We start from the raw sequence: 520,765 nt of genomic DNA, 5'->3' as shown, positions 1-520,765 counted from the left end.
CACTCCCTTCTCTTTGGCTTGTAAAGACCACTTGTTTGGCTTTTGTGTCCATACAAAAGCACACCACCAAAGGGCTAGGGAAAAGAAGAAATCAAGTCCACATTTCAGTAACTACTCTGAGTGCTTCTGAGTCTGTCAGCCCAAAAGGACACCTTTTTCTGTTCTTTTTTTTTTTTTTTTACCTTTTTCTGGTTTTAACCAAAGTGATTTATAAGCAGTGGTAGCCCTAGCCTCTAATATAGAACTCAGTGACATTATTTCAATATCTGAGATGTTCTCTTTCTGTTACCTTTTCTATTGCTGTAAGCTCTGTCCTATTCCACAGCATTTCAACATGTCCTTTAGATTTGACTAAGTGACTGCTAAAAACCGCTGTGCCCTCTAGTTCAGAGTCTATATTCCATTCTTGCTATCTCATTCTTCTTAGGGACCTAGTGCCCTGTCCCTCCACTAAGAGGCTGTTGTAAGCCCCTTGCTGTGCAGAAGCTCATGTTCTTCCTGACCTGCCTGGACATTGTCCCGTTTTTATAGTAGCCTCTCTCAGAGATTCCCAAATACCCAGATACATTTGAAAGGTAAATCCTATTAACCTCTATTACAACTTTTAAAATAATTGAAAACTATGATCACTTTTTAATTGAAGTCATTTTCTTCAGAGAAAATCTAAAATAATTGTACCATGTTGTATAATCCTATTGAAGGCAAGAGAAGATGGATGTCCTAGCTCAGAGAGCAAATCAGCCCTGCTTCTGCCTTTCTGTCGTAGTCAGGCCCTCAAAAGATAGTTTATCCCCACCTGTGTGAGGGAGACTCTTCTTTACTCAGTCTACCCACTCAAATGCTAATCTCTCCCAGAAATACCCTCACAGACACACCCAAAATTCTCTTTTCCTAAATAAAAAAAAAAGTTTTACCAGCTAACTTAGCATCCTTTAACCCAGTCAAATTGATACATAAAATTGTGTTGAGTGGAAGAAGCCAGACAAAAAAGAGGACTTTCCATTTACACAGAATGGAGACTAAAATGTAAACTAAACTATAGTGATAAAAAGCACACCAATGTTTGAGGCATGGAGGGGCACATGGAAACTTTGGGGGATAATAAATATGTTCATTATTTTGATTATGGTGATGGATTCACAGATGAATATGTATGTCAAAACTTTCCAAATTGTACATTTTAAACATATGCAATTTATTGTGTCCATTATACTTCAATGAAACTGAAAAGAACACTTTAATGATGTTATCTCCTCAATTAATTACTATAATCAGTTATTGTAAACTTGCATCTTATTCAAAGTCAGCTCAGAGGTTTGCCTTAATAATATTAACAATAAAGCCAGGTTTACATTACTGCTCTGCAGCTAACTTGACACTCAAGATCCCTAAGAAAAATAAGAAGTGATACTTCACTGGTAATTGAAAACTGAAAATCCATTATAGGAAAGAAAAATGGTAGCATGGTGAGGTGACCTGAGCAGGTTTTAATATCCTCATCATCCCCATTGGCAACCACTCCCTCCATTCTCCAACAGGACAAATAGCATAGACACCATTTTTCTCCATGTTAAGTAAAATGCTATGTAAACACAGCTTGAAGGTAAATAAATCCTCCAGCCTCCAGTCCCAACCCAATAAGCTATGCATAACCCCACCCCCACCCCTGCCCCTGTCCAACACACACAATTCTGATTCACTGCCGGAAGAGACCTCTTCCTTTTTGTGACCTTTCCTATAATACAGAAGCCACTTTGGTGGTTTTTATACCTGTGATTAGCACCAATAATTATACTGAGATTGTAGAACATTTTGCTTCTAATCAGTATTCACTAGCTTTCTGAAAACATAGGCTTCAAGTGGAACTCTGGAAGTCCTTTGTTCCCATTGAAACTTTCTGCCGCACTCAGGAGACCATCCTAATTCCATTCTACAGCTTTGCCTTTGAAATGTTTGCTGGTTCACATAACAACAAGGATTAGGGAATTATTAAAGGATAAAGACTGCTTTGAAGCCAAGTATTACTGCTATCCAACCCCAGAACCAATCTTGCTAAACCCACAAGCTCAGAAACACCAGCTCTCTTCCAGAGAGCTTTCCTTTGTCTTCCTCTCAAGCTGCATGATTTACTTTCCCAAAGGGAGGTTATGTTCCATTATGTTTTGATAGCATCCAGATTCTCTAGATAAACTCATTTACAATGTGGTACAATCCTATAAACCAGGCCAACTACGTTATTTTCAAATTACTAACCCTTTTATTGAGCTGGCAAAATAAGCTAGCTTGCTTATTAATATTAAAGTGCTGTAAGGTGGTGTGTTTCTTCGGCTTCAATAAAACATCATGTTTGTTAAAAAATGAGGGTTTCTGTGTAGTGGAAGTATTACTTGTTTGTGCACTGCACAGAAGGAAAAGTTCCATATTCCCTTAATTCCCAAGGGCAGATAGCAAATTAATCAGAGGATTTAAAATTGCTTCACTAAAAGCCTCAAACAATGAGTAGGTGGAAGCAGAGTTCAAAAAAAAGAACAGTAACATTTCTGATATAGAAGACATGTCATCTTTGCAATTTGCTTAACATGAGAAGGTACATGCTCAAGAAGACCAGCAATTAAATGTTGTTGGAAGATATTTTAATATGAGAAGCCAGAGTGGAGGAGCAAGAGCCAAAAGCCAGTGTTGTTCTTAGCTGTTGTGGCTGTCTTTGGGAGGACCGTGTGGGCTTTACCGACAAATTTAAAAGTGTCACTGGGCCTGCAGGAAATGAGCTTTGCTAGAGAAGTGGTAAATGTACCACCCAATTTCCCCTTGAGGACTGAAGGACTTATTCCCTCGGATGGGGGGAGACAGCTTTCTATGTCTTAACTTACTTCACTTGGCATAATACCATCAAGGTTCATCTGTGCTGTTGCAACTGGTAGCATGTCCTCTCTCATGGCTGAATAATATTCGTGTGTGTGTGTGTGTGTGTGTGTGTGTGTATTCAACATCTTTTTTATCTATATCTTGGCTATTGTGAAATAGTTTCCAAAACCCTTGGTTTTCATCTTGTTTAAGAAAATAGTTAAACAACAAAACGCGATATAAAGTGAAAGATTAAAATCCCACACCCCTATGTCCTTAGTTTCCCAGAGGAACCATTATTAACTATTGCTTATATATCCTTCCAGAATTGTCCTAAAAGTCTACAACCATACACATATATGCAACTTTTTTGCACAAATGTGAGTATATTATATAAAGTGCTATGCAACCTGATTGGTTTCATTTAAATATATTCTGTGTATCTTTTCATATCAGTACATACAGATTCCTTCTTAGTGGCTCCGTATTATCCATTCTGTAGATACCCGATACTTTTCAAGCCAGACTTTCCTACATGGTGGACTTAATCAGGGAAGACCCAACTTAAATTCGAAAAATTCCCCATATCAATGTAAGAGGATACCTCTTCCCTTGCATCCTTATCAGCTGTGAGCATAACAAAATATTTCAATCTTTGCCAATAATCGTTAAGTAGGAAATAGTACTTCACAGAGTCCCTGCAAACCCATGGGGTGCTTTTGTGTGAATTTCAATAAGGTGTCCCCTCTGAATGAATGAGTTTTTAGAAGTTCCTTTCTCCCCACCAAACCACCTAGGTAGACAGAGGCCACGCCAGAACATGGAATTTGCCATTCATAATTCCATTTTCATCCCACTCCCCCTCGGCCACTCACTAATACTCAAACTGAACAACTATACATGGCAGCCCTGGAAACTCATCTGAAATTGGATTCCTTTAACTATGAGTCTATACAACCCTTAGTATTTTTATCGGCCATTTGGTTTTCATTTTTTCTTAACGAAGAGCTGTTCTGAGTAGCTCAAAACCCAATGATGTTTTCATGAATCTATAATATGCAGCAGAATAGATGGATAGTGAATGACAACATCATTTGGTACTTTATTTACTGTATTAAAATAGGTTGTCTTTAAATTTAGTGATTCTAGGCCAATAGCTCATCTACCTCAACTAAAAGTGTATATCCAAATATATGAAGTAACTCCTAGGTACTTGTTCTCTTTTAAGAGTACTAGAAATAATGAAAATGAAAACAGATAACATTAATCAAGTGAATAGTATATAGCGAGCAGATTAGGAGGCAGTATAGCTTAGAGGCCTCACACCCTCACTAGCTGTGCCTAACCTATGGATTCTGAGACCTCACTGACTCTGTTCTGGCCCCTGCTCTGCCCCTTACAAACTGTGCAACTTGGAGAATTTACTTAACCTCTCTGAAACTTAGGTTCCTCACCTCTAAAATGGGTATGATAATAATAATAGCACATTCCTGGTGCAGTTGTGGTAAAGATTAAATGATACAGTATCTGAAAAGCACTTAATATATCACTTGCTACTGATTAAGTGCTCAAAAATTGTGAGCTATGTTGACTGGGCATCTTATATACATTATATGACTCCTGATTTAACCAAACTTTAGTGACTGTCTATTGCCAGCACAATAATACTGTTTTTGAAACTGTGTTCCTTGGAGCTATAGAAGCACCCAGGGGCTGGCACAGGGAGAGGACTGAGAGAGGGATACGGCCAGCACAGCATCCAGGCTCCTCCTCTTTCATCAAAAGAGTTCCACTTCTGTCTGTCTTTAATACTGTGGTTCCACATGAAACTTAATATGGGAAAGAAAATTGCAGTGAAACTTTCTTTGAGCCATTGAGGAAGGAAATCCTGGCATTCTAGGTCTTCCATAATTTGGCCTTAACCTACTTTTCCAGACTTATCTTCCTTGATACTCTGCCACAAACTTATCAACCTATTCAGTACAATGGCTTCTTTGCTGCCTGCACACTAGATAGCTTATTCCTTAGACACGGGCCCTTCAGTATTTATCTCAGTGTTTTCAGAGACTAGCCGAGTGTCTGACACCCAGCAGGCATTCACTAAATAAATATTTAGATCAACAAATGAATCAGCAGATGAACCCTCCACTTCAGTTAAATTAGTCTCTTAGACACCTCTCAAATGTGTCTTATGTCCCTTTCCTGCTCTTCACTCACAAAGATTCCCTTGTCTGGATGGCCCCTCACCATCTTATCTCCACCAAGTTCTTAATTCAGTCTTTAGGACTAAAATCAAATGGCATGTTTGCTATATAAACCCAATCCTGGCTCTTCTGGTTGGAAGACCTCCCTCCCCTAAACTCATGAGGTGTATGAGTTGCCTGTACATTCACTTAGCACTTTAGCATTGGTTACTTTATATGGATATTATCTGCATCTTATCTTCCTGTTGTGAAGAGCAGTAACCATGCCTTAGTCTTCTTTTTTCCTTCATTGCTTAGCTCAATCTCATATACAATATATGCTCAATAAACATTTGAGGAGTGGATTAACCAATGAATAAACCAATGTGTGGTCCCTTGATATCCCAGCTAGTGTACCCCAAGAAAATTGGGATCATACAACAGGAAAGTGAGAGTGAGACATTGTTTCTCTAAAGTTTCGAACACTGGATTTTAGAAATGAGAACTCTTGCTCCTGGGGTAGGATGTTGAGAAAATCCTCAATTCCATACCTGCCCATTAACAACCATACAGATTTACAATAGTATAGGCTTAAATTCAGATTGAAAAGCAAAAATAAAAGGTAGTATTTTTTTTAACTCTCTACTAACTACACAATAAATTAATATGTTTGGAAAGAAATCCCTGCTTTCTGCAGCACCTATGAAGTAGAAGCTATCTGGACAGCATGGACATCTATGAAGAACAGTGTGTCTCTTCCTGCATAACAAACCACCCCAAAACATGGTAATTAAAATATCAATGTTGTATTACGTCTCACTGTTCTATATGTTTACAATCTAGGCTCCTCTTTCTCAGGCTCAACTGGGGTCACCAATGTGGCTGTAGTCATCTGACCCCCTGCCTGAGGCTGAAGGGCCCAAGACGGTCTCACTCACATGTCTGGCAGTTAGTGCCAATGGCTGTCCTTCATGCAGGCTGACCTGGGCTTCTGCACAGCACCTCAGGATGTCAAGATGACAAAAGCAGAAGCTGCAAGGTCTTTTAAGGTCTAGATCCTGAAATTCATACAGCATTGCTTCTGTCACATTCTATTAGTCAAAGCAAGTCACAAAGCCAGTCCAGTTTCAAGTGGTGGAAAATTAGACTTCATTTTTTGATGGGAAGAGCAACAAAGCAACATTGCAAATGGGCATGGACATCGGAAAGTGGGATTCACTGGGGTGATGGGGGGTGCGCAACATAATCATCTACCACAGGCAGCTCTATATACTTCATTAATGTTGCTCATCCTATTTATACTCCCCCCCATTATTCTAGGGAGTGAGAACCACCTGAGTATTTTCAGTCAAACAAAACTAGCTTCTGTGTTTTCTTTATTTAAAAAAAATATATTGACCCAAGGGAGAAAATTTAGAAATCCTGTCAAAGCAAAGAAAATAGTCATCACCCATAATCCCACCCTTCACCAAAATAACCATTGTTAGGACTTAGATATCCATCCAGGCTTTGTTCTAAAATATTTTTAATAATATATAGTCTACATAAACTACATATTATTTTACACTTTTTACCAGGATCTGTGCATGTACTTTGCATGGATTATCTCATTGAACACTCACCATAATCCTATGACATAGTTACTATTATTATCTCCATTTTACAGAAGAGGACATTGAAGCTCAGAGACAATAGCTAACTTGCCTAATGTCACATATATGTACATATATATGTATGAGTGTGTGTGTATATATATATATGTATATATATATATCATACTATTGTAAACTCCCTTTTTCATATAATATTACATCATGTGAATTTCCTTACTTAATAGAATTTGAATGGATTAAATCAAAATTGAAAAGCAACAATGATTTTACAATATTTGAGAGTCTGGTTCCTGGCCATGGTTGACCTTTTGAGTCATTATTAAATATATAAATTATCAAAATAATGATGTATGCCTTCACTGCAAAATACTAGCTTTGAAATTTTAATCCTTTGTAAAAGCCTCAAGACTTGATTTTGGCAGAGTTGTTTGGTGGAGGAAATAACATGTGAATTTTTTAAATGTTATGACACATTTCCTTAAAGCCCAGCAGTAGGAGTGCAAAGTCAGAGCACATCCATTCCTCTAAGGACTCAAAGAGTGGGAAGTGAAATAAATGATGCGCATCATTAAGGGCCACGGTGAGACCAAAATTCTTCCCAAGTTCAAGGTGTTTGTGGTTCAATGCAAGATATTCAGTCTGACCCATCATCTAGCTCTTAGTAAATGAACATATCCTTCCAGTAACATGTGTCATACATTTCTATCTTTAATTTCTAAGTTTTGTGTATTCTAGGGCAAAAGTTGGCAGGGGTTTGCATTAAGTGGGAGGGAAGTGAGTGAAGTGGCAGATGGAAACGTTTGGGAAGAGAAACTCAGCAAGGTCGCTTTACATGAAATCATAGATTAATAGCATGAAAAGATGTGAAATAGAAAATCTATTATGAGAAGCAATATAAATGTACATAATAAAATTATGTACTTTAGAATTACTTTGTAAATTTAATGCTTATTTATTCTTGTTTGTGAGAGGATGACTGATTATGATCCACCTCAGTTCTAGCTATTGGAAATAAAAGATGCAGCGTGCTTTTCTGGAAAGATTTTTTTTAAATGAAGCCCTTTAATGCAATTATTAAAATAGTTCTCATAGTTCTCATTTCCAGCTAGCAATATGACAACAAAGACAAATTTATGTGTATGCTTTTTACTAATAAAGAGGAAGAGTTTGTGTAGGCCTGATGTAGCTTTTTATTTAACAGATATCATTGTGTTTTCAACTTTTGAAAGAGCACACAAGATGAATAAACCAATCAAACAAAATGGGCTTTCTATGTGCTAGTGGTTATATAGCCTTCCTGTGGATATTTACTTTTGGAAATGAAAAATCTTTAATTCCTGAATTTCTCTTTCATAACAGTACCATATGCCCAATCAAGTAGAGATTAATGGTACTGATTTGGTTATATTTTAAAGAACTATTGATAAGTAAGTTCTATTTCATATGTCGATTACAACAGGTTTGAAATGCCTACCTAGAACACTGAGTTGAAAAGGATTCTGAGGTTGTGTCCAAGCTCAGAAGGAGAGTTCTGAGATAATTTAGTGACTTCTGCCACTGATGTCAATACCGGGAATGACAGCATGCATGTCTCATTGCTGCCATCTCTGCTAAGATGCAAGGAAACATTATTTTGCATGAAACATCTATTTAATATTGATACTCTTTCTTCACAATCAATGCATATTTATTGAATACTAACTTTGCTTCAGAAAATGTTCTAGGTTCTGAAGACACAGCAGTGCAGTCATGCGCACACACACACACATGCTCACACTCACACATATACACACACTGACATTTGAATACAGTACTTTATTATTTTCAAAGATCTATTCTAGAAGGTATCTCATTTAATCCTCACAATAGCCTAGAAAATTAGGTAAAACAGGTGGTGATATCTACATATTACAAATGAGGAGACTATAGCACAAAAAGGTTGAATGTACTTCCTTACATCTATTTTTTTAAAAAACAGAATAGAAAGAGCAAGCAAAATACTTAACAGTGAATCCTTAAAGGTATTTTCATTAAAATCAAGAATAATATTAACCACTTCCATTCAATACTATACAAGAGCAATAGAAGAACTGAGAAGGGACCCAAAATTGTTCTTATTTATTGAATACAGATTGTCTGCAAATTGCAAAGATTCTACAGATACAATTAATATGAGGGCACAAGATTTCTGGGTACATAAACAAAATCAACAGCATTTCTATATATCATTAGTACTAACCAGAAACTGTAATAGCAAAAAAAAATCTCTTTCTCAACCACAATTACAACACAGAATGCAAATGCAATTTCAACCAAAATCCCAGCTTAGTTATTTGCAGAGTTCAACAAGCTCAGCCTAAAGTTCATATTGAAATACAAATGATCAACAATAGATAAGACAATACTCAGATCAAGATAGAGAGATACTCAACAGTACCAAATATCAAGACTTATAAAATTATAGTAATTAAGACATCAAGGCTGTGACCCAGGGACAGAAAAATAAGCCAATTAAACAGATTAAGGAATCTATTAAACAGACCCCTGCTCAAGTGGAAACTTAATATACGGCAAATTTGTATTGCCATCAATTGAATGGAAAAGATAAACTAGTCAATAAGTGGTCTTGAGAAATTGGCTATTTTTATGGAAAAATAATGTTCTTGCATTACACCATACACACACACAAATTACAGGTGGATTAAAGACTTAAAAATGCAAAGTGAGTCTTTAAAACTATCAAAAGGAAATAGGAAAATATCTTTATGACTTTAATATAGGAAAGAATTCTTTTTAAACTTCTATATAACAAAGATACTTTAAACAAAGAAAAAAGATAAGCTGCAGATTTGGAGAAAGCATTTGCCATGAATGTAACCGATAAAGGATTAGTTACCAAAATTTATAAAGTACTTCTACAAAACACTAGAGTAACAAACCCTACTACTACCAGGGACAAAGGATATGAACAGGTACTCACAGAAGAACCCAATGACAAACAAGCATTTGAAAAGATGCTCAGCATCACTCATAATCAGCGAAATACAAATTAAAGCAATGATTTCATATTATCAAACTGGCAGAAAAGTGTTAAAAGCTGATGAAACTCAGTGTTGATTAAGATGTAGAGCAATAGTGATGTCAAACACCAATCCATAGAGTAGCTGAGAGTTACAGGGTGATGGAGGCTCTAGAGGCTTCTGAAATTGCCATTTCAAAACATGGCTTCCATGGCCTCTGAAGAAGGGGAAGAGAGCACAAAGAATTCAGTCATTCTTCTATGTTTACCTTGCAAGTAACATAAATCACATCTGTTTACAGCCCATTGGCGCAACTAGCTTCATGGTACTAATCTTACTGCAAAGGAGGCTGGGAGATGCAGTCCTTTAGTGTGCCTGGGAAGGGGAAAATGAAATAGAATTTGATGAACACATAGCATTTTCTCCATTATATTTGAGAAAATATTAAAAATTTATAAAACTTGTTGGTAGATGTTAATTTTATTATTTAAATGTTTAAATTTTTCAAAAATGTTTTAAAAGGGAGAAAAATGAAGAGAGATTAAAATAATCTGTCCAGAGCTCATAAGTGGTGAATTGACCAGAACTGTCTCTAATAAACTCTCTTCCTTCTGGAGTCAGATCCAGATACTGAATTTAGGTTATTTACTTAAGAAATATTTATTGAGTTCCTATTATATTCCTGCCCTTGAGAAAGACACAGTCCAAAGTTAGAAGAGACAGACAATAAACAAATTATTATAATACATTATCATTATTACAATGGAACTTGAAGAAAATATGTACAAAGTGCTCCTGACGATTGTAACCTAGTAACATAATCATTGGAAACTTCATGATGACCTTGATCCCCAGAAAGTTTTAAAATGTGCACTAGCAGTGCATGAAGTCAATGTAATCTTCAATTGTGAGAGCTGAACTTTTGTGGAAAGTTATTTCAGGAAATTCCTGAAGTAAAACTTCGCCACATGCTCCACCCGATTTATATTCAGTCTGCACAGACTAGCTAGGGAGGTGCTGCTAAAACAATATAGGTAGTTTTCTTTGAGCTCGTGTCTTCAAATAAGTTCTTTGGTCTTCTACACAAAAGCAGAATAGAAACAAGTTCCCAATGGAAACGAGAGTTGTTCAACTTACTAGTTTGAAGTTGTGCCTCCTTGGAGCATCTAGACTGACAACTCTCCAGTACACAGCACACTTGTAGAGGTCAGAGAATAAAAGACCTAGCATATTTTTCCTCCATGACCAAGTACACAATTGCTCCTGATAACTTATCTCCTTATATTCTCCTAAATGTAGTTTTAGAATATTCTCATTGTATATATACAGTTATGTTTCTCCAATGAGTTTCATAATCTAGTTCAATCACTTGTTCAACACAAATGTTTGTGTTTGGGATATAGTGGTTGGCAAGATAGACATGGTCCCTGATCTCAGAGATCTTAAAGTCTAGTTGGGAAGTAGACATTAATCAAACAAGCACACCAATACATATTCTCATATGTGGATAAGAGTTATGAAGAAAAACATAGAATAGAATATAGCAGCTCCTAGGAATTTTAATTTAGAATGGCTATTAGAGAATGCCAGGCTGGGGTAGTAACTGATGGTGTCTTGTACCGGGAAATTGAAAGAGGGAAGTCGAGATATTTGTGACATCTTTTGGTGGCTAAATTGATAGGACTTCGTGATTCCTAGGTATGTAGATGGAAAAAGGCAGAGGTCTAGGATGATTCCCAGGCCCAATCTTCAATGTAAATATTCCTCTCAAATTGTTAAAATGCTTTCTCTCATCTAGTTTTACAAAAACATCCATGCTTATCCATGTATTGCACTCCTTGCATACGTGTTTGATCCTTAACACAGATATTCCCTTACCTGACAGGGGAAGGAGTCACTGGGATATCGGCCACCTTTGCCCCTGCTGCTCTCAATGCCACCCATCTTTTTTTTCCTGTAGCCAGGATGATGCTAAATCCAGAGATACAAGGCTCTCAACCCCCAACAACTCTCTGCAGTTGTTTTACACTCTCCAAGGATTTTTAATTGACATTTAATGTATTATATCACATTCACATGTATGTAACACAGCACAAAGTTCATAAGGACAAATGAGTACACAATGAAAAGAAGGTCTCTATCCATCCTGGCACCCAATTGTCTACCTGCTTTCCTCAAAATCAACCACCATTATAAATTTCTTGATTACTTTTTTTTTTGATGTTTCAGTATTACTATTTTATTTGGGAATTATCTAGATATTCAAAGAGTTTCCATTGTTAGCAAAATTCTCAGCGTTTAAGTTACCAAAGGCATTTTGGGATATATATATATATTTATTTATTTATTTATTTTGGTATCATTACTCTACAATTACATGAGGAACATTATGTTTACTAGACTTCCCCCATCACCAAGTTCCTGCCACATTCCCCATTGCAGTGATTGTCCATCAACGTAGTAAGATGTTGTAGAATCCCTACTTGTCTTCTCTGTGTTGTACAGCCCTCCGCCTGGTCCCTCCTCCACATTATACATGCTAATCATAATGCCCCCTTTCTTTCCCCCACTTATCCCTCCCTTCCCACCCATCCTCCCCAGTCCTTTTCCCTTTGGTAACTGTTAGTCCATTCTTGGGTTCTGTGAGTCTTCTGGTGTCTTGCTCCTTCAGTTTTTCCTTTGTTCTTATACGAAACACATGAGTGAAAGCATTTGATATGTGTCTTTCTCCACCTGGCTTATCTCACTGAGCATAATACCCTCTAGCTCCATCCATGTTGTTGCAAATGGTAGGATTTGTTTTCTTCTTATGGCTGAATAATATTCATTGTGTATATGTACCACATCTTCTTTATCCATTCATCTACTGATGGACACATAGGTTGCATCCATTTCTTGGCTATTGTGAACAGTGCTGCAATAAACATAGGGGTGCATTTGTCTTTTTTAAACTGGGCTGCTGCGTTCTTAGGGCAAATTCCAAGAAGTGGAATTCCTGGGTCAAATGGTATTTCTATTTTGAGTTTTTTGAGGAACCTCCATACTGCTTTCCACAATGGTTGAACTAGTTTACAATCCCACCAGCAGTGTAGGAGGGTTCCCCTTTCTCCACATCCTCGCCAACATTTGTTGTTGTTTGTCTTTTGGATGGTGGCGATCCTTACTGGTGTGAGGTGATATCTCATTGTGGTTTTAATTTGCTTTTCTCTGATGACTAGCGATGTGAAGCATCTTTTCATGTGTCTGTTGACCATCCGAATTTCTTCCTTGCAGAAATGTGTGTTCAGCTCCTTTGACCATTTTTAATTGGATTATTTGATTTTTGTATGTTGAGGTGCTTGAACTCTTTATATATTTTGGATGTCAACCCTTTATTTGGATCTGTCATTTATGAATATATTCTCCCATACTGTAGAATGTCTTTTGGTTCTATTGATGGTGTCCTTTGCTGTACAGAAGCTTTTCAGTTTGATCAGTTTGATGTAGTCCCACTTGTTCATTTTTGCTTTTGTTTCCCTTGCCTGGGGAGATATGTTCATGAAGAAGTCACTCATGTTTATGTCCAAGAGATTTTTGCCTATGTTTTTTTCTAAGAGTTTTATGGTTTCATGACTTACATTCAGGTCTTTGATCCATTTTGAATTTACTTTTGTGTATAGAGTTAGACAATGATCCAGTTTCATTCTCTTACATGTAGCTGTCCAGTTTTGCCAATACCAGTTGTTGAAGAGGCTGCCATTTCCCCATTGTATGTCCATAGCTCCTTTATCATATATTAATTGACCATATATGTTTGGGTTAATATCTGGACTCTCTATTCTGTTCCACTGGTCTGTGGCTCTGTTCTTGTGCCGATACCAAATTCTCTTGATTACTGTGGGTTTGTAGTAGAGCTTAAAGTTGGAGACTGAGATCCCCCTGCTTTATTCTTTCTTCTCAGGATTAGTTTGGCTATTCGGGGTCTTTTGTGGTTCCATATGAATTTTAAAACTATTTGTTCCAGTTTGTTGAAGAATGCTGTCAGTATTTTGATAGGCATTGCATTGAATCTGTAGATTGCTTTAGGCAGGATGGCCATTTTGACAATATTAATTCTTCCTAGCCAAGAGCATGGGATGAGTTTCCATTTGTTAGTGCCCTCTTTAATTTCTCTTAAAAGTGTCTTGTAGTTTTCAGGGCATAGGTCTTTCACTTCCTTGGTCAGGTTTATTCCTAGGTATTTTATTCTTTTTGATGCAATTGTGAATGGAATTGTTTTCCTGATTTCTCTTTCTGCTAGTTCATTGTTAGTGTATAGGAAAGCAACAGATTTCTGTGCATTAATTTTGTATGCTGCAACTTTGCTGAATTCAGATATAACTTCTAGTAGTTTTGGAGTGGAGTCTTTAGGGTTTTTTATGTACAATATCATGTCATCTGCAAATAGTGACAGTTTGACTTCTTTACCAATCTGGATTCCTTGTATTTCTTTGTTTTGTCTGATTGCTGTGGCTAGAACCTCCAGTAATATGTTGAATAGCAGTGGGGAGACTGGGCATCCCTGTCTTGTTCGTTCCCAATTTTAGAGGAGAAGCTTTTAGCTTCTCGCTGTTCAGTATGATGTTGGCTGTGGGTTTGTCATATATGGCCTTTATTATTTTGAGGTACTTGCCCTCTGTACCCATTTTGTTGAGAGTTTTTATCATGAATGGATGTTGAATTTTGTCAAATGCTTTTTCAGAGTCTATGGAGATGATTGTGTGGTTTTTGTCGCTCTTTTTGTTTATGTGGTGGATGATGTTAATGGATTTTCGAATGTTGTACCATCCTTGCATCCCTGAGATGAATCCCACTTGGTCATGGTGTATTATCCTCTTGATGTATTTTTGAATTTGGTTTGCTAATATTTTGTTGAGTATTTTTTCATCTATGTACATCAGGGATATTGATCTGTAAGTTTCTTTTTTGGTGGGGTCTTTGCCTGGTTTTGGTATTAGAGTGATGCTGGCTTCACAGAATGAGTTGGGGAGTATTCCCTCCTCTTCTATTTTTTGGAAAACTTTAAGGAGAATGGGTATTATGTCTTCTCTGTATGTCTGATAAAATTCAGCAGTGAATCCATCTGGTCCAGGGGTTTTGTTCTTGGGTAGTTTTTTGATTACCGATTCAATTTCGTTGCTGATAATTGGTCTGTTCAGATTTTCTGTTTCTTCCTTGGTCAATCTTGGAAGGTTGTATTTTTCTAGGAAGTTGTCCATTTCTTCTAGGTTTACAGCTTGTTAGCATATAGATTTTCATAGTATTCTCTAATAATTTTTTGTATTTCTGTGGGGTCTGTCATGATTTTTCCTTTCTCATTTCTGATTCTGTTGATGTGTGTAGATTCTCTTTTTCTCTTAATAAGTCTGGCTAGGGGCTTATCTATTTTGTTTATTTTCTTAAAGGAACAGCTCTTGATTTCATTGATTTTTTCTATTGTTTTATTCTTCTCAATTTTATTTATTTCTTCTCTGATCTTTATTATGTCCCTCCTTCTGCTGACTTTGGGCCTCATTTGTTCTTCTTTTTCCACTTTCAATAATTGTGATGTTAGACTATTCATTTGGGATTGTTCTTCCTTCTTTAAATAGTCCTGGATTGCTATATACTTTGCTCATAGAACTGCCCTCACTGCGTCCCACAGAAGTTGGAGCATTGTGCTGTCATTTTCATTTGTCTCCATATATTGCTTGATCTCTGTTTTAATTTAGTCATTGATCCATTGATTATTTAGGAGCATGTTGTTAAGCCTCTATGTATTTGTGAGCCTTTTTGTTTTCTTTGTACAATTTATTTCTAGTTTTATGCATTTGTGGTCTGAGAAGTTGGTTGGTAGAGTTTCAGTCTTTTTGAATTTAATGAGGCTCTTCTTGTGGCCTAATATGTGGTCTATTCTGGAAAATGTTTCATGTGCACTTGAGAAAAATGTGTGTCCTGCTACTTTTGGGTGTAGAGTTCTGTAGATGTCTGTTGTCTATCTGTTCTAGTATGTTGTTCAGTGCCTCTGTGTCCTTACTTATTTTCTGTCCAGTGGATCTGTCCTTTGGAGTGAGTAGTGCGTTGAAGTTTCCTAGAATGAATGCATTGCATTCTATTTCCTCCCTTAATTCTGTTAGTATTTGTTTCACATATGTTGGTGCTCCTGTATTGGGTGCATAGATATTTATAATGGTTATATCCTCTTGTTGGACTGACCCCTTTATCATTATGTAATGTCCTTCTTTGTCTCTTGTTACTTTCTTTGTTTTGAAGTCTATTTTGTCTGATACAAGTACTGCAACACCTGCTTTTCTCTCCCTATTGTTTGCATGAAATATCTTTTTCCATCCCTTGACTTTTAGTCTGTGTATGTCTTTGGGTTTGAGGTGAGTCTCTTGTAAGCAGCATATAGATGGGTCTTGCTTTTTTATTCATTCTATTACTCTGTGTCTTTTGATTGGTGTATTCAGTCCGTTTACATTTTGGGTGATTATTGAAAGGTATGTACTTATTGCCATTGCAGGCTTTAGATTTGTGGTTACCAAAGGTTCAAGGGTGGCTTCTTTACTATCTAACTGTCTGTCTTAACTCTCTTATTAAGCTATTATAAACACAATCTGATGATTCTTTATTTCTCTCCCTTCTTATTCCTCCTCCTCCATTCTTTATATGTTAGGTGTTTTATTCTGTACTCTTTTCTGTTTCCTTTGACTGCTTCTGTGAGTAGTTGATTTTATTTTTTGCCTTTAGTTAGTATTTAATTGGTCTGCTTTCTTTGTTGTGATTTTATTTTCTCTGTTGACAGCTATTTAGCCTTAGGAGTGCTTCCATCTAGAGCAATCCCTTTAAAATATCCTGTAGAGGTGGTTTGTGGGAGGTAAATTCCCTCAACTTTTGCTTATCCGGGAGTTGTTTAATCCCTCCTTTATATGTAAATGATAGTCATGCTGGATACAGTATTCTTGGTTCAAGGCCCTTCTGTTTCATTGCATTAAATATATCATGCCATTCTCTTCTGGCCTGTAAGATTTCTGTTGAGAAGTCTGATGATAGCCTGATGGGTTTTCCTTTGTAGGTGACCTTTTTTCTCTCTCTGGCTGCCTTTAATACTCTGTCCTTGTCTTTGATCTTTGCCATTTTAATTATTATATGTCTTGGTGTTTTCCTCCTTGGGTCCCTTGTGTTGGGAGTTCTGTGGGCTTACATGGTCTGAGAGTATTTCCTCCCCCAGTTTGGGGAAGTTTTCAGCAATTATTTCTTTAAAGACCGTTCCTATCCCTTTTTATCTCTCTACTTCTTCTGGTACTCCTATAATGTGAATATTGTTCCATTTGGTTTGGTCACATAATTCTCTTAATATTCTTTTATTCCTGGAGATCCTTTATCTGTCTCTGCCTCAGCTTCTCTGTGTTCCTGTTCTCTGATTTCTCTTCCATTAACAGCCTCTTGCACCTCATCCAGTCTTCTCTTAAGTCCTTCCAGAGATTGTTTTATTTCTGTATTCTCCCTCCCAACTTGATCCTTTAGCTCTTGCATATTTCTCTGCAGGTCCATCAGCATGGTTATGACCTTTATTTTGAATTCTTTTTCAGGAAGATTGGTTAAATCTATCTCCCCAGGCCCTCTCTTGGGGGTTTCTGGGTAATTCTGGACTGGACCAAATTCTTCTGCCTTTTCATGGTGATAGTGGTAGTTGTAGGCAGGTAGCGCATGTGTCAGCTGGGAGAATAAAGCCCTTTCCTGCTTGCTGGTTGCCTTGCCCTTCTCTGCTGCCTGTGTCAGTTACCTGCACACCTGGCGCAGCCTCAGGATTAATCCTCTAAGCTGCTGTGGGCAGGGTCACCATCAGGGTAGCCCAGAATGCTGTGGGAGTGGCAGGCATGCAGGTGTGCTCTTCTGTGAGAATGGTGCTCCTTCATTCCTTGCCCCAGTTTCCTCTGCCTGTGTCAGGCAGTTGCATGTCAGCAGCAGCCTCGGGGTCTGGCCGAGGCAGCTGTGTACCAGGAGGAGATTCTGGGCAGTTGCTGTGGGCCCAGCCCCTCCCTGGCTGCTCTGCCACTGTGTGCGCATGCTCAGCTACTCCCTGGCTGCTCGGCCACTGTGGCAGGGCCATGCAGGAGGGGGAACGACTGGCAGGCTTTTATCGCTGTGAGGGGTCTCAGGGCTGTGTTGTCTCCCAGAGGGCTGGGGCGCCTCAAATTCCTCAGGATTCCTAGCTGCTGGGCTGAGTGTGCCGGGATGCTTCCATCTAGCTATGAGGCCCCTGTCCCTTTAAGACTTTCAAAAAGCAGTCACTTTTCTTTAGTCCCAGGGGACCCAGCTGCAGGGACCCGCTTGCAGATTTTACTTTTCCGTTTCTCTTATATCCAGCACACTATGCAATGTGTGTCTGTGCTCCTGGTGCAGATTACTAGGGCTGAGTATTTAGCAGTCCTGGGCTTCCACTCCCTCCCCTCTCCACCTCCTTTCTTCCTGCTGGGGAGCTGGGGTGAGGGGCGCTCGGGTCCCACTGAGCCGCGGCTTGTATCTTACCCCCTTCATGAGATGCTGAATTCTCACAGATGTAGATGTAGCCTGGCTATTGTACTGCATCCTCTGGTCTCTCTTTTAGGAATAGTTGTAATTGTTGTATCTTCAAAAATATATATGGTTTCGGGAGGAGATTTCCAGTGCACTACTCACACTGCCATCTTGGCTCCTCTTCCTTGATTACTTTTTAAGAGATAAATTTTGCATATGCAAGAAATATTTTGTAAATAAATGGTAGGATATTAGGTGATTAATTTTATGTGTCAACTTGACTGGACTAAGGATGCCCAGATAGCTGCTAAACTTTATTTCTGAGTGTGTCTGTGAGAGTGTTTCTGAAAGAGATTAGCATTTGAATCAGTAGACTGAGTAAAGATCTGCTCTCACCAGTGCTGGTAGGCATCATCCTGAATGAACAAAAAAGGCCTGAATGAAAAAAAAGCAGAAGGACCAATTTTCTCCCTCTGCTTGAGGTGGGACATCCATCTTCTCCTTCCCTCAGACATCAATGCTCCTGATTCTTGGGTTTTCAGACTCAGACTAGGACTTAATATCATCAGTCCACAGATGCTCAGGCCTTTGGACTTGGACTAAATCACACCACCTGAGTCTCCAGTTTGCAGATGGCAGAGAGTGGGACTACTTGGCCTTTATAATCCTATGAGCCAGCTCCTATAATCTCCCATCTCTCTATCTTTCTATCTATGCTATTGGTTCTATTTCACAGAGAACCCTAATACAGATACTGTATGTTTTGTTCTACATCTTGCATTCTTCACTTAATGAATCAGGAAGATCTTTTCATATCATCTTTTTAATGATGGCATACAATTTAAATTAATTTAATTAATATAATTTGTTTAATCTGTCTTTTATTAGTGCACATTTATGTTGTTTCTAATTGTACATTACAAATGATGCTTCAATAAATAATTTTTACATACCTCATTTCACACAAACATCAGATCTTCTATAAAAATAAATTCCTGTAAGTAGACTGCAGAACCAAATGACATGTACACTTGTCATTTTCATGGCTATTGCCATAATTTTAAGGGATACTCCAATTTATACTACCTGCAATATATTGGAGTTTCTGCTTTCCCACATTCTCACACACATATTATGCCATCAAACTCCTTGATCTTTGACAATCTGAGAAATACAATTATTGCATAATTCTAATTTTCATTTCTCTGAGAGCAAGATGGAACATCTTTTCCCATACCTGTAGCAGCCATAAGTTTTACTTTTTCTGTGAATATTGCACATCTGTAACTTTATGTGAGAGAAAGTTTTCAAAATTAAAATGAATAAAAAGTTTTTTGATCAACTAAGAGTAGGTAGTCAAATCTGATTGTACTATCCCTTGAATATGAAAAAGCAAAGATCAATTTTCATGAATTTATTAACCAATTTGCAGAAATTCAGTCTTGAAGTATTATTATTCATCACTAAACTGGAACTAAAATTGGTATATGTTCTTTCCTTTTTTCAAAAGTAATGTGCTTTCATCCATGCAACAACATGTATGAATCTTTTTTTTTTCAATTGAAGTATCATTGATATACAATATTATGTTGGTTTCAAATGTAAAACACAGTGGTTCAACAGTTACCTACATTATCAAAACGTCATCCCCTCTAGTGCAGTTACTATCTATCAATGTAGAAAGATGTAACATGTATGAATCTTAAATAAACAGTGCAAAAAACAAAAGGCTACATTCTGGAAAAGGGGAAACTTATAGAGATGGAAAACAGATCAACTAGTTATTGCTAGGGGCTTGAGGAGAGAGAAAGGGATTGATTAGGCAAAGTACAGGGAACTTTTAGAGCCATGAATGCTACCGTAGCAGTAGCTACATGACACTATCCATTTGTCAAAATCCATAGAACTTTACTGAACAAGAGTGGACCTTAATGTATGAAAAATTTTAAAAAATCAGCTAGGAGGGTGGAAGAATCCCAGGATGGAATACAACCTGTGACAAAAGACTAACTATAATGCAGATATATACTATAATCTCACTGGAGGAATAGGGAGACAGAGGTGCTGACCTAACTAATTTTGGAAATGACTGGAAACTGTATGACTAAAGGCAGAAGAAACAGTATGTCCCATCACACTAAACTCTAGTCGGTAAAGGTGTTTCTAAAGGGGTGAAAGTTAAGAATTCTGAAACTGCTGTATGTGTGTGCTAGGAGTAAATAAATAAGCAAATGGCTGGTAGATAGTGGGAGCCAGGTTTCTCACTGTCAGTGAAAGAGGTTACAGATAAGCAAAGGGAAGGGGTTAAGATAAGTCCTGTGGTTCTAGATTAGAATGGGAGACATTAGTATGAACTCATGTTTATCTTACTATAGATATTGATGAATAGACATACAAATAATCTATATCTATCCATATAATAATCTATATCTACATATCTAGACAAGTGTATATATACATGTTAGTATATAGACATATATTTCTTAGCCCTACTGAGATGGCTTGGAAACAACATTCCCATATCAATAAGCACACCCAGTGCCCAGAACTTGGCTTCTAATATCATTCCCCAGTAAAAGGAACCAGGGCTGCTTGGAGAAATGGTTGATTCTAGGACTGGATCAGGGAATACACAAGATGATCCCAGAGCATCTTATGGTGCCAGAAAGTAAAAAAGTACTTAAAATATATAACTAATTTTTAATCAGAATAATAAAAGGAGCCAATTGAAAGAGATCCCAATGACCAAAGCTGGAAAATTTGGGCAAAAAATGTATATACATATATATACACATATACATATATGGGATTATAGTCCAAAGTATAAAATAAATATCTGAGGGTATATACTAATATAAGTAAGTGATTGAGTAATTAGCTAAATGAGTGAAAACACACAAATTGCCCCATACAGAAGAATTTCAAATAATTTCTGTAGATAATACCCCCAAGAGGAGGTGGAATATAATTTCCACTCCTTAAGAGTGGGCTGCACTTAGTAATTTGCTTCTGAAGAGCACAGCATGGAAAGGAGGGGAAAAAAATAGCTTTACAATGAAGAAGCCTGGCAAACACTACCTTAACCAGGTGATCAAGTTTAACATCATCAGTGATAAATCATATTGATTGCATGTACCCTTCATAATGATGTGCTGAGATGGCACTTGATTTCTGTGCTATTTTTTTGCAAAAAAATTGTAACACCAGGATAACCATGAAAACAACATCAGATAAATCCAAATTGAGGGATATTCTACAAAATACCTAACTAGTACTCATCAAAACTGTCAAGGCCACCAAAAACAGGGCTAGTCTAAGAAACTTTTACAGCCCAGAGGAACCCGAGCACATAAGACAACAAAATGTAATGTGATATCCTGGATAGGACCCTGGAACAAAAAGAGGTTATTATGGGGTAACAATAGATATCTGAATACAGTATGACGTTTAGTTAATAAAAATGTATCACTATTGTTTCATTAGTTGGGACAAATGTACTGTACTAATATAAGATGATAGTAGGGAAACTGGGTCCAGGGTTATGTGGGAACACTACCATTTTTGCAACTTTTTTGTAAATCTAACACTGTTTTAAAATAAAGAGTTTATTTAAATAAAAAAAGTATGACTGATAGATGTATAGAGGAATGGCTAGATGAGTGTGTGACAAAGCAAACAAAATATTACTAGTAAGATGTAGTAGGTGCTGGTCATATATGTGTTCACTAAAATTTCATCAATTTTGCTGTATTTTTGAAAAAATTCATAATGAAATTCTGGGGCAAATATGTTCACGTATTTAAAAGCCATCTTATTAATCTTTTTTTTTTGTACTGTAAGCTTTCTTCTTTTCTCCTTTCTTATTAATTTATACGTACAAAGTTCAAAAAAAGAAAATTCTCACTGTTGCATTTCTCCTCTGGCCATTATTGCTATTCATTTTGCTTCATGATTATTACTGAAAATCATTTTATCATTTGGAAGGGTGTTTAAAAATGATCTCCTCTGGGTTTCACAGCACTAGATATACTCCTGCTGAGCACAAATGAGTGTGGCTTACCCAGATTGTCTCCCAGCCCAGCTCCCAACCTGAGGGAAGTCAGATGGCAGGAGGTCAAGGCTATCCGGGCAGTTTGGCTGGGCCCTCTGTGGGGTGCTGAGAGCCCAACAGGCAGCAGCTGTGGTGGCAGTGCCAAGCTGGCAGCCTTGGGGCAGCAGGGGCATCTGCAGGAGAAACTGGGCACTTTGCACCCAGTCATTGGCTCCATCAGCCCCAGACAGAATCCCAGGGAGCTGGAGCAGAGCCAGAGGAGGGACATGGTGGCACCACCTGGTATCTGGGGGAACAGCCAGAGAAACACAATTTTATACTGGGATCCTAATTTTATCCCTTTTCTGAACTAGTGAGGAGACATGGGTTAAAGCTTCAGCAGCACCTTTATGTTTTGTGCACAAACTATCTGAGAAAAATGGTGAAAAACATGAATATTTTGTTGCCTTTCACAACTCATTTGGCTCATTTTTAAAAACCCCTCCCCACTCTTCCCAATTTGTATAATGATGAATTAGATATGCAACCCAATTGTCAGCTGGGCCCTCCCTACCCATCCCATTTTTTGCTCAGTTTTCAGGGTACTTGAGTTCTCTGTTGCTGGGGTTTATATATTAGAGTCTATGTGTAGCACAGGAATCTGACCATGAAACTCCACCACCTCTCATGTCCACAGTAGGAGGTACCTCTTAACCCAAGACTTTAGGGGACTGATAGGGAGTTTATAAGGCAATGCTAATGACTTCAAATGCGTAGATCTGCTGGCTAGAAAGACCCAAGTGGCAGGGCTGCTGTCACCACGTGCTGTGCTTGCTGCAAAGCCCCAGCCAAAGCTAGAAATCTTCTCAATTACCAGCAAAAGGGCCAAGGCAGTATTCTTGAGTGTGGGAAATGCTGTCTGCAGAACCCTAAAAGCCTATCAGTTACTGTGCTTCCTTCTTAGTAGCAGGAAGCATGAAATGCAACAATTTGTCATTTATTTTGGAGAGGATTCCTAGTATAGTCCAGCCTCTACACCCCTAAAAATTTCACTGATGTAGCAGAGCTCCCGATCTTTGTAGGGTTTAACTCCCACACTCTGAAGCACAAGTATGTACCCAGGCCTTCTTGCCAACTTACTGGCAATTCTTACCTAGTATGATTAATGTGATATCATTGATATAGCAGACCAATTTGATGTGATGATGTTCTCTCTTGGAAGCAAGAGTCATTCTAGCAGTGTGATGGCTCCATTTCCTGGGGTCCTTGTCAGGATGAACTCCTATGTCATAGGAGAATGCTCTCTTATCAGTGAATTCTTCCTTATCCAACCATACATTTTCCCCAACCTCCCTTGACCAGGCATATTCAGGATCTATATATACTCTCCTAGCTTCTGCCAATAGTCACTTTCTCCCTTAGCAGACCCATTGCTTATGTTGTGCGTCAACCCTGGTTATTGGTTTTGGGGTTTGGAGCAAGGGTTGCAGGCTGCATTAAGATCCTTTGATAAAGGAGGTGTTTTCTTGTAAGGCAAAATCTCTGTATCTTTGGAAGTGAGAAGTGCTAATTTTTAGCCTGGACAGTGGGCCCCTTCTACAGCCTAGAGGATTCATAGGAAATCTGAGGAGTCAAGATTTATAAGAACATTGACCCATATGTCCTCATACCATATCTCAAGATCTCATTCCTTCCCAATTAAGGCCTTGACTTTGACATAGCCAACTTGCTAAGATTCAGAATTCTGTCTTCACAGGGGCTCTGCTTATAATTTCAGTTCTGGGCCTCAATCTTAGAAGGGCTGGCATAATTTTGAGTAAAGCAAAATTAGAATAAGGCAAAATCCCTGAGTAGGGTCTCAACTATGAACTGACACTACCAGCAGCTGGTGTAGAGTGCCTTGGTTCTGAGAGGGGATCTGGGTGGTGTACTGTGACAGCTGTTGCAGATGGGATGCCCAGGCACAACTGAAAGTAAAGGATAGTCCACGACATGAGAATATCAGTGCTAAAACTGAACATTCCCAAGCAAACTAGGACATTTGGTTGCCCTAGAAACCCTGGCTTTAAAATACTAAATGGAGCTGCAAACTTGCCACCTACAATTTTCTCAATAACAATGAATTTTTGTTGGTAAAATATGTATCATTAGTTAAGATGCTAGGCCACTGGATGAATATTCAAGGAGTAGCTTAACTACAAAAGGCTACTAGAATATTTGTGACAGTATTTGACTTGTAATCTTTAGTGGGTAAGTCCTAGAACAGGAATATTATCATCCCTTAAGTCAGGTCCCTGATAAAAAAATGGAATAGAAGTTGCTCAAATAAGGCCCCTGCAAGAAAATTAAACGATCAATCAGAAAAACCAGAAACATCATAGAAATCATGTCTGCTATCAATAGCCCCAGAATTACCTTGGGATCTTTTCGCGAATGCAGAGTCCCCCCAGCAGAAATACTGACTTGGCATCTTTAGGGTGAGGGGAGAACCATGGGGAGCTAACTTCATAGACAATTCCAGTGCAAGTAACAGCAGATCACACTGTAAGAGACACGGTACTGTTTCTACAGCCTACTTTCTTTTAGCCCATTGATTAATCACCAATAATGTTTTGCAGTTTTCAGCAAGTCAGGTTGCCAGATATAATACAGGACACCCAATTAAATTTAAATTTTAGATGAACAATAACTTTTCGGTATAAATATGTGCCACAGAACATATAATAAAATAATGTAAAAATATAATAGCAATATAATGTTATAATAAATTGTATATATGAATAACATTGTTATAAATTATGTAATTAAATTAGATTACATGAAATATTATGGTGGTATAACAAAATAAAGATTATTAATAATAAGTTTTCCTTGTTCACCTGAAATTCAAATTTAACTGGGCATCCTGCGTTTTTATTTGCTAAATCTGCCAACCCTGCTATCCAGGGAATTCTCAAGCACACAAAAGTAGAATAAACAGTAGAATAAACCCATATGTTACCATCACTCTGCTTGGATAATTATCAACATTTTGCCCCAATTTTTAAAATTTAATATTTGTGCCTACCATTATATTCCAGGCTGTGGGAGATACAGAAAAAACTATGCCCCTAAGTAGCTTATTGTCAAGTTGGGGGAACCTGAGGAACATTCACAAAATATCTCCTAAAGAAACAAGTGCTAAGATGTGTAATGACGACTGTACATTCCCCAGGAGTTCAGGGAAGGAGCATCACTGTTGCCTGAAGGGCTGGGAGCCTAGATTTCAGATTGTGGCAGACCTGGTAAAATCTGTATAAAGATGAGTTGGGCAGGCTTGCTGGACAGGGTAACCAGCATAACCAGGTTGTATTCACTTGGCTCTGTAAGAGTCTCCCATCATTTAAAAGCACTCACCCGCCCCCATGCTTCACACTTTAATCATCAGGGCTCACAGCAGCTGTCACCCTTCGAGCCAATAGACGTCAAGCCCTGCTGCAAATTACATCATCAGAACCGATTAGCTCTTGAACTTGTCAGCACAATGGCTGTTCAATCTTCTCCAGATGACTTGTTAATTAACCTCTGCAATACGCTGTCTTTGACATCACTGGGGAGTTCAATTTTTTCTTGATTGAAAGTAGCCCTGGGGAGAATTATAAATTGGTAAGAGAAACAAAATTCTATTCAGCTTTATGCTAATCAACCCAGCTTTATGCTAATACTAATGAAATGTCATGGCTCCTTGAGCCTATAGGCACATGTCATATAATTAAGAAAAATATAGCATGATGTTACAGCTCATCTCTTGAATTACATTAACATTTAAGATGGTCTATTTTCTTATGCACATGACAATAGCACAAAATGTGGGAGCTTATACATTTAATAAGATTTCACTTTTTAATTCTTCTCAACCTTAAATACACGAATTCAAATACTAAGGGTGAAAACTTGAAAAAATACCTTATTGAAATATAGGTACAGATCAAGAAACATTAAATGAGCAGTATCCTCAGAAGTCCCCTTCATGCCCCCTTCTGGAAAGTCAGTGCTCCCAAGCAAAGAGTAACCACTATCCTGACTGCTAACACCATAGAATGGTTATGCCTGATTTTGTACATTGATATAATAGTCATGCAGTATTCATCTCTTTTGTATCTAGCTTCTTTCTTCCAACATTATGTATGTGAAATTCAAGGGATGCTACTTTAAAAATGGCTTTTATTATCAAATAAGTAACAAATACCCAACATTTACAAGTTGGAAAACACCATCCCTTTTAATTAGTTTTAAAATTGTATGCATGTCTGTACACAATTTATCTAATCAAGGTTACAAGCTTTTTTTAAAGGTACTGCATCAAAAGAAAAGTTCATATTTCTTTTTGTCATTTTTATTAATCCTTTTATCCTGGCCTTTTATTATGACTATTAATTCCATTTCTCCAAAACTTAATCTTTAGTCAGCTCTAAGTGCCTTATAATCTTTGCAGCATCTTTATAAAAAGGAGAGAGATACAAGAATAAGACACAGTTTATTTTCCAGCTGGTGGTCTCACAGGTAGCTGGTAGCCACTAGGGAAGCAGTTGTGTGTGTGTTGGCAGCTCTGCCCTATAAGGACATCTGTCATCTGTCAGAGCAACACTCTGGGACTTTCCCAGAAGAGTGGGTGTGCATCCAAGATTTGAGGTGAAGAACCAAGGCTTGGTTGTTTCCACTTACCTCATTTTGAGCATGAATCCAATTCAAAAAAGTCCACCTGGCTCATAAACTACCCATGAAGGACAGGAACCTCCACCTTTGGCAAGCAGGGTGTGGATTTGTGGCTTAAATGACCAGGCATAAGGTAGCAGCCAGGTGACTGTCACATAAGTGCACATACTGTAAACCACAGTCTGTGGGCAGCATTGCCTGAGATACAGACTTTGTTTTTACAATTTTTAAAATTTTGAATACACACAATATAAAATTAACCATCTTCATTTTTTTAAGTATACAATTCAGTGGTATTAAGTACATTCATACTGTTGTACAGTTATCACTACCATCCATCTCCAGAGCTCCATTCCTCTTGCAAAACTGAAACTGTGTCCATTAAATAATAACACCCTGTTCCCTCCCCCTAGTCCCTGGCAACCACCATTCTGCTTTCATCAAGATACAGACTTTCAAAATACAAAATCAAGACTTTTTCTCATGCACTCAATCCAGGCTCTTAGGACACAACTTTTCTTTATGAGAATATCTTTCTCTTCTCTCCAGGATGAAATCCCAGCCCATTACCTCCTGCTTTTCATCTTTGTCAAGGTCATCATCCTTTTGTCTGGATCCCCTTTGGTAGAATCAGACTATTTGGGCAGAAACAAGTTCCCTGGTTTAAGTATAAGGATGTAAAGAGTATCTCTCCCTCAGCCATCGCTCAATGTCATTTCTGGTTCTTAATCCAGAAAATGCTCCAGTGAATTGCACACTGGTTCACACCATGCCTTCTGCTCACTGAGGAATCTTCTTCAAAGTCCACGAGACAGGATGTGCTATGAGTAATTGCTTTCTTCAACTAGGTAATTTCTGACTTGTTCTATGTTTCAGTCCTTTATCCCTTATTTTCTGAGCCACCTCATCTCATCTGGCCCAATGGACATACCATAAACCAAAAGCCCTACCATTAGGGACATAGTTGGTTAAAGAGATGAACAAAATTGGACAAAATTAACCAAAACACTCTGAGAATACAACAAAAAGACACCAAAGAGAGTGAGAGCATGACATCACAGGGGATCAAGCAACACTGCTGGGGAGGCTGAAGAAGTGATACAGATTAAAGGCATTTAACAATCTGAGAAGTGTTTATGCTTAAACTTCAGGTAAGCACAGTGGGAGTCTGTGGCATTCTGGTCTGGGCAACTCCCATTCCCCTCCCCAGCTCCAGCCCCTTACTGGCCAATGTAGGTGGTCTGTCAGAGCACAACTGTACCTCTGCCACAGTCAAAGGGGCTCATTCAATTCAGAGTGCCCAAAATTTCAGGGAGAAAAAAATATAATAATTATATGGGCTAATATGAAGACTATATAGATATCTTTTTCTCATGTTTCATCTTAACTTCCTTAAAAGATGCACAATTATATTAAGCAATAATTATTGTATAGTTGAATTTATTTATAGATGCAATATATATGACAATAAAGCACAAAAAGTGGGGAGGAAATAGAAGCAATATTGAAGCAAAGTTTCTATATTTTTCTAAAATTAAATTAGAAATAATCTGAAGTAGATTGTGATACATTAAGATGTGTATTTAATCCTTAGATTAAAATCTCTTAAAAAAACTAGTTTTTTTTCAAAATTAACAGAGTAAATTAAATGTTACATTGAAAACATTGAACATAGAAGAAGCCAGTTAAGGAGCAGAAGAATGAAAAAGAGAATTGACATGTAGAAAACAAATAGAGAAATGACAAATTTAAGTCCAACCATAGCAATACTTACATTAAATGTGAAGAGTCTAAACACCCTGATCAAAAGGCAGAGATTGTTAGACTGGATAGAAGGCAAGATCCAACTATATACTGTCTACAAGAGACACACCTTAGATTCAAACACACAAGTAGGTTGAAAGTAAAAAGATAGAAAAAGATATGCGAACAGTAACTATAGGAGAATTGGAGTAGTTATATTAATAGTGGACCAAATAGACTTTAAGACAAGAAATTTCACTACAAAGAGGGACATTTCATAACGATAAAAGAGCCCCTACATTAGGAAGATATAACTATTATAAATACATGTGCACTTAACAACTAGGCTTCAAAATACATAAAGTGAAAACTGACATCTATTTCAGAGATAACTCAGGTGAAAAAGGAAGAGGCAAGGTTACTGTCTCCTGATCCCCCCAACTCCACTCCCCTACCTTATTCTGCCAGTTTATGCAGCATTTATCATGACGTGTTGTAATTATATTTACCTGTCTGGCTCACTCAGATCCTCTTTGTCCTTTGTATGCCCAGTGTATGGCAGTCTTAAGTATATACAGTTCTTTTTTTAGGTTAATTAATTAATAAGTGAATGGCACCCAGGTAGAGGGGGAAAAGCAAAAGAGAGCATGACATATTTTCGGAACTCTTAAGTTGTTCCAAATGCCCTAAGTAGCATTTCCCAAACTAAATTCCTTGATATGTTTAATAGAGTTTGGTGCTCAAACTTAATGCACTCTGTTCCTTTCTTGGACATTCTCAATGCCCATTATTGTGCTGAAATCTGTTTTCATCCTTTCTCAAACTTATTTGACCAGACTTTCATTAATATCTTGAGGAAGTACTCCTCAGAACAGTGAAGAACGCTTTGAGAGGTTGGTGGGAGATGAGTCCAGAGAGCTGGGTTGTAGCCAGACCATGAGAAACCTGGTTTGAAATGCTAAGAAATTTGAACTTTATTTTGCAGACTACATAAAGCCATTGAAAGGTTTTAGACAAGGGAGTGTGACATTGTCTAATTTGCATTTTATAAGGATATCCTCGCAGTAGCATAGACCATGAATCCAAGGGAGGCCAGCCTAGAGGCGGAAGAGCTGGTTGGAAGGTGATGGCAATACTCCAGGCAATGATGAAAGGCTGGATAAGGCTATGGCAACAGGAGCAGGGAGGAGGGACTAAATTAAGAAAATACTCACGAAGCAGAATTGACAGGTCTTTGTGATTAGTAGCAACCGAGGGTAAGAGAGAGGGAGGTGTCTGTGATGCATTCCAGTTTTCTGACTTACACAATTCGTGGGTGGTGATGACATTCATTTGTCAAGGAAGAACTGTGGGGGAGGTTTAGTTTGAGGTACCCAAGAGAATCCATTTGGAAACTGAGTTGTGGAGCTCAGGAGACAGTTCTGAGTTAGAAATGAAGACGTGAGGAATATTGGTTTGGTTAAAGCCATAGGTTTGGATGAGGCTTCTCAGAAGTATACAGGGTAAAAAGGAATTTGGGCAGGAGGTTGAATCTTGGAGAACATCAACATTTAAGATTAACAGGAGAAGAGGACACTGGGCAGGAAGAAACAGGTAGAAGGAAACCATAAAGAATGTCATGATCATATTAACATCAAATAGTAGAAAATCAGACAAAAAAAAAGAGGAAACTATCCATTGTGTTTGAGAATTTGAATGTAATTGTTAACTTTAAGAGAGAAATTTCAAGGAAGTGGTGGGCTGGAGTGGAGTTAGTTGCCAGCTAAATTAAGAAGAGCCAAATTATGGTAAATTGAATTAGAGAGGAGGAAGTGTGGATAGAAAATGCAGGATTCTTCCAAGTAATTTAACTTTAAAAGGAGAGAGGAGAGGCAGTCGTTAGAGGGGCTGGGCTCTTCAGAGAGGCTGTTTTCTAAAAGTTGTATGATACTTAAAGAGTGGGGAGAGCATGTTTGTGTGCCAAGGAGACACCAAAGAGAGGGGGAGCGTGACATCACAGGGGATCAAGCAACACTGCTGGGGAGCAACACTACAGGCAGCAATGGACCCAGCAATATTTTCTGACTCTATTTCTTCACCATTATTTGGTGAATATCCCCTAACAAACAGTTTTGGGGATAGATTCAGTATATTATGTGAGATGCAGCTGGTATCCCCACTGTTTTTAAAATTCATTAAACATTCCTCTGGTCAATAATCAACAGCATCCTATTGCTTACAGGGAGTAAAAGTAGAAACTAACTCAAGCCCTTTGGAATCTAGTGAAAATCGTGTTCCCCAGACTGCATCCACTGCAGCTGCCCTTTCCAGCCAGGCTGCTGTGCTGGCTTGCCCACAGACGTGGCTGGCTCATCCTGCTCCCACCCAGCACAATATGATCCCCTTCTTTATAGGGAAACTGGGAGTAAAACCCCATCCTATCACAGCTTACAAGATACTTTGGGATCTGCCTTCTGCTTCTTTCCAATTAAATATGCAACCACTCTCATCCTCCGTTCTTCTGACAGGTAAGTACTTCCTGCCTCCAGACATTCACCCTTAACTCTGCATCCTGGGATGCTCAAACCTTTGCACTTTTCACGGCTGGCTCCTTCTCATCCTTCAGGTCTCAGCTTGAATGTCACTTTGTCACATCTGATGAAAGTAGATCTATATAAAGTTGATTCCACAACCCACTATGAATGATCATAATACACTTTTTGTTTCCTTCAAAACACTGAGAAACACTCTCTGCTCATTTTTTTTTATTGTCCAACCCCTTTCCTTCCAACAGAATGCAGGCTCCATGAAGGCTGTACATGATCTCTCTTGTCTCTTTCTTACCCCCAGTGTCTTATACAGTTCTTGGTAAGTGCTTTCATGAATGAATGAATGAACAGCTTATCCATAGTCTCAAACCCCAGCTTAAATCCCACCTTCATAGTTAATAGCAATACTAGCTTGTATGTGCTGACTGCTTACCTTGTTGCAGTGGTTACATGTTATCTTACTTAATGGGCTCCTTCCTCCATTTACCTCCTGTGACCCATACAGTAGTTATGATCCAGGCCACATTTTATATTTACTCACAGGTTAGCCTCTTGTTTTGTATTTAATATACTACATACATCACTCTTTTAGCTCCTGTGAAATAAAAATTCTTAGTGTTCCCCCCTAGCACACAGTATTCAAAGTATGTTGAGTGACTGAAGATATCCCCTAAGGGTTACAACATTAATATACTAAGAATATTTGTAAGTTGTCTATTATAAACATCAAACAGATAACCTAATCCAGTTTACAGGTGGACAAAGTCCTTTTTACCTATAAAATGTCAAAAATGGTTAAAGGAAGATAGTTTGAACTTTGGGGTAGGAGATACAAAATTAATCCCCTGGTTTTCCAGAAAATTTGCTAAAATCTTAACTTTCTAGAAAGGATTGTTTAATCTGAGAAAAATGCTTGCAAAACCAAGTTATTTCACACTGAGAAATGCAAGGGTAGGTTTCTAGTATTAAGTGTGGACTGTTGGATTTTGAAATTTCCAATTCCAAATTATGGAATCCTAAGCTGAAGATGCACGATTTCAGAAGTCCCTCTGCCCCTCTCTAGGCAGTGGCTTGGGGAACCTGGAATCAATTCTGATGGAGATGGCAGAGAAGATCTTCACAAACTCCTCTAGATGCTTCTACAGTCTGGAAATTCTGTTCCACGCATCATGTTAGGATTCAATTGCAACCTACTCCTTCAACTTTTCAGCTCATATCAAAAGAAGCACCCCTAGACTCCAAGGCAAAGTCTGCTCTGCTCACCTCACCTGTGACCCTCCCCAAGGCTGGCAGTAAGCTTGGAGTCCCCAAGGGCTCTTGTCTCTACCATTCTACCCTGAATGAGCCACAAGAGTCATTCATGAAATCTTAGGCTCTGACTACACCCAATGGTGATTTTCTTCTTGGGTTCCTCCCAGGAACAGTTGTGTGCCATCCGGGAAATGTCACCCAACCTGTTTCTCTTTACCTGACAGGTCCGCTGGAAGCACCCATCCTACTGGGCGTCTTACTTGGTGTGCTTCCTTGAAGAGAGCCTCCCTCTTGTTAAAAGGGTGTCTTCTCTTAATTTAATCTTAAACTCCACAAACCCAACTGTTCTTTTCAGTTGAATATGGGTGATGCTGTTCTTTACCCAGGACTCTGTTTTGCAGTTTCATCAGTGGCCAGGGATGTAATTAAATGCCATTGTTCTAATGATATACATTTTCCATTCCAGCTGCTTGAAGTTTCTCCTCTGCTAAATAGTTCAGCAATTATCTCCTTGGCCACCACTTGCCTCCCGAGGGAATGGATTACCAGAATGACCTGTTATTTTACAGAGTCCCTGTAAATTAGGAAGAACTCTTGCCATCTGGAGTGATGTCCGGACATAGCTTATTTATGAGAGTGGCTCTTTTCTCACTTTAAATTACAACTACTGGGGACATGCACATCAAGGTGGCCATGATTTACCAAAATGGCCAGCTTTCAAAATTCTTAAATGAACAACATTCCAGAAAATAGAATAACAGGAAAGGAGACAAAATTTATTGTCATGATCTTGCAGGGCTAGTCTTCGGTAGAGCCAACACCTCGCATTCACTCAAGGGCTTAAATTTAGATACCGGTTTTGGTATTGCTTTATTTATTTGTTCATTTAATATATCAGGAACCCAAAAAAAGGTAGGCTGAACCAGTCCAACCTCTTGGAGGTCGTGGCTCTGGGTCCCACCACTAGCGCGGGGCGGGGAGAAACGGAGACTTGGTGAGCGGAGCTTGGGTAGCAGGAAATTCAGAGCCAGCTCCCAGGCCTCTAAGCTAAGGGCTCTGCGCTCCAGCGGAGGCTCGCGGAGGCCCAGCCGGCTGAGGGACTTGAGCGTGCCGGAGACAAACAGACTTCGGCAGCCTCGCAGCCACCTGGGAAGGAGCAGCGGTGCCGCGACGGGCGCAGGGTGGAGCGGGTACTCGCTGGGGTGGGCGGAGCCGCGGGCGCGAGGGGCGGGGTCGTTGGCACGCGGGCGGGGCCCTGGCGAGGCGCCGGCGGCTAGGAGTAAGGGCGCGGCGCGGAGTCGAGGTTGGTCTGGCGCTGGGAGCCGTGTGGGGCGCCGCCGGAACTGCAGAGGTGACCTCGGCCCCGCGCTCCAGCGACGGACGTGGCCGTGGACGCCGCGGCCTCCGAGTACCGGAAGGGCCGGGCCTGTGCGCTCCTGGGAGCCGTGGACCGGCGGCGAGCGCGGCGGGAGGGGTTACGAGCGGGTCTGGTTTCCGTTTTCCTCTGTCTCGTCCCGAAAACCGGAAGGTGTAGGGGCAGAGCGACGGGCCGACCTACCCACTCTGTCCCTCATGAGTATGGCCACAAGGGTGCCCATTCCTCCCTGGGCCGCACCCCTTAAAGCGGTTTTAGGGTACGCCTGTATGGACCCATCTCCCAAAGTAAAATATTGGCCTTTAGCCGTTTCGAAATTGATACTTTTGGGGAAGGAGAAACACTCCCGTAGGCAGAGGAGATTATCCTGGTGGGGAGCCATAAGGAACTCACGGGCCCTCACGAGGGACGCCCCTTTCCTCAGGCCCTGGGGCGTGGAGTTTGACAAGCCCCGGTGTTCTGGATGCCCACCGAGAACAGCTTCAGGGCTGTGCCAATTACACTGGTTTTAAACGCGTTGCAGCCTGATTTTTTGTCTCCCATCTAGATCCTCAATTCAGTGATGCAGATCCTTTCAGGGTGCCTAAAAGCCACAGCCCAGCTTCCAGATGCAGCCTGAACCCAGCCGGTGTGAAGAGGAGCCCCCTTCCCTCTTGTGGGGTTTGGATCCTGTGTTTCTAGCCTTCGCAAAATTCTACATCAGGGATATCCTGGACTTGAAGGAGTCCTGCCAGGTACCAGGTATGTGGCTGGTGGGCCTGGTGGATGCCATGTGCTGCATCTGTACCCCACATTACTTTCTGCAAAGCTGCAGAAAGCTGGGGGTTAATGGCTTTCAGGAGAGCCTTCCCTGCTACAGGCTTTGAAAATGACCTGGCCCAGACTTTTGAATGAATTCATTTACATACAAGTCAAAAACAGTCTAGATCTTTTTTATTTTTACCTTTTTAATAGATGCTTGGGAGAGTAACCTTTGTACCTAGGAATGTTTTCATCTGCATATGAAATCTTTCAGACTTAAAGTGCTCACTTGTTTTTCTTTGGGCCTGCTCTTAGTGGGAAGCTCACTGGCTCAGCATCCCTAGGCTTTAGCTCCCTTTCCTAAAGGTGCCTCTTAACCTGGTCTGGGCATGCGACTCACCTTTAAAGCATAGCTGTCTTCCTTATAAAATGGGGGCTAACCATGCCTGATTTTCTTGTGAGGTTTATATTTTGTTTTGAATTAATCAAAATCAAAGTAATATAAATTCCCTGAGAGGAAGGATATCATCTGCTTTGTTTCACCCATGTAATCTCATGCTTAGAACAGCCCCTGGGATATAGTGAGCCTTCAAGAAGGAGTAACTGGAGTGATAAAGCATTGTGAATGTAAAGTTAAATAATTTTTAAAAACTAAGGAGTGATGGTACTTAAGGAGTATATTTAAATAATTCACACAGCTGTGGCTGGATCTAAGTGTGTTTACATGAGAAGTTTGGTTAAACTCTCTTTGCTGTTTTGAAGAAATAGCAAGCTTTGAGTCAGAAGCAGTCAAGAATCTCAAGTATGCACAGTTTTAATGAGCAGATGTTTTATGTGTTTCCAGTTCTGTGGACAAATGCATTTGGATGACCTTATATTAAAGCCTTTTGTCCAGATATTTTTCACCACACCTTTATATCCTAATTATTGTTGGAAATGGCCTGTTTTTTTCCTTGGAAGGCAGCCATCCTCCCTCACGGTTGTCCACTTTCCAGAACAGTCTGGTATTCTTCATAGGTCATCTCCTCAGGAAGAAATTAATTCACACTAAATTCAGCCTTGCTTAAAGATCTTCTTGCTCAAGGAAGTATCAGGGGCATGCGAGGGGCTTAACTCTTCCCGTGGGTGAAGGACTTTACAATGAATCACCAACAAATCAAGGAAAACTTGCCCCTATGATCTTTGCTATATTCTTGGTGTTAAAAAGAAAGGCACAGGCCCATCATGGTGTCACTTCTGCTTGGCCAAGTCACCAAACCAGGGCTTAGTAGCTAAACTTCACAGTTTCAACCTCCCCCAGAAATGTAGTCAGTCAGAAATTCTCTGGTCAGCGTCATCAGCAAGATAACCCTTCTCTACCTTCCCTAAAAGAAGATGGGGTCATCTGCAGTATAGGACTCCCCAGCTCTTCCCCCTAAGAGAACATGACCTAGCCTGAAACAATCCCTTCTTTTCTTCTGCTAGTAACTTTCCCCCGACCCCCCTTTCTATAAAAACCTTCCATTTTGTACAGTTCCTTGGAGCATCTCTCTACTTGCTAGAGAGGATGCTGCCCAATTGATGAATAATAGCTTAATGAAGCCAATTAGATCTTCAAAAGTGTTTGGATTAATTTTGTTTTTTAAAACATGATAATTTCAGAGTGCTCTTGTTTAGATTATACTGTAGGGCTCTAGGGGAGGGAAATTCCACTTAAGTTATTATTTTTGTGTTGTTTTTGTTGTGTTTGGTTTGGTTTGCCATAGAGTAAAAACTTCTGATTGGACTACCTACAATTTAGAAATGCCTAAACAGCAAAGAATATTTTAAAATAACAAACGTTAACCAACAACAAAAAAAAAGATAAATAATAAACAAGTATATAATAAAGAATTTGACTGGCCTTTACCCTTAATTCCTGGAAGATCTTTGTGTTTCCGGAATGATAAGAGTGTCTTTGTTATTCCTGATGGCCCCTTGAACCATAACCTGAGTTTTTGCTAATGAGATGCCCTAGGGAGTTTCAGGATGGGGTTGGCCCGGCCTTCAGGACCCATCATGTGATTAGAGGTTTGCATCAGCCCCATCCCTTGGGAGGCTGGAAATTGAGTTGTCTATGTGGCCAGTGATTCAGTCAGTCATGCCTGGGTAATAAAACCCCAGTAAAAACTCTGGACACTGAGGCTCAGGTGAATCTCCCTGGTCGGTAATCTTACATCATGTGTCAGGAGGGTGATGTGTCCTGAGGACATGGAAGCCTTGTGCTTGGGCTTTCCCAGATCTTGTCCTATGCATCACTTTATTTGGCTAGTCCTGATTTATACCCTTTATATGAAACTGTAGTCATAAGTATAGCACCTTCTCACTTCTGCATACCATTCTAGCAAATTACCAAACCTGAAGGAATCATGGGAACGCCCAAATTTGTAGCCAGTTGGTCAGAAGTATGAGTGGCCTGTGGACCTCGAAACTTGGAGCTGATGACTGAAGCGAGAGCAGTCTTGTGGGAGACTGTGCCTTTACCCTGTGAAATTTTACCTTACTCTGGGTATTTGACATTGGAATTGCCTTGCAGAATGGTTGCAAAATGTCAACCCCCCACTAAATTAACCTGTGAATTTAGGGTTAAACTAATAAAAAGTACTATGAATTTTGTGGTGGTGGTAGTGCTTAGATTTGGGGGTCTTTTTATGTATATGCTCATAAATGGCCTTTATTATTCTAAATGTCTCCATCCATGTCAAACTTTAATGATGAAATAAATAGTGAATCTTTATTTAAATCAAAATACAAAGCCTGTATTATCTCTCAAGAGTCCGATGAACTAGAAATAATATATTCATAAGAATTATATTAAGCAAATCTGTATTTTACAAATATTTTCCTGGGCATTTTATGCTTCAGTAAGAGAAGTTGTAGCATCAATTAAATAACAGCAGTTAGAAAAGAGAGAAATCCGAAGTTTAAAAGAGAGTTAAAAAGTTTAAAAGCTTTTGAAAGAGAAAACACAGGCAAATGTCTTGCTGTGGTTATGACTTTTCAGGGATCAGCTGCTGTGAAAGCTGAACCAAACCTGCCTGTGACCCTCCTCCTTCCTGGGGACCTGTGATCCAGGGGTCCCCTGATACGTTTGGGCCTCTCTGAGCTGCATGTGGCACAAAAGGCAGTGGAGCAGAAGGACCCCTTGGGAAGGGCTGCGGCTGCAGCCTCTGAGCCAGGGCCAACTGTGGTTACTTTCTTTTCTCAGCTCCTGGAGAAAAGAAAGTAAAGACTGGAGCTGTCAGTCAGCAGAGCTGCCATCCAACTCTCTGGAGCTCTTTTCTCACAGAAGAGAATCTTGTTTTTTGCTAGCAAGAAGTGGTTCTCTTCAATTCCTTTTCCATGCTCAGAGCCTCCTTGTCCATCCCCTAGGACTCTGCCGTGAGTGACTGGTCCTCAGCCACTTCTTCCACGTGGGAGACGAGGACGTCAGCAGAGGACCAGCCTGGGGGTTCTGGAGGGCATCGGGATTCAGGCCAGGGAACCCCCTGTGGCACACGTGTGGACAAGAGAGGCTCTGACCAGGCCTAGGAAAGAAGCAAGGGAGGTGGCCAAATGCCTGAAGTCATTACCATTTCTCTGTTTATAATTCACATATTTAGTTCAAAAGGGAGTTGTCATTTAGAAATTTATAGCCTCTTTCAGAAAGTAAAGAATTTGGCCAGCGTGGGGAGAAAAAAAGAGACTGGAGTTTAGTCTGGACTCTTAACTGCAGATGACAGGAACACAATGCGGGAAGCTTGAGCCACAGTAGGGAGTTCAGGTAAGGATATTGGGAGGCTACAGAAGGGGAGCTCTGCAGGGCCAGGAGAGTTTGGGGAACTCAGGCGGGAATGAGGGGCTCACCGATGGATGTCAGGAGTCCCTCTGTCTGTGTCCTGTCCCGAGTCCAGAAAAGGCCTCTGGGTGTTAGTGGGTGGGCCTGTTCTCTCAGGTTTGCCTTCTGGTGGAAATCTGCCTGCAGGTATCTCTCATCTGGGTTTTGAAAATAGCATTTTAAAAAAAATTTTAAGTTATGATCTGCAGGCCCCAAAGGGTAGCATTTTGCAACCTATTTATCTTTTTTAAAAGAAGTGCTACTTGCTACTTCATAGAAATGATGACTGGTTTCTTAGAAAAACACCAGTAAGAAAGCCAAAGGAGCTTTCCTCTCTCCCTTTCCAGTCTCTCAAAGTACAATACTCTGTTTGATCTCATAATATGACTGTTTCCAGGCCCCTTGTGAGAGTTCTACAGGCAGGTACATTTCATTTTCACAAATGGAAAGAAGATAATCAAATCTAGTTGGCAACACTGATTTTCTCCTTTCAGTACTAGTATAAGCTTCTTTAAAGCCAAACTTTTTACTTACGACCCTTGAGGAAAAGGTACCTGAATTTCTTGGAGCTTGTCACAGGTCAAGGGTTGATTCTTCAGTTTGGAATTTCAGCAAGCAGCATACTGCTGATTTTGGCATCCATGCTCCACCCCATCCCCACTGATGGGGATTTTACCGAAGCAGAAAACATAGTCTTACATTATATGGACTTTCTACCTTTTTCTTTTTTTAAATTTCAGGTATATTTTTTTACAATGGGCATCCAATAAAACAGGTAGATATCCTGGGAACTGTAATTGGAGTGAGAGAAAGAGATGCTTTCTACAGTTATGGAGGTAAGAACAATTGTGTCTTTACCAGTTAGCAGAGCACTGAATTTGAAAGCAACCCCAGCCTTTCTGTACAGCCAGGGACTCTGACAAAGCCCATGTGCTTGTCCTCTATTGGGAGCCTCCTGGAGCTGCTGACATGGACTAAATGTAAAATGAGGCAACAGGTAGGAATGATACTGATGAATACTGTCAAGTGACAGCTCTGGGGAGTTAGGAAGTCAAAGAATTAAAATACAGCAGTGTAGGGTCACTGGCTAATCAGGGACAGACACCTGATACCTAGGTCATAGCTATAAATAGCAAAGGATAGTAATATATATTTATATTGACACCGTTAAAAATTAAAAAGCCAAATTAATATTAATTAAAGTAGGCTTTTTAGAAACAAAGGGAGTATGAAAAAATTTAAAAGATTTATATCCAGAACAGTTTTTTTTAAATACCTTTTGGTACTCAAAGGGATAAATAGCCATTATCAGAAAATTTCCCCTCCTTGATGACAGAGATTATTAGATAAAGGGTTTCTGTAGTTTGGATACTGGCAAACTGTTAAGTTTAATGTCATAGGACTTAATTTGTTTTCATTGAGTTTAGTGCATTTTGATACATTACTATGTACAGCTATAAAATCTCTGTAGTTAAGCCATGCTAGATATTTTGTAGAAAGCTTAACTTGGATTCCAAACCTTTGCTATAATTGATATTTTCACTTTCTGTTGTTATCTTGGATTTATATTCTTGCTCTGCGTGGGGAAAAATAAAAGGCAGTTGAACTAGGTGATTAAGAACATTTCTTTGGCAGTCTGTGATAATGTACAGATACAATATCATTACATTTCTTCAACATGTATTCATTTTCCTGAAGGTGATTGTCCTTTGCTTATAAAATAACGTGAGAGATGAGGTTTTGCATGCCCTCTGCTTTTTCCCAGCATGTATTTTTTTTTAACTCTGAAATAGATTGTCTTGTCAGGCATCCCCATACTGGATCTCTTCTCTGTTTTATTTTACCAAAGGTATTAGTTCTATTTTTCTCCAGACAGTTCAACAAGTACTCACTAAGTTCCTATAGCATACTCAGCTGTGGGCGAGTACATTATCTGTTGTATAGTAAAATACTTCATCTCCAAATACCAGTGATGAAGTAATAGTTTCAGTTTACCAAGCATTTTTACATGCTTAATTTACGTTATTCTCCCCCTAGTCTTTTGAAATACAGGATACAGATACTATTTCCATTTTGTAGATGAGAAAACTAAGGCTTAGTCACTTGCTAAGTTTCCACTGATAGAGGCTTATAGGTCCAATCCATTTGCTGGCTCCAGTGTGCTGTACAGTCCCCAGATAATTCAGTTTGATTTTTTTCTCCCCCCTCTTCCTCCCTACCCCACCCCCAGAAATCAGCTACATTTGTCTTTTACTTTTCTGTTTTTTAGATCAAACAAACGAGGCTGTTTGAGGATGTCAGTCTTGGCACTAGCACCAGGCCAGATATTCTGCTTATAATCTTCACTTAATCCCTTTTTCCATTATAAAAAGATTAAGGTAGTATGTTTGACTCTTTCCCAATAAATCCTTTTCCTTAGAGTGGCTGTTATTAGAGAGTAAAGCATCTGTGGGCTATGGGGAAATGAAAAGCATCTGAAGATGGAAGTAATTGAGAGAAACACTTTTGTGACTTTAATTCTTGTGAGGCCTTCAAGGGAGAGCTGCACTCTTCCCTGCTGTCCTTAGGCACTTCATGGCTCTTGGGCTGCCTGCCAGGGGGCCACTCCTGCTGTTCTCTGTCATGCTCCACCTGCCTTACCACAGGCCTCTGCCGGGGTCGCTTCCTGCTCACACTGACTCATCCCATAGCTGAAACAAAAGGCCAGGTGGTGCTGCTCAGCTGGGAGGGACGTTGTGTAGCACAGCACGGATGTCCCCTTCCGGGGCATTCCAGCAGCCAGGCAGACCTTGGCGCCAGGGCCCAGGGTCTGTCTTGAGAGGTTACACAGTCCGAAGGTTTGGTGACAGATCGCCTGGCAGCAACTCAAGCCCAGATCTAGACTCCCAGGCTGTACAGTTAAGGCCAGAATGCCCTCACATTTTCTAGAACAAATGTTCATGTACTGGTATTTTTTGACTCCCCCTTATAAATTAAGATTTTAAACTGACCAGAGAAGTGGTAAGCCTAGAAGTGTCATGCATTATTTAACTCAATATTCTTACCGGGTTTTTTTGCTTCTTAAAATAATAGTCATTTTAAAATAAAATTTAAAACTACAGAAAATTTTAATGAAGTACATGGAAGTCATGTGAAACCCTATTAAGACAAAAACAATGTCATTGTTTGGGTGACCATTCTTCCTAATATAGATATGCCTTATTTCCTCATACTATTATACATTATTTCTCTCTAAATATTTCTGAAATGAGTTTATAGTCAACATACAACATCGAATGTGGAGTTCCTTCCCTACACTCTAAAAGAAACTCCTATTAACATTTTAATGTCTTAAAATAATTTGTCAAAATACACTATTTAATGTTTTACATAAATTAGATTATGTATAAGATTTGTTTTATATGAATATCTTTTAACATCAATGAATAAATCTTCATAACTTTTATTCTCATGTTATGCCATTATAATTTATTTACTCAATTCTATAGTCATAAACATTTAGGTGATTTCTAACTTTGATTACTATAAACAATATTGCAATGAACAGCCTTTTGCAAGTTGTATATATCTCTGTTTATTCTGTTTTTCTCCCCAGAATAAATTTCTAGAAGTAATTACTAAGTCAGAAGATACATATATTTCAAAATTCAAAACATTTTCAAACTTGCTTTTTAGAACTTTGGAATGAATTCACACTCCCACTAACAACATATGAGGGTATCAGTATTTTCAATATTTGTCATTCTAGTAGTTGAGAAATTATTTAAATTTGCTTCTTTTTTTCTCAGGTACCTAATGAATTTAGTGTAGGCCACTCGTATATCTTCCATGACTTACATATTCTTTTCCTTTGCCACTTTTTCTCTAGTGGTCTTGGTCTTTTCCTTATTAATTTCTGTGAACAGTATGTATTAAGATACTAAACCTAACATTTGGAAAATTGCAGTATAGTATTAATGTTTAGTTGGTCAAACATATCAGACTTCTTAAAATGAATTCAGATTTTCAGATCTACTTAAAGAAGTCTTAAAGAACCAATTATAAGCCCAAGCTTAAAAAGTATTTACCTTTATTTTCTTCTTACCCTCTTAAGTTTACTTGTTTTATATTTAATAAAATCCATCTAGAAATAATTTTAGTATAACAGGTATTCTTGGCTTCTCGTTTCAACATAGACTTAAACCAGCAATTAAAAAATGTTGCCTTACGTTTTTTCAATATTACATGTGCTTTTACAACAGTCTAGCTGATGATGTTTTTAAAACCTTTAAGCTCACCGACTCCATGCTTAACAGCCCTTGTTCTGAGTTTGCCAGAAACTAGGCAAAGAAAAAACACTTATCTTCCCATAGCAAACATCTCCAAATTCCTCTGCTGTTATAAAGCTAAGTATTGGTCTGCAAGGTCTTCAGGAGCTTCCCACGTGTAATCTGAAACCTGCCCCTGTACTTAGAGGGCAGGGAAAGACTGAAGAAAGAGACAGGCCACTCCAGGTTGGTAGGAGGCAGGTTTAATAAGAAGGGAACTTACGTATGATGCTTGTCTTGAGTGGCCGCAAGGTGAGTAGATCACTTGTCAAATCTTAAAAAGTTTTATAGGCACCATGATTGGGTCCAGTCATGTATACAGTCCAGATGGTCTCAAAACCAATCACTATCTCAAGGCCGTGTCCTTGAGGCAGCCTCTGGGAGAGGAGAAGGCAGGCAGAACCTACATTCCAAGAAAAGAGGAGGTGGTGAGGAGCCTTTGATTGGTCGGGTCTACTTCTTGCATTAACTGGCAGTCGTGTCTTTGAGGACATTCCCCAGCACCAAGTGCAATAGGAATTCTTCAGGTCTTTGCACTAGGGGTAAAATGAGCCATACCAGTATTGTTTGTGTGACCAAGATATAATTATTTTCTATTATGAAAATAAAATGTTAACCTTCAGTGATGTACGTGGCTTTCCATACGTGCCCAGCAGTGGTAAGAACTGGGCAGAAGCTTGTTTAAAGAGAGGTCAGGCCAAAAAGACTTTCATGCTTTTGTCTTGGTAAGTTGGTGAGCTGGTGAAAGAGCAAATGGTGACAGAAGGTTACCCTCTAAGTGCCTCTAACCACAGACCATGCAATCCTCTCTTGTTTCCCGGTAGGAGAGCAAAGCAGATTTTGTATGTTAGCAGTTATTGAGGTTTTTGCACTTAACTTCCTGAGGACACCATTTTTTAGGAGAGGTGTAGACAACAACCATTAGTATCTGTCAGGTAGAGTGGATGAAATGTTGACTACTTTCCACTGGGCTCGTGTATTACATTGATATATGCAGATAAGCATTTCCCATGGGTGTATTAGTAAGAGATTATTTCTAAAGGTAGAAACAGAGTTTGCCAAGGGATTTGCCCAACCAGGCTATTGAAAAATGTCATCTTTCAGTAGCAGAATGCAATACATGCTCATTCACCAACAGTGCCCAAATCCCTCTTCTGCCCTTTTCTGCTTCTCTTACAGTGGATGATAGCACTGGAGTTATAAACTGCATCTGTTGGAAAAAGTTGGACAATACTGAGCCTTCGTCAGGTAATTTTGTTTGCCACTCTGCTTTTCAACTAATCAATGGGTTTTACACAAGATAACTTACCAGACAGCTATAGAGCTAAATTTTCACATTAATGCACTGGTGATTTACGTTGATCAGCTTGAAGCCCTGTACCCAGAGCTTTGGCTACTCTGCAAACTGAGACATAGGGAAGCCAGTTGTTTTTCTTTGTCCCATTTCTTCAGTGCTCGCTTCCTCCTAAGCTGATGGGATGGAACAGAAGCAGGTTACTAGGGATTTCAGCATATCATTTTTACCATGACTGTTACTATGCAAGTCAAGTTGTTTTAGCCTAATTGCTGTTCAGGTCAGAATCCTCTTGGCCTGGGCTTATCACTTGACTTAATATTTTGAAGACTTTTACTCTTAAAAGGTTGCCACTGATTTCTATGCTGCCATGAGCCAGATTTTCTGAAATTTCTACGTGTTCAAACAGATATACCAGAAATTCTGAGATTGATGAGAGGGTAAGATAGGATTCCTTTGAAATTAGCTATTAAATAGTATAAACTGAAAAAGAACTTTAAAATTTTATATTGAACATGACTATAACAGAAAAAGCATTTGAAATTTGAGTAGCTTTTAATAGTTCTTAGGTATTTTTTTAAATTTCTTAAATTTCATAATATTAAAAAAATACTGTGCAATATTGGAATGATTTTGGTTCTTGAGAAGGTACAGTATTTAGGGCCTTGTTTTCTGTTTTACAACATACACAGTATGGTGGCATAAACAGCAGGGCTGTTCAGTAATACTGCCTGCTCTGATATGTAACATCTAGTGTCTGTCTCCTCATGTTACACATCGTGGGAGTGTGCAACCCTAGAGTGGTTTCTTCTCTCCTTTCTGCCATTACCTGTCAGAATCTCAGCTTCCTACTTTGGTTATACTGACCAGTGGAATGCTCCTTTGCTGAATTTTCTGATGTATTTACATTTAGCATTTGGCCATCAGTTTCACTTAACTTTGGTATTCCCATTTCCCAGTTTGTGGGCATCTAAATCAGTGGCACTGCTTTGCTTAGGAAGCTTTGTAGATAAAAAAAGAAAATTAAGAGACAAAACAGGTTTTTATGCAGACATCTCACGGGCAAAAAATAAACCTTTAACACAGATATTTGAATTTTCATATATATCTATGGTATAAAGTCATTTGCAGATCCATGGTTATTGTATTGTCACAGTCTTCAAACAGAAGGTGTAATTTAGGTATGCATACTTCTTTCAGACAGAAGTTCAGCAAACTTTTTCTGTACAGGGCCATAGTAAATGTTTTCTGCCTTGTGGGTCATGTGGTCTGCCTCTCAACTATTCAACACTGCCATGTAACTCAGAAGCAGCCATAGACAGATAAACAAATGGGCATGGTTGTGTTCCAATAAAACTTTATTTATAAAATGAGGTTATAGATTAATTTAACCCATGGGCTGTAGTTTTAGATATTGTTTTAGTTTTCAAAATAAACTTCTTTTCTTAAAAAATGATACCATCAGGATTATTATATGGCTTTTATACTCAATAATTTTTTAGATAAAATGGCTATTAATACCAAGAATGAGATTTTAAAAATATCTGTAAGTAAACGATCAGATGAATAGTCATAGTGGCCTTAGTTGGAAATTGCTTTGAGACTAGTAGAGTACAGGAAGAGCCCTGAAACTCATTCTCATCATGTTGTATATGAAGAGACATTTTAAAATTGTTCCCAACTCATTCTCTCCTTTTAATTTAATTGCTCTCAGTTTAAAAGCGTCCCACTGGGAAGTGGCCAACAAGACTAATTTTTTTAAAGAAAATTTAGTCTGAGTCAGAATCACTTCCTAGCCCATTAAGGTATATGAATATTATATTAACTACTATAAATGTCATGTTGAATGTACCATTTGGACTTAGCTTATGAGAAAGTTAAGAAAGCTTGGCCCTTAATACTAGAATTTGAAAGGGGTGGAATAGGCTACATAAAATGATATGCTGTCAGGCTGGAGCCCTCCATCATAGTCATTAGATTACACATGTCGAGCCCTTCTTTCAGCAGTTTGCCTGGCCCTTTAGACAAAAGCTGGGCCTCTTCCTCAGACCAGCCTTCCGTCTGATCGTTGCAGCAGCACTGTATAAAACATTTGTTATCATACATTTGAAAGTCAGCCTAAGTGGAAGAGGACTTGGGGACAGAAACACTGGTGAAATAACTTTGTAAAAAGTAGTACTTAGGTATTTGCGGAAGAAACCCAGCAAGCTGAGTAACTTTAGAAGTGATTGTGTCTAGATACCTAGGTGTTGGTTCCTGGAGACACAGAGCTCCCTGTGCTCCCTATGTTGCTTTTCCCTTGGTATAGCAATGTGTTAAGAGAAAAGTGATGCCTCTGCATATTACAAAGCCACTGTTATCTAAGTTGTATTATATTAAAAAGCAGAAAATTTGATCATAGACCAAAAAAGAGAATTCATTCCATTATAAGAACCCTAGTACATGTCAAACCAGAAATGCAACATAGGAAATAAATCAGCATTTAACAAATGTTGGTTTAGGTAGGTAATAAAATTAAAAAAGAGGTAAGTGTGATCCCTTTCTTGAAGCTTATATGAAATAACCCAAAGAAGGTAGAGTTGTATATTCACTGCCATAAGTATGGTGGTATATATGTTAAACTCTCATAAGTCCCTAATTATTAAAGCATTGAAAGCTATCTTTACCAACAAGAGGGTAAGCTAAAAGATTTTTTTGTAACTTTTATGTAATAAAATGAAATTGAATAAACATAAAAGAGAAAGCAGTGGAATGGGGAGAGTGGGTGTAATTGGCATAACTGATAAAGCTTCCCTAAGAAAATTTCCAGAACCTAATATAAAGTGTTCAAAAAGATGAAGGGCTTATACATAAAAAATACAGAGAGTAGTTCATCTTGTGTCAAAATATGTAGCCTCTCTGGCAGTTTAAAAGCAAAATAAAATAAAACAGCATCATTATGCATTTTTTAAGGTATTAAAAATTCAAATGACTAAAGACGGTGTAAAGGCTACGGGCCTGCACACAATGCTTGTTGGTGCCATCTTGTAAAGGAAGAACGCTTTGATTAGTTTTTTTTCTGGCAAACATTCTGGTAATATGCAGTGAACTATAAACCTGTTTGTATTTCTCTATCCAGTAATCCCCAATGAAAGACCCCAAAGAAAAAATCCTATTTTCTGTAGGGCTTAATTATTCATTTTCACAAATAGCTGACATTTATTGAATATCTCCTATGGATCTAACATTGTGCTAAATTCATGATATAAGAGTTAACTTAGATCATGTACAATATCTTTATGCATGAGATGGACTCTGTTCTTGTTATCAGGAAATAGGCACTGTGAGGTTAAGCAGCCTGCCTAAGGTCACACAGCTGAGATTTCAGCCATGTCTGCCTGACTGCATTATGCATTACCCAAGAGCTGACCACTAAGCCCCATACAGAGTTAGTGATAAGAATAAAAATAAAACAGTATAAAAGGGAGGTGGTTGAAATATTTAATGAGACTAGCTAAATAATCTGGCTAAACTGGAATATTAACATGGCAGAATGCTGTAATGTTATTTAAAGTGCTGAATTGTACAGATTCTGTGGATACATATATGTATTTGCAATTATGCTCCGCAGAAAATCAGAACACAAAATTGTTTACATGCTGGCTATAAGTGTGGAAAATATGAGAATACTCATGGGGCAGGCAGGTAGCAGAAAATAAAGAATAAAAGGAGTCTCCTGAGTCAGAAACTGCCTGGGTCAAACTTCAGCTTTGTGGCGTACTAGTTTTACTTCAGGCAAGTGGCTTGACCTCTCTGTGACTTGGTTTCCCCATCTATAAATTGGCGCTAATAATAAATAGGAGTTGGTTGTGAGGATTAGATGTGCTAATACATTCCAAAGTCCTTAGAACGGAACCTGTATTACCCAAATATTGGTGGCTATTATTATTAATATGGAAGTAAATTTGAATGATAAAAATTATCTAGAATTAAATGTGCATTGGGTTCTTTTCACCATCAAGTTGCTTAAGCTTACAGTTTTAAGTGGTATAGTTTTTAAGTGAGTATGTGTGTGCATGTGTGTGTGTGTGATCGAGAGACAGACAGATTAGCCTGTAGAGATTAGCCTGCTTACCCAACAAATATGAGAGACTAGGGTGTTGAGCACATAGGTGGTAAATCAGCCAAAGGTGAATTTGCCTTCCCCATAAACAGAACTGCAAATGGAGACTTGGGGGCTGCCCTTATTCCAGACCTCTCTCCCTGCAAGGATACTTTAAAAGGTTGTTTAGAGTTGTTGCCACTGAAGCTAGCTGAACTCATGCAGAATTCAGCTCAGGACCACTTAGAGCCCTTTGACTGCACTGGCAATGCAGAGGTGGGAAAGAAGACTTTGGAGCCACATCAGAACTCACCCACTTGGGTTGTCAAGCCTTTTCCTAGTCTCTGTTCCCTTCACCCTACTTCTGAGTAAGCAATAGTTTATGCCTTTTACTCAGGTAGTTTCAAAAGGTTATGCCGACTTCAGAAAGTTACTCAGGATTTCAAAAGGTTAACAACACTTCCTGCAGTAGAGCAACTAATCAGAACTGCAATAAATGTCTTGTGTTGGTTTTACCCTAAAACGACCTCACAAATATGGTGGAGTGATTATGTTACACATCTCTCCCTTTCATTCTGGACCTACAGCTGCTCCAAGTGCAAGAGAGCTGAGCTTAACCTCCCAGCTTATGAAGGTGCAAGAGACCATCGAGCAGAGAACAAAGATAGAAATTGGAGACATTATCCGGATCAGAGGTTATATCCGCACATACAGAGAAGAGCGAGAAATTCATGCAACTGCTTATTGTAAGCACAAGATATTTCTGCCACATTGTTTGTTATTTTGGGTGTATGTACAGTTAACTCCTGTTTGGCTAAAAATCAAGCTTCTAAAAAGTTTAGACAAAAATATTTAATTCTGTTTAATGGAGGAAATTATATTTCATGACATGCTTTCTTTAGAAAAGCAGCACTTCCTAATTTTATTTTGAAGAGAGGTAACTAAATAGGAAAGAAAACAAATGATTTATTATATATAGCTGGCAAATTTATTTGGACAACATAATAGAGTTTCTAGAGTACTTTGAAGTTCTAAGTGTCAATCCATTTAGGGCAGAGTGTCCATATTCTTTAAAATGATAGAGATTACTTTTGAGTCCATTAACTTTGAAAAAAAATTAGCTTATCAGAAATATGACAGTCCCTGATCTTTGCACTGCTTGGGCTGGTTTTTGGAAATCTCATAAAATAAAATCCCTGCGTCCACCATTGTACAGAGGAGTGAATAAGCTAATACGTTCTCCTAGTCCCAGTCTGCTCCTTACCAAGCCTCTGACATCAAATTCCCCCTGGAAGGATGACTGGGAACCATTTATTGCATCTAGAATGAAAGATCCCTGGATACCCATGAGGGAAGAAACCCACTGAGTGCCTCATTTACTGTCATCCCAGCAGTAGTTTGCACTTGGAAAATAACTGATCTCCGTATAATTTCCGTGGCTTGTTAGATAAAGTAGACGATCCAGTGTGCAGCATTCAGATTGCAAGGCTGCTTGAGCTGCCCAGCATCTACCGGAAGATTTATGACCGGCCTTTCAGCAGCCCAGCCCTAGAGAAAAAACAGGCACTAAGGTAAGTTACAGCCTGTCACTGCTGAAGATGTGACCACAGCATTAAGGCCAAGCAGTGGGAGCCCAGACGCCAGGGTGGGCCTGGGTTCAAATCCTGAGCCATCCACTTACTCACCATGGGGCTGTGACCAAGTCCCCTCATCTGTAGGTCTTGTAGGGAGGTAATAATAGTAGAGATGTTCTGAGGTGGTTGTGAGGAAAATATGTGTAATTGGAGTCCCTGAGGGAGTGGAGAGAGCAAATGTATGATAAAATAATGGCTGAAATGCTTTTAAGTTCGATAAAAACTTAAAACACAAAGCTCTAAAAAGTCCAGTGAGCCCCAAGGCCAGAAACTAAAGAAAACCACCATGGCCCATCACAGTCACAACACCACATTGTGACACATCGTGATAAAAACTGCAAAAAATGAATCCAGCTGTTCCCAACCAGGAATGATTTTACTCTGGTGTGTGTGGGGGTGGGGTGGGGGGGAAACAGGAGGATTAAGAATATATGCATATTTGCTAGTAGATGACATCAAGAACTCTGGGGTGGGATGTCAGGATAACAATCAGTGGCTTCTGGGGAATTGGAAGGAGGATAAAGAGGAGACATTTCGCTGTGTACTCTTTAAATTTTTGTATGTGTATTTGTTACATATTCCTAAAAATTATGTTAAAAAAAAAAAAAACTAAGCTGTAGACCTCTATAAAGTGGAGGTCCTCCATTTTCCTGTCTCCTGCCATTCAAGTACCACTTCCCAGAGGTTACCATTGTTCATAGACTGACGTGTATCCTAGTAGGCTTTTTTCTTCTATGCATACACAAACATGAATATTCACCCATATATTTTGTGAGTTGTTGCTTGCTTTTTTACAAAACTGGGACCATATCTAATCTACTCTTTTTAGCTTGACTTTTTTTTTCTAAAGCTATCCTGAATATCTTAGTTCCCATAGTTCTGCCTCATCCTTTCAAACAACCACAGTATAAATTGCCCTTTATGTTAAAAACAAGCATCAATATAGTGTTGCATTTCCTTGCTATGTTTCAATTTTATGCACCCCAAAAAGCAACAAAAGGGATGGTTTTCTGCAGGGCTTTTCAAAATTTTCCCCCAGCAGTCATCCAGGTGCCTTGGATCTTGCCAGTCTTACGTGTTTGCTGAGTGAGAAAGCCAAAGAATTCCTTGTGGAGAACAAAGTACAAACATTTTACCAGCAGGAATTGGAAATGGTGGAGTCACTGCTGTCAATTGCCAGTCAGCCTGTGATTCACAGTACCTGCTCTGAACTAGTAAGTGTAACATGCTCACATGAGAATTCAAGTCTCCTATCGTAAATCTGCAGCTGAAGGGTATAGGTGAATATGACCATAGCATTAAGACTCAGAAGGTGGGCCCAGGGATAGAGACTATAGTTCTATCTTATGTTGTTTCTATTCTGGAAAGGTCACTGACGACTAAGAATTTGAAATAAGAATGGACCTCTCCTTTTTCCCTCTTTACTTCATCTCAATAAGCTTTATCTGTGGGTAGAAAAAAAAAGGTCTAAGGTTTGTAACTTAGTTCTTAGTACTTACTGAGGTGGGTAAGTAATCTCAGCAGGAGCCAGATGAGGGAAGAAATAGATGAGAAGAGGTGACTATCCTCTCGATGATTTATTGACCAACAGAATGATTCTTGAACTTGAACCAAGGTTTTTTATGACTTGCTCCGTTTTCTCCTGAATAAGGTTAAACTGTTGTGCTTTAGGAGTTTGAGTGGAGACCAAGTTGTATTTAGTCTGGTTGATAAGTAAAAATTTCAAGGAACACTCAAGTAATCTCTTATTCCTCCTGGAAAGAGCTGTCCCCATTAATTCACCCCTAGTGTTACAGATGAGCTTAAGTTGGTTGGTGTTTACTAATTTGCTTAGAATTAAGAATCAGTTGAGACTTTGGTTTTAGATTTTCCCTTTCATTGCAGCTTTTAGGATTTTTAGTGTTATAGCATGACTCATATTTATTTAATTTATCCTGCCAGAGAATGACCTCTGTTTAAATGCCACCTTCTTTCCCTCCCCGACCATCTTCTCTGATAGCTACCTGTTTCCGCATTATGTTATCACCTGATTTTCATATCTCACGATATCACTGGTATTTGTTTGCTGGCCTGTTCCTCTGCCAGAATTTAAATTCTATAAGAGCAGAGGTCTTGTCTTTCTTGTTCTTTGCTTTCTAGAACCAGGGCCTAGAACAGGATTGGTACAAAGTAAGTTCTCATTAATTATTTGTTGATAGAAGGAATGATGGCTTTGAACAATTTAAATAGGCCCTGAAAATACCCACTTCAAAGTAAATTTCTTTCCCTTCCTCCCTCCCACCACCTTTCCCCAAAGATATCATTACTGGTCTCATGAATATCCTTCCAGAGATAGTCTGTGCATATATAAACTAGATTTAGTTGTGTCCCATTTTTTTAAACAAATGGCAACATGCTAAACACAATACCTAGCTTTTCATTGAATATTGTGTCTCATAGATCCTTTCCTACCTGTACACATACATCTGCCTCTATGTAATAATCTTTTTTTCCACATACCATAATTTAACTAGTCTCTCCATTCTTGCACTGTTTGGATGTTTTCCAGTCTTGCCATTACCAACAGGGCTGGCGTGAATACCCTTGTTAGGTAGCAAAAGTAGCTCTTCATGATTCTGGTGGAACGGATACCAGGTCTCCATCCTGACCTAGTCATGACCACTGCTTCTCAGGTTCATTTGCAAGCCTAATTATCTCTTCCTGGCACCCAGTAACCCGTGATTTCATACATGGAGATGAGAGAGAGAGTTTCAGGAAACACCCAGGTGGAGAGGGTCAGGACTGGCCCTTTTGTTCTGTGCCATCGTTGTTTCTGAAAAGTTGCAGCTCTCCGGCTGTCCGCTGACAGCAAGATTGACCTTTCCACTTAATCATTCAGAGGAAACTTAATGCCAGACTGGCCTCCTGGGACTTCTGGCCACTCTGTCGGCATGTTTGAAAGGAAACTTTGAAGCTTAGCAAAGGCTACATTCTTCCTATGAGCCAGCTCTTCTGTGATCGCTATAATTAATTGGAGAGATTTGAGGACGCTGAGGACCAAAAGCTGCCTCCACTCACAACAGTCCGTGGGGAACTTGGGCGTATCTTGCTGAAAGTACTTATAGCAGAAACTTGTGTCTGCCCAGTGCACTAGGTTTAAAAATAAATGAATGAAGGTGGCACTACATTTGCTCTTTGAAAACTGTTTTTCCATAAATTGTGAATTATTCCCTCATAAAGCTCTGGTTGGGGAGGCCAGTGTAATTAAATTGAGCCTGGGAGACTAAGGATGCTTTACGATGATGCTGAAAGCCTCTAGATCCTTTGGCACTTCCACAGAAATCACTGTGATGATGTTATAGTGTAGAAGCAGGGGGAGAGTGGGTTTGAATATTTTTCCCCCTTTCTTTTTTTTCCCTAGTGGCCCTCCTTAGCAAATCCAGAAACATGATAAGCAGACCTTGACAAACCATTGTGTTCTTTGACAGCTGGATAAATGTTGAGTGTGTTTGGGAATGAAGACTATATATATTTCAGAGATCCACCCAGTTCCTGACCTGTGACAGGGAGAGGCCTGCGAAGGGCTTAGCACTTTCAGCCAGTCACTGTTTTTGTCTCTGAACAATTTTGGTTTCCTGAAATCAGATGAAGCTGTCATAGACACAAATCCCAGGCCAGGAAAAGCTACTGGCTAGAAGAGGTGATTGGAGGCTCTACCCTTGAGATTCTGTTTTTATAACCAGTAGGGAAATACGTCCAGAGGTCAGCCGAGGCAAATGTTTTTGGAAACGAAGATTTGCATATTGTTTATATTTATAGAGAGCTCTTTCTATTTGGTCCTACGTGTTCACAGATGAAACTGCTTCTAATCCTGCAGGCCTACTCTCTCTGCCTGCTGCTCAATCTTACTGAAATCTGGGAGGAGGAGCTGCGTTTTTTGTATGGTCTGGGAGTAACCAAGAGTCATTTTTAATGATGGAAATAATTGAAATAACCATGTAACAATCATTTCTAGTTAGATTCCAGTTTATTTCCATACTGGGAAGAGATAACAAAATCAACCCTCAACCCTTTGCATCCTTACATTAAATCAACTAAAGAAGAAGAGGCTCCTTAGAGTTATAAAAATTAAGAAGTTAAAAGTTTTGTGTGGCATCTATACTGGGTTGATTATGCTTCCCCTAAATAAGAGCATTCATGTATGAAATTAAAAACAGCTTTGCCTAAAGCCCCCTGAGTAAGATTATGGCTGAGATTTGTTAGGTGAGATGTTTATTCTAAACACACTGAAATATCTTTTCCACCTGTGGGAGCCATCAAGTAGTTCTGGGCCTTACTCTCCCTTCAGAGAATGGGTGTTGTCATAACCTGGAACGTTAGTCAACTTTTAGGCCCTAATGGTCTAATGACCAGATTCTCTAGCTTGCTCCTCTGTTAAGGAAAAACTTATTAGACTATTAATTTAAGAGTGTTATTAAACTGTCCTCTTCAGTCCCAGAGAGCATGTTTTTAAACATCACCAGATCTATGTGATTAAAACAGTGCTTGTTTGGGAGACCTCTTCCAGAAAGAAAGGTTTCTCGAGTTATGGAATTGTCAGCACTTGAGGCCATTTGGGGGTTTCTTTCCTCTTCCTGTTACTGGGGGGAAATGTCTTCAGCAAATTTCAAGCATGCTACCCCAGATGGCCTTCAGAAGTGCCTTCGTTAGGGGTAGGATTTTGCTTTCAAACACTTCTTTAGAAGCTTTGTCATGTTTCCTTGGAGCTCTCATCCCTTTTAATATCTTTTTTTTGGTATCATTAATATACACTTACATAAGCAACATTGTGGTTACTACATTCCCCCCATCATCAAGTCCCCACCACATACCCCATTACAGTCACTGTCCATCAGCGTAGTAAGATGCTATAGAATCAGTACTTGTCTTCTCTGTGCTATACTGCCTTCCCTGTGCCCCCCCTTTATTATATGTGCTAATCGTAATGCCCCTTTTTCCCCTTCTCCCTCTCTTCCCACCCATCCTCCCCAATCCCTTTCCCTTTGGTAACTGTTATTCCATTCTTGGGTTCTGTGAGTCTGCTGCTGTTTTGTTCCTTCAGTTTTTCCTTTGTTCTTATACTCCACAGATGAGTGAAATCATTTGATACGTGTCTTTCTCCGCCAGGCTTATTTCACGGAGCATAATACCCTCTAGCTCCATCCATGTTGTTGCAAATGGTAGGATTTGTTTTCTTCTTATGGCTTAATAATATTCTATTGTGTATATGTACCACATCTTCTTTATCCATTCATCTACTGATGGACACTTAGGTTGTTTCCATTTCTTGGCTATTGTACATAGTGCTGCGATAAACATAGGGGTGCATATGTCTTCTTCAAACTGGGCTGCTGCATTCTTAGGGTAAATTCCTAGCAGTGGAATTCCTGGGTCAAATGGTATTTCTATTTTGAGTTTTTTGAGGAAACTCCATACTGCTTTCCACAATGGTTGAACTAATTTACATTCCCACCAGCAGTGGAGGAGGGTTCCCCTTTCTCTACATCCTCACCAACATTTATTGTTGTTTGTCTTTTGGATGTTGGCCATCCTAACTGGTGTGAGGTGATATTGTGGTTTTAATTTGCATTTCTCTGATGATTAGTGATGTGGAGCATCTTTTCATGTGTCTGTTGACCATCTGAATTTCTTTTTGGGAGAAGTGTCTGTTCAGATCCTCTGCCCATCTTTTAATTGGGTTATTTTCTTTTTGTTTGTATATTTTGGATGTCACCGCCTTATTGGATATGTAATTTATGAATATATTCTCCCATGCTGTAGGATGCCTTTTTGTTCTACTGATGGTGTCCTTTGCTGTACAGAAACTTTTTAGTTCGATATAGTCCCACTTGTTCATTTTAGCTTTTATTTCCCTTACCCAGGGAGATATGTTCATGAAGTTGTTAATGTTTATGTCAAAGAGAGTTTTGCCTATGTTTTCTTCTAAGAGTTTTATGGTTTCATGACTTACAGGTCTTTGATCCATTTCGAGTTCACTTTTGCGTATGGAGTTAGACAGTAATCTGGTTTCATTCTCTTACATGTAGCTGTCCAGTTTTGGCAACACCAGCTGTTGAAGAAGCTGTCATTTCCCCATTGTATATCCATGGCTCCTTTATCATGAATTAATTGACCATATATGCTTCGGTTAATATCTGGACTCTCTATTCTGTTCCACTGGTCTATGGGTCTGTTCTTGTGCTAGTACCAAATTGTCTTGATTGCTATGGCTTTATAGTAGAGTTTGAAGTTGGGAAGTGAGATTCCCCCCTGCTTTATTCTTCCTTCTCAGGATTGCTTTGGCTATTCGGGGTCTTTTGTGATTCCATATGAATTTTAGAACTATTTGTTCCAGTTCACTGAAGAATGCTGTCAGTATTTTGATAGGGATTGCATTGAATCTGTAGATTGCTTTAGGCAGGATGGCCATTTTGACAATATTAATTCTTCCTATCCAAGAGCACGGGATGTGTTTCCATTTATTGGTATCTTCTTTAATTTCTCTTAAGAGTGTCTTGTAGTTTTCAGGGTATAGGTCTTTCACTTCCTTGGTTAGATTTATTCCTAGGTATTTTATTCTTTTTGATGCAGTTGTGAATGGAATTGTTTTCCTGATTTCTCTCTCTGCTAGCTCATCGTTAGCGTATAGGAAAGCAACACATTTCTGTGTATTAATTTTGTATCCTACAACTTTGCTGAATTCAGATATTAGATCTAGTAGTTTTGGAGTGGAGTCTTTAGGGTTTTTTATGTACAATATCATGTCATCTGCAAACAGGGACAATTTAACTTCTTCCTTGCCAATCTGGATGCCTTTTATTTCTTTGTGTTGTCTGATTGCCATAGCTAGGACCTCCAGTACTATGTTAAATAGAAGTGGGGAAAGTGGGCATCCTTGTCTTGTTTCCGATCTTAAAGAAAAAGCCTTCAGCTTCTCACTGTTAAGTATGATGTTGGCTGTGGGTTTGTCATATATGGCCTTTATTATTTTGAGGTACTTGCCCTCTATACCCATTTCATTGAGAGTTTTTATCATGAATGGATATTGAATTTTGTCGAATGCTTTTTCAGCGTCTGTGGAGATGATCATGTGGTTTTTGTCCTTCTTTTTGTTGATGTGGTGGATGATGTTGATGGATTTTCGAATGTTGTACCATCCTTGCATCCCTGGGATGAATCCCACTTGGTCATGGTGTATGATCCTCTTGATGTATTTTTGAATTTGGTTTGCGAATATTTTGTTGAGTATTTTTACATCTATGTTCATCAGGGATATTGGTCTGTAGTTTTCCTTTTTTTGTGGTATCTTTGCCTGGTTTTGGTATTAGAGTGATGCTGGCTTCACAGAATGAGTCTGGCAGTATTCCCTCTCCTCTTCTGTTTTTTGGAAAACTTTATAAGGACAATGGGTGTTATGTTTTGTCTAAATGTCTGATAAAATTCAGCAGTGAATTGTTCTGGTCCAGGAATTTTGTTCTTGGGTAGTTTTTTGATTATCGATTCCATTACATTGTTGGTAATTGCTCTGTTTAGATTTTCTCTTTCTTTCTGGGTCAGTCTTGAAAGGTTGTATTTTTCTAGAAAATTGTCCATTTCTTCTAGGTTATCCAGTTTGTTAGCATATAGACTTTCATAGTATTCTCTAATAATTCTTTGTATTTCTGTACAGAAATAAATCGTACAAAGAAAACAAAAAGGCTCACAAATACATGGAGGCTTAACAACATGCTCCTAAATGTGGTGTCCGTAGTGATTTTTTCTTTCTCATTTCTGATTCTCTTTATATGTGTAGATTCTTTTTTTTTCTTAATAAGTCTGGCTAGGGCTTTATGTATTTTGTTATTTTTTCAAAGAACCAGCTCTTGATTTCATTGATTTTTTTCTATTGTTTTATTCTTCTCAATTTTATTTATTTCCTCTCTGATCTTTATTATGTTCCTCTGTCTGCTGACTTTGGGCCTCATTTGTTCTTCTTCTTCCAGTTTCAATAATTGTGACTTTAGACTATTCATTTGGGATTGTTCTTCCTTCTTTAAATAGGCCTGGATTGCTATGTACTTTCCTCTTAGAACTGCCTTCGCTGTGTCCCACAGAAGTTAGGGTGTTGTGCTGTCATTTTCATTTGTCTCCATATGTTGCTTGATCTCTGTTTTAATTTGGTCATTGATCCATTGATTATTTAGGAGCATGTTGTTAAGCCTCCATGTATTTGTGAGCCTTTTTGTTTTCTTTGTACAATTTATTTCTAGTTTTATACCTTTGTGATCTGACAAGTTGGTTGGTAGAATTTCAGTGTTTTTGAATTTACTGAGGCTCTTTTTGTGACCTCGTATGTGGTCTATTCTGGAGAATGTTGCATGTGCACTTGAGAAGAATGTGTATCCTGTTTCTTTTGGATGTAGAGTTCTATAGATGTCTATTAGGTCCATTTGTTCTAGTGTGTTGTTCAGTGCCTCTGTGTCCTTACTTATTTTCTGTCTGGTGGATCTGTCCTTTGGAATTAGTGCTGTGTTAAAGTCTCCTAAAATGAATGGATTGCATTCTATTTCTTCCTTTAGTTCTGTTAGTATTTGTTTCACATATATTGGTGCTCCTGTATTGGGTGCAAAGATATTTATAATGGTTATATCCTCTTGTTGGACTGACCCCTTTATCATTATGTAATGTCCTTCTTTCTCTCTTATTACTTTCTTTGTTTTGAAGTCTCTTTTGTCTGATATAAGTAATGCAACACCTGCTTTTTTCTCTCTATTGTTTGCATGAAATATCTTTTTCCATCCCTTCACTTTTAGTCCGTGTATATCTTTGGGTTTGAGGTGAGTCTCTTGTAGGCAGCCTATAGATGGGTCTTGCTTTTTTATCCATTCTATTACTCTGTGTCTTTTGATTGGTGTATTCAGTCCATTTACATTTAGGGTGATTATAGATAGATATGTACTTACGGCCATTGCAGGCTTTGGATTTGTGGTTACCAAAAGTTCCATGGCAGCTTGTTTACTATCTAATTGTAAAACTTAACTCACTTATTATGCTATTACAAACACAGTCTGATGATTCTGTATTTCTCTCCCTTCTTTTTCTTCCTCCTCCACTCTTTATATGTTAGGTGTTTTATTCTGTACTCTTTGTGTTTCCCTTAACTGATTTTGTGGATAGCTGATTTTATTTTACCTTTAGTTAGTATTTGGTTGGTCTACTTTCTTTGCTGTAGTTTCATTTTCTCTTGTGACAGCTATTTAGCCTTAGCCATACTTCCATCTAGAGCAGTCCCTTTAAAATACATTGTAGAGATGGTTTGTGGAAGGTAAATTCCCTCAACTTTTGCTTATCTGGGAATTGTTTAATCTCTCCTTCAAATTTAAATGATTATCTTGCTGGATACAGTATTCTTCGTTTGAGGCCCTTCTGTTTCATTGTGTTGAATATATCATGTCATTCCCTTCTGGCCTGTAAGGTTTCTGCTGCAAAGTCTGATGATAGCCTGATGAATTTTCCTTTGTAGGTGATCTTTTTTCTCTCTCTGGCTGGTTTTAGAACTCTTTACTTGTCTTTTACTTGTCTTTGATCTTTGCCATTTTAATTATTACATGTCTTGGTGTTGTCCTCCTTGGGTCTCTTGTGTTGGGAGATCTGTGGACTTCCATGGTCTGAGAGACTATTTCCTTCCCCAGATTGGGGAAATTTTCAGCAATTATTTCTTTTTCTTTTTTTTTTTTCCCTTAGGTGTCAGCTTTATTTAACTTTTATTGTTTTAAATTTTGGCATCATTAATCTACAATTACATGAAGATCATTACGTTTGCTAGGCTCCCCCCTTCACCAAGTCCCCCCCACATACCCTTTCACAGTCACTGTTCATCAGCATAGTAAAATGCTGTAAAATCACTACTCATCTTCTCTGTGTTGTACAGCCCTCCCTGTGCCCCACACACACTATACATGCTAATTGTAATGCCCCCTTTATTTTTCCCCTCCCTTGTCCCTTCCTTCCCACCCATCCTCCCCAGACCCTTTCTTTCCCTTCGGTAAATATTAGTCCATTCTTGGGTTCTGTGATTCTGCTGTTGTTTTGTTCCTTCAGTTTTCCTTTGTTCTTATACTCCACATATGAGTGAAATCATTTGGTACTTGTCTTTCTCCGCCTGGCTTATTTCACTGAGCATAATAAACTATAGCTCCATCCATGTTGATGCAAATGGTAGGATCTGTTTTTTTTCTTATAGATGAGTAATATTCCATTGTGTATATGTACCACATCTTCTTTATCCATTCATCTACTGATGGACATTTAGGTTGCTACCAATTCTTGGCTATTGTAAATAGTGCAGCGATAAACATAGGGGTGCATCTGTCTTTTTCAAACTGGAGTGCTGCATTCTTAGGGTAAATTCCTAGAAGTGGAATTACTGGGTCAAATGGTATTTCTATTTTGAGCATTCTGAGGAACCTCCATACTGCTTTCCACAATGGTTGAACTAGTTTACAATCCCACCAGCAGTGTAGGAGGGTTCCCCTTTCTCCACAACCTCGCCAACATTTGTTGTTGATTGTCTTTTCGATGATGGCGATCCTTAACTGGTGTGAGGTGATATCTCATTGTGGTTTTAATTTGCATTTCTCTGATGACAATTGATGTGGAGCATCTTTTCATGTGTCTGTTAGCCACCTGAATTTCTTCTTTAGAGAACTGTCTTTTCAGCTCCTCTGCCCATTTTTTAATTGGATTATTTGCTTTTTGTTTGTTTAGGTGTGTGAGCTCTTCATGTATTTTGGATGTCAGCCCTTTATCGGATCTGTCATTTATGAATATATTCTCCCATACTTTAGGATACCTTTTTGTTCTATTGATGGTGTCCTTTGCTGTACAGAAGCTTTTACCTTGATATAGTCCCACTTGTTCATTTCTGCTTTTGTTTCCCTTGCCTGGGGATCTTCATGAGTTCATGAAGAAGTCACTCATGTTTATGTCCATGAGATTTTTGCCTGTGTTTTCTTCCAAGAGTTTTATGGTTTCATTACTTACATTCAGGTCTTTGATCCATTTCAAATTTACTTTCGTGTATGGGGTTAGACAGTGATCCAGTTTCATTCTCTTACATGTAGCTGTCCAGTTTTGCCAGCACCATCTGTTGAAGAGACTGTCATTTCCGCATTGTGTGTCCATGGCCCATTTATCGAATATTAGTTGACCATATATGTTTGGGTTAATGTTTGGAGTCTCTATTCTGTTCCACTGGTCTGTGGCTCTGTTCTTGTGCCAATACCAAATTGTCTTGATTACTGTGGCTTTGTAGTAGAGCTTGAAGTTGGGGAGCGAGATCCCCCCACTTTATTCTTCCTTCTCAGGATTGCTTTTGCTATACGGGGTCTTTGGTGGTTCCATATGAATTTTTTAACTATTTGTTCCAGTTCATTGAAGAATGCTGTTGGTAATTTGATAGGGATTGCATGAAATCTGTATATTGCTTTGGGCAGGATGGCCATTTTGATGATATTAATTCTTCCTAGCCAAGAGCATGGGATGAGTTTCCATTTGTTAGTGTCCTCTTTAATTTCTCTTAAGAGTGTCTTGTAGTTTTCAGGGTATAGGTCTTTCACTTCCTTGGTTAGGTTTATTCCTAGGTATTTTATTCTTTTTGATGCTATTGTGAATGGAACTGTTTTCCTGATTTCTCTTTCTATTAGTTCATTGTTGGTGTATAGGAAAGCCAGAGATTTCTGTGTGTTAATTTTGTATCCTGCAACTTTGCTGAATTCTGATATTAGTTCTGGTAGTTTTAGAGTGTAGTGTTTAGGGTTTTTTATGTACAGTATCATGTCATCTGCACATAGTGACAGTTTGACTTCTTCTTTACCAATCTGGGTTCCTTGTATTTCTTTGTTTTGTCTGATTGCCATGGCTAGGACCTCCACTACTCTGTTGAATAACAGTGGGGAGAGTGGGCATCCCTGTCTAGTTCCCGATCTCAGAGGAAAAGCTTTCAGCCTCTCGCTGTTCAGTATGATGTTAGCTGTGGGTTTATCATATATGGCCTTTATTATGTTGAGGTACTTGCCCTCTCTACCCATTTTGTTGAGAGTTTTTATCATGAATGGATATTGAATTTTGTCAAATGCTTTTTCAGCATCTATGGAGATGATCATGTGGTTTTTGTTGATGTGGTGGATGATGTTGATGGATTTTCTAATGTTGTACCATCCTTGCATCCATGGGATTAATCCCACTTGGTCATGGTGTATGATCCTTTTGATGTATTTTTTAATTCAGTTTGCTAGTATTTTGTTGAGTATTTTCGCATCTGTGTTCATCAGGGATATTGATCTGTATTTTTCTTTTTTGGTGGGGTCTTTGCCTGGTTTTGGTATTAGGGTGATGTTAGCTTCATAGAATGAGTTTAGGAATATTCCCTCCTCTTCTATTTTTTGGAAAACTTTAAGGAGAATGGATATTATGTCTTCTCTGTATGTCTGATAAAATTCCGAAGTAAATCCATTTGGCGTGAGGGTTTTGTTCTTGGGTAGTTTTTTGATTACCACTTCAATTCATTGCTGGTAATTGGTCTGTTTTGATTTTCTGTTTCTTTCTGGGTCGGTCTTGGAAGGTTGTATTTTTCTCAGAAGTTGTCCGTTTCTCCTAGGTTTTCCAGCTTGTTAGCATATAGGTTTTCATAGTATTCTCTAATAATTCTTTGTATTTCTGTGGGGTCTGTCTTGATTTTTCCTTTCTCATTTGTGATTTTGTTGATGTGTATTGACTCTCTTTTTCTCTTAATAAGTCTGGCTAGAGGCTTATCTATTTTGTTTATTTTCTCAAAGAACCAGCTCTTGGTTTCATTGATTTTTTTCTATTGTTTTATTCTTCTCAATTTTATTTATTTCTTCTCTGATCTTCATTATGTCCCTCCGTCTGCTGACCTTATGCCTCAGTTGTTCTTCTTTTTCCAATTTCGTTAATTGTGACATTAGACTCTTCATTTGGGATTGTTCTTCCTTCTTTAAATATGCCTGGATTGTTATATACTTTCCTCTTAAGACTGCTTTTGCTGCGTCCCACAGAAGTTGGGGCTTTGTGTTGTTGTTGTCATTTGTTTCCATATATTGCTGTATCTCCATTTTGATTTGGTCGTTGATCCATTGATTATTTAGGAGCATGTTGCTAAGCCTCCATGTGTTTGTGGGCCTTTTTGCTTTCTTTGTACAATTTATTTCTAGTTTTATACCGTTGTGGTCTGAAAAGTTGGTTGGTAAGATTTCAATCTTTTGGAATTTACTGAGGCTCTTTTTGTGGCCTCGTATGTGGTCTATTCTGGAGAATGTTGCATGTGCACTTGAGAAGAATGTGTATCCTGTTTCTTTTGGATGTAGAGTTTTATAGATGTCTATTAGGTCCATCTGTTCTAGTGTGTTGTTCAGTGCCTCCGTGTCCTTACTTATTTTCTGTCTGGTGGATCTGTCCTTTGGGCTGAGTGGTGTGTTAAAGTCTCCCAAAATGAATGCATTGCATTCTATTTCCTCCTTTAATTCTGTTAGTATTTGTTTCACATATATTGGTGCTCCTGTATTGTGTGCGTAGATGTTTATAATGGTTATATCCTCTTGTTGGGCTGAGTCCTTTTTCATTATGTAGTGTCCTTCTTTATCTCTTGTTACTTTCTTTGTTTTGAAGTCTATTTTGTCTGAAACTAGTATTGCAACACCTGCTTTTTTCTCCCTGTTGTTTGCATGAAATATCTTTTTCCATCCCTTGACTTTTAATCTGTGCATGTCTTTGGGTTTGAGGTGAGTCTCTTGTAAGCAGCATATAGATGGGTCTTGCTTTTTTATCCATTCTATTATTCTGTATCTTTTGATTGGTGCATTGAGTCCATTTACATTTAGGGTGATTATTGAAATATATGTACTTATTACCATTGCAGGCTTTAGGTTCGTGGTTACCAAAGTTTCAAGGTTAGCTTCTTTACTACCTTACTGTCTAACTTAACTCACTTATTGAGCTATTATAAATGCAGCCTGCTGAGTATTTCTCTCCCTTTTTATTCCTCCTCCTCCATTCTTCATATGTTGTGTGTTTTGTTCTGTGCTGTTTTTAGGAGTGCTCCCATCTAGAGCAGTCCCTCTAAGATACCCTGTAGAGGTGGTTTGTGGGAGGCCAATTCCCTCAACTTTTGCTTGTCTGGGAATTGTTTAATCCCTCCTTCATATTTAAATGATAATCGTGCTGGATACAGTATCCTTGGTTCAAGGCCCTTCTGTTTCATTGCATTAAATACATCATGCCATTCTCTTCTGGCCTGTAAGGTTTCTGTTGAGAAGTCTGATGATAGTCTGATGGGCTTTCCTTTGTAGGAGACCTTTTTTTTCTCTCTGGCTGCCTTTAATACTCTGTCCTTGTCTTTGATCTTTGCCATTTTAATTATTATGTGTCTTTGGGTCCTTTCTGTTGGGAGTTCTGTGTACTTCCGTAGTCTGAGCAACTATTTCCTCCCCCAGTTTGGGGAAGTTCTCAGCAATTATTTCTGCAAAGGCACCTTCTATCCCTTTTTTCTCTCTCTTCTTCTTCTGGTACCCCTATAATGCGGATATGATTCCTTTTGGATTGGTCACACAGTTCTCTTAATATTGTTTCATTCCTGGAGATAGTTTTATCTCTCTCTGCATCAGCTTCTATGTGTTTCTGTTCTCTGGTTTCTATTCCATCAATGGCCTCTTGCATCTTATCCATTCTGCTTATAAATGCTTCCAGAGATTGTTTCACTTCTGTAATCTCCCTCCAGACATCATCCCTTAGCTCTTGTATATTTCTCTGCATCTCCATCAGCATGTTTATGATTTTTATTTTAAATTCTTTTTCAGGAAGACTGGTTATGTCTATCTCCTTCTCAGGTGTTGACTCTGTGATTTTTGTCTGTCTCAGATTCTGCCTTTTCATGGTGATAGAGATAGTTTGCGGAGCTGGGGCAAGTGACAGCTGGGAGAACGTCCCTTCTTGTTGGTTTGTGGCCTTCCTCTCCTGGGAGAACAGCGACCTCTAGTGGCTTGTGCTGGGCAGCTGCCCGCAGATGGGGCCTTTGATTCTTGCCCAGCCGCTATGGCTTTCAGCTCCGCAGTTGCTGTGGGCGTGGCCTGCCTCGGGCTGCTGCTATGATATGGCGGAGCTGCATTGGAGGGGAAACGGCTGGAAGGCTGTTTATCTCCGTGATGGGCCTCTGAGCCGCCCTGCTGCACAGGGTGTTAGGGTACCCAGAGTTCCCCAGGATTCCCAGCTGCTGTGCTAAGTGTTCTGGGACACTTCCGTCCAGTTGTGGGGTCCCTGTCCCTTTAAGACTTTCAAAAAGCACTCGCTTTTCTTAGTCCCCGGGGCACCGGCTGCAGGGACCCTCTCACAGGTCTTACTGTCCTGTTTCCCTAGTTTCCAGCACCCCACGCATGCACTGTGTGTCTGCGCTCTGGTGCGGATGGCTAGGGTTGGGTGTTCAGCAATCCTGGGCTCCCACTCCCTCCCCGCTCTGACTCCTCTCCTCCTGCCGGGAGCTGGGTTGAGGGGCGCTCAAGTCCCGCGGGGCCGCGGCTTGTATCTTACCCCCTTTGCTAGGCACTGGGTTCTCGCAGGTGTGGATGTAGTCTGTTGTCCTGTGTCTTCTGGTCTCTTTTAGGAAGAGTTGTATTTGTTGTATTTTCAAAAATATATGTGATTTTGGGAGGAGATTTCCGCTGCTCTACTCACGCCGCCGTCTTGGCTCCGCATCAATTATTTCTTCAAAGACACTTTCTATCCCTTTTTCTCTCTCTTCTTCTAGCACCTCAATTATGGGAATAATGTTCCATTTGGATTGGTCACGCAGTTCTCTTAATAGTCTTTAATTCCTAGAGATCCTTTTATCTCTCTCTCTCCCTCAACTCTGTATTCCTGTTCTCTGATTTCTATTCCATGAACAGTCTCTTCTACCTCATCCAGCCTGCTCTTAAATCCTTTCATTGTTTGTTTCATTTATGTTATCTCCCTCCTGAATTTATCCCTTAGCTCTTGAATGTTTCTCTGTAGCTCCATCAGCATGCTTATGACTTTTATTTTGAATTCTTTTTCAGGAAGATTGGTGATTTCAGTCTCACTGAGCCCTCTCTCTGGTGTTTGAGGAATTTGGGACTTAACAAGGTTCTTTTGCCTTTTCATGGCAATGAGAGTGGTCACCAGCAAGTGGCACGTGTGTCAGCTGGGAGAACAAAGTCCCTTCCTTCTTGCTGGTCCCCTCGCCTGTCTCCGCTGTCTGTGCCCATTAATCACACACAGTGAGCAGCCTCTGGGTTAATCCCCTAAGCTGCTGTGGGCAGGATGGCCTTTGAGATGGCTGAGGGCAATGACGGGGGTCACAGGTGAGCAGCATGTGTTCTGCTGCAAGAGCAAAGCCCCTTTGTGCCTCCCAGACTCTGTGCCGGTCTCTGCTGTCTGTGCCGGTCAACGACGTGCAGGAAGGGGCCTCTGAGTGTGCGCCAGTTAGCCATGTGCAGGGAGAAGCCTCTGTGCTAAGCTGTGTGGTTGCTGTTGGTGGGGCTGCTCCCTAGCTTTTCTGCAACAATGGTGGGTCAGCCAGTTTGCTTTCAGTACTGGTGGAGGCGGGGAGGAACAGCAGGCTGCGTATTGCTGCAAGGGGCTTCAGAGCTGCATTGCCACCCAGGAGGTTAGGGTGCCTGAATTTCCTTAAAAGTTCCTAGCCTGCTGAGCTGAGTGTGCCAGGATGATTTTGTCCACCTGTTAAACCCTTGTCCCTTTAAGACTTTTAAAGTACCCGCTTTTCTTTTGTCCCAGGGCATCCGGCTGTGGGAACCTGTTCGCAGTCTCAGTCTCAGACCTTGCTTTTCCACTCCTCCAGTATCCAGTGCGCCATGCTATGTGTGTCTGTGCTCCCGGGGCAGACCACCAGGGCTAGTTATTTAGCAGTGCTTTGCTTCCACTCCCTCCCCACTCTGATTCCCTTCCTCCCACTGGTGAGCTGGGATGAGGGGAATGCTTGGGTCTCACGGGGTCACGGCTTTGTATCCTACCCTTTTCCATGAGATGTTAGGCTCTTGCAGGTGTGTAGCCTGGCTTGTGTACTGTATCTACCAGTCACTCTTTTAGGAGTAGTTGTATTCACTGTATTTTCAAAATACATATGGTGTTGGGAGGAGATTTCTGCCACCCTACTTATGCTACCATCTTGAGAATCTCTGCCTTTCCTTTTAGTATATTGACAAATTTCTGTCAATTAAAAAAGGATCTGTACCTTTAAGGACAGTTGTTGTTCACTACTTCCTTTGTTTTAGGAATGAACTGAAAACCCCCAATGGAATTAAGAAACAGCCTCTGTAATGAGATATTTATTTCCATTCATTACACAAATAATTTTATTAATTACCCACCATATGCCAGGGAGGAGGTAGCTGAGATGAAATAAAGTCCTCAACTTAGTAATCACACAGTCTAGTTAATCATGGTGGTATATAGCTGAAGCCTGGCTTCCTTGGGAATAAAAATAGGTACCGTACTGAGGCAAATCTGTCTCGTAGAGGAGAGGATATTGGAAATTGAAATTCAGTATTGAAATTGAGGAGCTTGAAAGCTGACAGCCACAAAGGTCCCCTCCATGTGGCCTAGGACCCCTCCCCACCTTCAGCCCCATGAGTCCACCTTTGACAGGTCTCTGCACAGCTGCTTCCTCCACTTAAAATAAGGACACTGTTGAATACTTTCTACGTTCTGGAATCCACAACTTATTTCAATATGTGTAAAATTCTTTGAAGTCCTTAGGAGGAGGTTGTATGTAATCACAATTTTAATGAAATATATGAGCTAAGTGTAGACAGTGATTTAGTTGTCTATTTAAAAAAATCAAAGATTATCTTTTTCATTTTTCATTTCATAGGTTTAGGTTGTTTCTCTCAGATGCTATAAAATGGAACTTATGTCTTCTCTTCTATTTTTTTCTTTTTCCTCTTCCCAGGCAGATCTTAAGAATGACACCACTTCCAAGGCAATTCATAATATATTTAAGAATGCTATACAGCTGCTGCAGGATAAAGGACTTGTTTTCCAGAAAGATGGTGGTTTTGATAACCTATATTACGTAAGAGAACTGCAACTTAATTTTTTTCCTTTAGAACTTCAATTACAAATGGATTCATTACTTAAGAATACCTATTTACTGTTTAAATCAGTCATTAAGGAGGTACATCAGAGGGACAGTTGGCCCTTTCTCCAGGGTTCCATTTTTTAGCATCCTTTCTTCTAGGCATTTATTTGTGTTTTACAAAAGACACATATAAATACAAGCTTCTGTGGCTTTTTTGTTTTCCAAAAACATGTGATCAACCTTTAAATCAGGATTTCTCAACCTTAACACTATTTCAGTTATATGATTCTGTGTTTGGGTGGCTGTCCTTCACACTGTTAACAGTCTCCCTGGCCTTCACTGACTAGATGCTAGTGGCAGCCCCTCAATTGTGACAGAGTCCCAGGACATTGCCAAGTGTCCCCTGGGGCAGTTGAGAACCACTTTTAAATAATGCCCACAGCTTTTTTGGGTACCAGAATAGCACATCACCAGCATCTTTCCATGTTGGTACTTAAAAATCTACCTTAAGTCTTTTTGATGTCTGCATGGGGTTCCATATTATGGGTAATTGCCATATGTTTTTTTTAACAACTTCTTTCTGATGGACATTGATGTTGTGGCTAACTTTTGTTCTCAGAAATAGTGTCACTATAGCTATTTTTGAACACCAGTCTTTGTGACCTTAAGTGTTTCTGTAAGATTAACTCTTTTTTAAAAGAGGAGCTGCTGGAGCAAAGGGCATGTACCTTTAAGCTTTTGGTTGACACAGTCTGATTGGCCTCCCACAGGCTGTAGCAGTTGACACTCCCACCAGGAGTACAAGTGCTCGCTTGCAGCATACTTGCAAAAGCAAAGGTCCACCCCTCACTTCCTGTCTTTAATATAGAGGCCAGCTGAAATCAGGCTTCCTTATGGCCAGTGATGCCAATAGGGTAAATGCGGCTTCAGTTAAGAGTGATTCTCCTGGAGATGCATCAAAACTCTGAGGATCCCGGAAGCCTCATTCTTTGCAGACATGATTCCTGAAAGGAAGCTCTCCTCAAGGGGACATTTTCTTCATGTTGATTTACTCTAGTAATTCCCCATTTTGGAGAATTTTTTTAAAGTAGGAGATGTTTTAAATACTATTTGAGTAACTTTTGAAAAGGGCATTCCAATCTGTGTGAAGGTGAATGCAGTCTATCTGCCCTCCCCCACTTCCCCCTACACACACACATAGCAAGTCCTGGTGGGAGTTTGTTGCCTCTTGTGTGTTGGAGAAGCTCATGCTGGGTGGTCCACCTTAACACAGCTCTTCCCACCTCGCATTCCCCTGAGAGGCTGTGGAGTCAGCCTCCTGTGAATGTGGAAGGCAGCTCTTCCTGAGGAGCAGCAGCCCTGGGCAGCAGGCCAGGGTCGAGGTGTGGCAGGGCTGGGGCACTTCCGCCTGTGAATCAGTGTGAGCTGGAATGGGGTGATCAAGCAGAAATAGAACAGCTCTCCTTTCCTCTGCGAACCACTCGCCTTCTCTGACTTCACTGCTCTCCTTCCACCTCAGCATCTGGCCTGGGAGATTTCAGTTTTTCTGGGGCCTCGCCTCAGGGAAGTTGCTATCATTGCAGTGTAAATACTTGTATTTGTAGAGTGCTTTCTGGCCTCCACAGTTCTCACCCACCTGCCTTATTTAATCTTCCCCATAACCTGGTGGTGGAGGGCAGGCAGGTGTCACCCATGTGCCCCTTCTGTAAATCTGGTCCCCCTGGAGGTCTGATCAGACAGGCGTTCTGGAGACGTGTGTTGGTTTGCATGCTGTTTCTTCCTCTTTTCCTCTTTCCCTTCCTTTCTTGCACTTTTCCCCTTACTTCCTGCCTCCTTCCCTCCTTCTTTCACTCTCTCTCTCCTCTTTCTTCTTTTTTGATGTTAGATTGACTATTGAACATGAAGGTGAGACCCATTTGGTTGCTGCTTCGCTCTTACCTGAGCTGGTTGAGAAAGGAGCAAGGTTCTGTTTGCCTTTGAGAACAGAAGGCGTTTTCAAAGGATAGGCATGCATAGGCTGGATTTACTCTCTTGCTAGCATTTCCTTATGGTGTTTTTGTCATTTGTTTTTCTTTGTGCTTAAAGGGGTGAAACCTAGTGAGACACAAGACAGGGCAGAGGAAGAAGTCCTGGGGTGGAGAACGGAGGCTGATCACCGGTGCCCCTCTCAAAAACACTACAATAAATAAAAGACATTTTATAAATGTGTTTTGAATGTTTAAGAAGCAAGTTGCTCTTTAGAAGTATGGAATTCCAGTTTCTCTTTACATCGTGGCTCCATGAGCCAGCTCCCCAGGGGGTGGGCCACTGCCAGCCACAGGGAAGTAAGAGCTGCTCCGGGACAGAGCGGTTTTGACAGTTGCCAAGTACAGAAAACAACATTTGTATAGGCATGGTAATTGTTATGAAATCTTTAGAAACTATCCTAAATACTAATTTGGGAGCCTGGATGACACAGTTGCTATGTTAAGGCCATGTCCAAGCTTTCTTGCCAAACTGCTTTTCCTGTTCAGGTAACCAGAGAAGACAAAGAACTGCACAGAAAGATCCACCGAATCATTCAGGAAGATTGCCAGAAGCCAAATCGTAAGTGCTCTGGTGTGCTTATGGTGCCCTGGTGACTGGAAGGGGGCAGGGGACATTCCCTCAGAGAGCACTGGATGGCAAGTCAGAGGACCTGGGCTTGCCCCAGTAATGACTTGGAAACACGACTGTTCAAGACACCTGCTGTCTCTGGGCCTTGGGCTCCTCTTCTCTGAAGTGAGCATTAGGCTGGCACAGTTGTTCTGACCTTGGCTGCACATAACTTAACCTCAGAGCTCTTTTGAACATATGGTGCTCAGGTCCCACCCCTGGGGAGTCTGAATCATTCAGGGTCTGGGACAAGGGCTAGACAGGTGAGTTCCTCAGGTGATTCTGATACAGTGAGGTGAACCACCACGCTAGGACTTTTTTATGTCCTTCTAGTTCTCTTGTTCTATTTGTGTTATTTCTTGTTCCTCTCTTGCCCCTTGTCTTTGAACCCAAACCTGATGTTTCTCTCTCTTCTAACATCAAGCCCTTTGGTGTTAGGAGGACCAGTTCTAGACATTACAGTTTATTAGCAGTGTAATTCAGTGGTTACTCTTTAGAAGTATGGAATTCCAGTTTCTCTTTTCATCGTGGCCGCACATGGTGTTGGAGCCTGATAATTTGCATAAGAAATGTTTAGAAAATACTTGGTCTGAGTGGAGTTAGGTCAGCCCCTAGTGGCTAGAAACTCAAGCTGTAGCTAGTCTAACAACAGTTATTACCATTTTCACACTAACTAGAAAAAGAAAGCATCAGTCCTGTCTTTAAATCCCATGTAAACTGACTTTCAAACTTAAAGGTGACTTTCAAAGTCTGCCTTTTGCAAACAGGCTAATAACAAATACAGTATTAGTGACTGTATTGCCTATGCTGTTCTTCTCATCCATGTGACTTACTTTTAAAACTGCAAGTTTGCACCTCTTAATCTCTCTCACCTGTTTTACACATCCTCCTTCCTCTCCCCTCTAGAAGCTGCCAGTTTGTTCTCTGCGTTTATGGATCTGTTTCTTGTTTTGTTTTTTATATTCCATATGTAAGTGAAATCATCCAGTATTTCTTTCTCTAACTTGTTTCACTGCCCTCTAGGTCCGTCAGTGTTGGAGACAGCAAGATTTCATTCTTCTTTATACTACTTTACAAGTATATTTCATTGTATATATGTCTGTGTACTATGTGTATATATGTAGTATGTCTTCTTTATTCACTGATCTATTGATGGACACTTAGGTTTGCCTCCATATCTTGGTTGTTGTAAATAATGTTGCAGTGAACACAGGGGTACATCTATCTTTATAAGCCAGTGCTTTTGTTTCTTTGGTTAATTACCACCAGAAGTAGAATTGCTGAATCATATGGTGTTTCTATTTCTAATTTTTTGAATAACCTCTGTACTGTTTCCTATAGTAGCTGCACCAAGTTATATTCCAACCAATAGTGCATGACGGTTCCCTTTTTTCCACATCTTCACCAATACTTGTTATTTCTTATCTTTGTAACAATAGCTCTCCAGATAGGTGTGAGGTGATACCTCATTGTGGCTTTGATTTACATTTCCCTAATGATTAGTGATGTGGAGCATCTTTTAGTGTGTCTATTGGCCATCTATATGTGTTTGGAAAAATGCCTGTTCTGTTCTTCTGCCCATTTTTTAATCCGATTGTTTGATTTTTTTGGTGTTGAGGTATATGAGTTCTTTGTATATTTTGACTATTAACTCCTTATCAGATGTATCATTTGCAGATATATTCTCCCACTCAATGGTTGCCTTTTCACTTTGTTGATGGTGTCCTTCACCATGCAAAATTTGATAAAGTCCCAATTTGTTTTTGCTTTTGTTGCCTTTGCCTAAGGAGACAGATCCTCCTTCCTCTCTCCCCTCTAGCAGCTGCCAGTTTGTTCTCTGCATTTATGGATCTGTTTCTTGTTTTGTTTAATTGTTTTGTTTTCTATATTCCATATGTAAGTGAAATCAAAAGTATTGCTGAGACTGATGTTCAAGAGGTTACTGCCTGTGTTTTCTTTTAGGAGTTTTACAGTTTCGGTTTTTACGTTTAGGTCTTTAATCCAATTTAAGTTATTTTTGTGTATGGTGTAAATAAGTGGTGGTCCAGTTTCATTCTTTTGCCCAGTAGCTGTCCAGTTTTCCCAACATCATTTATTGAAGAAACTGTCTTTTCCCCTATATTTTGCCTCCTTTGTCATAGATTAATTAACCATTTATTCATGGGTTTATTTCTAGGCTCTGTTCTGTTCCATTGATCTATGTATTTGTTTTTGTGCCAGTACCATGTTTTGGTTACTGTAGCTTAGTTATGGAGTTTGAAATCTACATATATGAGGGGGTGATACCTCAGCTTTGTTCTTTTTCAATATAGCTTTGGCTATTTGGGATCTTCTGTGGTTCTGTACAAATTTTAGGGCTATTTTTTCTAGTTCAATGAAAACTGTTGTTGATGTTTTGATAGAGATTGCATTGAATCTATAGATTGCTTTGGGTAGTATGGGCATTTAACAAAATTTTTCCAATTCATGAGCATGGTATATCTTCCCATTTATTTGTGTCATCTTCCATTTCTTTCATCAATGTCCTACAGTTTTCAGAGTACAGGTCTTTTACCTTGATGGTTAAATTTAGTCATAGGTATTTTATTCTTTTTGATGCAATGGTAAATGAGATTGTTTTCTTAATTTCTCTCTCTGGTTGTTGTTATTAGTGTATAGAAATACAACAGTTGCCTGTATATTGATTTTGTGTCCTGTAACTACTGAATTCATTTATAAGTGCTAATAGTTTTTGGGGGGAGTCTTTAGGGTTTTCTATATAATCTCATGTCATCTGCAAATAGTGACAATTTAATTTCTTCCTTACCAGTTTGGATATCTTTTCTTTTTCTTATCTGATTGCTGTGGCTAGAACTTCCAGTACTGTATCGAGCAAAAGTTGTGCCACAGTTTCTTTATATGCAAAGTGGGGGTTGCATATAGGTTATAATGCAACTACATGATGGGTTGTTATGAAAATTAAATAAATTGGTGCTTTATTAAACTGTTTGGAAAATTGTGGAGTAGGAAGCACCAGGAATCTGTCTCTGCTCTTGGACAACAATTGCATTTATGTGATATAACTATTTTGGAACTCTGAAGTCTACTGGAGGCTTGTAATTTCCAGGGGAAGGCTTGGACAGTAAGTTGGAGTTGATTTCAGTCAATTTTCAGCTCTTAGTAGCAGCTACCCATCCCTTAGTTACCTCCAGCCACTTGGCAGGCAACAATGCACATGTCCCTGGAGTAGCTTACACAGTTTGTGGGAGTCAGGGTGGGAAAAAGTAACCAGTCCTTCAAATATCAGGAATTTGTGCTCTGCTTACTGATTGCTACTGCTGATCTCAGAGATGCAGACAAAGGTGGGTAGCCTCCTCCCATTGTCGGAAACGACTTTCTGGGGATTTAAAGTGACTTTACATCTCTGGAACAACTGAAGTGACTTTCTGGGTTCTTGAGCTCTGAACCTGAGTATCCAGGCCTTACAGAAATGAAGATGAAAAGCCAAGTGGTGCTGAAATTCCTGGTGCTGCCTCTGCTCTGGTTGGAGTCTTTGTCTACCCTCTGTCATCAACCCTTCATGGGAAGAGTTGAAGCTCTTTCAAAGGACTAGATTTTGTTCGTCGCCCTAGGTTATGGGTATGACAATAAGAGCTGTAAGGATTACCCATGTGAGAAGCACCTTCCACAGATCTCCTTTCATCCACACAATCACCGGTGAACTAGGTGATAATTGTCTCCCCATCTTACATGTGAGGAACCGGACTGAGACATGAACCACTTCGGTTCAGTCCTGGAGCCCAGATTTGAGTTGAGGTCTGTGGAGTTCCAGAGTCATTTGCCTTTCCCTCCTTGCTCCTCCTTGCTCCTCCTTGCTTGGCATGACACATGTAGTAGGCATTCAGGAAGTCTTTATAGAACAAATGTTGCAGAAACATCCTGGGAATGTGTGGACTAGTAGGAATGACAAATTTCCAACAGTAATCACACTTAGGAGGAATAATGAGTTGACAGAGCCACTAGAGGTCAGAATTTACCAAGTCTTTCATTAGCCCAGGAATGCTGCCTGTGATAGTCTTTGATGCTTAGAACTGGACAGGACCCCAGAGGTGACCACACACCTTCCCCAAACCCTCCCCATGGGTGAGAAAACAGGCTTGGAGATGCTATGACTTGCCCAAGGCCATGAAGGTGCACTGACTCTCAGCACCACAATGCCTCTTTCAACACCTTCCTGCAGCCTAATGCATTTTATCATGTGAAAACATGTAGTAACTCTGTGGACCAGCTTGTGAGCCAGGTGCTGGGTATAAGCCTGGCCATTCATGGGCTTTAAGTGAAAACTGGCAGTGTTTATTTTTAGTGATGAGGGTTGACTTTAATTCAGAGTTACAGACACATTTTACATCATGACCCCAAAATTATATAATTATAATGCATAATTATTTATATAGATAAAGTTTCACAAAATAATATCCTCACTATAATGCAGTACATTCTGTAGTTTCCTATTCTAGTTTGTCATAGTCTGTTTGGTAAGAAAAAGAATGCCAATCACAACCCACTAAATAGATTTCATGGTCTACTAATAGTCACAACTTCAGTGTGCATACTACTACTCTAAATTACCAATTCCAACTAGGAAAGAAGTACTGATCCTGAACTTTTTCACTGTATACCAAATGGTCTTAGTTTTGGGTAAAAGGTAAGAGGGTATTTCTAGTTACTTTTTGGAAGCCAGGCAGAGAGAAATGAGAACAGGCCAAAGGTAGGAATCCTTTCTTCACCATGGCAGTCCTATCAGTGAGGACTTTGGGCAAGAATATGGGGGCTGCTGTAAACTGGCACTGCTGTCAATCTTGAGGACCCCCACCTGGAAGTTCAGCACTGAATACATGCACTTAGACATGTAATTACACTAGAGCACTAAAAATTATCCAGCACTAAGAATCTATTGGGTTATGGATATAAAATTACTGGAAATCCATGAAAGTTGAAGGCCTGAGTTCCTGAGCTGTGGGACCATGTCACTATGGTGAAATAAGGGTCCTGAGAATGGGTTTTTTTTGTTTTGTTTTTGCTGATAACCCAAACTGGTACATCTCCAGTTTTAATGTACATAGGAATCATCTGGGAATCTTGTTAAAATGCAGGTTCTGATTCAGGGGGTGTGGAGAAGGGCTTCCATTTATTTAGAGGGAGCAGAGGAGGCTGACAGGTGTGTCCAAGCTTAGCCAGCTGCCTTTTTCCTGCAGATGTGGAGAAGGGCTGCCACTTCCTGCACATCTTGGCCTGTGCACGCCTGAGTCTCAGCCCCAGCCTGAGTGAAACTGTGCTGCAGCAGGTTCTGGATGTCCTGGAGGACCAGAGTGACATCGTCAGCACTATGGAGCACTACTACATAGCTTTCTGAGCAGAGGCCAGCACATGGCACAGGGCTGAGCCGGGCCGAGGAGGAGAAAGACCAGGGGATGGTCATTCCCAGGCTCTGATTTTAAGCATCATGTGGAAGCTTATAGGTTTGGAGGCAGTTAGCTCTTCATGAACTATGCAGTATGGCCATTTGAGGAATGGAATTTGGCAGAAGTGCTGTAGTCTGCCTTCTACCGGCTGTGTCCTTGGGATAAAATAATTCTTTTTTCAGCCACAACATGCAAGAAAACTCTCCTTGTTGACTTCCTGACTGGAGTGGATAACGCTGTTGGAGCAGAAGGGGAAGAAACAGTATCAGTGGCTAAATCAGTGCGTGTATGTGTGTTTTGAGGCTCTGTCATGGTAAAGGGACATCACATGGTAAAGCCCAGGTACGGCGGGAACTGAAGAGCACACAGCCAGATCACACATCTAAAACTTTTTAAAAGTTCAGACGATCAGGTGCATTCTTGGGGGTCTCTCGTAAGGGTTAAGAATCCAGTGTAGGGGACTAGGTCTCCCAGATGGGTATTGCTGACCTCTGATTTCTGAGGGTCAAGCACCAATAGTGGGTCTTGAGTCCTGCATTGAATTCTGTTTACAGACCTACCTGAGATGGGAGTAAGTGGATCCAAGGCATGAATCTGTCATTTTCCTTATGAATCAAAAGATGCCTCAGTACATTTCCCTGCACTTGAAGACAGATGTGACTAAATACATTGTCCCTTAGTGCCCTGGAGTTCCCAGAGGCTGTCAGCCAGTTGCCTGGCGGCTGTAGATGTTATTTTCAGGGTTACCATTGAATATACAGGACATCCTGACACCATCCAGACAGACTCTGTATGTGCCCAGACAGGTGATGGAGTCATGCTTTTGCTCAGAATCACAAGGTAAGGGGAAAAAAATCTGAGGTATGTAGTAGGCTTGTTCTAACAGCAAAATGACAAATCCAGCCAGCAAAAATAAAGTGTGGAGAAAGATTTGGAGTTAATTACAGTCATTTCACAAAAGGCACATCTGCCTTCATCTGCTAATTTTTAGACAATTGAATAAGCTCTCAGTGGCTCTGCTTGAAAGCCTACAGGCCTAGAGAGTTGTTCTGCTCTGCGTGGAAATGGATTGGTTTTCACGCTCAGAAGTCAGCTGCAGCTCCATATATCAGGCTTCCTGTCATGGGCTCTTCTGACTTGACGCAAACCTCTGCCCTGGATCTGACAGTGATTACCCAGATGGCTGCCCTGTATCCTCCCTGTCTTCAGAAGGGTCCCTATAGAATTGGGTATACCTGGAATGACATCCCAGCAGTTCTTCCTTGAGGTCAGCAGCTCTTCCATCTTGAATAGATCTTGGATTATTGGGGCTGTCCAGGAAGAAGTCTTGACTCAGAACATGAAAAGGGCATATCCTTCACACAGCAAACCAGCTTATAGGGTTTATACCAAGTAAATGATCACACAGGTGTGAAAGGGTGAATACAGAATACACAGATGCCAACTGCCATACAATTCCAAATTCTATAATTGGGGGAAATATTTATGGTGAAAAATTAACTGGATAAAACTAGGGACAGCTTCTGGACAAGCGCACATTAACACCATGCTCACAAATACATTTGAGAAATGCTGTATAAATATATACATCAAACAGATTATTGGAACCACCAAAGTGATACACTTGTTACCTCTGAAAGGTGAGAGATCAGATGCTTTTAACTACATGCCTATACTTGGATGTTATTACAGTTAGCAAGTGTCATTTCTACAAAAATCATCAAGCTGTTTTTCACTCCCCACCCCATGCTCACATAATCTGAATTAAGAATAAGATGGACCTTATATCCCCAGCAGCATAAGAACTCTGAGAAGATGAAGGAAGCTCTTGGAAACTTCTTTGGGGCTAACCACAGTTGGGTCACAGGTCATATCGACGAGCCACCAAGAGCTTCTTCCCCTGAAGTGGAGGGAGACTGAGCAACACTCCAGCTCCCTTGGTGTGCACCCATTTCTGGAAGCATGAACACTGCATGTAGTATGAAGGCGAGAAGACAAATAGTGCTTCTGTCTGGTCAAGGATTTGTTTAAAGATACTTGATTATCCCCATCTGGTAAGCTACCAGTGCTTCTCATCCTTTAAAGACACCTCTTTGTAATTATTTCTCCCTCTGATAGTGTGCCAAGACACTGGTCGAGAGAAAGCCAAATGAAAAGAATCTATTCAGGGCTGAGGAACCCAAGACTGGGTGCCAGGTATTGAAACCAAGCAAACTTGTAATTTTCCACTGGAGGAAACATCCAGACTTACCAGTGTGGTTTCTGCTCTAAAAGTGGCCTTTACAGCAGTTGTCCCAAAGAAGCATCTTAGTGTTTCCTCACCAAGTTACATAAAGCATATGGGCAGATGCAGGAAGACCATGATAAGGTTTGCTGGAGAACACAGCAGCAGCCACTGGAAAGTGAATCTCCAAAGACATCTTTCAGCTTTTAGTACATACAACCTCATTCTTTAAAAGAATTTTAATGACAAAAAGTACAAAGTGGGGAAATGGTCTACCACTTCCAGATATTCTGTATTTTTTTAGATCATATATATGTTATTAGAACAATAACATGTTAATATTTTGTCTGTGCTTCTAGAAAAAAATACGTCAGCATTTATATGCATCCATATAATACTATTACGTTGGAGAGGTTTTTTTCTACTTTAGCATGCAAGATTGACCACATTTTTAAAGATAGTTACGTAATTCCATTGTGTGGCTGCCCCTTATTGTATTTAACCAGACCCCTATTGAGAAACATTGAATTGGTTTCCAGTCTGTTGCTATTGTAACCAGTCTTCAGGGAACTTCCTTGTACATTTTTCTCTTCTTGGCATACATCTGCAAGTATCTTTGTATGGTCAGTTTTTAACAGTACCACTGCCAGAAGAAAGGGCATGAGCATTTAAAAATTTGAATAGACATGGACAAGTTACCCATTGAAAAGACAGATCCATTTTTATATACCTGTCAATAATTCATGAGTCTACTAGTTTGCTCACAAACTCACCCACAGTTTGTATCATCAATAGTTTTAATTGCTGTTCATCTGATAGGTAAAAACAATTTCTGGTTTTTGTTCACATTTGTATTTCTTTAGGTGTGAATCATATTGAGCATCTTTAAGACAGATGTAGTCCTGCCCTGGAATTGCCCATTACTTCCAGCCGTGACTGAGGACAGCCTGGGTCATATGTTCTGCAGTTGAATCAGTCCAGATGCCAGCTGCTAAGGTCCTAGTTAATTCACAGCCAGAATTAAAATCCCAAAGAACTCAAATCTCAGGGTTCCCACTGGGCTACTGCAAGTGCTTGGGCACATGTCTGCCCAAATATAGTGTATAACAAATAATACACTAAGGCAGTGATCTTTTTAAAACCAATCACTGTATTATTGTTTAGACCTCTCGTAGACCAGATGCCATTCGCTGTGGTCAGTGACTTTGTCCCCAGTTGGATTAATGTGAAAAACTAAGGTTGTTTTTAAGTGCTAATTAAGTGGAAAAGATAGTTTTAGTAATACAAATGGTTGTAGTGCTACTTCCACTTTAATCAGCATAGCCTGGTCATAATGAGGTGACACTTGCATTTTTGTCATTGCATGGGTTTGGTACAGTTAATTGAGGCACTGGGCAGCAACCCTTTTGATAATCTTGGCTAGAAATTGCTTCCTCAAGGAGAAGGGTTTTCTGTTGTTGTTCTGAGGATAATCAGTGAATGAAGGAAATAAAGCAGGGGTGAAGACAGTATCCTTCCATTTTTTAGCTCTACTTTAGAGCAGTGGTGGTGTTTGTTGCACAGGCTGTGATGTGTGGCACAGTAAACTTGTGATAAGTACTGACTTTTGTGATGGAAACTTGTGAATGATTAGTTTATTCCAATATAAATTAGGTGGCAGGATAATATACTGAGCTATTAGCTTGGAGGTTTGTTTTCCTGCATTTTATTTATTCTTTCTGAGCTGGAAACCAGCTGTGCATCAGGGAGGTTTGGTTTGAAAGCCAAGCACTGAGGTGGTTTGTGCAGACAGCCTGGCTTATGTTTTCTGAAAGCCTGCAGCCTGGTAAGGATGGGACATCAGTGGACTCCAGGCACTGCAGACCAGTGTGCTCCCTACAGTGCCTGCTGCTGGTAGCACGCTGGCAGAACTTATGTGGCGAGGCTGTGCCGTGTTTCTCAGAGGCTTAAAGCCTCAGCCTAGGATTCTAGCTTCCCCAGGGTTCTTGAGCTTGGAATGTAAGCTGCCACAAGTCTTCTTGTGTCTCTCCAGAAGACATTTGGGGTTTATTAGCAGGCTTGGTCTTTGGGGGAGAATAGACTCCTTCCTGTTATCCCGGCCTACAAGCCTCCTGGATTCTCATGCATCCTCAGGAAAGGGGAGAGCCTGCCCCCCCTCCCCCACTACCACCTGTATTCTTTTCCTGACAGCCCAGAGGATGAAGTCTGCAAGCCCAAGGTAACTTGAAATAAAGAGAAAAAGGAGTATGACAGGTTTTGCCCACCCAAGTTTTGGGAGTAAGATTCATATCTTACTACACCACAGTTAGAATAAATTCAAGGTGATTCTTAGAATGAGATCATGTTCCCACCCACTTATACTCTGCAATGGTCTCTTGAGTGGGAGAGAAAGGGACAACATCATAGTGCAGTTCCAGGGAACTTGCTTGTGACCCTTCCACAGAAGCATGCTGCCTGCAGAAACCACCTGTCCTGTGTCAATGCAGAGACAATTAGAAATCACCTCCTCAGAGGACAGGGGAGAGAAATGAGGTAATCCGAGGTTGTTACATTTCCTCAGTGGGGTCCACCTTATCATGAACTGAAAAATTTACCCTGCCCTGCAACCACCAGAGGTGACCTGGACGTCCACCCAAGCAAGTGAGCAAATAGAACCTAACTTAGGGAAGAGCCCCAAACTATCTGAGCAGTGAGTCTCTCAACATGAAGAAGCTTGAAAAGGCCTTACTCATTCCAACAGCCGGCCCAGCCCAACCCAGCCCAGCCCAGCGCCTCAGGAAGAGTCAGCAAGTTGCCTGTGCTTGTGGTTTCTGTCCCGTCCTGGCTTGCCTTGACCTGGTGGAGGGTAAGAAATGGGAATGCCACTCCTGGGAGTGACAGCTGGCTTTGGAATTCTCATGTCGGCAGTCCGTGGGGGCCGGCCGTCAGCATAAGCAGGCACCCCATGAGGGCGAGCCGGGGAACAGGAAGTGATCTGCTGTTTCTGTCCATTTGTGGTAGACCCGGGTAACTAGCATAAGTAGGAGGTAGGCACATTCTGAACCCACAGCCAGCTGAGTTCTGGGTGTGTTTCCACAGGGCTGGAGACTTAACTAGACTTGACTAACTGTAACTTCATGTTCCCCCGAGGTTGTCCACATGACAGGTCACCTGGGAATCTGATTGGCGCAGCAATAGGCATAGAGCGGTTCTTAATAAGTGTTTCAGTGGATGGACAGTGTACTTACTGAGTGTCACCTGTGCAAGGTGTTGTGCCCGGTATAGAAGGGGACGCCAAGACAAAGCGGCACCACTGTCTTCACAGAACTGTCAGTCAAGTGGATCGTAAGCACATGTCCACGTGATTTGTAAGCTGTGGATGCAAACGTGTCCTTGTTTGACCCTCACCCAGAGTTTTAAAATTTTATGCCAACATAAAAAAATTGGCTACCATCTGTATAAAAAAATAGTATGTGTGTGTGAGTGTACGTGAGTGTGTGTGTATGTATGTATATATGTCTGAAAGGCCACAGAAGAAACGGTAAATGGGTGACCTCAGGGAAGTGGGGGCCAAGAGTGGGTGGGAGACTTGATGCAATGTTTTGTCATTTTTTAAATGTGTAAAATGTAATAACTAAAAATAAACAAAAAAAGGGATGGGGGAATTCACATAAAAATCCAAGTTTCTGGCTTTTCTTGATAACTCAGAATTCTGGCAGTACTGGGAACTTTCAGTCTGGAAATAGTGTGGGTGGATGGGGGGAGGGACAGCATTAAAGGATTTTAAGCTGAGAACTGGCATCAGTTGTACATTTTGGCAGAAGTAGAGGAGCATTTCATGAGGGCAAGCTCAAGGGCAGGTAGACCGGAGAAACATGTCAGCTGCAGTACTCTGAGGAAGGGTCTGAACTGGGACAATATTCTGGAGACAGATGTCAGGCACTGATGAGATAGAACTGAGGTAAGTGACAAATTTAGGGGTGAAAAAGTGGAAAAGGCCAGGACAACTCCCAGGTTCTGTAAGACAGACTACTGAGTTTTAAACTAATGGAAGGGGCAAGGGATTCAGGAGATCTGTGGCCTTCTGAACTGGAGCTAGCAAAAATGCTGAAGGAGTGCATCTCCGGAAATGCAAGGAAAGGCCCATGTGGGAAATGCACTCTTGGGGATAATTAGCTCCTCTCCCCTACTCCAAGCATCAGTAGTATCTCCCTGATTTACCAGGAAAAAAAGGCCTCTGGAGAACACATCATGGGAGAACCAGAATTTCAGACAGAAACATAATGCTTGTGGCTTAAAAGGCAGAGAAAGCACCAACTGAGAGGTAGTTGAAACCATATTCCTTTAGGGAATGGATTTTCTTGGATCTGTGTGCATTCTTTACAGCTTTATTAGTCACGGCTGAAGCCCTTTTTGGGTCACAAAGCTGCCAGCAGGGTGCTGTTCCTAGGAGGATTACCTTGAGCAACAAGCTGCAAACAGCAACCCCGCACGTCAACAAGCCAGGCCTCCCTAGCAACATCGCCACCCAAAGGGAGGGGCGGGGGCCTTAGCCCTGAGATTGGAGGTGGCCTGTAAATGAACCAGCCTGGCACTTCTAGAATTCTCTTTTGCCTTGAGTTTTAACTTAGCAGTTTGGGGCATTTTACAAAGGATAGAAATATGAAGTGAGTTTTTACTGCCCTTGCACCAACATCCACAGCCATTTTTTATGACATTTGCTACTTGAATCAGTTGAAAATACTTTCCCTCTGAGACTTGGTGGTCAGATACCATTTTCTTAACTAAGGTATTTAAAGTAAAATCACACTAATATTAAATACCTAGTAATAGCTAATGGTTATTGAAAAGTTATCCACCAATCACTTAGCAAACAAATCTTCACATAACCCAAGTAAGTAGGTTCTACTACCATTCCCACTTTACTGACGAGGGAATCAAGGCCAAGACTAACCTGCCCAAGGATGTATTAAACCAGAAGCTCCCGGTTTACCTGCTGCATCCACCTTGTCCTATTCTACCCAGCCCACTTCATCCATTTACATAACCTGTGACTCATCCCCTGAAAGGTGCCACCATATTTATAATATTTCAGAAGTGCTGCAATTATAAAAAGGCTGAGAACAATTGTCTGAGAACATCTTAAGGAAAGCAGAGTTTTAGAAAAAGTGTCCTTGCCTACCTGCTAGGTGAAACTGCTGACTGCCGTAAAACAAGAATAGATTCTCCAGGCCTTTGCTGCTCAGAATGTGGTCCCTGAACCAACAGCATCAGCATCATCTGGGAGCTTGTGAGAGATGCTCCCCAGACCTACTTATGTGTCTGCTGAGGCTGCCATAATGAAATACCACAGACCGGGTGGCTTAAACAACAGAAATGTATTTTCTCACAGTTCTGGAGGCTTGAAGTCCCAAATGAAGGTGTCAGCAGGTTGGTTTCTTCTGAAGCCTCTCTCATTGGCTTGTAGATGCCATCTTCTCCCCCCGTTTTCACATGGTCTCTGCTCTGTGTCTCTGTGTTCTCTTACTAGGAAACCAGTCATGTTGGATTAGGGCCCACCTCAATGACTCATTTAGCCTTAAATACCTCTCTAAAGACCCTATCTCCAAATATAGTCACATTCTGAGGTACTGGGGTTAGGACTTCAACATATGAATTTTGAAGGGACACAGTTCATCCCATAGTATCTTCTAAATTAGGATTTACATCTTAACAAGATCCCCAGGGGACTCGTGTGCACCCTGAAGTTGGAGAAGCACTGCTTGGGCTTGCTGTCCAGCAGATAAAACACCAGAAGGTCTGTCTGGAGGTGGGGGATGAGAGGAAAGGAAGAGGAGACTGGAATGAGTTTTTTAGATGAACTTTCAGTTCCAAAGGTCTGATAGAGTGAGAATACTGTGAAACTAAGGTCAGACCCCCTCCCACATACATACACACATTGGAATTGGGTCCAGGAACCCGAATGGAGCTATACTACTATTACTGCTGTGTATAATACTATTTTATTGTTGTCTATGAAAGAACACATCACAAACCAAAACTGATACGAATCTGACCCATGGGAGTTAAAAAGAGAATCCTTCTGCAAACATGTTGGAAATGTGGCTGCTCTCAGCAAAGAAGTTGTTTTCATTTGGTCACTACCTACAGACTTCCTCTATCAAGGTACAAGGCATATGTCTGGGATTTCCTGGAATAGGGACCAGTAAGATAGCACACTGCATTCCTCCCACTCTGTACAAGCTCATTTACTACCTCTGTCATATGCCTGATGCCATGGTGACAGTTGCCATGGAGATATTCCTATGCATGGTTGAAGCTAATCCAACCTATACTGTCAATCATATGGTTTAAACTAGAGATTTTCAAGCTTTGTTCCATAAAACTATAAGGTGCTTCCAGGGTTTCACAAACATTTTATTCAAATCTCAAAGTATTTTACATTTGTTTTTTAAATTATAAAAAATATATATTCTTGAAGGGGATCAAACAGTATATAGTATAGAATATATACTAGAAAGCAAATGTACAAATTCCCATCTGACAGAGTAGCTTATTTAATATATTATGCTAATATATTAAATATATATTATGCTAATATAAAGTCCTAACCCCATTTAATAATATGCTAATCCCTTAGAGAATAATTATGAATTCCAGACTCCCCTCGCACCTCCCTGCCCAAAGGAAAAAGGAAACCTATTTGATGGTTTGATGGCACTGGGGAGCAACCGGACAGTAAAGGGAGGGGAATCACTCTGAGCAAGATCCACATCTATGTGACTTTTCCTCTCAGGCAATCATTCTCCAACTTTATTATATATTAGAATCTCTGGAGTGCTTGTTAAAATAAAGATTGCTGGGCCCCAGCAATTCTGATTCACTAGGTCTGGGGTGGGGCCCAAAATTTTGTAGTTCTAACCAGTTTCCACATGATGCTAATAATACTGACGGTCCCAGGACCACACCTTGAGAACCACAGTCAGCTTGCAAGTAAGTGTCATTCAGGAGTAAAGCCACAGGCTTACTGTCCAGATGCTTCTAAGAAGGAGTTTGCAACTAGAGTGGTGGTAATTGAGGAGAAAATTCTGGAAAAGAGAAAATCACAGAGTGGGAAGCCCTGAAATATGTGTATAAATTCTCCAATCCTTGTCTGACCCTTGAACTGTGTGTGTCCGGGTGAGACTCCAAGGATTCCAAGGGGAAAACAATAGCTGATGGCTGAAGGAGAGTGAGCAGAGATTTCAGCAGTTGCCCATCACAGGGGAGACAGTTTGGAGTTGGAAGTGTCACCAGGTTATAATGGTTTGGTAAACAATTCAAGCTTCATTTGAAACCATGGGCCACACTAGAGTAAAGACTGCATCTGTGACTAAGGGATTCACCCGAGCACTAAGGTTAAAACTAAAATAGTCCCAACCTAGCAAAATCTCAAAGCAAGTTTCAAGTGATGTGATCCACCAGTAATTTCCCTGCCTTTTGCAAGAAAATGCTCCCCAGAAGAACACAACAGAGTACAGGCTCTAGAATATATTCATGATGTTCATATGCAAAAATTATTAGATATGTAAAGAAAAATGTGACCCATAATAAAGAGATAAATCCATCATAAAAAACTGACTCACAACTCAGATGTCATAATTAGCAAGACAAGGACTTTAACTGATCAGTATGTCAGAATCTATAGTAAAAGATGCATATAGTAAGGTGAAGAGAAGTCCAGGAGAGAGCTGGAAACTGTAAAGAAATCAAATGGAGACTGCAGAACTGCAAAACATAGTTTATGGAAAACAATTCTCCAATTCTTACTCCAATCTGACTTTGTGCCCCAGAGTTAAACATCTGTAGTAGGGTTATTTGATTGTAAATGTGTAAATGACAAAAACTTTAAGTAGCTTATGCCAATGTGGTACGATGTAAGGAAGCCTATATAACCAAACTGTGGGGAGGGACAGTGGAGCTGGGTTAGAATTAACTGCCCCAGGCATTCAGATGCCATGAAGATTCTCCTGTCACTCATTTCTTGCCTCAGAATTTGCTGTATACTCTCTTCTCTCACTGTGAACAGGCTTCTCTGTGTGGTGAGAGAGATAGCTGAGGTCAGCTCTGGGCTTACAATTTCATAGCTCTGAGAGAAAAGGGGTTCTCTTCCCATAGAACCAGTTAAAAAAATCCCAGGTAAGGTCTCTGATTAGTGTGGGTTATATTCTCTCCATGGACCAGTCCCATCATCAGGGTGTGGGACATTATTAATGGCTTGGATCAGATGCCCAGCCCCAAACAATCACTATGGTCAGAGAGGCAGTACCCTTTGGGAGGAAAACAATTCTTCAAAGGAAAGAGAGAGCACATATGTGATAAGTGGAAGAACTGTTGTGAGCTGGACAGCCACTTCAATTTGTGTCTACTACACCCTCATCAGTTAGGTGTGAATCCTTCCACATCATTTAACATGCATTACATAGTGTCTCAATGTGGACTCCCTTCAAAGCAGTCCCACAGCAATGATGGGGGTGCAAGTGATTTTGGAGGGATATGATGCAAAGAAGTATGGTGAGGGAGTGGGGAGGTAAGGCAGGAAACGGAGAAAGCCAATGAAGGTGTGTTAATGAACAGGTTACACGTTGGGCAACTGGGGCCCAGTCCCACTGTGTGCCTTGAGAGACTGTGTAGAGCACACCTCAGAACTGTCCAAGTGACAAGGACAACCCCAGTCCCTCATTGATTGTAGGTTGCCCCTAGGGGCTATAGCTTGTGGAGCATATAGCCAGAGGAAGCTCTCAAACAGATACAGGTGCCTGAGGGGGAAGGTCGCACTTGCGTAAGGAAGGTCCACTGAGACTGCAGCTCCCTGGGGTCAGCAGAGGGGAAGTGGGTCGGGTAGTGACAGTACCTTATACACATCTGTAACTCTCTTTTCATAAACAGGATTCTGTTACACATTATTCTATAAAAACTTATTATTTCAAAATTGTGTTTTAATTACACTTAAAACTCAACAATATCCACATCTGAATGTGTTGTAATTCCAAGTGGGAACACATTGGTGACCACAGGGCTAATGCATTCAGTATAGATCAATAGCTCTGCACTAACTAGTATATATGTTACACTTGTCATTCAGGCAATTCCTACTATAGATGTTAGATATGAATGCCTGAATAGTTATGTATATTAGTGTAATATGTTCTTCAAGTAGACTTAAACAATTACCCTTATAACTAAAAATGGATTTCACTGGTGAAAAACAGGACATTTTAGAAGAAAATGTGGGTGTGATGAGTTTGATCAGGATACAAATTCAAAAATCCCACCTTAACCAATTCTTCAAAGCGTCAGCCTCACTGACAATAACTGATGAAAGCAATGTACCAAAAATGTTCATACAAAGCCACTCAAAGACACAAGAGAATGAAATTTAGTTGTTTTGGGAAGTCACCTTTGATGACGACAAAAATTACCCAAGTCCTAAGTGTTTTGTATAGTAAAATTTGCAAATTAGTTTTATAGACTCTGCTAAGCTGCAATGCCATTTTAAGACCAAACACAGTGGAGCATGAAAATAAGGCTTTCCATTTCCTTCCGTGGAAAATGAACAGCTTAATGTTTCTGTAAAAAACATGCAAAGGGGTCTGGTGATGAAAATGTGCTTCCACTGTCATGTAAATAACACATGGCACATACTATTAAGGAAAAGCTTAGGAGACCTCAAGCCATTATTAATAAGACCTATTACTAATCGGGCAACAGGAGCATTGAAGAAAGCACGCAGCTGTGAAAAAGCAACAATAACTGCTGCCTGATCTTTTCTCCCAGAGAGAAATTTGCAAATGCACAAGTCACCAGTAGGAATGCAAGTCCCCCAAGGGCAGGTCTATGTTATTCACAGAGTAAGTACTTGATAGTTATTGAATGAATGAACAATCCAACTTGCTTGATGTTTGAAGATTAAAGTTTGTATAATCTTTACAAAACTGCAGGACCAGAGAACAAATGGTACTTATTTTAGTAAATAATAACAATAATAATGGCTAACATTTACTGAGGATTCACCAGGTGCTCATGCTGCACTGAAATTTTTACATGAATTATCTCTTCTTCACCTGACAATGACCCTATAAGGTAAGCATTATTTTCTCCATTTTATAGACAAGAAACTGAAGCATGGGTTAGGTAACTTGCAAAGGATGTACAAGGAAGAATGGTACAGCAGGTACCCAAGCCCAGACCTATGTCTTAGCACAGTCCTCTGCCTTACATGCATTCAGAAAAGTTATCACGAGGAAGATTTTTTGTTCTCCATCATGGCATGAAATGTTGGCAAAAATATAGTGGCAATACTCAAATGGTGAGGAAACAACGATGGGGGACAAGTGAGGAAGTAGTGGCTTCTATTATGTTGTGCCTGTGCCAGGGTTCAGCTATCATTATAGGATATGCAAATCAAGCATGAGCCTTTCACAATGTATTGAGAAATAATTGACATACATCTCTGTGTAAGCTTAAGGCATAGAGCATGATGGTTTGATTCATATCTATTGTGAAATGAAGAAAACAGCATCTTAGAATGCACTGTATGTGTTGTCTCAATGCTGAGGTGCAGTCTCCACACTGAAGACTTTCCAGACATTTTTGAGTTATGGTAATAATATGGGCAGTGAGATCTAGAATTTACTTTTTATTTTTCAGGCCAGAGCAAGACCATTTCAAGTGAGAAAAGAAATTCTGACAAATTAATTCTGTCTGGTTAAAGAAAACCTGTTAATAGCTAAATACTTAATTTATATAAGTGAATTAAATCACATTCTCCAGGTGGTCCTGTTTCAGGCAGCTGTGTCTGGGGAGGTCTCTTCCTGTGCACTTGGAGAAACCTCAGCCTGGAACAGGGAGGGTTCTTGACTCTGAACAAGAAAGAATTCTTGAACAGGTTGGGCCACTGTAGGTAAGGAAGGAAGTGAGTACTAGTGAAGTGCTGCAACCCTGCAGCCAGCAGAGAACAAGAAAGAACGGAGGGAGGAAAGGGAAGCTCATTGAACTCCTGCTTTGCATAGGGCAGATCCTTTGCCAACTCCTAAAACCAGAGTCACCTGGCGTCCAGTGTCCGCTTGAATCTGCACAGCATGGGAACTAAGCCCCTACCACCCCAGGATTTGGGGGAGATGCAGAGCACTGAATGAAGTGAAATTATGTTCTGAGGACTTCCCAAAGGAGATTTTTGGGCAGGCTGCTACAGTCCTGTCCAGGTCACCCAGGCAATGGGAACTTGCAAGCCCAAATCAGAGATCTCAGTAGCCCTTCCTTACTTGTCCAAAGTAGAACAGAGAGAGAGAAGACTAGTGCCTAAGTCTAGAACATAGAATGAAATAGCAAAATAACAAAGATGCTTACTACTGGAAGAGCACAGAGAAACAAAATACAGTAAGTTGAGCAATAAGAAGTCTTTATTTAAGGCAAAAAGTACACACTCAAAGGGGAGTGTGGGCAATCTCAGAGAGGAGGTGAGCTTAAGGGTTTAGGATTCTCTCTTTTAAGGCTTTCAAGAATAGGGCAAAAGGCGGAGGGGCGTGGTGCATAGGCTTGCCATGTGGTCTCATGATGTCTCTTCCTGGCGAGAGACATTATGTCACCATCCACAACCAGTCCTCTAGATAATTCTATAAGATAAACTTAGCACAAGGAATTTATTGATCCTGTTCTTCTCCAAGACAGTGGTTAACCTAAAGCAGTGTGGACATATCATTTAGGACTGCTTGCCCTGCCTGAAGATAGGATTGATTGCTGGCTGATTACCATAAAATATGTTAGAAATCTTACCTCCTAACTCACTGGTTTTTAAAATGGAATCTCAGCCTTCAGATGGAGTTCCTCCTGTTCTTACTATACAGTTTATATCTTGGCATTTTTTATCAAAGGCAGGAAAAATTAATCATGATTCTTGTCCCATGTTCCTGCCCTACCTCAATACTTTTACCAACCTGAGTAGGCTGAAGCTGCATTGCAGTATTGAGATTTTAATTGTACTTATGGTTTAAAGTGTTAACAATGAAGCCAAAACTAAGCTATATGTAAAAATAAGAATTCTGATTTGAAATTTTGCAAGGTATCTGACACATTAAAACTCTTCGGTGAATCAAAACCACAATGAGATATCACCTTACACCAGTTAGAATGACCACTATCCAAAAGACAAGAAATAACGAGTGTTGGCGAGGATGTGGTGAATATGAACACCGTTGGTGGGAATGTGTATTGGTGCAGCCAGTGTGGAAAGCAGTATGCATGTTCCTCAAAAAACTAAAAGTAGAAATACCATACAACCCAGTAATTCCACTTCTAGGAATTTACCCAAAGAAAACAAAATCCCTGATTCAAAAAGATACATGCACCACTATGTTTATTGATGCATTATTTATAATAGCCAAGATACAGGAGAAACCTAAGTATCCATCAATAGATGAATAAAGAAGACAGAGTACATATATATGCAATAGGATATATACTCAGCCATATAAAATGAAATCTTGCCATTTACAACAACATGGATGGACCTAGAGAGTATTATGCTAAGTGAAATAAGCCTGGTGGAGAAAGACAAATACCATATGATTTCAGTTATTTGTGGAATATAATAACAAAAAAAAGAACAAAATAACAGTAAACACATAGACACTGAGAAGTGACTGGAGGTCACCATGGGGTAAGGATCAGGGTGGGTGGGTGGGAAGGGTGAGGAGGATAAAAGCGCACAAGAATGCTCAATCATAAGTTGGTCATGGGGATGGTAGTACAGCCTGGAGAATTAGCCAGTGATTCTGTAACAACTTCCTATGCTGATAGATAGTAACTGCACTAGTAGGGGTGAGGACTTAATAATAGGGGTAACTGCTGAACCACTGTGTTGTATATTTGAAACCAATAAAAGATTGTGTATCAATAATATTTCAATAAAAAAACTAAGCAGATTTTTAAAATGGCATTCTTGGACATTCTTATAAGCTTACGAAGTATATCTGAAAAGTATTTTTTGCTAAACAGTGAAGGTATAAACTCCCAAAAGAACCTTTCATTGACTCCTTGAAATGGAAGTCAGTTGAAGAATGAGTTCTTAGATATTATTTATAATGTAGCTTGGAAACAAAATTCTTTCTAGTCTTCTTTCAAGCTTCTGGATCAGTTTTCATTGAATTGGCTCAGAAGACTGCAGGTCAAGTTACTTAAAGACTTAACTATTTGCAACTGTTTGTCTCTGTGTGAATCAAAAATTACTTGATGCTGGGCAGCAATAATACAATGCAGAAACAGATTGCTGACACTAATATAAAACTGGAGCTGACATCCATAACCACCAACATCTGATTTCTATGCTTACCAAGGCACCTTCATTGTCCCCCTTACATTGATTTTACATTTTCATTTTTAATAAATTATTTTAAAATCATGAATATTTCAAACATACTTCACAAGACAGAGAACAATATGAAAAATAAGTTCTAGCCACCGACATTTAACAAACATTAGCGTTTTACCACATTCAATTCCTTTTTAAAATACTTGAATTACTACAATTATAGAATTTTCTGGTCCTCCTCTCCCACCGGAGGTAACTACTCTTCTGAAGTTGGTGTGTATCCTTTGTTCATTTTAATACTTAAACCACAGATAAATATATCCTTAAACATATGTATATTATGTATAGGACTGTTTTTAATTTTTAACATTTTTATAAATGGTATACTGTACATATCCTTCTGTAACTTGAATTGTTTTTACTCACCAGAATTATATGGAGATTTATCCGGGCTGATTTGTTTAGTTTTATTCATTTTTTTTCATTCTTATTGAGATGCGCCTTAATCAATTGTGGCTACTTTAACATGATTTCATAGACTGAGGGGCTTAAACAACAGTTATTTATTTCTCACAGTTCTGGAGGCTGGGAAACCCTAGATCAGAGTGCCAGCATGGATGGGTCTGGTGAAGCCTTTCTCCCTGGTTTCCTCATGGAAGAATGGGGAGAGAGAGACACACACAGTCAAAGAGAGAAAGAAAAAGAGCAAGTTTTCTTATGTCTCTCAAGGTGCTTATCCCATCATGAGGGTGGAGCCCTCATGACCTAATTAACCTCCCAAAGTCTCCTCTCCGAATACCATCACACTGGGGATTAGGGTTTTGATATATGAATTTGGGGGAGACCTATTCAGTCTGTAGCAAGTATAACAATGTGTAACATGTAACGTGACTTCAGTGCTCAACTTTAGTACACAGCTTAAAACCACCCGAATCATAATGGAGACCGTTTCCAGCCCCACAGTCCTTTGTGCCCCCTCCCAGTCTGTGCTTCTCAGAGGCAACCGCTAATGTGACCTCAAGCCCCACAAATTAACTTTGGCTATTTTGAACTTCATATAAATGTGTTTTATAAATCATACAGTTTGGACCCTTTGAGTCTGTTTTTTTTGCCAACATTGTGTCTGCGAGCCTCATCAGTTTGCTGCACATAGCAGTTGTTTGTTCTTTATTGTTGGTAGTTTTCTGTTGTATGGATGTGACATTATTTGTTGATCCACTCAGCATTGGTGGCCATTGGGTGCCTTTCAGTTTGGAGTTAATATGAATAATGCTGCTATAAATGGTTCTGTACATTTTTTGGGTGGGCAAATGCACTAATTTCTATTGGATCTATACCTAGCAGTGAGATTGCAGGATCATAGTATAGGAGTACTATACAGGGCTGAGTAGTTGCAACAGAGATCATATGGCCCCAAAAGTAGAAAATATTTACTATCATTCATTTAACATTTAGTGAAAACTTGTTATGTGTCAGACACTGTTCTCAGCCCTGGGGATGTGTCATGTGAGATGACAGACCACCGTCCCTGTGCTTATAGAGCTGGCATTCTCATGTTTAGTGATACCATGAAGTAATAGACATTATCTGTATGGTTTCTTGGCTATCCATTGGTGAGAGATTTTTCTATTTTGCTTCTAAACAAAAGTCTGAGCAGTGGTATCTCCTCATGTGTTAAGCAGGGTAGACAAATGGCCAAGAGTTTGGGTCTGAAAACGTGGGATTTCCTGAGAATCTCCTGGCACAGATGGTCCAGTCCCTCCTGCAGTAAACTGTGGACATTAAAAATCCCTCCCCTTTGGCACCTGCCATCCCCACAGAATATTCTTGCAGTGTGCCTGTGCAGGACGCTTGCTCTTGCAGGCTAGGCTGCACCTGCTCTGCACCCCGCCGGCAGACAGCCCTCAAGTCAGCAGTAGTTACCCCCACTGCGAAGTCACTGGGCAGTAATGCATGACCTAGTGCTGTTTCCTTAGAAGGAATGATGTTTTAAGTAAGTTCAGACCTTTTACTATGTCTCCCAAGAAGTTAGCTATTCAGAAAACTTCCTCCTCACCCCCCAAAATTAAAGAAAAAACAAGAACTCCAGAAAAATAGGAAACATCTGACTTCCATGGAAGTATAAAAAACTCTTAGAATGTCCTTTAAGGGTTAGAAGCTATATTCACATAAGTTACTTTTTGCTCATAGCAAGGATGTGAGTGACACTATCTAGGTATGAAGAACAATGAAATAAAATACATTTCAGAACACATTGCTTTCAATCCATGTAATAAATGCCTTACTTGAATATAGAGAAATAAGTGCACATTTAATAGAAAATTCATTTCTTCCATCCCTCATTAAATGTTGAACAAATACTTAAGAAATAGAGATTTGAAGGGGCCCTGAAAGGAAGGAACGACACACAGCAGCAATTCACCGGAGAGTTCCACTTTATTGGGGAAAAGTACTAGGTTATATAGGGAGGGACATAAGCTGATTGAGGTGTCACTTCAATGGGACTGGTGGCTATTGGCCAAGTGCTGGGATTGGGAGGGGGGCGAGAGGTGATTGGGCCTCGGGTGGTGCAGGCGGGAACCGAAGACCCGGAAGAGAAGCAGGAAGTTCGCCATCTTACGGGTGGGGGCCCTTCATTCCCCGCTTTCTCCTCTATGGGGTTGTGGACGTTGCTTTCTCTCTGACTGCTTCCTGCTGAACGGGGGCGGAGAAGGGAATGAGGGCTTGAGGACGGGGAGGAAAGGGTAGATAGGACTCCCCACAGTAAGGACGAGTAGATGTGGGCTTCTTCAGATTGGAAATTAATGAAGGTTCCCTGTAACCATAGGTTGAGGACCTGTTGATTCCAATGGTGCCAAGAGGATATGGGTGTCAGGAGCCAGGCGTCTGTGGCCATTGTTTCCAGGAACAATTTCCAGCGGAGAGAGGGGTCCATCTCAGCGTGTGGTGGGGAGGTCACGTGAGGGTGAGGGATCTTCTGTGGCTAAAAGCTGGTAGTTCCTGAGTAAAAGCTGGTTGAAAGTTTGATTAGAGATTTTTCCGACTTGGGATTTATTATACAGGGTAAGAAGAGACAGGCGAGAAGAATGATTATTATGGGGCCTGCAATGGGCCAGAGCCAGGTAAGGAGGGGGTTTGTTAGTATTGAAGAGAATGGGTTGGAATTGGAAGCAGAGTGGAGGCTGGAGGCAAGGTCGGTGAGTTCGGTAATGTCAGTTTCTACAATGCCGGATTCGTTGATGTAATAGCAGCACTGTTCCCGAAGGAAGACGCAGGTGCCGCCCTTCTCGGCTGGCTGTAAGCAGATCTAAGGCCCACCGGTTTTGAAGGGTGATCTTAGCTAGCGAAGTGACCTGTCTTTGGAGAGAGGCCAGGGAATTGGCAGTGGATGTCAGGGCTCCCTCAAGTTTGGCGTTGAGATCTTTAATTGCCCACAGAGAGTGACCCAAGGCTCCTCCCGAAAACCCTGCCCCAATGGCTGAGGTGGTCAAAGAGATACCAACCATAGTGGGAAGGAAAGCAGCCCTTTTTGTGCGCGAGGGCAAGGGAGGTTGGAGCTCAAGAAGTTCTGCCATTCTGTAAAGTGTAAGCTGTGGGATTAGGGTGACGAGAATGCAGGGTATATTGGAGTTGGGAGGCAGTGAGTTGAAAAGACTGCCATTACACCAAAAGAAGTGTCCTGGTTGTGTAAAAGTTTTAGAGTCGGAGGTGGGGGTGTAGATAGAGAGGCAGTGAAGTGCGCTGGAGGGGGGTGGAGTTGGGCCTACACAGTGGTGGATGGTGAGATTATCTGAGTATTCTGGTTCCCATAGGGGTATGTCTGCCAGGGGGCGGAGGGGTTGTCCTACATGGAAGGAGTAGTTGGAAATATTAAGGGGCACGGCGGCCAGCAGTGGGCGCTGTAGTGATGCGCACAAGAAACAATTGGCGGTGTTGAGGGTGTGGTTGAGAAAGATGGTGGTGTCTTGAATGAGCTGTAACCAAGCGTAGGAGAAATTAGAAGAGGGGCGGGGATAGAAAGATGAAGAGGCGCCGTCAAATGTTTGAATAATTACTTTTTTCAGAATGTCTGATATCTGATGCAACTTGAGAGATCTGGGAATGAGAAGGAACATACTCTCGAGAGATATGAAGGGTACCGTGGGGGGTCGAGGACCCCCTGTAGTAAACTGAGGCTGTGACTCCGGCGGCCCATCGAGGGTCCCAGGGATCAGGGATTGATAAGGAGAATGAGCTGTTGGGATATTTTATGAAACAGTTGGAGGAGTAATACTGTGGGTACCAAGAGTCACCCATGTAGTGAATGGTGCAAGACCAGTAGGGACATTCCCCCATAGGTGTCTGGCCACTGCCTGCATGAGGCTTGTTTTTGGTCATAGAGGAAGCAGAGGTAGGGAGTGAAAAGGGGGCTGCTAGTGAACACTTCAGTGGAGGGAGGAAAGTGAAGGTACAAAGGCTCAGAGCAGCCTTTTAGAGGGCAGTCTGATGTGGCAATGAGGGCAGTAATTTTTGTTTGATGCTGTGTGTAAGTCTGTCTGACTTTGAATCGCCATACAAAGGAGGCTGGGGTGGCGGGGAAGACAATAGGAATGAGGAAAAAAAGCAAGAGAGAGTGAGGGATCAGTAAAGGAGGAAAAAGTCATGATTCGGGTATGGATGGCAAAGGGGGTGAACGGGATTTTGGAGGAAAGGGGACAGTAAGGTCAGGAGTCTGGAGGGAAGGAGAGTCTGTAAACTTTTGTAGGTTAAGAGATCCTTTAGGTGATGTGGGGACAGAATGGTAAGGGGCGCCCTGAATGTCAGTTTATGAGCTTCCTTCTGCAAGAGCTGTCCAGCGGCTAATGCCCGTAGGCAGGGGGCCCATCCCCGAACTATGGGGTCTAACTGCTTGGAAAGATAAGCTACTGGGGCAAAGGATGGGCCATAATATTGGCCTAGGACTCCTAGAGCTTGACTGGACCTCTCATGAATGTATAATGAGAAGGGCTTCGACAAATCAGGAAGATGGAGAGCTGGGGCTTCCATGAGGGCTTGATGGAGCTTAATGAAAGAGTGTTGGGGTGAGGAGGATAATGGTTCTTCAGGGGGGCCCTTGCTGAGTTCATATAGGGGTCTTGCCAACAGGGAGAAGTTAGGGATCCATGCTCTAAAATACCCAGCCAGGCCTAGAAAGGAAAGGATTTCTGTCTTGGTTTTGGGAATGGGCAGGTCAGAGAGGAGCCGTTTTCTGTAAAAAATATTGGGAGGAGGGGTCCAGAGGGATAGAAAACAAAAATGCGTCCTTGAGATCTAGGACTGAGAAGTGGGAGGCTGAGGCAGGGATCCGCGATAAAAGGGTGTATGGATTTGGAACTAAGGGATGGATAGGGACAACGGCCATGTTGACGAGGCGAAGGTCTTGGACAAGGTGGAAAGATCTGTTGGTTTTTTTAACAGCTAATATGGGAGGTACTAAACGGGGAGTGAGTGGGTCTGAGGTAATTTTTGTTTAAAAGATCTTGAATGATGGGTTGGAGGCCTATGAGGGCTGAAGTGGTTAGGGGGTATTGGGCCTGACATATACTGAGAGGGGTCACGTAATTTGATAGAGGCAGGAGGACATAGAGCCACAGAGGGGCTTGTAATGTCCCAAACTTTGGGATTTACAGGGTGTATGAGGGCGGAACTGGAGCTTTCTATTGGGTAGAGGGGGGTCATCGGCTATGAGGGCCATCAGAAAGGGAGTACTGGGGGCTGTGGGAGTGGATATAGTCATGGAAACATGGAGGAGAGAAAGGATGTCCCGTCCTAGTAAGGGGATGGGACACTGGGGCATAACCAGGAAGGAGTGGGAGAAAGGTATGGGATTGTCTTGGATTGTGCATAAAAGGGGGGGTTTTTTAATGGGAAAATCTGCTTACCTCCTACCCCGACTATAGGAGTAATGGCAGGCGTGGTAGGGCCCCGGTATTCCCGCAAGACTGAGAAGGTGGCTCCTGTGTCTGGGAGGAAGGAGATGGGGCGACCGTCTACTATTAAAGTAACCCTGGGCTCCTGTTTGGTGATGGAAATGGTTGGGCGAGAAGCCCCCAGGCCCCGTCAATCTTCTGCCAGCCCCACTACGGCGGGCTTAGGATGGGGGTTGTTCGTCCAGCCTCCCCTTTGGGTGGTTGGGCAATCAGACCCCCAGTGGCCCTTTTTGTGGCATCTGGGGCATGGGGTGGTAGCCCTTGACCAATGTCCTTTTCTGCACTTGAAACAAGCTCCTGGGGGGGGCTTGTTTGTAGAGGGGTGCCCAGGTTGTGGTTTTACCAGCTGGGCCAACATTTGGAAATTGGCCTGATCAGCCTTTTGTTTACGGCGTTCTTTCTCCTCCTCCCGGTTATGGAAGACTTTAAAGGCCACTGTTAGGATCTCAGTCTGTGGGGTAGCGGGGCCCTGTTCTAACTTTTTGAGTTTAGCTTTAATGTCGGGGTAGCTTTGAGCCAGGAAGTATGTCATAAGGACATGTCTTCCGTCCGGCGTTTCTGGGTCTAGGCTGGTATACTGTAATAGGGCTTGGGTGAATCTATCTAGGAATTCGGAGGGAGTTTCTTCCTTTTTTTGAATTATGTCCTGGAGCTTTTGAAAATTGACTATTTTACGAGCTGTCTTTTTCAGACCTGCTATTAAGCAGGAGGCAAAAATATCCCGAGAGCGGAGACCTACAGCGGTGTTACAATCCCAGTGCGGGTCTTGTTCGGGGACAGCGGTGGGGCCAGGGGGATAGGTGGGGTCAGTCCTGTGGGTTTCGGTAGCGTACGTTTGGGCGAAGTCCCAAACTCGTCTACGCTCTTCAGGAAGGAGGGTATTGGCCAGGAGCATGAAAATGTCATGATGTGTGAGGCTGTAAGACTGGAGGGTCCACTGAAACTCCCTGATATATGTCGTGGGATCAGTGGAAAAGGAACCAAGGCATTTTTCAAGTTGGGCTAAATCCCCTAAGGAGAAAGGGACGTGAACTCGCACGATGCCTTTGGGTCCCACCACCTCTCAGAGGGGGGTGATAATTTGGGGAGGCCCCCGGGATCGAGTCTGAGGGGGACTGAAGGGTTCTGGCTCAGTCTGTGGGGGAGAAACAGGTGATGAGGGCAAAGACAGAGGAGGCCCCCAGGACCTAGTTAAAGGGGGGCTGAAAGGCTCAGGCTCAATCCACGGGGGAGGGGCAGGTGAGGGGGGCAAAGGCAGAGGAGGTGAGATGGGGGAGGAGATGGTGGGAGAGGAAGGGGGAGGGGCTGTTGTAGGAGAAGAAGGGGAAGGGAGTGAATGGGAGGCCTCTGCGGGGGAGGAGGTGGAGGCGGTGGCAACGGCAGAAGAGGGCGGAGGGGTTGTAGGAGGGGGAGGGGCTGAAGGGGGAAGCCTGTACGGCGGAGGTTCGTCAGCCGGGTCAAAAGTAATCGAAGAGGGACTGGGAGTGTGTGGAGGGGAGGGAGGTGGCCTGCAGGCTAGGAGAACTTGGGGCGGGGAACAGGTGGTGCAGAGGCTGGGATTTTGGGCTAGGAGGCAAAAAGCCTCGATATAGGGAATCTCCTTCCAGTTTTTCAGGCGCTGGCAGTAGTTAAAAAGATCGCGAGTGATGTTAGGATCAAGAGTTCCCCCTGCGGGCCATTGGTTGTGATTGTCTAGGGGGTATGTCAGCCAATCTTGGGAGCAGTATTTACGTAGAAGTTTTGGTTTTATATCAGGCGTCAGGGAGAGGGTGGCTAGATGCTTGAGCAGGCATTCAAGAGGTGAACTTTCAGGGAGGGATGAGGAGGCTCCCATGGCTAAAGGACAGAGAAGGAGACAAACAGGGGAAGACAAAAGGGGATCCTCGGACTGGGAGCAGACGGCAAGGAGACCAAGGGCGTCCCCGATGGTCCTTGGGGGTCTGCGGAAACTCGTATATGAGTCGGAATTTCTTAGGAAGTGTGGGTCGTCACCCAGACTTCTCTAAGAAGGCAGAGTGCCGGAGTCCGAGGAACCTAGTACTAGGAGTTTTCGGCAGAAGGAACGGAAGAGGGGGGGGAACGTTCTCATCCGCAAAGGAGTCACCTCGTTTATGGCTGTGGGAGGAGGGGCCTGAGGGTCTGCCGCGGCCGTGAAGGCCTGAGGTGGGGAGAGTTCCCTCCTCGTTCCTGAGCGTCAGGGCCTTGCCGGACGATCATGGTCAATGGCGCTGCGATAGCTCGGGGAAGAGTGGCCCACCTGGGGGAAAACTTACCCAAAGGCCAGAGAGGAGTGGTGAGTGTGAGGAGCCAGCACCGGAAAAAGAGGACAAGGGCAAGCTGCTGCTGGTGTCGGGGGGAAGACGGGGCCCAGTTGGGGTGTCCCGTCTCCCGGGTTTCGGCACCAAAATGAAAGGAAGGAGCGACACACAGCAGCAATTCACCGGAGAGTTCCACTTTATTGGGGAAAAGTACTAGGTTATATAGGGAGGGACATAAGCTGATTGAGGTGTCACTTCAATGGGACTGGTGGCTATTGGCCAGGTGCTGGGATTGGGGGTGGGGGCGAGAGGTGATTGGGCCTCAGGTGGCGCAGGCAGGAACCGAAGACCTGGAAGAGAAGCAGGAAGTTCGCCATCTTACGGGTGGGGGCCCTTCAGGCCCCAAAGTTTTGGTTTTTCTCTAGCCTAATTCATTGATTCCTCTACCTAGACTGTGAGCTTCACGAAGAAGACATTCTTGTTTGTGACTCAGTTCCCGTTTGTGGAATAAATACATTTACACAGTGCTTACCCAACACAATTCCTGGCACAGCACACAGTAGGAGCTTAATAAACAGTTGCCAATATTATTGTAATTGTTACAGTTATTATCATGATTATTATAGCTAATGGGGACTTTTGATATTGACCAGATTAGCCCCCATATATTACAGACTAAAAAAAGTTAGAAAACTAGCACCACCATCCCCCTAGTTATGTAGGTCAAGAATCTACAGCTGTCCTTAGAACTTCCATTTCTTTTATCCCTGACAAACACCACCAGAGGTCACGCTACCTTCTAAGTCCCCTTCACTCCACTCCAAGGCCATCATCTTAGTCCAAGAGGTTGACACCTCTTATATTCCACTGCAGAATTTGTAACTGTCCCCCTCATCTGCCAGCTACCTTCATGGGGAAGGGGACCATGGTGATCCTTTCAAGATGCAGAATTTTTAAAAAAACACCCTTTTAGTATTACAGAAGGACATGTGCACTATAGAATTAAAAAATTTTTAAGTAAATTAGTTTAAAAAATTAAGAACTATATTCCCACCCCCAAGATTACCACCGTTTATGTTTAGTATGTTTGCCCCACCTTGATAATATTTGTCACAATTTTAATTTTACATTTATTTGTATGATTTTTTTTTAAATGTGTATCTCCCCTAAAGGTGATAAAACTCTGAGGCTAGGGACCTTGTCTGGTTTGCCCCGGCTATAGCCCCAGTTCCTAGCACAGTGGGTGACTCATGTTGGTAAGTTAACAAATATTTGTTGACTGAATAGGCAAAATCCTTGAAAAAGTAAATAATTTAGTAGATGTATTCTGGGGTACGTGGGCCACTCACATCAGTCTTTTTTCCTAGAATTAATTCCTTAACCCAGTAGTTGGCTCATGTGAGTCACCTTTGCACCGTATGATCCCACTCCAGAACTGATTGGGTCAGGGTGGGCATGTGACACAAGCTGGGCCAATCAGACTGTTTTTCCTCGGAACAGAGATCTGGACTCCAGAGGCAGCCAACGAGTCTCAGGTGTGTCTGGTACTGAGGGACTGGTAAACACTTGGGCAGTAGTAGATTCCTGCCATGTGAGTGAAGAAGCAGAAACAGTCTGCAGATAAAGAAGAATAAAACACACAGTGCTAAGCAGAGATAAGAGATGGAGAAAACGATCAGTTCTCAAAGATTTACTATTTCCTGGGTCTGCTCTTGAGAAGTCCAGATACCTGTGGATAATGAGACGCCGCTGTGTACTGGAAATACGGCTCCTTCTTTTTTTTTCAACTGGCTCAGTTCATTTTCTAGTACTTGTAAACCAAAGAGTCAAAGACGTGCTATTCATTTATTAGGTGGTAAGATTAATCAAAATGATCATAATAATCTGCCTAGGGCAATAGCTTGTTGATGGCAGTCCGAATCCCAATCAGATTCACCTAGATGGAAAAACCCCACCTACTGAGTCTTCGTCTGCTCTAGCCTATTAGGTAAGATATGGGCCAATTATGGGGATATCTGCTTGAGACAGAGAGGGCAGGATGTGAGCTAGAGCCAGACTTGAATCTTTCATCTGAAATAGACATATGGATTCAAACAGGACAAAGAACAGTAATTACTATGATATTTCTCAATAGAGAACTGAAAAAAAAAGGGGGGTGGTGGTCAAACCAAAACCAGACCCATATTTTTGGTTGTTTCTGGCTTCAGGCTATTTAAAGAAACTGCTTTTGAATTCCCCACGGGATTTTTTTTTTTTCTGTTCTTTTTGTCATTCAGTGGCCAACTCAGGGTTTGCTGGCATCTGGAAAGTTCAGGGGATTTTGGAGAAAAAAAAATCTGTGGTGGTTAATGGCTAAGTGGACAATCCAGGCTGATCTTTTAGACCAAGGTGAAGCCGGTAGCCCCTTACCAGGCAGGAACACACTTAAAGGCATGTTCAGTAATGAGACAGATGTATGAAACCATCGACACTCTCATCCCAGAAGGTCTTAAAACACAAATGTAGTAGTTTGGGGACCAGATGTCTGGTCACTGTTAGGAATGCAGCATGGAGTTACGGAATAATATCTTTTTCCTCTGTGAATCTAATTGTGTCCTTGGCCTCTTGGCCATGCAAGTTACCAGATTTGCCACTGGTATTCCAGGGGCACAGTCATTTGCAAAGGCTGGAACTTGAAATGATTCTATTAAAAAGTTCTGCTGCAGAAGGACTCTCAGCAGAATCAAGGCTAAGACAGGAGGCTGAGACTCTTCAGTGGCACCATGTAAAGAAGCCCATTGAGATTTTGCTGATGAACTTGGTATGTTGGGAGTCAGGCAGCTTCTACCACCTGGCAGTTTGGCAAGCAGAGGGACCTGTTATTGTGGCTGCGATTAGTGAACCGTGGAGCTGAGCAGACAGGGCAGTCTGACACCTCAGTCTGGTCCCATTCCCCAGCAACCAAGGAGAGGGCAAGCCTGGCCAGCAATTTACTCCCCTCTGGAGAAGTGGAGGTTGGCCTTGATGTCTACTCCAAATTCAGAAGGAACCATCCTCAAGATACTCCGCAAATATGTCTATTAGGGCTAATTTGAAAGAGAGAGAGAGAAAGAAGGAGAAGGAAGAAAAGAGAGAGAGGGAGAAGCATGAATGCCTGGGACTGCTTATAGTCTGTAAATTGGCCGTTATTCATGCCAGGCCCTCCTGCTTGTCCCTGCCAGAGGTCAGCCAGAACTGATAAAACCCAGACCAGCTGCTGGAGTAAAAGGTGCTAAAACCACTTTGGCCAGGAGGGGGCCCCAAATTTCACTTAAATATGCACTTCTCTGGGTAATAATCCAGTTAGATCTCATTTGATATAATATGTATCCATCATCCTAAGGCATGGAAAGGGTCGGAAAGATTGCCAGAGACCCAGAGGAGGAGGGATGTGACTTCAAAGTCACAAGGCTGGGTTGTGGCTGAGCGGGACTAGAACCCAAATTGGGTAAGTCCTGCTCTGGAGCTCTGTTCAATTCTTGCAGCATCTACAAGTATTTGTTGAGATCCCAGAAATTTAAAAAAGGCAACCAGTTATTGAGTGATGGCATGTATAAAGCCCTGTGCTGGGTGGGGTGTATGTGGCAGGTGGCAGAGGTGCTGTGGTGGGTGTGGGGAGGAAAAGGTGGTGCCAGAGTCTAAGTTCACTCATGGTCCTCAAGACGCCCAAAGGCTTTGTACTGGTTTGGAATACACAACCTAAGCGCAGCAAAGCTAAAGAACAATAAAAGATTGAAATAAAGGTTCAATAAAGTAGCAGCTGCATTGTCATAGGGCAATGTATGATTAGTAACCAAGTGAATGATTAGCAATTGCCGGAAACTTTCTGAAGAGGAAGAGAGAATTATATTCTGCCTCTCTTAAGCATTTAACTGCTTTCTATGCTTTCTGTATGTTGTCTTCTTTGGAGTGGTCATAGAGACTCCATGTCAGTGGAGGTGGTGTGGACTCTGTGTATCAGATGCTGATAGGATTTTCATGTGCACAGAGGACCATGGAGACACACCCGGTCCATCCCAGCCCTTGAAGAGCATCTGCCTTAATGGAGGGTCCAGGCAGTGTGTGATGCTCGTGCGAATGGGGAATTGGAACAAGGGATTTCGAGGTTCAAGGGAGAGCAGTGTTCTAGATCTGCAGGTATTTGTTGACGTGTTAAATGTGCTCTTTAACTGAACTCTCTCCACATGTAAAAAGGTGGAAGAGAAAGATGGCAGGGCTACCTAGCTATGTGGTATTGGGCAACTTCTCTCAGTCTCAGTTTGCACCTCTGTAAAATCAGAGGATAAATAACCTCTCTGGTCCTTTCCAATTGGAAAATTCTTTGGTTCTAAGCATTTTACAATTAGGTGGTTTTGAAAAATCAGATTGTCCAGTATCAGTTTCCATCTTTATTTTGGGTCATCTTTCTCTTATTTATCCTAAACTTTTATTTGGTATTTTTATGATTATATTTTGTTATTTGGACTCACACAATGTCCTTGGGTTGGAGTCATCCCCAGTTCATAGATGGAAGGGGCAAAATAGGGGTTTACCAAATCTTCTGCAGCACTACTAGCAACTTGAGCAGATGTTTTCAACACAGACCACCCAATGTACCTCCTAGGTGCTAGGCATGCTAGGGTATTGAATGGATGAGACACAGTCTTATCTCCAAGGAGACTTCAGCTGGTCTCGTCATTTCTGGGGAGTGCCAGGCATATGTGAGACACTTAGTAAAAAGCTATGGTACAGAAAGGAAAGCCTAAAGCACTGCTGGGAAAGAAATATGCTGAAGCTGAAATGTTCCTGGGGAGAAGGGAGAGCGTGTACCATTTTATACTTAGAGCCTCTTGTACAGACGGCCCAGGAGGGAAAAGAGATTTTCTCCAACCAGTATTAATAACTCTGTCCAACAAATCCCCAGAGATCTCAGCACCATGGAGTCAGGGTGAGGACCAGTGTTCAGTTGCTTCCTCCAACTGAGGCAATTTGGGGACACAGGGGAAGCACCCAAGTTGTGATTCAAGACCTTGAATTTAAGAGATGCCAGGCTGTCTGGGGTTTCTTAGGCTGGAAAAAGGCCAGTGCCTTATAGGTAAGCACCAATACACTCTCTCCTCCAGAGCTCTTGGGCTTAGAGTCACGTTCTATATGGATCCCAGTCCAGAAGAAGGCTGAGTGGGAAACCACTGGTGCCTCTTAGGTGAGTCAACTGCTCTGACTCCCAAGGACACCAGGGTAAGTCAACTCCCTTCTTCTTCTTTCCCTCCAGCAGCTGAACCCCAGCTCCCCTCGCCAGGGGCTTCTCGGGCTTAATTAGCACTTCCACAATGCCTCGTGGTCCACAGAGGAAGAGGGGCTGAATGCCATTATGAATCCTTTTGCTGTGAACCCTAAGCTGTCTTGATTCATCATCAGAGGCCCTCCCAGTTTCCCACAGCCCAGCCCTTCCTCCAGGGGAGCTCAGGGCTGAGGGCCTATCCCAGGTCTGCTCCCACCTCACAGGGACCGGGTCTTGCTCAGGGAGGTGATGCCTTGTCTCCTCCTTGTCCCCTCACAGCCGCATCACCTTCCCTGGATGCCTGCTCCAATATCCACAGTGGTTTCCAGCATGTACGATAGAGAAGCCCTGTGCCTAGCGTCAAGATCCCTTGCAGCCTGGAGCCCCCACACCCATCCTTCTCTTTATTTCCTTTTCCTGTGCCTTGTCCTCTCCCCTAATCCTCATGCTAGTGGACACTGTCTTCCTAGTCCTCTGCCTGTCACCAGCTGTCAGGCTCATATTGCACACATTACTTCTCTTCCCTCCACCTTTTCTTCTCCCCCTGACCATTCCTTCAACAGATTCTCGTGCAGTCACTACTACTGTGTATAAGGTACCATGCTTGGCTCCCTGAGAGTGCAAAGATGTGTAAGATAATTTATAGCCAGTCCCTGTGCAGGAGGCACTTTCAGAGGCAATGAAGTGTGTTATGGACAAATACGCACATGTCAAAGCAGCTCAGGGAAGTCAGCTAGCCTGGAGAAGTTCAGAGGAGGCAGAGTGTTCCAAGGTGTTTCAAACTCGGCTTATCCTCCAGGGCCTACCACAGGGACAGCCTCTTCCACGAAGCTCTCCTTGATTACCCCAGGCCTCCACTTGCTGGGGTCCTAATGCACTTTATATTAGACTGTCTTCATATCTGTTTCTCAGCAGAATTCTACTCCTTGATGGAAGGGACGAGCATTTGTTGACTGGATTCATTTTTCAGTTCTACAAACATTAATTGAATTTCTTCACTCTCTTCCTTCTCTTAATGCCTTGTAAATAGAAGAGGTGCTCAGTCCTGTAATTTCTACAATTCTAGAATTTCAGAGATTTAAAAAAATGTTTATTTTTTAAATGTCAAAATCCATTTATGTAAAACAGAGAACTAAAAAAATATCTCCACGGGAGTAACTATTGCTAACAGTTCAGAGTGTATGGAGAAAGGAATCTTAAAAGACCATCTAGTTCACCACATACATTTTACAAATGAGAACATTAAGGCGAGTTTAATACTTTTGCCATTAAGTTAAGTGATTTGCCCAAGGTCAGTATTTTGATAGTGGCCTTGCTTGGTGTTCTAGCATCCTTCCCCAAGCAGGTTAGAGGAATAGTGGGGAGCTCTGTGCCAAGCAAATGTGTGAAGGAAGTCTCAGATTATACATGGGTTCTGACAATGCAGATAAAGAAATATTAATACAATAAGGTCATAAAACCCTTCATCCCCATTTCAGATGCTTCACATTGGTCCACAGTCACAAAACTTTATTGTGATTATGAAACAATGGGATTAGTTGTGAAAACACTACCTCTTTAAATATTTGAAACTAGAATGGAAAAAAAAAATGCACTAGTTTGAGGGGAGGTAAATTGAATTAAATTGTAATTTTGCTCCGAGTGGACAAGTGACTAGGAAAGTCGGTTTTCCAGACTAGAGGAAGGTGGTGAGAAAGCCAGAGCCTGGGGCCGATGGTGCGCTGGCCCCAGACCCAGTGCATTTTCCCACCATTGTATGCTCCCTTCCCTCCGCTGGCCTGCGGACGGTCCCAGGGGAGCCTGGGCTTAAGGCAGTAGTGTTATGCAGTCTTGTAACCTCACTGGTAAACGATGTCAACGTATTAGTTACACAGGCCCAGATCGATGGACGGCTCGGTCAGCGCATCGATATTTCCGGAGAGAATTCACCCTTTGTGACTCGCAGTGGGGCAGGTGGTTTGTCAGGAGAGGCTCGGCTGGAAGGATTTATGCCGGCCCCTTCCCCACTGCCGTCTCCTCCTCGGGGGACCGGAACAGCAACAGCGGGATAATAAACTACTTCTCATTAAAGAGATCTGGGGAAATGGGAGGGGGAGAGGGACGTAAAGGTGGGGGCAAAAAGGTACAGCTCCGCTCGCGGACGGAGAGCCAGGGTGGGGGTACGCCGGGCTCCCTTCCCCCGCCCTTCCTCCCTCCGAGCCACCCTGAGTTTCTGCGGCCGCCGAAGTACCCAGAGCCGCGCCAGGCCGTTGGCTGCGCCCTCGGCTCGGTGGGGGCGCGCCGGCCCGCCCGGGCCCCTCGGCGGGGCTGCAGCCCCCTCGCCGTCGCCCCAGCCCCTCCCCTGGGTCCGGAGCCCCTCCCCGCGCGCTTCCCCTCTCTCCCCTCCCTTCCCTGCCCTGCCCTGCCTGCTCGGCCCTGCCTCCGCCTCTGCGCCCCCAGCCTCCGCCAGCGCCGAGCCCCCCGGAGCCGGAGTGCGGCCGAGGGGCACCGCCGGCCCCTCCCCGGCGCGCTGACAGCGGGCTCCGGGGCCCCCGCCCCGTCCCCTCGCCGGCGGGACACACCCCCGCCCCTCCTCTGCTCCGCCAGTTCCCGCCGGCCCCACGGGGCGGCGGAGAGAGCGGGCGGGCGAGCCGGAGAGCGGCGGCGGCGGCGGCGCGGAGGGAAGGGGCGCGCGGCAGGCCCACGGGGAGCCGTCCCGCGCGCGCGGAGCCCGCGTGCCCTCCGGGGCCGTCCCCGCCCCGGGGCCGAACCTGTGGGGGCGCCGGGAGCCCGGGCAGCAGCGCACCGGGCCGGAGTGGCGGGTGGCCCCGGGGACCCGGGAGGCGGGCGAAGGAGCCAGAGCCGTCCGGGATGAGGTGACGCCGCCGAGGGGCGCCACTCGCTCTGTGGGGGAAGATGCTGGCCTTCTGCGTGCAAGATGCCACCGTGGTGGACGTGGAGAAGCGGAGGAACCCCTCTAAGCACTATGTGAGTATTGTCTCAAGCGACCCCTGCAAGGAGGCTGGCCAGGGACCCCCGAGGGGGCCCCCGGATGGCCCCTCGCCCCGCCCGCTCATTCCCAGAGCTAAGTGCCCACAGAGCAGCACTCGGCTGTGGAGTTTCTCTGCAGGGCTGTGATCTCCAGGGAAGCCTTTTCTGTCCTTCCCTCCCTCCCTACCCCCGCCCCGGTTTTCTTTTTTTGGCATTGGAATTGGCAAGTGGCTGCCCCTGTCTGTCACAACGGCAAAGTCGTCTGTCCGCCTGTGCTTTGGTGGATGGTGGGGGAGCGGTCGGCAAACCCTCCCCGAGGAGCCCCGTTGGGAAAGCATCTTCCGGGCCCTCCCGGGGGGCTCGCCCAGACCGAGATGCTTTCAGAGGCTTGTCCTGGGGAAGGAAGCCTCGCGCTCTCCCATGTTTGCTCTGGTCTCTGCCTCCCTAGGCCTGGATCTGGGGACAGAGGGAAGCCGCCGCGCCCCCGGCTCCACCTCCACCCTCGCCCTGAGCTTTGATTTCCTTCTTAAAGTCATTGAGTCCGTCGGTGTGAGAACTGTGGCTTTTCCTTTTATCCCTCCTCTGGACGTGACCCTTAACCGCGTTCATTTCCTCTTAAGTGATGCTCCATCTCCAGACACGAGGAGGCAAATGTTTGCTGTGGTCTCCGAAGAACGGCCGCTGCCCCTCCTCCTTCCTCCCCCAAACTTAATGAGAAGGAGCTAAGGTTGATTGAGCCCAGCTCCCGGGTTTGTGAGACGTGGCCCGCTTTCATCTCAGCCTGCCCTGTCTTCCTATCCTTCGCACCTTAGGAAGTAAACACAGTGTCCTTGACGCCTGCCAACGCCTGCCTAAGGGGCTCTGCTCCTGTGTTTGAGATAGAGGAGACAGACAGCAGGGCATCCAGAACAGAAGGACTGCATCTTATTTGCAAATGAGGCACTTAAAGGAGCTTTTAGAATGCTCAAAGCATTAATTTTAACAATTAGAACAGGCTGCTGGTTGCTGCCCTAGACTCTGCACAGTGATCTCTGAAATGCCTTTTATTTCCCTTTTGGAAGGGGACTGAGGTTTGTGCTCCTGTCAGCCTCAGACTATTCTTCCTGTCTTTATCAACAGTAGCTCTCAACTTTGGGTTTCTTTAGTCGAATAAATGGGTCTGGGCTCAGGTTGGGAAACTTGGTAAACTGGGTTTCAGACCAGAGAGCTGGGTGCCCGTGGTGGGAGAATTGTTCTTTTGTGTTATCTGGCTCAGCAAGCATCCTCCCCTGCTGTTTCAGGCAAGCTCTTTGTGGAGGACTTGGGTCATCATGTGGTCACCCTGCTCCAGGGGTCTGTGTGCACATCCCAGCACTGATGATCAAGTCAGCCTTCCAAACCTTCCTCAGATGTTGCAGGCTAAGGTTTTAGGAGCTCTTTTCTAGTCCTCAGTTAAGGTTGGCACTACTTTCAACAGATGGAACTCTCTGCTCTGAGACCCAGACTGGTGCTTTTCTTGGCTCTGAATTTTACGTGAAATATCAAATCTTAGCTCTGACCAATAATGTCCAAGACCACAGATGTGAGACATACCGGCGACAAGCCAGGAGTGTGGTTAAAGCAGCCGCAGGCCCACTGCAGGCAGTATTGGGAAGTGGTTAGTGCTGGGGCTCTGAGTTAGTGGGCCTTGTGTAAAGCCCAGCTCAGCCATTAACTAGTTGTGCAACTTGGGGCAAGTTATTTAACTTCTGTGGGCCTCAGCGTCCTCATTTTTAAAGTGCGGATAATAATAGTATCTACTTCACAGGGTCGCCTGGAGAATTAAATGAGATCATCCATGCAGAGCACTTCGTGTAGTTCCTGGCACATAACAAGCACTCATTAAATGGGAGCTTATTACAAGTGAGATTCTGACTAAGAAAGCACTTTTGAAAAGCAGCTATTAATGATCTGGAAAAAAGGAAGATTTGGGGTTTTAAGATTGATAATATCTTGTTCTATGTGAAAAATACAAAAGAAGTCTGTCTAGTTCCCTTGAAATGATCATTTCCTCCCTTTTTATGGACACAGTGTTTCCCGGGACGTCTCGGCTTCCCATATAAGAGTTGACAACATTATGTTTGGGGCAGGGAGTGATGTCACTGAATAGATGGGGCCATACAGAGCTCTGAACAAGGTTATGAAAAACAGTTACAAGAGAAAGTGTTACACATTGTGGAATTGTGGAGCTGGCAGGGAACAGAGAACCCAGTCGGTTCCACCCCCTCACTTTGCAGATGAGGAAACTGAGGACCAGGTCAGGTAAAGTCACTTGAAACACAGCTAAGTGACAGCATCTTGATATAACTGGCCTTTTGCCCATGGTGTGGATTTTGTTCATCAAAGTACCCTAAGTCTGGTTGGGGTTGACTAGGAAGACAAATAGCTGGTGACAGCAAGCGGTTCCTACATAAAATAAGGAGAGAGGGCCCGATAGAAAGTGTTGGTAGGGCTGATGGGAAGGAGGAACAGGTTGGGAGAGGCTGGGTCTCTGAAGTTTGGGATCTCCTCCCCTCTTGGCCCTTATACATTGGACACCATACACCAGATGGTCGATTTTTCTGGATAAGATACTCTGGTGTGGGTAGCTGGCAGGATACTCTGCACCTCAGTCTAGTATGTTCTGGAAGCTCTCTGCCCTGGAGGAACATGCATCCTTCCCACCTCTTCTCCACTGATGGTGAATTTTGAATCTGTGATTTGGCAAACTGCAGAGCAGAGAGGTTTTATGGGATGCGCATGTTAACTGGAGCTAGCTGATGAGAAGCCTGGGGCCCACGGTCTGGGACTCTGTTGGCTCTAGAATGCTGGGAACACACTCAGGACAAACGTGTTTTCTCAGGACACCCAGTGAAGGGTGTGTTTGTCCCCATGACAAGGAAGAGCTGCCTAGACACAGAGCCTAATCTTGCGCTTTTGGTCTATTTATGAAGGGCAGGCAAGTGGCCTCCATCGTTTGGATGGTGCTGTCAGCCCTTGGCTTCCTTCCTCTCAGCCAAGCCCCTGCTCCTGCTTGGGGGTGGGGCTGGGGGAGGGTGGGCAGCTACTGCTCAGGCCAGGCTTCCTGGAATGGAGCAGGGCTCCTCTCTTAACTTTTCTGAGCTGCCCGTGAGGAGAACTTTGATAAATTGGCTTTAGCTTTAGACCACTTGTCTTTCAAATTGTCCTGATGACGCTGGATGCAAACTGCAGATACCTTCGTTTGAAGGTTTTCCTCAGCATGTGAACTCAGGTTCACATAATTTTTGCACTCACTTGCATATGTAGGTATATGTCAAGTCATATGGCAGTGGAGAGAAGCTTATTTATCCAAAACAAACAGATTATTTGTTTGGCTTTGGGAGGCATTGAGCTTTCACACTCGTTTCCTTTCCTGATTGTTTATTTCAGACAAATACCAGTCATGAATGTTCTGATCCCTCTACAGGACTTTTTAGGAAATGCAAATAATAGCCTGTGTTAGTAGTTACCGTGAATGGTGCCAAATGCTTACCGTGCATGATTTCATGTGATTCCTACAGGTCTTTGAATGTACCCTAACATGTGATAATTTCTTTGATTCCTATGTACAGATGGGTAAACTTGGAGAGGTTAAGATTGCTCAGGGTCTCCCAGTTAGAACAAGGCAGATGGGGAAACTCAGGTCAGTTTACCTCCAAAGGAGGGGATGACCCTAAAATGTGGCCCTTCTCCTCAACTGGGGTGTGGTTGGGGAGACCAGGCTCAGTCCTGTGTGACAGCAAGAGAACAATGTAGAGTGATTCTTGAGAACTATCTCAGTATATGGGACATTCACCTTATGCCATGGAAGGGGTTTGTGATGGTTAATGGAGGGGGTTCACTGTGGGGTTGGAGGAGAGGAGCAAATCCAGGATGATATTGAGTCCCCACTGATGCTTGAGTAGATAAATTAAGGATTGACCCTGGAAATAATAAATTCTCTTGTGTGGTTAGATCATCACAGATTTTGGTCTTGGTCCTGGGAGCTACATTTTTAGGTCTCTGCCCTTCTCTAAGCCCTTTGATTGTGGGTCTGGCCCCATGGGAGGAAGGATGAGTAGCTGTAGCATGGAGCGGGTCTGCTCAGGGCCAGGTCCATTATGGAATGAATGGTGTTGGACAGATCAGGTTTGAATCTCACCTCTGGCTCTTTCTAGCTGTGCAACCTTAGCCCAGCCACTCTGGGTCTCAGTTCCCCACCTGTAACCTCACAGGGCTTTTAGGAAATTAATCTGGCATGATTTGGGGTGAAGTTTCTACTTAGTACCTGGCCCTGTCTGGAGCACTCAACATATACTAGCTTCCACCTGGGGTTCCTCATCACCAAGAGTACACCTAGAGTAACATTTAGGACCTAGTATGTGAAGCTGAGAGAGAAGGAAAGACTGAGGCAAAAAAGGAAGGCCCAGCTGTTCCTAGTCTGCTGGGAAATCGGGCTACATGCCCTGTGGAAAACACCCAGCATGCAAGAGACAGATAAACAAAGAGCAGCTGTCCAGACCTGGAGGGCTTCCTGTAAGTTGGGAAGGAGAAGAGAAGAAACACAGCTGAGGGAGAGGAGTAGAGAGGTGCTCCAGGTAAGGGCACCAGATAGATCCTAGTCCCAAGGTCACTGCTGGATGTGGGTTAGCACTCTTGCCTGCTTGCTTTGTCTCTTTGCCTCTCTCTCTCTCTCTCCCTCTCTCTTTCTCCCTCTCTCTTTCTCTCTCTCTCTTTCACACACACACACACACACACACACACACACACGCATACTCGTGCACGCGCGCGCGCACACACACACACACACACACACACACACAGAGTTTCTTCTCCTTCTTCAAGGAGGGAAGTGATCTAGGGGTGATTCACAGGTCTGACAAGGCTTCCTGCTCAGGGAACAGCTGACCACAACCTTCAAGGCTGTTGAAAAAGGGAGCACAACCAGCCATTTGTCATGACACTCTTTAGAATTGAGTAAGGGTTTTGGGGGAAAATCAGTATTGGAATCACTGTGTGTGGTGGCAGGCAGAGGGGAGGTGAAGGGAAGGGAAAAATAAACCTATTTCAGGTCATAGGAGTTTAGTTCCAGCTCCAGAAATACAAGCACCCTCTGCCGCATTTTCTAAAGAGATATTCTGGGGCTGGCGTGAGTTAATGGCCAGTGGAGGCTATGAATTAGAGGAGTGTTATTAGGACTTGGGACTTTGGGTTTGCATAGTAGTGCCCTGAAAATTACCTTCTCATTTCCTCAGCCTGAGTCACTGACCAGGCTATTTCTTGGCCACAAAAAGTCTAACAGGCAACTCTGTTCCCTTTTGCCTCTTAATTAAACAAAATAAAACAAATAATAGAGTTCTACATACAGTAGTCAACACTTACTCCTCTTGAGTTCTGAGAATCCAGGAAAGGGATAATGGATTAGGACAGGGATCCAGGGAACAGGAAGGACAAGGGGGTGTGTGTGGGAAATGAGGTGGAGATTCTGGCTTTGGAAAACAGTTCGGAGCCAGGGCTAGAGGTTCTCTGCCACAGCAATTGCCAAAAATAATGGAGGAGTCCAGTAGGGCGATCAGCATTTCAAGAGGTGGGTCCCAGAGCTGCACGTGACTTCTCGTCTGGGCCAGCCAGGCTGTGGCTACCTGCAGTGGAGGCACAGGAAGGCAGGGGAACGGAGAGGTCTGGGGCCTGGATGTGAGGACAGGAGGGTGGGAGGGTGAGCCACAGGAAGGCCATCTTGTGCCCCTGAGTCACCTCCAGGCAAGTCACCACATTCAGCAACAGGGCTGAGCAGAGCCCAGCAAGGGCATAGTGAGAAGAGAAGGGCAGGAACCAATATATAAGTACCTGCTGCCTGCAAGGCAGTGCAGAAGGTACCTTTTAGAGAGGATTTTGTTTGAGCTTCATAACAACCATGTGAGGTAGGTAAGTGTTTTTATTCCCACTCTACAGATGTAGAAATGGAAGCTCAGAGAGTTTATGTGACTCTCTCTCAGAACAGTTGAGTGGCAAGGCTGGGGTTCTTACCCTGGTCTCTGACACCTGAGTCTGTGAGCTGGTCCCTTTCTTCCCCATGAGAGCTGGTCAGAGAGAGAGGGGCATGAAAATAACCCAGGAGACCAGGTAGCGCCTCCTGCACATCTGGAAGGCCATGTCGGGGAGAGCCTGGAGCCCGCCGCCGCCACGGGCTACCTGGGACCTGGGGCGAGTTACTTCTATGTCTGCTCCTTGGCTTGCTCATCTGTGAAAAACAAAAAGTGTGGGGACAGTAGGACTTACTCACACGGTTATGGTGCAGATAACATGAGTTAATAAATATAAAGAGCTTAGGATGGTATCTGGCACGTAATAACATAGGTATTTGCTATAATAACGATTCCATCTTCAAGTTTTTCAGAAGAGGGAGCACTCTCGTGGACTTGGGTTTTCTGGAAGATTAGCTGGGGAAAGCAGACTTCATGACGGGCCTTGAGAAGTAATTAGGATTTGAATGGGAAAGAGCAGGATTTAGGTGGGTAAAAGAGGGCAAGGGGCGGTCCAAGAAAGGGAGAAGCAAAGGTGCCAGTGGGGGCACATGCAAGGAAAATAGGGGCAAAACCCACGTGGGGCTGAGGAGTGAGAATGGTTGGGCCAGCTTCCAGGAGCCACAGATGCCAGCTGAGGGGATTCAGTTTATTGTGCAGACACCTCTGAACCTTCCTTTTCTCCCAAGGGTTGTGGGGGAAGTGGAGCTGATTGTCACTGCAGGGTCCTTCTGGTGGGCCCCAGAGCTGGCTGCAAGGGCTGCCCTCGCAGCCTTGGCTGGAACAGGCTACATAAGGCCCAGAATCCTTTTTCTAGTTCAGTGTTGGGGACGCCCTAGTTGGCAGGCCGGAGCCCAGCCTCTCTGTTTATAGCTCTTACTCTGAGGGGTCAGGCTGCCTCATAAAAGTTGATTGTGCCCAGAGGTCTTGGGGAAGGGGGGCAGAGGAGAGGGGGAGCAGTGAGGAGTGAGGAGGCAGTGGCCGTTTGGGGCCTCAGTGGAGGGCTGGGGCTGGCAGGGCCTGGGGCTGCAGCAGTACGTCACAGTAGCATGATTTCCATCCACATTCCCCAACTTGCCACCGAAGCACCCCAGTGGCAAGAGAGAGGAAACCCCTCTCCTTCTATAATCTGGGGCTAATACTAAACCAGCTTGCTGGGAGCCCAGCACATCTTTGAAGTCTCAGTGTTACCCAAAACATTCACATTGGTGTTGCCTTCTACTGTACCATCTCCCTGAACTTGTTTCAGTTTTAAATACAATGCTTCAAACTACCTCTTCATTTATTGAACCCTCACCACAGTGCCAGATATTCCAATAAGCCTGGTTCTTTAGAGAAAATGCAATAGAAATAATAGCTAACATTTCTGAATGCTTTCTACATCTAAGACTTTTACATGGAAACTCTCAAAATGGTCCCCGAAGCATGTCATTACCTCTGCCATCCACACACAGGATGCTGAGGCCCCAGGCCTTAAATGAATTGCCAAATACTCTGCAGCTAATAAGCTGCATGGAGAGGGGCCTGCACCGACCCAGGTGTGTTGGTTCCAAAGCCTCCCCTGTCCCTACAGAGACCTCATAGCCCCTTGCACATGTGTTGTAACAGGGAAGACCGGGCCCTGAAGAGAGTCCACCCGAGGTCTGGCTGTTTGGCTTCTCAAGATCTGAAACCTTCCACATACCATCTTCATCTAGATATCCATTTGCTCATCTGGAAAATGGGGGTGATTGCTTCCTTTCTGGCCTGCCTTGCAGATGGGAGGGTCGGTATGAAAGCTGCTTTGGAAAGATCTGAGCCCAGAGAAAATCGCTGTGTGAAGGTTTCCCAAGTCCCTCAGTCTCATTTCTTAGTCATGCAGGGCAGGGGATGCCTTACAAAAATTTCTGACCCTCAGGGATCTTTTAAACACGGTTTTCCTGCTACACTACCATGGTACCCCACCCCTGAGAGGCCTGTAGTCAGGGCTGACTCAGGATCACCTTGGACCCCCACTGAAGGCCTCTTCTAGAGAACAACCTCTGGGGATGACACTTCGCTTCTTTCCAAGCCTGTCATTTTTGTGAATGGGTAGAGAGCTGCTTTCAGTCCCATCTCTCCCTGCTGTTACCTGAGGGAGGAAGTGACATCCAGGCGGCTGAGTTAGCAAAGGGGAAACAGCTGTGTTTTCTGTGCTTCCACTTGGCTTTCTCTGGCCCTTTGCTGTCATTTCCCTTTTGCTGGTGAGGAAGCCTGGGTGGAGGCCTGTGGTGGGGTGGGGGCAGAATCCTTTCCTCTGTGTGTCAATGCAGCGTAAATTATGCAGTGGGGCCAGTGGGCCCTCCAGTTGGTCTCTGGGATCCCTGGGGCGTGAACTTCAGACCTGGTGTTTGGAAATTGATCACTCTTATCAGCTCTGACTGCAGCCCCACGGAGTAGAGGTGGGATGCTGCCTGATGCTGGTAATGAATTTGCAGGCTGTACCAAGTGGGGTAAGGGGTTGAGTGGGTGTGGGTCAGTCTGTACTTTGGCTCATCCCTAGAGGTCCCTGGTAGAGTCCTGGCTGTTTTTATCTCACTGGATTACAAAGGAGACCTTGGCCTGATTTACGTGGACACCATCATCATACAACTCTCATGTATTGGATTCCTCTTTTGTGCCAGGTACTGCCAGACCTTTTACTTGTAATCTCTGGTTTCTGACAGCCCCGAATGTATGCACTTTTAACCTCATTTTACTCATACGGAAACTGAGGTTCAGAAAGTTTAGGTTGCACTGTTAGTTAAGCACAAAGCTAGGTGTGTTGGACCCCGTCCCCCAAGCCTGAGCTTGTTTCGCACTGTCACCAGTGGCCTGCGCACTTGGTCCCTCCCCCGGCTGCCCTGGGGTCATGGGGGCTTCTGCCGGCCTGTGCCCACAGCCTGTCTCCTCCTGCAGAAGAGTGTTCTTTGGTGAGAAGCCTGCCCTGCTACTTTCGCCCCCCTGAGGGTTCTGAGTGTGCCGGGATTGTCCCTATCTTTTGAAGTGGCTGCTTTGTAAAGTCTTTCATGGTAGGCCCCATTCCGACCCAGCTTTATTCTGTTTCCTGATGGCCCAGACCCAAAAGGCTATTTTAAGGGACTTGCCTGTGTGGGAGAATTTCTCTTTGTAACAACAGAAGAGGCAGCCTCGCTGGCCTGGTGTGGCGCTGGCAGTGGGGCTCCCAGAGAGTGAAACTCTTCCCTGAATCCTGCCTTCTGGGCTTCATTGAGCCCTCAGCACAGTTTGTGGCATGGGTAAGGGACAGTCACTAGTCAGTGAGGGCAGGGGCTCCGGAGGCGGCTGCCCAGGGATTTATGCTGGTCTGAGCCCCAGTGGATTCACAAACTGATCCTTCTCTCACACAGTTAAGGTCTATAATAGAACAATATCTGAACTTTGGTTCAAGCCAGGATTAATTATTTACTTACTTATCACTCAGTGGCAACTGGAAAGGTAGCCTCATTTTCCCCATGATTTCTGGACAGGGAAGTTCCCAGGCAGGGGAAGTGGGAGAACTGAGTCAGAGAAGGTGAGAGCGGAGCCTTTTTAGGTGCGGGCAAGGGGCTGGGATTTCTTGTCCACTGTCTCTTTTACTTTTCACAGCAAGCCCTGAGCATTGGCCCTGTTGTATAGATGAGGAAACCGAGGTTCACAGAGGTGCAGCATCTTGCCCTCTATCACATGGCAGTAAATGGCGAGAGCTAGGCTTTGAACCCAGACCTCTGCCGCAAGAATGCAAGCCTGTGATGGTTCCACTGTGCTTTCTGGAGGTTTGATTGATTGCCAGTGGTTAGGTGTCTGGTTGGAAGTTCTCTTTTTTCCTCTGCCCCTGGCTAAAAGCTCCCACACATGACAAAAGTAGCTGCCTTTGGTCTTTCTCTGCCCAGTCTGTGGCTGTGTTTCCCCTCTGCTGCTTGTACCCCTGGGGGGCTTGGCCCTGATTGGAGGCTCTCTTGGAATGTGGAACACTGAGAGCCTGGCCCTGTGCTTAAGAAAGGGAGTGCAGGCAGTAGGTGTGCCCTGTGAGGCTAAGGACCTGGGGCTTGATTTCTGAGGGCTGGGGGGCTAGGGAGCACATCAGATGGGGTCCCAGATAAAATTCAAGGGTCAGGATTAAAGCCCAGGTCATCAGCCCACTCTGACCATCCCTCTGAGCCCTCCATCAACACATGATGTGGTTGGAGCTGATGGCCGGGATAAGATAACAAACCTCTTGCCGCTGAGAATGGACCCCTGGCAAGGTCTGCTCTCTATTTTTAGGGTTCAAATTTTTATTTCCCTTGAACTCTTGTCCCGAGCCACTTGTGAAGGCCTAGCCCTTCAGAGGCTCCAGCTGCTGGGGGCTCTACATTCTGTCCTTGGCTTGGTGTCTAACAGTGTTGTGGTTGAGAGCAGGGGGGTGTTTAATTCTTGGGTGCCTTCAGCCTGCTGCTTTGTCACAGTAACTCAGGCTCTGGCAACTGGAGTAAGACCCAGAGAGGGCGTCAGGTGCCAGCAGAGCAAGGGGACGGGGGCCAGGCCCCCAGGGCCTCTGCTACATGGGCTCAGGCTCTGACGCCTCTTACTAGCTTGTCTGACTTCGTTAAATGTCCTTACGTCATGGGCCTCAGTTCTCTAATCTAATAATCCTAACTAGCCCATATGGTTGCCACTCTATGCGGTACCTGGCACGTGACAGCTATTCAATTAATGGCAGTTATTGTTATCATTAGTATCATGGTCATCCTTCCTGGTTTTGCTCAGTTTCTGCCACCTCCCAGAAGCTTCCCTGAATTCTCTTCTTACATTTGCTGTCTGTGGATTTTATGTTTATTGTTTTTACTACTCATAAAATCCTTACCACAAATGGCCTTGGGTTAGTCAGAGTTTGGCAAGCCTGTGTCTAGGTGCCTGATTGGTGGAAAAGCCCCTTGAGGGATAGACCTTGATCTGATACTTACATTCATTCATTCATTCAATCATCCAGGCAACATTTAAATGTTTACCATGTGCCAACCACTGGGAACACAGCGGGTGGATAAAATCCCTGTCCTTTTTGAGCTTGCATTATTGTAGGGGAAGGGAAACAATAAACAAACCTATTTTAGGTAAAATATATAATTTATTAAATGAGGGATAAATGATGTACTATACAGAAAAACTAAACCGGGTGAAGGAGGCAGGGAATGGTGGTGGTGGGCGGAGTTACCATAGCATTTTATAGAGGGTGGCCAAGGGCAGCTCCAGGGTGTAGTGACTTTTGAGTAAGACCTGAGGGAGGTGAGGGACTGAGGGATGCAGGTGTTCCGGGAAAACTGGTTGAGGGAGAGGCAAAAGCAAATGCTAAGGCCTGAGGTAGGACCAGGCCTGGCCTTTTCAGGGAAGAAGAAGGGGCTGGAGTAGCTGAGTGGAGTGAGGCGGAAAGCAGTGGGTAGTGAGGTCAGACAGGTGAAGGGGTCATGTTGGGCCTTTATCCCTTCCCGCACTGAGCAGGGTCCACTGCTCAGCAGCCAGGCCTCCTTAACTTGCTGAAGACTAAAACTGACCAAAACACTTCAGAGAGGTTGCTCTAGGGACCGTTTAGGGTTTGACCCTGACCTCCTAAGCCTATTTTTTTAAAGAATTGCAGCTTTTAACTTAAAATTATGGAAATTGATTGCTTGAAATTAAAAAATATGTATTCCTGTCAATATAATATTATAAATGGTGTTAAAGATTCTCAGGCCAGTCCACCAAAACCTTTCTCATCCATGGAGTGGACTGAATCGTCCACCAAGAACTAGATGTCTCTAGTTCCCTTACATAATGGGGAGCCTGACAACCTAAATTCTACGTATAATATCCAGGAAAACTGTTTTCCAGTGTTCGCAGTGAGAAGGAAACATCCAGACTAAATGATGATGATGGTTATGACAGTAATAGTAATGGCAGCATTAATTATGTGCCAGCCACTCTTCTAGGCTTTACTCATTTAATCCTTACAACAATCCCATCAGAAAAGCACTGTTACAGTCCTTACTTTACTGATGAGGAAACAGAGACACAGAGAGGTTTAATTTACCAAAGGTCATAAACTGGGAAGAGGCAGAGATGGGTTCAGAGCCAGGCACTGGGCTCCGTAGTCCTTCGGGAAACCTCTTACTGCCATGCCTTCCAGGGAATTCTGCTGGCCGGCCTGTCACAGCCCAGTTTGGCCATCTGTAGACTTTACATGCAGGACGTTTGTCATTAGGTGTCCTCCACTCAGCAAGAATGGAGGTAACAAGTGTCAGAGTCAGAGAACCAAAGCCCCGGGTGGCAAGCAGGAGCAGCCCCTCTTTGTTCCTGAGACAGGAAAAACCATTTGTTCCTGGAACCTGACACTGCAGGGGGTGGGTTTGCTGTCTGCCCCGTTGTCTTCCTGGGCCATTTACAAGCCCAGCACATGGGGAGCAGGGGGTGGGGAATGCTGTATGTGTTGGTGGAGGCCAGATTAGAGTGTCTGGCAAGATGTTTCTGACACCTAGACCATTCAACTCCTGGCAAAGCCCAGCAGGTGGCCAGGGCTGTTGCCTTAGCTGGGAGGGAGGCACCCACCCTGCTCTGTTCAGTTTATTGTTAGAATGAGGTGGATCCTAATCACTCCACCCCTCTCCATAGCCCCAAAATAAACAGCAGCTGTTGGCTACAGTGCCTCTGTCTGCTGCCAGTCTGTCAATAGCCCCTGCTCTCACTTGGCCCTGCCCATTTTAGACATAGTGATATGGGGCATGGGAGCCCATTGGCTTTGCCCTAGGGCATTGGCCTTGCAGGCCACCTGGCATGCCCTGGTGTGCCCTCTCCCTGGCAGCCGTGGCCTCTTGATCCTCATGGTGATTACCAACTCAGACTCCAGAGTCTGACATCAGTTTGACCCCTGGCTCTGCCACTTAGCTGGTGACCTTGTGCAGACAGCCTAACTCTGAGCCTCAGTTTCTTTCCCTGTAAAATCAGATAATGTATGAATATCACAGAGGGTCATGAGGAGTTAGAGCAGTGCTATAGAGGCAGCCACAGTGGAGTCACTGAAGCCAGGCTGCCTGATATAAATCCCACCTTCACCACTCAGGAGTTTCATGACCTCGGGGAAGGTGCTGAAGTTCTCCATGCCTCAGTTTTCTCATCTGTGCAGTGTGGATAATAAAAGCATCTCCCAGGTGGGACTTGAGGACTGAGCGGGTTAATACATGTAAGCCGTCAAAACAGTGCCAGGCACAGCGAAGGAGCACCATGAATGGAATGACGTGCGCTCCCCTCGCAGAGAAGGTGGAACATCCCCTACAAGGATCATTCCCACGTACATGTCCCAGAGCTGACAGAATCGCTCTTCTCCTGACGTGACTTCAGATCTGTGTGGCTGAGCTGGTTTGCTTGGCTTTGTTTCTAGCCTGCAGTCAGAACTTCCACTTGAGGGGCTGGGGGATGGTGGTAGAACTGGTTATAAAGCAGGAAGGAGGCATGAGAAAGATCTGGGATTTGTGTTCTACTTGGCAGTGGTCCTGCTGATGTAAGAAATGGAAAAAGACCATGTCTGCGGCGAGGACAGCCTTCCGCTGGTGGACAGATCCCCCGTGGGGTCCACCAGTCATCTCTGCTGAGTGTGTGCCCCAGGACGTTCCTCTGTGTGATCTCCTCACCCTCCCCGTGTACAGCTGTCTCTGGCTTCGCCCTGACTCCACTCTCTGGGAAACTCTTGTTATCTTTGGCTTTTCTTTGTATTTACCCTTCCTTTTGGAAAGATTATACTGGGAACTCCGTTAGAACATTCAGACTGAAAAGTTATTCTCAGAAAGAAAAAAAAGCACTTGAACCCAGTTGTATTGGGTCACAGAGCCAGGTGCCACGGTGGGCACACCAACCCCCGGGAAAGAGACGCTCCCTCAGGGCGGAGCACTGGCACTGCCTCCCGGGAGCCTGGTCCTTGAAGAGAGGTGGCCGGCCTGCTGTCTTGTCTCCTCCATGCTGCCTCTGTGAATTCTGTCCCAGGAGAGAGGTCAATGGCAGTTCCATTCCTAACATTTGGGGGTGTCACCTTCTGCTAGACAGTGAAGAGGATGAGCCTGTACCTTAGAGAGGAATGTAATCGAGTAGTTGAGAGCGGGGGTGCTGGAAACATTGCCTAAGTTCAAATTTCACCTCTGCAATTTATTTCTTTGAGGTCTTGGGCAAGTCACTTAACCTTCCTGCTTGAGTTCCCTTGTTTGTAAAATGGGGCTAAAACAGTACCTTCCTCATAGGATTGCTAGAAGGATTACATGAGGTGATGGTGATAAAAGCACTTACAACCACACCTGGGGCAGAGTTAGTGTTCCTAAGTGATACTGTGGTTATCTGAGCTGGCTCAGCAGGTGGGGTCTGGAGCCTCTGGGGCCTGCGGATACGTATTTAGAGCGGATAGTATTTAGAGCATGAGAGGCCCATGGTGTTTGTGACTGAGGATCTCTGTGCAGCTTGTGGCATGTTCTAGAGAAAGGGGGAGTGTAAAGATTCAGACCAGCAGGTGATCGAGGGGGACTCCAGCATTTCCCAGCTGAGCTCTGAGTGAGCCACCTCACCTGTCCACTCAGTTTCCTCAGCTAACTGTGCCCATGCCCTCCCTGTAGGGTCACTAATGAGAACATGAGGCATCCATCGTCAGGCACCCAGTGTCACTGTCCTTCATGGTGGCCACTGAAACAGCCTCGAAGTTTGGCAAGGATACCAGAAGGATGGTCTGTGGGCTCCAGCCTGACTTTTCTGCCTGGGAGCCTTGACTTACATTCTTTTCCACATGGTTTCTGTGGTGAGCAGGCTCTGGGCATTTATTGCAGCAGGACTGGCCCTGCGGAGGTACCACAGAGCACCTCACAGATGTTATCTCTGCTGCTGACAGACCCTCTAGAAAGAGACTGGGGGCTCCTGCTGTTTCACAGAGGAGAGGCTCAGGCAGCCATGTGACTTCTGCACGTGCCCAGGACACTGTTGATGCCTCTCGCCATATCCTCTGGGCTCACTGAGAGGTCACCTGCTGCTGTCGCTGTGGTTTCCAGCCCCTGACAGCTCCCACCTCAAGCTCCCCACCCCTGCTCCTCCCTACCTCAGCTTTCCATGTGAGGGCTTCTCCAGCCCCCTGGCACCAGAGATGCTGGCTCTGCCCAGGCAGGTGCGGGAAGAAGGTGGGGAGGATGTGGGGGTCACCTCAGGGGGCTACCTTCAAGCCATGGAGGATGGGAGTTGATGTCTCACTGCCTGCTCGCCACTGGGAGGATTCTGAGGCAAGTTCCAGCCAGAACCTCAGGACCAGTCAGAACCAGCAGGACTGAGTCCCAGATACCCATAGCAGTAACATGCCCTGTAGTGCACCCCTTGTCTGCCTTCATTCTTTCCTGGCCTCACTTTCCAGACTCCCTCATTCGGGCTTCCTGGAATCATCTCCCTAATCAACAGCCTGCACCCAAGGCCTTGTTACAGGGTCTGCTTTGGGATGAACAAACTTCCCCTGCAGGCAAGTGGTGGAGCTGTGACGGAAAACCTGTCCGACTCAGTTCCCCAGGCCGTGCTATGTTTCTGGAGGATTCTGGGTTCTTATTTTAAAGGAGTCAGAAAAGATCCTTGTTTGATGCAGGTCTTTTTAGTTAATAAGAAGGCGGTTTCTGGAGTGAGTCAGAGCGGACAGGTCTGGGGAGTACTGGACCAGGACAGCGGCTTTCGAGGGCTCCTCAGACGAGGGGTTCAGTCTGTGCAGATGAGACCGAGAAGCTCGGCCTAGGAAATGCGGGATCTGACCTTAAACAGACCTCCTGTCCCAAGAAAGAAAAAAACAGACAAGGGACTTACAGATAAACAGAAATCTAATATCTTTATCTGTCACAGCTCAGCCTGGAAGTAGCAGTGTAAGTGTCTAAGGAAATGAGCTCCGGGGCTGCCAGCCTCTGCGCCCGGGTGCAAGGTGACACACGTGAGCAAGACACTGTGTGGTTTGTTGTAAAATCCTGTTTGTATCTAGCTAGTTGTATGTGCTGAAATCTGGCTAGTTGGCAGGGAGTTAGACATTATGAACATTAAAGCTTCTTGTGACAGTGCTTGAAATCGTGCTGAGACTTGGTGTCCTCACAATAAGATCTTTGAGGAAAAGCATCTTAAAGAAAATAAAGGGGGAAAGGAGGAGTGTGTATGTGTATGTGGACATGTATGTTTTGTGTGTGTTTGGATGTGGAAAGCATGTATTTGGGGATGTATGGTGTGTGTGTGTGTGTGTGTGTGTGTGTGTGTGTGTGTGTGTGTGTTTGTTGGTGGGTGTTTGGGTGTGGTGTGTTTGTAGATGTGTGTTTGGGGATATGTGTTTGTGTTTGGGTATGGTATGTTGTGTGTGGGTGTTTGGGGATGTGTTGGGTGTATGTGTAGGTTTCAGGGTGGTCGGGGTGTGGTGTTTGTATATGTGTGTTTGCAGGTATGTGTTCACATGTGTGTGCCTGGGTGTGTTTATGTGTGTTTGGGTGTGGTATGGGGGGGTGTACGTGTGTACAGCCGTTGGGTCATTATCCATCAGGCATATTCCTGGGACTGTCTTATCTCTGAGAGCTCCTTACGGTCAGGCAAGGGGATCCAAGAATACTTAGATTTTAGTATAAAAGGTCTCACAGACCCTCACATACACCTATAACAACTACCTTTTCTCCTTTCTCCAGTGTGTCTTCTGTGTCAGGTGGTTTACACAGACTTCATTTCACTTTCCCCTTTTATCAGTAAAGAAACTGGGATCAGAAAAATTATGTCACTCCCTCAAGGCAACACAGCTAGTAAGCTGCAGAACTGGAGTCTGACAGCCTCTTAACTTCTACCCTCTCCAGCGTCCTCAGCTGGTGCAGGATCAGCCGGCAGGCGGGATCCTGCCCGTGGCCTTCCTCTCCGCCCAGAGCACTTGCTCTGGAACCTTACCTGTAGCTTCAGTGGAGGCCACGAAGGAAGAAGTGGAGCAGCAGGTAGTCAAGGCCTCGGAAACCAGGCTGGTGTAGGCGGCGGGAGGGCCGGATTCCAGGAAAAAGTCGCTGTGATCCATGGCGGACAAAGTGGGAGGAGAGATTGTGAAAGGCAAGGGAAGACTTGAGAAGGGGCCTGGAGGAAGCCAGGGAAAGCCAGAGAAGGCCTTGAGCTTACACTGGGGCCTCAAGGAGGGGTGCTGTAAAAATTGTAGTTGGGTAAAGAAACTTATTCCTCGCTTTAATCCCCTGAGAGCAAATGTCTCCCTCTGTTCACCATAAGGAGGTTACATGTCCAGGTCATGTGCATGGGGACACAGCAGTGCAGGACTGTCAGGGCTAAGTGCCTTACCTCTAACGGGTGGGAGAGAAACAGGCCTTCCCAGCCTGGATTCCTGGAAGGAACGGAGGATGGATGTTTCATCAGTGCGAGTTTTTGGCAGAGAGAGGCAGTGGGCCACTGGGATTGCCTGGCTGCTCCCGCCCGCGAGTGCTCGTGTCAGAGACTGGGAAACTCCGTGGAAGCTACAGTCCCAGACGTGCCTCCATCTGGCATCTGGGGCTCTCTCATGGCCTCAGGTACTCCTTGGTTCCCAGAGTTGCTGGGGGAGGGCCCCCTGGGACCCACCCAGCCTGGTGATTCCAGACAACTCCACAGAAGCAGACAGTTCCTTTCAGTGTCCCTGAGAACTTTAAAGGGCCACCTCTCTCTACCCTCGTGCCCCCAGTGTAAGCCAAGGTGAACTTGGGAAGCAGGCGGGCTCGTGCAAGGCAGCCTGAGCATCATGAACTTTCGAAAGCCATTCTTCCCAGCCTGTTGCGATTAATATTAGGTGTTAGCCAACAGTGTTAATCCTTGTGGGTATGTTTGGCTCTCTGTTAACTTGTATTAGGATGTGCTATATAGTTATAGGCGAGTTAGAGTCCCCCATAAGCCAGGTGACTTTGGGCAAATTATTTAATCTCTTTGGGCCTTTACAGTTTTCTCATCTGTAAAATGGGGGTAATGAAGGTAGCGCAAACTCATAAGAGTTGGTGGCTGGAACAGAATCAGTATTCGTGGTGAAAACATAGGAGTTAGTGGGAGTTTGGCATTCTGGCTGAGCTCCCCAGGTGATGGCAGCAGATAGCTCATATAGTGCTGTTAGCTCCCCTCCTTTTAATGCGAACAGCTTTGTTGAGATATAATTCTCATACCATACAGTTGACCCATTTCAAGTGTACAAGTCAGTGGTCTTCAGTCTTTTCATAGAGTTGTACAACCACCACCACAGTCAATTTTAGACATTTTCATGACTCTGAAAAGCAACTATATGCTTTAGCCATCACTTCCAACCTCCTTACTCCCGTTTGTCCTCGGCCATTGGAAACCACTAAGTTATTTTCTATTCCTATGGATCTATCCCTGTTCTGGGCACTTTGTATAAGTGGAATCATAAACAGCGTGGTCTTTGGTGACTAGCTTCTTTCACTAGCACAACATTTTCAAGGTTCATCCACCATCAGTCCTTTTGACAGCTTGTAGGGTGAGCTTGATGGATTCCCTGTGGTGGCCAGGGAGCCCTGGGCACAAACCCTCACTGTGCTTTGGCAGCGCTGGCCCGTGGTCCTGAGGGTGGGTTCCACTGGAGCAGTTCTGCCTACCCAGTGTAGCATGTGGATTTTCACCTTTACGTACTACTTTGCAGCCAGCTGAGGCCTGGTCCTGTAGGAAAATGTTGAACTTGCCTGCAGTTTATTCCCATTACTTCCTCTGGCCTGGTCAGCAACTTGGGGGAAGGGTAGAAACTGTGAAGCCTTTACTGATCTGTCCCCCAGGGGCTGTCTTTCCGGGAGGGGATGAGGGAGAGACAAAAAAGCATCTTTATTTGTTTTTAATGTTGACTAACTCCCCAGCCAGGAGCTCTGGTGAAACTTGCTGGGTTCCTGGTCACATTCTTCCCTTGAGACACAGGGTCATGGGACTTCTCTCTTGGGGCAGTTGGTGAGGATGTTGCCTCATGCTGTGGAGTTCTATGCATGTGGGGTCAGACTGCATTTGTTTCTCCTCTAGCTAGAGCTGGTGCACTACAAAACTGGTGAATCCCTTAGGAGGCGTTCAGCTGCAAGTAACAAAATCCCAGCTCAAACTTTCCTAAACCACATGGAAACTTATCTTTTCACTTTCAAGGCAGTTCAGGAGTAGTATGCAAGGAATTATAATAAAAAAAACTGTTCCCCTATTAAAGAAAATTTAGATTTTTTCCAACTTCTGTTTTTGCTGTTGTAAACAGTGCTGTCCTAAACATGCCATATGTATCTATGGGAACTTGGGCTATTATTTTCATCGGACAAATATTGAAGTGACATTGATAGGTAAGAGAGTCTGGGGTTTATGTCAGGTATGTTAGTCCACATATGAAAATCCACAAAGTGCTCCTGTTCTGTCTGCATCTAAATGCACTCAAAAAGAACTGATATTTACAGTAAAGACCCTTGTAAATCCCTGATATTTGTGGAATCAATTCAGTAACATTGTATTATCTTGTTCCTCCCTCCCCTCCAAATCTATGGCTAGCCATCAGGCAAAGTAATGTTTAAAGGCAAGAGAGGCAAATAAAGGGATTTCTGGTCAACCAGAATGTGTGGTATATTCTATACCCTTGAGTCCCTTAGTTAGCAGTTTTGTTTGAGATTATGTGATTCCCTGTTGGAAAGCACAGGATGAAAAGTTTTGAAAACTTTTAATAATACTAAGTGTTGGTTAGACTGTGAGGAAGTGGGAGCACTCATATGCTGTTGATGGACATTTACATGGTTCAGCCACTTTGGGAAACAATTTGGTAATATCTAGTAAAGTTGAAAGTATGCATATGCTATTACCTAGTGGTTCCACTTCTAGGTAGATACTATAGACTCAGAGTCTAGGGAAACTCTCCCAAATGTACACAGGAAGACATGTGCAAGGATTTTTATTGATCCATACTTATAAGAGTGAAAAATTGGCATATTAGTCAGGATAGGATGGGTTACGCTACAGTAACAAACAGCACTGAAGTGTTATTTTTTCCTCACACTCCATGTCCATTAGACTCAACAGGGCCCTCTGCTCACTGTCGGCACTCACAGACTGAGACTGACAAAGGATCCAGAGTGCTTCCTTGGTCACTGAGGCAGGGAAGAGAGTGCAGCAGTATCTGTCAGTGGCAATTAAATACTCTGTCCATGGAATACCGTTAAGTCATAAAAAGGTACGATTGATTCATACTCCCCATGGATGAAACTTGAAAACAGTTATGCTAATTGAAAGAAACCAGGCATGAGAGACCACATATTGTTCCATTAATATGAAATGCCCCAATAGGCAAACCCATAGAAACAGAAAGTAGATTAGTAGTTCCTAGGGGTTAGGGGAGAGGGGAATGGGGAGTGACTGCTAACTGACATGACTTTTCCTTTTGGGGTGATGAAGATGTTCTGGAATTAGTTAGTGGTAATGGTTGCATAACTCAGTGAATGTACTGACAGACATTGAATTATACACTTTAAAACTGTGAATTTAACGACATATGAGTTATATCCCTCAATTTTCAAAAAATGCTTCTGTCCACAAGCAACACATTTTACTGGCCAGTTATCTGGCCACACCCACCTTCGACTTGTTGAGGAAGCACAGTCCTACCTTGTGCCTGGGAAGGAGGAGAACTGGAATATCCTGTGAACTAAGGCTACCACTTGGAATAATACAGATGCCCAGGAGGGGCAGATGGGTAAGTAAGTAACACACACAGTAGGTCCTCCTTTTGCACAGTTCTGCTTTTCCACGGTTTCAGCTACCAGAGTCAACACAGTCAGAGGCAGATGATCCTCCTGCTGACATAGCATCAGAAGGTCAGTAGTAGCCTAACACTACATCACAAAGCCTGTGTCATTCACCTCACTTCATCTCATCACGTAGGCATCTTACCATCTCACATTATCACAGAAGAAGGGTGGCTACAGTACAATAAGATATTTTGAGAGCAAGACCACATGCACATAACTTTTATTACAGTATATTGTTATAATTTTTCTATTTTATTATTAGTTATCATTGTTAATATCTTCCTGTGCCTAATTTATAAGTTAAACTTTAACATAGGTTTGTGTGCATAGGAAAAAACAAAGTATATACAGGATGCATTACTATCTGTGGTTCCTAGCATCCACTGGGGGTCTTAGAACATCTCCCCTGTGGATGAATGGGGACCACTGTATCCAGATGATGGAGATGCAAAAGGAGATGCCTCCTTCAGTGCGTGCACCTGTGTGTGTGTGCTCATGAGTATGTGTATATCTGTTTTAACGGACTGTTACATTGTGCACTGTTGACTGCTTTCCGAGCATTATCTCATTTAATCCTCCCAACAGCCTGGTGAGGTAGATATTAACTCATCTCCATCTTACTGAAGAGGGAGGAGGCTGAGCCAGGGTGCAGAGCCAGTGGTTGGTGGGGCTGGGAATCAGAGCCAGGGGTCCTGGCCTCCTGAGCTCATGCTCTTAATACTTACGTTACTAAAGGAGGAAGGAGGGAAAGACAGGTCCTTCCTGGGAAAGCAGTGACAGAGCCCACGACAGGTGATGGGGAGCAGAGAGGGGTCCAGGTGGGGAACTTGGGGTGAGAGGCGAGACGGGTGGGAGTAAAGCCAGACTGGCCATGGAACAGGCATGTCCTGCTTGGGAGTTCAGACTTGCCTGCAAGCAGGCTGGGCCCTGGAGGTGTTGCTTGACACAACCCAGCGTGTGCTTAAGGATGTAACCCCGCATGTGCTGTGAGGGATCTATGGGACCCGAGACTGGAGGAACCAGGAGACGGGAAGAGCAGTTGGGAGGTGGTGGCAGTGTGGCGCAGCTTCATCCCATCAGCAAGGAGGGTCAAAATTTCCCTTGAACATCCCATAAATTGCACACCCAGTTCAGCATCGAGAGTTCTTTGTATACCATTCTGTGCAGCATGAGAACCTGTGAACTAGGGTAAGAGAGAAACAAAGGTAAGTCAGCCCCAGGTGGGTGTCCAGACCGGCCTACCTGTAATGAAATGGGGGAGGATGGGCTGCGGGGCTGCCGCCTGCCTGCCTGGCCGACCCTGTTTGTTTTAGGATTAAGCCCCAATAATCTACAGGCTCAACGGGATTTGTCGTCAGGAGGATAGGCCCAGAGGGATGTGATTCCACCTCGGCTATGGAAATTTGGCTTCGTGGCATTTCTGCACTGGTTCCCCAACTTCTCATCTTTGCTCTGATCTCCTTTGATAACCCTCTTCCACTTACGGAACGGATGTGAACAGGGGTGCTTCCCCAGGTTCTGTCCTGTAACCGCGCCTGTTCTTCCACCTCCTTCCCCCTGTGCTCTGTGGTCCTGGACCTTCTCCACCTGATCTGTGACCGCTGGGCAGATCTGTGTCTCCAGCAGGACCTTCACCTGTCCCCAGCCAGCCAGCACCTTCTCACCAAGGGCAGCCTCTCCCTCCCCACCCATCTTATCCTGTTCCCTCACTTCCCAGTATTTAAGAATGGCGCTGCCATTTTTCCAGTCCAAATCCGGGAATGACTTTTGCCTCCTCCTCGCCCTGCATTCATTTGGTTCTGTTTTCTACTGATGAGTGGTTCACAGATCTGCCCAGGAGGCTGGCGAATAAGTCCTTTCTTAGGGCCTACCTGCTCCAAGCCTGGAGGCTGATTCTGTACTCAGGAAGCCTGGCCTGGGGGTAGGACCCAAAATTCACGTCTTTTTCAAAGCTCTCCAGGCACTCCTGATGATGAGCCAAGTGCTAGAATTACTGCCCAGGGCCTGCTTCTGCCTGACTCATAGATGTGTTAGCCACTCATCTCTGTTTTGTAGCCCTCTCCCCATCACCCCAGTTCTAGGCCACGGGGCAGTCTAAATGGGCTTCTGCGGGGTGCTGTAGCCAGCCTAGAGCGGTCTAGAGCAGTCACCTTTTGGCCACCCCACATCTCTCCCTGCACCTTTGCCCATTTTCATTGCTTGAAACATGCTCTTCACCTGCTGAAATCCTTTAAGGCTCATCTCAGATGTGTCTTCCAATGGGCCTTCCAGATTGACCTGAGGCTGACGGACTTTCTCCACTCCTATCTTGTAATAATTATTAGTGTACATATTTCTTTCCTCTGAGATTAATTGAACAAGTCAATGTGAGGCACTGTCCCAGACACCTAGGATGTGGAAAGGACCAATAGGGCGCTGAGTCTGGGCCCCAGAATACTTATGGATGCTAAGCTCCATAGGACAAGGGCTCTGATGGAGTGCTAACATTCCATCAGTATTTGCTGATTCTGCCCAAAAGCATAGGTCACATGCTGGATTTTTCTGACCTCAGGTGTTCAAGTCAAGTTAGTCATTTTTTCTCAGTTAATTGTACATTATTACTGTGGCAAAGCCCTCCTGCTTTATTTTCATTTTTCCTCTTCATCACTGATCCTCACTCCTGTCCCTTTTCCTCTTCCATCTACTCTAACCTATTTAATATAAACCCATGTATCCTCAGAAGATAGGTTGTCCTGTTTGTGTGTGTGGTTTGTAATCTACATTAATATTGTGCTATAGATTTTGTTTGGTAATTTCAGTTTTTACTCAGTGTTGCATTTATAAGATGCCTTTACGTTGTTGTATGCAGCTACTTTATTGCTTCTGACTGCTGCAGAGTGTTCCAGGCTGACATCCACCAACATGTTACTTATTTGCTCCCCCTGTTAAGGGACACTGAGTTTGCCTCCAATATGCTCTCCTACAAACATTGCTGCAGCAAACATCCCTGTACATTGAAGCCCTCACACCCTGCAGAGATTTCCCCAGTATATATACCCAGGAGAGGGATTGCTGGGGCACAGGGCAAACACAGACTGAGTTTAAGTAAATACTACCGTGTTGCCTTTCAGAAACACTGTACAGTTTTTACACCTACCGGCAGTGAACCGGAGTTCTCATCTCCCTGCATCCTCACCAACATTTGGTGTCATCCAGAGGAGTAGGTCATTTTCCTCATACCTTTCCAGAGAGGACTTGCCAGGCTGTCTCCTCAAGGACCAGTCCAACCTCGCTGGGAAGACATGGTGAATTTTAATGTCTGTGTATCATTCCTTCCTGGCCCCCCTCTCTCTCTTGCCTGTAATGAAAGTTCTTTTTTCTATAATTCCCTACCTAGTTCTCACTAATGGGACCAGAAACCTAAAACCTTTCTCCATTATCTTAAGAACCCAGCCAGGTTTTCAAAACTACACCTCCTTTGTTTGCAGCTTAATCTGAAATAAGCCCCTCTTATCTTGTTCTCCCCCTTTGCTCAGTGTCTCGGACCCTCACCGGCCATTCCTGGGTATTAGCCCAGGGATGGCCCCTGAATGGTATTCTTCACCTGTTGTCTGCCGGAGGTGGGGGTGGGGCTGCGGACCTTCCCCGGATGTTACTCCCAGCACCACAGCCAGGTTGGGGATTTAGCTGTTTAAATAGTGGCCTGCAGCCTTGTCTGCAAATGGAAATAAGTTGGGCTTATTTGCTAGGGATAATGGTAGGAAAAATAATCCTACCTGATACTATCCAACTTTTGGCTTGAACTGTTCAATTGATGATCGTAACTGTTCTATGACATCTTGTATTGTTGGAATTAACGATTATTGAAGTCTCATGCCTTGCCTTGTTTCAGCAAGGCATAAAGGTGGTGTTAAGTCCTGTATTAGGTGCACATCCTATATTTACCTTGTTTCTCCAGTTATGCTGTGAGCTCTGGGAGGGCATCGATTAGCCTCTCCCTTGCCCTTCTTCCCCACAGGACCTACCCCCTCTGCCCCTTCCCCAACCTTGCTCCACAGAGCTTGCCACTTAGCAGGTGCTCAGTAAATACTTCGTGGGCGGTTGTCACAGAATTACATGATAATCCGTAACTTCAAAGGCTAGAACCAGACCTATTTAAAAAAACAAACAATCCTTTTAAAAAGCGGCATTACCTTTTTTACCTTCACAAATGTACATTTTAGTCTCATTTATTACTTTTTGGAGTGAGGGGTCTTGGGAGAATGAGTCAGGGAGCCTTTTTAACTTAAAAGAGACAAAATAAATACACTCTTTAGAGAAGATGAGATCCCAGAAGTGCTTTGGGAACATGCATTCTAGATGGTTCTTCTGCTCTCCTCCCACCCCTGCTTGTAGGGCTTGCCTCCCATGGCAGTGTGTGGTGTCTTACAAATCACCATTAAATAAATAGCCCCTTGAAAAACAAAATAAAAAAAAAAGTGCCGTCTATGTATTGTATCAGGAGGGCTAAATATTATGGAAAAGGCCAAATATTTCCACTCTGTTAAAAAAATAAGAACCCGACAACATGGAACTTCCCACTCAGTGGGCAAAAGATGTGGTGGAGACTTCAAAAGGGGAAAGAACTATCAAGACGGCATGAGCTGCAATGGGTGACTCGCGTTGGAAATAGAAGTGTGCTTATGTTCTGTAGATTGCTGCAGAAATTGGGACAGTACCCTTCACCTGGGAAAGAAATTAATGCACCGATGTATGTATCATGGCTCACCCAAGCAATGGCCCAACGGTGACTCGGGCTGGGGGCGAAGTTAGGAGGAGGGGGAGGAAGCACAGAACAGAAATGCTCTTTGTTCTCACCAGAACTGAAAGGCAGATTTGCAGGAAGAGACTCCTCGCCCGCGGTCTGAAACGAAGATGGACACCCAGAGATGGGGCTGATGACTCTACCAGAGGCCCTGCCCTTGGGCTTCGGCAGCGTCTCAGCCCAGGAGGGGCCTCCTGACCCTGACGTGGGATATGTGAGGGATGAGATTCGCTCTGGCTTCTCCATCCCACCTCCCTTCACCAGGTTGAGCTTGTGAAGCTGGGGAAAACTGTAAAGCTAGGCAGCCTGACTAACTGGAAAGAGACCAGGAATCATCTTGCTTTTATTAAAAAGTCAGGCTGAGTTATCTCAGGCCCACCCCCAGGGAGGGCGATGCTTCAAAGCTGACCAAGTTCTGTGCTGCTGGCCTGCCTGCTTTAATGAGCTAGGGGAAGCTTATTTGAGGAGTGGCAGTAAAATAGTTCACTGGACTTGCAACATGAGAATGTTGTTCTTAAACCTGAGACTGTTGTCTGTGAATCATCGGGACGAACTCCCAGGTGTGGAGAATGGACTCTTGTTCCTTCAGCTGATTTGGGACCTGGCACTCTCACTAGCTTTCTCTCCTTAGCACAAGCTTCCCCTACCTACCTACCCTCACCACTGCCCCCAACCTGGTGTGGCTACCGAGGTGATGATGCATCAGCTCAGCTGGCCCCTCTCTCATTCAGAATGGAGAAACAGAACAAAAGCACCATCTCACAAAGTGCCCTCCCTTCCTCCCCAGAGATGCGCCAGTGCCCCTCTGCACTGTGCTGAGCCCTGCCAGGGTGATGATCACAGTCTCCGGCATTTGTTGAATTCTATGGCAGGGACTGTGCAAAGCTGCACATAGGCCTTCATTTAAGACTCACACAGCCCTCTACAAGGCAGGACTCTTGTTATCCCCATTTAACAGATGAGGAAACAGAGACTCCTGCTGGCACAGAAATATCTGTGCATGGCCGTGTAGACTGTGTGACAGAGTTGGAATTCACGCGTGTGCTCTTCAACACTACCCGCCTCTCTGAGGATTGTGCAGAGATGGCCAGGACACAGCCCTACCCTAGAAAACGTCACAGTTTAGGTGTAGAGAAAACACTTCCTCATGTGGAAAATAATTCTCAGGTCAGCAGAATTGAGTACCAAAAACTCCATGGGACTTGTAGGGAAGGCCTGGAAGGAACTAACTCATGGTACCAGCAACATGCTCTGTGCTACGTGCCTTTTATCCATGATCTCTTTTAATCTTCACAGAAACCCCATAAGGTTCATTTTACAAATATAAGACTGAGGCTCAGAGAGGTTGTGTAGCTTGCCCAGTACCACACAGGCCACAGGTGGTGGAGCTGAGCTGAAACTCACAGTCTAACTCCAAAGCACATTCTCTTTGCCTGATACCTTGAGAGACTTCATTTTAGTAGAGTTGTCAGGGAGGGAAGGCCTTGAAGGAAGAGTCAGAGGTGAGAAGGGAGATGGGAAGGATTGAGCATTTCAGGTTGGGGCAAGTGGAAGAGAAAGAGGGCCCTGGACTGGCAGGAATGCCATCAGCCTTTCCCATGAGTGAGTGAGTGACCGCATCTTCATCACCACCCGAGATCCATCATCTCTGCTACAACTAATGACATGTAGTGGCTGCTAAGGGCCAAGTTTTCTTGGTTTCAGGGAGGCAACGTCCCCCTCCCCTCCTGCCCTTCCTCCACCCTGAGCTCCCTGGGTAACTCATTAGATGTGGTCATTTGCAGTGGGTGTGGACCTGTCAGGATGACAGATTAGCTTTGGGATGTCCACTTTCAGAAGGAACTAGGTTCATCCCTTTACCACTTCTGTGCTCTCTGCTTCTCCTGCCTCCCACCCAATCTGAAACTCACCCTTGCAGTGGCCTCTTCAGCCCCTTCTGAACAGCATCTCCTGGTTACCTAATGGTGACCATGCGGTTTGCAGGCACCTTGTATTGGCTCAGCCGTGCCAGCCTTGTGAAAAGCAGGTCTATGTCCATTTCCTCATCTGATCTTTCATTCAGCCAACAAGCACTTATTGAGGGCCTGCTGTGTGCCAGGCACCATGTCAGGTGCTGCAGATGCCTGGGTGACCCAAACAATGACATGCCAGAAGAGGAGGGAGCTTACAGACTGGCTGGGACAACCGGAGTCTCAGGAGTGGACGTGCAGCGATAGAGTGCGATCAGCAGCAGTCTGAGAGGAACAGGACTCTCTGAAGCATGAAGAGGAGGCAGCTCTACAAAGCTCGAAGGAGAGAAGAAATTGTTCTGGGCAGAGAGAACAACCTTAGGTAAAGCCTCAGTGACAGGAGGGAGCGAAGTGTTTCAGAATCTTCACCACAACCCCATGAAGGCAGTGCCCTGCTATTATTGTGATACCCATTTTGAAGGTAGCTAAGGTGAGGCCCAGAAATGCCCCTTACTCCTGAACTTGGGGCAGGGCCTGCTTTGTTGGTAGACCATGGGTCTGAGTTGCTGCCAGGTTCTAAAAAGTGCACCGGAAGGATTTGTGCTCGCTAGGGAAAATCCTTGCCTTTGGAGCTGGTTCCACAAAAGTCCTGGGCTTTTCTCTGTTTTCAAGGTCGGCTGTGTTCCCAGTAGGTCTGAATCTGTCTGATTGTAGGAATGCTGTAGCACACTGGGGGCCTGGCTGGGGATCTGGATTTAGTCCAGAGAAATTATGTAATCCAGTGGAGGCTTCTTTAAGGAAACCCGAGAGGCAGCATTACACAGTGGAAAGAGCAGAGGCCTGGCTGTGCATCCGGGCTTACGTCTACGTGACATTCTATGTGATTTATCCAAGTTCCAAGTCATGTAACTTGTCAGAGCCCAGGTGCCCTTGTTTGCAAAGTGGGTGTGACAGTACCACAGATAGCCTTCATGCCTGAAATGCTCAGCTGGGAGTCTAGCATGTGGTCAGCCCTGAACAAATGTGGCCTTTTTTTTAGCCAGATGCCATGAAACTCAGCGGGCAAAACAGGTCAATTTGTGATTTAATTTACAAGAGGATTTCTTGTTTGTTTAAGAAAAAAATTTGCTGACAATTTTTTTGTATAGGGAGCTCCTCTTATGAAAAATAATTTGTTATATATAACTGTGATTTATCCAGGATCATCCAGTTCTCAACTTCATACAGAACTAAGCCATGTGTGCCAGTGTTGACCTGAACGGGAGTCTCTAGTGGTGGGCCGCAGGGCTCTGTTCTCTGTCTCTGAATTTACAAACAACTTTGATGGGATTTTGATGTCATCCTGCTCACATTTACAGGTGACACAGGGAGGAAGGAGAGTGTTTCAGACAAAAAGCCAGCTTCCAAAAACTATCTTGAAAAAGACTGGAATTGAATAGGCATAAATGTAATCGGTTGTTATCCAAGAAATCAGTGGCCCAAGTGCATGCAGCAGGAGGTTTGGTTTTCATAGGAGCTGGAGTGTGAGGTGTCAGGTGTGAATCACCTGGGAGCTCAGCAGCATTAGTGACTCCCCAATTTGTGGGCATACATTCACAGAATTCACATTCCTTAGAATGCACTCAGAGAAGCTCAGGATTTAGAAAGTTTGAGGGAGGGAGGTGGTGAGAACCTGCTTCTGTGTTGCCCTCTCAGTCGGTCCACACCTGGAAGGATGAGTCTGGTGCACACTGTATGAGAGGAGGGTACAAGGAGGTGGGAGACCCAGGGCCTGTCATGAGCAACAGGAGGAGGTGAGGGGTAGCCTGGAGCAGAGGAGATGCTGGGAGAGGGGTGTGTGTGAAATGCCATCCTTCAGGAGAGGAGTTGGATCTATTCTCTGTGGCCCCAGGGGCAGAACTAGTGGGTAGGAGCAGCAGTTAGCAGCAAGTACATTCACATCAGTATAAGGAAGAATGTGCTGATGGACAGATGCCCAGAGGTTGAATGGACTGCCTTACTCGTGACCTCCCCATCACTGCTGGACACAAGCAAGCGCAAGCAGGGCTCAGTGACTTTTTGGGTTCATTTCTGTTATGAGATCCTGATTCTCATGTCCTCTAACTTGCCAGTGCTGGCCCTTTCCAGCTGCAGTCAGAACGCGGGAGACATCAGTCTTCCTTCCTTGGTTTCTTTGTTGAGATTCCCAATTGTGTCTGTCCAGGGAGTGGTGTCAGGGCCTGGGGGTGGGGACAGAGTGGGTGGTTGTCCCCCATATTAGCAGCCTGTTCTCAGCCTTGCTGAATGTTTGTTTGATACCTAAAATCTCTAGAACTTGAGCACTTCTGGGCCCAAGGTCACAGAGCCTGTGGTGATGGAGCTGGACACAAACCCCAGCCTCTGCCTCCAACGCTTCCCCTCCCGGCTGACCCAGCCTCTGTGCTGGAAGCTGAAGTTGCCTGCAGCCAGGCCGAGCTCCGGTCTGCTGCAGCATTCCTCCAAATAAACCTCCCCAGCCATGGAAAAGCCCAGAAAGCAGAGGATGTTAGAAGCTGGGGAAAACACCAGTAGTCATATCCCACCTCTGCCCTTTTGCTTGTCTTCCCATTTTTCAGACAAGGAAACTAAGGACCAAAGGAGTGAAATGAGTTGGCTAAAGCTGCAGACAGAAGCAAACTCCGTCCCTACCTTCTCTGCCTTCAGGGCCCGCTGGGCACCTCCTCTGTCCTCTGCAGGTTTCTGCAGAAGGAGGAGGGTGTCTGGGCCTGGAGGATCAGTGGGTGAGAGGTCGCCCAGGAGAATTCCATATGGGGCACATTCCACAAGGCTTCCAGCTTTCAAGATAGCCTGGCAAGCCAGTGAGCTTCCTCGTAGGGGCCAGGGAGGGCCACCAGCTGACAGAGGACAGCATGAGGGGGCACTCCTGGCCAGGAGGCCGCGTTCTGCAGGCTGAGAGGTCTTCCTTCATCACTGTCCTGGTGAATGAGGCCTTGGCAAGTCGGCTGACCTGGCTTAGGTGTCCTGGCTGAGGCCTGCTCCCTCCCTGCTTGTCCTCCTTCCCTCTGCGCAGCCCCCCACACCCTGAGCTCCTCAAGTTCCATTCAACTGTCCAGGGTTCGGTTAAGGTGTCGTGTGATGCCTGAGGCCTGAGGCTGTGCTGGAAAGACACAGGCTGGGATCCAAGCCTACTGCATCCTGGCTGTGTGACCTGGGGCAGGTCACTTACCCTCTCAGAACCTCAGCATCTTCTGTTAGTTGGAGGCACCAACTGTGCCTGGGCACAGGGTTTGTGGGTTAATTCTCAAAGTTCATGTATGTATGGCTACCTCCAGCATAGAGCCTGCTTGGAACTTGCTAGGGTGCCTTCCGTCCCTTCCTCAGGTGTCATGAAATGCTCTGTGATGTGGCAGACCAGGGCCAGGCTCCAAGGCCTGTAAGGGAAGTGGATAAAGCCGGACCAATAAAGGTAGGGGTAAGGAATGATGTCTTCTTAGAGCCAGCACTGCCTTAAAGAGTATTTATGCAGAAAGGATGGATTCTTCTCCACCTTGCTCTTCAACTGGCAAGCTGGTGAACTTCTCCCCTGGTATAATGCTCCAGTGGGCAAACTCAGGAGATCTAGCTTGGGACAGTGGCAAAGTATTTCATTCTGAGGCTATCCCAGAACAATGTGATGGATGCCATCCAAAATGTCCTTAAATATACAACTTGACACACTTTCATGAGTTTATCCCCAGGATAGATTTCTAGCAGGGAAATTGGGGGGGGTGTCAAAGAGTTTGCAGTTCTCATTTGATATATATGTTGGCAGATGGCCCTCCCAGAAGAATTCACAGCCCTCCTACAGAGTAGGAGATGTATATATTTCCTCATACTTTTATCAGCACTGGGATTTACCAAACTTGAATGTTTTGCCAGTCAGCTAAAGAAAAACAATATCTTGTAGTTTGGATTTCTTTTCTCAGTTTCACGTGAGGTTGAGAGTCTTTGTATTGTCATGTGATGGAGCTGGACACAAACCCCAGCCTCTGCCTCCAACGCTTCCCCTCCCGACTGACCCAGCCTCTGTGCTGGAAGCTGAAGTTGCCTGCAGCCAGGCTGAGCTCTGGGCTGCTGCAGCTTCCTCCAAATAAACCTCCAAATAATTCCTCCAAAAAAAAAGGATTGGCCCTTTGTATTTCTTGTTTGCCAAATGCCTATTTACAATCTTAGAATTTAAAATTTAGAATTTTTCTGTTGGGTGGTTCACCTCAGTACTTTGGATTTAGAAGGTTGTTCCTGGGAAGGAGGATGGTCTCCAAGGGGCTTGGTGTTTAGATCGGTTTCCTCTGGGGCTGTGAGTTGGAAGTGAGCTTCTTTGTCCCCACAGGAAGGGGCTGTGCTGGGCGGGCTCTGAGCTTCTAGGGGTTCTCATTGCTCACAGGTCTTAGAGTGCTGTCCTGCCTCCTTCCCTGTGCTGGGCAGCGGGTCAGGGCTGAGCTCGTTATCGGACAGCTGGGCAGTGGGTTCACGGTGGACCGGCTGCTTCTGAGACTAGGGGCATGGGGGGCATGGGGGGATGCCAAGGAAGTTCTTGTATATGTGTGCAGCTGTGTGGAAGCTCCAGAATTTCTGTGGTGGGCTTGGGTGGCTGGGGGTTGTATCTGTAACTGATTGGAGAGGGCATTCCAGATAACACACTTACTAAAGTTGCTTTTGTTTATGGCATGTATAGCACAGAATAGGGCAGTTGTCTATTTCCCAGGATTGATGAGTATAAAAATAAATAGGAAAAATGAAACCAATAAGAAAATAATAACAGATTTACTACTTGTATTTGGAACGGGCTGACGGTGATTGTAAGGTGGGGCTCAGCCTCCTTTGGCACAACCACTGAGGGCGGCCAGGGCATAAAAGGAATGAACTACCATTCAGTGTTTGCTGTGAGCCAGGCACGTGCTAAGCACTTTGCATGCATTTTTCCTTGTGATCCTCTTAAACTGTGCAAGGCACGTCCTCCTATTACCCTTAGTTTGTAGGTAAGGAAATCAAGACTCAGAAAAATTAGATAATTTGTCCAAAATCTTAACACCAAAAAAGAGGCAAAGCTAGGATTTAATACTGGAAGCTGTTGGATGCCGCACCTTGGGTTTCCCTGTCTTTTCTCCCCAGCCCTGACCCATGGGTTAAAGCTGGGGGGAGGTTCCACGTAGAGGGTGGAAGATGGGGCTATAGTGTTCTGGCCAGTGCTGCAGCTCCCCAGCTCCCCAGCTCTCTCTGCAGCCCAGCTGGCATCTCAGAAGACAGGGCTGAGAGGGGTGGGCCCTTATTTGGGGCTTCAGTGTGCATCCTGGGAGGGCTGGAATCTATAGCTCATGCCTTTCCCTGCATGGGCCTGGGTGTGATGGAGGGTGTGGGGAGGGGGCCTCTTCCCTGGGGCTGGGCTCTGGCCAAGTGAAACAGGGTGAGGTCAGAGGGAGGGGACCACCCTCCCCAAGGGAAAGCCTGGATGACGTGACTTTGGGGGGCCCTGGAGGATGAGGCTGGCTGTGTGTTTTGCATCTCACCTCCACGCCTGGGCCAGATGGGGAATTGGTGCGGGAAGCTGGGCCAGATGCAGCCTCTGGCAGGCTTCCCCGGGCGCTGTGCATGGCTCTTCTCCAGCCCGCTTGGCAGATCCCTCCTCCTCCTCCTCCTCCTCCCTGAGGGGACCCAGGAGCCAACGGCATCGTGAAGTTGGCTGTGGCCCAGAAAAGGGTCTCCTTTGGCCATGCAGGGAGGAGCAGGGAGAAGTGGCTTGGGAGCCCAGATGGCAGAACCTGGGACCCCTTTCTCTCGTGACAAATGGCGCTACATTCTGAGCCAGGCTTTGGGGAAGGAGGGGAGGTTTATCAGGTTTGCTGGAAGACCCAGGCTCTGGGAATGAATTGAGCATAAAACAAACCCTCAGATTTCTAGTGCCAGCTCCCTTCCTTTCTCAGAGTTGCTTACGCATTGCAGCGAATGCGTCTAGGTCTCAGCCATTCTTTGCATTGTCTGACAGTGAGCCACAGAACACCCCGTGCATTACTAACAAGTGGGGACCCCTCACTCCCAGCCCTGAGATCTCTTTAGCCATCCCATTGCATCCTGACTGTGGTCTGTCTGGGGTCTCCGAAGCCTTCCGAGTGGGGCTGCTCCGTCTCCACGTGTCCCCGTCTACCCTCGCTGGAGCCCGTGCATCTCCCCGCTCTGGTTCCCTCTCTCCAATTCTGACCTCACCTCTGTGTCTGCTCCTTTCAGCCATCTTCATCCTCATCTCTTCTTCCTTCTGTCCTGACGTGGCCCACACACCTGTTCCTCCCTTCCTCTCCAATCCCAAACCATTCCGAGTTCCCCACTCAAGAAACACTTCAGCTTTGACCTCTGCGTCTCTGCATTCCTCCTCCCCCTGTCCCCGACGTTCCCTCAAGCTCCAGAGCCAGGGACACTTCCCTCACCTCCCGCCACTCAATGCCTTGGGCTCTAGGCTCCAGCACCCCCAGCTGCTCCTGCTCCTGCTCCTCTGCCAGCTCAGGCTGTTGTCCTCCCCTCTCCACCCCCAGCCTCTGTCTACAGCTGGGGACAGTTATGGGGGAATGGACACACATGAAATTGGCAATCTGGGTCCTAGGTGCTGAAGTGGGAGCTGCAGCTGTGGGGCCCTTAGTGGGGAGAAAACTGTGGGCAGAGAGGATGTGAGGCCTGGAAGAGGGCAAGGGGTGGGAGGGACCAGAGGAAAGGAGGCTGGGCCAAACTCCAAGGTCAGGACCAGGACCAGATGGGAAAACATGTTTCTAGGGAAGGTGAGCAGATTTCACCTAGTTCTGCTGTTACTCTCCTGTGGCACTTCCAACATCAGAGTAGGGTTAGTAGATTTTAAGGGCAGTTTTTCTATCCTGGAAGCCAAACAGGAGCTGATGGCATTCCCGGTTTTGCTGCTTGATTGGGAAAGTTTACTGCATGCCAGGCTCTGCCGGGGCCAGCAGACGCTCCAGGCAGAGAGCAGGATGCTTCCGGCATCAGTTCTTTTTAGTTGTCAGTGGAAGAGAACCCGGTTTCTTCTTGCTGAGTCTGGGAAAACAGGTGCATTTTATGCTAGGCTTTCTCCTTAATCAGCCAAGTACACCTACTGTGTTGGTGATCTGCCACCTGGGATCCCAGAGGCCCGAGATTAGTTTCCTTCAAGACTAATGGATGTGACTTAACCCCTAGCTGCACAAACTTGGTGTACCAGATGAAGGGGCAGAGGGAGCCCCAGGCCGAGGCAGGCCAGGGAGGCTTCTCAAAGGTGGTTGGTCTTGATGGGACCTTTGAGGAATGACAGGCTGAAAGGCTGGAGAAATGGAACCCTTCCTGGCAAGAACTGAGAATGACATCTTTTCTAAAATTTAAAAACAGCTTTATTGAGGTATAATTTATATACCATACAGTTCACCCGTTTAAAGCATACAATTCAGTGGTTTATAGCATTTTCACAGATAATGTGCAACCATCACCACAGTCAATTTTAGAACATTTTCATCAACCCAGAGAGTAACCCCATGAGCAGCCACTCCCCATTTCCCCCAGTGCCACCCCCCAACCCAGCCCTAGACAACCACTGATGATCTATTTCTGGCTGTATAGATCTGCCTATTCTGGGCAATTATAGGAATGGAATCATGTAATAATGTGTGTGGCCTTTGTGTCTGGCTTCTTTCATTTAGCATCATGTCTTCAAGGCTCATCCGTGTTGTAGTCTGTATCAGTACCTCATTCCTTTTATGACTATTCATTATATGACTATAAATTCATCTGATTTATCCCTTCACCAGCTGGTGGCTATTTAAGTTGTTTTCACTTCTTGGTTGCTATATTATATAACATATATTAATTTTATACAATTGCTGCTGTGAATATTTGTGTACAAATTTTGTGTGGAGCTGAGTTCTCATTTCTCTTCAGCAGATACCTCGGAATAGAATTATTGGGTCACTGGTGACCCCAAGTTTAACCATTTGAGGAACTGCCAGACTGTTTTTCAAAGTGGGAACACTGTTTTACATTCCCACCAAGACTTCCCTTTTACTACGGCTGACTTAGTGATCTTCACATAGGTGTTTAACTAAAGCTAATTAAAAATAGATGCCAGAGTCATGGGAGGAAAGGAGAGGAGAGGAGAAAAATGACCAAGGGCAATTGGAACCCCTGTTGTTGCAACTTTCTTTCTGAATGAAAGCAGAAGTTTGGGAACGTGAATGCAGAAACGGCCTCTTGACTCCTTGTGGTGAGAGGCCTGTTGGGGGCTCTGTCCCTTCCTTGCCTCAAAGGCCCAGCTGAGTCTGGGATGAGGACAAGGGACTTCCTCAGGACCCAGACTAGCCCAGCGTCCCTCCCCTTCGCCAGGCTCCAAGCAGGAAGCCATCCTGATTCTTCTGTGCACCCTGTCCTGGGGCACAAGAACAGATCCGCAGACAACATGCAGCTTCTACTGAATCTCTTCAGTGCTTTTAACAAGTCTGGACATCCGCTGCCCATTTTTAAATTGGATTATTCATCTTTTTATTCTTGAGTTGTAAGAGTTGTTTATATATTCTAGATACAAGTCCCTTATCGGTATATGATGTGCAAACATTTTCTACCATTCTGTAGATTCTTTTTACTTTCTTGTGGTGTCTTTTGAAACATAAAAGTTTTCAATCGTGATGAGATCCAGTTTATCTATTTCTTTCTTTTTTTTTGATTGCTGGGTGTTTTGATATCATATCTTAAAATCCATCAACCAGTCCAAGGTCATGAAGATTTGCACCCATATAATCAGAATTGTTTAGACTTTTATGTTTTTACCATTCACATTGAGGTATCTGATCCATATTTTTTTTTTTTTGTAGATAATTATTTTTTATTGAAGGGTAGTTGACACACAGTGTTACATTAGTTTCAGGTGTACAACACAGTGATTCAACATTTATATACATGATAATTCTAGGTACCAGCTATCACCATACCACGTTGTTACAATATTTTGACCATATTCCTTATGCTATACATTACATCCCGGTTACTTATTTATTTTACAATTGGAAGTGTGTACTTTTTTTTTTTTTTGTGAGGGCATCTCTCATATTTATTGATCAAATGGTTGTTAACAACAATAAAATTCTGTATAGGGGAGTCAATGCTCAATGCACAATCATTAATCCACCCCAAGCCTAATTTTCGTCAGTCTCCAATCTTCTGAGGCATAACAAACAAGTTCTTACATGGAGAACAAATTCTTACACAATGAATAAGTTACATGGTGAACAGTACAAGGGCAGTCATCACAGAAACTTTCGGTTTTGCTCATGCATTATGAACTATAAACAGTTCAAATATGAATACTCATTTGGTTTTTATACTTGATTTATATGTGGATACCACATTTCTCTCTTTATTATTATTATTTTGAATAAAATGCTGAAGTGGTAGGTAGATACAAGATAAAGGTAGAAAACATAGTTTAGTGTTGTAAGAGAGCAAATGTAGATGATCAGGTGTGTGCCTGTAGACTATGTGTTAATCCGAGCTAGACAAGGGCAATAAAACATCCACGTATGCAGAAGATTTCTCTCAGAACAGGGGGGGTGAGGTTCTAAGCCTCACCTCTGTTGATCCCCAATTTCTCACCTGATGGCCCCCTTGCAACTGTGCCTGTCTTAGGTTGTTCCTCCCTTGAGGAATCTTACTCGTCTCCGGCTAACCAGTCATCTTCCGGAGCCATACATGGAACTGTAAAGTTGGTAAGTGAGAGAGAAGCCTTATTGTTTGAAAAGGTTACCTATTTACTTCTTTGCATATTAATGCCCTGTGGCTTCTATGCCCAGCATTTGTCTTGAGGTATCTTTACCACTTGGAAGAATTATGATACTCGGTAAATTTGATATGAGGCACGAATTCTATTTAAGGGTTGTAATTAGGAAGGAAGAAGAAAAGCTATAGAAGTAGCAGGCGGAAGAAAACATGGGAAGATTGATTATTTCTTTGACATATCTTCTTGTAGAGTAACTTCAGCATGTATAGGTTTTAAACTACTAATTAAATTGCGCGCACACATTAACATAATAGGAGTATAGTTACATAACCAAAGCATACTGTAATTACCATCCATCTCCAGTGAAACCAAGAAAACCAGTTAGGCACCTTAGGCATTTGTGAAAACTTATCTATGATATGGTGGATATTGTCCAACTGAACTTGAACAGTCTGAGAGAAATCAGACAAATTAAAACAACCCATTCCTGGGGACTGTTCACATCCCTTATGTTCTTTTAACAGTAAATAGTCTGTAGTTGTAAGATTTAGGAGCGCTACAATTTGCACTTCTCCTAATTCTTGGTTGAGTTCCAACATTATAGATCCAGTCAAATTTGCTGTTTTACTGTATGCACAGGCCAGCTTAGATATCTCCTTCTTCATTCCCATGGCAAGTCCAGGAACTGGTGGGATGAGTGCATCTACAGCTGTAGCAGTGCGTGGATCTTTGTTGGGGTTTTTTGATGATCATCTTCTGGCATGAGTCTTCCAGAGAGTGCTGATGTTGGAAGTTATTTTTCATATCGTATCTTAGTTGATTTTCGGGGTAACCAAATTAGGCTTTGATCCTCTGTATAAACACAAACATGCCCTTTGCCTGCACTTTTATATGCCCTTTATACTCTTGTGTAGAACTCATTGGAGGTCACCACACAGGAACTGCCTTTTTTTTTTTTTTTTTTGTCATTTATCTACACTTACATGACGAATATTATGTTTACTAGGCTCTCCCCTATACAAGGTCCCCCCTATAAACTCCTTTACAGTCACTGTCCAATCTGATCCATTTTGAGTTCGTTTTTGTATATTATGTGAGGTAGGGTTCCCTTCCAGTTTTGGATTGAGTCAAACTGATGTCCCACCCACTTCCCTAGTTGGTGAGCAACTTTGCATGTAGATCTCAGCTCAGATATCCCCTCCTGGGAGAGTCCTTCCCTGAACATCTGTCTAGATAGCAAACCCCCTTCAGTCAGTTTCTGTCACTGCCCCCGATTTTTCTGCACCATCAGGAATGATGATGTGTGTGCCTGACCCTCCCCAGGCAAGCTCCATGAGGACGGACCCTGGCTCCCTGCCAGTATGTCCAACACCTAGTGCCAAACCTGGCACTCAGCTGCTGCTCAGGCTATTTTTGTTGATAGGGGGAAAATTTTGTTAAGAGGGCTGCAGTCCCAGTGGGTTTTGCTAGAACTTTCTAAGTGTTTCTGGCCTCACAGAGTTGGAAGTTGGAGGGCTAAGTGGGAAGGCATTCTCCAGCAACATCACAGCCAGGTAGTCACTCATCTCCTGCCCCGACGATCTCATTACTTCACAGGACAGCACTTTCCATTGTGGGCAACTTGGTTGGGAAGGTCTTCATGACACTGGGCAAAGACCCTCTTCCCTATAATTTGCACTCATTGTCCACCACCTTCCTTTGGGTACAACTGGCATTGAACCTCCTAAATTGACAGTCCTTTAAATATTTGAAACTAGCTGTGTGTCTTAAATGCTTTCTCTGGGCTCAGTATCTCAGTATCAGCTGTTCATCCTGAAGCTGAGAAGGCTGGACTTTGACCCCTCAGTCACTGATGTAGGATCCAGGGAGGTGGGGACGGCCACAGGTCACCAAAGAAGGCAAAAGCATGGCCACAGCTCAGAATGAATACACCCAAACCCTTTGTTTTCTTTTCCCCATTTGATATGGTGAACCCCCAAACTGGAGGCAGAACTTTGAGAAGGAGCACCAAATACAAACTCCCTAAGTAGATCTCTTAAAAACAGAGCTCTTAATTGCACAAATTAACTCTACTATTGCTTTCTATTTAAAGAGTACTTTTTCAGCTAGTCCAGTGGTCTTCTTCATATTGGTCCACCAGTGGTTCTCAACCTGGTCTCACCTTAGTGGTTAACAACCAGTAGACTCCCCTGGGGGGCTCTGGGAACTACCAGTGTCCACCCATCTTCCAGAATTCTGATTTAAATGGTGTGGGGTGGGGCCTGGGGGACTGTTTGTAGAGCACTCTAGGTGACTGTACCTGTACATGGTGTTGCAGACCTGGGCTTCAAGGGCTCATGTGAAATCCCCTGCACCTCCCCCAAATGAGCAAATGTTAGATGTCAACAGAGTATTTTGGAGCTGGCATTAGCCAGAGGACAGGCTAAGAGGACACACTTGTTTCATATGATGGAGATCTTGTTTTAAATCATGAAAGCATACATGTTCAAAAGAAATAAAATAGTATAGAAATGTGTAAAGTATAAAACAAAACTATTCTGTTTCTCCTCTTAATCCAGAAAACTATTATGAGTTTGTTGCATTATTTTCCAGATTTTTCAAATGTACGTATGTGTACAATACACAAACCCCCCTGTCCACACACCTCCCCCCAAATTAACCTAGTCATATTGAATGCATGCCATTTTGTAATGTTTTTTTTTCAATATGCTATGGACATTTTCCCATAATGGCAAAGAAAGATCCACATTTTCTTTATAGGTATATGAATCATAATTTATTTGACCACTTAAAAAATCAGTAGACATTCAGTATTCCTTGTGTTTTGCTGTTTTGAACAGCAATGAACAACAGCAGTGCTGCAATGAATGTCTTTATATACATAAACACTTACAACACACACACATATGTACATACATACATACACTTGATGGGTAAATTCTTACAGGTGAAATTGCTGAGTCAAAGGAAAAGCAAGTGTAGGATGGAGATTGCCAGAATGCTCTCCAAAATGATAGTTTCAATCTGCTCCATGCAACAGAATTCCTAATGATAGCTCTTTGCCTTCTGTCAAAAATTAAGCTTTGCTGAGTGCAGCAGAGAGGAAGGCGTGAGTGTGTCATATGGTGGGGAGGAAATGGTAGGGTCATTTCCCCTGCAGGCTATGTGTGGAGGAGGCCACTGGCCTCTGGCCCTGCCTGGCTGCAGTGTTTCCCAGGAAGAGGAAGGCAAGCTGTGTGTGTTAACCTTTGCCTTGCTCTCCAGGGTGTGATGGCAGAGTGAGGCACGTTTACAGGATGTGTGTGTCCGGGTCAGTGGGCCAGGGTCCGTCATTGATTTGGGAGTGTGTGGAGTGAGACTGTTCCTTCCCAGCCATTTCCTAGATCCACTGGGCTGCATCCAAGGCTCATGGAAGCCCAGGAGCGGCATCCTTTTTGTGGTTCAGGAGAGGATACATTTTCAGGACTCTAGCTTCTGAATGTCAAAGTGCATCGAGAGTTTTTCTTGATTTCCATAGCAAGGTGAGCCTCCTCCCCCTGGTCTGGGCATTCTACCACTGTCTCTGGACTCCTAGCATTACCCAAGACATCCACAGCCCATTGCTGGGCCTCTCCATTGGAATACCTGCTGGTTCAGGGTGGTCAGACCCTTTGGCACTGATAAGCTGGCTTGGGACTCGTAATCCAGAAAACTATTATGAGTTTGTTGCATTTTTTTCCAGATTTTTCAAATGTACATATGTGTACATACACAAACCCTCCGGTCTACACACCTCCCCCAAAATTAACTGGCTTGAGGGTGGGGCAGGCCAGAGGGAGGTACAGAGGTTCAACCATGTGCCCTCAGGTACTCTGAGAGAGCATGCAATGGGGACTATGCCCAGAGCTCTGGAAGCCCAAAGTGGGTTCTTTTCTAGACCCAGGACTGATCGGTACCTCCAGAAACTTCTAGGGAGGCTAAAATTCTAAGAGTACAAAGGACTGTGCCAGGCATGTTGAAGGGGAATGTGGGGAAGGGGGGGTCACATTTATTGGCAGCTACTGCATCCCAGGTCCCACAGTTGTTCTTTACTTATGTTGCTATTGATCTTCACAGTGAGGCAGGTATTACTAGTCTCATTTTATGTACAGGGAGGAAGGCTCAGGGAGAGTAACAACTTTTCATGTAGTTGCTCTCACTGAGCCTAAACCAAATGCAAAATAGAGCAGTGGTCCTCACACAGGGGCCCAGCCTGCCATCCTGGCCTTAGTACTGACTAGTAGATCACCACTGGTGGAAAACCATTCAACAGAGCAGCAGATTGAAGCACGAGGGTAAGTCCTTGCAGCAGGGACTCTGCCTTGTTCCAGGCAGTCTGGTATAGTCATTAAAGAGGATGAAATGGTCAGGCTATGTAGTCAACAGCACGTTTGAACCTGAGTTCCATCGCATATCACTGACAGGACCTCGGTTACCCCTCTGGGTCTCTGCATTTGGACTGGAGGTGACAACAGTACTTTCCTTACAGAATCATTGTCAGGATTAAATGAGATGATCTGAAGAAGGTGCTTCACAACACCTGGAATGTAGTAAGTGCTCAATCAGTGGGCATGGCTATAATTGTTATTTCTAATGAAATCAATAGTTTGTGCATATAAGAAAAAGGTGTATAAAACTGACCCTTCCTGCTGTTTCTCTCCTAGTTCTGGTGACTGTAAGAACAGAACTTTGACAGCTGAACTTTTTTTTAAGGTCAAAATAGGGTTTGTAAATCCCGGGAGCTCCTATTTTATACACTCATTTCCCCTCCAGGAAACATGAAAAAAAGGGGAAAAAAAGCCTCCAACCCTGGAGGGGCCAACCACAGTCCGATCATCCTTCCAGCGGGTGCTGCTGAGGACGGCCATTGTTTTCCTGGCCCCAAGCAGCAGTTATTTTGCTCTTCTACTTTCCCAGACTGGGCTTATTAGTAGTAGTTCCACCGCTGCATAGCATTGTGTGTGTGTGTGTGTGTGTGTGTGTGTGTGTGTGTGTGTGTGTGTGTGTGTGTGTGTGTGTGTGTGTGTGTGTGTGTGTGTGTGTGTGTGTGTGTGTGTGTGTGTGTGTGTGTGCGCGCACGCGCGCGCATTCCCCCATCCATCTGTCCCTACTTCCTGTCCCCCTCCTACATCTATTCCTGGTGTCATGATCCAACTCTCATGGCAAAGGGAAAGAAGTCAGTTTACCTCCTCTCTCTTCCTGGGCGTCTAAATAGTTACGTTCACTGGGCATTTCCTGTGTGCCTGGCCCTGTGCTGATTACCCTCATTTGCATCATCACCTTAAATGGGAAGCTCCCATTAAACCACACTTTGCAGCCAAGGAAACCCTGATGGGCTAAGGCTAAGATGCGTGCCCCAGCCCACACAGCGCAGAAGTGTTGGGGCTAAAGCTCAACTCCGTCAGATGCCATGCTTCTCCTCTCTGATGCCAACCCTGCCTTTGGTCCTCTCTAAGCCTCACTTCTGGGCCCCTCATCACTCCACCTTGCTCTGCTTCCCTACCTGTTTTGTCAGTGTGAGTGTGGCTGCCCCAGCTGAGCTGTAAAGGCCTAGAGGTCAGGGTCTTTGCCTCACTTTAGCCTGGCACAAAACCAGGAGTCGGGTAAGCGCTCACTCAACAAGGAGTGGTTGCTGGTCAGTCTGCTGGGTGTTCCTTCCTCAGGGGGCACCAAGTGAGCATCTCTTAGGTGTAAAGTGTCATGTGATCTGCCTTCAGGGAGCTTCTGTTCCAATGGGGAGACGCAGGGTTAGCTCACTAAGTCCTCACAAAGCCCAAGTGAGCTAACCACCATTTAACCCATCTTGCTGAGTAATAAATAAGGTACCAGCCATATGGAGGCTCCCTCCATGAGGCCTGCGATTCATGCAAACTAGCAGGCGCTGAGTGTCGTGGGACTCCTGATACCCTTTAGGAGCCTGCTGATTATCCCTTCCTCTGGATCCCTTTGAAAAGCACTTTTCCCAGTTGGTGCAGGTCTGCAGCAGCAGCGTCTGTGTTTCAGAGGTCACTGGTGGACACGCGGTTCTGGGAGGCATGTTCTCCTGGCACACACCCTGTCCCTCCCAGAACCTTTCTGGGTTTGCTACTGTGACTACTCCATAAACAGGAGGTCCAGACTGAGCTTTGAGTAGGGTGGTTGAGGACTGAGAAGGTTCCACCACCTGGTCATTAACACTTACTTCAACGATATGCAATGGCCCTAGTCCTAGTCAGTTGACCCCACCCCATGGTGATGAGCAGGTGAAGGAAGATTGTCACTGAGTTTCCATTTGGTCTGGGTCCAGGGGCAGCTGGCAGGGGTCCAGGGAAAATTAGGCCTTCCTTAGTAAACTGAGTCATAGGCTAGTGGGCTCACATGAATTGCACAATTTCCTCCATAGTTCCCAACTCCTTGCCTCTAACTGTATTTTTCATCAGCAAAGGAAGCAACAGATACTTCCTGGCACTTTCTAATTAAACATGGGCCAGGTCCTAGGCCCTCTAGGAATGGTTGGACCACACCTTTGGGTCATTAATTGGTCACAGCCCAGGTCCAATCATGGACATCCCTCCACAGGAGCTGGGCTGGCTTCATTCTCTGAACTCAGGAGCTGAGTTGCAGGTCTGATTTGCATCAAGGTCATTTTCTTGCCGAAAGGAGCAAAACTTGGAAGCTGTGGGAGGCTCAGAAGCCTCAACATTTCTGGGCCTGATGAGCTGAGCAGATGGAAGGCTGTGCAAGATGGCCTCAGAGTGGGGGGGCTGGTTGGACCAACGTGGTGCTGGGTGTCTGGTGAGAGTCGCCGTAGCTGTGTCTGTGTGGAGAGCCTCCTCTCTGGAGGGTGAGCGTGGCAGCTAAACACGGGACTCTGGGGCTTCCTCTCCGGAGGAAGCTGGACCCAGTTGCTGGTCTGTAGGGAGGCTTCCTAGACGCCTACCATCTGCCTGAAATGGCCAGAGATGGGGGAAATAGAATCCATGGGTTTTTAGAAATCCAGAAGGAAGGGAAACTCCACCCGGGAAACATGATCCCAAGGAAAGCGTGTGGAAGCAGGATGTTTAATTCCAAAGCTTTCTTGAACCCAGCTGCCGGGTAATGTTATCTTGGCTGCTTTTGCTGCCAAAGGAGAGTTTATCTGGGCTCCTGACGCAGGCCAGTAAACAGAGCTGGCTTTCTCAGATGACCTCTGCCCTGTCCCCCTGCCCCTCCACCTGCTCCTTCCCTGCAGTCTATCACTAAGGTTTCCAGTGCCGGCAGGGCCAGCTTAGGGAGGCTTGAGAATCTCTGATGTGGGGGGTTGGGAGAAGTGTGGATTGGGCTGGAATTTCGTGTGTCCATTGCTCATCTGGAGCAATAATCAAGGATGTTCAAGGTTTGGAAGAAAGTGGATGAGTCTCCTGTCCAGATGAGATAGGCCTGGAACTGTGGTTGGACCTCTGGGCTTATGTCCAGAAAGGTCTCTGACCATTTCCTCAACTCAGGATTTAGACTGATTGTCTAGGAGGGTAGGTTGGGCTGTCCTCTGGCAGGTCATCAAGGTTTGGGAGAACCTGGGAATGGGGGCTCATTTCCCACTCCCACACCTGAGTTACCTTCATGCTTGCTCAGGGCATGGGAAGTGGGGTGCAGGATATTAGTAGGAACAATCCTTTGCCCAACAAAGAAAGAAATGCATTTGGAGGGGAAGCACAGCCATGCCCTGGCCTGGTGGCTGTGGCTGACAAAGGTCACACTGACAACTTCTGCCACCTCTTCCCTCTGGCTCTTTCTCCAGAAGGCCTGCCTTTGGTGTTCAGGTCAAGGAAAACTTGAGAAGAGGCTCCTTGTGACTGTTCAACTATTTTGAAGAGCAAAAAGGAAAGGGCTTTTCCAAGAGGGGTGTGCCCTGGTCATGTGCTGGGCCCTAGGACTTGGAATTGGGTCCTGCCTGGCTCTGCCACTGGTGAACATAGCTGTGAGGCTGTGCGTGTTGAATAAAGGAGGAGCCTGAGGGCCTGAGAGTGAAACCCACATGTGGCCGACTTCGGACCCTAGGCTTCTTCCTTGGCCAATCACATCCTGGGTCCTAGGTTCTCCTCTGCAAGAGGAGAGGCCTCCCAGCTGCCAGAGGCTGTAAGCTTATGATTAATTCTCCCTGGGAGGTGAAGGGAAGCCCCTAATTACTAGAGGATGGAGCATAGGTCATGTTAAGCCCATTTAGCCCTTCCTCTTAGGCCCGCTTGGTTGGCCAGGTAGAAACATTGCTGTCTAATGCCCTGTAGGCCAATGCAGGCCGTCTCCCAAGGGAGCATAGCCACTTGGGGCCTCCTTACAGTGCATCTGCATGGGCAGACTTCAGGAACACAGTGCCTGGTGGTGCACAGCATCTGCTCCCTGCCTGGGTGCTGTAGGAATGCAGGTGGAAGGGAGATGTAGCTTGCAGGATTTGGGAGTAAGGAAGCTGGGAGTCAGCATGGGGGAGAAGGGGTGGGTTATAACCCTTGTGAAAATCCCAGAGCATCCTGCCACAGTAAGCCAGTTGTATATGAGGGTTTCCTTTGTGTTCATCTGGTTTTGTAGCATTCCTAACGATTGACTTCTGTCTGGGCCCCAAGTTCTGTCTCTTCTTGTTCTTGGGCTCTCAGAAATGACATGACTCCTCCATGTTCCTTTAGGTTTTTCCACTAAGCAAAGGCTGTACAGACTTTTCATACCACCCAAAGCTTTGTTTAAAGATGTCGTTCAGTTCTGATCAAGTAGTTCGATTTCAGTATCCACACACCTAAATTTACATATAGGGAGATAGTCCAGTATGATTAGGAGCACGGGGATTGAACTCAGGTGCACCTCGCTTCCAGTGCTCTGTATTTTACTAGCTGTGTGATTTTGGGCAAATTATTTAGCTTCACTGAACTTTTCAGTTTCCTCCTGTACTAAATGAGGGACAGTAGTAGCTACCTTATTGAGCTGAAGATGAAATGAACTAATGCATATGAAAGCTTTACACTGTGCTGGCATGTAGTAACCATTATTTAATTGGTTTCTATAACTTATTGTATGAGATGTATGTTTATATATGATATAAAACAAAGCATATCCTTATCTATTTATTATGATAGTCAATAGTAGTTTGTTTTGGGCTTGTGAGGACAGGGATGGCCTTTTACTTTATATTCTTCCTTTTCAGGATCACATAAAACATGTCATAAATACCCCCTCTCAGAGCGGCAGCACTCAGCCCTGTTTACTTTGCTTTATGGCCCTCTCCTTGGTTGCAGTGCAGAACAAACACTCCCCACTGCATGCGGCCAACTCTGCGACTCGGATCAGCCAGGAGAAGGGACTGGGATCAGAGCTTGTTTCCTTGGCTGTTAACTGAGCAGCGAAACATAGAGCCTCTCACTTCTGTGTGCAAAACCCCGCTAGAGACTGAATATTTGTGTTCTCCCAAATTCCTATGTTGAATCCCTAGTCCCCAATGTGATAGTATTTGAGGTGGGGCCTCTGGGAGGTGATTAGGTTGATCTGAGGTCATGGTGGTAGAGCCCTAGTGATGGGATTAGTGCCCTAGTAAAAAAGGAAAGCAACCAGAGCCCCCTTTCTTTACCACATGAGAATACAGCAAGAAGGTAGCCACCTGTAAGTCAGGGAGCGGGTTTCACCAGGAACCTTGATCTTGGACTTCCAGCCTCCATAACTGTGAGAAATAAATATTTATTATTTAAGCCACCCAGTCTGGTATTTTGTTAGAGCAGCCTAAGCAGACTAAGATGGGCATTTGGCAAAGTCAACCACACTGATGCCAATGTGTCTAAGTGCTACTCCTCTTTGCTAACGTTCCCTTTTCGCACGGTGGCCAAGACCCCTGGCCATTTTGTTCTCCCTGATAGAGTGCCCCCAGACCTACTGACTCAGCATCCCAGTGCAGATGCCCAGGCATCTGAATCTTACGTAACTCTTCCGGTGCTTCTGATGGTTGGTCCTGGAAAGGGGCCACTACTGTGGCCACAGCCACTCATTGTTTTCCAAGGGAGGAGGCGAGGCAAAGGTCTTGTCTCAGTGCTGCCCCTTAGCCCCCGGAGAGGAAGTTCAACAGAATAGGCCTGGGGTTGTGTGAGGGGACCCCTCCCTCTAACTGAGGACTCCCTTGAGGGCACATTTGTGTGGGCTCAGGTAAAAGGGACAGAAATCGTGGGGACAGTAGGCAAATAGTGTGGGCGAAGAACTTTCTGTCCTTCTCCAACCAGCAGCCCTGCCCACCTCCTGGGCCAGGGACCTTCCAGAATGGCCTGAGGCCTGACTGAGCATTGGGAATGGGATCCTGAAAAGCCCATTTCAGAAGGGTTTACAAATCTTTCATATGCTAACGTCTCTTCTGCAAATCTGTCTCTCATCCAGAGGGTCAGTTTGATTGGTCAACGGAATAAAAGGTGTTCTGAGCCTGTGCTCTGTGCCTGGCGCTGAGTGAGACATGGGGATGCCTTTGAATCACACACCTCTGAAATGCTTGTGGTCTTGGGCGGTGTTCTTCAGGGTGAGTTCTGAGGATCAGCTGCAGCAGAACAGCCCCAAGTGGTTCATCAGAAACACAGATGCTTGATTGTAGCAAATGTGTCACGTGGTGGGAGGTGTTGACAGTGGGAGAGACTGCACATCTGTGGGGACGGTGCGTGCATGCGAACTCTGTGCTTTCTCTTAAGTTTTGCAGTGAACCTAAAACTTCTCTATAAAAATAAAATATTTAAAAAGTAAAATATAGATGCCCGAGCCCCCCAAACCCAGGTCTACTTATGCAGAATTTCAGAGGGTGGGTCCCCAGACTCTGCAGTTTGGGAAGGCCCCTTGAAGAATTTCATTCTCTCTAAAGTTTCAGAACCAGTGGAAATTAGCTACTTAAATTTTCTTAACCCCTGTTTTATGTTTATTGTATAAAATCCATAGAAACAAACAGAAGGAAATTAAAACCACTTATAATCCTACTCTCCTAAGTTCATCGTCCTTCGCATTTTATTGAATACCTTTCTAGTTAGGTGTTTGTGTATATTTAGATCTATATATGTAGCATCCGTGACCTGACACTGTGCTAGGCCGAGGGACAGAGATAAGGACGGTCCTGGCCAGGGAGCACCCAGAGTCATGTTAAGTGATTCCTGGCACAGCTTGAAGCCCAGCCTTAGCCACCCATTGACCTTCTCTTACCTTTTCCTCACAGGTATACATCATCAATGTGACCTGGTCTGACTCCACATCCCAGACCATTTACCGGAGATACAGCAAGTTCTTTGACCTGCAGGTGAGTTGCTCTGAGCTCAGTTGGTACCCAGTTCGACCTGCAGTGGCTTGAGTCTCTGCTGGGCTGGCTTCTCTCATCCTCACTCATCCAGAGAGCTCTCAGGGTCAGGGGCTGCGGTGGAGCAGAGGGACAGATGAGGGAATCTCGATGGCTGTGCTGGGCTTGGCCCAGTCTTGGATATGGCAGGCAGACCTGTGGGGCTTTGTTGGGTTCCTCAAATGGTCTTAACAGTCATGCTTTGTCACTCTCCTTCGCCTGGGGGGTAGGAAACCAGGGTGGAGAGGTGGGAGAATGGCTGTGGGTGCAGTGTGCATGAGCAGACATGTGTCTGGAAAAATCCAGGGTGAGACACAAGCCATCACATCACTGCAGCCAAAGAAAAGCAAACACGCAGAAAAGACCAAAACAGAAAATAAACAATTTCTTGAACTACAGACACAAACTGGGCATACCAGTGTGTCTGTCTAACCAAATAAGGCTCTTGCCATGCTGTCTGTACATGTGTATGGTATGTGTGTCTCTCTGATGTTCACGCAGGGGGATGATAGTAGGGGTCCCATAGCTCCCTTGATGCCAGCACATTTGGTCAGGGCTTCGGGTCACACGTGGTAGTTTTGTTGCCGGGCAGCTGCATCTGGGAGGTCTCTCCCTGTGCACTAGGTGAAACCTCAACCTGAACAGGGAGGGTTCTTGACTCTGGTCGAGAAAGAATTCTCGAACAGGTCAGACAAGTGTAAGTAAGGAAGGAGTTCATTAAAGTGAGCGTAGTAGTGGATGGCAGCAGCCATGCAGGCAGTAGAAAGCAAGGAAGAGCAGAGGGGGGACAGGGGAGCTCGTTGAACTGTTCAGCATAGTTGAGCATAGTTCAGCATCCCTTGCCTGCTCCTGAAGCAGGGTCACCTGGCTGCCCAGTGTCTGCTTGAATCTGCACAGTGTGGGAACTAAGTCCCTACCAGCCCAGGATTTGGGGGAGCCGCAGAGCACTGGATGGAGTGAGATTATGTTCTGCTAACTTTCCAAAGGCAAAGAAAGGAGATTTTTGGGCAGGCCACTAAAAAGCATTGTACAGCTGCAGTCCCATCTGGGTCACACAGGCGACAGAAACTTGCAAGCCTAAATCAGAGATCTCAGTAGTGCCTCCCTACTTGTCTGAAGTAGGACAGAAAGAGTGAAGACTTGTGCTTAAGTCTGGAAAACTGAATGACATAGCAAAGTAACAATGATGCTTAACCGCTGGAAGGGCAGAGACAAAACCCAGTAAGTTAGCAACAGAAACTCTTTATTTAAGGCAAAGTACACAGTTGAAGAAGGGGGAGTGCAGGCAACCTCAGAGACGAGGTACGCTTAAGGGCCTAGAATTCTGTCTTTTAAGGCTTTCAAGGATGGGGCAAAGGGTGGGGATGGGGGGTGGGGGTGAGGGAGAGACATAGGCTTGACATGTGGTCTCATGGTGTCTGTCTCCAGGGAGAGACATTGTGTCACCATCCATAGTCAGTCCTCTACATATTCTGTCAGATAAACTTAACACAAGGAATTTCTTGATTCTGTTCTTCTCCAAGATAGTGGTTACACTCAAGTGGTGGGGATGAACCATTTAGGACTGCTTGCCCTGCCTTAAGATAGGGTAGGTTATTGGCTGATGACCATAAAATATGTCAGGAATCTCACCTCCTAACTTCCTGCTTTTTAAAAATGGAATCTTTGCCTTGAGATGGAGTCCCTCCTGGTTCTTACTCTACTATTTATATCTCAGCATTTATCATCACAGGCAGGAAAAATTAATCATGATGCATGTCCCATGTCCCTGCCCTCCCTCAGTTTCACACTCATACCATCTTAGACAAAAAGGAGACTGGGTTGGAAGAAGATACCAGGGAAGCTTCTGCAGTTGACCAGATGGTGAAAGGCGAGTGAGGCAGGGGTTCCAGGAACACCCAAATTCAGATATATATGTGTAGGGGCCAGGGCTGCCTTCCCCCTGTTTTGCCTCAGTTTCTCTCTGGGCACTGTCCTCAGCTTCCTGAGGAACTTGGCTGTGAATTTCATATCTTGTGATTACCAACAACAGAGAGACTGATTTTCTCCCAGTTCAAAATTGAAAAACCCCAGGGAAAACTTGGATTGGCCTGACTTGGGTCAGGCGCCCTCTCTGGACCAATTAGTATGGCCTGGAGTAGAGGGTTGTGTAGCACAGACATGACTGCCAGGTCCACCCCTCTTTATTAGAGGCAGGCTCCAGACAAGGCAGAATCACTGTGAGTTGTGCAGCAACCCTTCCTATACCAGGAAGGAAAAGCCAAAAGCTTCTAGGGTCTTCCTTAGGACTATAAACCTGGTTTAGGCCAATAAAAACACAAAGAGAAGACACCCATTCCTGGCCCTCACAACCAAGGTCCACTTCTTCCTTAGCAGACCTCTGGTGATGAGTCACCTTGGAGAGGCCAGGCTGGCATGCTTGTCTCCAGGCCCCTGATTTTACCCCATTGTCCTTATTGCTCTATCTAAGAGATGAGCCAAAGGTGAGCAGTTTTCCTGTATTACAAGTCCTCTCTTAATACAAAAATAAGGGATTGAATATCCCACTGAATATGGGATTTGACTGAAAGCCACGCCTTACCCTCCTGCCTCCTTCCTCTTTCCCCCCCTCCATTCTTGTTCAGTCTCCTTGGGTCTTTCTGACATAAACTGGTGGGACTTGCTGATACCCCATCAATGGGTGTAGTGTGCTGGACAGGAAGTGATAACTTAGTTGGGGAGTGGGAACCCTGAAAGGGCTCTTTGATGAGCCAGAGGGGGTCCGAGAGCTGGCAGAAACTCTCAAGTCAGAAGTTTTCTTCCCCCCTTTCCTTTCTGTTCCCCCACCCCTCCCTACTTAACAGAATCTCACAGGAAAGGAATGCTGCTCCCTCCACTTCTCCCTTGCCTCTGAGCTCATTTCCTGTGTGCCAGGAGGAGACAGAGCCCGGAACAGCTTGCATGATGGGCTGGCCCTAGCCGTGAGCCAATCCTGCCCACGTGGGCCATCACCACCCTGTAGATGAAGTTTGGAAAGGGTTCAGGATGATTCTTTGGAATTTAACCTTTGAGCCAAGTGTGGCATCTTTGTGAACCCATTTTACAGAACCCATTGATGGGATGACTCAGGGGTATAGATTTTGGAAAGCCTTTTTTTTTATCAGGTGACTGATTTTAATATGGCGGCTGCTACAGGGGAGGGCCAAGTGGCATTGCTAGCTCCGACTCTGGTCACTGGTGGCCCTGGGAACTCAGCTTGCTGAGAGGCTGTGTGGCAGAGTGGCTTAGAGCTCAGGCACTGGGGACACATTGCCTGGAACTGGTTGCTGGCCCTGTCACCGTGTAACTGTGGGCAGGTTCCTTAACTTCTCTAGGCTCTGTTTTCTCATCTGTGGAATGAAGATTGAAGCAGTGCCCACCCAGTAGGGTTGTGAGGATTCAGTGGGTGAAGCAGTTTTCCTGACAGGCAGCTCTCTGACGAGTTATGCCATGTTAGCAGTGACAAGGAGGCAGGGCTGCCCATGGAGCGAGTCTGAGGGCGTGTACCTCCTCTTTCCGGGGTTCATTAGGTGTTGAGCAGTTGCTCTGTGCCCAGGCCTGTTCCAGAGTATTTAGGGTCCGTAAGCTGCAGGCCCTCTCTGATCCTGTCACGGGCAGGAGGGCAGGACGCAGTGTGCTGAGAGCGGGTGCGGTGCCAGCGAGCTGCCCTCAGGACCCTCTGCCCCTCCCTGCTGGGCTGAGCCCCACCTCGGAACCCTGGGGTCCTGGACTGAGTAAGCCAGCCTGGAGGAAGCTGCTTAACTGGCTTTACCCACTCATGGGTCTGGGCCTTTGGGAGCAACAGACCCCTTTGTGAATCTGATGGAAGCCCTCTCCCCAGAAAAGGAGCTTATACACATGGACAATTTTACTTAACAGTGTCAGGTGTTCACAGACCCCTATGGAGAACTGCTGAGCTAAACCAGTTCAGGTCATCAGTCATACATCTACGTCTTATACTACTCAAGCACCATTTGGGGTTTATTCACAGTGTTCAGAAAGAGCAGTGGCCTGGGCACCCCTTTGAAGGACCCTTGCATCCCCTCCCACACGTTGGTTTCCCAGTCCCCAGTGTGGGTCTCCTCACACTTTTCCCTCCCGTATTTCTTCCTCTTCAATGATGTCTTTTGTTCCTGGTGGAGGTCAGGTGACCACAGGGAGGACTTCGGCTCCCACTTCTTGAATGTAACCTGGGGAATCATATGCAAAGTGATACCAAATGGTCCCAACCCACCTCTGGCAGTGGGCCGGGGGCCATGGGGCATGTACAGCTCTCATTTCACTTGGGACAGCGCACAGGTACCTCTGGTGTCCTTCTCCTTCATGGGGCAAGGCTGGAGGTGGGCCGCCGTGCTCTGCCCTTCACACTCTGCAGCCACAAGGCCAGGAAGCATCTGAAGGATGCTCTGTTATAGATCATGGTTTTTCCATTTCTCTCCACTGCAGCTTCTAAATCAGCACATTCCTCATACCCCCAACCTGTGTGCAAACTAAGATTCGAAGGAGGGTGCCACTCTGTTGTCATCATCAGAGCTTCTCCCAGGACCCAACTGCTCTCTGTATGTGGTGCTCCCAGGAGATCCTTGGGAATGAATAATCTCAGGCACATGCCAAGGCAACCGGCAGGTGGGGGAGGCAGGAGCAGGAGGGCTTGCCCTTTGGAGGAGGGTCAATGTCTCTTTGGTGTGACCTGTGGCGGTAGTGAGTCCTCTGCAGAGCATTTAGAACTCCGCTGGGCACTGGGGAGCTAGCTACACTCATGGCACTGGGGGAGAGAAATCAGAGCCAACCCAGTAACTGCAGTAAACTGTAATTCACCCAGCAGCTACCCTTATCTGAAGCCTTAGGATGGCCTAGAGCAGATCATTTATCTTGATGCCCCTTCCTATTCCCACCTCCCACACTCTTCATTGGCTACCTGCTACTTTTGAAGCCCGGGATAGGATCACCAGATAAATATGAGATGGCCAAATCCTTTTGTTTTTGTTTTTGTATTGAGGTATAGTTGATATACAACATTATATTGGTTTCAAGTATATACCTTAGCAATTTGATAGCTTATCTATATTATTAAATGCTCACTCCAATAAGTATAGTTACTATCTGTCAACACAGAAAAATACTACAATATTATCTCTATGCTGTACTTTCATCCCCATGAATAATTTGTATTATAATTGAGAATTTGTGCTTTTTTTATCCCCTTCACCCACCCACCCAACCACTCACCCATGGTAACCACCAGTCTCTTCTCTAGGTCAGTGAGTCTGTTTCTCTTTTGTTTTGTTTTGTTTTTGTATTCCACATATAAGTGAAATTATGTGGTATTTGTCTTTCTCTGCCTGGCTTATTCACTCAGGATAATACCCTTTAGGTCCATCCATGTTGTCACAAATGGCAGGATTTCTTTCTTTTTTATGGCTGAATAATATTCCTTTGTGTATATGTACCACACCTTCTTTATCCATTCATCTATTGATGGACACTGGTTGATTTTTTTTGGGGGGGGAGGGTAAATCCCCAGAAGTAGAATTGCTGGGTCATATGGTATTTCCAATTTTAGTTTTTTGAGGGACCTCCATACTTCTTCCCACTGTGGCTGCACCAACTTACATTCCCATCAACAGTATAGGAGTGTTCCCATTTCTCCACATCCTCTCCAACACCTTATTTCTTATCTTTTGGATAGTAGCCATTCTGAGTGGTGTGAAGTGATATCTCATTGTGGTTTTGGTTTGCATTTCTCTGCTAATTGGTGATCTTGAGCATTTTTTCATGTTCCTGTTGGCCATCTGTATGTCTTCTTTGTAAAAATATCTATTAAGGTCCTCTCTCCATTTTTTAATTGGATTATTTCTTTTTTGTTCTTGTTGAGTTGTATGAGTTCTTTATATATTTTGATATTAGGCCCTTATCAGATATGTCATTTACAGATACATTCTACCATACAGTAGGTTGCCTTTTCATTTTGTTAATGGTGTCCTTTGCTGTACAAAAACTTTTAGTTTGATGTAGTCCCACTTGTTTTATTTTTGTTTTTGTTTCCCTTGCCTAGGGAAACATAGCCAGAAAAAAAAATTATTCATGCTGATGTTCAAGAAATTCCTGCCTATGTTTTCTTTTAAGAGTTTTATGGTTTCATGTCTTACATTTAGGTCTTTATTCCATTTCAAGTTTACATTTGTGTATAATGGTAGACAGTAATCCAGTTTCATTCTCTTACAGGTAGCTGTCCAGTTTTCTCATCACTATTTATTGAGCCGATTCATTTTGAATTTCAGATAAACAATGACTGTGTTTTCTTGGTATGTTCCAAAGATTGCATGGAATAGACTATATAGTAAAGAAGTTATTTATTGTTTATCTGAAAATCAGATTTTATTGTGTGTCCTGTATCTTCACTTGCTAAATCTGGCAGCCTTACCCTGACTGAGTGGTGAGGGTGGAGGTATAAAGCGGAATAAACCAGGCTAGCTTGGGGTAACAGTGGACTAACTTATGCTAAGGCTTCCAGCACATTGTGAGGAACACTAAGTTGAGAAGGACAGGATCCCTTCCTTCCAGGAGTCTGGTGGGGAGAGTAGACTTCCAAGCAATGAAGTCCACTGTAGGCGAAATAAATTCTAGATTGAGGGACAAGCAATGTGTCATGGGATGAAGAGGAGGGAAAAAAACATTCTTCTTGGGAGGAGAAACAGAGAAGATGCCCCTGTGTTTTTTTTTTTTATTGCTAGCAGCAGCCTAGAGTGATATAGACACACTCTCCCACTCCAGGTTGGGGGGACTTGGTTGTTTTTTGAGAATTAAGTTATTGGAGTTAAGTGTGTTCCTAATTTATTTGTTAATTTTTTCATTCATTTATGCCTGCATGCCTACCTCCTTCTCTCTGACCATCTGTCCCTTGCATCCATCCATCCATGCATTCTCAATCTATCCAGTCTAAGTGCCTGTCTTCTATGTCCCAGGCAGTATACCAGGCTATAGGGATTTATTGATGAGCAAAAGCAGATCTGGTTACTGCTTAATTTATGGAGCTTATATCTTAGTGAGGTAAGACAGATTTCTTTTTTAAGTGTTTTGTACTATTCCAAATGCTACAAAGAAAAGTACCATAGAGATAATTATAAGGAGACCTTATAATCTGGATTAGGGCAGGTGTCCCTGAAGAAATAAGTTTTATCTGACAGATCAATAAGTTATTTTACAGATAAGGAATTCATTTGTGATTCTAATGAAAACAAAATTCTCTTCACAGATAAATGGGTAAATGTACATACACTTCTAATAACCTTTTTAGTCATTCACACCCTGCTGAAACCTCTCAAACAACACTAGGATAAGACCCAAACCTTCTTCTCTCCACGTATCTTCTGCTTTGGGCCTTTAGATCCTCTGATTCTGCATCCTCCACACACAAGGGGCTGTGCATTGAACTTAGATCCTCTTCCTGCCCACTGGGAGGCACCAGGTGTGGGGGCTTTAGACCTGTGCTGCCTAATGCGGTAGCCACCCACCAAAAATGTAGCTATTTACATTTACATTTAAATTAATTGAAAATTTTTAATTACATTAAGTTTACTTAATTTTTAAGTGTTAAATTAAATGTAGTCTCTTGGTTGTACTAACTACATTGCAAGTACTCAATAGCCACAGTGGCTAGCGGCTATGTACTGGACAGATACAGAACATTCCCATCATCACACAGAGTTCTGTTGGGCTGTGTTGCTTTAGCCCACCTGAGACACCAGCAGGCTTTATGCTCATCCCAGAGTGCTCTGCCACTGTCCCAAGCCCTCCCAAATTGCCCTGTACAAATCTTTGAGTGCCCCAGCAGGAAGAGGGAGACTGTGTTCCACCCTGATCTGCCCTAGCAGTGGAGCAATTCAATTCAACAGCTATTCCAAAACCTCTCCTGGGAGCCAGGTCAGTTACTGGAGAGGGCTTCTAAAGGCATTTCAGATGTCAGGCTAGGGACAGGGAGAGGAGGGGCTCTTGGTCTCCAAGTGGAAATTGTTTTTTTCTGAAAATAACCCTCCACTCAGCCCTATGTGACCAGGAAAGGGACCTGTCCCAGAGGCAACTGGCCATGACAGGGCCTGATGTTGAGGTCTCTTTTGTTATAAAGGGCTTGAGTTACGTGGAGGTGTAGTTAAGGGGAGAAGGAGGAGGCTAAAGGGCCACAGATGCTCTTAAGTTGCCTTCTCTGTGGCCCTGGCCCACACTTTCCGCCTCTGTAAGTTTCCTTGCACAATTTCTCACCTTTAAGTAGCTCCCCCAGGCCCTGGCCCCACTGAGGAGGGACCGGAAGGCTCTCTGAAGCCTCGTCTCCATCAAAGTTTGTTTCACAATCTGACCTACAAGGCGCTGGGCTGCAGTAACTGCTCTGCAAACATCGGCCTCTGGTGCTGCTGGCCCTTTAGTCGGAACTCCAGCCTGTTAAGTGTACAGGGTCAATATTTGAGGAGAGCCGGGAGAGGCCCTTCAGCTTCCCCCGCACAGCTTGGAAGATAGAGTCAAGAAGGTTGTTCAGGTTTGCTCATCTGCTCTAAAGGACTGAACCTATTTTGAAGAGCTTTTATCTCTTCCTTATTCATCTCTCCAGACTCCCCACCCACTTACCCCACCCAGGTTCACGTTCACTTTCCAGCTGTCAAATAGCCAAGGTAATGATGGGTGAACAAAATTAGAATCCCCGAATCATTAATAACTAGCCTTGGAACAGACGTGTGTGTGTGTGTGTGTGTGTGTGTGTGTGTGTGTGTGTGTGTGTGTGTGTGTGTGTGTGTATGTGAGAGAGAGAGAGATGATATCGTTTGTGGAGTTACTGGATCACTGCATTTCACAATTAGGAGAGTTCTATTCCCAGTCCCTTGCTATGCAGGTAAAACATCTGTGTTCATTTTTCTGTTTATTAAATTTATATGAACTTTAGTTTGGTTTGATGTCCAGAGCAGGCCTCAGCTGAGGTCAAACGGGGGTGATCCTGGTGTGTGCCAGGAGTCAGCCTGGGAGTAGAAAGGGGGTGGGGCAGGCACGTCTCTCCTGCAGGCTCTTTTAATCACCAAGGCGAGCTCTGTGTTTTTTGAGATCATTGTCCCCAGACTAAAAGCAAGGGGGCCAAGCCTAGGGAGGTAGCATGCCAAGTTCTAAGAACAATTTTGTACCAAGGATTCTAGAGAGTTGAAGCTCCAGTAGTGCGGTGAGCATGGGTCATTGTGGTGGCTCACATACTGTGATAGAGAACACTGACCTTGGCTGAGGTCAGTCCCCAGCCCCAGGAAGGCACAGAGAGCCTGAAGTTGCTTACCATGGGGAAAATGGGAAACAACCTCCCATTTTGAGACCTTCCATAGAGTGAGTGATTCTGGTATTCTCATACTGTTTGGTACAATAGTCAAAACAGATGGGATTAATCTCAATTTCATGGATGGATCTCCAAGAAATGTTAAGGAATGACCAATGCAAGTTTCAAAACATTATTTACAGTATGGTAGCAATTATGCAGAAACAACAAGTTGTATCTTTGTAAATACATATACAGCATAAGTATATAAATGTCTTAAAAAGATCTGGAAGGATATACTCCAAATTGGTAATGGATTATCTCTAGAAGAAGGGACATCAATGGGAAGGGGGGCTTGGTCAAAGAGGAACCTTAGCCTTATTTGTAATGTTTTACTTTTTTTAAAAAAGGAGACTGTATTCACGTTATTATTTACAACACTGATATTTAATAATTAAAAAGATAACTATGGGGAGAGATGGGGAAAGTGGGAAGTCTAAAATAAAACATATCTCTCATGATCATTATAGTATAATGACCTAACAGAAACACACAGGTTAAAAAAATGTGTAGATATCGACAACACATCTAACAATTTCCTAAACCATCATGCTGGATCATTCCTACGGAATGTAACTGGCTAGAACCAATTACAGCAAACCCCAGGGACCTGTGTAAATCATCCTGTCAGACTGGAATCTTGTATTCAAATATTGTTCAAAATATCTGAACTGTGTACTGGGGCAGGAAGCACATGGGCAATGGTTCCTGTGTCGTGACTGAGCCCATTAAGAGCCATGTGGTCGGAGAGTGCAGTGGTTAAGGCAGGTACTACAAAGCCGAATGGCTGGGTTGCAAGACCAGCTCCAGCACTTACTAACTGTATATGACCTTTGGTGAGTTCTTTAACCTCTCTGACCTCAGTTTCTCATCTGTGTAAGGGGGATAGTAACAATAACTGCCTCATGGGGTAATAGAATGAAATGAGACAATCCATGGGAAGAATGCCTTTAGGATAGTGGTTGGCCTGGAGACTCTAGACAGGGAAGCAGAAACCTTACCAGTTAGGCCCTCAGAAACTTAACTCAGGGAGAAAGTAGTTAGAGATTCCCACTCCATATGGAGGCAAAGGTTTCTCCCTGTTTCCCATTCATACAGACTTTACTTTGACCACATTGCTCAGTCTGCCACCAGGCAGGAGAGGCATGCAGCAGTATTAAGAGTTTCCTGGATAAATGCTTCCCACCCTCAAAGTGTTACTACCAACCTACCTTTTTTCTCAGTAACACTGTTAGGAAGACACTATTTTTTTTTTGTTGTTGTTATCATTAATCTACAGTTACATGAAGAACATTATGTTTACTAGGGTTGCCCCTTCATCAAGTCCCCCTCACAAACCCCATTACAGTCACTGTCCATCAGTGTAGTAAGATGTTGCAGAATCACTACTTGTCTTTTCTGTGTTGCACACCCCTCCCCATGTCCCCCTCACGTTATACATGCTAATCGTAATACTCCCTTTCTTTTTCCCCATCCTTATCCCTCCCTTCCCTCCCATCCTCCCCAGTCCCTTTCTCTTTGGTAACTGTTAATCCATTCTTGGGTTCTGTGAGTCTGCTGCTGTTTTGTTCCTTCAGTTTTTCTTTGTTCTTATACTCCACATATGAGTGAAATCATTTGGTACTTGTCTTCCTTTGCCTGGCTTATTTCACTGAGCATAATACCCTCTAGCTCCATCCATGTTGTTGCAAATGGTAGGATTTATTTTCTTCTTATGGCTGAATAATATTCCATTGTGTATATGTACCACATCTTCTTTATCCATTCATCTACTGATGGACACTTAGGTTGCTTCCATTTCTTGGCAATTGTAAATAGTGCTGCAATAAACATAGGGGTGCATCTGTCTTTTTCAAACTGGGTTGCTGCATTCTTAGGGTAAATTCCTAGCAGTGGAATTCCTGGGTCAAATGGTATTTCTCTTTTGAGTTTTTTGAGGGACCTCCCTATTGCTTTCCCCAATGGTTGAACTAATTTGCATTCCCACCAGCAGTGTAGGAGGGTTCCTCTTTCTCCACAACCTCGCCAACATTTGTTTTTGTTTAGGAAGTCACTACTTTTTTCTTCCTTTTTTAAAAAAATTCTGGTATCATTAATCTACAATTACGTGAAGAACATTATGTTTACTAGGCTCCCCCCTTCACCACGTCCCCCCCACATACCCCTTCACAGTGACTGTCCATCAGCGTAGTAAGATGCTGTAAAATCACTACTTGTCTTCTCTGTATTGCACAGCCCTCCCTGTGCCCCCCACACACTATACATGCTAATTGTAATGCCCCCTTTCTTTTTCCCTGCCCTTATCCCTCCCTTCCCACCCATCCTCCCCAGTCCCTTTCCCTTTTGTAACTGTTAGCCCATTCTTGGGTTCTGTGATTCTGCTGCTGTTTTGTTCCTTCAGTTTTTCTTTGTTCTTATACTCCACATATGAGTGAAATCATTTGGTACTTGTCTTCCTTTGCCTGGCTTATTTCACTGAGCATAATACCCTCTAGCTCCATCCATGTTGTTGTGAATGGTAGGATTTGTTTTTTTCTTATGGCTGAGTAATGTTCCATTGTGTATATGTACCACATCTTCTTTATCCATTCATCTACTGATGGACATTTAGGTTGCTTCCATATCTTGGCTATTGTAAATAGTGCAGTGATAAACATAGGGGTGCATCTGTCTTTTTCAAACTGGAGTGCTGCATTCTTAGGGTAAATTCCTAAAAGTGGAATTCCTGGGTCAAATGGTATTTCTATTTTGAGCATTTTGAGGAACCTCCATACTGCTTTCTACAATGGTTGAACTAATTTACATTCCCACCAGCAGTATAGGAGGGGGTTCCCCTTTCTCCACAACCTCACCAACATTTGTTGTTGTTTGTCTTTTCAATGATGGCTGTCCTTACTGGTGTGAGGTGATATCTCATTGTGGTTTTAATTTGCATTTCTCTGATGACAAGTGATGTGGAGCATCTTTTCATGTGTCTGTTGGCCATCTGAATTTCTTCTTTAGAGAACTGTCTATTCAGCTCCTCTGCCCATTTTTTAAGTGGATTATTTGCTTTTTGTTTGTTGAGATGGGTGAGCTCTTTATATATTTTGGATGTCAACCCTTTATCAGATCTGTCATTTATGAATATATTCTCCCATACTGTAGGATACCTTTTTGTTCTATTGATGGTGTCCTTTGCTGTACAGAAGCTTTTCAGCTTGATATAGTCCCACTTGTTCATTTTTGCTTTTGTTTCCCTTGCCCAGGGAGATATCATGAAGAAGTCACTCAATTTTATGTCCATGAGATTTTTGCCTATGTTTTTTTCTAAGAGTTTTATGGTTTCATGACTTACATTCAGGTCTTTCATCCATTTTGAATTTACTTTTGTGTATGGGGTTAAACAGTGATCCAGTTTCATTCTCTTACTTGTAGCTGTCCAGTTTTGCCAGCACCATCTGTTGAAGAGACTGTCACTTCCCCATTGTATGTCCATGGCTCCTTTATTGTATATTAACTGGCCATATATGTTTGGGTTAATGTTTGGAGTCTCTATTCTGTTCTGGAAGACACTACTTTTTTAAAGTAATTATTGATCGACAGTTTTCCATGCTCTTGGAAAGAGGCATTTTTCAGAATCCTGATGGGATTCCAGGGGAGCCCTGTGGGGATTCTGGGAGCTCCAGGGAACTCCAGGGGTGGCTTCCCCTCCCTGGGAACCTGACTTCTGCTCTAATGGACCCTTTCATTGTGTCCCTGTGGCTTGATGGTGAACAGCTTCCTCTCTTTCTGATTTCCCCCCTGGCAGGTTCTGCGGGTGCTGGGGTGGGGGTGGAGGAGGGCTCTGGGTGTCTGTTATCCAGGGAATGCTGGGAGGGGAGGGCCTGGCGAAATGATACCTTGAGGCTAGCTCAGGATGGAAAGCTGGTCACCTCCCAGCTGGAATCCTGGGGTTACTTGGTGCCCTTCTAAGCAGAGCCCACTGGAAATTTGGTTTATTTTTTTCCCGTCCAAGCAGATGGAGTTTACACAATGACCCTTTCTTGGGCAGTTTATCCAACCCAATAGGTTTGGGAATAACCTTGTTTAGTAGGAGCCTTGCAGGTCCAGAATAGATGGAGAGAGATGAGGGAGGGGGATGGCCTTGGGGCAGAGTAGGTAGGGGAGGGCCTGCGAGCATCCCTGCATAAAGAGAAATAAGCCCCTGAGAGAGTGAGCTCAGGCCCTGCGACCCACCCGTGGCGGGCCCTGCTGTCAGGAGACCTTCCCACCTGGGCAGGGCCTAAAGGATGCAAAGAGGGGTGAGGAGCTTGTCCTATATGCTGAAGCAGCCCAGCATTGTGGGGTACTCACCACCTACAGGTGTGCTTGGGGAATTCATCTTGTTTATTGAACATGAGCCCAGACATGGTCTCAGAATCTTTCTAAAACCCAAAACAGGTATTTTCAGTAAGGCACTACCTGTCAACTGGCAATGGCCCCTTAAGATGAAATTTATTGGCCACCAACTTGTGTAGTCCATTTCCTTTATTGACAGATCAGGAAATGAAGCTCTGAGAGGGTAAGTAACTTACTCAAATTATGGTGCCAGCAAGGATAGCAGGACTAGAACTCAGGCCTACTAGCTTCTAGTTCATTCCATTCTAGAATTCAAGCCTCCCATCCAGAAGTTTCTATTTCTGTTTTTGGCTGAGAAGGGCAGGAAGCCCCTTGTTGCACCACTCAGAGAGCTCCTGGTTGGGGGGGACATGACTCATTCACCCTCTCAGGAGAGAAGGTGCCTGTGCAAGGGACAGAAGACTTCTCTCTAGCTCCCAGAAAGGTCAGCCACAGCTCCTTAAGAGATTCAACTGCTTCCTGGAGTTCAGTCCACGTGTCCTGCCCACCACCTCCTGCCTCTCTCATTGGATCATAAACCCCAGCTCTGCCAGAGGCAGCAACTGAGTGAGGCCACACCCCCTGCATGACTGCTCAGAGCTGCACACCTTGTTTTCCTGGCACAAGGCTCCATGTCGGGTGTGTCTGTGTCTTACGTCAGGGAGGCCCTGGAGTGCAGCTGCTGCCTCTGTCACCTCCTTCCTCCTCTGGTCCCAGGCCCAAAGGTCCCCCTAGAAAACTCAGCTCTGCCCCCACGGGGCCCCATCCATCCCTCCTTGGATAACCAACTGGAGAGTGGGTGGGGGGACTGTGTCCCCCTCCAAACTGGAGAATGAAGGGAAGGAAGATCTTTGGTGGTGGCCAGGTAAGTGTGTGTGTGTGTGTGTGTGTGTGTGTGTGAGCATCTGTGTGTGTGTGTGGCTCTGTGGAGCTTTCAGCTGTGCCCAAGGTGCTCCTTTCCTGTAGGAGGGAGTTTTCAGTCAGTCTTGGCCCCTTTGGAGGATTGCCAGCCTCATGCCTGGCACCAGGCTTGGTACTAGGGACCCTGAGGGGAAAAGTTGGGGTTATCGTAGGCTGAAAGCCTGGGACATCCCAGGTGATGGCCTTGGTCTGAGCTGGAGCCCCCAGCTGGTGGCATGATCAGGGCAGAAGGCACAGGATGGGTAAGCACCCTGAGGTGTAGACCACTGCCGCCAGGCCTGTGTGTCGTGGGTGTCCCAGCTGCCTTGTTGAGGCAGCCCCCGTATCTGGGGTCTGGAGGTCCTGGCCTTGTACCCCGCCTCTCACAATAGCAACAGTTGGTGTTGCTTTTGATTCTTAGGAACTAGGTGTGTGGGACAGCCCTGGTGGGCTGTGGGAGCCCCAGTTATGATGGCGTGTTTTCCCTTTGGCGGGCGAATTGCCATGAGCTGGGTGACCCAGAGGTGCCAGCTGCTGTGGCTCCCTCACCGGCTCCTGCCCCCCTGGCTGGGCCTCAGCCCCCAGGCGATCTTAGGGGCTGCAGCTCCTGCATCTCATTCCCTCCCTCCAGGCCCTTATAGGAGTTGGAGAATCGGTGCTGTTCCCTTCATATCCTCAACTTAGCTGGAGCTAAGGAAAAAAGATGTTCAATTCCTCAGAGGCCTCCACAGGTGGGAAACACCGGGCTCTCCAAAAGAGCCTGGGGGATTCCTGGTGCCAGGTTACCGAGTGGGCCGTTTCTCTCAGTGACAGAGAGCGCAGGCTGTCACTGCACAGGCCTCGTCGTGGGTGTGCGCCTGGCCTGCTGGTGTGACCCTGAGCGGTTAGTCTCAGCCTTCTCACCTGCTAAGTGGCTCTAACTGCAGAAGCTGCTTCCTAGAGTTGTGAGATGGTTCCAGGAGATAAGGCCTTTCCAACTGTGCCCGGAGCAGTTATGGAGCTAGGATAGTCACCTGCAGAGTTAGGACAGTCACCCCGGTGCTGCCTCTGGCCCCTCAGGAGGAGGGTGCTGCTTCAGGTGTCCCCCTGGGCTTACGTGTCTGTCCAGCCTGAACGAGGGGAACATTTTCCCAGCAAGAAAGGGTCTCGGGCACCCCCCAAGCTGTGTAAATGAACACTCCAGGGCTGGCCAGGAGACAGCCCAAACACCAGCCAGGGTTTGGCTTCGTCTGCTAATTAGGGAGTGTCTATCTGGTGCCCAGCAGAACAAAGTGGGCAGTTCACCTGCGCTGGAAGTCTGACCTCGGTGCTGGCAGGGGGCTCGGGGAGGCTGGGAATGGGGCAGACACGGGGGTGATCCTGGGGCTAAATGGACCACATTCAGATATACCTTAGGAAAAAAAACAAGCAGGAAGCGGGATGCTGGTGTATGGGCTGCAGTTGAGATGCTTGCAGAGAGGGTGGTTCTGGCGTGTGACAAAAGGCCGTTCTTCCCACTGAGATAGTGCCCGGCTGGTCTCCGAGGGCATCTCTGGGAGAGGCCAGCCTGACTCCCCAAGGCCATGGGATTGCTCTTATCCCGGGATTCCCAGGGCTCCACTCCTCTTGGAACCTTGTAAGGAGGAACCCCCACTGGGAGGGTGGTTGGAGACCCCTCTGTGTGTGGGCTGTACCTGCTCCTGCCTCCATCCCATGGTGCTGAGGGGCCAGGACCAAGACAGGGGAGACAGGCCAGAAAAACCTACCAAATGTAGGGAACTCAAAACTGTGAGACTTTACCCATTTATGAACTGTTTGGTGCAGTTGGGACACTGGGCTGGTTCGGAGCCCCTAGGTTTCTGGTTAGAACCAAGGCAGGGTGGGGAGATAGAACTGCGGATCCACCCTTTCTGCATGTTGGAGTTGCCAGGATGCAGACCAGGCAGTCTGGCTCTGGAAGTCTCACACTAAACCCCTTCTGCCATTGCCACTTGTAGCTTTGATGTGACCCCTGTATGGGCCAGAGCACTGCAGAGCTGTCCTGGGACGCCCTGGCATCTCCGAAAGGGTGCTTTCCCTCCCTTGCCTGGAACGCTTCAGCTGCAGAGCAGGTGGGCCCAGGCTGGGGAGGGTTGTGAGTCTCTGTGTTAATCTCCTTTTCCCCACTCTTAAGTCTTGGACTCTCCCTGTGGTGTTCTCTCTGTCTCTTTCTTGCCCCAGCTTCTCTGTTTATCTCCCCGCCTCCCCAGGGGTGTCTAGAGTCTGAGCCTGTCTCCTTGGCCTTGACCCAGCCCGGCTTCTGGAGGCGATTTCTCTTGTTCTGGTATGTCTGGCCTCTCTCGTCTGTATCTCTCCTGGTCACATTGGTGCCGCGTCCCAAGCAGGAGCCTGGGAGAGGGGCAGGGTGGAACCTGGCCCTGGCCTGTGCAGGGGTGGCTGATGGCAGTGAGTGAGGGGCCTGACAAGTCTGCACCCTTGGAGGCAAAAGCCTGTGGGTGGAGTGGAGCACTGCCCTCAGGGGACTGTGGGGCCTCCAACTTTGCCTTTTTCCTGACAGTCGCTCTTATTTGGGCATTAGAATCAGGTATCAGTCTTGGCACCCTGGGGGGAAGGCCACCCTACTCCAGAGGGCACCCACGATGGCCAGCCGTTGGCTCTTCCTCCTCCCAGAAGTGACAGGACTGCACTCTCCCTTCCCTGGTCCGTGTTGTGCCCAGGCCCCATGAGCGCAGGGGGCTGGCAGCGCTCTCAGCGCTCGCCCAGGCTGCCCCAGAGGGCAGGGCTCTGGGTTCCCGTGGGTGGGCCTGGGGCATGGAGGGCAGGGACCTCAGGCTGGCTCTTGCCCTTCTCTGGCTGAACAGAGGGGCCCCTGGGTTGCGTCTGTTTGTTCCATCACCTAATTGCTCCCCACCCCATGCTAGCTAGTCCTGTAGGGCCACACCTGCCCCCCTGCTGTCCCCGCTAGAAATGGCTGAGCAGTGGGCATTTGCCAAGGAAAGGAAACAGCTCTGGTAGGGTCAGCGTGGCCCTCAGAATACTCCACGTGTCCCTGCAGTGTGGCTGAGTGGTCCTGTAGCTTCTATGTGAGCTGCAGTCCGATCTCGGGCTGGAGACTCTCCCGCGCCCACTGCCCCAGTCTGAGTCTGGAGCGGGGTGACCAAGCAGGAGATCTGGGGAGGACCTTCCTCTTGGGTGGGCTTGCCAGCCCCTCCTCCTCTTGGGGGGCCCCCACTGGCAGGGGAGCCGTGGACACTGCCTTGTGTTGCTGCCTCCTGGTTTCAGTTTCTTGGGGCGTTCATTTATCTTAGTATTCCTGAGAGGCTCGCTGTTTGTTCAGTGAGGTTTCTCGTGGAGTCAGACGGGGCGGCTCACGTGCGGGGCCTGTGCAGGTGTTAGGGGGCTGTCGGCTGATGCCGGGCATTCCTCAGGCATTGGTCCTATTTCCCAGGTGGAGGACCACTTGCCTCCAGAGAGAAGGAGGGGCAGAGACTGGTTATTTTTAAGCAAAACACACCTTGGCCCTGTGCAATAAAATGAAATTGTGTGGTTTCCCTTGGTGGTGCCACAGACAAAGGGGCAGGAACTCAAATGGTGCAGAGGAGATGTTCCAGCAGGGAGACCAGTATGGGCAGAGGTATGGAGGGAGGCAGGGTGACTTCAGGCACAGGCAAAGGATGGGGAGATCCCTGCTCTGGTGAGGATAGAGCCTGAGAGGCAGGCACCCCACAGTCCTCAAGTGGCCAGCCCTTTCTCTCCTTACACTGCCTCTTCCTCAGTGGGCAGCTGCCGTGTTTATGAGGTCTCCCAGAGGAAGCCATCACCTGGGGCAGCAGGAGGGCTGCCACCTGGACAAGTGACCTGCAGCTGGGCGCCAGGGGAGGACGCGGCACTCTGCAGGGGACTTTTCCTATTGCATTTCCTGGCTCCCTGTTGGGGGGTCATGTTCTGCCCCCAGGAAAGCCTCGTTAAACAGAGCTGGCTGTGCAGCTAGAAGCCAAAGACTGGCCCCGGGTGACGTGCCTCCTTTGTGGGCTGCTTTCTAGGGCTACCTGTGACAACGCTGTCCAAGGTGTAGTTTTTGTTTTGAAGATTTTTCTCTTTTTCTGTCTGGTCCCCCCCTTGGCCTTCCCTTCTGCAATGTGAAGAGACAGTAGGAAGCCCTTGGTCTAACGGGGCTCCAGAAAGAAGTTACAAGAAAAGACTCCTGTAGGCTACATGGCCAACCGCACTGACCAGGCGGGAAGCCCTTGCTGCCATCAGGCCAGATCAGGGTACTTGGGCTGCCTGGATCAGCTTATTATGAGCACCTGAGACGCCAAAGGGATTCAAATCGAGTTGGGACCACCTCAGATCTGGCCAGTCATGTCCTGTATCCAGTCCAACAGCATGTCTGCCCATCCTCTCAGACCCCTCAGAATGTAGCCTGGCTTCACCCTCCTCCCGTCTGCCTGCTCTGTCCCCACTGGGTGCAGCCCCCTCACCTCTCACCTGGGCATCTGAGCCAGCTTCCTTAGAGAGCTTCCCACTTGCATTCTTCTTGTCCCACCAACCAGAGTGATCCTTTAAAAACATCAATTAGATCACATCACACCCACATTTATAACTTTTCTAAAAGCACTCCTCTCCTTTAGGATTAACTCCTAACTACGTGTCCTGCCGCCTGACCCTGTATGGTGGGCCGCCCCCTGCCCTTCCAGACTTGTCTCCTGCACCCTCCTTCACTGGCTGTAGCTCACCGCTCACCCGCTTGTTCCTGGGGGGCCAAGCACAATGCCGCCTCGGGACCTTTGCTGTTGCTATTCCCTGTGCCTGTGACTCCCTTCCCCCAGATTAATGCTCAGGCCTCAGCTCACAGGGCACCCCCCAGGGGTCCTGCAGCCCTGCCACATTGTCATATTCTATTGTCTTTGAGACACTTATTACAGTCTGTCCTTATTTGTCTACTTGTTAATTATCTCATTCCCACTAGAATGTGAGCTTTAGGAGTGTAGACCTTCTCTGCTCATTAACTTGTTTTTCAGGGCCCAGAACAGTGCCTGACACATAGCAGGTGCTCAGGAAATCGCCATTAAATACATAAATGAATGTTTGACAAGCTGGTGCAAAATGCAGGGAGTCACGTGAGCCTGTGCCTCCTCCACTCTAAAGACAAGTTCTACTGTTTAGCTCCCATTCCTCCTCCAGTGTGTCCATTTTTGCTTAGAGGCTGGACTTCCAATTAGAAGCACTTGCTAAAGATGAGCTGGAATCCTTGTGACAGAGAAAGTGAGGGCTTTCAAATTTTAAGATGCACAATAGCTACTTTATGCAGATTCTAATTCAACAGGTCTGCCCCGTGGCTTTTCAGGTGATGATTCGGTTAGTCTCAGGATCACACCCCAAGGAGCAAGGGCTTAGAGTTTTAGAAAGATACATTTGAAGTCCTTCTCCACTCCTTTTTTCCCCTTCTGTCCAAATGTGATCTCTCCTATTTTGTGGTAGCTCTTTGTGACCAGGGGGAGTTTGGCCTGGTGGGTGTGGGCTCTGTGTGAGGAACACTGTCCAGCACTTCCAGAAGCGGCCAGGGTGTTGCGGGCTCCCTCAAGAGAGGTGGTAGATTGCTGTCATGGAAGTCTTCCGTGAGCTTGGTCCTGGATCAGGGCTGCTGATGCCTGTGTGGGGAGGAGCCCCTCCCTCCAATTCAGTTCTGTGTCTCTGTGTGCCGCCTACAAGCTTGTGGAACCAGGATCTCAAGTTAGGCCTCATTCACGTATGGTGACTTCTATAGGCCATCTGGCAAGTCCTCATTCCCCACCCTTCATAGTCCTTCCTGGTGGTGCTTGGCATTCTAAATACTGCATGTGTGATTTGGCAGATAGGGCAAGGCCCAGGGGGTGGGAGTGAGGGGTTGCCTAGCTGTGGGGATAGTTCAACCATGTAGGGAATGTAATGCCTGACTTGAGTAGATCTAGGGGATCTGCATTTTGTATTAAGTCTCCCCTCTTTCAGTTTGGTTCAACACATTGAAACTAACTGAGCTCCTTAGTAATAGTCAGGACAGGCTAACTGCCATGTGACAAACTCTTCAGTGACTCAGTATAATAAAGGTTTATTTCCTGCTCCTGTCATAGACCAAAACAAGTTACTGAAGGGCTGTGCTCCCGGTGGTCATTCAGGACCCGGATTTTCCAGTCTGTCCACTCCATGCCCTGTGGATCTCTCTATACCACCAGCAGAGGGGGGCACAGAGAGTATGGGGGATTGCAGGGACTTAAAAACAATTCTCTATCAAAAGTAAGGCCCAATTATTATTATTATTTTTATTGAAGTGTAGTTGACATATAATGATATTAGTTTCAGGCATGTAACATAGGGACTTGACAATTACATACATTACAAAATGCTCACCATGGTAAGTGTACTTATCATCTGTCACCATACAAACTTATTACAATATTATTGACTCTGTTCCCTATGTTGTAGTTTTCGTCCCTGTGACTTGTTTTATAATGGAAATTTGACCGCTTCACCTATTCCACCCATTCCCCTGCCCCTTCCTCTATGACAGCCACCAGTTTGTTCTCTGTATTTATGAATCTATTTCTATTTTTGTTTGTTTGGTTTTCAGATTCTACATATAAATGAAATCACATGGTATTTGTCTTTCTATATGACCTATTTCACTTAACATAAGTCCATCCATATAGTTACAAATGGTAAAGTTTCGTTCTTTTTTATGGCTCAGTAATATTCCACTGTACATATGTACCATATCTTTATCCATTCATCTGTGGATGGACACTAGGTTGCTTCCATACCTTGGCTGTTGTAAATAATGCTACATGAAGCAGGGAGATTTTATGGGTTGTGTGGAGGAGGTGCACATCACCCCTGCTCATACTCCTTGGTAGGCTGGGAAATGTAATCTAGTTGTGTGCTAGTTATGTGTCAGACACTGTGATGGACAGTAGGCATACCAAGACACAGATGTTGCTTGTAAGAAGCTCATAGGCTTTTCAAAATAGGCAGATGTTTAAACAAATAGTTATAACATAGTAGTGACTGCAGTTCTAGAAGTATGACCAAACTACAGAAACAATTTAGAGGAGGAAATAAATGAGGGATTAATGTGTGCAAAGGCTTCATGGGTGGTAACAGCACATAGGGTAGAGCATTCTGTGTAAGAGGAACAATTTACAAAAGCACAAAACAGTATGAATGTGGAATAGTGTGTTATGTCCACCACGTGTTAAATATCTTGTTATATTAAGACCACAGGGAGCTGATGGATTCTTCCTGGAGACCCCAGCCTTCTTCTTTAGCTTATTCTCTTGTTTTTCCTTTGGCATGAGACTTTGTAGGGGGTGGAGGCAGGAAGGGCTGAGGGTGAGGCCTGGAAGTACCCTGACTCCTCTGGAATAGAGAAAAACTAGGGAAAGGAGATGCTTGGAGAGGGGAAGGAGGAAGGCAAGGATGCTGGATTGCTGATTAGAAGTGTCCCGCTTGGCTTCTTTCTAAGAGAGAACAAGCGTCAAGGGAGCGTCTTGTGGGCCAGCTCCAGAACGCAGCCTTGAGCAGCAGCCTGGGCCCAGGGCCACCAATAGTTTGCCTTGGCCTCATCTCTGCCAAGAGCATGCTATCTTTGTCCCAAACGTTGGCATCATTTGATCCCACAGTGGCTACGGCATCTTGGGGACCACAGTTCTGAGCCACTTGGAGGGATGATCAGGAGGAAAGTAATCAAGAAACACTGGGGCTGGGGGTGCGGTCCATCTGGGAAAGAAGGTGGAGGTCCATTCTCCTTCTTTCCCCCTTCGCCTTCCTCGGGGCCTCTTGCTCTTTGTCCGTGGTCCTTGGAGGTCCATGTGGGAGAGGAAGGTGCTGGGCAGCTTTAGGGTGGGGGATCGGGGTTATAAACCTTGGGAGGGGTCTCTGGTGTGGCTAAGATATAGAAGGATATGTAGAGACTCCCCCCACCCCCTGCAGAGGGAACAGGATCACCTCAGCCAGGACCCTGCTGGGAAATAGGCATGCACAAAGATACGCACACACACACTCATGGGCAGACTCCTTTTAGCGGGGCTTCATCCTCTATGGGGCAGTGTCACTGCTGACACCATGGGCCATGGCCAGCGCCAGGATTTCTCTGGCAATCTGTCCCACACACAGATGTCTCTTTAACCACTGTTCCATCCCATGTACTGGCCAGACTTTTCTTTCTAGAATTCCACTTTCACAGGGTTACTTCTCTTCAGCATCCCCCAGAGGCTGCCTGTTGCTCAGAGGAGGAAGTCCAAGCACTCGCTCCCAGAAGACCCCTCCAGCTCCACTCCTTCTGTTGCCCAGTACTCGTGTCCCTGCCCCAGAGCCCAGCACCTCTAGCCCTGCACTTCCCTGGGGATGAGAGGGAAGAGGGGCCAGCAGGTAGCTCAAGGCTGACACGCTTGGTGTTGGGAGGGGATCGGGGTGTAGCCCCAGCTCTGCAGTAGGAAACCGTGTTCCAGGCTCAGAGTCTGGGGGAGCGCTACCCGTTCTACCTAGAGCCAGGCTCAGAACTGACGGAATCCAGCATCTCTGACCAGGTCACCAGCTTTCCAGGCCGTCAGCTGCCCTAGCACCATGCCCTTCCCTCTTGGCCAACAGGGGCATGAGCCATCTCATGGTGGAACAAAGCACAGAGCCTCAAGAGGTAAAGGCTGTGAAGTGACAGGTGAAGGACCTTGAAATCCTTTAAGCCATTGAGAGTGAGGACAGGGTGACCTGGTTGACAGCCCTGAGCAGTTCCCTGGAAGCAGAAGGGCTGGAGGAGAGAGAAAGGTACCCCTGGAGTCTCTTCACCTTGAAAAAAATGACCCCATTTATCAAGCACTTAGAGTAAGCCAAGCACCATGCTTGCCTGTTGTATCAATCCACGCACCACCATGGGGTGGCTATTTTTACTCACCCCACATCACAGATGAGAAAACTGGGTCCCAGAGAGGTTAAGTGACTTGGCCAAGGTCACATAGCTAGGAAGAATAAGCTGGAGTTCTGACACTTAAGAGCTCAAGCATATCACCAACTAGAGTACTAATAGTGGTGAAGCAGTGCCAAGAGAGGTGACTGCTTCTGGTGGTTTCCTCTGTACCTGGCGTGGGTTAAAGCACTTTACATATATATTTTCCCTTTTCAACTCTGCATCAGCCCTCAGGGAGGAGGAAAATAGGCTTGACCCCATTTCACAGATGAGTGACTGAGGCTCAGAGAAGTAGGAATAATTGCATCTGGCCTTTGGCAGCACTTTCTCATGTGTGTTCTCCTTGGATCTCCACAATACCATTGGGACAGGGCAGGTACTTCACAGATGAGGTCACTGCTGCCCAGAGAGGCCAAGTCCTCACTCCAGTCACCCAGCAAGCCTCCAGGCTGGTACTAGAGCCCTCCTCTCTGGACTCCCACACAGTGCTTTCTCTGCAGGCTGTGGGTCAGCACAGTGAGGATGCTTGGAATGGGTCCACTGGGTAGTTACAGAGGGAGAGGGGTATAGCCACCAGGCTGGATGCCTCCTAGGCTTGAGCTTCCCCCGGGATAGCTCCATCCAGCACATCTTTGCTTCCTGTGCTCCGTATGCATCTTGCTGTGGGTGTTGGGCTCATAGCCTGGCCACCATGCTAATGTAAAACACACCCCAGCCAGCCCTCGTGCACCTGGTAAGCCGCTGGGAAAGCGAGAGGCCTCCTCCCCAAGTCCAGCCCTTGCACACCATCTGGGCAGCTCCTGGGGCCCCTGCACACACCTCCCAGACCCATCTGCCCCTCCTGGGTTCCCTGCTGCCTCCCTGACCTCAGGGCTGTAGCTTCTAAGAGCTTTGCCTGGCATTATGGACACAGGCTGATGTCATAACAAGAGTGTTGATGATAAAATGATAATAATTGCTAATGTGTTTGGGGTACATAGTCTGTGCCAGCCTCTGTGCCATGTACTTTACATGTATTATCACATTTAATCTTCTTGTCCATATCAGCCTGGTTCTCTCACTGTCCCCATTTTGCAAATGAAAATGATTGGAGTCCCGAACTAACAAGCTGTGTACCATTTACTATTATTATTCACATTTTCCAAAATGTTGTGTTGCATACCACCACAGTGTATTCAGGAAAAGAGTTTTGGTTGTATATGGGCAAATTATTTTTCTTCCAATATTATGTGTTGTTTTCATATGTTGTATTAGGGGCTGAAGTCTTATGTGTCCCCCAAAGTCTGTATGTTGAAGTCCTAATCTCCAGGACCTCAGAATGTTCCCTTACTTGGAAATAGGGTTATTGCAGATGTACTTAGTTAGGATTAGGGTGGGCATCCTTATAAAAAGCGGAAATTTGGCTGCAGACATGCACACAAGAACACTGTGGGACAATGAGAGCAGAACTACAAGCTAAGGAACTCCAAACACTTCCAGCAAGTCATCAGAAACCAGGAGAGAGGCCTGGACGGGTCCTCCTGCAGGGCCCTCACGAGGAACCAACCTGCCGACACCTTGATCTCAGACATCCAGCCTCTGCAACCAAAACACTAAATATCTGTTAAGCCACTCTGTCCGTGGTACTTGGCTGTAGTGGTGCCGAGCTCTAGCACAGTTAGAATACACACACACACATGCACACACAAGTACACGATTTCCTAGATATTACTCCTTGGGATGTGGTTTATGATAGGCTGAATAGTAGCCCCCAAAGATGTTAACATCCTAATCCCTAGAACCTGGGAATGTTACCTTATATGGAGAAAGGGACTGTGCCAATGCGATCAGGATCTTAAGGAGAGTCTCCTGGATTATGCAGGTGGGCCCCACGCAATCACCAGGGTCACTGTAAGAGGGAGGCAGGAGAGTCAGATGAGGTGTGGTGATTGAAGCAGATATTGGAGAAAAGTGCTTTGAAGACGGAGGAAGGGGCCATGAGCATCATCTTCCCCCATTGCATAGACAAGGATAAGTGCCTTGCAAAGGGTCTCTCGGTCAGCTGGTGCAATTTGGAGCCCAGGCTCCAGACTCAAGTGCTCTGCTCAGTGTTCTTTGTGGGGCTGTCCCTGGGGTGACAAGGAGAGAATTTTAGTGATTCCTCTCTAGTCCACGTTCATGCTCTGCTGGTTCTTCATACTATAGAGTCTTAGGATCCTATTGTCTCTCTCTTAGAGTCTCCCTATCTTTTTATATTATGGTGAAATATGCATAACATAAAACTTATAAAAAATTGTAGTAAAATATGCATGACATAAAACATAACCATTTTAACCTTTTTAAGTGTATAGTTAATTGGCATTAAGTGCATTTACATTGGTGTGCAACACTCACCACTATCCTTCTCCAGAACTTTTTCATCTTATTTTTTCCTTGAGGGCCTAGTGTCTTATACCTTCTGGGGATTAATTTGTCTCTAATAAGGGTGTCAGAACCCTTCAAAGTCCAAAGGTTTGCATCTCTTGAAGGTTCCTTTGATTTTGTATGTAACTTCATATTGGTTGTGAATATTGATGGTTTTATTTTTTTCCTTCTTAATCTTTATGCCTCATTTCTTCTTCTTTTGTTATTACCTTGGCCATGATCATCAGTACGAAGAGGGATAGAAGTAGTGATAGTAGACAGCAGCCTTGCTTCATCCCAATGTTTCTTCACTAATGATTGGTAGGGTAAGCAAACATTTTCAGCTATTCTTTCCAATTGACCTAGAGAGTCAGTGCAATCCCAATTAAAACAAAAAATCCCAAGCGGCTTTTATTTTGTAGAAATTAACATTTGTTAAAATATGTGTTTGAAAATGCAGAGGATCTAGAATGACCAAAACAGTTTTGGAAAAGAAGAAAAGGTTTGATTTCTTCTTAGACTTAACTAAAAACCTCTAGTAACCAAGGAACATGATGGTGGTGTCAGGATATATACATCAGTGGAACAGCATAGAATCCAGAAATAGAGCCTCACATATATAGTTAATTGATTTTTAACAACAGAGTTAATGTAATTCAATGGGAAAAGTGTATAGTCTTTTCAATGAATTGTTCTAGAATGATAGGATATCTATACCCCAAAAATTATGTATTGAATTTCGGTATTTAATTGGAGCAGAGAATTCTGCTGAACACATCCCCCTGCAAGAAAAAAAAAGGATTTGCTAATAATAGTTTTAGAGGCACTCTTCTATTCCTCCCAAATATATTGTTTTTATATCTTCATGTGAGATTTCAGAGTTGGCCACCATTCTGAGAATCACTAGACAGCAAGGGTGTGCTGAGCCCTGCCCCAGCTGGGTGGTCAGCACCGGGCTGGCCACTTGGGGTGCGGGAGCAAAGAAAACATGAGAGGCGAGCCCTTCTGGGACGGCTGCGTGATGAGTGCTGCGAACTCTCCTGGTGAGATCCGACAAGTGGTGAATGTTATTTTTTTTTAATTTAAGTCTCTGAAAATAGTCCTAAGGTTATACAGCAAATGAGGAAACATTTATTTTTTAAAATCTACTAGGTTTTAGTAAGAATGGCAAGAGTCTGTGGCATTTGAGTCACAACTGAGCCTACCCCCAGCCCCCAGTCTCAGCTTGACAGGGGCTCTATTCCAGGCCGGTGCAGCCCCAAACACCGGGCTTCCTCTCCTCCCAGTCTAGGGCTACTGTAGTGATTATAACAATTATTGGGCTTGTAACATATATAAATGTAATGTGTATAACATTAAAAATGCAAAAAAGAAGAGAATATAGCTATATAGAAGTATTTCTATTTCTCACTGGAATTAAGTTAATATAAATCTAAAGTAGCTTCTGGTAAGGTAAGATTTATACTATAAGCCCTAGAGCTCAAAAATATAGTGAAAGAAAAAATCATTAAAGAAGTTACAATATGGTGCTAGGAAATAAGAGAGCTACTTATATCAACAAAATAGATTTTAAAATAGAAGTGTTACTAAATAAATGGAAAGACATCCCATGATGGTGGGTCGGAAGACAGTATTGTTAAGATGACAACTCCATAAATTCATCTACAGATTCAATGCATCCCTACCAATCTCAACTGGCTGCTTTGCAGAAATTGCCAAGCCAAAACAATTCTGAAAAAAAAAAATGAAGTTGGAGGACCCACACTTCCTGATTTCCAAACTTACTACATCAAGAGAATGACGAGACAAGCCATAGACAGGGAGAAAATATTTGCAAAAGTTGTATCTGATAAATAACTGTTATGCAAAATTTACAAAGAACTCTTAAAACTCAACAGTAAGGAAACGAACAACCTGATTAGTAAATAGGCAAAGATAGAAAAGGCACCTGACCAAAGAATATCTAGAGATGACAAAGAAGCATCTTTGCCATTGAAAAGGTGCTCAACATCATACGTCATTAGAAAATCACAAATTAAAACAACAATGAGATGCCTCTAAATGCCTGTTAGAATGGTTGAACTCAAAACGGGTGACAACACCAAATACTTACAAGGATGTGGAGCCACAGAAGCTCTCATTTGTTGCTGATCAGAATACAAAATGGCATAACCCCTTTGAAAGAGAGTTTGGCAATTTTTTACAGAACTAAACCTACTCTTACTATACAATTCAGGAATCACCCTCCTTGGTATTTACCCAAATGCATTGAAAACACATGTCCATGTAAAACCTGTGCACAGATGTTTATACCAGCTTTATTCATAAACTAAAATTTGGAAACAACAAAGATGTCCTTCAATAGGCAAGTAGATAAATAAACTGTAGTAATCCAGACAATGGGAAATTATTCAGTGCTTTAAAAAAAGAGCTATCAAACTGTTAAAGGACATGGAGGAACCTTATATGCATATTGTGAAAGAAGTAAAAGAAGACAATCTGAAAAGGCTACATACTGTATGATCCCAAGTCTGACAGTCTGGGAAAAGAGGAACTATGGAGACATAAAAATATCAGTGATTTCCAGGGGTTAGGGGAAAGGGGATGCATAGGTGGATTGAGGGGATGCATAGATGGATGGGGTACTCTAAGGTATTGAAGCTATTCTTTATGATATGATAAGGATGGATTTATGTTATTATACAAATGTCTAAACCCATAGATTGTACAACCCCAAGAGGGAACCTTAGAGTGAACTATGGACTTTGGGTGATAGTATTGCAGGCTCATCAGTTATAACAGATGTACCACTCTGGTCTGGGATTTTCATGTTGATGGAGATCCAGAGTGTGTGGGATCAGGGGTATATGAGAACTCTTTGTACTTTCCTATTTTGCTGTGAACCTAAAACTGCTCTAAAAATAAAGTCAGTTAAAATAGAAAACTTAATACAAAGCTATGGTAATCAAGATGGTATGGTACAGATAAAAGGATAGCATGAAGGTCAAAGGAATAGAACTGAGTCCAAGAATAAACCCATACATTTATCGTGAACTGATTTACTACAAGGGCACAAAGACCATTTCAAGAGGTGCCTTCTCTTGGGCAATGAGATGAACTGGTACAAAAATTTCAAGACTGTGCAGGACTGAAATTGTGAATACCAAGACGAGTGCTGTTGGAATTCAAAGAAAGGTGGTGTGACCTTGGGCTGGATGGACAAAGAAGGCTCCCCAGAGTAGATGCCACTTGATAAGCCCATCAAGAAGAAAGGGAAGTGGGGAGTACATATCAGGCCACAAAAGATGAGAACTTTTAAGAAAAGCCACATGTATCATTATTGTCCCTCTCTGTCTCTGTGGTTCTCCTGCTGTGTCCCCAACATCTAACCCAGGGACAGGTAAGCCCTCCATCAGAGGAATGGACAAACCAGTTCTGAGGTTTCCCTTGATCTCTCTTGGTCCCCAGGTGTACTGGGTGGCCTTGCCTCTTTTCCAGGTCAGGGAACCCACCAGTCTCTTACAGTAATATTCCTTTTGCCACATTCCTGAGCTGGAAACGGTGACAAAGATTAGGGTTTGAGGATCGGGGCCCCACAACTGGAGTTGCTGGAAACTCCACCCTCTCAGAAGGGTGAGGAGTCAGCCTCTTGGGTTACAGATGTGCCCCAGCTGGGCTTGGGGCCCACCCTTCCCTCTCCCCAGTGTTTATTGCTGCTCAGCCCTGCTCAGGAAGAGCTGCCGAATCAGCTCCTCTAGCTGTGGCTGGCTCTTGGAGCTGAGCTGCCCTGTGTCTCTCACACTATCCACCCTTTAGACAAACAGCCTGGCGTCCTCCCTACGCTGCAAAGTTCTGATGTGGCTGCAAAGGGCTCCATTAGCCAAACGCCTCTTACTCCAAGATGGACCCTGGCAGTGGGCCCTGCTTTTCTTCCAGCTGAGTCAGGCCCTTGCTGGAGCGACAGGAGAATCCACCTCCTGCCTGAAAGGGCGGCCACAGCAGAACTCTCTGCTGGGTGGAGCCTTTCTTCCTCACCGCCTGCACCCGCCCCCGGCTTCCCGCTCACAGAAGGCCAGGGCAGGCTCCTCATGAGCCAGCCCCCGCAGCCTTCCATGTGAGTGTTTTATCTATTGAATTCAGCCCTGAAAACTGGGCGCCAACCAGGTTCTTTGCGCACACCCCCACCCGCCCCCGCCAGAACCATCTCCTGGATGGGGTGATGATATTGGCCATCAAACATGGCCTTAGATGTTTATTCCACCACCCACCACTCTGCCGTACTATTCATGGGCCCAGACGCTGAGGCGTGCGGCTTTGTGAGCCCCCCCACACTGAATAAACTCAGCTGGGCCTCCTTTATTTGGCTTGCTCTGGAGTCTGAGCCAAGGGTTTTGCTTTCTTTGAAAGGTGGCCTGTGGGCAGAGAAAATGTCACTGGCAGCTGGTTACGGTGCTTCCTTTTCCCGTGAATGGTAGGCCTTGGGGAGGGCAGGGAGGGCAGACACCAAGGCTCTCCTGGCTTGGCAATGGTGGTGAGTTAGGTGACAGATGTGACTGGGCTCAGCATCTGTGGGCTAGGGGTGGAGGGGGACAGGCCAGCTGGGTTCTCGCAGCTCTGGAGAGGCCCTGTTGACCCAGTACTCTCAGAGGATGGGTCTTGGCCTCCGGGAGCCCCTGAATAAGCTGAAAGAAGAAAATCTATGACAGAAGAAGGAGGTAGAAGAGAGGCCAGCTGCAAAGCATCCTCCAACAGGCCTCAGAAGAGAAAACTCAAATCTGCAGAGCCAGCAGATAGGCCCTGCCTTCCAGGCATGTGATCCCATTGAGGGAATTCAGACTTCTCTTGGCCAGGGAAGACCAGGGAATGGGACCAGACAGAACTGTCTTCACCTCCTACAGGAAGCCTTCCCTGACCTCTTCCTTCAGCTTGCACAGGATCCTGTTCATATGTCCTCAAATATGATGGATGATTCTCCATCACTCTGGAACTTATTTGTCTCTAGCACCAGAACAAAGCTTTCCAAACTTCCAGATGGGGCCTAGGGAACTGCATTTTTAACCAACCTGCCCCCAGCCCCAGATGATTCTGGTAGGTGCACACTTCAAACTACACTTTGAGAGCCATCTTGGGAATAGCCTGGGGCAATGAGATGAACTGGTACAAAAGTCACAAGACAAGACTGGATTACACTCCCCAATTTCAAGCTCTACTACAAAGCCACAGTAATCAAGACAATTTGATAACAGCACAAGAACAGACCCATAGATCAATGGAATAGAATAGAGAGCCCAGATATAAACCCACGCGTATATGACCAATTAATATACGGTAAAGGAGCCATGGACATACAATGGGGAAATGACAGCCTTTTCAACAACTGGTGTTGGCAAAACTGGACAGCTACATGCAAGAGAATAAAACTGGATTATTGTATAACTCCATACACAAAAGTAAACTCGAAATGGATCAAAGACCTGAATGTAAGTCATGAAACCGTAAAACTCTTAGAAGAAAACATAGGCAAAAATCTCTTAAATATAAATAAACATGAGTAACTTTTTCCTGAATACATCTCCTTGAGCAAGGGAAACAAAACAAAAATGAACTCATGGGACTACATCAAACTAAAAAGTTCCTGTACCACAAAGGATACCATCAATAGAACAAAAAGACATCCTATAGTATGGGAGAATATATTCATAAATGACATATCTGACAAGGGGTTAACATCCAAAATATATGAAGAACTCACACTCCTCAACACCCAAAAAGCAAATAACCTGATTAAAAAATGGGTGGAGGATATGAACAGACACTTCTCCAAAGAAATTCAGATGGCCAACAGGCACATGAAAAGATGCTCCACATCGTTAATTATCAGGGAAATGCAAATTAAAACCACAATGAGATATCACCTGCTGCCAGTTAGGATGGCCAACATCCAAAAGACAAGCAGCAACAAATGCTGGTGAGGATGTAGAGAAAGGGGGACACTCTTACACTGTTGGTGGGAATGTAAATTAGTTCAACCATTGTGGAAAACAATATGGAGGTTCCTCAAAAAACTAAAAATAGAAATACCATTTGACCCAGGAATTCCACTCCTAGGAATTTACCCCCAAAAAACAAGATCCCAGATTCAAAAAGACATATGCACCCCTATGTTTATTGCAGCACTATTTACAATAGCCAAGACATGGAAGCAACCCAAGTGTCCATCAATAGATGAATGGATAAAGAAAGTGTGGTACATATACACAATGGAATATTATCCAGCCATAAGAAGAAAATACATCCTACCATTTGCAACAACATGGATGGAGCTGGAGTGTATTATGCTCAGTAAAATAAGCCAGGTGGAGAAAGACAAGTACCAAATGATTTCACTCATTTGTGGAGTATAAGAACAAAGCAACAATGAAGAAACAAAACAGCAACAGACTTAAAGACTCCAAGAAGGGATTAGTGGTTACCAAAGGGAAAGGGGGTGAGGAGTGTGGATGGGGAGGGAAAAGGGGATTAAGGGGTATTATGATCAGCACACATAATGTATAGGGGGGCACGGGGAAGGCACAGAGAAGACAAGTAGTGACTCTATAGCATCTTACTACACTGATGGACAGTGACTGCAATGGGGTGGGGGGGACTCGATAATATGGGTGTATGTAGTAAACCTCAATGTTGCTCTTGTGAAACCTTCAGAAGATTGTATGTATCAATGATACCTTAATTTTAAAACGGTCATAAGAGTACGCACTACTGAAGTTGTAGAATACCAACCCAAAGTGCTGCTGGGGTTCAAAGAAAGGTGGTGTGACCTTGGGCTGGATGGTCAAAGAAGGCTTCCCAGAGTAGATGCCACTTGATAAGCCCATCAAGAAGGAAGGGAAGTGGGGAGTACATTTGAGGTCACAAAAGATGAGAACTTTAAGAAAAGCCATACATATCATTATCATTATTGTCCCTCTCTGTCTCTGTGATTCTCCTGCGGTGTCCCCAACATCTAACCCAGGACTGGTAAGCCCTCCGTCAGAGGAATGGACAAACCAGTTCTGAGGTTTCCCTTGATCTCTCATGGTCCCCAGGAACATTGGGTGGCCTTGCCTCTTTTGATATGATAGGAAGCACACATGTAATTAAAATTTTTCCAGTAGCCCCTTAAAATCATAAAAGAAAACAGCTTAAATTATTTTGAAAGTATTTTTATTTAACCTGACATATCCAAAATGTTATCATTTCAACATGCAGTCAATACAAAAATTTTGAATGAGATATTTCACATTCTTTTTTTTTTTGGTACCATCTTTGAAACCTTGTGCATTTTACACTTACAACACATCTCACTATGGATGGGCTACGTTTCAAGTGCTCAGCCACTATATGTGACTTGTGACTGCTACATAGGACAGCATAGCTCTAGAGCTTTGTCCCAAGTGTGGTCTGTGGACCAGTGGTTCCAGCATCACCTTGTGAGCTCTATAGAAATGCAGGATCTTGGGACTTGCCCAGATATGCTGAATCAGAACCTGCATCTTAACATGCTGGCAGGTCCTTTGCATGTGTGTTGAAGGCTGTGAAGCCCTGCTCTATCTAGATCTAGGTCATGAGCTCCTTGGCATAAAGACTGTGATTTAACTTATTTCTAGCACCTAACAGAGGTCCTGGCATCTAGAAGGCACACAAAAGAGGTTTTTGGAGGAAAAGAATGAACGCATGAATCCTGCCTACCCCTACCCACTCCCCTTGGTACCATGTTCCCAATGGGTTGTTTAGTAGGATCTCAGAATCTTAGGTCAGAAAAGTATTTAAGAGTCCAAGAAGAAATATGTTTTAGAGCTAATAGAAAATTTAAAGTTTCTGTATCCTGAATCCTTTGAGCCCCAATTTAGGTTAAGTATCTCAGCTTGTTGGGCACAGCTGGCCCCCTTCTTTCAGGAGGAAAGTGGTGTGATGAGGTCACATCATTCCACGCTAGCGCATGCTGCTGGGCCTGCCTGTCTCCTCAGACATCTCTGTACTCTTCCTCAGAAATTCTGTGGAGCCACTGCTCCAAGTCCCTAGGTACGTACACTAGGTATTTATTCTCAAATTTCTTCCAGAAAAGATTTAAGGCAGGTATAAATATGCATAGATTTCAATAAAATGAAACAAAAATAGAAAAAGTATCAAGTATACATAAATATATGGACAAGGATGTTCACTAAGTATTACATATAATAGTGAAAAGTCAGAAACAACATAAATATCCAACAGTAAGGGAATATGTAAAAAAAAAACTATGACCCATCCAAACATTAAAATCTATGTCACAAGTAAGAATGAAATGTGGAAGTATTCATTGACATGGGAAGATATTCATTATACAGTGTAAGAGTATTGATGAACTTAATTTGTTTACATGCATGGAAGAATGTCTGGAAAGGATCTATATCCCAAAATAGTAATGTTGCTTTTTCAGGGGGCGCAGATTATGAGTGACTCTTGTTCTCTTTTTGATCACCACTGCCTCTGTAATTTCTGTTTTTTTCTCTCAGTGTGCATGCATTCTTATATAATGCAGTAATAACATATACAAAATAGAATATGATGAGGAAAATGAGAAAAGAAGAAAAAAGGAGTTCTACTCTGCATAGAATTTATTTGAAAATTTTTAAAAATCCAAGTACAAGTTGATAGTGTTACAGCCCAGTGGCTGTATTTACATGTAGCAGACGATTATTAAATGTTTGAGAGATAGATTTACAACACAAGGGTTTAAAAACTCATGAGCCAGCTTTTGTTAAATTTCAGTCTGTGTTCAGGGAAGTGAAAGTTACTAATGGTGCAGTCTCTGTCTTGTTTTGAATGGAATCCCACAGTGACCTTCCCTCCACATGCAGGACCTAAATAGCCTGTGTATGTTGGATAATGACTGTGGGAGAGAGAACCCTAAATCATGTGTTAGAGCTGGGTGGGTGGGTGGGAATGTTCATATGTGCACACACACGTGGAATCTAGCACAGGACCACCGCTTCCCACCTCCAGCACCAGCACTTCGGTCTGAGCCACCAGCACTAGGTGCCTAACTGGTCTCCCTCCTTCCACCCTGTGGCCCATTCACTACTGGTCGGTGAGCCGTCCTCTCTATGGCCTGGCCCAACTCTCAGATCTCATTGCCTATACCTCGGCCCTCGCTTGCTCCACTCCAGCCACACTGGCCCTTTCAGTCTCTTTGCACCTCCCTGCTGGAACATTCTCCCCTCCAGTGTGGCTTGCTTCCTTACCTCCTGTGGCCTCTGTGGAATTACCAGCTGATTCATAAGGTCTTCCTCAACTACTCTGTATAAAATACAACCCTGATCTGCTCCAGCACCTTATTGTCCTACTTCATTTTTCTTCATAGCACTTAACCTCCCCAACATAGTACATCTTTACCTGTTTACTGTTTGTCTTTCTCCTCCAGAATGGAGGGCAGGAAGCGTGTCTCTTTTCCTTATTGCCCTTTTCTTAGTACCCAGTGCTCTAAGTAGGTGCCCAGTAAGTATCTGAAGGAAGGATTGGGTTTCAGATATCATGTGTTTGATCTTCCTCATTTTACCAATGAGGTGCCTGAGGCCAACTGAGAAAGCCTCCAGCCTTGCCCAGCGTCACACAGCTGGGGCAGCAGGGCTCGATCCTGCCTACTCCACCCAGCTCCATTTCCCGCCTGAGCCTCAGAAGGGACATGAACCACACACACAGGGGCCGTGGCCTTGTCCATCCTGTCTCCTGTGTGTTTTTCCAGTTTATACAAAATTTCAGCCCAGAATAGCGAAGAAAAAAAACAGTTGTTCCTCCAGAACCCTGGAAACTCTTCCGGTGGGTCGGTCCCTGGAAAAACAGCAGCGATCTCAGGGTGGGAAGGTAGGAAACAGAGGAGGGGGTCTTCCAGTAGTGGGGGCAATGGGCTGGATTTATTTTGCAATTAAAATAACATCTGGGTCTGTTTCCACAGAGTGGTTCTGGAAGGTGGGTGGTCTGTCTGAAGTATCAGGTGGGGCCTTTCCCCTGTCCTAGCCCAGGAGGGTTTGAACTGGTGGATGGCTTAAGGGCTCACCCAGAGATGATGTATGAGAGAAACTGGGCCCTAAGAAGCCTCTGGAAAGCCCAGTTGGAGCCTGGCCTGAAAGCCTGCTGTTCCCTAGCCCAGCCTCACTAGAGGGCATCTCCAGACACCTTCCCCTACACCCCCTTAAGATTGTCCAGACACCTCCCTTGATGTGCACAAAGCTCTGACCCTCTCCCTTCATGCCCCATGTGGTTTGTTAATCGTCTGTGAAATGAGGGATTTGAGGCACTGCTCTTCCGCGTGAGTACGGTGGGGCCTTGGAGCAGGGGAGTAGAGCGGAGAAGGGACTCTGAAAGCCGGTCCAGGCTTCTGAATCCTGTTCCTCTGTCTGTCTTCTCAGATGCAGCTTTTGGATAAGTTTCCCATCGAAGGTGGCCAGAAGGACCCCAAGCAGAGAATCATCCCCTTCCTCCCAGGTAAGCTTTGAATGGCCCCACTGAAGGGATAGGGGCAACCTGGGGGGCGGCCATTCCTTAGACCAAGAAAAGGCTGGCTACTGTGCCAGAAACTCTGGGCAGGGTGGGCCTAGGAATCTGTATATTAACTCCCCAGGGGACAGGAAGCCCCTGATTTTGAAGGCCACTGCTCTCACAAAGGCTTATCCCACCATTCCAGGGCCACCTGTGCTCGTCCTGGGTCATGTAACCTCTAAGGAGTTTCTTAGGCTCTGGGACTTTGGTTTCCTTTTTACAAAAAGCACAGAGAGATCTGGTTCTCCTATGAAAGGATGAAGACTAGCAGGCTGAATTCTTTCCTCTGACTCCCACTGTAATCATAGAGACCTTCAACTAGAACACACTCCCCATGTCCAATCTAGGATCCTCCTGGCACCATTATCTGGCTGAGGCTCTGACACATTGCATAACATGGCTTGTAAGTTGGCAGAGCCAAGACTTGAACCTGGCTCTATCTGGCTATAAAGGCCATTAACCACTACAACATTTTGGAACATGTTTAAGGCAATTGATTATGTTGTGTAATTTAGAAGAAAATTTCTCAGGTGTATTATAAACAGCTATTACAATGATGTCGTAATTGGTGTAGGGATTTATAGCATACAAAGTGCTTTTATATTTGTTATTGAATAAAAATCTCCATGCTGAGATATGTATTATAATTTCTGAATCCTGTTCCCCTGTCTGGAGGGATGAAAATGTTGGGGCTTAGAGATGGTAAGTAACTACTCATAAAGGTGTAGAGCTGAGGTGTGAACTCTGGTCTTCTGCTCCAATCCAGGCTCTTTGCTCTGAACCCTGTGGCCTATGCTTCCTCTTGGCTTCCGGATCCCCTGCCATTCTGCAGTGCCAGTGGGCTGGGCGGATTCCCAGGGTAGCTTCCTTCACTGTGCGCTTCTTCCTACCTACCTGGTTACTGCTGGGCCCTGAACAGTGGCCATCAGTGGGACCTTTGCAGGAAGTAGGGCATGCGTCTCATCACTCCTGGGCATGATGTCTGTCAGTCCTACTTGTTGACTTGAAAACCTACTTGGGACACCTCCCTCAGAGAGCAGTTTCTCTTAGAAAGGTGCTCCACACATACCCCATCCACAAAGGCAGTGCAAGACCAGAGCATGCATTGCTGTCTGTCCTCTGAGTCTTATGTTAAAGTTGGGGAGTGTTAATTTAGCCACCAGGAAGAAATCCATCCTACAGTTTGGACAAGACCAGAATCACTTGGTGAGGCATAGAGAATCTTACCCCCAGGTCCTTCCTTGGAGGCAGAGGACTGCTTCTCCATCCCCTGCATAGGAATTAATGTGGGGGACTTTTGTGCCCTGTCTAGCTTTGCACTGAGTCTCAAGGGAATCTGAAATGTCCAACACCAGGTTTGTATGACCCTAGATGTTGCTGTACGGTTCATGTGCTCTGCCCACCAAGGACCTGTGAGCTAAGACACCAGGGACACAAGTGTCTCAGAGCCAACATTGAGCCAGTGCAATGCTCTGCTACCAGGGTGGCCCTGGCCTGGTGGCATAAAGGCTGCCCTTTACTCAAGGGCAGGCTTTTCCTCATGGCCAGTGTTCCAGGGAAAGCGCACCCCACCTTCATTCAGTTGGCGGGCGTTTATGAGGGCTCAGCCTGTGCCAGGTCCAGGAATAAGTGTCTGGGTAGCCTGGTGAATCAAGGGGAGACCTGGAGTCTTTCCTTTCATCTGAGGAACCCTCAAGCTAGTGAGAAAGACAAGACCTACTCTCTAATCAGAGGACCAGTTAAGGCAGGAAGTGACCCTCTCTACCACTGTGGGACTGGCGGAGTTCACTGTGGGCCGAGGAAGGCTGCAAAGGCCTCCTGAGAAAGGGGCCCTGAGCTGATGTCAGAGGATGAGGGGTTGGAGGGTGGGGCAAAATGCAAGGCTTATGTTCCACTGTTACCATAGTCCAGTGTCTGAGGAATTGGGCTGCTTGGCTTCCCCCTAGAAGCCCTGGCTCTGTTGGTTATCACAAATATTAACTTCTTTATGCCTCAGTTTCCTCATCTGGAAAACAGGGATGATAATAGTATCTGCTTCCTTGTAAGGATAAAATGAGCCAATACATTTCAGCTGCTTAGACCTGTAGCTGGCTTCTAGTAGGTCCTAAATAAATCTTAGCTCTTATTATTACCAATTCCTGACATGCCTGGCATTTTACACAGAACACACAATCCTCTCAGTGAGGTTATTATGCCCATTTTACTGACTAGGAAATTGAGGCCACGGTTGCATAATGGATTTGCACAGGCCACAAACCCAGGAGGTATAGTCAACACCAGCCAGCTCTTAACCTCTGACTTCTGGGCCAGGGCTCCCCTCCCCATCAGTGGCTGCCATCCAGGAGAGGATAACTCAGTAGCTGCTGCAGGATTGAGGGCCTCTCTGAACTTCAGTTTCCTCTTACAGGATTGTGGCAAGGATTAAAGGGATTCATGGAAAGCACCTTGCATAGTGCCTGTCACATAGCAAGTGCTCAATAGATGGCAGCTATTAATAAAGTCACCTGCCATCATGCTCCCTCAACTCCTGGGAAAAGGCAAGCACAGGACCCCTTCCAGCCTCCATATAAATGTGACCTGTGCATAGGGTGACGTGGTGAAGAGGAGTGAGGCCCCTCCCCCATCCCACCCTTTTCCCCGGCTCTGCTGCCTATCTTGCCCCCCCACAGTGGGTTCTCTCCACTGCTTCTCTAGGACTTCAGATCAGATGTTGCTAGCCATTTGGAACCCCATCCTGGGGCTCCCAGGGCCTGTCTGGCCCTCCCCCTGCCCACCAGAAACTGTCTCAACCCCTCCCTAACTTGGACAAGAAAGGAAAAGATCGAAGAGCAACGACCCAACACAATCAGAGCCAAGCTAAGAAGAGCCAGGTGGGCACAGGGGCTCTGACCCAGCCCATGGCCCCCAGGCAAAGGGCAGCTCCCGGAGGTGAGGGTGTCAGGGAGGGGCAGTGATGACCGCTGCCTCTTTGGGTCAGGCTCCCTGCAAGCAGAGCCTGCGCTGAACGTTTGTGTGCAGTGCCTTTCGAGGGCTACTCCCAGGTGGTCGCCCTAAGGCGGTGAGGGAAGCTGGTGAGGGCAGGGTAAGCTGAAGGTGGGTGCCCCCCCCACCCGCACTGTCTTAGGACAGCGTTTATACTTCGCATATCAGCCATCCATTGTCTGGGCTTTCCCCTCCCCCAGAGGGTGTGCAGCAAGGAGAGCCCAGGGCCAAGGGCATGCCTCCGGAGAAAGGCTCCGTGAGCCCCTAGCAGCGGTGAGGGGTGGGAGCATCAGCTGCTAAGGGGACTGTGGGCAGGGCACCTGCAGCATCTGTTATTTTACCCACACCAGCTTGAGTCTCCGTTTCCATGTCCTGCCTTTGCCGAGGGCAGCGATAGTCCCCTGCTGCTTCCCCCCAGGCCCAGCCTGGCTGCGGTGACCCAGCAGATCCTCAGTTTGAATACACCAAGGTAATCCAGCTGCCTTCACTCTTGCAATCTCAGGGTGAGGTAGCAGCCAGCCTCCGGGGCAGCTCTGCCAGCCTCTTTCCCGGCCTGGAATTTGAGAGCAAGACACACCCAAGGGGAGAAAGCGGAGAGCACCCATTGTCCCCAGGAGGTTGTCAGTTTTAGCCTCGGGAATGCGGGATGTGGTGTGCAGCTCAGCTGCCCAGGTGTGGGGACTGCGGGAGGCGTTGGGAGCATTTGGCTGGCTGCTTTGCTTTGACCCACTTAGCCACAGGCTCGTGGCTGGGGGCTCATGGGAGTGTGACTGGCTCATGGAAGTGACAGAGAAAGCAGAGAAATAGGGAGAAGAGAGGGAATCCATGGCTCTTGTGGTTACAGGCTCGCTCATCTGCCAGTCTAATCCTGGCAAAAAAAAATCCTGCACATGAGCCTTAAATCTTAGGACCTGTACAACAGGCTTATATGTGGTGTATGGCCTGAGTTCAGGGTCAGCCTGTGGGTTTGAAGAGTGGTGAGGGCCCAGGTTTTCTATGGCCAGGGGCAGAGGCCATCCCAGGAGGAGATGGCGTGTTCTGCAGTACTGCTGGGGTGTGGGTGGGAGGCTGGGAGCAGGACCTACAGGGCAGTGAGGGGGAGCAGGTACTGTTCCCAGACTGTGGTCTGACATTTCGTATCAGTCAAAAGGTCTGTAGGGCAACTGTTTTCACTAGGGCTGGAACCTGCTTTCTGGGCCCTGGGGCTGAGAAAGGTGGCATTATCCCATCTTAGTGAGAAGGCATTTCCCACCGCTTAGCCACTGAGTGGCAGAGCTGGGGTCGTTCCCTCCAAGCCCCAGGCCTTTCCCCGGGCAGGGAGTAGCTGAAACAGTCAGGTGCGGCTACAGGTTCGGCCCTCCTTTCCTGCCTCCACAGCCCAGGCTGGGCACCTAGGAGCTCCTACCCGAGGACCCGGCACCCTGGAGGGCCTTCCGGTTGCCCCTGCTGTCTCATGCTTCAGGAGTATACTGTGGGGGTCGGGGGAGGTGACCTGGACCTGCTGGGGACTCAGGTGACCTGAAAGGGCTCTCATTCCATTGAGTGACTGAGGTCCTCGAAACTGAATAATTGATTTTTTCTCTTTTTGCAGTTAAACCATTTAGTTTATTATTATTTTAATATGATTACAAATAGTACCGCCCCAAGGCTTTCAGAGCGCTGTCTTTCTTTAATTATGAATAACAAGATTGGCTATTTCATTTTCTAAGTCACAGCACTTTTTAAAAACGGTTTATTCTGAAATACCATAGACCCACAAGGTGTTGCAAAACTATACTCTACATCCTCCCTCCAGCCCCAGTACCCTACTGCAGGGTACCCTACTGTAGGGCAGGTGGCACGATCCCCTGTTGATGAAGAGGTCAAATCACTTTTAGCTGTCACATAGCCACTGAGTGGTGTGCCCATTGCCTAACTCCCACCAATTGTAAGATCTAACTGCAGTGCATTATCAGACCCCAGGAAATTGGTATTGGCACGCTCATCTAACTAGGCTGCAGACGTGAGCAAGCGTTATTTTATTGTAAGGAGGGGAGAATGCTCATAAGCAAACAAGCCAGCTGGTCTTCGGGAAGGAGGCAGGAGTTTGACAATAGTCCCTGAGAAACTCCATTCCTGGGCCTGACCTCCTGGCATTCCCACCTTCAACAAATGCAGGGGGTGAACCTTGATTTACATTAAGACGTGTTCCTGAAAACTTCTGTGCAAATTCAGCTCTTGGGAACAAATCATATCATCTTTTCGGTGTCCTAAATACTTAGCTATTTAAAAGAAGTATGTAATAAATCCCTTTGCAAAGCAAAGCACTCTTCTTTTTTTTTTTAAGTAATTCGTCTTTCCTGATTTACATTTCTTTTGATAATTTGGGGCTTCTTCTAAGTTTGCTGGACACAGGGCAGGCCTGGAGTTCAGGGACTGGGCAGGGCCATCAACTCCAGTAGGAGCAGAACTGCTCCATTCAAGAACTCGGAAAAGCCCGAGGTTTTACCCTGTCTGCAGGCCCATGAAGTTAGCTTATTCCGGGTTCGTGGGTGCCGGCAGAAAACGTGAGACTACCAGGTTGGAGACAAAAGTTTATTTCAGTACAACCAGCAGCGTGGGACATCAGTTCCCATGGCCTCCGGGTGCTATGGGGGTGACCCATGGGCCCGGCCGAATGCCTCACACACATTATAGGTTACATAATAGGAGAGGAACCCAGACCTTGGGGATCTCACATCTCTTATAACAAACAGGCAGTAAGCAATCCCACCCCTTTTGCTGCAGAGAGAGAGAGACACTGTCTCTATGTCCCGAGGCTGTATGCAGACCTGCTGTTTACCCCAGAGCAAGGCACTGCCTGTCTTCTAAGATTTGCTATACAAACACCTTTGAAAAGATAATCCAGAACAAAAAGCAGTTAGCGCCTTGTTGGTAAGACAAGGAGAAATGCAAGAGCAAGAATCATCTCACAAGTGTCCTCTGCTTTCTGGGGTCTCCTGCTTTTTGGAGGGGAGGGCAGAGCAAAGTTTCTTAGGACATTGGGCCAAGTGTGGAGGAGTCAGCAGCCTTTCAGGACAGCCTACTGTTTACATGGAACTTTCTGCCTTGTTTTAAAAGACTATTGTGGAAAATCCATCTCCTGTTGCCCATCCTGGGAGTGGAGTAGATTTCCTGTGTATTCTGAGTTTGCCAGTCTGAGGAGGCTCCCTGGGAGGAAATGGTCATTACAGAGTGAAGTAGAGTGTGTAGCTGCTGATGTAAAAAGCAAACAGCTGTGACCAGGGACCGAGATACTTCAGAAGCCAGGCAGTAGAGCAGAGAGAGATGAACAACCATGAAAAGGCTGTGTGAGGTCTCCTCTCACTCGTAGACCATCTGTGTCTCTGCGCTGGCTAGGGCTGGGCCCCTGAGCTTCTAGAAAGCCCCTTCACCCTAATAGCTGAGCTCTACCTATTCCTGGGTTGATGAGTCATGGAGAAGCTAGATAGCTTAGGAAGAAAAGTAAACCTATAACCATAGTCAGAGTAGGTGCTGCCCACCCCTACTGCCCGTAAGTAGGTGACCTTATGAGCTTAGAGGGGTGTATTTTTAGACAGCGGGCATGCCTGCTTCTTTTGTACTGGCTCACCAGCTTACATACCGGCCCTAATGAAGAGGTAGTTGGGAGCCACAGTACAGGAGGGTGCTGGGTAATTGCAAGCACGGTCTCCAGGGCCTCCCTCTCCCTGCCCCCGAGAGCCCTGTGCAGCAGATCCGGTGTTTGTTCAAGTGCAGAAGGAAGCAGGGGGAAGGGATGGCTTTAGCTAGAGCTGGTCCATGGTGTGGGGGAGAGCTAGCCCTTGCTCTGAGCTGTGGGCATTTCTGCGTGTCTCCATCAGGCGCCAGCTGGAGAAAGCCTCCCCAGAGGGCCTTGGAAGCTGTGAAGGAGGCAGTGGCTCACAGAACTGGTAGGCAGTACAGCCCCCAAGGGAGAGGTTTCTGAGTCTCGCTGATGACCTGGGACTGCAGGAAAAGGCAATCATTCTACGTGACAGAGAAGGAAAAATTGGGTCTGCTGGTAATGCCAGGGTTTTCACAAGATCGAGAATATCACAGGCCTGGGAGGCACCATGTACTGTTTTTTAAAAGCTGCTCCCCTCGCACCTTCTCTTGCTCTATTTACTACCCCACCCCAAAACATCATTCTCTCACTCTGTAATCTGGGTGCGCTGGTCTCAGGTCTGCTGTCAGCAGCGTTTTTCACACTGTGGAAGAACTGTGTTCATTCCTGCCACAGGTATTTATTGAGCACCTACTATGTTCCAGGTGCAGTTGTAGGCACTAGCAATATGGCTGAGACCAAGGTAGACCAGGTCTCTGTGCTCAGGAAGCTCACCTTCCAGTGGTGGGGGTAGGGGGTGGTCATAAAGCAAACAAACCAGCAGTTTCCAGTAGTGGTGTTAAGTGCGAGCAAGAAAAATAACCAGGTAATGTGACTTGGGGCATCTGAGAGCAGGTGGTCAAAAGAGGCCTCTTTGCAGAGGTGACAACTGAACTGAGCTGGGCATGGGCAGATCAGGGCCCCTAGCGGCGGGCTGAGGGGATGGCATGGGCAGTACCTGAGTGCGACTGAGGGTGCGAGTTTCACCAACCACAAGAAGTATGAGCGGGTGGAGGATGAGAGGGAACTGAGGCAGTCACCATGGAGGGCTGGGCAGATGGGAGCCACAGACCGAGAGCTCCAGAGCATGTGTCCCGTGGCCAAGCAGCCCAGGAATATGAGGGCTCTGCACGCTCGCATGGGCTGTGCAACTCTGGCCCAGTTACGTGGCCTCCAGAGCTGGTCTCCCCTCATCTGTCAAATGGGTTAATCATGATTTGGGGTGACGGAGTTCCAGCAGTTAATTCACAGGAAGTGCTGTGTGAACTGCAGAGTCAGAGGCCGCTGGTGCTGCAAGCCTCCCTCCTTCACGCAAATGTGGGGTTCCCTTTGCTCTGCCCTCCCTCTGCCTCCTTCTCTGTGCTGATTCAGCTCCTCCCGCATTCAGCCCCCATCGCACTTCCTGCTGTTCCTTCTTGCCTGTGGTAACCTGTGAAGTAGCCAGGAGCTGGTTTCTGAAGAGCTGATGACCCAGATGCTGATCTAGGCTGAAAGGTGGGGAGGAGGCTGAGCAGCCCTGGCCTGGACGCCACGACAGCATAGCAGGGTCACTTAGAGCTCTGCAGGTTCTCTGCTCCAGAGCTGCCACGTCTCGCTGAGAACAGGGAGCTTTGTAGAAGGCAGCCACTCAAAGGCCCTCTTTACTTTGAAAGAAAATGTGAATTGAGCCCCTAATCCTTCCCCCGTGTCATCCCCACATTTCAAGACCAGGGAAAGTGTCAGGTCACTTTGTTGCAACTTGGTATGTGTCTTCCTTGTCCAGAGACAATTCTAGAGGGGAGTCAACCTCTGAAATACCCACCCCAAACCCTCTGCCCTGAATGGAGTGTATCCTGGGGCATCTTCCTCAAGAAGCCTCTGACCTAAGCAGAAAGGCCTGTCTCTCTTCTGGTCTCAGTCAGCCCGTTTTATACACTGTGCAGAAAAATATCCCTTGGCCTGGGGATCCAGAGTCCTGGATTCTGGTGTAACTCTTGCTAATCACTGTGGCATAAAATTGAGTAAGTTAATGAGGGTAACAGGGATCGCCTTGCATGTTGGCAGTCATCAGATGACAACAATTTCAGGTGTGACATTATGGATCTCTTCCTTGGTCCCCTCCCCCCTGGAAATAAATCAGTTCTCTACCTGATGCCCAATCGTACTTATACAAGGGTCACAACCTTTCACTCCATGCTTAGAGAGGACACTCTGCTGTGGCCTGGGAGCAGCACCCTCGGTAATTCACACTGAAGTGTAGATGACTGACAGGTATGATAGAAGTGAGAGCAGGAGGGCAGCTGGGGCGGAGAAGGAAGGAAGTGCTGGGCCTCTGAGGGCCCTGGGAGAAGCCCAGTTAATGAGCTTTCAGTGTGGCCACCACACAGGGCCAGTCTGTGCAGTTGTCATGGGCCATGCTAAGGGGTGAGGATTTGTCCCGTGTGCATGAGAAGTCTGTGAAAGGTTTTAGGCTGAGGGGCCAAGTGATTGGATTTCTGTTCAGAAGGGATCCCGGATGGGCAAAGGAGCAAACCCGGAGCAGGAAGCCCAGGCAGAGGTGGGCAAGGCACAGCAAGAGACTAGGGTCATTTGGCCTAGGCTGGACGGTGGCGCAGAGTGGAGCGGAGCAGGTCTGAGACGTAAGGACCTGTGATGGCTCGGAGCCGAGGCCGAGGAAGGGGCATGGAATGGCAGTGCCCACGTCTCTGCTGGGGCAGCCCTGGCCGGGGCAGCAGGCCCAGCATTGCCAGCACCCCCAGCACCCTGGGTCCAGGTTTTGCTGGGGGTAGGGGGGTGGCCATGGGTGGTGGTGAGGAGGGAGAACACTAAGGTCCATTGAGAGGGAACTTGGGGCCCCCATCCGCAGGAGGTGAGGGGCACTGGTGGCAGAACTCCACAGTGTTCCTGGCCCAACCCCGCCTCTGCTCGCCAAGGTCACCCCACCTGGACCCAGGCCCAAGGACAGAGCCCCAAGCCAGAGCTCTTCCCTGGCAGGAACTGAGCTGACCTGGCATCACCCCAGGCCCATATGAACTGATGCATCATTCATCCAGGCTACCTGGCTTCACGCAGAAGAGTTGCCCCGGGCCCTGAAAACACCTCCTCCCCTATCACCTCCACAGTTCAAGTACTGTTGTCCACTGGAGAGGCCCCAGGATGCCAGGCCTCCCAGCCTCTAGACCACAGTGGGCCTGAGAGGCCGGCTTGGCCTGAGGTGGAGTCTGTTCACCTGAATACACCTTTAGAAGGCAGGGGAGGAAGCAAGTGGGGTGGGTGGGGGTTGGCTGGTAGCCCCAGCCCCACTCTACCCTTCAGGGGCAGGGTGTGAGGGAAATTCCCATCTCCCCAGGCCAGAGCACAAGGGCCATGTTTCACCTTAGCAAGAACAAACTGGGGTAGATCTCAAGGAGAATTTCCAAAGTTGCATTGCCAGAGGAGGCTGTGTAACCCTGCAGCTCTGCCAGCCCCAGCGTGTCGTGGTTCCAACTGATCAGAACCTGGCTTTGGACTCAAACAGATCTGGGTACACAACAAGCTTTCTACTTGGGGCTAGTTGTCTGACTTGAAACCATGCTTTTTCCGTGGGGAGGTAATAAGCATTGCATTTCAGCACTGGAGGTCTTAGAGCCAGAGCAAACCGGAGTCAAATCCCAACTCAGCCTCTCAAAAGCTGCATGACCCTGGGCAGCCCTACTCAGCATCTCCATCACAATCCTCATCTGTGAAGTACCCCCAGGGCTGTTGAGAATATCAGATGAAATGATCTGTGAAGCACACAGTAAGCACTCAGTTCACGGTGGTGATTCGTTGATTATTAGTACAGAGCTTCGCACAAAAGGGTGAGTTGTCTCTCTGGGATCCTTTCCAGAAGTGAGATCTTGAAAGCAGCCTTGTGCATTTCAAGGTCTGCTACTTAAAATGTGGTTCACAAATCAGCAGCATGAACATCATCTGAGAATGTGTTAGAAATGCAGAGTCTTGGCCCGCCAAGTCACAGCCTGCAGTTTAATGACATGCACAGGGAAGTCTGCGAAGCAGTCCTAAGGTCCAGTGAAGCCCTTGCGTAGGCTGTCTGACTCTGTCTTCAGGACTTCTTGGTGTTTGGTTATGTTCAGTCCATCCATGTAATATAAACCTCCAAACCTGCATTTGGTGAATCAATTTCTGACTCAAAGTAGAGGTGCATGGGGAGAAAAAGCTTCATGCAGGTAACTTGGTGAGAGCTGCTTCATTGGCCTCACATCCCTACACATACCTGAGATGCCCACCTGTTTCTGGCACCCTGTGGGGTTGGGGGTGTAAGGTACAGCACAGTTTCTATCCCCCTCATCAGCCTGAGCTTCAGGATGCAGGGCCCCAGCCACACTCCTTCATCAGCTGTACGTCAGAACGTTCTCTCTCCACTCCCTTTCAAGATGGGGTAAAATTTGGGGCCACGGAAATTGCTTTAATTTTAGAAGTTTCTCTGATGAGAGATGGGAGAGACTAGCTTACAAATCCTCTGTGGTTTTGAAGACAGTATAACAAAAATATGTCTAAAGACTGTGTGTCCAGTTATATACAGTTAGGAGGCAAAAAGGTTTGGGTGTCTTTTAAGGAATCTCTGGCAAAACGGTTAAGAAAAAAAAAGTGAACACCCTGATTTTTAAAGGCATATCTTTTGCTCTTCTGTTTGAAATAACTATTGTAAACTTAAGGTTCAAAATAAGGGAGCCAGGGGAGGAAGGTTGAGGCAAGCTAGTGACTGGTAACTTGGTGCTTTCTCTGCTTGCCAAGTTTTTTAGTCTCAGCTTCTTGTTTCTATTCTAAAAGATAAACTTACAACTTTAATAGTTGGTAATTGGTAAAGATGGCTTAAGTAAGACCCATGTGGCTGGCAGAACCACTCTTTCTTAACAGCAAGCAGCCTAGTGATAACTTTTTGTTGAATTGGCTATAGGGTAAAAGTTGCAAACAGTTTGTTGAGGAAACTGTGTGAGGCTTGAAACTTTTAACAGATTAAACAGTTGTAAGTGAAAGAAGATTTCTGCCTATGCATTTTAGCTACTATTCATTAAACACATATTTTGCCAGGTATTGTACAGAGGGTTTTATGTGTTTACATTATCTCATTTAATGAGAGCATTTCCACTTTACAAATGAAAATGCACAGGCTAGAGAGGTGTGACTTGCCCAAGGCCACTCAGCTAGTAAGAGGCAGAGCTGGGATTTAAACCCAGGTCCCTCCACTCCTAAGCCCAGCCTCTTGACCACTATCCTCTCTGTCATGGAAGTGCTTGCTGCAGAGTGAGACTGACCAAAGATGTATTGCCTGGAGATCACAGTTGAATTTGGTATAAAACCTTGGGTATGCTACCTGCAACCATAGTGTTTACATTTCTTTAAACTTTGTTTCAAGTTTTGTTACCACTTTTTAAAAAAAATTTTCAATTAGAGGCTAATCAATGTTGTCCTTTCAATAAAGTGTCACTTCCCTATGGTAAAGGCCTTGTCTCGATCACACTATTTGCTATTACCTTTGATTTAACCTACCCAGCCACCTAGTGGCTACTACTGGAATTGCAGGCATAGCAGCCAGAAGGAAATAATTTACTTTTAGAAGGAAGGCTTTGTAAATTCAAACCTATAAGGGTACCATGTAGTAACAATCATCAGAGATAGCATTTCTTAAACCACAGTTCACCAAGGGACTAAAAATAAGGAAGAGTGAAGTATCCCACTTTACCTTTATTTTTCTATGTGACCCAAAAACCAGGAAATTTCATTTAGGGCACCAAATAGAACCTTAGGAAACATCACATGGTTTTACTTGTTCATTCCTAACAGTTAGTGAGAGAGGAAATTTGAACTTGCTTTGCTGTCCCCAGTTTCTTTTGCTGTGCCTGACAGTTCTTCTTTCAATTTTGGGATGGTCTCCTCTGCATTTTAGAAGATTTCCATTTATTCATTTGGATCCCCTCATAAGGACACATCATAGCTCTCTCTGAGCCTTAGTTTCCCTATCTGTGAAAAACAAGGATTAGACTTGATACTGTCTAGGTTTTCTCATAGTCCTAATATTTTGTGACCTAATAGCTAGTAAGACCAAAGGAATAAATGCCTAATGAAGAAATATACAAAAAGGAAAATATTTTAGGGGAACAGAGGTCTTCTAGGCCCACCTCAAATCCCACTGCATTGGCAGAAGATGGTTGCCTCTGTATAAGGCCAGCTTTGTGTCCTTCTCCCAGCCTTGCCATTTCCTTTGGAAACTGTAGAAAGCCCCCTTGTCTTGAAGGCTTCCCTGCAAAGGGCTCCTGCTGAAAGACTACACACACAGCCAAGACTTTGACCTTCACCTTTGCCCCGACTTACTTGTTGAAAAGGGGTTCTTATCCTCTCCTCTTTAGGTTTTAGAGGGGAAATCTAGCTAGGGTTAGCAGGAATTCAGTGAAAATATAAATAGAAACTTGGTCTATAAATAACACTGCCCCTAAAATATCTGGAGGCATGAATACCGGCAGGGCAGCAGACAGTCACAAATCATGACAGCCTGGCCAGTAAGTGAGCCTTGTTAGTTGCTCTGGGGTCTCTCAGAATACTTCAGACTTGCTGGTGGGGACTGCTGAAATTCTCTCTCTTTCTGGGCTCTAGAAACACCCACCTTGTTCACTGCCCTCACACCCATCTTCTGCTAAACCTTCTTTGTGAGTAGATGCATATGGAGGAGCAGAGTAACACTGCCTGGAATCAGATCTGGCTTTTTGTTCCAGCAGGTGGTGATTTGGGGAAATTGAGAAGTTATCTCTGAGCTTCAGTTTCTTCCTCTCTGGTCATGGTGATTTTAAAAACTGGAGTTTCGGGTGAAGAGCAGGAACCATGCTTTATGTTGTCTTGGTTAAGAAGATTGCTTGGCTTCCAATCTCTGTATTGCCCCCTACTAGCTGTTTGGCCTTGAGAACACTGCTTAACTTCTCTGTACTTCTATTTCCTTGTTAAATGGGAAGAATAGTGAGAACTTTGTTGGGCTAGTGTAAGGATTAAAGGGGTTAATATTTATAAGGTGCTTAAACCAGTGCCTGGCACATAACAAACGTATATAAATACTTAATAAAGAAACAAATCTATATAATCCCTGTGCCAGGAATATTGTCTAGCACATAGCAGCTGCTCAATACATGTGTTGAGTGAATGACTGAGTAGGTGCCAGGCCTGCTTATCTTGCAATCTGCAAAGGTAATTTAGTAAGATTGTGCATGAACTCTTTCTAAGCCCAAAATGCTAAAAACAATGAAAGTGGGTTATTATTCATACCCATTGGGGTGATAGTTTGTCAGGACTTAGGGTAGATTCTCCCATTGTCTTTGTTCACCATCTCTGCCTTGTACACACTGCATTTTGTTGCCTGGGAACAATGCTTGGGGCTAAGGCATATCAGTAGGTAGAAAAAGCACCTATTCTGATGCAGTGTGCTGTAGCAGCGCCAGTCTCTCGGCAGAGCCTAGTACCCTGCTACCCTTCTTAGCATTAGGCCCCCATGTTGCGAAGTGCTGACAGAGTTCTTCCCCAGCAAAGGAAACTCTTAAGCAGACAGACAATTGTGCAGCATTTTGCTACATGCACATTTTAAACATAAATTTTTTAAAAGCCCACTCCTCTCAAAAAAGCAACTTGAATTTTTAAAAAAGTGCAGACTCTCACCCTGCCCCCCATTGTCTTCGGTTCTTACTCAGGGACTCTGGGTAAATTCCAGGAAGCTGTATTTATAACCAACACCCCAAATATCTCTGACTCAGGTAACCCAGAGACTCAACTCTCATGAGCAACACTGGGTCCTGTGTAGGTTACCTATCACTATATAACAAATTACCTACCTTCCCAAGGTTTGGCAGCTTCAAACAACGGTGAACATTGACTATCTCACAAAGTTTCTAGGGGCCAAGAGTTCAGGGATGGCTTAATCTCATGGTTTTGACCCAGGATCTCTCACGAGGTTATAGTCAAGAGATCAGGTGAAGGAGGTCCACTGGCAAGATGGCTGGCACCCTTGGCTGGCAGATTGGTGCTGGCTGTTGGCAGGGGGCTGCAGGCGCTTGCCACGTGGACCTCCCCAGGAGACTGCTTGAGTGTCCTCCCAGCGTAGCCATGGGCAGCCCAGAGTGTGAGAAGTCTAAGAGCAAAGCCAGGAAGGAAGCTCCAATTCCTTTTATGACCTAGTCTAGAAAGTGGCATCATCATGCCCACAGCATCCTGCCAGCTCCACAGGGCAGCCCTTTCCAGTAAGGGAGGGGACTACAGAAGGCCCAAGGGGTGGCTGACTGCCACAGGCTCCTGTGAGTCCTCAGTTCTGTGAAAGGGTGTCAGTGGTGGCAGCTCTTGTTGAGTCAGGACTGGGGTAGAAATCAGAGGTAGGAAAGGCAGTTGGGGACTCTGGTGAGTGTGACCTGTAAGTGTAGAAGCTGCAAAATCCGCCCCAGCACCAGGATGCAAGCCCCAGCGCCCTGCTGAGTCCCAGACTGGGGCTGACATGCTCTGTGAAGTTGGCATGATGGCCTCTGATCTACTGGTTATGGTCCATTTGGACTGTGATGGTGTAGACGCTGGTAAGAACCCAGCTTTGAGCTTGTGCTGTACGTACCCAATCAGTGACCAGGCCCAAGTATGCCCCACTGTCCCCTGACCGTTGGGGATGAGACCTGAGGGAGAAGGGCTTCAGAAGGATCTGAAGGCGCCTGTGTCCCCCCAGGTAAAAATTGTGGGTCTTGGCCTTGAAGGTTCAGGAGCTCAGGTGTGTATTTCTGAAATACACAACTTTAATGGCTCTGCTTTGCTCTGTGTGGTCCATGTGGTCAAACCCCTGTTACCCGTTCAGTCTCTGTGGACCACTCCTAACCTGCACCCCGTAACCTCCAAACACACTTATACATGCAGACATACACATTTACAGAGAGACACACATACACACACCTCTCCAGCCACACTGAAATTACTTTAGCTGGCTTCTTTTATCTCTGGATCTTTGCTCAGATTCTTCCCTCCTTCTGGAACATTCTTTCCATTTCCTTTGGCCTGGCTCATTCCTACCACTTCTCAGGTTTGCCTCCCTCCTCTGTGTCCCCATCATAACTGGTAACACCTCAGGTGCAATGCTCACACAAGCTGTCGTCTGGATTCTTCGCCATCACATCCCAGCCTTTGTTTAGTGCCCAGCATTTGGGAGGGCTGAATTATTAGTAAGTGAGTGAATGTTCATGGGGTTGAGAGGTACCTCCTGGGGAAGGCAAGCCAAGGGGATACACAGAAAGGGTACAGGGTCAAGAAGGAATATAGCAAAATAATTAAAAGCATGAGCACTTTAAGCCTGCCTAAAGAAAGAGACCGTGGTACATCAAATCCCAGCTGTGCCACTTACTAACTGTGTGACCTTGGGCTGGTCACTCGACTTTTCTGACCTTCAGTTTACCCATCTGTAAAATCGGATAACAGCAATACCCAGTACCCAGGTCATAGGCTGCTATGAAGATCAAATAACAGAATAAATATAAAGGGCATAGCACAGTGCTTAGTGCTTACACACCAAGGACCTGCTGAATGTTACCTATTATTTATATTATCCTCACCACCCTTGCAGTTGTGGGTGGAACCACAGAAAATGTTGACGGCAGGTTGTTGAAAGAGAGTCGACTGTCTGGGCTCAGCTCTGCTAACAGAGCCAAACTTCAAAAAAGCAAGCTTTGGGAGACAGTGTCCACCTCGGGAGAACCAGGCAAACTCCCCTCTGGTTGGCACAGCCAGGCCTGTGGTTTGGGGGCCCTTTTCCAGTGGGCTTCTGCATCCTGGGGATTTTCCTCTGCTTCAGCACATCCAGAGTAAACTGCACCATTCAACCTCACTCTGAACCGGGACTGCCCCTGCCGCGCCCACAGCCGTCTCCTCTGGCTGGGCCTTTATGGAGTGTCTCTTTGTGCCCTGGAGGCCTGGTACCCCTGACCTATCCCCACCCCGCCTGCTGTCCCTACTGTGGGCCAGAGCAAAGGGAGAGGCTGCTGGGAAGCTCTGCCCAGCACTCCACCATCCCCTTTCCTGAAGGCAGCCTCCCTGGCAGGGAGGAGCCGGTGCTACACATTCTGAATAGGGCCCTTTATATTCCCAGGCTCCCACAGGAGGGTGCTGAGCCACTGCCCAGGACGCCCACCACACCCACAGAGTAGGGACAGCCTGGCCCTGATGCTGGGCTCAGAGTTAGCCACCCTCTCTGGCCCTGCTCTGTCTGGGTCCTGGAAGGTGAGTCCGTCCCCGCTGCAGCCCTGGTCTGAGTCAGCAGCCCCCAGCATGTGTGTGGCATGAGCTACATTTGCTAGTTCCCTTGGGTGTGTTTGGGTGTGTGTGCATATATAGGTGTGTGTGAATGAGAGAGACAGTCTAGAGGGTGTACACACACACACACACACACACACACACACACACACACACACAGCCATTCAGCAAATGTCAGCCAGGGGCCAATGTGTGCCAATCCTTGTGCTGGGCCCTGAGGATTCAATAGTAAATGATACATCATATAAGATAGAAAGCATAGTATAAAGAGGTAGGATCATTACAAGTTGTGGTGAATTCTAGGAGGGAAGCAGTCAAGGCCTGGCAGAGAGGTAGAGAAGCCTCCCTTACTCAAAGTGGCCTACCAAGGCCTCCCCAATTAGGTGATCAGAAGGGTGGAAGGCGTTAACCATGCAGAGGGCAGTGGGAAGTGTGCCCGGGAGAGGACAGCGAGCACACAGGCCCCAAAGTGGGAGAGCAGGGTGTGTCTGTGGCTCAGAAGCCCTGTGTGCCTGGCATGATAAGACAGGATCCACGAGGGAGGTGGGGGCCAGACTGATCAGGGCCTCAGGGTTTTTATTTTCATTGTGCTAGGGAGTTGCTGTGAGTTTTAAGCAAAGGTTTCATTTTAGGCATATTATTCAGGCTGTTGGGTGGAAAATGAACTGTGAGTGGTGTGGGGGCAAAGATTGGGAATCAGACAGACGTAAGGTTACCATGTAGTTCGTATGGGCTATTGGCCAAACAGCGAGTGACCTGGCCTCACCCTTCTCTGTAACTGCAGGCATCGTGTGTGGATCCCCTCCTTGTGCCCAGCAGGGGTGATGTGCTTGTCCCATATGCTGTTTCTAATCCATCTTCCAGCCCTATTATCCCACTGGGCGTATGAGAAGACTGAGGCTCAGGCAGCTTAATATGCCAGGACACAGGGATTTTAAAGGCTTGGGGCCCCTCAACTCTGCAACCCACAGTCTGATCTTGCCCTGGGAAGCTGAATAGTCCTAGAGTTTGATTTTTTTTTAACCTTCCCACTGGATCAAGAATAGAAAAACATAGCTGGAATCTATAATCAGATGAGTATGACCATGGCTGGGAAGGCCAGTGCCCCCAGCCTTTGCCACCTGTCCCACCATTAGTGTACATACTACACAGGTTTACCAACTACCTTCCAGGGTGTGCTGAGCCCTGTCTGAGCCCAGCTCTGAATGAGACCACAGCCTATGCCCTAAGGAACCCAAGTAGCATTTGTCTTCAGCAGTGGCCACTTTAAGTATTGTTGTATTTAATCATAAAGCCTCTCCCTTCCCTGGGCCTCAGGACCACCTCACAGGTCAACTGCAATGCTCTCCCTGCCTCCTAGAGCCTGGCAGGGCCAGGCCATGTTCCCTGCCGACCCACAGTGCCATCACAGCCAACATGCTTTTCTGATTTGATGTCTTTTGGGAATCCCTAGATGTCAGCCATGTGATAAGTGATCCGTAAGACCTGGGCCACTCTTGTCTGGCAGCATGTAATCCAAAGTAGGATATAGCTAATACAGTATCTCCAGCCTGTGTCAGGGCTGAAGACCAACTCTGGGCAATCTCCAAAGCAAGGGAGAACAAGTTGGCAAATTCAGGGGTCTTGTTTCTGTTTACACTATTCCTCCCAAAGCTAACCCCATCGGTAGGCCTTTACCCATTGTTTACAGCAATTAATAAAGCAAAAGTGTGTTCACATTTCACAGAAAAGGGACCTCATTCCAGGGATCCAGACTCACTATGCACTTAAATTTGCAGCAACTTGAATCAAATCATAAAGCATGCATTTTTAAATAAGCCTGAGGAAAATAAAAGTAAGTATCATTCACAGGGATTTTAAATGTGAATCTCAGTTTCCCCCAGAGGAGAAATAGGAGCACACAGGGCTTCTGAGCCACAAACACACCCTGCTCTCCCACTTTGGGGCCTGTGTGCTCTCTGTCCTCTCCTGGGCACACTTCCCAGTGCCCTCTGCATGGCTAATGCCTTCCATCCTTCTGATCACCTAATCCGGGAGGTCTTGGCAGCTGGTCTAGAGTTCTAACATCCATACCTGTACAGAAGTACTGACACACCACCTGAGATCCGTTCTGGTGCAGTGAAGTTCTCCTGGGGCACAGGTGGTGCTCCGCTTCTTGGCTAGGGCACTGGTTACACAGGTGAGTTCAGTTTGTGAAGTCCATTGAGTTATATGCATGCATGCATACTGTTCTGGGACTGGGTGCTTGGTTTCTATCCAACACCCATAAATCCTACCTGGCCCTACTGAGCATGGGAGAATGAAAGATTTTGTTCCCCTAAGCCTGACTCTGTGCTGGGTATGGGAACCTCCAAACAGAATTTGGGAGATAGTTTTTCCCTTCTAGCTGTGCTAATTCTCACTGTAAGCCTGTTGCAGCTGCATGAAAGCTTAGGTTTTGATCTATGGTGAAACCCCAGTGGATTTTTGCAAGTCTGTTCCCTGAGTGTGTGGGAGAAGGGGCAGAGAGAGCTGAGCGGGGAGGCTCACCTGTGTGAGTCAGCCCACAGGGCCCCAGGTGGACGGACGGAGTGAGTAATCGCTGCCTCTCCACTGTATCACATTCTCTGTTCTTTGAATTGGGCCAAAGGGGGAGGGGTGTCCCAGAGAGGAGACATGGGAGCTGTGTGGGAGACTCGGAGTGAGTAATCGCTGCCTCTCCACTGTATCACATTCTCTGTTCTTTGAATTGGGCCAAAGGGGGAGGGGTGTCCCAGAGAGGAGACATGGGAGCTGTGTGGGAGACTCGAATGTGTTTCGGCGGTGAGGGTTTGAATCAGGAAAGGCTGCTGCAGGCTGAAGGGGGTTAGTACTTGGTCTTGGCTGGGGAAGCAGGTGGATAGAGAGTGCTGGGGTGGTACTATGGTGCTTGGATTCCCCAGGCCAGTGAAGAGATAGGCAGGACCAGGTTGTATTCCCATCCCAGCTACTGACCTGGAATTGTCAACTTATAAGAAATCCCATTTGTTCAACATTTACTATAGGTTGGGCTCTGTGTTAAATGTCTTTATATACAGTTCACTGATTCCTCACAATAATCCTTTGAATTAGGCCTTACTATGCCCATTTTGCAGTTTGAGGAAACTGAGATTCAAATTGGTTGTGACTTGTCCCATATCATACAACAGTAAATGGCAGAAGCAGATTGGTGACAAGGACTAGACACATCTCAACTTGGCTTAAGAAAAAGGGGAAAATTTATTGGCTCACATAATTGAAAACTTCTGGCGTGGCTAGATCGAGGTGACCAAATTGTGTGTCTCTAGCTCTCAGCTTTGCTTTCTTCTCTGGCTACTTTATTCTTGGCCAGGCTTTCCCCACATGGTAACAGAAATATGCAAAGATGCTGTCCTTTGGGCCTACAGTTTATGAGCTAGCAGCCCCTGTAGAAAGAACACTTCTCTTTCTGGTAATTCTAGCCGAAGTCACAGGCTGATTCTCATTGGACCAACTTGGGTCACATGCCCATGGACAGACTGTACTAATTGGTAACTCCAGGAGTTTGGGGTGAGATGAGTCCCACTGAAATTACACAGACTGAGAATGTAGGAGAGACTGTTTCTCAAAATAAAATTTGGGCACCGTAATACAAATGCGGCCAAGCAAAACCCACAAACGTCCACCATGCTAGACTCAAAGCCAGAGTTGGGGTCTTGGGGTCTTGAAAGAGAGAGATTCATGGGTGGCAGAACTCAGGGCATGGAGTCTGGACCCCCTGGGCTATGGACCTTCCCCCTCGGTACCATGTCCCTCCGGAACCTGCATGTGTCCTCTGCCTCAAGCTTCAGCATCTAGGCCTCACCCCAGCCCAAAGGGCCCTCGTCTCTAGTGCTCTGTGTAAAAGGCAGGCAAGGCCAGATGTTGCAAGTGAGAAGCAGGACTGAGTGGCAGGATGTAATCTGCACCAGGCACAAGGCTATAGGTAGTGGAGGTGTCATCTCAGCTACACCAGAGACTTAGAGCAGGCAAGTAGGTGGCCTACTGTCCCCAGGCTGCAGCACATCAGAGGTGGCAAGTTAGCTTCACGAGCAGCCCTAGAGAGACAAGCAACTCTGGCATTGTTCAGACTCAGGGCTAATTGAGGTGAAGGCTGGGAGGCTATAGTCAGGAAACAGCTGAACATCAAGGGCAGGACCAGCCTGCAGGAAGGCGGAAGCAGCCAGCAAAAGCTGACTTTGACTCTCAGTTTGTTCTCTCATTCTTCCCTCTACCTGTATGTTCCCGTCCATCAGAGCCCCTGTGCTCTCTCCCCTAAGCAGACCCTGTTATCAAGTGAAAAGCAGATGCTTACTCATAGTAGGTGTGAATGATTAAGAAGGCTCACCATCCTTTTCTGGGGAGCAGTTTATATATCTTAGCAAAATATTAAATAAAAGAAACAAAATTCTGATTATGTCATCTCAGGCATTGAAGAAGTAGGTTGAGAGGTTGGTTGGTTTTGAGTGGGATATTCTTAGGACCCATAGCATACCCTACGGGAGGCCGCTGACTTTAAAGCATCAAAAGCCCCAGACCGATTCTCATGGGACTAACCTGGGTCGCCTGCCTGCTGAGGTTCCTCCTGGAGTTGGGGGTTGGTTCCAGCCCCTCTGAAATTAACAGACGGAAAATGAAGGGGGGCATTGCTTGGTTTTGTTCAGGGTGAAGGAAGAGCTGGTAGCAGATTCACACATAATGTTCTCTTTGACCTCCCATGTCCGAGGCCCTTTATTTAAGAGCTTCTGTCTTCAGCCATCTGTTGGCAAACGCAGCGGTTGAAGGCACCTGAATGGGGCAGCTGGACACAGGGCTCGCTGGCTGGCCTGGCCTGCTGCACACGAGGACCCACACCAGGTTTTCAGACTGAGGAAGATGAATTGTTCCTCTTTCCTCCCCACGGGCATTGTCTGGGTCTTGTCACCCTGTCTTTGTTCAGGCTGCTGTAACAAAACACCACAGACTGGGTAGCTTATAAACAACAGGAATTTATTTCCCACAGTTCTGGAGGCTGGAAGTCCATGATCAGGGTGCCAGCACGGTCCAGTGAGGGCCCTCTTCTGGGCTGCAGACTCCTCACTGGGTCCTCACATGTCGGAGGGGCTCGGGAGCTCTGGGAGGCCTCTTCAATAAGGGTGCTAATCCCATTCATGGGGGCACCACCCTCATGATCTGCTCACCTTCCGACGGCCCCACCTCCTAATCCATCACATTAGGCATTAAGATTTTACCGTGTGAATTTTGAGGGCACAAGCATTCACACCACAGCACACCCCGTGGGCATATGTCTTCTTCCGTGGGGGTACGGTGAGGAGGTCCTCGTAGTAATCCTCACATCTTCTCTTCTCTAATTGGTTTGGGGAATTTGTCTCTTCTCTCCTGGGTGTCACATCAGCCAGCAGAGCCTGAGAGGACACCCCCTACCCCCACATCCCACTACCACCACTTACTCAGCTCTCAGATCCTCACAGCTTGCCTGTCCCCTCTCAGGCTCCAGAGACCCTAGACCCATTCTCTCCAGACGCTCCCCTGGCCTCCCTGCAGGCATCAGGCAATGCCCAGCTCAGTGCCTGGTGTTGCCAGAGAGGGAGTGTAGGAGGTCATCCCTGCCCTCAGGGCGATCCCAGTCCAGTTAGGGATACAAGACTCTGTCAGGTGTCTGGCCAGCCCTGCAGACTCTCCCATAATGCTCTGTGATGGATGGAACAGTGGCCCCCAAAAGATATGTGCACATCCTAACCCCCAGAACCTGTGAGTATGACCTTATTTGGAAAAAGGGGTCTCTGCTGGTGTAATAACTTAAGGGTCTCAAGATGAGGTCTTCCTGAGTTCAGGGCGGGTACTGAACCCAAAGACAGGCATCCTCATGAGGGGAAGGCAGAGGGAGGTCGAAGACACAGACGGAGGCAATGCCATGCGAGGCCGGGGCAGAGATGCAGAGGCTGCTGCTGCCAGCCAGGGAGCATCCTGAGCACCAGAAGCTGGGAGAGTCAAGGACGGGTTGTCCACTAGAGCCTTCATGGGGGGTGCGGCCCAGCCAAGACTTTGATTTCAGACTTCCGGCCCTGGAGCTGGGAGAGAATAAATTCCTGTTGTTTTAAGCCACCAAGTTCATAGTGATTTGTTGTGGCAGCCCTGGGAGACCAACACACACCCCACTTTCCATTTTGTCCTCAGAGCCAGTTAGACGGGCAGGACTGTTCTTCATGGAGGCCTCTGTGCCACGCAGGGGCCTCCACACCCCCCTGTGGCCTCATCTGTCTCTAAGCAAGTGCCTGTGATGCTCCAGGTGCTCTGGCTGCACTGAAGGGAGAGGGTTGGGAGCATCTGTGCCCCCAGGGTGCCTGGGGAGAGCAGGCCTGTGCATCGGGGGCCCCTGGGATGGTGGCTGCCTGGGGTTCCTGGGGAGAGCAGGCCTGTGCATCGGGGGCCCCTGGGATAGTGGCTGCCTGACCCATTCTCTGGGACAGATGGGAGGGTGAGAGTGGAGTGACCACCAGGGGGTCTGGGAGTTGGCAAAGGGGAGTGAGCAGGCATTCAAGGAAGGCTTCATGGAGAAAGCCTCAGGTTGGAGAGGGAGGTCCGCGGGCACTTAGAGGGAAACCAGGCTCCTTTCAGGGGTCTGCAAGACTCCTCCGCGGCCTCCTTTCCATCTTCTCGCTGCTCTGTGCTCACCTCTGCCAGAGTCCGCTGGAGCCAGAGCTTTGCATGGCTGGTCCTTCTCCTCCTCAAAGCCTCCAGGGACATCAGAGAGACTTCCCTGACCACTAACTCAGTCCTCCGCCCTCAGCACACCCCTTCCCATTACTCTGTTTTCTTCTCTTTGTAGAGCTGGGAGGGGACATACATGTGTGACCAGGCTGCTTACTAGATTAGAAAACTGTGTCCCGCATCCCTTCCACGCACATCCCCTCCCCGATTAGAATGTAAACACCTGGAGAGCACGGCACCTGTCTGTCCTGTTCACTGCGGGGGCTCTCAGCTCCTGGAACAGACTCTCCATCAAGACAAGAGTGGAGGGATGGATGGATAGATGGTGTCCAGGTGGCAGGAAAAGCAAGGAAGAGGGAGTTATACAGGGATGTATGCATGCGTGTATGCTGTGAATCTTGGACAGAGTAAGAGGTCCTGCAGCTGGCCCTCCCCTGTCACCCTGCAGCCAGCGCCCACTGTACAAGGGAGCCTGCCAATTAGTAGGGACACATGCCTCATTCATGGGGGTTTTTACAGAGTCTTTATGGCTGGGGTGGGGGCTCGTTGGCCAGTGGTGCTGTATGTGGTATTTCTCTCCTTCCTGGGCCATTGGCCCCTGACTCCTACTCACGGACCTTTCCCGCCACCCCCCATGGGTACCACATTTCACAGGGAGGACCCTGCAGTCTGTGGCTGGCTAGGGGTTTAACTGCTCTTAGAAGTTTCTGTCTTTTCTTTATCCACTTCTCTCTAGTGGTAAGAAGGAGCTATGTCCTCATCTCTCAGCTCCTGAAATAGTGCATTCTCCAGAAGCACATGCCAACTGCTAAACCCATCAGGCACCACCAAGCTGCCTCATTCAGTGCCTGGTATCCTGGGAGGAAGAAACCCCTCTGCCACCCATGGATGGGGGCCTTCCTCCACCAGTGCCCCATGTGGGTGTCCCGGCCCAAAGTGGGCACTCCTGGGGAGAAGGTCAGGCCAGATTAGGGGGTGGGGCAGAGATGGGCCTCCCCCAGGTGCTGCCCCCCCACTTGTGAGGGTCAGCATCCCTCTGGTCGTGCTGGGCCAGCACTTGCCCAGCCAGGATGGGGGTAGTGGGAGGAGGGCAAAAAGGGTGCTTTAATGGCCAGGGAAATTTGCTGTTTCACCCCAAACTGCAGGCCGTGGGTCCCCCCTCCTTCCCTGCTCGGCTGGTCCATTCACCCACTCACTGTCACCCATTCACCTGTATCTGGTAGGCCTTCGGAGGCGGAGGACTGCTGCACGTCACGCACCGTGGCTTACCCCACCCTCCATGGTGCGGCTTGCTGCATTCTCAGTCAGCCTCCGAGGCAGCTGTTCCCCAGCCCTCACACAGCAGCTGGCATGGGGAAGATGTTAATAATGCTTGCGTCCCACACAGAATAACATTCTAAGTCCTCACCATGCTCTCCAGGCCTTACGTGAACTGAGCCCAACTCTCGGGATCGATTGCCTTTTCTGTCCGTGTCACTAGCCGAGCTCCAAAACCCAACTCACACTTAATAGCTATGCGACTTTGGACAAATTCTCCAACCTTGCCAAACCACCGACTCCTCCTAGGCGAAGTGGGCATAATAAAAGTACTTGCTCCAAAGTCTTCGTGAGGCAGTGAGAAGCCAGTGGCGAGCTCTTAGCATGTGCCTGGCCCTTAGCTGCTACTACCACTGGTCTCAGTCCTCCGCCCCCTCAGCTCCACCACCCCACTAAACCTTAGGGCCTCTGGACGGAGGAGCCCTGGCTGTTCTGTCTCCAGACGAGAAGGCAAAGGCCCAGGGGACGAGGGGCCTGCTTCCAGGTCACACAGCCAGCTTGCGGACCAGGGAGGACCTGACCCCGGGACCCCTGCAGGGCCCTACTCCTGCTGGCGCAGCTTCTCAGCCTGGCCCAGAGCAGCAGGAATAGGGACCTCCTGCGTGCTCAGGCCCTGTCAGGCTCAACAGCTTCCTTCTGCTTGCGGGAATGCGTCACGCTCCAGGGCCGCTCTCATGATGCTCACAGCGTTTCTGGGGCAGCATCTGCAAGGCTACGAAGACTCTGGCAGCCTCGCCCAGCCGTCTACAGGCTGGGCTACATTTACAGGAGGCCTTGAACGCCCTGTGGTCTCGGCTTCCTTGATGGGGATCTTCCTCCTCCTCCTCCTCTTTCTCCCTCTCCCTTTCAAAACAGTCACCGGCTTGGCTTTCAGAGTGCGGTTTGGATCCATAACAGAGAAGCCAAGGCCGCAGAATCCCTTCCAGGTCTTCCTTCCCCTTCTCCCTGTCCTCCTGGCTGCCTGTGCCAAAGCCCCAAGAAAAGAAAATGGTGCTCCCGTCAGGATTTCAGCGGGAAGGAGAGAAGTCGTTGGGATTCCAGAAAACTGGGAAATTCTTGTACAGAATTCTTCCCTGACTTCGCACCTGAGCAACAGACCCCCCAGTCCTGGGGGGGATGGAAAGTGTCCAGCCCAGAGGCACGGCAGCCTCACTTGCAGAGGGTAGGCTTGAGGGGCGCAGTGGGGGTCCCGCATTAGTGTGGGTGAGGGGCCGCCCACCATCTCACCCCCATCTCTCTTTTTTCCGATCCTTCTGCACTTATAGAGGCCTCAGTTCTGTAACTATTCGTTCTGTGCTCATTCTGTCTCTGCACTTGGACCAGGTCTTACCTGACCTCTGAATCAGTACCTATACCTTAGCTCTCAGGGACGCCAGACTCAGTGCGAGGCTTGGCCAGCTGTGGGATGGGGCCTGGGAGGGGGACCAGTTTGTCTCCTCATCTCCCTCCTTCCCTTTTGGTCCTCCAACAGGTCGAGAAAGGGCAGGAGTGCTATTTTTGGAGAATGGATAAGTCACATTTTATCTCCTTTCAAAGGGAGTGAATGGCAGAGCTAGGTCTGTGGGCCCTGGTCCCTCCTGCGGCCTCTTGTTTGGTTTCCTCTGCTTAGAGAGTCCTTCATGTTTCTGCGAGTTACCGCTTGACCACTGGTGTCACTGGGCCTGGGTGACCCCCCAGCTCCTGATGGATGACTGCCTCCGGAATAAGGCTCAGGAATGTAGCCCCAGGACCGCCTGTCAATTTGTCAGTCCTGAGAGCGGGTCTCCTCACACCATGCATTTATTTTTAAACGCCGTCCCCATGGCTGTACACATATGCCCCTGCAGCATGCAGGCGATAGTGACAGGCAACCAAAAAAGGGTAGGAGGCAAAGAGGCCAGGAATACCAAATCTGTGACTTCTTCTCCCAAGGAAGAGCAGCTGTCTCCTATGTCTTGGTAAATCATGTTTTATCTCCTTTCAGAAGGAGCACGTGGCAGAGCTGATTCATCTTGATGACACTGTCCGGCCTGCACAGTGTCATCCTGACTGGGAGGGGGCCCCTCAGCCTGGCTTCAGAGAGAACAGGAGGAAGAGGAGCTTGAGGGAGAGTCTAGGAGAAGGAGGTGAATGGATAGACCAGCAAGTACCAGTGGGTGTCCGCTGTATGCAGAGCCTTGTGCCAAGTGGAGTGTAGGTGCCAGGGAGAGGAAGGAGCTGCGGGGTGTGGCTCCTGGTTCCGCCGTGTGAGGAGAGATGAGAGGCAAATGGAACCTGTCGGCGTGATGAGTTATGTGTTCGCCGTCTGACTGGAGCAGGGCTGGTGACCTGAGGTGACAGGGAAGTCAAGCATGGCTGTAGCAGTCGCTTCCAGTGCCCCCAGGCCCCTACCATTCAGCTGTACCTGCCAAAGGCGGCTCGTGGGGGAGCCCACTCAGCCAGAAGCGCCACAGAACGAATGCCCCCCGCAACAGGCAGGGAGTTGGTGATAAATACCTCCAGCTCCCCGCCCTGGTGGGGTCCCTCTGAGGTGTGCTCTGAGTTCCCCAGCAGAACCGACTGCAGCTACCCAGTCACTGACTGGCTTGGTAGTGCTTCCTTCGCTGCCTTACTTCCCCACTCCCCTGGTGCTACTTCCCGGAACCGCCTCCCACGTAAACGACTTGCACTCAAGTCCTTGTCTGCAGGTCTGCTTCTGGGGAGACGGCCTAAACCAAGGCAGTCCTTGGCGCTCCGCTGGGGCCTTGGTGCAGACATCCGCGGACTACCGTGTGGTCTGCCTACTGGTTCACTTGCAGTGAGATCTGTCTCAATTAGGACTCCTTTAAAGCAAGTGGGGAGAAACCATCTCCAACTTGTTCTATACATGTGGAAAGTTCCAGGTAGACCCTGGGTTCAATAACAGCTACATCCAGCTGCTCAAATGGTGTCAAAGGAATCTGCCCTTCACCATCTCGCGGCTCTGCTTTTCAGTTATTCAGAACCATTTATTAAGTGCCCGCCAAGCACAGATCCTTTCTCTCAGTTGGTTTCTTTCTCAGGCAATAATAAAGATGGTCACTAGAAGGTCCAGGCTTTCATCCTGCCAGCTTAGCAACTATAGGAAAAAGAAGGTGCCAGCAGAAGCCTCAGGCTGACCCTCATTAGCTCAGGTCGGGTCCCCTGAGCCGGTCACTGTGGCTCGGTTGGCTAGGCTGGGTCACATGACTACTCTTGTTGCCAGGGGGTGTGGTTAGTTACATTTGAACCACAGGACTGGGAATGGAGAAGGGAGGCTCTCCAGAGGGAAGCCGGCAGACTTGGACAATAGATGCCTGTTGGAGTGATGGGGTGAGCTCTTTACCACGTGCCAGCTCCATGGGCCCTGAGATGAGTCAGACAGGCCCCTGGTGGAAGGGGGCTCACAGCTCTCTGTAACACACAGCAGAATGTGGCGAGTGCCTTAGGAATGGACAAAGCGTGTGACTGTTCTGGAAAAAGGGAGATTACTCCCAGCTTGGCCAATCAAGGAAAGCCTTCCAAAGAGGGGCATTGGCCTAGACACTGACAGCCACTGGGCACAGAAATGTCAGCTGTGTGTGAGACCTAGAGTGTCAGACCAAGGAGTTAAGACTCTAGATTTAGCCCCCTGAAAGGGACTGTGCATTGATCTATTTGCTATAATTGACTCTGGCTAGCTCAGACACCTGCTGGGAAGGCTTAAGGGCTGGCATTTCTTGAGAGCCTTGCCATGTCTGGAGAGGGTTTACTAGCCCCTCTATGGCCCGAGACTGTGCACACAGAGGCTGGAGAACAGTCAGGCTGGGGCAGCCATTGCCTTGGCATTGGCCTGTGCCTGCCCTGGAAATAGCCACCCACCTAAGCTAAGAACAGGAATTCCTGCCTGGCCAGCAGGAATGAATGCTGGTTTCTTCAGGCGGGATGGGTCTGAAAACAAAGCGCAGTGTGTGGGCTGAGCCATCCTTTGTCTTTATTCGTGAGGTCACTTGGGAGTTGCGCCCACAGACGACAGTGATCCTGCCCCAGGGATGTTATCAGACCCAGACAAGGTGATCCGGCCAAGATGGCAGCTTCCAGGGCCCCTCATCTGCCCGAGAGGTCCTGGGCCCGCAGCTTTGGGGGCCTCTTGCCCCCTGGGGGAGGTGACTGCCCCTCTCTTGTTTCCTCTGCAGAGGTGGTAGCCCACTAAGGAGAGGGGAACAAGGTGGGGGGGCCAGATCCCCATGGCAGCTTTACTCTAAATCGCCTGGCTCACAAGCGTCTCTCTTCCAGGCAAAATCCTCTTCCGGAGAAGCCACATCCGGGACGTGGCGGTGAGGAGGCTGAAGCCCATCGATGAGTACTGCCGGGTAAGCATCTGGGGGTGGACGAGGGGCTGGTCTCTCTGCTGAGAGTCTGTCCATCTGAGAGGGAAGGCTGTTGAACAAAACCCTGTGCTCTGGCTTGTCAGAGACAGCCTGAGGCCTGGCACTTCCTGGCCAGAGGGGCGGGTAGGGGTCACCCCACAGCTGGGCCACCTCTGGGACGTGAGGGCCTTGGGCTCATGGCTGAGCATCTGGCTCTTTCGGGACATGTCCATGTTTATAAAACCCCGTTTTAAATCACTTCACGGGCTTGGGAGCCCAGCGAAGGGGCCTCCTGCTGAAGGGATTCTGTCTGTGGCATTTTGCTGGATACAGGAGAACTGTTTTTTTGAGTTCCTGTTGGGACATTGCTGAAATCAGTTCTGAGTTCAGTAACATCTGAAATGCATATTTGCTTACTCACAGAAATCTTGATAGTTACAGATGTTCATGTATGCATCTTTATAGATGCAAGTGCGCACACACACACACACACACACACACACACATTAAAACAGCCAAAGAGCTGATGGGAAAGAGACAGCAATGTTGTGAAACAGAGCCCACTTGTCTTTCTAATTTGATTAGAACCTAGGAACCTCTGCAGTAAGAACAAGAGGCTCCCACTTCCATGGCCTTTGCACATGGCTTGTGGAAGGCCAGACCACCTGGGTTTGAACCCCTCACCAGCTGCGTGAACTTGGGCAAGTTACTTAATTTTCCAGAGCCTCAGTTTCCACAGCTGTGCAATAGGGAGGAGAATAATACCTCCTCCTAAGGTGGTCATGAGGATGATGTGAGCTGACACGTGTAAGGCAACAGCACACAGTGTCTGGTGTAGTGGAAGGATTCAGTAGATGCTAGCTTTTTGTTATTATCATTACAAGGCATAAACAATTTAATGTAACCACTGGGCACCTCTGGCTTTCATGGTGATGGAATTGCTTAAATAAAGAGTGTGGCTCAGGAATCTTGAGGAGAGGCAAGTGTGGGGTGCCGCTTTGTTGCAAGAGCTAGCATTAGAATGAGAAGAGCTGGGGCCAAACCCCAATGCCTGCCTACCAACTCTGTGACTTTGGGCAAGTTGCTTTGCCTCTCTGAACCCGTTTCGTCATCTGTAAAACTGGGATAAAAACAACTCTCTCACAGGGTTTGGAAAAGGGATTGAGCAGGAGAGTGTGTATCATGGTGTTTCTAACTCTGACACGCTGTCCATAGAGTTGTTAACCGTAAGGTCCCTTTCTGTGCTAATATTTCATAATTCTAAGTCACTGTGTTTGGCAATAAAAATGTTTAAATAAGAATCAAGTTGCTGCATTTATCAGCTGGTGTTCCCCACTCCCAGATACTCTCCTATAACCGGAGTTCGAATTTCATGCCTGTGCAGATTATACTTGGTTACATTTTCTGCCTTAACCTGAAAGGATGCCCTGGTGATGAATTCCCTCAAGCTAGAAGCTCTTCTTCTTCAGATCAATATTCATTTCTCTTTTTAAAGGGCATTTGCCATTTCCAGCTAAATTGATGGCTGCAGCCTGAGCTTTTATTTCTCTTTATTCTTTTCCCAAGAAATTAAATAAATGGGCAAAGCTAATGGAGGCGGGGGCAAAGGGCAGGAGGAGACCTCTTCCCACTGGGATTTATGGCCCACAGCAGCCCCGGCCTCCTTGAGCTGGGGGAGCCAGAGGATCTGCAGTTGGGCTCTGGAAATGCCTGGAAATGCTGTCTCCCAGATCATCCGGAGGAGGAAACCAGTAACATCTTATCTCCTGGCGTCAGGCTTTGAACTGGACTTCTGAAATGGGATGAGATTCAGGGGGGCTTTGGGACCCCAGTGGTGCTGCTGGTGTTTATGGGAACCACTTAAGTGGGGTCTGCAAGAGGAGGGGCCTGCTAACCTGATTAGTGCTGATGAGACCTGCTCAGAGCCTGGTAAGGAGTAATGTCAGGGTTCATCAAGCAGCCAGCCTTCTCACAGGCTGAAATTTACTCTGAGAAAGGTGGGGGCCGGGCAGTGCAGAAGTGACCTTTAATTGTGCTGAACTAGAGAGCTGGGATCTGTAGCCTGATTGTCTGAGTCCTTCAAATGACCTTGGAATGGCCATTAGGGATAAGCCAGCAGCTGTCCATGATCACTGCCACCTAGCGTTGCACTGCAGAGCTCTGCTATGAGTAGTCCAGTCTGTGGCCACTCAGGGTCCCACTGCCCCCTCCAGTGACTTCCAAGTCAGTGCCATGTGCAGGCCACTCCACAGCCGGCCCTTCCCTTGTCTATGCCTGTCCTAGGACCACTACTTAGAACCACTGGACTTTTGATTTCCAGCACCTTGCGTATGCAGCTCAGCTTGGTTGGTCAGCATCTTCCTCAGACCTGCTAGGCTAGACAATGTGGGCTTCCAAGTCTGGGATTTTCTGGGGATTCAAACCCACCCAGAATTATGAAGCTGGCTGGGCACACAGAGCAGCCAGCAACTCTGCCAGGACCCAGACGTGGAAAGTCTGACCGGGCACTGGACCTCCCCAGACTTCAGGCTCCCTGCCCTCGCCGGCCAGCCAGTCCCTCTGCCAAAGGGTGGTTTCACAGCCCAGATCTCAGTGTTAATTTTAAACATATATGGAGCAGATTGGATGAGCGTCACGGAAAATTTACCAAGTGCCAGCCGGGTGATTGTTTTATGTGGCACTTGAGGGCCAGGTGTCTATCAAGAGGGGCTCCAAAGGCATTTCTTTAACTCCATAAATTAACTTAATGGGCAACATGGTTATGTGGTTAATATTTAATGGTTCTGTGGCCTCGACAAGTTGAAGTCTTTCCTCTCACTAAGAAGCATGAGCTATACTTTAGGGGCTCAGACTAACAATTTTATAAGTGACTCCATTTGCCCCACTCTTATGTGTGAAATACGTGTTTTACAGTGTTTGTCTAGGGGATAAAAGAAATACACTCTCACCTCCCCAGGGCAGTGAGGGGGTGTTTGAGAATTATCAACCCACCTTTTACCATGTTAGTGACATTTATACAAGTCTGCATTTCCTGGTGAGGGTGACTAGGATTATTTTTCTCCCCAAAAATCTGAGCTTGCTCCTATCATTCTGCTGTCATCGATAGACTGCTTTTAGGATCAATGGCTTTCTTTGTGGGAGGGATGAGGGGTTGGCTATAGTGAGACTGGGGAAGGGACTCCAGCCCAGCAGGCGGTTGACCCTGGGGGGATAAGGATCTCCCCATCTGCCCTCCACATCTCTGAAACTCATTCATTTTTATTCCCACTTCCCAGATTTGAAAACAGAGGCTATCTCTTGGTGGTGGTTCTTAGTCCCAGGTCTCCCCCTTCCCCCTTGAGAATTTTCCACCATAGCCCATCGTGGCTATCACCTTCATAAAGAGAAGTTAATGTTGCAACCAAAACAGACTCCAAGAAGACCAAGACCTCCTGGCATGCTTAGTCCTGGATGTGAGGAGAAGGTCTTTATTCCTGTGACCTTCGTTCTGAGGATAGGCCTGGACCAGAGTACCTTTGAGGGGAGACTGAGGCAGGGAGCCAGCACTTGTCCATCAGGCCCCCTGCGTGGGCTGTGCTAAGGTAGAATCTGTCCATCTCCTCTTGCCCAGATAAACCCAGGAAAGGAGTTTCTAGCATGGGATAAAGCCGACTGTGTCCCTTTTCTCTTTAAGGGCCCTCAGAGAAGCCCCATTGCCCATAAGAACCTCTGCACAGATAGCCGAGCCCTTCATGGGTTGGTTCCACTTGCTGCTCAGGCCGCAGCGTCTCCCTTTCCTCTTCCCCTGCAGTACTCTGCAAGTACGCCCTTCCCAGCGAGCCGGACTCCCATAGGCCTCCACCCTTGGGTCTGTGCTCGCCCTTTTCCTGGGGATGCATTCACCCTCCGCAGTGCCCCTCCCAGAAGCCTCCTGATTCTGGGAGAACCAGAATCTGGAGAAACAGGGCACCACCCCTGCTGTTCCCCAGAAAACTACACACATGCCTCCACGCTACACATTCAACCTCTGTAGGAGGGTAATTTATATTTGTCCTTCTCTAGACCAGGAGCTCCTTGAAGGCCACATCTGTTATCTTTGTGTCTTTGCTAATAAGCAAGATGCCTGGCCCCATGTGGGTGTCCATTTGATGATGAGATGCAAACAAGCTGGGGAAACCTCCAAGGAGGTGACATGTCCCCAGGGCCCCAATGTGCCAGGACCCCTGTGACATGGCTTAAATGGAAATCGCAAATTAGACACCATTTCCATTTCAAAAGGATTTGAACCCATGTGTTTGAAATACTCTGATGTACAGAAGTTCAGTGAGCCCCCAGCTTCTCCCATAGTGATCTATGAGGAACAGTCCAGGCAGCACAGAGGCAGCACCAGGGGTGGAGGTGGGGACAGAGAGTCGGGCACTAAATGGGCAGGATTCCAGCCCCACATGCTACCCGCTCCCCCCACCCAGGGTCTCTGGGCTTTTACCTACAAGATTTCCATTGCTTAGAAAACCAAATGGTAGCATAAAAAGAGGAAAATGTTTGATCCTGTGCAAAGAGCATGGCACCCACGGTTGTTTTGCCAAATGCAGAATTTCGCTCTCTCGTCCTGGGACAGTCGTTACCCAGAGTAGTGGGCTTCAAGGAGGGGGGATCATGCCGAGGGGGAAGGTCTGAGCACAGTCTGCTTGGGGCCCCGTCGTAGGAAGCTGCACGTGAAAAACCAGGCTTGTGCCCCCGTGTCTGCATGGGGGTCTCAGAGACAGGCTGTGCAGTCGCACTCTTATCTAAGTCTGCGCCGTCTGGAATGATGACAAGGTGCCAAGTGATGGCCCGTGTCACTGACTCCCTGGTAACGGTCTGAGGTGGGCCAGGAGCTGGAGGCTTCAGGGCAGCTTAGGACGGGGGTAGGGGCCACTGTAAGGACTGGCCGAAGGTAAACCCGGACGGCTCTTCAGGGCCGCTTTACCAGTCTGCCTTCCTGCCCTCAGCATCCACTGCCCTCGGCCCTTCCCTCGCCCTGTTTCTCCAGATCGGCTCTCAGCCAGCTCACCAACCCCCCGGACCACAGAACAGCCAGGTGAGGAGGGGACCGAAGTCAGCTCAGTCGACATCCTAAGCAGCCCCCCGGGCCGGCAGCCCCTCCCTGGATGCCGAGGGCTGTGGGGTCATGCTCATGCCAGCCCTTATCCCACCTTGGGGCCGTCGGGGCCCTGGGCCTCACCCGAGTCAGAGCCCTATTAGAAAGGCCCAGTCAGACTGACTGATAGATCAGACCCTGAGTATACTGATGACTTGATGGTGATGTTTACAGTCTTGGCACCATCAACTGCTAGAGCTGGAAGAAACTGCAGAATGTCACTAACCTCAATTTGTCCCAGCTGTGTCCCATGGGCTGTCATTAGGAAACGTTTGGAAAACCAGCTCCACAGAGACCTGTGGGGAGTGCTGGAGGCAGTGCAGAGGAGCAGGTCAGAGCATAGGCTCTAGAATCAGATGCCTGGATTCCAAATCTTGCCATTTACTAGCTGAGTGACCTTGGGAAATTACTTAACCTCTCTGTGCTTTAGTTTGTTCTTCTGTAAAATTGAAATCATAGTCATACCCATTTCTTAGAGTTAATGTGATGATTAAATGAATCGATCCCCCAGGATGTCTTTATTACTAACAAATACTGACCTAAACAGAGCTCTGCAGGTTTCCTTCCTGCAGGGCTTCTCAGAGCCTTTACTGTGCTAACAAGCATGGTGCTCTCCAAGGCCATGGTGAAGTCCTGCAAGGCGCCATTCACACGTGCCCTCAGAACTCACTTCATCTCATCAAGCTGGTGTTCCATGAGGTAGAGTTTGAGGTTTCAGAGCTAGTCTGTTTTATCCTAGAAGAAACAATAACCAGAGAGGGACAGTGAGCTGCCCAAGGTCACACAGCAAGTATATAAAGCAGAACTAGAACTAGAATTGAGGTCTCCTGACTCCCATTCCAATGTTCTTTCTAGTAGCCTCACTGCTTTCACCCAAAAACAGTGACAGCAAGGACAACAGTGTAACAGCTAAACTTCACTGTTTACTTAGTGCCGGGCTCCAGATTCATGATCTCACTCAGATCCACTAACCTAACAGGTTGCTGCCATATCAGATCCGCTGTACTGAGCTCAGAGAGGGCAAGTGGCGCATTTAGCATCACACAGCCTGAATGGTAGAGCCAGGACTCACACCCACATCTGCCTGGCCCCGAGGCCTTGACTTAACCACCCCATCACATACATCCCAAATGTCCAGTGGCACACTTCTCGGCCTGAGCTAGGGGTCGTGCTGCTGAAGAGACTCAAGGGTCAGCCCCACCTGCTCCTCTCACAGGGCTGAGTTTGGAGGGGTCACTGGCTCTGGCAGTTGTCACCAGCCCAGGCCTCAGGGACTGACCGCTCAGCACCCGGATGGCCTGCCGAGTGATTCTGGCCAGAGCCGGGTTTGGTGGCAGCTCTGATGGAAGCTGCTCTGAGCTGAGAGCGTCTTGTCAGCCCGAAGTAGTCAAGACACGCGCTCAGCGTGGCTCCCCCTGGGCTCCCTGTTAAATAGAGATGCAGCAGTGGTTCGCCCACAAGGCCTCTTTGTTGAGGCGCTCACAGCCCACACGCCCTCTGCCCGAGAGTGCCGGTCTGTGCCAGCGTGAGGAGCCCCTGTGTCTGCTGCCGGCGCTGGGCCAGCCCTGGCCTGGCTGTGGACCTGCCCCACCATGCCTCCCACTCCCTCTCGGGGAGGCCACCCTGGCAGCAGCTCTGTTCCCCGCCTGGGTCCCTGCTTGTGGTTTCCCTCCGCCCTCCTGCCCGTCCACTGCCTGATTTCCACTCCTCTCTCTCTGTCTCTCTCTGTCTCTCTGTAAATCTGGCTCTGGCTCTGGCTCTCCCTCACTGCCCCTCTGTTTCACCATCTCTCTATCTCTCTGCCATGGGCACTTAACCAGCTCCTGTCTGCTGGCTGCTGACCTGCAGCCTTCTTATTGGCAGCCCCTTGCCCTCCCACAGCCCCGGGGTCTGCTCTTCCTGCTCCTGGCTCTAGCCTGAGTCCCTTGGCCCCGTTTCTCAGCCCTGCTTTGGCAGTGACCTCTCCTATCTGTTCTCAAGGGTCATCCCAATGTCTTCTCTCCATTCTGAATCGAGGGGCCAGGAAGTGGGCTTCTCATCCCGCATTCTGTGTTGGATTGAGCCAAGTCAGGGGTCCTGGGTGCCCCAGGCGGCAAGGTGTGGGGTAGGAGCTGGAGTGCAGCAGGACCTCTGACCATCTCTGTCCCTAATCCCTCACTTCCCAGCAGCAGACTCAGCCCTCCCTGGATGGCAAGCTCACAGCTGGCCAGCTGGGCCACACCCCACCTGGGCAGCTCTCCCGACAGGAGGCCCATGTCCTGCTTTCTGCCTGTCCAGTCCTGTGAGGCCCTTGAGCCCAGCTCATGCCCACTCTTCTGAGAAGCCCTTCCAAGCCCATTGCCTTACACTGCTCCTCCACACATCCCCAGCTTGGCCTAAACAAGGCCCTGCTACCTCAGGCCCACATCCCCCTGTTTGCTCAGTTCACTCAGGCCGCACTGGCCTCATCCAGCCCCTGCAGTCACCATGCCTGGTCCTCCCCCTGTCACCTTGACCAGTTAATTCTCACCCATCCTTCAGAACTCAGATTCAAAGCATCTCCTAAACACCCCCTTTCATAATCTTCCCGGGTCCTATCAGACTCTGTTGTAGCACCTGTTGTCCTTGGTAGAATCACCAGCTTCTCATTAAATACTTAATTGTGCAGTCAGTATTTAGGAGCTATGAATATCCGGTGCTGCTGGAGTGTGACTAGTGGGAGAGGAGGCTGGTAGGATAAGCCCTTGGATTGTCAGGCTAAGGATCTTGGACTTATTTTGCAGGCAGGAAGGAACTCTTTCAGGGTTCATGCAGAATTACTGGTTCCTGAGGGCCTGAGTCCTGGGGTTCAGTAGTCATTGTTTTTCGCTTGATTGGCTGGTTGCTGAGTTAGTTAACTGGGTAGTTGGATGGCTGGTTGGCTGAATAGTTGGCTAACAGGTTGATTGGTTGACTGATTAATTTGTTATTTTTATTAGTAGATTGTTGGTTAGTTGGTTAATTGGTTGGTTGGCTAGTTGATGGGATGGATGGAGAGTTGTTTCATTAGTTAGCTGATTAGTTAATCCACTGATCAGTTGTTTGGGTGGGTGGGTGGGTGGGTGGGCGCCTGGTTGACCATCCTCCATGGCACAGCCCTTAAGCCCCCCGCTGCTGCTGGCCCCAAGCTGGCCTTGCTTCTGGCCCTCCTGTTCCCAGTTTCACCAGGCCTGATGCCCTGTCTTTCTGTCTTTCCACAGGCACTTGTCCGACTGCCTCCCCACATTTCACAGTGTGATGAAGTCTTTCAGTTCTTTGAGGCCCGACCAGAGGATGTCAACCCCCCAAAAGAGTAAGTGGTAGCTCAGGCCTCTCCTGTGTGCTTGAAAGGTGTGAGCTAAAACTGAGACCAGCCTGAAGAGGCTCAGGATGTGGGGGGGCAAGGAAAGGGGGAACTGGCAAGGCCAACCAGGCTAAGGAGAGATGGGCCAAAGGTATGCGGACCACTATTCCCCAGACTCCTATTGGCCAAAGCCTGCTCCTCATTTCCTTTACCCAAGAGCTGGCAAGTGAGGGTGTCTCTGCATTTGGGGATCAGGTTTTTCTGCAAATTCTTTAACTCATAGGAGCAGATGAAATAACAGAAAACACAGTGGTCATGCCATTCAGATGCCCAAGGTAAGCAGTCATCTGAATTGCTAATGCTATAGAGCCTCCAGCAGAAATGCAGGCCTTGACAGACATGTGCAGCCCAGGCCGAAAACTCACACCCTGAATAACTCAGCAGTCGTGGGATGTTATAGCAGATCTTACGGTCATCGTCAAGGTGACAGAATGTACCTGGCTTTTACCTGTAGCCTTTCATAATAAACCTTAGCAGTCCTGTTTACAGAGGAGGAAACTGGGGCCAGTAAGATTAGGTGGTTTCCCTCAAGTCATACAGTGGGTTGGGTATGTGACAGGCATGAAACTTGAGCCCAAAGTTTGATTCCTAGTGGCCCAGTGCTGGCCACTGTTCCCATGTTTGGAGAAAAATGGGCAGTCATGATACTCTGGGCCTGATGGTCAAGATCACCCACCCAGTCATGCTGTTCCTCAAACACATGACCAAACTCCACCCTCACGGCACCCTCTCTTGCTCAGAACGGTTCTCGCACCTATGCTCCTCAGGGAGAAAAATCTGGTTTCTATCCAGGAGCTGATGAGCAGAAGAAGGCAGGCAGGGAAGAGTGTTGGGTAGGGGGGTTTGGGAGAGGACTAAAGGAGATGCTAACTGATCACCTAGATCCATATCTCTCTTCCCTAAAATCTCAAAGTACCAGATGGGTGACAGAGAGGCAGACGGGGTGGGTACCGTGGAGGGAAGGGAAAGAATGGTACAGAGGAATTGTCTGGGACAGATGGGGAAGGCAGGGAGCTATCTAGTTGTGAGGAGGACAAAGCCTGAAGACAAGGGTTTGTGTTGCACAGCTCCAGGGGCACGATTCACACTGCACTGTCTGTGAATGGTTACCAGGGTAATTGTAAAGTGTGCAGCCTGCACACCTGTACATGGCAGTTCTGCCAAAGGGGCCCTTTTCTTTTCATCCATACTGTCAGTCTAAGAGCCTAAAAAGTCCTGGGCCCTTTGAGGAGGAAAAGCATTACCCAGCTAGGAAGTTTACCTGGCCCAAAGATGCCTCAAAGGCCATCTCCCTTTCTGGTTGCCACAGGCTTAAGAAACAAGCAAATGCTACAGAACATTAGAAACCCATCTGTGACCTGGTTCACGATGTGGAATAGTTAAAAGCTGCAGGGAATAGGATGCAGTCTTGAGTTCTCACCCCTACTCTGCTGCTTACCAGCCACACAACTTTAGGGCAGATCACTTCCCCAAGCCTTTTCTCTCAACTGTAAAAAGGAAATAGTGATTAACTCTGCTCTTGCCAACTCCAAGGGTTATCTGCGAAACTCGGATGACATGAGGGCTGGGAAAGAACTCTGTAAACAACAAAATGGCATATGAATGTGTGTTCTCACCAGAGGGAGAAGCATTGTTCTCACCACACCTACTATGTGTCAGGCTTGTGAGAGAGGTTAGCACCAGGAGTTTATACATTCTTATTCCCGTGTTACAGATACGGATACCCAGCTGGAACCAGGAATTGAACCCAGATTTTTCTGGTTCCAAACGCAGGCCCTTACTCTTTCCATTCTTGTCACCTGCCTCTCTGGTTTGGAGAAGAATCAAGGGACCAAATCTATATCCTGATGCCTCTCAGTGTCTCCTGTCTGTCTGTCTTCCCACCCAACCTGCCTCAGAGGAAGGGCAGAGACAGGCTCTTAACTAGCAGCAGCATCCCTGGGTCCGCCTGGCCCTGCCACTGCCTCTGTGCAATGGCCTTACATGAGGAGAGAGGAGATGCCCACCCCCAGGCAGGTAATCATTGGTGTGCCATGTGACCATGTGGTGGATGAAGGAGTAGGTGCTTTGCCACAAAATCCACTGACCCTCCCTTTGACCTGTGCCTCTAAATCCTGCTCTCTGCCAGTCAGCTAAATCACCTGTCAACCTGCACAGAGAGGCGATATGGGAGCCCTTTGCTCATCTCCAGAAGACCCTCAAGGAATGATAGAGACCAGACTGTGCATGGTTTTGCGGAGTCAGGCTCTGGGGTCTGGGCTGCCACTCAAGGCTCTGTGATCTCTGACCATCTGCTCAACCTCTCTGTGTTTGTTTTCGCACCCCTAAGACAAGATAATATGGAACTCTTGGAGTAGTTGAAAGGGCTTATGGAGATAACTGGCCAATGCTATTAACACACAGGAGGTGCTCAGGAGTTTTGTTTCTTGTGGAAGGTTGTAGAACGGAATGGAATGCAATGCAGCTTAGTGCACGCTCCACCCTGCAGGTCACAACCTGGCTTTTGCACAGAAGGGTTGTAAAACATTTGGCCTCCAAGTCGGCATGGCGGTGGGTTATCTGCCTCTTTCTTAAGGTAGTACCAGCCATCTGGGCTGGTTCACAACTGATCTAGCAAGAGATAGGCTAAAAACAGGAATCCCTCCAGCACGAGACAGACCTGAGGAAGTAGGGTGAACTGCGGCCAGACAGTTCTGAAGGGCTTTTCCTCCCTGGCTCTGGCCCGGCTCAGCCCCCAGGACCTGCCAGGAGAGACCGGAGTCCCACTGCAGAGTGTACTTGCTGTGAGCACCCAGCGCCCAGAACTGCAGGTGACCCAGGCTGACAGGCTGACCATCTATCAGCCAAGTGCCTGTAGCCCTCCCTCTCAGGGCTGCACCTTCCCATGTCACCTTATACCTCCTCCCTCCATCCTGAAACGTAAACACAGGATCCAGTAACAGCATATTGTGACTCTGGGGCGACTGTGGAGAGGCTTATCAAATTATCAAAGCCTGCAGCTTTAATTGGAATTTTGCAGATAACCCTCTGCCTCTTTCAAGTGTGCCTCTGCAGGGCCCTGGAGCACTGAGCATTCACGGGAGTTGAAGGAAGGGAGGGGGACCACGTCCCTTTCCCATGGTTCAGGAAAGGCAAGACCTACCACAGCCCAGCCTTGATGGGGGAGGTGGGCCGCAAGCCCAGGCCCTCAGCGTTGATCACAGGCCTCTCACTGGCTTCTGTGGGTGGAAAGCAAGGGCTCACCCACCTCCAGACTGCTAGCAGTTGCTCCAGACCACTGGCCCCACACAGAAAAGATGCTCTTTCTAGACATCTTTGATGAGCCTGGCGTAGAGCAGCTCTGGTGGCTTCAACTCCTCGCGTGGCCACCCCAGGAAGGTTGCTTGCAGGCCCTGTCTTCCCCTCATCTAGCTACTAACCCTGGCTGGTGTGTGTTGCTGCTGTGTGCAGGCAGTTCTGAGCTCTGCCAGCACCCCTGGCTCAGGCCCAAACCCTGCCGTTAACCTAGATTCCTCTCTTTCCTTCACACTCTTCCATCCAGACCCAGAGTCCATCCTGTGGGCACTACCTCCAGAATGTAGCCCGATTCTGACCGCATCTCACCATCTCCCCTGCTGCCACCCCAGGCCCAGCCACCACCTTCCCTTGCCTGGGTTCTGGCCCCCTGACTGCTCTCCCTGCCTCTGCTCCATTTCCAGCACAGCGGAAGTAACGACCTCTTAAAAGCATCACTTCAGATCACGTCACTCCTTTGCTCAAAATCCTCCATGCCTCCCATGTCACTGAGGCCCGGCCGCCCATCCCGCCCTCAGAGGGCCCCTCCTGCCACCCCCGCTCCTTGCTTCAGCCCCACTGGCCTGCTTGCTGCTTCCTGCCCCTCCCAGCTGTGTTCCCGCCTTGGGGGCCTTGTGCTGGCTCTTTCTCTGCCTAGAACACTGGACCCCTCCCCAAGAGAGCCCTGGGACGAGTTCCCACACCCCCCGCCAGTCTTCACTCAAGTAGCTGCTCGGTGAGGCTGTCCCTGGCCTTCCTTCGGTTCAGAACCCTCCAGTACCTGCTGTCCCCCTCCCGCCTCATCTGTCTGCACAGAACATAGCACTGCTCAGTTGTTCGCTCACTGCCGGGATTGTCAGCCCCTCCCCCGAGGACATCGGCTCCAGGAGAGTAGAAACTTGTACCTGTTCTGTTCATGCCATATCCTCGGTGCCCAGAGCAATGCCTGGCTCAGGGCCGACACTCAGGAAACATTTGCCAAATGAATGACGGATGTCATTCAGGCTTCTTTACTGTCTTTCATTGGAGGCAGACTGTGACATGATTTTATAAAGATTGGGGCTCAGCCAGCAGAGTGGTCACCAAAGGTCACCCTGCTGGCAAGTGGCAAGGCCAGGATGCAAGCCCAGGCAGGCTGGCTCCAGGCTGACATGTATAACTGGCCCTAACCTATCACTTAGTTCATGCCTCCTAAGATTTGCCACCTCCTCAGCTGCAGCCCTCCTGTCCCCACCCAGCCAGGGCACAGGGACACCAACCTGAGCCCCTTGGACCTGTTTTTTCCTTCTAAGGATGGTGTGTTCTTGGAAAGTGAGCACTTAAGTAGAGCGTGTGTGTGTGTGTGCATGTGTACATGTACATATATACCTGTGTGCATGGATGAGTGTCTTGATGGGGAGAGAGGGGAGCAGAAAAGGAAGATGGCAGCTGCTTTGTACTCCACATTATACTCATTATTTCAGGCTTAGGCCACCCCTGCAGTTGGTTTCATTATCCCTTTTTAGCAGATGGGGAAACAAAGGCCTGAGCCATACATGGCTTGCCCCCGCCACACAGCCAGGAAGTGGGGGACAGGCTTTAAATAGGTCCACCTTCCTCAGACAGAGGGCCACGCCTTCCTAGCCTTCCGTGTAAGCTGAGCATGTCTCCCCCAAGCCCAGCCCATTATCCCATGGTAATGAGGGGTCAGTGGGCAGGAAGCAGCAAGAGAAGGTGGCGATGAGGCTTGTTAGCTTGTCCTGTGGATTCTGGGGCAGCCAAGTGTCTGGCTTGGGGTAGGAAGGGCCTTGGTCACCAAATCCTGAAGGAGGCGGAGAAAGACACACCACTGGAGGTTGAGGGAATTCAGTGCAGGACAACCCAGGGCAGTCCTGAGTGTTAACAATGGCTACCGAATGGCCCAGCCCCGGGGAAGCACCCCTGCAGCTGCCAAGGTGACCACCAGCTGTGCACATGGCTGTCTGGTGCATGTCCTGGGGCCACACATGCTGTCTCAGCTCTGCCTAGCTTTGCTGTGTTGAAGAGCCCAACCGGAGCCCCGCCAGGGCAGGAAGCCAGAATCCCCCTGCATGCCCCGGCATCCCCTAGCATCCCCCTGCATGCCCCGGCATCCCCTGGCATCATCCAGCATCTCCCTGCATCCCCTGGCATCGTCCGGCTCACCCAGCATCCCCTGGCATCCACCAGCCTGGCTTCCACAGGTGCAGGAGACCCCCAGGCAGGGAGTCCCTCTGCTCTCATTCCCAAGTGGTATCAGTGATGGCAGACATGAGTAAGGCAGGCCTGTTAGGACTCACAACCTAGTCAATCGCATGACCCATGGGTGCCTCTTTTATTCAAGTTTAAATTTGCCTCCAGTTGAAGGCTCTCAGAGGGCCCTATCCACAGCCCGCAGGAAGACGCCCGTTCCTGCTGGGGAAGGGTCTGGCTCTCAGGCACAGCCCTGGAAGGCCCTCAGGGGCCTGTGATCTGCCTTTCCGTCTCTTCAGCGTCCTGGCCCACCAGCCTCCAAGCCCGTGCCCTGCTGTTCCCTCCTGCTGGAGCCTCTCCCAGCCCCTCTCCTCACCTGCCCTGGGACTGCGTCCTGCTAAGCCCTCAGACTTCCCAGCAAGGCCCCCTAAAAGCCCATGGCTTGGCTGCCGTGTGAGTGGCACCGCATTCACCTAGGCCTGCTCATGGGCCTCCCCGCGCCACAGCCCACATCTCTGTCCGCTCTGGGCCTGGCACCTGGTCAGCGTTGAGCCAAAACAATGTCAGGGCCATTTAACAAGCTTATGAATGGAACTGCCCACTGTCATGGACACAGAGTGAAGAGCACTTGTGACCCTCTGTGGTCAGGAGGTCTGGGCCCAGAGGCCAGCCTGCCCCTTGTTTCTTTGTGCCTCAGAGTGGGAGCAGCAGTAGTGCCAGCCCCCTGGGATCGCTGGAACCATGACACCTCCGAGCACGCAAAGTGCCTGAACAGACTGGCACATGGTGTCATCACCATGGCAGCCCTGGGGGGAGGCCCAGCAGCAGGGGGCATGTGTCACCCCTCCACACGGGGCAGTCACAGCACAGGAGGGGTCGCAGCCTATGTTTGCCACCTGACCGTTATTGACCATCTGCTCCCATGTGTACACACACATGCACTTTGACCTCCGTGTCACAGAGGGAGAACAGAGGCCTGGGCTGGGCTGGTGTGCTTCCTCCCATCACACGGGACCATCCTGCTTGTGGACTTGCCACGCGCCCCCTGGCCTGGGAGCTCAAGGCCAGAAGGGCTGCCTTTGACCCAACAGCACAGTGGCACACAGTGGGTGCCTAGCAGGCTGCTGGTCTCCAGCTCCATGATGCCCCCTCTCGGTTCTCAGTCTGGGCCTGTCCCCTCAGCTCATTTCTTCCCTCAGAGACCAGCCAGGATCCTGGTTAAATTCTTGAAATTTCATGGGAGGAGCAGAGCCTTGCTAAACAGGTTTTTGTTCTCCAGCCCTAGGGCTACAGAGCCACCCTCTGTTACAGCCTAGAACAATGGCCCAATGTTCGGAGGGACCTGGGTGGGTGCATGGGCCCACAGCCAGGTCAGAACCATCCCTGCCCTAGACTGAGGCCCGGCCGCCTGCTGGCCCAGAGTCCACCCGCGACGCCCCTGCCACCTGCTGTATCTGTGGGACGCCTGGGAAGGCCAGTGAGAAAGGGAAGCTGTTCTGTTAGGAGGTCTGACCCCTGCAGAGTACCGGCTTTGGGCTGGGGCCTGGGTATGGGGGCTTAGGGGCAGACTTGGAGGCCGCTGAGCCAGGCTTCCAGGGCCCGAGGACCAGGGAGGAGACAGGCAGCTGCTTTGGGCTGGGGTGGGCACGAGGGCAGACCCAAGAAAAGGTTCCCCTCTGCAAGACTTCCCCAGCCTTCCTTCCTATTTATATTTTGCAAAGGATCAAGGCTATGGTACCCTCCCCTGGGGAAAGCGGAGTCCAGGAGGACAGAAGGGACTTTGCTAGCCCTGCCTAGGGACCCAGTAGGAAAATGCAGAGTGTGTGGTGGTGCAGCCAGGATGGCTGAAAATTTGGGGAGGTTCCTCCAGGAGTTCCATGTCCTTGAGCCTGGTCGGATTCCAGGTCAGGCCTGCTCTGCTTGTGTCTGGCCTGATTTGTTGCTTGTGTCTGACTCCTGATGTCTTGGCTTAGAATCCAGGCTTCCCCACTGATGGCAGGGTGACCTTGGGTTGATGACAGGAGCTGGGCCAAGTCTTTCTGAGCCCTCGGCTTTGCCCTTTCTCATCAGGGTTGTGCTGACGGGGTATGAAGCTGCCCCCTCCACAACCAGGCACCCTGCTGACTATTGGGAACTCTGAGACATCCATATTCCTGCCCTACCCACGTGCCCCATGCTTTGCTGAGTCCTGGTCAGACCCTCATCAGCAGGACAGCTTTCTGCATCCAGCAGGCCCTGCCACTGCCCATCTGGCCAGGGATGTGGCCTCACTGTCCTTCCAGCCCCTCTGCCATTGGCAGCTACACAAATAGCCTCTTTAGGCTGGTGTGCGCGAGAGCCAGCTGGAGCTAGGGGCTGTGGGTCCCAGGGGGCTGGGGACCTGAGAAGCACAGGACTTCAAGTAAGAAGGCCCCTCCCACCCGCTGCCATGGCCCCCCTGGGGGGGCAAGTGGGAGGAAGGTGCCCACAGGAAGCTGGGTCATCCCACTTGAAAGGGGCATTGGCTCTGGGGACCAGGAACTTCTGAGGGCTGGTTTGTTGTGCTGGGTGGGCAGGCTGGAGGGGAGCCGACTCTGGACCACCCAGCTCACAGCGAGGGCCTGTGAGGACTGCATCTAGGGAGAGAGGGTTTTACTCTGTCTTCAGGTCTGGCACAGGATTTTCAGCTCTCTCCAGCAGGGGCAGAAAGGAGGGTGGGGAAAGGTATCCTGGTACAGGGGGCTGGGGAGGGTGGGCCCAGGGCCATTATTTCTCAGGTTTGTGCTGTTTCCCTGAACCCGCAGCCCCAGGAGGGTGGCCGTGGTATGCATGTGCCCGAGTTCCCCATGTGCCCACTCCCTTGCTCCCAAGGCCACAGGACTCTTTGGAGCCTCCAGCTGGAGGGGTGAGCCCCCCACAGAGCCTGAGGCCTGCTTTGCTCTTATGTCATGTTCAAGGGGAATCTTTAGTTTCCCTGACCTCGTCATTACCACCCCTCCACTGTAACCAGTCCCTTGTAGCTGCCCCTCCACTGGGAGCCCATGGCAGAGTTGGACCTTGAACCCAGGTCTTTGGCCTTCCAGACTAGGGCTTCCTCTGTTGGCGTCCAGGTGGGAGGCACTTGTTCATTCACACACTTTTGATTGTCTTCCTTGGTCACAGAGCCGCAAGAGTGGACGTGGCTCAGCCCTGCATGTGGGGAACTTGCAGATCTGAGGGGAGAGACAGGAGGTACAGGCAGGGCCGGGATCACTGCTGTGGGAGGAGCAGAGCGCCAGAGGGAGCAGCCCAGGCCCTGGCTGGCACCACCTCCTCCCCCTCCAACGGTGTGGCCTGGGAAATATTAAAACTCCCAAGGCCTCAGTTTTTTCACCTGTAAAATGGAGTTTATAACAGCTGCCAATCCAATGGAGACAGAAATGAAACAGATTGTACAGGTGCTGGACCAGCACAGCACTGGACAGCCCGGTGAGCTGGTCGGGGACACTTCCCTAAAGAGCTGGCATTCCAGCTGAGAGAGGGGCTGCAGCCAGCTGCTGAAGAGCAGGGGGAGGGAAGGGCGTTCGGTCAGAGAGAGTCCCTGAGACTGCAGCAGTGTTCAAGGAATTGAAAGAAGTTCAGTCTTCCTGGAGAGTGAGTGTGTTGGCTTGGGCTGGACCAGAGGAGACGGGCCTGGGGCATCCAGTGTCCAGCGGGTGTGTCAGACAGTTGTTAACCTTGTCTCAGGTGAGGGGGCAGAATGTGAGGGTGCCTGGGGCCCCTTCTGGCTCTGACATTCTGTGGTCCCGATCAGGACCAGCTGGCTATTACGGTAGTCCAAGCGTGTAACAACCAAGGTTTGGAGTAGGGACTCTGATGGCTGTGGGAATGGAAGACATTCGTAACAGTCTCATGCATTCTGAAGAACATGTACCCCTCTGTCTACAGGCCCTGTTAGTTGGGTCTTAAGGTAGATTGATTGGAATTTGGGCACCTCTGTAACTGGATCACTTCAAGTGCCCTATTCATGGGTCTGTGTGTATCTGGCCCCACCTTGTGGCGATATTGGGTATTACAGCTGCCAGCATCCTGTGGGTGCCTGCGGAGTGACTGGACTTAACTGCTGAAAGCTGTGCTGGACCCTTGAGCATATCTTGTTGAACCATCAGTATAATCCCGTGAGGTTCATGCCCCCTTATGTAGATAAGGAAAGTAAGGTCAGATTGGTTCCATTACCTCTCAGTTAGTGTCAGAGGCTGGGTTCAAACCCCTCCACCTCCAGGTCTGCAGCCCAGCTGACCACACAGGGGTGTGATGGAGAGAAGCACAGGGGCCATGGCCAGGGGGCCTAGCTCCAAACTGCACGATGGGACCCCTCATCTGACCACAGGATGGAAAATTGGCCCAGAATGTGGTCATGGGGTAGGGGGCAACCAAAGGTACAGTTGAGGGTACTTTTCAAATGTGAAAACTCTTTAAGAGGAACCCAGGCATCTCACCAGGCCACATCCCTGAGAAAGTGCAAGGTTCATGAGCCCCAGTGCAAGGGTGCGATCACCAAGACCCTCTCCCAGCCTCAGGGGTTCCTTGGGTCTGAGGAGGGGTGCTGCCCTGCCCCCTTTCAGGACAAACACAGTAAGAATGGTTCTGGAAGCATCCAGAAAAGCAGGTCTCCCTTCTTGAACCAGACTGAGACCTGACTTTGGCCTTGGGCCCAACCCCACACCAAATCTTAAGCCCTCTGCCCACTTTTGTAAGGCCCATTTGTCACATGAGGAATCCTGAATCAATGTGGCTCCCCCATCCCCAGTCCAAGACACAGGCTGACGTTCAGACTGGCTGGGTGAGGCCCGTCCCAGTGCTTAAGGCAGGAGGGAGATTTTTTCAAATCGCCTTGTCTGGTGTCATTTTCATAATATAATATTCACTCTTTTTAAATGTATAATCAATCCAATTATTAGTAAATTTAGAGTCATGCGGCCATCACCGCAATCCAGTTTGAGAATTTTTCCATAACCCTGCAGAGATGCCAAAGGAAGTCTTTTACTTCTTTGCCAACTCCAGGATTTCGGAGCCTTATTCACATTCCTTACCTCTGCTCCTGCCTGGGAAGAGGAAAAAACGTATGCTCCAGGGCTGAGTTCTGTCCCCACCCATGTGCCGCTCTGATTTTTAGACCTTCTAGCAGTTCCAGCTGCTTTGGCCTTTGCACAAATTGCTCAATAGCCCAGGAGCTGCTTGGCCTTCTTCTGAGGCTCTGAGGTGGACCGGCTGTTGAGTGGGAGCCCAGGGTGAGGGGCAGGGGTACCCATATCAGTGGGCACCTTCCCTGCCCTTTGATTCCAGTGGCCCCCTGGGTGCCCACCTTGACCTTCATCCCCTCCCCCAGGAAGTACCTACACAGTTTGGCTCTGCAGGTGAGCCTCACCACACATTCAGTGCCTTCTTTTCCCCAGAGCATCCTAGAAGGCCAGTGGGCACAGGCAACAGGTCTAGGGGCCAAGCCCACAGATGCCCAACTTTCCAGCAGGGCAAGTTCCACGCATCCCAGGTGTTTAGCAGAAAACAGCTGACACGGTTTAGCTCATTTAGTTCTTGTATCCACCCATGAAGTGGGTACAGTTATTTTCCCCAGTTTACACATAAACCCATTGAGGTATAGAGAGGTCACATGGCTTGAAAAGCTGGTAAGTGGCAGAGATGGCTAAAACCCAGGCAGTCCAGCAGCAGAGCCTGGCTCTTACCTATCCTGCCCCCTCAGTACAGCTCACCAAGCATTTAGCACACTGCACATTCACGTACTCATAATAAATGGAACCTATTATTACTATTGCTATTGGTGAGGGGCTGATATTACTGGAGGAGAAGCCAGAAGCCTGGCTCACCAGTACCCACAGAGCCCTGGCCACTCAGTTCGGCCACTACATGGGTTTGTAGTTTGTGGCACTTGCTATCAGAGCACCCTGTCCCCTCCCAGCAGCATCCAGAGAGGAGAGGGTGGAGGAGAAGGTTGCCCCATCCCAGCCTTCACAGCCCCATGCTCCCCAGGCATCCTCTAGCACAGCCCCCATGTGCACCGATGGGCCCTGCAGCCCGGGGCTGGGGAATGATTTGCCTGAGGTCACCCCAAGAAACTGGACTAGCACCAAGTTTTGGACTCAGAGTCCTGTGCTCTTTCCAGCTCTTGGAAAGTTTCCCAGACAATTTCCAGAGCATCCTGAATGCTGGTGTGGACAAGGGCACCTGGGGGCCTGAGCCGAACCCTTGTGGAGACTTGAATTGGAGCCTGGCTGATGGACATGGAGTGGGGCTGCTGCCCTGAATGACTGGGGAGTGGGAGCTGGGCTCTGGGTAGGTCTGATTTAATTGCTCAGAGGAAGGCTCCTGATTAGAGAAGGCCAAGCCTGCCAAGAGAATTTAAGGCTCATCGCTGGGAGCACCCCACCCCCTACCCTACGAAGAGGGCACCTCTGAGCCTGAAGGTCGGAAACCTGTGGACCTGCAGTGCTGCAGGCAGCTGCCTTGGGAGATGGACAGGACAGGCGTTATCTCCACTCTGGCCCACATCTGGCATGTCTGCATAAAGCCCCACTGTGCACTGGGCACTCTTCTGGGTCCTACAGGCTGTGAGGATCCTGTTGGGCAGGTCAGGAGACACCAGGTGGGAAGTGATACCAGGAGACACCAGTGAGGGAGTGAAGTCAGGCGAGGAGGGAAGGAGCTAGAAGCAGTGCCTTATGGACCAGCTGCCCCGTGGCCAGCGGGGGCCTCACCCACAGGGAAGGCTGGGAGCCAGCCAGAGCGTCGGGCCGCAGAGCCGCGCAGGCTGCTGAGGCATCTGTGCTCCCGCTGGTGTTCCTTCCTCCAGCTCTCCTGCTCCTCCTCCACTGCCTCCAGCCCTCCCGATAGCAGCCAAAGGGAGCTTCCCAAAAGCCTGGGCTAACAGGCCTGGGGACCCCCTGTGGGCAGGATGCCTCCCAAGAGCTTTCCTGTGGCCTTGGGCCCCTCCCCGCCTCCCTCCGCCCCTCACCTCCTCAGAGAGCCCTCCTTTATGTTTGTTTGTTTTGTTGTTGTTGTTGTTTTGTTAATTAAGGTATTATTGATATACACTCTTATGAAGGTTTCACATGAAAAAACAATGTGGTTCCTACATTTACCCGTATTATCAAGTCCCCACCCATACCCCAATGCAGTCACTGTACATCAGTGCAGCAAGATGCCACAGATCCACTGTGTGCCTTCTCTGTGCTACACTGTTCTCCCTGTGATCCCCCACACCATGTGTACTAAACAATACCCCTCAGTCCCCTTCTCCCTCCCCACCCGCCCTCCCCTTTGGTAACCACTAGCCCCTTCCTGGAGTCAGAGAGCTCTCCTGTCTGTCTCCATCTCAGCAACCTTTCCCTTTAACTTCACAGCTCTTGACCCAGTTTATCAGTTTGCTCTATTTGTTGCTTATTGCCCTCCCCAGGGCAGAGTCTGTTTACTCAGTGCTGTGACCCGAGGGCCTGGCACAGAACACGTGCTCAGCGAATGCAAATGCGTGTTGACTGACAGTAGGGAAAAAGTGGGAAGCACCTACCTCAGCCTAGTGGCTCCAGGCCAAGGCCCTTTGAAGGAGAGTGTGGAGACTGGACTGTGATTGCCAGGATGCTCAAGGCCTGAGGTCAGTGCTGGTTAAAGCTATCAGAAAAGCCTGTGTGAAGCGCTGGTGCCCGGTGTCCTGTTCCCAGGAGGGCAAGGCTGCCCAGTGCATCAGGCACAGTCATTGAGTACCAGATGGTCATGCAGGCCCAGTGGAGATGCTCAGACCCAGGGGGCAGGGGGACCTTGGAGAGGATCCAGAGGTGTGCAGGGGAGGCTGCCTGGGGGAGCTGGGCCCCCACCTGCACTTGGATGCTGAGGGAGGGTTCAGAGACAGACAGGAGAGGACCTGAGCTCAGAGCGGCTTCTGAGTAGGGGCAGGCAGGTAGGGGAGGGGGCTTTCATGGAGGCCTGCAGGATTCTGAGCACTACTAAGTGTGGGGGCCAAATTAGGGCCCCCAGTGCCATTGGGGTCAGAAGTAGAGTGGGCTTTCTCGAGCAGATGTCCCTCCCTGGGCCTTAGAAGGTTGTAAAATACTAGAGAAGGCAGGAGGGTGCATGCAGTGGCCAGCAGCACAGACAGCCCTGAGTTGGCAGCCCTGCTACGCCACTGCTGGCTGGGTGGTGCCAGGCAAATCACTTAACCTGTTGGAGCCTTGTCTGTAGCAAGGACCTAAAGCACCTATCTCAGGCAATGTAAAGCAGATGTGAAGGGGCCTGTCATGTGTGGGTGCTCCTTGCTTGTGCATTTGTGATGTGGGGTTCAGGAAAGTCTGGGAGATGCAGGGTCCTCTGGCTCCAAGAGCCCAGGCCCGTCCAGGCAGTGCAGGTGAGCTGGTGCCTGGGAGAAGCTTGGCACCCTCCTCTGCACGCTTGTTCCCACAGAGGCCATGGCAGGAACCAGCACAGTTGTGCTTCTAGGCCCAGCTGGAAATGTGTCCACGGTTGGGGAGTGAGGGCACCACAGCCCAGGAGCAACCTGGAGGTCGGCGCAGAAGTGGGGCCCTGGTGTGTGTCTGTCCTGTACACACAGATCAGGCACCTCTGCAGGTGGCCACTGCAGCTCAGGGAGCGCAGGAGTCTTCCGTTTCCTCTGAAATGAGTCCCCATCCTGTCATCTAAATAGGAAAAACCAGAACCAGATGGGAGCCCGATTCTCATCCCAGAGGCGGTGCTGCCACCTTTCAGGGGAAAGTCTTCTGTTGCAAACACCACTGGGTTTCCTTCTAAAATCAGAGCCATTTTTCTTCACTTGAGTCCGGCTCCAGTGGCATGTCCTGCCTCCAAGGCACAGAGCTCCTCCGAGGCCTTGCCCTGTGCTCCCAGCACGCTCACACATGCACATACACGTACTAACACCTCCATTCCTGCCCCAAATCAGCCTGCCTGCCCCTGCTCCTTCTAAAGTCATCTTCAAGGGCACCTCTAGTACCTCTTCTGGGCAGTGCACCCCAGCCTCCCAGAGCCCTCCAACCTCCCCCTCCTGGGAATTCTATACAACATATCCTTTTTACCAGGCTGTGGGGCACCTGATCCCAAAAGCAAATCCTATGTTTTCTCTTCCTGAGTGTTTGTCTTCTTTCTCCAGCTAGACAGGGTGCTTTGTGAGGGCAGAACTGTTTTCTCCTCTTCTGCTCAGACACAAGTCCCCCCTCGGTGAAGGTCTACAGCACCCCTCAGTGAAGACATGGACAGGTGGGTGGACAGATACATGCACTCAGAGAGAGAGAGGGAAGGCGTCCCAACATAGAACCCCCTCCCTGCCCCACTCAGAAGACGTCACAGTCAGACCCCACCACCGCATTTTGTTGCTGTCCCTTCCACGGTTCCCCAGGTTGGGCGTGCAGTCCGCAGAAGTTCCGGAGCTCCTGCAGCTGGGTGCAGATGGCGGAGTGGAGAGCAGAGCTCGGGAACCTGTGGGAAGCTCACGGCACTCGGTGGCTGCAGGCAGAGCAGCCTGTTCCCCCCGCCCCCGTAGGCAACCAGCTTTGCGCTCCCTCGTCCCCAGTCCCCATCCCACCCTCCCTTTCCTCCAGGGCTGCTTGTCAGGCACCATCTGGGTGGCACTCCTTGGAATGCAGGAGCGAGAACCCGGGCCTGTTAGTTTTCCTGGTCCTGAGGTGGCACCCAGGGTGATGGAGCCAGATTCTTAGGAAGTCCATACCCACAAAGGCGGGCCATCAGCCCTCCTGTATACTGGCCGCCATCCACACCCCAAACCCAGAGCCCCTTGTGTGCCCTGGCTGTTAGCCGGGCTCCTCTCCACATGCCAGAGGCTGTTCCAGGGGCTTTGCCCATTATCCCAGGTAATTCCCACACCAGCAGCAAAGGGGGATATTTGTATCCCTCTTTGACAACTGAAGGCACAGAAAGGGGAACTTGCCTGTCACAAAGCTGTAAATTGGCTGAACCAGGCTGAAGCCCACCTGTGATCTGGGGCCCGGACACAGTGGAGCACCTCCCAGCTGGAGCCGTACTCAGGGCCTTTGCCCAGAGTGATGAGTCCAGCCAGAGACAGACGGACAGCACTTTGTCTTTTTGCTGTGGCTGGAACAGCAGCAGAGACCGTCTGGGGTGCTCAAGAGACAAGCACAGTGCCTGGGAGGCTTCTGGGATCTGTGGCCCTGGCATCCACCTCTCTGAGTCTCGGCCTACAGGCTGCCTAAGACCCCGTCCCTCCCCAGAAATTCAGCTTTTTCACCCGGGGCAGGAATTCTGGCCTCTCTGGACTGTCCGCATGGCCACAATGGGGCCCATTCTCGGAACCCTGGAAAACACAGCCCCTGTGGAGAAAGGACGGATTCTTTTTGGACACAAGGGCCCTCAGTGCCACAATTTAGATCGGGACAAATGGGGGCAAAGAGCAGCATTCATGGCCCTCCGTCTGTCTTTCCTGGAGGTCACTGCCCCTTGAGACTATTCATGCAAAGGCTCTTGAAAGCCAGAAAAAAAACCCAGCTAGGGACAAAGTGGGGTGGAAAAATCCCCGAACGTTCTCCAGACCTCAGCTGACCTGAAGCCCCCTCAGCTGGCTTCTGGACCAACATGCTGTTTCTCACTGTACCATTCAGAGAATGAACAGCTTGTGAGGGCACTCAGAGTAGCCACACGTCAGGGATGGGGAAACTGCCATCCTGAGAACTGGTCAGCATCCTTAAAACTTTTCTGTCATGGTAAGAAATTTCACATCACAACTCAATACAGGTAAACAGGTAAGTAGGTAGGTAGGAAGACATCTGAAACAATTCTACAAAACAATATTTACCCTTCCTATGGGTGACCTGATCATTTGGTCTTTTTAAAATGCTTATTAGGACACTCTGAGCTGATGACAGAACTCAGTTGTGGGTGGCAGCCCATATCTGAAAAGCACTGGTTTAAGTGGCTTGCCTAGGTCCACCAGCCCCTGAGGGGCAGAGCCGGACCCAGAACGGAACATGGGTCTGCTGACATCAGTGCCAGACATGTCACAACCTCTCTCCTGCCCCGCCCCAGCTGCCTGCCTCACCTCTTAACAAAAATCTCCCCCCAGCTGCTCTCTGACCACATCAATCCCTGACTGTGTGTGACACCTGGATTTCGTAGGACGTCACACTCCTCTACCCCCAGCCAGGCCCTGCCCTGCCCTCCACCTGCTCACCCACCCTTCCCAGTTTAACTCCTATTTGGAGCTGCTTGTTTGCACTCCCAGAGCGTGTCCCTCTCCACCCTCTCCACGGATCCAAGTGCCTTGATCCTTCAAGGCATAGCTCAAGGCTGAGGAAGCCACCGTGGATGCTGTGCAGCCCTGGGGTCTCTCTCTGCTCTGCACTGGAGTGTAACCACTCCTGGGTCTCTCGGAATGTCACAGAACGTTAGGTTTCTCACTGTGCTAGGTAGCTTTGTTCCCTCGACTTCATCTCAAACTTGCAGGCGAGAGCGTGTCACAGTTGCCCCTGTGCCTGCACAGACCTGCAGCAGGAGCCAGGAAAGTGCTTATTGGTTGATCATAGCAGTCCAAAGCATCATTACACACCTCAAGGGCTCCACAGCACTCCCTGGCCAGGGCTGCCTCAGCCCCAGCCCCCCTGTTCTAGATACCCGCCCATGTACCCTGGACCACATGGCCGCCAAGGGCACTCTCAGCCAGCCAGCCGGCGATGCGGTGGGCCTCTCAAACAGTCCTCAGCAGCAGCAGGCTCTGCTGACTGGCGTCCTGGGCCGAGCAGCCAATGTCAGCCAGCAGACAGGAGGGTGAGAACATTTGCTGCAAGCCCACGCGCATGTCCTCCTCTGCTGGGGCACTCTGATGGGACTGAAGATGCGAGGGAGCGGGGATGGCAGACAGCGGAGGGCACGGCCCTGGAGCATTCAGAATTCCACCGGCAGGGAGCCGGCATCCTTGCACAGGGCCAGCCCAGCGCACCAGGCTTTCCTGTTCGCTCCCTTCTCTTAGCAGCTCTTCTGGCTTTGCCTCTCATGCTGGGAACACTGACCTGCAGGATGGTGCCTCCTTATCCCCCCCAGGAGCCAGTTGGTGCTGTCTGTGCGTCCTCTCCTTGTGGGGAGGGCCCGTGGCAGGAGGGCAGTGTAGCTTCACGAGCCTGGGCAAGCCACATAGGCCCTCAGGGCCTCAGTCACCTTATCCAGAAAATGGGTTACCAGCACCTTGCCTACCTCAGCGTGCTGAAGGATGAATGCTCACAGGGAATTTTCAGCAGAGGGAAGAGGGAGGGGAGGCATGTCTGGGAATCCTTGAATGCCTTTGCCACAGCCTCCCTCCAGTCTCTCCCTCTTGGCTATCTCAGCACCAGCCCCTTCGCTAGAAAGTCTGGAGAACTGCAGGCGTCTCACCAAAATAAATGGAGGGGTGGGGGTGGGGGGTAGAAAACCTGACCCTTCTGGGGGGTATTAGCCTGAAAATGCACAGCCTTTTCCATCTCTTGGTTTGGGACTCTGAGAGTTGGCCATTCCTTGGGAAGGTAAATGCATCCCCCAAAACGAGGCCAGAGCATGCCAACTCCGTTGGGTTGGTGTGGCCCTGAAAATATGATGGTGCCAAATGAGCTGTAATAGAAGCAGGCTTTTCCCAGGTGAACATGCTAGACAGAAGCACTTGTTTCCTCTGAAAAAGCCCAAAACTCTGACAATGGGGCCATCATCTCCCCTGCTTGGTGCTATGCTGCCAGCATCCTGGTGAGGTCCATGAGAGGCAGCCCCTTCGTTTTGTTTTAGGGGGCTCTTCAGGGTCCAAGTTTAACAGGCATTTGCCATTTGCGTGGCAACTCAAGTGGGGTCAGGTCTAAGTATGAAAGAATAACAAAGGCAGTTTATAGAGCATTTTCTGTGCCCGGCACTATGCGAGCCCCTTTATGCATGCTATTTCACCTTCCCCAAATCGTAAGGGGTTGGAATAGTTATTACCTTCATAGAGAAATGGAGGTTCAAGAGGTGGAGGGAGTAGCTCAAGATAACTGCCCAGCTAGTGGAGAGTTGAAGTGGAGTCTGTGCTTCTAGAACCCGTCCTCACTAGGCAGACAGCAGCATCCCAGAGGCAAGGCCAGCAGAGGACCTCTCTGTCCTGCGTGTGGGAGGGAGAGGCCTCAGGAGCACCTGTTTAAATGGGGGAGGCGTGTGGTTCTGGGTTGAAGGAGCCCCAGTCCTCCCCCTCAGCCAGGCCAGATCTGTGGACCGGGTGACCAGCTGTCCTGGTTTGTCCAGGACTTCCCCACTTTGAGCCCTGCTAGTTCCACGTCCCAGGTTGTGTAGGATGGTTTGTCACTGTACCTGAGGTCTCAGTCTGTCTCCCCAGACCAGCTGGGAAGGCTGAGTGGCCTGATGAGCTAAGTCAGGACACAGCCTGGGAGGCCTTTTCAATTACATTAGCTTCTGGCGGCGCTAGAGGGAGACGCTAGCCCTCGCGCCCCCACCCCCCTTCTCCTTCCTGTGGCTCTCTGGGAGATAATGATTCAGCAGCAAGTCGGAAGCCGGCTAGACTGTGACCTACCAGGAGTGGAATTACCAGCAGGGTGGGGGCTGTCAGCCCCAGCTCAGGGCATGAATTGGAGCAAGGAGGGGAGGTGGGAGAGAATGCTGAGTTTTTAGGGAACTGGACCGCAACGGAGGGCCCTGCTGTCCTGCCCAGGCCAGGACTGACTGCAGGGCAGTGGGATGGGGGCATGCCGGAGGTGGAGGAGCACTGCCTTTTTCTCCACATGCCCTGGCAAGGTGACGAATGGGGGAGTCCCAGCTACTGGATACCTAAACTGCTGCTCAGCATATTCAGCTGCTAAAAATACAAAATGGCTCTGCTAAAAGGTGCCCAACTGGAGACCTCCAAGAGGTTTCCTGTTAGCACTATGCCTGTCCGGCCGGAGGCCAAATGCTGTGTGAAGGATTCCTATGCCTGCCATGCCCACCATTCAGTCCCAGACTCACTGCCCCCACAGCCAGGACCTTGGCCTTCACTCCATTAACCCTGTGTGCTTCTCAGGCCCCCAGAGCCTTGTATCACCCTCCTCCACCCCTGCAACCCTCTACACCCATGGCAGTGTTTGGGCATTTGTCTTGAGACAAGAGCAAGGTGTGGATTTTCAGAGCCCAGTTCCAGCCTTGCCTACTCACTGTGTGACCTTGAACTAAGTCTAGCTTCTCTTAAGTTTTGTTTTCACCTGCAAAACCAGGAGACCACACCACCTGCAGTGGGGCTGGAAGTCCTTGGTGGGAAGGGCTCCTACTCTGGTTGAAGGACAGGAAGGCCAGGGTACTTGTCTGGAAGCTTCCTTGGCACTGCAAGCACATTTTTCTTAATAAGCTTAGATGTTTGTTAGGGGTGGCTGGCGTCCTAATGAAGATTATGATACAAGGACTGGAGTGTCCCTGGGCACCACTCCTTACCTACCTGTCACTCCTACCTACTGTGCTGAGCCTAAAGTTCTCAGCCAACACTGGCCCAGCCTTGGCTAGTTAGAGATGCAGATGGGGCAATAGGTTGGGGTGAGGCTCCATTTCAGAATTTTCGACCAGCTCCAGAGATGATCCTGTTAAGTGACTAGGCTGAGCCTCACTGACCCAGACCAGTCACAGGGCAGGCACTCAGTGCCTGTGAGTTGTGTTCCTCTCGCACTCTTGAGCCTCAGTGTGCCCCCCAGTCACATGATAATGGCCTGCCTGCCTCCCCTCAGGGACTGTTGACAAGCTCAAAAAGAAACCTGCACAGCTGCAGCTGCACAGATGGGGAGAAGGTGGCCATCACTGCAAGGAAACCATCCCCTGGCTGGACTACCGGCAGCCATAGGATGGTGGTTGGGCCACTGTGGTCCCAGGCCCAGAGGGCTTCTCCTGCAGAGCCAAGGGGGGAAATAGTGTGGCAAGGGAGGGCAGATCCTCACTGCCATCCACCCCTGCCCTCCCCAGGCCTCACTCTGCAAAAAAGCCTGAGAAACAAGTTCTTGCCTTGGGAGTGGCCAGTCAGCTGGGCAGGGCATAGCCACCATGTAATGCTCTCCTCTTCCTCACTGGTGTTTCAACCTACAGTTGAGCTTCAAGGGGCACAGCCAGGCTGTCCCTGGCCTCCTTCTGCCCCAGGAAAATGAGCATGCCCTTGTTCAGGCCTCCCTGGACTGCCAGGGAGGGGGAGGGGGGCAGCTTCCTAACTCCTTTTGGAGGCAACTCGTTGAGCAGGTCCTCCTCCACCCCATCCATCCTACAGTTTTCATTCTTGCAGGTGCGCTTATAAACCACCACCCTTCCCCAGGTTGGGCAGTCTTGGGCAGTGGCTGAACCTGTTTCCTCCTTTGTAAAGGGATGTTAAGACCTTCCTCTTAGCAGGGATGTGAGGATTAAATGAAGTATGTAATATTAAGGCGGTTCTCAAGCAGGAGGGCCGGAGGGAGTAGGAGGAAGGTATCAGAAATGCAGGTCCCTGGGCCTCAGCCCCAGCATTCTGATTCACTGGGGTCTGAGCCCAAACCTCAGGAAGCACAGAAGCCTCGGAGAAGAGGAGCCCCTCACCCTTGGCTGCGCAGGCAAATCACCCTGGAGCTTAACAAGCACCCCAAAAGCCCAGGCTACGGCCAGACCTCCAGAGTAGGAATCTCAGGGGGTCTCCATGCAGTCCACTCCCTTCCCCGTGAACCAAAGCCTGGCAATTGGCTATTTTTTTGATCCCCAGGAAAACACAGGGCATTTCCTCTAGTCTCCAGGTAGAACCGCACCAGCCCCTTTGGAGCACTTAACAACCTCCAGCATTTTAGAGACCTGAGAGGCTTCCCTGAGGACTGGTGAATGAATGGAGGGGCACGGGCAGGAGGATTGTGGAGGCAAGGTTTGGAAAACAGCCCGATCCAGAGTCTGGGGTGGTTCCTCAGTGGAGGGCAGGGCAGGCTCCAGGCTGGGGTAATCCAGGGCAGGTAAGTGGAGGCCAGGAGGTACTGAGGTATTGCCAAGTGACTGGATTTCAACCCAGTGCTCACTTAGAAGCTCAACGTTCTTGCAGTTGTCCCTGTAGTGTGCTGTGCCCACACCCCTACTGAATCCCCAGGTTACAGCCTGGTCCTTTCAAGAGAAAGTCCTATCTGTTGAACATTCATCCTACAGCCAATATTTATCCATCACTTACCAGGCCCGGGGGATGTCATGGGAGGAAAGAAGTGACAGTGCGACCTCAGGGATCCTTGGGTCTGGGGCAGGGGCATGCTCTCATCAAAGGGTCACACAAATCTGTAATTACAGGGAGGCCAACAGGAGAGGGGGAAGGATGTCCAGGAAGATAGTAAAGGAGGTGACCTTTCAGTCGTGACTTAAAAGACTGGGAGGGGAAGCGCTGCAGGGCTGGGAGCGGGCTCCCAGCGTGGGGCAGGGCCTGGGTTCTAGTGCCTACCCTTCCGGGGCCCCAATTTCCCTACTCAGGAAGTGCCCGAGCACCTGCCTCTCCCGCCCCATCCGCCGGGGGCGGAGAAGGTGCCTGGGAAAGGGTACGGAGTGCCCAGGAGCCCCTCCCGTGGGCCGGGCGGGGCTGGGCGGGGTCCCGAGGCTCGCGGCGGGTCGCGCCCGGAGGCGGCAGGCGCGGGACCCGTGGGCGGGCGCGGCGCGCAGTGCGTGCGGCTGCGGAGCGCGCGGCTCGCCAGCCGCCGGCATCACATGAGCAGCGGCGGCGGGGGACCCAGCGCAGCCCCGGGTGGGGGCGCCTCGCGCCTCGGCCCGGCCCTAACCATGTCCGTCTGTTGTTGCTTCTTTTTCAGGGACTACGGCAGCTCCAAGAGGAAATCAGGTAAGGGCGCCTCCGGGCGTCTCCCCCTCCGGCCTCCCTCCCGCCGCCGCTCGCGCGTCCCCGGTCCTGCGGAGGACTTTCTGGGGCTTGCGCTTGCCTGCCCGCCCTGCGGTCCTGCGGTCCTGCGGTCCTGCGGGGCCGGGCTTCTCCCTGCAGTTGCCCCCTTCCCCGGTCCACACCCGCTGGGCTGTCTGGTACTCACTCCTTCCGCTCGCACCGAGCCCCGCGGGCCCTCCCCCGTGGGATTGCGAAGTGCGGGGGTGTCTTGTGAAGGGCCTAAGCCCCCCGACGACGTCGGCAGCCGGATCCTTCACCCCCGGGTTTTTGTGCCCATTGCCGAGCACTGCTGTGACCTCTCCTGGGTCCTTTCCGCGGTGCGGCCGTGATGGAAGGGGTAATGGAGACCCAAGATTCTCTGTGGAAGGTGAGAGGCGGGACTGCAAAGGGGGTCGTACTAGAGTGCAGTGAGGTTCTGACGCCTGCAGCTCAGACCTTCCCCTCCTCCCCCAACTCTAAGCGCATTCCCCTTGCCGCGGGGGTGGGGGCTCTGCGTGGTGGCACCAGACCGGGATGGAGGGGCCGACCCGCCCTGGCATCGGCCTGACAGGTGCCCGGGCCACCGGAGTTTGCGAAGGGGGTGGAGACAGGCAGAGAGGCGGGGCACCTCGGACGCCGGGCGCAGGGCGCAGCCGCCTGGGGTCAGAAAATTTCTCGCTGGATTGAGGAGGCGGGGCTCCGCACACGCCAGGCTGTGGACAGGCTGAAGTTAACTGGGGTAGGACGGTCCCTAGGAGTTAGGGCTGGGTGTGCAGTGGGGGAGAGGGCGGGCTGGAGCATCTGTGTGGCGCGTATTTATGGGGGTGGTGAGTTGCGAGGGTGGGCAGCCATCTGGGGATCTGGCCCTTGGGGATGTGGCTCACGTTATTGGCACCTGTAGGGAGATATATGTGCCCAAGTGCCTTGGCCAATGGGTCAGAGATGTGTGCACCTGTGTGATGGATGGGATGTGAATTGGGATAAGTGTAATTGTGTGGTGTTTCTGAGGAAGAATTTGTTTTGTGTGTGCAAGTGCTTATGTTTCGGGACCAGAAAAGTTGTTTCCTGGTTTATGTATTGGAGGGCAGTGTGTATGTAGTGGCGCGTGTGTCCCTGTGTGGGTGTTTCCTTGTTTGAGTGCACGGGTATTTAATGGAGTGTATGTGCCGTGGTGGGATTGTCTGGTCGTGGGTTGTGTGTCCGTGTGTGAGTGTGTACCTGTTTGGGGTGTGTCTAGCGTGGGATGAGATGTGTGTGTGCACATGTTGTGCAGGGGAGGGCTGTCTCTGGCCTGTCCCCCCAGTGGTACAGAAGAGTATGTCGTCTGTGAGCAGGAGTGCAGGCTGTATTACAGACCTGAGGAGTTGAGCATTGCCACACCTGTCACTTGTTGTCAGAGCCGCGGAGGGAGAACTGGGGAAGGGCAAAGCTGAAATTGTTTTTCACAGCCCCTATCCAAGAAACTTGCCCTGGGCCTCAGAGATGTATGGGGTGGACCTGGGCTCATATTCTGGCTCTGTGACCTTAGGTAAGTTTCATAAACCCTCTGCCTCAGTTTCCTCATTTTCTTTAAAACAAAGATGATACTACTACCTCATATGTACAAGATAAAATAAATTAAGTGAAATAGTCCATCATCATTATCACCATTACTGTCTGAAGCCTTGGGACCTTGGGCGAGTCCCTTCTCTACTCTGGGCCTCAGTTTCCCCCCCATAAGGTCAAAGCCTGGACCAGATAACCTCTCAGGTCCCCCTATCCCCAATCTCTGAGTCTCAGGTTCTGTGCTGCTTCCTAAACACGGTGGGGCCCCACCCAGGCTGCTTCACCCAGGGAAAAAAAAACCAGTTCCTCTGCATCCCACTGTCAGTCCAAGAAAGGGATGGAGGGAGAAATTTAGCTTACATTGGTGTGTTTATGATATTGGTCACTTAGAGTCATGGTTCAAGCTCTGGAGCCAGACAGCAGGAGCTTGAGTCTGGCCTTTCTCCTCCAAGATCTTGGGCAGCTTTCTTACCCTTTCTGTCCTATTGTCTCTCCTGTAAGTCGGGGATAATATTCATATCCACCTTGTAATGGTTAATTTTATGTGCCAACTTGGCTGGGCCATGGTGTCCAAATATTTGGTGAAGCATTATTCTGGATGTTTCTGTCACGGTCTCTTTTGGATAAGATTAACATTTAAATCACTGGACTTGGAGTAAAGCAGATTATCCTCTGTAATATGGGTTGGCCTCATCCAGTCAGTCGAAGGCCTTAATCGCTCTGTGCCTCTGCAGGAAGACCCCATCTTCTTCCTTGGCCTGTTGGCTTCCACCCTTGCTGTTCTCCACACCACTGCTAGAGGGAGCTCTTCAAAACAAATCATAATGTGTTTTCCTGCTTACATTCCCCCAAAACTTCCCATCCCACCCAGAGTAAACTCCTTATACTGGCTTACAGAGCCCTCTGTGCTTTGGGCCTAGCCTGCTGTCATGCCCTGGGCTCATCCCCTCTTCTGCTTCCCACCCGCCACACACGCATATTCCCCTCCATCCCCAGGAACTTCTGCTCAGCCACACCAGGCACCCTAAGCCGTCACCTTGACCCTTACCCTCCAGATTCTTTAAGCACATCAAGCCTGTTCTGTCCAAGTTGCCTTTGCACTTGCTGTTCCCTCTGCCTGGAGTGCTACTCCCTGATCTTTCATGGGGCTGGCTCCTTAAGATTTTTGCTTAACTGTCACCTCAGAGAAGCCATCCCATCCTCCACTGGCTGCTCCCTCAGGTCACCCTGCTTCTTCCCTGTATGTCACTGACCACACTCTAATTGTCTTATGGGTCTTGTTTATTATCTGTGTCCCACCATCTTGAGAGCAGAGACCCACACTAGTAGCAAGTCCCTTTGTGCTTGTTGAATGGTCAGGTGGATGGAAGAATGTGTGCATGTGTGAGTGAACACAGGTCAGGAAAGAGAGGCCACTGCTGCCTCAAATCGGGGGATGTTATCTGGGAAGGGGAGGGATTTCTCTGGCTGGGGACGGAGGGCAGGAGGCTTTGGTAACCAAGAGACAACACTTGCACAAAGGTGGAACAGCAGGACCGAGCATGGCTTGTTTGGATTCCAGATACTTCAGCTGACCTTACTGAGCACCAGCTCTATGCCAGGTACCGTGTAAGGTATTATGAGTTTACAGGAATGTGCCTTTCTGTCCTTGAGGAGTTTGCAATCTGCTGAGGGTGATGAAGTGTATATACGAGAATGTACTGTTAGACAGAGGGAAGCCAGGAAGTGACGTGTTTCCTAAGGAAGAGCAGTCAGGCCAAGCGTACAGCCAGCGGGGTGGGAGCATGCTGGCCTGCCCTTGCCAAGGCGTGGCAGGGAGGCTGGTGCTGGCATGGAAAATAGGGGAGGGCAAGGTGGCAGGAGGTGAGAGCAGAGATGCGGCTGGGGGTGGGGGAAGTGGCATAGAACATGTAGGCCCTTGCAGGCCTCTAAAGGATTTCGACTTTCAGTGTGAGATGAAAAGGCCCCGACAGGTTATGAGCAGACTTGGCTGATCTGACTTGGCTCCCAGAAGGATGTTTCTGACTGGTGAGTGGAGAGGGACAGGAGGGGGAGACAGGCAAGAGATGATGAGGACCCTGGCAGCAGTGCGGCTGTGGCTGGAGTTCGGTGATAGGCTGTGGGCTGTGAGGGAGTTGTGTGGGTGCTGGGGAGGGTCAGGTCGGCCTCCCATTCTCAGCCACACAACGGGCTGGTCATGGGACCTCGGGCAGCTCCCTGCACCTGTTCTGTTGTTTCAGTCAGGGTGCAGCTAGAGAAGCAGAACCAGTGGGAGCGATATAGTAAGAGATTTCTTGCAAGGAATTGGCGTATGCAGTTGTGGGGGCTGGCTAGGCAAGTCTGAAATCCAAGAACAGGCCAGTGCCTGGTCCACAGGTGAAACCCCTTCTTCAGTGAAGCCGGAGCTCTGCCCTTACGGCCTTCCAGCTGATTGACCCTCACCCTCCAAGAGTATCTGGGATAATCTCAAAGTAAACTAATTATGGACTTTTATCAGATCTGCAAAATACCTTCCTCAGTAACAGCTGGAGTGGCATGTGGTTGAATAACTGGGGACTGTTGCCTATCCAGGTTGATGTATAAAACTGACTGTCACATCTGTAAGATGACACGTCCCCGTAGCAGTGACCTGGTAGGAAGACCCAGAGGGTTCAAGGAGGTGAAGGGCTTTGTGCCATGGCTGGCCCAGGAAGGGCCTGTTGCCGTGATCGGCATCCTGAGGGCTGTTCCAGGAGCTCAGCGGGGGCTGAGCAGGCCCCAGAACAGGGGGTTCTCTTCAGACCTGAAAAAAACCAAATGGTGCTCTCTGAGTCATAGGAAAGCAGCATTTCTCCAGGGCCCGTGGCTGGGAGTTCTGAACTTCGCCACGAGGGGGCGCAAGCGGCCACGGATCCTGTGGGATCATCCTGGCCACGGGATTGTTGCGCGGCGGGAGGTCTGATGCTCCATCCCACCCGGAGTCCTGTGATGAGCTGCAGCTCGTTTAAATGTAAATGAGGTTGCTCAAGAGTGTTCCAAGTTTGTTCTTTTTGGGTAAGTGTTGATGTTCCTCCCGAAATCCTGTTTACTTTGTACTTTTCCTTGGAAAATTGGTGAGTTCAGCCCGACTTCCGTGTTAGTGATCACGAAGTCCGCGTCACTGGACAGAGTTAATGAGGTCGGTGGTACTGTAGTTTCACGGCGGTGCAGCACGTTGCTTGGAGTTAAGAGTTTAGGTTTTGGCATCAGACAGACAGGTTTGAGCCCCGGCTCTGCCATGTGTTTGCTCTGTGACTGGCAAGTTACTCAACTTCTGACCTTCATGCCCCCGTATGGAAAATGGGGATAAAAATAGCACCTGCCTCATTAAATGTAAGGACCCAAGTAGCAGAAGGGCCTGGCACATAACAAGTTCCCAATAATAGTAGCTGCCATTGTTATTATTGTTTTAATTATGGATAGGTTCTGAAAGGAGGGGAGAAGTTGGTCTGATCTTCGATTTGTGAGTAAAAAGATCCACTTGAAGCATTAATTTCCATTCTGTGAGCCCTAGGCCTGGTCCAAGAGAAAAGGGGACCTAGGCTTGGCCATTGCTCAGTATCCTGTAGAGTTAAGAACATGGACTCTGGAGGCAGAATGCCTAGTTTCATGTCCCAGCTCTGCTGGCTGTGTGGTCTTAGGCAAGTCCTTAACTTCCCTGTGCCTCTGTTTCCTCATTTATGAAATGGGAATAATGATAGCACTTCATCAAGTTGTTTGAGGCTTGAATACAAGTTAATACACATGAGGTGTTAATTCCAGCACTGTGGCTGGCATGGTAAACACTCACTAAGGGTTAAGCTATTTTTATTACATGTAGGAAGGAGCACTGTAGGTCCAGCTCTCAAACAGGAGAGACCACTGGTTTGCTGTTTGCCATCCTCCAGGAGCGACTCCTCTCAATCAGATGAGAAGGTGGAGAACGTACCATCTCATAGTTGCCAGTAGCCTTACAGCAACCCAGGCAGGCGGTCTTGTCCCCGTTTTATAGACTAAGAAAGGTAGGTTAAGGAACTTGCCCAAGATCACCTAGCCAGGTAGACACAGGATTTGAATCTGTCCTTGTGATCTAAACCCCTTTCCTCTAGAAGTCTGTTCCATCCTGAGCTGAGGCTCGAGGGGTTCCCAGGTGACCAGGACTTTGTCTGAAGGCTTCTAGCAGGAGGTTCCATAGACTGGGAGGGGGGCTGCCCCAAGAGAACCCTCCTGAGGTTTCTAGCAGGAACCTATTAGTCATAAGGGATTCTTAATTGTGTTAAGGGTCCCTTTGCAGGGTGTGCCTCTTATCCCCTTAGTTTATCTTTGCATGAATTTTGTTTTTAATAAAGTAGGTTGGTTTCAATCAAATCCCACCCGTAAGTACTGGCTACTATAAAATGTTGGTCTACTCAAGGTTAGTCTACCTTCCTCTTCTTACAGATGAAGCAGCACACAGAAGGGCTGCTGCCTGCCCAAGGTGAGGGGTGGGCAGGACCTGTCTCTTGCTGCCTCCAAGCCCTGGTTCAAGGCACAGGTGTGAGGAGGGCCACTGTGGAGAAGAGAAAGTGAGTCTGTCAGGCCTCTGATGCCTCACCTTTGCCCAAGGTGAATGCTCCAGTAGGGCCTAGAGCAGAGCAGGCTCTCTCTTGGTCCTGGGCCTGCCCTGCTCACCAGCCCTAGAGGGAGAGGGACAGAGAGAAAGCAGTCAGCATCAGCCTTTGCTTCCCTGCAGAGGGCTCTTCTGGAGTTCCCTGAGGTTTTCATTCCTGTAACTCCCTGGCCCCATGCAGCACACAGTTCAACTGAGAAAGTAGGATATTGTTGGAGACTCACTGCCACATAGAAGGCAGGATGCGAGTTGTGATCCACAGGCTGTGGGGGTCAAATAGAAAGGGGATAAGCCTAATCAAGATGGGAGAGACTGGAGATGTGACCTGGAGGATGGGAGAGATTGAGATGAGCAGAGGGGTGGGCAGGTGCCCTGGTGGGAACCCTGGGCACGAGCAAGGACTTAGAGGCCAGAATGAGTTTGAGAAATCTGAAGGAAGGGAAGGGAGAGCTGTCCAGCCTGACAGGTGTGGAGAGAGGCCAGGGAAGGAGAAGAGTCTAGAAAAGGAACTTTGGAGACTATATTGGCAAGGCTTTTCAAAGCAATTTCCAAGGCTTTCTTGTCTGCCTGAGCCACCCATCCTCTGAGAAAGGCCCAGGCTGCTTAGTGAACATGGCCAAGATATTCCTGGCACCCTCCAATGGCCTGTTCCAAAAGTGAATGTGTCTCGTGAAGGCATCGCCTTCTGGCACATCTCACCCAGGCTGGTGTTTTTAAACAATTTTTTATTTTCATGGCGCTGGCTCCTCGGTCTGATATCACCCTTGGAGTTCAAACCCAATTAATTGGAAATGAAAGGAGGTTGATTGATTTGGCAGCTGCACAGCCAGCCCATGTGGTAGTGATGTGATGGAGAAAGTGAACACGCTGCTCGTGTGTGTGTGTGTGTGTGTGTGTGTGTCTGTGTGTGCGCCACTAGTCCCCCGTCAGAGGCAGGGGCAGCAAGTGGCAGGCTCCCTGAATCCTGGAATCACCTGTGTCCCTCTCAGCTAGCTGGTAGCCCTGATTCCCCCAGGTCTGCCGGCTTAGCTTTTGTCTTCCCCCTTGCAACTATCACCCAGCGTCTCCTACTAGAAAAAAATGAAGATGATGAAAGGGAGCAACACATGCAAAGCCTAGAAGTGTGCTGCAGAATCGGGAGCCTGCTCACCTAACAAACTGCGGGTTCCCAGCCCTGCTGAATCAGTATCTCTGGGGGTGGCACCCAGGAATCTGCTGTTTTGACAGGTTCTCCCAAGATTCTGAGATGGAGCCACGGTTGAATTTGGAAAGGGTCATCCATGTGGGTTGGTGGCAGTGTGCAGGGTAGACAGGCAGTGAGGTGGCAGGAGGCTCAGCACCCCTGATGGACTCTTGAAGATGCATTCACTGGTCCACCAAGTTAGGGGGCTGGGCCAGCATGGCAAAGGTGGAAAATTTCTCTTTGCCTTCACATTTCAAAACCAACCAATTACAAAAATAACAAATAACTGGTTGCTCACTTCAGTGTTTTGGATTATAGACACATGACAGAAGAGGCAACATTTCCAGTAATGAGGAAGCAATGGAAAAACAAAGACTTGGGAGACATGTGCACCACTTATTGTTTGAGCACCTTTTTTTGATCTAAAGTTACTCTGTTTATAAACAGAAATGTGGCGTGTGTAGCTTAGTTGGCTTGTGGCATTTTTATAATTGGTCAGTTTTGAAATGTGAAGGCAAACAAAAATTTTCCAAGGTTTCAGTTAGAAGTTTGCGGGGAAAAGAGTTTTTCCCGACTCTTTCTGCTTTGCCCCCTGGATCTTGTCACTGCCACATGTGACCCAAACAGCTGGTATGAGGATGTATTTTGTTCATGTTAGAACTGGAGTCTTGTACCAAGAAATCTGGGCCATGTCATCAAGTCCCTCCACTTCTTGCTCTCAGAAGGAAGAACCACCACGTCTTTGTGATCTCCCTGTCATTCTGCTTCTGTGTCATGGGAGAAGGCCCGCCGCAGGTTATCTAGGGGCTCTCCAGATCCACTGGACCACCTTAGGCCTCCTGAGCGTTGGGTCAGACGGGGTTGGGTGCATAACTATTCCCACAGAAAGGTGAGGTCTTTGTAAAACTGATGGCGCACTAGTGACCAGAGGCCAGAGATGATCTTTGTACACTGGTAACAGCCCCCCCGCCCAAATCTTGGAAAGATGCAGATTTTAACACCCCTTGTTCCAGGTCTTTCAGGGTGGGACAGGTTCTTTCGGCCTGTCAGCTCCTGAACTGTGAGAGCCCCACATCAGTTCTCACTTTCATTTCATCACAGGGCTCTAGCTAAGAGGGCCAGTTCTACAGCTGCTTTGATGACCTGGTTTGCTCTCTCTGCTCTAAGTCCATGGCTCGGTTGATACTTGTGCCAGCTCTCTTGGGAGCCGGTGAGAACCCTTGAAGGTTGAATTGATAGGAAGCAAGGTTCTGCATTGCTGCTGATGCTAGATTTCGCTTCTAGAATTGGATGGTTCCTGCCAGGCCCGTAGCTATCCTCACTGGTTCTGCCATGGCTCAGTACCATGGATGATTTGTCCAACAAACATCTGAGTACCTCCTCAGGTCAGGCCCCCACAGTGCAAGCCCAGGGGTACGAAGGCGGTGGATGCAATGTGGGCCTTGTCCTCAGGACTCATAGTTGGGGAGGGGCAGGTAGGAAAGTAAACAGCAGTCATGATACGATGTCCAAGTGCTACAGTGGAGGTGGGGCAGAGTGAGAGGGAGCCTCCCCGAGAGACACACAGCTCCCTGGGTGCCAGATGGGGCTGTCCACCCTTGGGTCACTGAAGTCTTAGATGAGTCAGCCTAAAGAAGAGCGAGAGAGCAGCCGCACAGAGGACGTCTGGCCAGTATCAGCCCTGGCTGTCCAAGCTTGCCACGTCTCCCAAACTCGGCTGAGGCCTGTCGTCTGTACCCCGGCAGTACTTACACCCAGATTATCCGGGGGCGGGGGCTGCTATTTCAGAGATACTATTGCAGCTGGCCAGTATTCACTAAAGCTATGGAAGCTTAAAAAGTTCTAATTCTAAAATTAATACATGTGCCTGACTGAGTTGGAGAGAACTTGCCCAAGGGCCACCTCTGACCATTTCCTTACCATTAGGAGGACTCCGGCTTTCTGCAGTCTGCTGGGGGACACATGTCCTTGCCCATGAAGGGAGGGCATGAGTCCTGAGTCCATACGGTTCCAGGGCCATGTGGAATTAGGAGGTACCTGACATTGGGGGGTGCTCATTAAATATCTAACAGACTGGTCCCTGATGGTCAAGGAATCTCCATCGGTGACTCTCCAGCGGTTGATGATAGACCACAATTGACAGGACAGAGAAAGAAGCCCTTTAATGTCATAGGAAGACCAGAGAGTGGCCCTACCTTCCCACATTGTGCAGTGAGCCAGGGCAGGGCACTCTGAGCACCGTCTAGTTCCTGGCCTCTCCCTGGACTAGAAGCTCTGCTTTAGCCAGAGCCCCTGAGCTGTGGTGCCGAAGGGTTAGCTCCATGCTCTCCAGAGAACTCACACACTCTCAACCATCCCCAGCCCTCCCAGCCCTCCCAGCCGTGCCTTCTGGGAATAGCTCGGTCACATGACAGCCAGATGTGGGGATTTCCCGAGCTGCGTGTGTGTGTGTGTGTGTGTGTGTGTGTGTGTGTGTGTGTGCGCGCGCGCGCGCTTGCTTGCTTGCACTGCTCCGCTTACGTGGCATCTGAGACCCAGGATTGGTCCAGACCCACTCAGAGAAGGAGTCGGGTGGGAGTGAGGAGAGGCCCAGAGGCTCCCAGTACTGCTCCGAGCTCCACTGAGCACTGCTCCCACCAGACATTGTAGATAAGCCAGTTGTTCCTGCTCGTACTCCCATTTCCTGCAACATCTGTCTTGCCGTAGACCATACTGGTTATGGATACAATTTTTAAAAATCTCTTTCAAGGGCTTTACAGAAGATGCTGGAAGCCAGCAGCCTTCCAGGGATGTTTTGCTGGGTTTGGGACCTGCCCATGATCCTCCCTGCCCAGCACTAGCGAGGCTAAGGTCTTTCCCAGCCTGAAGAGTTCTGTAGGTGGCTTAAGAGGTGAAACCTGGATCAGAGACAGAGCAGAGTTCTGGGTGCTAAGAAGGCTGCCAGGCAGAGTGGTGTGCGTCCTTCCATCAGCACTAAGGATTTATCAGGCACCACTAACTGTGTTTGTGGTGCTGCAAGGATGCTGACACGTTTAAGATCCTAAAGGAACCTAAGATCTGATTGAAGAGACTTAAAACAAATTTTGATTAAGCACCTATTGGGTGCAAGGCACTTGCCAACAGAGCCCTAGCCAGAGGCTCTGGGGTCAGTTGACACGGCAGCAGTGCAGAGATCCTGCCCCGGGCAGCATGGTGGGGGCTGGCAGACCTTGCAGAGGGGCCATCTTGAGCCTCAGTTCTGGAGGGAACTCTGGCACTGGCCCGTGCCCCCTCATCCCCACCCCAGTACTGCTGCAGCTGACGGCAGTGTCCAGCCAGATGTCAGCTGAAATGTTGTGATTCCTGCCCCAAAGGTAGGGTCTCATTACAGATATGAGGCCTTCACGACTCAGCCCTGTTGCATCTTCCCCCATGAGCCCCCACCAGGGTCCAGCCTGCCCTCCAGCCAGGTCTGAGCAGCCTCGGGGAGTGAGGATGTCCTTGAGGGGTGGTCCCGATAGTGCCAGGCCAGTGGACGAGGGACCCACACTGCCTTCCCCAAGCCGGCCCGACTCCTCGTGTGGGCAGGGATGCCTGAGACTGTGTCTGTTGTCATAAACATCTGTGCCTGCCTCTGAAGCTGGGAGACAGAGTGGAGAGTCCTCGGTCTGAGCCCGGGGCCCCAGCTGTGCACATACATGGTAGAGGCACACTGAACAGTTGGTTGTTGATCCATTGATAATCTGACAGCCAGAGTTCAGTCTGGAGAAAACAAAACACTGCACTTTTTGTGGCCCTCAGATGGGAGTGTTGGGACCCTGCTGTTGACTCCGTCACTCCCTCATGGCTCTTGGGGAAACAACCAGGCGAGAAACAGACGGCATGGCGGGGGGTCTGGGGGGTGGGAGACGCTGGAGCTGCCTGCCTCATCCTGCTTCACCCGCCTGTGTCTGCTACTGCCTCGTCCTCACAGATACAGGCTCTGGCTTGGAGAACCGGCAGGGTGGGGGCGCTGGGGGGATATCCCAGTAAGTGGGAAAGGACCACCAAGGCAGACCACCCCAGGGAGGGGTGGGGGTGGCTAGGATCCTGGAACACTGAACAGTGTTGAGTTTGTCTCTTCTCTGCACACAACGCCTCAGCATGGGGAGAGGTGAGAACCTGAGAACTGAGGGGGAGGCCGCACCCCCAGGGGCTGCTGTGGGGCCAGGCAGCTGCTGTGATTGGGGGCTCAGGACCCCGCCGACCTCTCCACCAGCACCGCTCTGTCTACCCACGGTGCCTCTGAATAACCACAGCTCCTGTCCTTCACCGGGAAGCTTCGGGCCTTCTCAGCAGTGGGATGGCAGACCCACCCACCTCCGCTGCTGGGGAGCCCCTCCGGCAGCTGCCATGCTCTGCAGGGCATCCGGGCTTCTCTGCCCACACCGTTTGGTCTGGGCCAATTCTGCTGCCCTAGCCGTGCCTAGGCAGGCGCCTTGGACTTGGTCCCTAAGGGGCTGTGGAATGGCTCCAGGCCCAGGCCCAGCCCCAATCCCACCCCATTCCCCACCTGAGCCGGAAACTGACTGTTCTCTGACTGCATAGCTCAGCAGCCCAAGGCTCAGTGGTGCATTCCTACCCCGGGTTGGGCTGCCCCCATGTGGACTCTGGATTCTGGGAAAGGCAGCTTCTGGGGAAGGAGGCAGACCCTTTCTTACTGAGAGCAGAATGAATAGGAATATGGATGCATTTTCAAAGAAAAGCCCAGCAGAAATAAATGAGTCTTGGACAATGGCTGGGAAGAATCCAGTGAATGAAGTCCCCTATTTAGGCCCCTCTCTTCAGTTCCCAGCCAGCCTGCCTAGGCTCAAGTCTGGCCTATCACTTCCTTGCTGTGGGGGCCTTGGGAAGAACCTTAACTTCCCTGAGCCTCAGTTTATGCATCTCTTACATACAGATTGTTGTAAGGATTAAATTAGATCATGCTTATTAACTGTTCAGCCTAGCACGAGTATTAAAAGAGTGGGAACTGTTAGAATAGTACTAGCCCCAGCCCTGCCACTCGTTTGCTGTGTGATCTCAGATAAATTACTTCCTCTCTCTTGTCCCGAGTGCCCCCACATTCCTTCCAGCCTTTGGAGTACCACCGAGAAGCCACAGATGTGGGGACAAGGGAACTGGAGACAGACAATGGCCTGTCTTCCCATTTAGGATTGCTTTCTGTCTTTAAGGTGATACCCATTAAAAATTCAACTGAAAAACTACTGAATTTCTCCATGAGTATTTCTGTTTATTTAGCTCAGAATTCTGTGGCCCAGAACCTCAAGCCTTGGTCAGCACCAGCTACGTAATTTACAGGACCTCTTGTTCATAAATCATTAAATATTTCAAATGGGAGACAGAAGGACATTAAACCAGGCACAGGACCCTTCCAAGTGTGGGGCCCTGTGCAGACTGCTCAGATCACCCCGCCTGAAGCCAGCCCCCTCTTGGAGGCTGTGCACATGCATGGGAGGCGGGGCCAGGGGTCTGAGCTGCTCTGTAGCAGCATTAACCCCTCACCCCTCTCCAGTCCAAGGGCATGATTTTTTCATGCCATAAGTATTTATGGCAAACTAGAGGCTGCTATTCAACCTGGGGCAAGCCACATAGAGATGCCCGTGTGAACAGCCTGTCACACATTAAAACTGCACACTTCCAATCTTCCACCCCTGTGACTTTTGATTAAAAGTCACGTTTGAACCATTGCTTGTGCTCTGTCTTAGCCAACTGAATTCATGCCATGCTTTTTCCGGATGGTATTTGTATCACCTTCACCATTGTAAAAGCCTCTGTTTCTGCTGTTCTGAGCATAATGACCTATTTCTGGCCTCCTAAAATGAATACAGATCCTATAGGCCAAACTACTTCTTTGTAAGAGAAGTACTTCGTGCTTCGTGAGGGCTGCTGTAAAAATTTGAGCTGCTGTATTTCCACGACAGTACAGTGCCTCCAACAAGGGATATGCTCCACTCATGGAAAAGTAACTTCTACTAAGTTAACAGGACTAGCTGCTATCAGGCCCTGATTAGTTAAGGAACTGAAAGCAGTGGTTGAGTTTCCTCGTAGCCTGGTACAAAGGAAAAGAAACATGTGGAATCTGCAGAAAACCTAAGAAATCAAGCCCTGTGCAAAGTTTAGTTGTACGAGAGAGAAAAGCCTAGAATACAGCAGATCTTTAGAAACCAGTTCAAGGCTGCAGTGAGGTAAGAACAAATAGGGAGAGGTCTTGAGTCCTCCAGTGCGCTGAGATACTGAAGAATGGAAGACATGGAGAAGACAGAAGAGGGGGGTGTTCATTCCGTTCGGGGCCCCTGGCAGAGTCCCTGCTTCTCCTCCCCTCCCAGGAGCCCAGGGCAGAGGCTGTGTAAGCTGATAAGAGCAGTGACCCTGCCCTGGTCCCCCGAGCCCTCAGCTTGCTTCATTCTCCAGGGAGTTTCTGTCGTTGACTGTCCTCACTTCTATGTCTCCCACCTGGGCTTGCAGCCCACTCTGGATTTATTAGTTTGAATGGGTGGGACTTGCTTTACTCTAGAGAAGGATTCCTGGAAACATAGTTTGAGACTGAATTTGGTTAAGTTGAACCCAAATCTCACTGCTCTGGAGTTACTCAAGGTTAAAAGGAACCTTATTACAAACCAGTAAGAGTCCCATTCCTAAGTTAGGTCCATCCAGGTGTTTTTTAATGTCGTACTTGAATGTGTATGTGTTTGGGAAGAGTGTCCTTAAAATCAAGGACACACGTATCGTTCTTTAATTTCTCATAGTCACCTGGACCTGACAAGAATTAGGCTTAGCATCTGTGTGTCTTCAGGTTGCTGTATTCAGCCAGGACCTGCAGGCATCTGGTTTTCTCTGGGCCTGTTTTCTTCTTGCTGGTCTTGCAAGCCAGGAGGAATAGCTACAGCAGGGATATGAGTTCTCTGGCATGGACACGGGAGAAATCCTGTCTGCATGCCTCCTATCTCCCAAGCACACGCTGCTTTAGTCACCAGATCTGTGCCTGTCATCCACTCCCCATTGTGTCCCAGAGGCCTAATTCCTAGCCTCCAAAATCTTGTACAGGCATTAGTCTATTTCACTCTTAAAACAACCCTACAACACGAGTTAAGTATTTTTATCCACATTTTACAGAAGGGAAAGAGACTCAGAGATTTGCTAAAGCCCCACAATCAGTGAGCGAATTGGCATAGTAACTACGAGAATCATGATATTTTAAAAAAATTCTTGCTCCAGTTCTCTGCCCTCATTGCCTCCTGAATTATTTGCTGTTTTCACTTTAGTTTCCATATACTGAGCATGCATTCAAGGGGTTTTCCCTAGAGGGGTGGTCTGTTTCTCCAGAAAGTTTTATTTCAGCTGTTGTACACTTATGTTTTGGAGACTAGCAGATTTCTGCTGGAAGAGTCTAGAACATCAAACTAGCAGGTCCAAAGGCTTGATATTACAGATGTGAACACTGAGGCCCAGGGAAGTTGAGCCACCTGCCCAAGGTCACATAGCTAATTTTCAGCAAAACTGGTTGTGTAAATTCCCAGTCTGGTGCCCCTCACTTAATGCCAGGCCCCATGGCCCTGCTGTGTAGGGCCTTAGGTTCTGTCACCAGAGGAGAGGGGGCAGGGATGGGGGTGGGGGGCAGGAAGCAGCTGGTTCGTGTCGGTCACAGCTGCTCTTTTGGCTGTGCCTGCCTCTTGCTCATCCCGCCTCCCTGTCTCTGCTTTCCCAGCCCTGAGCCAGCAGCCTTGTCGGCCTCCGGGCCGGAGGGCCTAGGTTTGTGAGCCAGGCGGCGAGGGGGGGTGTCTCCCACCCTGATAGAGGCTTGCTCCAGTGGGCCAGAGAGAGGGCCCTCCAGAAGGGGGAAGTTCAGGGTGGGAGCAGCAGAACTGGGTTAATTCCGTGGATCCAGGGAACTGGGAAATTACCACGTTTTAAAAAGATAGGATTACTTATGATCTGCTTCGCATTTGCCTTTGGAGAGAGAAGGAAAGGCCTGCTTATGGGGGGTGAAGGCGGTGGGCACAGACTTGCGGTGGAGGCTCAGTTTTCAAAGGTTGAGGGATCTTTTTCTGTCCACTTCCACCCTTTTGCCCAAATGTCTGGACCCTAAAGGTTTGGAGGGCATCAGCCCTTCAAGATGATTCTAGAAAAATCCAAGCAGCATAGATGTGAGAGCATTTTGTCTAGGTGGGCCAAGGGTCCCCACTTCTCTCTCCCGGGGTTTTGGCATCTTCCCAGTGATGAAGAGAGCAGCTCCCCCTCTCTGACAGCCCTCATCTTCTAGTAGACCGAGCCCAGCCCACCATGTGGTTTTATAAATAAAGTTTTATTGGCACACAGCCCACTCATTCTTCTACAGATTGTCAGGGGCTGCTTTTGTACTTTTAATAACAGAGGTAAGTAGTGTCCACAGAGACCGCATGGTCCACAAAGCCTGAAATATTGGCCCTCTGGCTATTTACAGAAAAAGCTTGTTGACTTCTGTTGTAGCAGAACAAGTCTTCTGGGTTCTCTAAGACCCAAGCCAAATAACTTCCCTTGGCTCACTGAGAGAGCTTAGCATTTCCCAAAAGGTTTCCTTCTGAAGAACCCAAAGAACCCCAAAACGAAGGTATGTAAAGTAACAAAGCTAGCAGAGAGGGAGAGAGGTGTGGGTGACCTCTTAGCTGGGTCAGCACAGGGCTCAGTGGGACCAGAGGGGGCTGGGATGGGCCTGGCACTGGGGGATGCCCTTGCTGGGTGGCAGGCCACTTGGCCATGTCTGGGCCACACAGTGGCAGGAAGTCACAGCTCCAGCAAGATATGGCACCAGGCAACAAAGCCCCACATCCTGCATTGAGACCCACTCAGCCATACCAGCTAAAAGCCTCAGAGGACCTAGGAGCATCTACCTTATCTGAGCTCTATCAGGTTGTGAAAGCTGGGCAAGCATAGCTCCTGCTGCCCAAGGACGCTTCCAGCTGCTAGTCCTGGCAAGAGGCTCTTGCCACAGATTGTTTGCCTTCGGGTGCAGTTCCTCAGCATCCTTCTCTCCCAGTTCCAGCTGACCTGGGGACTGGGAGCATCTGTGGGAAGGCATCTGACTGGGTGCTGGTGTTTCCTTGGTGCACGCAATACGGAACACTGTCTGGTTCTCGTCCTTGTGACTCCAGGAGTGTGATTTTCCTGGTGTCCTGAGAGCTGAGTGAACCTGGCTCATGGGCCATGTTGCCGTCGGGTGGCTAACTACCATTAAGCACTGACTTTATAGCACTGTGCTCAACAGTGAGGAACAGATTCAGAAAGGTTCAGTAGCTCCCTCAAAGGGGAAGAGCCTGGATTTGCACACCAACTGTCAGACTCCAAAGACCTCACAAACCTCTCCACTGGAGCTCCACTCTGTTGGTTTACAGTGGGACCTGGAAGGGCAGGCTTCCCAGTTCTCCAGGGAAGGCCAGCCTGTGGTTGGAAGGTGGCTTGCTGAGTGAAAGTTAGGTGCTTTAAATGGTGAGTGGCGTCTAACTGATCACCTGAAGTCTGTGTCTCCATAAGAGATGGGCGCTGTATTAGCTATGTGACCTTGGGCAAGTTACTTAACCTCTCTGGTTCATTTTCCTCATCTGCAAAACGAAGGAAGTACCTATCATTGGGGGTTTATTGTGAAAAACAAATGATGTTACTATATGTAAATGTTCAGCATGATGCTTGGTGTACAGTTAATGCTGTGTAAATATTTGGTGCTGTTATTATCAGCACCATCTGTCACTAGGTCAGGCAGCTCTCCTGGCCAGCTCCTTAGACTGGCATCTCAACCTTTCTTTCTCATTGTCCCCGTTGCAGCCAACACTGTGCTTCTTTAGAGGTGATGAGCAGTTCAGCAGAAAAAGCACTAACCGGAGTGTTCTCAGACCTGGTGCCCTTTCTAGCCCCATTATCTGAGCTTGTGGGAACTTGACCAGTTACTTACCTTGTCTGAACTCAGTTCCTCCCTTGTTGGGGGAAAAATACGTACTCACCTCAAGGGGTTGCCATGCGGAGTAAATAAGTCACTGTACACTCAAAGTAGACTGTCAGCGTTTATTACATGTTGACTCTCTGATATTCTAGAAGTGTTCACACCACTGATTAGGCAAGAGCATTCTGCCTCATTGTAATGTTACTGTATCACATCTCACAATTATAGGTGCTTTTAGGTGCTTTGATTTTATTCCTCCCTCTTGGCAGGAAGACAGTTTTTAACCTCATTTCACAGATGAGGAAACTGAGGCCCAGATCAGACATGACTGTCAGAGTCTGAAATAGTCTTCATCTCTTCTGGTCACTGAAGGTCCCTGTCCATCTGGTTGGAGTTGTGAGGCTCTCTAAAATGAGGCTCCCTTCTACTCTGCCAGGGCCTGTCTGTCTTCCTCAGTGGGTGTGGCTGGAGCAAGGGCTGGATGAGAGCTCCAGGCCCCACTGGGTAGTGCCCCAGCACTGGAGACTGGCCTTGGGCTCTCCAACCCTGAGGCTTGATCCAGGCTGCTGAGCCTGCTGGCCTGGTGAGGATCCATGGAGCCACCAGGCCCTGTGGGGTCAGCCACCCACATGGCTAGAGAGAAAGGTCCACGCTGCCTTTTCCAGGGCAGTGATAAGCCGTGGGCCCCCTTCCAGGCAGGGACTGTGTAGGATTCTCTGTGCTCCAGAGGATTCTAGCGTTTCGGCAGACACCTCATTATCCCCATCCCAGCAGGCTGTGTCCCAGCGCCTCTGTAATCACTCAGGCCCACGCCCAGCAGCCAGCCCAGGGCCAGGAAATCACTCCCCTCCCCTCCCCCGCCTTCCGCGGCCAGTCCAACCGGCGCCTTGCAGGCACTTGCCTGCCTAACGGTTCTCTCTCCTCCTCTGATTCTTCTCTCCTGCTGCCACTTGCTCTTGGGGAATTGGGAAGTGTGGCTCTCCAGCTGGGCTGAGTCTCCCAAGAAGGACGTGACAGGTACTGCCCTGTGCATGTGTGTGAACATATGTGTCCCAGACACGCATGTGCCGGAGCCGGTGCCCACCAGCTGCTTTCCGCATGCTCCCCTGTGGTGTGTAGCAGACCTTTGTTAGTGCATCTTGGGCCTCGCTTGCTCTTTCGCTTGCTGTACCCTATATGCCTTTGCTCAACCTTTTTTAGGTCTCAGATCCATCCTTGAAGCCCTCTGATGGTTGATGACCACGTGGCACAGCGTGCGAGCAAACGCACTCTGGACCAGAGTATGTGGGTTTGAATCCCAGCCCTGCCAAGTCCTGGTTGTGCCACCTGGGCTGGGCAGCCTCCCTAAGGGGATAGAGTGCCTTCTCATGGGTACCCTGGCACACAGAAAGTGCTCAGCTGATGGTGAGGTGATCATCGTTTCAGCATGAATTCAACTGGCCATCCCTGTGACATGGGCTAGCCAAAGATTATTAATCTTGCTCCAGGCAGTTAAGCTGAGGCAGAGAGCTGAAGTCCGGCCCCCAGCCTGGAGAGCTGGGCTGGGGGCTGGGGAGGACTGAGACTGAGCTCTCAGGCCCCGTGCCCCAGGGAGTCGGAACTTGGAATGCCTTTGGCCTCAGGGGGCTTTCCAGGCTGTGGGCTGCTTGGCCCAGGATGGTCCTCCAGGACTTGGGCCTATGCCCTGTATCTGAGCAGAGCTGGACCAGGGGTCAGGGGCTCACCTTTTAGCCTTTGGTCTTAGAGTGCTACCTGCCCCGCCTCCCCCACCCCACTTTCCCTAGCCCAAAGCTGAGAGCATAGGTTCAGGCTCAGGGGTTGAGAGACAAAGCAGAAGGGTCAGGGGTCAGGGGTTAGTGGGGGGCTGGGTAGCCCCAAGGGTCAGAACCTGAGGTTCAGCACAACACCCATAGCTGTGGCCGGAGAATGGGAAGGGAGCCCAGGGGAGAAAGGCACCCACGGGAGGACCCCTTGCCTGTCTTTCCCAAGCCCTTTGCAGTCATCCTGGTGTTGCCTGTGACGAGGGCCTGGGCCTGACTAATCGCTGGGCTCCTGTCCCTTTTTCCCCTCTGCGTGAGCCAGGGAGCCAGACCCCACTTGGCTCACAGCTATACATTTTATTCACCAAACGTATAGCCTGGCCACCCAGGGCCTATGGAGAAGCCGGCAGGCTGAGTCCAGCATGGGAGGAGCCGGTTGTGAGGGACTGGAGACCTTGGTGGGATGCCCAGGGTTTGGGGGGGTCATGGAGAGTGTGGGGAGCCTGGGTGGGGGCCACTACAGTGCTTGGCTTCTCAGATGAGCCCAGCTGTTTGGAGAGAGTCACTGAGGGGACGCAGTGTGGGCCGGGGAAAACCAGCCAGACTGGGCGTCCAGGGCCAGAGTCCTGCATGCCGCCAGCTCTCTCTAGGCCTTGGTTTCCCCATTGGGAACACTGGAGAGTTAGATGAGACAGGAAACACAGAGGTAAGGGGTCCTGTGGATGAGGGTCCTGCGGCCGCTTAGCCTGCTGTCACCCCAGAGTGGGCCCCAGGGACTCTGCTCTTGGATCTCCAGATGGCCAGTGTCTGCTGCCCCATGGGAGGTGGGGTTTGCAAGGGGCATGTTTCAGGGATATAGCCGCAGCTGCCTTTCCTGGCGCCTGTGGCCCTTGCCCTCAGCTGCCTGCTGGTTCTGGGTCTGCAGGGGACCTAAACTCTCCTGCTCCTCCCCAAATCTCCCACTTCCTGTTTGCTTCATAAACACTGTCTACAGTTTACATAGGGCATTAACCGTGCACCTCATTCCATGCTCAGAACACCCCATGAGGTAGGTACTATTGTTGTTCCTGTTTACAGATAAAGAAGCTAAAGCCCAGAGAGGTTATGTGTCCTTCCCAGGGTCACAGAGCTAGTATGGGCAAAGGAGGACCGGACCTCAGACCCTGAGACTTGAATTTTATGCTTTTGCATGGTGAATCTCAGGCAATTATTGTGTGCTTTGCTGTGTCCTATAGCACCAGTTCTGGGGCATCTACTCTCAACTCTCATCTAGAGCAAACTCTTGTCTAGTCAGGTTGGGGAGCAGTGCCCCACAAAGAATCCAGTTGAGCACAGGAGGAAGCACTGTGGCTGGAGTGATCAGGTAGCTCCTGAAGGGTCAGAGATGGTTGGGTAGAACTGGGGTTGGTAGAAAAAGGGAAGGTGTTCCAGGCAGGGGAACAGCTAAAGCAACGGTTTGGCAGTAAGACCTGCACCAAGCAGTGTGGCTAGCACATAGTGGGTGCTCGATACATATGTGTTGACTCAGGAATGTTGCCTAAAATGGGGGAGTTGTATGTCAGGTAACTTAGGGAGCTCAGATTATCAAGAAAGACTGAGGTTGAACTTGGCCTTTATTCTTTAGGTAAGAGGGACCTTTTGATGGTGTTGGAGTTGGAGACTGAGTTGGCAAAAGCCTCATTTAGAAGTTTAAGTTGGCAGCCAGGATCAGGCTGGAACCAGGGGTCCATCCATGTGGTAGCCAGAGGAATGCAGGTGTGAGGCAAGGGTGGGACAGGGCTCCAGGGAACTGCCAGAGCTCAGTATACCAGCCAGGGGCTCTAAGTGAGGCCTAGAGGCCCATCCCTGGACCAGGCTCTTCCAAAGTCCCCTTCCAACCTGGGAAGGGCTCTCCTGTCTAGAAGGGGTACACCCAACCCTTTCTCCATGCCTCTGCCAAGCCCTTCCCAACCGAAGACAGGAGGCTTCATCCACTGCCGCTCCCCGCCCCTCAGGCCAACCCTTCCAGCCCCCAGTTTTCCAGACCTTGCTGGGAGGGGATCCAGAGCAGTCTCTGTAGATGGCCTCACCCACCAGCCTGCCCACCGAGTGGTTTCTCATCTGGATACCTGCTCCCAGCTCATGCCCATCCAGGCAACACTGGGCAGGGAACACCCCAGGAAGCAGATGCCAGAGAGAGTGAGCTGGGAGCCTGCATGTGCTGGAGGAGGGGTGGGCAGCCAGGAGGACACAGTGTCTGTCCATCCCACAGCCTTTGGAGTAGCCTCCGAGAAGTGCTGCCCCCTGCCTGTCTTCTATGTTCTGGAATGCCTGGAGGACATTTCTACGTATGTCCCAGAGTGTCAGTATTCAGAAAGGTCAGGCCAGTTTTCCAAGGGCTGGGCAGGGGGATATGTGGATTTTTCCCCTCTTTGAAATCTTGCCTCGGATTTCCTTGGCTTGGGTTTAAATGTGACGTCTCTCCACTCTCCAGCACCCTGCTTATCCTCGCTAGCAGCTCTGGCTTCTCCCTCCTTGCTCCCTCCTCTGCCCCCCTCTCCCCTTTCTCCCTGCCGGAGTCGAGTTGTCTAGTTTTCCCTGCCAGGTTTATATGTACTGACTCCAAACACATCATTAAATGACACTGTTCATCTGTCTGCCCATTCATTCATTTCCTTTGTTCATTTCACACTTACGGAGTGCCTGCCACCCAGTGGCCACCGTGGCCTGGTCAGTAGATGTAGCAAGAGTCAACAAGGAACCCGTGCTCCAGTCTTTATTAAGCACCAGCTGTGTACCAGGTGTGTCCGGATCTGATGAGACAGGGCCTCTCCTTGGAAACCAGGTCGGTGGCTCTCTAGGCCCAGGACGGCACAGAAGCTCAGGACACAAGGGACTGTGTCAGGTGGCCTTGGGTTTGATCGCAGCCATGTGACCTTTGGAAAATTGCTTACCCTCGTGAGCCTCAGTCTGTCTGTGTGTGAAATGGGTCTGCGGTAGGACCAACAGCATAGGCTTGTTGTGAAGATGATGCAGTTGGGCGCTGAGCATAGTGCTGACCGTGAGTGAGCCCTGAGAGGTCACTGCTCCTTGTCAGAACAATCTGGGCTCTCAGGGTTTGGAAGCTCTCTAATCTGCTGGGGAACTCCTCTCTTTTGTTTGTGTCTTGAGTTTTCCTTTCCCATAAACTGGAATGGGAAGCCCTCTCTCCACAGGGCAGGGGCTAGCCCTCTCTGTGCTGGGTGCACTTAAGAAGTACTCTTGGTCACAGACCACTGATATGCCCCCAGGGACACAGTGGGAGGTGGTCTGTCAGCATGGGCCCCATGCTTCCCTCCATCCTGTCCAGCTAGTAGGGGCAGGTGCAGAAGCTGGCCCCATCTAAGTGCAGAGCCAGCCTGGCCCAGCTGCCCAGCTGTTGGGTGCATTTCTGTCTGAAATACAATCTTGGCTTCGGAGGGGCTGCCTGGGGTTGTGCACATGCATATGCCTGTGGCAGGCCTGAGCTAGGACAGGGCCCCTTCTAGGTCTCCAAATAGCTGAGCTGGGACGGCAGGGCCCACACCTCTTCTGGGCGAAACCTGCTGGGGGCGGTGGGTTTCTTTCTCCTCCATTGCTCCCTGTCCTAGGTTGGTTGGAGCCTGCAGCATAGAAAGACCCAAAGATCTAAGTAGTGCTTCTTGGTCCTGGTTGTGCTTGAGAACCTCAGGGGAGGAGGAGGTGTCTAAAAAACTCAGCAGACCAATTAAATCTGGATGTCTGGGGGTGGGGCCCAGGCATCAGTATTTTTTAGAAGCTCTCCAGGCTATTTTGTGGGACCAAGTTGAGGATCATTGTGCTAGAAGAATGGGACGTCTCAAACAGAAATCAGAGGCATTCTGTAATGGAAAGAGAGATGGGCTTGAACCTAAAACACTGGGTGAATTTGTTCTCTGAATATAGCTGTGTGAGCTGGGGCAAGCCTTGTGCCCTCTCAGGGCCTCTGAGTTATCTTTTGTGAAATGGGAAGGTAAGAAGGTTGCTGTGAGGTTAAAATAGGACAGTGTACATGCCTGGTACAGAACACTGGCCAAGTTAGACTAGTCATGTAGGGAATGTTGCAGCAGGCTGAAGCAGCAAGGGGGCTGTGTGGATCCTAGGGACCCTCTCAGCCATTTCTCTAGCCAAGCTGGTTGTGTGAAACCCCTAGCCTTCCAGGAGATTGGTAGATAGATAGAGTGGTACACTAAGTGTACTAGGAATTCCTTTTGGACTGGGAGTGGTCTGGGAAGGCTTCCTATAGGAGGTGGCTGGTGGGTCTTCAGTATGTGGATCCTTTCAGCTCCTAGCAGGGCATGTATCATCTTAGGTGTTTTGTTCCCACCTCCACCTTAGCGATGATGACGATAATAGTGAGGCATAGAGAGGTTTAAGAAGTCTGTCCACCTTCCAGCCCAGTATTTGTTTAATGAATGATGTACTGGTCCAGCGGCTGAGGAGGTTGGAGAAGTCTCCAGCCTGCCTGCCCTCCTTCCGCTGAGCCCCACCTTTTGACCCTCAAGCTCCATGAACTGCCAGGAAAGGGTGGCCAGAGGCTTCTCGTAGGCTGACCACAAGCCCCAATGCTTAAAGACTGAGGGAGACTGAGTCAGCTTCCACGTGGCCAGAGGGCAGCAGCCGGGCCTAGGATTGCCACCTGGGGAAGCAGGGCCGGGAGAGCCGGCCTGAGGCCCCAGGGCTCAGGGACAGCGCTGGGGAGCCCGAGGGGCAGGCACGGGGCGGACCCTGAGGAGGGCTGGGTGGGGGGGGGGGGGCGGCAGGCTGGGCCGGCCTGCGCCCTGGCGCTGGGACTTCCTTCTAGGGTTTCAAGTAAACAGTCTCGGCCCCCCTCCCCTCCGCTGCCTCCACCCCCGGCGCCTCATTCGATGGGTCTCATGTGTTTCTATTTAAGGCTTGCGAGTAAACCCCAGCGATTGGCGGCCTCGGACCCTCTCGACTTCTCGCCCGGCCGGGCTGCGGAGAGTCCTCCCGCTTTCTCCCGCTCCCCCGAGGGGAGGACCGCCGGCTGGCCTCCTCTGGGCTCGCCGGGCCGGGGAGAGGCAGCGGCCCTCCTCGCCTTGCCGCTCTCCCCGCGCCGCCCCGGCCTCCGCCCTCATGGGCCGCCCGCCCGCCCACGCACGGCCCTCCCCTCGCGCCCCGGTGGGCCGGGGGGTCTGGAGAGACGGCGTCCACCCCGGGCCTCTGCTCAGACTCCCCCATGCCGGGCTGTGACGAGCTCGTCGCAGCGGAAGGCCTTTTCCTCTGAGTTTCCTCGACCTCCGCCTCTGCCTCTGTCCCCCTCCGCCGGCCCTCCCCTCGGCCCCCCGGCTCCCCATGTCCCCCGGTCCCCGCCGAGCAGCGGGCCGGTGTGGGGCCTTGCTATATGGCCTGTCCTTGGGGCCCAGCGAGCTGCGAGCCCTGGCTGCGGGCGGCCCCCCGAAGCGGCGCTGGCGACGGAGCAGCCTCCCCCGAGGCCGATGGACAGGGGGCGCCCCGGCCGCGGGGCCATGGCTGGCCGCTGGCTCACCGCGTGCTTTCTGCCCTCGCCAGGTGCCGACACCAACACCGAGCCCATGATCCTGGAGCAGTACGTGGTGGTGTCCAACTATAAGAAGCAGGAGAACTCGGAGCTGAGCCTCCAGGCCGGGGAGGTGGTGGACGTCATTGAGAAGAACGAGAGCGGTGAGTGTCCCGTATGGCTGGCCGGCCACTTGGGGTTCCAGCCTGGCTCTTGGTCAGCTGGGTTTTGTTCCCTTCCTCCTCCCCCACCTCTGCAGCTATACGGTATTTCCATCTGCTGGGGAGAAGGCTGAGGAGGCTGAAGTTTCCCCCTGTTGGTTTGGGCTGCAGGCCAGCAGTTTGCCTGGTGGTGGAAGAATTTCTCCCCAGCTCGGGGTAATTAACCAGCTCATGCAAATGCAAGGCTAGGGTGGCAGCTGCGGGTGTATCCGTCCCGCCCTGTTCAGAGTCCCCATGCCCTCTGAAGCCCATGGGGAAGGTGGCTGCAGCTCAGGGACGTCTTACAGCAGCATCCCCTGCTGGGGCCGTATTCTGCGTCGGGTGGGAGAGCCCAGCTAGCTGGTGGAGAAGGCAGGCCATGACGTCACCGTGGGGTCCCAGGTGCTTGGGCCTGTGGTGGGTTGTCTAAAGAAAGGCCAGGCCTGCGGGGGTTGGCTCATGTCTGGGTGGTAAGCTGACTGCCCCCTGCTGAGCTGAAGGCTGCCAGGATCTGGGAAGAGGGCCCAGACTGGGGGATGAAGCCAGGTCCTGGGGCCAAGGAGGGTCCTGCAGCAGCTGCCCTGTCACTGGGAGCTGAGGCTTTGTCTTGTCTGGGGCCGTGGGGATGGCTCTCCAGGGGCTGCTGGTTCCAGGGTTCTTACTGAGTGGACCCAAGTGCCTTGGTGCCCTTGGCAGCAGAAGTCTCTGCAGGGGGCGTGGGGGGGCAACAAAGCCCATCGGCCCCAGGTGTAGGGCCAGGGGCGGACTCAGCCCAGGGCATCCATCTGCAGTTTGCCTGCCTCCCGCTGGAACTTGGCTCAGTTCCTGGGGTGTTTTGTTTCAGTTTCAGTTAACTGCAGAGGAAGGTCCCTGGGCACAGGATCCTCTCTGGGCTGCATTTGGAGGATATGCCTAGAGGGGAGGGGCCGGCTCGCCTTTTCCTGTCCCACTCTGTTCCTTTTCAATATTTTGAGCCCTGAAAGGAAGGCAGACCAAAGGACAACTGTCACTATTCTACAGGTAAACTGAGGCAGATTGAAGTGAAGTGAGTCACTTGTGGGCAAATGCAGAACAGAATGGGGTCATTCCTGGGCCCTTGATTCCTGTGCCTCTGGGCAGCAAGTAGATGTAGAGATGCTGAGGAAATCCCTGCAGGCCTCCTCGGGGAGGTGAGCTCAGGCTCCTGCCACAGAAGGGTCAGGAACCGTGCTCCTGGAGAACAGGGCTGTGATGCCAGCATAGGCCTGGCTCCTGGTCCTCCTGGGGCTGGGGTCTTCACAGCCTGTTCTCTCAGGGCAGGCTCTGCCCTTGTGCCTAGAAGCACCACCCAGGTGGTCAGCAGTGACAGTCCTCATCTGGTGGAGCTGCACCCCTCGCCCAAAGCCTGGGCTCTTCACCCTGGTGCCCACACGTCTGCTACCTGCACAGCTTTGCCTTCACCGTTGTCATGGTACCAGCCCCACATTCCCTCCCCCAAAGGAAGCTGGCATTGTCATAGGGGCCTGGCTGTGGAAACCCTAAACACCTCAAGACGCAAAAGAAGGGATCTTTAATAGTGGAATGGGAGAGACCAGCTAAGGAGAGAGGTGTTCATTTTGGAGCTTGCTCCAAGGAGAGATGGGTCTGCTTCTCCATATAAGGTCAGGGCTGCTCAGAAGTAGAGTTCTGGCTTAGGGACCCTCCTACCTGTGTCACCAACACATCTATGTAACCCAGCAGGAGGAGTGAGCCCCCATGTTTTGGGTACCAGCCACTGGCAAGGATGGCTGAAGAGAAGACCCCACCCAAGTGGAAGTGAGCCTACTCTAAGACTCCCTGATTCCCAGGGATGTGTGTGTCCTCTGCCTTCCCATCCCACACCCAGGAATCCTGGGACTCCTGCCTAGGAGTGGGGAGGAAGAGCCCTGACAGAGGGGCAGGTTCTGTGTTAGGCCTGGAAAACATGTAGACACACCACCTCTCCTAAGGAGTCCCTATGACCATTTCGGAGGGCAGGCAGCCCGACTCCCCAGGGCCACCCAGTCTGGCACACAGACCCTCTGTTGTTCCTGGAAGCAGGATTCTGCCCCCCACCTACTGGCTGGGTGACTTAAGTTCCTTAATCCCCCTGGGCCTCAGTTATCCCTTCTGTAAAATGGAGATTATCTGGTGGCTACTTGGAAGTAGGAGCTAGAGCAGATGACCTTCCTGAAAATTCTCCCAGGTCTGAGTTCCGTGGCTGGCCGACTCCCCAGGGCTCCGGGTGTCAGGTAGAGAGAGCCTCTCACAGTATAGCTTTTCCACTTCTCTGCGACTTTGTATCTTTACCCTTGGTGGAGACGGTTGCTCAGCAGCAGATGTTTGCACAGGGCCCTCAGAGTGCTACATCTGCCATGCAAACCCACAGTATCTTGCCCTCAGAAACCTGGAGTGTATGACCAGTTTAACAAGAGAAACTGAGTGGGTGGAGGGGAGAAATGAAGAGGGCCAAACAACAGGCCCTTGGGCCCTTGGGAGGGTGGTTTCCCAGTTCAAGGAAGCTGGGATGATGTCTGACAGTGGAGTAGGGGAGGCGTGTTGTGCATCCTGCAGTCTGGCTTCAGAAAGAAGGGTGAGTGAGGCTTTTGAACCCTGAAACAAAGACCCAATTGTGATGCCTTTGACCTTGGGACATGGTGGGCTTGTTGAGGCATTTCCACTTGAATTGTTGGGGCAGCGGTCCCAGTTAGAACCAGGCCTACTGGAAGCCAAGACTCCGCCTATGTCCTCTTCTCTCTTGGCTGGAAGTCCCTCTAGTAGAGTGTGCATAGAGGGACCAGCTACCTCTGGCTCTATCAGCTCATCAGAGTCTTCTGGCTGGGACCATAGCCACCAAGCATCTGGAGGTATGGATGGACAGTGCTCTGTAATCTTCATTGGTCTAAAGAGAGATGTGTCTGGAAGGCAAGTCAGAGTCAGTAAATGCCAGGTACCAGGCCATGCAGTTCATATGCAGCATTTTACTGGAATCAGGGAACAATCCTAAGCAGTAGGAGGCACTTTTACCATTTTGTGGCTGAAGTAACAGGCTAAGAGGTTAAGCTATTTAGGACATGGCAGGAGGGTGAGAATGAACTGATCCCAGGTAGGATCATCATTGAGCTGGTGATGCTGCAGAGAAACATGGGTTGGTTGAGGTGGCTGCAGTGCTCCCTGGAATGTCATTGCGGAAGGATGTCTCTGTGTCCCACCTTCCAGCATGGTAGTCAATTGATAGTTAATTGGTAGTGGGAAATTGATAGTTAATTGTTTTTTTGAACTTGGGGGCAAGCAACGGCTGAGAGGATCTAAGGCGGGTGATGCGTACTTAGCACCAAGGGCAAGCCTGTTCTAGGGAATGTAGGTAGAGGTCAAAGTGGGACCTAACTGGCTCCAGGGAAAGCATTTTGATCAAGCATTGGACCTGGGCCCAGTCAGAAAAGGACTGTTTCTCTATTGATCAATAGGGACAAAACTAACAGAAAGATTCAACTGCTTTGTTTGCTCTGCCAACCTGTAGGGCTTGCAGCATCCGTTGTCTTGTCCTTGGAAACCTCTCCACCCTGGACATTAAACAACAGTTCCTGAGATGCCTCCTTTGTAGGACATTCTTATGCCTCAAAGACCACATTGGCTGCACCTTTCAGCAGGATGATCTGGTCTAACTTCTGGCAGAGTGGTGATGGCAGGGTCCCAGTTGCTCTGGTTTCTGTGTTGAGCAAAACTGCTTCCAATTTTCCAGAACTGTTTCCTTCCTCTCAGGACTAGGGGCCAGGGGAGGATGTGGGGATGTGAGTCACCAGATACTCATTCTTTTCCTGCCTCAGCTTTCCTTCTGAGTCTTTGCTTCTTTCCTGGCACTGGCACGGTAACATTTGTACTTCCTGGGAGTTTTTATACTTCCTTGGAGGTACACTGCCAGCTAAAGGACTAAGATCAAAGCATTGTGGCAGCCAGGAATTTTGAGCTCTACTGGTCCATCCAGGCTAGAAATTATGCAGGTGAGAAAGGTAAGCAAAAGGGGAGTTTGAGAATCTTCAGCCCCCTTTGAAGTCAGTGCTTTAGTCCCAATTGAGTCCTGAGAAGAGGACAGAAATTCACTTATATTTGCTCAAGAGATGATTGAAAGGATGCAAGAACACCTTGCTGAACCCAAGGGAGGGAAATAAATCCCAGCCTCAGGGAGCCTCAGAGAAGCAGCTGTGCTTGTCTGTGCTTCTCTCTTGGGTACCATGTGTATTTAAAGCCCATCTGTAATCTTCTGCTAACTGCACACCAGCTTTCCTTCTCTTCCTGTTCACTCTTAACAGCAGCCTATTCACTTGCTGTCGGTTTATCAGGACCAGACCCTGCAGGACTTTTCAGTCAAGATAACCACCACCAACTGACAGTGGCCTCTGGTTCTCTGAGTCCAAAATTTGAAGTTTGAATCTGAATCTGATTGGTTCCTGGTCAGCCAGTGGAGCAACAACATTAGAGCAGGTGTCCAGCCCTGGGCCAATCAGCTGTGTCCAAGAGAAGCGTCATGGGATATAAACATGGCTACCTAGCTAACCTCTTCAGCAGTGTCTGTTGGAGGGCAGGTTTTAAAGAAAGGAGATGTAGTGGGGGTAAGGTACCCAAAACATGGTGGCTGCAACTTTTTTACTTGTTTAGCAGCTGTGTATAGTGGAGAAAACAAAGATTCAGGAATCTGAATAGTAGGTTTAAGATCAGATGCTACCAACTATGTGATTTAAGTAGGAATCACTCAATTTCTGTTTTCTTACAGTATAAGGGGACAGTGATACATACTATATGGGCTTTTTAAAAAATGAAATCTAATGATTTATTATTTGACAAATATCTTTATGTGACATCATGATCACTTTGTGTTGTCAAAGATAATGCATTTTTCAGCCATACTTTGTGAGTTGGAATCTTCTTAACATTGAGGTTGTATCTGTTCTGTTACTTAGATATTTATTGATGAACATTATTACAACTGGTTATAATAGGCTTTTTGCAAGGAAGAAATACAGTGTACATAGTATCCATCCATTTATTCACTCATTCGTGTATTTCACAATTTTGAGGATCTCCTTTGTCTCAGACCTCGTACTGACTGGGTATATACCTATGAGGTTCCTGCCTTTGTGGAGCTTGGACACTAATTGATGTGCTCATTCTGGGTATTTAAGGGTTAGATTGTATTGCAAGGCTGGGGTAGCTCTGCAGCCTTCCCAGTGTCTTAAATGGACTTGTCTATCTCCTATGTCTCTTGCTTAAATTATGTGCTTACTAAGGAACCACCTGATTGCTAATTCAGACTGCCAAGCTACCTTTAAAAAGAGATGTCCCAATAAAGACAGGATAGGCTTTTTCTAGAAAGACAGGTTTATTGCAGTCTACTTTGCAGCTAAGTGAACCAACACTCTCAACTCTGCAATAGCCTTTTAGGAGTTAGGTTCCAATGAGCAAGTCCACATTTACATGTGGCAACTGGTCTCTCTGAGGTCCTGCCCAGCCATCAGAAAGCCCTGGTCTCTGACAGCTCTTCTCTTCCTAAGTACAGCACATGTAAGTTTCTGCTGTATCAGCCTAATCAGCAATTCCAAAGTCCATCTGGTCCAAGACTGTCTCTGATGTGTAGTTGTTACCCAATTCACGAAGCTGGCTGGAAGGGAAAGGGCCATAGAGCAGAAATCCAGAAGCAAAAATGGTCATCCTAATCCAGCCTTGGGCCCCTTGGGCCAGCTTTATTCACCCTAGGCTAGAGATTGTTTTGAGAATGAGATTGCAAGATAGCCTAGCAACTAAAAATAGGGGCCCCAACTTAGATAAGCCTACTTTTCATCCCAATTTGGTACTTACTAGTATGACCCTGGGAAAGTTAGGTTCTATAAGCATCAGTTCCCTCACCAGTAAAATGGGGGTAATTGTACCCACAGCTATAGGCTTGGTATATGCTAATTCAAAAGGCATTCAGTGCATAGTGCAAAGTCTGGCACATTTACATGACTGTTGCTAGTATGACCACTGGACTGGGGCAGTTCTGCCACAGTTGACCTTGGGGCCCACAAGCAGGCCAGTTTCCCTCAGGTGACCTCAGTTTCCCCACCTGGCCAGAGAATGGATTGCATTGGTGATGTCAGGATTCTCTCAGCCCTGATGGTTTGTGAGGTGGCTAGGGCCTGCAGGGTCCCAGCTTACTACCGGGCACTGAAGCCTGGAGACCCTGCTGGGGACCCGAATCAGCCCCACCTGGAACCCTTGCTTGGGCAGTTGCCCTTGCTGTCGCCCATGACAGGAAGAAAAGTTGGACACAGAAGTCAGATTCCCACTGGTGAGCTGTAGGAGCAGTAACCTCACCGGATCAGGGGGCTTCATGCAAAGCTAGGAAGAGAGGCCGACCTGTGATGCCCTCATGCTGGCTGCAACTCAAGTGGCTCTGTTGCATGCATGGCCCAGAGCTGAAGTGCTGGGGGCAGGAGGGGAGAGTGGCACCACTGGGGAAAGCTGCCTGGAGGAGTTGGAGGCATTGAGCTGAGCCGTGGAGGGAGAAGGGGGTAGATAGGCTGGGGAAGGAGTTCCAGTTCCATGTGAGTGGACTACCAGGGGTAGTGCTGGGGCTGCTGGGACTGAGACAGCAAGGCAGGTGTATGGTTGCCTCAGTCAGATGTGTACTGATGAAGAAAGCGGGATTTGAGATGCAGTGGATGGGATCATGGAAAGGTGAGGGACCTAAGAATCGTGGCATTTAAAGCAAGTGGTCCTAGCTCCTAGGAGGAATGTTGCAGAGGAACTAGAAATCTGTCCAGGGACTAGAAATAGCTCTTTCCTTGAGCTAGATCTGCACACGCTGTTGTCAGGGAGTCATCCAAGGGCTTGTCAGTGCTGAGCACCGCCAGCCTCCTGTCTGGAGCCAGCTGCCAGATGGCTGGGTGGGGCAGTGGGCACCAGGGTGCTTCCCCCACCTTGCTTCCACCTGCTCAGGTTGGGCGGATGGAATGGCTGGTCATTCTGACCTCACATTGGCCCTATGGACCTATCATGTTCCAGACTCTGGACCATTTTCTTTGAATAGTCATTTCTGAGCAAAAGATGAGGTTCAGTGGTGAAAATCCAGCTGCAGTGCCAGAGCAACGCCAGGCTGCCCATCCCAGCCTCTGCCCTAGGGCAATGCCTGGCTGCCTCTCCTTTGGGGGGTCAATGAGTTTGCACTGAGTCTGTTCATGAGCATCTCCAAAATGCTGCTTTCCTTGTTTTGAACACCAATGGGCCAGTTGAACCAAATCCTGGAAGGCCAGTCTTCTGGTGACCAGTCGTCACTAAATCCATATGAGTTGACTAAGTGCCAGGCTGGGGTCCAGAGGTGACAGAGACCAATGAAGTCCCACCTCCACGGGGCTCACATGTAGTGAAGAGACAGTCACTAGTTAACCAGGGAAATAATTACAGATTTTGAAAAGTGCAATGCAGGAAATAAACAGGGCATTATGATAGCAAATAAGCAGGGAGAGAAGGTGGTGGAGTATGGCCAGGGGAGGCCTTTCTGAAGAGGTGCTGGTAAAGTTGAGAACCCATGGGGCTTGGTGAATGGAGGAAGAACCAGAGGCCAGATGGTTTGGGAAAGAGTGGTGGTGAGTCAGAGCAGAGAAGTAGGAGAGGCCAGGTGGTCCCAGGCCAAGGCATGTTGTTCTAGGCATAACGGCCACCACATACCAAGTGGGAGCAGTGTAGCCAACAGGTGACCTTACTCCCCTCCCCAGATATACCCTGGCCCAGGTGCCCAGGGAATAGGCAACACTGGAGACCCTCCACCTGCCTCAACACCCACACACATAATGACCTTTGTCACCAGTAGAAGAGACAGATCACACCTCTGTGGCTGAAGTGAAGGGAAGAGATCTCCCCACACAACATTTCCTCCCATCTTATATAATATCTTTCCACCCCGTGATTACGGCACTTTCTGGGGAATATAATTTGTTAGGACTTCAGAGAATTGGAGTTGAGAAATTGCCCCTTGTCCTCTCCCCAGATTATCCGTGGCCATGTGGTACTACACAGCTCCGCCGCTGGGAGGTTCTCAGTAACCACTCCGGCGGCTGTGGGGTTTACCCAGGGTGACCCCCTTCTTCTCTCTCAGCATCTTTTCACATTCCATGACCTCGTGCTCTGGGTCCCAGTGCTGACCTGGGAAGCCTGGCGGGAGGCAGAGGTCACTAGGGCTCCCCATCCTAGGAGCTGAGCTGCTGAATCCCATGAAGTGGGGGGAAGCTTCTGGCTCATGTCACCCCAAGCCTCAGCTCTATCTACGTCTGAAATATTCTGTGTGGAATGACTGGGGGTTTTGTATTTCCTTTCACTGTCTCAGCCCCAGCTCTACATTTTCCTTCTCAGTCAGGCACCCCTCAGGCACATGCTAAAACGTATTTATCTCCCCTAAGCTTTATTTGGACTGGATTGTGGGGAAGTGGCCCAGGCACCACGGGAGGTAAGAGAAAGCCAAACTCAGAGGGAGAGTCTGCCAAGGACTGGCCGTAAAGTGAGCGAACCACGAATGGCTTGCAGACTGGTGTCCTGTGATAGCAAACCCCTCTCTCCTGTTATATCTGGCCCATCAGCATTGCCACAGGCCACCCTTGGGTCACCATGTCCCTGATCCTTATGTTTTCAGGGACCTTCTAAGCCCAGAGGTCTGCAGTCTGTATGTGTGTTCTCTTGGACTCTGCTGGGGTGGGGAGGCAGGGGAGGTGGTCATTGGAGAGCGTAAGGCCACCTGGGGAGTGCCTGCTCATGCTGGCTAGGACGAGATTCGGGACGTTTTTCAAGTGACCTCCTTCTGAATCAGAATATTTTGTTTTACAAGATATAAAACACTGCAGTTTATAAAATATCTTGGTAATAGGAAGGGCACATGTTGGCATTGTGTCTTTGTGAGGCAGAAATTGAAGCCCTGCGTGGTTGAGTGGCCTGCCCCCCAGTCGCACAGTTGGGAAGTGGGGCGTGGGCTTCCAACACATGCTATCTGTCCTGTGTTTGGAAATCTGGATGTTTGCATTTTTCTTCCTTGTGGATTTTACTTCTTTGGAAAGCCGAATCCCAGAGTGCTCTGCTGTGTGGTTCTCCAGCCACAGAGAGCTGGAAAGCAAAGGTTCGTCCTGCTGAAGGCCTGGCTGAGGGGTAGGGCAGAGGGAATACGGAAGGGAAGGGAAGCACACTGACTCTTTCCCACGGAAGAGTCGTGTGAATGTTCCAGGTGAAGGAGAGCTTTCCACTGTTGTCCTCACCAAGCTGAGGGAGACGTTTCTACCATCTGCTCAAACAGATCTTTGTCAGAGGAGGAACGGGGCCTAGGAAAACGAGGCCACTTGGCCAGTGTCACACGGCGATTCAGGGCAGGGCTGCCGCACAGCTGTGGACTGTTCGGTGCACCACTAAGGCCTCACTGCCCGCTTGGGGCTGGGTGTCCCCCAACCTGTCCCTGACTGAGGCCCAGTCCACCTCCAGGTGAGGGGAGGAGGTGAGCAGGCTCCTCGGCTCCCCAACCCTGGGCCCCTCAGCCTGGTGCCAACTCTACAGCCTAGAGACAGGCAGAGCAGGGGGTGGGCGCCAGACTCAGAGGCACTTCCCACATATCCCTCCAGGCCCCTGCTTTCAAACAGACTCATTTTTCAAATGTGGTGACCTCTCTCCTGCAAAATCATCTTCAGACGCCCCAACTTGAGAATGCAGACTCCCTCATTGAGCAACACCACTTCCCAGGGCCAAGGCAGCGCTGTACCACCAGCTGGCTGTGGGTGTCCCGTGAGACTAGGGGCTCTGCCTCCCTGGGCCCTTCTTTCCACCCTTCCCCTGGGAAGGTGATAAGGTAGCTGTGAGATGGGCCAGGCCTCCAGTCCTGGTGTTTCTGGGCACTCTGTCTTCTCTTGTTTGTTTTCTGTACTTGTACCCGGCGCCCTCACAGGGCCCAGCCTTCTCTGTGTTCATCGTGCTCACCGTCTTTTGATAGTGGCAGGATTTTGATCTGCTACCGTCAGAACGCAAGGCCTGTGGACTCGGGCCTTACACAGCACCTGCACCAGTGACTACAGACTTCTCCCAAGCCTCACCTAGCCAAGTGACCTCTTTGTGTCCTAGAGGGCTTTATGCCAGTTCCAGCCACCTACTAGTTCAAGGCATTGAGTCAAGGGATTGCCACTTAGCATGGTGTTCAGGGGGTCATCTCAATGGGCAGAGTGGCAGAGTGCCTCTGTGGAAGGAATATTTGGATAAGAGGATCTCAATCAGTCTAAGTTCCATGCTCAGCCACCCACTAACCAGTGGCCTCAGGCAAGTCACTTTACCTCTCTGAGCATCAGCTTTCCTCATCTGTAGAATGGAGGTGTGATTAAGAGTGAAGAAGACAGTGACCACAGTTGCTTTTCAGATACCAAGCTCCCCCATTCTCCTGACCATCTTGCTTTACCAAGCTGGGCAAGAGGCAGGCCTTTCATCTCCATAGTTTCAGAGCTCCTAAGATCCCTTCCAACCCCTGGGGCTCTGACAAAAAGCCAGTTTCAGCTTAGGGGCAGCAAGCGAGGGGAATTTGACCATGTCAGCTGGCAAGCCTTCAGCCAGCTCTCCCTAGTAGCCAAATGGGTCCCTGGCTGCAAACGTCCCTGGGGCTGTGATGATGATCGCAGGGCCCATGGGCTCCCGGACACCTTTGGAATGGCTTTGTGAGGCCAGATGCTTTGCAGATTAAATTTCTGGAGAAAAAACAGCTGAGAAATAGTCTGAGCTTTGCTAAGCCACTTCTGTGCGTTGGCAGCAAACAGTGTGTGTGTGTGTGTGTGTGCGCGTGTGTGTGTGTGTCGTGTGTGTGTGTGTGTGTGTGTGTCTGTGTGTGTGTGTGTGTGTGTGTGTGTGTCCCACGCATGTACATTCTACCCTATTAAAAGAGAGGGAGTAGTCAAAAGAGGAAGATGGTCCAATCTCAAGCCTCCCTCGCTCCTTCAATTTGCATCAGCCAATGGGATTGCTGCACTGCTGTGTTGTCCAGGATGGTGCTGGTAACAGAAGGAATATGATTAGTGTTGCGGAATTTCATGGTAGGGATGAGGGGTAGCTTTTCCCCCTCTTTAAAATAAATGTTTGGAAGAGTTGCCCTGGAGAACTGCTGAAAGCAGAAAGGCCGACGGGCGTTTTTGGTCATGTCAGACGAGGACAGGATTATTCAAGTGAGCAAGGGTGTCCCTCCCCATCAGCCATGCTGCCGAGTTCCAGGGCTGTCCTGCCAGCAAGCAAGCAAGGGGCCATAATCACAAACAGGCCAGGATCAGTTACAACCAGAAGTATTACTTTAGATTCTTGGCTTTGATGGGGAAGAATGCCGTTTTCCTTGCCCCTCCTCCCCTGTCCTTCTCAAATTAAGCAAGATCTGTGAAAGCAATAGCTCTGGGACTTAAAGAGAGGCCAAAAATCAAGCCAGCAAGGGGTCTCAAAGGCCCAGCATGGAAGAGTTCTGTCAACCTGCGCTGGTCGGAGCAGGGGTTTGCCCGGCCCATCTGCTGCCTGCATTCCTCCTTGGGGTGAACTGGAGAAGCCCATTTTTGCCAGTCTTTCTTGTCTAGCTATGGTGTCCTCACCTCCATCTTGCCCACCAACCAAATGTCCTGACCCTTCTGCATACACGAGCTGGCAGTTTCTGCATGTTGGCCATGTGCCTAGCGCTTTGGGGCCCAGCTGGGGTGGGGGGAGGTTAGGAGGGGATACAAGGAAAATAGCACCCTGGAGCAGACCCAGACCAGCCCATGAAGATAACAAAATAACGGCCTCTCACCCCTCCTAGCCCCAACCCAGCCCTGCGGGGCCTGCGTCTCATTCCCCTCCCCCTCCTCCACCAGCTCCTCCTAGGCCGGCATCAGATCAACTCCTTCACACTGTGGTGTAAATAATACTGCTCCCCAGAGTCCTGACATTGTGAGGGGCGTGCTTGCCCCTGGCATTGGCAATGGGAGCAGCACCGGGGCTGGCGAATGCGTAGACCTCCTTGCCAGCACAGCGGGATTTTGACTGTTCCTTGGAGGAAAGGAAGGAGGTTGGCTTCACCATCGGGGCTTTGCACGGGAGAATGAGCCTCCAGGGCCCCTTCTTTGGGGCCTCCCTTACAAGTGTTTAACCCCATTCTTCTGCCTCTGAGCCCAGCCCTGGGTCCCAGGCCTCACTGCAGAGCTGGACACAAACTCACCCCATGGAACTAAAAGGGCCTCCACAAGTGTTGGGGCCAGAACATCTTGCCGGCACTGGTGTGGCAGCTGGAAGGAGGTTTCTGGACCCCAGGAGCCCAGCCTGCCTTTCGCTCATCCTCCACGGGGGCAATTCCACTACCTGGGGTCTTGGGTGATGAGAAACTCCTTTCCAGAAGTAGTTTCAGGGCTGAGGAGGCTGGATGGAGTCAGAGCCTTGTTAGGCAGAACTCTGATCCAGAAAACAGGACCGAGAGTGGGGATGGAGACATCCGTGTTCTGTCTAGGGACAGGCCCAAGCTGGGAAGCCAGAGACAGTGGTGTTGCTTACTTCCTGGGGAGTGAAGTTGTAGCCTGCCATGGCTGAGGGCTGGGACTCAACTGGGCTGTTATGGGCCTGTCACTGCCAAGACATTCAAAGGGCCGACCCCAGACTTCTGTCTTACCCCATCCAGGCCTCCCCACTCTAGAAGCACTTCTAGAACAGAGTCTGTCTTCCAAAAGCCCTGAGGTGGTAGGATGACCCAGTACAGGCTGGGAGATGATAGAGAAATGGAGGGCAAGTTAGGGTGCCAACTTCCCATCCCTTCTGTCAATCATCAGCTCCTAGGATCTGCCTACTGACCATTGTGGGGCTGTCCATCATTCCGAACAGAAAAAAACAGACCAAGCAAACAAGTAAGCATGTAGTCAGGCTGGAGGTCAGGAGATGGCCTTCATTCGCTCCCAGCTTTTATTTCCAGCTGTGTGCCAGGCACTGAGGCACAGAGTGAGCAGAGAATTGATCCCCACGGCCTGAAGCTGATGGTCTAATGGGGAAGCACCTCCCTGCTTCTGACCCAGCCGAGGGAACTGCAGTTACTGTTGTGTGGGTGGTGAGGCAGGGTGGTGACTGTCTTCGGGTTTTGGGGTGGGTGGCATGAGAGATTGACAAGATAGAGGTGGGAAGAGTGCCATCAGTGATTGGTGCCCATGGGTGTCAGTCATACCACCTGAACAATCAGTGTAACTGGCAAGTCTAGCATGAGAAACCTGGACTGGTGCTCTCTGGGGCATCTGTACCCAGATGTATCTGTTTCAAGTGTAGCTTTCCTCCTTGGATTTGGGGTAGGATCTGTAGTAGACCAGCTCTTCGGAACTAGGAAGACTAGACGGTGCCCAGAGGCAGGAGAGACAGGAAGGGAAGAGGTGGGAAAAGTCTGGAGAAAGGACCTATTCCTGGCTCAGCTGGGGCTCCAGGATGGCTATCCCCGGATCAGGGTAATTCAGGCTCAAGTTAAACCCATTTGCTGCTATCTGGATTATATCAGAAATGATGGGAAAGGCAAGAAAGGGATTATTGAAGCAAAAAATACACCTGTGTATAGAACAGTGATCCTAACAGCTTGTTTCCTGTAACCACCACGATTGCCCTATAAAGTATCATGACTTCCACTTTACAGATGAGAAAGCTGCAACTCAGAGAGTTTTGGTGGTTTGCCACCTTCTTTCCCATACACTTTGCTGCCCTCTGGTTAATCCTCTGTGGTTCCCCAGGCACCATGTGGCGGAAGCTGTTTTGGAGTAGCTGTCTCCCCATCTGCCCTCCGGGGACTGGGGCAGCAGGCCTCTGGGGCTACCTGTTCCAAGCTCCAAGTTGCCCCCATCAAGGAGGAAGGCTTTGTTTGTGTTCCCTGTATGGGAAACCGAGTTCCAGTGGAGGCCGGCAGCAGCCAGTAGGGCTGCTTTGTGAATGGGCTTGGGGAGGGGCCGCTGCTGGCACCCCTCTGCATTCCTCCAGGAGCCTCACCCAGGGCGTGGGCTTGTCCCTGGTGCTTGGCCTGTGGGACCTCCCTGAGCTTTGCTTTTCCGTTCCTGAGAGGGGAGAGGCCCAAAGGAAAATAGCCCAATCAGGCATATGAGCAGCCTGCGAGAAGGAGCTCGCCTGTGGGAGTATTAGCTTATTGGCTGATCTTGGGCAAGATTCACAAGCAACAAAAACCCTGGCAGGTCCCTGTGGGCAAATCCCTCTCGATGAGCTGTGAGTCGAAGCTACCTTCTGAATTTGGGGACTGGAGAAGGGAACGCTGCCCAGGGGCTGCTTAGCTGCACTTGATTCCAGCAGGGCAGAAGGCCTGGCGCCAGAGGGAGGTGCGCTGAAGGGCAGATGCCCAGCGCTGACCCCGCACTGACCCCAGGAGCTGGACTTAGAGATACTGAAGATAAGGGAGCAGGCAGGACTGTGCAGTAGATGGAGGAGCCAGGGACGGAGGAGGAGACCTGTGCCATTTGTCCTGGTGTTTCTTCTCAACAGCTGCTTACAGAGCCCCTCCTTCATTTGAAAGGCTCAAGAGGGTGCCAGAGTTGGCCTTTGTCTTCTCAGAGCTCTTGGTCTAGCTGTGGGATTCAGCCAACTCAAACCTAAGGTCAGGGTGCTGGGGGAGCCTGAGGACAGGAGGGCAGATCCCAGCCGGCAGGGGGTCACAGGAGCATTGCAAAGGGGGTGCCTTTGAAAGATGAGGCCCAGGCACAGTGATGGATCCAAGAGACCCACGTGTCTGGGGGTTTCTGAGCCCTGCTGGGTGTGCACATAAAAGCAAGATAGAGGGCATTTACCCCCAGGCCCCATAAAAGGTTTGTGTTCAAATCCCACTCTGTCGCTGAGTAGCTGTTATTTGGCCATTTTGCTTCTCAGTTTCCATATCTGTGAAATTGGGATGATGTCTTGAAACCCATGTGGCTAGTAGGAACGCTAACTGAAAGAACACTGTCAAGTGACGTATTCATTCTCCTTTCTCTGATAGACAGGGGTGGGCCACCATCCAGTCTGAGCAGTAAGTTGTATCCATGGAAAGTTAGGAGTCCATCAGGTTCCTGAAATCATTCAGAATAACTCCTTGATTCCCATCCACTGACAACCCAGAGACTTTTCAAAGCATTGTCCCATCTGTTATCTCAGAGTAACTATAGGGGTAAGTAGGGCAGTGGTTTTGTTTCCATTTTTCAGAAGGAGAAACCGAGTTACAGAAGGGCAAATGGTCTGCACAAGACCTCAAAGCTTGCTAGTGGCTAACCTTGGATTTGAATCAAGGGGCTGCATGTTCTTAACCAAGGATCCTTCTATAAGATCAGTGTTTCCCAAAGAGTAGGTCAGACAAATGTGTGGTGGACACAGCATTAGTTGGCATTGAATCCCATCACGAGAGGGTTATTTCCTGTTGGTTCGCTTTCTCTCCACTTTGGGTCAAGGGGAAAGGTTCTGTCTGGGGCTCCTGCATTGTTAACATTGCTGATTTTGTTTGACCTAGAGGAAATCTTGCCCCAGCCTCAGTGTCTTTCTAGAATTGCCTTAACATCTTGCTAGAATAGCATTGCTGTTTCAGTATATGTATTTTTCCGCTTATCTTCTATTTATGCCAAACGATGTAGCATAGGAAAATGTCTTTTTGAAGTATGGAAGTATTTAAGTTTTTTTTTTAAAGAAAACACTGGTACAGGTGCTACTGGATAGCTTAACTGGATGCCTGGTACTCTATAATGCCTGAGGTTTGGTGCTCTATAGTAAGTTACAGGACCCCAAATGGGACAATTCTGGGTACCCTCCCTCTACCGCAGTCTCCTAGAATGACACCAGTGGCTCCCAAATTCCAACTGGGAAAGGAGCCTGGAAAAGCATCAGCATTCGTGGTAGCTGCTCCCCACACCGCATAGAAGAATCCACGCTGTCAGAGAGCTGTTGACGTCAGGCGGTACAGAATTTTGCAAGGCCTCTATTTAAAATTCCCCAGAAATTAAATGAGGAGGGTTTGGAGGGAGGAATGCCTTGGACAAATTGTGGAGTGGGTTTGTTTGTTTATGGAGATGGTCTTTAAAGTTGAAATTGCACCCATTTTATTTTTGCCCCAATTGAAGAGGGGCTGAACTCAGCTGGAAGGGAGGGGATGGTTGTCAGCCTAAGGCTTTTGGTTGAAACCAACTCCATTCTGGGGCCAAGAAGCCTCCATTTTTAGCAAAGAGAGAGAAAAGAAAATATATACAAACTCATACATGTATACCTCTCAGGTACTGGAGTAAGCTAGTTAAAAGAATAAGGGTTATAACCCCTTACATTTCAAATGAGTGGTAACAGCTGCAAAGGGTTCCCTCTTCTCTTCTCTCCAGACTAGAAATACCCGTAAGGCACCAGACACAGCCTAGGTGCTCTCCATTCTTCCCTCTTTGATTTCTCACCACAGCCCTGGTTAGCATATTTAATATTCTCATCTCACTAATGAAGACACTTCAGCCTCTTTCTTTGGCCATTTTGAAAGACCAAGTATCATTCTGGTCCAAAGCTGTTTTCCTCAAAACGTCGTCCATGCAACACATGGTACACAGGATGATTTCCGACGGCACCAGGAGGCAGCTCCAAATACTTTTGCAACACACAGTGAGAAAAGTGTGTCCTGTTTTCCATTCTCTTCCAAGCCCTCTGATTTATTTCACTCGGATGGTTGACTGTGTTTGACCTCTGGAATAAATCTCCCTTTGTAACAAAGAGGGAGCAGGCTACAGGCACAGTCCCTTTCATCTCAGCACAGCTCTAATTGACTACGATGCTTTGTCCTCTGTAATTTAATGCTTGGGGCCGGTGGTCCTGTTTATTATTCATGGTGGCTATCTGAAGTTTCCTAAACAAATTATTTTCTTGAAGTAAAAAAAGGCAGATTGTTTTAAGTATATATTTACTACATGAACCGCAGTATACGTAGTTCAAGGATATGGCAAAGCCATGCATGGTGTAGAAATACCTGAGGTTTGAGAAATGCTGATCCAAAGTCCCTTTCTCTGGGCAGAGCCCTTGGGTGAGATCTTGTGCCAGAAAATTCTATCAGCCTGGGTGCCCCTGCCTTGTCCTGCCATGTGGGCTCCGAGAGGGTGAGGGAGAGGCAACCTGGAGGCAGGGCCTGAAACCACCTGTTGGCTCCCTCTTCTGAAAGGGCAGGGCAAGCGGGGGACAAGTCACGCCCAGGACTTTCCTGAGAATTGCATCTGCTTTGTAGATGCTGATGGAATAGAAAAGTAGCAAATGAAGGGACTGGTTTCCCTGGGTTGTCTGTCAGATGGATATTTGGAGAATTAATAGAAAGAGCAGGTGGTGTTGGTCTCCTGCAAAGAAACAGACAGCTAGAATTGTCTTTAAGGAGAGATGAGGGGTTGCTATACTGGGAGTCAGACCTGGGTGCTAATCCTGGCACTGTCCCTTCTTAGCCAGGTACCTTGGGTAAGGTACCCAGTCCAGGTATTTCCCCATGTAGCCTAACATTTCAGAGACGGGTGGTGGGGGAGGGCAGTGACATACTGAATTATAATCCCCTGAACTCCAGGACCTTTTCTATCCTCTGTGCCAAGCAGGGTGACCCATACAACCCAACTGTTCAGGACACTCCCAGTTGTCACTTAATATTTTGGCCTAATTATGAATTGCACCCCCCATTCACACCAAAAAGTTCGGACAGTAAATTATAAGATCACTGCATTAAGCCTTTTGTCTTTCCATTTAATACCTTCATCTTGTCAGATTTGACCTGTCATTACCTTATGCTCAGACCTCTCTTTTTTTTGCTTTTTGTCCCCTGATTCTGGCACAGCTTTTGGTAAATACGATGGTACCACCAGGACTATGCCTCTGTCCTCATCCTGGAATTAATTAAAACATCCAGCAGGACAGGGTCCCAGTAGAAGCCCTGCTCCGGGTTGTAACCAGTGAATGTCACGCCCTCTTTGCATGCGGTCAGCCTTCAGTCCTGCGGCCCCAGGGGCACCCTCAGAGCTCCAGGCTGGCTGGCTCAGCTGTGACGCGTCCCCAGCCCCCGGGCCAGCAGCTTCCTCCTTATCAGAGCCCACCGTGGTCTGGCCCCCTTCCTTCCTGTGGTGTCTCTGGCTCGGCCCTGCTGGGTAATCCTCGGAACCCCTTTCCAGGCTCTCTGGCCATCCCGCAAGGAATCCATGTTTCATTTGATGAGCACCAGCCTTGACGTTGCTCATCTTTACTCTGGAATTCATTTTCTTCTTTGAAAGTTGGGACCTTTGCCCATTCTGTGTCTTCTGGCCTTGCTCCCACCTCCGTGTCTTCCAGGATTGCTGATGGTGGCCTGGCAGGCTCTCTGTCAAGTGCTCTCCAGACCTTTTCTCACGGCCAGCTGATGAGAGCTCAAGAGAGGCGGCCCCTCAGTGCTGCCTCCATCTCTGCCTTGGGTCCATTTTCCTGCCACCTTCCTGTTGGCACTTACCAGTCTAAGCACCCTTCCTCCTGAGAGGAATCGCTGAGCCACAGGCCCCGCAGACCTCTGCCTGTCCGAGTCAGCCTCACAGTGCCACGGCCTCTCTGACTCTTCCTTTTGCCTGGAACGTGAGGAGAAACGCCCTGTTTGTTACCCAAAGCATTTTCTCAGGGATCTGCTTGGCGTGATTCTTAGAGGCTCACACCTCCCTTGTCTCTGTCCTCCTTTCACGAGTGCTGCCCTCCCACCCATCTTCACCTGGGCAGCCACCTCTTGCCAACCATTCACACCATTTGCAGTCATGTCAGGAAACCCCCTTTGCATTTTCTATCCTCCGGGTGCCGTCTCCAGTTTGGGAACCTCTGGTCACAGGCTCACACCCCCACACTCTGCTTTATAATGGGGTAGATGGAGGACAGGGATGGGGAGGGTGGGTGCCACTCACTGTCACCTGGAAAAGTCCCCACCACGGTGCATCATGAGCCCTCTTGGTTGTCCACACATACTCCCACCACGCTGCCCAGCCCTGGCACCAGTCATTGAGGGGCACTGAGATCTTGATTCCTTCTTTAAAATTCCCTGTGGTTTGCACTTAAACTTTAATAATAGCTCTTTGATGACCTTGCTAGGAACCAGGCTCTGTTCTGAAAGCTTTCCCATTATAACACTGTGAGATGTCAGTGCTGTTATAGGTCCACTTTACAGATGAGGAAATTGAGGCAATTGCCTGAATTCATGCAGCTAGCTAGTAAGTAGCAGAGCTGGGATTGAAATCCAGGCACCTGGTTCTAGAGCCTATTGCTTAAAACCATGCTTCTCCTCTACCTGTCATCTTACCACGTGTCTTGTCTCTGCTGCAAATGCTTGTTCGCCAGGCCTTCTCCCAGGTGCCTGTTCCCCGGCCTCGGCCTGCGCAGACCCAGTGAGGTGGGCAGGCCGGAGCCGAGTTGGGGGAAGGGTGGAGGCAGCCCAGTCCTTGTTGTCTTCTTGCCATGGACTCCCTGGAGCCCTCCAAACCGTGACGTAGCAGCCTGTGCTAATGGTCTTGGAATCCAGGCCTCAGGCGCCCAGGGAAGATTCTGGGGCCCTGGTAGCCTGAGAGCCCCATCTGGGGGAAGGGGAGGCGATGGGCAACAGAGAGCAGGGTTGGTGCCAGAGATGGGAGTGAAAGAATAGGTCAGGCAGAAAGGCCAGTTGTCGGGGTGCATCAGGAGAGACTGGGGAGCCTCTCACCTACTCCTGTTTGCTTTGGACTATGGAGGCCGCGTGCTGTGAGCTGGAGTGTTTCTTGGCAAGAGGCCTCCTTAACGGAGCCTTCTGACCAGGGGAGGCCTGGCTGAGCGTGGGCTGCCTTTCGTTGTTCTTAAAGGCATAGCACAAACCTAGGTGTAAGTTTCCAGCGTCTCTGGTCCTTGTCAGGTAGAAGCCCCAGATCTGCCTCAAGGTCATGGGAAGGGATCAGGCTGGGCCCAAGGCAAGCAGCGCTTTAGGGCCCAGCCCTGTGCTAGGCATGGTGTGGCCAGCTGAGCAGCACGGGTACATGAGCCTGGCCCGACCCCCTTCAGTCCCCTTCCTCCTCTCAGAATCTCCCCACTCCACCATTTGGTGCTCACAAATTCTCACCCCATCCCCTCCTCCAAGCCACTCCAAGGAAAGAACACAGGAGTGCCGGGACATTACCAAAGGGGCCAAAGTCTGAGCCAGGGCATACGTCATGAAGGGAGGCATGACTGAGGCCCAGGGCTATGCCTCTGCTCTCCCTAGTCCATCACCCACCCTTCCACCTGGACACAGAAGCCCTTCAGAGACCTGGGCATACAGGAGTGCTCCACAGATGCTCTGCTCCAGATTAGCTCGTCTAAGAAGGACCTGGAGGGAAAGAAAAGGAGAGGCCTGGGAGTCACCCAAAGGCCGCCACGTTCTTCCCAACTCCAAACTCTGAGTCTCATCTTTCCTAGTGTCCTCAGGGTTCACACCCAGGGCTGGTAGGTGGAAGCCTGGCCTCTTGATGGCCTCAGTGCCAGGACACACGTTGTGATTGCGCCCACCCTGTGTGCCATGCAGGGGATGCTGGGGATGGAGAGCATGACCCTGATGCTGTGTCTCTCTGCAGCATCCCTGTGCCTAGGAAGGTCCTAACATGTACCAGGTGCTCAGCAAACACTTGGTTATTTAGTACACCAGATGTCCCTGATGCCAGGTGACTCTGTAGGCAAATCATCTTATCCTGGAATGGTGAGGCTCAAGGGGTGCCTGCAACCTATTTCAGGTTCCCCGGTGAGTCGGTGGTGAAGCCAGGATCCAACGGAAGTCTCTCTTAGAAAAGGGGCCAAGAAGTGCCCGTGGGCTGAATCCTATAGTAAGCAGGGCCGGGAGGGTGGGGAGAGTCAGGGAAGGCCTTGTGGAGGATGGCATCTCGAAGGGCAGGAGGATTTCAAAGGGAGAAGGAGCAGGGTCCTCCCCACCAGCTGTTTTGTCCTAGGCTGAGCTGTGACCTCAGAAGACTTTATTAACATCCTAATTGTGTGCAGCTGGCCTGCTCTGGCCCTAATGAGCTTGTTATCCACTCTCATTAAGGAGGCCGTTGTGGCCTGGTCACCCTGGGGACAACAGTGGCCTGGGAGTGCCTGTCACTTCCTGCTGCTCTCGGCCAGGCTCAGCCCCCTCCTAGAGGCTAAGGCCCCCCTCTCCCCGGTCTTCCCATCCCACCCTCTGTCTCCACCTCTCATTCTGTTTTTCTCAGTGTGTGTGTGTGTCTCAATCTGTGTCTCACTTTCTGGTTCTATCTCCATGCTTCCATCTTCCAGGGCTGGTGTTGGGAAGCCTCAATTAGCGTCAGTTAGTGAGGGCTTTGAAATTGGCCAAACAGCTGCATATTGTGCTTGGCCTGGAAGGAGAGAGGGTCTGACTCCTGGGTCTGAGCTTTCCCTCTGGAGGTCTCCCTTCCCCACCTGGGCTGGGGGATCGCCCTCCCCTGCCTTGAGCTGACCAGGCCTCCTCAGTGGTGCCCTCTCTCTGCTCAGCCCTGGGCTGCTGTGAGGCGGGTCCTTACCAAGGCCCACTGGACAACAGGGTGACTGCTGTGACGGGTGGCATTGCTGTTCTTCCCCGGTCTTGGCCTCCTGGAGAGGGCTGCACCCTGGCCCGTGGCCCCACCTGGCTGAACTACATTCTTCTGGCACAGTGAAGACCCAGAAAAGGAGAGGCCAGGAGGCAGCAGCTTTCAGGGTTTGGCCAGTTTGAGATTCTCCCAGACTTTCCCAGTGTGGGGGCTTAGCCCCTAAGATCAGGCCTAGAGATCCCCGAAGGAAGGTTTCTCCTGCATGCCCAGTGTGTGTGTGGGCTCATCTCAGAGTTCCTCTCCGACTGTTCACGGTTTCCCATTCAAAGGAATGGCACGGCAGCCCCTCTCCTGTACCATGTGAGGTGGGCAGGTCAGCATAAAGGCAGTCCAGCTGGGAGGCCTGCCTGAGCAAAGGCTAGCAGGCCCTTCTGGAGTGCAGGGGTATGCTAAGGGGTCTCACAGCCAGCCCAGGCCTCTTGGGGGTTCCCCACCATCTCCTATTCCACTAAGTTTTCTGCTCCCCTATAAAAAAGCCTGCTCCCCATCTGCCAGGTCTGGCAGCCAGTTGGAGAACAACCATCCTTGTCTGTACACAGGTGTGACCACTTTATCAGTCCAAAGCTAAGTCCTTTAGTGAAACCTTGTAAATTTCCTATCCCAAGAACAGAGGCTGGGATGGTAATGGAAGGCTTGCAGAGACTAGCTTGGTGTTTGGACCCATCTTCCTGGGGACATAAAAAATGCAAGAGGAGGCTCAGGCTGGTCCCTGGGCATCCATGAGTGCTGGCCACCTAACCTCCCATGTCCTTTGGCTTTAGTCCTTCATTCAGTAAAGTTCATAGCTTCCGTTAAGTGTGCACCTCCTGTACACCAAACTCCATGCATTGTTCTTTACCTTATCCAGGCCTCAGGGGAGCCTGTGAGGTAGACAGTAGTGTCACCATTTCACAGATGAAGAAAGCAAGGCTCTGAGAGGTTAAATCACTTGCTGAGGCCACAGTGTGGAAGTGGCAGAGATGGGATTCAGACGTCAATCTCTGGCTCCAGCACTTAGGCTCAGTTTCCTCATCTGCCAGGCTTGCTGCGATCTCGGTTCTTCCGTAGAGACAAAGTAGACAGGGTGCTTACAGTTAAAACAAGACGACTTTTCAGAGTACATAAACAGCTGTGAGTTGCAGGGTTGACATCCTGGACACTATTGGAATTTTGAGATCAGTCAGGGAGAGCTTCCTGGAGGAGGTAGGACAGGAGAGAGGAGGCTATAGGATCTCCGTCATAGGCAACTGTGTGAGCAGAAGGACAGGAGTGCAGCTGAGCATGGTCCTGAGACATGTTGGGCAAGGAGGAAAACCCAGACACATCTCCCCTTGTGTCCCATCTCCCGCCATGGTGGCTATCATGAATTGCATCAGTTGAGGGAAGAGTAAGCCATATCCCAAGAGATAGTGCCTTCCATTTTTCTGGAACCCCTGAAAGCAACCCCTAAACTCCATAGATGAAACAAATCAACACATGTGCACACATACATCTCAGCCAGTCTGCCGAGCTGTACTGAGTATCTCCTGCTACACTCTTTGGGCAGTGACACTACCTGGCCACCCATGGGTGCTGACTCTTTCGCTCTAGGAGACTACCAAACCCCCACCACACTGCTAATAGCAGGTACACATATAAAGTACCGGTATTCAGAGACACGCATTCTCAAGGGCCACCTCTACCCTTGTGTATGCAGCACACATGTACCTCATCCACTCCTGTGCTGGTTAAGAATATGGGTCCTGGGACTGGACAGCCTGGGTTTGAAGTCCAGCTCTGCCTCTTCCTGATTGTGAGCTGTCTCTGCCTCAGTTTCCTCATCTGTAACAAGGAGATGATAATGACAGTCACGCTTATTTCACAAGATTCTTGAAGATTAAATAAACTATGTACGGTTGTGCCTGACACCAAGTGCTCTTCCTGATGTCTGACCATAACCTTCATCACATATAATAAACACACAGGCATACCTGTGTTCCGTGTGCACTGACAACAGACATGGATATAGGTCATGTACTCACTCAGCCCTTCAGGAAAGAGGCTGCCATGGGCACTGGAGGTGAATCTGGGAGCCCATGGGGTTGGCTGACACCTGAGCCCTTGTGGCCCGCTGGGCTGCACCCAGGGTTCAGGCTCTAACTGCTCCTTGGTGGAGCAGCAGAGACTTCGGTAAGGAGCCCTGGTTGTAGGAACTGACGTCTGAGCTGCTGGCATCTGGGAGAGGCCTGTCAGCAGCCATGGGTGGGGGCACAGGCCCAGGGAGCCTATGCCAGGGGCCTGACCATGTGGCCTCGGCCAAGGCTCCTGGGAGGCCCGCGTGGGGCTCAGCCCATGCTCACCCATGCCCACCTGGGTGGTGTTTGAGCCTGTCATCTTTGCTCAGTGGAGGTGCCCACAGCCAAGCCAAAGACAAGCTGTTCTCTGCAAAGCCTGAAGCAGAAAGGACCTGAGGCTGGGTGCCACACAGCCTAACTCCGCACATTACAGGATGGAGTGGAAGCTCAGGCCAATGTTCTCAGGCAGGGTTGGCAGGGACCACCAAGTCTGGGAGTCAGTGAGGGTCTCAGCCCTATGTCTTGGGAGTATAGCAGAACAGTATCCTAAATTGCTGCCCAGGGTGAGATGGTGATCACGATCAGCAGATAATGTGGCCCAGGCTCCCCAGAAACTTCTGGTGCACTGGACATTTTTGAGGTGGAAAAGACTGAGATGGTTGGCCCTGGCACATCCATGGGACACCAGGCAGTGTGAGGTGCAGAGCATCGTGCCACCCTGCGTAGTGGACACCTTGGGCACGCATTGGGCCCCTCGGCAAGCCTCTGCCTCACTGCCCCTGCATGCCAGAGGTAGGAGGGTCGCCAGTCCTGCCCTGCTCCCAGGAGTTTTCCTGTGCAGACAAGTCCAGATCCATCTCTCCATCCCTTGCCCCTGGCTGCTAGGGGAAGGGAGGGAGCAGAATGTGCGAGGAAGGGTTCCCAAAGGGTATAGTAAGGGGGTAGGGGGATGATACAGCAAGTAGAGGAGACCTGAGTCCTGGGCAGTCCATGCATGGGCTGCCCTCTGATGGCCACAGGGGGAGATGGGGAGAGCAGGAGGCCAGCAGGCTGGTAGGCCCTCTTCCCACCCGAGGAGGACACAGACAGCTTGGGTGGGACTGATGGAGACCCCCACATGCATGAGCCCTCCTGGGGCCCATGGAAGGGCTTGCTTCCTTTGCCTCTGTAGAGGATCACATTTGAGCCTAGATTTAGAAGTAGAAAGAAGGCTTAGAAGACAGTGACCCCAGCCATCTGGGAGACCATCCGATTGCCTGCTTTCCTGGGAAGCATGGGCTCAAATAGGGAAGGAGGGAATATTCTCCCAGTGGAGGCAGGTTGTTTCAGAGGGTGGAGCTGGCAGTGGGCAAACTTTGTGCAGATAAAGAGACTGGAGGGGCTGGGTGGGGAGGGATCTTGGTAAATCCTCAACAAGATACATGCTTCTAAGCTCTGCTGTTCCTTGGGACACATCCCCATTTTGTCTGATGGCAGTAAGACCTCGGCTGAGGCCAGTCCCAGGGAAGACCTCTCCTGGGAAGAATGGCTCCCCTTTGAGGCCAGTCCTGCAGGACACTTCCTTGGCCTACTGGGACTTGGCTGGGCAGGAGTAGAACTGCACTGGTCAGTCTGGCGAGTATCTGATGGAGATGTGGGGACCAAAAACTGTGTGCTTTTAGCATTGGGACCTGGGCCTGGGGAGTCGTGTGAGAGCTCCAGCCTTCAAGACCCTCCCGAAAATGACTCCAGGTTGGGAATTATAGTGACTACAGATTGGAGCTCTTGGATGTTACCTGGGAATTTGGGGCAGGGGGTATCGCTTACCCAGAGTGGCTTGGAGGGCTCTGTCCTCACTCACTGAGGCCTGTGGTAGTGGGTGTCCAGCAGACTTGAAGTTTGCTCTCCAGGCTTGACTATGGTCATGAACCTTGGTGACTGCTTTGTAGAGATGGCATTAATGAGGACTGTCTTAGTTCCTGCCATTGAAACCCACCGTGGCTAAGTTAAACAACACAAGAAGGTCATTGGCTCATTGTAATTAGGAAGTTCAACAAGGGGTCTAAGTTTAGCACACCTGGAACCCAGAGCTCAGGTCACATCGATCAGGGCTTTCTCCATCTCTTGACTTTGCCACTGCTTTATTGACTCAACTGTCAGGCCATCTCTTCCCATGTTCCCCTGTGATTCCTGGTTTATGGGGGGTTCAGATCACCAAAGCACCAACATCAGTTCCTAAAAGCCCTCTGAACCACCACAGTGTCCAGGGAGCTGACAGGCTGTCAGGATACGGTTGGCCAGATGTGCTCACTCCGGCGGTCAGGGAGGCAGAGCCGGCAGGAAGCCCCAGGAGACGAGAAGCTGCGTCCCGTGGCCTCCAGCGAGCACAGGGGAAGAACACCTGGGGCTGGGGCTCCTTGGCCGGGATGGGGGGCTCCTGAGAGGGCTCCCCAGAGGCTGAGAGAAGAGAGAAGGCATCCAGGGCAGACCCCCTGCATGTCCATGCCTTCTGCCTTCTCTGGGGCCTCCAGCAGCCACAGCCTCTTGAGCAGCCGCACCAGTGTGGCCTGGGCTTCCGGGAGGATGGCGGTACTGCTCTGGGCAGCCCCTCAGTGGCCCCATGCGTGGTAGGCCCAGAATGTGCAGGTGGCTATGGGTGTGATGATGGTGGCCCACACCCATCCCGCCTGGGGGGAAAGATGGGAATTGACCTGAATCTGGCAGGGGGAGGGAAGGAAGGCATCCCCCTTGGGTTCTAGAGGACCAGGGACCCAGCTAAGGCCCCTGAGCCAAATAAGCTCGGGGCCTCAAAAGTCCCGACCCCTTGTCCAAAGCTTTTTCTTTTCCTTTTTGTTTTAAGACTGGTTTGTTTGTTGGTTGGTTTGGTTTGGGGTTTTGATTCATTTTTTTTGTTTGTTTGTTTTCAGTTTGTCACCAGCATTTATAAAACCAGACCTAGGTAAGGAACTAGGTCTGGGGACACATACGTCGTCTTAATATAGCTAATGTTTAGCCTTCCCTGGTGATTACAAAATCAGAACAGTGAGAATATTTGCAGAAGACTTTTTTTTTTAGAGCAGTTTTAGGTTCACAGCAAAACTGAGCAGAAGGTACAAAGGTTTCCCATAATTCTCCTGCCCCCAGCCATGCATAGACTCCAGTTATCAGCATCCCTCATCACAGAGGTGCCTTTGTTACTGTTGATGAACCTACACGACACCTCCTTCTCACCCAGAGTCTGTAGTTCGCATCAGGGGTCACTCTTGATGCCGTACATCCTATGGGTTTTGATAAACATGTAATGACATGTATCCATCATTATGGTGCCATACAGATACTGTGGAGGTTCACAGGCTTGGCAGAGCTGCAAGCGGAGTGTTGTGGTACTTTCTGAGCAGGGTGGTTTCTGGATTAGATCACAGGCTATTTGTTATCCTGAGGCAGTCACCAGGGGTGGTGGGGGTCTAGTGGAAGACCTGGGAGGTGGCCCTGGGTTTTGGGGTCCTGTGCAGTTTTCCTCTGTCCCTCTCTGTTGGCATCACAGCAGCCCCCAGGCAGCGTCCTCTGCCTCCCACTGTTAGGACAGCTGGGAGCACCTGGGAACACAGTGGCCCCCAGCCAGCCGCCTCCTCAAGCAGCCTCCATGCTGCCCAGGGAGAAGCTCTGGAGTCTCTTGACAGGGAACAACCCAGATTCGGAAATGGGGAGCTCTGTCGTGGACAGAAAAGAGAATCAGTGCCAAATTGCTTTGGGGGCAGAGAAGGATCAGAATGGGATGGAGCAGACAGGTTAGAGTGGAAGAGACCTTCCACAAAGGGACTGAGGCAGTTAGCGAGGTCCCAAGACCTCGGGCCCAGAGCACTTTGCTCAGTCAGCGTTTGTCTGAAGGATGAATGAATGAGGCAATGAGCAGGAGAGAGAGTGAGTGAGCCTCCCCATTTGGCCGTGACCGTCAAGGGCCATGTGAGGATGCAGAGCCCACTTACTGTGATTGACATGTCAGCACACTTAGGACGGCTGTGAGTAACTGCGATGTGAAAATGCCACTGACCCGTGATGGGGAAATGGAAACGGTGACCATTAGAAGGTATCTGTGAGGCATTTACCCCTGGGCGCCTTTGACAGCAGAGAAAGCAGCCAAACTCCAGGCCATACCAGTGGTCCTAACCGGTTTGGAAGGTCTGAATGGCCTCTGAGTTTGGCTGCAGCTCCCTTGGCCTTTCCACACAGTGGGTCTTACACATTGAACGTACCATTGCTTCAGTTTCATTTCTAAATTTTTTATCAAACATTTGTGTCAGTGCGGATCACGGTCTCTTTGGCCCTCTCCTCCGGGGGCGTGCTGGTCTCCTCTTCCTTAGCAAGCTGCAGGCGCCTCAATGCTGGATGCGGGCCAGGTGCCCGCCAGGTGCCCAGGCTGTCTGGCCCTGCGTCCTCCCTTCACGCTGCTCCTTCCCTCCTCACCCTGGCCCCCACCCTGCCTCTGCCATCCCGCTGGGCTCTTACAGCTGCCTTCTCTCTTGTCCCCTCTGCAGGCTGGTGGTTTGTGAGCACCTCTGAGGAGCAGGGCTGGGTCCCTGCCACCTACCTGGAGGCCCAGAATGGTACTCGGGATGACTCGGACCTCAACACCTCCAAGAGTGGGGAAGGTAAGGGCCTGCAGAGAGGGGAGTAATGAGGCAGATGCAGGGAGATGGCTGCCTTTGGGATTGACACCCACCCCATCCTTGGCCAATGGAGTAAATCCATTTCCTCCTGGAGGCAGCTTTCCCACTCTTCTCCTGAAACCATCAGAACCCCTAAAGTGGGTTGGACCATGTTCCAGCCCCTTCCCTCGGGATCCCATCTCACTGAGGCCAACCCAGAGCTCACCTCCCATCCTAGGTCTGTCACTGCTAGCCCCACATGGGGCTAAAATTAGAAGGGAAATTCCCCTGGGGTGTGAATCTCAGGCTTTGGCAACCTTTGGGCAGAGACTGAGGAGAACCCCCCAAAACTCCCTCTTCCGTCAGAAGCCCTGGGTTCCTCTGGGGAACCCCATAGAGACCCACCTTTGCCTCCCACAGTGTGTTCTGTGCATCAGGGACAGCCCCTTAGAGGGCTGTATGCATGTAACTTCTGCTGTGTGCATTCTGCCAGAGGCCCTGCTCTGGGTGTCCGTTATGCTGGCCAAGGGTGCAGACACAGAAGGCAGGTCTGTGAGTCATTTCTCAGTGTCACTGGAACCGACGGGTGGCTCTGGCCTCTGCACTATCAGCCCCTCTGATTAGCTATGGCTCAGTGAGCTTTCTCTGTTTTTTTCTCATGCATTTCAAGGAGTCTACCCCACGCCCCTGCCCCCATCCCCAGCCAGCACTGGCTCTGCCAGCCTGTCTGTGGACTCAGGTATTCCCCAGGGCAGGCTGCCTAAGCCCAGTCATTTGAGCCACCCCCAGTTCCTGGCTGCCTGCTCCTGACGACTTCCAAACCTCCCATATCGCAGCAGCAGGAATGCTTGCCCCAACGGTCAGTGGGGATAGTCCAAGTGGGCAGGTTTGAGAGCCAGGGGGACGGAGGCCTGCCACCCAAGGCTCAGGCCACCTCCAGGCCTGCCTTCCCGCCCTGCCTGATTCCATGATGCCCACGCCAAAGTAAGCAGCCACCAAGCGCCAGCACCTTATTCATCCTTCCCCAAATGCCAGTTGCTTGGCAGGCAGTTGGAGCCCCACCCTTCCTCCAGTGTGAACGCTTTATTTTAGTCCCTTAACCAGCGCTGCAGCCCCTGCGGTGTACATCTATCTTGTGACAGGTTTCCAAGGACTAGGCCTCTCAGAGAAGGGCCCTCATGTGCAGGCTGGGGTGCGGTCCTTCCTGGCTGCTCCACGAGCCCTGGGGCTGAGCCTGCACCCATCTCAGCTGTGGCTCCATTGCACCTCCATATCAGTGGAGAGTCTTAGCCCCTGAGCCGGGGCTGGTCTACTTTTTGTCTGTGGTCACCAGGCATTGCCTCCTACCCAGTTCCACATTCTAGGGGGCACCCCAGAGCCTCGCAGAAATAAACCCCCCTCACAGAAATAACCCCCCCCTGAGGTCTTGCTCATTCCTAGGTGTTCAGCTTGGTGCTCTGAATGCCCTAGACACTACCCAGAATGGACAGTTAAGAACCCTATTTTCCAGATGCAGGAATCAAGGCTTCAGTTCGTGCTGTGTGCTTGTCCTCATGACGCCTGAGCTCTGGCCAGCCTCCTCTGCCCGGTGGTTCTTCAGCGTTGTGCCACGCACATCTCCATGAAGCATTTTGCTCTTAAGCAACTCTTGGAGGTGGAGGGTGTGTGTGTGGAATCAGAGTCCTGCCTGAAAAGGCTATGCCAACAACAAGCAGAGATGTCGGGGAGATAGCAGAGGACCAGGACACCAAGTGGGTAGAAAAGTCCAGGGCAGGAAAGAACCGGAGGGGTAGTAGGCACAGATGCCAGCTGGTTTGAAGAGAGGGTGGGTGCCTTGCACAGAACAAGTAGTAGCAGGTTGTAGAGAATTTTGACCTTGATGGAACAAGAATCAGGCAGCCAGTGCAAGTTTTGCATTCAGAGGTGTGTGTGTGAGCACACATGCACCCAGGTGACCATCCTTAAGATAGGTTCCTCTGCATGCTTTTGATAGGATGTGTGTGCCCGTCAACATTTGAGCAGCTGTGAATTTCATCATCCCATTTTGGGCATCTCTGCCCAGCTCTACAGAAGGGTTCAGGGCTCAGTACCCAGTCTCAGGCCCCAGCAGCTGTGATGTGTCCACCAGTCTCTCTCTGCACCTGCAGCCATGTGCCTAAGAGATCAGCCTGTCCTGGTCCCCGTTCTGGCCATCTCTACCGCAGTCCTATCACCCTCCCACCATAGGTCCCCTGAACCCTACCGATGGGAGTTGGAAGCCTTCATCCCATCAAAGCTTCCCTAACAGTCCTGTTTCATCGCTTTAGAAAGAAAAGAGATAATTGGCTCTTTTGCTTTATTTCTATTATCAGATATTCTGGCACATATTTGTGTCTCTCCTGGAGCCAGGTACAAAATTCAGAAATGTTGGCAATAGTGGGTAGGAGGGCTGGGGTGGAGGTTGACACCCTCTCGCCCACTGAGGATGATGAGGGTCCAAGTCCGATGCTGGTGAGGTACTTCAGTGACCCATCAGCTCTGCCACCACTCAGCGGTGAGGACATGGAGGTTCAGAGAGGTGTCACCCCCACAAAGCCCCCGGTCAGTCTGTGGCAGAGCTAGGACCAGAACCTGGGTCTTGCTTGCACCCCAGTGCCCTGTAGCCACCAGCAATGACCTGCCTCCCTCCAGTGGGCTCGTGCTGGCATCAGCTCCCAGTCTGGGCCCTCCCCATCAGCAGGCCAAGGAGTGCTCAGGAACTCTGGTCAGGGACTGGGCCTGGGCTCCAGAGCCAGACCTCCTGGATCCACGTGCTGCCTGGCACTTAGGCGTGTGGCTTAGAGGGCTCCCTGACATCCCTGTGCCTCTGGTTTCCCATTCTAAAGCAGGGATAGTGCCAATGGCAGGGCACTCATGAGGCTCCAGTGAGATGGTCTTTATAAATAGTTTAAATGGGGTAAATGTCACTTATTGCTTAGGTGGCCCCTGGCCTGGGTATCTGCTGAAGCTCCTCTGCCCACAAACCATGTGGACATTCCACCTGGGAGGTCAGCTGTCAGAGTTCCTCCTGGTCTGGCCTCACACAGGGCCTCATCCACGTCCCACAGAGCCTTGTGTCCCATTTCACACTAGGGGAAGTGGTGTCAACCCCAAGAACAGACAAGGAAACAGAGGCTTGGAGAAGGACATGGTCTGCCACAGGCGGCGTAGAGACCTGACAGTGAGGCCTGGACTGAGTCCACACCCCTAACCTTTGTCCAGTCCTCCTGCTTATAAAGAAGCAGGTCCAACAGGCCACTCTCCTTCCAGGAAAGCAAATACTTCCCAGCAGGCCTTGGTGGGTCAGGTATGTCTGCACAGTTTCCTTTTGACTCTTAACTGCCAGCCTGGTACCCTCCCTCTGCAGTGCCAGGTGGTGGGCCCCTTGGCACCCTGGAGCCCCGGTCTGGTGTCTGTTCCACTTGGGTGTCCCATATAGGACATCAGGCGACATCTGGAGCTGGGCAGCAGCAGTCGGAGGACCAGTGAGGACACCACCCAGAGAGGGTGGTCTTGACGGAGGGGGTCTGGAGCAGTGAGAGACCAGGGAGGCAGGCCCTCCAGTGTCAGAAGTCCAGTGGGTAGCCTGTGTAGAGGAAGCCGAGCCAAGGCCTGTATCATCCACCTGTGTGCTTCGTTCAGCAACATTTCTTAGAGGTTAGCCATGTGCCAGGCCCTGGGGGTGCAGAAGTGCAAAGACTTTGCCCTCCACACACTCCATCTGGTGGGGATGACAGAGAAAGCAGAGACCTCAACACACTCAGAGTAGTAAGAGCTACCAGCCCCACGAGGAAGGGACCCTATGTCCCTCCCAGGCACATTTATTGTTCCACTTGCATGTTCGCATGCAGGGCCTGGGAGTGAGTAGGTGGCAACCAGATGGCTGTAAGCCCTGGTGCAGTGGGGCCCCTTGTCTCCTGGGAGCTGTCGCTGCCCAGCAGTGGTAGGATCAGCAGTCTCTCCCAGGAGCTGCAGGGGAGGGCTGTCTTTGCATCCATCTGATGCAAAGTGAACCCACTTTGCCTCTCAGGTGCTGGGATTCTAAATTCTTAGCCCTCCCGGGCTCAGGGGCACAACCTAGGGGGTTTGGCCCTGGCCGAGTTTTTCCCTACATGCCAATGGTGTCATTGGTCAGATCCCCATCCTGCAGGTGCACGTCTCCGGGACTCCGTCCAGGTGATGATGACCTGGAATGTGAACCTTCCCTCCCCCATCCCATCTCATCCTCATCTCCATTCTCTCCGCCGGTTCCTGTTGGCCGCATGTTCCATCGCCATCTCCCACACCAGTGTCCAAGAGACGCAAGGCCCATCTGCGGCGCCTGGATCGCCGGTGGACCCTGGGCGGGGTGGTCAACAAGCAGCACAGCCGAGGTGACTGTGGGGCCGGCTTCTCCTCCTGCTTGCCCGCAGCTGCTGCCTCTCTCTCTCTCTCAGTCCTCCGCTTACTGGCCGTTGCTCTTCTCTGCCCCATGGCCTCCCAACCCAGATTCACTAGCCAAACTTCTCTCACCTTCTGCAGCTGGGGGGAGGCGGGAGGCGGGTGCAGGGGCTGCTTGGGGGTTGGGGTGAAGCTGGGGACAACTCTGGGCTCTGTCAGCGTCAGGGGGTCATGGGAGCATCCTGAGGGCAGGGGGCATGGGAGTTAGGGGCATGAGAGTGGGGCAGCTGGACTGTAGGAAGGGCCACATGTGCCCTGGGAGCCACAGAGTCAGAGGACTGAGTGTATTTAAGTCTGCACGGGCTGCCCCACTCGCCTCACCCTCCATTGCCTCTGTCCTCTGAGAAGGTACTTCCTTGGCCAAAGCTGTTCTAGCAATTACCTAGGGTCAGAGCAGGAAGAAGGACCAACCCACAAGCCTCCTCCTGCCAGCTCCCAGGAAACTAGAAAGGGAGCAAAAGCCACACCCAGCCTGGCCCCAGGGCACAGCCCAGCAAGCTCTACGGGGGTGTCGGGCCCAACCCGGAGCCTCTCACATCTCCAACACTGTCTGCTGGGACTTCAGGACGGGCCTGATCAAGAGGATTCCAGGGGGTCCCTGGCCTGCCACATAGGCTGATCAGGAACTGAGGCATTTGCAGGTTCAGGGCCTTCCCAACATCTAGGAACTTGGGAGGTAATGAGAATTGGGTCTGGCCTCTGAACAAATTTCTAAACCTCTCCAGAACCCCCAGGGCAGCAGTGTCCCATTTTTCCTGCCTCGAGTTGGGCAGAGCCTGCGTGTTTCGGGCCATGGCAACATAGCTGGAAGGGTGTGCAATAAGGACTGGCCTCTCCAGCACAGCAGCGGTGCCCATGTCCCACACCCCCACCTTCAAAGCTTGTTCCTGAACGACTCTGAGACCATGTTTTGGTGTCTGCTCAGGCCCCTGGCAGCAGCAAGCCTGGACTTTGGGATGGCCATTCCCTGTGGCTGGCTCAGAGTCAGCTTGGCACTAGCTGTGAAGAGCCAGCCCTGCCTGTCCTGAGGGTGGAACATGGGTTGGACCCTCGGGGCTGGTGCAGAGCAGGGGCCAAGTCGTGGAAATGGCAAAAACAGGCTGAATGTAAAGCAAAGGTTCCCCAGAGCTGGGAGGGGTGGGCCAGCACTGTGGGGGTGTGTGGCCTGGCTGCAACTCGGCCTCAAGCCCCACGGCAAAGGAGAGCAGGACGCCAGCCTGGAAAAAGAGCAGGGACGAAGGTTTGGCTTTCCCCGTCCCCTCCAACATCTGCTCTAAACACCATTACTCACTGAGCCCCAAACACAACTCTGTCTCTATAACCACACGGACACATGCAAGCAACAGAGCCTACAGCGCACGCACAGCCCTGACAGCTACAGGCGTGGCTGCGGCACAGCCACAGTCCCATGCCTACAGCCATTCACAGATACACGAAAGTAATTCCACTTAACATCGCCACTGCACATAGACCGTTCCTCGTATCCATTATTTACACAGCCACAAATGCATTATCCACACAGCTAACTGCTCATGCCCACATCACACATACAGCCCTGCAGCAACACTACAGGTACCATATACCTTCATACACAGTCTCCTATCCACAACCCCTCACACCACATGTGCACCGGCAGCAAGCATATTCACAATCACAAACATACATGTAGACACATGTATGTAGACACAAAAGCCAACTAAAGGCCTAATTCTGTGGTTATCCATACCTATGCAATTATATAGGCAAGTACAAGCCCCCAACTTCTCTCTCTCTCTCTCTCTCTCTCTCTCACATGAGAGACCTAAACAACATTATTTCCCAGTCAGCCCTGAGTTAAATCAGGGCTAAATTGAATCAGGCGGCCAAGGAAAGTTGCAGAAAGTTGGTCCGGAGAAACTTAGCTGCAAACGGCTGAGCTGATGGGGGGAAACAGGCAGCGGGTCGTATATAACCAGATGGGAGAAAGCAGTGCTTTCCAAGGGCCTGCGCTCCCCGCCCCTCAGCCAACCAGGCCTTTGGAATCTAAAGGCCTCTTGCAGAGGGGTTGGGTAAGTCGTGCAGGCTGGGAGGGGAGCCAGGAGGACTGCTGACGGAGGGGAAAGTGTTTGGAAAGAGGAGGCGTCTGTGGTTTGGAAACTGCAGGGCTCTCCGTCCCCTGCCTCCAAACGCAAAACAGGCCTGTCCGCCTCCCCGCAGCCACTTACCCACCCACCCAGGGGGCAGCCAGGCCAGCCCTCCCTGTGGTGGGGCTGCCACCATCCTTTGATGGCACATCAGAGTGACCCTGGCCTCACTGCTTCCCAGAAGCCTTGGGGTGCCGCCCGCGCTCACAGCCCCCCTTCTATCAACTGATTCCTAAAGAGTGTCTCCTCTAGAAACCCTAACCTACATGAATGACTTCAGCTACCCCCTGAAGCCATTTCCCTCGGGGTTTCCTCCTGTCTGGTCTTCCACAGGTGGGGGCCCCAGTTCAGTGGAGGGGCTGGCTCTGCTTCTCCCTCAGGGAAACCTGTGAGTTGGGGGCCTGAGACCCCTGTGGCACAAGTCCACATGGAATCCATGCCTCCACCATCTGAGCCAACCGTGGCAAAAAAGTGACCTCCCAAACAGACCATTTGGAAGAGTTGGCCTGCCTGGAACCTCCACCATGACAGGGCAGGACAAGCCTCCCAGTCAGCCAGACCTCTCCCGGGGGTGTGAATTCCCAGCCATCTGTGTTCACATCAGCCAAAACGGGGCTTTCGGCAAGAGCAGCTCAGCTTTACTGGGTAAAACTGGTATCTGGGTTCTCACCCCAGAGGAGTCAGGGGAAAGCCCTCTGGCCTCAGCTTGCACAGCTGGGGCTGTGGAGGCTGGCGCCTGGGCCTGGCAGCTCCAGAGTCTGAGCCCACGGGACTCGGTTTCGGCCCTGTTCTCTGCTGTCCGACCAGGCAGGGTTCCTCTGATCTAACCCAGAGAAGGACTGTAATTTCCCTCTGCAAAAGCAGTTTTGCCTAGGAAAACTTTAATGATGGCTTCCTGCTCGAACCACAGGCTTTTAAAAATAGCCCAGCCAAACAAAGGCAAAATGTGGAGCCCATGCCTTGCCTTGCCCTAACCTCAGAATTCTAGATCCCCAGGGCTTGGCGTTGCTGCCCTGGCCACTGCCCGGGCCTGGATTTACCACAAGACCAGGGGCAGGCAGGAGAGCAGAGGGTTGCACTGCAGAACGCTGAACTCCCCAAAGGCCCGAGTCGGGACCTGGCTGGACGGGGCTCTCAGGCAGTCTTGGCAGGTCTCCCCGGCATGGCTGGATTGGAGTTTGAAAGCTGCCAGGAGCTGGACGGTGCTGAGGAAGACCTGCATCTGAGAAAGGCTTGCCGTTGAGAAGAGTGTGCTGAAGACCTGGAGGCTCCCACGGGTTGTCACTTGCCTTTTGCCTTTTGGCAGCCTTTCAGATTCAGCCAGCAGCCCATCAGCTCTGTTCTTACGGCCTGGCAGAGCACCCGTCTCCATCCCAAAGGGAGCTGCTATCTCAGACCAGCACAGGGCCGGAGGCAGGGCCCTTGATAGTCCAGGGAAGGAAGAACAGATGGCCCTCCTGCCGCAGGGCTTTGGGATAGCAGCTGCCCCACCCCCACTGCTGCCAGAGGCCCAGGCAGGCTGCCCATCAGGGGCCAGCTGGGGTGATTGTCACAGCTGGGAGCTGGGAGGTGGGAGGCAGGCATCCTAGGGCCTGGCGTTCTGCACCAGCATCTTGCTATCTGCAGCTCACAGAAAGCCTCCCTCTCAGTCCCACTTTTCTCTTCATCCATGACATGAGTCCCTTTGGAGCTCCTATGTGTGCCAGGCAGTCTCAGTGCCTGGGGAGCACCCAAGCCAGAGCGGACAGTATAGGCTCAGGGTGCCCTCCCAAAGGGTGTGGCCAGGTGGCCAGCTTCCCCCCAGCTTTCTCCTCTTCTCCCAGGGGGTGAGGGCAGAGACCTGTGCTCCTTCCTGATGCCCGAGTGCTCCCCTGGGGAGGCTTCTACCAGGAGTCAGGGTGTCTGTGGCCTGCCAGCTGTGGGCCTAGCTGTTGGGGGCTTCCCGGGTACAGGCAGAGCTGGCCCCAGAAGCCACAGAGGAAGCACCTCTGTGGAAGCCTGAATGGGGACCCGTGTGGAGGCAGCAGGGCTCCCTGCCAAGAGAGAGGCTAAGGTATTCAGGAGATGCTTGTTGCCCGGCCTGCCACTCCTGCCCTCCCAAGCATCTTCTGAGCTCCCACAAGGCGCCTCTTTGCCAGCATCTGGGGAAACCCTGAACAAGGCTCACAGTCACCCTGTGAGACCAGAGCAGGCAGCTCCCCAGAGGGCTCAGCTCAGCACACTGTCCTCCAGGAGGTACTCTAGGCCCACTTGGGGCTCCATGAGATCCCGCCTGATGGTGGTGTACTCGGTGTCACCACTGTTCATTTGACCACAAGACCCTTGTCTTAATGAGATACATATGACCAGCCCCCTAGAATGGGGAAATTACATGATAGGGTGATCAGATTAGCAGTTAAGAAAGGCTTCACTGAGGAAGTGCCCCTGGAGCTGTTGGAAGGTCAGACAGGGAGGATTTAAGGAGGTGAGGTGGGAGAAAGGCTCAGAGAGCAATTCTGGAACATGGATAGAAGCACAGCACATTCAGAGAAGGGGAGGGCATGCTATGGGGCCTCCTCAGATTCAGGGAGCTTCTTGACTCAGGCCCTGCCAGGGGCAGGTTCCTCCTAGCCCTGCCCTCAGCCCATGGAGCTTCTGGGGTGCTGAGGACCCCAGATCCCAGCCGCTGGGCTGCTGTTACTGGGCTGGGAGACTGGGAGAGCCAACTCCATGCTGCTTAGGACTTTGCTGAGCCACCTGGGGCCTGATTGGCTTTGACACATACTGGTTGCAGCAGTGAGGCCTGGTGCTTTTCCCCTTCCTTCCCAGGAAGAGCCAGAGGCTGACCCAGAGCACCTGGACAAGAAGCCAAGCCAGGCCAGGCCAGGGGAGGAGGAGGAGACAGGAAGGAGGACCTGCACCCAACCTCAAATAATTGTCTTTCTTATTTCGCCCACCATCCACAGAGGAAAAGTACATCACTGTGCAGCCTTACACCAGCCAGAGCAAGGACGAGATTGGCTTTGAGAAGGGAGTCACTGTGGAGGTGATCCGGAAGAATTTGGAGGGCTGGTGGTACATCAGGTAGGAGCCCCAGCAGAGGAGTGAGATGCCCTCAGGCCCAGGCCCTCAGCAGAGTGGACTGCAGAGGGACTGTAGGCACCAGCTGGCAGGTAGATACTGACTGAAGCTTTGCACCCACAGCCCTGGCTTGGTTACTTCAGCTCTGCACAGCTGAGCAGCTCAGAGTGCTCACGGTGCAGATTCCCTCCTGGGACAAGGAAAGCAGAGCCTGAGTGAGCTGCAGCCAGAGGGGCCCAGCGGCCCAGCTTGCAGGCGCGGTGGTGTGGTCCCTTCCCATGCATCTGCCAAACGGGTCCATCCAGCACATCTGAATTTGGTTTTCTGTGTCCGGCCTTGGCTGCCTGGAGTGCTCTGGAGCGCTGGCATCCACGGGCCTTACTGAGGTCCCAGCAGGCAGCCCCTGCTGCCCACACTCAGCACTGGGGGCCCCACATACAGGCTGTTCTGTTTGTCCAGGGCTGTTCTGCTGTGCAGGGCTGGCTCGCAGTGCAGAAGTGAGGCCTGAACTCAGGCCTAGTTCAGAGGCCTCTTCTTTCTGCCCCTCCTCCTCCCAGAGCCTAAGCACACTTCCCAGCTGAGAAACCCAGCTGGGAGTGGGGAGCTTTCCTGATGCTGCTGGAAGCAAACTAAACCGTGTGGGCTTCACTCTCCCCTACCACATCCCACCCTCCAGTCCCCTCTGCCCTGCGGCTCTGAGGCCAGCTGGCACCTCCAGGGGCCTTGCTCACAGGAAGTGTTTTGGGGTTCTTCGGAACCAGCTCAGCTGTGATGATTTTGCCCACTTTCTCTCTTCTCTGCCAATAACCCAGAAACAGAGATAGTCCAGTATCTGTGGGCTCTGGGGACTGCCTGGGAACCCCAGACCCCCTGTGGGCGAAGGCATTTCTGAGCTGTCCTACAGAGGGGACAGGATTGACTCAGGTGACGCGGGCACTCTGAGACAGTAGCTCAGACCGTGGCAGACCGTGAGGGTGTTAAGATTAGTCGAAGCTGATAGGTCGAATGCAGGTCACTGGCCCATGGGATTGAACCTTAGTGTAGCCTGACCGGCCATAGATGTCCCTGTCCCAGCCCCGTGCATACCGGTCAGGAGGGCTGAAGTGTCCCTTTCTGTCCTGTTGGGTGAGATAGGACTGCATGCCTGGACATGTGTTGCCTGAAGCCACTGTCCCTAGACTTTCATGTTCTCTAAGCAGTGGAAACTAGAGCCACCCCAAAATCCAACAGCCATGAGTGTATGTGGGAAGGAAGGCCAGTGAACATTCCGGCAGGCTGGTAACCAAAACCACTTGCCTGGAGGTTATCTACAAGGCTGCCAGGGTTTATTGGTTTCTAAAGTGACCAACAAAGTCACTCTGAGCTGGCACTTCCAGTCAGGCCTTGTCTCCATGGCCTAGCACTTCAGCCAGAGGCAGCTTCAACTGAGAACACCCTGCTGAAAAGATTCCACCTTAAGAAGGCTGCCAGACGCCCCCTTAAATATGCCATTTCCCAACATTCCAGGCTCTGTGTTGATCCTCATTTCCTGTCTTTCTTGCCACCCCCCCCCCCCCACTGCCCCTCCCCACTCCCCTGCAACACAGACATATACACACCCTCCCTCTCTCTCCTTCCTGCTTCCCGTTTCCTTCCCTCTGGAGTCGTTCTGGGCTCCAGAGCTGGATAGCAGATGTGAGCAGAGTTGGGCCCAGACGCACGCAGCCGCTGCTGATTCCCTTGCCTCTTTCTGCTGGAATCTAGTTTTATCCATGTAACACTGAAGGGACACAACAAGGCTTGAGATGGGAGCCCCTGGGCAATGAGCAGACCTGACCGTCACGCCCGGGAGACCACACTCCCCGTCTCTCCATGGCCTTTTCATGAGAGAAGCTCTGCAGTGTCCAGCCAGTTCATCTTCATCTTTTCTTGAAGAAGGGGAAGCACCAGATTCTGGGCCAGATGGTGCCAACAGCTAGCTGTGCGACCCTCTGCTACTGGCTTTGTTTTCTGAGCCTTGTTTGTTGGCTCATATGTGCGATTAGGCCTCTTTACCAATTGCTTCCATCCACCCCAGAAAGTCTGCACGTGTCTGCACCCAGTACATTGGGAATCCAGGCAAGCCCTCTGACTTGCATCCGTTTGTTCACTGATGTCTGCCTTCAGTCCCAAACGGGGGGCCAGACAGGTGAGCTTGGGACAGCCTGCCTGCACATTCCTGTGATGTGAGCACCTTCCAGCTGAGCTTTCCAGCAAAGCTGAGACATATGGATAGAAACTTCAGCTTTCATACTCCTTTTTTCTCCCACCTAATGTGCGCCCAAGAACAAGGCCATACTGGGCAGGCAGGGAGGGGGGTTGTCAGGCATCTGGAACAGAGGAGCTATTCCAAAGACCCATATGTCCCCCAGGGAGCAGACAGGAACATTGCAACCCAGACTCGGGGGTATTGGCCAGCAACTGCCAGACCAGGAAGTAGACTCCCAGGGGGTTTGGGTAGAAGCTCTCAACGCCATGGGAAAAAGGGGGGAAGCTTGTTTTCAGAAGTCATCAAATCACCTAAAATTAAGTGAGCCCTGTCATTTGCTTTTTGCTCTTGTTTATAGGTTTTTGGTTTTGTTTTCATCTTGTTCCATTTTGTGTTTGTTCTGCTGTACCAAAGGTTCTGATTGTACCCAGTCATGTGCTTTTAGTCCTTCATTTATGATTTTGGCTTCTGGGGTCCCATTTAGAAAGACTTTTGTCAACCCCCAAAGATTAGGCAGATACTCAACAATTGCTTCTTTTATTTTGCTCTGTGGTTTAGGCCCAGGGTTCCACTTGTTTTTTCTAACTGGATAATCAGTCATCCCCAAATCAGTCATTAAATTATGCATCCGTACCCCACTAATTTGAAATGTCACCTTCAGCGTTCATCTGTTTGTGGGCTTGTTCTGTGCACTGGATCCGTCTGCCACTGCTGCAGATACTTTCCCCACCTGGTCACTCGTCTTCTTTGTAGACATCTTTCTGGTCGGTCTCCATGTGTCTATCCTTCTGGATAAACTTTTACAGCTATTCTATCCCTGTATTTGAAGAAGAAGAAAAAATTGAGCTCCAGGGTCAGGACTTGTCCGAGGTACCATAGACCAAGGACGCTGGCTTCCTAGCTCTCCCCTGTGCTGCCTCTTCTCCTCTCTGACTGTACTTCCCTTTGTGATGGGGTGTTTAGCTATATACACTACATTCACACGTTCTCATTTCTTAGCTGTAGAATTGCCCTCTGCTATTATGAGATAGCAGGCCATTGTGAAGTCTTCCTTTTGGGCAACTCAACATTTGAGAAATCTTCTAATCTCAAGGTCTCATGTTTGCCTGACTTTGCAGAATGAGCCCACACTAAGAGGGATCAGGCAAAGAACAGGAGATGGAGGCGGGGAAATGGTGTTCTAGCTGTCCTGTCCACCAGTGGCATTGCCAGGTGTCTTGCAGAGCATGGTAGAGGAGACTCAGCTGGACAAGGGGAGATGGGGCCTGGGAGTGCAGCGTGAGGTCAGGCATCAGTCCCCGAGTGACACCATGTCCCACCCTCCCCACAGATACTTGGGCAAAGAGGGCTGGGCGCCAGCATCCTATTTGAAGAAAGCCAAGGATGACCTGCCAGCGCGGAAGAAGAATCTGGCAGGCCCAGTGGAGATCATTGGGAACATCATGGAGATCAGTAACCTGCTGAACAAGAAGGCATCCGGAGACAAGGAGACTCCACGAGCTGAAGGCGAGGGCCCCGAGGCCCCCATCACCAAGAAAGAGATCAGCCTGCCCATCCTCTGCAACGCCTCCAACGGCAACGCCCTGGGGGTCCCCGAGAGGACCGTGTCCAAGCTGGCCCAGGGTTCTCCCGCTGTGGCCAGGATTGCCCCTCAGAGGGCCCAGATCAGTAAGAGCCTCACTGGCCCCTAGGTCCTCACTGCAAAGCTGTTCATAGAGTGGTCATGGGTGCAAGGAACGCCAGAGGGGTGTGCAGGTTCTCCATACCATTTTCTTTCTGAGATACAGACCAACCTCTGACCCCAGCCTCACTCTGTCAGCTTGTCTCATAATAATCACAAGAGTAGACTAGGTGATTCCTCCCAAATGCTCAACTGGAGACAAATGACATGAGTATACACGCTGGTAGTGTTCCCTCCTTCTCCGGTGGAGAGCCAGGAATGGTCACTTTGTAGATAAGTGTATTCCACAGCCAAGGAAGCTTACAGGTCTGGTTTTCCCAGCGAATAAGCCTAACTATAGTTCCTAGAGTGGCTGAGAGCATAGGTCCTTCATAAATGTGGGACAGATCCAGGAACTTCCCAGGACCAAGAGTGGCCAGCACCTACTGCAGGCTGATCCAGGCCCTGCTGCTCACTGGCTGGGATTTCTGAAGCCGTGTTTCTTCTTCTAGGCTCCCCAAACCTAAGGACAAGGCCTCCACCTCGCAGAGAATCCAGTCTGGTATGTATGCTAAATCTCTGCTCACTTTTTCATTCCTCTTCCAGGGATGCATTGTAGCAGCCCAGCTAACTGGCTGTCTCAGTGAAGAGCCTGTTGGTCCAGAGGTTTCCTAAGGCCCTGCTGGGGCTCCCAGCTTTGTGAGGCTGGGGACAGGGAAGGAAGCCTGGGGATGGGGATCCCAGCCTTTGTAGGAACCTAGATAGTTTATAATAAAAAACGCAAGGCACTCTAAAGCTAAATAAATGCATCCCAGCCACTGCACTGGCAGATGTAAACATTTAGACTGGCTGGAGAAAGTGTCCGGCCAGGGCATTGCCAGCGGCTGGAAATGGGGCTGCTGTCCACGTGAGCCTGGAAACTTTACAGCTTTGCTTTCCTTGCTTGGGAATGCCCCGTGGGTGTGGTGGCTGCCAGAGCCTGGGAGTGCAGAGGGCAGCCCAGTGAGCATCCTCCAGGGAGCGGGTGAATGGCCAGGACTGGCTTATGCTAAAGCTGAAAGAGGCTCAGTGCTGCCAGGATCCCTGCTTCTGTGGGTGGGGTGTCCTGGTGTCCAAACCATCCAGGAGGCAGATACGCACTCAGGGTGCTAGGGCTTGGGGTGGCAGTGGTGCTAGTGGCTGGCCGAGAGCCGGAGAACAGAGAACTGTTACCAGGAGCAGAGGGAAGCTGGAAAGAACAAGGCTCCGAGCCTGCTAGGCGTGCATTGAGGTTCCACCTCTACAACTCTGGAATAGCGGGACCCTGGGCCAGCTGACTGCCCTCCTTACCTGTAAGATGGGGTCAGAGCCAGCCATCTCCGCAGGCTAGTATAAGGATGAGATGAGATGATGTGTGTGGAGGGCTGGCAATCGGGTCTCCATTTCCTGTGTCAACTGTGACTGTTGGCAGGACGCCCTGCTGCACTGTGTGGAAAAGGATTTCTGAAGTCACATCTGGGCTTCGCAGCGAGGGTTACTGTGATCAGTGACATCGGCCCCGGAGAGGGGGATAGCAGCAGCCGCTGGAAGAGGGGCCTTTCTATAAGCAGGATTTTTGACGATTTGGCCCCTGGAGATGAGACTGCCCTTGCCTCAGCCGTCAGTCCCAAGGGAGCTTCTGCCTCATTTTCCCCTTGAATTTTCCAGGAGTTCTCCTTCCCTCCCATCTCTCTCAGCCCCCGCTGATTATTTTCAGGCAGACTTGATTTTGGCAAGAATGGGGTAATTCCTTCCACACTTACCAACTGCAGGGTTTTCTGTGGCAGGGCTGCTATTTCCAGCACAGACCAACTAAATCCCACCTGACCAGGGGGCTGGGCCAGATTGGGCTGGGCTGGGGCTGGGCCACATCTGCTCACATGCATGGCCACAGGGCCAGACACCAGGGCAGGGAAAGTTGACTGAATCATACCCGGTCCCTCCAAACCAGCTTCCTCCCAGCCTTCGCTCACTGTGCTCACTGCTGGGACCAGCAAGATTAGGACCTGCCAAGTCTTGAAGGATGAAGAAGGTTCAGAGGAATAGGATGGTGTTTCAGGAGGAGTGTTGAGCTTCAGCTTTTATTTTAGGAGCTCTTCCTGTGCCCCTGGCTTGGCTAGAAGTTACGCACATTATCAGTAATCTTCATGACCCTGTTATTAATTCCATTTTGTGGACGAGGAAACTGAGGCTCAGGGAGATCACAGGCCTTGCCAAGGCCACACATCTGGTGAGTTGCTGAGCTGGGGTTGGTGCCCACATGTGTCCAGCTGCAAGGCAGAGGCCTTTTGAGGTCTTCCCGTTACACCACAGCTGCTTCCCCGTCCACTTTTTTGTTTGTTTTGCTTTAACCCCTTTAAATGATAAAAGGACATACTAGAAGTAATAGGCAGGCACCAAGTCCATCTTGGTTGGAGTGGAGACCTGGTGATGCTAGAATGTTCATTCCATGAGGGCAAGGGGATGTCCTTTTGGTTTGCTATTGTTTGGCCCAGTGCCTTAGACCAGTGTCTGGCACCCAGTGGGCGTACAACACACATTTGAAAATAAATAAATGAGGCTCAAAAGTCATGAGATGCAGCCAAATTCTAAGTGTCTTTGAAGGTCGTGCTTAGATATTGATGTGCCAGGGTCTAAAAAAACAGGCTATCCAGCATGTTTTACCCTGCCCACAGAGTGAAGGATCCTGAGTTTTATTTAGCACTTGACTGACCATTTGTGATGACTGACCAAGGGCTCTTCTCATCTCACCCAGTGGCCCCTTACACTCCCACCCCACCCAAAGATGGCTGTGCTTCCTGACTCCCTCTGCAGTCAGATGTCACCCCTGCAGCCCTTCACCTTAGGCTTCAGAACAGGGCTCTCCTCTCCCATGGTACAGTATGCACAAGCTTTGTTAAAACAATTTCTCTGCTTTTTAATTTTCATTTGGGGACCTAGTTATTGAGGCATCTGAAAACTGGACCTCCAGAGATGTAAGGAAGGAGATTACTGTGTTACTAAATGTTTATTTTGATAGCTCAGACAAGTCTCAAGTGTATTGTAGGTATTAGCAGCCTGGTCAGGAGAGCCATCTCTTGGGGAGGCACCTTGAGACTCAGGTGACAGATGCTTCCTCGGGTCAGCTGCTGTGCAGCTGGTGTACACGCCACACTCACCTCCATTACCAGCCTGACCTGGAGGGCTTTGCTCAGAGTCCTTCTTGGCCTTAGGGGTTCCAGCTGCCGAAGCCGCCAGAGCCCCCTTCCGTTGAGGTGGAGTACTACACCATTGCCGAATTCCAGTCATGCATTTCTGATGGAATCAGCTTTCGCGGAGGACAGAAGGCAGAGGTGAGCCTTGGGCTGTGAGGCTAAGGGTTTCAACTCAAGCTGGTTAAAGACCTGCCACATTTCCCATTTGTGTCTTGTTGGCGACATTCCTGCAGGCATCAGGAAAGGTGCAGACACGACCCACAGGGATGAGAACTTGCCTGACGCTAGTAAGCACCACCATCAGGACCAGAACCAGAACCCCCAGCTCAGTGCTCAAGTGCTTTCCTCACAGCAGCAGTCCCCAAAGCCTGTTGCGAGAGCTTGTAACAGAGGCATTTTTAATGAAGGTCTTCTGTAGCCAAATAAGGGTGGAGGACAGTGGGTTGAACAAAATCCAGCCAATTGTTTCAATTTCAGAGCTTCGAAGCCTTTGTTTGGGGATGTCACTGTACCTCTCTAAGAGGGGCCTAGAATAGGAAGCATTGCCCAAACCCATTTGGTCCTGGCCCCCTTTCTCTCCCAGGAGCACCTTGGAGGCCAGAGTTCTGTAGAACCCACAGTAGGAGGTGCTGTTGGTGGGAGGATGTGGTTCAGGTGGCCAAAGCTCACCGGGAACCCAGGTTCTGTCCACATGCACACCACAGGCACCTCTGGCATTTGAGAGTCACTTCTCCCCACAAGCTTTGATTATTTCGTTCTGCAAAATGAAGTGATCAACCCTATGGCCCAGCATTTATGAGATTCTGCTTTGGGGCTGACACTGAACATGGGTTCCAGAGGCTGGAAAGATCTGTGGCTTGGTTGTTTCTCCTGTGTGGTTCTGTGTAGTAGTGGAGTTAAATCCAATTAATACTGTAAAACTGTCAGAGGAGTAATTGGGCAGTCTCTGGCTATTGAAGAGTTGATATCCTCAATGTGAATATTTTAAATCCCATGTCTGGAATTTGGAATTAAATTTCCAAGGAAAGTCTTCTTTCAATGGTGCTTAGGTTTCTGGAAGACTCTCCAAAGTTCATAATGTAACAGAACTTAGAATCTACCTGAGCTTGAATTTTAGGTACAAGATGGGCAGGGTGAATGATGGAATATAGGAAGGACTAAACTATGGAAAAAAAATCTTTATTTTTTAGTGGGGGCTACAGATGGCTGGTCTCCAGCAGAGTCTGCCTTTGGCAGTCTCTATCCTCTCTTCTTTCCTTGCCCCTCGTCCCCTAGTGCCAGATTTTTCATGCTTCCTCTTTCCTTACCCAGTACCTCTTTCTCCAGGACTTTCCCACAATCCAAGATTATCTTCCCTTTATGTTCCCCAATCCAAATGAACTGCAGCACAGCCCGCACCACTCTCCTGGCCTTTAGTCAATCTAAAATAGCAGTTAAGAAAGAAACTCCTTGAATTAGTTTATACTAACATGGAAATGACTGAAGGCCACTCATCCTTCCCACAAGAAACCATTCAACCCAAATCTTTTTAGCTAGTGGGATTACACATGCAGTGAAATGACCATCAGGCCATGGAGACGCCAGGGGGTGGTCTCAGGGAAGCTCTGGCCTCAGACTATTCCTCCCACTTCAACTCACCTGTATCTTCCCATTCTCTTTTGACCCTCTCCAGGGTCACCAAGGGAGGACCTAATAGTACTGGGGGTAGGAGGAAGGCAGAAGTGAGAGAATAGCAGTCTTTTATACGTATGGGTCCTTGGCAAGTTGGGGTTTGTAGGCACTAGGAACACTTCTAAGTATCTTCTAAATGCAGTAGCTTAGGGGGAAGAGAAGTAGGGGTCTGTAGAGGAGGCCAGCTAGATCACGGTGTTGATGGAGACTTGGGACACCAGGAGAAAGAGTCTTGGAGAGTGGGAGCCCCCCTAACCAGGAGATGATAGAGACCTGGGTTTGAATTCTGGGCCATCCTTTACCATATTGGGTCCTGGGCCACTTACTCAGTGGCTTAGTTTGCTCATCTGTAAAATGGAGATGATGTCTGCTAAAGCCAAAGTATAAGGCTGTTAGCTCAGCACATGTTAGGGTCCAGCAATCCTCCCAACTCACTAGCCTGCCCATCCTGTTCCCCCAGGTCATCGATAAGAACTCTGGCGGCTGGTGGTACGTGCAGATCGGTGAGAAGGAGGGCTGGGCCCCTGCATCGTACATTGATAAGCGCAAGAAGCCCAACCTGAGCCGCCGTACAAGCACGCTGACCAGACCCAAGGTCCCTCCACCAGCGCCCCCCAGCAAGCCCAGGGAGGCCGAGGAGGGCCCAGCTGGTGCCAGCGAGAGCTGGGACTCCCCACTGAAACTCAGGTACGAGGAGCCCGAGTACGACATCCCTGCCTTTGGCTTTGACTCGGAGCCGGAGCCGAGTGAGGAGCCCACGGAGGACAGCGGCGCAGGGGATAAGCAGCCCGCGCAGCCCCACAGGCCCTCGCCTGCCTCCTCGCTGCAGCGGGCCCACTTCAGGGTTGGGGGGTCTTCGGAGGATGTGGCTCTGGAAGAGGAAACCATCTACGAGAACGAGGGTTTCCGGCCATGTGTAGAGGACACTTTGTCAGCAAGATGCTCCTCCCGGGACAGTGACTCCCCAGGGGGCTCCCCACTGTCCCTTGCCAGGAAAAACTCCCCCAAATCAGGCTCCCCTAAATCGTCATCACTCCTGAAGCTCAAAGTAGAGAAGAATGCCCAGGCAGAATTAGGGAAGAACCACTCCTCGGCCTCCTTTTCCTCATCCATCACCATCAACACCACCTGCTCCTCCTCCTCCTCCTCCTCCTCCTTGTCCAAGAACAGTGGCGACCTGAAGCCCCGTTCTGCCTCGGACGCAGGCATCCGTGGCACTCCCAAGGTGGGGGCAAAGAAGGATGCTGAGCTGAGGGCTGGCCTGACTTCCTGTGCCCGGGCCAAGCCATCAGTCCGACCCAAGCCATTCCTGAACCGAACAGAGTCCCAAAGTCAAGAGAAGATGGACATTAGCACTTTACGGCGCCAGCTGAGACCCACAGGCCAGCTCCGGGGTGGCCTCACAGGCTCAAAGAGCGAGGATTCAGAGCTGCCCCCCAAGACAGCCTTTGAAGGTCCCAATGAGGGGTCCAGGAGAGGCTCGGCTGACCTCATCACCCTCCCAGCTACCACATCCTCTTGTCCCACCAAAAAGGGACTGGAAGGGCAGGCCACCAACTACAGGACATGCAGTGCCTACCAGAAGGTCCAGGACTCAGAGATCAGCTTCCCCGCAGGCGTGGAGGTACAGGTGCTAGAGAAGCTGGAAAGCGGCTGGTGGTACGTGAGGTTTGGGGAGCTAGAGGGCTGGGCCCCTTCCCACTACTTGGTGCTCGGCGAGAAGGAGCAACCTGACCCCTCTGGCCAAGAGCCAGACACCATAACCAGCAAGAGCAGGCAGAACGAGGGCAAGTCAGACAGCCTGGAGAAGATCGAGAGGCGGGTCCAAGCTCTGAACACCGTCAACCAGAACAAGAGGGCCACGCCCCCCATCCCCTCCAAGCCTCCCGGGGGCTTCAGCAAGAACTCAGCTGCCGGGGCAGTGAAGATGAGGAACGGTGTGCGGCAGGTGGCAGTGAGGCCCCAGTCAGTGTTCGTGTCCCCACCACCCAAGGACAGCAACCTGTCCTGTGCTCTGAGGAGGAATGAGTCGCTCACGGCCACTGATGGCCTCCGAGGTGTCCGCCGGAATTCCTCCTTCAGCACTGCGCGCTCAGCTGCCGCCGAGCCCAAGGGCCGCCTGGCTGAAAGGGCCCCCAGCCAGGGCTCAGACACACCTCTGCTGCCCACCCAGCGCAATGGCATCCCCGTGTCCCCTGTGCGCCCCAAGCCCATTGAGAAGTCCCAGTTCATCCACAACAACCTCAAAGATGTGTATGTCTCAATTGCAGACTATGAGGGGGATGAGGAGACAGCAGGCTTCCAGGAGGGAGTCTCCATGGAAGTCCTGGAGAGGAACCCCAATGGCTGGTGGTACTGCCAGATCCTGGATGGGATGAAGCCCTTCAAAGGCTGGGTACCTTCTAACTACCTGGAGAAAAAGAACTAACAGGACAGGGGTGGGGCAGCCTTAGTGTGGATGAGCTGTGAGATGATGACAGAAGGGAAAGGGAAAATGGGAGGGGTGGGGGGACAACTTTAAACCCTGCAGAATGTGTGACCTCAGAGATGCTCCAGCTGGAAGGTAGGGTCTGGTGGGGACCCACCCTGAGCAGGGAGGGGAATGAGCAGGGGACCCCTGGGCCTGTGACCAGAGCAAGAGAGCTGAGCCCCACAAGGGCACCTTGGTGACTTCACTGATGGACTCCGCACCATTTGGGACAAGCCATGTGGGAAGCCCCAATTGTGCCTTGGCTGCAAATCTGGAAAAGATGTGGTCGTGGGGGCCTCCCATGCCCTGCTCTTGTGTAGACCGGTTTCAGTTGCTGGCGTCTTGCCACCAAGGTAGCCTTTATATCACCCTAACCTGTATTTGGGCACTGTGCTGGTTTCCCAGGGATTGTGACCGCCCACCACAAGGGTGTGGTAGAAGACACTGCTGGCTCTGGGGCTTGGAGGCATCTCCTGTGAGCTCAGCCTGTCCCTGGGCCAAGCCACTGTCAGTGTCAGTGAGCTGGAGAGAGAGCAGATGCCCAGGGTCCAGGAAGGACCACCTTCCTTAGCTGTCACTGCCCCTGGCCTTGAGGAGTGAGCCTGCCCTGCCCAGGGCACCTGTGGAGGACCACCAGCCCCAGGGGTTACAGCAAGGGTGGGCGAGGCCCCATTCTCCACATTCTGCACTGGCTTTATTTGGGATATTTCTGGGTGGCAGTTCTTTGCATCCTTTGGGAGAGGTTTATTGACTTGGATCTTCTGCGTCAGGCCTTGGGTTTTGGTCTTATTTTAGTGGCTGTTTGGGAGCCTAAGGGCCATCAGCCTCATGGGGGACAGTGTGGGTGGTGGATAAGGCTCTTCTGTCTCTGGGGAGGTTGTTGGTTTTGTTTATGTCTAACATGCTTCCCCTCCACAAGTCAAAGTCGTTTCATTTGGTTTCCACTATGTGGACAGTACCTGAGCATGGCACTTGCTGGAGGGATTGGGGGCTGGAGAAGCCCCAGGTCCCAGGCATGGCAAAGCAGAGACACTGCTCTTCTGGTTCTTGCCCTACCTCGGTGGGGCGGACCCTCCCCAGGAGGGAGGAGGGCATTTTTCAGGAAACAAGGCAGTTTGCAGGCTGCTGGGTGAGCGTCAATTCTGCAAACATTCTCCCACTGGGCAGGACCAAAGCCTTACACGTGAACTGGGGAGAAGCAGCCATCGCCCCCACCGAGGGCTGAGGGGACTCCAGCTGAGCAAACACGACCTCCACCCCACCGGCCTGCAAGCAATGCCACAGTTGCCCGAGAAAATGGAGGATCCCCAGGCCGGGAGGTGACCTGGTCTTCCCGAGGAGCAGTGCCCCTGTGAAGAGAGAAGGGAGAGAATAAAGTCCCTGTCAATGTTGGGTTATGTCCTTCAATCGTTGCTGTTTCAAATGGGACCCTCCAGAAGCCGAAGCAGCTTCCCCAAGGACTCACCCTTTGCTGGGAGTGGATTTCCACACGTGCCTTTGCTTTTGGACAGATCGGGCTTCACAGCCACCGATTCAGCTGCCAGAATCCTGGACTAAAGGTTATTTTCTACGGAGGCAAGCCCCCCGCCCCATCCACCCCTGCTCCCCACCCAGGCAGGATATGCTGCCCTGATGATCAGCACGGGACCCAGCGTCTTGAGCTGTCGATACCCACCTGCCCCCCAGATCCCTGGGGCCTTGCCTGGGGATTCCCCTGAGCCCCCCTCCCCCGCCATACACTGATGTCTGGCAGCTATAGCCAACTGCTCATGTTCTTTGTTGAAGGGCCATGATAAGATTTCGTTTCCTTTTTTGTGAGTTTGTTAAAATTGAAATTAGTTATTTTCTGCTGGACAGTATTAAATAGAGCAGGATGTTGAGTTAATCTGCTAGATTGCAGTACTAATGGTAGTGGTTTAGTATCTTCATATTAATATTATTTGGACTTATTTGAACAATAATGATAAAGAAGTGGTTCATTACTTTTTAATTAATGCACTTTAATAAGGTGGAATGGAAAGAAACCCAGAGAGCAAAGTGCATTACTTAAAGATGCAGTATATACTTTTCTCATTTTTAAGCAGCACATATTTATTAAAAGAAAAAAAAGTAATTTATGATTATTTAAAATAAGATTTAAAAGTAGAGTGACTGTCGGGTTAAAGGACCTTCCACGTAGCTATCTTCCAAGGGGGAGGGCCCTAGGGCCTCACTCCTCAAACATCTGCACTGAGCCAGTTCAAGCAATGACCTGCCATCCAGGCCAGGAAAGGAGTGCAGGACGCACCTGTCAAGCACAGCATCTCAGTTGGACTGGACCACAGTGCTCCCCAGAGCCTGCCTTTCCCTGCCCTTCCTCGCTGTCTGCACTGCCCATGGGGCTCTCTGCCCACAAGGACCACATTCTTCCAGCCCCCAAGGACCCTATCTCCTCAATCCCCAGTGCTCTGAGAGAGAGAGTCATGAGCCTGAAAGTCACTCCATCCCATCCCATCCTGTTCCTGCAGCCCAAGGACAGGAAATGACTTTCCCAAAATCACACAGCTAGGACAGGGCCGAGTTCCCCTGCAGCAATCCTTGCACTCCTTCCCGCCCCATTATAGTTTATCATGTGGTCATCATGTTTACACTGTGCCATCCAGCCCTAAGAATGGCCGGGGAGTTGCTCAGGCATCCAAGAAAAGTGGAGAAATGTTGCCACCTGGTGACAGCATGTACATTTGGGCAGGGACCAGGGATTGCTAGGCCCCGTCTCCGCCCCTTGCCCCTTGCCATCATCCCCTAATGTACAGCACAGCACAAACCCTGCAAACCCAAAGAGAATATTGATACTTGAAGCAAGAAGGGTGCATGCCAGTCCCTCTCAGACATAGCCAGGGGATGCCAGGCCTTGTGCCCCTGGACTCCTAGCCCTAGCCAGGGCGAGAGGGCCTTCCTTAAAGCTACTGAGCTGCTTTGTGATGGAGGGTACTGCCTGCAGTGGGTGGAGAAGGGAGGGGCCTATGGCTCAGACCCATCTGGAGGAAAACCAGATCAGACTAAAAAGGAAAAAGAAAAATGAAATCTCAGCAGTGTCCAAACCTAGTTTTCCATTAGTTGCGATTGAAAATGTGAAATGACATTGTATTGCTGTATACTGCAACTTTAATATAATGAGCCCTTCTGAGGTCATTATTGAGGTTTATATAATGCCCGAAGATGCATCATTTGGTGCTTTTTTCCTTTCAGTTTAAAGACTTTTTTCTTTTAATTACAAGGGAAAATAATGTCTTCATCTCTCCCACTGTGACAGCGGGCCTGGCTGGGCTCCCTGGCTTCACCGTGCTGTTCTCACTAAGCCAAGAGACCCTGGCGGCAGCAAGAGGAACCTGGAAGGGGCAGCCCTGAACAGCAAGTGCGCCATCTGTGTGCCTCGCTGTGGCTGGGCCCTGTCTTGCCGGCCTCGTTTTCATTTCCTCCCTCCCCGCTCCCCCGAGCCTGGCCCCAGAGGCCTCCCTTCTCCTACTCCTTGACTCTCCATCTTGACGAAGGCATTATATAGAATCGTTCTAATCAGTTTCAGATGTTAGAGCAGCATATTTTACTGGCATTTATATCCATCGCTTTCCTCAGCAAGGCATGTTACTACTTTTATCATCTTAAGGAAAAAGACAAGGGAATTTTTGGCCAAGCATTATTTTCATATTACTAGTATTTGCAGAGTAGGTGTAGAACTATTTAAGTTTAGACCTCGATTTGGTAGTTTAAGGGGAAAAAAGATAAAGTAACCCCTACTTTTCCTGTTTTTGTATTTAACTAATATATTATTTCTTTAAGGTTACTCACTTCCCCTACTCCCTCCAAATACTTTGCATTCTCAACCGAAAATGAAAACAATCTGAGAGACAGGAAAAGTGCAATATTCAAGAGGGATGCCAGTGCTTACTGGGACAGTGGCAGGAGACCCAGTGGCCCAGTCTGTCAGTAGAGGGAGGCAGGCAGGAGGGGCTGCTGGGAGGAGTCCTAGCAGTGGAACAGTTGACCTCCTGGGTATTGATTTTTACCCCTCCTCCCCTCTCCCTTTCCTGGCAAGATGGCAGGGGTTCCCCACCAGAGGGCAACCCCTTTTCTGTTGGGTGTCATCCACCCAGAAAAAGGGATTCAGGGAAGTGGCATGGGGCTGCTGGCCTCCCAGGGCCCCAGCCCTCTGAGAGGAGCAAGGACATCCAGGAATCATTCCTTTTCATGTTGTTTTCAGCCAGCTGCTCAGAAAGCCCTGTCCTAAAAGTCACCCAGCAGCCCTCTCTCACCCCAGTCTCCCGATGTTTGGGCCATGATCCTTTTGATGTATGTTGAGTCTTTCTAAAACTACATAACCTCAGTTTGGTTTATGGGCAGGAACCCTAGGTATAACCAAATCCTTTTTGGGGATGTGGGCGCCTTGAGCCCTGCACACCCCAGTGAGACACCAGTTTCCACAAGCCTGCCTCTGGGTCTCGTGCTGAGCCCGGGCCACCCATTCATCTCAATGCCTTCAGCTGAGGAATGAGCCCCACCTCTGCTGAACATCCCGGCAGTCCCCGGAGGGTCTCGGAGAAGCACCTGAGGCCCACTTAGGTCCCTGCTGACAGGACTTCCCACAACAGGTACCAAGCCGGCCTCCTAACTTGGTGCCGGTAGAGAAAGCAGCAGGATGGGAAGTCTCAGGGTCCAAGCCCTTAGAGCTCTGCCCCTCAGGGCAACAGGGACGTCCTTGGTGGCTTGTCCCCTCCACCTCTAGTACTGTACACTTGCTGCTCCAACCCCTCTGTTTGAATTTCTGTACAAATATGGATCTACAAGCCCAGAGGGGGACTGTGTCCCTGGTGGGGTGTCTCAGTATATACATCTGTGTGTCCAGTCTGAGAATCTCGATGCAGAGCTCTCTGGAAAGAGAACCATCCACATCACTAAAGAATTAAGATTCCCTCACTTTTTTGAGGGTCATATGTGCGGAAAGTGCTTTTGTGTGTGTGTGTGTGTGTGTGTGTGTGTGTGTGTGCGCGTGAGTGTTGGTAATTTCCCACTTGAACTAAATAACATGGGGTTAGAGAAAAAAAATACTGGGCAAGCTGTCTCCATGAACAAGTTCTTGGCATTGGGCAGGCCCCATGGGACTCACAGCTTCTGGCAGCAAGTGTGTGTGCTGTTCACACACATAGTTCTGGCTGAAGAGTGCAATGTGTTTTGTTCTTTTTTCTTTTTTCTTGTAATTATTAAGTATTTAGTTGGAAACTTCACACTGGCATTAACAGATCTAGCAGAAGCAGCCTAGGCCATCGTCCCGGGGTCCATACTGAAGATGTGGAAAAGTGAGGCCACTGGATGTGGAAGTGCTGAGGTGGCAGCAGCGGGTCACTGCCAGGCTGTGTCGTCTTCAGGCTGCCTCCCCCACTGCCCTGCATGCCATCACTGTGGAAGTCCCCATGTAATACAGCACTGCTGCCCTCAGTCCTTGTGTTTTGAGTGTGGGTCAGGCTGCTCAGGGTGAGAACTTGCTCATGGTGAGCTCAGCAGACCTGACTGTGCACATTCATCATGGGAAATGTTCTAACCTTCCTGACCTTTTTGCCAAAATCATGATCTCTGGGGCAGCTTCTGTGGTTAAGCTCTGATGGGGTCAATGACCTATAACCTCATTTCAGGAAAACAGCCCCACTGGTTTAGCTTCCCTCTTGTTTTGTCCTGTGCACCTGGGTCCCCAGGCCAGAAGTTGAGCATGTTGGTGCATACAGACTGGGTAAAGGGATCTCCCTTCCAAGGCCTGATCCCAGCCTGCCTATGAGGTTGGGATTACCATGTGATTCCCCCTTCCCCAATCCTGTCTTTTAAATCTTGAGTTTGCACTTGACCTTGACAATCAGCCCGCTCTCCCATCCCAGTCCTAGAACTCAGTGGCCTTAGAGAATGGGTCCCTGTGCTGAAGTCCATTGTTTGCTTCCAGTTCATCCTGGCTGATGGGCTGGAGATGAGAGGGAGGAACAATTGTTTTAAAGCATAGGAATGGGTTGAGCACGTTGGAGGTGAGTGAGAGGCATGTCGGCAAGCTAGTGTGTGCATGTTGCAGTGGCTGGGGCTTATCGCCCCTCGTCTGGGATGGTGGCTTCCAGGAGATGATGTCTTCTAGGCAGAAAGGGAAAAGTGTGAGGAGTCTGAGAAAGAGTTTGTAGTCAGGTGGCTTGTCTTTATTAGAAAGAAAGAAGAAGTCAATTCTGAGTGTTTTAGGAAGAAGAGAGCAGGTAGGGAGGGAATTTAGTGATTCAGTACCCAAGGGACCAGCCAGAGCAGGTTGGGAAAGCCCCAAGATTTGGGCTGATAGAAGTAGCTAGCCTGCAGAAACAGCTACTTGCTGAGCCACAAACTGGGTCCCTAGCAAGTTCTTAATGGTCATTGATGTACTTAGTGGAAAGGAGAAGTCACCAACAACAGACCGATCCTTGAGGTGGGAGGCTCTGGCGTCAGAACACTTACCCGTTTCCCAGGTTCCCAGCTGGTTTTGCCCACCCCACCTTGTCCAATCCAGAGCCAGCCTCTCAAATTGCTTGAATCAGAGACCAGTGACCACTGAATGTCTGTACAAATATGGATCTACAAGCCCAGAATGGGACTGTGTCCTTGTGTGGGGGTGTCTCAGAGTTTATATAGCTATGTGTCCAGTCTTGGAGAATCTCAATGCAGAGCTCTGTGGAAAGAGAACCATCCACATTACTAAAGAATTAAGGACCCACCCACCCCAAAACTGGCACCTTGGGGTCCAGACAGCATCAAGTATATATGGGAGGAAGGCAAGCTCATTTGTTCTGTTGACACTAGTTGTTGCTGAGTATCTTTGATGATACCTGTGGTTATTCATTTGCTGAGCTGCCTCGCTGGGCTGCCTTACATGGGGCACAGTGCACACTCCCCTGTGGATGTGCCCTTTCATTCTTAATGGCCTATGACCAAGGCACACTGCTCTTAAGTTTATTTCAAAGAAAGAAGGGTAAGCAGAGCCACCATTCTTGAATCTGCAACTTGTTTTCTACAACAGGTTTTCTTTAAATCCAGGACACAATATAAGAAAAGGGTTTTACTAACAGTTACTGAGAGGTCTGCAGGAAAGTAACTTCTGCATGAAGGAGATGCGGCAGGTCCCCTAAGTTTGGGTTTGTAGACTATGTGGTTGTGTGCGAACTGCCGGGTCTCTCTAGGGCCCCAGGACTTTGGGGACTTCCTCTTGGTGTCTACCTAACGCCTCCCAGCTCCTCAAGGGCTCAGGAGAAAGTAGTTCCCTCTTCTCCCCTCAGAAGAGAAAGGACATTGAATTCAGTGCAATCAGTTTGAGTGCTAAAAAATTTCCCAGATCAATGGTGGTGCTAAACTATCCCCATGTTTCTAGTATTTTTAATAGTGGGTTTTTTTTTTTAATTGTTCTCACAAAATGCAGTGTCCTTGGGGGAAGGGACCCAGCCCCTTGGTCTGCCACTTTCCAGGTGTCCTTTATCATTTTGATGGGACTCTTTGGTCTGCAGAAAATACTCTGTCTTGGCATGCTTCTAGACCGTAAGATTTGAGTTGTTTTGTTTTGTATTTTGGTTATGTTTACATGCATCTTGTATTTCCCTGAAAACTAAATAAAGTTTTTGGCCTTTTTAACTGAAGAGAATCACTTCTTAATTCTCCCTGCCACCAGAAAACCCATGCATCTGAGTGGCAAAAGCCAGATTATCCCAAATGTGGTATGACCTGCAGGATCCAGGACCCTCTGTGAATATTGGAGATCTGGGGGAGGCAGGTAAAATCCCACTGTTATTGGTGAAAATCGTGTCCAGGCTCTTCCCCCCATTATCCACCTTTGGGAGGCTTTCAGGGCAGTGGCCAAGACTTCAAAAGAGATAGAGACCTTAGGACCAAAGGCCCACATTCAATGGGTCTAACAGGACCCTCGGCTTGGAGCCCCCGACCCTCCCCTACTTTTGCTAGACTCCAGTAAACAGGGCTGGGCAGTCCTGATATATGGAGCAGCCCACAGATATTAAAGGCTAGGCAGAGGCTGGGCAGCCAGAGCATCCCCCCAGGGCAGAGAGCAGGAAGGGGGCCATCCCATGTGTCTCCGAGGCAGCCCCACCAAATGAGCATGATTGCCAAATTGTACCTCTAGCTTTTGCAGCCAGATGTACTCCACACACCCAGGACAGTTCTCTAAAGGTCCCTGGCCAGAGGCTTCCCTTTACTGCCCAGCTGTGCCACCCATTTCATGTAGGCCTCCTTACCCACCAGTGGGAGTACAGGTGGGCCTGGGGCCAGGGAGGGGGAGGTCCTGCTCCCGCAAAGCACAGCACAGCCTCCGGCAGACGAGAGTGGAGGGCCTGTCACCCAGCCATCAGCCCCTAGGTGGCGCTGCCACCCTAAAAGGGTGGGCCAGGTGCGGGCCCAGCTCAGCCTTAAGAGGAAGCTGAACAGGCCTCATTGATTCCAGCTGCTCCTGCCCCAACCAACACTGCCCCTCACAGACCCTAGACCTGAGGCCACCAAAGGGCGGTGGCTTCTCCCTTTCAACTCACAAGGCTCACCTGGCATTCTGGCCCTTACCTGTCCAAGCCCCAGGTCATGCTCCAGCCCCCCAGGGAGTTGCCCCTGATTACACACACACACACACACACACACACACACACACACACACACACACACACACACACACACACACACACACACACACACACACACACACACACACACACACACACACACACACACACACACACACACACACACACACACACACACACACACACACACACACACACACACACACACACACACACACACACACACACACACACACACACACACACACACACACACACACACACACACGGCTCTCCAGCCGCCACACTACAGAGCGTAGCCCATGGGCTGGTACGAAATCACCTTTATTCACGATCACAGCGACCCAAGTTCACAGAGGAGGCAGCAACTATGCCCCCACTAACAGACAATGGGACAGATGGCTCCCTCTCCCAGCCCTCAGGCCAGACAGTCCCCTGCACTTAAGGCCTTGCCTGGCCTCTGAGATGGGACCCCTGACTAGATGGAGCCACCATCTGCCCTACCCCACCCCGTTCCCACAGAAGGGGCTCCTTGGGGTCAGTAAATGGGGAGTACAGACCTATATTGGAACCACAACTTCTCAAAGGCCCACTCAAAGACAGGAGCAAAGGCCCAGCTAGTGTCCTGACCCCCAGGGCTGTCCCACCACCCCACCTTGTAGCAGCCCCTCACCAGAGAACCCTTAAGTCACACGCATCCCCAAGCAATCATTTTACAGGGGTGGCAGCTGAGGCTCAGAGGGGCTATGACCTGGCCAAGGGCCACGTCTAGAATCCCATGCTCTGTCAGCTACTGGGAGAAGCATTCAGACAGGTGCAAAAAGCCACCTGAGTGGGCAGAGGGCTGGGGGTTGACTAGGCCAAAGCTCAGACAGCTGGCCCCACCCACAGCCTGTCAGGACAGGGCAGGCAAGGCTGAGCTGACTGTAGTCCAAGAGCAGGTGGGGGGCACTCCCGCCCCCAGAACCAGGAGTAAGAGCCCAGAGGTGCTGGGACCCAGCCCCTTCCCTTCCTACCTTTCCTGGGGGTGGAGAGCCTAAGAACAGCTTCTCCTAAACCTCTCCTGCCCCTACTATGACTAGGCTCCCCCAGCTCTGTTCCCTGGGGCAAGCTGAGCTCTACTCCCTCAACCTTCCCACAACTTTTTATGTCCTTGTGAGATGGGGAGCTCCTGGGACTCTGGATATAATGAAGCCAACTGTGATAGCCCTGCTCCAACCCAAGGAGGAGGGCACTCCATGGTTCTGGCTGACCCACCACCCCCAGGACATTAAGGAGGCTCAGTTTGTCTCTCTATAAAATGGACACAATTTGCCAGGAGGCCTCCCAATTCAGCCCCTTTTTATAGAGTTCTAATTCATGGTAAGCTGAGCTGGTCTGGGGGAGATTAATGACAACCTCTGGTGCCTCCTCTCACTAGGCACCACACACACTATGGCAGCATTTCTAGGAGTCCAAGGAATGTGAACCCTCCCCCCCAAAAAAACCCCACAAACCAAATAAATAAATAAAAATAGAGAAGAAGGCTGGTCTTACCCTAGGGAACTCCCCTACACCCATTCTGCCACCCTTAACCCAGGGCCCTGGCCTCTCCTGGAGACATGACAGCCTCTCAGCCAGGTCCAAGATAGCAATGAGCTATAGGAGAAGAGGTCACAGATGCAAACCTGTCCTTAGAGACTCTGAGAGAACAGATACCCCGCTTCCAGTGAGATGCTTGGAGCAGAAAGGCTATGGCCAGGAAGGGGCCCTCCAAATCTCAGCCAGGGAATGGGGCCAGGGACCCAGAACTTGGAGTCTTCTGTCGCCTATCCATCCACCCATCCTTGGTGAATGGGAAAGGGACATGGCATGGAGGCTGCAGCCTGCCCAGTGTGAGAAGAACCCACTGGCCTCTGTACCCTTGGCTGCCAGGCCCAAGGGGCAGGAAACAGAGGAAGAACGTGGGTATATAGGTCAGAGAGTAAGGCAGCAGCTCAAGGGCTGCCTTCCCAGGGCTGCTGTTGAGAAGGTTGTGCAATGCTCAAGGGCAGTTGGCTAAGGGAACAAATGGAAGCTGAAGTCCAGTCCATACATACTCCACTGGCCAGGCTACAAGCCCTGGCTCAGGGACACATCTGCCCAGAGGAAGGGATACATTTTCTAATTCTCACAAAGGTGCCAAGTGGGCTAGAGGGACCTCCAAGAAATCTGCCCCAGATGAGGAAGGATAAGGATGGGCTGAGACCCCACTTAGCCCCTCAGCATGCAGGGAAGAGCTGGTGCAGAGATGGAAAAAAGGGAGAGTGTGGACTCCTCCCCTCCCCTCTGACAGGCAATCGGCTTCTTTCCCCACCTCCATGCCTAATACCCTCCTTCTCCCCAGACCTTCAGGGGCCTCGGTTTCCCATGTTTAATGGAGAAGGTTAAAGTTTCCAAAATGAGGAAGAAGAGAAGGGCCTGGCCCTCTCCTGAGCTGGGCTGAAGTCCGAGGCGGCGGGTGTGTGGGTGGGGCACCATGGTGGGCTAGGAGCTGCGGTAGGTCTTGATGATGTCCTTGATGGGGCGGCGGCAGATGGGGCAGCAGGCGTGCACAGCCTTCTTGAGGCGCAGACCGCAGGCATAGCAGAGGCACATGTGGCCACATGTGTAGATGACCGTGTCCACCGCATGCTCATAGCAAATGGTGCACTCATCACTCCACTGGCCCGTGCCTGGGGTCACTGGTGACTCGGGCAGGCTCACTGGCGAGTTGGGGGCTGTCCCTGGGGGTGAGGGGACATCAGTCAAGGGAAGGCAGGGCCCAGCCTCGCCTCAGTTCATGGGAAGAGAGACCCCTGGCCTCTTGTCTCCACCCCCATTTACAGGTATCTGCCTGTCTACCCTGACCACCCAACCTGGGCACAAGAGGGAAGAGCACACACTCTGGGCAATCCCTCTGGACCCCCGGGACGCAGACCCAGGGCCAGGGTGTCCATGGAGGGATGGAAGAAGGAAGGGGGCCCGAAATCTTATAAAGCAGACCCCTCCTGAGTTATCCTTCGGAGTTCCCTGTGTTAAGTCTGCTGGAAAAAGGTACCCAGCTAGGGGCAGGGTGGGACACACCCCAGAAACTGCCACCCAACAAGGATTCACTGAGCCCACGCCAGCTCCTCCAGGGTCTGAGCCCTGATACAGAGGCTGCAAGCCTGCCCCAGCTTGGGGCTTAGAGTGGTAGGTCTGGCACGGACATCATGGAACCGGAGGCACCAGCCTACTTACCGCCAGCAGAGCTGCCCAGAGGTCCAGAGCTGCATGTGCTGAGCAAGGGGTCGGAAAGGCGGCTGCCCAGCGCACTGGGTGAAGTTGGTGTGGAGGCTGGGGAGCAGGAGAGTGATGGGATGCCTCGCTCTGCCAGGATGGTAGAGCCTACAGAAGGGGAAGGAGGGATGCACTAGACATTCACAGGCCTACTGGGAGAAAGCCCCATTTCCACTCCTCCAGCAGGTTCCATGCGCTGTGTCAGGAATGAGATGGACAGGACCCTTGCCTGCAACGAGCTAACTCTCCAGGGAGCCTCTTGGGGCTGCCCTCAAATCCCCTCCTCTGGGCAGCCTTGACCCTACACCCTGCCACACACACCACAAACATGTGACTAAACCACCATACAGCCTGGGATATTATTTGTTCTTTGCCCAGGAATATCTTTGCTTCCCCAGTTAAACCATGAGCTTCCTGAGAGCAGGAAATCTTACTCACCTGTGACTCTTCCACAGGCCTTAACATAATTCCGTACACACACACTGCTCAGTGAAGTCTTTTTCATTATGTTATTCTAATTTATTTAATAGTCACTACTTCTAAGAATATTCTTTAGATGTCCACAGGATTTCTTTTCTTAGTTTTCAAGTTATTATCTCCTTTCAGAAACGCACCCCTCCTATTTGCTTTTCTTGCCTTGTTGTGCTGGCTAGCATTTTCGGCACAATACTGGAAGGCATCCCTATCATATTCCTGACTAACCAGAATGCTTCTAGTGTTTTACCATTAAGTATGATATCAGCTGTAGTCTGGGAGTGAAGGAAATATCCTTCCATTCTTACTGCACTTAGGCCTTTAACAAAGCAGAGCATGCCTCCATAAGGTAAATAGTTACTCTTCATACATTGTCACCAGTTTGGGTTTGTCTTTCCTTTGAGGTCAGGATACCCTAACACCAATTTGCCCATTGAGGTGCCCAATTCTCCAAACAGCTCAGGAGCACTCAAACTGTTTAGCATATATTGAATTCTGGATGATTATTCTTCAGGGTCCACCTCAGCCCACTTACCACGGTATCTTGGGACATCTTAGTCCTGGGGATTTTTTGTTTGTTGTTTTTTAAGCTTCTCCTTTGCTCTAGTCTAGTAAGCCTAGAAACCACATTGGAAAGCTACTTATCTATTAATAGATGGTGCTGAGGTAAGAGAATACCATGCTTTTCTGTGATTTCCTTTGTCTCAGGAGCAGGGTCTCCTGGTGAATGTAGCCAGATATCTTTTTACCTCAGCCTGATTTTTATTTCTGCATCTCAATCTGATTTTTTATTCCATCCTGAATTTTCACCCCGACTTCTTTCCTTCCTGATATCTTTTCATCTAACTTGGTTTATTTTCATTACTTCCTGATTTATCTTCCCTCAATCCCACTTCTTAACATCCCAACCTCATTTCTTTTCATCCTTTTTTAAATTTATTTTTCACTCCATCTTCATTTGGTCTCTTTCCAAAGTAGAAAGTCCCCACTGATTTTACCTGATTTCACAAACCCTCACAATCATCAAGAGCATTACATACACAAATATACATGCATTTACTCACTCACATGTGCCTATAAACAGTATGCCAATTTTATAGTAAAACTCATGCTAACTCACATATACCCATTCTCTTGTCTATGAAACCTCCTGGGGTGAGGTCTAGGCTAGGGGCTGTGAGGCCAAGGGGTTTCCAAACTTGTCTAAGCAAATTTGCTAAAAATAAATAAATAAATCAAATGCCCAGGACCTATCCAAGGTCTACAGAAATGAAATCTCGGTTATCCAAATGAGTCTACCAAAACCCGGGCTACCGTAGCTGGTTAGCAGGCCAGCACATGGAAAGCAGGAATCCCTGCTCCCTCTGGGGTAACAGAGGTCCCAGGAGATGCTTTGTGATAGAAAGCATCTGGTCAAATTAGTCTGGAAAAGCTGTATAACATAATCACCACCACCCACTCCTTGAAGATCCATACTGCATATTAAAGACTCTGAGAAGTTATACAATAAAGGATCTTTAAACTCAATTATTTCTTAAACTTTTTTGACCCAAGGACACTTTTTCCATGGACAGCTATCCTGAAGAACACTGTGGGAAACAGGACTTAACACAAGCCCACATTCCCCAGTCTATTCACTCTGTCCATTCAAACCCAGGAAAGGAAGGCCACGACCTCTGGCAGCCCCATTTCCTCCAAGGCCCTCTGCTCAGGAACTCTCCCCAGGCCGCCGACCCAGGCACTACCCTGCACATGGTATACAGTATGGCTACTGACATACCAACCTTTCTTATTTAAACACACAACTGTCCTTCGAGGCAGAGGCTTTTATTCCCATTTGGAGAAATGGAAAGTGAGCTTCAAAATGTTAACTGATGGTAGAAACAATCCTTTTCTCATATTTAAGTGGCCACAGGGTGTGTGTATCTGGGCTGTGGGGATGTGGGTTAATGAGGTTCTGATAATGACACTCAATGACCCACAGTTACCCCTCCCCAGTGTGCGTCTGGCGAGCTTTGAAGCCCGGGGAGTAGCCGATCAGTCCCGCCCAGAACTTATTTCAGCGTCTGTGATGCCTTGGCAAGACCACGTGAGGGGTTGGGGTGGGATGGGGCTTCCCTCTTTTCCCCACTACCTGGATGAGCCCTCCCCTCCGGGAAAGGCACGGGGCTGGGTCTGGAGAACGGCAGCTGGGGCGCGCGTCGTCGGGGGCACTCACCAAGGATGCGGATCTGCGTGACGGCCCCGTGCAGGCCGAAGAGCATCCAGAGCGGCTGGGAGGCGTCCACGCACAGCTGCATGCCCGCGGCGGCGCCGTTGTGGCTGAGGTGTAGCTCGCCCTCGGCGTTGACCACCAGGCCCAGGATGTCGCCGCTGTGCAGGGGCCCGGGCACGCGGCACACGGCCCAGAACTCCTTGCGGTCCGCCAGGGCCTCGGGGCTGAAGGGCAGGTCCGCCGGCCGCAGCGTGCCGGGGTCGCACGTGGTGACGCCGAAGGAGAGCGCGCCGGGCCGCGCGCCGCTAGAGCGCGTGACCTTGACGAAGATGGTCTCGGACACGCGCACCGGCCGGCTGGTGAAGACGAGCGCGCGCTCGTCGCGCCCGTGCTCCAGGCGCGCCACCGTCTGCTCGTCCAGGATCCGGACGTGCGCGCCGGCGCGCAGCGCGTGGAAGCGCAGGTCGCCGTCGAGCTGCGCGGGTAGCGCGCAGCTGTGCTGCGAGTTCAGCGAGTTCTGCGGGATGGGGCAGCCGGCGGCCGGGGCGGTCTCGTCGCCATCGGCGCCCGGCACGTTGAGGTCACACAGGCTGACGGAGAGGCGCGCCTCGTCGGCCTCGCGCCGCAGCGACGGCCGCCGCAGGGCGGTGAAGGAGCGCGGCCGCAGGCAGTCCGGGAGCACCAGCTCGCTGTCTGCAGCCAGGGAGAGAGACAGAGCTACCCTCACCCGGCCACACCGGGGTCAGGCCCACCGGGGTCAGGCCCCATCGCCAGTGCGCTTCCTCCCACGGGCCTTTAAAGTTATGCACCATTAAAATACTGGATTTTAATGGCATGTAATATGCTTAGGACATACTGTAACGGGCAAAATCGGGAAACAAATTGTGCGGGACGTCTAGTTATTTGGTTGGCTGGAAGGAAGGACACCAAAGATAAAAACATTATTGCTTCTAAATGGTATGCTTATAAAAGTTGTTTTGTTTGTTTAAATTTAACTTCTAGGACTCTCCCTCTTTACCCCAGCAGCTAGAACAGCGCCGAGCACTTCGCAGACAAGCAGTAAATATTTGTTGAATGCAATGCTTACATCCTACCGGCAGGCCAGAGGAAACCCCTCCCCAGAACAACACTGCATCAATCGTCCCGTCTTGTCCTAACAATCACCTTTTGAGGTCGTCATTGCCGTATAAGGACACTGCGGCTGACAGTAAATTTATCCAAGCTATCCTTTTGAAAGTGACTTAACTGGAAATCAAACCCTTTCTCTTTTTAATCATAGAAGCAATACAGACAAAAGAAAGCATAATGACCTGTCAGCCCACCATCCAGAGAAAAATACTATTAATATTTGGATGTATGACCTTGCAGCCTTTTTTTTTCAGCATATTTTTTAGTTACTTTTTTTAAATACAAAAATGGAATCATGCTGAATAATAAATGCCAGTCGTTTTGAACATTTTATGTATAATGAATCCCCTTGAAAATGTGATAATTTTGACCTATCTCCCAGAAAAATGCATATTCTCCCTAAATTCTGTGGATAATTTCAGGGTATCCATGAATCACATAAAGCCATCCATGGGCATAGACTCCAGGCTAAGAACCCCGCTATACAGATTTCTTTTTCAAAACTAGCTTTTCCAGTCACTATGTCCTAAACCTCTTTACACACTAGTAACAGTGTTTCTAACCATAGTTTTTCAATGTCATGTTCTGTCCTGCTTTATGGAGTCCTATAATTTATAATAAAAGTCATCAGGTTAATAATAAATTAACCCTGCATTTCATCTTTAAAGCATCCCATGGATTGGTTCCTATTGTACAGATAAAGCTTAGAGATGTTACATGACAGGCACCAAGTGGCAGACCCAAGCAAGACTGAAGCAAGGTCTGCCCAGCTCCCAGTGCCACAGTCTTTGCTTTCAGGCCCTCCTTATTTATTGAACTTCTGTGGGGGTCAAAGTCCCCAAGTTTGGAGGCCACATCATGGGCCAATCCCTCCTCAGGAGCCTTTTCTCTGAGCCACCCCAGGGAGGAATCTGTGCTTTCTCCCTTGGAACTGGGTAAGAATGGCTGGGGTGCTCAGTGTGAGAGCAAAGCTCAAGGGACTACACTGGTACCGGCAGCAGAAGTCAGAATTCAGCTCAAGCTTAAACTAGAAGTGGTCCCTAAAGCCTCCCTGGCTTTGTTCTACCTCAGACCCCTGCCTTCCAGGAACAGTGTTGTTTGGGCCGGGCAAGGACAGGGTGCTGGGCCCTGCCCCCAAGTCCCTGCCTCTCCAGAGAAGCCTCTTGGGACCTGGCTGGTTGGGATTTCCCAGCATCACGCATGGCAAGGAGAAGGGAGCCAACCAGAAAATGCGATTATTCCAGGGAATTGACTCTGTGACAGCAATGGTGCAGAGAGGCTGGCAGGGCTGTGGAGAGGCAGAGGAGGGCCCAAGCAAGCGGGATGGGGGCGGGGCATGAGAGACAAAAATGGGGACCTGAGGAGGACTGTGGGCTGACCTAGAGCCCGGGGAACAGCCCTTGCTCGCCCGCTGCTCAGGGGTTCCAGGCACCACCCCTGAGGACTCCAGAGGACAACAGGGTGAGAAGAAGCAAGTGGCTCAGAGAAGCCCCACCAGAGCCTACAGCAACAGGGCTGCCACAGGGCCCACGCACATACGCATCCCCCACTCCTCTCCCACCCCTCCCGCACCATTCAGAGCAACCAGGCCAGAGCCCACGGACCTGGGCAGAGGCTCAGAACAGATTTCTGCATGGGGCTGGATCTCTGCACCCTCGGGAGTCCTCTCCTACCTGAATATGCCCACCACTGGGTACTTACTGCCTCCCAAGCAACCCGGGCCACTGTTGAGCTGCTGTCATTCAAAGTGTTTCCTGCTCTTAAACTGAAATCTATCTCCCTGTATTTAAAACAACTGCCCCTGGTGCTGCCTCACAGCCCCATACTGAAGACAGTTCTCCTCAGGGAATACTCAGACTCTCACATACCTTCCCACCACTTAGACAATGAACAGAACCCAATTCAGTACCTCAGATATACCCTGACCAGCTCAAGACACACTGGCCCTTGATACTCACACTATGCTTCTGATAATGCGACCCAAGAGTATTTTAAGATTTTTAGTAACCAAAATTAATATATTGGCAGGCATATTAGGAGCATAATTGAGTGCAAGGACTTTGAAGCCATCATCCTGGGTTCAAATCCTGGCTCTGCCATTTCCTGGCTGTATGACCTTGGCCAAATACCTTAACCTCTCTGGGCCTCTCTTCTTCAACAAGTGAAATCAGCATTTACTGATTTGTATAAAAATCTCAATTTTAATACTCCCTTTGGAAGGAATGCTGTGAAGATGAACTGGAATAAGGTATGTAGATCACTTGGCACAAAATAATCACTAGGTTAACATGAGCCATTGTTAGCATGCTTAGCAGGAAGTGCGGGGACTTTGGGGTGACAGAGGCCTGGGTTTAAATGTCCCATCCAGCACTTTGATGATGGCCTGTAGGTAAGCAACTTTCCTCCCAGCCTCAGATCACTCACCCAGAGAACACAGGTTATAATACAGGCATGCCTCATTTTACTGCACTTGGCAGATTCTGCATTTTTTACAAATTAAAGGTTTGTGGCAACCCTGCATCAAGCAAGCCCAGTGACACCATTTTCCAACAGCATTTGCTCATTCATGTCTCGGTGTCACATTTTGGTAATTTGTGCCATATTTCCAAATTTTTCTTTCACTGTATTTGTTATGGTGATCTGTGATCAGCAATCATAGCTCACTGAGAGCTCAGATGACGGTTAACATTTTTATTAGTAAAGTTATTTTTTAATTAAGGAATGTACTTTTTTTAGACATAATGCTATTGCACACTTAAAAGACTACAGTATAGTATCAACATAACCTTTATAGGCATGGGGAAACCAAAACATTCATTTGACATGCTTTATTGCAATATTTGCTTTATTGCAGTGGGTTGGAACCAAATGGCAGTATCTCCAAGGTGTGCCCACACCTGCCTTGCAATGTTATTACAGGCATCAGAGGTAGAGTGGGAAGCCCTGGGACCTGGGTACTTGATGACTTCAGATATTAGTACTTGCTCTTGAGTTTGTCCACCAAAGTCATGTCCACCTCCACTCAGGCAATTGACTTTTTGAACCTTAATTTAGGACTTTCCATCAGTCATGATGGGCACCCAGGACATATTCATAGAATGACATCACTGATTAAAAATCCAGAAGGAGAAGCTTACAAAGTGGAGATTAGAGAAGAAAGAAGAGAAAGAGAAACAGTGGTGGGTGGAGAGAGAGTAGACAGGGTAGGAAAATGACCCCTTTGGCCTTGCTTGAAATATTGCAGGATTTGGGAGAGGAGGTACAGGAGATGCTGGGAAACAACTAAAAATGGAATCCCTGGGGCCAGTGCCCAGCCCAAGTATGTCTTCTTTCCCATCCCCTCCACCCCTCAGGGTCAGGAGCAGCTACAGGCTGCCAACAAGCTCCAAAATAACCATCCCATCGGTTTTCCCAGCTGCCTGGGAGCCCTGAAATAGATGAAACTTGAGATGGAGCTGCTGGTCAGAGCGCCCTCCACAGAAGGGGCAGCAAAGGTCACAGCTGAGTGATCTGACATCAAGTAGGAGGCCAGGGAAGGGTCCAGGCCCGCAAAGTCATGAGAGACCTTGGGATCAACCCCAGCCCAGGGGTGACCCCCACATTTGGAAGTAACAACTTATGTAATCTCTGTCTGGGACACACTACAGCCGCCCACATTTGAGGTGTTTATGATGGGGGAAGGGGTGGCGCAAGGCCACAGGAGAAGCTGCTAAGCTGTCTCCTCTCTCATGTCCCCTCTTTCAGGATGGAATTTGTCAGTCTTCAGCTCCTGCCTAATCTGGTGCCTGAGGGTGGCTCTGCAGATACCTGGGTCTGAGGCAGAAACAACCAGGCTCATAGTGGCATTCAGGGTGCCCACTCACTGACCTACTGTGTACCCAGCCCTAGGGAGGGGTTAAGGAGAGAGGGAGAAGCCAGGATTTGGGCCCTGGGAAGCTAGCAGCCTATGGAAGGATCAAAGCTTGGAGGCATGAAAATCTTTGAATACAATTTCATTACAAAATTCTTAGCATTTCAGATTAGACCCTGACCTTAGAGGAGAAAAAGAAATCCATTTATCTCTGCCAAGTTTTCACCCAGCGTTGGCTAGAATACCCCTGGGGACAAGAAGTTCACCACCTCCCAAGGCTCTCTACCCCATATCTGTAAACAACTATAACTGTTATCTCCTGGCCGGGATCCATATGTGTCCTTTATCCACTCCATGGGGGCTCTGCTGAGCCTTCTCTTCTTTAGGACAAATATCCCTTTTAGGATAATGCTTTCCAAATAAGGCTGAGGTCTCCTTCCTGTTTCAGAATAACTCAGACATGGCATCTTAGGGGAAACACGATTTGACCTGGGCACTGAAGGACAAGAGGGTCTGGACTGACAGAAGTGAGAAGCACTCGGGTTGGAAAACTGCATCAGCAAATGCCTGGAGAACAGTCAGAGCAAGGCTAGTGGGAAGAAACGAGGGGAGAAAAGGAGAGGGCCAGGCTGAGGCCCCCAGGGCCAGCTGCTGCCCAGAGACCCACTGGGCCCTCCGTGCATTGCCAACCAGTACAGGGTAACCAACAGGACCTGCGCACCAGAGCAGGAGGCCTCCAAGCAGTGAGGGCTCCTTTGAAGCAGGGCCTGCCATCAGCCAGTCTTGTTTGTTTAGATTCTCACATCCGGAGTGCTGGATAATCTTTAACCACGGGTCAGCCTGCAGCGGCCAGCCAGCTGACGGGTATCTGCCAGCCCCTGTTTGGAAGGCACTGCCAGCTCATTTACTGTCTCCATAAACATACTCCTGCTGGCCCACATCTGTCTTGGGGTGGGGGAAGGAGTCAGGAGGACAAATGCATGGCTTGAACAAGCAAGGGGTTTCTCCAACCCTCCGTACAGCACTCCAAAACCCGCACTAGGCTCTAAGCCTCTACCCTTCCCATACAAACCCCACCATGGGAAAGCTAAGAGAAACAAACGACACTTTCTGAGGCTCTCAGAGGGAAAGGCAAAATGTCCCATAATCATCTGGAGTCACAGACTCTTAGATTTATAGACTCTTCAAGCCACAGGATTCTTAGACATAGATTCTCAGAGTCATCTAGTGTTTCTCAAACATTTTTTTAAGCAGTAGAATTATTTTGTCCAGCAGAAACAAAAGCTCTGACTGAAGTCTAAGAGATGGCCACAGAGCCCTGCCAACTCAGCCACCTCAGAGATGCCTCTTTGGAACCCCAGTGTTCCAAGGAACACAGCTGGAGAACCACAGATCTTACTCCAACAGACAATTTAGACAGCATGGTTTGACCTTCATCCAGATACAAGGTCTTGGTTGTAAGGTTTCCTCTTCCAGTGAGAGGACCGGCTTGGGGATTTGTCTATTTGTCGTATTTTTCCATTTGTTTTTCCTTTTTAACCTAAAAACAATAGGCTCTTGCCATTTGTTTAAACACTTTTCATACCCATGAGCCCCACAGACTCTCTGTGAGGTAACTGGCACGTGTATAATTATGCCCAAAGAATAGATGATGCGTGTGAGGCCCACAGAAGCTGAGAGGCTTGCCCAAAGCTAGTGAATGGCCAGTTTAGTTTTGATTCAGTCCAGTCTCCTACTTCTGAAATGAAGGCTTTGCCTGCAACACTGCAAAGCCCCAGCTCACCCTGGCCCACCCCAGACTCCCCAGGTTTCTCCAAAGTCCCCAGAGCTATATCTTGGGCCAAAGAGATACTAGGTAGAAACAGGAAACTGCCATTTCTGGACATTAGAAACAGCTCAATATTGACAGTTCTAAGGGGTTGCACTATATATATATATATCTATATTCATTCTGGTAGAAAACTAAAGCACACCATGAGCAACAGAACCAGACAAAGCCCTCAGGAGACTTCAGGAAACTATAAGGCAGGCAAATGCCTCTTTACTGCTGAATCAGGATGCTGGGTGCCCCACTGCCCCTCTTCCAGGTACCAACCCTGCTGGGTCCCTGGTGCCCTATATGTGCCCAACATGTGTTGACTGATCCCCGATGCCCTGAGCTCTGGTAAGCTCTATTCTGGAAGACATAGGAAGGCCATGGCCCTCCATCTTGAGGGGTATCCAGACTTACTAGGGAGACCAGATGGACTCATATTTAGAGAAGCTGAGAAGTAATATAGCCCATGCTCCTGGGGTCAAGTTCCAGCTCCACCAAGCTGTGTGACCTTTGGCAAGTTATCAGATCTCTCTGAGCCTGTTTCCTTACCTGCAAAACAGGTACAATAACTTTCTTTATAATATATACAAAAAGGGGTTCTGGATTCAAGATGACTGCATGAGAGGTGAGACAGAGAACTCCTCCCCAAACCACAGATAGTGTGAAAATATACAACTAACCCTAAAACAGCAACAGGAAAGAAGGCTGAACCAGACTGCATACAGACCTCATGAACAGAGCAGACCTCACAAAACAGGGTAATGTACAAAAGCCTTGATCCAGTGGGACCTGAGCCGTTCCCCCACCCCAGCTCACTGGTGGGAGGAAGAAAAATGGAGTGGGGGAGGGGGTGGAAGCCTGGGACTGCTGAACACCTGGCCCTGGAGGTCTGCTTTGTGAGCAGAAACCTACATTGTGTGGTGCTCTGGAGGATGGGGAGCTGGGACAGGTGGAGTGCTTGAGAGACAGATTCCGGCCATTTGTGGAGGACAGGATCCACACCCAGCCACTCTGGGATAAGGGAAAGACAGGATGTCTGACAGGCTCCCTAGCAGTGAGAGGGCTGCAGAAGGGGTGGGGTTTGCAAGGAGCTTGCTGCGTGGGAGAAGAGACAGGGGGACAAGGTTGTCTGGGTGCAGTCTGCCCAGCAGTTTGGGAACTTTGGGAAGCCTCAGGCGCTCCATCCCCCTGGTTGGCTACTCAGCTCTGAGGCCCCCCATGTGATATGCAGCCTGACGAGCCTTCCTCCTGGCCTGACAGCACCAGCTCACAAACCAGCAGTCACTACTCTGGCATCAGGCCAGCCAGAGGGGAGGCCTCACCTACAACAGCTAGAGATGCAAAGCACAGAGGTCTACAACTCTGTACTCAGCCCACAGGAGATAGGCAGGGCAGACAGGAATCAGGAAACAGATCTCTCCTCACCCCAGGCACCAGCTCTGCTACCCTATGACCCCCAACCTCACTCTAGAGAATGAGAAGCTCCAGAGACTGGAGCTTCTGGGCACTAGTGGGCACCACACAGAAATATGAAACATCAAAAGAACATGGTTCAGACCAAAATCTCACAAACCCCAGAAAAAGGGCCAAATAAAACAGAACCCACCAATCTTCCTGAAAGAGAGTTCAAAATAAAAATCATAAACATGCTTACAGAGGTACAGAAAAATATTCAAGAACTCAGGAACAATTTTAAGACACAGATTCAATTGTTCAGAAATTCCATATCTGAAATGAAACATACAATGGAGGGATTTAAAAGTAGTGGAAGAGATGGTAAATAGAATAGAAATTAGAGAAGAGGAATACAAAGAAGCTGAGGCACAGAGAGGAAAAAGAATCTCTAAGAATGAAAGAATATTGAGAGAACAGTGTGACCAATCCAAATAGAACAATATTTGCATAATAGGGGTACCAGAAGAAGAAAGAGAGAGAGAGAGAAAAAGGGATAGAAAGTGTCATTGAGGAGGTAATTGCTGAAAACTTCCCCAATCTGCGGAAGGAGATAATCTCTCAAGCCATCGAGATGCACAGATCTCCCAACACAAGGGATCCAAGGAAGACAACATCAAGACATATAATAATTAAAATGGCAAAGATAAAGGATAAAGACAGACTTTTAAAAGCAGCTAGAGAGAGAAAAAAGATCACATATAAAAGAAAACACATCAGGCTATCATCAGATTTCTCAACAGAGACCTTACAGGCCAGAAGGGAGTGGCATGATATATTTAATGCAATGAAGCAGAAGGGCCTCGAACCAAGAATACTCTACCTGGCAACATTATCATTTAAATTTGAAGGAGGATTAAACAATTTTCAGATAAGCAAAAGCTGAGAGAATTTGCCTCCCACAAACTACCTCCACAGTGCTTTTTGGAGGGATTCCTACAGATGGAAGTATTCCTAAGACTAAATAGATGTCACCCTAGGGACAAAGAGTACAGAATATGATTCATAACATACAAAGAATGGAGGAGGAAGAAAAAGGAGAAGAAAAAAAAGAATCTTTAGGTTATGTTGTAACAGCATATGAAGTGAGGTAAATTAGACTGTTAGATAGTAAGGAATTACCCTTGAACCTTTGGTAGCCACAAATCTAAAGCCTGCCATGGCAATAAGTACATACCTATTGATAATTACCCTAAATGTAAATGGCCTGAATGCACCAATCAAAAGACATAGGGTAACTGAATGGATTAAAAAACGAGACCCATCTACAAGCTGCCTACAAGAGACTCACTTCAAACCCAAAGACATACACAGACTGAAAGTAAAGGGATGGAAAAAGATATTTCATGCAACTAATAGGGAAAAAAGGCAGGAGTTGCAGTACTTGTTTAAGACAAAATAGACTTCAAAACAAAGAAAGTCACAAGAGACAAAGAAGGACATTATATAATGATAAAGGGGTCAGTCCAACAAGAGGATATAACTATTATAAATATCTATGCACCCAACACAGGATCACCTACATATGTGAAACAAATACTAACAGAATTAAAGGGGAAAATAGAATGCAGTACATTCATTTTAGGAGACTTCAACACACCACTCACTCCAAAGGACAGACCAACCAGACAAAAAATGAATAAAGAGACAGAGGCACTGAACAACATATTAGAACAGATGGACCTAACAGACATCTACAGAACACTCCATCCAAAAGCAACAGGATACACACTCTTCTCAAGTGCACATGGAACATTTTCAAGAATAAATCATATACTAGGCCACAAAAACAGCCTCAGTAAATTCAAAAAGATTGAAATTGTACCAACCAGCTTCTCAGATCACAAAGGGATGAAACTAGAAATAAATTACACAAAGAAAATGAAAAAGCCCACAAACACATGGAGGCTTAATAACATGATCCTAAATAATCAATGGATCAATGACCAAATAAAAACAGAGATCAGGCAATATATGGAGACAAATGACAACAATAATTCAACACTGCAAAATCTGTGGGATGCAGCAAAGGCCATGTTAAGAGGGAAATATATTGCAATACAGGCCAACCTCAGGAAAGAAGAACAATCCCAACTGAAGAGTCTAAACTCACAATTAATGAAACTAGAAAAGGAAGGAACAAATGAGGTCCAAAATCAGTAGAAGGAGGGACATAATAAAGATTAAAGCAGAAATAAATAGAGAAGAATAAAACAGTAGAAAGAATCAATGAAAACAGGAGCTGGTTGTTTGAGAAAATAAACAAAATAGATAAACCTCTAGTGAGACTTATCAAGAAAAAAAGAGTCTACACACATAAACAGAATCAGAAATGAGAAAGGAAAAATCACTACAGACACCACAGAAATACAAAGAATTATGAAAGAATACTATGAAAAATTATATGCTAACAAACTGGATAACCTAGAAGAAATGGACAACTTTCTAGAAAAATACAACCTTCCAAGGCTAACCCAGAAAGAAACAGAAAATCTGAATAGACCAATTACCAGCAAAGAAATCTAATTGGTAATCAAAATCTACCTAAGAACAAAATCCCTCTACCAGATGGTTTCACTGCTGAATTTTATCAAACATTTAGTGAAGACCTAATACCCATCCTCCTTAAAGTTTCCAAAAAGTAAAAGAGGAAGGAATACTCCCAAACTCATTCTATGAGGCCAAAATCACTCTAATACCAAAACCAGGCAAAGACACCACAAAAAAAGAAAATTACAGACCAATATCCCTGATGAACATAGATGCAAAAATACTAAAGAAAATATTAGCAAACCAAATTCAAAAATACGTCAAAAAGATCATCCATCATGATCCAGTGGGATTCATCCCAGGAATGCAAGGATAGTACAACATTCGAAAATCCATCAACATCATCCATTATTTCAACAAAAGGAGAACAAAACCACATGATCATCTCCATAGATGCTGAAAAAGCTTTTGACAAAATTCAAAATCCATTCATGATAAAAACTCTCAACAAAATGGGTATACAGGGCAAGTACCTCAACATAATAAAAGCCATATATGACAAACCCACAGCCAACATTATACTTAATAGCGAGAAGCTGAAAGCTTTTCCTTTAAGATTGGGAACAAGACAAGGATGCCCACTTTCCCCACTTTTATTCAACATAGTACTGGAGGTCCTAGCCACATCAATCTGACAACACAAAGAAATAAAAGGCATCCAGATTGGCAAGGAAGAAGTTAAACTGTCACTGTTTGCAGATGACATGATATTGTACATAGAAATCCCTAAAGACTCCACTCCAAAACTACTAGAACTGATATCAGAATACAGAAGTTTCAGGATACAAAATTAACACACAGAAATCTGTTGCTTTCCTATACACTAACGATGAACTAGCAGAAAGAGAAATCAGGAAAACAATTCTATTCACAATTGCATCCAAAAGAATAAAATACCTAGAAATAAACCTAACCAAGGAAGTGAAAGGCTTATACTCTGAAAACTACAAGATACTCATGAGAGAAATTAAAGAAGATACCAATAAATGGAAACACATCCCGTGCTCATGGATAGGAAGAATTAATATTGTCAAAATGGCCAGCCTGCCTAAAGCAATCTACAGATTCAATGCAATCCCTATCAAAATACCAACAGCATTCTTCAATGAACTAGAACAAATAGTTCTAAAATTCATATGGAACCACAAAGGACCCCGAATAGCCAAAGCAATCCTGAGAAGGAAGAATAAAGCTGGGGAAATTACACTCCCTGACTTCAAGCTCTACTACAAAGCCACAGTAATCAAGACAATTTGGTATTGGCACAAGAACAGACCCATGGACCAATGGAACAGACTAAAGAGCCTAGATATAAACCCAAGAATTTATACTCAATTAATATATGACAAAGGAGCCATGGACATACAATGGCGAAATGACAGTCCCTTCAACAGATGGTGCTGGCAAAACTGGACAGCTACATGTAAGAGAATGAAACTGGATCACTGTCTAACCCCATACACAAAAGTAAACTCAAAAAGGATCAAAGACCTGAATGTAAGTCATGAAACCATAAAACTCTTAGAAAAAAACATAGGCAAAAATCTCTTGGACATAAACATGAACAACTTCTTCATGAACATATCTCCCTGGGCAAGGGAAACAAAAGAAAAATGAACAAGTGGGACTATATCAAACTGAAAAGCTTCTGTACAGCAAAGGACACCATCAATAGAACAAAAAGACATCCTACAGTATGGGAGAATATATTCATAAATGACATATCCAATAAAGGGCTGACATCCAAATTATATAAAGAGCTCACACACCTGAACAAACAGAAAAGCAAATAACCCAATTAAAAAATGGGCAGAGGAGCTTAACAGACACTTCTCCAAAGAAGAAATTCAAGTGGCCAACAGGCACATGAAAAGATACTCCACATCACTAATCATCAGAGAAATGCAATTTAAAACCACAGTGAGATATCACCTCACACCAGTAAGGATGGCCAACATCCACAAGACAAACAACAATAAATATTGATGAGGATGTGGAGAAAGTGGAACCCTCCTACACTGCTGGTGGGAGTGTAAATTAGTTCAACAATTGTGGAAAGCAGTATGGAGGTTCCTTAAAAAACTCAAAATAGAAATACCATTTGACCCAGAAATTCCACTCCTAGGAATTTACCCTAAGAATGCAGCAGCCCAGTTTGAAAGACATATGCACTCCTATGTTTATTGCAGCACTATTTACAATAGCCAAGAAATGGAAGCAACCTAGTGTCCATCAGTAGATGAATGGATAAAGAAGATGTGGTACATATACACAATGGAATATTATTCAGCCATAAGAAGAAAACAAATCCTACCATTTGCAGCAACATGGATAGAGCTAGAGGGTATTAGGCTAAGTGAAATAAGCCAGGTGGAGAAAGACAAGTATCAAATGATTTCACTCATTTGTGAAGTATAAGAACAAAGAAAAACTGAAGGAACAAAACAGCAGCAGACTCACAGAACCCAAGAATGGACTAACAGTTACCAAAGGGAAAGGAACTGGGGAAGTTGGGTAGGAAGGGAGGGATAAGGGGGGAAAAGGGGTATTATGATTAGCATACATAATGTAGCACGGGTGGAGGATATGGGGAAGGCAGTATAGCATAGAGAAGACAAGTAGTGATTCTATAGCATCTTACTATGCCGATGGACAGTGACAGTAATGGGGTATGTGGTGGGGACTTGAGAATGGGAGTGCAGTAACCATAATATTGCTCAGTTAATTGTACATTAACAGCAATATATATATATATATATATATATATATATATATATATATATACAAAAAGGATTTATGCTGTCTTCTTAAAGACATTGATAATACATGATGCACAATTGCTAATACCACTTAGACCTACATGTGCTTCAGGTGGTCAGCAGGAGGAAGGGTCATCAAAATTGGGGGGTTGTCAAGGGAAGGCTTCCTGATGGATCAGAGGGTTTGGTATTGGGCCCTGATATGAGTGGCAGAATTCAGGGTTAGCAGAAAGGAAGTGCCAGGAAGAGTATCTGAGGCCAAAGGAACAGCAAGATTTTCTTTCAATCGAGAAATGAAAACTGTCAAAGAGGAAGAAATAATGATCAGCATCCTCAGCTCTTTTCTGCTTCCCAAGGGCTCAGCTCAGACTCCTTAAACTAATATTTCCCTCTCAGCCCGTGGCAGCCACAGCTGGAGGTAAATACTGGGTTAGCCTGGGAAGCAGAAGCCCCAGAAGGCAGTGTGGCCCTCAGCCAGCCAGGGCAGCTCATGCTCTCTGAGCTGCCACCCCAAAGCATTCCCTGGCTGGGGGACTGACCTAGGCCTGCCTTCTGAAATGGGTCCAGCGGCAGGCTGGCTCTCAGCTACCCTGAGAGTCACCGTGTATCTCTTTCCTCAGTAGGCAGGTGGGGTCTTCTACTAAGACCTGGGAACCTTTGCATAGGTTGGGATGATGCAAAATGCATGAGCCCCAACTCGATGCCCTCCTAATACCCTCCTGAACTACCATTTTGATGTGGTAATAAGTCTTCTCACACTGATCTTATGCCTAGATCAGCCTTGGAGATCTGAATTCCAGGGTTGGCCTGACTTCTGATTAGCCAAGAGATTTTGGGCAGGCCCCTCCCCATCTCTGGGCCATGTTGCCTCCTTTTAAAAAACTTTACAGCATAGAAGCTGCCAGAAACATTCTACTCTCATGGCTGTCTCCCCCGTGATGCACGCACACACCCCCCTCTCCATGAGTCACCCTGCCCCTGGTGGAGCTGCCCTCTGACTAGCTGCTAATTCCTCTCCTCTGTGACTGTGCAACCCCTCCTGTCTGGCCTAAATTGTTCCTTCTCAACGAGTCCATTCTTTTCACCTTCCTTGGTTCCTGACCTGAAGCTCATCTCCCACAGGGGCAGTCCTCCTGGACTGCTCCCCAGCTGTACCCCCAACAGTTTCATTCTTCAGCTAAACTCAACTGCAGAACTGGATTTAGGTCACCTCAGAGTAGTTATGTGGTGTGTCCACCAGTGTAAACCCTCTTCAAGAAGAGGGGCTGTCCGGAAGATGACTGGTTAGCCAGAGACGGGTAAGATTCCTCAAGGGAGGAACAACCTAAGACAGGCACAGTCGCAGGGGGGCCATCAGGTGAGAAATTGGGGATCAACAGAGGTGAGGCTTAGAACCTCACTCCCCCTGTTCTGAGAGAAATCTTCTGCATACGTGGATGTTTTATTGCCCTTGTCTAGCTTGGATTAACACAAAGTCTACAGGCACACACCTGATCATCTACATTTGCTCTCTTACAACACTAAACTATGTTTTCTACCTTTATCTTGTATCTACCTACCACTTCAGCATTTTATTAAAAATAATAATAATAAAGAGAGAAATGTAGTATCCACACATAAATCAAGTATAAAAACCAAATGAGTATTCATATTTGAACTGACTGTTTAGAGTTCATAATGCATGAGCAAAACTGAAAGTTTCTGTGATGACTGCCCTTGTACTGTTCACTATGTAACTTATTCACTATGTAAGAATTTGTTCTCCATGTAAGAACTTGTTTGTTATGCCTCAGAAGATTGGAGACTGACGAAAATTAGGCTTGGGGTGGATTAATGATTGTGCATTGAGCATTGACTCCCCTATACAGAATTTTATTGTCGTTAACAATCATTTGATCAATAAATATGAGAGATGCCCTCTCAAAAAAAAAAAAGGACAGACTTCCAATGGTAAAATAAATAAGTAACCGGGATGTAATGTATAGCATAAGGAATATAGTCAAGATAATGTAACAGCTTGGTAGGGTGATAGCTGGAACCTCGAATTATGTATATAAATGTTCTACCACTGTGTTGTACACTTGAAACTAATGTAATGTAATACTGTGCGTCAACTACCCTTCAATAAAAAAATTATTATTATTAAATTTAAAAAAAAAAAGAAGAGGGGCTGGGTTTTCAATTTTTGTGTCTCCCTGCAACCTGCATAGTGCCTGGGCTTTTGTGGGTGCAGAGGGGTGCTCAGAAGCACCCTATAAATGAAACCTTGGCTCTCCAGTTTCTGCCAGGCACCATAGCTGTTCTTGCTAAGCCAACATTTCTGAGAGGAGCATGGAGACCTTGAAAAACTGGGATAGGAGATTATTTTTCCAAGTATTAATCACCCCATAAAACTTGTATTTATTTAGTGGCTAGCAGGTCTTTCTTCCTGGAGATAGGAAGCTGTTATTCTCAGGAATGCCAGCCCAGGCTTGCAGAGCACCCTGAGGGAAGAGCAATCTGCTGAACTCCAGCATAATGGGGTGCCTGGAAGAATTAAAGCAGGCCTGCTGGGTGATAGAACCGGACAGGAGTAGATGCTATAGAACCACTACTTGTCTTCTCTGTGTTGTACAGCCCTCCCCGTGCCCCTGCCACATTATGTCTGTTAATAGTAATGCCCCTTTTTCCCCCTTTTCCCCCCTTGTCCCTCCCTCCCCACCCATCCTCCTCAGTCCCTTTCCCTTTGGTAACTAACTGTTAGTCCATTCTTGAGTTCTGTGCTTCTGCTGCTGTTTTGTTCCTTCAGTTTTTCTTTGTTCTCATACTCCACAGATGAGTGAAATCATTTGATACTTGTCTTTCTCTGCCTGGCTTATTTCACTGAGCATAACACCCTCTAGCTCCATCCATGTTGTTGCAAATGGTAGGATTTGTTTTCTTCTTAGGGCTGAATAATATTCCATTGTGTATATGTACAGGAGTACCAACTTTTTAAATAAGCCCACCCACCATCTCAGATCTAGGTGTCACCTTACCTAGGCTACATGCAAGCATTCTCCAGGGGACACGTCAGCAAGCCACAAGCCCACCTTTTCCCTGACAACTGCCCTCAAAATGCCTGCCAAAAAACTCTGGCCATAAAAAGCCTCTTAGCCTGTAAGGGACACCTTTGTTCTGCTGGCCAGAACAGAGGGGTCCCTCTCAGGTTTAGCAGTAAACCTCCTTGGACTGTTGAGTTCGCATCCCCTCTTCTCCTTTCATCTGGTGCCGAAACCCGAGAGCGAGAGCCGAGAGCAGGAGCTCTTCTGCAGCCTAGGAAGCAGTGGGCAGCGACAGTTTGTCCTGGGCTGACACCTAGATGCTGAGAACCTCCTGTGTCTCATCCCGTTTCCCTTCCCTCCCTCAGCTGACACCCCCTCATGAACTCCAGTCTGGGGCCCATCTTGCTGGACCTCAATGTACACATCCACCACCAGCCACTAATCCATTGCAATTCCCAGGAGGGTAAGATTTTGGCCTCATCTGCTTTCTCTTGGTGCCAAAAGTTGATCTGGTCCCCTTTTTCCTTTTTCCTTTCATCCCTTCCCCTCCTCTCTGTTCTCCAGTTGAGAACACCATTAGGGGACCCCCTGCACTCTGAGTAGGGGGGACGCTTCCTTTCAGTGTGCAGGGAAATCTCGTCCAGCTCCAGGATCCTATGGACTCTGACTGGGAAGCTGATCACAGGGAGATGTCCCGGTGGCCTGTTTTCCAAACCTCAACCACTCTTTCTCACCCTCCCACGATGGGCAATTCTCCCTCAAAAACATCAGGAGACACGCCCCTCAGCTCTCTCCTACATAATCTTTCCCAGTTGGGATTAAAAGGAGACACTAAACCAAAGAAAAAATTGATCTTTTACTCCACTTCCGTGTGGCCCAAGACAAACTTGGTAATGGGTCACACTGGCCAGCTGAAGGCAATTTCTCCAAATTCTCCGAGATATTAATAACCTCCTCCAGAGGACTGGCAAATGGTTAGAGGTTCCCTAAGTTCAAGCTTTCTTCACCCTCCACAAGCAGCCACCCGTTGTTCCTCCCTCTCCTCTCGCCAATGACCTGTCGTTCCTTCTATCACCATGTCTGCTCTGTTTGCTCTATTTTCCAATTAGAGGGAAACAGAGATGTTTACTCTGATGGGATTGTTCTCTGATGGGATCTGCAGTCCCCACTTTACCCTGACCTCCCACTGAGAACCCACCTCTCCGGCGGAGCCTGCAGCCTGCCCAGCAACATAGCCTAAGACCAAAATGTCTTCCTCTGCAGGCAGTTTCTTCTCACAGCTGGAGAGGATGGTTCCTAACTACTTTGGCAGTCTCCCCAGGAAGCTGAACTTCCTATTGTCCCCTGACTCGGCTCCCAGATCTCCGGGAGGATTGCCTGGCCAGAGCACTCTCCCTTATGCCCCTTATGACTCTAAGAGCTCAGGTAAGAGCTGAAAGCCCTCTGAACTTCTCCTCACTGAACAAAAATCCCCTACGCCTGCCCTGACAACACCGCGCACTTACCCCCCTCTTCCCTCCTTCGTTGACGAGCTCGGCCTGGCTGATGACCCTCCAACTTATCGTCCTTCTCCTCCCCAGCAGCCTCAGCAAAGTCCAAATCCCTCCCCACCTTCAGCTTCCCCTGAACACCCTTCCCCTCCTCCTTTCCGCTGAGTTGCACCACCAGCTCCACCGTGCTCCAGCAGCTCGAGTGGTCCCCAGGGCTGAGCCCCAAATCCCCAAGTGGACATACCAACTCAGTATGCCCCTCCCTTGAGTTCTCTACCCTCCAGGCGACCAGACACGTCTAGAGGACCTGGTGGCCCTCATGGCCTTGTCTTCAGTGACCAATTAACAGGGCCTGGATCCCAAGGCTCCCTCCATGGCAACACCAGTGGATCCACAGGAACAATACTGGTGGCTGGAAGTCAGGTTTCTTTTCTGGTCCACATGGGGGCCAGCCTCTCTACACTTACTGAATATTCGGGACCTTTGCTCCCCTCCTCTATCTCAGCTGTTGCAATGACCAGCCCAAACCCCTCCTCTTTATTGTTCTTGGGCCATATTACTTTCTCTCACTCCTTTCTGGTAATCCCCCGCACACTCCTTCTGGGAAGGGATATTCTCCACCGTATGGGGGCATCCTTACACATTCCCTCACTTGCCTCGGAACCCTCCCTCCTTCCCCCAGTCATACCCCCTAAAGAGGCCCTCCCTCACGCTCCTTCCCGGGATTTCGGCACCAAATGTAAGATAAATTCTAGCTGAAATAAGCAGGCGAAGAGAGGCAACAAAGGGCCAGGTAGTTTATTTGAATGCAAATTCCCGGGTGATGTTCTGCAGTCTGGCTATCACAGGCCAGGGAAGTCACACTCAGCAGGGCAGGCAGCGAGTTTTTAAAGAAGGTAGGGGGAGGCAGAGCTTAGATTTACAGTAGTGCGAGCATTGGCTAGCTTAAGGCACATTTTTCAGGTTGGGAGGGGGCAGCAGCTGGGGACTTTGGCACATCATTAGCATCTGACTTGCTCCCCCCAGTGCCTTCAATCTTACAGGCAGTACAGCTTATTAAATCACGAGTTGACCCTATCATTTGGGACACAAAAAACCCTTCTATAGCCTCACACCACCAACCCCTCAAAATAGCCCTGAAAGACTCTACTCGAACTGTCGCAGTTAACCATTAACCCCTTCTTAAGGCCCAAATCCTCATTCCTACCCACTCTGTTAGGCAGAAGAATAGATTTGAGCAGGGTGGAAAGAGAATAAGGTCAGTAAAGCCCACTAGAAGGGAATTAAAGAGCTAACCAGTTAAAACTAGAGAGCCAGAAAAGACTCACAGAGCTAATTAGTTAATCAATTAAAGCTCAAAAGGCCAGGAGCAACTTGGCCTGGAATGTCTGAATATCCCCCAGATAAAAAAAAGTATCCCAGCAGAGCCCATGTCTTCATTGCATCAATTAGATCACGCCATTGTAAGATTCACTTTAGCCTGCTAAAAGGCCCAGCCTATTCTTTAACTTAACCTATATGCTGTTTTTTCCTCCTCCAGCCCCTAATCAAGTAATTTGCAACCTGGGCAAGGGATAAACATCATGATTAATTTAGCAAACAAGCCCGGCTATAAACAGCATAGTAAAAACAGAAAGGATTCCATCTTAAAGCTAAGATTGCATTTTAGAACCCAGGAATTTAAGAAGTAAGATTCTTAACATACTCTTTAGCAAACAGACAATAACTCAGCCCACCTTGGGGGGCAGGGCAGGTGGTCTTGATTAATATGTTCCCAGAGGAAAGCTTCTATCCTGGGAAGGAATCAGAGCAATACATTTCTTGTCTTAAATTAATTTTGCAGAACTACCTGGAGAACTGATAAGAGACTTAATGTCTCATCAAAAATGAACAAGTCTGCATCCCTAGCCCTTTGTCACATTCCCAGACTCACATTCCTGGACGTGGCCAGGGACAGAGTTGAGCTAGGGATGGCTGGACAGCCCAGGGCTCCTTGGGGAACAGAGACACCTGGTTCCCCTTGGCAATAGCAGTCCTTTTCCTTTCAGGTCCTGACTTAGTCATGGATGACACCTCTTCCATTCTGACTCCCCATTAGGGCACATCCTCAAAAATTGAATAAAATTTTTAACATTTTTATCAAGAATAAAAATTTTGTCAAGAATAAAAAATTTAAACTAGACTCCCTAAGACAGAAGAAATTAATCTTCTGCAATACAGCCTGACTTTAAGCAACTGGTGCTGGAATTGTACTTACAAATTATCATTTCCAGGCACCTGGACACACACGGTCACTATCAGTTTGGAGCCTTCATCAGCCTGCTTCATCTGGGGCCGTCTAAACCTTAACCCAGTTATGTAAACCGCTCACCCTTAGAGTTATATTCTTGAAAACTGAGATACTTTTAATCAGATAAGCTAAAAGAAAGAAGCTGATTTCCTTCTGTAATGCCACTTGGCCTCAATACAAACTGCTGAGCAAACTGGCCCCAAAATAAGACCCTTAATTACAACATCATTTTGCAATTGGATATTAGTAACTAGAAAATCTTTGTATCAGTTTTTCTGTCTAATGGATAGTATTGCTAAGCTTGTTTTGTGTCCTGTGAATTTGCCTTAATAACCATCAGGCTGGAGACCCGATGACCAAAGAAATGTGGGTTACACTCCACTTGTGGCCAAATATAGCTGGAGAGAAATGTGAGTTAAACCTCCATTTGTAAGCTGGGTCCTACCAAACAAGCGCTCATGGGAGTTACAGCCTAGAATAATTGGTCATTACATCTCAGTCTATATGGTTATATGTCTAAATGTGTAAATGGAAGATATTTTTCTACCTCTGGATGGTACTGCTAAAAATTAATTGCTTTAAAGATAAGCACTTGTAAAAACTGGGCATTCCAAACTTCAAGAAATTCTGATAGAAGATACTCAGCATTAATGCTAATTTATGTTTAATTAAAACAGACATGTTCTTAAAGTTATCAGCTGCCTAGGTTTACCTAAAGTCATTTAAGTTGACATTATCTGTTCAGTCTTTAACTTAAAGAGAGGCTTGACTTTGTCTAATGTTTGGTGAAGGTTTTGTGAGTAATCTAGCATGGTTGTTAGGAACAGGTAAACTAAATAAGTGTAGTAAGTAAATTTCATAATAAAATTGTGTGTTATGTATACCTAAAAACAGCTTGAGAATCTTTGTGGTAACCTGAAACCTTAAAGTTTTGCTAAGTTAGGTAATAAGTCAAATTAATGAATTAAGTCACTCCCAAATAAGATAAAATAATGAAACATTAATTACTGAATCCACTTTTGGCTTCCTTGTTGTGGAAAGGCTAAAAACAGATTTGGATTTACTAGTAGACATATTTTGTGCTTATTGAGGGATTGTGCTGTAAAGCATGTTTCTAGAAATTATGAAATATGTTCATAAATTTGCCAATCTAAAGAATGCTAGTGTAACAGTTTACAATAGCTTACTTCTCAGTGTTCACTAAAAAAGTTCCTAATGGTTTTAAGTTCCAATTAAACTACTTGGAATAATAAACATCTCTGCATGATAGAAAAAATGTGTGTTTTGATAAGAGAAGGTGTAAAGAATGAAATTTCATTTTATTGAGGGCAAAAGAAGGTAACTTTGTTTTAAAGTACAGCTGTTTATTTAAGGAGGGAGAACTCTGAATGTAAAAAGTGAGTTATAGAAAGTGGAAGAATTTGATAAGGTCATGCTACGTGAGATAAAAACAAATGAGTCTTGATATGAAGTACACAGCAAAATTAGAATTTTGTTTTCTGTTAAAAGGACAAAGTTTTCTTGAACTATTAGTCTGCTCTTAATATTGAAAAATTGTCTTTCAATTTCAAGGGTTTTTCTAATAGTTTTATCAAAATGATTTCTCATGCTTAAGGTCTCAAAGAGTTGTCAAAGTACTTAAGAAAATGAGATCTTAATATTAAAAGAGCTAAAAGCTAAGTTTTGATATGTTACAGAAATACTCAAACATCCTTATATCAACTCTTATAGTAAGCTCTCATCAGATCTTTAACCATTCCCATTTCTAAGTCTTTGGTCATTTATAGTTACTGTTTGACTCTTGAACTAGTAAAGAACTAAATTCAAGCAGAGCAAAGATTAGTTACATAAAAGTAAGTAAACTGAGGAAGATGACTTTAATTTTTATGCAAATGTTGTTCATCTCAAACAGAAAAACAAGTGTCTGTTTTAACCTTTTTCTCTTAAACTAGCTTACAACAGTTTAGTAAATTATACCTTTAAAGCAGAATTGAAATATTTATTTTTCTCTTTCTACCTGATTCCTCCAGAATTTAGAAACTCTCAGTGACTCTTTTCATATTCTATGGTAATATTTTTATTTGCATAAGTTCAATAAGAATCTGCTCTCCTTGTGACAGAATCAGTTGAAAACATTGGTTATATTACCAAGTCTTTGACTGGAATGTCATATTTGAGACATGTGCATAGACTCAGATATGAACAGACAGCTTTAAGGAACTAAGATTGACTTTATGGAGCCAACAAAGCCCCTTGGAAGAACTGGCCTGGCACCTTGCTTACAGGGTTCCCAGCAACCCTACAGGTGAGTAAGGAAGGTCACTTCCTGGCAGGTGCAGGAACCTCAGGGTACCCTGGGGACCTCGAGAAGAGAGGAATTTACCCAAATCTACAGGTACCGCAGGCAAAACCTGATGGCAAGTCTGGCTTGGCTTTCTGGCCTTGAGAGGCCTTTAAAAGCTCAATCTGAAATTCCTTATAAAAAGTTCCAGCAGAGCACATTTAAAAGAGCCTGTGCTATCAGTGGTTGTTTTTGCTGCACTTATGTAAATAATCAGGCCAACTGTTTTAAAGCTAAACTTATTTTATATTAACAAAAATGAGGGTAATTTTATAGAGAAAGAAGATTTGTCTTTCAATAGTGCAGCCTTATCACTATTAGATTCTAATGCTGTTCACTGTAAAATAGACTAGATCCTGGATTCGAGTTTCCTCAAAATATCTGGCTATGACTCTGAATGTTTCAGTTTTCTCCCATCATTTCAATTAGTTTTACTATTTCTAGTCCTCATACTCAACCATTCATTCTTTTTTGTGTGGGTAATGTGTCTTTTATTTATTCATTTCATTATTATTAAGGTATCATTGATACACACTCTTATGAAGGTTTCACATGAAAAACAATGTGTTATTATATTCATCCATATCATCGAGCCCCACCCCCACCCCATTGCAGTCACTGTCCATCAGTGTAGTAAGATGCCAGAGTCACTACTTGTCTTCTCTGTGCTGTACTGCCTTCCCCATGATCCTCCCCACACCATGTGTACTAATAATATCCCTCAATCCCTTTCTCCCTCCCTCTTCACTCACCCTCACCCACCCCTCTCCTTTGGTAACTGCTAGTCCCTTCTTTTAACCATTCATTCTTAATCTCCTTGTCATGTTTGTTTCCTCCAGAACAAAAAATCCAATTCCAGATGTTGCTCAGACAAGGATTTCAGTCCACCCTAATGCTGATGAAGACGCACATCAGCAACCCTACAACTTAGTTACCTCCTCTTTTAATGTGCCCTTGCCCATGTCTGCCTCTGCTAAAACAGCTCCACTACCCCTCCCTCTCCCTGACAAACAGCAAGGAACTGCTGGACCCACAGGCAGGGACAATGCCCCCCTCAGCAGGAAGCAGTTACAGAAGACTGACTGACACCCACTTTTCCTTGAAAGATTTCAAGGGTCCACATTCCTTGAGGGGTGAAAGAGGTGGGGCAGAGACATGGGACAAGCATCATGACTAACTTTTCCTGCCTTGAATGAAAAATGTTGAGATATAAACAGTACAGTAAGAACAGGAGGGACTCCATTTTAAGGCTAAGATTCCATTTTTAAAAGCAGAGAGTTGAGAAGATTCCTAACATATTCTCTGGTAGTCAGACAATAGCCCAACAGTCTATCTTAAGGCAGGGCAGGCAGTCTTAGCTGATATGTCCCCACTTCTTTGGCCAAGCACTACAAAAGGACCTCCAGTCTCTCAACCTTGCCCCTAGCTGTCTGCTCCAGTATGTTAATGACCTCTTGCTTTGCAGTCCCTCAAAAAATGATTCTTTATCCCACACTATCTCCCTCCTTAGATTCTTGGGGAAAAGGGATACCATGTCGCAGAACACAAAGCTCAACTGGTACAGCAAAAGGTCACTTACCTTGGTCTTGACCTCAGCCCTACCACTCGCTGTATGCCCACCTTCAGAAAACAAGCTATTAATAATCTCCCTTTCCCCACCATGGAGCGAGATCTTCTTTCCTTCCTAGGGTTACTTAGCTATTTTAGACTCTGGATCCAAAATTTCTCACTCATTGCAAACCCCTTTATGAGGCCTCCCACGGGGATCCCCAAGAAAGGGTGACAGAGACAGACTTAATTCCTGCTTTTTTCTGGGCCCTTAAGAGAGCACTCCTCAAGGCACCTGCTTTGACTCTACCTAATCCTAACAAACCTTTCTTTTCTTAACCAGCAAAAAGGGACAAGCATTAGGGCTATTTCACACAGTCATTTGGGGCCTCCCTCCAGCCTGTTACCTATTTGTCCAAAGAACTAGACCTTGTGATAAAAGGCTGGCCTCTCTGCTTACAGGTCCTAGTGTCAGCTGCACTCCTTGTCCCTGAAGCCCCCTCCAACCCTCAAAAAAATTGCCCTCCCCCAGCCCCTATTAGTATATTCCTCTCACCACCTCTCCGACCTTCTCAGCCACCAGCCTCTAACCCTTCTCTCCCCACCCCGAGTCCAAGTCTTACGCTCTCAGCTTCTACAACCCTCTGTTACCTTCTACCTCTCCTGGCCCCATTTGCCTTTATTACCCTCCTCCTTTTCCTCCCCTGCTTAAGTAACCTATTCCAAAGATTTTTATAGGATCAAATGGCGGCCATCTCCCAGGCAACTACTCAACAACACCTCCAAATGGCCTTCCTGCTTCAAAATATCAGAAAACTCCCTTCATCGCCCTCTCTCAGCAGGAAGTAGCCAAGAAAAGAATGGCAACCTGTTTTCCTATACTCCTTTAGAGGCAGGAATGATAGAATCTGGACAGGAGTACTGCCTTTTTAAATAAGCCCACCCACCATCTCAAAGAGACCTAGGTGTCACCTTACCTAGGCTACAAGCAAGCATTCCCCAGAGGGCTCGTCAGCAAGCCACAAGCCCACCTTTTTTTCCCGACCCCTCCCCTCAAAAAGTCTGCCAAAAAACCCTGGCCATAAAAAGCCACTTAGCCTGTAAGAGACACCTTTGTTCTGCTGGTCAGAACAGAGGGGTCCCTCTCAGGTGTAGCAATAAACGTGCTTGGACTGTTGAGCTCGCATCCCCTCTTTTCCTTTCACTGGAGCCAAAGTGTGGGCACCCTTGGGCCTGAGTTATGGTTAGGGCAGTGGGGGTGGGTGGGGATGGGGCACCTGCCTGGAAGTAACAGTCAGGGAGAGACATCAGCTTGGCCGCCACTGGGGTGGGGGGGAAGTTGGTTAACCCATCCGTGGCCTAACATGCATTACCTACTAAGTGCAGGTACCCCAGGATGTCTCTGATCTGAAGAGCAGATATGAGCCAGGCGGGGTTGGAGGCTTTTGGCCGTAGGTTCCGACTTAGGAGAAGGGCAGGCCTGGCAGGAAGTCCCTAAAGATGAGACACTGGTTTGGGGAACAGTTATTCCAGGAAAGACAAGCCCATCCTCAGAGCCACCAAGACAGTGACTTCTTCAGAAATTCATCCAAGATAGCAGCCAAGGAGGGGGACCAGGGAAAGCCTGAGTCACTGGAGGGATCTGGGTCATGGGAGAGGGAGATGGGAAGTGGGGAGGAAAAGAGGAGAGAGAAGGAACTTAACCCTGAGACTATCTAGGGCAGTGGGTATATCCCGGAGGGCAGGGGCTCTGAATGAGGGTGTAGAGCAACACGTCTACCTCTGTAGATACCTAGGATGCCTCCCTCTTTATTTTTTTAACAAAAAAATATCAATTTAGGAAGAACAAAATAGAGATTTTAATCTGCTAATTTAATTTAGAGGCCATATCAGTGTTTGAAAATGCCCAGGGATTATGGTGATTTACAGCTGGGACAGGAATCAGCTGGGGCCTTAGCCTTATCGGGTGTACAGAGAGGTGCCTGCCGGGAAATCCAAATACACTGAAAATAGAGTGTGAAAACCCATTTATAGTCAAAGAGGGGGAAATGGGGCTGGGCCAGGCTGCCTGAGCTCTGCCCTAGGGTAGGGCCCTTCCCTCCGTCCCTCAGGTTTAGAAGCCCTATTTCACCTGACATGTCCTCTTCATCCCCACCACCCATCCCCCACACCTTCCTGGAATTTGTGGGCCCAGACTAAGCCCCTCCTTCAAGAAGCCTTCCTGGACTCCATCCTCCTCACTGACCTCAGCCTCCCTTCATGCTTAAACCTGCTCTGGAAGATAACAGGGAAGATAATGCTTTTGGCATCAGAACACCCAGTTCAAGTTCCAGCTCTGCCGCATCCCTCCACGGCAAGCCAGGCCTTCCACGGGCCTCAATTTTCTCCCTGCCAAATGGGGATAAAAAACACTCCCTCTGGGGCCAGCCCCTGAAGCGTTAAATGAGATAACTGGATGGAAACCATCTCAGCAGATGGAAAGGATCCTATGACCACAGTATTAAACAATTTACTATCTTCTCTTGGGTTATGCCCTGATTGTGTCTGAACTGTTGGCCTTGTCATCCCAGTTTCTCCATGAGCCTGGGGCTGTCTGTGAGCAGGGCTGGGTCTACCTCAGTCCCCCACCCATATCCCTTCATATAAAAAGTCATCCATCCATCCCACCACTCTTCCCTACCCACCCCACAAATATTCCTCAGTGTCTTCCACACACATCCACCCCAAAGAGAAATCTGACTAGGCAAGGTATGGATTCTTCCCTCAAAGTCCTCCCCACCTTGTGTGGAAACAGGTATATGGGCGGACCAAGGCTCAGCTAATGTCTTCATGCTGAGAGACAAGCAGGTGCGTATGGTGGAACACAAGGGATGATGGAGAGAGCTCAGTCCCAGAAGGCTTCAGGGAGGAGGTGGCCTTTGAGCTGGGCCTGGAAGCCTAAGTGGGATTCTGATCTTTGGGGACTGTGGGGAAGGGCATGCTTTGCTTAAAGCAGAAATGTTGCCACCACTTCCTTTACCGTTTTCCTCCAACAAGACTGTGACTTTCTCAATAGCTGAAACATTCTTCTCTCTCCCATCATGTGGCCAAACCCTGGGCTAAGTCATAGTATTCACAACCACATTATAGATGAGAAAACTGAAGCTCAGACAAAGGTGTCCAGGCTGAAGCATAGATTCAAACTTGGGACCCTAATGCCTTGAAGTGTGGGGCCCTGAGGCTATCAGAGCTGCCGGAAGGTATTCACTTGAACCTTGGGTTAAGCATCAACTCTCCAGGATAAGTGAAGATAACTATCACTGAATACCTACTGTGTGTAAGCTGCTTCACAATAATCAGCTCTCTGAGCCTTCAAAAGGATGCTGAGAATGGCTATTATTATTTCCATTTCACAGATGAGGAAACGGATGCCACAGCTAGCACATGTGAGGCCAGGGGCCCAGCTGGATCCGTCTGACTGTAGCCCAGGAGCGAAGCCATTGCCCTTTCTGCCTCAGGAAGGTAGAGGCCCTGCAGGTGCACCCGTTTCAGAGGGAACGGAAAGCAGATTGTCTTCGGGCAGCCTGGGCTCCTTCCTTTGCTTGCTGACACCCAGAAGAGCCTTAACACGTCCTCATGAATGCCTAGAAACACTTTTATGGAGTTGAAAAACAGAAAGTTCCCAAACTATTAATTAACAAAAACAGCCTGCTGATACTTGGAACTCAACAAACAGAAAGGCTCTGACCATTACTCATTTCTTTGTTTTCACTTACACTGTCAAAAAAAGGTGTTTTGTAAAGAACAGCTTCATTGTTCCTAGTTTCTAGTTTCTGAAGTCAGAAAAAAAGAAAAAGTTTTTCAACCACCTCCAGGCATTTTTCTCTGCAGGGAGGTGGGGGCGGGGATAGGAGAAGGGAAGAAGCACTGCTTGAGCATCTACTTGAAACCCAGGACTGTGCTGGGCACATTACTCACAGCCTCTTTAACTTAATTTAATCTTCCCAGCAACCCATTTTACAGATAGGGAAGCTGAGGTTCACGCAGGCTTTGCCTGGAGACATGGCCAATTTGCCAATGGGCTGATTTGTACCCAGAGTCTACATATGTATGCTCACATACACTTGATTGCACGTGTTACAAGGGCAGCAAGGTGGGAGGGATCCTGGCCAGGGAGTCAGGAGCCCTGGATTCTAGTCCCAGCTCAGCCACCAACTCACTGTGTCGCCCTAGGAAGTCTGAGACTCTGGGAAGCCCCTTCCAGCTCTGGTATTTTAGATCCATATGTGCCCTTGCCAGGAAGCCTGGCACCTTCACAGCCCCAGGGGGAGCTTCCTTTCTGCCTTCTGGGGGCCCTCTTCACTGCCCATGGGATGGCTGCCCCCTCACTCCCCTGAAGCAGCCTTACCTCTTGCTGGCTGCCCAGGAGCAGCCTGAAAGGCTCGGCCCACTGATGCCTCTGCTCTCCCCTCTTACCCCATTCCCACATCCCTGCGAAAAGCACTATGGTGGGGCTGGACCTCCCAGGGGGCTGCAGAGCAGGGACCAGGGGCTCACTGGGACTGGGTGCTGGCTGTGCCCCCCCACCAGCTGTGCCTTATGGGGCCAGTGACTCAACTTCCCTGAGCACGCATCTTGCCTCCCTGGGTGCAGTAACGGAGCGGGCCTCCCAGGGTTGTTATGAGGTGTCTGGCACAGCGTGAGAGCTCTCTAAACTATGGTTATGATAATTAATATTCATTCTCTCCCGGGGGTGGAGTCTTTGAGGCTGCTGTTTATGATCATGAAGGCTATGCACTGCTCAAAGGCACAACCGGAGGGGCCAGAGAGGGCAGAAATCTCACCCAGGCTCCACCTGCCACAGCCGTGGGCCGGGAGGAAGAAAGCGTTCTGCAGTCTATACAGAGGCTCCCCAAGCTGTGCCCAGGCCCACCTGGCCCTGGGGCTGCTACTGGTGGGGGAGCGGTCCCCACACCTGGTGGGACTGAGCAGTGTCAGACCACAGCATCTGGAGGCGTGCCCTGCACCCAAAGGGCCAGAGAGAGTGGGCACTCACCGAGCAGCTGGACGCCCCGAGTGAGGCCATAGACGTCCACCAGGGCCCAGAGCGGGTCAGCCGTGCGGACCCCATTGAAGAAGAGCATGGCAGCGGAGTCGTTGATGCGGTGGAACACGCGCCCCTTCTTGTCCACCCAGAAGGCGATGACGTTGCCCTCATTGGCGAACTCCTCTGGCAGGGCCTTGGCCCAGAAGCCGCTCTGGGCCACCAGGTCGGGGCAGGCGTACTTGGGCAGCGAGCCGGGGTGGATGCGGGACGGGTCCTTGCTCGTGAAGCCCAGCCGCAGCGCCCCGCTCCAGCAGCACTGCTTCGTGGTGATCTGGGCGGCGGGGGGCTGGGCCTCAGAGACAGCCCCCGGCCCAGCCCGGCCCCCCCAACCCTGGCAGTGAGCCGGTGGGACGGGAGTGTGCCCTCTCTGCAGACCACCCGCAGGCAGGCTCTCACGGGCAGCCAGGTCCTCTCCCTCCCCGGGGCCGGGCCCCCCAGGCTGAGGAGAGCCAGCGTCCCCTTGGCCACCCCTCCCCCACTCACACAGGGAGGCTGAGAAAGGAGGAAGGAAGAGGGACAAGAAGAGCAGGAGTGGCAGAGGAAGGAGAAGGGGCAGGGTGTCGTAATGGACAGAACAGAAGGCAGTGACTGCGCGAGGAAGCCAGAGGCGGGGGCGCAGCGAAGGGGAGCAGGAGGGAGGCCCCACCTTCAGCCTGACTTGCTCGTAGAGGAGGACCGGGCGGTTACTGAATGTGATGGCGTTGCAGAAGCTGGCCTGCCTCTTGACGGCCTTGTGGCTGAGGTCCATGAGGATCTGGGAGCCCTTGGTGTGCGGGTGGAAGAGCAGCGGCGTGGCCGGGAGCCCCCCGCCGGCGCTGCCCTGCGGACAGTGCTTCTGCTTGTGGTGGCATCGGTGAGAGGTGACAGGGAAGGGGCCCCCAATGGAGTCTGCAAAGGAACAAGCCACAGTGTCAGAGAATGTGCCAGTCCAAAAGCTGGACCAGGGGCCCCTAGGGAAGGGCAGGGCTGGGGCATAAGAGAAGTTGCCCACCACCCCATATTTCCACCTTCACGGCAACCCACCACTACTGCCACCGTTTGCCACCATCCTTCTCCTGTTACCATCTATTGCCACTTCCCACTTCACCACCACCACCATTTATCTACCACCATCCACCATCGTGCTTCACTCATCACCTCCCACCACCACCAAATGACCATCTACTGCTCCTCACTAGTATTTACCCCACCTACTTCCACCATCTACCATGTGATAAATCAGCATTTACTACCAACATCCACCATACACTGTCACTCAGTATCACCTTGTATATTTTATTCAACAAATATTCACTATGTATCTGCTGAATACCAAGCCCTGTCCTGGGCCTTATAGATAGAGGCATGAAACATACATGGATCCTGTCCTCAAGAAGACAACAGTCTAGGAAGGGAGATAAGACACAGTCAGAAATCAAATGGTAGGCAGTGACAAGGGCCAGCAGGATGTACAGGCAGGTCACTCCTCAGGAAGGCCTCCTGGAGGAGGGCAGAGGAGCCGGGCTGGCACAGCTGGGCTGCCATGGCATGTGCTCGTGGGCCTGTGCCCCGGAGGCCAGGGAGGAGGGTGGGACAGCCTCGGCAGCAGCAGCCCCAGGCCGCCTCCCTTCACCCCAGGCCGCCTTCCTGCTTTGCGCTGCCCGTGCCTGCAACATCGTGGACGTGAGGGCCCCTCCACCCACGCTTCCTGACGGAACTCAGGTCTGCCTCCAGAGCCCCTGGCCAGGGAGCCATAGCACTTTCTTCTGCAGACAACCCTACCACACCTCCGAGGATGACGGCGTAGGGAGCAGGGCGTGGTCTAGGAGAAAGCACTTTACAAACAGTGGAGTCTGGTGTCCAGGAGAAAGGGCAGGGAGCAGAAGAACATGGGTGAGGTGTCTGGTGGCTTGTGTCTGTCACTAACCGCCAGTGTGACCCTGGGGATGTCACCTGCCCTCTCGGGCACAACGGCCTCTGAACCTGTGGCTCTAAGATATATATTAGCAGTAACAGCAATATTCATGCACCGACATGGCAGCTGTAGGCAAGAGAGGGGAGGCATTCCTTCTTCCCCAAGATCTGTGTCCCATCCATCAGGAAGGACAGCCCCCGCCCATCCCATCATCTTGAGGGAAGAGACATGGAGGATAGGGGAAGTAGAAAGCCACAGAATGTGACAGAAGCCTTCTGGGATGTTTCAAATTTTGGTCCTTCCAAGGCAGGAATTTAATAATGCAGAAAGCTCCATCAGCATCAGGCTTCCCAGAGGCCTCCTGCTCTCTAAAGGGGAGTGGTGGGTGCTTCCAGGAAGGGGAGAATGACAGGGAGGGAGGAACCTCCAGAACCAGAGCCAGGAAGGCCCCGACTTCAGTCCAGGCCGTGTTTGCGTTGGTTTGCATCACTTTGCATACTTTGCATCTTTGCTTCCTCCTACCCAGAAGGCCCCAGACACCAGCATCCACAGTCCAGCACCAGCCAGACGCCCTGCGTGTAAGAGGTGGGGGTGGCACAAGAAGAGCTCGCCTTGCTCTCACTAAGGAGAGAAGACGAATCAATGGACAGGGCTCAATGGCTTTGAAACCCACCAAGCAGTGAGGGCTGGAATTGCTCAGTGGAGACCCGCTGGAGGGGACCTGCTGGCAGGACCCACTGTCTACCTGGAAGAAGCTGAGGCCCCTGGATAGTGCAGAGCAGGGAAGATCATTCCAGGGACAGGGATGATTGGGGTGAAGAACAAGCATGGCACTGCCTACAGGTGCCCATTAGGCTCAGGCCAGCCTCAGACACGGCTTGACTGTTGCTTTCAAAAAATACCTGCTGGCAAAAGGTAAAGTTACACATTGTTTAGGGATATATATATATGTAGAAATGAAAACATAAAGGGAAAAAATGCCTCTGGATGAATGGACACCAAATTGTGGTACATCTAAACCATAGAATACTACTGAGCAGTAAAAAAAGAATGAACTATTGATATGAGCAGCAACACAGATTTAAAAATAATAATGTCGAGTGAAATAAGCCAGTTTAAAAAAAAAAGCCTACTGACTAGAAAACACTGGGCAAATACGGTGCAGACCCAGAAACCAGAGACCCCGGCCCTGAAAGGACCACTCCCCAGGTCCTCCCTTCTACAGGGAGGGTAAGATTCCTGGGGGACCAAGGGCAGCATAGGCCCACCCACACTGGCTGACAGCAGAACAGATGGAGAAGGCAGGACAGGGGAACTCTAGTCCCTGGGGACACAGTGTACACCCAGACATGCTCATGAGCACACATATACACCTGTGAGCACATGAAGGTGGTCCGGACTCTAGGAGACAAACAACAGAGAGATTTATCCTTTCCCTTTTCCCTTAGGCCAAGAATCACACATTTACATATGTACTGTGCACATATGCATGTATTCATGCACACGTGGATGTACAAAAGAGTACACATAAAATACACATCACACAAGGGCCATGCACATCTAATAATAAAGGCAGCCATTTATCAAGCACTAACACGTGCCTGGCTCTGAACTGGGAGTTTTTCATACACTTCTCAGTTTCACCCTCACAGCAAACTCAGGAAGTAGGAAGGGACATTGCTAGCCCATTTTATTGGTGCCAAAGATGAGCCTCCAAGAGCCTGAGTGGCTTGCCCAAGGTCACAAAGCCAGCAGGAAGAGCCACTAGGAGCCAGACTCAGGCAAATGACTGCAGGGCCTGTGTCATGGCCACTCAGCATCATTATCCAAGAAAGCATGGGTTTGGTGTGCTGAATACATTTTTTAGTCATTAAAATATGGTCATAACTAGTAAAACAGGGGGAAAAGTGTTCATGTACCATGTACAATCACCTTCTGTAGCACATTGGGGGACTCCCGGCATTCTGTTATGTTGCTTTAACCATATACATGTGTATACTGCCAGAACACAGAAATGCAAACCTTGTTTTCATACACTGCCCTCCTACATGGCTGCTAGGGTGCAAACAGTGCAGCCAATGTGGAAATCGGCTTGGCATTGTCCTATAAATACCTACCATACAACCCAGCAATCCCACTCACCCGAGAGAAATGAAAACACACCCGCACAACGACCTCTACACAAACACATGACAGCTTTACTCATAATAACCCCAAACTGGAAACCGCCCAAATGTCCTTCAGCTGGTGAATGGACAGATGGAATGAGGTACAGCCACACAAGACATTCTACACCGCAATAAGAGTGAACGGAGCTATGATACGACGACAAGGAGGAACCTCAAAAGCCCACTACATGGTCTAAGCCAGACACAGAGGCTACACGCAGTCTGATTCCATTTGTAGGACACTCTGGAAAAGGCCAGACCACAGAGCTAGAGAGATCAGTGTGCATCACAGTTTGGGGAAGAGGAAGACCCAGAGAACAAGGGGAGTTTTCACGGTGACAGAAATGTTCTGTGCCTTAATTGTGGCAGTGGTTACACAATTTACACATTTGTCACAATTCACCACACTATACACTTACGAAGGATAAATTTTATCATCTATAAATTATACCTCAAAAGCAACAATAGCTAATAAGCCACGGCTTCATTAAGATGGAAAAAAAGGAGGCTGGACTCTGACCACAGGCCTCGCCTCCCCACTGCAGGCAGCACCTGGGATTGGGACCATCGAACAGGAGCCCCCGCAGCCTGCTCAGGCCTGCCCTCCCAGCCTTCAGTTCCTTCCACCTCTTTGAAGTGGGGTTGCTGTTGCCTGCCCCCACGGCTATGTAGAGAGCACTTCAACCACTACAAGCACCTTCGTGGATGGCTGCACCTGCAAAGCCCCACGTCTGCCCCTGTCCACACAGGATCATCCCTGAGGCCATCAAGACAGGTGCAGGGACTGTCCCTGGAACTGTCCTCAGCCCTTCTTCACCGTGCAATCAATGCCCACTAAGCCACCCTGGTAGGGACACTGCAGAGACCCTCTCTGGCCTGCTGGGCATCTCCTGCCCATGGACCGTGGTCACTTGCTGCTTGGCAGGCTCCAGCTGAACTCCTAACCCTAACCCACTAGCCCCACCATGTTCCCAGCAGTCTCTGAGCATCCCACATCCAACCCACCCATCCCACCTCAGAAATAAACATCACTGTGCTCTGACCCCTCCTGTCCTCACTGCTGCCATGGCCCTAGCCCAGGCCTCACCACTTCTCTTTGAACAAGGGTCAGAGCACAGCCACATACAACCACGTCAGCTCTGTCCTGCACGCCTCCAGGAAGGTGCTATTCTCATGGACTGTGCTAGAAATGGTGCCCTCAGAGGTGCCCAGCATGGCAGCCCTGATCAGAATGCCCACCACCCACCCAACCCCTGCTGTCCCTGCTTCTGCTATCTCCCTCCTCCATCTCAATTGGCTTTATTATCTGGGGGAGGAAGAAAAGAAAGCAAAATGAGAATTAACCCTGAGCACAGCTCTGACACCAAGGGCCAGAGGGGCAGCTGGGCAGATCTTCTTCCCTATACCATTCACAAGTGCTCCGTCCCTGCCCTTTGACATACACTATGACCCCTTAAGGTCCCCATTCTGTGGATGAGTGAGTTGCGATTTAGACTAGTTAACCAACTTGCTTGAGATCACACGGCAATTAAGTGGCAGAGCTGAGACTTGAGCCCTGGTCTTGCAACACCATGTCCAGTGCTTTACCCTCCCTACTCAGCGTCTAACCCTAGAGTTCATTTTCCCCATGAGTCTAAGATGGCAGGTGTAGTGGGGACGGGCTGCTTGGAGAGGGTGCCACCACAGCGAAGGGCCTCGAAGATGCCTGACCTGTGCCCTGCACCACTGCTTCCCCAGTGGCCAGTGGCCCTGGAAGGAGCCCAGCCTCAGCATCTGGTTCCCAGCAGAGCTCCCAGGGAGGCCCCCTTAGTGACAGGTTTACAAGCTCCTCGGGAACCACAGTGGGGGCAACCCCCTCAGGCGAGGCTGCTGCTGACCCAATGGAAACTCCTCCCCACAGCCCATTCTTCCCGGGCATTTATGAGCTGCCAGACACAAGACTGGCCAGCCCTCTGGGCGACCCTCAGCCAGCTCAGACCACATTCCTGCCTCCCAGCCTCTTGGCAGGATCCCGGGGGAAGCACAATGTAACAGACACAGTGTAGCCAACAGAGTGACCTCCCCACCGCGTGCCACTCTCTGCCCAGAACCATCCTGGCAGAGCCCCGGATGCCTAGGCTGGACTGAGCTGGGCTGCCAATGAGAGAAAAGGGGGGAGAAAACCCCACAATGACCCATCTCTATGTGACTTAACAGCGTCTTCATTAGGCCCCCAATGCCACTATGACACATGTCCTCAGAAATGAAGTCAAGGCCACCCAGCCAGAGTAAAGGGCCCAGATTGGACCCAGGCATGCTGCCTCCAAACCCAGCAGCTCTGTCATTAACTGCAAGACCTCTGGGAGCCTCACTCTTCTCATTTGTAAAATGGGAGTCACCATAGACCTTCCTCGTGGGATTCTTGTGAGGATTAAATGAGATGATGGTGAGTGTAAAGCTTACCCAGTGAGTGGTTGCAATAATAATGTTATATATGATAATTCTAATTAATTATATAACACTATATGTAATGTCATAAAATATGGTGTCACTGTTAATTATGTAATAGAATATGTACATTATATTATATAATATATAAATGCATCATAAATTATATAACGATAATTACTACTATTGATGTCAATCTGTGCTCTCTACACCTTTGCTCAAGCCATTCCCTTGTCCCTCATTTCTCCTCTCCAAACCCACCCATCTTTCAAAGCCCAGCTGAATCCCACTGCGGACAGGATCACCTTGTTATGAACCCATTGCTTTGCTCTTGCCTGATCATTTGCATCTCCTATGAGGGACACTTATCCCACTTTCTGGTCGATAGGGTGGGACAGAAAGCATGAGCAGGAAGCAAGAAGCCTGGGGTTCAAACTCTGGCCACACCACAGACTTGCTGTGTGACTTTGGACAAGTTGCTTTACCTCTCTGGACCTTGATTTCTTTCTCTGTAAAACGGGGTCAGTAGAGCTGCCCTGTCCACCTCTTCAGGTTCTTATGATGCCCCAAAGAGATATGAAATATCTCATGCATGTGAAATAATTTTGCCGACTTTAACACCTGTACCTGACATAGAGTCTTATTTTTTCTTATAAAAGCAACCACCACCACCATAGGAAATGATCAGGGCCTTGCAGCCCAGTGACAGACCAGATGCTTATGTTTTAATTTATCCCAAACACACTAATCCTGGACTGCCAGGGTGGTCCTGATTTGGACCAGCTTATATGCATGCATTGAACAGGACCCTCTCTGGAAAAGGGACTCTGGGAGCCAGCCCACAGGCTGAGAGAGCAGGTGGGGGGGCTCGAGTGAGAGAGATGATGATAAAACTGGGCACCTGTTGACTTCTCTGGGTTCCTTAAAGGGAGCTACCTCCTTCACCTGCCTCTTGCCTCCAGGCTTGGCCCAAGCCCATTTCTCTGCTGGGAACCTTTCCTTCCTTCTTCCTTCCCATATACTTGTCATCCTCTTTAGACCTTGGTTTTAAAGTCCAGTTTCTCCCAGAGGTCTCTCTGACCCAGTCCAAAGTAGGGGCCCAGCTGTGGACCTCCAGGGACCCCATGTATTCCTAACAGAGTATCCAGCACTGATGCATCCTTTCTCGACTCCAATTCCTCCAAAGAGTTAAGCCCAAATGCCCTGAGGCATCCACTGCTTGCACTACATGGACTTGTCTTCTCCACACCCAGAATGGCTCTGGTTATGTGCCATCCTTGGCAGAGTTAAGAAAAGAGCCACTCAGATCATTTTCTGTGCTCTGTGGTGCAGCATTCTGGCTAGGAAAGGCTACGGGCTTATTTGTGTCTGTTTCCCTAATGGACTGTGAGCCTCCTAAGGGCAGACACCACTGTCTTTTTTACTGCTGTTTCCCCACAACCTAGACCTCAGAGCACATAACAGGTGCTCAATAAAAGTTGTATGAACAGCCACTATCCAGTTCTTCAATCCACTGATCAATTGGCAAGTATCCAGGATGCCCCCACTTGGTGCCTTGCCCTTTCTGGTGTCCTGTGGAGAAACTAGAGAAAGAGAGGACTAAACGGACAGCGTCCTTCACTGCTCAGCACCTAGATCCCACACTACATGCCTGACAACAGCCCTGCCTGTTCAAGAACCTTCAAAAGCTCCCCACTTGCCTGCAGGAAAAAGAATTGCTTCTTTCTTGTGTATCAGATACTGCAGCAGATGCCTTTCATATACATTCTCATCTTGCCTGCCCAATCCCTGAACAGCAGTATCTGTGGGGAACAGCCCCTGAGATGGCCCAGTGATCCCCACATCCACCTCTTGACAGTCATCCCCCTTTGTAATCCCTGACTCAGCAACTAACTTCTAATGAAGTGAATGTAGCTGATGTAAATGGGAAGTTACACCCATGACTGGGTTATAAAAAGCCTCCAACTTGCTCACTCTGTCTTGCTTCTCTTGGGTCCCTCCTTCTGGGGGAAGCCAGCTGCCATGTCATGAGGTAGCCCTGTGGAGAAGCCCCCATGGTGAGAGACAAGAAGTACCAATAACCCTGTGACTAAACTTGGATATGGATCCCCCTCCAGGCAAGCCTTCAGATGAGACCACAGCCCCAGCCAATAACCTGGTTGCATCCTCCCAAGAGACAATAAGCTGGAGGCTCCTACCTAAACTGTCATGACTGCCAACCCACAGAAACTGTGAGATAATGAAATATTTACTGTTTGAAGCCACTAATTTGGGGGGTAATTTGTTACATGGTAACAGATATGTTACACAGCAACACCGTATCAATTAGTCCCATCTTATAGATATGGAATCAGAGGCTCTGAGCGGTAATAACTTGCTCAGGGTCATAACTAGGGAGAGGCAGAGCTGGATTCTGCATTCAGATCTGTCCCTCTGTGCAGCCAACCTCAATGAGCCCTAGCTAGCTGGCCGGCACCCTCAGACTCCTCTCCACCAAGGGACCCTCCACCTCACCTTCATCAGTGTCTCCATGACCTCTTTAGCCCCCATGCATATGGACCTTTGCTGTCTAGGGCTAGGGACCACGTTAGCACCCCTCCATCTTCCCCGGAGTGCCTGGCCATGCATGCGTACAGCCCATTCTGCTGCTCCCCGGACAACTGAACGAGTTCATGATGACAAGGTGGGCGAAGATGCGTGGCAGGGAGTGGGAAGGATCGGCACATTTATAGCCAGTTAATTTCCACACTGAACCTCCTGTTCTCAGTCACTTTGGGACACCCCAACCTCCGACTTCCCAGCAGCAGAGGTGTATACAGCTGTGCCTCCCACTGTCCTCACTGCCAGGAGGGGGCCAGTCCCCCTCCTCCCCCCACCCTAAGAGTCCAGAAGGGGATTCCAGATAACTGTTCTGGGTTCAGCTCCCTGTCTGCCTTTCCATTGCTTTCCCAAAGCCCCCAGGCCTGGCCTGAGAGAATGAGGGGGAGTGTGGCTTAGTCACATATATCCACACACCATGTAGACCACCACCCGTAGTTCCCCTTACACAAATCCACCCTCACGGCCAGTGGGGGTGCCTACTGGTGGACTCAGTGCCAAGGGCATATTCTGTCTTGGGGGCCCACAGGGGCTGGAGGAAGCCGAAAATGCAACCTCAGTCCTTGGAGGCAGCCAGGTGCTTGTGTGTGTAGGCACACACAGGCGTGCAGGAGCCCCCAGGGAAATGTGCACAGGAGCGCATCCGTTTAGAGTGCGTACTATACACCAGGTATGCCACCCTTTCGCCTATTAGCTCATGGAATCATTCTCCAACCTTGTGGGTTAAGCTTTCCATCCACAATTTACAGACATGGATGTTGAGACCCAGACTCAAATGAAGGGACTGGCCCAGAGTTACACAACGAGTAAGAGTGGAGCAGCATTGAACTCTCACCAAGAATCCCCACCCCACTGCCCTTCCTCTCCAACCTCGCCTGGCCTCATTGCCCCGGCTCTCTCTGACAGATCCACCCCACCTGCCCCTTGGGGCCACCTGTAGCCCCGACTGCCGTGTGTCCAGCAGCCCTGGGCCCGTACCCCATACTTCTCCCTCTTACTCAGTGGCCAAGCACCTGCTGGGTGCCCACTAAGGTGCTGGGCTAAGAGACTACGGAGATAATCAGACTACTCCACACCTGCAAGCTCCCCTCGGCCTAAGTCTCCAGAGCTGCCGCCAGGAGACAGGTGGCTCCTCTGGGCTAATCTCATGGGGCCACTTGATGAGCTTTCCCTGCTGTCCGTCTGAGAATTAAGGAACCTGAGGAGAAGAAGTGGAAGTCAGCTGCAGAAAAAAAACAAGGCCTGGCTTCCCCTCTGAGCTGTTAGCTGCGTGACCTCAGTTAGCCAGTTCCTTTCTGGGCCACAGCATCCCCCGTCTGGGAAAGGACAGAGAGGCAACCAGTCTCTCAGGTCTCTGCATCCCAGCATTCTAGGTCTGGCTGATCCAGAGACCAATCTGGAAGTGACTTGTATGTCTGGGCGCATATTTGTGTGTCGTCTGCACATCAGCCCCTCAGCAACGGACCCATCCTTGCCCTGGAGGGGGGAATGTTGAAGGAGGCCCCCAGGATCCCTGCTGCCTCCCTCTGTGCCCTCCCCAGCCCCTGATCCTGCCCTCAAGACTGGGAGCAGCTCTGAAAATCTTCCGGATGAGAGAGATCAAGCATGTAACTGCCGAAACCATTTCCAAATGGAAATTCATTTCTCCCATGGGTCCCCTGCCAGACTGGTCCCAAAGGAGCCCAACTCCTTACCACCAGCCCTAACACACACACACACACACACACACACACACACACGGCTCATGCACAAACACTGACATCAGCAGGATAACAAGGACATGTCACACGTAGGGAGCACCACAAATGTGGCTGCTCACACATGGGAACACAGACACAACACAGAATCCATTCAGTATTACACAGATAGGCACACACACAGAGAGGCCCCAAACACAGATGCACATTCTGCAGATACCAAAAACACAGACAGCCAAAACATATCCACAGACACATGACTAGATAAACCACCCCCCCACACACAGTCTGCAGTCCTCTCCATCAACTCCCCATTACCTCTGTCACCCAGCAATCCAAAATCTTCAGCTTGAACCAAACCAAAATCCCAAGGCCCAGAGTGAAAATACAATCAAGAGCTATGTAACTGTCTTCAGGAGTCAGACTGAGGGCGGAGGGCATCCCTAGGGAGGAGCAACCCTCTGCATCCCCCACTGCCCCCCTCACCTCCCAGGAGGCAAACGGTGTGGTTTCACATAGGTATGGCCATGGTGAGGACATGCATGCATGGGCTCTGGCTCAGGGGTAGCGGGTACAGGCAAGCACCCCTCTCCACAGCCCCGACTCCTACTGTGTTTGAAGGTAGACTGAGCAGGGGCTGGGGCCAGCGCAGTGGGCGCCCAGCCTGAGGATGGTGGTCCTGGCCAGGGAGTTGAGGCCTTTGATTAGCACTCACCTAGGGCCACCCAGCCTCCTGGAGTTCTCAACACGCCCCAGGCCATTGGCCTGTCCCAGAGAAAGAGGGAGGGAATGCGACCCTGGTCTCAGAAGACCTTTCCAAGGGCTTTGGTTTTCCCCACTTGAGTCCTACTCGCATTGTCTCATGTAATCCTCTCAACAATCCTATGAGGAAGGTACTATTATTAGCCCATTAACAGATGAGAAACCGAGGCTCAGGAAGACACCCGTCCTCACTATAATGCATGTCTACCCCAAAGCATGAGCTCTTGAAGGCTGATGCCCTCCCAGGGGTTCTCGGGGTCCTCACTCCCCTCTGCAGCCTGTGCTCCGAGGGAGCTGGGGGACAGTGTGCTATGTCCTGAGCCTGGCCTGAGGGCCTCTCTGTCCCTCCCAAGCCATGGGCTTGCTCAAGTCTGACTCCAGTGGAAAATGCCAGTCGGCTCCAGACCCTCTGCCAACAGTCCCCGCTGGGGCCAATGAGCCCTGGGAAGAGCCCCCGCCCCACAGACGGGCAGGGACAGGCCCAGGTCAGCCCAGTCCGAGTCTCAGGCCAAGGCCCAGGCCACTGGCACTGCCCCTGGCCTGCTCTGGATTATGTGTCTTCTAGGGCCTTCCATCTGTCACTTTAGCCCTCCAAGCCCAGGACGAAATTCATTTCCTTTTAAGAGAGCCAATGATTTGCTATTCCCATGTCTCCTTCCCTGCCTTTTTCTTTTTTAATTAGAAATTACTGTCTCAAAGTCCAGAGCCCGGAAGGGGCAAGCCCCCTGGTCACGGGTCACAGCCACAGCCTCCCACCTGCTCCTGCCGTCACCTTTCCTCCCTGGGCCTCTCCCAGGCTCCTCGGAGCCCGCTGCCCTCAGCACATGGAAGCTGCCCCTTCTGATGCCCTGTCTGAGGCAGGGGCAGCCCTACACCCAGGTGAGTGTGGCAGGAACTCCCCAAGGTCTGCCCCCGCTGCTCTGGTGCTAGCCCGTTTGTATAGGACCCCCAGCTCCCCCCGGCTGTGTCTTCCCCTTCTGGGTCTCCCACATCAGCCATGTTCCTCCCATGACTACAGCATGCAGCCCAGGCAGATGAGGGGACAGCAGTCAGGTAAAGCCGGAGCCCTGTGAGTAGGGAGCCAGCCGGAGGTCCTCCCTTCCACCCTGTCACCTACCTGCCCGTCAGTCTGTCCGACCGTGGGTGTGAACCTCGGGGTCAGAAGTTTGTCGGTGTCCCCAGCAGAGCACACGCTTTGAGAACCCAAGTCAGGCAATGTAGGGGTCTGTGATTTGCACACCCATGTGCTTAGCATGAGCCAGCAGAGGTACACATCCACAGACACCTCCGGTGCCCACTAGTGCACACACACACATGCCCACACAGCTCCCCACAGCTCCATCAGGGAACACAGTGCTGACCTCCATGGCCTGCATCCCAGGATCCAGACAGATCCCCCCAGCTGCCTAACTGTCATTTGCCTCAGTTCTAGGAGATGGGGGTGGAGACACCTGGGACCTCACCTCCCACTTGGGGGCTGGTCAGCACCCTGGGGAGGTAAGACAACACGGAGACTTTGTGGAGAGACTCCCTCTGCCAGCTGCCAGGGAAAGCCCCCATCTTCCTGCTTTTTCCAGCACCCCCTTGCTTTCCTCTGCCTCAGTGCCCACCACCCAAAGCCACCGCCCCCCACAGCCCCAGAGCCCTCCAAGGAGTGCAGAGGTAGGGGAATGACCATGCCCTCAGCCCCAGGTCCCCTGGCCCCAGCCCCCCAGCTGGTCCCCAGACTGGGCTGGGCGGACCCCCAGGCATCAGCTGGGGGCCTTACCGTGGAGGGCGCTCCGGGTGATCTGTCCCCCCATCTCAGGCAGCAGGCGGCACAGCCACCTCCGTTTGGCCGGCTGGCCTCGTCACACCCTGGCCGCCAGCTCCTCTCCTCCTGCCGCTCCCCCTCCCCCGCGGCCAGCAGCCGGCATGGCAGGGCTGAGCGTGCCCCTCCCTGGCTCTCTCCCCAGCACAGCTGACTGCCTGTGAGGCCAGCCACACACGCATACACACACCCGCACACATACACACATGCACACCCCTCTGGCCTTGCTCACCACTGCCTTCCGGCTCCCACCCACTCTCAGAGCCTCCCCCACCTCCGCGCTGGTACAGGCAATGGGATCTGTCATGTTTATTTACATAAGGAGGAGGAGACTGGAGGCTTCCTGAAATAGCCGAGCTCCAGAGAGCGCTGGAGATGCCCCAACCAGAGCAGATATACACACAGACACACACACACACACATGCACATTCTCCATCACACACCTCCTCACTGGTACACACATACACAACCTCACCATTTGCCCACTCCTACAGTCACTCACATGCCATATATACCTTCTACATGCAGACACTGGACAAGGTGATAAGTATGCCATGGGAGCAGCACAGACGTCTGCCCTGCCCTCATGGGGCTGGCAGTCTGGCTAGGAGAGCTGAATAACAAACAGCTAACACAGGCTCTACTGCAAGTGCTTCGGAGTATGAACTCCTTCAGTCATCATGGGCTGGATGGAGAGGTCCATATTACTGTGTTATCAAAAGGTGCCATTGTTAGTATTATCTTACAGATGACAAAGCTGAGACAAAGAAAGGTTACTAACCTAGGAAGTGGCAGGGCTGGGATGCAAACCAGGTTCCATGCTTTTACCCCCATAACAAATCGTCCCTTTGCTCACAAGCATATAAAGTCACAACCAATATATACAGACCATACTATGTGTCTACACCATGTCACATGTACATGTACAAACAGTCTCATACATACTCATGAGCGTTTACCACGAGCACGCACACTTAGCTGCCTTCTGCCCACAGATACACACTCACACCATTCCATACCACCTCGCAATGTACATGCTTCACATATGCACATTCCCACACACTCATGTAGTCCTGGAGAAATCTTGAGGTGCAAAACCTGGCACCCCATACTCAGGGGAGAGGGAAAGGTGCAGGCAGAGAAGGCAGAGGTGGCAGGAAGGCAGGCCCCTCCAGCTCAACAAGCATGCCAGGAGCTCAAGTCATCACCAAAATAGTGGCCGCTGTGCATTGAGTGCTCGTTGCACACTGGCACTGCACGTTCTCTCTGATTTATATTCCAGGTGGCAGGGATCACCGTTATGTCCATTTCACAGGAAAGAAAGTTGAGGCTCTGAAAGGCTCAGAAACTTGCCTGCAGTTGTCCAGCAGGTCACGGGCAAAGTCAAGACTTAAGCCTGGGTCTACGGACAGCCTCACAGTCCATTACCCTTTGCAGGCTCTCTGCAAGATAGGGACCTCTCCCAGGAGAACAGGACAGCTCCCTCCTCCCAGGCCCCAGCCTGGCCCTCAGCCGCTGTCCTCAGGTCAGGGATCTGGGTTCCCAGAGAAAGATCTGGGTGGGGAGGGAAGGCCAGTGGGTAGAAAGGTGGGGCTAGGGAAGAGCCATGGAACAGGCATAGGTGCCCCATGTCAGATGGAACTGAGAGGCCTGGGCACCATGAGGGACTGTGCTCAGCCCTGAGACCTTACTTCAGGACCCTGCTGCCAGCACCTTGCATGGCTCTGGGGGAGGGGCATTCAGGCTGACCTAGGTCATCAGCCAGAGGGCTACGCAGGCCCTGGGTGAAAGGCCCATAAGCCCAGCATGCCAATGCTCCTCACAGACCAGAGGCAGGCCTGAGACTTCTCCCTGCAGAAGCTGCAACACCTGATTCCACACAAGGCTGCCCCTTTGCTGGTGACAATGTCTAGCCACACATATACACACGCACACACACGTAGTTCCTCTGGGTGGGGGAGGGAGGCTGAGTCAAAGTCTGACAGAGAGGAAATACCCCAAACTGCTTTTGTGGGATAAATAATCATAACAGCACACACAAGGCCTGACTGTGTGCCAGGCAGTCCTAAGCACATTACACACATTAACTTGTCCAATCCTCAAGAGATGACCCCAGCGCATTTCACAAATAAGGAAATCGAGGAAAAAAGAGGCTGCTCTGGAGGCTGTTCCTGCAACAGCAGAGTCAACACCCCTTAACCTGCCTGCTTGTTGATGCACCTGCCTGGGCCTCTCCCTCCCAGCCCCTCCCACAGGGCCAGCCTGGGCTTCCCAGCCACCGAGCCCTGGGAACACCTCTTCCGGAAAGCCTCCCTAGGGCCCCAGGTACACAGTGAGTTCCCCTTCCTGGAGCTCTTCTCTCCTGTGAGCCCAGACTATGCTTCTCCCAGACCCTCATCTTACTCTGTCCTACACAGAGACAGCCATGGCCTAACTGTGGCCTTATCTGCTTGCTCTGGCTTCTCCTGGGTACACCTCAACAATTCAACCTGACCAATGTTTATTGAGGATCTACTTACTAGGTGCCAGACACTAAGCTGGAGGTGCAATGATGATCAACAATAGACAGGCCCTGGCTCTTGTGGGCTTACAGTTCAGAGGGAAATAGACATTTATCAAGTAGTCTCACTAAGGAACAAATAATCAGAATCCTACAAAAGTGTTCTGAAAGAAAGGAGCAAGGTTCTGGAGGGCTCAGGGCAGGCTTTCCTGAAAAGCAATGGAAGTATAAATAGATACGTCCACACGTTGTGGAGGTAGGTTAGGAGGGAGTGCTCCAGAGGGTGAGTACAACATGTGCAAAGGCCCTGTGGCTGAAGGGAGCCCTGCACATTCAAGAACCAAGGTTGGTATGGCTGCAGCATGGACAGCAGGAGGAGCCTGGGGAAGTTTTCTAGTAGAAATCCATGGTGGTCTGGGGACACACCAGGAGGGCTTCAAAGAGCAGGGTGAATAATCTGGCCTTTTTTTAGAGCAATAAGGAAACCCTGACAAGTTTCTGCAGGAAGGCAACAAGACCAGACCTGCATTTCTAAAAGGTCACTCTGCCATCTGGTGAGGAGAATGCATGGGAAGGGGCAAGAAGGCACCAGGGGAGACAGTGGCTGCATCCAGCAGCATGGGGCCTGCACCTGGCTCACCGGCACTCCCCCTCAGGCCCTGCATCATGCCTGCAAAGAGCAGGCACTTTGGAAATAGCTCACAAACAGAACTGAATTCACATCATTATCTGGAAACAGGACTCGGGGAAAATAACCAAGCAGTGGGTGTGAGGGCTCAGCATACCTACTGTTCCTCAAATGGGCACTGTAGCCCCTCTCTCTAGCCCCTTGAAAATGAAGTAATTAGTTGGGGGTGGGCTGGGCAGCCCCTGGGCCTTCACAGCAACACTCTCTTCAGGGGTTGCCCAGCAGCCTTGGGTCCTGTTTCCTACATTCTACTTCCCCTATTTAAATAGGAAGTGGTGATGCCCTGGGTCCGAGGGTGTCCCTACTACCTCCTCAGAGCTGTGGCCAGGCCTCTGCAGATGATGCAGCCGCCAGCGCTGCACCCCTTCTGTTTTATTCCCTGGGGCATCCTATAACATTCCTGTTACAGGATTCTGTTACTAAAAGGATTCTGTTACTAAAAGGAGCAAGAGAACCACTGACCTCCATCCGCCATTCACCATGACCACTAGCGACCCACTGCTGAACAAAGCCCGACTCCCCACCCTTCAGAAGCCAAGCAGGGGCCATGCTGGATCAAGGAATGAGGTTTCTGTGGCTCTAGTTGATTTATTTCAGTGTTCTGTGCTACAGCCAGAAAGAATGGAAAGGGGATGTGAAAGAGGAATGGAGACTCAGTTGCAAATTTACAGAAGAGGTTATAAATGCTACCATTTACTGACCACATCCTATGTGCCAGGCAGGGTGCTGTGTTTCCCATACATGATCTCACCTCAGCCCCACAACATCCCTGAAGGATTATAATCATCCCTATCTTGCAGGCTATAAAACTGAGGCTCCAAGAAGTTACACCAAAGGCAAGACAAGTTGGAACTCAAACCCAGACTTGCCCATATCAAAACTCATGCTCTATCCAGGAAAGGGCAGGGGCAGGGGCTCTACCTGCTTAAGGAAGAGAAGACAAGGGTATCACAGACTTTCTCCTTAAGGAACCGGAAGGGTTCTATGTGGAAGCAGAGCTAGGAATTTTCCAGAGGACAGAGGGTAACATCTAGGGGCAGAGCTTAAATGAAGGCCAGACAGACAAAACTAGACATCCTGTCCATTAACTGGAGGGCCCACCCTGGAAAGCTTGTACAAAGTAGACAGACCCATCTGTGACCTGGCGGGGGGCTGTGCCACCTCAAAGCACAGGCAGAAGTCAGGGCTGGATGTGCACGTGGGGAGCAATCTACCCGACGGATATCCTGCCAGGCTTCAGAAAGAACCCCCTCCCATTCTGGTTGCCCCCCCAGCTGCATCTGCCTTCTGACCCCACCGAGGGAATCTCTGCCCCCTGGGCTCTCTGAACCCACTCTGCTCCCCAAACCTTCCCCAACAACAGAGCCCTCCTCCTCTCCCTGCCATCGCCCTGTCCCCGGAACCCCCTTTCCACCTGCTCCTCTTCCCTCTTGGGTGCCGTCGTGGTTTCCATGGTGGGCTACCCAGCTCAGCCCTCCCCTTACCAAGTCCTTTCTCATCCACGTCCCCCAAGGCCAGCGCCCACATCTCTCGGCTGAGCTAGCTCTCTCAGAATTTAAAGTTTAGGGCAGACCCAGCAACTGCAGAGCAAAACATGGGACAAGTTCACTGGACAATAAAAACCTTCAGAATTACAAAATCCAAGATCTCTGAGGGGGAGGAGCCTCAAGAGAGCCTGAGGTCCAGCCACTACCTTTAGGCAGGCCAAGAAGTAATGTGCCCATTTCACAGACACAGCAAAGGAGGTCTCATAATTTGCAGACTTTCCCGTGGCCACACAGTGGGTGGATGGTAAGGAGGACTTGAACTCAGGTTTAATGTCTTAACATGACACATAGGTCAGGACACCGGAAGGCTGGAGATAAGACTGAACAAGGAGAGGGGATAATTTCTCTTTGTGAGGTGAGCAGAGGGGATTGGTATCTGGAGAGATTCACAAAGAGAGGCCAGGGAGCAGAGGAGGCCCTGCTGGGGAGGAGCTGGAAGGCAGCTCGCGGTTGCTATAGTGTCTTTTTCATCAAGAACAAGGGATAATTTGATTGAGCTGATGAGTCATCTGGCATTTGAGGCTTAAACTGACCTGCCAGGGACATTCTCCCTATGCTATCAGAGTAGGCCTGGCACTGGAGAATGGGAAGCAGGGAACCCCACCCTAAAGCTTCTGCCCATATCCAGAACCAGGATGAGAGAAGAAGAAAGCACAGTGTGCACAGAGATGAGGACAAAGCCACACAGAGACAGACAGAGATAGAGAGAGAGAGCTACATGCTGCAGAGAAACTGGAGCCAGGGAACCCAGAGGGCGTCCTCTGGGGCAGGGACAGGTGCCCCACAGTGACAGCTGCCAGCCGCCCAGGATGATGGGAACACAACAGGTGCAGAGGCGGGGCCAAACTGAAAGGCAATCTGAGAAAACAGCCCTGAGTGGGTGCCCCTCCCAGGCTCCAGGCCCAGCACCCAACAGCCTTTCTCAGACCCTCCAAGACACAAACACACCTACTCCTGCTCCCCAGGTATGGGCCTCAGGGCCTCCTGACCAGCCTGGACCAGACAGAGGGTTCACCATCCCTGCAAGGCAGAAAGAACAGAACAAGGAAGAAACCAGGTTTCATACCCCAGGACAGAGTGTTCCAGATGGCCCCCACACCCACAGAGCCCCTGACGGGAAGCAAACGTTTGCCGCTGATAAGATCTAAGTCACCAGCCAGGAAGGGTGGGTGATGTGTCCACTCCACCCCGGTGGAGGGTGGGAGCTCCTGTCTTGAGGTCAGACAGGCAAGCTTTACTGCCATGTGACTGGGCAAGTGACGGAACCGTTGAGGCCCATGGTTGGCCCACCAGGTAATAGGAACGACTGCTGTAAAGGCTGCTGTTCCGAGACCCAAAGAACTCAGGAATCTAGGTGGAATCGGGAAGGGCTAAGGTCCCTGACCCAACCTCAGGAGAGTGACTTAGGATCCCGGGTCCAGGTACAGCACTAAGTATGAATGTTAGGACAGGCAGAAGTGAGGGAGGACCACCTTAATGGAAAAAGACAGGCTAGTAGCACTCACTCAGCACCACTTACCCTGCACCAGCCCTGTTCTCAGCTTCACATGTATTACTGCCTGCTCGCCTTATGCAAATGCCATTTCAGAGTGCCCATAAGTTCTTCTTCTAAGTCAGCAGATTGAACCAGAATGAATTTTAAACTTGAAGCCAGCCTTGTCCAGTGACCACAAGTGATAAATTACCAGGCTCTGAATTCATAAGATGCTCCTTAACTTATAACCTTGCCAAGGAGAATGAGGACGGGTGGACAATGAGACATTTGTGGGGGAGCAGAGCCAGAAAGCGGAGGAGACCCAAGGTGACACAGTGGACAGGACACATGCTGGAGCAAGACATGAGCCTCGTGCACCTGAGACGCGTAAACACACTGGACTGATCCTGCTGCGCCTGCCTGGATTCTGCCCAGATTATGAGAAAAGCTGGCAGCTGACAGCAGAAGGTTAAATCCCTCCTCTACGGGCAGAGACCACCCTCCCCCACTCAACCCTTTCCCTCTCTCCCTCTTCTCTCTCCATCTCTCTCTCTCTCTCTCTCTCTCTCTCTCTCTCTCACACACACACACACACACACACACACACACACACAGTCACCCCTTGTGGTACCCAGCCCGTGGCAGCTGAAGCCACCTGCAGGCTGCGAGGCTCCCCTGCACCCCCATCCTTGGGAGCCTGCCCCTCGGACCCTCTCTTGCTCCTGCCCCTCCCAGGTCCGGCTTACCGAGGGGTGGCGGAACCCAGGACAACCTGCCTTGGTCCTCACCTCTGCCCCTGTGTCCTGGCCCTGGCCCTGCCTCCTGCCCATTGCTGGGGCCCCTCACCCCAATGCTCAGGCTCAGATATGGGCCATTAGCAGGTGTGAGAGAGCTGGCACCAGAACCCACGGGCCAGGCCCTGGGGCTGGGCATTCCCAGAGGGCCACTGGCAGCCAGACTCCCAGGATCCAACAACACTAAGCACTACTCAGGGCAGATCCACACTAGGTGCTCTGCGGGCGGCCGCTAAGAGCAGGCTCTGGAGTAGGACGGCCTGGGTTCAAATGCAGGTTCTAGCCCCTAGTGGGTGTCTATTTTCTCTTCTGCATATGGGTTGATGACTATAGTGCCTACCTCATAGGTGTACCTGGGGATGCAATGAGTCTGCGTATGCAGTGTGCTCAGAACAGGGTGGGACGCACAGGATGTACCATGTCCATGGGAGACTGCTGGTGAAACACTTACAGTCCTGAACTGTATACAGAGGCCCTGGCATCGCCCCACATTACAGATGAGAAACTGACATGGAGTCGGAAATGGCAGAGTTGGGACTTGACTTCAGGGCAGCCTGCGCTCTTGGATTCTGTGTGGTATCCCTCCCAGGAGGGTGGGCAGTGGACACTGGCCAAGTCAATGGTCATGGGCATAACCTTTGGCGGAGACCGAACTGGTGACCACACAGGGCCCAGACCAGATCACGGTGCAGGGGTAGTGCTGGTATGTGGGAAGCCATTCAGAGAGGCTGAAGTGTGAGTCCCAGGGGGTGAGGAGAGTGGGGCTGAGTTCTCAGAATCCCCAGACCAAGAGAGGGACCTCTGCCCAGAGCTGCTCTACCAGCTGTCCTAGCAGATATCAGAGTCCAGGAGTTTGTCTCTCTGCCAGGTGGCCTCTCGGAATAACCACCCAGCTCTTAAAAACCACAGAACATTTTCAACAAAATCTTACTGTATTTGCAAAAGCACCCCATTTGGCACCACAGAGCAGATGCTCATCCCTCTTAACACATGAAAAAAACAGAGTCTCAAGGAAATGGAAATGAATTGCCAAGACTAGAAGATGCCAGAGCCTGTCCAGAACCCAGATCGCAGAGTCAGGAGTCCGGGCTCCAGGGTTTTGTCTATACTCAGTGCTGCCCTGAGGAAGGCCACCTTCTGAGGAGCCCAAGCTCAGCACAGGCACAAATGTAAAAATTGCTGATCTCAATATTAGTGGGCTCTGGACTTTGCCTGTGGGCCTCCACAGTCATCATCCAGCTCTGTCTGGGTCCCTGACATACATCCAAGCACCCACCCACAGGCCTCACCCCGGCCAGGGTCTGGGCCCCCTCCCTAATGGGGGGCCAGAGGGAACTCTGAGCTCCAGGAGCCAGAGCTTTATCCCATACTCATGTCCAAAGGAGAAGAGGAGATTCATGCAAACAGGTGCCAGCTCTCATGAGCCCTGAGGCACAAACTTGAAAACGCTCTGAAAAAAAAAAAGGGGGACTCCACATCCTTTTCAGGAGCAGGGGGCTCAGCCTGGCTCTGACACAGGAGCCTCTGCTCCCACAGAGCCAGAGTGACCAAGCTGAGGTCCAGCACTGACCTATGCCAGCTCTGTGCCCGCCACCCAGGTGCCATGACCTGCAGCACAGCAGTCACTGGCCATGGTGGCTGCAGAGTAAGGGCAAGGCTCTGCACAGAGGCACCTGTGACTGCTGGGGTCTATTCAGGACCTCTCAGGGGAGGCCAATGGCTTTCATGCCCACTGAGCCCCTGAAGGAATTCCAGACCCTGCCACTGCACCTCCAGTCCTGCGCCCAGGCTGAGTCCCTGACCCCAACCCCAGACAATGTCACATTGCATCATCAGGAAGCCTCACAAATACAGGCTCTCAGTCCCTCAAGGCCTGCGGACCATGAGCACACAGCTGGCTCCGTGCTGGCAGCCCCTTCCTCTGGAGTCAGAGCTCAGATACGGCTGACCAAAGGCAGCGCTTGGGACTGTGGTCTGCCTGCCAAAGGACAGCCCAAGAAGGTCAGAACCCAGGATGAAGGCAGTGGCGGAAAGCCCACCTTCCTCCCTGCGGCGGCAGCGTCTCCAAGTTCGCAGGTTCTTCCCTTGCTCCCACCTTCCCTTCCTCTCTCCGGGAACATATCTAGGCTCCTCCCCCCCAAGACGCCACGCCCCTCAGGATTACTTTCTTGCTGCCTCCCTCCAGCTGCTGCAGCCCAGCTTCAGGCCAGCCCGCAGAGACCCCAGCAACGCCCGAGGTAGACTCTCCAGCATCAGAGTTTAGAGGACAGAGGGAGTCCCCTTTGTCCTCTGGGAGTCGAAACTCCTGGGTCCCAGGCAGGTCCTGTGGCTCATGGTTCAGGTGGACCAAGGCTTGCAAAGACTGCCTGGGTCTGGGGAGACTCAGGGAGGTGGCCCCTTTTAATGTCTGCATAGGATCCCCCCTCCTGGTGGGGATAAGGGCTGTAGGATGTGGGTTAACTCAGCTGCTGTGTTGGGCGCCCTGTGGGAGCCAGGATTACTCCCAAGGCGCCCCCTACCCTCCCTACAACAATGCCCCACCCCTCACAACTTCAACCCTGCTCAGCCAAACCCACTTCTGTCCTTGGGAGAGAATTTGTTCTCCCAGCCAATTAAGGGAGGTGGGCTATATTAGCCTTTGTCTGGTGGTCTGTTTTTACTAGGCATGATACCGTCTCTGTAATTCACTCTGTGACCTAGGGCACGTCAGTCCCCTCTGTGGGCCAGTTTTCGCAACTGTAAAATGGAGACATTGAGCTGCCACGTCTTTAGCTCTGAACCGGGAGTTCCCTGAATGGGCATGTGGGAGGGGCCTCATTTCGAGGGAGGCAATGAGCAATCCCTGCACTGTCTAAAGCAGCCCCTGCCTCTCCCGCCTTTCCACTAAGGTCTGTGGAAAACCAAGGATGGGCCAGTGTGCTCCTAGCTGGGTATCACTGCTTCGCAGTCCTCTTCCTGACCCCACCCAACATGGGTACTTTCCCGAGGCTTACCTGGCTTACCCTTGAGTTCTACTCTCCAGGCCAGAAGTCTGGTGACAGCCTAGGTTCCCCCATCCGTGCAGTTATCGTGTCCTATAATGATCCCCTGTACTCCCAAAGTTCAGGCCACCAGCGTCTTCCCGATGTGAACAGTTCTTCCAGTTGCCTGTGGCCTCCCATCCCCCTTCCTCAGGCCTGCCAGGCTGACCCTTCTGCCTGACTAATCTGGCTGTGCCACTGCCCAGCTCAAAGCCCACAGCAGGTAATAGACCCTCCTTTGGGAGATTCCAGGTCCTCTGTAACCTGGGCCCAGACCATGTGTCGCTTACTTCTGTGACTTCCCCCATCCCGAGGACCTACACTCCATGCACACAAACCACGTGTGCATTAGGACGTGGCTGCCCACACATGTCCACGGCTCTGTGAACAGTTTCTCTACCTGGAATGCCCCCCACCTCACTAGTCACTGAAAAACTCCTACCTCACCTTCATCTCTCAGCTCAGAGGGCTCTTTCCTGAGGTCACCCCGATGTCCCAGGGCAGACTAGCCCTTCCTTCTCCAAGGCATGTCCGGCCCTTTGTGCAGCCACAGCTCTGCTGGGTCCCCTTCCCATACTGGGGGCGACTGTGGGCAGATAGATATCTTTTTAGCTCTGAGTCCCCAGCACCTAACATAGTGGACGCTGAGTAGTGTTCATATGTTTTATGAAGGAAGCAAGAAAAGAAGGAGAAGAGGAGGAGGAGGAAGGATGAAGAAGTCTTGGGCTGGTAGTGGGTGGTCTTTACTTGGCCCCATCTGCCCCTTCTCCAGGCTCCAGAGTGCAGCCCCGAGGTCACCTTCCCAGTCACGATGCCCCAGGTCACTGTGGACCCAGTGGTACCGGAAGGTAACAGACTGCCTGGCCATGACCTCCTGCTCCCTGCGGGGGCCTCCCTCAGTACTCTTGGCAGCACCAGCCAGTGCTCACTCAGATAGAAACAGCCACGAACCAAGCAGCCAGGTGTGTCCTGGAACACTGAGGAACCAGAGCCATATCTGACCATCTTCCCTGAAGGCAGCAGGACACTACCCGCCAGCCCCAAGCCCCCCACTGCGGACCTGCGAAGAGGAGATATGCTGCAAACCCTGTGCCTGCTTCCCTCCCAGCCTCTCCCAGATTAAGGCAGCAGGGCGATGAGCCCCTCCAGCTCGTTTGTGAAAACCATTTATAGCAGCACATTCAAACCCACGCCTTCCAAGAAGAAAAAAGCCCACTGCAATTGCCTGTGGCTTCCCAGTCTGTCATTTTCCTTCTCTTTTTGCTCTTTATTTTAATGGCAGGAAGCCGTGCTCAGGAGAAATCTACCCTGGCTGCTCCTGGCAGCACAGGAGTGGAATTTTTCCTCCAAACTGAAGGATGATGAGCAGCCATCCCTCAGGTGTCATAACTTATTAGTTTGCAAAGTCTGCAACATCTAGGAGTTATTCAGTCTTCCCAAAAACAGCCCGAAGTGACTCTGGCCAGCCCCCATTTTACAAATAAGGAAACTAAGGCTCAAATTGATTAACTGACTCGCCCAAACCACACAAACTAGTAAGTAAGTGACTGGGGCTGACTCCCCAGCATCTACTCTACTCCAAGCTGACTGTGGTTCTCAACTTTGGCTTTATATTAGCATCACCTAAGTTAGGAAGTTATAAAATCACTGATGCCTGGTCCTCCACTCCTGACCAACTCATACAGAAACTCAGAGGGGGGCCCAGGCATAGGTGTTTCTAAAAGTTCCCCAGTGGTTCTAATGTGCAGCCAGGACTGCAATCCACTGGTGTAAACCAATCACAATGGTTCCATCCCCCTTGCCACTGACTGGGTCAAGAATGGCCATGTGACCCACATCTGATCAATGAAGGACAGTGGGAAATCTGCAAAACCCTCGGAGAAAGCTTTCCTTGTTCTCCAAGAAGAAGCACAAGAGAGGGGCTGCTCTTCTCCCTCTAGACAGTGTGTGCCTGCCCATGATTCCTGGAACTGTCATGGCCGTGATGCTGCCAGTCCACAGGAGCCAGTCCATGGACAGAGCAAAGGGACAGAAAGAACCTCATCATAGAGCCCTGACTCCCCCAACCCTGAATCCACCTGTGCAGGTCAGCATTGCTACTTGCAGTGACAGCCCTGAGCCAGCCGCAGCCACCTTTCTCATTATCCCACCCCGGTTATCCCCTCTTAGATCTCGCACCATAGAAACTGAGGGCTCCAGCTCTGGAATCCACCCCAGTGTCTGCTTCCAGCCACGGTTCCCACAGTTGCTCCCAGCTGATGTCAGGGACGATAAGGCAGGCCCACTCCTAGGGGCCATGGGATGCCTCTGACCAAAGGCCCTGGCTTGGGCTTGAGGGTTCCCTAAGACCTTGCTGAACATTCCTTAGAATTCACTGCAGTCCAAAATGCTGCCACTAAACTTCCTTCCCCCTCTCCTTTCCTCACGGGAATACTTGCGCTGGGGTCTGATGGCTCACCCAGCCTCTGCCTGCTTCTCCCCGGTTTTTTCTTACAGAGGCATTTCCTCTGATTTTTTTTTAAATTTATGTTAAATCTTCTTTTGATCTCTGCTTAACTGCTTAATACATGACCTAACACATAACCTTCACCACTTCATGCCTGGACCACTACGACAACCTCATGAATGGCCTACCCACCTTTGAGTACCTCCCAATCTATCACCAAACCTTGCACAAACCATGCTACTCCCCTCCTCAAGAACTTTCAACTCTTTCTTGTTTCGTATACCATCATGTTTAATTTCCTCTGCCTTTCTTTGCAGGTACTGCCAACTCTAACCTGCCCCACCAGCCTACCCTGGCCGAAGACTGAAATCCATCCCCGTTGTTTCACATACATCCCTGGAAGCTTGCCCCATGTGGAGGCAATGCTGGCTGTTTGCAGGGCAGAAATGGTTGGCATGGTCCAATGAACAGTGACGCTGCCCTTGACCTGAGGACCGGCTCCACCCATTACCACAGATGTTCCTCAGTGACAAAGCCTCCCTCAAGCTCCCTTTCCTTTACTCCCCCATGGAATATTTAACAAGATAAATACATTTTACACACAAACAATCCTCCATTAACAAGAAGTGAATCTTCTCAGTGACTCTTATGATAATGAAAATGATAATTATTCACAATTATAACAATATAGAGAGGAGGATAATAAAGGTCACAATGGTTGTGATAAAGAGTAGTAGTGATTAAGTATGAAAAGCAGGGGTAAAAAATATTGTAACAGTATGATCTCAAGGACAGAAACTTATATGTAGTAGATCTGACTTCCCTTTGACCCATTGCCATATTAACTAAATTACTTTAGGAATTGCATTTGGTTGCTTGGAACAAAATCCAAAAGTAACATGGATTTTTAAACACACAAGGTATTTTCTCTCACATAGAAGTCTGTGGGTAGGCAGTCCAAGGCTAGGGTGGTAGCTCCATAGTCATCAGGGACCCAGGCATTTTTTTTTTTTAAATCTTTCTACTCCACCATTTCACATGACACTTCAAGGTTGATTCATGGTCCAAGGTAGCTGCTGAAGCTCCAGCCACCTTGTCCACATTCCAGGCAGGAAGCAGGACAAATATGGAAAACCAAAATTAAAGGAACTATACCAGCAATCTGCTCCTCTTTAAAGGAACCTTATTCAAAGTCCACCTGGCAATTCTACTTTACATTTCATTGAATGTAATTTACATTTAATGGAATGTAATTTACATTTCATTGAATGCAGTTACCCAGCTACACCAAGCTTCAAGGGAAGCTGGACTATGTAGTCTTTTCATTGGACACATTGCCCACTCAAATAAAAATAGGTCCTTAGCCATAATGATGAGCTCCATCCCCTCTAGGAAACATTATGAATGATGCTCACAGCACGTAGAATCTTCAAAACTAGGGGGGTATCCTGGTATACCTGCATACCCTTCTGCTGCCTCCAGCTGAAATGTATGCTCAACATGAGAAGTTGTGTTGTCCAGTGGACAGGTTGATAGACCAGAAAACTATGTAATTTATTTAAATATTATATAAAAAGTATCAAAACTCTCTTTTAAGAGAATGAAAAGACAAGACACCGACTGGGCTTTGCAGATCATTGCAAAGTACATATCTAATAAAGAATCCACAATATGTAAAGAACTCTCAACATTCAAAAATAAGAAAGCAAACAGCCAAATAAAATATAATGGACGAATGAGAAAGAAGGAAATCCTGCCATTTGTGACAAGTTGAATGAACCTTGAGGTCATTACGCCAAGTGAAATGTCAGAAAGAGAAAGACAAATACTATATGGTATCACTTACATGTGGAATCTAAAAAAGTCAGACTCAAAGAAACAGACTAGAATCGTAGTTACCAATGGTTGAGAGATGGGGGAAATGAGGAAATATTTGTCAAAGGGCACAAAGTTCCAGTTATAAGATTAACATGTTTGGGGATCTAATGTACAGCATGGTGTTTATAACTAATAATACTGTATCATACACTTGACCTTTGCTAAGTAGATCTTAAACATTCTCAACACACACACAAAAATGCTAACTATGTGATGAGGTAGAGGTGATAGGTAATACTATGGTGGTAATCATTCTGCAATATATAAATGTATCAAATCAACATATTGTGCACCTTAAACATACACAATGTTGTGTCAATTATATCTCAATAATAAAGCTGGGGGAAAATGGGCAAAAAATTCAACACACACTTCACCAAAGTAGATATAAGATAGCAAATAAGCACATGAAAAAAGTGTCCATTAGTTATTAGTCATTTCAATAGTTATTAGGGAAATGCAAATTAAAACCCTGATGAGATACCACTACACACCTATTAGAATGGCCAAAATTAAAATGACTGATCATATCAAGTGTTGGAGAGAATGTGGAGAAATTAGAACTCTCATATGAAATATATGGTGATAATATAAATGGTTACAACCATTTTAGAAAACAGTTTGGCAGTTTCTTTTAAGTTAAACATATACCTACTATATGATCCAGCCATTCCACTTCTAGGTATTTATCGAAGAGAAAAAGAAATACAAGTCTATACATGGACTTGTATAAAAACATTCTTAGCTACTTTATTTGTAATAGCATAAAACTGAAAACAACCCTAATGTCCATCAACAGGTGAACTAACAAACTGTACATCCATACCATGGAATACCACTGAGACAAAACAGAATGAACTATTAATACACACCACAACATGAGTGAATCTCAAAATAAGTCTACTGAGTAGAAGAAGCCAGAAGATGGTACATTTTGTATGATTCCATTTATATAGAACTCCTTAAAAATGCAAACTAATCTATAGTGCCAGAAAGCAATCAGCAGTTACTTTAGTATTTGGGACTTGGTGGGGCAGGGAGGAATGGAAGAGAGGGTTTACTGAAGGCACAAGGCAACTTCCGAGGGTGATGGAGATGTTCATTAACTTGATGGTGCTGATGGTTTCACAGATAGACATGTTTGTCAAGACACATAAAATTGTACATTATAAATATGTGCAGTATGTTGCATACTAATTATACTTCAATAAAGCTGCTTTTTTAAATGCATTAAATAAAATGGGTGTGAGAGGAGGGGGTAGAGAAAACAAATTGTTGTTCCTATAGAAACCAAGTTGAATCAATTCCTCAAAAAAATTAAAAATTGAACTACCATATGATCTAACAATTCCACTTCTGGGTACATATCCAAAATTTGAATTGAAAGCAGTGTCTGAACAGACATTTGTACACCTATGTTCATGGCAGCATTATTCACAATAGCCAAAAGATAGAAAGAATGCTAGTGTCCATCAACAGATGAATAGATAAACAAACTGTGTATATATTCAATGGAATATTATTCAGCTTTTAAAAGGAAGGAAATTCTGACACATGCTACAACATGGATGAACCTTGAGGACATTATACTCAGAGAAATAAGCCAGTCACAAAAGGACAAATTGGTATGATTCCACATATATGAGGTACCTGGAGTAGTCAAATCCATAAAGACAGAAAGTGGAATGGTGATTGCCAGAGGCTGAAGGCAGGGGGAATGAGGAGCTATTGTTTAATGTATACAGAATTTCAGTTTGGGAAAATGAAAACATTTCTGGAGATGGATGGTGATGATGGTGGCAAAATAATGTAAGTCTAATTAATGCCACTAAACTGTACACCTAAAAATGATTCAGATGGTAAACTTTATGTTATGTGTATTTTATCACAATTATCTTAAAAATACAAATGAAAAACCAAACTAAGTTGAATCCCTTGAAAGAGTGCACTATAGACTGGGTCCCTCCAAAAACACTGTCAAATTATATGTAGGCAAGACAACAGCAAAATACTATCCAAAAAAGAAATTAAGAAAACAATCCTACTTACAGTGGGAGCAAAAGGAATTAAATACTCAGGGATAAATTTACCCAAGAAGGTGAAAAATTTGTACTCAGAAAACTATAAAATTATGAAAGAAATTGAAGATGACATCAATAAATGGAAAGGTATTTCATATTCATAGACTGGAAGAGTTAATATTGTTAAAATGACTATACTACCCCAAGCAATCTACAGATTCAACGCAATCCCTATGGCATTTTTCACAGAAATAAAATTCTAAAATTTATATGGCGTCACAAAAGATCCCAAAAGCCAAAGTAATCTTGAGCAAGAAGAGCAAAGCTGGGGGCATCACAATTCCTGATTGCAAACTAGAACAAAGCTACAGTAGTCAAAATAGTATGGTACAGCATAAAAACATACATGTAGAACAATGAAATAGAATAGAGAGCCTACAGATAAATCCAAGCATTTAAGGACTCCAATAACACAATGGGGAAAGGTTAGTCTCCTCAATAAATGGTATGGGAAAACTGGATATCCATATAAAGAATTATGAAACTGGACCCCTATTTCATATCGTATACAAAAATCAACTCAGAATGGATTAAAGATCTAGATATAAGACCTGAAACTATAAAAGTAATAAAAACACAAGGGGAGGCTGCCCTGAGCCCTCAGGCAGCTGTCCTAGAAAGGCTTAAAGATGGCAGTGTGAGAAGTGAGACAGAAACTTCCTCCCAAAACCACATATAATATGAATATATAGCAAAAACAATGAATCCTGAAAGAGCAACCAGAAAGAAGACTGCAACAGACTGCCTACATCTGGGGAAAATAAAAAACCTCATGGAAAAGGGTAAAGTAGCAAAGCAGCAATCCGGCAGGAAAGCCCTCCCCCCAACCCAGCTCACTGGTGGGAAAAGAAGGGAAGGGATAGAAACCTAGGACTGCTGAACACCCAGCCCTGGAGATCTGCTCTGGTACCATGAACTCACATTACATGGTGCTCTGGAGATTAGTGGGGTTAGAAAGCAAAGACAGGCAGAATACTCAAAGAGACTGAGAGACTCCAGCTGCTTATGGAGAACAGGTACCCACAACCGGCTGCTCCAGGACAAAAGAAAGGTGGGTACTTTGAAAGACTTCCACACAGTGAAAGGACTGCTAAAGGGGCAAGGATTACAAAGAGATTGCTGCTCAGGAGAAAGGACAGGCAGAAAAAACCATCCCAGCACACTAACCCAGGAGATGGGGAATTTTCAGGAGCTTCAGACACTCCATCCCCCTGGCTGGCAACTCATGCCAAGGACCATCACCATGACATGCAGACTGTTGCTACTTCCACCTAGCCTGCTCCGGTTCGCAAACCTGCTGCCGCTGCCATCACACCAGGCCAACCAGAGGGCAGCTCCACCTATGGCAGCTACAGGGGCATAATGAAGAGGCTCCTCCCTGCATGCTCAGGCCCACTGGCCCTAGCAGTTGAGGCAGGGTCTGTGCCCAGGAAGAAGGAAAGGGCTCTTTCCTCCCAACAGGCACTGGTGCTGCTCACATGTGACCCTGGCCATCACTTCAGGTGCTGGAAAGCTCCAGAGAGTAGGGCTTCTGGGCACTAGAGGGTGCCGCCTACACAAAGTTATTATTCCAGAGTAATCAATACAAATATGAAATGGCAAAAGAAACTGGTATGAACCAAAATCCCACAAACACCAGAAGGCTAAGTGAAACTGATATCCCAATCTTTGTGACAAATATTTCAAAATAAAAATCATAAATATGCTCACAGAGCTACAGAAAAATATTCAAGACCTCAGGGAGAACTTCAAGAAAGAGACAGAAACTTTGAAAAATACAGTATCTGAAATGAAACATACAATGGAGGGATTTAAAAACAGATTAGATGAGGTAGAGGAGATGGTAAAAGAAATAGATAATAGAAAACAGGAATACAAAGAAGTTGAGGCACAGAGAGAAAAAAAGGATCTCTAGGAATGAAAGAATATTAAGAAAACTATGTGACCAATCCAAACAGAAAAATATTCCATTATAGGGATACCACAAGAAGAAGAAGAGAGAGAAAGGGATAGAAAGTGTCTTTGAGGAAAAGTTGCTGAAAAATACTCCAATCTGGGGAAAGAAATAGTCTCTCAGGCCATGGAACTACACAGATCTCCCAATAAAAGGGACCCAAGGAGAACAACACCAAGACTTATAATAATTAAAATGGCAAAGGTCAAGGACAAGGACAGAGTATTAAAAGCAGCCAGACAGAGAAAATAGATCACATACAAAGGAAAACCTGTCAGGCTATTATCAGACTTATCAGCAGAAACCTTAGAGGCCAGAAGGGAGTGGCATGGTATATTTAATGCAATGAAGCAGAAGGGCCTCGAACCAATTATACTACACCTGACAAGATTATCATTCAAATTTGAAGCAGGGATTAAACAATTCCCAGATAAGCAAAAGTTGAGGGAATTTACCTCCCATAAACCATCTCAACAGTGTATTTTGGAGAGACTGCTATAGATGGAAGGAAGTGCTCCTAAGGCTAAATAGCTGTCACCAGAGAAAACAAAACCACAGTAAAGGAAGTAGACCAATCAATTATTAAGCAAATGCAAAATTAAATCAACTACCCTCTAAGTCAGTCAAGGAATACACAAAGAGTACAGAATATGACACCTAATATATAAAGAGTGGAGGAGAAAGAAAAAGAAGGGAGGGAAAATAAACAACCTTTAGACTTTAAAATAGCATACTAAGTGAGTTAAGTTAGACTATTAGATAGTAAAGAAGCTATCCTTGAACCTTTGGTAACAATGACTCTAAAGCCTGCAATGGCAATAAGTACATCTCTATCAATAATCACCCTAAATGTAAATGGGATGAATGTACCAATCAAAACACATAGAGTCACTGAATAGATAAAAAAAAAAAAAGACCTGTCTATATGCTGCCTACAAGAGACTCATGTCAAACCCAAAGACATACACAGACTAAAAGTGAAGGGATGGAAAAAGATATTTCATGCAAATAATAGGGAGAAAAAAACAGGAACAGCAGTACTTGTTTAAGACAAAATAGACTTCAAAACAAAGAAAGAAATAAGAGATAAAGAAGGACATGACATAACGATAAAGGGATCAGTCCAACAAGAGGATATAACCATTATAAGTATCTATGCACCCAACATAGGAGCACCTAAATACATGAAACAAATACTGTAAGGGGGAAATAGAATGCAATGCATTCATTTTAGGAGACTTCAACACACCACTCACTCCAAAGGATAGATCAACCAGACAGAAAATAAGTAAAGAGACAGAGGCACTGAACAACACATTAGAACAGATGGACTTAACAGACATCAACAGAACATTCCAGCCAAAAACAGCAGGATACACATTTTTCTCAAGTGCACATGGAACATTTTCTGGAATAGATCACATACTAGGCCACAAAAAGAGCCTCAGTAAATACAGAGGATTGAAATTGTACCAATTAGTTTCTCAGACCACAAAGGTATAAAACTAGAGATAAATTCTGCAAAGAAAACAAAAAAGCCCACAAACACATGGAGGCTTAACATGCTCCTAAATAATCAATGGATCAATGACCAAATAAAAACAGAGATCAAGCAATATATGGAGACAAATGAAAACAGTAACAGAACCACAAAATCTGTGGGATCCAGTGAAGGCCATGCTAAGAGGGAAGTATATTGCAATACAGGCTTACCTCAAGAAAGAACAATCCCAAATGAGCAGTCTAAGCTCCTAATTAATGAAACTAGAAAAGAAGAACAAATGAGGCCCAAAGTCAGTAGAAGGAGGGACATAATAAAGATCAGAGCAGAAGTAAATAAAATTGAGAAGAATAAAACAGAAAGAATCAATGAAACCAGGTGCTGGTTTTTTGAGAAATAAAAGTACCCCTAGCCAGACTTATCAAGAAAAAAAGACAATCTATACACATAAACAGAATCAGAAATGAGAAAGAAAAATCACTACAGACACCAAAGAAATACAGAGAATTATTAGAGAATACTATGAAAAATTATATGCTAACAAATTGGATAACCTAGAAGAAATGGACAACTTTCTAGGAAAATACAACCTTCCAAGACTGACCCAGAAAGAAACAGAAAATCTGAACAGACCAATTACCAGTAATGAAATTGAATCAGTAATCAAAAAACTGCCTAAAAACAAAATGCCTGAACCAGATGGCTTCACTGCTGAATTTTACCATTTAGTGAAGACCTAATACCCATCCTCCTTAAAGTTTTCCAAAAAGTAGAAGAGAAGGGAATATTCTATGAGGCTAGCATCACTCTAATACCACAACCAGGCAAGGACACCACAAAAAAAGAAAATTACAGACAAATATCCCCGATGAACATAGATTCAAAAATACTCAATAAAATATTAGCAAACTGAATTTAAAAATACATAAAAAACATCATCATAATCAAGTAGGATTTATTCCAGGGATGCAAGGACGGTAAAACATTTGAAAATCCATCAACATCATACAACAAAAAGGACAAAAATCACAATCATCTCCATAGATGTTGAAAAAGCATTTGACAAGATTCAAAATCCATTCATGATAAAAACTCTCAACAAAATGGGTATAGAGGGCAAGTACCTCAACATAATAAAGGCCATATATGATAAACCCACAGCCAACATTATACTTAACAGCGAGAAGCTGAAAGCTTTTCCTCTAAGGTTGGGAACAAGACAAGGATGCCCACTCTCCCCACTTTTATTCAACATAGTTCTGGAGGTCCTAGCCATGGCAATCAGACAACACAAAGAAATAAAAGGCATCCAGACTGGCTGGGAAGAAGTTAAACTGTCATTATTTGCAGATGACATGATACTGTACATAGAAAACCCTAAAGAACCACACCAAAACTACTAGAACTAATAAGTGAATTCAGCAAAGTTGCAGGATACAAAATTAATACACAGAAATCTGTTGCATTCCTATATACTAATAATGAACTAGCAGAAAGAGAAATCAGGAAAACAACTGCATTTACAATAGCATCAAAAAGAATAAAATTCCTAGGAATAAACCTAACCAAAGAGGTGAAATACCTATACCATGAAAACTACAAGACACTCATGAGAGAAATTAAAGAAGATACCAATAAATGGAAACACATTCCATGTTCATGGATAGGAAGAATAAATATTGTCAAAACGCCCATCCTGCCTAAAGCAATCTACAGATTCAATGCAATCCCTATCAAAATACCAACAGCATTCTTCAATGAACTAGAACAAATAGTTCTAAAATTCATATGGAACCACAAAGGACCCCGAATAGCCAAAGCAATCCTGAGAAGGAAGAATAAAGCTTGGGGGGATTACACTCCCCTACTTCAAGCTCTACTACAAAGCCACAGTAATCAAGACAATTTGGTACTGGCACAAGAACAGACCCATAGATCAATGGAACAGAAAAGAGAGCACAGATATAAACCCAAGCATATATGGTCAATTAATATACAAAAAGGAGCCATGGATATACAATGGGGAAATGACAGCCTCTTCAACAACTGGTGTAGGCAAAACTGGACAGCTACATGTAAGAGAATGAAACTGGATTATTGTCTAACTCCCATACACAAAAGTAAACTCAAAATGGATCAAAGACCTGAATGTAAGTCATGAAACCATAAAACTCTTAGAAGAAAACATAGGCAATAATCTCTTGAATGTAAACACAAGCAACTTTTTTCTAAACACATCTCCTCGGGCAAGAGAAACAAAGCAAAAATGAACAAGTGGGACTACATCAAACTAAAAAGCTTCTGTACAGCAAAGGACGCCATCAGTAGAACAAAAAGGCATCCTACAGTAAGGGAGAATACATTTTTAAAGGACATATCCAACAAGGGATTAACATCCAAAATATATAAAGAACTCACACTCCTCAACACCCAAAAGCAAATAAACCTGTTAAAAAATGGGTAGAGGATCTGAACGGACACTTCTCAAAGAAGAAATTCAGATTGCCAACAGGCACATGAAAAAATGCTCCACATTGCTAATTATCTGGTAAATGAAAATTACAACCACAATGAGATATCACCTCACACCAGTTAGGATGGCCAACATAGAAAAGACTAGGAACAACAAATGCTGGTGAGAATGTGGAGAAAAAGGAACCCTCCTACACTGTTGGTGGGAATGTAAATTAGTTCAACCATTGTGGAAAACAATATGGAGGTTCCCCAAAAAACTAAAAATAGAAATACTATTTGACCCAGGAATGTCACTCCTAGGAATTTACCCAAAGAAAACAAGATCCCAGATTCAAAAAGGCATATCCACCTCTATGTTTATCGCAGCACTCTTTACAATAGCCAAGATATGGAAGGAACCTAAGTGTCCGTCAGTAGATGACTGGATAAAGATGTGGTACATATACACAATGGAATACTATTCAACCATAAGGAAAAAACAAATCCTACCATTTGCAACAACATGGATGGAGCTGGAGGGTATTATGCTCAGTGAAATAAGCCAGGCAGAGAAAGACAAGTAACAAACGATTTCCCTCATTTGTGGAATATAGCAACAAAGCAAAACTGAAGGAACAAAACAGCAGCAGACTCACAGACTCCAAGAAGGAACTAGTGGTTACCAAAGGGGAGGTGTTGGGGAGGGGAGGAGGGGAGGGGAGGTGTGGGGGGAGGGAGAAGGGGATTGAGGGGCATTATGATCGACACACATGGTGTGGGGGGCGTCACAGGGAAGACAGTGTAGCACAGAGAAGACAAGTAGTGACTCTGTGGCATCTGCTATGCTGATGGACACTGACTGCAGTGGGGTGTGTGGGAGGGACTTGATAACATGGGTGAATGTAGTGACCAAGTGTTGCTCATGTGAAACCTTCATAAGATTGTATAATCAATGATACCTTAATAATAGAAGAAAAAAATAAATCAATAAATAAAACATAAGGGAAAGCCTTGACATTGGTTTTGATGATTACTTTTTGGATATGATCCCGAAAGCACAGGGAACTAAAGGAAAAATAGACAAGTGCTATTGCATCAAACTGAAAGACTTCTGCACAGCAAAGTAAGCAAGCTATCAGAGTGAAGGGCAACCTACATACAAAATGGGAGAAAATATCTGCAAACCATACAACTGATAAGGAGTTAATATCCAAAATACATAAGGAACTCAAACAACTCAAAAGCAAAAATTGTGAATTTTTTAAATGGACAAAGGACCTGAGTAGACATTTTCCAAAGAAGACAAAGATGGCCAATAGATACATGAATAGTGACTAATCATCAAGGAAATGCAAACTAAAACCACAATGAGATATCACCTCACACCAGTGAGATGGCCATTATTAAAGACAAGAAATAACAAGTGTTGGTGTGGATGTGGAGAAAATGGAACCCTTGTACACTGTTGGTGGGAATGTAAACTGGTGCCGCCACTATAGAAAACAGTATGGAGGTTCCTCAAAAAATTAAAAGTAGAAATACCATATGATCCAGTAATCCCACTTCTGAGTATACAGTTGACCCTTCAACAGTGCAGGGGCTAGGGGCACCAACCCACCCACCCAGGAGAAAATCTGCCTACAACTTTTGACTCCCACAAAACTTAACTACTAATAGCCAGTAGAAGTCACTGATAACATGAACAGTTGGTTAACACAGATTGTATGTTATATGTATTATATACTCTATTCTTATAATAAAGTAAGCTAGAGAAAAGAAAATATTTTTTTAATTGTCAAGAATCACCAAAACTTTTTCCAAAATGTTTATTGAAAAAAAATCCATATATAAGTGGACCCACACAGTTCAAACCCTTTTTGTTCAAGGGCTAACTGCATATCCAAAGGAAATAAAATCACTATCATGAAGAGATATGTGCATTCCCATGTTTATCTCAGCATTATTCACAATAGCCAGGATATGGAAATAACCTAAGTGACTGTCTACAGATAAATGAATAAAGAAAATGTGGTATATATACCACATTTTAAAAAGCACATTTTAAAACCACATTCAAAAGCCTTTAAAAGGAAGGAATGCCTGCCATTTGGGACAACAGAGATGAACCTGGGGGACCTTATGCTAAGTAAAATAAGCCAGAGAGAGAAAGACAGATCCTGCATGATTGATTTACATATAAACTCTAAAAAGTCAAACTCATAAAAGCAGAGAGTAGGATGGCGGTTGCCAGGATCTGAGCGTGGGGGAAATAGGGGGATGCTGGTCGAAGTATATATTACTCTTGCAATTATTTAAGCAATAAACTGCTTTGAAAACATCTGTTGCTGGTGATGGTAGCAGAGTTTAAAATGGTGACAAGAATGAGGAGGAAGATGCAGTGTGATGTCTGAGGCTGGCAGTACAAAACCACACACAGGTTCGAGGAGGATTTGGGGGTCTTCTAGATAATTCCTTAGAAGGTTCCTTAATCTCTATGGAAGGGATTAGACCCAACCAGCCCCCAGAGGCATGAGTGATAGAGCCCTGGCACTGACTCCCAGGGGCTCCCAGAAGCCAGTGAGTCCAGGATTTGTTTGAATTCCACCTGTTGTGATTATCCACCTTGGGATACATCCTAGCCCTGCCCAAGGCACTGACAGGAAGAATTAAGAGAAGAAAATGGATAAGTTTTATTAAGCACCAGACACAACCACGGGCCATGACATACACACCACGTATCTCATTCATTCCTCACTACAGCTTGTCAAGGCAGGGAGCTGACTGCAGACCACCCTTTCTTTTGGGAGGGGCAGAGATATAAAAGCTCATTTTTTTTAGAGTTTTAAGTATAAAAGCAATACATGCTTATTATTTTAAAATAAACAAAACAGTACCAATGAATATGGAATAAAAAATAAAAAATAAAAGCGTCCCACCCCCCACACCACCCCATCCTTAGCTTATTCCCTGGAGGCAGCCACTGGTGACAGCTCGGGGGACATCCACTCAACCTTGGTCTGTGCTTGCACCAACAAAATCTGTATGAGTGGGTGACGAACAGATACACAGGTAGATACCAAGGTATGAGATCACAGAATAGTTGTTCTAAATATCTGCATCCCCCACCCCCTCACCTTCTGGTCATTTTCAAATGCCTTCAGGCTTTCTCTGGCAAACCTATTTTAAAATGTTAACATCCCCAGACTCCCAACCCATAATCCCTTTCCCCGCCACACCCCATGATTTCTCTCCATAGCACATTTATCACCATCTGACACCCCATATGCCACCGTTTTTTTTTTTTTTTGGTCTGTGTTTCCTCATAAGAATTTCTGCATGAGATAGGGAATTTGTTCCTTACTTTATCCTAGTGTCTAGAACAGTGCCTGCCACATAGTAGGCCCTGAATAAATATTAATTGGAAGGGAGGGAGGGGCAGGAGAGAGGGAGAAGGGAGAAAGTATTAAAGTAATACTCTAAATACAAATAGTATACTATCACACTGTGCATATCACACGATTTGCTTTTTTTTCTCTTAACAATATAGTAGACTTTTTTTTTAAATTACAGTACCTCATAGTATTAAAAACTGCAAAATATTCCTGTGTATGGAGGTGCTGTCGCTGACTTAACCCACTCCCTCCTTCTTGAAACCCTGTGTGCACAGTAAGTGGGGAGGGGCTGTAATGAGGTACCCCTATGGCACTGGGCAATAAGCTTTTCCTGAATTTCAGTCTATAAAATCTACTGGTCATGGATCAGAGCACGCAAAGTTACCCTCAAGAGACCAAACAGCCCCAGACCTGGGGGGTCTTAAAGGAGACCTGCCTGGATGTGTCAGCAAACCTAAAGAAACTGGATGCCAAAGAATCAGGGGAAAGGGCACGTCACTGAGACAAACCCTGGTGGGGCCCACGGGGGCACGGCCAGGGAGATGAGGCCTGCCCGGCTGGCCCAAGTGTTGGATCCAACAAGCAGGCATTCCCATGTTGGCCAAGAGGCTGGGCAGGGTTCAGAGCCCGAGGGCATAAATCCTCAGGTTGTGCCCCTAACTCCCTGCTGGATGCCAGGCCCACCCAGCCCTGGAGTAGCTTCCTGCAGAGGGAGAAGGTACCAAGACCCCGTCCAGGCCATCTGACAGTAAATTTCTCCCTGAGAAGTAGTGGGTTGAATCCTGATTTGATTTATGAGTTTTTGTGGACTTGATTAGATAAGTCAGAAGCCCCCAGTCCTACCACCTCAGATGAGACGTGGATTGAAATCTGGGGCCAGCTCAGCCAAGGGCCAGAACTGAGCAAGGGAGTACTGCCCTTGGGCTGACCCTTTTTGTGCTCCTCAGCCTGCCCTGTCCCATTGCTCACCATCTTCACACATCTAATAATAAACAAGAAAAGCCTACTGTTTACTGAGTTATTATGGACCAGGTCCTGAGCCACATGACCTACAGCTATGATCTCATTTAATCCACATAATGGCCCTGTGGGTGGTCACTAGTATGGCTACATACTGATGAAGAAACCAAGGTCAAGACCCAATATCAAGATTTGAACCCAGATCTGACTGTTCACGATGGATGGTCCGTGGATCCCACACATCAGTCTCACCTGAGATTGTTTGAAAAGGCAGATCCCAGGAACCTAGGCCCGGATTTACTAATCCAGATTATCTGGAAGTGGTCCCCAGGAACCTGCACTTTTATAACTTCCAGGCAATTCATAGGCCCATTAAAGTCTGAGAACCACTGCACAAGGCCATATCACAAACTCTTAACTCTACTCCCATGGCCAGCCTGGGCTTCTCTGGCCCCCTGCCCTTTCTCTGTTCTCCTTGTACTCCCCCAACTACAACTTCACGGTTTCATTCTGTCCATCCTGGGATCCTTCATTCCTCGAGGTTTAAGTGACAACAGGTTGCAGTCACGACCTCTCCCCCTGAGCTTCAAGCTGCCGACCCAGTGGTCTCCCCCAGAAGGCCTCAGGGCTCCTCTGACACATCCCCAAACTCAACTCACCGTCCTCCCCACCCTTCCTCCTCTCCTGCCTGGGGTCCTGATGGAATCACCATCCTCCCAGCCACCTGGAAACCTGGTCTTCGATTCTTCCTTCTCCCTTACCACCCACACCATTCACTTACCAGTACTGCCAAGCACATCTCCTAACAGCTAGACAGATCTACACAAAAAGCAAATCTAAAACCTTCAATGGCTCCCACTGCCCAGTTTCACAGGGCCTACGTGGACCTTGGTCCATACATCATCTCCTTTCACTTTTAATTCTGAGTTTAATGTTTCTCTAGGGGGCGATTTGCTCCTGGCAACTAGATGATCTTTTGTAAATGAGTGCCTCACTAACCATGTAGAAGCAGATGTTTAATGTACCTTTATAAACAGCCTTGGATCCCCGTACTAGCATCACTGCTCAAGAGCAGTGAATGGAATGTTCATAGTAAACAACGCAATGTCTCCTGCCCTAATTTCCCCAGCACCAGAGGCCTTCTGGATAGGATTTCTCAGGCTTGCACTTTCTAACATTTCTCTTCCTTTTCTAGTCTCAGAAATTCCTACACTGGTCAGTTACAGCTTCCTACATCCCAGCTGTGTGTTCTCTGTTAAAAGAATAAGGGAATGAATGAGAAGGTATTTTTAAAGGATGTTAAATGGGGAACCTCCTCTAGAAAAAATATCTAAACACGCACTTGCTATTTTGTGCATAGGGGCCTGGGAGAGAGCAATGGGAGCAGGTTGCTCCAAAGCTGGCCTGGGTGAGCTGGGCCAGCCTGCTTGCTTCCTGCCCTGCTCCCCACTCTGCTTACTGGGCACTCAGGTAAGACATTTTGGATACATGAGTTTCCATCGTTTTTGCAAAGACTCACTGCTCCCTCTAGAACCTGAGGTTTTGAGAACTCTGCCCCTAATTAGCAGCCCAGCTAATCAGCATCAGAGTCAAGACTAGAATCCAAGTTCTGCCTCTAAGCCCATCCTTTGCAGAGAACTCATAAAGAGTCCAAACTCCTTTTTACAAGGAGGGGGAAACCTGGGCACAGAGGCAGGGCACAGGGTAACCTGCCTAGTGAGCTGGTTCCCACAGCCTGTCACAGGTAAGATACTCCATAACCTGGGTCCATCCAAGCCACAGCCTAGGAGATGCACAAAAAAAGCCTTAGCCTTTTGACAGGCAGGGAAGCCAGGGGATCCTTGAGAGCCCAAAGTCACAGCTAAGGCAGCAGAGCAGCAGAACCCCAACCTCCTGGAACCCTCAGCCGCCTCTCCCTTCCCTTGCACCACCCAGCCCTTTCCCCGCTTCCCCCTCTCAAACCCTCTCTTCCCGGCTCACTGCCCCAGGCCTCTGAGTTTAGAGGCTTCTAAGAAGCCTTGGAAGATTCCAAGACCACAGGCCACATCCAGCCAATTCATCACTGGCCTACCCCAGCCCACCCTGCTCCCCACCCCCACCCAAGTCCACACCCCAGGTGCCCTGGCACAGACAGAGGTCTGGAAGCCAGGAGCCAGGAGCCCTGCATTCTAGATATGTGTCTGCTTCATCTTGTCCTGCACCTGGGCCAGTCACTTCTCTCTGAGCTTCAGTTTCTGCCCTGTGAAAGGACAGGGTTGGACAACACAACCACAGGCCCTCTCCTTCCCTGCGGCACTGCGTACGCTGGTGTCCTAGGGCCAGCCTCTGCACCACAGACACCTTGGTGACTCTGGAGGGACTGCTTGGGCCACACCCCAGAGAGGGGGCCCAGCGGGACCTCCCCAAAGCCCCCACTGCCTCCCAGTGAAAAACAATGAATTTCATTCCAAATAAGGGAACTTACAGCAAAGTCCCCCCGGCCATGGCCAGTTCCGGCTAGTTTATGTTAGCTGGACAAGACTAAACAGACCTTCACATTCTCAGTATTAAGCACTAAAAATGAAAAAAATGACCGTTTGTCTCTGGAGCATGGGGTGAAAGAGGGGGCCAGGGAGAGCTGCGTGCTCCCCTGAAGCCTCTCAAGAGGCTGAGCAGACCTGGGGTGGGGGTTGGGGGAGGGGTTGGTGCCAGACTCATGGAGGTGGGAGGTGGGAGAAAAGTCACTGGGGAGGGAGAAAGGTCTCCACAGGCACCAAGGGGCATGAGGCCTGGGTGGAGAGGGGGCGGGCATCCATTGTGTCTACAGAACTGAGAATGTAAAGGGGAGGCTGGGGGGCGGGGGGCGGGGAGAGAGAGGTACAGGAAAGGAGTGACACAGCCAGTGAAAACGACCAGACCTCAGGGACTCCTTCTTACATGCACCCCACCTGCCAAGACCAGGAGCCCAGGATGGAGGGAAAAGGGGAGGGAAGGGGCCCCATCGCTCCCTGGACAATAAAGCACCTTGCTCCCAGCTGCCCAGCCTGCCTCCTGCAGTGTGGACACCACAAACCTGAGATATTTATTTATTTATTTACAAAACTGGAGATGCCTGAAGCAGGACTGCCTTCCTGTTTCCCCACACAGGCCCCCTCCAGGTGGACCTGCCTTCCAGCCTAGCCCTGAAGGGCCCATCCCCGGCCCTCCCCCATGGGTCCTCCCCTTTGGAGTGCTTTGCCCCTGCGCTCTCACAGCCCTGCGTGAACACATCACAGCCCCCATCTGAGAGGGGAATAGACAGGCCCTGACTCCGGGGTGATCGGCGCTTTGAAGGGAGCACAGCACGCCAGTGGGAGAGGGTGCGGGGGCCATCTAACCTAGGCAGGGTGGGCAAGTTGAGCCCAGGATGACACCGGTATGTGTTATGCAGTTGGTACTAGTCAAGCATTCTCTCCAATAAAGAGTAAGGGGGTGGGGAAGTAAGCTCTTGCCCCAGGGGGTACAGGCAACAAACATGAAGTCCAACTCCAGAACCTGTACCTCAACCACTATGCACTGTCCCCTGCCTGCCCTTCCCTCCTCCCCCTCACACCCCATGTGCAGCTGCCTGGCCCAGGTCCCCCCAGGTGCCCTTGGGGAGCCTCAGAGGTCACTGGACCACCCCAGAGTTCAATGTCTGGGTTAGGTTTCCAAAGCCCAGTGGGGCCCCCACACCTCTCAGCCTCTGATGTACCTTGGCCAGGCCCAGAGAGTGGGTGTGAGGGCATCCCTGCAGACCCAGACAGAGCCACCTCAACATCCCTGAGACAGACTTGGTGGTGGAGAAAACTCTTCCATCTTCTCAGATGCCTGAGTTTCCTGGGACCCGGGCAAAGGGTTCATCGCATAGGAGAAGTTCTACAGGAACATTAGAGAAATTGCCCCTGAGCTGGCAACTCCTAACCCAGCTTCACCCTGACAGCTCTGCACTGTTCACTGCTGTCCCCCATTTGGGCAGAAAAGAAGAGGCCCTGTGAGACAGGAAAGCCTACTTACACCAGGGGCGGATGGGGGCAGAGTCCCCATTCAAGGCCCACTGGCCAGCTGTGTGACCCTGGGTATAGGCGACATTGAGGGTGCCCTGGAAATGTCCGCCCAGCTAGACCTCATCTTGCTTCCCCAGGAAATAGGGCCAGACCACCTGCCTCGACAACCTCCAGGAGATCTGAAGCAAGATCCAGGAGGCAAGACGCATGAGGCCTCAAGAAGCTGAAGGCCCAGGATAAATGTAATGGGATTTTTTCTTCCCAGCAACTCTGGCTCTTTGAGAAGGGGATGAACATTGGAGTAATGAAGGAAAGATACAGGAGAGGAGAGTAGGGCAGTGGCCCTATATAGAAGCAGCTGTTTCCCAGCTGGGTGCCAGCCAGGCTCATGGACACCCCTCTACAGAGCATGAGGGAGAGAGCCAGGCCCCTTCAGAGCACGGTTTATGGCATGTCTGTACCCACCACCTGCGCTGTGTGAGAGCTGGCCCACTAGCAAGGCAAGCCGTCTGCCCAACCCAACCCAGCTCCCACCACCAGAGCCACACGCCAAGCCCCAGGGACCCAGATTTAACAAATTGCACTCAACGTGTGCTCCCTCCTCCAGGGGCCCCTCAGCATAAGTTAAGATTCAATTGGCACTAATTGGGCCGAGCTGGCAGTGCCCAGGGTAACTTGAGTGCTGTCATCATGAATCTGACTCACTGAGCAATGGCTGCTGGGGCCTATGAGACCACCATTAGTGTCATTTTGAGAAGATCAAGCAAGCTTGGATGGTGCTTTCCAAGTCAACACCACTGCCTAGCTGAGCTTTTAGCCAGAGACCTAGAACTTACAAGTGATTTATTCTCAGTTTCACATCCAGGCAAGGGCTGGAACCTGGCTCTCCTGATCACCAGCTCCAGTCTGCTGGCCCATTCCTCTGATGGCGGTCTCAGAAAATCTTCTCTGGAAGTAAAAGGGGGTTCTAGGTCTTCCTTCCTCCGAGTACACAAGACCTTCAATCTGATAATCAAACTCCAAGCCCAGGAAGGAAACCTCAACCCAATCCTAGAATATGGAGCCCCAACATGGATTCTTGGCCCCAAGACTCAAAGCTCAACTGCAGTCATGAATCCTGAACCCTGAAGTGAAAATGCCCATCCCAGAATGGAGCCCTCATGACAGCATGGAACTCAGGCCCCCAAGACAGGCATCTTAGTACCAATATCATGTACTTGCCTGTAGAAATGGCACCTTCACCCTAAAACAGAACCTTGTGCCCTTGGAACTGAACCTTACCATAGGTAGTAAAACCCCACCTTCAGAACAAGCCTTGAATCCTGGAAAACTCTCTCCTCAATAGCTGATCCATACCTTTTTAATATTTTATTTCTTTAACACAACTTAATCACAGAGAACAGAAAAGGAAAACCAAACTCCCTAAAACAGTTTCCTTCACATTTTTCGGTGAATGAACCAGCAGAATCTCATGCAACCAGAGCCCCATTTCCAGGAGGGCTGCACTCTGATGCAGAAAGTTCTGTATGAGTAGCATTTGGGTCACTCACAGCCTCATCCTACCAATCCTTCCATCCACTCAGCTCTACACCAGGGTCTGGGTGTCCTGGAACATCTTCTTCCATCCCTTCACTCTCAGCTTATGTGTGTCCTTAAAATTGAAGTCTCTTACAGTTGGGTAGTTTGTTGGGTTTTTTAATCCATTCAGCCACTCTGTGTCCTTTGACAGGAGACTTTAGACTATATTGTAAGTAATTATTGATGGGTAAGAACATTATTGCCACTTTGATAATTGTCTTCTGAGTATTTTGTAGATCCTTTCTTCCTTTCTTCCTTTCTTACTGCCTTCCTTTGTGATTTGGTGATTTTCCACAGTGGTATGCTTCGAGTCCTTTCTCTTTATCTTTTGTGTATCTACTATTTATTTTTGCTTTCTGGTTACCAGGAGGTTTACATAAAACATAGTTACAACAGTCTGTTTTAAGCTGGAAACAACTTAATTTTGTTCACATACAAAAGCCCAACGCTTTTACTCACCCCAAACATTTTATGTTTTTGATCTCACAATTTACATATTTCATATTATATATCCACTGTCAATTATTGTAGTTATAACCATTTTAAATTATTTTGTCTTTTAACCTTTATAGCAGAGTTATAAGTGATTTACAATCACTATTTCAATGTTAGAGTATCCTGAATTTGACCTTATATTTACATTTACCAGGGAGTTTTACACACTCAAATATTTTTATATTACTAGTTCACATCTTTTCTTTTCAGCTTGAAGAACTCCTTTAGCATTTCTTATAAGGCAAGTTTACTGGTTATAAACTCCTTCATCTTTTGTTTCTATGAGAATGTCTGTATCTCTCCTTCCACACCCAAGGACAGTGTCCCTGGGTAAAGCATCCTTAATCTTCCAACAAAGAAAACTCCAGGACCAGATGGCTTCACTGTTGAATTTTATCAAACATTTAAAGAAGAATTAATACCAATCCTTCTCAAACTCTTCCCAAAAAACAAAAAGAAGGCATTCCAAACTCATTTTATGAGGCCAGCATTACCCTGGTAGCAAGGTCAGACAGGACACTACAAGAAAAAAATTACAGGCTGTTATCCCTGATAAGCATAGATGCAAAAATCCTCAACAAAATATTAGCAAACCAAATTAAACAGCACATTAATAAGGCTCATACAACATGATCGAGTGGGACTTATACCTGGGAAGCAAGGATGGTTCAACATATGCAAATCACTAAGTGTGATATACTATGTGAATAAAATGAAGGATAAAAAATCATATCCATAAAAACATTTGACAAAATTCAACATCCTTTCATGATAAACACTCTCAAGAAAGTATGTATAGATTCAAAGTACCTCAACATGACAAAGGCTACATCTGATAAGTCCTGATAAGAATGATAAGGATTCCCATTCTTGTCAGTTCGATTCAAAATAGTATTGGAAGTCCTAGTCAGAGCATTTAGGCAAAAAAGAGAAATAAAGGCATCCAAACCAGAAAGGAAGAAGTAAAATTTTCTGTTTGCAGATAACGTCTTATATGTTGAAAACTGTACAGATTCCATCAAAAAACTATTAGAATTGGTAAATGAATTCAATAAAGTTGTAGGATACAAAACTAAGGTACAAAAGTCAGTTGTGTTTTCATATGCTAACAACAAACTATCCAAAAAAGAAATGAAGAAAACAGACCAATTTATAATAGCATTAAAAAGAATAAAGAAAATCCTTAGGAATAAATTTAACCAATGAGGTAAAAGATCTGTATACTGAAAACTATAAAACTTTGATGAAAGGAAGTTAAGAAAATTCAAGTAAATACAAAGATATCTTGTGTTCATATATTCTAATAATTAATGTTAATGTGTCCATACCACCCAAAGCAATCCACAGATTCAATGCAACCCCTATCAAAATTCCAATGGAATTTTTCACAAAAATGAAAAATACAACAATCTCAAAATTTGTGTGGAATAACAGCAGACCCTGAATAACTAAGGTAATCTTGAGCAAGAAGAGCAAAGCAGGAGGCATCATACATCCTGATTTCAAACTATATTACAAAGATGTAGTAATCAAAACAGTATGGCACTGGCATTAAAAATCCATATAGATCAATGGAAATAAACCCATGCATATTCTGGGCAATTAATATTCAACAAAGGTGCCAAGAGTACACAGTGGGGAAAGCATACTCTCTTCAATAAATGGTGTTGGGCAAACTGGAAATCCACATACAAAAGAATTAAACTGACCCCTTATCTCACACCATATACAAACATCAATTCAAAATGGATTAAATACCTAAACATAAGACTTGAAACTAAAACTTCTAGAAGAAAACATAGGGAAAAAGCTTGACATTGGTCTTGACAATGTTTTTTTGGATATAATCCCCAAAACACAGGCAACAAGAGAAAAAAATAAGTGAGACAACATCAAGCTAAAAAGATTCTGCACAGCAAAGGAAACAATCAACAAAATGAAAAGGAAACCTATGGAAACCATACATCTGATACGGTATTAACATCCAAAATATATATGGAACTCTTACAACTCAATAGCAAATAATAATAATAACTCAATTAAAAAAATGGACAAAGGACCTGCATAGTCATTTGTCCAAAGAAGACATATAAATGGTCAACAGTTATGTGAAAAGGTGGTCAAATATCACTTAGCATTAGGGAAATGCAAATCAAAACCACAAGAGAGATCACTTCACACCTGTTAGGATGTCTTATGTAAAAGACAAGAGATAACATGACTAGGTGTGAACAGGGAATCTTGTACACTGTTGATGGGAACATACAAGGTGCAGTCACTATGGAAAACAGTATGGAGGTTCCTCAAAAAATACTCCTGGGAATATAGTTCTGGGTATATATCCAAAGGAAATGAAATCACTATCTTGAAGAGATATCTGCACCCCCATGTTCATTGCAGCATTATTCACAATAGCTAAAACAGAAATAACCTGTCTGTTGATGACAGATGAGCAGAGTTTTATTCATCAATGGAATATTATTCAGCCATAAAAAGAAGGAAATTTTGGCATTTGAGACAACATGGATGAACCTGGAGGGCATACTAGAGAATGTCAGAGAAAAGACAGAGAAAGACAAAGATTGTATGGTATCACATATATATAGAATCTTAAAAAAGAAGAAGTTGAACTCATAAAAACAGAGAGTATAATGGTGGTTGCCAAGGGCTAAAGGTAAGGGAAATAGGGAGAGGTTGGTCAAAGAGTACAAAGTTTCAGTTATAAGATAGATAAGTTCTGAGGATCTAATATACAGCATGGTGATTATAGTGAATTATACTGTGTTGTATAACTGACATTTGTTAAGGGAGCAGATCTTAAGCATTCCCACACAAAAAAAAGTAACTATGTTACAACACTAAACTATGTTTTCTACCTTTATCTTGTATCTACCTACCACTTCAGCATTTTATTAAAAATCATAATAATAAAGAGAGAAATGTGGTATCCACATATAAATCAAGTATAAAAACCAAATGAGTATTCATATTTGAACTGACTGTTTAGAGTTCATAATGCATGAGCAAAACCGAAAGTTTCTGTGATGACTGCCCTTGTACTGTTCACTATGTAACTTATTCATTATGTAAGAATTTGTTCTACATGTAAAAACTTGTTTGTTATGCCTCAGAAGATTGGAGACTGACAAAAATTAGGCTTGGGGTGGATTAATGATTGTGCATTGAGCATTGACTCCCCTATACAGAATTTTATTGTCGTTAACAACCATTTGATCAATAAATATGAGAGATGCCCTCACAAAAAAAAAAAAAAAAAAAAAAAAGGACAGACTTCCAATGGTAAAATAAATAAGTAACCGGGATGTAATGTATAGCATAAGGGATATAGTCAAGATATTGTAACAGCCTGGTAGGGTGATAGCTGGAACCTAGAATTATGTATATAAATGTTCTACCACTGTGTTGTACACTTGAAACTCATGTAATGTAATACTGTGTGTCAACTACCCTTCAATAAAAAATAATTATTTAAAAAAAAAAAAAAAAAAAAGTAACTATGTGAGGTGAGAGATGTGTCAGTTAACCTGACTGTGGGAATCATTTCATTATATATGTATATTAAATCATTACATTGTACAATATAAATACGTTACACTTGTGTTTGTCAATTATACCACAATAAAGCTGGGGGTTGGGAGAGAAGGGATTTCCTAGAAACTACTGGAGTTGGGGGCCGGGGTTAGAATCTGTTGCTCAGGCAGAGATGGGAACTCCATTGGGCCCAAGCTCTGTCTTTGTCCCTGGAAGCTAAAGGACAGTCCAGGGGGATCAAAGGCAGGAAGAGGTCCTGGCTGTCCTGCTGGGACAGGATGGGGCTCTTCGCTCATTCTAGTCTGTAACCTGAGAGTGAGGGACAGGAATGGGCTTCAACCTAATGTTGATTCAAAGAGGCCCCTTGCAGAGGCCCAGAAAGAGCCTCCAACAGGACTCTCATAATCCCATGACAATCTGGGCCTCAGTTTCTCCTTTTTTATAGGGAAGCTACCTTGTCCTGGGAATCAAATGAGATCCTGGAAGAGAAAGCAGGAGGGCACAGCTTAAGTGCTAGTCAAATGCAAGGGATACAGACAGCCTGTGAAAAGTCTCCAAGACCAGGCGCTAGGACTAACAGCTTTTTTCTTCTCCTCTCTTCCCCTTTCCCACCTGTGCTTCATTTCTCAGCCCATTCTTCCGCATTCTGTTTACTATATGGCCATCCATCCAGTCCCTCCTGCTTTTCCTTCCCTTGACAGCTTAATAATTTAATAAGAACTGAGCCCCAGGGTGAGATTCTGGGGCTTTGATCTCAACTCTGGGAAAACCAGAGCAACCTTGGCCTGTCCTGGCTGATTTATGGCCACCCTATGTGGTTTGTGTGTGTGTGCGTAAACTGGGCAAAATAGCACCCCCAGGGAGGAAGAAGCCCCTGGGAAAGCCTGGCCAGGTCAGGACAGAAGGCTCCTGGCTTGGGGGCCAGTGGAAGCCAGATGCACAACACACCACAGGTGCCTAGGCCCTGCCTCTGCCCACACATGAGCCACCTGTGGCAGGTAGAAGGGACATTAATTATTGATGGTGTCCTGAGAGTAGGGATAGAGCCAAGAGCTCATGGCCAGCCCTGCCCCACTCACCTGTCTCTCCTCCTGACTCTAAGACCTCAAGGCCTTGGGTGGACACAGGGAACACCCACATGTGAGCATGCACACCCCAAATCCCCCAAGAGGCCCACCCTCCCAGTGTATCCAAGCTCTTCCAAGCCAAGCCACTGGGTGCCTCACTGGCCACTGCTGCACAAGTCAGAATCCTCAGAGAGCACAGGCGCTCCTCTGCATCTCCTTCCCCACCAGCCCCCCAAGCTGACCTTCTAAGGGGTCTCTCAGATCAATCCCCTTGCCTCACTGCCCGTGGCCGGCCATACACCTCTCCTCCCCTGGAGGACTGCTGCAGCCTCCTGCCTGGCTCCTCCCCTGCCTCTCTCTTGCTCCAGAACTTTCTAAGACATCTAAGTATCTTGTCACCCCTCTGTTTAAAACCCTTCAATAGTTTACCTCAGGACAACATACATCAGAGTTAGGACACGCATTTGTCCCCCTCAGGTCCCTCTGGAGTTAACTCCTGCCAGTTCCTAAGACCGTCATTATCCTGCAAGGTCAGAGTCTTGAGACCTTATTACCACCCGGACCAACCTGCTGTATGATCTTGGCCAAGTCGCTTCCCTTCTTTGGGTCTCAGAACCTAGACCTGGGCTGAGAAAGGAGGTAGGACAAAATGATCTCTATACTGTATCTGGGTTCTGATGTTCGAAATCAGTGGCCGCCAGCCCTTCCAGTGGGACCCATGCACATGCCTGACCCCCTTCTTGTCCTCTCCCTCAGCAAGAATGTGTTCAAAGGAGCATTTGGTGGAAGATCAGAGAAAGAAAAGGAAAAGAAAGCAGACAAGAAGGAGGACTGTAGGCTACTCCTGTCTGTGCAGACTAATGTCTGAATTGGATGAGGCAGGGCCATGAGCACCTCAAAAGCAGACACGCTGCCCAGTGCTCACCTCTTAGTTCTTCATACCCAGCACCATGACCAGCACAGGTGAGCACCAACACATGAAATGAATCAGCTGAAGCATCCTTGCAGTTCACTCTACTCTGACTAGGGCAAAATGCCTTCTCCCCTCACTCTCAGGGACAGCTGGACACCCCCACTTGGACACACACACTCCAGAGAAGATAGATCAGCCTTTCACCAAATGCCAGAAAGAGGCTGGGGCAAGCCCAGGGAGGAAGATAAAGGTGAAAGCAGGAGCGTATGGAACTGCTGCCACCCTAATCAAAGAGAGCACCTTCCCTGGCAATGTTCTCTCTTTCTGTCCCCACCCCAACTCTGGAGCAGTCAGATGGCATTCTGGGGGCAACAGAGGCAAAGGAGGCCATCCGGGTAAGCCAGCAAACCTATCCCTCCCTCTCTCCCTTCATTCTAAGAAGGGTCCTCTCTCTCCTCCTCTTGCCCCACCCTCACACACCAGCCTTTGTGACCAGCAATTTAATTCCATGGACAGAAGGGCAGGGGAGCAGCCACATACTGATTTTCTGCTGCAAGTTCCTTGGCCTGGAGGGTTGGGATGACATTAGCCTGGACTCAGCCCCTCCAGACTCAGCAGCGGCAGAGAACAATTAACCCTAAGCTTGTCCTCAACCACACAGCTTAGGCTAGGCCCCCTACCAGGGCCACCCTTCACTGCTGCCCTCCACACCCAGCTCAATGCTCTCAGCTGGGAGTGGTACTGCCCCTTCTGTGGTGCTTTGAAAAAATATGGGAGAGCTATTTTTTGTACTGTCACAATGACATTTAAGGTGGCCAGTGGCATTTAATAGGCAGGGGTCAGGGATGCTAAATGAACAGTTCTATACCCAACATGCCAGAAGCACCCCTTCTAGGAATATGAAGCCAACCCCTGCTCACTTTCAGATCACTTCCCTAGAAAGACTTTCCCAGATCCCCTAGACCAGGTCAAGTTCCCCTTTATAGCTCCCTAAGTCTTCTCTTTCACAGCCCTTATCCCAATGTAACTGCTTGGGTAAGTCACTAAAGAAATAGTTGACAGAGCAATTAATAATAATAATAAATAACCCCACTTCCTAAGTGCAGGCTGCTCATAGAGACTTTCTTCCAAGGAGTGCAATATGGAGAGGGGAGAAAAGTCTAACTTTAACTTTGCAATGAAGAAACCTGATAAGCATGACCTCAGGCAAAGGATCAAGGTCAACACCAACAGTGCTAAGTCATGTTGATTGCACGCACCATTGGTCCAATGTGATGAAAATGGCACTTTACCTCTTTGGTCTTTCTCTCCAAAACCTATACAACAATCTGATCATGAGAACCTCAGAAAATCCCACCAAAGAGACAGTCTACAAGATACCTAATCAGTTATCCTCAAAACTGTCAAGTCATCAAAAACAAGGGAAGTGTAAGAAATTGTCACAACCAAAAGGAGCCTAAGAAAAAGTGACAACTAAATATATAATACGGTAACTAAATACACAACGTGGTATCCCGGATGGATAGAAAAAAACATTAGTGAAAAGTGAGGAAATCTGGATAAAGTATAGACATTAGCTAGTAACGATGTATTATATGGTTTATTAATTATCATAAATATTCCATACTAAGGTAAGATGTTAATAATGTGGGAAACTAGGTATGGAGTACATGGAAACTCTCTGTAGTATTTTGCAATAATTCAGTTAATCTAAAAACTTCTAAATAGAAAAGTTCTTTGCTTGTGCGTTTGTTTTTAAAAAGACAGTGGTAGGTCCAAAATCAGAAGGATCTTGGCTAGGATCCCACCTCCACCTCATACCAGCCGTGTAACCTTGGGCAAGTTTCTTAACCTCTCTAAGCCTCACTTTATCCATCCAGAAATGGGGTTAATAGTGATACTTGCTTCACATAGTTGTTTTAAAGATTAAATGTGACAATAGGCATAAAGAGCTTAGCACAGGCTCTAGCACACAGCCTGTTCGCAGTTATCATCATACTGAGATTCATTTTTGTTCATTTGTCATTCATCTGTTCATTTGTTATTTTTGTTCCCATCTGCCTTCCCCACTGGGGGGGAAGCTCCACGGCAGTGAGCCCTCGTTTGCTTTTCTGTGCCACTGTATCCTCATATCTAGGAGAATGTCCAGCCCCTCGTTGATGCTTAGTATGTATTTGTTAAACAACAGAATGAGCCCTCCTCATCGAAGCCTCTCTGAAACCCCAATTCTCACTCTGGGAGAACTTCAGTTCCTGAGCCCAAGGCAGAGCCCAGCCTACGCCCAGAAGTTCAGGTGGAGCTCAGAGAAAGCCAAAGCTTCCACCTGCCTGCGAGCGTTCTCTCCACCCAGCCCCCAAACGTCAGCACCTGCTCATTTCCTGAAGCAGCAGGACCCTGGTAAACCTCTGATAAGAATCTTCTAATAAACCCTGTAGCTGGATCTGTCATCCAGAAGCTATATTCTCCCCCCTTCCCACCCCCACCTCCTCCTACTTCCTGGGCTGGCCCATTAGTGTCTCTGGTCTCGCCAGACAGGCCCCCAGGTCCTCAGGGCCTCTGGACTCTGGCTTGCTGGGGAATGACCAACAGGCAGCCCCGGCTGTCCCATAAGCCTGACCCTCCCCCATGGGCCTGCAGTCCTAGCAGCCCGCCTGGCTCTGCCTGTGCCACCAGGCCTGACCACTGGCCAGTCCCCTTCCCTCCATCCCTACAGGCAGCCTTCCCAGGCGTTACCAAGGAGACTATTTGCATCCTGCCCAGGGTTGCCAAAGCAACCAGCTCAGTGAGAAGCAGCCCCTTAGCCTCTGGCCCCTGGGTGTGCAGGACCAGGAATGAGAGAGGCACAGACCAACAGGAAATAGGCCCCAGCAGCTGGCAAACTGGGGTGGAGGCATCCCTGGCATCCCCAGGCAGTGCCCAGCTCCTACCCCGCTTCCTTCCCTCTCTTCCTCTTGTTACTGCTCTTGCCCATCCTGCCTCCATCTTGGGCTCTGTGATTTATAGCCAATGCCTGGCCTTCAAAGTGCATATCTTGGAGGTGGGCACATGCCACCTCAGAAGGTCAGGGAAAAGAAAGCACCAATATGTAGAAGTTCCCCAAGATCAATTTTCTCCCTCCTGGGCTTTGGGGTCCTGGGTAGAAATTCCAGTTCTGCCATTTCCTAGGTTAGTGTTTCTGGGCAGCATTCTGGGCCCGGGATTCCGAGGAGGTGTAATGGGGAATGACTGCTTAATGGGTACAGACTGTCCTTTTGGGATGATGTAAATGTACCGGAACTAAATAGAGATGTGGTTGCACAGCATTGTGAATGTACTATATACCACTGAACTGTATAGTTTAAAATGCTAAAATGGTGAATTTTATGTTATGTGAATTTTACTACAATAAACAAAAAAAGGGAAGTGGCCCATCCAATCCCCATCTACGGGTGATCTCTGGAGCTAAGTAGGCCCCCACAAAGGTTTTCCTAATTACCTTTCCCTCAACCCTTAGCACCGAGCAGGCAGGCCCTCAGAAAGAGCTGGGGAAGGAGGAAAATTATTCTGTATCTGTCTCCATGAAGCATGAACCCCCTGCCCCAGTCACCAGATGCCTGGCACTCAGAATATATGCACACACTTACTCATTCCCACCTACAAGCTTTTGCTATATGTCCCTTACGCTCCCACCCTGCCCCCAACCTTATGATTCCCACTGCACCCCTTGCCATCTATCCAATGTCTGCAGTTCCCTCCATGTCCAGCTCAAATCCTTCCCTGATCCCCCACTTCTGACCACTGCCCACATACATCTGGGATTTCAACGGTCCAACCAAGCTCTTGATCACATTCCCTCCCTCAGCTTTGGCTTTTCAAGCGGACCTTTAGCCTGTGAATATACAGAGATGTCAGAAGCCCTCACCTCTGAGCAAGGTACATGACAGCTTCTTATAGCTGTTGGTCCTAAGCCCAGAGCTATACCTTGGTTCTCTCCCCTGGAACTCCTAGACCATCATGGTTCAGATCCCAGGAGGAATCACCAGCAAGAGAGTAAAGTCAGTTTGTCTCCAGGAAGAACCATTCTAACACCCAGTAGGTGATACAAGAGCCTTATTTCATGTCAGCCTGACAGAGAGACCAATCTTATATCTCCAATTAGTCCCAGAGTCCCTATTATGCCAGGCTCTTTGCCAGTTGTTTTAATTAAAATGGTGAGAAATCAATAGAGACTGCAATTATAGAAAGAGAGAAAAAAATTGAGAGTTCTTCCCCCAAGAAAATGGATGGATGGACACTGATAAGAATTAGAGATGAATTCTAGGTGAGTACAAAAGCAATCCCAGCAGAACTCTGGGTAGACAGTCTTAGAATCACGGCCAGTATCAAGGTCAACACCAATACAATTATTCTGGATGACCACTGACATATCAGAAAAGACTCCTAGGTCAGTGCTGACTAGGAAGGAATTTGGAGTGAACACTAAAACAATCACAGAATAAAGCTAATGGTTTTTTAGGGTGGGGAGAAGTCAAGCTGAGAGGATGAGGATCAGTGGACCTTGGAAGAGGGACAGCAGGCACCCATAGGTGGCCTTCATGAGCATGCTCTGATGCTTCATCTCAGGCTTGGGAGGAGCAGAATCAAAATTCTCATGGCCGTCTCCAGTAGGCATGTAGGTAGGAGCAGGGGAGAGTGGACTCTGGTAAATCAAGCCTGAAGGGAGATGAGCAAGGGGAGGGAGACTACTGGGGGGTAGAATTTCTCACCATTTACTCCCACTGAAGAAGAACTGATCTTTACGAACCTGGGAGGCAGCATAAGAGGGGTTTCCCAGGCCAGACAGCTGAGGAGTCAGGCCGAAGAGGAGGCTAGGGTCAGGTCAGGGAGGTAGGAGCTGCTCAGACCCTCTCCTGCCCACTCCACCCTTCCAAAGACTCCAGTCACAGAGACCCCAAATCTCCACAATCCCAAACTTTAGGTAAAAATAAGTTCTATTACGGAGGCTTTCTCTGGGCTTCTCGGGGTCAAGGGCGGAGTAGCACTTTCTCAGGGCAGCTTGTGAGCATTAGGGTAGTATGTCAACTCACTGGCCCCCAGCTAACCCCTGCTTTTCAAGGCCTGAGTCTGGCTTTGCCATGTTCCCTTGATTGACCCACTGAGTGGGCAAATCATTATCCCTTTACCTAATTCTTCTCACTTGTATGGAAGGACATTGAACTGGATGATGTCCCCAGGTTCCTCCATCATTAGGAGTCTGCTTCCAGTGCTCAGAAACAGTTTTTATACATGCTAATACAGTTTATATCTGATTATAAAAAATAATGCTTGCTTTTTGTAGATATTTTAGAAAAGAGCAAAATATGAAAATGAAAAGAACAAATCTCATGGGACTCCATTACGCAGAGGAAATCATTGTTATCCTTCTGGAAACTTTCTTTCCAGGGTTGATTTTTTTTTTTAACAAAATTGGGATGTTACGGTCTATACAACTTTGTATCCTGCTTTTTTCAACTGTCACTATGTGAGCATTTTCCCAAGTCATCAAATATTCTTCAAAAACACAATTACAAAGATCACATAATAATCTACCAAGAAGATAAACCATGATTGCAGGGCATTTAGGTTGTTTCCTAGTATAAATAGCACTGCCATGAACATCCTAGCCTAGTGCATAAGTATTTGCCTGCATCTCTGTTTCCTTAGGATCACCTCCTCCTGATGGAATCACAAGGCCAATGAATACGATATTTTAAAAGGTCTTGACATGTACCACCATATTAAGTTCCAGAAAGACACAACAAACCCATTGGTTTTCCTGAGCCAAGCGAGAGCTGAAGTTCTGAAAGGGTTGGAGTTAGAATGTAGGACAGTGGTCCCGTCTCTCTCCCCGAGTCTTGAAGGTTAACTGTCCAGCAAAAGAGAGGACAGAATTCCAAGTCAAAAGATATAGGTCCACAGCCTAACTCTGCCTCTCACTGGCTTTGGGAAACTGATACAGGCATTGGTCCTCCTCAACTGTAAAATGGGTATGATTAGTTCTTCTGACTACCCAGAGCAGTTTGTGAAAATTCTTTGTAAACTTCAATGCTTTATCAGAGGGCATCGCGATCATGCTTCTCATAACCTGGGGGGCTGACGAAGGGGGTCGCTCTTTGTGAAAGACCAAGGGCTTCTCTTCCTAACTCTTAGTCATCAGAATGTCCAGGACAAGTGCTAGCTGGTTCTGAGGGTGATCTAACAGCAGTTTCCTGAAGAAAATCAGTAGAGTCTGAGGGCCTGGGAGGACCCAGCTGTGTCTTGCAAAGGTCAGAGACAGCACTGGAAGCTGCAAGGCAGAGAACTGGGCCTAGGGCCTCCCTGAGGGGGCTGGGTGGGTCTAGGCTTAGAAGGCAAAGACCTTCCTGGTATATGTCCACATGTTTCAAGGCTCCCAGCATTTCCGTTCTAGGGTTCTGACTGGACATCTGGCCTTTGGGAGAACCAGAAATCGAGATAATTCAATGGGTGCAAGAAGTCAACAGCTGCAGAGGACTCCAGAAGCCAACAACTCTGGCCCCTTCTTCCAGGCTGCTGTCAGTCAGTCCCAGATCTTTACGACCCTCCAATTGGAAATGCAACTAGTGCTTCCAGCATGACCTCTGAAGCCCTGGGCAGATATAAAAGGAGACTGTGATGTCTTCCTTGATAAGCACAGCCGGCCGGCCAGAATATCTGTCACACTCCCCTATCCACTCGACAACTGCCCTTGCTCACCTCTGCATGCCGACCTAGCATCATGGCCCGAGGGGACTCCAGTGACGTTCCCAGGGCTGGCAGGGAGAACTGCGCAGACCCCACGAAACGCCATCCTCCGGGTTTTCATCATCACCGTCCGCAGCCGCCCACCCGTAGCCCACCTCCCTGGACAGATAAGCATCTCCAGTCTCCAAATACGCACAACAGGTGGCACCTGCCCTTCCTCCCCAACCACACCTCTCCACCTCTCCCTGCCCCTCTACCTGCACCCCAGGACTCCAGCTGCGCCAGCCCCAGCGAGCCTTACCTTTGACGTTTTGCAGGTGGCCCCGCGGCGCCCGGCTCGGGTTTCCTCGGGGCAGAGAGGGGATACTGGAGAAGTTGTTCCCCATGGCATCTGGCCCCAGGGGCTTCGGCACTAGCAGGCGACGCTGGGCAGGAGCCGAGGTACAGCGTGCAAGTGTGTGCGCGCGTGGGCGCGCGCCGCCGGGGGAGGGCCCTGGTGGGGATGCGGCCGGGGACAGGCGGGCGGCTGCTCTCCTCCCTCTCTCGGGGCTCCGCGGTCTTCGACGGGGCCTGTCCGCCGCGGGGGTCCTCGCGCGAGCCGGCTACCTGCCTGCCATTCCCCGAGGCGGGCTCGGGGGCCAAGACCGGGCCCCTGGGCGGGGACCCGCGGCGCCCGGGACCCCCTCCTTCCTCCGGCTGGCGCTGGGGTTCCGGCTGGTGGTGGGCGGCGCGGTGGCTCCGGCGCGCTCTCCCGGGGCCATAGAGTCAGGATTCAGCGGCTCGCCCTGCCCGGAGGCTCCGCGGCTCGGCGGCAGGCTCTGTCCCCGCCTGCGGGGACGGCCGCTGCGGCGACGTGCGTGGCGCCCTCCCGCCCGCGGGTCTGCATGGAGCGGGGCTCCGGGGAGCGCGGGCAGTGCTGGGCGCGCCCGCGGTGGTAGGTCTCTCCCGGCGCCGCGCGACCGCCGCCCCTGGCCCCCAGCCCCAAGCCGTCGCCAGGATTCCCTCGCTCCGGTTGTTATGGCGACAGCTGCGCGAGTGAATGAGCGTCTTAGAGACGCGCGCGCGCTCAGCCAGATGTGGCCCCGGAGCGCGCCGCGTCCCCGGCTGCCACAAGTTCTCCGCGGCGCGAGGGGTGCCGTTCCCCGGGTGGGGTAAAATATCCAGCAGAGACTGGGTCTCCAAGGTTTGGGCCATTTCTCTCACGGACAGTAAAACTTGATATGAAAACAAGAAAAACAGTAGAGCAAGAACGTTGAGCTCCCAGGGTGCCAAGCGCCTGTCGAGGTAGCTCTAATCAATCTACAATTCCCCTAGCACCGAGTACAGGGCCTGGCACCCAGCCAAAGCGCAAGATTAAAAAATAAAACAACAACTAAATGAATGAATGGATGATCGAAAAAGTGAAGTGAGATTAGGACCCCAATATTTGACTCTCGGCTCTCAGTCATGTCTGAAGGGGCGCTGGGGCAAGAGCTCAGAACGTTGGATGAATACAACTGGGCTAGGACATTAGGTCTCTGGCCAAGCTGGGGAAACAGTTCTCCGGGAGGAACCACCAAAGAACCACCAGCTCTGAACTGAGTACTTCCGTCAGCTGTATAAGAGGTGGGGGGAGGGGACCTCTGTGGCCTTTAGCAGTCAAAGAAGGCTTCCTAGAGGAAGGGGCCTTCAGCAAGTTGCCTGTTCTCATGACTCTTGCAGCTCAGCACTGCTACCAAGAAGCATACAGGAAAGAGAAGGGATGTCCTCCTACCTGGACATGGGGCATCTCCTTCTCCCAGTGTGTCATGGGTGGAAGATGAGCCAAGGTCCCCCAGACAGTATTTGCCTTTCAGTTCCTCTGTGTCACCTCCAACTACCTGAATGCTTTCAGCAGCTCTGATCCAGAATCCAGCAAGGATGTGGGCTGGCAACAGGCATAGCACCCATCCTCTAATGGGGGTTCTTCCCTCAAGTCTCCATGTGATGGCTCCTCATTTTTCAGGCATGATTCAGTGTGTCACCTCCAGACCCCTCCTAACCATCCCAAATGAACTGGCCACTTCCATATCATTATTCTGTTTTATTTTCTGGAGTTAGTTTAAAAGTAGCCTTCCCCATTGTTTATGGCCTTCCACCCCTACTAGAATGCAAGCTTTGTGAGAAGAGAGAGCCGGTCAACTCCATTCACCATGATGTCCCCAGGTGCCAGAATGGTGCCTGTCACGTGACAGACTACCAAAAAATACTTGCGGAATGGGTGAATCTCCCTGCCTAGCAGCAGCAGAACTCCCCTAAGATCCCTGGGAGCAGAGCCTCTGAACTCCCCTTGTTTCCCTTCCCTGCTGCCCACCCCTACCCGACTGTAGGCATCACATCCTAAAATGTCTGGGACTCCAGGCGAGCTAGAAATATCTGTGACAGCTGCTCCCTGGGGTCTGGAGGGAAGACAGCCCCCAGGCCTGCCTCCAGCCTCTTAGATGGCCAGGATCACACACCCAGCCAGCTGCCGAGTAGACGTGGAGGTCAGGGGTGCTGTCATATTTATCGGCGTATCTTCCCAAGACTCACTCCCAACCAGTGACTCATGCATCACAAATCCATGGGCTCTGATTAGCAGCACACTCACACATTTGCACACACACCTCTACATGCTCACACACTCAGTTCTACACAAGTGTGTAGAACACTGTCTCACATGCACTCCTACTCACCCGCCCGCTGAAGCCTGCAGCAATGAGGTCACTGTGCGCCGCTGCCGGCATCAAAACAAATCTGCAGGCTCTGCATAAATGAGACTAAGTCCCCTGGAGAGTGTGTAAAGTGCAAGGCTCTTGGTGGGATTTGCAGACTGTGTCTGGGCAAGGGGCGGCCTGGGCCCTTCCTAGAGTCCTACCACTCGCTTCCTCAAGGAGGAGGGGCTTGTTCATGAGTCAGGGCATGTTCATAAGAGGACAGCAGGGATGTCACAGACTCCACATGGTCTAAACCTGAGGCTGTGGTCAAAACAGGAGAGACAGAGGAGGTCAAAGGAAAGGAGGGAAGTGAGGCCAGAGATGAGAGCCACCTGAGGAGACCAGAGGCAGCAGCAGGCTCTGCAGCTCAGAGCAGCCCATCCCAGGGAGCCCCTCAGGAGGGCAAGAGGCAGTAGGGACCAAGGCAGGGAACTGAAGGCAGGTCAGAGACTCCCCCTGACCCAGGAGGGTTGAGGAGATAGTGGGAATAACAACTGAGCCAGTCTTAGGATGAGGCGAGCAAGGCACCCCCAGTGCAGAACCTACAAAGGCAGTGGCCCTCAGGGTCACATAGTGGCAGCCCTGCACTTGCTCGAGCCTGTGAGTGTCTCTGAAATTCTGCTCCCTGGCCACCTAGGCTGGGTTTAGCCCTCCCGGTGAGTTCGGTACTGTGGGAGGGGCCACCACTGTCAGCTGGGTGCAAGATTCTAGCCAGGCAGGGACCTAAAGGAGGTGGGTATGACAGCAAGGACTCAGAGAAGCTGCGAGTGGCCCTCTGAGGGGTCCTAGGCCTCAGAAATCCTCTCGTCGTAGTGGCTGTCATTAGACCCAGTTCAGAAGATCATAGAATTTCAGCACCCACCTCCCCCATGGGTGATGGACAGAATCCCTGAGGCTTTTGAGCCATCTTTCACCAAGGTGGCTGCCAGGAGGCAGGGAAGTGGCCTGTGTGGCTCTGAGGGCCCTTCCCAGTTCCCTCCTGGAAGGGAGGAGGTGGAAGGAACCTGCTAGGGAAACTGGGGTTGGATGAAGTCACCATTTTGATGGCTTCAATGGAAGCTATTAATACCCTTCAGTTGGTGCTCCAGCACCTGTCACCATGGCAACCCTGCCTCCCCAGCAGTGTAAATTCTGCAGGTAGTGGCCAGGGGGGTGGGTGTCAGTGCATACATGTTTGATGAGTACACGTGTGCCCTTATGTGTGTTTATGTGGGTGCTATGAGTGCTCGCACCAGCACACAGGAGAGGGAAGGTCCCAGGGGGGACCTTGGGCAGAACTGGGCTCCTTCAAAAGCAGCTCTGGCCCCCTACTCTCCCCTTCTCTCTCCCTCACTGGCTGGCTTCTCTCTCTCTCTCTCTCTCTCACCTCTTCTCTCCTCCTTTTGTCATTCTCCCATTTTCCTGCCCTTCCTCTCTCCTCTCCACCCTCATCACTTTCTCTCCTAACTGTCTCTCTTCTTTTTTTTTGTTCCTTGCTCTGTTTCCTCCTGATAGTTCACCTCTCTGTTCCCCTTCTTTCTCATTCCCCACAGTTTTCAGATCAGTTCAAGTCTTAAAGAGTCTCCATGGTGACAAATTAATAAAAGACTTGACTGAGAGTCTACCTTCTTCCTCCCCTGAGCCCTTGGAGGCTGAGCCCAGAACCAGCCACAGGGATGGCCTCCTACCAGGCAAGCAAGAGTGGGGTTCAACTAAGCCAAGCTGGACTCCCCTAAACTTTATACCACCCTTGTCAACACTATGACACCTCCCTCCTGTTGAGAATCTAACCTTAAAATAGGAAACAGCCACACCATCCCTAGCTAGGATATAGGCCATCCCCTAGCTAGGATATAGGCCACTCCCCGCCATCATCCCCAAGTACCAGCCTATGGTTATCAGACCATCGGAAAACTTATACAGGGTTGTCCTGCCTGAACTGCAGGGAACATCTGTACTATGCTAAAGCATTCAGGAAGATCCCTGACTGCCTCATACATAGCAGATACTCAATAAATATTTATTTAGTGAATCAATTAACAAATTAGGCAGTATATAACCTATCAATACAGCCACCCAGTCAACCAGAGAGCCTTGCTCAGACCAGCCCATGTGGCCTGTTCTCTCTTCCACAGTACCTTTTCCACAGAGTTCTTCCCTGAGGCCAGGCCTTCCCTCTGAAGGAGAGGAGTCTGTGCTGCCCATCTTAGCACGGAGTGGGCACTGTACTGCCTTGTCCCCAGGTGCTTTGGAATTCAGCACCACTCTGCCCCAAGTGACCAGGTACTGAACTCTACCTGTTCTCCTGGCACCGTGCACGGTGCAGCTTCCTTGTCAGTACCATGGGGGAGCCGGTTCAGTGCTTTTGGATCCTCTAGTTTCCCACCTCTCAGGGCTAGATTTAGAGCCAGACACACAACAGGTCTCAAATAGTCAAGATGTCAGTTTTTCCCAACTTGATCTATGGAGTTAATGCATCCCAATCAAAATTCCAACAAGTTATTTTGGGAATATCAACAAACCAATTCTGAAGTGTGTAGGGGGACACAAAAGACCCAGGATAACCAGCACAATATTGAAGGGGAAGAACAAAGTTAGAGGAGTGACACTACCCAACTTCAAGATTTACTATAAAGCTACACTAATCAGACAGTGAAAGAACAGACAAGTAGATCAATGGAACAGAATAGGGACCCCAGAAATAAACTCACTGGGCTTACTTATATATTCAACTGATCTTTGACAAAAGAGCAAAGGCAATACAACAGGGCAAACAGTCTTCTCATCAAATCATACATGAACAACTAGACATGCACATGCAAAAAAATGAATCTAGACATGGGCTTTACACCCTTCACAAAAATTAACTCAAAATGTATCATAGACCTAAATATAAAATGCAAAACTATAAGATTCTCAGAAGATAACATAAGAGAAAACCTAGATGGCCTTCGGTTTGGTGATGACTTTTTAGATGTAACACCAAAGGCCATGAACCATAAAAAAATTTTGATAAGCTTCACTCACTTCATTAAAATTAACTTTTTCTGCTCTGTGAATGACACTATCAAGAGAATAGAAAGACAAACCACAGACTGGGAGAAAATACTTGCGAAAGACTTATCTGATAAAAGACTTATCAAAAATGTACAAAGAAAACTGGATCACTGTCTAACCCCATATACAAAAGTAAATTCGAAATGGATCAAAGACTTGAATGTAAGTCATGAACCATAAAACTCTCAGAAAAAGGCATAGGCAAAAATCTCTTAGACATAAACATGAGTGACTTCTTCATGAACATATCTCCCCGGGCAAGGGAAATAAAAGCAAAAATGAACAAGTGGGACTATATCAAGCTGAAAACCTTCTGTACAGCAAAGGACACCATGAATAGAACAAAAAGGTACCCTACAGTATGGGAGAATATATTCATAAATGACAGGTCCGATAAAGGGCTGACATCCAAAATATATAAAGAGCTCACACACCTCAACAAACAAAAAGCAAATAATCCAATTAAAAAATGGGCAGAGGAGCTGAATAGACAGTTCTCTAAAGAAGAAATTCAGATGGCCAACAGACACATGAAAAGATGCTTCACATCGCTAATCATCAGAGATATACAAATTAAAACCACAATGAGATACCACCTCACACCAGTAAGGATCACTACCATCCAAAAGACAAACAACAACAAATGTTGGCGAGGTTGCGGAGAAAGGGGAACCCTCCTGCACTGCTGGTGGGAATGTAAATTAGTTCAACCATTGTGGAAAGCAGTATGGAGGTTCCTCAAAATGCTCAAAATAGAAATACCATTTGACCCAGGAATTCCACTTCTAGGAATTTACCCTAAGAATGCAGCAGCCAAGTTTGAAAAAGACAGATGCACCCCTATGTTTATTGCAGCACTATTTACAATAACCATGAAATGGAAGCAACCTATGTGTCCATCAGTAGATGAATGGATAAAGAAGATGTGGTACATATACATGATGGAATATTATTCAGCCATAAAAAGAAGACAAATCCTACCATTTGCAACAAAATGGATGGAGCTAGAGGGTATTATGCTCAGTGAAATAAGCCAGGCAGAGAGAGACAAGTACCAAATGATTTCACCCATCTGTAGAGTATAAGAACAAAGAAAAACTGAAGGAACAAAACAGCAGCAGAATCACAGAACCCAAGAATGGACTAACAGTTACCAAAGGGAAAGGGACTGAGGAGGATGGGAGGGAAGGGAGGGATAAGGGCTGGGAAAAAGAAAGGGGGCATTACGATTAGCATGTATAGTGGGGGAGGAGCACGGGGAGGGCTGTGCAACACAGAGAAGACGAGTAGGGATTCTGCAGCATCTTACTACGCTGATGGACAGTGACTGTAATGGGGTTTGTGGGGGGAGACTTGGTGAAAGGGGGAGCCTAGTAAACATAATGTTCTTCATGTAATTGTAGATTAATGATACCAAAATAAAAAAATAAAATAAAAAGAAAAGAAAAAAATTTTTTAAGTACAAAGAACTCTTAAAACTCAATAAGAAAACAACCTGATTTTTTTAAATAAGCCAAAGACCTTATTAGACACACCTCAGCAAAAAAGATAGACAAAAGCCAAATAAGCATATAAAAGAATGCTCCATATCTTATGTTATGTCATCAGGGAAATACAAATGAAAGCAACAATAAGATACCATACACAATAATTAGAATGGCCAAAATCCAGAACACTGACAACACTAAATGATGGAGAGGATAAGGAGTAATAGGAATTCTCATTCACTGCTGGTAGAAATACAAAATAGTACAGCCACTTTGGAAGACAGTTTGGTGTTTCTTACCACACTAAACATTCTCTTACCATATGATCCAGCAGTCATGGTCCTTGATATTTACCCAAAGGAGTTGAAAACTTATGCCCATACAAAACCTGCACATGAATCTGTGTAGCAGCTATTTTCATAATTGCCAAAACTTGGAAGCAGCCAAGATGTCCTTTAGTAGGTTAATGGGTAAACAAACTGCAGTACATCCAGACAATGGAGTATTATTTAACACTAAAATGAAATGAGCTATCAAGCCATGCAAAGCCATGGAAGAGCCTTAAGGGCCCATTACTAAGTGAAAGAAACCAATCTGAAAAGGCTACTTAGTATATGATTTCAATCAAATGACTTTCTGGAAAAAGCAGAACTACGGAGACAATAAAAAGATCAGTGGTTGCCAGAGATTGTGGGGGGAGAAGGATGAATAGGTAGAGCACAAAGCATTCTTAGGACAGTGAAACTACTCCATATGATATCATAATGGTGGATACATGACATTACACATCTGTCCAAACCCATAGAATGTACAACACCAAGGGCAAACCCTGATGCAAACTGCGGACCGTGGGTGATAAGGATGTGTCGATAAGGTTCATTGATTGTAACAAATGTACCACGCTGGTGGGTGATGGTGATAATGTAGGACACTATACATGGGTGGGGGCAGCGGGTATATTGGAAATCTAACTTTCACACAGTTTTACCATAAACTGCTTTAAAACATAAAGTCTGTGTTTTAAAAAGGATCATCTTTCCCTCCTCCTAGGACGCACACACACTCTAAACTAATGATTCTCAGACTTAGCCTTCATCAGAATCATCTACAGGGAGACACAGGGAGGATGATTAAGAAGTGCAGATTCTCAGGCCTCACTTGAAGAGATTCTGGTTCAGTAGAAACTGATAAGGTCATTAACTAATCACACTTTGGGAAACTGCTCCATATGGACAAACACTCTAGTTGAGGGGATGCTGTTTAAAGAATGCCTGCAGCCTTTCCCGAGGAAAGCTGGACAGCACAAGGGGCCAGGCCAGTGCAGGCTGCCACCCAAGCAGGGCTAATCATGCTGGAAGCTAGGGCAGAAGGAAGCTGTGCAGGGAGGGGGAGCCCTGGCCCCTTCCTCTGCTCCACGCACAGAATTGCCCTCTGGGAGGCAGCCCATAGGTCTAGGACCAATTGTAAGATATTCATAGATCCCCAAACTCTTATTTTTGGAGCCCAACCCTGTCAGGTTAAACATACTAAAGTATACTACATCCTACATTAAACATAATTTTCCTGCCTTACATATTTTGAAAAGATTTTTATAAATTTGGTTTTTGGAATTATTGGACTACAAGGAATTCATTGAGTTTACAAGTGGTTTTATTTCTAATCAGTCATGCATGTGTTGGATTTCTTGCCAAGCGAGAAAAACCTACAATTGTCTTTATACATAATGAAATCTTTATGAGTAGTCTATAACAATTAATGAAGTTGACACAATATTACATTTTTTAGGCAAGTAAACATTTATTAATTTTGATTTTTAAATTTTCCCATCATAATTTAGAGCCAGTAATGTTTTGTCTAGTCTTAAGCAGACCATTAGGAAACCCATAGCCCTAAGTACTGGGCCTATAATGCCCACGGATAAAATCCAGGCCTGAGGCCAAGCATTCCCAAGATTTAATCAAAAGATGGCTGGAAGTCCTTGAGAAGAAGAAAGGAAAGTGCCCAACACCAGAAAGAGGACCATGAGGATCCCTGTCTAGGAAACTTGTGTCATCACTTCAAAGCAGTCTAGCATCCCTTGAACCATTCCAGGGCCACTTGCCCACTAATACTGACAGGTGATGTTTACGGAACACCTAGTCACATATACCAGGCCTTGTCTAAGCACATCACCTGTATTAACTCACTTAAGCCTGGTAACAACCCTTTGAGGTAGATATAGTTGTTATTATTATTATTATTTTATTACCATCATTGTTCACATTTTACAAATGAAACCCCCAAGTGTTAGGGAAGCTAACACACTTGCCTAGAAACTGACAAGTGAGGCACTGAAGTACAGCCCTCCGATAACCTGAGCCCAAATCCCTACTGATGGGGTCCCTCAAGTGCCCAACCTGAGAAAGGCACCCACTGTCCGGGAGGTGTCCTCAGCGAGCTCCTGAACCAGCACCCTCCTACCTGAGAGACCCTCCGGACTCCCAGGGCCTTGACTCAGCACCCCAGAAGTTAGCCAGGGAGCACAAAGCCACCAATGAACACAAATAGAGTTAAAATCCCCAAACAGAAATCAAAGAAAAATGCTCAAAGTGGTGACCATACCCAGTACCCTTATTCTCTCATAGATTTTTTAAAGACCTTTATTGGGCAGGAAAGTTTTTCTAAGAATGTTACAAAGACCAGAGAATCATAAAGGAAAAGTATGATAAACATGAACCCTGAAAATTTAAAACCCTTCAGTGGAAAAGTTGAAAGAAAAATAGGAGTCCAGAAGCATGTCTCCAATAAACCCAGAGCCTTCAATCACTGAAACGCCCTTCATCCCTAGACCAGAATCGAAACAGACATTTCCCCGTTACTGCTGGCAGACTAACATCTCTCTTCTGTCCGCCTTTCCTGAGAGGCCCCAGAGTCACTCGCTTGTTTTAACTTTCACCCAAAGGTGCCTCAGTGTAGGGTGGGGAGGGGCTTTCTTCCCAGTGAGAGCAGCTTATGGAAAATTTTCTTTCAGCAGAGTGAGCAACCCTGGGCATCTCACAGGCGCTCCCCACTCCCCTTTCCCTTCCTTCCTGCCCATTTCTCTCCCTGGCCACCACTAGGTGGAGCTAGAACTCCATTAGAATCCCCTTTGTCACTGGCCAAGTTTCGTGCTTTTAGGGGGAAAGGGGTATACTTCAAGTTAATTAAAACACCTTTAAAATGTTTACAGGTTGCTCTTTTCCTTTCAAGACAAAAAGAGCTTTTGAGGGGGGAATATAGATTCTTACAGCTTCCATTAACTACTTTGTTGTAAAGAAAATATATCAGTGAGGAAATTAGCTCTATATTCTTTAGCCACTGGGATACAACCCTCCGGGTATATTTGCTTCACTGGGGCCACTTTCTCATCTTCCATCCTGATCTTTCAACCTCATCACGGTGGTTAGACCAAAGATCAAACCCACCAACAGACTCTCTCCACGACGGAAGGAGAATCTCCCCAAACTTAAGCCAGGTCACTTCAGAGTGCTCCAGTTCACACTGAGATGCCCCACTGGCTCACCTGGTACCTGAGGTGGGCACATGGAGATGCCGGTCACCAGCACAGCACCTGGCACTTGGCAGATGCCCAGTGAACATCTGTGTCTATATGGCCAGAGCTTGAGGATGGGTGGCCACCAACAGATTGGCTGTCGCAGCACCTGAATGTCCTCAGAGCTGGGCCTCGAGGCTCACAGCCCAGCCCTCCCCCACAAACACCTCCACTATCCACTTGGCCACAATGGGCAGTCTCAAAGGCTCATGAATTTGCGTACACAGGCAAAGGGGAACCCTGGAGTGACACTGACTTTTTTATTTATGGAGCAAAATTGAATCTCAGAAAATCCAGTAAATGGATGCCCCCTCCACCCAGAGCAACCCACCTGTTTTTGCCCTCAAGGTTTTGCATTTGGTTCAACATCTAGCTAGTGTCCAATGCCACCCCTGGCAAGGTCTCCACTCTAGAAAACCAACCACCCCCTCAGTAGGTCTGGAAACAACTTCATTTCAGTTTAGTCAGAAAAATCCATGTTTATAGCTTGTTGTCCATGTTAAAAAAAAAGTGAAAATAATATTATAAAACCAGGCTTACCTGTTCCTTCTGAGAAAATGAGTTAGGTATGTTTTGAGACCAGGAAATTGTTCTACATTGGAATGAAGACCAGAAATGTAAGTGTGGAAGAATGTTAAGGTTTGAATTTGCTTATTTTATTTTGTATCAGTCACATATTTTAATCTTATTTTTAAGAAGTAATGTTTATTTACATGTGGGAAAATACTTTTTAAACCATAAACCTACTGCCCAGATAACCTCTTGTTGATCTTTCGAAAATAAAATTCATATGTACACACTGTTTGAAGAGTCAAACAACACAGAAAGGTAGAAAATGGAAAGAATAAAAGTCCTCCCTCCCCAACCACACAGTGGTAGTAACTGTCCACATTCCACATTTCCTATGTATCCTTCCAGCAAAAAGTATATACACATCACCAAATTTTTGCATATTACATCATTTTATTTAGAAGGGATTACACTATGCACAATATACTAAACTGTGCTTTTATTTTAACTTACCAGAATCTATCAGAGGTCTTTTCATATTAACACACGTATAATTGCTTCATTATTTTAATGGCTCCATAGATTCCATTTTATGGCTGTGCCATAATTTACTTAAACAGTCTCCTGTTGATGAAATACAGGTTATTTCCAATCTTACTGCCATTAAAACAAAGCTATAATGAACACCCTTTTTCATTTTTCTTAGCTACTTCTGTAACTCTATTGACAGAACAAATTCAGAGCTAGGTAATTGTTAGGTCAAAAGGCATTTGTATTTCAGTTTTTGCTTTAAATATGTTGGCAAATTGTCTTAGAAAAACACTATTACAAATTTGTATTCTAACCATCAGTGTATAAGAGTGGCCGTTTCTCTGAGTCCTCATCAACATTGGGTGTTATTTTAGTTTCCAGTAACTTGGTAAGTTTAAAAATGGTTGTTTATCCTGATAGACAGTGACTGCAACGGGGTGCTGGGAGGACTTGATAATATGGGTGAATGTTGAAACCACAATGTTGCTCATGTGAAACCTTCATAAGATTATATATCAATGATACCTTAATTTTTAAAAAATGGTTGTTTAGATTGTATTTAATTATGTATGAGGATTAGGGTCTTTGCAGGATTTTTTGTCACTTGTCTTCCTGTTTCTGTGAATCACTTGTTCACATCCTTTGCCTATTTTTCCATAGGATTGTTCATCTTTTTTATTGATTTATATGTTCCTTCTGCTAATTGAGGAAAACAGGCCTTTGTGTGGCAAGTGCTTTTCTCAGTTTGTTATTTTTATTTTGCTTATTGGTATTTGCCCACAGAAGTTGAGATCTACTCTAACCATCTTCTTCATAACTACTGAATTCTGTGCTCTGTTCCTAAAGTCCTTCCCTAGCTTCTGATTGTGAATAACTTCACCTACATTTTCTTGGAAAATTTTATGATTTAATTTTTATGGGATTCAGTTTAAGATTTTCCCAAATGGTTAGCCAGTTGTGGCAATGCCATTTGTCAGAGAGCTCCCCCTTTCATTTTCATCATTTAGGGATTTCCAGTCCCTTAGGGGCCACATGGCTCTGTTTAATCCCCAGAGTGAAGCCCACGTAAGTGCCACAGTGCTTTCCCCCAGGTCTGCCAGAGACAGACCAGAAAGGCCTTCACCAGGATCCCGCAGAGGCCTCTGTCATCGGAGCAGAGCAGCGTCAGTCTCTCAGAGACAGAGAGGGTGCCGCTGCTCTGCTGGACACAGGGGACAACAGTCTTCCACTCCTGAGAGGGAAGGGGGACATGCATCCAACCAACATCTTCCTTTTGAAAGAAAAAGAAGAGAAAGAGAAACCTCAGGGGAGAGTGCACTCCCTGTACAGAAAGAAGAAACAACTACACCTGCATTTCTGAAGGCACACACACACACACACACACACACACACACACACATCTGGTCATTGAGTTTCTCCACTACAGGCACCAGACCTAAAGAGCCCTCTCAACGGCAGGACCCCCAAGAATGATAAAGCCAATATTAAGGAATATCTGGATTCCTTTTAAAGAAAAGAATTCTAAAAGACCCTCCAGAATTATCAACAAGGCCCCAATTCAAGAAAAAAAAAAAGAAACCAAAGGCTTATTCTATAAAGAGACTCCGATAAGAAGTTAACACATTTAAAACTGCTGAAAAGACTTAAGTCATCATTAAAGGAAAATGTGAATTTAAAGTTTTATTCCCAGAATTAAAAGATCTAGAAGAGCATACCCCTGGGTGAGGTAGGGTATTGAGAAAATCTGGCAAAGGCACTATCATATAGCAGACCTACAGCTGAATATCTTTCCACACACGTGAGTAAAATAAGTCTTTTTCCCTCCAATACCTCCATCTATTTCTGCCTTTCCCGATTCAGCAAGCCTGAGCTCCAGGCAACAAAATGTGATCCCCTTCCCCTTTTTATCTTGTTCCTTAATTCCTTTGATTTTTTCCAGTAAAAATAGTTTGTGATTCTTACTAGGAAATTGTTGTAATCTTTACTATAAAAGTAGACCATTTAGAAAATACAGAATATTTTAAATGTGAAAAGCCACCCCCTGGTCCTGAGAGATAATATCCCTGTCAGCTGTGTGGGCTTCCTTCGGCCTTCTGCTTGGCTTGAGTTCTTTTTGGTACATACCTAGATGGGCCAGGGCTGTCACACAGGGCCTGCAGGCCGCCCTGGGAGCTCCCCCCCACCTCTCCGAGGCCAGAGCTGTGAGCAGGTTAGCCTGGGAGAGACCCTGGCCCGGTTCCCACAGTGTTCTCCCAGAGCACTGTTCTTTTCTGGAGACTCCCTAGTTTACAGGGGGCTGGGACCCTTGGGCCACTCTCTCCTTCCTGAGAATGGAAGGGGAAAGAGGGGTGCTCAGACCCTCCAAGCCCAGCCTTCTACCCTCCCTACTCTTGATGCAACCCTAGGGTTCAGTCCAAAAGCATGGCCTGGGGCCAGGACAGTTGTCTTTCTGGTCCGCAGCCCAGCAGGTGACTAAGGCTGAGGGCACAGAAGGAGGATCCCGGCTGCCTTCCTGGCTCAGTCCCCACCAGGCTGTGTGACCTCAGACACACACCAGCCTCTCGGGTCATGCACCCCACATGAAGAATACGGTGGTGGTGGTTCTCTGCTACTTTAGGAGCCCAGGAGCATGAGAGGGCTTGAAGGGCTTCTCCCGAATGGCCCGCACACTCTTATACTCAGTCACACACACTATTGCCTCTGATGGCTCGCCCACCTTCTCCGGCTCCCTCCCCGCTCCCCTCACACAGGCACTCCTGTCTCCTAAGACCCTGGCTAATGCATAACTTACAAATGACATCTACTTTGTAAATGTTTATAAATATTATCGTAAAGTTTTAAAAAATAAGACCCAGGTTTCTGTCTGTTGTTACCTCATCAGAGGTGTGGACTGCAATTGTGAAAATTACAGGATATATTTGGAATGGTTGGACTTAACATACCTAAGTAACCCACACACATTTACTCTGCAGGAACCAGGGGTCCCTCAAATGACTGGGCTGTTATCTTCAGAGAAGTTAAAACCGTGACTCAGTGAGCGACCTGTGTCATGAAGAGCAAATGTGTCTCCTACGGGAAGTCCCACGGCTGCCTGAGCCATGCCCAGAGCAACCCTGCTGCTCTCGGGGATGCGGCTGCATCCAGTGGTTACCGAGCATGGGTAATGACTCTGCCAAGCGATGCCAGGCCAGCCAGCCTGACCCATGTGCATGGGCCTTGCAGAACGCCTGGAAGGACACACACCCACGCAGAGACACCCCAGGAGGCTCTCTGCGGGCTGCCGTGAGAGGGACATTTTCATGTTCTTTATTTTCAAATTTGTCAAAAAGCTGTGTTTAATCAGAAAAAATGGAGATAATTCCTTTTTCTAAAAGTTATTTAAGAATATGGAAACAAAGGGAGTTAGAGCAGCTGCCCGGTCTAGGCAAGCTCCCTGGAGGTGGGAGGCTAGAGCAGCAACTCAGAGGGCAGGGCTGAGAAGGGCTCTTACCTCAAGTGCTCTGGCGGGCTGGGGAGCAGCCGCCTTCATGAGCACAGGACCCCGGGTCTGAGGAAGGGACAGCAGTGATGATGCATGAATTTAACTAAGGCCCTCACTTGGAGCCCAGGACGCCCACTGGTCCAAGCTGGATGGAGCAGGGGTGGTGGGACCAGGCTGGGAAGTTTTCCTAATCTTAGCAGTGGCCCTGAGAGTTCCGGAGCCAGAAGGGCGAAGACTGCAGAAGAGCCCAGCACTTGGGGCCTGGGTGCCTTACCCACAGCACCTGCTCCAGGCCCAAGGACTGCTGGTCCTGGACCCCACAGACCTGCAGGCTCCTGTGGTAGCCTCCACTCCCCTCCCCAAGGCTGCCAGTGTCCCAGCTGGAGCCTGTAAGGCCGGGTGCTATGGGGTGGCAGCCAGTGAGGAGGAGGGAAAGATAGAAAGACAACAAGAGACAGCAACACAGAGAGGACAGAGATAGATACACAGAAAGACTCAGAAACACACATTGCAGGGCACAGAGAATGACGCACATACATCCATAGAGTTAGAGAAGGCGACAGAATGAGAGAAAGGGAGAGAGAGAAATTAAGGGCAGCACCTACATTCCACTTAGTTGCCTCCTAGCAGCAGACAGAGAGACAGGAAAGGTCAGGAGGTAGACAGAGAGGACAGAGCTAGAGATGAGATAAAGGAGGTCTGAGTATCAACGTCAAACATTTTTTGTGTGCTTAGCCCCACCCCATGTGCTGCAGGAACAAAAAGGTGCAGGTCCAGTTCCCTGCCAGAGCTGTGGCTCCATCCCCACCTGAGAAACATTAATACACTGAGACAGGCTTTCCAAGGGCTAAAGGGGAGGCAGAGGCTCCCAGAGCTGAGGTTACCAGCGGTGGCTTGGTGACAGGGTTGCATTTGAGCTGCCACTTGAAGAGCAGGTGGGAGGAAGGAGCAAGGGCTTTCAGTGGGTAGGATGGTGTCAGCAAAGCTTGTGGGTGCAAAGACACAGCTGAGTACAGTTAGGAGGGCCTTGAATGCCACTCTAAGGCTGCAGCGGGAGCCCCTGTCACACCTGAGCAGAGGAGTGGTGCGGTGGGAGCTGTGCTGTAGGGAGACCTGGACTAGCGAGCAGCCAGACCTGAGGCTGTGGAATAAAATAAAGGACAGGGTTGCAGGCACCCACTGACCCCTCCGTCCCTAATCCCAGTCCCCCCACCCTGTCTGATACTGCATTCCAGCAACCCCAAACAACTGGCCCACACCAGGCTGCCTCTCTGCTCTGTGCCTTTGCCCCTGCCTGGAAAGCCCGACCCTTCCACAACCCCCATGACCCACAGTTGCTGAAGCATGGTTTAAATGCTCCACAAGGGTCTTCTCTTCCAGGAATCCTTCAGGGAGGCCACTCCTGGTTCCTCTCATCAGTAAAGCCGACACAAAATCTCCAGGGCTCAGCTGAGTCAGGTCATGTTTTTGACCAAGACCAGAAAACATAACTGGCTCCATCAGCATCTTTGCCTCACCACACCCAGAATGTGCCTGCCCCCAGTGCGACACCCCACCAGCTGTCAGGCCTCAGTATCCAAACCCTGAAGAGAGGAGGGAATGGCTGGGAAGAATGTAATAACAGGGTGGGGCCCATTTGCCTAGAGGTGCTTTGGGCTGGCTGGTCCCTGAGTAGTGACTCATTCCCCAAGAAAGGAGGGGAGTGGCCTTGGGGGACAACAAGGGCTGACAGGGAGCCTTTGTGGAGAAAGCCTGCCTCGGCCTTACTGCTGTGGCCAGGCCCGGGAGGCTGGGGGCTGCACACTGCCTCTTCCTTATCCCCTCAAGCCCTTGGAAGAGAAGACCCTCCTGGGAGCCTCCTGCCCTCCGCCCCCTACAGCTGGCTGCCCACCCACTCAGGCCAGGGCCATGGAGAAATTCCACATGCTCTTCCAGCACTTCCGGTCCAGCTCAGAGTCAGTGATGAATGGCATCTGCCTGCTGCTGGCCGTGGTCACCGTCAAGCTGTACTCCTCCTTCGACTTCAACTGCCCGTGCCTGGCGCGCTACAATGCCCTCTATGGCCTGGGCCTGCTGCTCACACCCCCGCTTGCCCTGTTCCTCTGTGGCCTCCTTGCCAACCGGCAGTCGGCGGTGATGGTTGAGGAGTGGCGCCGGCCTGCAGGGCACCGGAGGAAGGACCCAGGCATCATCAGGTGGGACCCCATGCCACCCAGCTCCCTGTGGGCTCCCTGAGGGGCTCCCCACCTGCACGGGCACTGCCAGGCGCACCCTGAACCCCAAAGACCACATGGGCACTGTCAGGGCTCCTCTCCACCTCCAAAGGCACTACCCAGGTGTGCCCCTGTACTCCCCCAGTGAGGCACCATAAGCTCACAGGGCCCCGTTTGCCAGTTTCCACTCTGGAAACAGATACAGCTGATCCTGTCATTTGTCACCTTTCCACAGCCAGTCCTGGAGACACATGAATGATACGAGATGACCAAGATTTCTCCAGGTCACATCTATGACACTGGTCATAGACTATACCTCACCACATGCACGAAGGCCATCCCCTGACTTGCAGAGCCAGTTTTTGTGCGTAGTGGGAGGCAGATTGGCTTAAAGGCTGCATCCCTTCTCCTGTAAGCTCCTTGAGGGTGAGAACCTCACCTGTTGGCTGCTGTGTCCTTAGGGCCTCACACCTGGTCAGTACCCTATATCAAAATCAGCTGGGAGAATTTGGCAACTTGATAATGCCTCCTAGCCAACAATGAGCACCAGCTCTCTGTGCCAAGTGCCCCATGTGCCTGCCCACTGAGCTCTCGCCTTGGCCCTAAATTGGCTCCTGGATTGGAGCAGGATTTTTAAGGATGAGGACCTAAGACACAGAGAGGTTAAGTGACTTGGCTGAGCTCCCATAGCTGGGTAGAGGCATGGCTCAGATTCTAACACAGGCCAACTTCCAACCTGAGCTGGAATGCTATCCTTGCTGTTTTGGACAAAATATCCAAATGCTCTAGATCTGTGAGCAGTGACAGGAGGGATTTGGTGGGTTTTAGCTCACTCATGATCTCCTTCCCTTCCCAATTCTTAGATATGGACAATTGAGGTGCTCTCAAGAGTATGTAATGTAACTTCATAGCAAGTCCTCAGTTCCACCCTCTAACCGCATTGCACCTTCACACATAGAAATCGAAGCCCTGCCTGCAATGTATTTACAATTCACCTCTGGATAGGCCATGTACACACACACAGCATACACCATTTAACATTTTACAAAAATCCAAGTTAAAAACAACATCTGCATCCTGTGGACAAGCAGCCTATGTTTTGTGCTTCACAGGGTCCCATCCTCCCCGTGATTCAGCCATGCAGGAAAGGTCCCATGCCCTGGATGTGCCCTTTGCCTTTGCCTCTGGGGTCCAGGGAGCAGCTCCATAGGCTCCTGTCCTGTGACCAACACCCAATCCAGGCCACTAGAGGGACAGAGTAGGTCAGGAGAGGCGCCTGGGGGACAGTCAGAGGGTGGGCTCCCCGAGGTGGGGGCACACATGTGAGGTGTTGCCTCTGGGAGGATATGGGGCAGGGCTGTGTTCATTGAGGCTCCCTCCAAAAGCAGGCTGTGTGAAGAACATGATAACGGGTGGGCGACCACGCTCAGTCCTGGGGACCCTCTGACAAAGCAGGCAGAACACGCCTCAGAGTTGTCCTGCTGAGGGTCTAGCAAGCTGGGGCATTTATCCACCAGGACCTGTCCCTTTGGGATGGGAGGCTGGTTTGGGAGTGTTAACTCTCCAGTGCTTCCAGCCTACCCCTCCGGAAGCACAGATCCCTCCAAAGTCCTCAAGCAGAGCCACACAGGTGGCTGAGCTCAGAGGCCCTCCCCATGGATGAGAGCTACACGATTGCTGCCTCTGGCCTGGGCAGGCCACCAACGGAGTCTGCTACAAAGCCTAGAGCAGCAGGACTCCCAGTTCCCCAGGCCTCCTCTCCCCACCCCCACCCGGAAGTCCAGCCTTGTATCTGCCCTGTAGACTTCCTGCTGCTGCTGAACTCCAGCTGCCCTTTGTGACCCTGGCCTTCCTCTGCCCCAGGTATATGTGCTCTTCCGCGCTGCAGAGAGCACTGGTTGCCCCCCTTGTCTGGCTCCTGCTGGCTCTCCTGGATGGGAAGTGCTTCGTGTGTGCCTTCAGCAGCTCCGTGGATCCTGAGAAGTTTCTGGACTTTGCCAACATGACCCCCAGCGAGGTGCAGCTCTTCTTGGCCAAGATGCCCTGCAAAGAGGATGAGCTGGTCAGGGACAGTCCCACTCGAAAGGCGGTGTCTCGCTACCTGCGGTGCCTGTCACAGGTAATCCCGGTGGTCCTCTCCCAGGCCTGGAAAATGACCCGCACTGGTTCCAAGGGGCATGGGGTGAGGAGGTAAAAATGGTCTCCTGAGGCCACTTTCCACTTCTGGAGTCACAGCCAAGGAGCAGGTGGTCCCTGGGGGGATCAGGAGCATGATCCATGTTCAGGCCGGAGTTAGCCCTTAGGAAGTGGGTACTTTCCCATCAACAGACTCACCCCAGAGCAGGCAACAGGGCCCACGCCCTCCAGAAGTCAGCCAGGCCCGAGGCTGGGTGGCAGGAAACACCAGACATATGCTACTCTGTCCTGGCCCCCACCCCTTGAGAAGAATACTGATTACCATTTGTTGAGCATTTATGTCAAGCACTGGGTTAAGCATTTCATATGCATTACTTCATTTAATTCTCAGAACAACCCTATGAAGTAATTGTAATTGTTATCATCCCATTTTGGAGATGGGGAAACCAAGGCCCTGAGAGTTCAGTTCACAAGGCTAACATCACACCACTTGTAAGAGGCGGGGCAGGGGCCTGAAGTGTCATTACTCCAAACCCTCTTGGTCACCTCCCTAAGAGGCAGGTCTTCCTGGATGGCTGGCTCCCCACCGGGCACCAGCCCCATTATCCTGGGGGCAAGGCTCAGCCCACCCTCGGCCCAGATTCCAGATTCCACTGCCACCAATCCCAGAGCCCCAGCCTGGGCCATGTCCCCCAAGGAGGCATATATTGGGGTGGCATATTCTGATTTCCTTCCAAAGGAAGGTTTGGAGGATGGGTGGTTGGATAGACAAATGGGAGAAAGGGTGGTTGAGAGGATGGCTGGATAGGAAATGGTAGATACAGTCAGGTAAGAGGCTGAATGGATGGGGAAATAGTTGGATAGATGAGTAGATACAAAGATGAGAATGAATGGACAGGAGAATGGATGGAGGCAGTGGGAGGATGGATGACTACATGGGAGGGTAGATTTGAGGGAGGCTGGGAGGGATAAGTAAAGGGAGAGACTTTGGAACACCCTTGCCACACTGTACAGCACCCGCCCACATTCAACTTTCTGCCCCCACCTTGCAGGCCATCGGCTGGAGTATCACCCTGCTGCTCATCGTGGTGGCCTTCCTGGCCCGCTGCCTGAGGCCCTGCTTCGACCAGACAGTCTTCCTGCAGCGCAGATACTGGAGCAACTATGTGGACCTGGAGCAGAAGCTCTTTGACGAGACATGCTGTGAACATGCGCGGGACTTCGCCCACCGCTGCGTGCTGCACTTCTTCGCCAGCATGCAGAGCGAGATGCGGGCTTGGGGGCGCCGCGGGGACACCGCCAGCAGGAACTCCAAGTGCCCTGAAATGCCTGAGCTCCCTGAGGGCCTAGAAGGTGGAAAGGCTCACCTGCGTGCAGTCTCCAGCCGGGAACAGGTGGACCATCTCCTGAGCACCTGGTACTCCAGCAAACCGCCACTTGACCTCGTGGCATCCCCTGGGCTCTGGGGGCGTGGTCTCAGCTACCGTGCCCCCTCTGTGGCTGTGGGCACCAAGCCTTCCCAGCACACTGATGTATAAGGACCCCAGCAGCGTCCCCACGTGAAATGCCCGTGCTGACAAGAGCCTGGGGGCTTTCCAGGCTGTGGGGACCCCAAGGCTGAGTAGCCTAACCCTTGTTGTCCTCCTTCCCCAAAATAGCCCTGTCTCTGACCTAGTTTCTGGGCATGGCCTCCTGTGTGCCCTAAAAAAAGTTTCACAAACTTTAATGTACTGAGCACTCACCTGGGCTCTTGTTAAACGCAGGTTCTGATTTCGTGCATTCAGGATGGGGTTGGAGACTGTATGTGGAACAAGCCCGCAGGTGATCCTGATGTATCTGATCAGTGGACTAAACTTTGAGTCGCAGAGTCTAAATAGATCTGCCATGGGTTCTGGGTCCTAGATGTCCAGATTCTAAATGTTTGAAATAATAAAAACAGCAACAATAATAACACATGTTTATATGGTGCTTACTATGTGTCAGGCATTATTCTAATGTGTAATTCATTTAATCCTGGTAATTTAATCTCGTGATGAGATTTAATAATTTAATGTCATGATGAATCTCATAAGATAATCTCATGATAACCTAATGAAGGAGGATGATTATGAGCCCCATTTTTTAGAAGAGAAAACTGAGTCGTAAGGAGGATAAGTTGCCTGCCATCACCCATTTAAGAGCTGGAATTTGATCCCACGAGGTCTGGCTCTAGAGGCTGCTCTAAACAGCTACCTTAGTCTGCCCTCTAAACAGTCTGTGTACTTGTTTCCAGCACTCTGGTTGGGTTTCCCGCAGCTCCAGCCAAGACTCTCTGAGTGAGCTCTGGCAAGCTCTGCTTGTTGAGTCCCTCTTGGAAGCATTCATTCACTGCGGTGAGTGGCTTTTTATTTTCCTGTCAAGGGGATTTTTCTGTTTTTGAATGGCAAGGGGACTGACCCTTCCAGCTTCCATCCTCCCAAATCGTACGGTTCTGCTTCTAGCCAGTCAAGGTTGAGCAGCCCTGCCTGGTGCAGCCTCCATCGACATGCATCTCCGTTCTCAGCCCAGCTTTCTGCTCACCTCCAGCTAGCAGGTGCTTCCTTCCACACCTCTCCACTCACCACCTTCCCCACCCCCTGCACCCTGACCCCTGAGCTCAGGACCTCTTTCTAAGGCTGCTTCCTTTCCTGGCATTCCCAGGGGTGTCTGCCCACTGCCTTCAGGAAGAGGCTGGCTCCCTGGTGAGGATTTCCCAAGGTGTATGTTTTGTGGACCAGATCTGCAAATCAGGGTAGGGGGCACCTAGACCAGGCTGAACAAGCACCCCAAGTGATTCACTAAACTCCAGTGTTTAAAAACCTCTGGGCTGAGTGTAACAATGAAGCAAAACTGAAGGAACAAAATAGCAGCAGACTCAGAGACTCCAAGAAGGAACTAGTGGTTACCAAAGGGGAGCGATGTGGGAGGGAGGGTGGGGAGGGAGGGAGAAGGGGATTGAGGGGTATTATGTTTAGTACACATGGTGTGGGGGATCACAGAGAAGGCACATAGTGGATCTATGGCATCTTGCTGCACTGATGGACAGTGACTGCATTGGGGTATGGGTGGGGACTTGATAATATGGGTAGATGTAGTAACCACATTGTTTTTTCATGTGAAACCTTCATAAAAGTGTATATCAACAATACCTTAATAAAAAAAAAATAAATAAATAAAACTCTCTGGGCCATGTGGGTATGGGGTCTGGCTCAGGGTGAAAACTGTTGAAAACACCAGGGTTAAATTTTGCTGGAAAAACTGTTACTCATACAGGAAGGATTAAGGAAGATCTAGTCTGTGAGCTCCTCTGGGCCTCTGCTCCTCCCTGATGACTCACTCACCACTTGCACATGTGGGCACACACACTCACACACTCACACATATATACACATCCTGCTAGTGCCTCATTCAGCACAGATGGTGACCACAGACATGCAGACCATGCTCTTTGGGTCTGTATGGGTCCACCCCATGCTTTCCTGGTCCCCAGGGCTTTGGGGCAATGCAGCAGCCCCAGAACATCCCCTGGAGCCCAGCCCCCTCCAGATCAGGCAATCTCTGCTCTCCTGGGCTTGTGCCAAGGGACCTTGTAGAACCAGACAATCTGTGCAGCTGAGCTACACTGCTGTGGTCAGGCCATGCAAATGTTTGAGATGGCACCAGGGTGGGGCAAAATTTAGGCAAAGTCTTAGCAGGGACTGGGAGGAAGAGAGGAAGGGAACCTTGGCAATGGCCCAATCAACACAGGTGAGCCCAGCCAAGGGAAAGGAGGCTCAGAGGTCCCACTCTGAGCTGCAAGGAAGGAGCATCTGGACCAGTAAAAAGCCACTGACAATCCATAATTTTCAGTCAGTCCTCCTACCTTTTTATATTGAGTGCTTATTGAGCCCCTGCTGCCAGGGAATAGGGAAGAGAGAACACACAGCTATAAGCCCTGCCCTCAAGGAGCTCACTGTTAATAGAGGGACAGAGCTGGGGACAGAAATAATTACAATCCAAAGTGAAAAGTGTAAGTGATATAATAGAGGCAAGCTGTGAGCCACAGAGACTGAACATGGAGAACTATGACTGTAAGCCAGGGGATCCGGAAGGCTTCATTTGAATGGGTCTTGCAGGTTGCAGGTTTTACTAGTGCAGAGAGAGACTGGGGGAGGGGAACAGAGTACCTAAAGGGAGGAAACAGCAAAAACAAAGGCAAACAATTGGGAAAGGGGCACCGTATGTTTCATGTATTCAGTCAACAAACACTGATGGAATGCCTAGAGTGTCAGAGAGCAGGACAGAGTCCTATCTTAAGGGAGCTTCCAGTTTGGAAGGGAGACGGTACATAAGCCAGTGAGCAAACAACCAAATGGAGGAGTGTGTGGTCCAGCTGGACACAGGCAAAGGACCTTAGCTAAGGACACTTCTAATGAGTCCCACCAAGAAATGCTCCCTGAGCCCCACATCCAGTGACACATTCTCTTTATCCTCAGCTCCTGAAAGCCCTCGAAAACATCCCTACCCTCTTCAGTACCCAGATGATGTGGTTTCAAACCCCAAAACCTATTTGCCATTGTCCATCCACATCACCATTTGCCCTCATCCAGTAAGAGAGAAATGTCTGGACATGCCCGCCAACCTGGGAGTGAGGGACACAGCTGGGAGGCTTGCACTTGCTTCAAAAGATCCCCCATCCCAGGAGAGCAGATGCCCAAATTCACTCCCCAAGCCTCAGGCAACTCTATGTGATAGCACTTCTGACCACACCCTGAACAGAGGGCTTCTCTTCTAAGACACACAGTGGCCGGCTGGGCAAGGCAGAGAGTGTGCCCAGAAGTGGAAGTGTGGCTTTGGCTGTGTAAGCCCCCATTGCATACCACCTCGGCAGCTGCAGTTCTGCACTGGAAGGGGAAGATGGTGGGAGCCCGGAGGGTTGAGCTCAGGACTTTGACTTTATCCTGCAGGTAGCTGGAGACCTGAGGCCAGTGCTTGCAGGCAAGATCAGAAGGAAGGACGATACTTGGGACTCACCCACATGGCAGTGATAACTAAGCTGCAGGAATGGACAGGGCAGCCAGAGAGAGATGCTTAAGAGAGAAGAGGAAGGACTAAGACCTTTAGAGTTTTAGAGGAGAAAGAAGGGGCAGCAAATGAGAGAAAGAGGAACAATCACAGAGGTGAGGAGTCCAGAAGAATGTCAGGGGGAGTGAATTTGAAGATGGGGGAAGGATAAGCAATAAATCCAGAGCCTCAGAGAGAGCCCGGAAGGGGAGGACTGAGAGAAAAGCATCGGTCATTGGTAATTGCCCAGGGCAGGAGCCTGCTTGCCCAGGGAGGGGTCCCAGTGAAGCAGGTGGGTGGATTTCTATAGGATCCTGGCACTGCTCCAACCAGGGTTATAAAGGAAGGATGGCAGGTTTGGAGCCTGCCCAGATTTAGGATACTGATATGGGAGGGACCCTCAGCATCTCTGTACGGGGGAGAGTACCAGGACCCCAAAAGTACGATGGGAGTAGAGGAATCATATCCACACCAACACGCTTCCACTTCCAGGGTCTCATATTACGGTGAGGGATCTGTCTGCTGCATACCCAGCTCTGCCCAGCCCTTAGAGGCCAAATGAAATGAAGTGTCCGTGCTGCCACTTGATCAGGTCTGACAGGGGGAGTGTATGGGGGCTGTGGGGTGGGCAGAGGGTCTCCGAGGTCTAGAGAAGAGCAATGGGAGACAGTCGGGGTGGCAAATGGTAGCAGAGCAAAGGTGACATTAGTTTGCCAACAATGAGCCTTGAACGTGCCCCTTCCTACCACCTCCCTCACCCCCGGTCTTTCACATAAAGGATGAACTGCTGTCCCCTCCCTGCTCACAGCGCCAACCCTGGAGGCAAGCCCCAGGCCAGAGTGGCAAGGGCTGTCTTCTACTTGTGTCTGAATTCCTGCCCCCTCACAAATTTCTCTTGGCCCAAGGCTTACTTCTTTCCTTTGTTCCCTTACTGGTGTATTCATTCATTCTGCACTTATTCACTGAGCATCTACTAAACCAGGCATCCTGTGCCGAGCATTCAGAAACAGAGTGCTGAGCCCAACACATGCTGACCTTCAGCCTTTATGGTCCAGGGAGAGCCCCTGAGAGTAAATAAACAGCCCCTCCAAAACAGGCCATAAAACTCTAATCAGTGCTGTGAAGGGAATATGATCCTCGGGGGCCATGAAAGCCTCCATCAGCAGGACTCTCTAAGTTGAGGGCTCAGGAACTTCTCTAAAGAAGGACCATTAAGCCGAGAGCTTAAGGATGAACAGGTATTGCTCAGGTGAAGACAAGGGGAAAAGCATTCTAGAAATGTGCAAAGCATGTGCAAAGGTTCTGGGATGCGAAGGGGGTTACCCTGTTTGAGAAGCTGAAAGCAGGCAAGTGAGCTGGGGAGTGAACACTGGGAGGACTGTGGCCCCCGGGCCAGCCCTCCAGCAGCCATAGAGGCCCTGTGAAGAATTTTGGACTTCAGCCACTGAAGTAGATTAAGTGAGTAGTAATTTAATCAAATGCCCACTTTTAAAAGATCACACAATCCACCGCCTGGGAGTAGCTTGATGGGGGTCAGTGTGGACTGCAGAAGGCAGGCAGGAGCTGGTGGAACCTGAATTAGGGTGGAGATGGAGAGCAGCGGCGTGTTAGAGGCATTTAGGAGGTTGAATGGACTCCGGGTGCTCTTGTTTGTCAGTGTCCAGCTTAAAATGTTGTGCATAGGGCTGACCACCCTGTATTAGTCAGGTTGGAATGGGATGTAAAAATAAACGCAGTCAAAATAAAACCAAAATGTCTATTCCTTAGCACAACGAATTCTATTTCTCACTCAGGCAAAGTCTGAGATAGGTAAAACGGGGAAGGGGATGGGGGAGGTCTGGTCACTTGGGGACCCAGCTGACGGAAGCTCCCCGATCTTGGGAGGCCACCATCCAGACACCGGGTGCTCCCCAGATCCTGAGACAGGGAAGTGAGTACAGGTAGTTTATGTGGAAGTTGCTCCCCGGAGTCATCCCCACCCAGGAGGGAGCGAGTGGAGTGTTTACTACCTGTCCACCACTGTCACCCTGCACCGCCAGCTTGCTGTTGGCCAAATGCCTCGTGTGTGCTGTGAGCAGCCTTCAGAATGTGGAGATGAGTGCTAATGATGGGGAGGGGGCACTGAGTCAACTGCTAAACTGGTGTCAAGGGTCCAAGAGACAGGGAAGATAAAGAGCAGAGACAGTAGCAAGAGGTTGCAGGCAGGGTTCTATGCCAGAACTCAACAGCATGTCTCCACCCGGCCCAGAACAGGGGCTGGGAATTGCTAGGAAACGCATGGAATATTTGGTGAGCACTACCATTGTTTGCCACAATATACAACTGCCATTACAGTTTGGCCAGTGCAGAAAAGAATGGTACTATATCCTCATACTCTGATAACACAGCTGCCACATCACACTGCTGGCTCCTGCCTCTATTGCCCTGTTCCTGCGGTGCTCCCTCAGCCGCTGGTTGAGGACAGCGCCCACTCAAGCACCACACACTCATGCTCTCCTATGCAAATTGGGCATTTTCCTAAAGGTACAGCACCTGGTCCCCAAAGGCTCCCTTTGCATGCTACTTTTCATGATGCTCCAAGCTGGAAGGGGCTCACCAGCATGGGGGTGGGTGCCAGGACAACTCTCCTGAGGGCAGCAGGTGAAGAGGCCGTTGCACATCCCACAGTGGTGGCTGTTGGTGAGTTTGCAGCCAATGATGGAAGAGTTTGAGCAGGGTTGTGACATCCTGCTGGCCATTTACACCCACTCATGCTCCTAAAATTATAGGGGAGAAGTGGAGAAGACATGAAGCACTCCTAATGCACTCCCAAAGACCCCTACTGTACCAGAGTGAATAAAGAGCTCCCAGGGCCCACCTCCTAATCTCTGGAACCCACGAATGTGCCACCTACAAGAGGGACTTTGCCGATGTAATCATATTAAAAATCTTAAAATGGGGAGACTACCCTGGATTAGTGGGGTGGGCCCCATGTAATCACAGGTGTTCTTTAAGAGGGAGGCAGAAGGGTCAGAGGCAGAGAGGGAGAGGTGGTTGCCCATTTCATAGATGAGAAGAATGTGGCACTTGGAGGTTAAATTGTTTTCCCAGGGTCCCTGGCTGGTGTGTGGCAGAGTTGACACTTGAGCCCAGGTCATCAGTTAGGTTGCTCTCAATCACTCTGTGACATGGTTTCTCACTAAGAAAAAAGCTTGACTGTTCATTGAAAGAAACAATGAGTGAATGGGCAGGGCCTTGAGGTGGGCTTGGGACAGAGTATGGGCAGTTGACATTCCAGGAGGGATACAGTTCAAGGGGCAATGGCTAAAGAGCCTTCCCCGCACAGCCTTGGGTGCCTTTGTGGTCACTGACACAGCTCTGGTCTCAGCTGGAGCTCAGGAGGTCACCCCAACCTTCTCCCTCACAGGCACCTAAACCTGACCCCTAGTCTTTAAGGGCAGAAGTTGCTAACCTTCTTCACATCCTGGTGGATCAAGACATTGATATTATTGGTACATGACCCTGGGGAAAGCTGAGGAGATCTGGAGATGTCGGTATAGAGTAGAGAGCTTGGTGGAGAACAACTATTACATCTTCTCTGTCTTATGTAATTATGATAAGAAAGATTTGTACAAAGTGTTAGGAAAGATATTAAATACTGAATTGGTATAAAACATCCAAATGAAATCTCCCAGACTGCTTAAAATGAGAACTTTGAGCTTGCTTCCGGAAGTGCAACTTTTGAACCTCAGATTTTTTGCATGAAATCGCCTCAGGCAATTCCTACTCAGGGCTCTTTTTTAAAAATTTGAGATATAATTGAGTGCACCATTACATTACTTTCAGGTGCACGACATAATGACTCAACATATGCATATATTGTGAAATGATCACTGTAATAAATCTAGTTAATGTCCATCACATCAAATAGTTTAACATATTTTCTTGTGATGAGAACTTTTAGATCTACTCTCTTAGCAACTTTTAAATATAGAATATGGTATTATTAACTAGCGTCACCATGCGGTACATTATATTCCCATGACTTATTTATTTTATAACTGAAAGTTTGTACCTTCTGAGACCCTTCGTCCATTTTGCTCAACTCCCACCCCTCAAGATTCTTTAGTGGTGACCTCTTCAGTATTTGTTAACAAAAGTCTTGACCCAAGTAGGGGATACATTTAAAACTCATTTTACAGCCATTCAAAGATTTACAACAGTTTGAATGGTATGTAAAGACTCTACCACTCATTGTTTGCTTTCAATAACTGTAAGCAAAATTCTTGTGATAATAGGAATAATGGATTTAGCATCCAAGGAAACTATTTTATATCAAGTATTTTTAAATAATGTTGAAGTTAGAATTTGCAGAGTTCATGCGTGGTTAGAGCATGCACCCTGCGGCCAGCTCGGGTACCATTGCAAGGGAACGTCAGCTACGAACAGGGAGCCATGTCCACTAGAAGACAGAGACTCAGGCAGTTCCTGGAGCACACTCCTCCTGAGTTCCTGGGCTTCTGCACTCCCATGCCCCCGACTCCACTGGGAGCTATGTGCCAGGCTCTGCCAGCAGCTCAGAACCCTTGTCAACCATGCCCATCAGAGCTGCCATAGATGTCCGAGGGGTGGACAGGCTCGGCTGATCTCGCTCATTCTGCTCTACACCTGCAGGTGCCCCCCTCTGGAACCCCCAGCAAGGATCTGCCAGGGGGAGCCAGCCTAGACACTCCAGCTAACCAGACTCAGTCTGAGGACTAAGGGGAGCAAAATCCTTCCTCACCTGTATCCTACTTGTGACACACTAGCATTTCCACCCAGGCTAGTGCAACAGGAGAACCTGATTCAGCTGGAGGAGAAAAGCCAAAAAATACTTCCCTGCCCCTTCTCCACCTACCAACCCCCACCTAGCCTGGGTTCAAATCCCACTCCTCCACTTGCAAGCTGCATAACTTAACCCCTCTGGGCCTCAGCCGCCACCTCTGTAAAATGGAGACAGTAGCACCTGCCCCACATTGTTGTATGAGGGTTACATGAGGTGATGCATGTAGAGCCCTGGCATAGGGCCTGACCCAGCAGAAACCCCGTCAGTGCCAGTTCTTGTCAGTTATACCGGGACACCAGACACAAAGAGCACCCACATGGTTACACGTACACATGCAGATGCACAGACATTGAGGCCTCAAACCACGACAAACTCAACATGGGCACACACAGGGACACACAGATCTGATGGCCCCATGGGCTCTTGCTCTGCTGCAGCCCCAGCCCCAGCCTCTGGCCCCAGACAGGAGCCATCTGGTGGGAGCCATCTGATCAGAACTGCTCTTCTGGGAGAGCTGACATGGGGGCAGGAAACCTCCTCCCCACTTTGGTATGCTGTTGGAGGGCCTCTGGCTGGCTTCCTCTCTCAACACCTGAGCTCCAGGTATGAAACCCCACTGCCCCACCCCTCTTTTTTTGATCTGGGGGAGTGGAAGTAGGAGTTGGAGGCAAGAAAGGATTTATCATCCAAAGTCCACAAACACACACACACCCAGAGAGACACAGCAGACCAGACACAAAGCACCTGCGTTATGGGCAAAGGCCACAGCTCCCTGCTCTGCAGGGAGGGTCCCTGCAACCTCTCAGATCAAATCCTCTGACTTAAATTCAGGGCTTCTTGCTCCTGCCATGCCACTTTAGCACTACCTCCACCTGTGCCATCCCTGCTGTGAGCAGTGTCACCACCACCATTATCACTACTGCCATCAGCACCATCCCTACCACTGCCATCAGCACCCATCACCTGGGCCCCCAGCAGCACCGTCCCAGCACTACCACGGTCACCTCAGGACAGCAGGACCAGCCTACTGTCCCTGAGCTGGCAGAGGAGTTCTCTTGGACCCTGATATACAGCATGGAGGGAAGTACCAGTGGGAAGGGCAGGAGGAGGCTGACATGGTTCTAGGAGCCTAGGGAACAAGGTCCAGAAACTCAGGCCTCTGGAGCAGCCCTGGATTCTCCCAAACTCCAGTCCTGCCAGAGTCCTGTCTTCCCAGCCTGTCTCTGAGCCCTCCTTCCCTCCCCTTCCCACACCCACAGAGAATGGGTCCCTGCCAGGTGCAGCCCTTGTGGTTTCCCAGCGCCAGAGGCAGCCGTGGAAAGACAGAAGCCAGGGAGGGGCAGCACCCAGGCTGTACCCACAGGATTGGCCAACCTGCAGCCTCTTGGCCAGCACCTGACTAGAAGGTTCCTCAAAGAGACAGTGACCTCAGCTACCGGCCTGAGCTGTACCCGCCTCAGCCATGAAGTGGGCACCCAGGAGGCAGAATGGGCCAGAGGGGCGCCAACATTAAGGCAGTGGTGAGGTGGGAGTAGGCCGCCAGGCCCCGCGGGGGCACAATGGACAAGTTCCGGATGATCTTCCAGTTCCTGCAGTCCAACCAGGAGTCCTTCATGAATGGCATCTGTGGCATCATGGCGCTGGCCAGCGCCCAGGTGTATTCAGCCTTCGACTTCAACTGCCCCTGTCTGCCGGGCTACAACGCGGCCTATAGTGCTGGCATCCTGCTGGCACCACCCCTGGTGCTCTTTCTGCTTGGCCTGGTCCTGAACAACAACGTGTCCATGCTGGCAGAAGAGTGGAAGCGGCCACTGGGCCGCCGGGCCAAGGACCCCGCTGTACTGCGCTACATGTTCTGCTCCATGGCTCAGCGTGCCCTCATCGCACCTGTCGTCTGGGTGGCCGTCACGCTGCTCGACGGCAAGTGCTTCCTCTGTGCCTTCTGCACTGCTGTGCCCGTGACCGTGCTGGGCAATGGCAGCCTGGTGCCCGGCCTACCTCTGCCCGAGCTCACCCGCCTGCTGGCCCGGGTGCCCTGCCCAGAGATCTACGATGGCGACTGGCTGCTGGCCCGCGAGGTGGCCGTGCGTTACCTGCGCTGCATCTCCCAGGTGAGGGGGCCAGGTGGCCTTGGGCTGGGACTCCCCTCACAGGCTGGGGTCCTTCTGGAAGGGCCCAATCACCCACCTTTCAAAATGGGCCTTCCTCAGAGCACAGTCATGTTTCCCAAATAGATTGGGGCTCCCCTGGCTGGGCTGGGTCTCCCCACTGACACAGAGCTCTGTGGGTAAGGGGCATATTTTCCCAACTGAGGCAGGGGCTTTTCTCAGAGCAGTGCCACCTGGGGAAAGTATTATGGCTACCTCAGTCCAGAGGTCTGTGCCCTGTCCTGAGGTCCCCAGAGCACAGCCGATGTCTCAGCCAGGCCCACACCCTCCATCCTGAGCTCCAGCTTGGAAGCCTGGTCAGTTTACACCCTTTGCCTCTTCCAGGCCAGGGCACTGTTAAGGCCGGTGGGTGGCTGGGCCATTTGGGTGCATTTTCCTGGCAAATGCCCCTAGCTGGCACTTGGTGCTCAGGGAGTGGGAGCTGAGGGTCTAGGTGCCCCTGGAAGGGAGGGCTTGGGGGAGGGGGGTGCACTGTTGGGACATGGCCTGAAGGCAGGGTTGGAGGGCCCATCGCCTGGGAAATCCAGAGTTCAGGTCCTCCCCAGCCCACTCGCAGGTGCTCCACTCTCTTTCTGGACCTTCACCCCTCTGAGCCTCTCAGGCCTCCCGTGCCATCAGTGCGGTGTGGGGAGAAAGGCCCAGGCAGCATGCCCTCATAGCCTGTGGGCTGAGGCTGCCAGGGAGGCAGGGAGTTGGGCCCGCCCTGCAAGGGCTAGGGAAACACGTACACTCTGCCCTGGCAACTCCAGATAACCCAGCTCCCCTATCCAGCCCAGGACTCTGTCCTGTGGGGCCGGCATCACCACCAAATGCCCAGGGAAATCTCACACTGAGTGTAAAATCCAAAGTCTGCTTCCCTCCCACACCTGCGCCTCCTCTCCTGTGGGCACTTGTGCCATCATCCCAGGCCTCAGGGCCTGGGGCAGCTGTCCATTCACCTGACCTTTAAACCACTGCATTGTAAACAAATAAGCCCCCAAGAGGACAGGCTGCCTGGCTGGCTTATAGACATGTTTCGTATGCTTTTCAGAGGTTGAATTCAAAATTCAATTTTAGAATTAGTTGGCATCGTCTAAAAACTAGAGATTTTCATAAAAAATCAGATTTCCAGCTTTACTGGAAACATCAGGAGATCCACGCAGTCAGGGCTCACATTTGGCCCTCCTGGGGTAGCATAGGGGGTATCGCTCCCAACCCGACAGGGAACGTACTCTGCAGCTGTGCCCTGGAGGTCTGCTCTGCCCTACTCACCAACCCTGCCCTGCCGTAGGCATTTGTGTCTGCCCCACCTTCCCCATCCTGAGTTGGTCAAACAGCCCAGGGGAGCAACTGGCCCCCTCCCTCCAGTGAGTTGTTGGCAGAACAGAACTAGCACCCCAGCATCCAATGCTCTTCAGCACAGAGTTAGAGTGCTTGTCCGATTTGTCTCTGTGACCCCTGAGGGCTTGGCTCTGAGGAGGAGGGGTCCTATGGCCCTGGGAGGTCAAGGAAGGTTCCTGAAGGAAGAGGCATAGTTAGCAAGGGCCTACTGTCATAATAATAGTGGCTAACAGTTACTGAGCCCTAACTATGTACCAGGTGCTGTGCTAAATTTATTATCACTTCTAGTCCTCACAAGAACCCTATGAGATATATACTATCAATAGCCCCATCTTACAGGTGGGGAAACTGAGGCACACAAAGGTCAAACATCTTGTTCCTGGTCAACTAGTTAAGTAGTAGAGACAGAATTCAAACCCAGGCAGCCTAATCCCAAGGTATTCCCAGTTAACTCCTGTGTATTGGGTGCCAGGCCTACATGTGAGGTGTCTTACCCACATGATCTTGTTTCCATCAGATGGGTACATTCACACCCATTTTACAGAAGAGGAAATAGAGACCAGGAGGTGGAGTCACTTTCCCACTAAGAGCTTTCTTCCCTAACGGCCCTAACACAGAGAGGACTTTGGGAGGTTTGGACAGTGCCGGGCTCTCCCTTCTCTCTCCTGCAGGCCCTGGGCTGGTCCTTCATTCTGCTGACCACACTGCTGGCATTCGTCGTGCGCTCCGTGCGGCCGTGCTTCACGCAGGCTGCCTTCCTGAAAAGCAAGTACTGGTCCCACTATATTGACATCGAGCGCAAGCTCTTCGATGAAACATGCACAGAGCATGCTAAGGCTTTTGCCAAAGTCTGTATCCAGCAGTTCTTCGAGGCCATGAACCATGACCTGGAGCTGGGTCACACCCGCGGGGCACTAGCCACAGCCCCTGCTGGTTTACCTGCCCCAGCTACTGCCGGTGGCACTGAGGAGGAGCGGGAGAAGCTGCGAGGCATCACTGATCAAGGTGCCATGAATAGGCTGCTCACAAGCTGGCATAAATGCAAGCCACCCCTGAGGCTGGGCCAGGAGGAGCCACTGATGGGCAATGGTTGGGCTGGGGGCAAGCCCCGGCCTCCACGCAAGGAGGTGGCCACCTACTTCAGCAAAGTATGAGCCACGCCAAGTGAGGAGGCAGGAACAGGTCTGAGACCACCGCCCCTCTTGACTCCCAAACCAGATGGAAAAATGAAGGCTGCAGGAGCTGGGCAGTCAATTCCTGGAGCAGACCCACATGCCCAGACATTCACCTGACCAGGAGGCAGAAACCTTGGCACTGGAAATGGACCTCACTCCTCTAGCTGTGCCACTGCACTGGATGGCCCTGAGGCAGTAGGGCCATGAGCAGGATTAGTCAGAAAGGTTCAGGACTTGTCTGGGGAGAGGACAAGCTCCCAACTGCCCAGCCCTTCCCAGGCCACTTCATCCCTGGTTCACTATCTCCTCTCAGGTTCTATGATGTCCTTGGCCCAGCATCCATTCTTGTCTATGATTTTTAGGACCCCCATATCCTTATGCTCAAGTCTCAAGAGTGGGAGGGTGTCCAGCCATCTCAGAGGCGGGGAATTCTGGAGTTCTCTGAGTGTGGCCAGTCTCCTGAGTGAAGCTGAGTGGGCTTAGGTGGGCCCTAAGAACACGACACATCACCTGGTGTGACACACCTGCAGAGACAAGATGCAGAAACTAGGTTCACTCAGGAGAAGCCAGGGTATGTGGTCACCATAGAGGTCACTCACCAACTGTCAAGCTAGAATGCACATTTATTTAGCACTGTACATAAAAGACCTTCTGCCTTAGTGTGTTTGAGTTGCTATAACAAAATACCATAGACTGGGTGGCTTATAAAAACAGAAACTCATTTCTCAAAGTTCTGGAGGCTGGAAGTCCCGGATGGTGGTGCCGCATGGTTGTGTTCTGAAGGCCCTCTCCCTGGTTCACAGGCAGCTATCTTCTTGCAGTGCTCTCACATGTGGGAGGGGAGAGGGAACTCTCTGGAGCCTTTTTTAGAAGGGCATGAGTCTCATTCATGAGGGCTCTGCTTCTCCCTTGAGATCCCTTTCTGGGATAGCCTGGGCATTTGATTGTTACAAAGGGCTTTCCTCAGCACCCTGCCTCCCTGTAGTTTCTACGCCACCATTCAGAGCACTGCCCACGGGGCCTCAGAGAATCCTACACTCCAGAATTCACTTGTCAGCCCTCCTGAGATTTGAAGCATACCTGGGGAGTTAGCTTAAGTCTGAATAGAAGAGCAGGCAGGAGGAGGGTTCACCCAGTTGGGGTCAGGATGGCTGAGAGGGTGGCAGAGCCTGGGCTTAAGTATCCTGCTACGGGTCAGCATCAGTTTGATGGCATCACTCTAACCCTGCTGGGGTTTCATTCCAGCAGCTCTTGTCTGGTGGGGTTCAAGTATGGGAGGTACTCTGGAAACTAGCCTGGAGGGCAGGCCCAGGCCAGACTTTCTGGAAGGCCCCCAGCCTGGCCCCGGAACTGGGCCCACTAGTGTGGAGCACCATCAGGCCGATGGGCAGACAGCTCTGCTCAGGAAGGGAGGCTGGGCCGGGAGCTTGCCAAGCTGCTGCTGAACTGGCGCCCAACTTCCTCTCCTCTTGCACCTCCCTCCCACCCGCCCTCCTCGGCCTGAGGCCCCAGGGCTGTTTTTCCACTTGCTGGCGCATGCGTTTTATCCCACTGTTTCCTTTTCTTTTCTGGAGTTAAACTTTTCTGAAGACACAACCAGCCCCAGCCCCTGCTGGTCTCAAGCCCCTCCTGCAGAGAAGAAAAGCAGAGGGAGACCCCAGAGGGCCCGGAGCGACCTGCAACACTTCGGGCAGAGCAGCTGCCCTACTGGGCAGCCGGCCCTGGAGTCCCACACCTGTGGTCTCTGATGTCCTTGAGCCACTCAGAGAGCCCAGCCACTCAGAGGCCAAGGCCAGTGGTGCCGGCAGCTGGCCCCAGGTAAGGAAGGGCCCCTCCCTTGGGTGTGCCAGTGACAGCATATGGCAGGGCTGCTGAGGCTGCCCAGAGGTACCATCCTGGGGAGCAGGGCCCCTGAGGATCCTCACCCTGGGCCCTGCCAATCCCACCCTCTCCCCCAGCTGCCTGTCCCTTGTCCTGTTGTTTTGGAGGTCCCACGGAGGCCTGGGTGGGACCCCTCCCTGGCCTGGGGGACAGGGACAGTAGTCTCAGATGGCCTGGTCCCTCCTCTGCTCACCACACACCAGTGTTGTTATCATATCGCACTTTGGATCCAGGCTCCCTTGGGGAGCTCATTAGGAGCCTGGAAGCCGAGCAGGGGAGGGAGACAGGGCTGCCTTTAACACACCTATTGCCAGCAATAGTACAAACTCCCCTTCCCCAGGGTGAGACCGGAGTCCTGGGCTGTGAGTTGGGGGAAGAATCAGATCCCTCCTCCTGCTTGCCCTGTGGCACCCATCTGGCAACCCTGGCCCAAGACAGGAGGGCTAGTGGGGTAGAGAGGAGGCACAGAAGGAAATACGGGCAGGTCTCCCCATGTTTGTTTGCTGTGCACCACCTCCCTCTACTCTCTGGCTTCTTCTGGGCTGCAGACTTTGGTTTTTCATCCCTGAGATGGGGAGGACATGGGGCCACACCCTGGCCTGTCCGGCCTGGCTTGTGGGCGTGGAGCCTGTGATGGGAGTTGGGGCAGAACATGGCTGGAGCCTGAGGCTAGGGCCACTTCTTGACGGGCTGCCAGTGCTGCTGAGGCCCAAGGCAGAGCAGACTGGGGAGGGGTTGGTGGGCACGGCTGAGTCTTAAGCCTTCTTCAAGGCTTCCTGTCGCTGGCAGGCTGGGCAGCCCCTGGGACCTGGGACCTGAGTGGAACAGGGTTGCAGGGAGGCTGCTGAATAAGGAGGGGGTAATGGTGGAGAAGGGAGGTCACCAGGGCTCTCATGGGTGGGCAGAGAGCAGGGTCAACAGACCAACAAAATGGAGGACTCACTTAGCCAACCCACCCATGTCAGCTTCCCAAGCCTCCTTAGGTCATGCTCAAAAGTCCTGCCCGGACACCTCCAGATTTCAAGGGCCTCAAGCAAGGCACTTCATTATCTGTAGGCCTCAGTTTCCTGATCTTTGCAGGAAGGAGAATCATCTCTCCCCACAACCCTGCCCCACTTTGGGAGCTGCCCTGAAGACTTGGCAGGGTGAGAGACGCTGGGCTTTACACAGAGGACAATTATCAGACACTGTTTATCCTTTCTTCCCTCCAGCATCCCTGAGAGCAAGGCCCAGAATATTTATTCTTTTCACAGATTAGCACATTGAGGCCCAGAGAAAAGTCATTTAGTATGCTGAGAGCCAGGATCTCCTAAACCAGTCCAGAGCCTGAGGCCTTCAAAGTGAGGTGTTTATGAACTCCAGGGATGCTGCACCGGGCTCACCACTGACTGGAGGCCTCTCCCTCCACACCTCCCCACAGCACAGGGCCAAGGCCAAGTCCCTTATCCACCAGGATACCCACTCGTTTTTACACCCAAAGGCTAGAGCCTTGAGGACACAACCTCCAAATAGTCCTAGGTCCCTAAGCACAGCAGCACTCCCTGAAACCCCAAGGAAAGCCATCCCAGGCCCGAAGGCCACTCCAGTGCCTCCCTCAAGGGAAGCTTGTGGTAGTAAGCAGAACTTGTGTCCGAGGCAGGCAGACCTTACTGAATGTCAGCTCTGCCACTTATACGTGACCCTGACAAGCCACTCACCCTCCGGAAGCCTCCACCTTCTCTCTATATACTGGGGATATGACAGCTCAATGAGAATCATGATGGGCAGTGAGGGACATACGGTGCCTCCCACATCTAGGAGCTCGGGAGCAGTGCCTGCTATCATTCCCCCCAGGACCCAAGGCTCCCTGAGTCTCCTTCTCAGTAGCGTGGTCATCCAAGATTCCTTCAATCCATCTTCAGAGGCAAACATTTATCAGTCATCTACTATTCCACAGGAAGTACCAGGCCAGCCACTGTAGCAGATAAAATGGCAAGCCCGTGCCCTGCCTTCAGGTGCCCACCAGCCTGCACTCCTTCCTAGTCACACCAGGATCCATCCAGTCCAGTCTCTGCCGCCTCCATCCCTGCAGTCGGGCCTGGCCGGTTTGTCATCATGGCAGCCCTGATCGCAGAGAACTTCCGCTTCCTATCACTGTTCTTCAAGAGCAAGGACGTAATGATTTTCAATGGGCTGGTGGCACTGGGCACAGTGGGCAGCCAGGAGCTGTTCTCTGTGGTGGCTTTCCACTGCCCCTGCTCACCAGCCCGGAACTACCTATATGGGCTGACAGCCATCGGCGTGCCTGCCCTGGCACTCTTCCTCATTGGTGTCATCCTCAACAACCACACCTGGAACCTGGTTGCCGAGTGCCAGTACCGGAGGACCAAGAACTGCTCAGCTGCTGCCAACTTCCTCCTTCTAAGCTCCATCCTGGGCCGTGCGGCTGTGGCCCCCGTCACCTGGTCTGTCATCTCCCTACTCCGTGGTGAGGCCTATGTCTGTGCTCTCAGTGAGTTTGTGGACCCCTCCTCACTTACAGCTGGGGAAGAGGGCTTCCCACCAACCCATGCCACAGAAATCCTGGCCAGGTTCCCTTGTGGAGAGGGCCCTGCCAACCTGTCAGGCTTCCGGGAGGAGGTGAGCCGCAGGCTCAAGTATGAGTCCCAGGTAAGGCTATGCAAAAGCAACCTCCCTCTCTTTTCTTCCCAGGTGGTGGCTGGTGGTTGTGTCAGGTTGGCCCAGCGTTAGAGATGAAGTTGGGAGTTGATTCTCGGGGGCTAGGGTCTCCAGGAAAGCACTAGATTATCAGTCAGGTATCAGAGATAGATAACCCATGGGTTAGTGGGGCAAGGGTCAATTCCAGGCCCAAAGAGATCATTTTAAACATTAAAGGAATGTCTTTCTGGCCCACACTGAGCCTTGATCTCAGTCACAGGTTAAGCTCTTTACTCCTATCGGATTGAGCACAAAACCCTTCAAGTTTATGAAACATTTACTGTCAGCTGTAAATTGATAGTGGAGTGTGGCTGCCTCTGGGGATGAGCAGTTCCCCTCCTGAGAAAGGCCCCAGCAGTCAGCCTTAAGTGCTGCTGACAGGGGAGTCCTGTGAGCTACAAGGGGTGTCAAATCAGGAAACAGCAGCCGCTGCCTGGATCCTGGCTTCAGCTTTGGCTTAGTTCTGAAGCAGAGGCTGTTCAGCCAAGAAAGGGGAAAGGCAGAGACCTGGGCAGAAGCAGAAAACTGAGCTGGAAGTGTTAACTTACAGAAATGGGGTGAGACAAGCAGCACAAAAATTTCTAACAGGTCTCCTTTCGGATACCTAAGAAACACAAGTAGCAGAGCAGCAGGGCTGGAGACAGCACCAAAGGAGGTGGAAGATGGTAGACAGAAAAATAAAATCTACTGACAATGCTCAAATGCCCACACATCTCTGGGCAGGATCAAATAGGGACACAAAGGTGAGGTGACTGACAATCCTCACCCTCAGTGGGCTCCCACCCAAGCAAGCATGAGATGAGCACATGGGAGATTTCAAAACGAGGCAAGGAGTGGTCATGTAAGAGGAAACAGGCCATGGGGAACACAGGGAGGCAAGATTGCTCCCAGAGGAGCCTTTGAAGGCTTCCTGAGGTGGCATCTGGGCTGAGCCTGGCAGTTTGAGCTGGATTTTGATGGGCTGAGATGTGGAGTGGGGACTTTGGGGCTGAAGGAACAGCAGAAAATGCTGGAGGCAAAGTCCAAGATGAGAGGAAGTGTGAGTTCAAGGGAGTGAGGACAAAGGTGGAACCACAGCCGTGAGGGCCTGCTTCCCTTATAGGAGCAGCGTCTGCGGCCCAGGAGGTGACGGCCAGCTCCCGTGGGGCTCTGAGGCTCACGTACCCACCCCCCGACCAGCTCCCATTTCTTCCTGGGGTGGGGGGCAGTCAGACAGCTCCTTGCCCTTCCTCAACCCTGCCCCTTCTCTGCCCAGCTCTTTGGGTGGCTGCTCATTGGTGTGGTAGCCATCCTGGTGTTCCTGACCAAGTGCCTCAAGCATTACTGCTCACCACTCAGCTACCGCCAGGAGGCCTACTGGGCGCAGTACCGCACCAACGAGGACCAGCTCTTCCAGCGCACGGCCGAGGTGCATTCACGGGTGCTGGCTGCCAACAACGTGCGCCGCTTCTTTGGCTTTGTGGCGCTCAGCAAGGATGATGAGGAGCTGGCTGCCAAGTTCCAAGTAGAAGGCACACAGCCGAGACCACAGTGGAACGCCATCACTGGCGTTTATTTGTACCGCGAGAACCAGGGCCTTCCACTCTACAGCCGCCTGCACAAGTGGGCCCAGGGTCTGGCGGGCAACGGCATGGCCCCAGACAATGTGGAGATGGCCCTGCTCACCTCCTAAGGGTCCTGTTCCCACACTCTTTGCTAATGACAGTTCTTGGTCCTAAACTGAACCTCTCTTCCTACTCGTATCTGCATCAGAAGGGAATTTTTTCTTTTACCCATAGCTTTTTAGGGAAACAGGTCAAGAGAAAGGAACAGAAAGTAGCCTGGGATGTGGAAGAGAAAGCTGGTAGACACGTGGTCAGCTCTGACTGGAAAGTTCTCAGACCTGAAGAAACCCCTCCACTGTTGACACCAGCCACTTGGTCAACAGCTTTGGAGAAAAGACCCTTTCCCAGAACTGGTCCTTAATTAACTGTAATATGAATGACCTTTTACTAGTGGGAATCCAAGGCTGGGAAGCTCTGGCCAGCAGAGCCAGGTGACAAGAAAACCCACTAGTATAGGATATTGTGCAGTTAATTTGTGTGTGAACTGCATGTGGACACCTCACTTGGCAGTGCTCAGCTGGGAAGCTGCCCTCTAATATATGTTTCTAACTTTATTTTATGTACTTACATTTTTTATAAAGATTTTACTAATATAAAAGACGAGCTTGGTGTCTGCATGATTACTGGGCCATGCCACAGCAGGCTAGTGGTCATGTGGACAGGCCCAAATCCCATCCCCTGTGAGAGAGAAGGGGACAAAAACACTCTTGGCAAGATTAAAATGGATGAAAGGGCAGGCAGCCGGGCAGGGAGGCCCAGGTGTTCACACACGGGAAGACTCTGGGGGCTGATGATCTCTTGGCAATTAGACTCAAAGTTACCTGATTTGATCTTGGGAACAGATGGAGCCTGGCCTTTTTCATAGGGAAGCTCAGTTTAAATTTCACAGGTCGGAAAATCTTGCACTGAGCAAGGCAGGCTGGCTTTTACAACCTACAATCAGGCTAGGCCCAGCTCTGCCTCCCTGCCCATTTGCCTGCCCTTGGCTGATAACCTCCACTGCCTCTAAGCCTGTGATGCTCTCCCTTGTCCCCATCCTGCTTCCTGGCATACCAGTCATTTCCCACCAAAAGGATGCCAGCTCTCAGGACATTTACAGCTCTGCCAAAGAAAACTCTTAATTCCCTCAAGCCCAAGCCAAAAAGGAAAAGGCTTCAACAACTAGCCGGGTCTGTGCTGGCCTCCAAGAACTCATCTCTTCCCAGAGCTACAAGGAGACAGAGAGGCCGCGTGGCTCTCCCCAAAGCAGGTTCTCACAGATGCTCCTCCCTGCTGGGCCCTGGTCAGCACACAACATACGCGCTTGCACTTGATCTATAGCAAGCCTTCAGGAAGGACTTTCTAACCCCATTTCACCAATGAGGCATCCCATTCAGAGAGGCTGGGTGTCTGACTGGGAGGAGACCCCACCAGCTGGTTTAAGCCATTACCTGCAGCTTTCCTCTCAGGCGCTCAGCTTCCCCGATTTTCCTTCCTGGGCTCTACCTTTGTCCTCCTGGCCTCCACAAAAGGGCACAAGCTACCAGCTGAGCTGAAGATGAGGGAATGCTCAGACTCCAAGAGCTAGGGAAAGGGGCCATTCCCTGGACCCTGTGGACCCTTTCTGGGACCAAGAGCCTGCCAGGGCCAAGTGGGACCCCTGACCATTAAGAGGCAGCCCTTCCATTCCTGCTTCCCAAGGAACTCCCATCAAGGAAAGACCCTCAGCTTCCAGGGAGTCCAACAGCCTGCAAGCACTGAGCAGCCTCAGAAAAGGAAAAAACTGAAATAAATTGGTACTAACATAAGCACAAAGGAATTAGAAATCTCAAACTCTTTCTTATGACAGGATTTCCCCAAGGGAGCTGCAGAAAAAGCACCACAGTTTTCAACTGCCCGGTGCCTGAGGCCCGGCGGGCTGGCCCATAAGCGCGGCTATCAGAGCCAGCCCACCACTAGTCTTCCAACACAGAGCCCTTAGCTTCCACGTATTCCAGGGCCTTCGCCTTTACGGCTTGCACGTCCTTCTCGGTGCCGTGCTGCTTCTCATAGTCCAGGTAGCGCTTGAAGAAGAATTTCATTCGCTTGGGGGCCAGGCTCAGGTGAATGACCCGCTCGAAGATGTCCCTGTGAGGAAAAGCAGGGTGGCACTGCCACGGCCACGCGATTCCCGGCTAGCCTCACCCACTGCTCGCATGCCCTGGAGCTAGGGCCCTGTGATCCGGCAAGCCCACGGCTATCTCTATTAGCATTTTAAGCGTCCACCAGTGGCCCTGGGGAGAGAGGGACCACCTTTCTAGATGAGCAGACACCCAGACATGTTAAAAGGCTTATTGGCCCAAAGTCATACAGGCAATCAGGACCAAGCTGCTCAGGGGGGACACACACAGAGGTCCTAGGTCTAGATCTGTGAGGAAAGCTTGAGTGTGGCACTAGTTCTTTCTGGACCTCAGTCTACCATCGCTGATCCTCCCTGCCTTCTGGGGAACATTCTCTATGATTAGAGCCAGGCACAGTGTTAATTATGAGGAAAACCTAAGTTTCCTCAGGCCCAGGCCAGGGCTACCCTTCCTCCCACACAAGGTTCCAGACATAGACCTGAGGCTGGCCTCTGAAGCAGAAAAATAAAGTGAAAAAGTGAATGCCACAAGCCCTGGCACATAGTGTCAAAGCTGTTTTTCCAGAGTAGGAGAATGTGGGATGCTGGGAGTTGCTGGGAGCCTAAAACTCGTCTACTTGGCCAGTGCCCCTGACCTCCCACAGGGAAATTCAGCTGCAGTCTCCTTCCCCTCTCACCGGGCTTCCTTCTGGCTGCCATGCTTGATGGTCATGTCGATGTAGACTGACCAGACATCTGTGCGATTTGGGTAGATGCTCAGAGTGGTCTCGAAAATGGCTTTGGCTCGTTCCGCATCCCCCAGCTGGAACTCAAGCTGGGCAAACTTGGAGATCACATCCATGTCTGCAGGGAGAAGGCAGCTCACACACAGAAAGCAGACAGAACCCCCCCCAACCTCCACCCCCAACCCCAACCCAGTGTGCTACAGGGACAGAGTGACTCCTGGTTCCCCGCCCTTGGGCTCCAAGACCTAGGTGATAACAAGAGGGACACAGTGGTGGGTATAGGGTCAAGTACAGAGGGACACTGATCTGTGACTCCCACAGCAGCACCCTATTCTCTAGGCCCAGAAAGGGGGTGGGGTGCCCAGGGGCAACAGAATTAGTGTTTTTTGGTTCCTTTGTCTTTGGAGTTTAACCTTTGAAATGCAAAATGCATTAAGTTCATGAACATAATCAACAGAGAGCTGGCCATGTACCCTCCACAGGCTTTTCTAATACCACCCTCAGATGAAAAGACATTTCCCCAACCCTACGCCCAGATGTCAGAGAGCTTGATGTGTTCGGGAACTGGGCTGGTAGGTGGAATGAGCCCTCACGCTCTTTATTAGGCAGGCATTCTAGGGCTCGCTGCATCACACGGTGACTGGCCCCAGCCTGGCCCCTCCGCAAAAGAAAGGCGCCGTATTTTATCCAGACAGCTTTCTCCTGCCTGAAACGCTTCAGCATCCGGTTGTAGAGTTCACCAGCTTCCTGTGGGAAAGACAAGGCAAGCTATGGACAGGGTGAACAACAGACAGGCAGGTGCGCCCGAGAAGCCAGATGGGTTCAAACTCAGTCATTACAGGACGCCCAGCTCTAGATACCTGAGGGGAGTGGGGGGCCTCAGAGAGGAGAGCACAGACGGAGGCCTAACATTACTAATCCTGTGCCCATAAGGAGGTCCTGAGACTAGGAGACAGAATGCGGCATGACAGGGGGTAACTGGAGACACACAAAAGGGGCTGGGTGTCACCTTCTGTCTACAAAGCCCGTCAGCATCCCCAGGAATACACAGGGCCTACTGTCCTGTCACTTCCCTCATCTTCACCCCACATTCCTAAAGCAGAGGCCAGGGTAATGACTTCTCACAGTTGGAAGATGAGCAAGTTAGGGTTCAGATGTCACACTGCAAGCCCAGGGCAAGACTGGACCCAGAATGCGGGGTTCCTCCCTGCTGCCTCTGTGACTCCCAAGAGTTAGTTTCTGCACAGCTGAGGACCCCCTTGTAGTGGGCCAGCTGGCCCAGACTCCTACCTGGAATTTCTCTGACTTGGTGTAGATGTCAGCAAGATGGAGAAAGACCTTGAGAGGCTCATTGTACTGCACGGCCCGCTCGAAGACCTTGGCCAGTGACTCCTGAGAGCCATACATGTTCTCTAGGTTTAGCAGGGCCACCCACACGTTGAGCTTCTCCTGCTCCTCTCTGCAGAGAGAGCGGTCAGCACATGAGCTCTATCATCTCAGCCCAACAAGCCCCCAACCACCACCCAGGGATGCTGACAGGAACTATTCTCCCTCCCCAAGACCCATCTATGTCCTCAGTTCCCACCTCCAAGTACAGATACTTAGAGGCCCTGTCCCCACTGCAGCTCACAGGGAAGCAGGAACCCTGACCCCTGAGTGCCAGGCAGGGGGCTCCCTTGGTTTCTGCCTCCCCTCCCTAAGGAAGCCCACCAAATCTACCCAGGTATGTGGACAGTTATTTTCCCTATTTTACTTCTGCTCCATGTGGGGCACCTAATTGTAGGGACTCTTGTAAATGTTACCCTTAGCTGTTTCAGTGAACACGACTTTATAAAATATACATGAGCAGACCTATTTCACAGGTGGCACATCTATGAGAGAATGCCTGGCATAAGAACCCACAAGCCGAAGTGCTGCCAGCCTGCTGAGAGGAAGGGACCTGCAGGCAGCAAACCCTGGGACCCGGAGACCCGGGCCTCCCTGCTAACCAGGTGGGCAAAGCTGAGACCTGAAGGAAATGGTCTTGAGAGCCCTCTCAGCCACAGCCCGGGCCTTCTCGATCTCTGTGGCCTGCAGGTGGAAGGCCATGTATTGCAGCCACAGGATGGAGCTGTTGGGGGAGCTCAGCACAAGTCGGTCAAAATCATCTGCTGACTCTGGCTGTCGATGGGGATCCATCAGTGCCTCCTCAATACGGGAGAGCTCTTTCTCTGCCTTCTGCTTCTCCAACTCCCTTTCCTTCTTGCTTTTCTTCTTCTACTCAGGAAGGCAGAGAAATAAGTGAGAAATCTGCTCCTCAGTCCCTGGGGAGGTCTGGTGGAAGCCACAAGTTGGCAGGGCAGTCCACGGGCTCTATAAATACTCCTTGGCCTGAGACTGTTCCCCCCACCCCCCCAGAAGAGACTCCCAGGCTAGGGCTGACACCTGGCACAGGAGAGTGGCACCAAGGGGTCCCTGCAAAAAGGAGAAAATGCTGCAAAATACGACACCGTGGATTGCTGTGGCTTCTCGTCCTCCTCGCTATCTGAGCTCTCTCCTTGAGGTGGCAGGGCTGGGGTCAGAGAGTCTAGCCCCACATCCCAAACGAAGCCAGAAGACAGCTGCAGCCGGGGCACTTCTGCTGGCCTGGTCGGCTTCTCCTGGAGGATTACAGGAAAGCACTTGGCTCTGGCTTCCCTATCCCACCTGGAGAAGGAACTCCAACCATGCCCAGAAACCTTTCCTCTTCTCCCAGGGCCAGGCTAGACCCCACTAGGCCCCATGCCACTGGAGAAACTGTACAGTGGTGACATACAAGCTTTCTTTGCAAGTAAATTTTCATTTAGCTAATACACATACATGTATAAAATAATAGCAGAGCTAGAACAGAGATATGACGAGGGTTCTAAGGATGGCAGGGGTGTCTGCGAATGCCTTCCATACCCTGTCCTCAGTTCAAGCAGTGCTGCCTCATTTTCACAGGGGATGCAGGCTCAGGAAGGCTGAGCCTCCTCTTCATCTGCTCAGCCCACTAGTTTAATTCAGCTCCACCCATAACCATTGAGGAGAATTTATTTTATGCAGCCCACTCTACAGGTAAAGCAGGGTCCCTGTCCCCAGGGAGCTGATGATCCACTGAGGAAACTAGCAGCCCTACCTTGTCAGTTTACAGGAAAGCAGAGAGAAGAGGGTGGCGCTGAAGACAGCCTACCCCTCAGGCAGGAGACCGAGGCCTTCCTCCCTGGAGCAGCCTCTTCTCCCACCTTTGATGCTGCCCCTCACCTTGGACGGCACACTCATCTCTTCTATCTCCTCTTCTCCTTCCCGATAATATACTTCAACACCACTGTCATCCTCCTCTGATGGGGCAGCTTTCTTTTTCTTCTTGTTCACTCTTTCCTGACGGACAGGTGGGAAAGATGCCACACCACCCTTCACGCCGAGGTGCCGTCAGCAGGACCAGGGCAAGGCCCTCTCTCTGACCCTCCCAGCACCACCCAGGGCCCAGCCTCCACACCCATGCTGCTCTCAGTCCAAGAGAAGGTAAGAAGGTGAGGAGCTGCCAGGCTGGGTTTTGAAACACTTTCCTTTTCACGTGAAGGGAGGCCATCATCCCTGCGACCTACCTGTTCGCTTCCAGACTCCAGGCGCGGCCGCTTGCCCTGCTTCTTTGGGTGTAGTTTCTGGGGCTTAGGCATCTCCTTGCTGGGCAGCTGTGTCTCTTCCTGCCCCTTCTGGCTCCTCTTCTCTTTCCGTTTCTGGTTCTTCTTCTCCTTCTCCTCTGCTTCTTGGTGGTCTCTCTCCTCTGCCTCTGTTTTCCTCTCCTCTTGCTTTAGAAGTGGCAGCCCTAGGGAGGCAGGAAACACATCCGGCTTCCCAGTGTCACAAGAGAGGAATGACAGATTGACCAGTTTCTTCCGGTGGTTCAGGCTACAACAGGGAGAGAGGGAGGGTGAACAATGAGGACAACAGAACATACTGGGAACAGCAAGCAGACCAGGCCTTCCTCTCCTGATCAGCCCAGTTTTCTGGGCTTTGCCGCACCTGCCTTGGAATCCACTAGGTGTTCTTAGCAATGATATGCACATTTTACCGTGCTGAGTAGTAAAATACAGGAGGCAGCTGTGATGTCTCCCTCATCCATCCCCCAAAACAGGTGCCTATGAAGAGAAAAGTCTCCACATCTGTTTTTAGGAACAAAGGTTGGGAGACTGAAGGAAGAAGGCTCCAAACAAAGGGGCTTTGTTCATCTGAACACTGCTCCCACCACTACCCACGCTGTTATGTTACAAGTTTATCATACCTCCTCCTAAGCATCCCAAAGAAAGAGGCGGGGACGTGGCAGTGGGTGGGAGAAGGCACCTACCTTAGGACCTTGGCTGTGAGCAACTTCCCTTCAGGGAGGTATCTGTTATAAAGGGCTTTCTTGGACGGGCTGTACTGGGAGACATGCGGGTATTGGACCAAACCCACCACTGAGGGACCAAGGCTGAGAGGAGAGAGAGAGACAAAGGTCCTGTGGTCATGAAAACAACAGAGTCCCACCCAAGCCTAGGCCTCTACTTTCCCAGGGACCCAGGTTGTGATGAGGATTTATGACAGATATTAGATATAAGTTCTTAGCATTCAAAAGGATAAAAAGGACCTTGTAAACTGGGAAGAATTATTAAGTATAATGAAGATGAAGGTATTTTCTTCTCCACAGCAGAGCACAACAATGTATAAATCACAAACTTGCTAAGACAATACAAAAATGCGGAGACATAATAGCAGCAAAGGCAAGGCTGCAGCACAGAGCATTTAGAAACCATGATCAAACACTAAATCAAAGAAAATCCAAATGTGTTTAAACCTAAATTGGATCTGCTACATTCTTTGTCCAAAACACCAAATAAGAATAATTTAAAACTTTTTTTAAAGTATAAAACATACTGGAATTAAAAAACCCAGGGGAAACTCACTGACTCTCCTTCATTCATATTCCCTTCAGAGAAGCTGACTGAGGGATGTGGCTGACCGCAGACCAGAACAGGCCCAAGGAGGGCACCCAAGTTTGACCCACAGACCCCAGGCTCTATCTCACTCACCCGAAAAGCACACCACGTGTCTGGACCGATATCACATAGCCTCTCAGGAGCTGCCCTTCCTGAATGTCCTGGATGGAGTTAATCTCGGGATCTGTTATTTTGCTTTTTGTCTTTGGGTTTGTCCTAAAGAAATAAAAGGCTTATGTACGTATACCTCTAAACCCCTTTCCCCACTCTCGCCCCCAACTCACCTGCGATTATCAAACTTTGTAAGAGTACCACTCTGGACCTGTCGGTAGGCTACAACCTACAGAGCCCAGCCCCACCCTCTCTGAGGTCCAGTCAGCTGGGGACATGTGTCTGTGAGTCGGCTATGCAGAAGTAGGGAGAGACTGACCAAGTTGGGGGAGGTCAAACGCAAAGTCCTGGCCTTAAAGACATCCATTTCTAACCATGGAGCAAGCTGACCTCAGGCCAGTCCACTTCATCACATCCCTACTATGGAACCCTGGGAGCTAAATCATCTCCCCTCACCAGAATCACCATCTGGTAATCTTGACCACATTTGGATGTTTGAACCTTTCCAAAGGAAACAAGAGCCTGAGCAGACAGTTCTGGCAATCAGTATGTCCTCAGCTTTTCTAGATAAAAAATGGGGCAGGGTATAAAGTGAACAAGCAGAGGGAAATGGTAGGAAGCCCAAAGTTCTATGTCTCTCCCAAAGATCCATGTAGCCTCTCCTTAGTCCTCTGAGAGGGTTCTCCCCTCTTCTTGTCCCAACAAAACAGACACCCACCTGGATGACCGCAGCGACAGAGCCAGTGCATGGCCTGCAGTGGACAGAACATAGCACCTGGAAAGAGAGCAAAAGACAAGGAAATGATGCTTTTTCAGCTTCTTCTCCACAGGGCTGACCTGACCAGCAGGACAGAGCAAGGAGACATGAGGCCTGGGCTCTGTTCTCCATTCTGTGGAAATCCTGCTGAGAGACTCTGGACAAGTAACCTCTCTGGGCCTCAGTTTACTAGTCTGTCAAGTAAAATTAACACTACTTACTCTTCTTACCAAGAAAGGTGCTGGGAGAAGAAAATAGGAGGAGATAGGGAAGCCCTCTGGAAGACACAGAGAAAGAGCCATGGGGCGGCGGGGGGACTTGGGAGATGAGACCAGAACTGTGTCGGGTCCCAGGAGTGTGTGATGTCAGGGGACAAACCACAGGAAACTGTGACCAAGGGATGACCTAAGTGCTCCTGCAGACTCACAGCAGCTGTTCAGAGGCAGCAGATCAGTGAGGCCTGAGCAGGGGAGGCTTTTAGAAGGGAAAGCAGGGTTGACTCTTTGGTTAAGTTTCCAAACTTATGTCGTCTGAAACAGCACTTAGTAGCCTGAAGTTATAGCTTCAAAGTAGAGAATCTAAGCAGTAGAAAGGATCACAGCAATAGTCCAAATTTTTCCCAGGACAGGTGTTTCCCTTTTATAACCCAGCATCATAGCCCTTAAAACAAGGAAGGACCCTGAGGGATTGTCTACTTTTAGGCAATGAATGCTACTCACAGGTTTGACTATAATAAAATGTATTTTAAAAAGATGCTTTCCTAAAAATCACACCTACATTTTGTAAACCTCAAGACACAAAGCAGAGATAAACCTGAATTTCTCTCTGACTCAGTCCTTTTCTTCTCCCAGGCCCTGGTTATTTTTGTGCTGTTTAGTCTGGTAAGTGGTTGAGAACTGAGACAGGTGTTGGTGGCTGGGACATTTGAGGCAGGAAAGTACATTTACCACCTTCCAGTGTCTGCCTTCTGAAAGTGTCTGCTCCATGGCTAGCTAACTCTGATTCTCAGAAGTCTGTATTGTATCAGGCTGAAGTCTGCCTCTTCAATGCTTGTTTACTCAGGATATAAAATGGTTTTAAAACTCTGATGGTAGGCTCATTTGTGTGCATCTGAAATAATTCATAAATAAAGCAACCCCCAGCTGCAAAAGGTTACTATCATTTTCATAGAAAACACCTACAAATCAGGGTTTTTTTAATTAAAAAAAAAAAAAAGCCTGCTTCAGTATAAAAATGAGCAAGCAACTTGGATAAGCACAGAACAAATTGTAAATAGCAAAGAAAGGAAAAAATGACCCCTAGAGAAATGTAAATAAAATGCAATTTTTGCCTATTCAATGGCTGACTAAAAAAAATCAGCATCCAGGGTCGGTAGGGGTGTGAGAAATGCACAGTCATCTTTATTGTTAATGGGAATATAAATCAGCAGTCCTTTTAAACAGCACTTTGGCAAGAATGTGCAACATTGTTTGACCTATCAATTTTAATGCTAGAAATTCATTTCACAGATAAACTTGTACTAGTATCCACACATATGTGCAAAGATACCCACTTCAACATTATTGTCCATCAACAGAGAATTGTTTAAATAAATTATGAAGAAAAACAACCACAATGGAATACAAAAAAAGTATTAAAAATAAGGTAAAAGAACAAGGCAGATTTATATATATTAGCATAGAAAAAGCCTATGATAAACTGCCGTGAGAAAAAAGGAAGCTGCAGAACAGTATATGAAATAAAATTTATACAAAATTATGCCTATATATGTGTGCAAGTCTTCAAAGATAGAGACCAAAATATATTAATACAAAAAGCGCTAGAGAAAGAGAAGCAATAGACATTTTCATTTACCATTTTATACTCGGTGTTTTTTTTGGGTGTAAAATCATGTATTCTATAGTTTAAAAAAAATCTACCAATCCCACAGATGGCTAGAAAGGAAAAAACCTTGGCCTACCTGACCACCTTCTGGGGGGTGAAGTCTTCCAGAGGTGTCTCCGAGTAAGAGTCACTCACGTGAAATATACTGACTCTTCCTACCTTCCCAAATGGGAAGGAGACAGTCAGCCCCTTCTTGGGAGTCACCTTCACCACTCGGCCCATGGCTACTTCCCCTTTCTCCAGCTTGTGAGGACCTGGTAAAAGAATGACCCTGATTTGGCAGAGGAAATGATCGAAGAACCTGGAATGCTGGCCAACCACAGGCTGGAGAAGGTAGAGGCTGTCCAACTCGGGATGTCTAGGCTGAGTGGGCCAGATGATGACAAAGACCCAGATTATCACACCATGCAGTTAAGAATCCCAGGGCTATGTGATGGACTACCCTTTCTAAGACACTTGGGAAAGCCAACTGTTCATGGAAAGGTGACTTAGACAGAGTGACACAGGCCAAAGAATAAAGCCCCTAGAGAAAAACTGTTCCAAGAAGGCACCACCCACACTAGGCTTCCTGAGGACTCCATACCGAAAGCAGCCTTCAACCTGGGCTGTAACTGAAGACCCCTTCCTACTCTTTTCTACCCCACCCCTTCACCACACCTATGAGTGAGAGACACAAGAAGGCCTTGGAAGAATCTGGGCCAACCACAGTGGCCTTCAGGGCCTGGCCAATCTGGAACTTCTTATCTGGATGTTTCAGAACCTAGAAAACAAGAAAATTTCTCTGTTTCGAGAAACATCTGTCATTTATCCAAAACCACAGCATTTAATCTCTACAGCAAGTTATCTCCCCAGCCAATCCCGGAATAAGCACAGTTCCTTGTACACACTGTGAGCACACACCAGATGCTGAGTCAAGCTTAGGGAGCCTGGGTTTCCTCTCCAGGGATCTCTAACACACTGACCTTGAAGCTAAGAGAAGTGAGCAACAAGGGAATTCTCCCTCGGATGTCTGGAGCAATCTCCACCTCAAGCCATTTCTTAACCACGTTGTACTGGGGGAAGAAAAAGACAGCAGAAATGGAATGGGGCAAAAATAAGCATCTCTTCTCTATATTAAAACATAGACTCTCCTAAAATCACAGGGCTGAAAGGGCCCTAATCCAAATTTTTCCAAGGGACAGTAATCTACCCCCTACATCCCACTGCCCCTGCCCAGCCACCACTTCTCACAGGCTTCACTCTGAGTCCTGCTTAGAGACTTCTTAGCCTAGCAGAACATGTACACCTCCTGGTGCCTCAGTTGATTGAGGCAAAAATGAACTCAGAGACATCCTCAAGCAGTAGGACAAGCCCCATTGACCTCTGTAGCCTCCTCCAAGCTCAGCTATGCCCAGTGATGGTTAATCATCTCCAGTGGCCAACATTTGATTTCTAAATCAATTGAGACTTTGAGCCTTCACTGTTTACAGTGTCCTGTTCTAGAAAACACCCCAACTTTCAAGTCACTTCAACAAAACATTTATTATCAAGTAGCCACTATGCACACAGCACACAGAAATAAATAAAAGGCAGGCCCTGCCTCCAGGGAATTTACACTCTACAAAGAGTAAGTCAAACGAGTATGCAAATAACTAAAGCAGTGGAAGTACAATTCGCTATGGGAATATACAGGAGAACTAACACTAAGTGACCTGTATATGAACATAAGGCCAGATTATGAAGAGCCTTCGGCACCACTCTACAGCATCTGGGGTTTGTGAACCCTACCTATAGACCCCAGGAAACTGAAAGGATCAAGCATCTGTGACATGTTCAGATACACCTAGAAGATGAATCTGGAGCAGCAAAGAGGAGTTAGCCCTCAAGGTCAAGCCCACACCACCTTTCTCTCTGATACATTCCAACCAGTACAGTTCTCACTAATCTCTTCCCTTTTTTGAAGTTCTGACCCACTTGGGGTTAGAACACATAACCTGGCACTCAATTACATAGTTTTGCACTTCACATGAGTTTCATGAAAAGGAATTTATTTTAGTACTACACTTATTTTAATCTTACTCTTTGTTTTTCTACTTTGTACAATTAACCTGTAAACATGTTGAATTGTAACCTGCTTGTTCATTGTTTTATAAGCCACAATTTTAGCTCCTTAATTAAACTAGGAGCCATATTTTATCTCCCACAGACTAGCATGGTGGTAAACACAGAATCAAATGCCTAGTTCTAATGGTTTTTGTCTCCAGCTTCTCCTTTTCTTCCGAAAGAAGGCTGGCATCACATGGTGGCACGCACTACTTACCTTCTTCAAAAAGCAAGTCACGGTCTGGCCAGTCTGGTACTCTTTAATTTTCTCCAAGGGGCTAACAGAGTGAGTGTTGAGAGCAGTGCGGCTCTCCTTTTCCAGCTCACTGTTTACAGAAAGGCAATGAAAAGAGTAAACCAACCTCTGGAGAAGGCTTCTAACTTGAAACCCTCTCCTGAGTGGCTCTAGACTAATTATACAGGATCCCCCTAATTCATACGCACCTCCCACACCCCCATTTCTCTCCTTGAAGGGGAATGTTCACAGTACCTGCATGAGAGAGCTCATCTTTTCCATTTTGCTCACCTTGGTATGAACAAGCTCTAAAGTAGGTAGCCTACTATAATTTTTACAAATTTAGGAAACAAAAGTGTTTTTCTTCTTTCATAATACTTTAGCTATTGCTTTACATTTTGCAGAACTGTTTTCACAAACAATCTCTTGCTGAATGTGACAACTATCTCATATGTGAATTAGGCAGGGTAGATATTATTAAACTCATTTTATGCTACTGAACCAGAAGCTAGAGTCAGGGCTCTGATTCAAAAATGCAGAGTTATGTCCCCTATGCTACCTTGCCATTATTGCATTCTTGATTCTCTTTTCTTTCTCAGAAAAGCAACAAGGGATGCAGTTTGAAAGTTAACAGTCCACAGATCACTTAAAAGGAATCAGAGAACTCCCACCCTTCCAACCCAGCCCAGCTCTCCAATTAAAATCATTTCTAAAACAAAACAAAACAAAACATCAGTAAAATGGTACAAGTAATACTGGTAAAATTGTAACATATAATATAGCAAGTATTGATGAATATAGAAAAACAGTAACCTTCATATACTAGTAAAGGTGAAAATGCATATATCCTATGACACAGTAATTCCACCCTTGAGACATCTTTGCACAGATGCACAATGGAACAAGTTCTAGGATATTCTTTGTGACATTAATTATAATAGAGAAAAATTGGAAACAATCTTAAATGTCCTCCATCAGTTTGAAAATATACAGTTTGGCACATTCACAGGACGGATTAGAATTTTAACTAAAGGCACAAAAACAGATCTTAGAAACAAAATTTTGAGTGAAAAAAACAAGTTGTGAAATATTACACACAGCACACCATTTATGTAAAATTTGCAAACTACACAAAATAATTTTTATGGATGCATATTTATGTGTGTGTGTTTGTATATGTGTATGTGTCTATCTATGTGTATAATTAAGGTATGGAACATTTATTTATATACATTATCTATAATGCTCACATAATTAAGATGAAAAAATATATCCACTCTATAGCTGACACTGGAATGCCTGTTATGGAATGGATTGTGCCTCCTCCCACCAAATTCATAAGCTGAAGGACTAACTCTCAGTACCTCAGAACGTGACTGTATTTGGAAATAGGGAATTTAAATAGCTAAGTAAGTTAAAACAAAGTCATCAGTGTGGCCTTAATCCAATATGACTGTTACAAGGAGAGATTAGGCTAACTCAGTAACAAAAAAACAAATAACCCAATTTAAAAATAGGACTCGAAAAGATCTTTCTCCAAAGACGTACAAATGGCCCACAAGCTAATCATCAGAGAAATACAAACCAAAACTACAGTGAGATACCACCTCACATCTGTAAGGATGGCCATTATAAACAACAACAACTAAAAAAACACACAACAGGCATTGGTAAGGTATGGAAAAAAGGAAACCCTTCTTCATAAACTGTTGGTAGGACTGTAAGATGGTAGAACTGCTATGGAAAACGGTGGAAGTTCCTCAAAATATTAAAAGTATAACTACCATATGATCCAGCACTGTCACTTCTGGGTACACATCCAGAAGAACTGAAAACAGGATCTCAAAGAGATATATGTTCACTGCAGTATTAGTCACAACAGCCAAAATATGGAAGCAACCTAAATGTCCATGAATGGATAAAAAAAGGAAATGCATATATATAGTGCTTCTCTAACAAGAATAACCACAAAAAAAGAAAGATGGTCATAAGTGAATAATTATTAAGAGAAAACTAACTAACTAGCAGGAATTCAGAGCTACATTTTAAGACTCTTGACCAGCTCTGCTCTCTTCACTCCTGCCCTTCCAAAAGAGTAACCTAGAAGGAAGCCTCTTATCCAGCTTGAGCGAACTCTACAACCCTAAACTCAGCTCCAGTAAAGATGGCATTCTTTTTGTGCACAAGATCTCCATATATAAGTGGGGAATAAAAATGACTACACTTCCTCAATAAGTTAGCAACATCAATTAAATAAATGTTTTTCCTCCTGACTTCAATATATGCATTTTAAAACATAAGCATTAGAGAAATATGGCAATACCACCATTGTTATGTTCATACTATGTTTCTCAGGGGCTTTGATTAAAGTAAGTAACGATACAACACAGATGCACAGAGGAGATGGAAGGTATGCTGGAGTTTATCTGTCCATCTGTCTGTCATTATAACTTTCCATCCCCCACCTCCTCAATAAATGCACTCCCTTCTTAGCATGGCTCATGCTGCTACAGCCAGGTACCACCACTCTGGCTCAGACCACAGGGTTCTGAGACAGGACAGTAGACCAAGAACAGCAGTACCTGTTAATTAGAGGGTCTAGGACTCTGAGGGTCAACAACCATTTCAGATCACAGTGGATCTACTCACAAAATTCAGATCCGTCCCTTTCAGTATTCACTAATTTAAGATATCTGCCCTTAGCTTGAATAAACTCACCCTTAATTAGACACGACATCACACCTCAAAGGTGAAGATACTGCAGACTATGACGACTAACAAGGGGAGGTCTCTCTACTTTCACAACAAAGACTAATGGAGGACACAATCAAAATCTACAAAACTAAGGAAACCACAGAGTAAACAAATGGGAATGTATGCATCTGACGTTCATTCTGGAACGAAAGGGCTTACTTTGAAGATCCACGTGTGTTGTTAGCATCTGGAACACAATGTCGCAGGAATATTTCCCTATTTCAAGCACAAGCCTTCTCCAAAATATTCCACTTCTATTCTGACCCCTTCAGGACACTGACCAAACTTTACTTTCCAAAAGTTATTTAAAAAGCCCTTCCATAGCACCCCCAGGTACTCAAGACTTACAACCTGGATGGATTCCAGGGCTGACTCTGTATAGCCAGTCTCAGTCATGTGTGCTTAGCTTCACTCACTTATGGCCTACCAGTTTTGTGAAGAAGCTAGATGTTTATGGAGAAAGTGGAAGCAGATAGGCCCACTTAAAATCCTCTGAAAAAACAATCTCAGACAAATTAGATTCGTCACTACATGTAACTACTAGTTCACCTCCACCCAGAATCCTTCATGGAACATCCCTCTGTGGAATCTGCTAGAGGATGACCTCAAATTCCAGTCACCAAACTAGAAGCCTACACTCAAAGAACAAGAATTCTTGGCTACATGTTAGGTAATTACTTGGGGAACTACTGAGTTCTAGAAAATTGGGTTGGGAACAAAAATGTTTCTTTTTGTTACATGCCCACCAACAACTGTAATTCCCCTTTACATTGATACTTAAACCCTGAATACAGTTTTTACATTCATTTTCATACAATCCCTCTAACTAGCCCTAGAGAGCGAGACAAATATCTCTACTAGAGAAAGACAACCTGCACAGAGAGAGGCAAAGTAAGTCACAACACTGGCTGAATCAAGAGGAGAACTGAGTCCTGGCCCCAAAGCCCAGTGCTCTCTCCATGGGACCATGCTACTGGAGTTCCCCTCACCTCGGCCGAACACTCAGCTCCGGAATGGTTCGAATAAATCTAGGGTGACTTATTGGGAGAAACCTGGAGAAAAAAATAAGGTCAAATCATTTCTCTTATTCTCTGTGACCCATAATCTGGAGATGAGAACTTCTCTCTACTCCCCACCAAACCAAACTAAAAAACCACCTGCTCCACTGCCCTATCACCCATGGGTGATGTGCAGGCCTGAGGGTTTCCACTCACTCTCATCCTCTGCAGTAGGTGGCAAAGAGCTGGCTCACCTGATCTTTTAGAATTGTGTATTAAACCCTTAAAACTATTTTTCTCACAGACTATATACTCCAACTCATTCATTTGAATAAGGAGGGGAGGTCTAGACAGAAGAAATGGCTTACTAAGATCCCAGAGTTACTGAAGTTAATATGCAAATTATTAACCAGACTTTGAATTCTTTTTTTGCTTTTCTTATTATGGCAAGGATTTCTGATACAGTAACATATTGCAACTAGATTTAAAGTAAATGACTATATTTAAAGCATGCAGTGGAGGATCAATTACAGTAACTGCGATGTATACTAGAGCAGTAATTATGGGTCAGGAAACCTACCTGCCAAGTCATATGACATACTAGATATTCTCTCAACCTTCACAATGGCCCTACTAGTTACTGCCATCACTCTCACTCTATAAATTAGGAAAATAAAACTCAGAGAGTTAAGTTAACTGCTCAACCTATGGCCACATAATTCTAAGTGACAAATCTGGAATTCAAACCCAGGTCTGACTCTAACCAGTGCTCTTAACCACTATACTATAAGCCATTAGAAAAAAAAAAAGATATAAAAAGGGATTCTTTGCTGAATGTTTTTGTTAACTAAATGAAAATCTGACTGATGTGCAACTTTTTAGAACCTGCCTCAGTTCCCACTGCTTCTCCCACAATTACAATGATCTCCCCTTAAGGCCAGCCCACTCCCCAAAACCTCCATACTTGAATGTCTTCATGTCTCGCCCACCAATCACTCGGGCAGTGACTGTCTTCCCAACTTTCAGCTTGGCAGTAGGAGATGTGCCCACAGGAACATCATCTAGAATATGGGAGGCATGGATACAGCCAATGATGCCATCTTCCAGGGTCACAACGACATGGGTGGGCTTAATGGACTTGACAGTCCCTGTGACCGTGTCTCCAATGGACAGGTTGTGTTTCTTTACAGTCCCTACAGCCACAGCTGGATCCACTTCCTCATCTTCATCAACTGTTTCAGAGTCCTTCTGGCTCTGTCTCATGGTCCTCTTAGCAGCTGGCCCCTCAACAGCCAAAAGAAGACCAGTCACTCCTGGTTCTGTGGTCTGGAGGGTTAGGGAGACACCCTGTCCCACCTGTAACTTCTCCGAGTCAAAGCGGAAGGTGTCATTAAGGTGAGAGGTCAGAGAAAAAGCCACCAACTGGCCAGTCTCCACCAAGGAGGCGACGGCAAAGGACTCCTCCAAGTACTGCACAATAGCCTGGTGTTCACTGCCTTTCTTCAGCTGGAAAAGAAAAACCCACCATGCCCGCTTTTTATAGAGCACAAGTACTCACTCTCATTGCCCACTGGGCAGAGTGGGGGCTGGAGAAACCCTCTGAGTCCAGAGGACCCAAGGCTAGTCTGAGCTGTAACAAACAAGCCTTCACTTCCTCGTCCCAGCTTCTCCACTGTACATGGAGATGACGTGATGTTCCTTGCTGGCAAATACCAGATGGAACAGGGTATTTGTGGGCAGGGCATGCACTCTGCAGTCCATCAGAACCCTATAGCTACCAATCCTAACCTACCTGGCTCACTCCATCATTTACATTACCTGCCTGGCCCTAAAGACAGGGTGACCATATAACCTATCACATGAACCAGAGTGAAAGTCAGTGCTATTATTATCACACCAGGATGAGAGGTATAAACTGGGAATGAACTGGACAAATGCAGGCATATGATCCCTGTCTACTGGCATTTGCATTATAACCCACCAGGGAAGTGAGGGGGTTGAGGGTGCACGTAATGCCTTTAAGACCATGGGAATGGAAGTCATCAGCAAGCTTACCTTTTTGGCTTTTCTATTCACCAGATCGTGGCAGAGGGAAACATGTACTTCCAACTTCAACATATCGACATTTAAGATTACAGCCTTCTTTTTCTGTCCAGATTGCACCTCCTGTCCTGCAGTGCAGAACAAAACACAGTATGATCACCATCTGAGAACATGAGGAAGGGAGACAGCACCCTTGCAAGCCATTAGGCACAAAAAAGACAAGAGGACATGTGTCCTGGGTCTATAAGGGCTGGGGAAACCAAGGGCCTAGCCCCCACAATTCAAGTTCAAGTGTGCCTTGACTTATACAACCTGATACATAAAAATCTCCATTTAAACAGTTATAATAAAAGAATTAATACCTAAATCTTCTTAGTAGGCTGCCAGTTGTCTTGATTTACATTCACACAAGATAGGCATGCCAAAGACTTGTGTGAATCAACTCATCTACCCTATGTATTTGGAAATTCTCTATCCAGGAGAAGAAACAATGGGGCAAAGGGTCACCCCCACCGATGATGGGCGAGACAAAAACACTCACCTGCATGATGGTGTTTCCTGGCTCTCAGGACCAGGCCAGGCACTGGGCCCTCACTGAACACCACAGAGCCATCTTCCAACACCTCCTGCACCTGCAGGTCAAGGACCATCCCTGGGGTCATCTTAGCCAGCGTCTGGATCAACACAGAGTCTGCCAGAGATCCAAAGGAAACAACATTTAACAAAATAAAATATTACCATTCTTTTCCTTTGGAAATGCACTGCCACACAGGCAGCGGAGAGCCACAACAACTGTGAAGAGCAAATCACGTTTGCTAAAAATGCCCAATACCCATGAGATAGCTGGTATCCTACAGAGGTGGAAAAATCTATGCCTCTTGCTAATCCACCTGGCTGTAATTCAAGAAAATAGCCAACAAAATACCAGAAATGCACACTTTTCTTTGTTTTATGAATTTTCATTCTTTATGTTGGGAACCTACTCTCTCAAGGCTCTTAGGCCCAAATCCCATTAGGGTTCCAACAATCCTACATAATGGTTGAAAGCTTAGGAAGGTCAGAATACCAACCCCACATGAAGTGTCCTAGCAGGTCCCTGTTCCATTTTATCATACACTGTACATTTGTTAAATAAAAGAACAAAAAAGAAGAGGTAACTGGTACCACAATAAAAGCAAACCTAAAGCCCTAGAACTAAAGGAAATTTTGACTCTGGACTGGGTGGGAGCACAAGGGGGTACTTCCAGGATGTTGGTAATGATCTTTATCTGAATCTGGCTGGTAGTTAAAAAGGGGTGTCCATTTTACAAACATTTACTGAGCTGCACCCTAAATGACTAGGGCACTTTATGTTGGTCATATTCCCATTTAAAAAGTTTACCAATTTTTTTTAGTATCTGGGAAGCCTGACAACAGATAGGCACTAACTTACAACACACACTACCCACCCCTGCCCCTCATCCTCTGCCCCACCGCCCCCACCTCGGCTGTTCATGAGGCTGCGCACGCCCTGCCGCTCCTCCAGGCACTGGCTCAGAAGGAAGAGGCTAGTGGTGGCCGGGTCCCCCAGGGCGCAATCTGACAGCCGCAACGACAGCAGCATGCGCTGCTTCTCCTCATCCACACTGGTCACCTTTGCAACCACTGTCTGCCCCTCGACAAAGTGGTCACTTGTGCAGGTCACAAACTTGTCACTAATGATCTAAAGGGAAGAGTGGGCAGAAAACAAAGGAAAAGAAGCCCCTGTTAAGACAGCCCTCTTAACACACCAGTAAAGGGTGTGGGAGAGAGGAGATGGGACACAGCAAGTTCCCCTCAGCCCTCCCTCACTATGGCTCTACTTCCCTTCCATAAAACAGGAGAGGCTCTGGCTGCCCAGGAAGCACATCACTGGCAAGTCAGAAGGACACTGAGCCATCCATGTCCAACACCACATGGCAACACTCTACCCCTGACTATGCATGTTTCCAAGGTCCTCTCCTCTGTTCCCATTTTTAAAACTGTTCTGGCAGGAGAAGCAAATAACATTTGTCCAGGCCAAACAAACCTATGGAATAAATATTGATGAATTACGTGCAGCAGAAATGCACTAGGAGCCATTTTCTCACCACTGTCTTACGACTTTGGTCAAACTCCTCCCTGCTCTGGGTCTCAGTTTATACAGCAGGCATGAGGCGGGTTCAACTGTGGGATTGCTAGGATTTTTCCCAGTCTGAAAAGTTTATGATGCAATGAGCTGGGGGGTATTGGGGGCAGTGAGAGTAATTTCAAGGGTATTGTCAAGTGCTGTGGTATGAGGCAGAAAAGGTACCCCTTCCTCCAGGGGGACACAGCCCTGAGGCAGGACACATGGATGGGCAAAAGGTGCATGGACTGAATCCAAGCTCCACCCCTCCTCACCCAGCTGCCTTTTTATCTGGCCCCTAAAAATCTTCCAAGCATCCTGCTCCTTCTCGCCCTTGGCTTCGATGACTGTTGCCTCTCCTCACACGCCCTCATGCATGGAGCTGAACTTACCGCTTTGGGGGCCAGTCCACTAAGACCTGAGGGGAACTGCACAAACACACCATAGTCCTTGATACTCTTCACAAAGCCAATGAGCAGCATTCCAGGGTGGATTTCTGAGAAGCTCTTGGGATCCTGGCCACCCTCCACTGAGGAGACCAAAGCTGGCTTCCTGCAAAGGAACTGGAAGCACTTCATCAAGGAATGTTGCAGAAGGGCAGATGGAATATCCACTTCCCCACCTTCTTTCTCCATTCCACACCCTCTACTAGTGATTCTCTAAGCATACAGAACAGTGGCAGGAGTGTCACCTGCAACTTGTCAGAAACGCAAATCCTAGGACCATCTGAGACGTACTAAGTCAGAAACTTGGGTGGGGCCCAGTGGGCTGTGCCTGAACGAGCCTTCCAGGTGATTCCAATGTGCACTGAAGTTTGAGAACCAATGTTTTACTCATTTCCTTATTAATTCATCTCCAGATACTGGGAGGGGACCAAAAAGGGAACAGTTCATCCCTGCGGTTTGCCAGATGGATTGACAGGTGGATCAGCCATAACACGATCCTCTACAATTTTCATTCTAACCAACCCAATTTCATGTCTTCTGCCTATCTTCACCCAAAGGAGATTTTGTTCTGTCAGAAAAGCAGCAGTTTCCACCTTCACAGCATCCACACCAAGACCAAAAGGAATATTCTAAGCTCCATAGTCCCCAGGGACCGGGCAGGGGGGAAGCAGCTACCATGTTAATCATTCCAACTCATGTACCTCAAGAAGGCTGGATGTGCTACGGGAATATCCTGCTGTCCTGGCAGGCCACACTACTCCCTCCCCAGCACCCTGCACTCCCACTCTGCCCTGACCACCTGCATCTCTTGGCAGGACTTCAATTCCACTCTTACTTTCCACCAGAGGAATAAAGGGGAAGTGCAGGCTTGTCACTGGTCTGGTTTTACAGAGGCATTTCTGAAGTCAAACAGCCAACTTTTTTCCATGGAGTTTCCAACTAAGAGCAGAGAGTGACTGTTTCCCCTGCAAGGGCCCCTGGCTCCTCAGATACCAGTAAGGATACAACACGCCCCTCGCTCTGGCTCAGACACAGGACTCTGTGAAGTCTATCGCCAGCCTGGAGCCAGTGGTACAGCAGTGGGCCGTGGGCAACGTGGTCTGACAAGTGAGGCGTAGGGAGGAAAGCGGGGATGTTGTGGGGCAGCACGGCCACCTCCAGCCCATCTTGGGTCTTCTCTGAAACCTTCACATCCACCAACTTCCCAGGCAAGAGAAGGATAAAGAAGAGCACTGGTGTTGAGAAGAAAGCAACTTCGTCTGGGTCAGGTAGGGATGAGAGGCACAAATTCCAGCACCAGGGATCACTGAGGGGTCAAGATGAGAGGAGCAGCCTTCCTCCGCACCCCAGCCCACCTCCCCAGAGACCTGGAAGGCATGCCGCATGTGTACACGAGGACCGCTCCAGTGCTCACATCACTCCTCTCCCAGTTCCCCTGCTGGGTCTCAGGGGAAAGAGTCTCACAGGCTGGCCCTAGGGGCCGGGGAGGAAGGCAGGCAGCATCACACTGCTGAAGAGCCACTCCCTGACAGAACTGTCCTTTCCCAAGGAGCCTGTGTTGGCTCTGATGCCCAGGGAAGAACACAAGGTCCTCTCTCAAGAGCCTCATTTCCCTCGATCTGGGGACTCTCATCTAGCTATCCCCAGCTTTCCCCTGCAGCACCACGTGTCAGGGGCTCCCTGCTCTCTGCCACCAGTAACACAACTTGTCTGGAGAAGTCCAAGTACCTGCCCAACGTTAATGGCTCTTCTCTTCTTCTGACTGTGTCCCATAAGCTCTCTCTTTGGGTCACTCAACAGCTTGAAGGACAAGAGCATCCTCTCTTTGGAAGGCTCACAGTTCAGCACTGCAACCTTCACCACCTGGTAAGAAACCACACTAGCTTGGCCAACTGCTCCCTGCAGCCCTGGAGGGAGGTGCCCTCCATGAGCCCTGCAGAGGCCTTGGGAGACCCACCAAAACCCAGGATCACATCAGAAGGTAGTGAAAAGAATGTACTGAAAGCTACACAGAACCCCACGAGTCAGCCTTCTGGGTCAAAGGAAGACACGAATACATTTTTTGGTATCCCAAGTTTTTAAAAAATTATGTTTTTTCATTTGTTTCTCAACAGATACAGACTTCACTAGTTTTATAGCACTGACCCCTTGTGGTGACTGTGGCCTCAGAACAACTTCTGATAAAAATGAGGGACACCAGAGTATTCCAGGTAAAGACTAATTTCTCCAGGTTTGCCAGCGGGGATATATGAGGTGCATGAGTTTGCCAGCTTCCACTGAACCCCCTTCAGGGCTTTTCTCAGTTCTGTTCCTCATCTCCACATGGCTGGCTCAGGCCCACCATCCCACATGCTCTCTTCCTTACCCCTTAACAAGTAGCCCCCTATTACTCTTTCAAATCTGTGTTCATGGGTCACCAAGGGTAGGAGCCTGTCCATAGAAAGGGTTACCTGGCCAGTGTAAAAGACCCTCTCCGGATTAGGGACATACTCGGCACTGAGCTCATGCTTGGGCACCAGTCCCTGCACATCATTGTAGAACTTCACAATGCAGCCACAGTCCTTGACCCTGAGGATGAAGCCATGTGTCTGCAGACCAGGCTTGGCATCGGCATAGCAGGTAATGGCAGGTAGTTTGGACTCAACCAGTGTTTTCTTTAGGGTCATCATCAGCTTCTTGGCCTCAGGGTCACAAAGTAAAACCTAGGGGAGGATACTGGCCATCGTCAAGAGAGTTATTGAACTGGTCTCTGAAACCCCCTGAACTCAAAGGCCTCGGTTGGTCCTTAAGAACCTATCTTTTTCCCTCTGAGAATAATCTCACCCACAGATCCTCCCTGTTTCCTGCTGGATGACAATCCAAGAAGCCTTCATTGCTATTTCAGATGTACTTCCTCCCATGCATTCCCTCCTAGACCTACAGCCATATTCATGATCTTTGTGCACCTCCAGAGTCCTGTGTCAGCTCCTTTAACACAGCCTTAGCTCCCTCCCAGATCACTTGCATCTTGTCTAACAGAATGAATGACTCAAGCAATTTTCCACCTCAGTACTGTGCATTAGCTATAAACTAAGACTGAGAAATCAACAATCTCTCATCCCTCAGGTTATCTCCTTGAGGGCCGAAAAATTCCTCTATTTTTAACCTCCTGACCCCAAATCTATACAATTTTGCATCAGTAGATAATCAATACTTAGTTGACTCAACAATGAAATTAAATGAATCTAAGAAAATCTAACATTGTGCCTGCCACACCAGGCCTTACACTAAGCACTGTGTATTACCACATTTAATCTTAACAACTCCTGTGAAGTTTCTCTTGGGATTCAAGCCTTTGTTATAAACTGCTCAAGTTTTGGCAGTTTTGTTTGGGCTATTTCTGTGCCTGAAGCACCCTTGCTCCTCCCTCAACCTCCCAAATCCTATCCAACCTTTCTAGTTCAAATCCCACCTCTTGCCAGGAATCTAGAAGACATTATTGTCATACAGAACTGAATTTGAAAACTGTTTTTACTACTTATTACTTGTGTGTATTTGGGCAAGATGCTTAGCTTTCCTAAGCTTTAATTTCCCCACCTGCAAAATGAGGCTCATAGTACTAACTTAGAGGGTTGTTAAAGATTGAAAGAATTAATGCATGTCACATGCCTAACATAGCAACTGGCACAGGATACATCATGTTACACAGTAGTTGCTACTGATATCATTGATGGTTCTTGCTGCCCAGCCCACCCTCACCTCCCCTCTGAGATATGACCATAGCGTATAGCCTGTACCAACCTGTGCAGCAAAAGATCACATAGGTACTGTAACTCTCAAGTATACTACACAACTCTCAAGGGCAGGGACCCACTTTTCTCTTCCCAATGCCAGACACAGTACTGTAGACATTACACGCTCATTTGTGGGAAAAGGCCTTCAGCTGAGAAAGCACTGCTCTTCCCATCTAGCCCAAACCCCAACAGAAACCTTTCAGGAGCCTCACCCGGCACTGGACCTCATCCCCTGTATGGTACTTCTTCTCTGGATTCTTCATCAGGATGTCAGCCAGGTGCACGGAAGGTACCAGGCCCCTGATCTGCTCGGCCACCTTCACCAGCATCCCATATGGCTTTATGGTCAGCACTGTGCCCTAAAGAGTCAAAAGAAAAGATGCCACGGTGCCTCAAGATTCCTCCACTTCTTACAACAAAGTTTGTCACATCTCTCTTTCAAAGTCCAGCTTTCTGGGCTAACTGTGCCTATTACTCCGGATCTCATATGGCTAAACATACCTCACATTGATCTGGATGCAGTCAGGTTTATTTATTTTGTGTGAGCATGTTCTTCCCATCTGCCTTGTAAGCACACTCTCTAAAAGAGAGGACTATGTCTCCTGAGAAATGAACTCTATATATAAAAGGGATCTGCTCAAATGGAGCTTATTAACTGGACAGGAGAAGCAACTGCAACTGACTTCTTACTAATATCCCAGGTACTCAACAACTATAGAATTAACTTTTGACCTGGTCTAATAAACACCATCAAATCCCATAATTTATGATCTACTGCCTCTGTGTAGTTGGGTGGTAATACTAAGTCTTTATTTTGAAATTAAATACAAGTTATCCAAGGAAAGGAAAAGAAATTCCAGCCAACAGGCAGAGGTAAGGAACATGACTTTAAAAGTGTTCACATGAGAACGAGCTGACAGCTAACATTGTGAACTGCTGAATGTCTGAAGTTGGGGGAGGATCCAATTACATGCTTGAGGTCTTACCTTTATCAATGCCCCAGGTTGGATATCATGGTATCTAAAGTACTGAGCTTCAATAATAGACCTAGAAAAGAAAATACAAGATTCAATAAACTATGTCAAAGGCTAACTAAAATGCAGGGCTACCAAAATCACATTGGCAAGAAGGCCAACCCCAGAAGCAAGGCCAGGAGAAAACTGTGAGTGTGCATTTGTATAGGCACACACCTCTCCACTCCCACACATTAAAACAGACTTACGTCCGCAGAGAGAGCAAAGCCAGTCCATCCATTTGGCTGTAGTCGATGATCCTACACGTGTGAGTGTTCCCTGGTTTAAAGGTCTCAGGACTGAAGGCATTCTTAGAATTGGAGAGATGGCTGAGCTACAAAGTACCAGGTGATTAAGGACAAGTCAGAAACAATAGATGTGAGGCAAGGAGGTGTTAAAGCACACCAAGATGACTAAACATGTTTACCACCCCACCATAAAAAGTCCTCTGATCACCTGATGAAATCATTCCTCTAACTAAAAAATTGCTCTTTACTCTCACAGAATCTCTATAATGTCAGAGAAGAATAGCTTAGATCATGGGTCAGTAAACTACAGCTCACAAGTCAGTGCCTACTTTTGTAAATAAAAATTTTATTGGAACACAGCCATACCCTTTTATTTACATACTGTGTATGGTTGCTTTCAGGCTATAACAATAGAAATGAGTAGTTAGGGCAGAAATAGTATGGACCACAAGCCTTAAATATTTACTACCTGGCCCTTTAAATAAACTATTACCAAGCCCTGGTGCAGATCCTAACTCATTCTTTCACCTACCATCAACCAGGTATCAAATAAGGCAAATTAATTCCAAGGTGTTCTAATATAACAAACATTGTTCTACTCCCTCTGCACATAATCTGCCACACTTAAGGATATTCAAAAATAGGAAATAATACCAAGGGATGAAGGAAGCAGAAAAGGACCCATGTGTCCCAAAAGTCCTTCTAGTGGTAAGATGCTGATGAAACCGAGAGCCTCCTTACCCGGGCATAGGCTAGAGTCCCATCCTTCAGCCTGAAGATGGCCCCAGCCTTGCTGAAAAAGCTCTGGACAGGAACATCGTCCAGCACAGCTCCCAGGTGCTGGCTAGACAGCCGGGTGAGTGGGCGCCCAGGCTGCAGGAAGATGGGGTGTAGGCTCAGCCGCACGGCTCTGGTCCGAGGATGGACACAGAGGACACAGGCCCTTACCTAGATGGGGAAAGGGCATAATGAGCAGGAGGAGGTGCACAGGAGAGAAGGGACCCGGAAGCAGACTTTCAGAGGTCAGACTGTGTATTGACAGGCCAGTTTACTATCAGCAGTAAAACAGCTTATGAAATCAAGCAGCACATGGAATATTCAAACAAAATGTACCAGAGGAACTATGTCCAAGAAATTAATGCTTATTCAAGGCCAGGAAACCATATACCAGGGTCCTCTCAACACCACAAGGCTAACAGTTCCTATGCAACAGAAGCCATTCATTAGCATTTCTGTACCAGAGGCTCATCTGAAACACACCAAAAAAGGCCTGCTCTGATCCTAGAGTTATAGCATATAATATGACCCAAATATGTGACACAAGTACTGTATCCAAATACAACAATGAGGAAAAAATTACCAAAAAAAGTCCACCAAAAAGTTAACAATATCATCACTAGGTGGTGAGAAAATCTATTTTTACTCTTCAAAAAAAAAAAAGCCTCTATAACATCCAATAACATGCATTACTGTTAAAAAAAAAAAAAAAAGGAAGATATCATTTTAGGACTAAAACAATTTCTGAATAACATCTTGGGATTTTCTTCCCAAATATTGATGTTCTTTGTGTAGAAAATTCAAAATCATTGAGTTAATCACTATCAACCCCTGGCTACATAAAAATCCAGTATTTTAACCAGGTGTACTCTGTTTAAAACTCTTTTCCAAATTGGACCTATTCTATTCATAGTACTTTTTAAACTGCATTATTTCTATTTCAGCATGTATCTTGTTCTCTTATGTGACATACTCTTGGAAAACACTTTAAATTACAAAAACACAAGATTCACTGTCAAAAAAAAGGTCAAACTATATGAAAGAGTATGAAATAAAATCTGTAAGTTGCCTTCTCTACAGGCTTCTTTTTAATCTCAGTCCACAGAAATAAGTACTGGTAGATTCTTGTGGTCCTTTCAAAACACCTTTCACTCTCCCCACTGGCTCTCTGACACTGTGACACACACAGTCCTAGGGCTTGCCCATGGCTTAGCTGTAAACACTAGACAGCTGACTGTGACACAGTTCAAATCAAGAAAATACAGATGTGATCTTTCTTACCGCTTGATTTGGGAAATAAGTTCCACCTTTCTTGGGATCCAGGTGCATAAAGTCAACCAGGCCAGTGAAGAATGAGAGGAAGTTTAATGTAAGGCCAAGTGGAGTCACCTAGAAGTAAAAAGTTAGGAAAAACAGCTCTCTGAAGGAACCGTTAACGCGAAACATACTGTTCATACTAACCCAATGCCACAATTCCGTAGTAACTGTGTGTTTCTCCTCTCCCAGCTAACCCTTATGAATCACCTTATAAGATTAAGTGGCAGGACAACTCCTACCACTGGCTGTGTCTTTATTCAGTAAGCTCACCTCCCTTTTGGCCCGAGAGGGTGGGTATCAATCCTCCTACCTTCGGGATTTTCCAATCAGATGTAGGTCACTGTGTACATGGATCCTTGGGGGAACTGCTAGACTGAACTAGAACAAATTGTTGCTAACTTAGTGATCTTCCCAGACTAAAAAGGTAAAACCCAAATGCTTGCAAAAGAGAAATACTGAGCATGAGCAAGCCAATTCACCCTAGAGCCCCCCAAAAGCTAAGGAATTATAGGACACAAGCACCTCAAAAAAGCACAGTGAGGTTGGTGACTGAAATCAGGGAAACTAAGTAAGATCCCCAGGTCCTCTCCTCAAATGACAGGGTCTACCCTTCTCTCACCTCCACAGAAAATGAGAGTTATTCTTTGGGAAAAGTATACCAGGCTCAAAACACAGGAAGAGTGCAAACCCCCAAAATGTGGACTAAGAAAAATTCTGAATATCAAATAAATATAGATATGGAGTTATCTAGTCCTCTTGTCACCTAGCTCTCAGGCAGCCAGGTTTACACTCTCCTGGGAGATCAGAAGATCCTTCCTAGAGAATTCTAACATGCCAGAGAAGTCTTGTAATAGTGACATTTGGAGGTTGCCCAAAGAAAAGTCTGCTAGCTCTTGACACTGACAGTCAACAGTCACCAAGTCCCACCCAACCACATAGTTTTTTGCACCCCACTCATAATACTCAGTCAAAGCAGAATTTCAATAGAGAATGCAACATTAAAGTTGAGAGACTCTCCCAGAAGGAGAATTTAATATATCTCTGTTAGGAGGTTGGAGGAAGGAAAAGGAAAATTAAGAGAGCTGAATTTTCATCTACCTCCATTAAGAAGTTAAAACTCAATCCCTAAAGCTGATAAACCAAAGACACCAGTAGGAGTTTACTACTTAGAAATATGGAGGTAAATTTTTAAAAATTAACTGAAAGAGTTAAAAATGGGTGTTAAGGATGAGATAATTCTTTATTGTAAGCCTCCTAATACCATTTGACCTTTTTGATCCGCACTGTCAAATGGAAATATAATGCAAGTCACATACGTAATTTTAAATTTTCTAGCAGTCACATTTTAAAAACTACCAAGAAACACGTGAAACTTAGTTTAATGAATGTTATTTCACTCAATACATCCAAAGTATTATTTCAGCAGTAGCACTGGCTACATTTCAAGTATGTAACAGCTGTGTGTGACTAGTGGCGACCTACTGGACAGCCCAATTTTAGACAAGTGTGCATGCACTATTTTAGTAAAAATTATTTTTATTTTAAGGAATAGTAGTAACAATCAATGGCTTACCTTCTGAACTTGGGCTTTGACCACCAGCCCTGGCAGCAAGTTATTAAGGGTCCACTTTTGCTCCTCAGCAGCAATGGCAGTAGAAACTTCTGAATGACCAATAGACAGCCTAACAACTCCTCCGCTGCCTTTCACCTCTTCAATGATGCAGTTCAGGTATTGCCCCACCTTCAGTTTAGCACCTGCAAGCCCCAGTCCCAGCCCCAAAAAGGAAAAAGACCTCCATGAGAAGGACCTTAACTTGAGTTCAGCCTATGCCAGAAAAAAATCCATGGCCTACCTGCCTAGTTACCATGTACTACTACCCACATTCCAAATCTCTAAGGGACCAGCTACAGGAAGGGAAAGAAGTCACCCTAACTGATCTAGAATCAGCTACCACACAAAAATCTGAAAATCCCAATGAGGCAGGAGAGTGCTGGTTCAGGGGCCCAAATTTCAGTGCAATCCTCTAGGTGAGAAAAAGTGAAACTGGTTCATCAGATCTTAACGAGACCCTGGCACTACCTGACCCTTCACACATCTCCATATTTTTATCAGGTTACACTGCTGATATTAGCAAAGCCATCAGGGACCACCATTCTGTCATTTTACTCACCCAAGTGGCATTCAAATACAATCCCCACATGTACCACCTCACTACAATGTACTGGCGCCTCACCTTTGTTCTTCTGCTGGATATATTCCTGGGCTTTCTGCAGTGGCAGAAAGGCTCTGGCCCCACCAACACCAATGTCCACTAGGTAGCCATGGTCTTCCAGGCTGGACACAGTGCCTGTGAGCAGCTGGAAGAGAAACATTCCCCCAGGGTTCAAAAGTCAAAGGTACTAGGACACACAACATCCACTACCAAACATGAATGTCCCTGCCATCAATCCCGACACAACCATAGTCCTACAGCCCCCAACACCACTTTTAACTTTAAACCTCAATCCCACCAGAGGATAGAAAAGGGAAAGACATCAGCTTCCATTCTTCCAGGGCTTGAAAGATCTTATGGATTCCAGACAGTGAGGAGTGTTACACACGGTTGAAGAGTGGAATGACAAGAGAAGAGTTTCTCCCCTAGAGAACTTCCAAAAGATAGCAAAGACTTTTATATTATATAAAGAGGGATAAACCAGATGGCCCTGAAAGGTTATTCCCAGCACCAGGACTAACGAGAATCCAGAACTACCCCTCACTGTCACTGTGTCTTTTCAAAGCACTTCCAAGACATTAAAAAAAAAAAAATTGCCAATCTCCTTTACATTTCATGGCAAACAGTGTGGCATCCAAGTCTGGCTAGCTATTGATTGGTCTTTGGCAAATCACAAACCTTTCTGAGTCCATTTTCCCAAATGTACAAGAGGGAGAGCTCACTGTGACAGTTCCTACAGATAAAATGTCTAAAACAGCACTTGTCAAAAGGCAGGCTCTCAACACTTGTCAATTTCCTGCAACCTGGCTTACTTTGATTTCCCTTCCCACCCAATTTTCAGGGCCTGTTCTGAACTCTACTACTGCCCACCAAACGTTACAACATCATATCAATCTCCTTCCTTTTAATTACAAGAGCACTTAGATGAGTATAGTTTATATGAGTGTGTTTTCTGTCTACCAGACTTGGAGGCTCTGAGCTAGAACTAATTTCTCCTGAGTCTCCATAGGACTGTGTGGATAAAGTGAAGGTTCCTGTGGCTAGGATTCTCACCTGGCCCTGGTCGGCTAGCTCACTACACACATGGGGGCAATACGTTGTTATTGACTCTATATAAACAGCTCCGCCCAGTGCTCTGCGCAACACAGTGGCACACCTGAAAGGCTGCAGGAGAGCAGAGTAGAGGCTGGAGTGGTGGCAGCACCGAGGATGGCTGGGGGGTTAGAGAGGCCCAGAGGCAGAGACAGACTTGCTGCATGCAGACTTGCTCTAGATGGACAGGATTCTAGTGACTGACCTGCCACCGTGGGAATAAAGTTGGGTATAACCCTTTCACCCCAAGAATGTTCTACTGTCATTTCTTTGGTCTCATTGAATCCATAGTGAACTTGCCCAGGGCTGAAACCCACTGGCAAGACAAACTGGGAGATTCAGTAGTGGGCTATCTATTGTTGCAGCAGATAAACTAATAATGCCCTACCTACCCAGTCTTTTGCTCTCAGAGAGCAGCCCTCAAGTATGCCCCACAGATGCCAGATGGCCTTTGAAAAAGACTTAGTCTTGAAGAAGTCTTGATAGGTAAGGCTCTTGAGGAACTTCTCACCCTTGCTAAGGCTCCTTGGAGGCTCTTTATTTTTTTTTGGCCATCAATGAATCAAGGGATTTGCTTTCCCTTTCTCCCTTCCAAGGTTACGTGATTAGGCTCAAGCCTTCAATTTAAGTACCCAAAGCACCCTTGAGACCTTCCCCCGGGAAAAGACCCATCCCTGTGTGTATAACTTAAAGGTGGGCTGTACACTCCCCAGGAGGCAGGGCAGGGAAAAGGCACATTGTCTGCTTCTCTTTCCAGATACTTACCATGCCAGGCTTCAGGGCCTCAGCACTCAGCACTCCATTGACATTTTTGGGGTTCAGAGATAGCTTAACACTCTTTTTGCCCCCCTCTGTGATGCACAGACGGATCACCACACATCTCACCAGCATCCCAGGTGAGAAGAGTTCAGGCAAGCAGACCAGGTCCTGCATACAGATGAAAAACATCTGATAAACACCCTTTCCCTGAACCAAGAATCCTCTGCCCAGGCCTGGCTCGGGGGCTCAGTCTCATCCTCAGACCTCAAAGTCAACATAACAAAAATTAAAATCATAATCATCTCTCCCAGTCCAGGTCCCCTTTCAGGGTTTCCTGTCTCAAGATGGCATAGCTGTCAAGTCATACACAAGAGAAACCTAGGACTCATCCCCAACACCTCTCTCTGCCTCACCCCCCACCCCCCGCAGGCATTGACTCTCCCTCCTCAGTCCTCACTAAATCCTGAACGCAAGCTGCCATCAATCTCAAAGCCTAGACTACTGTAGGAGCCCCATAACTGGTCTCTAGGCAACTACACATTCCTCTTCCATCTTTTCTCTATGCTGTCTACATGTCACACTCCCCAGGCAGAACGCTTCAAGGGCTTCCACTGGTTCTAGAATTAAAAACCAATCCTTAACATGGTATGGCCTCCACCCAGCTCTCCAGCCCCATTCCACACTACTCTCCTTTGCTTTCTCTGCTCTAGTCATACTCGCCATCTCTCTGCTACATATCACGTTTCTACTGCTTCAACTCCATTCCTTCACCCACAACACCCTCATCCTTCAGATCTTGGCTCAAGCATCCCTTCCTCAGGGAAGTCTTCCAGGATCCCTGGGCTAAGTCAATTTTGACTGATTTATATTGATGCTCACTTAAAAAAAAAATCCTCCTTATAAACTCGCATGGCACTTGTACCTTGACTTCTTAGCACCTATGAAATTGAAATTTTACATCTGTTTGTGTACCATTTATTTCCAATTATAGATTTCATCGGGTTTCCCTTACCTTGGAAAGTTCTTCTTGTGCCACCTGCTCATTCAGCTTTTTGGTATAAGCATCACAGATTTCAGTCACTTGCACAAACCCCTTGAGGCCATTGGGGAGACTAATCACCAATTCCAGCTCATTTACCTCTTTCACACAACCCAAAATCCGCATCCCCTCACACAGGGACTAGAAGAGAAAAAGTGAAGTGTGTACAATAGGGTAAGGACTCAGTGATGGGGAAGGTTAGGGGGTCTGGCTTCTAATCCCAACTCTGGCATATAAAAGCTACAGGAAATACATATTTGTAGATGTCAGTACATTGATCAAACATCAACCCGCTGAGCACAAAAAAGGTCTCAATAATAACAACAGTGTTAAGAGCACTAGGGTACTGGAGGGCTTTCATTTTTCATTTTATTCCACCTTTCACCTTTCGTTTGATTCCAAACAACCTAAACTCGAATGCCTGGCAGGTAACGAAATGCAGGAAGCAGGCCAGTGGGGCCATGGCAGTCTAGAGCGGGCATGCTAAGTCAAAGGGCACAACCACTTCAGCTCCATGTGACCACAAACATGAGGGAATGCGAGCTGTGTTGGGAGCACTCTCAAATTTTTACAAGAGGCCAGAAATCACCACTTCATGTGAAATTTCTTAGTTTTTTAATGTTGTCAAGCTAAACCACTGCTTTTTTTGAGTGTCATACAGAACACACAGAATACTTCTACAGGATGAATCTGAATATTTTCCTTCAGAATCATTTGACTCTTTTTCTGTTTTACAATTAATGTATATCAGAGTTAAAATCTAAAAAGGTAAGGAACATAATAAGACTTCTTAACTTCTGAGAGTTTCCACAGCTATGAAATGAAAGGGCAGAAGCAGAATGATTATTAAAGTTATTTCCAGTTCTAACCTCTGAATCTACTAAAACATAAGTTCCGCGAGGACACAAGCAGACAGATGGACTCATGGGAAAAAAACACACGATCCCTGACATTGGTTAAAAATCGAAGGAAAAAGTGCTCAATTCCGAGCACAAACAGCAAAAATCTCTATGGACGCAAACACATATATGTAAAAGGAATGAAGGGAAAAAGGAAGGAAAGAGAGAAGGAAGAACACATGTGAACTTAGGCAACCCAGATCGTTTGTTTAAAACAAAACCAAACTTTTAACAAACCTCAATACTAAGGAGTTCGAACTTCTCTCTTACAGACTTGTGGCTTTCTCTCTTCTCAGTTTTCAATTTTTTTGTTTTTGCTGGCCCTTTCTGGCTCTTTTTTCTTTTGGTGGCTCCCTCCTCAGTAGAAATCTAAAGAGGGGAAAAAAGATCCAAAGGAATGAAAAGAAGCAATCCTGCCCTTTCCCTCCAATTTCATGCCATCTGTCACCTGGCTCTTACTCTTCCACTCCACCTACTCCCAATTTTTCCTGTAATTCCTGCTTCAATCCCAACTCTGCCATTCTGCCACCAATCCTCCCTTTGCCCAAGGTCTGAGCCTCCAACATATTTGCAAATGCCCTTTCTCTCCTGTTTTCCCCTCTTTTGAGTGGGGCTGGACTCTAGGGTTCCCCAGTATGAGAAGCAATTTTGAACAATGTGTGAAAATGGAAGATGGAGTCACAGAAACCAGAGTTAAATTCCCAACTCCACCATAACAAGCTATGTATGAAGTTTCAGCTGAATTACACCTCACTAAGCCTCTGTTCCTCATGGAATGGTGATCTCTACTTCATAGTAGTTGTAAAGATTACATAAAACAGACACAAGGCCATACATTTAAATGTTACTTTCATTTGAAGCATAGTCTACTCAAGTGAAGACTGGTAATTCTAATGCTAAACCCCATTCAAAAGTGCAATGATCCAACTGCTTTCTCTCCAACCTTAATCAATGTGGCATGAAGTTCCAAATAAGGAACAGCATAGCAAACTCAAATACTAAATGCCAGGCTTCAAAAGATACAGCCTCAGGGTGATATGGGCTCTGTACTAAGTTCAATTTACAAAAGTGAGAAACAAATTTAGAAAATAAAACATTCTCAAACAAGGCTCATTCTTCAAAAGAACACTAGAGACAAAGTGTTCAGTGAGTCTTGCCAAACAAGCACATCACTTACGCTAAATAAGTTGTCTTGTTCAACTGGTTGCTGGAATACTTTCTCTGATTTGTGGGTCTTTCTTGTACCCCCTCTGGGGAAGCTTTCTTCCATGGTTGCCATATTTGGAACTCCTAAAAACAAGGCAGAGTAATGGTGAGATATAGCCTTAATGTCAGATTTCCTAAAGGCTGTGATCAATAGGCAAGACAGTGAGCCTTCTAGCACAGATGTACTAGACAGCATTCAGGATGAAGAAATAGATGATTTGACACCAGGCTCCAGATAATCGATAATTTATCTTTCCAAAGGTCTCCACTTCAAAACCACAAGCCAACACATTTTCCTCCAGGAAAAGAAGTTATGGATTCAATCTAGTAAATATTATAAACCACTACAGTTAAGTCAGGATACACAAATATATATCCTTCTACCTTCAAAGAACATGGGCACTTTTACAAAGATAGAACAATTATGTAAATAGTTTAAAATACAAATTAAATTATAAACTATCTACAAGGTGATAGAAGTGATGAGGCTTCAGTAAAGGAGGCCAGTTTCATAAAGAAGATGCTTTTGAGCTGAATGTTAAAAGATGAGTAGGATTTTGATAGATGGGCAGTGAAAAAAGGAAGGACTGTGAGGAAAGACATCCAAACAGGAAAAGCCAATTATTTCAATAAGCACCAGAAATCTGTCATCAAACAATTGCTCAGAAGCTTGTTGTTTCCTTTCTTTGAAGAACTGTTAAACTAGACCACAGGGAGAATAAAGCATAATAATTAGAAGTACGTTTTAAAAGACAGATTGGGCTTTTGTGTGGAAGATCTTGAATTACATATGAGTAACTTAATGTTCATTGTGGTAAGTCAGAGCCTTAAATAAGTGAAGAAAGAGAACAGTACACAAGAAAAACAATACAGGCTATAAACTGGACAAGGTGAGTGGGAACTTTAGGAATCTAAACAAGGTAGGATTCAACTGCCTAACAAGAGAACCAGATATAAGTGAGAACGGAACACAGAAGTAGTTGGCTCTGATAGGAGTAAAAATCTGGAAAGACTTGAGAGTGTTAAAGAGGTGACAACCGAGGGAACCTTGGATTTGCGATCAGGAATGGGTGCACGTTTCGTAGAAATAGGGTAAGTGTAGAGGGGTCTGGTTTGCTGGGATTTGATCCTTAATCTCGTTTCAGACGAGGGGAAACTGAAGGTTCACAGAGTAAAGTGAACCAGCGGCAAAGCAAGGAGCGAAGCCACTTCCTGGGACAGAGCCTGAGGTTAACAGGGGCTCCTCAAAGCAGAGCGGCCGGGCTGCGATGGCTGAACCACTCACCAGCACGGAGGGCGCACGGCAGGGACCTGAAGGACCTCGCTCTGGGACAATTTTCGAAACCACGAGATTTCCTCCCTTATTGCCTTTGCCCTCACTCACCAGCCCAAGACGCCACCACCTCGCTACCTCGGAGCCCGCGCCACGGTAACCACACACGCGGAGATCAGCACGCCTGCAAACTAACTCTCCCTTCCGGAAGTGTAGGCGGGCTCAATGCCCTACTTCCGTTACTAAGCCTCTTCTCATTAGGCAAGGGCGGGAATTCAGAGAAAGGAAGCGAAAGGGCGGGACTTCGAACCACAGCCAATCGACGCAGAAGTTGAACGCTCTGGAGGGTGGAAAGCGTGCGGGGGAGGTGGCTGCTTCCGGCTGGGCCGAGGGGTTAGTTGCGTACGTTGAAGGACACCATCTGCCGAATTCGAGCTTTCTTCAAGGTAGGTGTTAAGGGGAGCTAGGCTCTGACCGGCATGGAATCCGACCACTCCTGGTCCGGGAACACCGTGAGATCTTTGCTTTTGGGGGCGATAGCAGTGGAGAATGGAAAAGAAATTAAGAGATGACGAGGGCCTGGTGCGAGCGGTCGGACATCGGCTGGGAAGCCTTAGAGCGAAGCGGAGCAGCGTTCCCAGAGCCTTCCATAGTACCCGGACGCCCGTGGATTGTGTAATTCAGTGGAGAAAAATGAGGCCCGCGGCGGAGTCCCCCAAGGTCACCCAGTGACGTAATATTGGGCGAGAACTCGGGTTTCTGACTCCATCGCTGGCCGAATTAACCCCTTTTTTTCTGTACACCCATAGCAGTTTGTTTCCATTGTGCTGTGCTTAGGAAGCTAGCCAGCCAGGTCTCCTTTATAGAGCTGCGCTGCAGCCTTTGTCAAAGCGAGGATGATTTAGGCAGTCCCGCGCGGTAAACGCGTTAGATTTTAGTCTGTTGGATCAGCTGGAAGGCCTTTTCGAGGATATAGCCAGAACAGAGAGCTGTACAAGAGGCTGCTTCTGGTACCTGGCGCTCTTTGCCTCCTTAACCTCGTGATCTCACCATTCCAGGTAGGTGTCCAGTCAGACAAGAAAACAGTATCAGAGAAAGCGAGAGGCCCATTTCAGAAGTGAAGAGAGGCTTGAAAGGATTAATTTAATAGTAGTTCGCTGCTTAGTTAAAAACAAAAGTGAAGACCCCCTCACCTAGACTTTCCACAGGCTACCATTTAGTAATTAGTACAAATGTTACTCTTAGGTAATTTTCTCTTTAATATCTTTCCAAAGTATGACTCAAAAGGAAATAAAGTTTTAGTTCAATTATTAAAGGGTGCTTCAGAACAAGGGTTCCTGATCTTTGCTCCTAAGTAATCCGTAGTTTGCTGAAGGGAGCAGACCCAAGGATTTCCAAGCTTTGCTCCATTGTTTGTCTCACCAACAACATCCCACTCCCCTCTTCTCCCTCCATCTCAGCCTCTCAAGAGTCTTCAAGACGCAGACCAAATTTCACTTCGTATACTATATGCCATGCCCTCCTTGCAGTCAGAATTAGTCCTCTGAAATAACACAAACATTAGCCGTCCTTCCGTTCTGTATAAAGGAGAGCGAAATTTTGAGCACCTTAATATTGTTTCAGTTGGATACCACAGCTTCCCAAAAATGTTTGTCAGACACAAGTGGAGTTATCAGTAAATGATTTGAAAAGTTAGGTCCTTGCTTTCTCTAGGGTTCCTCCTAGAAACCTACTTGATACTGTAAGAAACCAAATATGTATCGTGAGATGAATGGGGGTAAAAGTATGCCCTTAAGTTTAGTGAAATGAGACAGTTAATATAAAAGCTCCATCATAAAGATTTCTTTTAATGGAGATTTTCCTACATGGACTGGACAGGCCACAGCCCCGAGTAAGTTTGGATTTCCATCATTGTTCCAAGATCCTTTTTGAACCACTTCAGAATTAAGGTCATTTGTCCAAATTTTCATTGCCAATTCTGTGCTTATGAATGCCTCTGAAGACTTTTGAATGGTGAATGGGGGAGTGCCAGTTTCCATAGCAACAACTTCCTCACTGATCTCTCTCCCTCTTCCATTTCATCAAGAACCAGCTGAATCACTGCCGCTGCCTACCAATCTCGACCGGACCTCGACCGGCTCGTCTATGTTGTCAATCGACTCGGCGTGGCGTCGGTCGTGGTAGATAGGCGGTCATACATACGAATTTTCAAGTGTTTCTGGTGACCTTTTAATGTGCTTTTTCTGTTTTTTATTTATAGGCGGTCATACATACGAATTTTCAGGTGTTTCTGGTGACCTTTTAATGTGCCTTTTCTTTATTGTAAAAGAAAGAAATGGCCTTTGTAAAATATAGGTACTAGAGATAGAACTCCTCTTAAAAGTCTGCTTGTGTATTTTATCAAAGTTTTTTTCTATATAAAAATATGTGTCTGTTACTGCAGTGTTTTTCAAACTTTAATGTATATCGGAAACACCTTAAGGGCATATTAAAACAAGATTGCCGTGCCCCAGAGTTTCTGATTTAGTAGGCCTGAGGTAGGGCCTGAGAATTTGTATTTCTGACAGGCTTCTTCAGTGCTGATGGTCCGAGGACCAAACTTTTAGAACTGTTGATGAGCTAACTAGTGTACAGAAATAGGATTAAAAAATTTATTTACCACTACATGGGCACTTCTTTCCATGTCCATAAAGCTCCACACACACTATTTCCTCCCATGGAAACTCATGTTTCCTGTAAATGGACTTGGAATTTTCCCAGTTTTTTACTTTTATAAGCAGTATTTCAGTCACCATCCTTGAACTATGTAACATGTATCCACATTGTAATATTTCTATAAGGATGAATTTCTGTAGAACAAATGAACTAACTAAATGGTACACTAACTTTATAATTTGATACATACTACAAAATTGAACTTCAGGAATGTTGTACCAGTTAACACTCAAGACCACTGAGGGAATGCTTATTTTCTCACATTTTTAAACTGCTGCTATGTTTGCTAGTCTGATGGTGAGATGTTGACCTCATTGTAATTTCTTTGATCACGAGGTTATCTTTTTGTTTTTGGCCCTGTTTTCCATTCTTAAAGATGATTAAAGTATTTGTCCATGTTTTCCAAGATTTTTTGGTTTCGTTACTTATTTATAAATTTATCTATTTTGATGTAACTAGTTAAGGATTCTAGCTTCCCCACTACCACCAATAGCTAATTTACATCAACTCCATTTAGTAAACAATTGTGAAAGGAGGGGTTGCTCGTTGAGCTGTTTGGTTGGTGGTTACCCTCTGAGAAACTTTAAGAAGTATCCAAGCTCCAGCTTTCAACTAATCTTAAAACCGATTAATCCATACATGGTATATCATGGTATAGAAAGAACCAGTAATGAAAATTACCAAGTATCATTGGATCAAAAGATGGACTTAGAAACCACTGTTCTCTTTTTATGCAATTTGACATATTCTAGAGTGTTGTATAATAACAACTAAGGTAAAGTCCTTCCAGAAGTTTCTTTCAACAAGGTTTTTCCCATCTTTGCTACTGCTGTTGAGCAAGACACACATAAAAATTGACAGTATGTGCAATAATTCTTCAAGTTTTTAAACTAAAAATAACTTTTTAAATTGCATCCAAACCAATTTATTGTTTATTGTTGCTTTTTTTTTTTTAAGATTGAAATCATGGCAGGTCCAGAAGCTGATGCCCAATTCCAATTCACTGGTATCAAAAAATATTTCAACTCTTACACTCTCACAGGTAGAATGAATGTAAGTATTAATGAGACCTTTAACCAGTTATATTTTAAAACAATACAGGTGGCAGTGAGTCTTGTTTACTTTTTCCTTTATTTTCAGTGTGTACTGGCCACATATGGAGGCATTGCTTTGTTGGTCTTATACTTCAAGTTAAGGTCTAAAAAAACTCCAGCGGTGAAAGCAACATAAATGGTAAGGAGTTGACATTTAAAAGTTTGCAACTTGGCTATTTTGATGTTGGGGTTTTCCTCCCCAGAGTAAATTGTTGCCATCGTGCAAAATTACATGCAAGACAAAAAAGAGGAAAATACTGCCCATATCCCTTTGCCCTGGCAATTTTTGTTATCATTTTGATTTAGCTTTTTTTGTTTGGTTTCCAGTGTCAATAATTTTGTCTTTTTAACAAGTTACATTCCCTATTATTGAATGAATGCATGAGTGCTCATGGATATATATTTTACAGAGGAGATTGTGTATTAGAATTTTTTTTATATAACATCAAAATGAATGCTTTTGATCATGAAATGTTGTCTATACCTATAATTGTTTAGGCTAAAGTGCTTTCCCCAAGCGTTGTGGAGCACCCAGCTTTGTATGAGGGTGTCTCTTTTGTCCCAGCCAATGTTGAGTATCTGTTTTTGATTTCTGTTAATTTAATGAGTAAAAATAACTTTTTGATGAAGTTGTGCATTTTTTCCAATTGTTTACTGTTTGTGTTTTTCTTAATCCCTTCATGCACTTTTCTCATTTAACAGTTGGGCCTCTTTGTGAAGACTTTAATTTTCTTGTATAAGCTCTTTATGTGATAACTACTAACCAACCTTTTAAATCAGTTGCAAATATATCTTATAATTTTAAATAAGCAATTCTGTCTTTTCCTTAAATCCCCATAGACTTCATTTTGTTCCCCCCAAGCCCCATATGCCTGTGAATAAACATTTGCTGTATTGGCAGTAGATGATGTGCAGAATACCTAAAACCCAGGTCTTTAATGTAGCTCTCTACATAGAAAATTTTGCCTCTGCTTTTAAGAGCTTTTCCAATCTCAAAACTATTGCCCTTAGAGAACTTCAGATCCCAGAATATAGTGGTCTGTGGCTTACACCCGACAGAGGTAGTATTCTGCCTAATTTTCCATATTAGGTACCTCCTAACTTTGTGAAGGTGGCAGTATCCCCATTATAAATGAAGAAATTGTCTCAGATAATAACAGATAACAGTATTGTCTGCTTAAAATACTACTTTATATACTAGACTTTTCCAATAGTATACATTTAGGTTCATAACAATTGTTCATAGCTCTTTTGTTAAAGGTGTAGTGTTAGATTGTATTAAGCTGAAAGATACCTTAAATTTGGGGGTTACCTCTGAGAATCTGAATTTGTGTTCAGTTTCAGGGGGTTTATGGGTAGTCCTGCACTAGTAATTACTGAGTGTCTACTCATTGAGTAGAACACATTTGTGTCTAAACTATTTTTACTTTGTTTATAGGATTCTGAACTATACCTCCTCTGTTAAAGTTCCCAGGCCTAGAGAAGCTAATGTCAACTCATAATGTGATACTCAATTTGTACAATAAATTATGAATCTGGAAAAGCTGTTTGTCTTTATTTACAAGATATCAAAAATATAAAAACTGTACAAAATGCAACAAAGGAAAAAACTGGCAGTGACTTGGTCTAAATCTTATTAGTTTCTGAAAGCAAGGCTCAGTACTGGAGGTAAGCAACTGAAATGTCTGTCTTGACTTCAAGTGTACTAGGTTGTAGGTAGTCATTTTAGCTGAAGTAGAACATGGAGGATGAATTTCTTCACCTAGAGTATTTAGATGCACTCAAAATCCAATAGGTATAAATTCAAATGTCAGTGGGTGCTTGTACTTCATTTAGTTCTTGGAAAGGAACTGTAGTTCACCCTACCCAATTAGGTACACTCCACTAATCATGGGCCAAACCACAATGTTAGATCATTTAACATAGCACTTGAGTGCCATACAGTAACTACATTTTTACAGCAACAATATACATGCTCATAGACTTCTTCAGCTAAAATTAAAGATGGTATCACTCAGTTTGAATCTTGAAGCAGGATGAATTATCAAAATCAATTTTTTTTCTAAACATAATAAATTAAAATAGCATTTGAACAGAAAATGCATAGTTTCCACACAATCCAAAGCACCATAAATGTCCCCTCCATGAACATAATAACCTCTTATTCAACTAACGGAAATTAGTTAAATGTGGTTGCTATAGAAACGTGGAACTGTCCTATTCAGATTTTCCAAGCAGCATACTCCAGATCCATATAGACAAAACATTCTTTGTAGCTTAAATATTAATCACTGAGGTATTTGCTTTTAGTCTCCCTTTTTCAAACAGTAGCTTCCAAAAGGTCTTTAATACCGATGGTTTATTGCGGACTATAAGCTCCTGCAGCTAGAACCAAGTTTCTTCGTGTAAAATGGAGGTGTACAACTGGTGTTGATTTGGTCATATATGTTCCCAACAATAACTCCTGTGAATTCTCAGGTAAATTTATATGCCCAGTGGCTGTAGTAAAGTCATCAGTCTCTAAATCTTCAAATGCTTTGACAGCGTCCCATAACCGAACTGTATTGTCCATTGAACCTAAGGGAAAGGAAAAGGAAACCATTTACTAGCATCCACCATATTTAGATTCTGACATTCTGTTAAGTACACTTTTTGTATTTATATTTCTGGTGAAAAAAAAATCTAAACTTGATTAATAACTATTCCTTCTAAAAGGGCATTTCAAGAAGTAGGTTAACCTGAGGAGTTAATACACATGTAGGGTGATATTCAGGAATCATAACAAGAGAAGCAAAATGTAAAACAGAACTTAGTGTTGGCAATTGTCAGTACTTAGAATTTCCTTTTAACATACCATTTACCCTTTACCACAAAGCCATTTGTCATTTACCTGATGCCAAAATTTCACCATCCCTACTAAACCTAAGTGAACAGACTGTATCAGTGTGGCCTTTTAATTCTCCAACCATCAAGCCATGTCCAATATCCCAAAGGAGTACTCTGCCATCTGTTGCTCCTGTAGCCAGGAATCTCCCATTGGGAGAAAATGTCAAGGAATGAATTGGTCCCTAAAAAAGAAGTCCACAAAAAGAATCAAAAGTAGGGTTAAAAATAAGACAAAACTAAAATTTTAAAGGTTAGTGGTATGAACAATAAAATGTATCCCTGGTAAATTTTTTTAACATTTTTATCTCAAAAGTAACCTTGTGTGCTGGAATAATGAAGGTGTAAAATACCTTGTGTCCAGTGAAGATCCTTACACAGTTGCCATTCAGGACATCCCAGAGCCTCACAGTTCTATCCGCAGAGCCCGTAGCAACATAATTAGAATTTGGATGGAATTTGGTACAATTCACATCGGCAAGATGGCCAGCAAATATCCTTAAAGGCTGATAATGGTCTGTAGCCCAAAGCCTTTGAAAAAATGTATTGAAAGCAAAAGATGATAGTACTTTCCTAGGAAATACCAAATTTCTATCCAAAATATAGAAACATCCATGTGAAATGTTAGTTCCAAATGGGTCCCCCTTCACTAGTTACCTAAGGGAAAGAAGGTGGAATGAAAAACTAAAAAAACATTCTTAAGAAATACCAAGTTGATCTGATACAAAAATTTCCCAATTTTATTATTCTTTAGTTCTCAGTACCATCCCAACTTCTACCCCATTTCCTGGTTTGACCCATAGAATAGTATTTTTCCCTAGTTTTGGCACCATAAAATTAGTTTCTAACCTGAACTACCTCATCTTGAACTTTTAAGAGATGACAGGAAAACTAAAGTACAGTGGAAATGAAAGACAAGGTTTTGCATCTGGCAGGCAGAGGTTGGGGTAGCATGTTAGTAAGCTAACTTGTAAAAAGAAAATGTTGGGGGAGCCCCTTAGTCTTGGATTAGACATAAATACAGACATAGTAATACTCTTGTCCCAAATTCATTTTCAAATGAGCTATAAATGCTGACACACTCAAAAAGTTGATCCTGAATAAAGAAGTAAAAATGAGTTTGGCTGGAGTTTAATTCCCAAAAAGAAACCATTCTGTTTCTGAATAGATCTAGTTGTAAGATCACAATGTTCTTACCGAGCTACTCGGTCATGGCCCCCTGACACAAAATAATATCCATATGGAGAAAACTGTGTGTCCCATACTGGATAGTTGTGTCCTTTATATCCCACTAAGCAAGTAAATGTTTGAAGACTCCACAATCTAACAGTTCCATCTTCTGACGAGGAAAGCAGGTAGTTCCTGAAAGAAGAGAAGGTAATATATTTGATTCCTAGAATAACTTAACAGTTAACTGTCCAGTTTCTCTGTACATTTGAATATATTAAATATAGCTAACATGACATGCTACATCTAAATTTATACCCCATGAAATTCACAGTACATAACAAAAGTTCAAAGTACTAACCAAACTAATGTTAGCTGTAACACCCAACATCTACTGGGAGGTTAAGTATTTTAAAAAATATATCTAGTAAGGGAAAAAAAAAACGATTATTTTTTAATTATACAAGATGTAATGACAAAATGCATAGACAAAAAATAAGGTCAATTGAGAAAAGCTAAGAAATGTGGCATGTCACTTAAAACTCAATTTTTAACTTTAAAATGGAGATACTATTTTCCTATCCTGTATGAATCATGTAAGAATTTTTTAAATGTCTTTCTGACAAAAAAAAACAAAAAAAACACTTTAGATGTAGAAATAATACTCTACGTTTTTCAGGAATAAACACAAAAGCTGAACTACTCAGAAAGTATTAAGAGTTTCACTGAAATAAGTTTCCCTCAAGTAAAAATGCATCATCTGGCTAAACCCTATCAAACAATTAAAAAACCTCTAAGTTTCATAAAGATGAAAACCTTGATGGATTGAAAGCTATTATCAATCCAAATAAGATACAAATAGTATTATGAATACAAAATTCGCTCACCCTGCCATTTCTACAGAATGCTAGAGATCATGAAAACAGGCAAATACTGATTTGTGGGTTTCAAATTCCCTTTTAAGTATCCTCTTCATTCTTTTGATTATATACAAAAACCTTCAAATAATAGCTAATATGCCTTTAATATCAGGAGTCTGTTGTGAATTTGGAGTTGGAAGACAGCAGTAGCCACAAAACCTGTGGCAAGAACCCAAAGAAGCAATTCAACATTATGGGGGGGTTAATACTAAAAGTAGTTTTTAAACCAGCAAATCCGGAGGTTGTACATCTTGATTTTATAAATTTGGGTATACATTAGGTTACTACCTCGTATATCAGTACCCCAAGATGAATTAGCAAATGGCAAGATTCTAAAAGATCTGAATGATAGGAAACTTTTATTTTTATAACAGAATTCTAACATTTGCATGCTTACAGTGTTAACTTTTACATAATCTCAACATAATACAGCAGTGTTTAATTTTTATTGTTTGTATTTTACCTATCTGGACTGAAGCTGGCTCCATAGACAGGCCCACTGTGACCATACAAAATCTTCAACTCACTTGCTGTTTTCTCATCCATGATTCTTTCTAAGACATCATCTGATTCTTTGTCTATAAGGCTAAGATCTAAAATTGTCCAGAAATACTGATTTTTAAAAGTATATTCATTAGAACATTTTAAGACAATTACATCACACATCAGAAGAACTAACATCTGAACAGTTCCTCCTCCATACCAACCACTGTGCTAATGCCTCTAAATCAGCTGATACTATCCCAGAGTACAGGAGAGGAAACTGAGGTTCAAAACAGTTAATAATTTGCCAGAGGACACAGCTACTCAATGTTGGAAGTAGGACTAGAACTCAAATTCACCCAGTGTACCACAATGTTTCATGGAAATAATAAATTACTGAAAATGTATTGTCTTATTTAAACAATACATTTAGTAAGAAACTTTATTTAAAATGAAATCCTGACCCTATTAGTTCTATTTTAGCTATTTTTATGGCTAAAACAGAAAGCACTCTCCCATTATTTAAAGGTTTTTAAAAATTTACAAGCAATCATAAAATGCTAGATTTTTAACATTAAGAAATTTTCTAGCCTAATCCTCTCATTCTGCAGATGAGAAATCTGAGGCCCAGAAAAATTAAGCCAGTCTAGTTCCCCAGTTTCCTGATTGCCATTTCAATGCACTTTTCACTTTTGGAAATTAGCATGTGGGGATAAAGTGAAATCAAGTGAAATTCCACTAAGATCACAATCTCCTGTATATATTCCATGGAATCAAGATTGGTATAAACTAATGACAAGTTTACATCCTAACAGATCACCTCAGTTACCTGCTGCTTGTTTAACACTACGAAGCTTTTTGGGTGTTACAGACCACACTCTGACAGTAGAATCTGCAAAACCTCCAGCAATCAAACTAGAATCATCAGTGACATCCACTGCAGTGAGGCCCTGAATAAAAAATAAAAGCTTTGTACTAAACAATACTGTTTTAGGGGAAAAAAATTATAATCACATCTTTAAAAATACATAATGATAGCTATTTTTCTCTTATAAAACATCTTTTGAGGTTTCATCCTCCCATGAAACCCACTATTTGAAAGCACTTACTTTGAGAACATGTCATCATTAACCCCTTTTTTGACCTCCAGATTTGGAGTACACAACATAACACAAACGTTAACCATTTTGCACTTTACTAAATAATGTCCTCAGCAGCCTATTAGAGAATCTATAAAGACATGCAGAATTCTTAATAAAAAATATTGAGTTTATATAAGTACTTAAACCAAGTTTCATAGAGATAAACTATAGTTTCCTCCTCCCCTTCAAAGGTTAGCAGAATTTGATCAATGAAATGAGGGGCATGTATAAACAAGATTCTGGTTACTAAAGGTCTTTTAAACATTACCTTCCATCTATTCCGAGCAGCTTCCAATTCTCCTTTCCTAACTACTGACTTTAAGCTACATTTATATCAAGAGTTTATATAAGAAAACTCCACTTTAGTTAACACATTAGTTTATTTTAATAGTCACCATTTTACATGACTCCACGCAGAAACTGCTCAATTATTTTACCTACCTGGTAAGCATTGAGGAATGTATAGAAACAAATGGAGGGTAAACAGTCTGGCCCAAGGCGCACACGTTTGGTGGTTTCTTTCATATTCATTATCTTATCCAACTTATCTGAATCTTTCAACTCAGGAAGAGGGATTCTGAGAAAGAGAAACAGACCAGAAATTACTCTGTTAAGAAACCTAAACTCTATATAACATAATGTCTTACATATCCACACATGGTCCTGAGGTTTTTTTCCTCACCTGTTTTGAGGTGGAGCATTGGGATCTTGTTTTTTGCTTTTGGATCCAATACTATCTTTTTTAGGTTTCTTCTTTTTAGGTTTTCCTTCTTCATTTTCTCCTTCTTCATCCTCATCATCCAAAGGCACCTCAATTTCTGGCTCTTTTAATAAACCAAAAAATACCTACAAGTCAAAAGAGTCAACATTTTTAAAGTTTTTTTTTGTTCATTAATAAATCATTTCATATCTTGATAGGATGAATCACAATTACAATACAGTAATATACCCTGAAGCAGATTCTGCACTTCTCTACCCAATAGCCAATCTCCCCTCCTTTCTTACTAACAGAACCCTGATTTTGTTGGAGCAGCAATATGCTCAGTTGAATAATTTCTGTTCCCAGGCGCCCCTGCAGCTAGGAATGGCCCACTGGGTAGGGTTTTAGGAAAAAATGCTGTTTTCCTGATAAAAGGGGAGAATCAGCTGGGACTCATCTTCCCCCTTTGCCTTTCAGGAATGCTGGAGCTGCAACAGGCATCTGTGAGCACAAAGAAAGCCCCATTCTAAAGATGGTGGAGCATGAACTAGAAGGAGCCAGGCTCCTTGATGATATGGTGGAGCCTTCATGCCGGCCCAGGAGGGCCTCCCTCTGAAATTCATTATATGAGAAAAACCCCACACTTGTTTCAGCCACTGTAGTCAGGGTTCTGTTAAATGCAACCATTCCCAAATTCTCACTAATACATACATCATCCTTAGAACATGAAATTTAGTATACAGTGTAAAAATATTCCCAAACTAGCTATAAGAAAAATGTGTAAATTATGTAGATGGAAATGCTACAATTTTCATAATCTGCATTACATAGTTCTTAGGTTTATTCCCATACCTTTGATTTGTTTGCCTCTCGTTTAGCCTCTCCTGCCAAACTTCCCACCATCGCATCTATCTGTTGCTTACTACGCGGCATCCCATCAAAGATGTCAATGTAGAGGTGCTCCTGAACTATGTTCCATATCTGATTGTTCTGTTTCTCCTGAAGATGCCTCTTCAAGAGTTGGTACGAGTCACGGGAAATACGCAGAACAAATTTACTTGTTCGAAAATCCAACATGGTCTCATTCCCTTTCATGTGTTCCTTTTTGGTAAGACTAGATAATACTCGTAGGTCATCCTGGTAATAACATTCCTGATCTCCATGGAACCTGTTTCAGCGATTTTAAAAAGTCATTTTTCAATGTAATCATTAAGGGATCTGCTCTCCCCCATATATTTAAAAACATCCCAGAATATTTTCAACGTTGTATTCTGAAAAATCCTGGACTAAGCTTTAGGATCAGAAATAACTCATTTCAAAATGATTACAAATCAGTTTCTGAATTCATCCTAAAAATGAATAATTTAATTCTCTAGTGAAATGTATCATAAATATTTAAGAGAAATTGAAATAAATACTGTAAGTGAATGAAAGATAAGATATCCATTACTGGTAGAGTCTCTTTTGAATGCCACCATTGGTAGACATTTGAAAATGTTAGAATTTTTGCTTTACTAAATTTTATGTTCTCTCAAAACTCACCTTCAAAAACTTTTTATGAAAATTTCAAACATATACAAACGTAGGAACTAGGATAATGAACTCAATGTACCTATCACTCAGCCTCTTAATAACAATCAATACATGGCATTCCCATAAAATTTTTAATGATTTCTTATATTCTTAATGACCTATTTATTAAACATAAGTATTTTAATATTACTAAAGAACAAACAAAAGTTGGCATCAAAGAATGAGCACCTCCATTTGCTCACCATTAATTACCAAAACCAATTAAAGTTTTCAGCATTGATGACAATAAATTTGAATGTACTTTTTTTTCTACAAATCTTAATTTTCTTAATAAAGTAAATTTAAAGATCATACATTTGGCACTTACTAAGAGCGGCAAACAATCAAAAGCATTTAGAAAACATGACTAAATAAAAGATATTAGGGCTATAACTCTGACAGACACATAGCCAACAGATTCCTAAACTGTTGCCTGTGTTACCCTATTATGACTCATCAAAACATGAACTAAGGATTTCTGTCTAAGATTTGGATGATATTAGAAATCCCAGCCTCCCGGTGTTTGTATCAATCATTGCCTATAACCTCATCTGAGCATGGGGTCTGGGCAAGGACTGAGACTGTCGGTAACAAAGCGACAGTCCCCTGTGACAGTCCAGCTCCTCTGTGAGGAGAAGACGATACCATGAGACTGAAGAGGAAGAGGTTTTTCGATGACAATACTGTAAGAAAAATTAGCTTAGAATAGAAGTTCTCTCATCATCAGCCTTTCTTAATTTTTTTTCAAAAACACTGAGCTCCTATTAGGCATCACAGAATAATGAATGATAGAGTGGCATAGAAGCCAGGAGTCCTAAGTTCTATCACTGCACTTTACACTACCTGTGTTATCTGAAAAGTCCTACTTCTAGGTCTATATTGCTTGTACTAAAGAGCTCCCATTCCAACTGTCAAGCACCGCCTCCTTCTTAAACACTCCTTTTCTTTGGCTTTTTAAACTCTCCCAGTTTTCTCTGGGCTCTTCTTTTATATGCCTTCACTCGGCCATTTCTTCTATTCTTTTTATGTCTCTTTTACTTAAAATCTGGAGTTCCTCACTTCTAGGAATTTACCCTAAGAATGCAGCACTCCAGTTTGAAAAAGACAGATGCACCCCTATGTTTATCGCTGCACTATTTACAATAGCCAAGATATGGAAGCAACCTAAATGTCCATCAGTAGATGAATGGATAAAGAAGATGTGGTACATATACACAATGGAATATTACTCAGCTATAAGAAAAAAACAGATCCTACCATTTGCAACAACATAGATGGAGCTAGAGGGTATTATGCTCAGTGAAATAAGCCAGGTGGAGAAAGACAAGTACCAAATGATTTCACTCATATGTGGAGTATAAGAACAAAAGAAAACTGAAGGAACAAAACAGCAGCAGAAGCACAGAACCCAAGAATGGACTAACAGTTATCAAAGGGAAAGGGACAGGGGAGGACTGGTGGGAAGGGAGGAATAAGGGCGGGAAAAAAGAAAGGGGGCATTACGATTAACATGTATAGTGTCGGGGGGCGCACAGGGAGGGAGGGCTGTGCAACACAGAGAAGACAAGTAGTGATTTTACAGCATCTTACTATGTTGATGGACAGTGACTATGAATGGGTATGTGGGGGGGACTTGGTGAAGGGGGGAACCTAGTAAACATAATGTCCTTCATGTAATTATAGATTAATGATACCAAAATAAAGTTTAAAAAAAAAAATCTGAAGTTCCTCAAGGCTCAGATCCAGCCCTCTCATTGAGTTATTTCACA

At 47.7% G+C, this 520,765-nt stretch overlaps 9 protein-coding genes, 2 long non-coding RNA genes and 1 other non-coding gene across 29 annotated transcripts in view; 7 read left to right on the top strand and 5 right to left on the bottom strand.

Annotated features, from left to right (window-relative positions):
* Positions 1–25,610: 25,610 nt before the first annotated feature.
* Positions 25,611–28,738, bottom strand: LOC130684630 (uncharacterized). Its single transcript, XR_008999000.1, has 2 exons — positions 28,677–28,738; positions 25,611–25,832 (listed from the first exon to the last, which is right to left on the bottom strand). It is a non-coding gene; the product is annotated as an uncharacterized LOC130684630 (long non-coding RNA).
* A 4,969-nt stretch (positions 28,739–33,707) lies between these two features.
* On the top strand, positions 33,708–78,507 carry STN1 (STN1 subunit of CST complex). Of its 7 annotated transcripts, none has more exons than XM_036898482.2 (10): positions 33,708–33,727; positions 34,347–34,540; positions 39,116–39,211; positions 43,862–43,930; positions 48,645–48,803; positions 49,505–49,628; positions 50,731–50,905; positions 67,687–67,809; positions 70,329–70,401; positions 75,684–78,507. In XM_036898482.2, exons 2-10 carry the CDS (start codon positions 34,408–34,410, stop codon positions 75,839–75,841), a joined length of 1,110 nt encoding a protein of 369 aa, XP_036754377.2. In that variant the 5' UTR covers positions 33,708–33,727; positions 34,347–34,407; the 3' UTR covers positions 75,842–78,507. The 7 variants fall into 7 exon arrangements, with proteins under 7 accessions (XP_036754377.2, XP_057362264.1, XP_036754378.2 ...); XM_057506281.1 differs by lacking the exon at positions 33,708–33,727 and adding an exon at positions 33,734–33,909; XM_036898483.2 differs by lacking the exon at positions 33,708–33,727 and adding an exon at positions 33,734–34,058 and having other exon boundaries at positions 50,734–50,905.
* Positions 78,508–107,370: 28,863 nt separating this feature from the next.
* Positions 107,371–328,201, top strand: SH3PXD2A (SH3 and PX domains 2A). 8 transcript variants are annotated; one of them, XM_036898461.2, is made up of 15 exons: positions 107,374–107,892; positions 156,349–156,429; positions 192,809–192,884; positions 222,112–222,188; positions 230,523–230,614; positions 252,892–252,920; positions 271,194–271,238; positions 277,529–277,660; positions 305,819–305,932; positions 310,237–310,320; positions 315,456–315,573; positions 319,128–319,465; positions 319,970–320,019; positions 322,688–322,807; positions 324,801–328,201. In XM_036898461.2, exons 1-15 carry the CDS (start codon positions 107,821–107,823, stop codon positions 326,766–326,768), a joined length of 3,396 nt encoding a protein of 1,131 aa, XP_036754356.2. In that variant the 5' UTR covers positions 107,374–107,820; the 3' UTR covers positions 326,769–328,201. The 8 variants fall into 8 exon arrangements, with proteins under 8 accessions (XP_036754358.2, XP_036754356.2, XP_036754359.2 ...); XM_036898463.2 differs by lacking the exon at positions 310,237–310,320 and having other exon boundaries at positions 107,371–107,892; XM_036898464.2 differs by lacking the exons at positions 107,374–107,892; positions 156,349–156,429 and adding an exon at positions 170,798–171,050.
* On the bottom strand, positions 304,210–304,341 carry LOC118919309 (small nucleolar RNA SNORA72). The gene has a single exon (XR_005027452.1). It is a non-coding gene; the product is annotated as a small nucleolar RNA SNORA72 (small nucleolar RNA).
* Positions 328,202–335,722: 7,521 nt separating the features above from the next.
* NEURL1 (neuralized E3 ubiquitin protein ligase 1) lies at positions 335,723–429,499 on the bottom strand. 3 transcript variants are annotated; one of them, XM_036898467.2, is made up of 6 exons: positions 429,393–429,499; positions 371,364–371,605; positions 370,667–370,988; positions 341,388–342,077; positions 338,657–338,803; positions 335,723–338,160 (listed from the first exon to the last, which is right to left on the bottom strand). In XM_036898467.2, exons 1-6 carry the CDS (start codon positions 429,475–429,477, stop codon positions 337,922–337,924), a joined length of 1,725 nt encoding a protein of 574 aa, XP_036754362.1. In that variant the 5' UTR covers positions 429,478–429,499; the 3' UTR covers positions 335,723–337,921. The 3 variants fall into 3 exon arrangements, with proteins under 3 accessions (XP_036754362.1, XP_036754363.1, XP_036754364.1); XM_036898468.2 differs by lacking the exon at positions 429,393–429,499 and adding an exon at positions 384,032–384,370; XM_036898469.2 differs by lacking the exon at positions 429,393–429,499 and adding an exon at positions 373,357–373,504.
* Positions 429,500–446,253: 16,754 nt separating this feature from the next.
* On the top strand, positions 446,254–450,704 carry CALHM3 (calcium homeostasis modulator 3). The gene is made up of 3 exons (XM_036898852.2): positions 446,254–446,616; positions 448,498–448,753; positions 449,823–450,704. Exons 1-3 carry the CDS (start codon positions 446,330–446,332, stop codon positions 450,306–450,308), a joined length of 1,029 nt encoding a protein of 342 aa, XP_036754747.2. The 5' UTR covers positions 446,254–446,329; the 3' UTR covers positions 450,309–450,704.
* Positions 450,705–460,194: 9,490 nt separating this feature from the next.
* CALHM1 (calcium homeostasis modulator 1) lies at positions 460,195–463,277 on the top strand. The gene is made up of 2 exons (XM_036898625.2): positions 460,195–460,746; positions 462,795–463,277. Exons 1-2 carry the CDS (start codon positions 460,195–460,197, stop codon positions 463,275–463,277), a joined length of 1,035 nt encoding a protein of 344 aa, XP_036754520.2.
* Positions 463,278–467,257: 3,980 nt separating this feature from the next.
* CALHM2 (calcium homeostasis modulator family member 2) lies at positions 467,258–470,081 on the top strand. The gene is made up of 2 exons (XM_036898764.2): positions 467,258–467,828; positions 469,132–470,081. Exons 1-2 carry the CDS (start codon positions 467,274–467,276, stop codon positions 469,546–469,548), a joined length of 972 nt encoding a protein of 323 aa, XP_036754659.2. The 5' UTR covers positions 467,258–467,273; the 3' UTR covers positions 469,549–470,081.
* Positions 470,082–471,278: 1,197 nt separating this feature from the next.
* Positions 471,279–506,551, bottom strand: PDCD11 (programmed cell death 11). Its single transcript, XM_057506268.1, has 36 exons — positions 506,432–506,551; positions 505,019–505,131; positions 504,079–504,210; positions 502,916–503,083; positions 501,910–502,071; positions 500,074–500,197; positions 499,413–499,594; positions 497,804–497,911; positions 496,487–496,693; positions 495,707–495,831; positions 495,471–495,531; positions 494,697–494,843; positions 493,162–493,413; positions 492,440–492,574; positions 491,717–491,911; positions 490,658–490,828; positions 489,623–489,842; positions 488,682–488,831; positions 488,153–488,268; positions 487,062–487,603; positions 486,089–486,151; positions 482,328–482,436; positions 480,991–481,080; positions 480,686–480,788; positions 480,105–480,282; positions 478,106–478,162; positions 477,370–477,492; positions 476,649–476,771; positions 475,909–476,212; positions 475,565–475,681; positions 474,793–474,942; positions 474,312–474,559; positions 473,594–473,762; positions 472,897–473,050; positions 472,256–472,421; positions 471,279–471,586 (listed from the first exon to the last, which is right to left on the bottom strand). The coding sequence occupies exons 2-36, from the start codon at positions 505,118–505,120 to the stop codon at positions 471,415–471,417; spliced, it is 5,625 nt and encodes a 1,874-aa protein (XP_057362251.1). The 5' UTR covers positions 505,121–505,131; positions 506,432–506,551; the 3' UTR covers positions 471,279–471,414.
* LOC130684628 (uncharacterized) lies at positions 473,762–477,653 on the top strand. Its single transcript, XR_008998998.1, has 4 exons — positions 473,762–474,026; positions 474,166–474,294; positions 475,693–475,833; positions 477,273–477,653. It is a non-coding gene; the product is annotated as an uncharacterized LOC130684628 (long non-coding RNA).
* A 75-nt stretch (positions 506,552–506,626) lies between the features above and the next one.
* ATP5MK (ATP synthase membrane subunit k) overlaps positions 506,627–520,765 on the top strand; it is an 81,052-nt gene continuing 66,913 nt past the window's right edge. Inside the window, exons 1-4 of one of the 3 annotated variants that reach the window (XM_036898765.2) lie at positions 506,628–506,766; positions 509,993–510,088; positions 510,176–510,268; positions 511,568–511,672. In XM_036898765.2, the coding sequence (XP_036754660.1) occupies positions 510,002–510,088; positions 510,176–510,265 (177 nt within the window). In that variant the 5' untranslated portion in view covers positions 506,628–506,766; positions 509,993–510,001 and the 3' untranslated portion in view covers positions 510,266–510,268; positions 511,568–511,672. Of the gene's footprint in view, positions 506,767–508,518; positions 508,542–509,992; positions 510,089–510,175; positions 510,269–511,567; positions 511,673–520,765 lie in introns of those variants that run through there. The other 2 variants (XM_057506275.1, XM_057506274.1) reach the window with 2 other exon arrangements.
* Positions 511,657–520,765, bottom strand: part of TAF5 (TATA-box binding protein associated factor 5) — a 13,915-nt gene continuing 4,806 nt past the window's right edge. The window contains exons 3-11 of the mRNA XM_036898760.2: positions 518,277–518,592; positions 517,407–517,570; positions 517,166–517,301; positions 516,412–516,532; positions 515,563–515,692; positions 514,210–514,374; positions 513,366–513,543; positions 513,020–513,197; positions 511,657–512,706 (exon numbers count right to left, since the gene is read on the bottom strand). Coding sequence (XP_036754655.2) covers positions 512,489–512,706; positions 513,020–513,197; positions 513,366–513,543; positions 514,210–514,374; positions 515,563–515,692; positions 516,412–516,532; positions 517,166–517,301; positions 517,407–517,570; positions 518,277–518,592 — 1,606 coding nt within the window. The 3' untranslated portion in view covers positions 511,657–512,488. The remainder of the gene's footprint in view (positions 512,707–513,019; positions 513,198–513,365; positions 513,544–514,209; positions 514,375–515,562; positions 515,693–516,411; positions 516,533–517,165; positions 517,302–517,406; positions 517,571–518,276; positions 518,593–520,765) is intronic.

The sequence above is a fragment of the Manis pentadactyla genome, chromosome 8 (assembly GCF_030020395.1).
Source record: "Manis pentadactyla isolate mManPen7 chromosome 8, mManPen7.hap1, whole genome shotgun sequence".
Taxonomy (NCBI): domain Eukaryota; kingdom Metazoa; phylum Chordata; class Mammalia; order Pholidota; family Manidae; genus Manis; species Manis pentadactyla.
This window is presented reverse-complemented; position numbering and strand designations above follow the sequence as displayed.

Coding starts and splice junctions, on each gene's coding strand:
- CALHM3 (XM_036898852.2), top strand. CDS start 446,330: ATGGAGAAATTCCACATGCTCTTCCAGCACTTCCGGTCCAGCTCAGAG. Junction 446,617..448,497: donor AAGGACCCAGGCATCATCAG/GTGGGACCCCAT, acceptor CCTCTGCCCCAG/GTATATGTGCTCTTCCGCGC. Junction 448,754..449,822: donor ACCTGCGGTGCCTGTCACAG/GTAATCCCGGTG, acceptor CCCACCTTGCAG/GCCATCGGCTGGAGTATCAC.
- CALHM1 (XM_036898625.2), top strand. CDS start 460,195: ATGGACAAGTTCCGGATGATCTTCCAGTTCCTGCAGTCCAACCAGGAG. Junction 460,747..462,794: donor ACCTGCGCTGCATCTCCCAG/GTGAGGGGGCCA, acceptor TCTCTCCTGCAG/GCCCTGGGCTGGTCCTTCAT.
- SH3PXD2A (XM_036898459.2), top strand. CDS start 276,865: ATGGGTCTCATGTGTTTCTATTTAAGGCTTGCGAGTAAACCCCAGCGA. Junction 305,933..310,236: donor CACCTCCAAGAGTGGGGAAG/GTAAGGGCCTGC, acceptor CTCCCACACCAG/TGTCCAAGAGACGCAAGGCC. Junction 315,574..319,127: donor GAGGGCTGGTGGTACATCAG/GTAGGAGCCCCA, acceptor CCCTCCCCACAG/ATACTTGGGCAAAGAGGGCT.
- NEURL1 (XM_036898467.2), bottom strand. CDS start 429,477: ATGGGGAACAACTTCTCCAGTATCCCCTCTCTGCCCCGAGGAAACCCG. Junction 342,078..370,666: donor TCGGGGCGTCCAGCTGCTCG/GTGAGTGCCCAC, acceptor CCCTGGCTGCAG/ACAGCGAGCTGGTGCTCCCG. Junction 338,804..341,387: donor CACGCAGATCCGCATCCTTG/GTGAGTGCCCCC, acceptor CCCCTTCTGTAG/GCTCTACCATCCTGGCAGAG.
- CALHM2 (XM_036898764.2), top strand. CDS start 467,274: ATGGCAGCCCTGATCGCAGAGAACTTCCGCTTCCTATCACTGTTCTTC. Junction 467,829..469,131: donor GGCTCAAGTATGAGTCCCAG/GTAAGGCTATGC, acceptor TTCTCTGCCCAG/CTCTTTGGGTGGCTGCTCAT.
- STN1 (XM_036898482.2), top strand. CDS start 34,408: ATGCAGCCTGAACCCAGCCGGTGTGAAGAGGAGCCCCCTTCCCTCTTG. Junction 39,212..43,861: donor TGCTTTCTACAGTTATGGAG/GTAAGAACAATT, acceptor CTTCTCTTACAG/TGGATGATAGCACTGGAGTT. Junction 67,810..70,328: donor GTTTTGATAACCTATATTAC/GTAAGAGAACTG, acceptor TTTCCTGTTCAG/GTAACCAGAGAAGACAAAGA.
- PDCD11 (XM_057506268.1), bottom strand. CDS start 505,120: ATGGCAACCATGGAAGAAAGCTTCCCCAGAGGGGGTACAAGAAAGACC. Junction 495,532..495,706: donor GCTTTGCTCTCTCTGCGGAC/GTAAGTCTGTTT, acceptor TTTCTTTTCTAG/GTCTATTATTGAAGCTCAGT. Junction 488,832..489,622: donor CAGCCTCATGAACAGCCGAG/GTGGGGGCGGTG, acceptor GATCTCTGGCAG/ACTCTGTGTTGATCCAGACG.